The sequence below is a fragment of the Osmia lignaria genome, chromosome 14, assembly GCF_051020975.1.
Source record: "Osmia lignaria lignaria isolate PbOS001 chromosome 14, iyOsmLign1, whole genome shotgun sequence".
Classification (NCBI taxonomy): domain Eukaryota; kingdom Metazoa; phylum Arthropoda; class Insecta; order Hymenoptera; family Megachilidae; genus Osmia; species Osmia lignaria.
In genome coordinates this window covers 5,360,858-5,937,573 of record NC_135045.1, presented here as the reverse complement: position 1 = coordinate 5,937,573, position 576,716 = coordinate 5,360,858, and the positions used below count along the sequence as shown (strand labels likewise).

Here is a 576,716-nt window from a genome sequence, read left to right as displayed (position 1 = left end):
CAAGGTCTACGTTAGGACTTGAACGAGCAAAGACAAGAAACTCGTTCGTCTCTGGCGGTAAAACGCTAGGAGGAAAGGTAACACACAGGTTAACTTGTGAATCCTCCGGCTCTCGTAATGCTTTCGCGAAGACAAGCAGGAGTTGCGGAGGTGGCCGTGACGTTTTTACGACGAGAATTCGTCTCTATAAAACTGTCTTGGCCTTCCTACGCTGCGTTCTGTTTCTCTTTCTCTTGTCCTTTCTTGTCCAGGCCACGGTGTACATACAACGTTGATACAACGGGCTTGGCGGAAAACGAGAATAGGTAGTCAGCGTGGACATACGTGTACAAGTCGACGATGTTGGCGTTAAAATCTACATGAAGACCCCTGTAATGACACGGGATCCTGTGTCCGCAGCAGCAGTTGTAGTTTCCATTTCGTGGCTGATATGATGGGTAAATACAGTAGAACTTCCCTTATATGTACCTCGATTCTTTGAATGATGCGTACATAATTTAATGTAAATCCAGTACTCTAGTCGATCACGCAGGAAAAACTTGTACAAAAATATATTTCGTGTAAGAGAACAAATGTCTCGTAAGGTAGTTATCTGTTGAAAACTTGGAAACATCAGATTACTGACGTTACACTGATCAATTAACATCTTTTTATGGCAGTAACGACAACATCGTGGCTCGTGTAAAAAGCTTGTCGTCGTAATTTACACCGCTCCGATAAATCTTGCAAGATAATCATAGAGCGACGGGGTCGTTTCCTTTGTAAAGCAATCGCGGTTCCCCTATGCAGTAACTTGCTTTTCCTTACTGGAATCAATGAATCAAGAGAACGGTTAGGCGGTTCGCTAAGATTTACGGGGATTTCGATGGAAGGGACACCTATCCCTTAACGTCATTAGCAGTTGGAAACTTCTTCGAACGTCTCCGGCTCAACTATTTCCTTTCCACCTCGCGAGGTAGACGACATCCTTGCCGGCAACGAAAAATCCCATCAAGCGATTCGAGACACGCTTGTTCCGCACTTGGAATGCGAATTCCTGCCTCGTTCGAATATCAGAGATCGTTCAGAAAAACGTCAACTACCTTCTTCATGACGCAGAATACTTCCTCGAAGTGAGAACGACTGTTGTGTCTGGTTTGTCCACGTATACAGAATCGTTAGCGTTTCTCGTTTTAGATATCAGTGTTCTTTAGTTTCTTTACGGAAACCGGCAAATGTTGTTTTATTGAGAACATTTGCTACTTCTTGGACGTCGTTTAAACAATTATGTACTTTTTTAAGTACTTCCTTTTAGATACATTCTTGTAAACGTGAAACTAAACCGAGTTATTCCCTTACATTTTCTAAACTTTCTGTTGTGCAACAGCCATTTTTACGTCGAAACTCCTCATAACCTTTAATCATGCATTTTTCGTTGGATCTTATAAATTCTACAACTTGCAACAAACAGTTTCGAATGAAAGAAAAGAGTATTTAATAAAATCTCAAAATTCATGTATTCTTGTCATTAATAATTGCAATATTTGCTGAAAACTTGTATCTATTCAACTTGGACACCATTATTCCAAGTGTGATGAATGCGCTGATAGGTCCGTGTGTGTCACGTGTGACGGTGCTTTCCGCGCTCGCCACCAGAGGGATCGTTCAAAACTAGCTTCCTCGTATATGTTTCATCGTTCCTTCTCTTAAACCCTTCATCACGATTGAACAAAGAATTTGCAATTGTTTAATTAATTTAGAACCAGTAAAATCTCCAGTAGCGGTGGTAGGACAGTGAAGTAAAATACAATACAACTAGGGAGTAAAGTACACAATAATAAAGTAACCATATATATAGTTATATCGTTTCAACAATGTTACCAGGAAGTACTTTGAAATGACTATAAGGGAAGTACCTAGTAAAAATGCATTCCGGTATTTTTACCACCCCCGCTGAAAGTGTATTCAAAGCCTTTTCAATAAAAGTTCTTGCTTGATCCATCCATTATAAAATTTCTCCAGGAATGTTTATTAATCAATGCATTATGAATGTACCGAGGTGAGCAACCACCCCTATGTTTTAAGAGTACGAGGATCTGTTAGATCTCCGCGAAACTGGTTCGGTTAATGAACGTATCAGCAAATCTGACATAACATTGGCAAACGACAAGCCATTAACAGAACAGAGCGGTGTGTGAAGGCCATCGAGCGAAAAAAGCGTCGAGTTGAAGCGAAGTCGTCGGAGCGTATCGAAGCGCGTGACGCGCGCACAGAGCGAAGCGAAACAGAGAGAATAGATTGGCGGAGAGAGGGTGCTGAGCATGGCGGTGTGTGCATTCGCCGCGCAGGCCGTACACATTGCATGCTAAATATAAAAGCAGCCTCGCGGGCAGAGAACGTAACGGAGAGACGCGGCGTGGCGCGGCGTGGCGTGGCACGGCGTATGCCTACGCCATCTTGCATGGAAGAGTCATTTGCGTTAGTCCTGCCCACAGAGGGCAGCCTGGCTCCGCCTCCAGTTGCCGGTTGTACATAAGCAGAACCATCTTTATTACCCTCGGGCACTAACCGTAAAGGAAACGAGTGGAGAGAAGTGGTGAAGGCGAGGGAGAAAGAGACGATCGTACGGGACCAAGAGTCTGTGTGGTGTTGCCGGTGTCGTGTGTGTATACGTACGCTGAAAGAAAGCTCGTGTGTGCACCGGCAAAACGAAAGTCGAAGGGAGGGCAGAGGAGTAGGTCTCTCGTGGAGATCGAGTGGCCGTTTCAAGGATCGGCCTGAAGAATTATGGTATGAAGTGGTGGGGCATGACGGTGCCGTAGGCATAGTTTGTCTTTATAACGTCTGCGCGGCTGCGGCTGAACTTCAAACGAGCCGCTGATGGCTCAAAGTGGCTGACCGGGATATAAATCCACGGCCCACCTCGCTCGTCTGCTCCGATCCTCTCTCCGTCTCTCCGTTGCTCTCGTTTCTTCTTTCCGCGCTAGCTGCATCTCGTCCTTCCAAACCGCTCCACCTTTGCTTCTTTGCTTTTCAGCTTTCCTGCTCGTCCTGGCTACGCTTCTGCCCTCACTGTTCGTGCACGGAACATCGACGATCGGAGCCAACTCCTTCTGCCGCGATATATTTCCTCTCGAAATCGCCGATATATTTATTCGATCGCTGCTATTCTCTGATCGACGCTCGCCTCGCTTTCTATGATAATGTTCGTGGCGGTCGGATGTTGTGGTCCGGTATGCGGTCCGTTCGTGCTTTTTCCCTGGAATCGGTACTCAACCACTCGAGAAACTGGCCTGAATTACTTACTGCTGCTTCAATGGCGGATAAACAACCGGTGGCCTTGAACTTCCGTGTCAGTAACGTAATGAAAATCAAATTGCAAACGTTTTAAGTTTTAAGTTTAAAGTACTTAAATTGTCACACATTGATTGACGTAGTGAAAATGGACATGTGTGGTGTAGCACAAGTGAGGACGTACTCTGGTATTAATATTATTTACCGTATAAATTTTAAGTAAAATGTCACTATTTAATTGTGTATACCGTGATTCAATATTATAAGAATCTTATTCTTTTTGGAATTTTAAATTTCTGTTTAAAAATTGTTCAGATTAATATCTATGAAAGATTCCCATCTGTGATCAATCTAATTCTTCACTGATAATGTAAAAACGAATCTATACGTTTATGTCATTTTTTATCAAAACCATTAAAATCTCAAAAAAATTAACAAAGAAAATACTAATCTCTGATACCTGAGTATGTTAAATTCAAATAAACACTTGAAATTATATTAACATTCACAGATTTATCTTTTCAAGTCGATAATATTTGCTGTAAGATAGGAGTTTTCTTTGATAAACTGAATATTCTTGATGAGACTCAAATCTGATCAAATGACGTATCTAAAATATAAAGTACAAAACATAGGGACGATAAATAATTTTTTTTATTAAATTTCATTGAATTTAAAAGTAAATTATTCTAAAATCTATGCGAGGTATATTCAAATGAAACTAACAACTTTTCTCCGCTAGCAAGATGAATAAAAAGAGTTTAATCAGCATTTTCTTTGGTACATTCAACTTATCTGGCATTATCAACGAAGCGTTAGTTGACAAAGCGCGATCATTATTCAAAAGGACATGAGGCTGGAGGGCGGTGAGCAGTTTTGTAGCGGAAGACGTTGGACAAATGGGGTTGTTCCGTGGACAGGCAGGTTATCTCGGTCACTCGTCGAGTAGCCACCCCACTAAATCACTCAGTTCTCGCCCTCCAACCCGACGACCTCTGCCGTTGGCATCCTCAATCTCGATAATGTCTGAAAACCTCGGCGTGCCACGCTCGTTTGGACCTTCTTCTTTAGAACTGCTTTTTTTTATCTAACCATTTACTACTCCACATCAACAAAATTTAACAATCTCAAATCTTTACGTATTCATTTAAGTATAGATTCTTTGTGGCATTCAGAAAATAAAACCACAACCTTGCTACAGTATGAAAGTAGAACAATAATTGAATTTGTAAAATACATATCAATCTACTTTGTTGTATTTTAATTATGCCAACTGTTACTATAATTAAAAATTCATGACTAACTTTCTTTGCTATACACTCTACTTATTAAAATGATTAACACGATACTGTTGATTATTCCAAGTTAAACAAATATACACAACTTTCACCATTTTCATTATTTATAATGCATGAAAAAAATTCTGTTTTGCTTAAAAACCGTTTCGATTTTCTTACTTTCGTGTAATCGTTGGTTAACAATATTTATTTTAGCAGAATGTCTTTCTTATATCTCTTTTTACTCTATGTAACTGTTCATCAACACAATGCTGCTCTTTATCAAAGTGTCCATAATTTGATAGATAACGTCAACAATTTTGCTTAATATTTTACTTTCTATTTTCTACTTTCTAGTGCATATTACTGAATAAACAATGTAAATGACACTGTTTGGTTTAACTTTACGTTAATGTCCACCTCAACTTGCGATATTTCTCCGCGAAATATCCCTGATAATTACACATTAACGTAGCCTCGGTGCCGATAGCTAAAGCAGAGAATGCATTAACTGTTGAACGAAGTGTACGATGGACAGTGTAAAGATAGTGTGAAGCGCATTACCGCTTATTACGTGCTAATGAGTGTGCATAATTCTATAAAAGATGTATTCTGCCAGACTGCTCTTACATTGCTTTGAAGCGAACTTTACTTTGATTGATATTTAACAGCGCGTAAGATTCAAGAATGCTAACGGTTCTATTAACCGTTTTCTTTTTATTATACACGTACCAATTTCACGGTGTATTTACTCTAAAGCATAGTTCATTAATAAAGCCTCCCTTTATCGATCATTTCGGAATCAAAAATTTATTTTATCTAGAAAATAAAAAGTATCATTATTCGTTTAAATATTTATTTCCTAGGTAACTTAAGTTACATTGATTAACAAATTTAATATTTTTTTGGTTCCCATGTTGATAAATAAGAAAATTCAGATTGATAAAAAGCTCACATTAAGCTACAATTAGCAATACATTCGTAAATGAAAATGCATTTGCGTCAGTTATCATTCACCAGTGGTAATTTACGAGCTGTCTCGCGAATGATATGTTTCTTATTTAGTTACAATTGCAGTTCAATGATCCAACTGACACACTTATAACGTGAGAAATGTATATACGTGTACGGAGCGGAAAGAAGATCGAAATAAAATGGAGCACAATAACGAAAACGTACATCAAACACCAAGGAATTTATCGGTTTGCGATAATATCGAATAGAGGTTCCTGTGTTAATGAATATGAATTTGTCATGTTTTTCATTTATTAACTAACGATACCTGTATTAATTTCGTTATGAAGAAATAAACCGGTCGATAAATCACTTCCGATCAGATCTGAAAAAGAGGAGTGATATTAGGGCAAGAGAGAAGGAAACGTAAGAATGAAATGACAGTAAACGGAAGATCGATGAAGAGGGTGGAAAAGAAAAGAAGAAATGAAGGGATAAGAGGAAAGTCTGCGAAACAGACGATGTTTCCATGACAGAACCGGCGTGTTTACCGCAACCGCTATTAGTTTCCCATCCACCAGCGAGTACCGTGCAAGACTAAAGACAGGGATATTGCTTCCCTTTGTGCGCGAATGCCGTTTCCTTTATTTATTTATCTTTGTCCGCTAACTCAGACAGGCGATGCTTACCCAGTTGTCTTTTCTCTGGCTTTCCATTATTCCGTCGTTGGACAGTTTATGACTCGTCGCTTTGAAGTTTCAATGCTTGATGTCGATGCAATTCTCTTCACCCGTGGAACACGATTTCTTCATTGCGACATTTTCGTTTTTCTTATTTAGCAAAGTGTTGCTGGATCAGTTTAAATCCTTATTAAAGTAGTATCCTTATTTCTAATTTGCAACATGTACTGTGTTTCATAACATATAAGGTTCACTTTAACGGTGTACAAAGATCATTCAATGGTTTTCATAGATGTCCTGTCAGATGATGGTAAAAGCTAATCAAGAACACCTTCTTGTATTTTTTGCTGTGTTAGAATCATCATCGTATTAAAAAATCGTTTTTGATAATTTTGTTCCATATTAATGAGAATATAATTAGATAAGAACCGATTAGGAACATAATCATTTAAAGCAGGGAATGGAGGAGATGAAATTTATGGATGGACTTGTGGAATGTAATTTAATCAAAGCAAGGTGTTTAGCCGCGGTTCGTTTCCTTAATCGAGACGTCAGATGTCCGTTGGATAAGGAAATATTTCAAAGATTATAAGAAAATGTGGAAGATATACGTTCGCTTAAGAAACGAGGATTAATCAGTGATAAGTTAGGTATAAAAATATGAAAATAACTCTAGCTTGAAGATAACGTATAATTATAGGCCTATCTACTGTTGAAGTGATTCTCACGTATAATAAATCATCCTGGATTATTTTTATATCTCATTCTTTTTCTTAGCTATACTTTCAAGTATTTGGTAGAACGATCTATTATTAAGTATAAAAAATAGTTATTACTTGTAGATTTAACAGGAATAGGACAATTTATAATAGAAATTTCCTGTCAAGAAAAGGCTTTCCTTCCCCTTTAAATCAAACGTTGCCTTTATCTCGATCGTAAGGGCAACTTTCCACGTGGTCGTAACAGTATATGTACGTGGTGGTCCTTGGTCCACCGTGACGTTTTAAATAAATCAAATTTCTGAACATTTAATCAACAGATTCACAGGAGTTTTGCAACGCGTCACGTACACACGGGAAATGTTAGGTGGAATCTTGGCTGAACGTTGAACGGTACATCTTGCAAACAGGCGTCCGATCTCATAGCCGTATCCGCATTAACCTTTCATAGTGTTCACGTAGCGGGCGAGAAAGGATCGTAGTTTTAGGTTTCCTTGTCGGAAGACAAATAGCAGCAGTCGACAGGGAGCTCAGCCCACTTTGTCCCCGACAGCGTGGCGAATAAACGCCCGATCGCTTTACGAGCTAGATGGGATAAGAGCGGAGCAGATAGCGTAAACGCGAGCAACAGAAAGCCTAGATTGGACAGACAGAGAGGAAACCTACCCTTTCTCGATTCGTACGTATCCACCTACACCCTGGAGGCCGACGATCCATTCCAGTCCCACCAACACTATCCAACCCTCCGCTACGATCCGTAGCGGCAACGCGACACAGGACATCGGGGATCTGGGCCTGACGAAACCGCACCGTTTACGCGAAAGCTCATATAATCCCGTACATCGCCACTCTATCTGATTAATTTCTCTCTTTCGACAATAAGACGATTTACGAGCAACAAGGACTTTTCCTTTTTCCCTTCATAGAACTACTATAGAAATTACACGATAGACAGAAGAATCAATATTTTTGAAAACAAATTCTTACACAGAAGGATTATTTGACAGTCGTTGACGCCAGCTTAAAGATCATCAGATGTCTCCAAAAAAGGGTAGCATTTCTCATTAGTCAGAGTTGTAGATTTGTTATATAAGTAGACAGGCAGGTAGACAGGAAGTGGACAAACGTTCCACCGTTAATTGCCGCTGTCATTCAACAGCGATCATTCGAGAGCATTTATCACCGAAAGAAGTTGGAGAGTATGTATCCTGGGTGGAAAAGTTGAAAGGGGCGATCCAGAGAGACGAAGTTGGACGCCTCTTGGAAACTCTCTCCGGCTCGAGAGAGCCGGATCGGTATCGGGGCGATATATCTCAAGATTGGCTTCGCAGTGGCGGATAGTCTGTATCGAAGCAACGACGGGAGAAAGGGGTGCCACCTTGATAAACGAGCCCATAAATAACAGTAACGTCTCCACCGAAAACTCGGCCGGGTAAATGTATATCCAGAGGCAGCAGAGACAGAGGGAACAGCACCGGTAGCAGGCAACGGCAGCGGCAGCAAGCAGTTGAGGGAGTCGCAGACTTCGGTCGGAGAGGTAATTTAAGATCCTATTGAAATATTTATGGGATCATAAAGCGGAACTGGCTGCATCTATCGCCGGCAGCCATGCGTGAACCGCGATCCCGCGAGTCTTGGTAGTTTGTATCTTTGTTTATAACCAACTTAGCACCAAAGCGTTTTACTTTATTTTCCTTGAACGCGATCAAGTCGACGTTAAATTACCGAATCACTATCCACCCGAATTTATTGCCACGCGATCAATTTTGTTAATCCACATCCCGGACCTACCAATTACACTTCTATCATTTTCTTCATCTTTTACAAGACAGTGGTTCGATTACCTTGTGTCCAACAAGATCTTGATTTTCAGACGATACTATCTACTAATTCTGGAAGATGGATTCGTCCTTTTATTTCAAGCTTTTGAATTTATTTCGTTTATAAAAACGACATGTTTCTGTAATTTCCAACGAAAATCGCAGTAGAAAAATCGTTCAGCCGAGAGCGTAAGGTTCTTGTATGTCGGACGTGTCGTCTAGGAGCGAAAATATCGTACGTTTATTGAATGGAAATTGCGGCCGAGTTGGCACGATTCTAGGAATCCTTGATGGTGTAACTGCGAAATGTTGCAAAGCACTTAGTAAACGGTGTCCTAAATAAATCAACGAATTAAGCGAAGCGATTCGAGGAATACGGCATTGGAGCCGTACCATTAAGGGTGACCAAACAGTTTAACGCGTCGAGAAAAACGAATTTTCATTATTTTTCAATTTCAGAAATTGTACATACATGTAAAAACAGTCGTCGGTGATGTTAACAGAATTAAAATATAATATTAATCCTGGAACGACACTCGGGGGTTGTCGGCAACCCTATAAAATTTTAGAGGACGAGAAAATGAAGATGGTTTTTTTTTCGAAAATTTTACAGAATCAACCAACTCTGTGAAATTTAGAAGAGTTTACTCGCGAATGAAATCACCATTTGGTATAAAGACTGAAACTTTCTCTTTAAAACGATCATCTAAAAGTTAATGTTCAATTTTTTATTGCTGCTTCATAGCACTTTGAATCAAAAATGTCCTGTCTAAATTACAATCCGGTGTACACTTTAACAAATTTCATTAAAATCGGCGAGGATCACATCTAAAGGATCCCTTATTAATGATTTTCAGAACTTTTAATGAAAAATTACCTAAAAGGGTTCCAGAAAGATCGTACTTTCTAACGATATTATTTTCTAAAACTAGTTGTAGCTGTTGAAATTTTCGTTCAATCCGAGCCGTTGCCGCCCGAGGCGCCAAAGCTATCGCATCGAAACTGCAAGAGGAGCCGAACAGACAAGACGGTTTACGACGGCAAAGAGTGCTTGACCGTGTGCTTCGTGTTGGTAACGAGCGGATTATACTCTCTCGACACGGTATCAGATGGTCCCGTAGCTGGTTCCATGGTTGTTAATTAGGATGGATGCCCACGCCTTGGGCGACTTTTACGAGCGGATACGGCGCGAACCGAAATAGCGCATCCGATGTTAACGCGTTGACCTTCCTTCGAGGAACTGCGGCGAGCATCTCGATAAGAAGGAAATACTGAAAAGAACGAGGCGCTTGGCTATTTAGAATTATTTAGACGAGCTTCGACGATCAGATTAGTCGACCGGGGGTACATAATGCTGCAGCCCTTTTGGTGGCATTAGGTCAACCCCGGCACAAATTGCTTCAACTTTGTACTCGACACTCGTGTAGAACAAAACATTAACAAAAGACGATAATTAATCGATGTAAAATTTCAATGATAATACAAAGACCAATGTTGAATTACCAGTGTAATTTTAGTGGCATTTAGAATTCTGTTTCTTACTTCATTATTGCTATCACTCGAATAAATTCAATTTTTTATCTTACATTATTTTAAAATAATTCAGTATTTAATTAGTCCCACTGAGTTATGGACTGTATAGTTGAATTTCTTTTTAATTCTTCGACTTTGTGAAGTGGGTAGGCTGAACGTCTTCCTCTACTTATCTTACCATGTCTGTCATCGCTACCCCCCTGGCGTCCAGAAGCTTAAGAGGATCTCGTGGCTGTCTCCGGTTTACAAGCTCCATAAATAAATTAAAAAACGACCTCGTGAATCATTTGCCGCAAAGAAATTAACGACATTGCTAAAATGTTAATATCTATAAAAAAAAAGTCACGATTTACCCATGAAAGGCACGAACTAAATTTGAAACGTACTAGTAGTATGATTATAATTTACGGTCCAATAGTAGTTCCTATAAAAGAAAAGAAAAAAGAGTGAAGAAAGAAGTTGAGTCACTAAATCAACATCAATCGTAATTTTTAATGCTTCAGCGATCGAGCAGCCGATTTCGTTCGACCAGATGGAAAGAGTAACGAGCTGGCGATACCAGGCATATCCTCGAATGAAATCGTACAGCTTGCTCGTAGTAAATCAACTCTGTCCTATTCCGATCTTTGTAGATGGCGGCACGCTCGCAACAGCCGGCGGCTCTCTATCTATCGGCTAACAGGAAAAGAGGAGGCGGGACGGAGGGGGAGAGGAAATAATCTGGTGAGTCGTAAAACGTGTCAGAATGTCCAACAAACACCTACTCATTAGCCCAGGTAGGCTGGTCCGTGGCAGGCAAGATTGCACAAGCACGCATTAACTCCGTGTGGGTAAGTTACGATCCGGGGAGAGCATAATTCACCCAACAGCCAAGAAAGTGTTGGTTTACCTCTCTCGGACGCTTGTGTAAGGGCTTGGCTCCTCGTTATTTTATCGGCTGCCGGTCGCCTCCAAAGTCTTCGAGCTAATTGAAATCCACTTTCTTAAATTCGGAAGACCAGTGCTCGGTACCGCGGCTCCTAAGATTTATCGTCGATTCCTCCAGCTTCGACATTGCGGTATCTCGCAGCTGAAACATTAAACGGTACCCGCCGCACGGAAAGATCAATCTTTCACCGTTTTCGGAAATCTTTCACCGATTTCTCTCACGATTTTTTACACGAACGACGCTGAACCATCGAGGTATAATCAAATAACCTGAATTACGGACGATGTAGCACTGTACCTTGGCAAATAAACGAAAGGCTCTTAATTTTATTGCATCATTGAAGTTTTTTAGTTTTTGGAGTAAAAATCTATCATAATATTTATCTGATAAATTTCATAAAATCAGTCATTTGAATCGCCAGTTTGCCCCTACATCGTGATGAGAAGATTATAAAAATTAAAAATACGAGAAGCCTACAGCTTTATCGAAATGTTGTTCTTTTTTTGGGCTGGTGTAACGACCGGAAAGATTTGTGGTGCTTACCGCAATATACGTCGAATATATCTTTCAGATTGGTCTTAGTCAGAGGTGAACAGAAATCACCGTTGAATCGGTTTCCAGGAGGTACACGCTTGTCTTTCGCGGAGGCCTAGCGAGGGGCCTCCGCGAGCTGCTCTTTCTACTCGTGTTGCGCTTCTCCGCTTCTACAGGTATGTGTAAGCACGCCACATACTCGTGTAGGCGCAACGGTGCAGGAAGCTGCAACAGCTCGCCGGTGCAGCCGCCTGGTACGAAACCAGATAGACATCTTCGCCAACTCTCCCGCCGCCGTCTAACTAATTGGCTACTGAATTACTGGGCGACATGACCAGTTATTGCTTCGTACCTCACCTCCACTGGATATATCGGATCCTGGATCTTGCAGTTCGAGGAGTATACTCGCTTCTTGCCTGCCTCTCTCTTTCTCTCCTTCATTCCCTTTTCTCGCCCTATAGCCCTTCTACATCATCTTTTCTCTCCTTTCCACTTGAGACCTACCTCGAACGCACACCTTCCTTCGATTCATTATGAAACTTTCGAATATACCTTCTTCCATACTTCTCCATTTTCTGATGATCAATAATTTTTATCTATATTAATTTACAGTTAAAATTACAACAAATGTTGTTTCATAGCTTCGTTATTATAAGATCCAGATGTATGAAATTCCTCCTGGAAACATTAAAAGAAAAATATGTGCACCTCTGACCATTTGAACTCTTTTCCAAAACACCCTATATATACGTAAATGGTTGTCCGTTTTATATGTACACACCGTTAGTAGCGAAAGAGTTAACGACGGCTAGTAATAGCTTGCTGATCGCGAAATCTCTACCCGTAATGGACCCGCCAAACGATCAGCTTCAGCACGCCACGCATATTTATCTAGGCGGTGTCTTTTGCGCGGTTAAAACGCCTCCGATCTTCAGTTGCTCGGTTGCTCACTCGATCACTTTCGCGCGATACCCTCATGAATATTAGTTGCATTACGGGTTTTCTCTCGTTTCTTCTTTGGGTTACGTTGCGCTTTGCAACTGGCTTTATCCAATTTTATCTCTGTAATCGATTCAATGTACAAATAATTTTGATCACACCTTAGATATTCTGTAATGCGGCCTACGATTCAAAGTAACTAACCAAAGTATACCGTTTAGCAATAGTAACGCATGTATTTGTATCTTGAAATTTCTGTTACATTAAATTAGTAAAAAACCAGTACAATTCCCTGGAAGAGAAGACCATAGCGAAAGAGTTAAACGCGTAAACCCTAAATTAAAATCATTTTTTTATGGAATCGTCGATTAGACTCCACCATTCAAGGGTTAAACAATTTGCTACCCAGTTATTTCAATGAAAATGGAGGGATAAATAAATGGTAAAGTGGCTGTGGAAATGAGGCAGCGTTCGTCGCACGAGGGTTAATGTGGAATCGTTGTTTTCTTTGCGAGGGTTTCCGTGCGGCGAGTTAAGGTAGCAGTACAAACCGAGGTGTACCCCCGGGTGATATACGACTTTGTGGGTGCTCGCGCGATGCGCCGCCACTAAAAGGCTTAACGAGCATCTTCGTACGCCACAGCAGTCCAGAGTAAACAGGACGTGGCTTATCTTGTCACGAAAAATCTGCGAAGGGAAGCTCTCGCGCTCGCTCTTATTTTTCTTTTTCCTTCTACTCCTCTTGATTCTTTTTTCTTTCATAATGCCCCTGCAAACACGTAGCTTGGTTACACGATGCTTTGCTTTCGATTCAGCCTAGCTTTTCAGCTTTGCTTTTTTTTTTCCTTGTTGGGAACGATCGAACCTACCGGGCTGTGTATATCCCGCTTATGGTTATGAAACTTTATCACCGCACAGTCGACGTTTAAGATTTGTACGCGCGATGTACCTTCAATAGCGATGCTGGTAATGTTGCGATCGTTTTCTATTGTTATATTAGGAAAAATGTAGAAAAAGTAGAATTAAAATTTTTCTTGACCTGTCGACGGTGTCGGTTCATCTTAACTGGTTGGTTTCTGTATTATAGAAAGTTTAAACGGGAAGTGTGAAATTTTGCAACACTCGACGATCGTTAATTCGCGTGAAAAACAGGTGAATGAAATCGAGGATACGGGTCGGTTTTCAATGACGCAACGGTAACGATGCCAGCGTATTTATTATATTTATTATGGCTCCAATTAACATTCGAGTCATTACAGCCACCTATCTCCTCCCCTTCCTCGGGGTATCACGGAGGTAATTACGGATCTTTACAGGAAATTATTAACTCGAACGCTTCATTATCTCCTAATGAAGCAACGTGTATCGGCTCGAGTGCTGATGGAGACGTAGTTCGGCTAATTGCTGCTTTGCCGCCATGTGTCACACGCAACAAGCGAACGCTTCGATGATTCAGATTACGATTACGGTGTGCTTTTTTAAAATGTACGCTTCCACGACGTGTACGTACACTTCCTTCTTTCTTTTTTTCCCTTTTTAATTAAGCGACTGAAATTATAGATTAAGATCAACCGCTGATTACAGATTAGACGTATTGCGGCCTTTTTTATAAGGTATCGCGCATTTTCTAAGCGTAATTAATCTGTGTCTGCTTGACAGTAACTACACGGTGTCGTAAGTTATTGCTAATAGAAAAATTCAGATCATTAAAAGTAGAATAGAAGATATGAAGGTTTTTTTGAATGGTTAAACTCCACGTTGTGTCCACAAATAAATTGGAAGAAGAAAATCACCTCGTATTTTACAAAAATGCGACTAGATTCTTTGTTACATAGTTTATTTAAATTTTGTGGATTACGTATTTTATACAGTTTATGGTATTTTATCAGAATATTGCAAAACTTAAAAGGTATACAATTAACACTGCTATTTAAAAAATAAGCACCCTTTTAATATGTTCGTAGCTAATTTATCATCCAATCTCTTTAACTACTCTGTCAGTTATAAGATAAAATAAATCTACACGGTACGTTCGATGTTTCCGTTGCTTCCTCGTTGATGCTTATCAAAGTTCCAGCACTGCATTTTTGCAGATTAACTTCCCACGTCATTCAGTTTAATAAGGGTTTATGAAGTATCTTCTTTTTCGATGCAATCTTTCTTCTTTATTTGGCGTTTAAATTTTGTTCCAACAATAACCAAATCAAATACGAATCATAAATATTGTGAGAAGAATATTTATTATTTTTACCGTAAAATTCTTAAAACTGTCCATCTTGCTGAATATAATAAATATAATGAAATGAAATAGGTATTCAAATAGAATATCTATGAAATCTTCGTGAAATATTTGAAATTTTAACCAAGAACCGAATTCAACTACGTGGGCGTACACCAGACGTAGTAATCTTTTGATCAAACATTAAAATTGAAGTTCACTGGCAAACAAACAATCTTAGGTTTGTATATCCTTAATATAAATCCGGTAGATAATGAGGATATGTTTATACTCTTAATTTGTATGCTAGACGAGTTACCTGACTGCTTGGCTTTGCTGGCGGCAGTGGCGTAACAACGTTTCTGGCTCTATCATTCGACTAAAATTTATGTATCCTCAGCAGCATGGTGCACTACAGTTATTTTCACGTAGCCAGACAACCAGTGGCCGTGTTAGGAGTGGATACCGCTAAGATTCCTGAAATTCGGCCATTTGTATGGATGACATCTTAAGTTTTTCCGTGAGTGCAAACGTTACGACTGCGCGACTGACCCTTTCACAATGGCGGATATTCGAAATGGAGAAAGAGCGTAATACCACCGGCCCCGCATCTAAAGAGCTATTAAATTTTTGAAAATTTTTTTTTTCTAAAATTATATTTTCAACGTATTGTTTTCATGTAGGGCCTCCGAACGTAAAATCCTTCACTGGCATTTCGTGATAAAATATAATTAACGGATTCCCTACGGATCCGCGATGTTACATGTTCGCCGGTAGAAAACGTTGAAAAGATATCGTAATGACGGTAATAAAAGCGTTGGTTTACGAAACAACTCCAAGAAGGTGTATAGAAAGCGTGTCCTTTATATTCCTAACAAAGAAACTTGTAGCCGTTTTTGAGTCATGTATTCCGTTCGTGCAGCCAGCGACATGGCCGAAGCGGAAGAGCGAACGTTGCTCCGTCAGTAATTAGGATTTATAAATTCCGGAGACCCGCGATGAAAACGCGTTCGCGGTGTGTTCCCGATTTCGCGCGAACCCATTCTACGTATCTCCAGGGAATTTTTATACACGTATCATTTCTTTTTGCATCGTTTTACAACAGCGGCCATAAAGCACGAGATTCGTGCCTCGGCGTAAAATAGCTTTATTATACAAAATACATGCAAATTATCTTATTTATGGTTATGGCCGCTAATTATATTGCGTGCTTATACACAAAATGTCAACGTGGTCAGAGCCGCAGCGAGGACGTGTAATACGTTTAACTTTTTACGAGGCAGCACGATGCTTCGTGTGCACAGGGCAAATCAAAAAAAGTTACATCGTAAAAAAAGGTGAAAAAGAAACTGAAACATCTTGTAGCATTTTGCAACCATTTAAAAGATCGCAAAACCTTTACCTCTTTACCTATGTCCAATGTAATCAAAGGAACAATTTAATGTAAAACGCTTCAGAAAAAATTCTTTGTATTACTAAAAATCAAAAAATTTTGTTTACCAAGCTGCATTTTGGAAGATCGTTTTCGTGTTAATCTAATATGGCTTTCCAAATATAAAATAATGAATTTTTATGTATTTTTTCATTTTTCATTGTTTCAATAACAATGCTCTAAATTGTGAAATAGTATAGAACTATCGACGAATTTTCAGTTTTCGCTGCGAACATTTATTTTGAGACGCCTTGTATACACGCAGAAAACTGTGCACGTAACGCACACGTTACAGGCTGAATGATCAAGTGAAATACCGACAGATACATTTTATATGTGCATACTAATATGTAAAGACGAGCGTATATTGATGCATATTTAGAACAATTTACGCTGCAGATAATGAGCTAATCAGAATTCTGGCGTAATTAAATGAAAAGTCAGCGTTAATAATCAGTTCAGTAAATTGCGAACAAGGATTTATACCGTTTAATGGATTTCCAGTGATGCATGTTTAAAATTCTGCCTCCGAGAAACATTTCGTGTCAAACCGCAAGGCTTTTTTAATAATTTTATCAGATAATAAAATATAAAAAGTAAAAACAAAATTAGTATGAAATTTTTGTTACATTGCCATCGATCACAGCAGATAACTTCATGTTTAATTAGTCATGACACGAGGTAATACATATTTATGTGTTTTAAATATTAAAAATATGACATCTAATCAGCATATACACGGAAGTACTATTAGCGCAAGGATAAATAAAATCGCGGTAAACAAATATCGATCAAGGTGGATCTGTTTCAGAATCAAATAAATCTCGCTAATTAACATTTTCTCCGTATCAATTTGCATAATATTAATGACACCGTCGAGCAGCAATAACGCTATAATTATTTTAAATACGTCGCAATAAAACCTTTATTATTACTACCATTTGCATTCAGAAATGACACCTGGTACGTTTACAATTCACTGTTTAATTATCGTGTTGTCAGCTCGTCATGTATGAAAACGACATTTACCACTTAAACACGTTGGATGATTCAATGATTAGATGGAAATATCATCGTTGCATAATTCCATCTAAGACTCGCGTATTATCTTCGACACTTGAACGCATTTATCAAGCACGATACTGACAGCTGTTGCGATTAATTGCCGCGCATGATGAGAAAAATAAAAAGTTGTAACAAAGTGTGCGTTGTCGTTCTCTACGTTGATTCCGATACGCCTGTACGTCTCGATGAGGGTATTGCTGTCACGTTGCAATTACACCGTTACACACATGACGACGGTATTTAAGTTATAAAGATTTTCCAATTCACTAGACATTAAACGCGTTGATTTGAGTTAGCGTTAGAAAAGTGATTGATCGCTTGTAAATGCGTATAATCGAAGTATGCAACAACATTTTTTACGAGTTTTCATTTTTTTAGTTCAAAATAATTTATAAGCTTATTGCTTCATTTCTTCTGCTCATCATTGAGATAATATATGTAAGAATGAATTTTTATTTTGTATCCTATATTGGTTTTTAACATTAATTCGTATACTGAAATTAATCGTCATTTTACTATAATGTACGATTCAATAAAATCCGTTGAAACATTTCACTATTAGCTTTTGTAATTTTCTGTTTCCAAGTTTGACACAAAGTATCAGGATGTACAATCTACGGGTTGTATCGCGAGCCATTTAAAGCGGCTAAATAGGTGAATAAAGAGAGGAAGCAGATACGAAAATAAATATGACCGAAAGCCAAAGTGCATTCCAGTCCCGGACACAAAATGACGTCCGTATCTAAACGGTGCTGGCTATTATGGAACCAGTATTCCACGATCTTCAATGTGCCCGCACGAAATGTAGCGGTGCAATCGAAATCCACGACATAATACGTCTACCAGCATTCAACTCTTAAAATACACGAACCGCCGGTTTGTTGTTCACCGTTGGATTCAAGCCGAATAGGTTGGTCTGACAGGTCGCTTTGAAAATTTATAATATCATAATCTAGGCACATTTGTATTTGGTTACAGTAGAAATTGCCGAGTATATCGAACAATCTAAAAGACGATATGTCACGTCGTGGAACATAATCCACGAAATCGGTCTCTTGAAAAATTTATTGTGCTGCAAAAGAAGCCATAGAAATTTAATACCACACGACCTGTGTTTATAGGTACTTTATTTAAATTTAGCCCACTTAACCCGTTAACCAAAGAGGACGATTTAACCGAAGGAGCCCCAAGGTGCTGGAAAGTTTAAGGTCAGCCCGAGGGAGGACCACTTTGCAGCGGTCTAAAAGAAAATGTTAAAAATACTATTTTTTTTTCTGTTCAAATATTTTATACATATCATAAACAAGTATAAACTGCTTAAAAATTAATTTTTTGTCAAAGAAAATTATTGCTTTACTCTGACAAGAGTCTTCATTATTATAGCGGGACAAGCAATTAGTTTTGCCGATTCAATCACGAACAGACCGTTGTAAAAGTGACAGACTATCGTTAACCAATACTCGGTTGGAAAAAACCTACACTTAAGTAGTAAATCTAATTATCAAATTACTTTTCTGATTGAAGCGTATTGTGATGACGGTGTTGTTTGCCCGTGCCATAAATCCGTAGAAATATTTCTAAAGCCGCCATAAAGCGTTATTGGCACGTCCAGGTGACCGTGCACGGTCCACAAAATTTCAAACAAACTGGAATTTTCATTTACGTAATGTAATTAGTTTTTAGACTTTATTACTGGAGTGTTAGTTTCAAGATATTTATAATAATGCCAAAAATATTGCTATGATTTTTCGTTCGATCAGTTTATTTCTAGTCGCCAAAGGAAGGTGCAGTTTTATCGTGAGCGATGGTATTAGTGGAATAATAAACGCAATCGGAAGGGGGGACGATTCCGACGTTGGTGAGATCAAAGACACAAAGAGTCCGTGATTCCCGGTAGATAAGACGCCTCTGGCGTCGGTACGCCGTTGAAAATAATCGTCAGTACGGCTGGATTCGCGTTCCGAAAAAGGATCACAATAGAGTTAATTAAACATCTCAATAGCAGACGGCTGCCCAAGGGTGATTAGGCATGCTGCACGCTGACACAGGGACACAGGGACACTGCCGGTAGCTATTGTACCCCTGCAGAGCAACCAGTCGTTGAGTGAACAGGATAGAGTCACGGACAGAAGACGGAAATGAACTACGGAAGAGACCGAGAAAGAGAAATACGAATATGGTGGCGAAGAAAGACCAGACTTTGCTACTGGATCGTGAAAAGAATGAGCAAAGTTTCACGATAGAACGATAGAGGAATGAAGTATGGGAGAAAAGAGAGTAAAGCAGGTTTCAAATCGGCTATTTTCTCGTAAATCATTTGCCATTTTAAAACAAATTAGACAAATATGGAAGGAAAAACTGCTACAACAGCTGTCTTTGCTGTCGCACAGTCGGGTAAAAAAAAAAAAAAAAAAAAAAAACAGAAATCCCCCAAATTTCTGTATTCGATTTTTATATTCATGACTATTTTAAAACTCTGTACATCTAAAAATAAAATGATCATTCCATATTTGTATTCCATTCCATAATGGTGTACGTGAATTAGCTCATCCGATCTTTTTATTAGAGAGCTAATATTTACTTTAAGTACATATCTTTCACACTGTAATGCGTTCATCCTGTAATAGTAGCATTGGCGATTGTAAAATGTGACCAGTGTGAAACGAGCTTAAAGCGAGAGACTAAAGTTGGTACGAAGAAGAGGAAGAAGAAGAAAGAGGAAGCAGAGAGAAACGGAGAGCCAAGAACACGATGCAGGTGACAGCTTGCGCACCCCACAGACCCTGTCTCGTCTCTTTTGTTCCTGGCGTTTCGTCGGCTTTCTTCCCTCCGTTCCCCCGGATGGCAAGACAACCGTGGCCGTTGCAGCGTCTCGGCCTCGTGTCGCGCTGAAATTGCTCAAATGGAAACGAGTGTGTCATTCTCACTACGTCCGCTTGTCACTCCGCAACGCGGTTGTCCTTTCTCCTTCTCACTTCTCACCCTCTCTCTCCCTCCCTCTACCTCAATACCTGTTTTGCTCACCTCGGTTTCGCGAATCGCGGATAGCGCGGCTGTCTATCGGCATCGTTGACATCTATGATTTAGGAGTTTGACGAGCGTCCCTGCGTAGCCATATGCTTTGCGTTTTAATCCTATGGAACATCGGTTTTCAACGTAATTGCCTAGCTTTCTGTCTAGCTTTTACTCTTCTGTCAGCCGGACGTTCGATTGTCTAAAAGTTTCTTGTTAATTTATAATCATCATTTAACCCGTTACCGCTAGAGATGAATTAACTTATCGTTTGAAAATTTTCATCGAGCTAGACAAGTGGATTCGTCGTTATTAAAAATGACCATATTCATTAGACGCGTACGACAGCTGTTTTTCTAATTATTTTAACGAAGACCGTTCGAGAGTTAATCAGGTATTCAGTAGTTCCCTTGCATCTACACATCGGGTAGTAAATAGTAGAATCAACGACAAGAGGACATCAGAAGTTCGGTCAACGAGGGGTGAAAAGGATCGGTTTAAATTATTGTACGTTCGCGATGAAAGATAGGAAGGCGCGGAGCGGACAAGAGTCTCGGAGATAAGTATCGCGCGTCTCATTCAAGCTGGCAAACAGCGTTCATTGTCAGCGTGGTAGGTAGCGTGTTAGGCGACGATATACACGCGTTCCGTTCGTCAGCTGGTTAGAGACAAATGAACGCTCTGATTCGTGACTACCGTTCGTAACGTTCTCTGGTAATTGTATAACTTCTGATTTCGCGCGTGACAAAGGCAGACCTCGCCATTTTATGAATAATTTTATTCATAAAATGATGAATTAAATATTTTCAAAATCACGCGATTCATTTATTTAATTATCTTTTTCTATCTCCTAAATCTAGATGATTTCCCGATTCTTTTTATTTCGTCAAAACGCAACAACAATACCTCAGTTCCGTATAACGGCACGAAGCAGTAAAGAAAGGATGAAAAAGGCATACGATGTTTTTGTAGGAAAATATTTCAAATAGAACTCCTCTTCAATTTCAGCAGGCTTCGTCGAACTGTTCGGTAGCTGATAAATCACGGCTGTCATACGCCAGGTATCGTACATCAGGACGAAAACGCGTTCTACGTCGCCGACGATGTCATGTTGTCTATTACGCGAATCCGCTTTTATGCGTGCATCTCAACGACAAATACAAATTACACAGCATTCTCGGAAGCAGTTGTGTTTTACGCCTTGGCAGCCGCGATTCTTGTTACTAACGATGAAGAACAACTAACGGTGGATACTCGAAACTATTTCTTGCAACTTTTCAAGCAATTCAAGCATACACAAGCTTTGAGTCGCTCCGAATTTCATTCAAACGCCAAAAGTCCTGATAAGCTTGAATCATTATCAATAAATTGATCAGGGTATCTTTTTAATCTATCCTATGTGATATATTGTATCTTAAAATTTTTTTTCTTGTGAATTATTAATAATACACATTTTGTACTATAATTGTAGAAGGTAAACGAATAAATGTTTATAATCAAATTGTGCGTACAAGATAAACACAAATTGAATGAATACAAGCCGTGTGCAGTTCCCTTCATCTGCGCGTACGTTTGCACGAAGCTTACGACTCTTATACGGTTCGTCTCTCCTCATCAAAGGAGCACGTTGTGCCGACGCGGCGAACAACACCCGTACAACTTGGAATATAAACAAAATTTACCCATGGACAACACACGTGTGTTTGTCATATTTCAAAAGCCGACATTCCCTTGCCCTATGCCCGCGTCGCCGGTAATTTCAGCGTTGTACCGTGCTGACTTTGAAAGAGGGCTGTGTAAAAACGCGCGTAAAAAACCGTTAATGCTGGTACGTCGTGTTTATTTGCCAGGATATTTCGTTAGCCCGTGTTGCCCTATTTGACGTTTCCTCTGGCGAGAATCAAATAAATTCGAAAATCTGAAAGACGAAATTTGCCGAAAATTCAATTTTTCAAATTTTTCACAGTTTTATGTTTTATTTTATTTTACTTTATCCTTTTAAATTCCGTAAACGATTACTATCGTGAAGTATTTAATCACTCGTCAAAGCATGAAATAAATTGGAATAGAATGTGAAAGACGAAGATATAGTCAATTTAATTGGTGTAATAAAATCGTGGTATTTCGTGTCCGCGAGTAATATCCTAACAAAACAGTTAGGATCGGCTGTCACGACAGCTTTTCACGTTTCAATGGCTTCTCCTGCGCGGAGAGTCGGCATATCGGTCGGGAGTGCGGGAGGCGGCGTCTAGCGTCGAATAAGGGACAGGCATCGTGTTGAAAGCAGACGGCCGAGTGACGAGACGCCAAGACTTCTCCTACCGTCGGAGACAAGATGTCGTCTCTGATTACACACGACTCTTCCAAAATTCGGGACGAACTTGAGAAAGACATATTACCCTCGTGTTCGAGGCTACTACCCTCCGGTAGAACAATATTAATGCTCTATTAAGAAGCTGAAGACATATTTTCTGCTCCCCTATTTCTATGGAAACGTTCTTAACATTAATTATGCACAAAATATGAGGTATATTGAGAAAAGCAACGTCAAAGATTATAAAACAAATTCATGAGATAAATTTATTTGAAGGTAAAATTTGGAAGATTCGGTGGTCGCTAACGACATTCTCGCTAATAGTTATAAAAACGCGGTACCTTTAGTGATTCATCATCAATGCGAGAAGCAATTTAACGTCCACGTTAGCATCAGAAACGTATCATCATGCTTCCTATTTTAATAACACGATTCCTGTAGGGCGCCCGTTCTCCCAGCATTGTCATTACGCGGTGGCCGTGGGGTCATTTTGTCCGAAATAATTAGCGGTCCCAGGTTTTATCCCAGAGGATAGGGTTGGGATGTTACGATAATGGCAGGGTGCCCTCCCTGATAATACCAGCGAGGACGTTGAAGAGAAGGGACTCGGGTAAGAGTAAATTAGTCATAGATGAACGACATAACATCATCTAGTAGACCCTAAGGGCACGGGACATGTTAACCTTCGCGATGATCCCAGGCGCCAGATAAGTAGAGAGCACAAAATGCCGATTTTCGGGAAGTGAAATTATCAAGTTAACCAGACGTCTGTCTTTTTGTTTCGTCTAATCTGGATCAACGAAAATTTTTTCTTTAACAACGGTGATATCATTGTCGTATTTAAGGCTTCTATTGCTAAATATTTTATACGCGATTAATTAATTTTTCAATTCATAATTTTAGAAATTTCTGTCAAAGATAACAATACTATTAATACTGCAAAATCTCTTTTATTCCATCTCCCGTTATCAGAATATCGTTTATATTCGCACGTTTCAATTACAATTTTATTGAGGAAAAGGGATGGATGCATGTTTCATAACTGTAATCAAATAAAATTAAATCCGAAAATTCATTATGTCCTCCATTGATTTCGCATAATGGGTATTCAACCGTATCGTAAATCAAATTCATCCATTGTATCAATGCGCACACAATGCCTATGTTATTTCTATTGTTTGATACATAAACATGTTTGTAGTACTTAAAAGATTACAGGAGGCTTAGGACGTTCTAAGTAAGGAATTTTTACTACTACCTCTTCAGGGTTAAACTATAAGGCCATATTTTATTCTCTGTAACTTGCAAAAATGCTTTTTTAATGAAATGCTGGCAAATACTGACACAGCATATCCAGCGCCTGAGATATCCCGCTTCCTTGCGTAAAATGTAAATATATATAGGTATCTTTGATGAATTGTATAGATTTTGCCAGGACATTTAACAAATAATAATGTGATTTTTAACCATTAAACGTTGTAAAATGTAGTACATAACATCCACCGTACATTCTAGGCAGATATTTTCTGTTCTTAAAATTCTAAGTAGAATATGATTTAAAAACTTGATAGAATAATAGAAGATTAAATAAATTTTCAAGTGATTATATTAACAGCCATTAAAGCATGCTTAATTTATAGGAGGCAGCAGCTTTCATAATCTAAAGAGAAGTTCAGATAAACTCATTTTTTATTACTGGTGTGGGAAATTTTATCCGATTAAAAATCTGGGTCTACCAGTGTTTCTCTAAAGAAATTGGTATTTAATATCTTTTAGTCACGTTATAAGTTACAATAAATTGAATAAATGAGCAAATCTTGCTAGAAATATAGGAAAAGATTCAAATAGATAGGTGGACAAGCCATAGGTAACGAGTTTGCATGCAGCAGCTGGACACCATTGTGACGTTACGTTTCGCGTACATATTTTTTTTTTTCCTTTCTCTTCGTTCACGTTTTTATCCGGCGTTTTCGAGAAAATCTGTACGCGGATCTGGCCGTGGACATAAAAATGCAGGTCGTGCACGCCTGCGCGTTGGCTGGGTGACCTGACATGGGTGTTTTATGGCCGACAGCTTTGTGTGTTCCGAGTAGGCATTATTTTTCCTTCTAAACTCCGTTATACCTGGAACAATGGAGAGATTAAAACATAAAATATGATCCCTGGGGTATAGTTTCGAGCGGAGCTTCGAGGATACCGGTGTACGGTGCCTATAATAAATTTCGTATACCTGAGGCTTCCCTTCGAATGACCCTTTTTTTCGTCAGATGTGACACAGTGGCACTACAGGCTAATTCATTCATTCGACAGCTCGCAATATTATGTTTCTATCCGGCAAATCTATTTTATATTGAAACGAAATCTATGTATTTTTAAGGGTTTGCTGAATTTATACCGTTGGAGCTAAACTTGTTCAAGAATATTCATAAATTATTCTAAGCGACGAATCTATTTGAGTTACTTTAATACCTTTTCAAATGATACGTTTTAAAAATGTTCTAGTGTGTGAAATATAGGTTAAATTGATTGTACAGATGCATTAAGAAGAAAATATATTACTATGTAGGTCGATGAGGCATACCATCTGATCGTACACACCTGTTACAATTACGTATGGTGACCTAACTGTTATCATACAAATTAATACGATTTACATAAGTGTTCAGCCTTTGAGTATGCTAAACATGATTTATATCTCCACACTTCGTGTTTTACCTCAGTTCATTCATATTTATAAGCGTACAAACAGACGTTTGTGCTATGGGCAATTAGAATTTATAGAGATTTATTGTACGTTAACATTACGAATATCTATATAAATGCATAGGATTAATTAAAAAAAACTGAGTATTTGTTTATTACATCAAAATATTAATTTTATAATCAATCGATAGAATGTTTTTTGATAGTCTGATATGATTCATCTTGACGAGTACTTGTTATCAATTGGACATGTTATGTACACCTTCTGGCAAGTCGTTTAATTGATAAGCCACCTTTTATTGGTTGGCACTGATAAAACTGTTTGTTGACATACGTATGTACAGAGCAGTCAAAGTACGATTAATAAATTGTGACTATCTTTTTCCTCAATTAAGTCATTAATTGATCCAATGACTTTATAAATTTCCTCTGTATTAAAAAATTAATTTTTGTTAAGTATAAATAATTTGAAGATTCTTTCGTTTGTATACTATCATTATTTATCATGAACTATTATATAAGTCTCTAATTTTCTACCAGATTTCCCTATAAGCCCGTAACTCCTATTCACGAGCACGTCTTACCATATTTGCTCAATTTCCTGCATTTCATACTTCCAAAAAAGTTTACCTAATCTTTATCCGATAAAAGCGGAACAAAGACGTAAATTGAAACGGACACAATGGTAGCAGGCAATAAACGGTGACGAGGTAACAGGAAATGTCGTATACCGCGATTATCCAGCAACAAAATGGAAACGAGGAACGAAAGTAGTCGTTTGGATAGTAGGGAATCTTGCTATTACGTGAATTCGTTTTTCCATAAAAGCAAATGTGTTTTGGCCAGCGGCAGAGATACATACGTGTAGTTGGCAATGCTTGTTGGTCCGGGTCGTGGCCGAGTCGTCGTCGCGCCGCACCGGACCGGGGACGCTCTTGTATTTGTCGAATACGAAGTCACGTACCGAATACATTATCGGCTGGAGTACGGTCTATGCATGTGAAGGTTGAAAAGCAGGCAGGCAGGCAGGCAGGCAGGCAGGCAGGCAGGCAGGCTGAGAGCAAGCTAGCTGGCGGACAGACGGACAGACGGACGAACGCGAACGAACGAAAGAACGGACGGGTGGGTGACTATATTGATTGTGTAGCCGGCTGACAGCGACAGTGACATATGTCACCAAGGCTTCTCGTTATCGCTGATTTAAACATGAGGCAACGAGGCCCTTGCCGAGTTGTCTGTGCTGCACCAGCTTCGTATTTCTGTCTACGTCTCCATACCTCCCTCACTCCTGCCAACTATTATTATTATTACCGCGTACATTCTTTTTTTTCCCCTATCTTTCTCCTCACCTTTCTCCTGGTCAACCTATCAGCTGTCACATACCGGCGGAAGTACAATCGAACGACCCGTTTGATGATCACGCAACTGAAACATTATATCGCGAATAATTACAGGTTCGTTAGTTGCTTATTATTGCAACAAATGATAATTTTTTTATTATCTGCCTACGGAAGCCATTAGTCACGCACAATGGTAGTGCCACGACTCGTTACCGGCTACTCTTTTCCATTTGATAGAAAAATAAAAAATCTTTCAGCAAATTATCAAGAAATAACACAGTTGTGTTCTCCGTAAATGATAGAAAATTTATATAAATACAAGAAATGTAAAAAGTGCAGCAGCAAGTCTTGAAACAAGTTAGGTAGTCTAAAAAAGATTTCAGTTTTTATTACATTCTTGGTGCAAACGCGATGTTAAACATTGATAGCTAGCTGAAAATTTAAATATAAATGCACACGTCATTCGGGTCACATTTTATCAAAAGTTGATACAAGGATGGGTTACATTCGAGTGCAGCGATATGTAGATAATGATGGAACGTCTTCTAGCAATGGCACGCTTTGAAGAGGTCAGGGGGTAAGAGGTAAGGGAAGAAAGAAGACTTCTATGATTTATTATCGGCCGCATATTCTGTTTCTCCTTTGTGCACGCCAATTGCGTTTGCGTTCATCCATCTTTTTCCCTTTCACGGCTCACCGGGCAACTTTTCCTTAGCTTCCCTTAACCCCCTTCTTCGCTCGCCATCTTAATTCCAAACCATCTCTCAAAATGACTGACTGGCTCCTTTATTATTCGCTTGTCAGCATTTTTATACTTTTATCCAGCGTTCTAATATCTATTGTCTTCAAAGTGAATTCATATCGCCAATAGAAAGAACTACTCGAAGTTTCAGGAGTTTCTTCCTTAATAATTTTATAAACTTTGGATAACCTCTCATAATGTTAATTTGAAGTTTAATTTTCTTTTTTTCAAGAATAAAAAAGACATTGACCTGTTCTCGGAAATAAAAATCGAGGAAGCGTAAGGTTTATTAGGACATTTCGACATAATTCTTTGCTTAGCTATATTGCTCTGGCGATTATTATGGCTCCCCCTGGCTTTAAACACAGTTTTTACGACGTCCTTTATAAAAACTTTTAAAATAGACCCTTTCCGATCCTTTGATCCCAGTTACAAGGAGGTATCGGTGTGTAACCAGTGCCCTAATCCGGGTTGACAATGGCTTAGAGTATTATTAGCCTGTCACAACAAATAGTACGAAATGCGATGTACTGCTTTGTCTTGTAAAACTGGACTCTTACTGTTATTTATTGCACTACCTATTTCTCTTTGAATTCATTGATAATGTCAGTTATAAGTTTCATGCAGGAACACTTTTCTATCATTGCTGAACGTATTTTCAAACTACCATTCGGACGTAATAAAAGAAATGTAAAATATGACTTATAATTGCACCGTGTATCTTAAATTTACCTTGCTGTTGTATTTTGTTATATTTCGTAAGAAAATTGGGTCATTTATGTCTAAGCTTAATTTCTTTACTGTTTTAAGCTTTCAAAAAATCTGAAATATCACTGGGATATTTAACAAAGTTTTTACTGTATTATGCAATCGTTCGTTACGTCGTTCGTTAAAAATTAACATTTAGTTACGTGCATAATGTATTCATAACAATAGAAAGAGCAGCGTAATTACGATAATATTATCACAGATGTTTTACGTCAATTAATAAATAATGTTTGAGCTATAACACGGTACACCGATAAATATTGTTTATGTAGATGCACCCATCAATAAGACATCAAAGCTGAATTTTCATCCGGTTTGTAGCTGTCGTTTAGAAATCTTCGAAACGTGGACAGAAGGAGCGGCGAAGATGAAAGAGAACTATATTAGCCGTAAACTCATCCGTCAGCGTCAAAACGTCAAAGACTTGCCATTGGGGTATTAACGGCGCCATAACTTCACAGAAACGGAGCACGAGGAAGAGGGAGCGAGAAGGAGAAAGATACGAAGAGACAAAGACAAATATTCCATGAAAGTAGATCTCCAAGAAACCTTTATTTCTTCTGGGAAATATTACACGATTGATAGACTCAATATTATCTTGTCTTCAACTGTTTACTTGAAAATGAAAATTCAACGAAGGTGAACGCCGATACAATCGTTCTACCCCCTGTTCTCTCTATTCAAAGATTCTATTTCAATATTTTGTACCATCATAGTAATATCTTTTTATGATTTTCGTCTATAAAAAGTTTCATTGAAAAATTGAAGGTGGAAAAATTATTACATAATTAGGGGATAGGGGAAATTAAACGTACAACTCGAAGCTCGTTTTTCAGTTACATATCGTTACAACATACAAGCTAAAGATTTTCAACTATCGTTACACCAAGCTTCTCTTATCTTATTCCCGCTTGCAGTTTACATTATAATTCGTAATTATATTTCGCTCCAAGTTGTACTAAAAGCGAAACGGCTGCAATCTCTTAACCGCGCGGAACGTTCAAGTTTCAACGCAGCTGGTATTCAAATTTTTTTAACGAGCACATTTGGCGAGTGTACAGTAACCTTTAATACGCAATGAATATTTTAGAACACCAACATCAATGTTTTCCGTAATATTACGAAATTACTTTATAGTTGTTGCCTACGAAACCATTATGAACATCATTTGTGAAATTAAATCTTCGTACATATTCGTTTATTGTACATCAAATAATGTAGCAGAATAAAATTCGTGCATTGTATCTTTACAAATAAAGGCAACTAATACTTTATAATATTTGGAATATATTTTGATTAATTAATATTATTTTTAAGCTATCAAAAATTTTGCAAATAAAGTGGTCATTCATCTGTAAGAAAATAGTATCAACGATTTTGTTGTACGATCGAATCCGAGTAGAAAAGTGAAAGAAAAGATTGGTATTTAGCTTGGATCGCTTAGTATCCGGTGACTGGATGCGCGCGACAAAGTCAAGGTGCGGTCGGAACGATAATTAAAACGCTTTTACAAAACTGTAGGCAAACAGCGCTTAAGTGGCTGTCATTCGTTACCCCGTGGGCCGTGGCAAGTCGGTAAGTCGCTGAGCGAGCAATCAATCACTCGACATTCCCTTCCCCACCGACCCATTACATTTCTATTTTGAAAGCTGCTTATTAAGCGGGGTCGGTCGGAGAGACAGACAGGTTTCACGGTATAAAATATCGGGTTGCCGTGCTGGCAGGGACGATTCCGTGTCGAGGTAGCTATGCCCAGCTACCCAGGAAGGGAACAGGCGCGGAGAGTAAAGGACGGAAGCGTTGAAGAGAGAGAAGGAAGAGGAGAAAGGAGGGGGATGGCGGCTGTAAAAGCGGTGAAATATCAAAGCCGGGATGGGAGCTGTCATCGTCGGGCCAACATCATGGGTGGCGTGTTGAATTAGAATGCCTTCCCACACCCCACACAGGGCCAAACCCCACCGCAATTCTCCCACCATAATCCTACCGCTTCGAACGGTGGGGATGACAGTAGAGGACAGGTTATATACTCTACTGTTGACAGAGAAGGAGGGGAAAAGACGATGTCACGTCGCCAGGCGGCGCTGCGGTCGCATTCCACTTCGTGCATTGAACAGCTCCGTCGAGAGCTGCCACTATTTTCCTGGATTTCGTTGGGTGTATGTCGTTTGCGTTTAATCATTTTGCATTGTGGAAGGATCGATTAATTAACACGTACAGCCGTGATCGTGTTTCGACGTTCAAAACGTTCACCGGACTAATAGATTGTTTTTTAATCGTGCATTGTGGGAATACATCTGTGATTTTGTGCAGTGATTGGTTTAATAAGTGTTAAACCAAATGGTTGTCCTAGAGGAAGGCGGTATGCTGACTACTGGACATAATCAATATCTTCAACCGGATTATCTTTCTCCGCTTCCAACCACGGTTAGTACTCATTTTCGAAAACATTTTCTTTCGTTCGACGCATTCGAAGCAAAATTCGAATCGGAGCATTATTTCGGGAAAAGTAAATAATCTGAATTTTTATACCAATTTCATTAGACTTGGGTTTTTTTTACAAAAACGAATATATAAATTGAAGGTAGTAACGTAAAATTAAACTTGGCTCCAATTTCTGTGCACCGACGATGCGCGCTATCCGGCGGGTTGCTGTACTCCATTTCACATTTGAACATAACGCTCCTATATGTTTGGTTTTGAGTTTCTAAAACCAGTTGTTTTGAGTTTCTCAAATATTTTTCTCATATTTACATTTTACTTTACAGTTGGATGCGAAGAAGAGTCCATTAGCTTTGTTGGCACAGACATGCAGTCAAATTGGTGCCGATTCGCCATCAAAACCCTTGATCTCTCCTCTGGATAAAACCCCAAAAAGCATGAACGGCGGTGCGAACGCGAAATCTCCGCCAGCTGCAAAATTGGAGCGAAGTACCCGTAGCAGCCCGTCGGATGGGAAGTCGCTAGCGTTCAAGCCGTACGAGACCAACGTTGTCTCAAAGAAGTCTACCGACGAAAGTAGACCAGCATCGAAAGCGAGTGTTCACAGTGTTAGTGGTCAGGATAGTGTAAGTGCAAGTGATAATAATCACACGGAGAAAAAGTCTTCTGGAAATCGTACTCCCGTCGGACGGAAGTCGGCATCACCCGCCAGTCAGGCGACGGTGAGTACCACTCCGTTGGCGGATAGGAAGACACCAGTAGACCGAGAGAAAACTGACGGATCGCCACGTAACAGCAATAACGGCGCTAGTCCAATCATTAGATCTGGAATGGAAATTCTGTCCGGCGGTCACGCTAAAGATTCAAATCTGGGCGCTTACAAGCCTGGTCTTGCAGGATTCTCTGGCAACCCACTTTGTTGCCCGCCTGGCCTAGCTGAAAATCCAGCGTTCAGACCACCATTCACTGGTGCGTCACCCTTCTCCCATCATCATGCTGCAGCAGCAGCTCTTCTGGGTTACCCATCCACTACCCCGACCGGTGGGAACCCGTACTTAAGTTACGCCCGTGTCAAGACTCCGGCCGGCGGTGAAGCTTTAGTGCCAGTCTGCAAGGATCCTTACTGCACCGGATGTCAGTACAGCATGCATAGCGCTCAATTAATGATGGGTACTGGAACATGTCCGAGCGGATGCACGCAATGCGACCATCAGAAATATGGTTTAGCGATGGCGTTGTCGTCGCTCGGCCCTATGGCTCCTCCGTCGCTTTCTTACCCGTCCACCTTAACCGGCGGCAGACCGTACGTGTGTAATTGGATCGCCGGAGACTCGTACTGCGGTAAACGATTCACCACCTCGGAGGAACTTCTCCAGCACCTTCGCAGCCATACCAGTTTGACCGGAGGCGATCATGCATCCTCGTCGGCCGCTCTTCTTAGCAACCCGCATCCTCATCCGTTGCTCTCGCCGTCGGCCGCTCTTCATCGTGCAGGCGGTGGATCGTACCCGACACCGTCTCTCAGCCCTCTCAGCGCCAGATACCATCCGTATGGTAAACCACCGACGGGGCCTCTTCCAGCATCGCTCGCCGCATCACCGTACAGCGCTTTCAACGCGCTTGGACCTTATTATTCTCCGTACGCCATTTATGGCCAGCGAATTGGAGCCGCGGTACATCCTTAAATCAGTTTTCTTCTGTACTATGGGGTTATCAGTGTACAGCGAATTATAGTGTAACATGGAGAGAGTTTTCGTAAATGACATTTCGACAGACTGTTGTGTAAATAAGTAAAATGTGTATCATATGAATTTATTTAAAAAAAAAGGTATATATATACACACGTATGTGTGTATACGTATGTATGTATATATATAGACCTGTGTGTATAAATTCAAGATTACAATTAAAGTTTATAAAAATATCTTGACAAATTAACGTTTTATCGCGAGATCCTGCATTAATGTATCTTTTGATGTTTGATCATTATTTAGGAAGGAACGTGTACACCGTGAATGAATCATCGAACATCTATAAAAAGTATGTTTTTTCTGACAATGTAGTTGTGTGAATGATAGTTCTGTGAACAGTTGAAATTTACCTGTGCCTCTATTGTTTTTGACGTTGTTCGTTTACAGCGATTGATTCGCAATGTGAAAATTATCGAGTCGTGTGTATCACGACACTCGTGAATCATCCTCTGTTACAGAAACGCGGTCGTGCATGTTCTATGTCCACGATATAACTGTGATATTACGCTATTTTTCGAGGAAATAATAAAAAGATAATGTTAATGACAAATAGCTAAGCTGTATTAATGGTGAAAAATGTAATATCTAACTTAATCGTATCGTTTGTATCGGAGAATCTTGTAGAAATGGTTAAACTGAATGAAAAAAAAAACGCACGAAATTGTTTCATAAACTTTCAAGATGCAATTATTGTAAAGAGAATCTTTTCGACGGTCTTCTAAATTTGTTCGGAAACACATTAAATTTCCATTGTCCGTTATGTAAATTACTATGTAATGTACAATAGACATTATTTGCACTGTAAATATTTCTTGTAAATATCGTTGAGTTTCCATACCGCTTTAATAAAAACAATGTTTGTGGAATCACTAAATTTTATCTTTTTCATTAAACATTTCATTTCTTTCGAATAAAAATCTAAAAAATTTTAAGATACTATACGCAAAGAGCATACTTGGTGTGTTCTATGTCAAAAACACAAGGAATCTACTCGAGGGATCGATTGTTATCTATCCAATCTGTTCTAAGTATAAAAGATTAGTGATGGGAATGAGAAATAGTGAATTAGTGAGTTTTTATTACTCATTTAATTTGAAACTATCAAAGTACTTCTCGTTCTATTTTTCAAAGTGTACTTATAACTTTTATTACATTTATGTGATGAACTATTAATACGGGCACTTCCGGGTTAATAATCTAACTAAAATTTCATAAAATGTTCTATATTTTCTCCGTCGTGCGAGCAAATCCTTTTAACTTTAATAATTATTTAAACGTGCGTAAAAATTCATAATGCAATAAATCGTAATATCCCTTTCAGAAAAGTCAAAAAAACTATAACAATTTAATGATTTTATCAGTTAGAACACAGAATTCGAGTACACGCTAAATGCGTATTTAAAGTGTTCAGATTCTCAAAAACGGAAGATATCGAAGAAAAGTGATTTCCAAATTCGTATTCAGCACATTAGACTCTATAAGACGCGTGTACAGAGTGTCCAAATATGTTACATATGTAATAGCTAAAGTGTACTATCGGTAGAAAAAAGTCTCGATTCATGAAAGTTGACCTCAGTTTTAAATGCAGAACAGATTACAAATAGGAAACAGAAGGATTTGGACTTCGTGATTCTCATTCGCATCATTGGCGAGGATGGTGTTGCATTAGTTTGAAAAATTTTGTTTCGGCATATCGTGACCTAAAATAAACACATTTGGTAAAAACTAAGGTGTGTAGAAATAGAAGATCAGAATTTGAACGGGTAACAGAAGGGAATAAATTCCAGGCTTCTGATTCGCACCACCAGGGTGCTTGATGTTCGTGTGTGCGCACGAATGGTTGGTCTCAATCCCCGGACCAGCCAGCAGAGTAAATTTATTTCTTTCATTACGGACGGAGCAGGTCGCGAGTTCTCGGATATCAGCAGTGCAAGGCGGGGCGCATAAATCTGCAGCTTAGTGCCTGCGGGGAGGGGAATACCGACGAGAAAGGATGAGAGGGAGGACAGAGTGGGTGGTTGAAGGTTTTTAAAGCCATGCAGAGGGGAAGAAGTTGCCTCTACCCTCTGTGCGAACGTCGTTTCCATCGCTAGGGTGCCACGACAGGCGGTGGCAGGCTCAGCTGGCTCAGCAAAATGAAATATTCGGTGATTTTAACCGTCGGTATGAATAGTCTCCTTGTATTTTGTCTTCTTGCCTCGTTTCACGGATTGGAATTCATGTTATTCCGCTATCATTATGTGCAACGCTGAATCTCAATTAGCGATTCGCCCGTTCTAATTAGACTGTTTACGTAGACGTGAATCGAACCGCGTGATATTAAATCTTCGCGATTGGATCTACACTCGCTCCAAGCAGTGTTCTTGCACTTTGTACGTGGATGCAGGTTGAATTATTTTTCTTACAAATAAAGAGGGTACAATTTTTTTTTACTGAAGAGTATTCCATACAGAGATGATCTTAAAATACCTATTCTATGTAGATTTTTATTTATTAACATAAACATACATGTAATCGGGCCTCCGTATCTCCGGGTATTACATTTCAAAACTTGCCGCTGTTAGGTGAAACCGTGAATAATACTGAACTATTCATTAAGGTTTTAATTTTGTAAAAAATCCAGGATATTTTCGAATTTTTACTTAAAATAGTCTTCGATTAAGTCATGAAACCTTTCTGTTCAGTATGTACAGTAGATAATATAAGAGAAAATAGGAGAAAAAGTTCGTATAAATGTTTGCCCTATCTAACCTCGTTTCCAAGATACAACCGTTTTTGTACTATACCAGTTGTTCACCTGCTTTTACAGAAATTGCTCCAAATGACCACTTCCGGCTGGAGTAGACTTCCGGCTCTAGAGTTTAAACGTTTTATCATTGATTTCTAAACGGGTCTAGAGGTTTGTATTCGAGTCGAAAGTGCTCACTTGAAACAACTTCTGTAAAGCCGGATGAGCAGCTAGTACAATACAAAAATCTTATTATAGTCTGCTGAATCTACCAGTGAAGTTATCCCTACATGTTTCGGAGCACCTTTATAATATACTTTGAGAAACGCCGTACAAATTTCACCTAAAATTTCGTAGGTATTATACAAGGACTGTTAATTTTTAGAATGATTTCTATTAAAATCGTTTCTTAAAAGGATTATGGTATCCCAGGTCCTTCAAAATGCTAAATAAGAACCGTGTTATAAAAGGATTACCTTACATATCTTAGATTATATAGACACAACCCTTGGTCGACTGCATATTAACATAAAAATTGGTTAAAAACCATATACTTTTATGTAATCTCGTCATCAGTGGTAGGAGATATCGTGATAATCGAAAGAAAGAAGCTTACAATTTGAGGTAAGTATTTTTATTTTTATACATTTTATTTATTTCAGTATACTTTTGATACATTGCAAATAACTCTAATTTTGCATTAATGATCATCCGCGGGTCTTAGCAATCCTCTTCGTTAAGACTGATGAAACTATTTTAGTCTAATACCCATGTTAACTATTTCACTTCAAGAACAGCCAAGTAATTCGTTCCTGGTGCGTGACTTCGAACGAGTTTTGGCTGGTAATTTTGGTAATCCTCTAATTTATATTTCGAACAGCTGTTCTCCATATTACAATCGTTTCAGTGAGACGTTAATGTGGTACCCAAAAATGTTTATTGTACAAGAAGAGTGTGATTTTAAGACACCACACGTCTATAAATTACTCAACAAGGATAGAATAATGAAAGTATAATGAAACTAGTAATTAACCTTGGTAAATAGCTTAAATGCTATAAATATGCAATTAAAAACCAAATAGCGATTTGATTAATGTTTTACTATGGTGGAGTTCACTACAACTATGCTATTGCCAGGCGAAAGGCAATGTTACTTAAATATCAGTAATTGATATTTTCAACACTCGATGTACTAAATTCTCTTGTCGTCAAAATTATAAATACTATTTAATTTTCTAGTTGCGTCAAGCTTCAAGTGTGATTAATGCCTCTCTTCGTTTACTATTATGTATGTACGAAACCTTGCTGTGTACTACGTGTCACATTTACTTTAGCCTAACATATTGTTCCTTACGTCAATTAATTTTCTTTAATATTCGTTCAGTCGTTAAAGCATTTTTGTTGAACACGGTCATCAAAAGTAACGAATGAAATAATTTTTCAACATTCTTTTTTCACTTCACTGACGAGTCTTGTTGAAAGCTGTAATTAATTTCTGATTACCTTTTCAAAAATTATTTCTGAAGAATAATTTTTTTTTAAAATGATAATTACTATTAAGTTGTTGCAAATGAAACGACTGGTTCCATCACAAGACTTTAATACCTATAATTTCATTAAGGACCATAATCATTAATCAGAAGGAGTTTAAAAAATAATTCTGATCTTTAGCGCTACGAATTATCCAGAATTATTTTTAGTATTTATTTTCATGAAAATTCAAACACTTCGTTGACATGGCCCAAGCGCCATTTTGTGATACATATTTCAACGTTATCAAATAGTAGACTATTTTGTAAATATAATCGTTTATATCCAATCGCACAGAAGCTGCAATCAAATAAAAAGAAAGTACATAGTGGATCTTTTGCAATCTGGACAAGTTTGCTGAAGCAATTTCGATGAAAGGAAAGCCCCGGTGTCGTTGGACTAAATCTTTTTGTCGTCGGGAACACGTCCCCGAAAGACGTCTATCAGCCGATCCTGGCCAGTCTTACGAGTCAGAACAGACAATTTAGCACATCAATAACAAGCCGCAGATAAAAGCAGCCCATACATCGTGGCTGACGTATCGTTTGTAATAAAACACAAAGGGGGTCTAGCCGCCAGCGGCATCTGTGTACAGCGTTCTGCAGCCGTTCGTTCGTTCGTTCGTTCGTTCATTCTTGCTGTTATTAACAGGCCGTACATCGTGGATGTTTTCTACCTACCGTCTCCCGCCGAGTCATACATCACCGGTGAATGGCGCGACAGCAAAGAGCAACTATAATTCATCTATAAGCCGATCCCCCTCGGCGGAAATTGTGCAAGACGAAATCGATAGGTCAAACGTTGCCGCGAAGGTTTTACGATGGTTCGCGCTTCGCTCGCGGAAAATTGAATATTTTTCAAAGTTTAAACTTATTTGCTATACCGGTATTTCTTTTCTTTCTTCGTTACATTTCCATACACAACATGGTTTACATAAAGAAGAATACGCGAACAAATCATTATGCAAATGATAAATATTTATAGTCGAATTTTGTATCTGTGGCATCGTCTCCCGCAGTGTTCCTGTACCGGTGGTGTTGCGCGCAAGAATTAAGCCGAGGACGGTGATGCATTGTGCCTCCTTGTTACTTCCATTTACACCCAGCACGAGCGCAAGCCACTGTTCGCGTATGAACGGATTTAATTTTGACGATCCGACCTACCTGTGGCTGCTTCTATTCAAAGGATTTCTTCGTTCGCCGTGTAGAGAATCAATTCTTGCTTGTCGTTTCAATAGTTACTTATATTTCTTATTTCTCTCTCTCACTCTATCACTGTACAGTAAACCAAGCAGCGAGTTTGCACTTAACCACCTTAACGCTTTATCTTTTCTTTCGTATCGTATGAGAAATTTAATTGTTACCATCGTGGGATCTACATTCCATAGACGAAACGTGTATTATCCTCAGGTCCTTAAAGTTTCTCTACTCATTTTCCACCGTCTAACCGTGATAGCAGCAAGGTATTTGAAAATTAGCAAGATAGAGTATCAAACAGCCAGCGTTAACTACATATGCATCTCTCTGGTCGTTCATCTATCACGTCGCCGTCAAAGTAACGGCGTTAACGACGTCTCGAGCGATTACCAAAAGGAAAAAGAAGCTTTCCATCAGAGGTTGAGCAGGAGGAAACTAAGACTATTTCTCTCGGAAGCATGGAGAAATCGCGAAACTAGCAAAACTAAAACCACGAGAGAAGCTGGCAGGAAGAAGAAGCGAGAAAAGTGGGTGGAAAAGGGATGGGTACGAGCGTACACCACGTGGAAGAGAAGGGGTCTGGGGTGAAGAAGAAAGGGAGGGAGAAAGGGAGAGAGGAAACGCGACGGACCGGATGATGAATTAGCCGAGGTGACCTCTCGCGCGAAATCTCTCCTGCTAGCTCTCGCGGTAGGCAGCTCCCGTGATGTCGGCCCCGAGATGATGGATCGCCTCGCGTCACGGAGCCATTCATCACCTCCATCTATCAGCCACCCCTTCACCTTGCTTCAGAAAGCGAGCATTCGATGGCTATCTACTCGCTTCGGATAGTGATTAATGTTGATCGGAGCGCACCCTGTTATTCGACCTCACTTCCATCTACATCTCTCTTTCTACCTTATTCCTCCTTTTCTACCAAACTACTATCCCTCTATCCTCTTTCTCTGTCTGTCTTCTTCAACGACGTACACGTCCACACGTCCCTGGACGTTGACTTCGTATTGACTATGCGCGTTCATCTTCTCGATCGTCCGACAGCTCGTTGGAAACGACGTAAAGGATGACCCTACGCGTCGGTTCGGCTGAAACAGCGAAACCCCTCCGTGTTTCCCTTCGATTTTCCATACGGACTGAACAGTCTAACGTTCAGACGTTGATGTACAGGGGAACACGAAAGCATTCCAAGATTAATGTCAATTGCCTGAAGGATTCGATCGATGAAATATATGAATCTGATCGAAATTATATTACAAGTAGTAATAGTGTGTAATATATGCTAATTTTTGTGGTAAATATTTAAAAAAACCACCCTTCGATGTCGATGATTTTTTAACACGTTAAGGTTATCATACTGAATAACTTTCAAAAGGTTTTTAACCGGCAGTCATTATTTAATAAAAGGTTCTGGATCTTGCGCATAGTTAACCTAACCTAACTTTGCCTTTCACAACTCGTTAGGTTAGGTTAATACAGTTTGTGCACATGCGCCACAAAATTAGAAATCAACGGAAACACGTTAAAATTTTTTTGTTTAATCTAATCTAATTTGCTGATTGCTAATGATCTTAGTAGGTTCATAAAGCAACAACAAAGAAAAATAATAGAGAAATACGTTCAAATCGTGCGTTTGAAGTATACGCAGCAGTATCGATACGCGATCGTTAAGAATTCCAATGGGTAAGGTATCTGGAAATCTTCACGAAACTTAACATACGCGAATAACTAATTGTAGGGTCAGAGCTGATGTCAAGAATTTACATAATACGACAGCGTGGCATAGCGATCAGCCGAGTCGACTGGGGAAGAGGCAACCACCGTTTCGCTGGAATGGCTGATAATGTTGCACAAGTCGTATATCGTGGTCTTCTTAATGGGATAGCATTAACCTTTTTTAACGCGGCTTCCTCTACGATGAACCTCCAGTTCCGCATGTCCCCTTCCCGCTTGATGAATAGCCGTGAATATAATGAATAATGATAATTGATCGACGCTTTTGGTTTTTCACCTTATTTGACCGTTGCAAGCCGCAATACCATTTGTGTGCTGTACAGCGTTTCAATGACATACACTTTTTCTTTTTCCATTTCGAACTACGACACTTACGCGTTTTCCAAATACCTACATTCATGATATTAACGATCGGATGAAGGATGAACGAACACTGACTGTTATAATAAAATAATTATTTACAATTTTGAAGCGATCGAGTATATGTTGGAGCCAAAATAACACAAACGAACAGAAGACGATAGCCGCGAGTTGGTGAAGAACAACTAAGGCGTGCTCGTTAATTTCCAACTTTAATAGGCACTTCTCCGTTCCTGCTTGCTAATCACTTCATAAACACAGCGTGCCAGATACAACGCAGATACAATGTCCGCATTAATCGTAAGAATTGCTGGTTTACGAGTAGCGTACTGTGTCTTTCGTTTCGTTTCGTTTCGTTTCGTTTCGTTTCGTTTCTACCGCCTCTGCATTACATCACATGGCTAATTAAGTCCTCATTATTCTTCGTGAATTATGGTGGTAATTCACCGACTTTCTCTCACTACGACAGACCAGCACGCAAACAACGATACCTTCCGTGGATCCACCCGTTGAATTTCAAATGAACCTCCGTTTCAGGCGATTGTAAAGAACCACTTCTCTTTCCGTCTTGCTTTCTTTTCTCGATTTTTTCTTTTTTTGCACCAAGATATAAAATAACTGCCAATTTATTCGATTTCAGAATATGCCAGTTGGTGGAGAACGTAACAACCTGTTGACAAGCAGAAACGAATCATTCAGTTTACGTCATTCAAAAGTCTGAAAAATTTGGTTGAATTCTTGATGCATCGATTATGATAATTTTCGAGGCGCAATAATGCTCGTTAACGAAGCATAGACGGTTGTTAATTAATTCTTAAATTGAAAAGATTGAAGGTTTTTTTTTTTATTTTTTCGTTGATATAATTGACTCGACTGGTCTATAAACGAAAGAATTACGAGATATTTTGATTCGAATCAGGATCTTCATCGGATATTTGCTCGTTAATAGTATCGTAAATATCTACGATAGATTTTATCCGATGTAACATCGAATAAATTGCTACGTTTAGGGAACACAATCGTAAAATCGAAAATTTTACATTAGTGACGAACTGGAAATAAATGGTATTGCGAACGAGTATGGAAATGTAGGACATCGCGTTTCGAATATTAATGTCGAATTTAGTCTGTTCTTGTTGTGTTTTGTTAACCGTAACTTATCAAAATCCAAAACAATCGCTTTTTCAATGATAAAAAAATTGAATACACTAAACTAGTTTCTTTTGTTTAATCCTCGGACGACGCGACGGATCAAAATATACAATAAATCTAACAGATATGAATAAATATTCGTTACATGTTAAAAAATAATAAATTTTAATCAATCCATTTTAATTCTAAAAGACCATTCTTCTTCTTAATTGGTTTTAAAAGCGTGCAAGAGATCATTTCAATTAATTTGAATCAATCCTAAATGACTATCAGTAAAAGTGTTGTCCGTATTCGCAGTTCGATGGAACCGTTTCCTTCTTGCTTGGAATTCGTTGAAACCAGTCATTGAATCGCCGTACTCGGAATCACTTAAGCCACTTATACATCCGTACGGTTGACTTGCACCGACTGCGGCTTGTATAATTCTATTTGACGCTAATGAAATAAGTGTCACAGACGCTCGACGGCGATACGAACGCGATTATGAGGACAGGGATATGTCGGGACTGACAACGTAGGCAATCGCCGCTTCGATTAAAATGCAACTATCGTTTTACATTGAATATTAAAGACATGATTTCACAATTCCACTTAGTTAACATTCAAAGCCTTTCCCATCAAACTATCGTTTACAGCAGGAAATTTGTGCGGTTTTCTTTCTGACTTTCAATAATTCTGTTTTTTATCTTTTGTTGACTTTTTTAACCAATCAAACGTACGATTAATTAATAAATATCGATATAGTTTACAGAAGGGTAGAAAAATAATTTGATTATGATGGATACTTGAAAATATTGTCGTTTATATTTGACCAAACTGTTGTAGATTATAAAATGACGCGATAAGAAACAGAGAGCCACCTTCCATTTAAAGGTATATCTACCCTCGACTCGACCGGATATATACGGGTTCGCAGGATAACGCGAAGCAAGAGATAGCTCGGGGTTTAACCCCTCGGCGCGTATCGCTATACCTCCTCTTACTTAGCAACTCCTTGCCTCCTTATCACCAGCCAAGGCTATAACCAGCCGAAGTTTCCTCATCAATGTCCCATCCAACCTGGCGTCTGCGACTTCCTATGTATGTACCTCTCTTCTCAAGCGCCTCGTTACATTGCTTTTGTCGCAAACATTTTACTTGGAAATTATGATACGCGTATGACATGAAATTATAATACTTCCAAAGACACTTGTTTACTGATAATTTCAGCAGCCGAGGTGATATAATTAATTGGTATTGTCGCGGTACCGCTGCTTTCTGATAAATAAATTTCAGTGGAAAATATTTTGAGAATGTGAAAGGGCTCCCTCTCTTTTTTACATATAAAAAGAAATGTAAAATTTTATAGGATTTACACTTCACATGAACAGCTTTCGGAAGAGCTATATCAAGCTTTTCAAATTTGAATCTTGTTAGTTATATATTTTTTTATTATTCGGTGATGTAATTCAACACAGAATTGAACGCAGAATATATCGTATCATTTTGGTGTTTTGATGCAATCTCCCGGAACGTAATCATCAATTTATTCAAAGATATTCAACGATGCGTAATAAATGAATCTTTCCAACGATGGAATTCTACTAAAATGACCTCTTTTCCATGCAGGAACCAGTTTCATCGATGCAAACTGAAGCTTTTTAGCATTCAACATAATATTTCACTCCGTTCTTGTCAATAACAAAATATTTTAATTGATCAATGTCGAATTAAGCCGTATAGAACGAGCTATATAAAAGTATTCGAATAAAATATACGATGATAATAAAAGTTCCATTTATAGAAATATCCATGTAATGAAAATACACGTACATTTAATTCCCTCAAAAATTAAGTCCGGTATAAATGTACTTCGATCCTAAATTTTATTTTATTAATTATTCATTGATAAGATGCGACGTATAATAATGAAATGTGAGTAAAGTCTGTTACCCAGTCGGCTCCGTTACACCAATCACAATTACTCTGTCGGCCCCTTTGTGGTCGACTAGATTGAGAGATAACTTGTTGTTTCATGCTCGATCCAATAATTTAATGTAATTACAAGCGTAGCATGCTGGTAGATAGGCTGCAGACGCGGCTCGGCGAAACAAGCTTGAAACCGCGTTCCATTGCACGACATCGTAACGCGAAATACATAGCTAAACAGAATGAAATCACACTTTACGTATCCATATATTTTACAATCTTTACAGAAAAGTATCTACATTTTGTACATCCTGTACCTTTTACACTCCCTTCGGAGTAAATTAAAGATTCCGGATCTTTCCTATTAGCTTGTCACCATTTTGATATTACTAACCTAACTTATCCTAACTTATATAAATGCGAATCACAATTCAGCAAATAGGGTAATGGCGGACAGGTAATAGAAGAGGTTAGAGGTTCTTGAATAAATGAGAAACAGACAAGATTTTGCTTTTGCAATCGGAAAATTATACCGTTTCAGTAATTTGCGGAATTATTTGGAATTATGGAAATGATGTAGGAACATCACGTCTGCTGGATGAAATCGCAAATAACAAATTACGAAAGTGTGGAATTTCGACAAATAAAAAACATACACGTCGTGTTCTTTTAGCAATAATTAAACATAATTTAATATTAAAACTGGGAACGAACCATTCCTTTAGAAGTATATTGAATAAAAGAAAGAATTGGATGAATTCCATTTTGTTCAAATATCTCTTAACGGAGCATCGCTGATTCTCGTTGAAATTTATTTGATTTCAATGGGAGGATTCGTTGTAACATTAAAATATTTTTCCCCTCTATATACATTCCGACTAACCTACTGGCGAATTAATTTCACGACGCGTCCATTTAATTAAATCTCCAGCATGGACACGCTTCGCTGCGTGATCATTAGATCGTCACTTTGACCAAGGTGAAAGCGAACGTGAATTTCTTATCGTAACTGCATATTAAAGTGGCAATGCTCCTTGTAATTAACATGCTTGTATTAAGCATAAATATTTTTTTTATGCACTCGAATGAAACGTTTCACATGGATAATAATTATAATTTCGCCGAAGTCATTACATGCTGTTTTTACTTTGTTTAAATTGTACTTATAAGAGATATCAGAAATAAAATTGTACTACGTATCTTAGAGAATCGACAGTTGATTTGTAAGAGGGAGTAACATAATTCATTCCTAGATATTTATTATTTTTAAATGAAATAAGTGTGTAAAATCAGCAGGAAATAAATTTATTGAAAATTGTATGCAACGGATAAATTTACTTTGTTATAAATTTGGAACATTATTTTTCATATTGCATTCAAGAATAATTTTTGCTCCGTTTCAACAAAGTCGCGCAAAATGCGTGGATCAGCTGCAACAGTGTCGTGAGTTACGTCGACAGTCCGAGACTTGAGCATAAAAATAATAGGGTTTCCAGCGAAATAAATTGAGTTATTAACATGACAGTATCACAATAAATTATGATGAAACGATTCTAGGGGCAAAAAGGAACGGTCAGATGGCGGTTGGCGAAAGGTCGGACGGGGCTAACAGCAGTTGATTGCCGGTTGCTCGTTTGTCTCCATGTAGTCTGACAGGAACTATCCTGTCTGGAGTAATGTCAACTCAGACCTGGCTCTATAGCTAGGCTAAACGTGATTCCTTCAGCTCTGTTCTGCATCATGTTACGCTACCCGTGGAAACCGACCGGTGAAGAGACGAGCGTTATTCGACGTTACTCGTAATTATCTCTGTCCATAGATGATTGAAACAAATGGCAAGGGGACTCGTTTGTTACGGAACGTCGACCACGACTGGAGCGCCTTTCTCGTCGCTTTTACTTACTATTTAGCGCACAAAGTGGCAGAGGGAACTTCGCGGTTCGTCTCTTCTCACGCGTATGCTTCTTATGACGTCATTAGGATTCACTGGCCCTCTGATCTTTCCGCTTCATTCTTGCTACCGATCGAATACTTTCAGATGCAATGATTCGATCATGGTTATTGATTAAATATTCAGTTGTGGCATAAACATAGGCAACAGCTATCGCAGGAAATAATTGATTAATTATTTTTCCAGAAACTATAAAGAATATTAAAAAAAAAACAGTGCTCAAGGGTAGTAAGGTAGATTATATTGCAAAAATTATATAATAATTAGTACATGATTACAATTCTTCATTTTATTTACTAATTGAATATTAATATCGAATGATATTCCAAGAAATTACAGTGGAATCTCGCACCTGTTGCACGGGCAATTTTCCTCTGGCTTGTTAATGAGAACAGACTACACGATTATGATCCCTTAAGCATTTCCAATATTCGTACTTTCACACGATATCGATTAATTTACACTGTCAAACTTCATTAATGCCCAACGACTACCTCTATTATATAGGATGTTCCACTTTAGGAATTGATTCAGTACATAAAAAAAAATTCTTCTAGCTTCTTCTTTTTCTTTTCTTATTCTTTGCTTTGCTTAGAAATAATATTTGGTATTGTAGTGGATACGTAAAATACGTGCCGTGTTTAGATTACCATCGACTCCATGTTGAATTTACCTTCTTTTATGACGTCCCGCATACGCATTGTACATTACGTATTAATTTTGTTAAATATATCACCATTGTTCCTTTTATTCGATCCCTCGACTCCTATAGATGTCTTTTACATGATCATTTAAGTATTTTCTGAATACTGTCATAATACTCTATGAATCAGTATAATTCCTTTTGTGACTAACAGCATTACGTATCAGACTTTTGTATTACATTGTGTTCTGAGCAATAATGGAGAGTTATTCTAATTTAAAAATGATTGGTATATACTTGATATAACTTCAAGTAACATTAGAAAGTACCTAGAGAGTAATAAGATCAATGATAAGACGACTAGACGAATGCCTTAAAATGCAAGGTGGTCATTTTGAATTTTAACCATCTACCGTGAAGGTAATCAAATGCAATAATGCAACGCAAATGATTAAATACTTCGTGTCATTTATCTCGTTTTCACTAATTCAAATAACTCGTATAAAAAGAATGAAGTTTGCAAAGTAATAAACAAACGTAAACTTTGGTTAGGGTAAAGTGGCTGGTCGGTGTTTCCTTGCAAGTTAGGAATGATGATCTTCTCCCCTCGATCCGGTCGAACCATTAATTACCTTTATTGAGCTTCTGTGCCGGTCTTGGCTGTACTTGTCGATCGGCCCTATCACTGCCAATCAATCTCGGTCACAACAGCGGTGGAGCTTCGTCAAACGTCCCGACGAAATCAGCCAATCTACCGCGGGACAATGGGCCAGCATGATTCGATCGTGTCTCGTCGGCTTTGCATCAACTGGCTGCCTCTCCTTTTCTTTGCCCCAACATCTATACCTCGCCCCACACAACTTCTTCTTTACCTTTTTACTACAGCCAAAGACGGTGAAAGTATTACGATTGTCCGCGAGACTCGAGCATTAACCCTTACGCTACGAACACCGTGTATACAGGGCTACCCAAAAAGAACGTCCTGTCAAATCTGAAGTTTTTTTGTCGAAATATAAATTAACTCAGTATGTGTTATTCAACTTGCAAGAATAATATTTAGATTTTTACTTACATAACTAATTTTACTTCCTGTGATAACCGTAGGTACTCGTATTAATTAAGAATCTTTTTCGAGAAATCTGTTTTCAAAGGCGTTATTTTTATTATTTCTAGATATAAAATTTAACACTCGAGCTAACAGGTTCAACTCGACCGCGATAAAGCGAAATAGTAAGTTAAATCATTGAGAGAGGCACTCATTGATGTCGCAGAGTTTTGTTAGGACCGTATATTATACATTTGGAATATTTGGAAAATCTTTAATTTTTTGTGGACTGTTGTCAGAATAAAAGCATAGAAATACTTAGATGAATGGTAACTCGTACGTACTGATACGTACTGAATCTTGGCTTGATCTCATTATCAACACTTCTCATCGCTCGAATCATTCAAGCGTTAACGAAATACGTATTTTTTACCGATTGGCGAAATTTACGATTGTGCTATATCTTTGCAGTAACTATACTTCTACGCTTGAACGCTTTCACGACTTCTCTTAGGAGACTTTGTTTAGTTCATCTTTTTTGTCATAGTGAACATTATTTTTTAGATAACTTGTGTTTAAATATATGCAATGATTGATTCTAAAGTAACACTTGTACTATTATGGCTGTCTAGCGGATCATTTAAGTGCTATTACATTATTTAGGGAGATTTAGTTAATGGAGCTCGGAATGAGCGGATAGCGGGGTATAATATGAGATTAATTCAATGGGTAGATCAATTCATCTCGCAATAATTACGGATGAAATTGAAAATTCATCGAACTGCACTATTTATCACATTTGATATCGTAGAAAATATTTAAATAATTTTAACAAACTCTATTTTTTCTGTTATTCAGAAAAATGTATCAAAACCAAAAACACGTTAGCTACTTTTTAATTTCTCTGCAATTATTTAATTATAAAATTAAGTAATTAAAATAATTGGTAACTCGAAGGAGGAACGTCTGTTTTTACTTATTACTTCCTGACAGTTTGGACGATGTGGGTATGTGACATCTGAATAACTGGCGTCACGTTTTCAATTTTCTACTCACCGGTTCGGCAAGCTGTCCTTACTCGTTAAGTATACTGACAGCATCACTGGAGCATTCCCCTTAGATAAATTAAAATATCGATCGGGACACGCCAATTATAAGTTTGACGTTACACTAATATCAACCACGTCAACGTGTTCACATGAAAAGTTGTACAAGACGTGAATGAATATTGCGATAAATATATCGTATTGACATTTAAAAAACGCCGTTTTTATTTGTAAAATGTGCACTGAATATTTTATTAAAAAAAATTGGAAGAATATTTATTGCTAAAATAGAAAACTATCACTTTAATAAATTCTATAATGTGAAAATATAATTCTGGATTTTCTTGCTTTAAATTTTCATTTCAAATTTTATCAAATTTTAAAATATTTGCTGATAAAATAAATATTCCAAATTTTTTAACGTTAAAATATATATTTAAAAATTAACTTCGCTAAATAACAAATCAGTGCTTTCGAGGTGTTTTGCAACCGATGTCAGAAAATTTTCTTTTTTTGTGGTCTGACGATAAGCAGTTAAAATCGTTTCATTTTCGGCGAAGTTAATCAAGCGTTACTTTGCTATACGTCAATACCAGGCATTTGCAAAAATCCGTTTTTTGTTCATTTATTTATGTACACGCATAGTTTTGTAGTGTGGGTATTTTTTTACGTTTCAGTCAGAGAGAAAGGGGAATTTTGACGCCGTGGACAACAATATCGGGCTGTGTAGAGGCAGAGGCAGTGGCAGGTAGATGGTATGCAGACGTTGACTAGAGTCAGGCCGGGGTGGTTGTGCATTTAGCGAGCTGTCGCCCCCAACCAGTCCGCCGTGTCAGGCTACTGACAGTTTTCATTCCGCGCATACTTGACGTGCAACTGGCTCCTCTTCGCCCGTTTCGTTCCTACGGAAAGCGCCAACAACGTGCCGATCGTTTAGATTAATTATTTCGCCGAGCCACCGCTTTTCTTCTCGTTTTTCTAACAACCTTAGCCATTCCTTTCAGACTGGTTTCTGTCTACCTAATGATAGAATAGCGAACACTAAGAATATACAGGGTGTCCACGATAAGCCTGAACAGTTCTTTATTTCCCAATTAATTAGAGATACAAGAAATTGTTTCTTTATATAAGCATTGCATAATACCAAAGGGAAAAAGAATTTCAATAATTTTGAAAATCTTATACATCAGCTTGAAACTGATATATTCTTAATAAAGTTGGTTTTAATTTGATTTACAGTTAGGTAAGTCTTATAATTCAAAGAGAGTATATCCTCTCGTTAACTTGTTGAGTAAATACATACATATTAAAGAGAATTGCATGCTAGACATTGCAGTGGAAACCGATTATCGGTTTGACAGACACTTAATAATGGCTGTAACTGCTAATTCGTCTATACTTACATATGTGCGTTTATTAGGCGTCAATACTAATGGAATGTTCGTCGTTGAAGGGTAACTAGTAACATTAACCTCTCAACGACTGTTCATCGTTTCTGTGGAGACGAACCATTAGAACGAGTTATTTCATAGATAACTGTTTGTTAACTATATGCGCCATTTAAACGTTTTAATCAGGTAGTATTAACTTTTTAATTATTCCAGCAATTATCTGAGAAAATTATTCTTTGTGCATCGAGATTAAAAAGAGTTTCTCGACGGAGAAGTATTAGTATTTTGTGTAAGAATGCTTAAGCGTTGAAGCTTCGAAGTTCCGCAAGTCATGGGATATAATAGTCTTTACTCAATAATTTATTAATTTAGCATGATACAGCGTTTGATTAGATCTTTCAGTATTTTTTAATCTTATAGAAATGATAAGCTTATTATAGAGAAATAGAACGAATTTAAAAATATTTTTGGTAAAATATTGAAAGATTTTTTTGACTTTTAATTCCAGTAGTATTCTTAATTAAATAGCTAGTATTGAAATACGATAATTAGTGCATTATTGAAATTTTCCTTTTTTAAAAGTCCCTGAAATAACATCGAACCATTATCTTCCATTAAAAAATAAGAGGTAAGTTTCTGTTATTCGTGTCACGCTGTCACGATGAATAGATAAGCCCAATATAACGAGATGTTATTTTCGGTGACAATTTCAAGCGATAAAGGATGAAGAATGATAACATCGATGGTAATTCATTATTCTCGCGTTATCTGAACGTCAATAACGGCGATTAGATCGATCGTGATTGATCGATTGATCGTTGTAAAGACTCGATTTATTTTGACGATGAATCTTTTCAAATATCAAACCATTAAAATTAAAATACGTGAGAGCAATGTTTTCTTATGAAATAATAAGAATTTTGCGATATAAATTTACATAGGGACCCCCTAAGTCATGATCCCTCGAAAACAAAGGCATGTCCAGCCTTTTACATCTGTAGTCACTGCTAAACTGAAGCAAAGTATAAAGTAATTAAAATTTCTACAAATTAAAGCAATTGTCTTGCGATCTAACGTGGAAGTATTATTATAAATTACTGTTTGACTTTTAGCAAACTTAGCGTGGTTGAAAAACGCAGGTAACGCAGCTGGATAGAAAGAAACAAAAGCGGGCAAGATGGGAGAAGAGAAGAGAAAAGTAGAGAGTGAAAGAGGAGAAGACTATAGGATAGGTGGAAGTTCGATTCAGGGCGAAAGGGAAGGATTAATGGCGCAAGCGGGACACACCGCGGCCATAAATCGCCGCACGGCCAGGAATTACCGGCTCGCAACTTGCGAAATATGACGGTCTCATAAATCCGAGTCCACTAGCCCGCGCGCCTCCATCGACTATGTCAACTAGCCCCGCTTCCAATTCTCGCTGCTATGTCGCGATCTCGCTTCCGCCTCTAACTCTCTGCCTAACCTCATCTCCCTTTCCTTCTCTCCTTCACCCACCATCTCTCTTTCGTGTGCGGGAGAATCCACCGTGCACTATGTGTATACGTTTCAGCTTGGCGTGCAACGGCCATTTATAACTTGCGCGCCTGGAAAAGCGAGGTCCATAACCTAATACGTTCGTTCCGCTCGCCGACGAGAGGCGAGAAAGGAGTTAAACAAAGAACGGGACACGACGATTTAGAGGACGGGGATAGATGTATGGAGACACCGGTGTGTCGTAATGACGCGCCACCTCGAGCAATCAGTTCACTTACCCGCTTTGCCGTGCTTAGAGATTTATGTCTCTTGCCGCGATTTTCGTTTCGCGCCTCGCTATTTCATTCCTCTTGCGCTTCCTCGGAACGTTTAATCCCCTTTCAACTGTGTATACGACGTCGAAGATTGTTTATTGCAACAGGCGCGGGTACAAGCTATAGCTAGAACAAGACTGATATTTTAACTTAACACGTTCAGTACGGGTGATGTTCCAGGACACCATACGAACCCCCCACCAGCTGATGCCTTAGGACAGGGCTGATGAACTTCTCTGCCAGGAGCTACATGAGGCGCACGGACCCCTCTCTCTCTCAGTCGATTACCCCATCATCAGCAGGCTAGCCACGGTACGTACCCTTTGTTTTAGGTTTAGAAATAGTACTTTAAGCCTGACTTTCCATTGGGCAAATGTCCGAGGCTAGTGGATCTTGCTAGTACGTAGGGGCTAGAAGGTCTTCCTCACCCCTAGGTGTAGAGACATAGGACAGTGCTGTCCAATGGAGCTCTAGGATGCCCTACAGAGGAGAAACGATTCTATTTTATAGGGGTACCCGTGAGATACTCGAGTAAACGAAATTGCCCACCTCCCTAGGCAGCTGTGAGATACCTCAACGCACGAGACAGTCATTTTCTTCATTACCGACACTTATCGACAAGACAGCCGACTTGAGAATCGAGATTCTGCATTTTTTCATGTGTATCTCACAGCTACTCGGGTATCTCATACAGCCGGGTTCGAATCAATAGCTCTACATGGAAAAGCTCAAAGCTCCCTTGGACATCCCTGACATGGGGAAAGCTAAGGACATGAAATAGAGGACTATGGTTCCACAATGGAAGATTTTGTAGAATATCAATGTGCTTTATGCAATATATTGAAATGGAACCTTAAAACAGAACACAGTATGTGGTCCTGAACGTTGTGACACAAATGGGCACCGCTTCTTAGCGGTTTAATTTATGATGTGGTCTTATCGCGGCTGAGCTGCACCTGTTACTCTGAGATCGAACGTGTTAACAGAGAATGTGAACGAAAAAGAAAGAAAATGAGAAGTAAAAAGACTGCTTCCTCCACTCGCATTACAGTTTATGTCATCGCTGTCCGAGGCTTATCTTCAGAATAAGCCGTGCAAACTTGAACGTCAACAGTTGATGGCATCAGCAGGAATTCTAGTAAAATTTAATGCATATATTCTTAAATATCCTTGAAGAATAGATATACGTATTTTGTTTATATAAAGTTTTTTAATTGCTTACTATGAATAGGTAGAACACTGTATACGAGAATATCAGACAGAACATTTGCAAAATGGTTGTACAGAAAGGGAGTGTAACAGTGCTGGAATTAATTTCTTGATTACGCGATATACACCTACGTGAAACATGCTATGCATATGAAAGAGCAGCTTAAACGGAGTACAATAGCCGGGGTACTTTCTAACCATGCTAATGCTTTCGCTTGAATTATTCTACAATTTTCACGAAATTGTCTCTGAATATGGTTTATAGACTTATTAAGATTTAAGAGGATTACGAAACCACCTGCAATGGAAATACTGTTATTACAAGGAAATAAATAATTATTCAAACGTCATCCATACTTTGTCCCAAATGTAATAAGACTCTACTAAAACTTTTGACTGAAATCAATTTCCTAATTATGTTTGATGTTTGTCTAGTAATTTTCCTTCGAGTGGAACAAATAATATAACGGTGTACCACTTTTCATTTAGAGCCGCAGAACACAATGAATGTTTACAGTTATTAAAATAGCGGTAATTTCGATGCGTGTGATAACTGAGAGTTGTTCGAGTACCCGATATCAGGATACCAAAATAAAATATTCCTAGCGCAGATATCCAACTGCAGTTATCTGCAGAAATTGAATTTATGGCTGGTCCACCGGCTATTAAGCAATAATAATTTGCATTGGCGAACGTTCGCTTATTGATTTTATGTAGTCTTTCATTGAAATTGTAATTAACAGAAGTTTTAAATGTTGTACGTTTATTATTTGCACATTATGGATGCTGCAGCATCGAAAATGTTTCGATTCAACGTATCGTACATTATTTGCTTTTACAATTTTAGTTTAACGCTGATTTAAATCAGAATTTATGAACATGGTCACGCCCGATTGGGAATTATTAACAAACGACACGGAAAATTCTTTATAACGTGAAAGATTACTCCATTTGAAGTATTAATGTTGCAATAAAAAATGTTTGCATTCGTTTAAAAATTTTTATAATAGCTCCCTTTTCAATTATTTACCATTAACGATAAAATAAAATCTATTAAACGTCCATTCGTCCACTTAAGCTAAAATTTCTCATAAATCAAATAATCACACTTATTCTTCTTTCTTAAATGAAAATAAACGATTTCTTCAATCAGCTGGATCAGCTGTAAAACCTTGGTACGTCTGACGAGAAATCTTAATTTTTATATAATGGAGACGAATAAATTGGAAGGATGGCTCATAAAACAAAACGATTCCATCGTTGATCATAAATTTTCTTCCCGTTAATTAATTTCACGTTGAATATTTACGTAAGCGTGAGAATGTAGCAACTAGAAATAGGAACGACGTAACAAGATCGTATCAACGCGTACACCGTCATATATCGTGAAATTTATGCGTTCCATAAAATTTCCTGGCAACGTAAGGTCTATCGAAATTCATAAAATTATAATAATAAAATGTTAAGGCAGCTTCAATTTCGTAGCACATCGATCTCGATACGCGATTATCCCGATAAACGTACGATTTGTGGCGAAAATGAAAAACAAAAAAAGGAAAGGCAAGAGAGAAAGAATAATTTATGGCTGCATAACACTCGGCTTCATTAGTTTCCATTCGATTATGGCAATGGACGAGAGGAATGCACGAGCTGTCCCGCAGGTTGGCTACACCATATGTATCTACCATGAAAGGCGGGCAGAGCTCGTTACCATTCATAACGTTATCTGAAATTATAAAGTATCTCGCATTTCATATCTTTCGCTCTTTCTCGTATCTACTTAACGGCTGCCCGACAGGCTTAATCGACCGTTAATCGAACGAGCAACAGGCAAGTAACCTTAGTGGAAACGAGACTTACAACCTGACAGCTATACCTTACCTACTATGTTACGTGTGTTTCTCGGATATTAGAAAAGTCCACGCACACACTGAACCGTAAAATATGCTGGACAGCTCTTGATGGCTGTACGATGACGGTAAGATACGCGTATGTAGGTTTCGTGTACGTGTATTAAGGCGGCGTGTTATATAAATCACAGAAATAGAGACGCTTCGGGGATTTACGAGGAAGAAACATTGATAGAAGCAATTAAAATTGAGAGAAATGCAAATACTACATTTTCTCTAAGAAAGGTGTCAAGATGTGACTTGGTAATACATATTTCAATGGTAAATAACCGATCTGTTTATCGTCTTTACACTTTACAGAACTGCTCCAGCTTGCCTATAATGTTGATAGTAAAAGCAATAAATATAGTAGTTTAATTATTTTTTTAATTGGAAGGTACGTTAATAGAGTGGCTGCCAGAGTAAAAATAATTAAGAATAATTAATATTTTTTTTAATAACAATTTCCTTTGAATTTTATATAGACACACGTTGTATAGGAATGTTAAATTGGCAACGAGATCCGAAATTAGTCATTATTTATCGTAAAGGCTTTGATTATCTATCCCAGGGAAATTCATAAAATATATTTTGTAGGTCTTGTTATCAGAATCTCTTTGACGGCTGTCAGACATATCTAATTGATCGTTAATCGAGCGGCTAACAGGCAACTAGTTTTAACGGAAACGAGACTTACGAGCTGACAGCTGTACGCAAGTGTAATTCTTGGTGGTAACGGTGAAAAAACGAGGGGACCGAACGAACCTTAAAGGCGGTGCTAATTGACGGGTTGCCAGTTGCAGCCGCGAGAACATGTGAAACTTCTTGTTGTCACCTTTCGACTTTTCTGTCTTTCACCACGATACTATAATTAATCCCCGGCACGTTACAATAACCACAGGAATCATTGAATGATTGTGATTAATGTTGAAATGTAATATGTAATCGAATTCGCAATTGCCCACTACCTCTAGAATTATGGTTGCATACTCATGATTAACTCTCGGACGGCGGACCATGGAGAAAGTCCACAGTTTTAATTGAATCTTGTATTTCACATTATTTTTTTTTTGCTAAATTTTACACTGTTCCTTTAAAAATTATTCTCTTAGTATATGAAATCCTATATTTATATTCAAGTGCATATATTATGCGTGCATAGGAAATAAATGAAAACGGGATATGATTTGTATTATGAGAAATTTATGGGTATTAACAGTCACCTTTCACGTACTGTGTAATATTTCAGAAAAAATACGGCTGTTCTCGGAGAACGAAAGTACTTTCTAGATGTATGTTCGCACATTTTCATTTTTATTTTACTTTCATTCCCTTTCAAGAAGAATTATTTTAAACGATTGTTGATTCACAATACTGAACGCGTATTTATGCAGGACGTAAAAGCTGTCGAGAAAATGAACACAAAAATGTACAATTACTAAATTAAAACCTATGAAACATAAATAAATAAATAACTTAATTTCTGTTGAATGAATTCATTTTAAGCAATTAAATAAAAAGAAAATCATGAATTTTGCAGAGGTATTTGTTACGTGTTTAGCTTCAAAGTAAAACGAGTTATCGTTTGGCACGTACCTACGTAAACCCGTAGGTGATCCAATACAAATCACAAGAATTTCGTAGAGGTAGGCTCGATCGTAGATCGTGGACATGGAAAATCTTCTTACCTACTGCTCGCTATTTTCGTGCGTTACCGAGAATCGAAATGGCCGACGATTCACTTTGAGCGGGCTATCGCGATGCCGAGCGTATAAATCGACGGTAGATAGGCCAGTTGATTCTGGATACGTGTAGACACGAGCGAGTACAAACGGGATATAACCACATGATAGGATTTTAACCTGAGTCGATTGCTGGACAAGCAAGCACATGTATGTATTGAAAGTAATCTATTGTCGGATTACTTTGATGGCGTAGCCTGCCTAAGCGGATCAAAGAGAATCTCCTCGTCTCTTCTCTTTCCTTCTCTCTTTTCCTCTCTTATCCGTCGACATTGCTTGATCTCTTTCTGTCTTCACTTCGAAACCATTTTGTCTTACAATTAGATATTTCGCGAAGATCAGTTTAAGTTCTAACCACTATGTACATTAAAGTTAATGGATGCATTTTTATTAATAAAACTTTTAATTTTTGACTATACTATATTTTGCCAGCGATAATACCGCTTCTCTTTCTCGGTATCGTTAAATTTGGCAAAGTTAGCGAAGCCGCGCAGGAATAAGTTTCTCAGTGGCGTCCATTACACTGGGTGCCGCTTAGCGTGTACGGTGTGAATGCGACGTAATGTGCAGTCTGCGTGAATATCAAACGATCTTACACGCTCTGCTTTGCCTTTCATCTTACGCTGATTTAACAGCGTTGTAAAAAGAATTGGATCGTATGTAGCCAGTCGTAACATGGAGGGGAAAGGAGGGTAGAGATACATAGGAAGCCATCAGCGGAACTAACAAAAATAGACGCTGAAAGGTTTGTCACACTGGTCGTTCGTTCGTTCTTGTCCTCTTCGTTTTATCGTTCCCGTTTTCCTCCTCTTTCTTGCTTTCCCTCCACTTCCCTTGCTCTTTTCTTTTTTTTCTTTCTTTTTTCTTAACCACGAAGAACACGACCAGGACGTTCAGAGGGATGCATCGATAGTATGTCGAGTGAGTCACGCGTGTATGTATGTAGCTCAGGATGGAACGCAAGGCGCGTTCATCCGGGCTTCTTTAAGCCTTCGACTTACGAGTTGTGCCCCTCTTTTCGAGACATCTTTCATGCTTTATCCGCGCACCGTTTCCAGCAGCTTTATGCGTCACAGGTGCGACCGCTCGTTCGGAGATTGCTTTCGAAAATTATTTTATTCCGTTGCTCGAACCGTTTTAGAATCATAAACATTTTCACGCTCGTTCTGGCAGGCTTTACTTTCACGGAAACCAGATTGTTTCGTTCGTTTGTCATATTACAATTTGAAATATTGTTTTTCATACGAATCCGGAGACGATGCATGTTCCACGATCGTTGGATCCGATCGTAGCAATTTTTTGGAAATTTATGATAGATGAAAGGAATTTTAATCCTTTTTATGCATTTGAAGTTACAACTTTCCTCTGGTCGACTGCTTAATATTAAAGATTAAGACAAAATCTAGCAATTGTTTGACACTTCTTTACAGACTTAAACATTGCCGTCGTATATTATCTTTCGTATAAATTAGCGTTCACACAGATTTATACACGTTAGCGTTACGCTACGACAGTTCGTCGAGAAACGTGGGAGAACGTTTTAACGAGCGTTAATCCCGGAGTACAATGATGCTGCGAAGAAAAACGCAGCTCAGGTGACGAAGGAAAGATAATAATTGCCGTTCCCACAATGACTAACGCGATTACAAGATTGTGCAACGACTTTATTACTTTCGTCGTGTCGCAACATTCGCGTACCCTACTCGCCTCGGGTGTATCACATTCATTATCTCTGCGCGGGTAGACGTGTGAAGAAATTGATTTAACCTTCTCTCTAAATAATAGCGTCTTAAATCAACTCGATTTATTGTCGATCGGTATAAGATTCATTTACCTACTTGCAATTAGCTTTTAAGCGTATACATTGCAAAGAGCTGAAGAATTTAAAGAAATAAGACAAGGTAAATACAAAGTACAATTAAGACGTCTGAAATCTTGTAAAAACGCATGGTTATTAGAAGGTAATTAAACAGGTAAAGATGACGGGGATGGGGTGAAATGTAATGGAAGGTAAGCGGGAAGAAGGGAGCTGCGGTTACGGTGAGGTTAAAAGCGGTTGTAGCATAATTGTGCTCGTGCTATGAAGCGTAGTCCAGGGGTGAGATGCAACATATTGCCCCGTGGCCGACTCTTATCGACTGGGGGCAGACAGGCGGGCTGGTAGGAAGGTTGGCTGGTTGGCTAGCTGGCTGGCTGGCTGGCTGGCTGGATGTCGGGCAGATTTACGAGGACCGCTCGGATAGCAAATGATAAACGCGAGTCGAGATAGCTTTATTTATTCGCGCCGTGCCTACCAGTCCCTTCGCCACGCGTTCTAACGCGGCGATTGTCAGTAACGCGTATGTATGCACAACGGGATTCTGCCAGGCTGGCATGACTCTTTGATGCGACGACTTTGTTTTACACGTGCTGACAGTCGACCGCGCGGCATGGATGTAATTTACGCACCTCGAATTGCGACGGACATTCAATACCGTCTCTTGTACATTTTTCTTTCTGATTCCGAATTACTTTGATGATTATTTAAAATCAACAATGCACAAAGTTTTTGGAGAGTTTATTCGAAAGTTGTCGAATATAAAGGTTTTTAATTTAAATTATTTTTTGTGTAATTTAATCATATCGAACAAATTGTTTATTTTAGATACGTTCCATAAATTTCAGTTTAACATCTACCTCTTATCCGTTCAAACATTTGTATCATTAAAACCTAGATGACTTTCAAGTCAGCATTTGTAAGAGACAATTGGCCCATCGTCACTTTTAAAATGCAATTATCCCTCGCAAAGTTTATTTCACATAAAAGTCGTAATTTCTTTCCAAACCCTTTACGATCCTCGGTGCATCCATGGCTAAGGTATAATTAAAAGCGAATTAAATATATTTCTGATTTATTCAACTAGCGCGTAAGATTTACATTATTAACCAGGTACGTATGTTTAATTGTACGTATATAATGTATTTTTTAACATAAAAGTTATAAATCTTTTAATTAAACGAAAAGAATGTGGCATATAACGAATGTTTTCAAACTATTTTAACATGCCTTTCAGATTACCGTACATTATTGATTGTTGGCGGAAATTTATACGCTCTGCTCGGTTGAGTTACGAGTAGAAAGTCGATAAGGCACATCGTGTTTGCGGTTCAGGAATAACTCGGTATATTTATGATATTCGTTTCAATTTTATCTAATCGCTGTTAGGGCCATTAATTCTTAGTAGCTGCGAACAATTATGCTTTGCGCGCGTCTTCCTGAAACTTTCTATTATTATCTCGCATTTATATGCTTGTTACTCTGTTTTCTTCGAAATACCCCTTTGCGTAGGTATACTTCTGCGATTCGAATGTTATCCCACTTAGTAACTAGTTAAACTGTGATTTTACCATTCAATAGGTATGATTCATAAATTTCATTTTATCAAAAATAGGTAGATATACTCTCATAATTACGAATCGATAATAACGTGTACGTTATATCGCGTGAATGAACGTTCCTTAGCCGCGCCATTTTGACGAAAATTGACCATTTTCATAACCGTTGGTAGCGCGAGACCATAGTCTGGAGGAGAAAAGAGAGCTGACGATGAGGACGAACGTAACAGCTTGTATAAATTTGAAAGTGTGTACAGACGGTGACCATTTTGCTGCGGAAGCAGCCTTTCTTTGAAACGATCCTCGTAAGCTCGACATAAAATAACTCCATTTTCACGGTGCCATTGCGATGCTTAGCACCTGGAGTGGAAGTTACAGCGTAAGCGCGGCGGCAGCAAGCCACATATACGCCTTGAAAAATACACAGGCGACGGTACGTTTATGGAAATGCGTTTGGCTTATCTCATATACGCTAAACAAACTGAAACTTCGGTGTTTCACCTTTTTCGCTTGCCGAGGAGTTCCGGAAAACGAGCATTTATATGCGGCCGTCTTTTAGATCGGCCAATTTGCACAATAAAAGGGTTACCGTCCTCTTTTTCGTTCGCCGACTTTGTCACCTCAGAAATTTTCTAACTGAAAACAAAGCATTGTAAGTACGAGACACTTCTCATTGTTCCTTTAGAATTTCTTTTCTGTCGTTTCTCATATTTAATAATTAAAATTGACGAACAAATTAAAATTCATTTACTATATCTAGTAAAAATTTATTTTTCATTTATTTTTAATCGAGAAGAAATGATTTTTAACCGTCTATAAAGGACTTCAAAGAGATTTTACTCTAAAATGGAGAAAGGTAAAGAAGAAATGACGCGAAAAAGATGAGAGCCACTGATCTTTCATGGGTTCTTTCACAGCAAGCAAATGAAAAGTTAAGAAGAAGACGCACGCGGTGCCTTGTCGTATCCGCTTCGCTTGGCATAATGATTAGCAAGGGACCCGACATGGATACACACGTAGATCGACACAGACGCATGACGAGCAAAAGATTGACACAGACATATATCAACAATTATTTGAAATAAAAAATTATTTTTAAATAATTTACCTTGTTTCAACATAAAATAAGATTACTATTGCAGGAAGACGATTGATTAAAGATAATCTACAGCATTGAATCTAATACAGTAGGCTCTCGTTATATTGCCACGTGAGCGATTTGAGCATACCAGCACTACCCTTTCACTATCATAATCTACGAAAATGATACATACATTTCTATCTTCCCTATTCCCCTCTAAATGAGAATTTGAAAGCTCGACAAAGTTTCCGCTCCTACAGTGCTGTCCGCGGCAATATAACGAGAGTCTACCATAGTGGAAAACAATAGTATTTATATGCAGAAGAAAAGGATTTTGAAATGAAATTACAGTATCAGTCTACTTTGGTACTAGCCACACCTCATACCTTTTTCTTTTGAAATAATTTATTTGAAAAGTGTTGTTCACATTTGTGTATAGAGTTGTAGCATGCAGGAGAGTGAAGCAACTGAATAAGAATAGGAATAAGAAGAAGAAGAAGACGAAGAAGAAGAGGAGGAGGTGGATGATAAAAAGGGAAGAGACAGATTCGCCTATCCCGTGTGCCTGTCCCGTTTGTCCGTGCACTGTCGGCGGTATGCTTCATGTCGAGCTGACAGCTCGTATCTACATTCTGCCCGCGAGAATCTTTATAAGCGTTCGTGGGCGAGTGACGAGCTCGATGACTGGCGGGCGTGACGCCTGCTGCCTTGCCTGACTCTGCTTGACTGCCTTCCTTCGTACCTCGTTACGACGTGCCACAGGGGCTGACACGAAGGGCACGGGGAAAGGAGTTACGATGCTTAGCTATTGCACGGGACAAGCGTTCGATCTGACAGTCATGAATTTCCGTCGGCTTTCATCGTCCTTTCCGTCAGCTCTCTGTTAGAAACTGCTCCACTATGCCTTGATCGGCTTGTTCTACACGCTCATCTCTTTCGACCCACCCATGTCCCCTTGGTCTTACTCTCTTTCTCTCTCTTCTTCATCTCCTTATTCTTCTTCTTATACTTCTTACATCGTGAAGGTGGATCCAATTTGCATCCGTTCCTTCTAATTAATTGCTTATTTTTATTTAGTCGTTTCAAACGTCGATCGTTTCAATCATTTTCTCTGAATTGTTTATTGAAATATTATTCTTCGCCTTTCTATAATGCAAAACATTTTATTACCGAAGAATAAACATTGTTATCTTGAAAGTATGTTTAAAATCAAAGAAATATTTGTCTAAGGACAAGCTATCTTTTTTTATACTTCCTATTTATAGTTGCCATTTGCTTGCATCTGTTACTTCCTGTTTGCGAACGCAAACAACGCGAATTGTGTGGAATAAGAAATTACCCTGTTTAAGTAGCACAGTCATGATTTTCAAATGATTTTCATTATCCTTGCTGTTAATTCTTTAACAGGAACTGGCATAATGTCAGTTATCTTATTCCACGCAAATGTTCTTCAAACAGGTATTTGCTGCGAGCTGGAATACAAAGCACTTTATCCTTGCTAATCCGGATTGTTCTTCGCAAAGGCGTTCCCTGGAAAATTATAGTATAATGAAAAGATTAAAAAGGTTTAATGATATAACGCTATTTGATCTGTTTCAATACCTATAATCTCTAAGTAACGTTGTTGTAAATGAATGTATTATCAATATATGCCAACGGGTTTATTACATACTTAAGTATATTTACTACATTGATTATATTTATTGATTGCTATATTTTTTTCTGCAATTTCATTTTATTGTTCCGATTCTTTTATTCTTTTATTCCCTTTGAACCGAGATTTTTCATACCTGCTTTAACTGTTAACTGAACCGTTTATCTGACACCAACACATGACACGTTTGCATTGTACATTTCGGGTGAATGGGGGTTTTACTAGAATCCAGACATATTTACGAACCATTGTGACGTTACAGAACGTGACTTCACTTCCGCTGGAATAGACTTGCGTGAAATTCATGTTACCAGAACGTATTATGGTAATGGGTCTGCTTTTTGTTAGGAACGAATAGGATTTCAATACTTTATTTGTTCAATTGGCTTTTGGACTTTCGAAAGTTTTATTATTTACCAGTGTAAGCTGGAGAAGTCAATAATACTTATATTTCATTATATTATATAAATAAATTACGCTTTTTATTTAGGAACTAAGAACTTTTTGTTTCTTTAAAAGGAAAATTAAAATTAACTTAATTTATATTTAATTGAAGTTATTGAAAATTAATTTATAATTTTGCTAAGGGTACTTCACAATTTTAGGTAGCGTTGATGTATTAATTTGTCAAAATTTATTACACTTGTTCTGAATCAGCCTGTACCTAATGTGACGTTGAACAATTAAAGAAAAGAAATATCGACCTTAATTGTGGAAATGATAAATGACACACCTGTGTCCGGCGTGTTTCGTGTCTTTTCGAATGTCAGCGACATTGCAGACCGCTGCCAACGAACGTCCCACATTTGAGGACTAGGAAAGAGGCTTAATTAAGAAGACATAAGGGTGTCGGCAGCATGCTTTTGGTTATGAAACGTACCCATTAGTTCTTCCCGTGTTTTGTCATTTATCTCAGCGTTCTAATTCGAACATTTTTTAAACCTTTAAACGCAGACGATGAAACTATTTTTTTATACAAAATTTTTGAATTATAGAAGTCTTTTCTTTTTTTTTTATTGAATTAAAATTTAATATATCACAATAAATAGTTATTGGATCTTACAAGACAAAATAGATGCTGCAGAGTGTGTTATAAGGTAACGGTTTAAATAAAACTGAAAGAAACGCATAAAACAGTAGGTTCTGTTTTTTCAATTCAAAGATCCTGTTGACTGACATTTCCCTGCAACTACAACGATTTAGGTGCATCGAGTGAGTTGAAATTAAGTTGAGAAAACTCACTTAAGTAGAGGGTAGACACGCGGAAGATCAAAGGAACCGCATGAGTGACGGAAACCAGCTGCTAGACGATGTTCGCCCGACTGTCCAGATTTATGCACCCATTTTCTTCCTTTCTCATGCTTCTCAAAGCACTGTTTTTGTATTTTTGTCTCTGTTCCTATTACGGTTTATGTAAGCGGCATTAAGGGTTTATGCCTACCGGTCGTCTCCGGTGACTGCTAGATTTTTACAACACTGGTATTCTTATAAATGAAGAAGAACGAGATCAGACGATGTAGAAGCATCCGCTGAGAGCATTTCAAACAGAGACATCTGAGACATCTCTTTGATATTAACCCTTGTACAACGGAGCCTCGGTCAATCGTATACAAAGATATTAACTTAAAGTTAATTTATTTATAAGTTTCGAAAGAAAGAAATTCATGTATGAATGTACGATATTAAATTAATATTGGGGTTCTTTTCGTGGTCCGCCGTTCGATAGTTAAGAGTACTGTGTACCCCAAAATCAGAATATTTGACTAATAGTGAGATTAGTTCGTTTGTCATATCTCCCAATGTTCTGAATTTTGAATTTGACTATCATAATACCTACAACCACTCCAATAGCACATGAATAGAGGTCCTAAACAGCATACATAATCCAAATGCTGATAGTCAGATTTTGGTAAAATTGTAGGTAAACCCTGTTAGAATTGATCTAGGCCACCCATAAGTGACCCATGCTACGCCACTGGGACTATAGCCAGCACACAAAGCGCGTGTATAGACAGTTGTTTAGAATTACAACACACAGAGATAACTACCGGCATGAGATACATAATGCAGCAGGTATTGTGAACCATACCGCGCCCTCCTGCATACAATACGCTCTACCGATGCATTCTATTGTTGTCTTTCGGAATAAACTCAGTCAGCCACCACCTCCCTGAGGCTCTATATTATCTCCATGCATATAATACATGCAGCATTCACGAGTCTCGTTTAGCCTGCCACTTTACTTGCTATGTTTGACGGAAGAGTTTTCGAAATGACTGTGTTAACTTCGTTTACTTGCACCCTTTCAAACTTTCTACTACGAACACCGTGTCAAGAACACTTTTCGAAAATACGCGTGGGCGATCCATTCATTGCGATCTTCTTGCTACTAATATTTACCCTTTACATAATAAGAATTTCAAAATAATTTTGTTTACCGTTGACTTGAGAAGCTCGAGAAATACGTCGAGAAAGATATTTAGGAAATCACAGGTACAGCAAGTGTACCAAAAATTCATTCGAAGAAAGGGGATTCGTTCGGTTAATTATATTGCAAATTTTATGTTGCAACGTTCGGTATCTAATTACCTTCACAGGAGATGCTTGAAACGAATACCTTGCATTTGAAGGCTTGCCATTGATCTCGTTAATTATCTTTCAAGCTCCTCGCTTTAGCTCTGTGTCATTTCTAAATTAAGATAAATCCCCATTATCGCTCTAAACACAATGTAATACAAAAGTCTGACGGGTAATGCTCTTATTTGCGAGAGGATCTGAAGCGATTCACGTAGCATTATGATAGTATTTAGGAAATACTCAAATGATCACATGAAAGATATCAAACATTACTTGCAAACAGAGTGAAAAGGGTAATAACAACTTTGTTTATCAGGAAAATTATTACGTTAGAAAACTCACAAAACACGCATTATACGAACGATCTTCATTGTTTTCAAATGCTGAATGAATCAGTGCCTATGGGCTTTGCGATTTTACCAAAATCTGACTATCAGCACTATGGGCTTTATCAATTCAGATAATCAATTCAAGGTCTCCACTCTTAAAAGGTGCTGTTGGAGTTATTTTCCTCGTAGCACTCAAGCGTAGGTTCCTTAAGGACATTTGCCACTAGGAAGCCGCTGTTGCCTTTCTCACCTGACAGATTAGAGAAAAGGTAGGGTGACATAAGCCACGACAGAGAAATCACGTTCCAGGGTGTACGGGCAGGTTCGTGGTAGTTAGTAAGTACCCCTCGGGGAGATACGTTCCCGGATAATCCGCGATTTGTTTGCTTGTCATTGGCTACGACGGTATTTGCTAATCGTTAGACACGTTTGGTAATGGATCTTGAACGGACTTTGAACATTGATGGATGGGTCGATTCATTGGAGATTTTCCGCTATCCTGTCAACTTGCATTCCCAGTTCCCGATCCTAGATTATTGCTTTTGTTGCCATTTGGAAAATTATGTGCAAAGCATTGAAGTATTCAGTTTTATAAACTTAAAGAATTAATCTAAAATTGCTCTTGTTATGGATCATGTTAGTGAACGCTCGAAGACACGCGACGTTGGTGTGGTATTTGAAGAGGGGTACTAAATACCAATATTCATTAACGATGACAAATATCGATACTTTCGTGTTTGTGCAATACACAGTTGGAAGAGTGTACCTGGAAAAAAGAAAGAAATTCATCTCTTGGCGAAGTGGCAGAGTGTACGTTGTGTAGCATCATCGAATGCCTGAATCACGGTATCGCGTCCGATAAAGTCGACGAGGTGGAGTGTACGAGCGGGCTGTCACGCGATGTCGTATTCACGTCGCATATACGACGTTCCACGCTAACTGGAACGAACGTTTCAGACATCTCTGCTCCGAAAGCCGGCGCGGCGCGTCGTTTTCCAGTTCGTCGGCGCGTTTATACATCCGCGTCCCACCACGCATGTCAGTACCAGTATTTCAAGCCGAGCCGCGTCCCTAAGACTTATAATTTATGAACGAATCAAGCGAACCGCACAGAGAAGTGCAAGCCGCTCACAGCCCCTGGCGATAGTTCTGTCTTTGGCGTGATCGTTGCCAGGCCATGGAACGGAACGGGACGAAACAGGATGGACGAATCTTTGAAGATACAGATACGAGAGGCGTTAGGCCTGTTTCAGACTGGCTATTTTATGTGGCACCGCTAGCGGGGAAACGTTCGAGTATAATAGGTGCTTTCACACCGTGACATGTCAAAGTGTAATTGTCCGCTTTGAAAATGAAACGTTTCAAAGACAGTACTTGATATTTAATTCGCTGCACAGTTGGACGTGGAAAATATATAGAAGTTAAACTTCTATTAAACGCTTATGTACGTAAACGTTTACTGACCGTCGACTACAGGTCGCATCAAAAGGGTTAAAGGCGGTATCTGTCCAGAGCGCGAGTAGAGGACAGGGAATATCGTAAAATCCTGAAATGCGTATCTTCTTCTTGAAATGCCAAAGCAAAGACCCCCGCTTGTGCCATTTTGAGAGGTAATACATACTATACACGAGTTCCAAGTCCAAGCACGGTGTAGTAGGCAGCTTTGAAAAGGGTCCTGTATGGTCGTGGCATGGAGCAGCCATGATTCGAGATGGCGCGTCGTGCAGCGAAGACGGTGCGCATGGGGCCCGCCGCTTCTCGGCCAGCGTGGCGTTATTTATCACGGCCGCCGTAGGCGCGCAGACGGCAACTTTGTGCCGACTTTGCCGCTCGCAGCCAGAATCGCGATACAGCCGGCCAGATATAATTTTATTATACCTGCGAAGCGAGTGTGGAGGGTAGTTTATCAGCAGTCGAGTGTACCGCTTCTCTCTCTCTCTCTCTCTTATACTCTCTCCTTTCTCCCTTCTTACTCTACCATTTCGCTTTATTGCTCTCTTCTTTGAGTCCTCTAACCCCCCCGTTTCACCGCGCTTCTCTCTTTCTCTTTTGGCTCCTCTACTGCTCATACCGCGCGTCGCATCGTTCTACAGTATGCCACGCCACGCCACGCCATGTCAAGGAATAATATAGTGCCGGCGGGCTCTAACGGCAGTAATGTATGGCCGACACTTCGGGCAAAAGGGTACGCCAACTCGGAGGACGCCAAGGGTGAACAGGCCGAGCCACTCTGTCACGCAGTTTTTACTGAGCGCCTCTTCCTCTTCCTCCTTCCCTTCCACGTCGAGAGATTACCGCCTCCGATAATTACGACGTTTGCACCCACCGGGGACGATTTGTCTTCTACGGTTGCGGAGGGGCTGCGATTCGACGTCCACTGCCACGCTTATGCCAACCTTCTCTACTGCTTCTACCTCCTTTTCACCTTTCTACCATCGTGGCCAGCTTGTTTTTCATCTGAAATGTTTGCTGAATCACTTTATGCTCCACATTATACGTGTTTATTCTTGCCTCTATTTAACCAACGCGTGCTTTTGCTTTTGTGGATCTCTGTTGAACCGCGTCCAAAATGATAATTTTAATTCCAAAAAAGTTTCCTCTGTTTCGCGAATATAACAAAGCTTTTTGATTTAGAGTAAAATAACGTGAAAATGATAGATAAGTCACGAAGAAATAATATAGCCGATTGCTATAAAGTCTGCTGTTTCTGCTACAAGAAACATTCGTGAAATTTGAAGTAATTAACTCATTAATAGACATTATCGTGTGTGCACGTAAAAGCCGTTTGTGCAGGGCAATAAAATGCAAATTTATCGGAAACGTTTTACCTGTACAGGCTATACTACGTAATACCTCAGATGCGCGTCAATTTAAATGCTTATCTACACCTCGCACACCGACTCCGACTTCAATCTCACGATATAATTAATTTCATAATATTCCTCGTGACTTTGCCTCGCTTAATTGCTCACAATTAGCGCAGAAGCGGGGAAACTGGCGATACTTGGAGATTCAAGACGTTGGAAGAGGAAGGGAATGGGGATAGATTAACAGAGAGGGAGAGAAGTGGGTTTACACGTTGAAAGAAGGGATAGAGAAGGCAGATCTGCGTAGGTGGAAAGCAGTTAGCAACCTCTCAAGTTCCTTTAAGCATTTAGCGGTAAAACTAATTACTACTTGAGTTTCAAGGAATGTACCGAGTATAAAATAGATGCAATTGATATCAAACTTATAGCTCGTAGCTACGTAACATGCTTAGATATAAGAAAACATTTAACCGTTAGTATGTTCACAACCGAGGTAGATAAAAATTACATAGTACAGTAAATGTCTTTATAAAGGACCGTCCATGGTAATCTCACAAAGTGTTCTCTCGTTACTTCTCTATTTTTCATTCAACTTTTTGAACTCTACTAGGAAAACTTATATTTTTAATTGTAATAAAATTATTGAAATTCTTACGATGGCAATGATACATGAGACTGTATATAATCAAAAATGTCACGTTCAGTTCGACGGTTAACTAGCGGTTTCCATCCCCCTACCTTTCCACTCCACTGGCTCATAGGGAAACGATCCCCGCCATATTTACTTGGCTCTGTCTTGTGTTGCGACGAAGTGACAAATGCATTTTCGAGTTAACACAGGGTGTATACATGGGGTGGTGACTAGCCAACTAAATTGTAGGGTTATAGATTGACCGATAATGGGTGGACAGAATAGTTGATAGTGGGAACTGTGTAACTCTCGCCAGGGGAAAAGTTAGTCATTTCTCTTCTAGGAAGATGAAAAGAGCTTATTTGAAAACTTTCTTATACAAAATAAATAATATTTCTATTTTAGCTAAACACTTATACAATTTCCAAATAAAGTTTCTGAATCTCATAATCTGGTAGCAACATCTGTATGCTTTCACCAGAAGAAATGAGAGAAAGAGAAAAAGAGAAAAAGAGAGAGAGAGAGAGGAAGGTAAAGGAGAAAGAATCACGGCGGATCGTGTTCGTAATTAAACTGACGCGAATGGGGCTAATAAATTTGTGCGAGAGCATGAAACGAGTCTTGTAACTCTATCGAGGTAATTGCGGCGACCACGCCTCATTGCCGTGGGCTGCGGTTGCCTCTCTTACACCTTTTCGCATACCGCGGTTTGATACGCTCCTGCTACGAACCGCTGTAATATCTACAGTGTAGCTTGTCAAAGTGTCAAGCCGAGGCAGTATCGGCGTCAGCGACTGGACAAGGAACAGGAACAAACAATTAATAAGCAACCCGTTGGCTCATAACGTGTCTATTCAATGCAAATGACACTCTAATGAAAGATAAATCTTCTGTCCAGCCATCGAGACGTGCATTATAGCGTTATCTTTTGCGAGACAATGTATTAAATTATTGAAATTTATTAATATTTTCATTTTAAGATTTTACATATAGTTCTTTGGGTTTGCCGACTTTGTTAAATAAAAATTGGTTGGTATCTTGGTACGCACGTTACGGGCGATAGAGGAACTTTGAGTGCTATTTCTGCATTTGGAAATAGATAAATTTTCTTGACCTAGGCTTTCAAGGGATAAGAGTATGTGGCAATAATTACCATACCGAACACCGAAAAGACTCCAGGTGTTGCAGAAAGCAAAGAGTTTTCCAAGCCAGAAGCGAATAACATCAATAACCGAATACATTAATGTAAAGATATTTCAGAAGCCAAGGAAGCGGCAATGTCTTGAAACGATGGAATTTAAAAATCAATTTATCTAGACAGCCGTAATATAACGACGTTATTAAACGGTACAAAGGAACTCGCGCCACGGCGGGCCATTAACGTCGGTTAGACGCAAAAGGACTTCCGAGGGCGCTGCGATCAGTGATGTCCCCGAACACTACACGGTCGGGGTTCACACGTGTGTATCCGCGGTGTATGTGGAGTATGGTAAGCGAGTCGGAGAGGCAACCGGTTTCTGAAGTTAAGATGGCCGCTGTGAAAGTAGAAGGGTGAAGAAGAAGAGGGCAGTTAGGGAAGCGAGGAGGTAGGCAGCCGAGCAGTGAAGCAAGCAGGCAGGGTGGGCACAGAGCGATCATAACTCAGGTGGCCGCGGACAAGCAGCGCTTGTTCCGTGCATTTGGAACACGGAACACACACGAGTTCGCCGACGTTGTGCACTACGTGCCTTCCATGGGTGCCTGAAACATTCTCTTCCTCTCTCTTTCTCTCTTTTCTTCCGTCCTCTCTTTTTCCATTTACCTTTTCATCTTTATCTCTTTCTTGTCCGATCAGTTTCTCTTCTGCTTCTACCTTCCTACTCTTTTGCTGGAGCATTTCAACGTACGTGGCGTGGACGGTGGCAGCCGCAGCACGCCACACAATCCGACGATCTCTGTTGCGTATACTCGTAAGCAAAAGTTCATCGGTGTAACAACTTTATGAACTACCCTTACGACCTTTTTCGTACTTTATACTGTACGCTGCTTTTAAACTTTTAAAACGTAATATTGAACTGGTTACGATTTCTTAATTTGCTCATCAGTTACAAAGGTCAATGTATCACGATAGAGTACAAACTTTCCTAATCAAATACAAATTAGATATTTATGAAGCTTCAATTTTCAACTTGCGATTATAATGTGGAGTTAAACATGGTTTAATGTTATCCACTCTATAAGCATATAGTTTTGTTGAATTAATAATACTTACAATGGTTTTTTGTCAAAGGATGTCACAGTAATCAAGGTGCTAAAGATTTCACGCGACCTAATCTCAAAAAGAGACGCACTCTTTCATTGCATGAAAATTTAAGGCCTGATGTAATGATACTTTTGACCGCGGTTGTACCAGCAGCATACACGGTCGCCCGAAGAAGAACTGGTTACGTGGTCTCCAGCTCGTGTCCGTTCATCCATCGCGTTACAAATGAAGACTTTAAATAATTTAGTCGCCGGTTGTAAATCCCGTCGGGAAGCGAGGTTAATCGATACATGCCGCTGTATACCGCGCCGTTATACAGCTTGGAAACGTTTATGAATGCGCGCTATGAATCACGGGATAATAATATCGCGCCCGCGCGCGCATTCTTGCGCCTGCGCATGCGCATGTGCGTTTGCATGAACCTATAAAGGCATACATCTTCTCCAGATCGTAGTTAACCTTAACTCAAACTGCTTTCTACCGTTAATGCAATAATTTGTCTAAAATCTTTTTCATTTCAACATAAGAAGTTAATTTCGTAATCAAATTTGGTTATGGCATAGAATGCCTCCGCATGCGCGTGTACATTAACCCATACCTATGAAAGTACGCATCTTCCTCTGACTGTACAATAGTTTATTTTTACCCAAACTGTTTTATGTTATTCATGGCAAAGCATGTTGGATCGATTTAATCCTATGTAAGATACAACGAATTGTAATACGGAAGACGTACATCTCAATTATTATTATACACACGTATAGCCCACAAAGCTGTCATTCGCGGTTTCGGTTCAGTTTGCATTCCTTGTCCTTGCAAATATATTTAATAAATGACCCCTTTGATAGCTCGGAGTGCCAAAATGAATATTTTGTATGAAAACAGTGCTTCATAAATTTTCGGCTCGCTTTATTCAAGACTCTTCAGCATCAAACGTGCCAAATGTTACGCGGTTGAAATAGCTGAATTACAGAGAGGAACATTGAAAATACTAAAAATAGTACATACAAGCACGTTGAATGTTAATTGACCGAAATAATTTACTACTTCAAATGATTGCAAATTTATTACTCAGTATCGTTTTAAGTAATACGTGGTAAAGCTGTTTGCTTGATACAACCGGACAAATATACTTGTAGCTAGCAGGCAAATTGATGTTACTTATTTCTGAAATATATAAATAATAAATATTTCAAACTACTTTTATTTTTATAAGATACCGAACAATATTTCAGAAGACATTATAATTGTTTTCACAGTATCTACTCTCAACATAGTAACACTTGCAACTTCTTTAGTAATAAATATTTCGATCGGTTCAGAACTAAATAGGTACTTTCAGACGGTAAACAACGCCAAAAAAAAAATGTTACAAGTTAATAGACAAGTTTAGATCACCTGTGCAAAGTAATTAAACGGGTATAAAGCAGTTTTATCTGATATTGCGATTATTTAATAAGCTCATTGCAGTTGATCGCTTTAGATTATCCGTAATCCGTTTTCGAAGCGAATACGTCGTATCGATTCATTCTCCGTGAACGCCGCTAATAAATTACAATAATAGCATTAAGATAGATCGGCGGATAGACGCGTAGGCGCGGAGACGTGGCGGCGGACAATATTTTAGCGTGCAGTAGCTTTATGACCAGAGGTTACGAGCCAGGAAGAGCCATAACGCCTCGTATCTCGTTGCCTCGTACCCCTGCGTTCGTTGCATTTGCGGGAAAGCTCAGCACGGGTGCCAATTTCTACCAGCGTATCGGACTATAAACTGGGAACGTGATGTATTCTTCTCTTCTACTACGATTCTTCCTCCGTTGCTTTCGACCTAACCTCTCTTTTTGCGCGCCTTTGCTCATTCGTGTCGCCATGTCGTTACCCTCCATCACACTTGGAGGTTATTTCGATAAAATTGCTATGAAATTGTTATGACACACTTTTTTTGATTTTTTTTTTTTGATTAGTCATCTTTGAACTATTAGAATTTCTACGGGTAGGATAAATAACATTAAAAATCTGAAGCTGAAACGAAAGATAAGTTCAAAACGTATAAAACAGAAATGTTATGTTTCTTCCACCCTTAAGACAAAGAGAGATGCCTAGAGATCCTGGTTTCCTTATTCTCTGAAACATGCAATAGTAATATTCATTAAAGACAAATACGTGTATGAAAAATCAAAGAAGAATCGTATCATGAAATTTTCATAGCACTTGGAACATGCAGATTATTGTCACATCTGTGTATATGTTATTGGACAACATTTATTCAGTCGGTAAACTGGAACACGTCTCAGTGGAAAATCGTGCTCGCGCGCGCAATATGAATAAATTAAACTATCCAAGCGGTTATATATCGTAAGCACAAGTCGTAACACTCAAAGGCGCGGTAATGAGAGTAAATCACAAATTTATAGCCATCCATCGGAGATTATATGGTAAACACGTATGCAGTTTATCGTCGGTAACTGCATTCAGCCGTCGTAAAGCCGCGCGCGCGCACACGCGAGGCTGCCCATATTTTTCGTCACCTAAATGCCGAAGGGAGACGTTTCAACACTGATATAACATTACCGACCTATTCACTTTCAGCAACCTTCCCTGATGCAACCTCCTTTTACGTCTTCGTTCAGTGCCGTAACCGTGAATTTGAACTTGGACAGTTTTTAATACGGTACAATCAAACGGAATGATTTATGCGTAACTTTCGAATATTTAAGACACAATTGGTTGAAATTACAAAATAAATAACAAACTAGATACACACATTTTTGCTTTTCCATGGAATGATTTTCGCTCTTATACAGGGAGTTTCAGGAAAAATTCTCTATGACAATGAAGTTGAACAATTCTTAACCATTTTGCAATCTGCTTCTTCACTTTCAAAATACAAGTGGTTAAGAATTGGATAGTCGACTTCCTGGTTGTCCCTCTGTTATTCTTGACCGAACAGCTGACTCGTGTCTTTTCTTGTACCGCCACAACCGCAAATAAGAATTATCTCTTACTATTTAATAATGCTTAGTACTTGAGATTTCACGTGCACATTTATACATATTTTGTCTGTATTAGATCAGTTGTTCCACAATTTTCATAACGTACATATTTTTTGAGACGTCCTGTATGTTTACAGCGCATCAACATATAGGTAACACAAATAATTATCATCAATTTGTGAACACTCTGTGTATTGTTTTCTGCTTTACAACGAGATAAATATAAACTCTAAACAAGAAATTCCAACGGCGATGAAATCGTTTTTCAGGAGACAAGGGTTGAGATGCTCCTTCTTTGAAAATTACGGCACTGTCTCTGTCAGAACTCTTCCTATTCCCGATGGCTGTTCGTACACGCCTATAGACTTGGATGCGGCTATAAATTAGGTTTTATGAGGGAGATAAAATGCGCGTTATTATCTAAACGGCGACGCCTTTACAGAGATCGTGGCCCACGCTGTTTTTCGAGCACACACCCGTGCACACGTACATCTTGTATATGTATACGTCTGTTGTTCCTGTGTATAACGGGGGGAAAGCCATTCACCCTCAAATACATTCTCTACGACGAACCCCTACGTAATACGCATAGATTGACTGTCAAGTTCAGGGAATGAATAGGAAATTGGATAGGAAGGATGATAGTCCTGGATGTAGAGTGAACATTTATCACATAATTAGTGATGGGCTAGCAATCACTTCGAATCACTTTGAATACACAAGGTAGGGCGCTAACTCTGTCCGTTTGAAATATTTCTGTCACGCTACAGGGTGTTCTATAACACGTGGTCTCACTTTTATGAGAACGATAATGAGAAGAGTGTATTGGTTTCCATCCACTTATTAAATAAAAAGTTGAGCTAGTGTACTATTTATTTTTAATCCTCCTGCATCATTCAGTAAAGTATTATTTCACTCTGTTGTATATAATATACATGATCCAAATTACAGAAGTTTGAATAGTGCAAGGAGTTGAAAAGTTTTCGTAAGAATTACTTTTCCGAATAAAGTTATTAAAAATAATAAAAAATGTGATGTGTGCGTGTGTCTGTACGTGGTCAAAACGACGAAACTCGCGGCACCGACGTTCACTATAATTTATAACAGTGGGTTTCGCAACAAGAGCAGTCAGAAATGACCACCCAGTGGCAGGGTGAAAGATGTTCAGTCATAACATCTGATGAAGCGAAACATTAACGAGGCGATATATCAGCCGGCTTTTATAGATGTAGCGTGGGCGGTATCTTGGACATCACCCAGAAGAACGAGCACGAAATGAAATGTGAAAGAAGTAATTTCTCGGGACTGCCATGTCCGTTCATCGAAGTGGTAAGAGACTCTTTGGCTTATTCACGACTGCCATTAAATTACTGACACGATGAAGGATCGCTGAACGCGTGAAATCAATAGTTTCCTTGCGAAATGACGAATGTTGACAAACTGGTATCTCGGGTTACGTAATGTCTCTTAAGAGACACATGCTACGATGTATGTTATTAAGTTGCTTAGCATTATCTTTTTTTTATTTTCTTGGAGCACATTTCAAAAGACATATCGATTTTTTTATCGAAACATAAATCAACTACTGGGTATGTTTTGATGTAAAACTGTTTGGAAATTCTGGTTAAAAATTAAATTTATTTCTTTGTGATTTTAACTTTTCAGATTCGACACCGGTATATACAATACGTAAATGGTGCACCCTATTATATTTTACAGAAACTTTGTTTAAAGACACTTATAATTTTCTAACGATAATTAAAGAAAAAAATTCGAGTGTCTTTTGTCTGATCGTTGTTTAGTTTCCTGAAACGAAACATATTAGAGAAGTTTAAAGGTTCCCCCGTCTTTGATGTATACCACCTATCTTGCTGACAAAAAGCAAGAAAGCCGTTCTTGAACTGGCAGTATAAATAATCGTGACTTGGCGGGCCAGCGCAATAAGTCCGTGCAGAAAAATACGAGCATCCGCGGCGGCAGCAGCATTGGGACGAAGCCCATTATTCATTGGCTTAAGCCCGGTCCCGAACAGCTAATGAGGCCGGAATACCAGCGTGACCATGATCATCGTAACCGGTATACCTTTCTTGACAATTGCTGACATGCAACAGGATCGTAGCTGCTTCAGTAGTGCAATAAATAAATCGCGACTATGGTATACAACGTTAGGGTACCACAGGATGTCCGTAAACATTTGGACGAAATTAACGCAGTGTATTAAGAGACCTTCCTATTGTGACGATTTCAAAAAATTATGTTTCTTTTTATGTCTAAGAAAAGATCATTGAAAAGTAACATGAATGAATTTGAAACATTAGCAATGCTACAGGTAGACATCCAGGCGGTTGAATAAAGATGAAGATAAAAGTCAAGAATCTTTAGTAATAATATTCAAGAAGTTATAAAACCGACTTATGCATTGCTTGAACGATGTTTAAGCAACTGTGTAGAAAATAATAATAAACATTTTAACGTAAAAGCTGTAGTACTTCGCTTCAAAGCACTTACAGTGAGTTTAAAACAGGAACTATCATTTTAATACTACTGATTTAATAACCATAAAAATCACAAGAAATGTTTATTATAAATTAATTTACGACGCAATTCCATTCACACGAAGCCTAGTCGCTGTTATTTATAATCGTCTAACGTGTCCAAGACATACCTTCTACTAGACTGGCAGCATATTTTCGAGGCAAAGACCTCTATAACGACTTTATTTCTTAAATAAGCTATTTTATTTTATACATTTTATTTCATCAAGACTCAAACAATTACTACATTGACGTTTAACGATTATGATGACTAGCCTAGGACATTAATGCCATTTTTACATCCTCGCTTCTTCACCTGCTCCTGTAAAATCAACTTTTTCTCTGCAGATATATTTATACAATTTCACACGTTACGTTATCATTGATTTGCAATTAATTATTTTTATAATAATATTTCGTAACTCTAAATTCAAGTTACACGAGTATTTGCTCGTTCGCATAGGCATCAAGCGTCGTAAAACGTCACACGGTATAAAAATTCATCGTCTGACAGCAGGATTGTAAAGCGTACTTAGTGAACGGCCAATAAAGGTGAACGATAAATCGTTCAAGAAATATATGAGCGAGCATGACAGCGGCACTGTGTCGAGGCCCCATTATTCATTGGCTTAAGCCGGACTCGAAGCAGCTAATGAGGTCGGCATACCGGCGTGTTCGCGATGATCATAGCTGATGGACAGGCATAATAATCCAACAGAGATTGCTGATCGTCGAAACGTCGTTGGCGTAGTACGGTAGCCACCAATGAAACTTTGACATGCTCGTTCAGTCTGTGTTCTGAAATCATTTACAGAGTACGTGATAACGTCCCAAACTTTCTGACGTGACTGTTTTTAATCCTCTGAAGACGGAACACTTGAAATGCTTAGCATTCGTGTATGCATACTGTTATTGTGTGAATGTGTTTGTCATACAGACCAGATTTGACCAAATCATTAAAATTTCATTAGCTAGTATTTTTGTTTTGAAGAAATCCCTCAATTGTTTGCTACATCTATTTTCCATAATTTAAAATATCTAATGTAAGTCAAAGAATTCCTAATGTGTAACATGGACGATGGATCTTTATGGAGATTCAAGAATGACATGGCAGATAACATGTCAAAGATGTTATGGTAATTGGTACATAAAAAAAATTAGGGAAAAGAAATGGAGGAAATGAAGGTAGAATACATTAGTCCAGACTTGCTGGTGAATTCATCAGCATTATTACAAATTCAACATATTTACAAGATGTTCCATTATAAGGGTTGTTTGTAGTGGTAGAAAGATTATTTCTTTTATTTTTGTTAAGAAGTATCTAAGATTATAAAATTTAAGCCATTGGATGAAACTGTCAGCCACATATTTCGGTGTACATTTTAACTGTTGACGTTTATGGATTTTGTTGTTAGAAATACCAAATACCTGGTGGCATTCTCGATACCAAGGAGTCTTCAGTTTCATGCATAGACTCCGGTCATTATAGCTTTCTCGATCCCATATAGGAAACGGAGTGTAATGGAATATCGGGTTACTTTACCTTTATCGTATCGTAACCTTACTATTATTTGATGTCAGTCTTATGAAAATACGAAACTCTTGAATTTTTCGTATCTGTTTCTCTTATTAAAGTACCCTCGTCGTAAACTATAAAATTTTGTTAAAATAATAACAATTTTGCATTTTGGTATTTGAAAAAAAAAAAGAAATTAAAAATAAAAATTTGGAGCATATTATCAAGATACTTTATTTTGCATATTTTACAAAGTTAAGTTTTTCAATAATGCTCCAAATTTTAATTGTATAACTTTAAAATATGATTTGAAAAATTTCCAAGTTTATCTGCCATTTGTATAATTGAGAAAATTATCTCGACATTTATAAAATAGTTTCTTCAGCTTGATATAAACGCACTTGAATATAATTGCTTAATTTAATATACATATATCGAGTGAAAGAGGTATTTAGCGTAGACTTGATCGCTCGACACCTTACAGTTTACGATACGATCGCGTTACACATCGTTGTTTTGTATTCCACGTTGAGCTGCGTCAATTTATTTCACGTTCTCATGTAGGTTGAACAAGTTGAATGATATAAAACGACAGTGGTACATGTTTCTTCTACCTCTTACACGACGCACACATCGATCGTGTCACGAGATACGGTCAACTACTTTAGGAAAGCAGCTCGACTTTCTCATAACTTAATCCGGCAACCAGGAGTACGAACTTTACGAACGAATAAGTTGAGTGGGATAATCTTACGAAGTAAAAAAGAATACCTACAACATGTTAACAAACTTTGTCACTTTTATATCGATATCGATTTATTGGCAGTTAAAATAGAAAACGAAAGCAAACAGGATACATTATTGTAAACCTTTTCTGTTGTTATTTGAAAAACTTTGAAAACTGTATTGTAAAACTTTTAAAATTCTTGAAAGACTCTAAGCCTTAGGGCAACCGGACCTTAAGGAATTTACAAAATGAATTCATATCATTCACCTTTTATCAAATATCGACTATTGTAAATAAAAAGAAATAAAAGTAGCAGCTGAATCCGCAAAACCATTCTCACCTCCTTTTTGCCCCCTTTTTATTATTAATGCGCAATTCTTCAGCTATCATTTTACAAGACAGACGTCGGTTTTTAGCAAGAAGGTTGCGAATAAACTGCACATTTTGGTTGTTGTTGCTTGTGCAAGGACGTCCACTTCTTTGGTCATCTTTCGATAATTGTCGGCTGTCACGAAAACATCTATCACTTATACACGGTTGTCGTATTCAATTATTACACACATTTTGATTTAAAGGTTTTGATATGGATTTATTATACTCGACCTATTTTTCACGAGATTATCAGGTTAAGAATACAAACAGAAAATAAAACACAAGCAACAGAATTTGAAAAACTGAACACATTCGAGCCCACTTGGGTAGATTTATCCATACCAGAGAGACGGCGATCTTTAAGGAAAGAACTCAGGGGAAAAAAGGTTTTTCCGGAACAAATTGTGTAGCGGGAAGCCCCAAAGGGATACATAAGACATTAAAATGGCGTCAAAAGTTTTCTAACTTCGAAACTCAATGACAAGAAGAACCATAGAAGCAAGATTGATGCCTCTTTTCTTTTTAACCGGATTTTTATATAAATAATAAACAAGTTATTTATCAAGTTTTAGTAACAGATATGCAGCCATTTTAGAATAAGTTTCGCTTAGAAACGGAGGAAATAGCGATTGTTAAACAGTCGTTTGACCAGCGGTGCTTGTTCCGTTTCGGTTGAAAGCAAGAACGTGTCAACGTGTCTAGGAAAAAAGACGAATGTACCAGGAAGGTTCCCATTAGCAGACCGCAGCAGGGTGTCCCGGGAGCCTCCCCATTTTTCCACACTTTTCCGACTCTTACCCTTCTCACCGATTCCACGTAAATTCCGTGGAAGAGGATTCCTCCAGATGCTCGACTGTGTCGAGGGATTTCAGCAGCCCGCCTACACAAACGCCTACCAACTAATCTTTGTATTCATTCGTACAAAGGTCATAACTAATGATCCTAGTATGCCGCTACAATAAGATTTACTTCCCGCTTTGCAATCCCCTGCGCCTTGTCAGCTGAATAATATTACTAATTTCTTATGCGGCTTTGTCACCAGCCGAAAGGGCTGTCCAACCTTGAACGAATATTAACAGGAGCCGTCCTTCTGAACGTTGCACCTTTACATTTATTGTACGCTGCTCGTTTAAATTGTCTGATTGTTCATTAAGTGAAAAATAGTAAAAACAGTAAGTTAGTAAAAAATGTTTTGTAATAAAATAGTAATAAGAATGTATTTTATTACTTCAATTTTAACTTCAACCGCCTATCTAATTTCATCTCCTTTCAGTTCAACATACTGACAAAACAACCTGGTCCTTTACGTCGAATCGATAAGAATCTTTTATGTTAAACTCTGATTAACATCTCGGTTGCACAAGGATCGGTATTGACACACGACAAAATAAGATTTATTTCTGTTCGGCCCGAGCCCAGCGGCATCTTACAGAATAATAGCACTAATTTCTTCTCGGTCTTTGTAGTCGTTCGAAAGGAACCGAAGCGTGCTGGACAGACCGTACTTTTGTCGATGATTGCTAGGCGGGCTGGTTGGACAGGTCATAAATTTCTGTCCTGGAAATTGTAATGTATTCTACCGACTCTTGATGACTTTTATTGTACGCCCGGCGTTGTGGTTAATGTTTTTCAGGGAATGATCGAGACAGGTAGTATCTATAATGTAACACGTTTCCGTTTCTCTTTCTTCGAAACATTTCAGACATCTGTTTTTTGCACAGAAGTAATCTCAATTGAATTTATAATTTAATATTAACGTCCACAATATTTGTTCATATGTTATAAAATAGTTTTTGTTAACTAATCAAAGGAACAGAAATATCTTATTATTCGACACGAAACGATTCACTTTTAACTACACTTCACTCGATCAGTGTGTAAAACAATTATACATCAAACAGAGCTGAAGCTCTCGAAAGTAATTAAGCAGACCACGTAGAAGTAACAAATGACTCACGATTATGTTTTCCTTCGGTTGTTCAGCTTGAGGAGGGAGCAAAGAACGTAGGTCGAGGCAAAGCAAAGTAGTACAATCTGCGAGATTGCCACTTGGCCGTAACAGATGCGCCAGGAAATAAATGTCTGTATAAAGGAGTTGGCAAGTTTCTCTGGATGATATCAAGATGCCGCCGGCTAATACAGCTTACTCCGGTAGTTTGAGACACAAGGGTGAGAGGAAGCGTTTCGCGAACGACATACCCCTTTGTCCTGCACCTTTTCTCTCCTCCCCCCAATGTATTTCGATATCAAAAGAATTTTGGCTTTATCTCCTCTGCTCTTATCCGTGAGGGAGAAAAACGATATACCGTATCCAATAAAGAGAAATTATATTCTGCCTGAAGTGGGACTTCTGCCCGGATACCAAATAGCTTGAAACTCATTTTTCTTCGAATATGTTCGTCGTATACGCTCCTGAGAAATCGTATAATCTTTTACGACCTGCATAGAATGAATATAAGTAAGATGGTCTTCTTCTCTCATTAAGTAACAAATTGAATAGCATTGTATCCTACAAATTCAGAATTTTATATATATAAAAAAATAACATGCTTGTGTTTGTTGCTTCGAGGTTTTTCTCTTTACTGGCTTTCTAAGCGACTCGCGTACGTACTTTCTTCTTTCGTAATGTTTTCACGAAGACCTTTTATTCGCCTCGATGCGGTACTTTTATCGTAACGTATAAAATTTGTGTTTTCTTACGCAGCATATAGTTGGCTAGTTCACACTGACATATGTAAACGTGTGAAGATGCCAGTTTTCAAGTTTCCTTTTATTAGGTATACAAGATAAATTCTGTGCCTTTTTCTTTTTCTTTTGACAGATGATTTTTCATTGTTAAAAAATCATGGCAACTCCGATTATTAAAGTACTTTTTATTATTATTATATTCTAGCGCCACTTTTCAAATATTCAGAAACGTGGGAAAACATTCAAATTTAAAACACTAATTAGAAAGACATAATACTAGAGGCACCGAATTAATTTGTACGCCCAATATATGCAGCTCAACTGTTCGTTCCATTGAAAATCCCCCTTCGTTCCCCCTTAAAGAGTATCATAAAAAGATGAAAAAATTTACCCAGTACTGTCTTACCCATTAGTTTGGAAAACACCTTCGGTTTCGTTAATTAAGCACATCCTACCTCTATCGGATAGCCCTTCTTTTTTAAACACTTTGTACATAGCTATATCATTCTGAGAAAGATAATCGTTTGACAGAACATGCGAGAGAAGCGGTAGGCAAGGTGAAGCATGAATCGTGACCACCTGTCCTCGAATGAACTTCCCTTGGAAGACGCCCGTGTATTGGTGGAGTTTATGACCTGTAACCTGCGGGTAGTAAGCTATTTGTTAATGTTCGTATGATCATCGTGTGGCCTCTGTACAAACATGTCAAGTTGTCGCGGTGTAGTAACTCCATTCGTTGGCCAGAAACAGTTGGTCGCTCGGCCAGCGTTGCGTGTCATGGTGCCTGTCGCTGTTTAACCTTCTATCGGATGTGCCTTCCGGACCATTCACGTAACACGCGCATTAACAACACCTGCTGAAGCCAGTTTTAATCATGGTTTCGGTCGCATTTTGGTTATCTAACGAGTTAGGATGGGATCAAGTTGAATATAATATGTACTCATGAATCCAACTCAATTTAAAGTTTCATTTCATAGGATTCGAATAGCAGTGATGTCTGTGTATTACATTCGTGTATTAACGCCTTACTTAAATATCTACGAATGATACTTTTACTGAAATTCAGGTCATATTTAATTTTTGAAAGATTTAAAATTGAAATGCAAAATGGAATTTGTCATGATTCATGAGACGTAGGTTTTGTAAGAGCCAGAAGATTTCCGGAGACACTTATAGCATAAATAATCATATCCATCCTGGCCCCCATTCAGTTGCCGCTCCCTAACTAATGGCTGCCATCTCCTATCACCGAAAGTGACTGACAAGCAGTCCATCAGCATCATATTTCGTAAACATAACGAGATTAGGCCGCATTGTGACGGAACTTCGAACTAATTTACATTCTAATCCCTATACACTATTGCCGTATCTTCTCCATTCTATTAACGTCATTTTTGTGCTTCCTCAGCTACAGATCAAACAGAACAAAATCAATTTAAAGTGGTCACGTATAATTTTCCATCTTAGAATCTTTAAATTAAACACAGTTACAAGAGGAAGGCCCTGATATGTATATTATCACAGGCAAAAAGGCATATTTGTGGTTCACATTACAATAATATAATTTTGAAAAAAAAATTATTCTATAACTTTGACCGATAGAATAAGCAAGATGAATAATATTTCGCGATCAATCTGCTGGCTTTGTTAAAAAAGAAAAGAAAAAGAAAGCATTAGTTGGCGAGGATAAATTCGCGAGGCGAAAGAATCCAACAGAAGTTATGATGGATACACGTCTATACGAAACTATCAACGACGTCTTAGCGGAGGGTGCTGGCGTCGTTATGGGCACGACGTTGACGGACGGCTCGCTTACGCATGGTTGACGGGGAACACAAATTGTGGGCGCAGCTGCGCCGATAGTAATCAAGAAACACGGTAGGTAGCGGAGTAGAGTGGCTGGATAATAATTCTCTCTCTGTCCGTGTACACACACGCCCTGGGTTATAGACTAGGAAGAGACGTGTGGTGAACGGACAGGAAGGTGTGCTATAGAAAGTGCGGGAAACAGAGAAAGACACAGTTAGGTAGATAGATAGAGAGAGAGAGAGAGAGAGAGAGAGAGAGAGAGCGTGAGAGTGAGAGGGAGTGAGGGTGCGAGAGAATGAAAGACGAAGGGAGGATGAAACGGGACAGCAGTGGTGGCGCTTCACAGGAAAAGCATGTTGATCCAGGTCGATACCTATCATCCGTTGGTCGATGCAATGCCGAGATTGCTTCTAGTTCGGCTCTCGTCTCTCTATACATCGATATTCGTGTGTCCCCTGTCCTGTCCGTAAGCTGACATACAATGAAAGTCGGCCATAGTTCGGCAACGACGACAGCCAACCTGAAATATACAACTTCAAAAGGTACAAACCCTCTGGTTAAGGGAGAAAGTCGGGCTCAAAAGAACCTATTCAAAGTTTCTAGCACGAGTAAAATACACTTTTTAGAGCCACTGCCACATTTGATTAAGCGTACATGTTGCCGAGAAAGGTTAAAATACATCAGTTAAAATAACTGGGTTTAGTTTTTGTCAGAAGCGATTCCAATTCGTCGATAAAACTTATATTTTTTCGAAAAATAAAATCTTTCTTTCATATACCTAAACCTTTTAATCCTAGAGAGACCAAGGAAGGGGTATGTCGAGCCCACTGGTTAATTTCATTTAAAAAGTTTCCAAAAAATTATTTTCACTGACGCCTTCGAGATTAGTAGGTACTAAAGAAGTAATTTTGGTTTAGTACGGGTATCGTAAGAAAAGAAGTGCTGGAAATGGTTTTTCTAGATTTAACAAATTAACGCCTCTCCTCATAATCCACAAAGTTATGACTGGCTTCTTTCGAGCAATTCCATCGTGATAATTATGTTTTATTAATACTGTTCTAATGACCGAATCGTTCAGTTTTTTATTCAAACATTACTCAACGTCTGATGCTAATTTGAAAGCATTAATCTTCGGATCATCCGTAATTTTTCTGACAATCCATCGCTCACCCTTCGCATTCGGTTTCTTATCGAACCTCTTTCTTAGCTTATTTAATATACGATCTTCTTTATATTCTTTTATTATTTATATTAGACTTTGATTAATTACTTTTATTGAATTCATTATAAAATTTTCTATTTTTATAGCGATAAATAACTCATGTTCAGCTGTTGTAGGTTGTCGGATTTCAAGAAGTTCTTTGTTTTAATTGTCAGTGTCGACAATTTCGATCCTATTTAAGTTAGGTCTTTAAGTCTTAAGAAAATAGGGGTGAACCGCTAGGTATACAATTATTTTAAGACACAATCATTATATGAATAATATTAGAAACAGAAATATTCGTTTTGCAAGGGGAAGAAGAAAGTGATGAAGGGGCTGTTGGAAAATTTAGCGGCAACGGATAGAGAAGCGGTCCCATGGCGGACTGTCAGCTGTTTTTCGAATTCTGTCAATTCTTGTCAGTCGCACTGACCAGTTTAGCATAAAAATGCTATTCGGTAGATGGTCCGCTTTCGAAGGCTTTGGCCGACACGGTACAAACGTATCGTATATCAAAGCAGGCGGCCATGGCCAGGGAAAATAAGAAAGTTTTTGTTCTTTTTATGGTGCTACGGTCGCCGTGGGCGGTGTCTGATATACGATCGGAGTTCACCATTTTGTTGACGAAAAAGCTACTACCTCGGCTCGGATTTTTGCTCTGCGAATACGAATAAACGTTATTTCATTTTGCAAAATCGCTTTCGAAATATCTCAAACATGTAGCTATCAGCTACAACAGATTATTAACGCGTTTAGAAGTTACAAGAAATTAGAATTAGCGAAAATATAGTTTGTTCTTATTTGATTTGTCTAGCTAGTAAATTACCGCTCCCTTTTCATTATTTCATTTCGTTGTGCCCTGCTCTTTGCGTGTTGCGCATGTTTCTGTATGTACATTCGTTTTATATATTCATATTTCTTCGCTGTACCAGTAATTGGTAGCATTATGTAGCAGTTTCATGAATAATTTTCTAATAAAAACTGCACAGTGCAAAGGGAATATTAAGCGACACGAAAGTTGTCTTGGCTTTTCAGTAAAACTATTCATAGTAAAAAAAAAAGAGAAAGCTTAGAAGTGTCCAAAGCAATTTAATTTTCTAACCAGCAATTACGTGTAATTTGTTGCAGCATTAGAAGAGAAATATCTTTCGAATGAAAACTATACTGTGTAAAGAAAGATGTTGCACGATTGAAATTTCACGGTTAGTTATCGATTATAGAATAGCAATGAAACGACTGTATGCTTAGAATTCATTAAACTATCCTAAAGGGATAAGGCAAATTCCTTGGTACACCAGTTTGGGCCTATTCCCGGGGTGCCTATTTAACTACTGTAGTTAACGTAATATGACATCCGCCACGGCGAGTGGTTACGGAGAACACGCGATGCAAATTTATGGTATTATCGTAATAAACGGGTTATAAAGGCCGATAGTTTCTTCGTGTATTGAAGTTATACATACTGCAGCAATACTATTGCTACATTGTTACAAAGTATAAATAAAATAATAAATGACTATCCAGATAATGGTCAGGGTGTTCGATATTTTTTTATTTAGCAGAGTATAGTTTGATTTATGAATGTTACTTTTAATAAAATTATATATTATAGCTGTTGAAAATGTATATACATGTAAACCTGTTAAATGATTTAAGTATCATATCAAGTTTGACTACCTACTTCTGGAGCACCCAGTAGAGAGAAGAGAGCGTTATTAAGAATGTTAACGTATGTTCGTGACGGGTTGTCAGGAACCCCCTTATCCGACTGAACTCGCCTCGGCTGGTGGATATAAATATGCAATAGCGCTTGTCATGCGCAGCGCCTAATAATTGAATGTATAATAAAGAAGGCGTCGCTCGGTGTCATGCTGACAGACAGACTACAGAAGAGGCCACGAGCGAGAGGAACACGCAGACAGACGTCAACTGTCAATTTTATTTGCTTCTTTCACTGATCCGGATCTTCCGTTGCTCCATTTTATTATCTTTCGCGACTCTTCCTGATGATGACTGAATCGATGTTGTCATTCATGATTACCGATACTTACTCTGTACGTTTGATTACAGATTTGATTTATTTTTAGATCCATGCAGACGAAGTGACCGACTTATTTATTAAATTTTTAATAACTGTAGCTATATCTAAAGTATTATCCGTTAATTAAAACATTTACAAAAAATTGATTAGTATTATTAAAGTGGGGCAAGTCCATTTTCGTTTGGATGGTAAATTGATTGTAGAATAAAATTTTATGTTTATTAGAGCCAAAACGATAAGACATCCAATTTTTTCATAAAATAATAGTATTTTAATTTAGGTATTACTTAAGTGATTTATGCACTTAGGATTTTGAAAAAATCGATTTTTCGAAAATGATAATTTTTTTAAGTACGTCATCGCGTCGAGATATATGCCTTGCGTATAACTCATTAAGGAAAACAGTGTGTGTTTTAATCGACAATGTATGTCTGACTAAGGAATACGAATGACAGCGAGTTTAGCTCGCTGGAATTTTGATAAAAGACTTTCATGAATGATGATGGCCCGCTGATAAAAATATCACTGAAATACCTAGTGAACAGTGAGGTATGCGAGGCAGGAAGAGGGCTGTAAACGGCCGATTCGATATCCATTCGAGACTGAGAGCGCCCTCCAGTTCCCTGACAGCTAGGCAAACAGTGAGCTGACGTTCAGAATAGCTCTTATTTATTCTAACCTGTTTATTTAGGCTGCTGGGATCGCATTACCTGAGAGGTTTCAAGTAGCGGGGAAGGAAAGACTACCGTTGTCAGCACTAAACTCATTGTCACGTGTCAGCCTGACGGGCTACAATATCAACATATGGGTTTGTATATGAGTACGCGTCAGCCAACAGCTAATTGAAAGACAACTGTCTGTGCTGCTGGTCACTTCTTTTGTCACCCTTCTTTATTGTTTTATGCGGAACAGAGCCCTTATATTATTGAATTAAATTTTGTAAGTCACAAACTTTCAGTTATTATTGTGATACTAATTAATTTTCTTGCACAACAGTAGATAAATCATATTTTTATTAATAAATTTGCTCGAAATAGTGATTATTAAATGTTGTTCCCTCCAGTTTTCTAAGCATCGAAAATCAGCTTTTTAAACGTGATATGAATATTTACATTTGGTTATTTATTTATTTATCATTTATGTACCAAGGCAGTTGATATACGTAAACTAAATATATGTGAGATAGAAAATTTCTCAAACACCCGGTGTACTGAATGTACGAAGTGGAAGCGTAATGTATTATACCAGCTAGGCAGGTATATTACAGAGAGCCGCAGTTATGCACGACGGGCTATGATTGATGACAAGTCGTTGCCTGTTATGAATATAATATCGATCAATCACGCTATTTACCGGACGAACTCATAGGCCCATTCTATCGTCCTATGCTTGCCTACCAATCTATCTATATCTATTTCGACTTGACCCGCTTCTATCCATTCAAGTCCATTTTTCATTCCATGCACTAACCAATAACGCACGTAGCATTTTTTTCATCACTGATCAACCAGAATCAACATGGAATCATTTTCAAAGGCTTTCATAAGAGCTACAGGTGCAACTCTTTTAGTTCCTCTTTCACAAAAGTTATCATTGTTTAACGTTAATATTTTGAAAAGTGAACATTGTAGAGTTTCTGACTGTCAGTATGATAAAATATATCTTAGTAAAATGTAAAAAAGTTATTTTGGAATATCGTGACCAAGTTAGATAGAAATCTACCACGTTCGCGCCAACTCGGGTAGATTCACCCGCAGCAGGGTGGTAGATAAACGACACTCGATAATAACTAAAGTCTCATTAAACTCTTGATAATAGGGTGATTATTTCTTGCTTGTTGGATCTTTCAAGCACCGTCCGAGCTCTCGTCGTCTCGAGTATTCTCTGTTCTTTGTGGTGCATGACACGTTTGAACGGAAAAGGAGGCAACCTCGTCGAAGAAGGCGTGGCTCGGAACCGTGCTAACGACTCTCGCGAAATCGTCCCCCTGTGTTCAGAGCGCCATCTTGAGAACCCGACGCGACGTTAAACGATCAACTTCAAAACGAGGAGTTAACGACAAGCTTTGCCACCAAAAATCGTTCATCATTTCCGACGTTAAAAGTAGCAACTTCTCAACAATTATTGAACTTCCGAATTTTTTTTTTCTCTTAAGCTTTATTATTTTCTATTGGTTGCCGAACTTAGGGGAGCGAGGAAGTTATATCGACATCAATTTCTAGAAAGATCATTTAAATACATTAACTTGTTAGTTGAGCTGCAGCGATTTGACAGATAGCCTTCCTCGAGTATAGGATGCATAATTTCTATTTCCAGTATCCCCGTTCCCAAATCTACATTCACAAGGAAGACAAAGCGGGGCTGGTTTCTCCTGAAAGGGCAGCGATTTAAAGCGGGGTATTCAAAAAGGTAGGTTCGACCGGTGCGATATCTGATCATCGTTTCCGCGCGCTGTCTCCTTCACGGGACAGTATGTACTCGACTATCAGGAGCTTATATACATTTTTTGGCTAACAAAAGGTCGTTAAAAATCCGTTAGATACGGCTGTCAGATAAGCGTGGCTCTAGCGTGCGGTTACGGGAGAAGCTCTCAAGTTGAGCTCTTTGTGCGTGATTTGAATGCGATCGGAGGGATGCCGTATGGTCGCCAGAGCGAACCGTGAGGGCAAAAGTAGGGGATTGCTCGAAGTGGTGGGGAGGGGGTTAGCAGTGCTAATCTCCGATCAGTGTCGAGAGCGTAACGCGATCCGACACGACGTGACGTGATCCAGACTCGATAGCCAGCAAATACATCCCTGCAGCAGCCTTGTGCACGGTGTCGAGAAGGGCAAAGCTGGCGAGGCTTTACAAAGCATACTGCATTAAAACCGACACTGGGACAGGTCTACGTGACGTATCTTCCGAAATTGAACCACTTACCGCTCCGCGCCAATCAGCCTGAACGTTCTCTGCAAAGATTAACCCCTTTGAACACAGATACCCTTACACCTGAATTATCATATTTGAATTAGAATGAAATTTTATGAAAACTGAGCACAGAAAGCGTGCATTCCATACGAATTACATATTACCTTATCTCTGATTGAATGATTTTTCATTTTTATATTTATGGTTCTAACGACAACCCCTATAAGATGACATCTCCTTGAAAATAGTAATTCATGTTTCTACTTGTAGAAATGATCAAATTATTCCATTAAGAAGGATACATGTAGGAAAATGAACTATTTTGACTAAATAGCGAGTAGTTTGGAAATGCGCATGCGGTGCGCGTTGTGTTTCGAGCGTCAAGAGTCGCGCCACCCTTGCATGCAGCCAAACGCTTGTAATACAAACTCGAACCGTGGTACATACTGTAGTACCCACACGACGCTGTCACAAGTGCTCACACGTCATTGTGACATTGTGAGCGCCCATAGGAGTGTGAGGAACCAGTTGTCGAGAGCAACAGCTGCTCGACCCACATACATCACCGCACGTCATTGTTCGCTGCGTGCATTATTCGAAACAGGTATGGGGACGCACCTTGGTATTACGTCACTAGAAGACACTAGACCAGTTAATGGCTATACGTCATCCTACCTGAGGAATGGTCAATGATATTACTCAATCGCGCGTGAATACAACACTGTGAGAGACATCCAGAAAAAAATTTATGCTTACGTTTCTATGCTATAAATACACTTGATTTTATTTTTAATACGGTCTGGAAAAAATTCAATTTACTTTTTAATGCTTTTTTTTGATTTAATTTATGAAGCTTTTATTTATTTATAGAGACTAAATTTAGTTGTTTGGTAACCTTTATATTTATGAATCACTGATTATGTCATTTTCCATTAAAATTCTAAAATTTGTTTAATCAAAAATAACTTAATCTACTAATACTTGGCGAAAAACTTAAATTCTAAATGAACACTGTCATTTGAAGTCATTCTTTGATTCATTATTGATTTAGTATTTGATGATCGTATAATCACGTCAATGACTTCAAATGCAGGTTTTAATCAATCTTAATAGTCGCCGTCAAGGATGTAAATATATTTATAGAGGCTAAAGTAAGAACGTTCCGGTGTCTTGTGCAATTTCAATATGAAACCGTGAATAATGCATGTCGAGAAATCTTGAGCCGCCAACATCGTCACGCAGTTCACATCCTCCCTGCGATTTAAAACTGAGATAAATGGAACGCGGTAAGTTTGAATAATGAGCATTTGCAGCGATGATGTGTCGACTATTTTACTAAGTACCTTGAGTTGTTCAACGGAAAGTTGTTCAATAGAAAATCCGCGGGTTCGATCGTTTTGCAAATTTAACCGACTCATTAACCAATCCTCTAAAGTTCATTTATTATTCAGACCAATGGTTAACGATTAGTTATGTCTATCTATTAAGGTTCTCGTTTAATTCCTGAATATCTATCTTTGAATGGATACAAATAAATTATTCCTTTTGGTTAAAAGCAATTTAGATTTTTCTCGGATAACGTTAAATAATTAAGCAGTTGAAATAAAAAATGACATAAATTCTAGTTAAGGAGAGTTTGCGTTTGAAAGATTTCTCGGGGATAACTAAAATGACCCTACCGTGCATCGTTCGATAAAAGTACACGGTAGCTTATACTAAACATTAAGAAGATAGTCAATAGAAAGTGAGACGGAACAAGGACAATGGGTTCGCGCCTTCCTAATCCCACGGAATCTGGTCATATGTAAGGATTTCGTTGGTCCGATTCAAACATGGCCGCGTTGTCGCGGTAAAGCCGCGGATCAGCCATTAGCCAGTGGGCAGGTAGCTTCGCAAGCTTACAGACGCTATCAGCAATGGCTTAGTTGGCTTTCTTTCTATCTCATCTCGTGATCCAACTGGGTAGTACTTGCCCGTAGTTACAACACGCTCGCCGCGGTGCCCCGAAAGATGTAACGAGCTGATAGTTATCTTCATCGTACCGGCTTGAAAGTGATAGGACAGGTCCGAATGGGGATAGGTAGGTAGATTACTCTCGAACCAAGGTAAGATGGTACTAGGAGAAAGCTTCGGAGTAATAGCGAACCCCCTGCACGATCTCATCCTCGTACTCGTTATGAAGAACTTTTCGAAAATCTTCCTGGATTCCAACCACCTTAAACGCTTGAACCTTTCATATTTTGATAACGGTTTCATTTTCCGGGCAAACTTTTACATAAACGTGCACGCTTTGAAAAGAAAGAATCGAAATGAAAGCGTTGAAATGATGAAATATTTGGACGATTTTGAAAAAGGTAAACGGCAGGTTTGTTAATTTGATTTTCGGTACATTTCGAGGTAGCTGGTTTTGAGGTCGCGACTTGGAGCGTTACGTGTCGGCGAAAGACGAGATCGGGCAATTTATCAATCCACGAGCGAGAGAACGACTCCTGGCGGGGCGGGTAATTTAACAAGATTGATGCGAAGCCGACATGCCACAGTTTCGCAGCTGAGAAGAGAAGGGGTCGGTTGGTTGGTCGGTCGGTCGGTTGGTGTTGGCGATGTCGGCGGTGTGGGCTGACGTCGGAGGACTACGAGAGGAGGATGAGAAAGGTAAAACCAGACGTGTGAGCGACTGGTTATTAGGAAGCCTTATCACGCAGACTGGCACAGAATCACGCAGAGCATTAAAACAATGCCACGAGCGATGGAGCTTGCTAACATCAACGTGTCTACCAATTTCACCACCATGTATCACGCCGTTTGACAAATGTCAGCTGCAATTGATTGCAACGTCTTCCTCGATTGCTATATTGGCACAGTGATTTTCTTATCTTTCATAAATCTTATACTATACTTATCAATTTAACTATGGAATTTTAACATCAGCCTACGAGATTTTAGTTTCAAATATGATAATGCAGTAATATGAAAAATTACTAAATAGTAGGAAGAATATTCTATTACTCCGATCAAGTTAATAAATACTTTCATCTTATCGTTTTGCTTAATTGTTTAATTAAACAATTTCTGTTTCTAAAGTTGAATTATAATTGAGCAATATATTCATTCTCAAAGTTTTGGTCATTTGTCATCGATTGTTTGGGAGTTTTCCCAGCCGATAATGGCGGTTAACCGTCCAGGCTCCTTCGTTTAGGCGTTCCTCCAATTATTCACCCATGCGTGGGGATGATCTAGCAAGGCGTCAAGGGCAGTGGCAAGTACAAGAGGGAAGCAATATTAATTGGCTCGTTCATCGCAATGTGGGCGGCTGTAAGTGTCGGATTCTCCGTCAACTTTCCCTTAGGGTTAGGCATTGTAAGGGTTGCACGGGTAATCTGGCGTACGACGTCCCGCTAAATCACCGCTATTCTCCTAGATTGCACTATCTAACTTGCTTTCTCTTCCAGTGTTTGTTCCTTCTTCTAACTACAATATTGCCTTGTTAGCTGACCGTAACTTGGGACTGAAACTGGCTAACTAGACTGCTCGACAAATTATGACATCCCATTCAATTTCTGGTAAATTAATATATTTTACAAAGAAAAATGAATTCAAAACGATCGTTTTAGAACATGTCGAAATTATAATGACACAACCGTTTTAGTGCCACGCAGCGCGATCGCGCTTCGCTGGTTTCATGTCAAAAAATGCTACGGAATCGGTTCAGTGGACCCAACTGTCGGTACGTTTAACGCTAATGGCAATGCACTGTTAATGTTACACGATTGAACACCAGTATTTTTGCAAGCTGACTATCTTAAAATGCAAATAATCGAATCATTAACAAAACTGTAAAATTAAATGACATAGTTACCGCGTTGCATGATAGAAGAAGCGGATTTTTGCAAAAACCCTTGACATTAAAATGGTAAAGTTGAAAAATATTTTTTGCAAAATAATGAACAGAGCTCACTATAGAATATTTTTGTAATTTGTACGTCTTCACGCTTGATACAATAGGTGATCTTTTGTAAAGAGATATAGCGTAATTGAAATCCACTGTATCTGTAAAGGCAGAACGTAGTTCGAACAGTATACACGTTAGGTGTATTCAGGAAATTGGTCGCGATATCGGCGCCAATTTATTGCCATGGGATACTCGAAAATTGCGGCAATGCCATCGGTGGATGACTTCGCAAACGCGGCAGTTGTCGTCGCCACGGTAACGCAGAACCACTTGCAACCGCGAACATTTGAATAATTCGGTCGTTTGCAAGCGAACTTACAACGCTGTGCGCATACAGCCGGATCATGGCCGCTACTTACTCTACTATACACCGATCTCCGGGTAGTTTTCGAGCCCGTTTTCCTATCCCGTGAAAGTGGACATGTTTCTGAACACGCGTCCCTTCTCTCTGCGTCGCTTCCTCACGATTCCCTGAGCAGCAAATGGCTTAGAAACAGGATCAATTGTTTGGTGAACTTTCAAGATTGAAATATGACCGAACATTCTGCTTTTTTTCTTTTACCTTTATCTCGGATAAACTGGCGTACTATTTATCATCCTGGAAATTTGGTATCGGGCTATTTTAATCTTATTTGTATACAGCATGCTTTCTGTATTAAACAATTAGTTTAATTTAACTGCTGTTAAGGTAGTCGGATACCTGGCTATCCATTTCTATATTTCTTTTTATTTTCAACAACTTCTTCTGTGCCTATGAAAATTTTGCAAAACTAGTGAACTGATGTTGATATAAAATGATTATTTTCAACAAAGTTATTATTCAAAGTTTACGATTGAAGTCTGATATTTATTACGAGATAACTTAATGTGTGAAACTTTATAAAGAAGCATTCACGCATGTGCATGGAAAATTACGAAAGAATAATTTATCGTTCGTATGTCTTTGGTAAATGATTGTATGTTTAGCTGGAGCTGGTTAGCAAATAAATATTACATAAACCTGTTATGTGAGACTTTTTGTACAAACTGTGTGTTACATTTGACGGCGTACGTATCGATGTAAAAGTGTCAAAATGTCAGAAATACTTTAGCTTAAAATATATGAGCATATCTGACTCACAAATTTTGATGATAAAATGTCTTAACTGAATTTTTTATTGCAGGCAAATGTAGATTTCTCATTTAAGCCTTGTGAAGTAACCTTCATAAATTAACAATTTCCGTTAATTAACGTGAAAGTTACACACTTATTTATCGTCGAAATACTACTTTGTTTAGCGTGGAAATATTTATCAAATTTAATGAATGCGATATTTCTTTCAGAAAAAGTTGTACGTTTAATTAAAGGAATATTTAAAATATTTTCAGACCTACCAATTAATAACAGCAATCTATCTGTTCGGTTGCAGAAAATATCATAGCATGTGGCGTGACGAGTTTCGTGACTGCTTCATGAATTTTCTTTCGACAGCCGATAAATTATGTTTTCAAAGCTGACAGCACCGTTGCATTTATAAATTCGACGTTTACCAATCGAAAAAATAAAATGCATAGATCCTAAAGCAAACATTACAGATATTATAAATCTATATTATTTCGTTAGGAGCCTTCGCTGATATTGATTCGAAAAGGAGATAAGCTTTTATGCATAAGATCCGCATTTGAATTTGTTGCCCACTGTTAATAGTATCTGAGTACTTAATAAAATATATTTTTCAACACTTATTTTAAGGGCTGTTTTCATCCCTGAAGCATCGACGATTACTGATTTTGATCAACTATTGATTTTAGGAGCTCTAGTAACAATAGTAAAAGGGATCAATATGTATTGAAAAATTGATCATTAATAAAGCTAATAGTTTCTGGACAAATATATATAAAATCAATAGCAATTATAATAAAACAAGTACTTTTATTTTATACTGAAAGGACTGCAGCTCTGCAGCTCTTATGGACGAGCCGCCACTGCCTGGTTTACATTTTTAGAAAATTTGTCATGGACTGCGCAGGACTAAAAAGAAAGTTGTCAAAAAAATGTCACTGAGTTTTACAATCAAAAAAGAATCGTGTATTTTGAAATAAATGGATAGATTATAAAAAGGATATGAAATAGAGGATCTATTGTCCGCATAGATCAAACGTGTTATCCATGAGTGTTTACCTTATGTAAATGATATGTACTACCGTAAAATTCGAGGGCATAAATGGCTGACGCTACTCCATTATAAGGGGAAAATAAAGTTTCTGGCCGTAACTGTGGCTGGCACAGTTCTGTCCGGATGAATTTACATTCAAGCGGTGCTATCTAATCCGCGGTAAGTGAAAAAATTTACGACTTTCGGTAAATCACGGCTTGAGCCTGCTTACCTCTCCAACGAATAACGCCCGTGCGTCTGAATTGTTTATGGTTCCGTCATAAAACAATGATACGAGAGATTATAACTCAGCGCTAGTGGCGAAGTTCTTTTTGTATGCGAGGCATGATCACCTGCACGATTTCACATACGCGGAGTTATGACATTAAATGATTGATTGACCTACGGTTGGGTAAAGGTGAAGTTGTCATAGTGGCTCGGTCGAAAATCAATTCACAACTGAGTATTACTTGAACGATATTATTATAGAAAATATAATGATAAATATATTGGAGAGCTTTCGTGAAAAATTAATTATAAATTTCCTTTGTAGAATGTTTATAGAAAATGGAATTGGAAATTTCTTTGTACCACCAGTGCGTTATATCTAACTCAACTGTATACCATTTCCTATTTGACCTTTATTTCGTACATTATATCTTCCTTTCGTAATTATTTCTTCAGTTGGCGTTCAATAGAGAGCCAGTATGAATACTTCAAGCTAAATATGAAATCGATAACAGGTAATATTGCAAAGTTCATACACGCATAAATGATAGCTGTCTACGTGAAGGGTATTCAATTTCCGGTGTCATATCCAATATTATATCAGACGGCTGTACAGCAAATGATGCTCGTGCAACAATACGTATGTCTTTTCAAAGATTAAACTGTCTTTCTCATTTAACGTAATAATTGAGAAGGAATTATAATCTAACAATGTATTTACTATAACGATTTTTACTTTTTATTACGTCATATACCTTAAACATGAGAATTCAATGATTCGTATCACTGCTGCAATGTGGTAAGCTTTTGTACTGTAGGTTAGGTTATGTTAGGTTAGGTTCTTTAATTTTGAGGTTAGAAATTTATTTGAAACGAGACAACCGATAAGGACCATTTGTTTTATGCTTTTTAAATGTTTAAAATATAAATGTCTTAAAATATATTTTGTGAAATATTCTACATTTTCAACGACGTTACGCCACTGACTCGTAATTTAAACGGAGCGTTTATGGCATTGTTGTGAAGCAGTGCTTGGCGTCGTCTTATAAAACCAATTTCGCGGGTATTATGCAAGCTGTCAGTCCCATAGGTGAGTTATGGTGAACGTTGCCTGCAGCACAAACACCGTTGTACCGCTGTTCCTTATATTTATAACAACAATTCTCGTTACAACATGAAACTGGTAGCCTTTATTTTTGATAGTGTGAGGCATTAATTCAGTTTCTCCATGCGTTTTACCCGGTGTATTTGTTTCGGACAGATAATAATTATATTTCCATATGTTAACGTTAAGAATTTATACTTTTTACGTTATGAACAACGAAATAAGTATTATCAACGGCTCGTACATCTTTCAAATTATAGGTAATATATTACATACATTGAAATCATCTGCCGTGACTCGTGTCATGAAATATAAATTCGAATAAAGTCGTCCTATACTTTGTATGTTATGGGTTACATCTTTCCATAAACGGATCCATAGACGCGTATAAAACAGACAGATATTCTATCCGTCTGTAAAACGTTGCCATTCTTTCGATCTATCGGATAATAAAGCAGTCGTGTACAGTGTTCATGGGAACGAGTAGAAAACTAGTATCTGAACGTCGTGTTTAACTCCATTGGAATATACGACGCTATATCCGGAATTTCGTTCCAGACCGTTAAGACACTAGATTCCACTTTATCGGCACCGTAATGGTTATATAGCTGTTAAAGTTGCCCCTCATACAACTTTTCCAATCTTATCTTCACGTATGGCTTCTCTCCTTCCCTGTCCTGCAACTTTCCTTCCCGTACACTCCTTCTCTAGCGTTGGAAAAGCGGAAAGGATTTAGTTAAATTGGACTGCATGCGAGGAGCTGTCGCTGAGATTTGTTCGGGCATCAAAGACCGCTGACCGTTGTAAAAGCGTTCGTACGAGGCTCGATAGAAGTGAAGAAATCGAGAAACCCTGGATTGAAGATACGGACAAGGCAACCGTATTTCTCCCTTTTCTTTCTATTTGGGGTTGCCACTGAACGCGTCGGTGACCAGGTTGTCGATACGTGCTTGCCAACCCCATTTGACTCCATCATCCTATTCTACCGGTGAAACTTGAAATTGTATCATACTTTCAAGTGGATTGCTGAAATTTCCCTAACTCCGTTCCGTTCCATAGGCTGCTTTCTGCTTCCTAATGTTTATCGATACTTTTATATGTATTAACTTATTTTAATTTTTTTTTTTTTAGACACTGTATAATTTAGAATCGGATTAAAATGAAGCTTGTATTTCACAATCTAAATCAACAGTTATCAGTACTTAAATACACGTATTTAACATTAGAAATGTCAAACCAGTCAAAATGACCGGTTTCAAATTTCTTATTTTAAATTACAAATTTTATCGAGGTATTTTTGTTGAAATGTATGTTGGCTATTGTCGAGATAAAAAATGAATGTTATAATAATTTTTGGAAAAATGGTGAACTTTGAGACAAAAGATTTTAAAATTTCAATCAGAGACGGATGTATTTTAAGACGAGAAGAATATTGAATATATTTTTTAAATTTTTATAAGTTTAATTGAGAACAATTTTATGTAGAATACGTAGGTACCTGAAAGTAGAAGCTGTTACAATGCTGGCAATATATTTCTGTCATTTTCTGTGTCACTTTAAACACTTTCTAGTACTTGAAGATGTTAAATTACGAACACTTACAAACAGAATGAATTATCGTAATTTTTATTTTATATTGACGTTAAATAATGTACCTAACGTTGGATGATTACAAAATTCCACAATATAAAATCTTTTTCTTTGGATAACGAGCCAAGAACGAAACACGTAATATCAGTATAACGTTGGCACTGTGTTTCTGTCGTTATGCATGTTATTTCAAACGTGAAACGTTTAAGCAAATCAACGATACAAAAGAAAATTTCGTGTGATTTATGCGATAAGAGTACGAGTTATATATTTTGTAGAAGCTAGTAGTGGTGCCAAATGCTTGTAGTGGCGGTCTGTGCCAATACGGTCGGTAATAATTTTACTGAGTTTATTAAAACTGGTCGACGTATCTAATTGCCTGTCGTGCAATCACTCTGCAATTTATGTGCTACATGCTGAAAATTGCAATCACGATAGTCGGTGATTTTTCACGTGTCAGGAATTCAGTTCATTAATGCGAGGTAAAATTAGCATGAATAATACCGTGTGGCGTGAGACAATGAATACTGAATGAATTGAAACAAAAATATTGTTTTCGTTCAAGAAATGTCATAAGAAAATGTGTTTGACGAATTTATGCAAAAAACTTGTTCCTATCGAAGGTGTAAATAGAATTAAGAAATAAGAAATAAGGTTTTATTGACTTGGATTTTGTTATTAATATTTCATTAGTATCGCGTAAAATATTAATGACAGAAACCAATTAATTTCTTGGGAATGAAATATTGCATCTTATTACTTGTTATTATATGTATAATCAAGACATATTGTTTATATAGATTCAAATTGGCATACGTTATTAAAATTAAAATCGAACAAAAAAGTATTGGACATGGCGTGCAATTAATTCCCTAGCGAAGTGGAATAAGCAAAGCTTCTCTGTGTATGTACTAACGGACATGCTAGTGTTCCCTAGCATTTTTCCCTGAGCCCTCTAGCGGAGCGGTAGGGAACTATATTCTTTATGTTGCGCACGAGTTACACACATACTGTTTGACTAGTTTCTTCTTTTATTTTATTAATATTAATTTTCAAAATTGATTTTAAATAAATTTTACTCTATATTTTCAGTATTTGATTTACCTACTAGGTAGTCTAACCGATTGGTTTAATAAGGCCGTGGATGAAACATACGCTATTCTTCTTTTATCCTTTTCCTACCATCTTCTTTGCACAACATCCTCAATGTTATCTTTACTAGGATATCATATTTGTATAAATGTGAGCGATTAACGTGTTATACACACATGTGAAGAATGATGTGTCAAGGTAGAAGTACGTAATCGGTTCTCTGGTAAGGACAAACATCGTAGATCGGTCAATGGGTCAAAAATCACTTAACCACTGTTCGAAGGCGCGTTATTCAATTCACGCTTAAGCCAACGATAATAACATCAGCCGGTCGGTAGACGGCGTGCAAAGTCAAGGGCTGACGTAGCGGCGAAGATTTACGGGCACGGGTCGGAGCATGCATCCTGTATGAATGTCGGGGCAGTTTGTAATAATTCAACTCCGCGGCCACACCTCGGCCACTTCCCGTCTGCAGTCTGGCAGGGCACGACCACCGAGCGGACTGCTGCTCCGTTGCGGAGGGGTTTCCGGTAACTGCGCGGTCGACATCTCTTCTCTTCCCCATTCTATCCTCCCCTCTTTCTCCCTATCGTCGACTCTGCCGCTCTCTCTGTTCGTCACTTTTCTTCTTTCCTCCTCTCTCTCTCTCTGTCTCTCCTCCGCGTCCACGCCCCCGTCAGCCATCCTTATCCGAGAGAGCCTGACCCGAGAGAGCGAAGAGCCCTGATATATCGGCCGCACACATTGCACTGGATGGAACGCAATATGTCCGCCGAGAAAGGCAATAACCATTAGGTTCCGAGAAAACTGCCCCATTTCAAACGACACGAACGGTCGAATATCAGGAAATTTATATCTGCTAGCCTTTCCTCCCTCCCTGTCTTTCGCTCTTTACCCCTGCTGCATGGCTACCACCTTCTACGTCCCATTCGTCGAAGCCAAGCGCGAGTCCTGGAGATCGAGCTGGCTTACAGGCTCCGAGACATATCCTACAGAGTGGAGAAGGTTATAAACGTTCGGCTAACTCGCTGGGGAGGTTGGGCAAAGTTTTCGTGAGGGACCTTATACCCTCCAAACTGGAGGCCGCGTTCGCGTTCCCGTTCCCGTTTTATACGGCCGGATATGAAGTGGCGGTCACATGCCTGCGGCCAACCGCTACTGCTACTCACTGGGTTGCGCCGATTTGGGAGGCTGGCATGAAAAGTTGCCGCATTATTATATAAATTCCTCCCTTAGTCCTAATGCCTGTACAAATACACTAGGGACCCTGGTATTTCCATTAGTGTTTTTGTTCGCCATCTTTTCTTTTGAATCTTCTCTCTTCGAAATCATGTATTACATAGTTGAACACAAGTATTTACACAAAGCGATCAACATCTAACATGATAAACGTTAGATTCAGATTCTCCCAAATTTATATGTTTGTTTAATGTCTATGCGGATAAAAGGCTTCTATTACATTCAGAGGCGATAATGCAAGCTCTGTTCGTGAGATTTGAGTATTTATATTGTCGATAAAGGATAAACACATTATCTGCGCGATATAAACGGCGGATTTATGGGTGAAGCCGAAGCGTAGGCGTCGTACCGTCGACTGCAGGAGAAATATTACGCGTTGCTCTTTCCGTGCGTCGACGGCCGACAGCTGTCGCGTAACAAACGTTCGTAGCGATACTCATAAACTAGACTTACGCTAAAAGCCTTCATCGTCCTTTCTGCGCCCCGTCTTCTCTATTCAAGGATATCAGCCATGTCAACCCAGCTTTTTGATCGAATTACGAAACGCTGATCTAAATACCCCTCATAAATTAACCTCTTCTTTATGAGAAACGCATCCGCTATTTCAGAAACGCCCAGAGGGAACGTCCTTAAAAAATGCATTTTACACAGATTTTACAAATGACTCTTTTTCATCCATATTAGCGATTTTATGACGACTGGGATATACCGTTGAAGTCCACTCACCTGTTTCTGAAACACCCGCTAATAACAAAGTGTTACTGTGTTCCAATTGCGAACTCGTTTCCCCGAGTTAATAGATTATAATAGAATATTATTAATCGCTTGCCGACCATGTAGTTGGAAAAAGTACCAACTGGAAGTAATATTAGCCATTAAGAGGTGAGAAGGAACAAATCCAACGGTATGTCGTAACGTAGATCGAGCACGAGACTGGAGGCAACGGGGTATAGCAGGGATCTGCAGGCAGAAATTGCTTTTCCCCTATAAGGCACCATTATCACGTACCATCTTGTTCGAATGGCTTCGTAAAATGCCAAACTGGGAACTCAGTATTGCTGTGTCCAGAACTGCGGTCAGCTTTGACCGTTGCAAAAACTCTCCTTTCCTCTTCACTCTTTCAAGGAGGTTCCAGCCTCTTTCTTTTTCTCTCGTACAGACACGATTGCACGTCGAAATTGTGGTTGCTCTTTCTTCTGGTATCCTCTTTACATCGTCTATGGATCCACCAGCTTCACGCTTTCCTTCTCCAACGCGAAGCAGAAACGCTTTTCTTCAAGGGTGTTCCGAGAGTGTTTGGCGCGGACATCGTCTGGCGAATAAGGGACGCCAGTTGGTGATGGAACGAAGAAAGAGCGCGGGTAGCTCGATGTAATATCACCAGACTACCTTACACATGCTGGCCAAATATAACGGTACAACTTTTGCCAAATGATGCCATTCGTTTAATTTCTTGGAACGACCGAGCGGACGTTTTCCTGGCGAAATATTAATAACGCAACCATACCCTCTTACCATCTCTTAGCTAGAATGCTTGCTACTGTAGAAAACTTTGTTACACTTTTACGTGGCAAGATGTGGAGAGCAAAGGATTGTTAACGATTAATATTAGGATGGCAATCATGAGTGTCTAAGGCTTAGACCATTTAGGCCTGAAGTTAATTTTGTGAAAATTGTGTAACATTTGCGATATTAAATGAATTAAGAAGGTTCGAAAATTAACTGAAAAATGCGAAAAACAATTCATGAAAGAGTTGCTGAGGATTACCCGTCCCATATAGAAGGTGTTCGGTTAGGGGAAGGCACCCTTGGAGGGGATGATAGCTGAGATGGTAATGAACAACTTTTTCCTTTACTAAAAGGTTCGTTAAAGCTTAGTTTTTGAATTATTAATGAAAAACACTGGCCGATCAGAGTGCGCATAGCGCGCAGGCTCAGCCGCGTGAGTGTCGGTTACGAACCAACGCAGCGTCGAGTAGTTTGTTCGCGGCCACAGTCGAGCTCGGTTCTCGTAGCCAATACTCCCACAGCTGAACTCGTGCGCTATGCGCGCTCTCATTGGTCGGTATATTTCATTAATAATTCAAAAGCTAAGCTTTAACGAGTATTTTGAGAGAGGAAAAAGTTGTTCAAAATCACCTCAGCTACTACCCCTTCAAAGGATATTCACCCCTAGCCGAACACCCTCTATGGTACAGTCGACAACATGAAACTTGAATGGGTAATTGATTATTTCTTTTTTTTAATAAACTGTACCGAATAGGGAACGATAAGTCTAAATGAGTTAACATCACTAAAAGTAATATCATGCTTTAGTAAAAACATACAATCTTTTAATGTTTAATTCTTAGTAGGCTTCCAGATTTCATGGTATTTTGTGAAAATAATCATTTCTCTCGTACAAGAAGAATGCCTTATAGATATCAGCAATAAATATTTTGGAAACATTTCCGATAAAATAACAATTTTCCAACTGTAAACACAGGTTTTAAAACGTGGACTCTTTTAAAGTTGTTGAAACTTATCTTTTTCGAATAGCTTTTTCTAAACTCTGACCATTTTATCTCTCTTAAGGGGATCATCTTTGTCAGGAACACCCTGTATATTTTCCACCAAACCAAGCAATAATATCGTCTGTGATGGTACGTAGAAACGAAATCGAAAAACTTTCAATCCTCGAAGGAGCTATTGCAAGAAACGTAGCCAATGGACGCCACCTATACTTCTAGACGTGATATCGCAATAGAAACTCACCCTTGAGTGTAGCGCAGGGTTGAGAGCTATAGCAATGACGCTGCTTTTACTTTATTCCTGTATTAAACGATATTAAAAGTGAATATCTGGAAAGGATAATATTACTTCTCCTTCGTTACGATATCTCTTTAGTTATCATTTTGACGGCTATAATGAAAATGGCTATGTCTCTGCTTTCAACAAAATTTATTATAAATTTTATTTGACATTCTTGTATGTTTCTTATTCGACGATTCTACGTCGTTGGTAATCGTTAATATTGATCGCTGATGCAAGGGGGTAAGGGATCCGAAACGAGAGCGATGACAGGATCTGAAAATGATTAACCACAGCGCGTTATACGGCACTAAACTAGACTGATGCTCATCGGGCGCAGGGGTTCGAAAGATGAAGGTGCTCAGCGTGAGTATTGAGACGTTCATTAGCGGTTGGTACGCTCTCAGCGTGAGTTGATAGGCGCGATGGCGTTACATGTGGTTAAGGGGAGAAACAGGGAGGAGAACCACCACCATTGACGAGTGATGAAGGGTTGTCCCCTGTGGCGGTCTCTCCTGCTTCTATGACCTCTGCCACTACATTAAATAATGTACAGTGGCGGCCAACTGCATAGTGTTTAAGACCGCTTGGTAATTTAGAAAATAAACAAGATTGATATTTCTTCACATATTGCAGATATAAAATCGGATCTCTAATCTGGTTTTTAATGATTTATGCACTTACTAGCTGTCTGTCATATATTTCTCCTTTTTACCGTAGATGGCACTGAATATGCAATTAAAAAGAGAATAAATTTTGAAGTTAGGCATCATAGAATTTACTTGTGCTACCTAGTCACTCGACTGAGCCGTTACATAACGTTAAAATAGCAGTGTATAAAGATCACCGGACGTCTAAAAGACAGATTGTGCGTCAATAAATGGAGTTAAAAAAAAAAAGGAAGGAAAGAAAGTTGTTCAGGTCGGTCTGTTCGTCGCCTGGTTCGATGCATCATCCGTCTTCGTCCGCGGTAGCTGGATCCCTTTTTGCGGTTCCATCCAGTTCCTTCGGTACTCTCCTCGTTCCACATACCGGTGTGGAGGCATCATTAGCCGGCATTGTACTCGCAACGGGCATATACTCGGTCGAGGTAAGAGTTACCGCGACACCCGCTGCGCCACGGCGATCTGCGATAGAGTTAATGATGCTGGGACCGCGGCGATTTAACAATAAGCCGCATTATTTACAGTCGGCTCTCGGCTCCATTACCACTGGTTGTCCGCTTCATGTGGTCGCACTCCTTTCTTTTCTCCCTTCTATTCTGTTTCGCTTTTTCGCCTCAACTTCTACCCTCTCTGTCCTTCTCTCCGCTTCAACCTGGTACCTCTTGCGAGCCGGCTTGCATTACTTCACCGCGAATGCTCGGGGAGAAATATTAAACCTTTATAATCAGTCGACACCTATGTCGTGTAAATGTATTTATGTTCCAAAGCATACCGAGGATCGTACAATGAGTAGTGCAGTTGTGGATAAGATGATTATGAAGTAAATTTTGAGCGAACAAATGAGAAGCGCTACGCAAGTAACGTATGATGGTTTCAACATTGTTTTAATTTGATATAGTATTCAAAAATATATTTGACACGTATTATACACTCTAAATTTTATTTACCCATAATAATTGTTTTAATTTTCTATTTCTCCTTTTTAACATTTTCAAATGGAACAAAAATAATTAAGGGAAGTTGCTACTTCTTTCTGGAGGATTTATTATTATAATTGACGGTGATAATTATTGGGCGGAACACTCTTCAGAGTGAAAAGTTTAAGGGTTGCAAGACACTCAAACTGAAAGGAGAGTGTCTGAACGAGCATGAATTTAATTATCTTAGATTTTTCTTGATTTAAAAGTTATTAAATGCTATAAATTGTTTCTTAAATTTCCAACAATCCAGTTACACGATACAATAGAAAACAATACAATTAACAGCGAAAAGACAAAATTGATTGAACGTAACGTTTATTTAATCTCGTTTCACGAAACGATGAAAATAGTAAGCTTGTTGGGACAGCAGAAAACGAAATTGTGTAATCCTTAGGATTACAGCTTTGATTGAAACTCTGACACATATTTCCCAAGCGTGTTGTCGCGTGTTACCGTTTTAGCCGCCGGTTTGTTGAAGATGTAACAAGCAACCTCCCATAGCGACTATCAGCCTTTACCTAAAATTAAACCTTGCTGAACTTGAAACCCCAGATGTTATTATCGCCCTGTTGTTCTCCTAACTTTCCACCATATGTATGTCTACATATAGCGGGGATTCTATACGATTGAAACAATCATTCCCTTTAATCTTGATTACCTATTAAGTGTTTACTACATTTGCAAAATTCATTTTGCAGCAAGTGTTGAGAATTTAATTGATATTACAGATTACAATTCAGCAAGTTGAAGTATAGAAGACTACTTTTGAAAGGGGGTCGTCATTTTTATTTCTTGCATAGTTGCGACTGGAGGAAAATCTTTAGAACATTTACTTCAACTGAGCTGCAGAAGTACCTTGAAAAGATTATCCGTTATTCCAGGCAATTTACGTACTTCTACGTATTCAGAAAGCTAAGTTAAATGCTTTGAAAATCTTCTTACAACTACTCTGTACAACTTCACGTCATTGTTTTTTAAGTCATTTTACAGTTTCAAGCATGTTGCGTTCATGCTAAAGAAACCAGAGGATTTAAAATGACATAGTTGAACCGATAAGTTTTTTCCTGATGGTTAAAAAGACTATACGAAGTAATGAGTTGCAATTAACGAGCGAAACTGTAAAATTGCTTGCATTTCTTCATTTTTATTAAATATCGATCGAATAGCTGTCAAGCTTAATTGAAACGAAAGGATCGCGAAAGACTGAGCAGCCGGACACTGGTGACACCGGACAGATTAAAATATAGCTATTTGCTAGCGTCGAATTCGATTTAATAAATACATCGCATCCGCCCTCCTATCCCCCCCACCCTTAATGAATTCCTGATTTATCATCCATTAAGGTGTCAGGCAACGCTCGGGTTTCGTTGCTCGGCTCGGACTGGCGGAAATTTATGTGGATAGGTGTGATTAATGCGATGTTCGCGGAAACACACGGACATCTGTGTTAATGGTGACGGATGGCTGCGCTAATGGTGTCAGCCAGCGTCAGGCGTTCTCGTCGCGTTCTCCTCCGTTGACTATAGACCTCTACCAGACTGTTTTGCGGGATTGAAACTACGCTTACCTCTTTTCTATCTACTTTCGATGGTATTAGAAGATCTTTGGGATCAATTGCGTGTTTCCTTTGACGATTTTCCGGGGAATTATGAGATCAGAAGCAAAATTTATACGGTGATTTAAGATACACGTTGTTGGGAAGCGTAAGAAGCTTCACTTTAATCGAGTATCGTATAACTGATGCTAGAAGTAGATAGTGGATGATTTATTTTCAGGAAATAAACCTTTTTTTCGAAACCTGAAATTCCAAAAATGTTCAATAATTTATAATAAGATAAACATATTAATCAGAAAACGAAGCGTTGAATGACTAAAGACTGATTTCCTCGTGAAGGAATTTCAGCTTTCTCCTAATTCGGTATATATCATTTTCTCTCTTTTTAATTACGTAAAACACACGTATACATTTGTTCATACACGAAGGCATCAGAAGAAACACCTGATTTAACGCTTACCGATCATGTTACCGACACGCGGTGCTTCTAGTCATTGGTACAGACAGCGGTTAATGGTAATTAATGTTAATGAATGCTAGATTGGAGATTCCATTGATTAATTGCACGTGTTCCGCTGTACGGAGTGAATAATGTTACGCTTCGAAATAATAAGTTAATTTGTCCAGTGTTAAATGTAATCCCATCACGAACAAGCAGCAAAAGTAACATGCAGTTTTTTATTTTGTAGTAACATTCATCTTCGAAGTGCAATCTACAGGATGTATTTTATCTTTAATAGAGAAAAGTAAAATTAAAGGAATTAAAAGATGTAAATGTACAATTCCTGACACGCAAACTTAAAAGAATCATAGATTCGACAAAACGTACGGCTGTCAAAGGATTGTTACAAAAACACCTCACTATACCCTCTCAGATGAAAAGATAGAAACTGATGAAGAATGATAAGGTTCGAGACTGGAAACCTTTATGCAGTCTTTACTTAATGAAAATTTATTTTTCATACATTACTTGCTGGTTTCGTTTGAGATATCGATCATTATACAGTGGAGCCTCAAACGAGTATATAGATACAATAATCAGAAAACAAGAAATTGCATGCTTGAGAAAGATGATAAATTTGTTGAGGCGTCAAAGTACCTACGCGAGGAAGGGCGTTGAGAAAGCAAAAAAATAATTTTTCCCAAGCAAGATACGCGCGATTACCAACGAGCTGAACGAAAACTACCCCCCCGTAGGATGGTCCTTGAATGGAAAGGGAAGGAAAGCTGCGGAACGCGTTAGGTAGGCAGGTAGGCAGGCAGGCAGGCAGGCAGATATTGAGCTCTATATTTCCATAAGCTGATATTTACGCGGCAATATACGCGGCCGTGCCCGCTACTTTATGGGCCTCGTAAATATAGCGGGCCGCCGGGAATTGGCTGGCAAGGCGGCTGCGTTCTCTCTCTCTCTTTCTCTCTCTTCCTCTCCCTCATATCGTTTCTCTCTCTTCCTCTCTTTCTACATTCCCCATGTCTGCTTGCCTGCCCTCATCCGGTGCAAAGACATAAATCGCCGCCAATTGTAAATAATACGCGACGTATGCTGATCTTCGTGTTCTACGTACGCGGGTACGTTTCAACTGGTACGTGTAGACGCGTACAGTTAGCGTGGATAGCCGCGTAAGAATTCAGGCTTGCGGAAGATCGGTAAATTCAGTGGCTGTCAGCCGGGGAAACGAGTACTTAATCCGATCGTCCGGGTTGCAGTAGGGAATTTATGCTTCCTGGTGCGTCTACATTCCAAATGTTGTCCTTCATTTTTATCGTATTCTTATTGCCAGGCTATTTTTGGTACGAGGCTATTGTTGCGAAGCTATCCTTGTTAAAGTACTACTGAATTTAACCAGCCTGCTAGGCTGTCTCGAGTCTATGAAAAGATATCAATTCATTTTAATACCCGATGATAGCAAGATTGAAAAGGGGTTTATGCGAGTGTCATGAAATATCAAATAGCTGGATAAGCCAAGGTATCATAAATATACAATAAAAGAACGAAACGTGTATACGTAAAAATGGTTTTCATAACGTTTTATTAATGTAAATGCGAGGCGAGGAATGGGTTAGGAAATCAATAGGCTTTCCTGAGAAGAATGGCGTTAAAGGTGAAGCAGACATTCTCTAAATCTTCATTTTGACGATATCAATAATAAAAGGGATTTAGAAGAAGAAATAACATGATTTTTAATTTTTAAATATAAGAAATATCAATAATAGCATAGATATAAATTCAAATTCTCCCGCGTAAACGTTTATACGTAAGTGGTGGGGAGCCACAAAGCTATAAATATAGCGCCTTCACCCCTACATCGTCATTCTCCTTGGAACTACCTTGGAGAAGGGGCGGGAGCCCGGGGAAGGTTACTATGCTCGATGCTGTACATATTTAGATACTGCAGTAGAATAATTATATCTACTAAAAGTTCAACTATTAATGTTAAAACTACGTCGGGGATGATAATAGGATACAATTAATGGCTGATAATGTCATGAATCAAAGTTGAGAGTTATGAGCGAGCTTTATTGCGTACTCCCTGACAATGTTAAACATTTATCACATGTGTAAACACTACATATGCTTACACTACGTCATTCTACGTTAGTCTTGTGTTACTTTACTCTGTGAATGCATCTTAAAAAATAGTGTTATCCTCCAAACGAAAGAATTTAGGGTTCAACCTAAAATAATGTTTACGTTCAGATTTTCTTCGTACCTTCACGGACTCTCATTATGTATGGCAAGAAATAGCATCCTTCAAGCAGAAAGGATTCTTTATGAACAATCTCTCCTTGCCTGCTTTAACATTTGCATCAAGTTACAAATTATATTTTGTTTTCGCTCTAGAAACATAATAGCTTGGCAAAATTTATGATGTCGGCATTCATGGTATTCAATATCAAAAGTGACATAGTCGTACGCGTTTAGTGGTTGTACATATTATTCCACGTCCACAGTGGCGTTCGCGAGTAATTCATGAACAGATAGTGAATTATGTTTGTCGATTTTGAGAATTGTGAACAGCTTATCGTGCGGAGATGAGAAGCTGGTTAGTGGAACAAGAGGAGTACGTGGTGTGCTCACTTTTAAATGGCACACTTTTAAATAAATATTTAAATTCATTTTATTATGTCAGAATTGAAAGATTATTTGACGCGTCGCGTCATTGATTGAGAACTTCCACTTAAGGCGAAAAGATGGTCTGACCACAACGCATGATACTACTGGGCAAAGTCTAGCTACCAGACATGGGCACGAATTTACTCAAAGACTAATTTACTCTTGTCTATTTTATTGATCAGCTTTCGATAGGTAATGAATAATGAAGGAATTACAATATCCAGGAAATAGTTATTCCACAAGAATATAAGAACTAAGTGTACTGATTTCTCCAGAATTAAACACCTTTGAAACTTGATGTAGCAGTGACGTCAGGTGTGAAATTTTTCTAACGCGTACTTCCGACGACTGGCTGACTTATGACTGAAAGTTGGTGCGAAGCTGAAGGCACTTGGATTTCACGTGCTTTAACGGTATACATGTCCCACTCTTCGGATACGATCTTCTACTACAAGTATGGGTCGGTACACACCTTCAAGAGTGATGGATGACAGCGCATCTGCGTTCAACTTCAACTCGATCACTTTTACGTATTAATATGTTTTCAAGATACATTATACAGGGCGTTCCATAATACGTGGTATTTATTTCAATGAAGAATGAAGGACATAAAGGTAATTCTTATAAACATGTGTCCCGTTTGACTGCGCCTTTGAATTATAGTCATTCTACTGTTTCAGTAGATTGTTTTTTAGTTTCTAATGATTTTGAAGATATAGCTCGTCTCAATCACTCTGTACATGCATGTTCTTGATATATTTTTTAAACTTATTTACTTATTTTGCTATATAAGTATGTTCACTTTATCCTGTTGATAGAAGCACTCTACGAGGCATTACTTTGTAATGTGTTCAGAAATGATTACGAATAAATATCTGAATGAGGAAATGATAAAGATACGTTTAACTTATAGACTTATCGAAAGTAATTCACTCGAAGCGGAACGTTTATCTATGGATCGTTTCTCTAACAGACATCTGCTGGATACTAAAGCACTTCCATAAATGCTAATTTATGTTCCATGCTTTATCTACTTATTTTTTTGTTATATCTTCTATTTAAAATTTAATGTCTATCGAATGCCGATAGTTTTAGTGTTAAATATTTTCTTTATTTTTCTTATGAAATTCAGTATCTTCGTTACGGCTTGATGTAATTTGTTTGGATCGATCGAAATAGAGTGAGATCATCCTCTAACAAAAGATCTTACTTGTAGTCTGACTTTGGTTGGCAGCCGGTGATTACCGCGAAGTGGAAAGGGGCTGATAGATGGGGGTGTTTCCCGTCGATATGCTCCACCACACGCTACTACTTTATCATCCCTCGGCACCCGATCGTCCATCATTCGCAATCACTTCCTTGTGCATTTACTCTCAGCGAGAAGCTGCGTGATCAATCCAAATTTCGTTCTCGCACACGCCCTCCAACTTGCATCCATTTTCAATTTCACGGAACCTCTTTGATAACTGCTGTCATATTATATCATTTAAGTATTATTTTTGAAATACAATAATATTTTGAGAATTAAATAATGAGCCGTCAAACATTACATCATCTTATTAACTTTTGAGTCAATAAATTTGTTTTCATTTTATGTTTCTCATCTTAACATATATTTTGTATGAAAAGGAAAAATGAAAGTTTTGTACTGAACTATGGCGAACAGATTTCTTCAATGACCATGCTACTTATACACGAATATATGTTCCATAATTTCAAGTCTTTGAGATTATGTTATCCGTTTTGTAAAATTTTCCCTAAGAAATTTTCTTCCTAAAGGTAAAGCAAAATTTATCATTCTCGAGAAAATGGTTTAGCGGTAAGTTCAGATTTTCCAGCAAAACCTGGTTCGTTAGTCTTTCGTAAAAGGCACTATTCTTCGGTTCACGAGGACGAGCACCATTTATCTCCCAGTTTCTTGTCTTCTTTCTACTCCATTTACCGTTACGTCCGGAACATTAATTTCCCCTTATAGCCGTGAACAGTCGTGTTTATCATTAGTTCCTCGCCACTTAGCCCTGGAAAATATACATATATAAGGCTTCCCCTGACGGCAGGTTATGCCCACAACGTACGTATAAAGTCCGCACGGTACATAATAATTTTCAGGCTGAAAACCAAACGATCGAAAAAAGTGCGCAGCTGCTCGCCATAACTTCCTAGAATAAGTATCTTCAAACGTTGTAATAACTGTCAGAAGGGGAGACGGTTGGAAAGCCTGATATAGGAGGTACGGCTGTTTCGATTTGTTCAGAAAATCTCTTCTTCTTACAAAGAATTATATAAACATCTAACATTTATAAATATTCAAACAGCCCGATAATTAATTCACTTTCGAAAAACTTCAATATGGCTTACTTAAAATGAACAGATGTTGAAAGTTTGAAAATTTTAAAAAATCTGTGGTGAAAGCCAATTTAAATTTTTTGCCGTCCTGGCACTTTGGTGTGTTCGATAAAAATGGAAAGCTCTAGAAAACTTAATACTCTTGGAACTGTGGACAGTATGGAAATTGGAAGTATTGGAAATCTTGAAATTTTAAATATATATTATTTATGAATTTATTAACATGTTGAATGCTATAAGAGTCACCGATAACAGGCATCACAAATTTAATATATTTCAATAATTTATAATTTTGTAAGGTATCAGATGAAAAACTTAATCTAACTAATTACAATTGTAGCCTAACGTACTACACATGGTCATTAAGGTGTTAATTGGTTGTTATTTTTTATGTAACAATCACGATTTGCAAAGCGAAAAATTAACATATTAAATAACCCTGCATGCTTTAAACAATATTCTATCTATTTTATTATCCATTAATGTTACTCCTGACGATTTCTGAAAATGACAGTTTGTATATATTTTACGCTACATGCTTCTGTTGTTGAATGTAAGTACTTCCTGTCAGAGTTTCTTTCTGTTCTCGTCTTCGCCGATACGTAACCCTACGGTGTATTAACGGTACTAAATAAATTCCACGATATAATCTACAGCAAGTTAAAGTTAATAACCCAGAGAGTTTACGATGAAGTACATCGTTAGCTTAATTTTATTCGCTGTAAGTAACGATGCGTGACTTGTTGATGGTTAGAGTTAGAATCCAACAGTATTTAGTTGACACAGAAACATCCAGGTAGTAAAATTTACTCCCGTCCTTCGTTTCATCTCGCATCTACTCTAAATTACTATCAATTTAAAAATAGACACAGATGATGACATTTATATCTGTTCAAACTCTAATCGTAGATTTTTATTAGTCATTTCTTTATATGTCTCTAATATTCGATGTTATAGGAGCTCGATAAATTTAAACAGATGGAAAGATAAACAAAATTTACTAAAAAATTCTAAGCAGTGGAATTAAGTCAGCGTAACGAACGTTTGCATTTTATAAGTTCATACCAAATTTGCATTTGTTATTTCATTTTACAGTTAAGAAGATTATAGCGATTGCTAAGAGATTATCCCAATACTAAATGTGATTTATGCATGCTAAGAAAGACAGCTTCTTCCTTATTTCTGACATTTTAAATATCTGTTCACCTTTCTAATATTAGTACAAAAAATTAAAAATACAAAAGAAGCAATTACCAAATATCATGAACATCCGAGAAAATATTTTATTTTTTCCTAAATACTCTTTTTTTTTTAAGTATGTTCTATTGTGTATTACAAAACTTTGAAAGTTACGCGCATAAATATCCGGTACGCTACATTTTCCGTTTGTTATTTCATAATAAAATCAAGAAAATGGCGCGGCATATGTCCAATGTAATTATTGCCGCGTACGAAGTAGCAACATCTCGAAACAAAGGTAGTAACCAGCATCGCTCTCGGTGACGCGTGGAGGGTATTTTCGTGGTGCTCTAACGATGTGACACTAGATCTACGAGGTTGTTTGTCGGCGAGCACAAAAATAGGCTTCACTCTGCACTCACTTCATCACTCAAGTTGCCCGCGATCGCAGTAACGCGTCTCCCCTTCTTCTTGTCGTTAAGGCACGTTCAGATTAGGCAAGTAACTTGAAAGGGTTGATGGGACCAGTACCCGGGAGTAAGAAAGAGGGAAATAACCTTCTTGGCAGGCTAATGGTACCCTCTTTTAAGTTACTTCCCTAGTGTGAACGAACCTTTAGTCAGAATGGATGCCCGACGACTGGTTGGCTGCAAATATTGGCGTCGTGGTGCGTGCCATTAGGCACAGCGTCGCGACGCTACCAATGGATTAACCTTAACCAAGGGTTACACATGCTGAACGCTTGCTACATCATCGGGGCTATGCATTTTCAGAATGTTATGGTCCTGAATACCCGACTGCACTATTTGACGGCCATCTCGACTCGTCACATTCAACAGATATTTTATATAGACTTCTATAAATGTAATTATATTTGTTACACTTTTGATTCCTCTCGACACCTTTTAAGAGATTCGCAATGAGACCTCGTTGTATGTTCGCGAATGGGGTCGTCCGCGATCCTATTGATAGATCGGATCGAGAATCAGCGATAACGTAATCATTCGGAGATCATTCGTGTATTTATATCGAGAGAAAAACTATTTTTACATAGACTAGTACTGATTTTAATAAACTCATTTTTCATCCTTTATTTTAAGGCCCACTTTCATAGCTAAGATATGAATTTTTGCTATTACAAGAATACATCTAAAAAGTATCATCTTATCGCATTGCCCGTCACTGTAGATCGTTACATGTTATTCTAGCCGCATTATCGTCCAATGTAAACGTCATTTGTTAAATCGTACATATAAATGTCGCAATTATTCAATCTGTAGAATCGTCGCTTGGAATGATGATAAATACGGCTAGATGCCGAATAAGCAGCAGACGAAGATCTGGCGTTAACTATACTTGTCGTGTCAAGTCATCCTGAGTTAGTAAGCACGCCGACAAGCAACGTCGAAGATTTTACGATGACTTGACTTATGGCGGACGCGACTGTTTACCACGGTGCTAGAAGTAACGTTCGAAACGAACGAGCTACGCGACGAACACTTTGAGAAATAGCAGCCAGCTCTCCAGGATCTTTTGTTCCGACACTGATTTTAAATTAGAATTTATAGGCTGACTGAAAATGTTTCAACCCGACTACTCTATTCTCTCGAGAAATCCATTTATCGTAGTAATTTTTAGCTTCTCCTTCTTTCGTCGAGATTATTTTGTGAAAACTTACTTGCTTTTATCGACGACAAAATAACAACGATGAAATAACCTAATCTATACACTGTCATTCATTTTTATACGATTAATATTGTAATTATAATTTTTGAAATATTAGTAAAATGATGTACAGCAACGAAACATGAACAATTTCGATAAAAATTTTAAAAAGAACATGCTATGCAAAGTGCAAACACTTTTCTGCTATCGTACAGAGCTTTCACGTGTTGTATAAAGTTCGTCGAGCGATTCATAAAGTGGAATGGACTCCTCTCCGCGAAGGAAAACAATTTCCGGCAAAACAGGGAATTAAGTACTTATCTTTACGAGCGACCGTGCAATTTTCTGAAAGAAGATACACCCGCTACCCTTGACGCGGAAAAATTTATCACGGCCTCGATGCCACATTTCGAGTGCATAACGCGTTCGCAGTTTGTCAGGGCTGAAGTTATTCTGGATGTTGGGAATACAAGCGTTGCTGAGATAAGGCCCGCTTCGAACCGCTGTTTGTTGCACCACAGTGCATTAACTTATAAAAAAATTCTAGTAAACGGTTCTTTTATATCTGTTATATTTTTATTTAACAAAATCAAATTAAATTCATCCTTGGACTTTTGAACCGAAGGATAGAATGTAAAATAAACTCGGCGTAGAAGCAGATTTTCTACGAATACATAAACCTGAAACCGTTTGAGAGTAAAAGACGTGTGCTAGCCGCGACCAAAGCGGATCTCCGATACGCATTGCACAAACCAGTTGGCCGGAATAAACGTACTAACCATAGGTTGGCGTACGGCCAGAGCACCTATCCGCGTAAGCATTCGTCTTTTCATCGCGACGCGCCTCGACTGAACCGAACAGATTGATGCCCGGCTTAAAACACGCCGTCGAATCATCTGAATGATTTGAATGCCCCTAATGCGTGGCGTGATTGAAATTTTCACGACCTAAATCGCTGCCAAACGGCTGCCAGTTGTTTCGATCGTTCTCTGATCGTCGAGCGATACCCGCGCACGAAAATAATGTTCCAACAGCATCTATAAATCGTGTCAGCGATTCGCGGTAAATTAAATAGAATGTAATTTAGACAAAATGGGGATTCAACATTTGAAAATCGTGTCCTGTTTACTATTTAAACAAAATTTATTTAACCAGTTCCAGTCCACTATTTCCACTTACAGATACTTAATTTTTAATTTTCTTTCTGGAAATTGCAATGGCTTTATACTAGGATTGCAATAAACATTGCTTTATGCCATTAATGGATGTGCTGATAGGATTTATTGAAATTTTCTCCCCATTCGTTATAGCTTAAAATCAGTTCGTTATAATTAATTTAATTACAGGTAATTTGAATTATAAATTTAGCCATCAGAAACTGCTATGACGTAGCTTAATGTTAACAATTCTCATTTCATTTTATAATGTCAAGTAACCTGTCAATTGTAAAACATTCTGTAACCCTGTGACACTTTGCGGTTGTAGTTAAATTTAATACACAAAGTGTTCATATTATTACTAGCCACTATTTTTCCCATAAGTCCTTCAATAAGTATCCAGAAACAAAGATACAGGAAATGATTTTTGTCGATTTCCGTTTCCTTTGGTCTTTAAAGGATAATTATCAAACGGCTGTTGTTAAGAGTAAAGAATATTGTTTAATATTTTTTCGAAACGTTAGTATTGTAAGATGAAGGTGGAGTGCAGGGTCCGTGAGAATATTTCTACGGAGGTTATTTCCCGGCAAGGTTTTGAAACGTTTCCCCGTAAAACCGGCAATCAGTCAGTGACTAATGCCACAAGATCACGGTAGAAAGGCCTCAATCCTTTGACGCGAGTACGCATAGAAATAAAGTGTCGATGGAAACGATGCCTGGCGTTGCAGCGGGACATTAATAGCCTTTAGACACGGAGTATTTTATTGCCGGTAACCTTTCAGTACATGCAATCCAGCAGTTCTGCACCGTTGGCAACCGTTACTGTCCGAACGTCCACATTTCCTTAGAGGGAAACGTCCAACGATGCATACTTAACGAGCGGCCCGTGTTTTCTTAATGCCTTCGTCGATTGGAGCAATTAATTACCACGCTCGACGGGAACGAAACAAATGTTTGACGTTAGTATAAAATTCATTTGAATTACTAACAAATCGTTTCTATTTATCAAGACACTACAGTGTATACCGAACTTCAGACGTACCCTATTTTCTAATTAAAATGTAATACATTAAAAATGTTTGATTGAATTTCCTGTCACATGGTTCAAATATCTGGCGTTATACGAAAATATTTTTATTTAAAAAATTGGTTAACTTATACTGATTTAAAGAGGCACAGGACACCCGAATAGATCAGATATAATCTCATCTTCTGATGAGAAATTTCTGGTTTAAGTCCATACCATTTTGGTAATCCATATTGTAGTGTATTTTTTTGCACACAATTTCAATGACGGGGCAGATTAACAATTAATGCCCAGTATTTTTCATTCTATATATTATATTATATTTTATTAGATTGTCTATCTCAATGATGGTAATCATCCTGTTAATTTAATGAAATAATTAGAGAAGATGAAAATGGAAGGGAAGAAAATTCTGAAATCTAGCATTACGTTAAAAATGTAATTATAGCAGGAAGGTTAAATTTTATAGTTATTTACATAATAAAACCATAATGAATGCTTCAGAAAAAGATAGAATCTTTCGTTACAGGGTAGATCATCGTAACGTTTCACAATAATTACGATATCTACTCAATTAACTGTACATTCAGTCCATTAAAATAATAGTAATTTACGTTCGTATCTACGTAGATTGGAAACATCATGCCGATCGTTAGCGCGTGCATAGAACCTTTACGAAGCGATAATTGTGCACAAGGTAGATATTACTAAATCAACTAAACCACTGTCTGATGATGATAAATGAAACACGATGCAAATTAGGCTTACTGAACTTTATTTTTTTTTTTTGCAGTCATACAAAGTCGGTAAGAAATGGGTTTGTTATCCGCACATATTTCAAACTATTATAATAGTTACAGCGGCTGAACAAAATAAATGAAATATGTGTTACGTATACCCTAAGTGAAAATGGATACATTCGTTGCAAGATGTATTGAAATTATAATTATTCGAAACAAAAATAAATTAATTTCCAAATTTCAAATTTCAATTTATAATAATAATGGTATTCAAAATATGTAATATTTTTCTACCATTTTAACAACTTGTTCTATAATTGATCATTCAGAATCCTTACAAAGAAAATTCATATCTCAATAATTATGGCAATATTTCGCTTAAATGCATTTTCCAATGGCGGAATTAATATTTCGTGTAGCATTAAAACCGTTTAATCATTATTGATGACCGTATAAATCACAGGCCGATCATTAAGAATAATCGCATATCGCTTGTACATAGTGACATTTAATTAGAAGTGGTATTCCTGCATCTATTCATTTCCCAACTATCATTTTATATTGTTGCAATACAACCTCATGTATGATATATTTTATATTTTGCACTCTATTAATTCGTGAAAGGCAGTTTATCTTGTATTTACACGATTCGTAATGATGTACATATTCGATCGGTGATAAAAGCAGCAATTCATTTTCACCTTAGTATTTTTTTACTTTGAAAATCTTCATTAACTACTGCTGAGCCTTCGTACGCAGGAAATATAAATAAATAGATCATCGTGCGTTTACGTTGTCAGTTCTGACAGATATTATGAATAAATTTCGAAATAACCCGTTATTTACTGTTATTAATCACCGGCTTCCGCGACATGGATACGTCCGTTGCAACGTAATTACATAAGGAATACGTTTCAATCAAGATAAAGATTAAGAAACGTATCACGTCACGTTGATTCCTTTTCTTTGGGATTCCTTAACGTCAGAATCTTTCTTTTCCTTGTGGTTGCGTATTTGAAATATAAAAAAATTCCTCTGCCTTAGAACCAGGTAAAAAGGAAGAGGCTACATTAATTGCAGTGAAATTTCCATCTTCAAGCTGTAAATCACACTTGATTAAGTTTCCAGCACATTAATTGCTTTAGCAAAAACATAATTCAATTAAATTTCTTATTAATTGTAATAAACAGTGTTGAGCCTAAATATGAATGTTGCAATAATATGAAACAAAGGATTTTTCATAAAGAATACCCACTTCAAAATTTATTAAAAGTAATGAAATTAAAGAAGAGAGGAAAATATAAATTTATTAAAGGGTTAAAATGGGAATAGATTATATGTTGTAGTTTTTTAACAACATTAAATGATACGTTTTTGCAAAGATGATTTACGGATGATTAATATCTCTTTGCTAAATGCAGTATAATAAGCCATTGTACGTGGTTTTTGGTATAATCTGGAGATTATTAGGCACAAAGTTAGTACCAAACTCTGGGTAACAACTAATCTAGAGTCTGGAATAATGTGCGAGACCAGTGCTGCATACAAGTTGCTTCATGAAACGGATACACGTACGAGGTTTAATCGAGTTTAGGTGCACGATAAAAATCTTCGTTGAACATCAAATTTTCGAATATTTATGGAAACTGTTAATAATAATGGTGTTGTTATCTTCTCGAAAGATTTAGGTTTTCATTTATTTTACTCCTTTTCTCTCCTTCTTCGTCACGGTACATTTTGCATAATAATTTAATAAAAAAAAAAATCCTATTTAAAGCAAAGAAATAACTTTTATAAAGTCGTGGAAAAGATATAAAATTAAAAGTCACCCGAGAAACATAATAAAAATTTCGTAATTCTCGATTGTATCTACCTGTTAACTTTAATTAAATACTACCACAGAGAATTTGAAGCAAATTGATGACACAACGATTGCACACTCTCCTCGTGAAATATATAGTCATTTTAAAAAAAATACAATCTTCCAATAAATATTTTACTTTGCCCGACAGAATTTTATTTTTCATACAACAGTCCTTGCGGTGTAGCGTATTTATACTTGCCAACCTTGATGTATTACACGCGGCTGTTAATGGTGAAAATGTCACAGAGAGATTTATTGCATGTTATTTACCATCATTGTTTGATATAGTTGTCGTGTACAGATAGAGTCGATGGTATCGCGACGAAAAACCTGTGATTCCATCATTCGTCCCCAGCCATGTGTCATACTCGTTGCAAAATCCTTTGCAAACATTTATCTTCGTAACGGTACGGCTTTCGAGCATCGATTTCGTTAACTATTCATTGACGATTTAGAAATGAAACGCGCTAGAAAAAAAAGTCAAATGTCCAATAACTGTAAGATGACACGTATGATGATTACACGGAGCCTGACAATAATGATAATTTTTTCTAGCGTTTCGAAAGTGACTGTACAATTTGAAAGGACCAATTTGTCCCGCTGTAACCGTAGTGAAAAAAAAGTAATGTTAGCGGCGAACGAGAGTTCGATGCGACGTGGAAGAAGGATAAGGAGGCAGTCTCGGTGTCTCTATTTAGGCGAATGATAAAATACGTACAACGAGAGGGTACAACGAAAATGACATTAACATGAAAAACTCGTTGACGCGGAGCCCTAGTTTCGTGGTGTCGTGTCGCGCGATAAATTAATGGCCGACCATCATTGCGCTCATACACGGTTGTACAGTGACGCGGACACATCGTAACGCATCATTTGTTTTCTCATTATAAATGCGAGCCGCCGCTCTACCGCGGCGTGACACCCGGCCGAAATAAATTGCCACGCGTTACGTTTGTACTTTCAATTTATATTTAAAATGACTACAACAGAGGAGAAGAGGGCCCGTGCTGCCACACTGTATGCGGAGACAAATTGCCGATTTGCATAATGCCGTTATTTATTAATGACCGTGATACAGGTACTTCTGGATGGTACATAAATACCCACCTGCGGCGCCCACCGATCGACCAATCAACCTTCTAATTCGACGTACGATTGCCCTTCTCTGCTGGACAATTTGTATACGCTTCATTCGGGAGATTATTTTCTTTTTCTTTTTACTCGGGTCTTTAAACGGGCATTAACAATTTTTACGAAATTAAGATTTATGGTAAAATTTGGAGTTACGAATGTATTGAATGTATTGATTTCATACTCTTAGCTTATAATTTAAAAGCTGATTCAAGATATGAAGCTAATTTATAATAGAAAACTTTATAGATGGACAGAAAAGTTTATACTTGACTTGTTAGTCTGTTGCTTGCAAAATTTTATTTTTTATAGCTGTCATATTTCCTGCATGACAAGCATCATTTTAATCCTTTTACCACGAAATAAGGATACGTGTCAGTGAGATATACGCGTAAGTTTTCACACCAGCGTCGTATATCAGCTTTCTACTTACGCTAATTATATACCGATAACAGAACCACCTATCTATCTCAACGTCTAGAAAAAGAGAACCAGGGAACGAACACGAAAACCTGTTCATAATCGTAAGACTAACAGTTTGGTATGTTGAGTGGCATGAATTAATGAATTCAACAGGAAACATCCAATTCGAGAATGCTCGCTGGTTAAAAGCAACGAAGTAGACAGTAATCGTACTGTAACGATTCCAACTAATTGTAAGTTTGTGGAAGTTGATTATATAGGAACAGAAGACTGCCCTATTTGCGAACATAGTAATGATCGATCGAGTCCAAAGTTCCATTCGAGATTAATACTATAATATTTGTCCTGGTTGCTCAAGTTTATGCTAGTAACACGAATCTGTAATTGCGCCCGTGGGCAATTCGGGCGCCCATGCCCGTGTCACTGCCCAATTTGTTATTTGCTATGCATGTCATGTTCGAAGAAAAAAAAATATTTTTCAACAACTTTAAATATATTGTAATATAAGTTTAATAATTATTCCACGAAGGATAATCATCGAGGCAAGTATCAAAGCAAAGTTACCAGCCAGCAGAGTCACGTTGAATATAAAATATCGAGGAAAGATACAGTGCGAGTACAAGCGTGCCAGGCGTGTTGGAGTTTGCGCGACTTCTCGGCGTAACCAAGATATACGAGCACTTTTCCCCAAAAAAGTGTTAAGGAATTATGCTTCGCAGAGTAAATGAGATGTGTCTGCACCAGGACATAGATCACCGGCACGCTATCCATTCTCACCACCGTGGAAATAAATACGATCTTCCTCGTGAAAGAGACTGCCGTTGGAAGGCCGTTGGAAAAAAGAAGAGGAAAAGGAAGGGTGCCGTTGGTTGGAAGGGAAGAGACGGTTAGAAAAGATGGTTAGTCGAAGAAGGATAGTGAAATCGTCTCCTAGAGGCCCCGCATCCAGCAGCCACATCTTTCTACCCGACACTCGGGGGATCCAACGTAGCCATTTCTCTGGCCTGTTATACGCCACCTATATACGTATCTACTACCCTCGGTACGTAGCTACAGCCAGCAAATAAATTGATCCATTACTCAAGCGAGCAGTCATCTTCCTTCCTTTCGCTTCTGTTCGCTGCTTTCGCTTGCCGCCTTTTTCCTGCAGACTTTACCGGGAATGCTGCCAGAGATTCGGCAAAGCCCTTTTCACGGCCTGTTGCGGAGACAATGATACGCCGCGATTTACTCGCGCGCCTACGGTCTAGCCGGCAACCAAGAAACCGGGAAATCGATGCCACTTCCAACGGAGTTTTCGTGTCGAACTACCACGTCTACATGCGGGATTGATTATTGCAAAGAAAAATACAATGACGGAAAACATGGTATATGATGGTCACTTGACTCGACACACGCTTTCTTTTAAATGATATATAGGTACTTCTGTTTTTACGAACAGAATGTTCGTTGTATAGCATCACATCTTCTTTTTCGTATCAACATTCAAACGTTTAAGTTCAAGTATCGCTGTTTTATATAAGAGTAATTAATATTCTTTAATTCATTGCTTCATTTTCGTGATGTGAACAACTGTTTAAGAATTGGTCATTCAACTTCCTGGGTGTACTGCTTAATTCTTTAGACGACTAAGCGAACAGCTGATCGCGTGATCGAATTTTTATCTGTATTTTAGTTTCCAGTTCTTTGCAGCCGACATCCGGATTGTGTCTTAATGACTGTTTCGCGTGTATAATTTAGTATAACTCAGTCTCGCTGGATGATTCTGTTCGTGTTAAAATGTCTTATTGCCTCATTGTTTCATATATTCATTTACGTTGCTTAATTAAACAAGAGTTTAATTAACGTGCCGGGCATTCTCGGTTTTATACAATTGATCATTTCTCAGATAGCAAAGTAAAACCCTTGTATACAATACGTCTTTATCCTGCCTGTCTTGGTAAAACAACGATTCATAGGTTTTTTATTTTAATTCTAAAGAGTTCATGAAATTTGTAGTAAACTTTATCTTTGATAAATTATACCGATGTTTTGTACTGTCCTCGTTTCATAAAATAAAATCTACGGTTTTTCAAGGAAAATTTTTTCATGGTTTCTAAGCTAAATTGCTATCATGGTTGCCTCAATTAAAAATAGGATGTAGCATTTGTATTTTCTATTTTTTAAATTATTATATCCAAGCCATAGGACTGTCACACATGGAATGGTGGATTCATTCATAAAACTTTGGTAAAAATAATATTCAGTAAAAAGCATACAGCTTTTAAAGCTATAAGTTATTCAAAACTGTATACCTATAAATAATGTCATTCTTAAAAAAAAAAAATTATAAATAGTCTCCAACATCGAGAAAGAATTTAAGAAGAACGAAACAATATATTTATTTACATTTCAGTATTTCCCAGAAACAGTGTAAAGCGTTTGCAAAAATAAATGATCGTACCAAACGACCCTCCTAAAATTCTGCAGTTCGTAAACTTTTCTACACACGTGCTTTCGAGAAGCAATAAATTACGTTTGTAAAAGTGAAAGCACCGTTTTATTTACAGATTCAACATCTGCCAATTCGAAAAACAGAACGTGTTAATCCCGTTTGGACGAAATTTACGAACTGCAAAACGGTATGCGATAAAACGTAACGTGTGGAACAAAAATAATCATCAGAGATATATGAATCTATATAAATGTACGGAAAGTAAAATATTCTATTGATGAATAGAGAACATATAGTACATTATGTATAGCAACTTTATGGCGTCTTGTTTTGAATTATTCAACTACAAAGATTAATCTTTTAAGTCTGTGGATGCAGTTATCTTGCTGCAGGTCTTAGAATATTAAATAAATCTCACTTAAATGCGAGAAAAATTGTGAAATTATTAAGGAATGTAAGGTAAGATATTTTAGAATAATGGAGAACGAGCAGGCAGTAATACGCTAAATAAAGTGTTTAAATTATTGTCTCGTTGGCATACCATTCACGATTACTACCTATAGTAGTTCTGACATCTTAGAAATTTGTGTTTATCTTGTGTATGTAGTAGTAGTACTACTTTATGCCTTAAGCAAAAATATCCAGAAATATTTTCTTTTCATATTTACATACTTTTGAAATTTATGATGAAAATGTATGGGATTATTGTTCTCGTTCACATATCTTTAATATATATTATTTAATAAACATTTGATTTGCAAAAACATTTTTATTTCCATAAGAATAAGAATAAGTGTTCGGTATGTCCTACTTTCGTTTGAATACAATATTTATGTCTGTCTTGTCTTACATTATCTGTCTATATTATTTATTACCGATGTGTACACTAAATTCCTTCAAGCATTCAAACAAAATGAAATAGGTTTACATTGATAACAAAGCGATAATAACATTCCAAGAGTTACGAATGTACTACATTTAGGTGTATCAAATAATCTCTGTTGACATCAATAAAAATCTTCTGTTGTGATACAATTTTAATCAGAGTTACTCAAAAGTTGTCACTTTTGTTGTATTTTAAACGAATCCATCCTATATCTTCTTGCGATGCACGCAAGACAGATATCGTGACCTAGTAATTCTTCCAGCAGAAAAATGTCAGTGAAGGAAATATGGTTGACATCGAATCCTCGATGATACTTGCATCGCGAAATTCGAGCGAGATCGTATAGCGATTCTGGTCCTCTTAAAAATGATCATCGATCCTGTCAGCCGAGGTGGTACGAAATCGGAGGTTCGCTCGCTTTTTGTCGATGAATGGGACAAGGATCAACACGTACGGTAGCCGGTAATACTCGATGTTACGAACGCTCGGTAGAGTGGCAAGCTGTCAGCCCGCCGCCGTGCTGTCACTCTTCTGTCTGGTTGCTGTCTATCTGTCATTCACTCGCTCAACCCACTCATTCGGGCAACCCATCTACTCGGACGTTTTTTCGCCTTCTCTCCCCTCTCTGTCTCTCTCTCTCTCTTTTTAATCTCTCTTTTTCGTGACTGATGTTCAAACCCGTTGGCCCCGTTACAACGACGTCAGCACGCATCTGCCAGTAAAAATATTTTTTTTTTTTTTTATCAATGTCCTGCGAAACATTCGTTCCAGATGCTCGACACGTCGACGGTGGTCCAGGAATTGTTTTCGCCACTTTAATGACCGTGTCGTATTAATCTATGCGCGAATCAGATCCAAGTCAACATTATTTTGCAATGGTTGAGAAGTAGTTGGAATACTTCCTAAAAGAATATTTTCGTTTCGTATCCGTTATCTAAATATAGTAAGATAAGTAAGTTTACTTATTTCAAGTAGTTATTTATAATAAGATATCAAGTAATTGAAAAATTGAAAAATTAACTTTTACTTTTGAAAAGTATAAGTACAAGAAAAGTTTCATTATTTATGTAATTTGATTTTTACATACCCTATCCATAGATTATGCTAATTAAACGTAAAAGGAAGGAAACATTTGTCCAGTGGAAGGAAATATGAAAAGCCTGGGACGTAGTACGGTGATACATAGAATTCTCGACCCCTTACAGACGATCTGAGCATAAATCACCTGGATTTACGGTCCCCAGTTAAAAAGGGTAACGCAATATTTATAGTCATCTCGTGCAGTTACATGTAACAAATTGAACTTTTATATAAACGTGTACGCGAGGCCCCTACTGGCCAGCACAGATTTTAATTATCGATATCGATTTATTGGCAATACATATTAATGCAGCAGCGAGCTACCTCACGTACCGGTGTTTATTCATATTGATGAAACCAGATTGAAACATAAACCGGATATGCAAACTACAGGTTCAATCGTTCAATGCTTTACGATAAAAAAAGGGACAATTGTATAATTGGCGCAAAAATTGTTATTCTGCCCCTTTCGCTTTCCATTCGATGTTCAATTATATTGAGATAAACGAACGAATGGAAAGGTTGTTGATTGATGTATTCACCGGCTTACAAATTAAATCACAGAAACATTTATTAATATTTTCAATTGTCACTTCAATTTTCTGTATCTGCAAAAACAAATGGTAAAAAAATACTTTTAGAGGTACTCGCTGTTCTAAACTTGTTTTGTTATTCTATCATGTGTTTATTAACGCAATCCTCTCATAAGAATTCTTTTATTTTAGTTCATCTAACGTATTCATTTGAATGTTAATTAATCAAAAAACACTTTCATTGCAAAAGTAGCGTCACAAGTGCGTGCATACTTATTCTATTGCTTAGTACAGCGACGGGCAACTGCGTCACAAAGGCACGGTGTACACCCAGTGGCATTGATGAATAGTAGCTCGGAGGCGCTGTATGGTTATTGGCTTTGTTATTTTTTTTTTTTAATTGTGATATACGCTTTTTATGGCATTTTGGATTAGTTTTTAGGATAATTATTAAATATTAGAATCTGTTGGATTAACATTATACTTTGGTTGTGGAATCTTTCATGTGATCTTAAATAATTTTTTTTGTCATATAACATATTTAAATAATATGATATATTTTATGAATTTTTCAGAACTGAAGTGTTAAATTGTATCTTCGTTGAGAGATTCCCATCAAGTGTTAAAATATTGGAAGAAAATAGTAATTAGTTAACATTTGTCGCGACTGAATGAATTTCTGTTTGAACCGTTCTTTTCTCAAATCATTAAAAATAATTTTTTTTTAATCCAGAACTGGAATTTCATTGTATAATTGTTTCTGAAAGAAGAAAAAGCGTAATGTACGAAATAGTAGCAACGTTTCCGAGAAACTATGGATTCCTGTCAAATGTAAACTAAAGTAACGTGTATTTATAGCTACAAATTAAGTATAATTCCGAGGGTCGTAACAAGGTAACAACAGGCCGATACACAATTATTCAACATAATCATTAGGACTCTCGAGCACTGTACTGCCTTTTTAAAATTGCGCTTAAATTACAGTCGTGCAACATTTAACGGATATCATTTGGTTGTATAGAGTCGAACACGTTCTCAGATATGAGTAAACGTTCAAGATATCGGTGAAAACTTAATACGTTCTTCCTGATTACCAGTCAACAGCAAAGTTATTTAGCAAGTTTTATAAATGAACGTTTAATTATTATCGTTACGAATGATAATGACCGTCGTTATCAACTTCTTTTCTTTTTGTAATTTTGTTGTAAAACGGTTCATATGTGTCTATGAAACATTTATGTAATTATATTCCGATGAAACGTCATTCGATCTAATCAGTTCGTGATTATGGTCATTAGGATTATAAAGAAGCGGAAGTATAAGAAAATTGCCAAGATTTCTATCTATTATTTTGATTTAATTGAATTTTGTTTCAAGTGCAAAAAGTATCATTAATATATTGGCTATTGCAGTGGGAAATGACATCCGACTGTAATAAGAATTTTTGATTTTTCAATTTGATTCATATAAATTATCATTAGTTTACTATTAACAGTATTATTTAAATATTACAAGTAAAATTTCTTTTTTGTAATCATCGTCTTCTATCGTCTTAAAGTATGCTCTTATCAGATTAAATTATCAGGTGTTGGTAACTTTATTTTAGTTTAGATTGCTTGATTCATAAATATACGTAGAGATTTTGAAATTTGCATTTAAATACTGTTGTTTTAACTTTCAGATTCCTTCAACGCTTCTGAGCATATTAACATAAAATGTTCTATCATAAAATGATTAACGCTCTGACAGTCAGAATGAAAATGAAATTACAATTTAACTTCAAAGATTAACAAATGCAAATAATGTAATACAAGATACTGAATGTTGATGTTGATAATCGTTACAGCACAGTCATCAAGTTTTAATAACATTCACAAATTACCTTCTGTTTTTGCAAAAATTGTAGACTATAAATTTGTCGACTTCTGTACTGTAATCAAATTAAATTGTAAATAAAAGCGTAATTTCAATAATTGAAAATACGAGCGATAATTCAATTTGCTGAAGGTTTTAAAAAAGGAATCTATATAAAGTTTTTTCTACCCGTTATAGTTTTTGAAATAATTCAAGTGGTAACAGTTATCAACCCTTAATAACGTGTATAAAAGATTAGGATTAATAAATTTGTGTAAAAATTTAAAAACATAGAAGAAAATACTCTGGAAATGTTTGCAGATTACTTCTTCGATCAAACACAAATGCAAAATATTGTTAGCAATAAAGCCTTTGATCTGTGCATTGTAATTCTATTCATCGTAAACGGACGGGTTGACGTGTTTCCAATTCGTAGAATGTACAGCAGAGTAATAATTCAAATTGAAAAAAGGCCGAGCGTTATGCAGATTGATCGTCAGCTCGGAAAGCAAGGAAATGAAAGTGCAGAGGAAGCAGCAAAATAAACGTAGCAGCGCACGAGTAACGAGAGAGGCAAAGTGACTGTTTCCCCGCCATAATGCCCCTCCCTCGAACCCCTTCCTTTGCTCTCTCCTTCTTCTCCTCACCTGGCAGGTGAGCAACGAGTCCGTGGCGCGGGTTACCATTATGTCTACAGCCTTGAATTAAAATGCCATATAATGACACAGCTAGGCAGACTGTATAATTTATGTCCATAAAAATAAAATTATAATTACAGAGGTGCGGACTGCGAAAAGACGGTAATAATATGGCTGCCCGCTGTGCTCGTTGCGTGTTCCGCGCCTGTATATCGAGTTGGTCGTTGATGTTCCGTCGTTGTTGTTGTTATTATTGTTATCTTGTTGGTATTACATACTAACAATGACGCGTACCACCACGGGTGATGGCGTTTTATTTGTTGGCGAAATGTTCATCGTGTAGTTTTATTGATTTACCGTGAATGTCTGGAAATATAGGGCTGTTCAAAACAAAAACATCAGTACAAAATACACCCATAACAATATCAATAAATTTCTTCTATTTGAAATCACTTTTTTTTTAAACTGCTCATTATTATACGATAGATCAATTAATATTGATTAATTTCATTTAGATAAAGGATGGCAAGTGATTCCTGGCCAGACGCTGTCATTTTCAATTCTTGTAAACATTTTGTTTATTCGGGCAACAGAAACTATTTGGATAGATTATTTCTTATGTTCAGTGTAATTCTTATATTTTCAATTACTTAAGATCTATACCGCAGTTCACCAGAGTTCATAACTGCGACGCGCAGGTTGGAAGATGGTGGGGGAACGCAGCGAGCTCTCTGCTAATCGCTTTCCACTTCGTTTGGGAGTATCGCCAATCAGGGCGAAGATGCGCACTAGAGATGCGCGAAGAACGAAAACTGGTCTTTTCGCAGTTATGGACTTTGGTGAACTGCGGTATAGATTCATGTACATTCTTTTTGAATAACCCTGTATTAGGCAAAGCACAAATTGACTGATAGTACTCTGAACATGATAAAGTTTGAAATATTTCTTCTTTATTTTATTATTTATAACCATATTAAATTTCAAATTGGATCATTAGTGAGTCAGCACGAGACAAAATATAATTTGTGGAAAAGTTGACACTCTGAACTGAATTTAAATAATATTATAAGCGGTATTATATTATTCATGACAAGATTGGACATATTTCTCCAAAATTGTTTTAATATTACATTAATCTTCAAGGTGAGAAATTCTGGAGTGATTCACACCAGAATAAGTTTTAATTTATAAGCCAGCTAGTACCAAAAACAACGATGGGAATAAAATTGTAAATTGTGTTTTATTGTTTGCAGCAAAAGTGAAAATATTTTCATTTAGTTATTTATTCAAAACCTAAGAGTTGGTCATTAATAATTTACCATAGAGCAGACGATCAAAATCTTAAACGCTTTTATTTATCAACGTTTCGTATACCGAATAATAATTGAACGGTGTGTAATTGAATTTCATAATATCGCTTCTATCAGAATGAAAAATAGGTACCCTATATGAAAAATGCAGAGGAAGGTTATAAGAAGAAGTACGATCGCGCGTCAGCTTAACGTCGAGATCTTAAACTGCGTTGAACGATTGCAAGGGCAAGGAAAATTAATAAATTTGCCAGAAAAATTAATGGCGCCGAAAACTCCGCTTCGACGACATTAATCTTACCTGGCAAAGTGGCAACGGGTTTTCCAAGACGCGCACAGAAAGAAATCGTTTCAGCTCCGTTTCTCACCGTCCGCTCGTAGTGCAAATCGTCATGAGACTCTGAAACGCGAACGGAAAGGCGATGTGAGATCGCGTTGATGAATGCCCCCATTACACGAACACCGCTAGTTACTCCTCGGAGATAAACCGCCTTCATTACTCACTTTCTGGCGTGACCTTATTCCCCTCTATAGTTTCTCTCTCTTTCTCTCTCGCGCACACACACACACACACACACATGTACACAATGTTTCTCCCTCTCCTTCCCGTTTTACCTTTCTCTTTCTTTCTTTCTTCCCCTCTTCTCACCTGCACCTATTAAGTTAATGCGAATTAATAACAGCGGCTTTTTCTAGTCAACGGTCGCTTTCTTGCAACAATACGGGTATTTTAGTAGATAATAAATTTGGACCTGGAAGAATATACTGGGTGTCTCTAGAAAAGATGGTCTTCTAGAGCGCGATTCAAATGAAAATGCGGCAGTTGTTTGTACTTTGTGCACGTACAGGATAGTAGGTACTTAGAATAATTAAACGGTAATTAAACTGAAAGCCGTAATGGTTACGGTAATTGCAATTTTATAGAATGTAACCTTTAAAATGATTATAAATTCTGAAACATCTTTGTTGAAATGGGACTTCATTTCATTATGCAAACGAAATATAGTGTTTATCATATTTGTGTAATATATAACGAACGTATTAAGGAAGACAGCATAAATGTTATAACAAGTTTTCAATGCGCAAAGTTTAATCCGTTGTGAAAGTTATAGTGTATCTAACGCTCGTCACCAGATGGCGCATGGGAGATTAGAATTCTCACAAGTACTCGCCTAACAATTATCCACACATACAGAACTTCTGATCTCACTCTAGGTGTTCTCAAGCCTAGAGTAAGAGTTTTCTAGGTAATATTACAGATGGTGTTTATTGAGAAACCTTGGAAATCGCAGAATAGGCTCTTCTATAGGTTACAAAAGTTACAAGGTGATTCACACATTCCTAGTGTACTCATAGTAGCAACGATACTTTACAATTTTTCTTTAATTTTCGAACATAGTTCTTTCAATAACATTGACAAATGAATCGTGTCAAAAATTTGCATTATCTGCCTTACTTTCCCTCCTTGAAGAGGGAAAGTATTTGTGGGACACTCTGTATAACCATGATACGAAAGCGCACACGTCAAGGGGTGGTAAACTCTTAACAGATTGGATCGTTTGTCTTCAAGCTGGAAACTGCGTTACGTTAGATACGTATTAATGCGATCCTGCAATTATCAATGGCAGATAGACGAGTTTTGCTTTTTGCTTTCATGTCATGGATGCTCGAACATTTTTCATGGGTGATTTATGAGTCGAGTATTAAAAAGTGGGACGTTCTTTAGGATTCGTTGTACAGAGATGTAAATACGTCGATAAATGTTTTAATGAAAGTAGAAAGGTTTTCCTTTCTTTGAAATATGGATACTTCATAATAATTATATAGAATGTTATAAATAGTTATTGTTCTTTGTAAAACTTCTAATATTATTTATGTACTACGTATAGTATTTATCGTAATTCTCACATTTTTATATATTATTTGTAATTAACGATACAGTCAATGTGAAAAACCATTGGAATTTTAATTGAGAAATTACTAAAATTAAAAGATTTAAGGTTTTTTCTTCGTATACCTCATGGATGCATAAATATTTGTCAATATCCTTGAAATAAATATCAGACGGTTGCGTTTAATGGGTAATGTTGCGGGTTTAATGAAATCAGTACACCCTTAATTGGATATGGAATTAATAACTGTTACGTGCGAATCAAGCAAAATACCGTGAATTCGGTTAAGAGGGAAATGGTAATTTATGTTTTACCAGATAACTGTGTGTTTCATGATAAATTACAGGATATGTTTAATCCTGCATCGAAACCCGCATAATTAAGCATTTGGTATTTGTATATCCTCTCAGTTAATATATTGAAAAACCTGTTGTCATTTATCAATAATGTATAATATATTTTAAACATCTTAATTTCACACTTATTAATACTTTTAACATTTAGGGAGTGCAATGCAGCTATTTATAAAGTTAATTGCATTTGGAAGTAAATGTGATAATAAAAATTCAAGGTGATAATAAAAACGAACGAAAACACAATAAGTAAACCAAAACGTAGGTTTCAACCCTCGTCTAGCGGATGGCGCTATTGTCTCATGCGCGAGAAATAGAAAATTGAACATAACGTAATGATTAAAAGTATATCGTACATATCCTTAAATAGGATTTTATATTAGATTTTTTTAATAAGATATTTAGCTTGTACAATTATTTACTGTACAATTGCAGTACTATTTAAGTATTTCAGTCTCAGCTCGAAATAAGACAAATTTAAACCTGGATACTGAATGACCCACCATTTACCATTCGGAGGTTTTGGGCTCCGAAGACAAACAATCTTTGTCTTCCAATTTATATTCTAATTGATTTTACGGCAATAAATCAGTTCAAATCTTTCTTCGCAGTAATAGCTGTAGTAGAACAGCGTAAGATGAACTTACCTTATGGTTACTGAAGAAACGACGCTGGTTCCCGGCCTTCTTCCGTCCTACGCCACTGGCTACATCCAATATTCTAGGCACGCTCGCGAAAAACAAAACACAGGGGAATACGTTTCCCGCATATGCGGCTCGCGTGTACTCGCTGGATTCATTTTGACCGGAACATTCCGCTGTCAGCGCGGCGTTATCGCGCATCACCGAGCAGTAAAACGTTTCGGCCGTGCGCCGATAAACCATGAATCCGCAATTTACGGGAAACGTGAATGATTCGTTTGTGCGCCCGCACGTATTGCCAGATCGTACGTAACACATATGACCGTGGCAGGGTTGCACACTTTTTTCCTCGTGGTTCGAACATTTATCGTATCACTATGTAACAATTAAGTTTTTGAAGTATAGTGACGTACATAGTGGTTCACATGTTCTCAAATTTAAACAATGATTATGATATCGTATTTTGTGTCTAGTACAAACGTTCTATTTTCTGCGTTTATTATCGAATCAATAAACTTTACCGATGGTGTAACGAATAAATGTCAGCTCTGTGTAAACCAATATATGGACCACTGTATACGTACAGGATAGTTGGCAATGAATCTTTTAACTTGCTGTTTGCATCCAAGCTTGTAACATTTTATATGTTCTTTTAAAGATGATCAATTGAAATGGGGCGTAGGGCTTTTCAAAAAAGATGTGCGCTGTAAAACGCTTCGTATAATTGATGGCGAATCCCTCTGGTGACGTTAGTTCAAACTAAAATCGTCCTTGTTCAATGAAGGTTATATAATATATTTATTACTTATTTCCGTTTAAAATTCAACTTTAACTATGAATAACTTTGTACAGTTTTTACAAATATATTCTGTCATAAACGGCGACGTGCAATCAATCATATACATAATTCAGTCAATTTTTACTTTTCCGTAATTATCTTTTCCGTGAAACGTTCTAAAAGTTATCGCGAAAACGAGGGTTCATTTATTAATTACCGTATGTGTATAAGTGCTGGATAATTGAGTAAAGCGCCGTGCGTCGCGACGCGACGTTTCCGTAACGGCTACTCGAGAACCGCGTTTTAGGGCAGCACCAATGGTGCTACTTGTCGCCGTCGGCGGTGACACATGTGCGCGTGCGAATAATAACCGCGTACACGTTTCTACAGACCGGAGATAACTATTGTCCCGATCTCGGGGTGTAATGCTCTATTGTGAATTGGTCACAGTGACGTATCGCTTGTCATCGGGAAAGCGATGGTTAGTTTATTTCAATTCGGGTGCTTATATACCTTATACAGGGTGTCTCAAAGTTGATGCACAGTAGCAGTCTCAATAGACCTGTACCGTTTTGAAGGTCGGAGAATATCTTTCGTTATGATTGCTTAAATTATCAGAAAACAAACATATTACAACACGGTGCTCTGTCTAAACATATGTTAGACAATTTACACAAAAATTCAATGAAACAGAAATAATTTATAAAACGAAAGATTTATGTCCGTTTTGAAATAAATCGATCGAATCACGATCAAAATTTCACTTCGACTTCTAAGATGAAAATAAGCTAATCCTTCTGTATGTATCTTAAGGAGTATAAATTATAGCTACCGTATGACTCGTAAAGAACAAAGACCATAAAAGACTTATCGCCCAATCCAGCGTAATCACTTTCCCGGCAGGGTTTAAAGCGAGGCTGCGGCAAAGTTTCGGGGTGGACGGGCAAGTAAATCAAACTAGAATTACCGGCTGCTTAGCATACGGACCAAAGTCTCGTACGGGTAAGACGAAGAGAGAGGCACGCTCGACGACGACGACCGTGGAAGGCAACCAGAAATAATATCGCCATGAATACAAGAGTGAGCGCCATTACACGTAATTGTGATCTATAGGTGTCATATATTACGGCGTCGACGACGTATAAAGGGCGTTCAGGCTTGCACGCGTAAATCCCCGTCCTCTACCTACCGTCATTTTCCCCTCCACTCTCGCACCCCTCTAGCGTATCCCCTCTTTTCCTTTACCACTCTTCGAGAATCATCCCTAGTGAAATATTTACATGCATAATCAGCCCATATACAATAAAACAACCCCAACTGCTTTCGATATGGACGCTTTAAGCTTATCGCGTGACAGCAAGCATTTACTGTCTTCACGCTTCGAACTTAGAAAATCTATGCTTCGTAGTTGAACAACTTGACGGTACCTTCTTCAAACTGATGATAATTAACAACGAACCGATACCTTCGGATCTAGCTAAACTTAACTTAGATTTTTATGCTGACGATTGTTAGTAAAAAGATGTTAGAGTTCAGATCGGTAAATTATAAAAGCGGTGAAAGAAAAATTTTCAGTTATCATTTTTTTGAGAATCACGTTTACTTCTCTTAGGCGATGGAAATTCGTTTTTCATTTGCTAAAGAATTTCTGTCACGATTGAATATGCATGGCAACATTGAAACGGATAGAAAAGGTATAAATCACAGCAATACAATGCGCAGGAGAAATCAATCTTCGTTCACGCTTCGTGGTTTCTTGTTAGCATTCCGTGGCGAGAGCGTTTTCACGGTTTGAAAGTGGCGCGCGCGGCAAGATCGATCGACGACCGGTCGATGGCGATACGTCGGAACAGGACAGCCCTCTTCTGTTCCCTTTCTTTGTGAAGCCGAGAGCGATATTACATATCGCGGTGATGTATCGTCTCCAGCGTTCGGGGTGCGTTACGGTACGTTACACCCAGACCGCTCGCCGCGAATAAAATCATTGTTGGTAGGTGATTAATGATCGTGTTATAAGGGGCACAACTGAACATAGTTCCCTGTCTCGACGATATTGTAAACCTCGTGACACTTTCATGCTGTTCACGAGATCGATACACGGCCATCCAAGGCATGCAGTGGCCTATGAGTTTGTCAGTATCTCCCTTTTGCTAAGTGACACGTCGTCCAATTACAAAGCGAGAATTTCATCGATCATTTCTGTTATCGATACTTATAGTTTTTCTCTTATATATCTAATCTTGAACGTATAGAAGGTATAGAAACCTTCTACTCCTTCATCTTATTCTTTCTGGATAAGAAAAAGTAAAGTTAGATTCAATTCGTATCAAGTCCTACTATTAACACATTTTTGAATTATCGACGCTTGCAACTATTTTCTAATTTTCTTTATTTCTCTAAAATAATGATATATCAGTTACCGCACCGAATGTTACATTAACAGGCGAAGGTTAAAGGCTGGTACAGTTTGAGTAATTCCGATAATTCCTCGTAACTCAATAACAGACCGCTGTTTGCAGGAATAATTTAGTAATGCACGAAGAAGCATTAACGATTGAATCGTAGAAGGCTCGTTGATCGTATCTCGGCAACAGCAACTCCAATCTACACAATTTATCAACAGGGTACCGGCTTACCCCGCGCTTCTTTCAGATTGATGTTACTATAACAACACGTCAGTTATTCATTGTGCGCCCGGCAGTGCATTAATCAAGCCCTCGCTCTGACATCAAATACAAATGATATTTTATAGCATCATAAATCTTCGCTGGCTGTCACCGTTCGTGGGCGTTTGCTACGAACACGTCTCTTGGGGTGTCTCCTACTCTCCTTCTCCTGTATCCTGCTTTGTCCTGTCGAGTCGTAGCAGCCCCAGTTAGCCGTATGACTTCTACCTTGCCGTGGCAGCTTCGATTTACTCTAATAATTTCTCTTCCCAACTTCCTGCGATCATCAACAGCTGTGCACTCTTGCATCAGTGAAGAGTTTTCATTATTACACTTCGTTTGTTTGCTCCGTTCATATTTTCAGAAGTTCTAACGATGTTGATATTCTTCACTAATGACCATATTTTTATTTAAATAGCTGCAATAAACGCATGCTGAATTAATTACTTAAGTTGAAAGACTCGATGCAAAGACCGATTAAATCCACTTTTTAACGATAATGGACTTTTCATGTAGATTAGTATGGATCATATTTTTATCATATTCAGATCATCTTCTGTGTCTTCAGGCTACTGGCGATGAGTATAGAGTAAAACAATATTAACATTCCTTATATCGCCATCTAGTGATCATCGAGTGAAATTTCTCTGACGATGTCGATAAGGTCGGAAGTATGTTACAGTCCCCTGCAAAATTATAGGTCCACTTCTACTGTCCACTGATGACAAGTCTCGTGGGACGGCACAAGGGCAAGAGGGGAGCCTAATTAGTAGATGTGATCACTTTGACCAATCATACGTCACGACTGAAAGTGCTTGCGGACTGAGGTGGGGCGCGACCAATCAGATTGTATTATTCTTATGGGACTTCTTGTGATTGGTGGACAGCATATTTTCAGGTGGAGCTATACCCGAACAAACAGTTCCACTAGAAAGAATCGAATTTCCTAGAACTAGAAAATTAATTCTTCTATGTGATTTGAAGAAGCAGTCTAAATCAATTCAAAATCACTAAAAACGTTGTTACAAAAATTCCATTATACCAATACATTCCAAAAGATCTTTTTTTTTCGTTTAACTGTACTGTACGCGTCTGCTAAGTTGAGACTCCTAAGGAATTGGGTCTGATTGGTCGGAGCTAGATGGGCCAGACTTAGACACGCACACTTATACAGTTGACCCACACGCATTCTCGCTATTCGCTCTCTAGGTTACAACTACTAGTAGAAACTACTACTACTACTACTAGACGAGGGTTCGTGGTGAGGATTAGGCGGAGCGTTTCACACCTCGAGTCTCAACTTAGTAGACGCGTACAATACCTGCATTTTGATAAATACCGTAAGTTACTGGTGGCCCAGGTAGTATAAAATATGTTGAACAGTTGATGTTTGCCCAAGAGTTTTATCAAGGTATTTTAAGAACTCTAACGTCAGCTTATAACTGCATGTACCATCTTCAGACAATTAAGACGCGAGAATAATGAATGGACACTAGTCACGAGATCGGTATCAGGAAAGAACGACCTACATGTTCAGCTAACGCTGTCGCGTTGATTCCGCAAAAGGAAGCTCACAATGTGCGAACATTAATTTCACGTTACACCATGTAATCAGCACTCGTACGCGCGTATCAATTACGATTAATTACCCCGATAGCATCCAACGTATGGAAACGCGTTTCACCAGCACCTCGCAGGTGTTCCCGTACACCTTTACTTGGCCTTCTGGAGTCAACCGACGTTATTTCCCTCGACTAAAGCGATAATTTTCATAAGGAAAAAGAAAAAGAAAAAGAAAAAGAAAAAAAAAAGAAAAAAATAGAAGCAGTGAACGTAATAACCACCACGAGTTTGAGGCCGTATAAGCAAACGAACGGGGATACAATTGGACAAGCACCTGGTTCGAACATCAGATGAAACACTAGAAGCAAGGGAAGACTGGCTGGTGATGTGCTTGTGGGTGAGGAACAGAGAGATAAGGTGGCCCCAGGCGATGCCTGTCATGTCAGCCGGCGTAATAAGTTTGAAATCCACATCAAGCGATTAATAATACTCGAGCGATTCACAAAAAGGTGCTGCATCGCCCGGTAAGAGAGAAGTTGTTAAGCTAACCCCAGGCACCCACGGTGGCGGCCATATTTGCTGTCAGTAACAACTCTCCCGCATTGCTGCTTTATATACGGTGTTCCGTAATCCCTGATGCAAACTTACGACCATTTTGGCTGCAAAAATCGGTACAAAATATAAAATAGAGATTATTTATATAAAAGAACATGTTAGATTCCTCTGAAAAATAATTGGATTATGTTTTAAGTTAATGTACAGTCAAGTTATAACAACGTACATTTTTCAATAGACAAAATTTTTTAATAGAATGCGTCGCTTTGAATTTAAGTACAGAAAGAATTTATACTCGGTTGCTTTGGCATCCTCTGATTTCAGCCTTTTTCCAAGTCTCCAGAGGAGCCTCAAGGGCCAACAGGAGTAACGGCCCAAATTGGAATTGATCTTGGGGGACTCACGCGACGAAACAGAGAAACTCGGACAATCCTTGTCTCTTCTGCATCGAAAGACAAGAATAGCGCGATAGTAAGACATGTTGATATAAAAAGAGAAATAATGAGATAATAGTTACATCAATTTTCGAGGAACCTTTCGCCTTATCCTCGTATACATTTCTAGTTAGTATCGAGCTGACAATACGATTAGAAAGTAAAATATTTCGTGTTACGTAAGACAGAGATAAAAGGTAATGCCACTCAGGGAACGTAATAACTGTTGCGATTAGTACATTGGAAGCATTACGTAAATGCGAAAGTGCCAATAATATGCTACAATTTATTACAGGCTAAACGAAATAATAATGTGCACGTGCTTCTTCTGAAAAAAGTTGTTTTCCATTTCGTAATGCTCGCATTAACACCGGTGTAATTATACCTACTAATTAGCAGGAGATTTATCTGAAATTTTTTAAGTAAAATGTTTAACTAGCTAATGTAAACTGGAAATAAAACCTTTCGTTTTTAAGTCAGAAAGTTAACTCAAACTGTGTATAACTTAAATTATGTATGTATAATTCAATCTCAAACGCATGAATAACTTTTTTGGATGAAAAGGTCAAAGAAATAAAATATGTGTTTAAAGAAACATTCTGTAAGATTGAAGATCATTCTGCAGAACGAAGAGCTCGAGCATAAATTAATTAGAAGAATTTTAATTCCACCATTAAGCATAAATTTTCATTATCACTTTGTTGGCTAATATCACATATCTCTGAATTCTACATTCCAGTATTCAAATGTAGTGATGTATGCATTAGTTATAATTAAAAACTGTTCACTTTATAGCCGATATTACCGAGTATGGGGGATACAGGTTGTTCATCGCCCAAGAGAGGCTAATTAAAGAAGCGGCGTTTCAATTGGTTATATCTGTGCACGGATAATAAAATTTAATTTTATGGCATCATTTAAGAAATCCTCGAATTATGTATGTCACAGTAAAAGCGTTAATTCATTTAATGTATACATTTATTAATTTGAAAAGTAAATGTATTTACAAGGAATAACATTCCAACTTTTATTAATAGAAGCATACATTTTCACATTTCATTCAGCAATAGTATGCGCAAACAAAATTGCATCTATTTACAAATGTATGCAGAACTTTTGGTAGTAAATTTGCTTGAATTTAATTTTGAATCTCAATATACAAATCATATTGCGAAAGTTGTTTATCTAAAAGATGAACCTATTTCTAAACAAAAGTTTCTATTTATTCTTTTGTCTGTGTTAAAATGTGCCGTATTGTCTTTAAAATCCATGACGGCACGTCAAAGGATTGTAAATTTCTTCAGTAATAAATATTCATTTCTCAACAACGCTATCTTTTATCGACAGTAACGTTTTGTTTCCTTACAATACGGCTGTCACCGAGTTCCAGCGGGTTCTAACATAATATAAATCATCGGTGGATGACTCGATTGAATGTATACGAAACCTGCGGCCAAGTTAAACGTTTGCCGATAATGACGAAGATACGGATAGACGATTTATTAACAGCCAAGTGTGTATGGGTGTTTGTGCCGGTGTGGAGGAAGAACAGAAAAGCTCGTTAGTCAGGTTCAAGTTAGGTAGTCGATATGGACGTCAAGCACAATTCGTTTCATTGCCTAATTATAAAGGCCAAAGCCCTCGGGGCTTGAAACGGTGCCGCTTCAAATGATTATTGGATCTTCACCGCCGATGTTTTATAAATTATTCAGGTCGAGATGATGGCGTTGTACGAGCGGGGAAACAATTAAATTTACTCGATAGTTTCTATCGTTAACGGACATTATCGTTATTGACGCTTGGCGTTAATTACGCAAGTAAGAAATGACGCTAATAGATGCGATGTTGATCGGCCGATCTAATGGGCTAATCAAAGATATTAATCTTTTCATAGCTTTTTCATGAATCTTTAATTTGCATATTGATGTTGCTTTTTCAACATCGGTTTTCATGACACCCTTAAGGGACATCTAATGATAATGTTAAGATTAGAAACGTTTTGTCAATAAAGAGATGAACAGGAAGAAAGAATCAAAGGTGAAATTTAATAAGAGGGAAATCGGTATTAAGACAGAGAATTTGAAATTAGAAGGATGAAGGAATTGGCGTAATGAACGTACAACAAATTCTCAGGTGATAAAGTTTGCTGCCGGGGTTAACGCAACTCCGAGTGGGTTTCTGAGTGGTACATGTAGCGACAAGGTAGCTGATAGCGATCGTAATTTATATTCGGTCCGTGTGTTCAGCATTCCCGATCTAAATGAATGAACAGTAATAAATAAGGAGGAGCTAATAAACGGTGCTGCATTAAATCCTTTCGGAATGGATTGCATCCTACGGAATCGATACTCTAGATTGAGAATGTATCGTTCCTTCTTTCATTTTATATCCTCATTTGTTGCCACGTTTTCTATCAGTTCAGGTAGAAATTATTTGCTGATAAAATATCTTCGTAGACAAATTTTGGTTAATAACTTTTCATTTCATTTCAGTCGATGATATTTCCTCGAAAAATTCGGTTTGAATTTCACGATGACTAATACCCGAGTATTGTTTCGCAATGACAGATAAATGAGATTCGAAAGGAAAGTGGGAGTCGACGGGCAAAATATAACCAGGTTATCGATAGTCGCTCCCGGGATTAGCAGGATTTCGAACGGGCATCTGAGTAGTATGGATAGTGACTAGGCGAGAGATAGCGATCGTAATTTATATCGAGCCACGTTCGACGTTTCCAATCGCAACGAACCAGCCGACCAATCGTAGATAAGTTCGCGCTAATAAATGACGGAAACTGCCGCCTAGGTACTTCCTCATAAATATCGCAGACAACTACGTTTAAATTTATAAGTTGTACCACTTCTTTGCAGTAGTATCTACACGATACATGAATATCATGTGCCATAATGTGCTATGCTCTTGTCAGACATCGATAAAGATTATTTTAAATGCAAAATAAGAAATACATTCCAAAGTAATCTTATCGAGTAAATTATTTCGAAATAATTCTTTCTATCCTGAATAACTATTTGAAATGAGATACTAGGTAATTTAATTTGAATGGTATCCTATTTAACCGAGATGGCTGATAAAATTTGCATCTATCATTATACACCGAATACAAAATTACGATAGTATTAGTGTTTTGTTTTCTAAGAGAGCTTTTAGATTCAATTTTCTGAAACAGAAGTAATTATTTGCAACTTTATTTCATAAAGTATTTATTTAATTTATCAATTTGAAAATATTCTCCAGTTAAATAATTTAATCACCTACTTAACGAGTTGGTATCTAAAAACAATTTTATTCGTTTATCAGCCTCTTAGAGGAGCAATGTTCTGTCATGCGCTATTTAATCTTGTAATTCATGAAGATCATTATACGGCAATCATAACAGAGCTGTAATAAGATGTAACACTTTACGATATTGCTTTCTATCCGGTGCATAAGTTTTATCTTTCAAGCGTATCGTTAGAATTTAGATCGTTATGGAGGGTGCAGTTTAATCGTCGTACGAGTATAGCAATGAACACATCGGCGTATTAATATAAGTGAAAAGTCGTACGATTAACCGACGACTGACTGAGTGAAAACTTCACGAGCGTTTCCTTTTCCTACGAGAGTCAGAATGAATTACGGGTCTATAATTTATCCAACGTTATTGCAGTCAGCTGCTATAGAAGTTGGCGCACGGTAAACATATGGTAATCAGGCGATTTGACTCATCAAGGCTCAGCTTTGTAAATGGCACGGATGTCCTTGGTAATTTATGTGATGCAGAAGCGTGTAAGTGCGACCGGTTAACAGGCGAGAGCTCACCTAAACGTGCTATTAAATTCATCGTGAATGGGTTACGTATCTATACTCGTACAGGATATTTCTCAAATAGATGATGAAAATAGCATACTTTAGTCATCGCAAAGATGAAGAAAAATGATATAAATACGAATATAGATACGTTTTCTTAGCGGATTAGAAACATTTTGAAAAATATCAGTTTCGTACATTTTACTGTCAGGTGTTATTGGAGAGTTCCTTTTGGAATCAGCTTCAATTTTTTTCCTTGTATTATTATTAGAAGACGTTTCATAAAAAATTGAATATACTTGACAAATTCCAATGTATTTAAAAAAAAAAAATAACGTAGGAAATCTGTTGAAAGACTAAGAAGCAGCCTAGAAAAAAAAGTGAATATGGAAGAAAAGGGTCAGAGATAAAATGTAACTTTCACGTGTTAGACAATCAGTTTACTTAACGCGAAAGAAAAAAAATTAAGAAACAATAATATGTTCAACACGGTTTGATCGATCGCTAGCTGTCACATGGTTACTCGGAGGTGGAGAGCAGAGAACTTTCTCCAATAAATTTCCTTCTTCAGTTCTATACAATTAAAGTTAACGTAAGTTGAATTGATGGGTGGTAATTCTTCACTTTAGTATATTTAATATTACCGAAGTATTTTGACACGTGAAATTTCGATTCAATATCAGAATACTTTCACATGTAAGTTAATGAACGACCCTACAGCTCTGTCTACGGTAATATAACGAGAGCCTACTATATCATCATCCACAGCAAGGATTTGCTAGAAAAGCCTTATTAACGAAATCAGCAGATTCCAGGATGCAAAAAGGACCGCTGAAATTTCATTCTAGAAGGGGCATCTTTAGCAAACTTTAAAAAGCTCTAAACAAGAGTTTATCAGTTATGGATAGCTTAGTAATTCTTTTATCATCGGTAGATAATCTGAAATACCGACCTCAAAAACTCATTCTTACCAGCCGTTTTGTTGCACACTTTACAATTCACTCAAATTCCTGCTGTAATTTCCTACTGTATCATCTATCGTTTTAGTTATTACAGAATCCTATAATATCATCTATAGATATAACAACCTTTATTGAAAATCTTTTTTTAATAAAAGTAACACGTAATTATTTCATGAACTTGATTTTTATAATTTATTTGACTTGTATAAATGAATGAAACAATAATTTCATACCAATTATTTAATATCCTGTATTGTAGGGTAATATCCAAAAACATTGTTAATCTAAAATATACATTAACAGCATTTTTTTAACAATTAAAAAATATACACAAAAACAGTTTATCTAAAATTCATGATAAAATTGTTGTGTGCGATTCGAAACTGCATTAAAAATACTCCTTTTTCGTTCAGTTGCCATCAAGCTATCTGGCATGATTCCAAATAGTTCTACAAAGAATTATTTGTTCACTGGATACAGTATCATCGTGTTTCGCCAGTTCAAAGTTGTTATTACGGATACGAATCAATTTCACATCAAAAACAATCTTCTTAACGCTTCCATCGTTGTCCCAGTTCAACAAAAGCATAATTTGCAACATTCACATGCACGTAGGTAGAGCACGATCGAATCGCTCGCAAATTGTAATCCGTCTACAAACGAGTTACATTTACTCTTCTTATCCCCCTATCAAATATCGTCCAAATGAAATTGTGTTGTAAAAAGTTGTTCAACAATTGTCCAATTTTTATGTTGTCATTTTCCATAGAAAAACATGGATTATCATCCATTAACTCTTCTTCAAGCGATTTTTAATTTCAATAATCCAGATGACTTGCTTGCATCTGTTCAAATAAACGATTACCTGACAATATTCTTCCTTTGATATTTATAGAACGTATTGTATTATATGTATGGTCTCTTATTTTCCGCTTTTATAAAAATCATTCAATAGGAATTTTATAAGAATATAAATCAATAACAGTAGTTCATGATACATGTTTTCAAATAAACGCAGAAATAGTGTGTTATATGATATCGTGCACGTGACATAAGTTTCCTCCATGTTGCAATTGCAGTTGTTCTTTCAGAGTAAAAACTGAATTTTACTGTCTGATTATCGACACCTAAAGTGTACCGATAAGGCATTATACGACCGAAACGTAGGTAAGATCCAGCTGTGAGAACGTTCAGCGATTTATAACAGGACAGATGGAAAACTTCTCGAAGAGTAAGACGTCGGAAAAATTCTTCCAGCTTTCGACGGGCTTTCTGCTCGAGTTCCATCGCATATAAAGTAATATAATGGGAAATCGAGCGAAAAAATGTCCGTTCAGTTTCTCATGCGTATCTTTGATACCGTGAAACATCAATAACATCGAAGTTTTAGAGAAATTCGGTAGTATCGTTAAAACTTTGCTGCACCACAACCTTTTTTTAATAATTTATGTTTATTTCAGTCAGGTAGTTGAATCTATGTAAATTTTTATTGGAAGAATATTGCAAGAAAATCGCTAACCACAAATAAATAAATATTACAAAACAGCTAAAGTAGTATGTTTTGTTCTATCGCAATGTCTTCGTTACTTCCGCAAATATAAAAAAATGTAGCAGGGCAAAATTGTCATAAAGAAAACTGTTTAAAACGGAAAGCGTATTTTGTAAAAATGGGAACTATTTATTACAGTTCTAACTTTTGTTTTATGAATGGAGAGGTCACGTCAAGATTAGGATCAGTTTTTTAAATGGAGCACCATATTTTTACATTGCAGCAGACGGTGCTGAAGCAAGTACAAATAATTGTGTAAAATTATTTACAATCATAACCAATTGTATAGTTAGTAAGACATCATCATTGCTTAATATTTTATTGTAGTTATTTAATTAAATATCTTAAAAAGCGTCGTATAATAAAATGCTATTATTATATTCGATCAGTTTTATGAATTCCATATTTTTGTAAGAGAATTAAAAAGAATGAAGTTGCATATGACCACAGGATGAGAAGTATTCATAGATGAAAATCTGAATAGGTACCATTTATTCCTCATGCAATTCGTCCTAAAACTCGCTGCAAACGGTTCCTCCTCCGCGTGATAGAGTTGAACTGTTGAGAAAATAAGAAAAAAGTTTATACATTCCTGTACGTAGAATTCAGCATTGCGAACCCATAGCCCGAGTTCACTTCTATCAGTTGAGATTTCCTTGACTACGTGATTGGCTTGCTAACTGCAATTCGTGTACGAAACATCTGTATACGCGTTTTCACACGTGCACCTGTTTAAGATCATATGCACCTCGCAACGCTTTGCATTGTTTGCTCTCTAGATTACCCATGTTCATGCAAATTGCGTATTTAAGCTATAACAACTAATTGCTGAATTACTTTAACCGTGTTACAGTCTTTTATTCGAAAAAGGGAATGAATATAATTAGGGATACATAAAAGTTTACATAGATTCTAACAAAGATTTTAAATTAATATTTTACACAGCACAGAATATTTTTAATTCAACTGTTTTATTATTTTACAGTCAAAGCATGAATATTACGATAAAAAGTATCTTTCTGTATAAAAATACTAAAGTTTTGTTAAATATGGCAAATGTTCTAAAACTTTTAAGTAGCATTGTATGCGAATAACTTGCGGCAGTCGTATTGAAGAAGATATTTAAGAGAGCAATGCAGTTTCAATTTACATTGTTTATGATATTTCCTTCATTTATAAGGATGCTAATGAAACCAGATATTTATTGTACGATCCATTAGTTTCTGATAACCGATCTATTGTTAAAAATGTTTTCGCTTCTTTTTTTTCAGAGTTGCAACGAGGCTAATGATTTTCCTATATTAAGTAACGATTAACTACACGGTGGCTATAAATACCAATACAATACAAGCGCAAAGTTTGTAAGTTTTTGCAACAAACTGTAAAGTTTTTAATAATTTGCAAATTAAATTCGTTTTTTTGAAGTTTTATACGCTTATAAGATGATATTGTTGAACATGTTCAAAAATATAGAATTCTATTTTTGATAATATTATCCTGATAAGTACACAGGTGCAAAAAAATGCATTTTATGTAATTTCAGAATATGCATCTCTCAACATCATTTAATTTTCTCCTATAACGTCTTTTAAGCTCTGACTATTTTAAACGTATAGCTTGCCCTGAATCAGCGAGACACCTTGTATATGACGCAGAAATCGGTAATCAATTAATATCCGAACAACGCTAAAGCACAATGATTTTGCGTGTTACTTCCTCTCAATAATAAAGGACTTCTTTTTCGTACAAATCCCATAAAGGGTGTAGTAACCATATATAATTTAATTACACCTCCTTCAGTATCTACATTGCAGCAGAATCAGAATCGAGTACGTAATTAATTTGAGCATCCTTGTGGCTGCAAGCTCACAGAATGCTCTGTGAACAATTCAGTTATAACATCCGGTAACTTTCACGAACTTTTGCACACGTATTACCTGGTGTCCTTATAATATTCACTGCGCATACTGTTTATGTTCGATTCCATCTGAATGGTGATGCCCCAACTTTATTCACACGTATTTTCTGCTGTAATACATTATTGGCTGAAGCGGTTACATCTACTAATTAGGCTGTGCCATCACGTGTCTCAACTTAGCAGACGCAGACGGTACTAACGACTAACCCTTTTCTCTTCTATTTTGAAATACGAATGCAACCTCGATGGTATTTAAAAATCCTTTTTCTTTTTCATTTCTTCAATCATTTGACTACAGACGAGAATATTTATAAATGATAAAATAATCCAAGATGAGTTAATTGATATAATTGTTATTTTGTACGTTTAATAGATACTGTTTGCTATTATTATTTATTTCTCGAGAAAAGTATTCACACAAAGTGTGAAAATTATTTACAAAAATTTTTGAAAGAATTTGTTTAATTTTCAAATGATCGTCGCTGTACTTACTTTTTCATTTCGAAATACAGAAATGTTCATATTTATTATTTCATAGTTCACGAGCTGGAAATGAAAGAAAATAAGGAATTCGTTTACATTTCTGTATCCTGTAACTTGTCATCGACGTGCGAATCAGAATTTGTAATACGATTTCATGCAAATGCATCGTTTTGTTTTGTGAAAATAAACTGGCGCATATGTCAGCAATGTTCATTATTGGACATCTCGTTTAACTTATTCGCGACAGTTTTAGTTATTTTTGCGCTATGGAATACGATCGAACTGCCGTTAATAAAAATAAAACCAATAACTCGTTACTGCTCGTAAATTCGTTAAATATTTATCAGCTTTTCAATATGTTCCTCGTGCTAGTGCATTCGATCAAAAATATCATGAAATATCGCCAGCTGTTCATTGATGTTCATGATGGATGTGTAGAATATTTCTAACGTTTCCTACGTTTTTCAACCGCGATAACGCATTTTCCTTGCGTCGTTTAGAGTACAAGAATACGTCTCATGACGCTCCTTTTTCGTTTAGAAAATAAAATTAATGTTTACTTTAATTCAATTAGTACCTGTAGCACAATACCGGAACATTTGAAACAAACTAAACAAATAAAAGCAATCGATAACATAGAAAACAGCAAAATAAATTTAGAAGTAAAACAACAGTATCAGTTGTCCTGACTACTAGGATTTCGATCGTGTTTACTCTTCCAGAGGTAGCCGGAAATTGATAGTTTCAACCCCAGTTGCCACTTCATATGCTTCATAGCGATGCTCGTGATTGATTAATTCATTAACCACTTCAATTCAAAGAATTAAGTGTATACAGGATGCTGTGTGAAAATTGTTGAAAGAGATATTTCTATCTACAACATATGTGCAACATGTTTCTCGTTCAATTCAACACACGTTTTGAAATGTTTCCTCATAAAAGTAAATATTTTGAAAAATATTTTTTGGGATGGTATATATTTTTGTTTACTGCTATCGAATGATGGAACATGTTCTACAATCGCACAATGAAGTCTGTTATATATTTTTGCACAAATTGTAAAGAAAGTTAAAAAATTAATTAATGCAAAATATTTGTCAAAGTATTATCACGTTAAAATTAGAACAAGTGTTTTATTAAAAATACAAAATAAAGCACATGAAAGTGACGAGAGAGAACTTTCTTTAATATTATGACAAAGAGAAAAGAATAGAGCAAAACGAACCGAGTTGCAGGGAAGCTGAAAGTGGCAAGTAGAAAAAGACAGTAAAGAAGCAAAGGGATTGAGCAACTCCCTCGAGAGCTTGCTCGGTTCTCCATGGCGCGATCTATCGTCCCATTGACCGCTGCTCCATTATCAGAATAGTAATGTTGTAACCTCGTGCCACCCGTGTCGCATCCTCTTTTTATTTCTCCCCCTCTCACGATCAACTACCCGCCTTTCTTCATTTATCCGAAGGACTCTTTGTTACAAGTGGTTGACAACGTTGACAAATATTTTCTGATAGAAACTGCTTTATTTTGTTTAACCACGTTTCACTTTGCTATGTTTGTATTTTCACTTTCGTTTGTTTTTCTTGATAATACGATCGTTTATTTAAGTCGTTTCTTTCTGCTGCTACAAAAAGAAATTTATTCTTTCATCGTTATTATTACAACAGATAGAACAACAATATGAAAGAACTTGTTAATAAACTTCGTTTGATTCCTCTAATTATAACTTATTAACATTTTAATCAAGTTAATTTATATCGGGTAATAAACGTCTACATAGCTGACCTAAGTTTTGCTTGTAATGGCGCGTTGAAAGACAGCAAATGTCGAAGAGAAAACTTCCTCTGCGTATTTAAAAGTTTGAAAAAGCACATCTGTCTTTCTTGAGTCATTCGAAAAACAGGCAAATTTTAACCAACTTTCGAACTCTACGCTTCGCTTCTTCATGCTTAGCAATACATCATTCAATTTCTGTTATTTAATACTTGTTTAAATTTTATTATTGTTCCCTATAAAATCTATCCAGGATCATTATAAATATCCAGTTTCCCATCAACCCTTATAAGTAAATATAGAGTATCTATATGTCGATTAGAGTGTTTGTCTATCATTAAAATCGTTCATTAGTATTATATTTTCTTTAATCTCCTCCTTCCTCAATAAAAACAGATAACTTGTCTAGTCAAAAACAGAAAACAGATAAAATTATCTTATTTTGAAAACCTTTCGACAAGGAGTAATTTCAAGTCGTAATTTGAAAAGTAAAACAAAAATTTTAAAATAAGTATTGTATTATAATAATAGAGTTACGAGTAAACTTAACAATTGAGTTTAGGAGAAATTTCTGCACAGCAGTTGTGGAAGTGGAATTTTTACCGCCCATATTACCATTATCCTGCGCGTGGTGTCCTACCTTTGGCACAGTTCTTTATCGATTTATCGAACGATCGTAAAGTCAGCATATGGTTTCGTAAAATTCAACGCGAAAGTGAACGATTTTTTGGTATTTCTGGAATTATTTGGCCGGGCGTATTGCTAATTCGTTCCACCCCTGTTTTTCAGTGCTCATAAATATCAGGAGCAATAAATAATGGAGATTCCGCGTGTCTGAAAGCATAAATCGTATAGAAGATTCATTCTTGGCCAATTACCAAGAAAGGTATATTTTCGCGAAGGAACAGCTTACCAGCAATGTTCGCGTTATTTGTTTGCAATCATACAGCAAAAGGGTGAAATTTGTTAAATAACTTAACAGAATCAATCTAACGAATTGATTAATTTCATGTATTAAATTGAAATTTTTTATTAAACCTAATGAATCTATGAAACTGAAAGAGCTTAAAAGAAAGTTCAAAAATTTAAGAAATTTCAAAGACTTAAGAACCTTAAAAACTTCAATCAATTTTACGGACTTAATAGAAATTATACAGCACAGACATTTTTTAATACACTTAATAAACTTAATACGCTTAACTTACAAGTGGTAGAAATTAATTGCAATAATAAATTTGTTTTCATTCATAGTTATTTCGCTCTGAGTTATATATTATTGATACATCCTCTATATTTTTCTATATGTTTCATATGTAATCTCGTATATTTTGTAATTGAGCGATGAGTAATATTTGTACTAGTGGTAAATTTTTATAAAATTCCCAAATCATTTCATTGTAATTCGAAAGGTACCTAGAAAAGGCATTGGTTAAGATCGAAATGAATGGCCTCCACGATGGGAGATGGAAGAGAGACATTAACGTGATGGAGGTAGTAGTATTCGTCGTAGTTTTATTCTGATGTTGGGTTCACGTTCAATCGTGAAGGTGGAAGGACAAGAAGGGATGCAGGGGGAGAGACTGCTTTCAGTCTGTCGATTGCCAAAAAGAGAAAAATAAAGATGCGGTATTTCTTTCCTACTTCAAACATGTATGTAGGTACATACTCTTGTATATGTTCCTTGAACGTGTTTGATCAAGCATACGTAATAATTTCAATTGGACGGATACACTTTATGTACATGCAGTATTTCTAATTCACTGAAAATTTATAGAATTTAATTTATTCATTTTATAGACATTTCAAGATCGTACAGTCTTGAATCCAGAATTAGTATTTTGTTAATAAAAAAATTTCGATGTTGAAAATTAGCTAGTTTAATTTTTTGTTTCGATTAGTTTCACAACCATCAATCGCTGGCTTAAAGAATATTTATTATTTAGTCTCTGCAATTTTATAATATTCATTTTTCTTTTTGGATTTTAAATGGAGCATACGATGCTCATAATGTTTTCATTAAAAATTTCATACGTGTGTTGGCAATTAACGTTTTACCAACTATACATTCTCATCATTACTGCAACCATTTTCGATGTTAATTATTCTTTTACCTTTCCGTGCTTCACTTCGTTGCATTCATTTACGTTGTCTGTTCTTCTTTATCCACTAGGAGTAATTGCCTTGTTGGCATTAAAACGATTAATAAAAATGCACGACTTTGCAGCCTTAGAAATGTTTCTTGGAAATTTTTTGGAGAGTTTACAGAGAACGTTCATTAAATAACATGCTTCAAACTCCGAAGCTATTTACAAGTCGTCGGCATTCTACCTCGTTTTGAAGTCACTAAATACGTTGGTGATTAGTTCTTGGAACAGGTTTTGGTTTAAAAAGTACATTTCTAACTCTTAATTGTCACTTTTATCAAGTATTTAATTACTTATGTTAATTAATCATATAAAATAAATGTAAAATGAATAATAACTCTGTGAATGCTCTTTATGAAGGAACCGTAGTAAAGAATATTAAACAAAAGGTTTCCTTAGCACATTTTTCAAAAGTGCATCGGTGCAAATGCACGTCTTCCTTTTAATGGCTTTACCTCATTTCAAGCAGTTACTTTGAAGTAACTCTTCTAGTACTTTTCATTTGAAATGCTATGTCAAATTGTTATTACGCGATTCATCATAAATTAAAGTTATAGAAACTTGAAGAACTGATTACCTCAGTTATGTAAGAAAGCATCGGTCATTGATAAAAAGAAAAGTCATGGTGATACAATTTCGAGGATTCAGTTGGTGTCCATACCGAACAGCTATCGGAGGGGTGTCGGGGATAAATGCAACGGAGTAGAGGGGGATATTTTATGGAGCAGTTCAGTGGTAATGAAGGTGTTTACATGCAAGCAAGAAGGCGTCTCGCCGGGCCGTAGGTAATTAGGACAGCCGCGTCTACCTACGCGATAGGCATTGCCAGAGGTGAATGTGGACGGTCGCTCACGGAATAACGGCGTGCACTCGTTATTTCAGAGCCTTCAGTCGTGTTACGTACCGACGTAATTAGCGTTAGCCGATCTGCAGACAAAGGCTGACGATCCGTTTATGCGACATTCAAAACGACTACTCGATTATGAGAAAAACCGGAATGCTTTACGCGAGATGCACAACTGATCCCTCAAAAGCGATTCTTCGACAATTGATGTGAATCGCTAGAATAATTCGAAATTTTATTAAATCAGTCTCTTATAATTTTTTTGTTTATTATAATAGAATTTCATTTACCCAAATATGTTCAAAATGAACTGTTATACATTATTCAGATATTTGATCCCCACTGATTCTCTCTTCAACTAGTTACTTCTGGTTACAGTAATAATAATTATGGTTAAAATCAGTGGATTCCAGGGTGAAATTTGGGTATTCTGTTCTACTGTTTTCAATTTTATAGAATAATGTTTGGGAATAATTTTGTTATTAAAAGCTTAGTGGTAAGTCCAAATAATATAATATCCATTAAAATTTTGTTTGAATAAAGGTTTAATCGTAAATATATAAATAAATAAAGAGTGAAAAATACAAAAATATGAGGCTTAAAATGTTACACATTATTGCTAGGAATTTATTTTTATCTCAAAAAAATTTTTAAATGAAACAAAATTAAATTAACATAGTCTAGAAAGAATAAAGTTTCGTGTTAAAATTGTTTTTGTCAAATGAAAATTTTTCGAATCTTACATGTTCTAGTATTTGAAACAGTTTTCTGCAAGCAAAGGTATCGACAGCAACAACTAAACAGAAGCATTTTCTAGGGGCATGAAATAGAGAACGGCTGGTTCGAGGTCATTTACTTTCTGATACGGAAAAGCTGGATGGTATCTGACTAGGGAGCCAACATATTTCCCTGATCCCGAATTCTTCGTTCCGTTGGCTCGTTAAAGTCATTCCAAAGTCTCACTTTTCCTGCTGGAAATAGGGATTTCTTAGAAGTGGCCGGTTATAAACGACCGACTAGAGTATTCAAAGGTTTCTACGATTGTACGCGTTCCGATAATGCACTTCGCGCCCTCCGATCGCTAAGGAAGTGATGCAATTTAACTCGATTGCACCTAAATCTATTGAAAATTCATCCAAGTAGCATAAGCAAAATCGTTAAATAAGATGTTTTCGTTATCACTCTCCAGCATATTTCTTATAATTAATATACGTTTATTTTTGCAAAGGAACCGAAAAATTTCATTAGAGTTTCAGCTCTACTGAATATATTTATATTTTAACTAACTAACGAAAATTTTTTATTTACTTTCCGTAATTATAATTATATTTTAGTGTATAATGAACGTGTACGGTTGGAAACATAATGGAATTCGAATATTTAAAAGAATATGCTAGACTAAAAAGTTTTACAGAAACGATGGATTTTTGAGATTTTATTCATCTTATTATTACAATAGCATACAGCTTCTTTTACCGCTATGGAATTAACACCCATTTTCAATATTTATTTTATAGTTGCTACTTTTTACCAAAACGATAGTGTAAAATTTTCTAACAATTTACGACGTCAAAAAGATATGCCGTCTTAAGATCACCGCATTTTATTCTTATGCCACGGTAGAAAATCCTCTTAACCGAACCTAAATTCAAATTCATAGCAAACCTTTCGCGCCAACCTGTTACAATAAGTATTTGTAAAAACGTTATCAGACCTAAATGCTAGTAGTTACGCAGTTTTCTTATACCAGCAGGGACTGCAATATCAATAAAGTTTCCACCACACGAACATCCGGGATACATTTCGAAAATGAGCCTCTGGAGAAGCAGTAAAACGGTTCAGTATTGAAAATTGAAGCTTTCATTACATGTATCGTACCCGTTGGACAAAAGGCCAGACTTTTTCTAAGCAAGTAATGTATAGGAGATCCGTTGTTATCCTTATTCCTCGAATCTTGAATAAAGGACAGGATGTTGTTGCTTACATGATTACCTATACCGTGCAGCTATCTTATCAGCAGCGAAACACCTCTGAGACGAGGATCGTAGAAATCTATTTCACCCCGAGGGATAAGGATAAGCGTTATTTACGTTAATATTTGTTCCTGCACTTGATAACTTTCTTTCAAAGTTATTGTTACCTTGGAATCCATGTTTTTGATTCAATTAGATTATAATACGTGTCCATTAAATTAAATTATCTCGGTTATTTTTATAAATTGCGTGGTATACTTTATAGCCCTACCAGGACTGCTGACATTTAAATGACGAAATTTGAATTACTACAATGGTAGGAATAAATACCGAGTATAATTAATAACGATAAGGTGAAACACAATGGACTTGTATAAAAAAAAAAGTTGAGAATCTTCAATAATAATGGAAGAAAAATTTTTATTTTCGCTTCACTGATAGCACTAATTGTATAACAGAAGAGAAATCTTTTTTGCAATTATTCTATTTAATTATTGCCGATTAAAGTGACTTTTTATGCACCCGTTTGTTTTCCTTAAATGACTAATAAATTGGAATCTTGAAAGTTATTCGTGCAGTGTAATTCTTCTTCCTTTCAAGTAACATTTCGCGTTAGTAAGCGACGAAAAGGCGAACAATTTAAATTATAAACGTGTTCGACCTAGACTACTGCTCCCTCTTATCGCATTAACGCTAGAATACCGTAAAATGCGCAAGGCGAAGTACAATGCCACTCAACAACTTCCCCGGTAACCCTGTTCATTACGAAGAAAGATCTCACTGAATTTCCCATTTACATTCCGCCATCGTGTGCGATTCTTGGCACAGACGGTTATGTGCTCTTATTCGATCCCCCCCTGCGAATTAACTTGTTTTCTTGCCACCGTGCATTGTCTTTCCACACACAGGGTGGCTTAAAGTACCGAAAGCGAAGATAGGGTGATTTTATATTGAGAAATTGCTGTGAAATTAATTATACAAGCTATAAACTTTTTTCTGTGTACTTAAGTTTCGATTAAGTAGAGATTTCCATGAACGAAGCTCTCGAAATTCTCAGAAAAGTATTGTACAGAATCGAACACAGTTGGCTTCCCCGGGAAAATGGATTTACAGGGAAAGCAGAAATTCTTGAAATTTTAATTTTGATGACATTAATAATAAAAGAGATTTAGGAAGATGATAAATTTTAATTATCAAATATTATGAGATTTTATATATAATTAAGAAGTAATAATAATAATAATAATAATAATAATAATAATAAATCATCAATTTAAATTGTATGTAACCATCTCTCCTGTACCGTCATTCTTCTCAGGACTGCCTCCGGGGAAAAACGGAAGCTCGGGAATGAGAAAGCCGATCCGTGCTCGGTATTGTACACTTAATGATTTTTTAATAATATGTTATTCCTTTATTTTCTAACACAATAATAATTGATTGAAGATCCAAAGTTCTAGTGGTGATTTATAAGATTGATTCCTTTAGTTGATTATAACTGAAAAATGAAAAATTTGATCTGAAAAAATCGACAAATCCCAATCTCACCAGACCCTGAAGGAAAAATATACAAACTAAAGCAGAACAAACGAAGACCCGGGAAACAATATCCTATTTCGTTCGTATCGTAATCCTGGTTACGTATTCTAGAACGTTTCTAGCTTCGAGTATCTGAAATGTGAAAACACGATGGAATATAAACAAACTAAATAAATAAACACCGTTAGCAAACACCAGATTATCTTTTCAATGCTGTCAAATACAAATGTTTATAGAAACTTTGGTTTACTAAAAGCTGAACAAATTATGTTTAGAAATAGACAAATTTCTAAATAGGGAATTAGTCTAAATGAGAAATGAAACAAGATTAATAGAATCAATTTCGAACGAAAATTATGGAATTATACACTGTGAATTTGTACACTCTTCGTTAGCAGGTTTCGTACGCAAATTGTGCGGTTCTGGTTGACATTATTTTATACAGACTGCACCAAATGCTGCCTATGGTCTCGTTGGATTTGATATGTCAACGTTGTTACCTTCCAAATATTGCAACTGTTACATGGAAACGAGCTGCCTGTTTGCTTAAATTGTTAATCGGTATGTAACATTTGTGGAAAAAATATAGATAACTGTTAATTGAAAGCAACATTAATATGTATCTCCTCAAATACAGAATTACTAAAAGTATGCTTCTGTACAAAGTTGTTCTGTTTAATAAGAAAAATGTGCTGATAAAAAATTAATTTTATTCATGGACATTATTTATACATTGGTACAATCTTTAAAATTACAAAGAGAATTCGTTAAGAAGTAAAGTCGTTCTCCATTAACTGAGATTACTCTTCCTTTCAAATACCAATAGCCAACTTTCTATTTGATTGAATACTTAATTGAAACATCATCTCTCAGGGTATAAATTCTCTTCGTTGTATTTTCAGTTTTGATTACTTTACGTGACCTTCTATCAAATAACGAATTTTCTAAAAATTAAGTAATATGTTTCTCAAGGTTTCTTTGTGGAGATTCACAGGAAATTAAATACATACATAGAAACGTTTTTTTTTTCAGTTATCGAAAGGAAACCTTGTTTTTCTTAATTAGCTCAAATAATACACGTACCTACTGCATTTATCCATAATCTTGTTTATAAATTAAAATTCTTAAAATAATTTAGTGAGAAAAATCATTTGTTATTTACTGTAAGTTAGTAACAATTTCATTACAGTCACCAATAATTAACAAAATATGCCTAATAATATCTGTAGTGACATAATAGCAACTGTGGTGGCTTCTAAATTTACGTTATAAACTTATGTATACGTGTACACGCGAGAAGGTTTAGAAATGATAAGACATCACGAAACAAATGGTGCTATCCATTCCATTGTCCTAAGCAGAACAGAACATTTTTCTACGATTTCACTGGAAGAAGATTTATATTCTTTTTTCTAATGAAATAAATTCGTTCAATTCTTCCTTCTGGTTAACGTGTAAAGTTAAAGGAAGTTGGATGCAATAAATTTTGTTGTAAATAATTTCTACATTACAAATTGCACGAGCTATTAATTAAGATGTTTTTGTTAATACTTAAATACATGATGTTTGCATAATCAAAATTCTTATTCAATCGCTAGTCTCTTCCACTTCAATATTTAGATTAGCCGAACTATTCCTAATTTTATTATCAGACAATAATAGAATATTTTTATTAAACAGTTTTCTGAAGAGTTGAAATCTTCACTATAAAATCTTCATTTTATTAAGAAAAAAAAAAACAGATAGAAGAGACAGAAATTCACACAAGTTTGAGTGAGTGAAAGAGAATCGAGGGAGGCTCGATGTACTCGAAACGAGGAGCAACGTCGAGTATCATTACACTTTTTGCTCCCTTGAATTCTGGAGATGCAATTAGGAGCAGCAATGGTGAACATTGTGGAAGGTGAATGAAAAAAACAGAAAGTGGACGGTCGTCTCGGTGCCCTTTTTGATTTTCTGAGCAGATGAGCTTTCTCTGACATTATTTCTAACAACTCACCGGTATAGGGTGTTAAGAAAGTAATGGTCTTGGCTCGCAAAGATAATTTAGACATTTGCGAGAAAAAAAAAAAATAACCGAACATTAAACCCTGTGATAAAGGTAGCTGCAATGCTGGCGAAACGCTAGAAGCATCTGCCTGTCCTATTCGATACGACTTACACCTGAAAGCCTTAAACAGTATTAACATTTAAGACTAGAGAGGGTAGTCCCCATTTTCTGTTGAATTGTTAGAGTCGAGCAGCTAGCACATGGCTGTATTTGCAGCATCCCATCTCCGTTATCTGGTTGCTGTCCGTAGTAGAGTAGACAGTAGCCTTCGGACTCGGCTAGCAAAATAACTGCTCCTTGGAACAACTTGGCATGTAAGTCTGTTCTATAGGGTGAGGCATTTAAGACAGGCTATCTGAATAAATCATCTATTTTCTATTTTTAAAAGTATTCCAGTACCTTTTTATATGATTACAAATAACTAAATGATTAGGGATAACAGAATTAAGTGGTATCCTTTTTATGTTATACCCTGTATATTGAATTCATAGTACATAAATGAATTCAAACTGCATTAACTAATAATCATAATTATCAACAAGTCATCACTAGAAAATTCCATATGAGTGCTTGTAATTTATTAAGTTAATACTATACATTAAGTTATTCCAAATCCGATTTTATAACAGTGAAAACTAAAACTTTAATCTGTCCCTATCTTTTTAAAACTAAACTACAAAGTGTTTACTGCAGTCTGTTTAATATGCCGTTGGAAGTTCATTACGCTTTAAATTGGCAGACCAGGCGAAAAGATGAACGAGCTGGGTCAAAAGACAAAGCTCAGTACGAATGGATCTACGGTCCTTATTGTTAGAGAAGCTCTGTGTAAACTGTACGGCTTGCTTTCGCGAGCTTTTTTCTGCTAGATAGAAGGCTGAAATTGAAAATATTCTGAGTTCTACCGAATAATAAACGGTCTAAAAATTATGATTCTTTTGAACTACTGATATACAATTAATTTTTACAAATGTTTTTTAAAATTTAAGTACTTATATCCCGAAGATTGTTTAAATACTTTCAAAAATATATATTCATGGTTCAGATATCTTTAAAAGTTGATTAAATAATTATAAAAATTTATCATACTACTGAAACATTTTTTTCGTAATTTTCGAATCGGTCTTTCGAAAAAATGCAAAAATTATTACAGTAAAGAAGTTTTGATATTCTCGTGCATTCGATAATAATTAATCAAAGAGGACAGAAGAAACGTTTACTGGACTGTAGCATCTCTTGCCACCCTCCATAATAAAAGGCTGTTGGGAACAATACACAGGGTGTCTCTGAAATGGATGATCTCCTCAAGGAACTGGAAAATGTTCAATCAACTCCATGAAAATGTTAACGAATTGCCTATCAATGCCGTTAGAAAATGTTCCATTGGAAACGAGAAAAATTTCTTAGTGAAATAGTACCTCAAATCGTTAAAATTAATTGTTCCCCTCACACCCTCTCTCTATCTTTTCTGCGTATATCATTTAATTTGTGTTATGGGATCAAAGTAAAGTGCGATATTTGCAAAAATACTGTAGACACACTGTATATACCCGCATTATTTTCACAGATAAAAAAAAATGAACGCCTATAACGTATCAGAGGTGAAGCTTGAAAACTACAGGAACGAAATTCTTTCAGGTACCTCCAAGCTTTTGATAGCGGCTTTTGTTTATCGTTCGTTGAATGGCAGTTTGAACAGATGGATTATAAAGTTGCCGGCAAATCCATATCCGGCTATACGGTTCCCTTCATTCAATTATAATCTACGTAGCCGTAAATTTTGCTCTCCATTGTTCTCTGAACTGAATGCATCAAAAGTAAATAATTTAGAAATATTCAGCAGAAAATATTGCACGATAATTATCTAAAGTCAGCTTCGTACATTTTCCAGATCGTCAGATTAAAACTGCAAGAGAATATCTAAATGTCTTTAAAATTGTAAAAATTCATGTTATCATTTAAAAGTTGCCAATATCGTTTACAGCAAAATATCTGATGCTCAATTTCCCGAACCGTATCCTAATTAACGTTTATGGCATTCTGAAATAAACATACCAATACGTTTTGCACCGAACAAGTTATGTATCTTTACTTAACTCTCCAATAAAGATAAGTGTTTTCAATTCCAAACTCGTAACGGGTTCAGTTGCAGACCACGATACAATACTGCAATGGAACTACAATTTTATAAATTCCAACTGGATTTGTTTCTCCCAGTAACCTTCTTTCCTTTCCTTCTCTCTTGCTCTCTGCGAAGAGAAACAAACGGGGTTCACCATTCGAAAATATTTACGCCCGCAGCTGATCGCAAACACATAAAATAATATGACACATCCGAGAACGCCGCAAATGCTGCGCATGGTTGCGTAGCTGCTACCGTTTTGTTTATTACATTTTGTTTGCCCAATAACATGGTATGTTCAATTTCCGAATCCAATATCGTCGTTAATATTGATCTCCAACACAAAGTAAAATGGGACGATGTTACCGAACCACCATGCTACAATTATATACGGGTTGAATCTTTGTGCACACGCTTGATACATGTATACGAACAAACGGGCATTAATCCTTGGAAGTAAACCTATGAATGATTGACGGTGAGCCTAGAAATAGAATTATCGTTGACTGTTGATGTTAGAGATACAAATGAACGGATTTAGGCGTGCTAATTGTGACAGGTGTTTAATATCGATAACCAAATTTGATTCTGTAGATATTGATACTACATTGCACTTTTTGATACTCTGAAAAGAATTTTTCTGGTACGAACTATTGTTTATAACAGCCATAAAAATTCCCCTGCAAAGTTTAAACGTAGAAACTAGGACCTCGTAGAAATTGGCACCAGCAGGTCTATTTTTCAGGTACAGCAGAGCTCTAAATATGAATTTGGCAATTGCGACCAGCAGGGTCGAAAGGGTTAAAAGTCTGAGAGAAATGACCATTTTGCTACTACAGTAGACTCGTTATATTGTTATGTGAGCGATGTGACCTTCATATGGATCTTCAATCATACAAGTGCTGTTTTTCCACCATCATAACCTACGAAATTACACTGCCCCCTCCCACCAAATGAGACTGGAAGTTTGAAAAATGTTCCTCTCCTAGTACTCCATTTGCGGCAATATATGTAACGAGAATCTGCTATATATAACTATGGAGATTCGGATTAACACACATCAGAGATTCTAGAAGATGTTAAGGAATTATTAGTGTTTTCAAATTTAACAAAAGAAGATACACAGATAAAAGTTCAAGAGAATGATTATTTTTATAGATATGAAAGTTACTAATGAATAAAGCGAGAAAAATGTAAACATGTGAAATGAATGAAAATGAATGAAAATAGTGAAAGGCTTTCAGTAAAGGAAAGAGAAAGTTTGACATCATCGAAATCGTATACGGCGACTTGTTGAAGCGTTTTGTGCAGAGAAAAGAGCGGCAGCGAACCAAGCAAAATGAGGATGGGGTGTGAAGCTGATAAGGGTTGAAGGGGGAAACAGTGCATATGACTTCTCTATCAGCGGCAAGTGCTCATAAGCGTTTAAATGACTCTTCGTTTGTGAAATATCATTGACAGCTATTCAGGCATATTTCTAAAACGAGCTTCCTATGTACAAAAGCCTGTCATCTTCTTCTACCCCTTCCTTTTAAAGCTTCGCAATATGCTTTAAGCGGATGTCATATTGCTGAATCGAAGTTTCGTTGTACATTCATTTGTTTTTGCTTGCTGAATTTTCACGTATTACACACCCAACATCATTTTGTTTAATTTATTTATTTAATGAATAATTAATTGCCTCGCATTGCTATTGTAATAATAATGTCTTTTAAAATTTTGTGTTAATTTTTTCCTTTCGAGTATTCAGTCGCATTAAAATATATGATGTCAACCACCGATGCCCACATCGTAATTGATTGTTAATTAATGGTAATGAATATTTAATTTGCAAAGTTGAAATGCAATTTATTACGACATACATGTTTGTCTCGTTTCGGAATAATTATCTGTTCTTGAAGATTGAACACATCTTTCAGAAGATTAATGTACCGAAGTGTACATACACTTGAACATACACTTGCATTACACATGCAAACACACATGAATGTCGAGAATGCCGCGAAGTTGCATTCGCATTAAATTAGACGCTTCTTCATTACTGCAGACATGCGTGAACACTCAACCGTACGATGCTGTTTCAACAGGGATGTGATTGTACTGTAATTGATTATACTCAACCGCGCATATGTGTACAGCAGGTATGCGGCATTGCAAGAGCTCCCATGTACAAACAACGTGTTGAGAAAATTTACTATCGCAAAAACAAAACAACTATAGATGCATTACAAAAGCTCCAGCTATAGTGCGCATAACAGGTAAACTGAATAGTGAGGAAACATAGATTCCTGGGTGAAACCTTTCTACATATTGTGTTGGGATATTCAGCAGACTACGGGATATGGATTTTACAATCCGATAACATTCTATGAAATTTTTCACTCCAAACTAGCTAGGGAAAATTCTTTTCACAAAACCAATCTTCATGGAATTCATTCAGCTGAAAAGATTGTATAAAAATACATATTTACATGCTTTTGAACTTATAAAGGGTTTCGTGAGGATAATAGCACGACGTACCGTGTACATACGTGCCTGTTAAGCTGCTTCTGTACTGTATAACAGTGTTATGAAATAAATTGTTTTATAACTTTGTAATACAATATGTTTCTATAACCTGTTACAAGATTATACTCGTTGGATGCATTATTAATAACAATGTTCAACGTGAAGGATATAATTCTAACAGCATCAGCAGCTTATGTAATTTTCTGAAAATATTAAAATAAGCTTAAACAAAGATTCTGCAAATTCGAAAACATTATAGTGGTAGCTCTGCTAAAATTGGATAGAAAAATGGTGGAACAATATCAAAGAGTTGTTTTGTAGGTAAGAAAGTTGAAAATTTAATAAAAATCTTGAAAATTCTTCAAGAGAATATCGTTCCATCTAGACAAGACATTTGTAGCTGTAATTATACATATTTCAATATGACAACGGCACCAAATACTAATCTCAATTATGTTGGGGACACCCGGAGGAACTAGAACAACAGATAGTTTTGAAGAGAATTATATGGCCGCCTAAATCGTCCAATTTCACTAATCGAGCTTCTGTGGGATGAATTAGACAGGAGGGTGAGAAAACTGGGTCCAACTAGCTCCTCAGACCTGTGGATTAAATTATTAAGTGCGTGGAACGTCGTCTCGTGAAGTTAATTGCATTCGTAGATTAAGAAAGTGTCAAGGATTTGCCCTGTGATGATAAGGCTCGAGGTGGTTAGATAAACGAAAATATAATCTGATATGGTTTACACGTGAACGTATAATTTTTAAATGAAAGGGTTTCATTCATTAAAAGAATAATTTTCAAAGGAATACTAAAATTTAGAAAATGAAAATTGTGACTCTCTCCATGGGTCGCCAAGTCCTCCAAGGGCTATTAAATATAATATTTTTGTATATTAAACCAAATTAGTCTTCTACACGAAATTCTCTTCAAAAATTAACGTTTCAAATTCTGTAGAAATATTTTTACGTCCTGCTTTAAACGTCCTAGGGTTAAGGAATCCGATACTATTTTAGCCAGAGAAGAGAAAAAAGTAGTTGTAGCATGTTTATCTTCAGGACTTTTTAGGAAAAGGACAGTCCTTGACTATGTGCTATCCAGTAGGAACTTTTAACTCAGAAAACACTACTATCAGTGAATTATATCGGTGAATACCTGGAGAGTAGAGGGTTGTCGGGCTACCAAGTGGTACTTTACGAACGCTTAAAGGGGTGCCAAAAAAAACCTTGGATAAGAAAAGAACTTTCTATCTTCTTTTTAAGCAACAAGGAACAAGTGCCATGACAGAATAACTATTATTTTCTATACTTAAAATATTATTGCATTAAATGCTCTGAATGTAATGCATCAATGTCATTGATATTATTAATTAATATTATCTATTCATCTCTACTTAGTATTAAGCATTACTAACTTATATAAAAAAATTGTTATATATTATAATCCTGATACAACTATTTTATTTTAGAACAATGATTTAAGCTAGTCAAAACGTGAAAAGCAACTGTGTAATGGAGTAAGAAAGTTCTAGAAATTCGAAGACGTAGAATCATCTGTTTGAATTATGACTTCTCTTACGCCCTGTATATCTGTTGCTCCTTTGAGGTAATACGTTGGCGTTGTAATTCGGCCAGATAGTGGTGTAGGTCGGGTCATCGCTCCACAAAGGCAGGTTCGTACGAAGCTAGAGGGAGTGGTGAAGCCAAAACGAGAGAAGTGCGAGTGGTAACAGAGGGTTAGAAAGGGCTCGAGTCAAGTGGGGTGGATACAGTGATGCGTAGAAGGAGGAGCAGTAGGATGAGGTTGGTAGAACTAGTATAGGCGGTATTCCGTTGAAAGCCTGTCCTTGCATTCCTTCGTAACCTTGTTATGTCACCCACTCAACTTAACCGCTAAATCACGTGTACACTATGCTGCGTTTCCAAAATCAGAATCACCGCTTTCATGCTTAAAGACAATTACAGATACACCTACCGTCGACGATAGAACTTCTCTCTAAGATCACCAGCTCATTTTTACCTATAGCCTGATTGCATATCTTACCTGTAGTAATACTATGTAAACATACCTTACTGAAAAATTACTTTCTGAATTATTAAAAAGAAAATTGAGAGAACCTCAGTATTAAGCGTTCCTAAGTTAACAGTTGAGTTATCGCAAGGATCTGCAAAGAAAATACGTCTTCATACTGAAGGAAAATGGATACCAAGAAAATCATATATCAAGATAGAAAAGATTAATTTTTGCTGAGGAATTTATTTCTAACAAAAATATGTGATATAAAATGACATATGTTTCTCTAATTGAATAATGCCTAACTCTGGTATGAATGTGGATTTTGAAAGAAGAAATCATATATGAATATTTCCTTATTTTTTGCGCTTTTATTTTGGAATAGTAGGTATAGGATGTTCCATTTCAATAGGATTTGCAAGAATATATTGCAAATATGTCAAAGCTTACTCGGGGATATATTAAAATACGTAGAATAGAAAAATAATACCTTCTAACGTTTTAATAAAATCTTGATTCTATAAAAAAATAGCATTTCGAAATGCTCAAATACCCTAAAAATTAAATACAACGCGATAATAGCGTGGCTCACGGAACTGTACAAAGTAAATAAAATGTGATTTCTACATTGCCCTCGGTAGCAGAGTTAAAATGAAACGGGCCGTGGAAAGTCTTTATTACCAGAAGAATGAGGAAAGTACCGCTCAAGTAGTTGAACAGTAGTTCAAAGCGAAATGGTTCCCTGCAATATTCGGTGCCAACAGTAGTTACGTTACACGTAGTGCAATGTCAGGCGGTTGCTAGTATTGAATATCACCAGCAACGTTGTAGATTCTTGAAACATTGTAAAATTGGCCATGTTAAAGACTTAAGTCGTTACAAATTTTCGCTTTCGCTAAATCATTTATAATAAATAAATCGGTATTGATAGCATTAAAAGTTTTAAGGTTAACATTCATGGTGAGTATTTCAATAAATAAATATAAAAAAGTGTACGGATAAAAAATTATTCCTGTCATATTATTTAAATCAAAAGTTGATACGAATATCGTAACAAGTATTTGTCGAAGAATCCCCGGTTGTTGGGGATCAATGATAATTTCAATTTCTTGATGTTTATGCACAGCAAATAATTGAATTCTCCGAGGTACCATCGTCCCAATTATGAGCCCCTTCATAGTTGAGTAACATTTCCGGAGGCAATTAGCTGTTGTTGACAAACGCAATTTGCGAGATGTAACTTTGTGACCATGCAAGCAGACAGAACGGAGCTTGCCTTGTGTCGCGTTGCTAAACACATTGGCACTATATCTGACGGTGCATCCTCGCTGGAGAGCATCGGTTGTTACTTTCGAAGTAACCAAGCATCGTGTCCTCTCTATCCTTATTTACCAACACCAAAATATCTAATCACAGTGTTTCTCAAAGTGCCTTCACCGAAACTGAAATGACGTTACACACCTTTGTCAAACTAGAATGTTTGAAGATTAAGTGACTACATTTGCTCCTAAGCACCTGCTGCCTTGCTAATTTTTACGTTTAAGCGTTTACATTCATTTCAGTTGCATGTACACGCTGCGTTATTCTATACATTTTTGGAAGAATTTAAAAATGACTATATTGCGAACGAAGGTCAACATTTAAAAATTTTGTAATGAAACTAGGTTCATACATCATAAATCGAAGTACTAGAGGCATCAAAATATTCTGCTTAGCTTTTATTATGTATCTACTTAAAATGCATCGAATTGCATTGTTTGATTATACATCTGATACACCCGATGAACGTAGAGAGTCAATGTATACATATGCCGGAGATGATATTCATGCTTGTTTTCCAGAGATGAGTTCTACTCTCTTGTAATGCTTCAGGTTCTATTTTATCCTAACAATCCCTTCATTGACTACTAGAACCGGAAGAATCCCTTTGTACGTGGTACTGAAGTACCTACTGTAGTATATTAACTTGAACTTACACGTTTTGTAGTCTCACGAATATTTCCAATTCGTGTATCACGTAATTCTTTTCATGTAAGATTATTTATATAAAATTTAAAAAAAACATAAAAAACAGTTTTTCCGTATGATTCAAACCTAATAAACCTAATTTGATTTTAGACAAGGATTTGTAATGCAGTTTGTAGAACACTTGTTCTACTTGCAGTTAGATTGTCAAGCTTCGTAGATGGAGAAAAGGAGCGAGGGCAATCGAAAGGTTCATGAGGGAATGCAAAGTATTTCGGTGCAAGTCGTAGCACGGTCGATTGGCTTTGGAATCGAGAAGAGGAGAAAGGGTGGAGAATCTTCAAGGGCTAACGTGATGCTGGCAGGCGATGCTTTGGTAGAAAGGGGTTTAGGATTGTTAGAGCAAAGGAGAGCAATAGGTTGGGAAAAGAAGAAGGGAAGAAGAAGAAAGAAGGACCAGCATCGTCAGAAGTTGGAAGGTACAATGGCAGTGTATCTTCTGGCGCCTTCGAGTCTCTCAGACACGCCTTCTGCCACGATCTGCAGGAATATGCTACGTCTCTTTCTTTCCTTTCTATATGTTATCATTTTGTAATTCACACCTTGAAAAAGATTCGTTACCTGTGGAAATATGGACAACAATGCATTATATTACTTTTAAATGTCACAAATAATTAACAGATTGATTAAAGTCATTAATAATCCTAGCTACGAATTTTATTTATATAAAACATTCTAAAAGAATAAATAAATGGTATTTTAGGTGTAATAACGAAGCGTAACAGAATAAACAATTATAGATGAGATCCTAGAGAAAAATAAATACTTAATTATCCTCAGAAATAATTTAGCAAAGAAGAGCTGCTACCATGGGAATTGGTGAAGGATTTAAATTTTGGGAAGACAGCAATCCAAAGTACAAAGCATGTATCATGCAAGAATTTGCATTATACCGTTGCACAAACGTTCTGCAACAACCTTTGTAATCCTCTTACTTGAATCCCATTAGAAACTTATGGGGTCAATTGAATTAAAACATTTATAAAGTTTCATGTCAGTAATAATTATCATAAAAAACAATTAATTGCTTATTTTGAAATGTGATTCTTGTGTGCGGATACAATCTGAGCAACGATATGCAGTAGAATTCAATAATTCGATATCCAGTAGTTTGGTATGCCGGATAGTCCGCCATACAGTAGTTCGGCATGCCCGATAGTCTGGCACGGATAGCTCCACATTTTCACATAGCCCAGTAACTTTTTTGAGTTTTTTTAAATGTTTTTTAAACAAAAAAACAAGGTTTACGAAAAAAATAGGCATCTCAACATTATTTAAAGGGGCTTTGTACCATCATTAATTGAAATATTAATTTATTTTATTTTAGTTAATAAATTGTATTGCTCTGTAATGGTTGTTTTTAAAACCATTTTTCTGACTTTTATCATATTACAAATATAGTCGAATAATTTGGCTAATTCTAAAATTGCATATTTACATGAAGCTACGTCACATTTTCATGACAAGTAATTTTTAACAGTAGTGTATATATTATTTTATTGTAACAGACAATCAAATTAAGTTATACTGCGTGAAGATAATCTCCGTTAAATCGATTACTATTGCTATTTACAGACTCACAATCAGTTAATTAAAGAACAAATATCATTTAATTACACATTGTGCAGAAGATTAACGATTATTGAACAGAAACGTTGAACGCATAATCCGATTGTTTCACGGTTAAAGGTCCATCCAGTCTAGCTAGTAGATGATTGATATCGCTTAACGGTCCACCGTAATCACAATAGGCGCGGCTTCGGTGATCCCTAATCTTAGTGATTAAGTGTACTGCAGTCTACGTTAATTGAATAATTGACATTCCTCGTCAATCAATGAATATTCCAAATATTACACGAAATACTTCAAATGTAGGTTAGTAAATATTCTTCCTGTTTGTTGGGATTAGTTAATAAACAAACTTGTGTTTGTGGTTGATGATTGATCATTAGTAGTGTATAAAAGACTCGACATGGATGAAGCAATATTGGAATGGTGAACGCAGGTCAATTTAAACTAGAGTACTAAATTTAAATTACAATCTTGAAATGCTCCTTCAAGCTGCTTACTTACTGCTTCAAATTCAAAGACAGGAGACACTCTGAATAAACAGAGAGTGACAAAGGGAGAGGATAATGGCAACAATAAATATGTAGATTTGTATTTATAACGCGACGGAGGTTAATTAATTAAAATTTTAAAAAAGTTATTATCGATTGTACTTTTGCATTTTATTTTAACTATTTGCATTTAATATCAATTCTATGCATTATATTTCCATTTTTAACAAAACAGTACATTGTGTAAACGAGGGAACATTAAAAAGTAAAATTACAGTTACAGATACAATACACATTAAAAACAAAGTTACGTGTTTCATATCATTCAAAAAGTGAATTTTATTGCGTTCAGGCTGGCACAAATTTCAATGCAGGAAACTGCATTGATTACAATATTACCTTTAATTACAGAATACAAATGAACGTCATTGTACGAGCGATATTTCCGTTTCGAATATTGATTTTAGCAAAAATATTTCTAGTATTAACTTAGGACTGATTCTGGCCAAATATCAAGAGAGAAGGGTCTCAGAATATCTTGGATATGTTTTTCTTGTTGCTGGCCAGAGAAAAATACTATATTTGTTATGAAGTAAATTTTATTTTACTGTGAGTTATCAAGAAATTATTCCAGCTCTAGCAGTATCATTCCGATACATTTGGCAAAATTGTGATACATCAAAAGCAGAGCAAAGAACATTCTACAGGTGCTATTATCGGTTAGCAAGGAAGCACAGCGTTGCCTTCGACTCAGCTAGATATACCGATAATTAATCATCACCTATTGATAAGAGATAAGTGAGCGGGATTAAAAGGGATAGTGGTGTGAGAGATAGGGTGAAGCTCAAAGTTAGAAACCCTACAACGCAAGTGCGCATGCGCGTGGCGGGAAAAGCGCAGGAGTGGGGAGAGCCGGGTAGTAAGAAAGCTGCGGCAAGGCGGCGAAGAGTCGTGGTGGGGGAAGGGAGTGCGACACGCTGTAGGGATACGCGAAGCGCGATCCCTCAGTCGGAATGCCGCTCGCGTACTATCTACTTGTCTGTTCGGTAGTGTGATGATCAGTGAACGTGTGATGCGTGTTTTGGAGAGCATCGAGAGCCGTTCCCGGTTCTTAATGATGGTTCTGCTGCTCTCGACGTATACTGCAACTGTTTGGACGGATAATTCCACCGGTTCCGGTGAGTGAGTACCTGTTAGCTATTAGTATCGTGATGCGCGCCAATTCGACTTATCCTAACCTTAACCTATTGAACAGTTCAACGCGGTTTCTTTTTCCTTTTTATTTTAAACTTGTTGTTTGGGGGAACAAATGCAGACACAGACAAGTGTGATTTTAATAATGGTCTTTGAAAATGTGATTTCAAAATTATGGATTACAATTATAATATTTGTAATTCTTTCGAAACGGGTGTTGTGTGCTATATACAAATTCAAATTTTTACCATGAGATGAGATTACTATTAAACAGTGTTAAAAAAAGGATTTAAAAAATAATATTAAGAATAATAACAAAGAATTTTTAATAAATGTGAATGCTAATATCATTAGTTTTGGAGTTATAAGACATATTCAAGTGTGTGTAAGTTGGTTTGAATGGGGGACATATTGAAGATAGATAAAGGCAGGGTTTATGTTTGTTTACTTTTTCCTTTTAAGTCTTCTGTTTCAAATTGTACGTAGTTCTGTTTACGTTATCAGTATGTTTATGTATTCTGTTATCATTTAATACAGTTCATTATTTTATTATAAGCTCATAATTGTAAACATCTCGTAATTCTACAAGCAATGATATTTGAATCCACGTTTGTTAAAACCTTTCTTTGTTCCAAATTGAGTACTATATGCTATTGAAGTGTGGTGTCAATTTATCTCAGCATACCCCATAATGTTCCGATAATGCCGTACTTCATTTTTAAATCTGAAAATATCAGAGCGGACGAAATTGCGCGCGTGAACAAATTTTAACGATTTCGGAGTTAACGAAGATACAAATATCACATTTGATTTAATCTCCATTATTGTTCGATAAATCATCGTACTTACCGAAGGAATTATAAAGTGGTAATAATATATTTCTAAATAAATGACTATACGTGCGTATAAAATACATCTTAAACATTCTACGATTTTATTAATAAATGTAAACAATAATGTCGGAACTATTAAAATTTCCAGTGTAAATTCATGCATCAAATTTTTTCGTTCTGTAGTTTGTTTTAGGAAAAATTGCACACAGTGATTTCAATGCTTATTAATTCTACTTTTCGGTTTACTTACTCGGTAACTGTTTCAGTAAATATTAATTTATTTATTAAAGCACTACTATTTTTGCAATGCTCTTTTTATTAAATTTCTACGGATGCTGTCTAGTAAATTTAATAAATAATAATTTCAATTTAATTCTACATATACATATGTTACGAGTTACATATGATAACTTCTTAAGTTAAAAATGATGGAAAACTGAATTTATTATTTATTGTGTGGTATAAGAAAAATAAACTAAAAGTCAATGAATCTAGTCTACAAGAGTAAAAATTTTGCATTCTTTTCTAATAGCATCAGATTAGAGAAAACGCTATGTGCAAATTGAACGATTTATTTGAATTATATTTACCAGTAAGTAGCATTACATTTCCGTTAATGATACTTACAGGACATTTATGTTCAATTTTAATTGTGTGGTTATTATTATAACTGTTGGAAGTTATTTTGTGTACCTAGCTTGGCGTGCGTTGCACGAATTGCTTTAGGTAGAAACAGAGTTTCACGCTGTTATCGGCAAATACAATCAGGCGCGTTTTCGAAATTTTTGCCAGTGTTGCCTATATTGTTCACAGAAATTTCAATATACAATAAATCGAATCCTACAAGAAAATTTAACTAACTATCATAACTTGATCATTTTTTCTTCTGCTCCAATATTTATTTCTGTGTTTGTAAATTTAGATATTTTTAACAATTTGTATTAAATTAAATTCCTAATTACACGCATGGTAACAATATTAAAGTCTTCAGACATACATAACAGATGATTGTCATTCAAGCCCTACGAAATGATTATCCAAGGTTACTGTACAACACAATGGTCCGTCTTTTTATTCGTTAAAACTGAATTGTTTTAACCACCGAATGAGTTTAAAAGCAATTCCAGTTGCGCGAAATTGCTCACTAGTTTTCTGGTAACAATCAGTTTCGCACAATTTTATGCACTTAGAGTGTTTCACTTGATTATTTGAAATCCGAGTTTGATGCGAAATAATTACTAAAACAGTTTAACTGAACATGTACATAGGAGTTTATTAAACGATCTCTCGTGTTTTTTATACCTATAATGAATCAACTGAATGATATATAAATTAAATGAGTACATTCTTGCTCGAAAGTTGAAAACTGACCAATGTGATTACTGGAAATATTTGAATAAATATTTCGTTATCAATTTTATGGTTTCCATGGAAATACAGTAAACTCTCGTTATATTGCCACGTGAGTGATTCGATCTTCACACTACTAGCGCCGGATTTTCAATCGTATGCTTCTGTCTCCCCTTCTCCTCTAAATGAGAGGTTGTTTGAAAAATTGTCCACTTTTATAACCCTGTCCGCGACAACCCTATCATAGGAGTATTGTAATATAAAATTTAATCACAATATTATAAAAATGTAATATGGAATTATGTGAGGATGTAATTGAAAAGTTTTGCATACTAAATACACTGATAAAGAGACGTTGATGCTCGTCCAATTCCGAGAACGAACCACGAATCTCTGGACCTAAAGTACTAGAAGAAAATGGAAATAAGCTTAAGGAGATCCGTGAATCTGTCAGCCCGACAATAATATTGTCAAGTGGAGATGCAAAGGATTTCCATCCACATCTTCTCTAACAATAAACTACGGCCAATTCGTAGACTTTAAATCAAGAATTGTGCTTTCATAAAGAAAGAATGATACCCGGTAAAATTCTGCGAATGTAGTTCTGAAGCTATCTCAAGATAAGAATTTCTTAAATTTTATGGATCTCTGTTTCTCGTTAACAAGTTGCATGCACTTTCGTTGAAAAATATTCGGTTTACCATCGAATCGTTACTTACAAACCTCTTTCAGATAAAATTCTTTGTGGGTATATATTCGCGTTTTAACAATAGTGAATGTAACATATCATCACGTTACTTTCTGCCATAAGACGAAATGGATACTTCCTCTAGTTCACTACCAATTTCCATGGTTTTTAAAAAATTTAGGATTTTCTTTCTTGAGAATACAATGAATAAAAATGTCAAACTTTCTGGAGTACAACATTGTGGTACTTTTATATTATCAATTTAAGTCAAAATTTGAAGTCTGACATTTGGTATGCAACAAACTGACAGTATTGAATTTTTCAAAAGCTAAATATAGTAAAGGGAAATGGTTTTCGAATTCATATTCTACAAGCAGAAGAGATATTGCTTAGGTGTTGCATACTGAACAAACAAAATCGAACATGCAAACAAGTTACAATATAAATATTTGAAGAAAATTTATTTAATGTGAATCTATTAATTAGTAATGGACACTTTCTACGAGTGCATGGCTTCCTAAGCGATTTCTTGCGAGGAAAAACTCGACTAGACTATGGGGATTCATAAATAGATTATTCTGTTATAAAAGTTAAATAAGTAAAAGTTAAATTAACTCTAAATCCACCACGTTTCCCGTGGATTTAACTCGGAATCACACTTTGGGGTTGAAGTTGCTTCTCTTTCACAAAGTGTAAATAACATGAAGCAAGTTTAGTAGCTTCAGAAAAATTTCGGTCCAAACTGTACACGACTTACGACTCATGAAATATTTTGCTGTTTTTTAACTTAAAAATTTATTTTTGAATTACCAGTATCAGATTGTTTATGCAAACGATTATTTCTTAATTTGCATAAAGAATTAATTTAGTTCCTTGTACCTTGACTTTTTCAAGTTAAAATTTCCTCCGTCTTTTGGTAGCAGGCTGCTACTCAAAATTAAGAGAGGGATTTATTGAACCATTAACAGATAACTGGTCATAGTATTCGCCAGTAATTTACAGCAACATTTAATTTAATTAAATTAAATAAAATTAAAATTAACACTCCAGATTCGCTGTTCATTCGAGACAGTCCAGTTAATAACACAAAAGCTACGGGCCAATACAAATTTAATTTAACTTAGTAATCACCGGATTAAAACGCTGGTTTAAAAAATGAAAAAATAAAAGAAATTAGATTAATAATTCAATAGAGTATTTATATTGGAAGATTCGATTGAAGAATTAATTTTGAATATTGTTAAGAATTAATATCGTTTTGCTCCAAATTAAACATGCATTTATTACTCCAGTGATCAAAGTGTCAAAGATATATGCAATACATGCATGCAGATTCAACATGCAGTTTACTGTCGCTTCGTATAATTTACTTCTCTTTAGGTAATACAGAAAGAATCGAATGATATGTAACTTGTGCATACAATACATGCTTTCTTTGTGTCTGACCGAAGAAAATACGTGTTGATTTACAGCCAGCGTTTACCTTAAAATCGTTCTTTTCTTACCAAAGATAAATCGACACGATTTGTAATATACTGGATGTCCTATAGTAGCTAGTAAACAGAAGTATAGGGACAACTTGTAAATTTGGAAGAAAGTTTATTAATATAAAGTTTAATACAAAACGACATGAAATTAAGTAATTAATGTTTAGCAGGTCATAAATTACAATATTGAGATTTCTAAAATATTCTTAGATGATTTTCATTTCTTTAAATGAAATTCAATAGATATTTCTTGTAGATTTTTATCTATTGAAGTCGAATTCGCAAAGTAGTTTTCCTTAATATCCCTAGCTTTTGAGAAATTTAATTTTGAAAAAAATAAGGAATAAGAATTTTTAATTTTTAAAACTGTTACCTAATTCATCAAGAAAATTTTAGAGTACTCTCCGTATTCACAATAAATTTTGCTTGGTACAACACATTTACTGTTTTACCAAAGAGATAGTGTTGGACACTCTTGCTGCATGTTTCGTAGCAATCGATCGAATAGTTAAATACCGGAAACCGTTTCGATGTTTATATTTAGCTAAAAGAATACAGAATTAGTATTCATAGTACACAGGAACGAAGATTCGAATAGAATTCTTTATTTGAAGGGAACATCATTAGACAAAGTAAAAAGTATATTTTCTGTTCACCAAGTTCTGATTTTGATTCTGATTAATTATCCGTCCGTTGGTGGAAGGTTCGACCATTAGGCGCATAGTGGGCCTGGATCAATTCTGACCCCCTCCCCCATAAGGAAGAGTATCCAGGATAGGGGCTGTTCATGTTATCGTTCAAAGTTTCAACTAACTTTATAACAAATATTTCCATTTTTTTTTTAATACTATTATTTAAAAATAGTATATCTTCCGAGAAACTTGCCATGTGCAAGAGAAGAATAAATATGAGTGATAATAACGCAATCATTAGTAAACTTCAAAATTCGGCTAAATCATGGAACAGAAAAGAAAATCGAGGTTAAATCGGTACCCTAAACACTGCGCCCCGCTACTTTATAATAGCTGTATAAGCCGCGCGATATGGTATTAAACGGATGACAACGAAATTATTTGGCTGGTAGTTATTCATCGCGTGGTACAAACCCATTTGCGGTGAAACGACGCACGATATACATACTAGAAACCTGTATACGAAATGAGAGGGGTAGTCAGTCTGATTCAGCTATCACCTATTTCACAAATTTCAGTTGTTATGGAGTATTATCAATCGAAATCTATGACGAATAAATTCGGATTGCTCATATTGATCATCGAATTTTCACTGTTCTCGAAATTAACTCAAATGATCCGTACGGTTCAATTTTTCACCAAAGGATTAAGAATTATTAAGGCATCTATTAACGAGTCTATAAATAAAATGTGATGAATAAATTATTCTTAATTAAATTGAAATTTCCTTACTTTTCTGTGATTTCTGTTTACGTCTAATATTGATATTTATAAAATAATCTTCTTTCATGTAAAAATATAATTATTTAATATTCGAGCCATATATATCGTGATTTGAGCAAGTTATCAGGGACCTTAATGTAAGTTACGAAATCTTGTTACGTTGTAGATGAAAATATCAGAGGGTAATTGCAAACTTTCGGTTGGCAGTGTGCACAAAGTTGATTTTAGCAAATGTCGTAACGTTAGCCAAAGCTGCAATTGAAACATTTTCATGATAATCCTCTTAGTCGGTTCTAGATTAAGCTCGAACACACCTCACAGCGGTACTTCAGCCTGCTGTCAAATGCAAATACCACGTGTTCTCTCGCGCTAACGTAGCATTGCTCTGTAGCTAGACAGGAATACAATTACACTTGTGACATAGCAATCTTTCATAACATCATTAAATTTATCGTCTTTCTTTATCGACTTCAATTTATAAATCTCTATTCAATCTAGCAATGAAAACAGAAGTCACGACATAATATTAATTCATTGTATAAATATACATATATATTCAAGCCACTGGTAATATTTAGTTTTGAAGTTCTCAAGTTGAAGTAAGTTAGACTACTTTTTGTTCAGAAATATTTGACACGCGAGAATTTTCGACCGACTTAAATCCTAATAACTTAATTGCAGCATAGTTATTGTCTGAGTACATTTATTATTAAAATAAAAATGAATATCTTTATATCAGTATCATAATTAATAGAAGTTTCTCAATTAATTTGTCTCACATTCAGCTGATTTTTTTTTACAAGCGTATAAATAATAATACATTGTAAATCCCAAAAGAACAGCAGAATTAAAGCTAATTTCATTAAGAATGCTGCCTCACATTCGAAATGACTTAATACCATTTTTCATACTATTCTACCTAAAAAACAGTAAGAACAGTTTAGGCAAATTTTCTGTCGCAGTTTTAAAAATTAAGCTTCGAGACTACCGCTTTAAAACGAAGTGAGATTTTAACACCTTGAGCGAATTTTTATTTTCCTCGTCAGGGCACTCTATGAACGAGATTCGACATTTTTCTTTTTCAACATCGTCACGAATCTTTTTCTACTGAAAGTACAAAAATTTTCGAGTGCGCGGCGTACAGTTTGCTGCTGTTGCGTTGATAAAGCCCCTCCGGTAAAATTGTGCAGGTGGACCGAGCGGAAAAGACTTGAAAAACGGTTTCGGAGTAAAAAACAGGAGTGACACCGAGCGTACTTAATAACTTCAATTGTGAATCTCTTTTTCGTTAGTCACTATTAAGTTTTATAATTTGTATTCGATTTTTTCTGCTGCATCTATTTTATTCCTATTTACCACATACGTTTTCTGATTGAAAAAAATGAAACATTTTTGGAAATATTCAAATCACATTAAATTATTTATTGTAATTTAATATAAGTTAATCTGAAAAACTGGAAATATTAGGTGTACAAATTGATTCTGTGGCTCTCCTTTTGTTTTAGCTAAAGATTTATTTTCAAAAAGTCGTGGTAACTTCAATTATTGGAGTAATTTTCACTGTTACCATATTCTTGTACCACTTTTCAAATACATAGAAGCGCGGGAAGATATTCAAATACAAAATGATAATTAAGAAAGTGTAGTACTGGAGGCACCGAATTAATTTGTACAAATAAATAAGAACAACTGTTAACTACACTAAAGGGAACTGGATATTTATTTCAAATTCATTTAATTAATTTCGAAGAACACCATCAAAATCACTAAATTATAAAGTTTCTTCGATAAATTAGTGTGCTACGCGACCTATCTACATATCCCGGAATACAATAATTAGAGAAAGGCTGTCGCGATGATGTTTCTGTTACGAAAATTGTTCACAGATATCGGCATCCTGCTTGTTATATAACGATAAACCGTGAGCTACGAAACCGTCAATTAGAAATTAATTCCAAAACATCCATTAAACAAGCCTGTTCAACTAAAGCAACGCTCGTTCCATACGTTGCTCCATATCGGTTACAAACTTTGCAACAGGTATAACGAGACGTGATCAATGTATCCAGGGTATGTGGCAGGTCAGCTTTACTTCGCTTCACTGGAATTGTGAACTCCGTCACCACACCGACTATAACATGCAATTCATTAGTAATGAAGCCTGTCCGATAAAAGCAACTTAATTAATAGTCGACGATGAAATCAATGAAAAGCGAAATGATACGATGAACTTAACAAATCAATAATTACCGAGATTTAAAGATATAAGATTACAGGAGGTCATAATCGGCCTGGTAGTGTAGAAATTTTCATGGCTTCTACCCTCATCTTCTCTAGAAACCATCTTTCTGACATTATTTCAAAGAGAGCGTTTGCCATCTCCACCATCTTAAGTTGTGGATCTCACAACTTTACCCTCTGATTAGACACGGGCCCTGACCCACCAGGAATACTACAATTGAAACTTCCTGATGGGACGGTCCTCTGTCAGTCTTCGTCATTTTGTAACATAACATCCCCCTGTGCCTTTCGCTTCCAAAGTCTCTTTATAAACCTGTCGCATGTAGGTCTTGACTATGTCCGTCTATTCTTCTAGAATGGCACAATATGTTGCTCAATTGAAATTCCACTCTGCAGTGTTTGCAATTAAAAGTCTGCCAGACATAGTCCTTTTACTCCTTAATCCTGCTTATCTTACTGTCCTTTAAAAGAAGGCAAAAGAGTAGTGATTCAAGTGATAGTTTAAAATCCTTAGGCAATAGTTGCGTTATTTGAGGATAAACTATATAGATTTGTTAGTTCAGTATAGTTTTTCTACCCAATCAGCTCGTACCCCTGCAAATCAACTAGCAAGTTGCTATTGCATGCATACCGCGTGTTAACTCTGAAATGAGTTCGATGCGAGAGAGCAAAGTCAAATAGGTATGGTTGCGGCTACCCCTACGGTTCAGTTGAGTGAGAAAGAAGGGACGGTAGTCGAATGTGGCTCTCGAGCCCCCACTTGGTCACACCTGATTTACAGAATTATTAACACGTTCATAGTTCCGTGATTCATATATGGGTTAGTGTACTCCTTACTCATGCGTCTCCTAATTAAGGGTGGTATTGATTACCAACAAGTTATCAGTAACTTATTGACGCTTAATGATACGTCGATAATAACGACTCATTGAAGGTACCAAAACATGTAAGCAAACTTTAATCCATACTATATCCTTTACAAAATGGTTTGTAATACTAAGAGGCATTTAAAATGTTTTATTTTATGTATATATTTATTTTGTATTATTTTAATTTGAACAAGCATTTGTATATAATGTCAGCAAGCATTGAAGTAATTAGAAACATTAAAGTAATTATAGAGGCATAAATTTCGAGTACACTTCTAGCATCTTTAATTAGCATTCATAATTTTAATCAGGCTGTTTGCGAATTCTGGCTGCAATCTATCACGAAAGTTGTAAATTACTTTAAACGCGGAAAATTTAATTTGAACGGTATAGAAATAAAAAAGAGCAACACGGGTGTTGAATTCGATTCCAGGAAAAAATTCCTTTAGTGAACTAAAATGTGTGTTTGCTCATAGTTGTATGTAAACTTAAGTTTCTTTCAGACAGGATTATTTGGTGTAAACGTGAGGAGCGGGTATTAAACTCAGGGAATTTCATTTCTTCTCTAATAAACTTCATGGAAGTTCATGTTCCTTTTTTTTTTTATTCGGTCTACTTTCTTTTCCTTCTCAGAATACGTAACATGCAATCAATCACGTTTTCATTTATATTTTAATTAAATTTCTCAGAATTATCCAATATTATATGGAAAACAAAAACGTTTTGATCCTTTATAAAACACTATATTTTAATTAGCGTTTCGCAACGTTTAATTTTTCAAACAATAGGTTTTACATAACGTGAGGTCTTTTACAATCCTACAAAGCTTCATTAAAATCAGATTTTTCGAGTTGGAAGACTTTCCCTCTGACAATAATTTCAATGCCAATGAAAATAAAAGTTTACGCTTACCAGAATCAAAAATAACGAATCAGATTATAATTATAGAATCTTAAGAAGTTTAATGATTTTATTAAAGAATTATTTATTCGTCGTGTGTTTTTTCACATACGAAACATCCATACATTCCAGTGGTCTTATGACATATTTCCAGATTTCTTTTCTTCTAAAGTCTATAATCTAGACAGATTATCCGTAAAACCGCTTATAGAAACGAGTTTGTCTTCCTATTAGTTTGGATTATCGACGTTTTACTGTAATTCCTGTAAGGTGATAGTCTACTTGGTCTTAAAATATGATTTATCGCACGGTAGATTATGTTCTCGTATATCATACTCACAGTCAGAATTGTATCAGCTATTATGTTTAAGTGGATGCTATTATTTTTGGCTGTAAATGTTTCTTACCCACTCTTCTTTACTTATCAATAAATGATTATTGCGATCATCATATAAATAATTTAAATTGAAAAATTAAATTATCTTCTAACAATCACAGTATGATTTACCCAGGAGATTAAAATTATTTTCCACATTTCGCAGTTATGGCGATTCAAATACACGCACTTACTTTGAACTTTCGAACAATTTTGGGGTTATAAAGCAGAAGGTTAGTTTCTAGTTGGATTGTCACTTGTCAAATTAATATCGGGTTGTAGAGATATTCCCCGCGTTCACCGGCAGAGGAACATCTGCAATAACTTTCTCACAAGTTCTCCCTCAACCATCCATCCGTATATACATCTACGAAGCGAAGCAATTATTTTGTCTATCTGGAATATTTCCGTTAATTATAATGATATGGAAAGATGTACCGTGCAGAAATGAGAAGATTGTTAGCGAACAGGTACACAGAGGTAAAACGAGTACTGTGCTCGCCATCGCCTCATTCCACCTTTGATGTTACCAAAATTGTACAACATGTTGATATATTAATAGGATCACTATATTCGTGGGTGATAAATTTCAAATATTGAGGTACTAACAATAAGATACCTACTCCATTGATTAATAATTCTCGAATGGCGGATCGTGAAGAGAGACTTTTCTTAAACTTTACACTAGTCAAAATTTGTTATACTAATAAATTATTATAGAAATATTTAGAAACTCGAAGATATGAAAAAAAAAAATGGATAGTAGTGTATACTAATAAATTATTATAGAAATTTTTAGGACCCCGCGATTCTGCTTTCCATGAGTTTGGCATTCTAAGTATTAGAGTAAATTGGTGAAAAAGTAAATAACGAGATTTTCAGCACAAGAATAACATCAGTTTCGCGTGAAAGATTAAGGAAACGCTCGAGTCGTTGTCAAAATACTAGAGCAGCCAAGTGACAGAGAACGACACCGGAAGTAGGAACGACGGTGAATCGTCGTAACGTTTCAAGTTACAGCACAGCAGAAAGAATCGAGATCGACACAGTGAAGAACTTTCGGCCAAGAAAACGTATAAAGAAGTTTCGAAGAGGGAAACTCGAACGTATCGTATCGAGGGTTCATGGTACGTTTTAATAGAAGTAGGCGAAAACGCGCGCGAGAAACTCTTGGAAAAATCAAGTAAAAAGTAACAACACCAGAGAGAGTAACAGGAAAACACTGTAGCTAACTCATAAATGATATCTTTGAAGACTCGCACTGGCGACGTCGTTAAAATGATATAACAATATACAATTATTATTAAATCTTTTTTCTCCAAATTTTATACTTATATTGTTATGAATGTTGCAAACAATTATTTCTTTTCACACGGTAGTATTTTATTTCATATATTATATGTGGCATAATACGAAATGTATCGTGACATAAATTATTCCTATGGAAATCGAATAATAATTCATGAGAATTAAACTTTTTAACAATATGAAATAATTGTTAATATGAAATGTTGGTCATATACTGAAATTGACGGAAACGAGATTTAATATGGTACGGATCGCTTCTTATATACCTAATAAAAAGCAGAGTGAAATGTCTTTGTTCGAGATAGTACAGGATGACGTTAAATCGACAGATTCACTTTTTCTATTACGTTTCTCGATTACTTTAGCGTGGGGGAACATGTCACACGGAATTTCTATTAGCACGCTTCATCGAGCTTAAATATGAAGGATTTTCTTCAGATGAACTATCCTGGAAAAGGAATAAAAGGAAAAAGTACTGGCATTGGCTCATGTCAGTTCTTTTATTGTATTTCTTCATGTGGAATACTGTCCAATGGCAGTTCAAAAACATCAGTTTATTATTAGTCTGGATATTACGATGGACGAAATGGTAATAAAGCTAAATAATTATATTGCTTTTTCAAATTCCAGATATTATTTTAGTAAAACATATTGAATCTCTAATTATTAATATAATTACCTCAATTTATTACCTTAATTATAATTTGCTTATTACGTTATTGAAATCATTACCTTATCACGTTATTACATTATTACCCTGTATTATTAATATTAGAGCTCTTGCTTTAACCCCTTCGCGTATGATTTTTTCGATAGTTGCGTCAGTCAGAGCTAATTATTTATTGCTTCAATTTTAAGATAAATAAGGAAAAATGAAATATCACGTATATATAGCATTCGACGATTCTTGACTAAACAAATTATAATTAGAATTAAACTCAAAATTCAACCATATTAAAAGTGCCAACCAAATTTAATACATTTGAACCTGGTATCTCAAAGTAATTGCTTGAATTAATTTAACAATAATGCTATTCAAAATAATATTTTTCTAGTATCTTTTTTTACTTATTGACAAATATCTAATTTGCGGTGGCAGTCACAGATGACCCTCGTGGCATTCAACGTGTTAGCCATACAGGGCTTCGCGTTCCTCCTCTTCTTGGCTGACCACCTACGGCTCCGGTGTCTTAATGCTACTTATCTGGCTGCAAACGATCCCTAACGCTACCCAGTTATGCGCCTGACCGTCTGCATTTCCACGTTCCGAATTTTTTCATTTGTACCATTCTTCTTATTCTCTCCTACTCATTTTAGAACATACTGTTGATGTATTGTTTGTCTGGTCACCTATTGATCCCACTGTACCTGTCTGACTACACAAGCCCTACTGTACTTGTCTGATTACATACAGACCACATGATATTATGCCTCTCCGGCTTCATACATAATAACTACGGTGACAGTTCCATTATACAGAAAACACTTCGATGCAATTAATCTAGAAATTTGTACCCAGTTATGTTACAAACCTTAAAGGCACACGACTACTTACAAGGAAAATTTAGTAACTAAAAATTCAAAAGGTGGAGGGGTAAAGAATTTCGGGAAAAGTAGATATAATTTTAAAAGAAAATTACAATTATTCGAAAGGAAAATCGGATAAATATCATATATATCTACATATATTTCAAATGTGCTTATACACCCACGGTTAGCTTCCACGAAAGTGGAAATACAGCTAGAACGTGGATAATTGTTATACCCAATATTACGCTGCGCATAATTACTGTTTCCATATCTGCTATCACGAGCAAAGCCATTATTGTCATTGTTACCGCGCGCGTTATAAAGGTCACTGTTAACGCTATTATATTAAGGTCTTCTAAACCTATTCACGGACGATGTCGCATAGATTTATGTATACACATGTCCCCACGCTTTGCTTGCAATTCCTGCTTGAACATCTGTCTCTGTCATCGGCTACCATAAAATTTGTCTTGCTGAAATACGATTGTTTAAGGTACTAATATATTTTTGATATAATATCAAACGGAATTTATAGTCCCTTCTGTATTTCGCTGTTATCGCTGTAATTCATTGTTGTCTGCTATAATAGTAGTAATAATTCACAGAACAGTTATCGATTTAATCTAGTTCTAATTATAAAACCTATAGTACGGATTATTAAAAAATGCTAGCTGCTAAAATGCCAAAATTTTGTGCAAGCCAGAGTCAGAAATTGCAGAAGACACGAAAACGAAAAGAAGCTTTAATTATTGTTAATGATTTTGAAAGTGTTTTTCCAATTATTTTTCTTTAAACCACTATGAAATTTTTGTAGGTATTTTATGACTTCTACGTGTGAGTGTAGCCATCCTTTTTTATAGTGTCAGTTAAATCAGAAAAATACCTTGAAGAATTCATTCGTTCTCTTAAGTAGAACAATCGTGTAGAACGTTAACTGTGAATGGGTTGAGATTGAGAAAATGGATCAGGATCGAAACGAAGCGACTTTGTCCAAGCAAAAGTTCGAGATAGATAAGTGAAGATCAGAGAAATGGATCGAGATAGAGGAGGAATACATATAGGGAAAGAAGGGATCAGATCTAGAGCTCTACGCTTTTGGAGATCTCGCCAACGATAATCCCCGGCTTTACGAGAAACCATGGCTGTGTTCTTCGCGAGTTCTGCGAAATATAGTTTGCATAAAAGTAAAGGAGACTAAATTAATAGTAAATGAGATTGGAATAATTTTTTTTATTACATAGTATATCAAAATCTGATGATATTAAGCCATATGTTAGTCATGCTCCAAAAATTTTACAATTACCAATTCCAATTTTTATTCTTATTTTTTAACAATTAATGCAGAATTAGTATATTATTATTAAACGTAGCTTTCATTTGTCAATAAAAATGAAATGGAAGAGTGGTTAGGAATATGACATAGCCATTGTGTTTTTGGAACTAGAAATTTCAGAATAGCTGTAATACAGAGAAATAAGACTCGAAAATAAGTTTTCGAGTATGAACATAATTTTTAACAAAGTTACAGCTGTCGGAAGTGTCGTGAATTAATCGGCCATATCATTTGCAACAAACTAATGAAAAAAATAGCTTTTTCCACCAGGCTGAATAAAAGTTTCAAGTATTTTTCTGTATTTCCCTAGCGAACTGCACATTTTTCGTTCCTTTATACTTGGTAATGTTCAAATAATCCTGTTAGAACTGTTTGAAAAAATTAATACCGCAGGGTATAACTCGGAGGTACGGTTAAAAAAATACTCTGTGGGTTCGTTCAAAGAAGCGTCAGAAAAAGAATCCACGTACAGCAGGCTTGACTGCTCGTTTCCACGGAAGACATTTTTGTTTCCTGTACCCAGCGTATGTAACAGCTATGTTTCCCTCGCTAAGTAAATTTTTGTGTACTGCGGTTTGCCTTTGTTGCGAGGCACCTTTCAAAGAATTCTGATTGTTAAAATGCAGGAAGTAGATTTATCATAGAACGAAATTTCCCTTTTGTTGAATGATTTTTTTTTTTAAATGTCTTGCATTCGATGGAAATTAAAAAATCGTTTCCCGAAACATACAAATACATTTGTTACTCGTCAAACAAAATAAATCAGTTCAAATCGAACAAGTTCGTAAATGTTACAAAGTGAAATAACAAAAAATGATGATTAAATGAAATAAGTGTAGGATTTGACTAGCAAATTGTGCGAACAGGAGTAAAATGAACGAACATTATGCAAATTTGTTTTAAATTGCTTTTTAAGCGAATGCAAGTCGAATATCGCGGTACATTAATCCATGACAGTTTAATGGACTTACAGTTTACTACTTTTGCGAAATATTTGAATAAAAATAATATTATTCAAATTAATTTTTCTAAAAATCCAGCAACAAGTGAACGAATGCTCTATTGTTTTCAAACTGTACTAATCAGAACGTGAGTGATGTACAGAATCTATAAGCCGATATGCAATATTTAAGCGAACGGAAATGCGACTACAAGATCGACAGTCATTTTAATGGAAGAATTAAAGCTTCCATTCTTCGTTATTTGGAAACATTTCATCCAATAGCCTGAATTCGTTTGATTTATGTATTTTTCCCTCCCGCCGGTTTGTCATTGGTTACGAAGGGAATATTTCGGCAATAGTTGGAGCGTAATAAAAATAAAAGTAAAATTGAGAGGGTCGGATATGCGGGCATCTGCTATCGGCTGGAATTCGACGGTGTACATACACGAGGCAAGTTTCGATGCTCGTGAAAGTGGTAATTAGATCGAACATGCAATGCATACAGTGTACTACGTATAATTCGTCGGATCGTGAGACATCGATTAATCATAGTTAGCCTTCTCTTCCGTTCCATATAGCTGATACAATAAGCGATGCGTTCAAAAACTATGCCGGTATAGAGCATACTAGGAGATTTATTGCGTGTAGGGAACAGATCTAGAATATAGAACATAAGATAACTACACTTCACTAGCACACTAGTAATGTGAATTATAATAATTGTTACATAAGGATTTTAGACTACGTTGTTCAAGTATTAGATATTTTTAATAATTTACATTTTTAGTCAAATAATAGACATCTTTTAATAAAGATTTAAAGTTATGTCAGGGACGAATTAAGATTTCTGGGGACCGGGGCTATCAAACCTTTGAAACCCCCTTTGGTTGATAAACTTAATTAAAAAGTTGAAATTTTAGTCTACATAAAATTAAATAACATTTAATCGTAAAGACAAAAAGTAATAAGAAACAGATTTCATTCGATATTATTTGACAAAATGAAATAGTAAATGGAAGATTCCGAAGGAAGTCCAAGACTATAGCCTCCCTTAATTAGACTTCTCTTTGATCTGACATTGAGTTATGTAATAAAACAATAAGTTAATCCTAATTGAAATTCAGAGATAAAATTATCTCACAAAATAGTAACGTTAATCACCCTTAAGATTTAACGTCATTAATTAATTTACGTTAGGGTTGTTTTATATTTCATACTTGTGCGTACTTACAATCCAGGTTAATGGACAACACTCTGCTGAAGTGGAACTCTGAATCTTTTCTTTATATTCTTTTCTTGAACCCTGAATTTTTCCATTGTATTCTCTTTCTGAGCTCTAAATTACTTTTTCTTTCCACTCGTCTTCACATTGTGCTCCTGTATGTCCACACTCGCTCTTTCTTCCTTTGATCCTTCTCTCCTCTGACTTTACTTGTAAAATGTAACTTCATTGCAAAAGTTTCTCGAATCGCAGCGATTTACTTCGAATTTAACGGAGCTTCATTACTGACACGCCTAAAACTTGGAAAGTTGTTGATATTACGTTGAAAGAACTTTCAACTGTGAACATTTTCTAAAAACGCAAGTTATTTATTTTTTTCACGTTTTAAAGTTTAAAACCCTGTATATAAATACACATTCGCCGATTATTGTAACAGAAAATATTATAAGGTAAAATCATATTGATACCATGAAGATTTTAGAGACAATCACAATCAGCGCAATATTTACTTTTCGAAGTTAATATAAACTCGTCTTTGGTTCTATATAATAGAAGGTAATAAACTTGCAGGTACGCGTAATATAACAGTGGTTACGTCGTTATTCGAAAGCAATTAGTTTGATATTATGGTCCACCACAGTTTCGCCATTGGCAAATCGAATTTCTCAAAGAGTTAATGCCGTAGATAACATTACTGCGCTACGTGCATGCTACTTGAGTGGAGTAATCACTGGAGAAGTGCTTCGGGCTTCCGTTTCACGAATCGAATGGGATTATTTATTTTTACCTAATCGTAGGATAATGTTGATTATATTTAATTGACAGAAATAATTTTTCATAAGTTAATTGACAGGGTGTTCAAAGTATATCAATTATCACGGTATTATCATTATTTTATTCCTGTTTTTTGTCTGATTCAATTAAGATGTATCTTCTTAATAATTTTAATAAGATACAATAATTTTTCTTAATTCTTAATAATTTTATAGAAGTTTGTAATGTCTGAGACGATGCAATATTTTTTCAAATATTTTTATTTATTTCATGCTTGGAATAATTCTTATCTTAATCTAAAATGGAGTTATCTATTGATCTAACACAGTCTACGGATAATACATGAATGATTCACGATTATGGCAACGCTTGCATCCCTCTTAAATCCACTTTTCACGTGTGCCACAGTAAATTTGGTCTTGCAATGGGCGAATCCTCGCATGGTTCATCGCACTCTTGGCAGCACTCGTATTTTATTTCCTCCTTGCCTTGTACCTTGTGTTTCACAAGGTGCTCCTTGATATTTATTCCTTCGTAGGCATATGATCGCTGCTCGACTTTCCAAAAAAATTCAGAGGAAATTAAAATAAATGACTAGTGTTTTCCATCGTTATTTTCCATTGTTCCATATTGGTAAAACCAAACATTTTATTTTTTTTTTATATTCGATCAGTATTGAGAAGGTATCCATGAATATAAAATAAATGATCATTAAAACTGCTAAATGTTGTTCGCTTTTGAACGACGTAGTACATATGTTTCTTTACGTTCATTACGACTTGAAGAAGACACTACGAGCGTAAAATGTAGGTCAACTCATCAGGACAATGACTGCAGTGCTCCTTGTGAACGGGGTTCCTTTATCGTTAAGCTCCTTATGGCTCTATAACACTGCAAGTATAAAATAAGGCCACTACAGAACTGAGAATCGTCAAAATTGTACAAAAATTTTGGCGGCACGTTTCAAGCATATGACTCCTTTACAACTTTTTATCCTCTTAATTAAGTAAATTATATAGAGTTAAAAAGAAATTTTTAATTTTTTCAGGATATTTTTTTTTTTTAAAGGTTTTTAGAGGTTATTTTCTATACCACAGTAACATTTATAGAATTATTCTTTTTTTTGTTTTAGCTGTATACACTTACTTACACTTTTACTACTTAATTACATTAATTACTGTTTCTGAAACATTAATTTCGTAGTTAATTTCAAATAATGAGGAGAATAAAATTAGATGAAATGCAGCGGAAATACTGCAGTTACTTCAGGTTTTATAACGAAGAATTTTTTTTTATTCACTCATAAAAATATTTCATTTAACTTCCGAATAATATTCGCTGCTCGGGGTTAAGAGAACTTTTCGAATGAGTTTCGGAACTTTTTCCATCTTCTTCTCTTTCAATGTAAGTCTAACTGAAACTAAGGAATTATTTTTACCGAACATTAGGAAAAGTGATATTTAAACTTCGCCGTATCTTCAATCTTAAATTTTAACAAAATTGATAAGATATATCTTTATTGAATTTTTTTTGCTAATTCAGTGCTCTTGTATTTTATGGACGAGTTTCATATTTTACGAAATAATAAAATCTGACAAAACTTATAAATAAACACGTGACTATAATATCGAGTTTTATCAATATTATAGTGGCGTTGTATTTGCATCGTGTTCGACAAAGTTGCAAAAATGTAAAATTATAAACGCGAACGGAGAGTTTTGCCAATGAAAATATTCTCCTATAATCTGTGTATGTATTTATTAACGAATATAACAGTGTCAGAAATGGACGTGAAAGGGTAAAATGTGTTTTGCTCCAGATATTTCATGCGTGAAATAACATTCGTGACAGAATCAATTTGTGCACGAATATGTGAAAAGACAAATAGATTCGGAACACTAGTTTGTATCTTTCCAATCTATTTTTAATTTTCAAAAGCTTTTACCAATTATTCATAATTTTTTTCCTGGAAATATTCATTTTATTCTCGTCTCTATTGAAGCTGATAAAATAATTTAGCGATCATTTATTTCAAGCTCTGTATATCCTTTTCTCAATTCACCAAGTAATTATCTCAAGTAATTGGAGGTAATTAGCTCCGCAATTATGTTGTAAATTCTTGACTCCACCGTTAGCAGTTAAGAAATCCTCCAATTTTATTCCAACGAGAATTTTCATAAATTTTTACACTCTTGTAGATTCACATTGAAAAAATCATTAATACAAACCTTTTTATTAATAAATTATCATTGAAAAGTACTTTCTTTATGCCAACATAAAATTGGCTTAATGTTGCAACTAATTCACTTCTTCTTCTGCCACAAAATCCCTTCTTAAATCTCTGTGCTTACTTCAGACGAAGCTTACCAGGTTTCATCTCCTGCTTCAAGGTATTCGTTGCAGACTTACGGTTGGAAAATCTACCTTAACATTTATGGGGGTTGATATTTTCAAATACCTTGCTATTAGGCTAAGCTGCTATTCACTATAAAAAAAATTACAAATTCATAGTATAAATTCAGTTACTTCAAAATTTTCAAATTTGAAAAAAAAAATTTTAATTATATCACGCATGAAGCAAAATCTGAAAAATGAATATAAAGTGAAATACAAAATTAAAATTGGGGTTTTCTCCATGGTCCGCCGTTCAAAAGGTTAATGGAACTTTAAATAATAATCAAAAATAGATGCGGCATTAATTCAAACATATCCAAATAATTTTTCTTAAAATAAGTTTCATCTCCAAAATGCACACTTTTGAAATATGTGCAAGTCTGGATACCGAGAATTAATGTGTACATATATTCAATATTGAAATAGTTAACGAAATTCCTTTCACGAGAATCAAAAATGAACAGTCCATAATGAAAAAATCCTATAGGTTCTGGATAAACAAAAGTTCAACTTCAGAATTTCACAAACCTTTCATATAAATTGACTTCAGTTGCTTTATTAAAATACGTAAAATACAGATAGTTGGAAACGAAAGGCGGATATCAGTTAATTTTGTTTCTGGACGTGAAAATAATACTGCTGAAGTAACTTCAAAATTTTTGTCACTGAAATATTTGCAAAATTTCTATTTTGTAAAACATTCATTTATTTAGATCTATTATCAATAAGTTTAATGTTTTGTTTGAAAAAAATGAAATTAAAATTCTGTATTTATTTTTGAACGTAAAAAACTGACTAACAAGCATAGTATATTAAATTGAAAGAGTATTCATGGTTATACACATATAAAAAATATCGACTCCGTTATTTCAACTGTGACTGTTAAAACTGTATATCTGTACGGACGATCAGTTGTCTCAAAGTCATGAATGCTAGTTCAAAGCGAACTAGCTCTCTCTGTTATATTTTGGCAGAGGTCATGTTACAATGTTCCCATTGCTATTGGAGCTTTTTGCGCCCCAAAACTTTTTACAACCGAACGAGTCAATGGAGGGAAACTTTGAAATGGTTTATTTGTACAACCTTGTCAACTATGAAAGCATTAGTATATCTGACCCTTGACGTTAAATTAATCGAAAAACGTGAAAAATACAAAATTATTTCAAAAACATAAAATAAGTAGTTAATGTTATATCAAATAACGTATTGTATGTAAAAACCGAAATTGCTCATATGTCATATAGGTAATTGTTACTAAGAGTCTTTTTTTTTTCGAGAACAATTTCAACCCCTGTTTCAGAATAAGATCAGATATACCTAGGGTAGGTGCTTGAAAAGAAGTGCCGCCATTCGTGGAGGCTCATTTCGCAAGGAAAAAAGTCGATTCAGGATTTGTAGTCACGGAGGAAGTGATCGTTGAAAGAGGAAGGACCTTCCTGGTCGTTAAGATCGGTTCGAATCTTTTTCCCTTGTAGGTAACAGGATCGTACGAGGACAACAGGGATTACATAGGATATAGAAACGGTAAAACAACGTCGCGTGAAAATGGCTCGTAAACGTGAAACACAATTTGAATCGGTAATGTTCCCTGCTATTGAAAGGTTGCTATAAAACACAAAGTCCGTGGGGTCATAAAGCTTCGAAAATGTCCACGAGCTCTTTCACGAAAGTCGATACACGCGGAATGAAACGGTCAACCTTGTCAAAGATTATGTTACGTGTCGGTTACTTTTCTATTTGATTCACAATAACGTGTAAATTAAACAATAGCGAAAAAAAAATGTTCGCCTCAGCGATGAAATAATTCTAATACAGTTTGGAAAAATAAATGAAAATGGGCACTCATGGGCGCTTAGGTTCTGGAAAACATCCTGTAATAGCTTCATCAGGAGTCTGGAAACGTGTAAGGGAAACATTGGTAACTAACCGCTGCGCCGCGTTGCCTGGAGACGACGGGAGCACCCATTGGTGAACGGAGCCACCGCGTTCGGCTACCAGAGAGAACCGCGATGGTCTTAATATAAAGCGGCGAGGGGTGCGATGTAAACAACGAACGCGTCAGCTTGTTTTAATGAACAAACTATTAGTCGTCCCAATCAGTGGCAACCACGATTTTTGTGAATTCTTTCTTTTTTCATAGCTCCCGGGGATCAGAATATCGACACTTGGTCCCCTTCGTGATAGTACTAGTCGATAACCGCAGGGCGGGAGACGGTTTTTTTTTTGTCCTGTGGGACCATTTGACGGTCGCCGCTCGTCTATGGAAATATTCTATGGGGCGAAAGGTGCCGCAGGTCTTGTGGTCGGACGCGGGAAGTATGTAAAAGGGACTTTTGCCCTCGGACAATCCCGTCTATTCCACGTCCTCCCTACGTCCTCCCTGTGTTTTCACGGCTTTGAGATCCGAAATAAGTGGCATCAATGTAGGGTAAATAAAAGCAAATATTTGCAAGGAAACGCTGGCTACTAGTGTTCTCGAGTGCTTCTCGCGCAAGCAACTCGAACGAGTTACTTGCGCGAAAAACTCTCGAAAGCACTAGTGGCCAGCACTTTTTCGAATATATCACGCTTCTTTTTAGAAAATATATATCTTTGATAAATTGTACAGAGCTTGCCATAACGCTAAATTAAGAAATATCAATGTAATTTTTAACCATTAAATGTTATAAAATTTAACTGAATTAACTGAATTACTGAAAAAATTATAAGGAATTTGAAAGGTATTTTTCCTTTTTATTCAGTCCCAAAAATGACCGTTTTGGACCATTGTCTTCTGGCAATGCAGCAGAATTTTCCCCAGGCGTGAACCACATAGCGTGATCGGTCATAAACTGCCAACTTCCCTTGGTGGGTACTTTGAAAACGGAGGATTTATGACATCCGCAAACGTTATTGAGACCGTAGACAAAAAGCTCGAAGAAAAAAAAAGTGCATTGTTCAAGTGTTAATCAGAAAACGAACAGTAAATGACTTTCTAAAAATATAGCTTCGCTGAAGCATGCATTATAAATCGTGTTAACTATACGCACGCCAATTGTTTCCATTTATTCGCGGCTGCTACAAGCAATTTCCATATTTCACCTTCATTATTTTGAAATCCACGCATCTGTTTTCGAAATACAATCAACTGAAAATTAAATATTCATGGCATTCTGCATCAAAGAGAATAAAACTATTAAGCACCATTTTTTCCATATTTTCCAGGAAATTTCTAACGAAAATGCAAAGAAATATTTCTATCCTTAAAATTGTAAATGTGACATCTTTTTTCGAATACTTAATCTGCTTTGTAAAAGAAAAAAATCTTAACTTTTGTGCAAAATCAAACGAATAAGAGGTATTAAAATTTTTATGAATCCGTTTTTATTCCTCGTGTTAAAACAAATATTTTTACGTTACATAAACACAGTTCGCGACGAATAAAGTTAAAATATTCTGTCATTCAATCCCGCAGCACGCGAGTAGGTAAAATTTTACGAGGGTCGCGGAATATTCAAATAATTCAATAGTTACACAACGTGGCTGCAGTATGCTCGTTTAATTACTACCCTGTTGAAACTAGGAACAAAGTAACGTAATATTATTACGTTCCACGACAATATCCAGGTTTCGTTAGGCTTTGACTAAATTCACTCGACGATTCGGTGGGATCAGAAACAAATATGAACGACATTCATCACGAAGATGTCGTCTGCAAAACGGTTTAAACTCTCACGTGCATTCACGCGTAAATCTTGAAGCCATTAATTAGACATCTATGCTGCATCAACCCTTGTAATTAGATTCAGTTAATAGTTGGCTGGCGAGCTCTTGGAGCATCTTAGCGGTTGTAAATGAAACCGGAGTAATTTCCTGATTACTCAGTCTACACAATACTAGTACCAGCTGAAATTGCTATCAAATTACTAATGAAAGAGAAAAGTTCTTTGACAATTTTACAAAACACACAATCGACTGTTAAAAAAACTAATTTGTAATTATTAGAATTAAATTGTTGCATATCAATTTTCATATAGTGTATTTCATAAGTATCCAAACACTCTCAGTTATCAATATAATCAATATACCAATAATAATATAATAGTAATTATTATACTAATATTATATATTATATAATACTAATTATTAGTTGAAAACAATCTATCACTTTAATGCATGAACTTGTTTATAATTTATTACATAAATCATTTTAATCCCTTCGTTAATATTGAACTAAATCGTTATAGAATATGGTTGATAAATAATCATCAATACAAAGTTCTATAAATTCAGGTTAAATTCAAACACGAACGGAATATTATGTTTCAATAAATGTTAAATAATCGTTTATAAAATGAAAGTTGCTAAAATAATATAAAGTATTCGCAATATTAAAAAATTATAATTAAAAATTTTGTGATATTAAAATTTTTATTATTTTTTATGATGTCTGACTACCACATTACATTTGGAGTAATTTGGCTGGACGATAATGATAGTGTGTAAAATGAAACGTTTCAAAAATATTGAAATTCCTGTAACATTTTAATAAGACACTATTTGCGTGTTATTTAGACACGTATTATTCCTTTTTAGCTCGGTATAAAGCTAAAAGTGACCATTATCTTTAGAACACTCAGTTCTTCTGTCGTTAATGCCACCATAAAAAGGAGTGAAGTAACGTTTTTCTGCATCTTTGAGATAAAACTACGAACAGCTCGACGCCTTTGTACAATGGTGCTATCACTTACCTTCTGAAATAACTGTTACACTCTTGAGAAAGAGCTTTTTATTACCAGCATGACATTACGAGCTTTCAAGGTGAGCTTACGATTATTACGTGGTATCTAGATCTTCCAATGTAACTATATCGCTAAAATATGATGCTATTTTAGGTTCGGGGTCCTTATTCTTTCCATGAATTTTAATCTTGTAACATCCCTCGGGTAGATCGTTGTTACATTGCGTGTAATGTATTTTATGTTTATAAGATTACATTAATCAGCAACTTCATTTTCAACATTATTTGCAAGTTTCATATTATCAAGTATTACATTACACCACGGTAAATTGATATTTATGAATAATTACATATTCTGTTGTAGTACAGTATGCTAATTAACCAGTATTAAAATATTAAAATATTTGTGGGAGCAGAGATGCTCCAGTACAATACAATTAAATATCGCACCATAGGAAACTGTTACATTAATTAACATTAATTAACATAATGATTAACATACTAATTAACTGATAACCGATTTCAGCCTAAGAAAAATTATACATAAATATTATCTTCTTTTTATTTTGATTTCATAATATTATTCTGGTTTGAAATCACTTTAAGCTTATAACTTAGATATGACGATCCATAAAGTCGCAAGTTTCAGAACAGTATAACATTTTTCGTTCTTACGTAGTATAAAAGAAGAACGACTTCCCGGATGCTTGATTTCTTACGATCTATAACAAAGCGTAAAGTCAGTAGCCATAAATTTACTTGCAATTTACCGGAAATAGCTAATTACATTGCGTCATTAATTTTAGTCTTTTCTTTCCTTATTCGAACGTGGACAAATTGCGATCCTACACGAGAACTATTTCAACATAAACGAGAGAATTTGTCTGCTGTGTTAAATTCAACATTTGACCATTCCTCAAAGTATCAAACAGTGTATTTTTCTATTTTTTTCTTTCATTGGTACAATGTAAAAAGAAAGCCATCCGAAGAATGATAATTCATAAAGAGACAAAAAATGTAGATGAAACCCAGAACATTGTATACCCACATAGATACATACTTCCCTTCCTTGCTTGTTCAACAACACTGTTCAGGTAATGGGATATTCCGTTAATGAATGTTCCAATAATCGATCGTTCTGTTAATTAGTGTTCTGATAATCGTGTCTCTACTCTGTGACCTGAGAGCTACAGATTCTCTATGGCATAACGAATCGAAAAGTTCATTACCATTTTGAGATAGATGTAAGTGATTGGAAATTGGATATTCTTTAATGGACCATACTAAACTGTGAATTGGTTAACTCGATATTTCTTCTAACAAAAAATCAGCTATTCATTATTGAGAATCTTCATGCACCAATTTTCATTAAACTCTAAAACTCTTAAGCTCTAGATTGATATATTATAAGTACCATTTTGTACATTAACTCTTTTTATTCAGTAATTCACAAGTATATAAAAATTATATTCATTTGAATATTCTTCTGTTTTTAATTCTATTATTTTATCAAAATTTGTCATTTGTCTTATAAGATCCATAAGACTGCTGTTTAATTCTCTTCATCTTTATTTAACAATAGATTGTCAGGATAGAAAGCATTTATTACTTCTCATCGTTTAATAAATGAGCAAAATCGCGGGGGTTCTTATACGAATGTAATAAATACTTGAAGATAGATAGGATCAGAATGGATTTTCATGGGATGAAATAAGGATGAAGGAAGGGAGGGGAATCGTTGCACACCATTCCGAGTGGTTCTCACAATGGAGGATGCATTTATTTGGTGGACCCATTTTTATTGTCTCGCGAAAGGGGTTGGGTAACTAAAGTTTGATTATATCCGGGAGTAAGTTCGGCGGTTTGGCCGTTGAAACGTATAAATTCTCTCAAAGTTTCTACGTTTTGATTGAATGTATGAATATAAAATATGTGATTCTTTGTGATCTGAGAATATTTCCACCTTGATTTATAGGATTTTAATATTAAACGTGATACAGTAATGTTTGGCGTATGTGAAATATATAGGCTGTTTCATACAACTGGGTCAAATTATAACTCTAAAATGATAGAAGATTAAAGTCAATTTCATTTCTTTTTTTATAAGGAATTGCATATTTTTTTAAATGCCAATCGATGGATCTGGTTACTCTCTATAAAAAAGTATTAAGGCTCTTGAGTTGAAAATTGATCGATTCAAAAAGTATTTTAGGAAGGGCTTAAAAAGTGCTTGAATCATGCATTTTGAAGGAATATCCATTTAAAATATTGTAACATTTTTGTAATATTTTGTCACCTAACTTTTCCTGTATATAAATCATTATTTTTAAAATTAAAGTACTTATCAAAAATGTCTTTTATACTTAACTACAAATATTGCTAATAAACTGCATTTATTGAAATGATTGAAACCAGATTTGATTACCATGCATAACTATTATTACCATAAATTAGTATCTGCGTTAAAATGTAGGGAACAGCGCATCCGCTAGGTAGATCGTGGCTATCAGCAGTCCATTACGTAATCCGTGTATGTACTTTACCAAAGTGTTTGTCAGAGCAGGGAATGTAATTAAATGCATTAAACCAAGCGAGCATTATAGGGACTTGTCGCTTAATCAAGCGCACCAAAATTCATTGAAAATTTAACGATCCTATGTATCCGATACGAATGAAAGGCAACGTGTAAAAAAGATATTCAACCGTTGAATAAATACTAATTAATTTGATCTGTTTTGGTAAATCAAATGTAAATTAATTTTTTCATTTGAAAATACATTCACTTCATCACGTGAAAGCTTTATACAGCTTGTAACTTTACTCTGAGGACTATTTTCATTCTATCAGTATGAATGATTACCGATAATTAACCTTTTCTCACTTGACAGTCAACTGCACTATGTTAGTCAAAATGTAAATTTTCCCTTTTGCATCAGCTTGCTTGTACTGCGTGGTGTTTATCGCGATTATGAAAATTCTGTTTATATTAAACGTAGATATTTTACTTTGATAGGATCAAAAATCGCAGACGGGGCATGTCGAAGTTAATTAATCCATTAACGTTTGAAAACAAGTTAACTCCTCGTTTAAGCGTTGAACGTTTAAAGTGTAACAGCATTAATTTATTGAAAATTTTCAGATTTTCATTTAATCGTTACACCCGTGTCAAAAATTAATTTCGGTGTGTTCCAAAAATCTGGAGAATTTTTTCATGCAAACGAAAATTGAATGCCTCTTTTAGTTACGTTACAAAATTTGTATAAATGCAAAAAATATAGACGTCTTAAAAAGTGAGACTGATGGAGGAAAACGATTTTCAGCGTATAAAACTCTATAAGAAACACATAGCGGGCATCAGTAAACAAATTGACTGTTGGGTCGTGAATTATTCGATCAATATATATCTAATAATAGCGCTAATAACGCCGTACAAAAATGAAACAGTACTTACGTAAACATTCGAATATCGTTGCTAGAATAAGAAGAGTATGTAACCTACATCGAGCACTTCATAAATTACAGATGTGTGAAAAGACTTTTTTAAACTCACAGTATAAAAAGCTTCCATTATAACTGACCAAAAAATATAAAATTGAGCCATGAATAATATAGTTTAATGAGACTGATTTAAGGGTTATTTGATCAGCGAAGGGATTTTTATTGAAAAAAAAAAAAAAAAAAGGAAGAGGTTGACGATAGAATCTTATACAGATGACTGATATGACATAACAACTTTTGTTGTACAACACGCCAGCTACTAATGTATCTTCAGTAGCACAAAGTGTCCATCAGTTTTATGTTCCATTACAAAAACCCATGGTACAGGTGGGCATAGAATAAAGAGAAACTTTAGGGCCCTCGACTGGTAACAGAATGAAGCCGCGCACAAAGGAACCGCGTGAGCGTTGAGGATCCACTTGTCCGACTGTTAGCGACGCACCTACACAGACAGAGGAGAAACTACCATCTAAACTAACAAGCACCTTGTAAGCCACAGAGATACTTGTATCACCCAACGACCTTTCAGTCTCTCATTTTCATCTGACTCGCGTCGTTACTTATAGAGCAAACCTTTCAAACTCAGACCCCTGCGTTCACCTCTTTTCCCATCTGCCACTTTCACCCCGTAAACGAGACACATATTGCATATTCTACAAAACGTCAAGAAAGTAGTGGTCGTGACTTACAGAGATGGCTTTTTGCAAAAAGCTCAGCTACACTATTGATTAAGATTCTGGCATTGAGAATCAAAGCTTTACATCTAACTCCATACAAGACGAAACGTTCAAATTGGAAGATCTGAATAACATTTAAATAATTGTATTATTTAATTGGTATCATTGTATTGGCAACTGTAGCCAATGCGAGTCGTTTACATTTTAAAATAACAAGTTAGACAATTTCGTATGAAAACGTAAGCGTACAGTTCTCAGCAAAGGCGATTATAGCAAAAGTGTAGGAACGGAATTGTCTGCCGGATTCGGGGGGCCACTAGCGAGAACAGATTCAATCCCGCTGCCACCTGGCGGTCGCCGACCCGAGCTAAGGCCGTCCGGGGAGACTCACCGCCTTCCCCTTCCACTAAACGCCTACAAAAGGGTTGAAATAACGTCCATTACTCGGTGCTGTACACTGGTTAATTACAATACAGTCGTGTGCACGAACCTAATAAAGTTATCTAACAGTAGAAAGGCTTTTTAAAGCAGCTCTTTAAGGCGCGCCGATTAAATAAATTTAATTAAATAAATTTTTAAAAATTAAAAAAATTTTTAACACCCTGTATTTGCATACTGTAGTGTTAGATGCGTGCAAGCGCGTTACACACGTATCGTGCTTTGTCAAGGCAGGCCGCATTGTATGGCAAAACCACGATTCCGCGATAGAACCGAACCAGCTCGACCAAACCAATATAATGGGAATACTTCTCCCGAGTGCATTCAACCTTTTGCACATTAAACAAGTGCACTGACCGCGGTTGTGTTCGCGATCGGTGAACTGGTCGGTTGACGGTGTACGAAACGTTCTGCGAATATGTACAACCATCGAGTTAGAAGTTTGATTTACACGCAACAGTGGACCGTGTCCCTTCCTCTTTCTCTATCTCTGCGTCCTCTACGTAAACTGTGCAGTTGAATGGAGAAGAGGGGTTGGCTGATACTTTTCAATGGTGCGCCGGTAGGAGGGGTAACATATGTAAGGGAAGTATTAATTAAACTCGAAACATAAGAGTACTCGTGTACAGGGTTTTTCAAAAACGGTGTACGCGATTAATTTTGAAAATTTTAATTACAAGGTTAATTAGGGTTTGGTAATTGATAATTTTTTATTTAAGTTCTGTCCAATGATTCTGTTCATCTTCAACCATAAACATAATTTATTATAATAGAAAAATTGCTCTCACTATCAGTATACATGATATTTTATCTTTTTTAAATAGATTTTCTATTCAATTGCTTTTGCTTTGAATAACCTTAAGAGGATGACTTGGTCATTGTTCCTGAAACTTTTTCCATTTAAAAAGTTTTCAAGCAGCTTAAACAAATGATATTCTAAAGGCGCAAGGTTACGGTGTAGTAAGTGACTAAGCAATTACCAACGAAATCAAATAAAAATATCAGAGATTATATTCAAAGGGCTATTTTCTCCTTTCCTAATTATTAATTGAATTTAATTTTCTATTAACGGGGTGTCAAAACAAGAAGAGAAAGGAAAATGACATAGCTTCTGTGGAAGGGTTGCGTTAGTTGCTGATAAAGGTTAGGAAAAGCAGGGTCGTTAGCTTCGCTACACGTCGAAACATTTTGCAAGGGAAACGTTCCTCAATGTTTGTAGTCTTTTAGCTTGTTGGTTAGAGTACATAACGTCAGAAGGTACACCCTACTAAATGTGTCGTTTAGGATGCTCTAATACTGCTGTACAAAGTTCTGTGAACCTACAAGGATGTTACCTTAGATGAAGTAAAGCAAAACACACGCTTACTCACCAGTTATTATAAACAAACACACACAAACATTGTTCATCTCTTTTTGAAACATTGACATGTTTAGCATAATAGGAACAATCGTGTTTATTATCTTGAACAACATCGTGGATGATTAAGAATATTAAGAATTAATTTCATAATTTGGATAGAAAAAATATTTGAGAACAAAATTTTCATACAGTCTCAGAATTTTTTATCTAAGGCGGAAATGAGAAATATTATTGAATAAATGATTCTTATTCTTAGCATCGTTTATAATTCTCTGTCAGTCGGTGAATTTCTAACTGGATCAAATTGGAGTTTTCTGGGTATCCGGAAATTACATGTCATTGGCAGACGGTAGGAATTTATAAAAGTAGGGGCAAACTCGCGTTCACACGCTGTATCGTGTCGCGGTGTTACTTGAATTTAATTTCGACGTTTATCAAGAAGTTGAGGTGAAGGGATGGAGATTGAAGTTTTCGAATAGAATACTTGGAACTTTCATTTCCACCCTAAAATCATGTAAACTTTTCAAGTAATAAAATTCGATTACATACCTTGTATAATATATTAGAATATGATCAGATTGAAACATTATTTTTTATTCAATTCATATTGTTTTTAATTATGTTATTATTATATATTGACATCTAAAAATAAATTAGTGCTGGGCCCTTTAAGATAAGATTATGTTCAAACTAATAATGGCGTAATGGATAAAGTAGAAAGGTTTAGTTTTGAATATATCGGTCTCTATATTTCACAAATTTCTGCAACAGTGAAGAAAACTGCATCTTTGATTCTACAATGCAGGGTAAAAGTATATATCAAAGGAAAATTATTGATGTTATTGCAAAATACTCAGGAACTTCGCTAGTAAATATATAGAAATCTGTGAGAAATGGGGACTGCCGGCACCTGGCATCGAACCCAAGAGAGCTTCACATTTGTAGCTGGCCACCTTATCCATTACACCATGCCACCGTCAGTTTGCCAACATCTCTACTTTCACGATTGCTCTTATCACTAGATCTGCAGCTTCCAATATGAAACAAATTGAATGTATAGTGGAAGTTATGATCTTCATCGCTTTTGAAAATATTGTTTTGAGGGGAACGCTTTTAAGTCATCATTTTTGTAATAATGCTGAAATATTCAGATGCCGAAATTTGTTCCGACGAATTCAGTGAAAATGTTATGAATAAGTTGAATATTTACACTGCAAGAATTCGATTAAAGAAAGCAGCTGGTTACACGAGAATGACGTAAAAGCAGATATGTAAAACTATGTTAAAAAATCAGATAACTATATCATTTTAGAAAAAGGAGATTAATGCATAAATAAGGAAAAATATGAGCTCGTATTTTGGAAAAAAGTGTGTCAGGAGGAATTTTTATGGTTCATAGCCTTGAACATGGCGATAAGTGAGCCATCTGGAAAGTCTTGAAAAAGTGCATAGTGGAAGAATGGAACGCCATGGAAGTTACAAGCCTGCTATTTCGCGTTCAATAAATTTGCCCATAAAAAAGGAAGCATGTTCGAGCTGCACAAGCGATAAAGTAAGCTTCTTTTTTGTGCGCGTTTGACGAATTTCAATATTTTTTATGGACCCTTTTCAAAGACACTTTTCGATCAATTCGTTGAAACGCAATATTGAATGTCGTGCTTTTGAACTGTCCACGATGAAATCGATATAACGTGATCTGTATCGTATCGACAAGTTCTGAAAATAAATCTGAAGATTCCTGACATATCAGAAATGTTTATTTTCCATGCTACAAATGATGTACACTACGTGTCATTGAGAGAAAATAGGTACAGGGTCGTCAGTGTAAAATAGATAACGAAAGCAAAGGAGTTCAAAATATTTAATTAATAAATATATTACGATACATCAAAATGAATATATGCCATTTAAATCCGTGGATCTTCTTCCTTCAACATTCGAAACGAAAGGCGTGAGTTTCTGCATGTATCTGCAAAATTTCCTGACTTTTCCCTCCAACTCTTGGCTGTCGAGTAGCAAAAGCTCGAAGTCAACCGGCTGGAAGTAACGAATTCATGAGTGGATAGGATTTATCGTTCGTATTTACATAAACAGGAAACATGGCACAAATGCATTGAGCCGCCTGACTCCCGAAAAATTGTAGATTTATGAGGAGCGAATGATATTCACGCGTGGTAAATGAAATTCTATCGAAAATCAACGTATGAGGAGAAGAGAAACAAAATATGCCAGAAAGATGGTAGAAATTAGTACCTATTTGTTCCTCTTAAAGAGATCTTCTGGTCAAAATTAAAAAAAAATAGTTTTGTATGATACAAAAATAGCCGATTAAAAATCACAATAACATTTTTGGGAGGAAAATTTGAAAAGACATAGATTAGGATATAGCCATTTAAATGTAAAAAAGAAAAGTCAATTTTTCCAGCAGTCTAGACCAAGATATCCTTTTATGCAGACGTTATCCTTGTTTGGTATGTATTTGTTGATGCATGTTTGCTTCTTATCGTCGCGTTCTGCATCGACAATGAACGATCCAACGATGTACGTTGCAATATGCAACAGTACTACCTATCGTGAATCTCTTATGCATTGCTTTCTTTAAGTATCGGAAAATACTTTATGGTTAAACACTATCGAACATTACTTTATACATCCTTTCTGCACACGTGTTGCACGATACTAAACTTCTAGATTAATATCTACATTACCATTTGATGACAATCAGGTGAATTTTATTCCAAAACAAATAAAATATTCAAAATACATCTCTTCTATATAAAGAACATTCTGTTAATTTTATAACTTAATTTTGTAGCATTTAAAAAAATAATGGTGATTTTGAAATTTATAAAGATTGTAAATTATTATAATTCTCTTTATACTGAACAAATTTATAAATAATACTTTTATGATTTCCTGAAAGTAGAGAAAATATTTGATTCAGTTTTCAGTTTATTTAAGAGAGCTTGATAAAAATTCGTACTAGTGTGCTAATGTAATAATAAGTACCGTGTATTGCATTACATAAATAAAATTTTCAGTATTTCCAGACGTATTAGATCGAGATTTTTTTCATAATAATTAATATGCAATATTATTTTGGTAATGACAAGGAATCCTAAAAGCTAGAAATCATTATAATCATAACAAAGAATCAGGCCGCGTGTTTCAGGCACAACGTTAATTAGATATTAAAGAAAAGTGGAGCAAGAACAGAAAGTACCGAGGACGTGTTTAAAAATCACGCTGCTGAACCAACGCGGTGGGCCATTAATTTTAATGCTGGACTCTCGGCGAAGAACGCGTTATACGTAAACGTACAAAGCACCCTCTGCATTTTCCGCGCCAGGGTTTCCGTAAACAGACCTACCCAGACTGAACTTATGGGGCAGAATTTTGAGTTTTTATTTAGCGAGAAAGTTTCACGCCAGACCGCGCCTTCCGACCCGAGCCAGAGAAATATTCGTTTGTCTGTAACCAGCCCAGACTGTACGAGGTGTGGCTACTAAATAACATGACTAATACAGTAACTTAATTTTAATAAAGAAACCAACATTTCAACTTCGTTCTTCTTCACTCTACTCCACTGTTTGGAAACACAAATTGAATTTTAAATTTTTCAGATATATTTATTTATTATTATAAAATTAATCTTTATTTAAAATAAATTAAATCGTTCCAATAACTTGCTTATGAAATTTGTCTGGGGGTCTATGATAAACAGTAAATTTTATTGAAACAATCTTTTTACCATTTATGATAGAAAGTCTAATTTTATTCCAGAGTATAATTTGAAACAAGTTTTCTTGTGGGTAAATGCAACTTCAGAGAACAAAAAGCAGTTTTATTTTATTTCACATAACATTTCAAATTGATACGTCACTTTACACTTTACAAGCTTACGCTTGATCTGACCATTTTTCCGACACACAAAAGAAACAAGACAGCCTCGACCAATGTGTAACAGCGAACTAAATAACGCGGCGTCTCTGAAACTTGTAAGGATTATTTCGGTTTGTCTATTGTAAGGACAATGTCTCTCCAGCAAATTCAGAGCCGCCCGACGTTATTTGATCCCCAGAAGCTTACTTGCTTTTGGTATCTACAAGCTACACCTCGTATGACCTATTAATTTCTCTAATCAGAAGATATAATAAAACGTTGAAAAATAGGAAACTTGTATTAATTAATGGCTCTAATGGATTTCTTGTAAAAGAAAACTAATAAATTCCAAATATTTTCTATCACTTATGACCATTTCGACTCTACTATGGTTTCTTTTCAACGCGACATACTTTTATTTTATAATTCTGATGATACAATTATGTAGAAACAGAAAAATAATATTGTAATATTGTAACTTTCGAAACATAACTGAGAGAGATAACGGCAGTTGACTAACAATGCAGGATTCCGGTCAGCTAACAAGACAATACTGTAACTGTAATTACATCCTGCCGCTGTAAGTACACACGACTGTTTTCACTAGGGCAGTCAACCTTACATTGTGAGTTTTGCTATCGATGCAGGAAATTAAATTTTAACGTGAAAGTGTTTTTATAAAATAGAAAGTTTTTAAATTACGAAAACACGGTGGTACGTTTATTCAACGAGTTAGTTTCTTTTTATTTGTGGTTTCAATTAATATGGATAAAAAACCGCGTCAACGCATCGTATAAAGCGTAATGAAAGCAACGTGCTGTATCATGTTATCTTTTCAAACCAATATGAAAATTCAATATGTATGAAATTTATTAAATTTAGTTTTGACAAAATTCACTTAAATTTATTATTTATAATTGTATTTAAAATTCGTAAAAGTTCCTCCGAATTAGTAATCATTTTATATAAATTTCTATTCAAACTAGCATTAAAAAAAATTTAGCATTTAGAAAATTACAAATAAAGCTTAATAGATTTTCGCATAAATTGTTAAAAAAATTATCAAATAAGCATTATGTCATGAGTGGCGGAAAGTATGTCTGACAGAGGATGTTGAAAGTTGAAGCTTGGTAGGAAAACGAGAATGCTTCCTCTTCAGAAACTTTGCTCACTGTCACTGGAATGTTTCAGTTTGTTCCATCTTTCCTTAAAGAAATGCATTTTCGTATAATACTTTCAAAAACGAAAACTTACAAAACTGTTACTATTCTTAAGATTTATACAATTTTTGTTTCCTTGCACAACGTAAACAGCTTAAAGTAAGTGACGTTAATCGAATAAACTTATAATAGAACATTTATCAAGCTATGTAAATATACGGAAATGCATGATGTTGATTTGCTAATATGTACGTAACAGGATGTTCCAATTCTGATTTATTGAATATAATTTGTTAACTTCTACATGAATTTCTCAATTTTCAATAGATAACTCGCAGTATTCCAAAAATCTCTGAAAGGCCTTGGGGAAATTTGTTTGAAAGATCGGATTTAGACAGCTAGTGTGGTTTTTGAATTTTCAAAGTGAATTCATCGCGTTTATCCTCTATCGGAACTTTGACTTTCAGAAATAAAGTAGCCAGTAGTCATACTCTGCAAAAGACTAAATCCGACGAATAGGGTGAGTGCAAGGTTGTTATTGTATGCTTTTTCGGGTCGAAATCGGCTTAATATTGACAAAGTGTGTGCTGTGCAGAAAATATTCCTCTTCGCTTTGGTACAGATCCGTTGGTAAGCGTCGCGTTATTTTAAGCGAACATCTCCTTGTTAATTTTTAATATTTTAATTGATGACGCTCTCTTTCATCTCTCTCTCCATCCCCAACCCCAGAATATCGACTCCAGTTATTGTTTTTAGAAAATCATCTGTACCACTGTATTATACATAAAAAATCATATAATTTTGCAATTTGAGGTATATTTTCAATTTTTTATAATATATGAATCAGCCTTAAACCCTTAAGTATCCGCTAATACAAAATCTCCTATTTTGGGCTATTATACATACCTACCAAATTTCATCAAAATTGAGAGAAGAGGGTTCAATAATCCTTCGTGGGATTGCATATAACCAGAAGGAGCTGGTCCATTGTACCGTGACCAACATCATCTGGATGAAGCTATCGGTGTAGGATTCTTGGTCCATATCTACATCGAGATGGAAATGGACTGCATTAAAGGCCCATTCTCAGCATACTTATTGGTGGATTCGGTAACGTAGGTACGTTACATCTGTGTTCGCACCCATCAATTACTTACGCCAGATCAAAAGGAAGAAAAAAAAATTAGCATTTCAAATACGTCTCAAGAATATTTACTCATTCATATAATCGTAAATTTAAAAAATTGCTTCAATATTAGCAATAGTCCTTTTTTATTTGTTAAATATTTAGAAATATTTCAAAATTGCTTAGAGAAGGCGAAAACGACACCTCTCGAATCTATTTTCGGATTTTGATCAGACAGAGGTCATTCAAGAGGGAAAGGAACTCGCCACTTTGCTGGCAGTTAAAATGCTGTCCGACTTGCCCCACCAGAAACTCTTGAACTACTCAAAACTTGGCAACCGTCGTCGAGCGTACTCCAATCTGGCTACACATTGTGCCCTGTTATTAGAATTTGCTTTTTTAACGAGTACATTATTGTTCTGAGAAAAGTATGACTTTTGAAAGTACTTTGAAACTCTTTCTTCTCCTCAAAAGTTTCTCGATATCCGGAAGCAACTAACAACAATCTGTAGCGAAGTAACAATCAATAAAAAGAATGAAAGATTTAGTGACATTAATTAAGTGACAGTTTGAAAACAGGAGAATCTTTTTTTATAGATAATTATTAAACAAAAAGTTGAAATATAAAACAACTTTTGTAAAATTAACGTAAAAATGTTCTTTGATAAGATAATTTTTTACTATATTTTTATGATTTTTTCTCACTGTATATCACGTTGCTGGTTTGTCTGGATTAAAATTTACCACGTTACCCCGAGAGATTACCTTGATACCATCCCTAGTTTATTAGGTTTCATTCGTTGTTCTCATCCAGTTCAGCTGACTTAAATTCTTATTCCACTTCCTGTCGTGATAATCGGCTATTAGTTTGATAAATTAAGTACGCATGCACCGTTATCGAGGATGAAAGAAATCGTGGTAATCGATATTTTGCGGTTCAGTTATATAAGGAGTTAAGGAGAATTCTCTCGTCTGATTGCGAAGAAAGCTAGAGACACCGAAGGAAAAAAGAAGAAGTTGGAGAGATGGTGAAATTGAGATGCCTTATCTTGAGGATGAGAAAGGAGTCTTCCGGATGGAGTGCAGTTGGCGAAGCGAGGTCTCGCAAAAATCTCTCGGGGAATAAAAGAGGATACTGCTTGCGGGAACCAAGCAGTTTCACTAGGTCGAACTACCAGGTTTGTTCGTATTGCGTACCCGAGATTCCATGTGCTCCCCAGAATTCGTCCTCGTGGAAAGTAAAAATCGAAGGTGGTTGGGTACGTTCGATGTTCGATGCGGAATTGCTTTCGCGCTCCCTTCGGATCGTAAGAAAGCCTCTGACTTTTTTCAACTTCTCTACTCTTCCTTTATCTTTTTTTTCTGGTAACCCAACTTGACCCTTCTCCTATTCATATAGAAGTGATGTACGATTCAAAAAGTGGACCATGTTTTCTTAGCATTACGCTTCCTTGAGAAGCTTCTCATAAGCAACGAGCCTTCCCTTACTTGTCTCATTCATGAGTGTAAACTCGTGATGAAGTATTCTTCATATTACATACCCTAACAACAGTAAATACTTCTCATTTTCTTTTAAACTTTTCGAGTTTGACATAATGTACTATTCAGAAGCGTAAAGAGGATAATTAAAGAACATTTGTGAAGAAGTGTCCTCAACGAAAGGAAATATGCATTTTTTTATGGATGGCAAATTTGGAAACATTGACAGTTCTTTTATTCTGTATAATATGAAAGTCACCTTATTTTGACCCTTATGAATATGTCATCTCAAACTGTTATCAATTCGTTACTACTTGTCAGATTCACTATTTGCCTCACAGATACTAGTTGTCTAATTACAAACATACCCTGTGCCATCTGCCTGACCACCTACGAATTTATCAATACAATCTGAACTGGCTGGTCAGCACAGTTATCCCTGACCTTATTTTACCTTTCTGGACATTTATAGTAGCCAGGATCCCATTCTACTTGTTTGACCACCTGCGACACTCTCGGCCTTATTCTACTTGTCTGATCACTTACAAACCCAATTCCTATTCCGTTGCTATGTATTCTATTCTTCCCAAATAAAGTTTACACAGCTTGTTTTTGCTGTTGACTTTGCGTGGTGTAGATTCACAATCTAACAAATTAATTTGATTTTTTCTAAATTTTACTGTTAGTAAAATTCTTTTGCTAACTCTTTTGTTTGAAAATTATACATGTGAAAATTTTCTTTCTGTCATTTTTGAATTAACCTATTAATTATGCATATTCTAAACAATTTCAATAGGAAATAGGATAAAAAATTATATCATTGAATTTATTTATTTAAAGGAATCGTTTGAAAAATGTTTGCCAGGGAAACTGAATACCCTATTACTTGAATAACTGTTTTAAAATAATTGAAGTCAAAGAACGTCGAGGTTTGAGTGGCACATACACGGTTTATCTACCTAAACGAAGTACCTAAATATAAAACCTGTTTATTAAACAGGCAGTCTAGTAAGGTAGCACACGAAGTGCGCCGCGTAAAATTGTTTCAGGCGAAATGCTCGGCGGGTTGGAGGCCGCAATGTTGGCGTTTCAAGCCAGCTTTCTTCCTTTTTACTCCACTTCTCTTTCAACGATCACCAGGCTCGTTAGCCATCACGCGAGACTGACCTCTACCCCCTGGCAGCCTGGCTACCTATCCTCTACTACTGAAATTTCAGCATTTCCGCATAGATATCCCAAGGTAATTCCTGGCTCACCTTCTGCCATTCCGGCGGCTTCAGATTCTCTATAAAAACAAACTGCGTACGGTTCGTTCTACACACGTTTCTCCAAGCTCGCATAGATTTACCAAGGTAGAACTGCTCTGCTAGCAGATCAAATATAAGCGAGACTTTTTGTACGGAATGTGCAAATACATGTTAACGCAAGCGTGCGGTATTGTCATAAGACTCAATTAAACTCGTTAGAGGTTGATGTTCTATTGGGTGTTATAATGCAAAATTTAAATAATCTGAACCGTCTTGAAACATAATCTTATTTAACAAAGTAATCACCAGTTATTCCTTAACGTTCTCATTAGTAAAAGAGAAAAATTAATTCCTAATTTTAAATTAATAACAAATAAATTAAATTTGAAATTGAAATTTTTTTTTCTCTGTCATAAACAAATTTTCTTACAAATATTGAGTAATTTTCAAATTTAATTTTCTTGGAAACGAAACCATACGTGGCAAAATTTTATTTCATATTTTTATGTTACCTTTCGTACGTAAAATTATTCTCTTCCCAGTTGTACCATCAATACAGGGACAGTCGCTATATCCACTTTGGCACCACAGATCGTTAGTTTTCTATGGTCAATCATTTACTGCTTTTCCATGGAACTATTCGAATTATCCGGTTGAAATAGGCAAAGGGTGAACCAGAACGAGATTCAGGACTCCCTTTGGGATTCGGACTTAACAGCCTTTGGTGAAACGTGTCGTTCTGGTGGACGAGTTCAGCAGTCCCTCGTTCTTCTTGATCGATTCGTATTTCGTTCCTGATGCAACTTCCTTCAGCTTTTGCTCGGATGCTTCCCGTGAATTCACTTGCAGCTCTGATGCGAATTGCATCGAGTTTCCTTGGAAATAGATCGATTGACTTTCACGTTTGCTCTACAGAATGTGAATTTTATTTAACTTACTTATTTTATTTCTTTTTAGAGCCAGGTGAAACCAGTTTCTTCACTATTTTCTGCTCAATCGTTAAAAGAGGTGAAACTTACCGATTTATCCTATTTGTTGCCACACCAATTTAATTACACTCGTATTTTATTTAAACCATTCATGCTGTAAGCAATTATTCTACATTGCATTCCAATCAAGATCTAAATAGCAATGAAATTACTTAGAAATTACTGTTCCTGACAAATAAATAATAATTTTCAAGTTCAATAAATAAGAATTTTCTATCAATGCAAACACTATTCAAATCAATAATTTCTCATATTTATAATAATTTTTCTTTTTCTCTATAATAATGTAATAGCTTTTATCGTAGAAGACCAAATATGTGAATATTCACATCATACAGTATTTTTCTTCAGGTGACAAAATGATATGTGATGTTCTTCATAAAACAAACGAAACGTGATACTTTTCGTAACGCACGTTGCAGTAGTATTGAACTACATAAAGGTAGTTTCCAATTCCTTGTAGAATAAACTCGTACAAGTTTCGAATAGTTTTTGGCTAGGAACGAGTGTTAAAACAATCGTACAGGGCAATTTCTTACATTTGTATTTGAGTAAGAGTTTAATGTCTAAACCTAACCGGACTAATTCAATTACATTGAAATTCAGTAATTGTACAAATTAAAGAAAAAAATTAATTTTCTTAAAATTGTTTAGTATTTATAGATGTTATTTGACTACTTCGTGTATATTACAAATTGTGCGGTGCTTTGTTCATCTACGAAAGCAGATTGGTATTTCCTGTGTTAAATTTCAGCAGAAAATTAACTCGAACACGGGATAATTTAACACGAGAACGAGATACGTAGGGCATGCAGGAGTTAGAGGAAGAGAAATTAGGAAGAGATATGTCCTGGCGTGACTTTAGTTTGACCAGAAATGATTCATAACCGCAGAACCACCGAATCTGCGCCTTCATCGGATTCTGCAGATTCCCTGGACATAGGTACATTTGTTTCCCTTAATAAGGCAACCGGAAAGGAATTCTATCTATCTCGTCCTTAATGCTTTTAGTATAATGCTTTACTATATTGGATTTGATAATTGTTATAAATGGCATAAATTGCAATTTATATTACTCTTCTACACATATCCTGAATAATGTTCTGTTTTATAGATTATTGTTTCATTTTTCTTCATCACTCTTAGTTTCTAAGAAATTTATTTAACAGGTGTTATGAAGCAGATTATACCGTCTAATTTTCACTTTCATAGTGTAATCAATCATTAAGCAGTATAATTAATCACTAAACTGTGAGAACGTTATTTCTTGTTATTCGATCTTTCTTTAATCCTCGAACGATGGACCATGGGGGGAGTCACATTTCTTTTCTAAATTTTACACTACTTCTTTAATTAATATCTTTACATATTTTGTAGATTTGGGTCACGATTGACCCAAACTCCGCTGTTAAAATCTCAACTTTTAAAACGTTTATTTTTAATCGTTTACCGTTTGATTTAAAAATTCGGCTGTCTATGTCCTATAGAATCTCTGAAAGCGTAAAAGTCAATATTTCGCGCTTTCGCGGATCCTTCTGGCAAATAGCGATGGATTGGTTCCGTATGATAGCAAGCAACGAAAGCCTGGATACTCGTGCGTATAGTACGTCTCATTCCTTCCGGTCTCGATTCGCGTTCACCGCGCATCTTTCTACGAGTGTAATATCGAAAGCGTAAAGTACATAGGATGTCATCTGATCCGGCTTCTCAAGAGTCGAGCTATTCGAGCATACAGAAATCGTCCCGTCGGTTCCGACGTCAGAAAAGACGTGCTCTACTGTGTAGAATGTCTGGAACGTTTCCGTAACACTATCGACGAATCGTGCCGGGATTACGGCCGCGTTTATCCGTTCGTATTCCACTCCTGCCAGTAATATGTTTCTCCTCCTTTCTTCGTAATATACCCTACAGATGATCGCAATCTTGAATTTTGAACATGTTTGAAGAAACTTCTTTATTATCTGTACACATTTTGCCCAAGTTTCAAAGCAGCTACCTTTTTAAAAAATTTTTTTTTTTGAAGATGTATTAAACGTATTAAACTAGCAAATAGCATGTACGCATACATATTTCTTCGGATCTATCTGAAATTTTCCTCAATTCTTCATTCCCTTTCCTCGTTTCATTTCATTTTCCGTTTTCAATATTACTGTACGTCACTTTCGTTGTTACCTGTGTAATAATACATCGTGCATTGTCACTTGTAATACCGTTCTAACAAGTTAGTACCATTACTAGAGTCGGAGAGGTGGAAAATCATTGAGAAGCATTCTAGCGGAATCTTGCAGCGTCCCTTTCCTTTGCTACCTTTGCGCCTGCCGAATGAGTTTCATGCATTCAGATCAGTTGGATAACGAAACAATTACAGTTGTTAGCAAGAAGAAACTACAATTTAATTGGACAGTAGTTGAGTTTAACTCGTTATCATTCTTGGCAGACGGTCGATATTTTGGTTGAAACATAGATCTTGTTTGACTTATAGTTGATTCAGGGATGGTATTAGAAGTGATGGATATTCAGTGGTAACATTAGGAATCAGAGGCTGCGAATTCTGGAGATCCCTATTGACGTTTATCCCTATGAATTACATAGCACCGTAACGTTCGTAATTCACGAGCTTATACATTTGTCATATCATGCGATAAACGTGTGAAACATGAATTTATATGTTTGAAAAGCATTGCGTAGTTTAATTCGTTTTATCTTGATGACTTTGTTTAATAAATTTGCATTTTTACAAGCAACGTTCTGAAGCCTTGAATTAAAGACAGATATGAAATTTATCAAATATTTGGGGTATTATAAACAAGTAATAGAAGGAAGTAAATGAAGGAAAGGATTTTAATTTGCTTAGGAATTATTTGCTTTATAGGTAGAATAAATATTATTTAATACCGTATCAATTTTCTGCTTTCAAAATGTTATTTTTCTCGTTATCAGAAAAATAAGTTCTTATACCAGTTTGGTATCTGATGAAGAATATAATTTTAATTATTGCATAATTGTGATTGTTCATTCTAAATGAAAAGCGATATAATTCATCGCTCTTCATAGAAAAGAATTGGTTGGCGTGACCGAAACGGCCACAAATGCGGTGCAAACATTCCAATTAAACGTTCACAAATCAGTATACCGAAGTAGTGGTATACCGCCATACATGAAATAAATTTTATGGCGTTAATGATGCGGTATAATCTGTCGCAATTGATTCATGGAATGCAAACGCATAATATGATAATAATCTGCGCTTGTTGTCGAGTTACAAAAATAAAAAGGACCAATAATATTGCCGCTAATGATGTAACTAAGAAATTATAAAAAATATGTTGTTTAAAAGTAAAATATTATATTGTTACATAACTGATATTTCTTAAAATTTTTTAATTAATCAATATTTATTGAAATGGAAAAAATGTAAAATGATTTGTTATAAAATAATTATACACCTTCTTATTGTTTCGATTCAATTAACAAAATTTTTGCAAAAATATCAACTTGAAAAGTATTATATTTTATCAGATTTTTGGGATTTTATTTGCCTGTAACACGTCGCGTCGCCGCAACTCCTATACAGATCCTTTGTTCCGATTTCAGTATTTGAGCCGTAACTTCCCTCGATATTTCACCACCACCAGCGATGCAATTTTTTAACATCACGCACAGAAATGTTTTTTTCAATACTTTTAGTATTTTCAAAATATTTCTAGTCATTTATTTCAACAATACTGACCGTACTCTATTTAAACACTCATAATTCTTGTTAGAGATTGTAAAAGTGATATCGTATATATAATTGTAGTTAAAACAGATGATTAATTTTAAAACAAATGCTATTAGAATAACAAGCAGTTTAAAAAACATTCGAAATCTGATATTTTAATGGCACAGTTGTTTCTAGGATCTAAGCTCACTTTTTAATTACGGAGATTAGGATTTGGGGGACAGTAGCTATTTTGGGTCTCATGGGCTCTATGTCAATTATTCACAATGAAATTTATTTCACCTACGAGTTCTGTTTTATATCGTTTGATATCTGATAATATTTACAGGAAGTGTTCAAAATGGCTGCTGAAACTCACGCCGCATGCCTATCGACAGTTTGCCATTGATCACGTTACTCTCTCACTACTATCCAATGTTACTCGAAGTTGTTGAAAAACTTCAATTCTGTGATGCAGCACTTCAACGTTTCCAATAGAAGTTGTGTACATACACAATGGATATCAAGTATCCCCACGAGTAAAGATTCGATAGATTAAAATCCGGGAAACAAGAAAACCACGTGCAACCAATTTGTTTGAAGATTTTTCGTTTAAAAATGATTTACCTGTCCAGTTGTAGTTATCTTCTTTAAATTGATATAACTGTAAGTTGATAAATCTATGATTATAGTCGTACTATCTTTAAGGAATATTCTTGTGACTTAAATGAGAAAATTTGATTCTTCCAATTCATTAAATTGCTCATAAAGTATAATCAGCTAAAGTAGAGGATCGTTCGCACGTCATACGCCTTTGACCTGAACTACTTGCCTTCACCCGAACACACGTTCTCACTTTATGACACCTGTTTGCTGGCGTTGTTTCCCTCATTCTCTTCCTGCCATCGTCTGACCATACAACCCTTTCCACTCTCTTCTTCTGGCTCCACTATACGTACAATATGCTGTTGCAGTTGATACGACGCCTCGTCTGCCTTATCCTTTTAATTGAGTCATTAATCAATCATAAAAGAACCACCTTTTTTCTATGGATCCACAATAAAACATTAATAAAGAAGAATTTATTATTTCCATGACATGATGTAAGTTCTTCGTTTAGAAATTTGAAAAAAGGAATAGTTATTTATTTCGGTATATTTCGTACTATTCACTAGAAATGTCCCACATGTTCCATTTGGTGTAAGATATGCAGTTTGAAACAGCTAGGTGCGAAATAGGCGTCCAAAAGGAAAGTGGTTTGGTTCTGTGAAGCAATGACACACGACAAATCGTCTACCGTTTCGACAGGAATCTGAAGGTAGATTTATCGTTCGCTGGTGTAAAGGCACTCGCGGAAAGCATTTGTACTCGCGACACTATTTCAAAATGTTCGATATCGCGTTGCCTCTATTCGTCTTGCATTAGTATTCCAAAGTAGACCTTTGGGTTGCCAGCGTTTAGTAAAACTGAAGAGAGATTTCAACGATTTCAATTTTACTCTTTTGTATACTATAAATGTACTTTATTTAAGTGCATCATTTACACTTGAAAAACAAGAACTACTGATTTTTTATTTTCACCCAAAAGTTCAATAATGAACATAAGATAGATTGCATTTCTCCTAAATTTATACAAAATTTAAAATTTTTATTTATATTTATAAAAACAAAAATCCTCAATTTTGCTTAACTTTGCAGTTCTATCTGTGTGCACTCGAACTTTACTTTTATTGTTATTATTTTTCATACTGTAGCCTAGATGAAATAGAGTTCAGATCTCTTGGAAAGAAACCTGCTCACATTTCGAGGAACTTGGCTGACCATCGAGAAGGATCAATATGCTTCTCACCGACAGCCATTTCCAGTATTCTTCGTCGGCTGATCTTGCCGTAGATCGAGTCCTATATCTACGAAATCGTTCTAGGAATGTTATTACCGCTCGTAATCCGCAACGCGTGGAATATCAAGTTGAGCCAACCGTCCAGTAAAGCTTCCCTTTAACCGTCGTTCCCTTGGGACCTATGTTGCTACTTTTCTATTTTTATATGGCATTCAGAGAAAGCATAGTTTTCCCCTGCATATTCCTTCTCCTTTCCTTTCACTTATACACCTTTCTGTTTTTTAACTAACGCAAGTACAATAAAAGTATTTACGTTTTTTGCGAGAATTGTGGAATAATTATTTAATGAATTTTCAGTGACGATTGAGAGGCTATAATTGTGCGACGCATTTTAAAATTAATCATTAATCCTGATTTCCGTTTCTAAATAATTATTAATTCTATTATGGTATGTTCTGTCCACGCTTCTCTCCGACTGTAAATTCTAAACTCCTGTTCTAAATTCTGACTTTGATCTACTCTTTCTCTCCCATCGTCTTCAAGTTATACCCTTAACTCCGTATTCCTTTCTTCTTTTTCCCGCCCCGAGCCATACATTCTTTTGGAAAAGTCGCTAGGTCACGTTCGCTCCTCGATCATCATCTTCAGTCATACGATCATTGTCGTTCCTTCTCAAACACTATTCATTTTCACCCTTAGGTTCTTGAATTTCGTTGCGTTTCTCAGCACGCTACTTACGTGGATCTAAATCTAATTGACTATTATTTAAAAATTGCTTTATATTGTTTCTGAATCAGTTCAATAGCAGCGTAGAAAGTTTCCGATACAGTTTTTTGAGAGTTTGCGTTTGAATTGATAATAGCAGATTATACGAGTGCAGAAATGGTAGACATGAATTTAATGTATGGTCTCGCTGAATACAACGCCATTTTGGCAGGATGTTTGTATGCAGACTGTGTTTCTAATAAACGTTTGCCAAATAGGAAAGCATTCGAAAGAGTACACGAACGCCTTCGGGATATTGGTTCATTTCGAAAATGCTCGCCTAACGTTGATAGACCCAGAACCATCGGATCAATGCTTTTATAAAAGCAGACTCTCGATGATAGTGACAGTATTCGAAAGATTGCATGAGGAGAAAACATGGGACACGTGATCGCGTAGAAAATTTTAAAATATCCACATTTTTCATACTAATCTTTCATTAGTAATCCTCTCTACTTGAATCATACAAAGCTGGGTTGTTAATTAGTGGTTTTTACGACCTGCGTTATTTATTAACCCACCGACCACATGGCATACCCCATTACTTAGCAAAAATAATATTTCTTTTTTATTAAGCATATTTACTGTTGTATAATTAAGGACACAAAATTAAAATTGCTTTTATTTAAATTTATGTCTTTATTCTTGTTCGAAATTCTTAGGAATGTTATATGAGGTGAAATTAAAATTACTCGTTATTATTTTTAATGTCTCGTATAGGTCTTAATTAATCTGTAAACCCTGGAAATTATTTATCGGTATTTTTAATATCTCGTATGGATTCTTAATAAATTTGGGAAAGTCTAAAAATTAATAAGTAATAGCAACATACAGGCTTTTCATTCATTTGAATCTTCAAATGTGGTAGACAAGTATGGTTTAATATTTCAAAGAACGATTATCTATATGTACGTATTTAACCGTACTTTTTCTTAAAGCTGAAGCGAGAAAAGAGACACATCGACAAGACAAACCAAGCATTGAAAGACACATTGCTCGAACAGTACACGCTCAATGAATACCACTTTCCTGCTGGATACGAAAGAAAACTGTGCTTTCAATCCCAGCATCATGGTTTTAATGTATCTCGCAACTTGAAGTCTCTCAAAGCCTCCTCTTTCCCGCTTTTAATGTTACACTGGCATCAAACGTTTCCGCACAACTTATTCTCCTTACAATAATGTTTGCTTTGCGATGAAATGTGTTTTCATAATTTACGTGATCTTTTCATATACATTGGTGGGAAAGGAATTTCATAATATTTCGTTCTTTTTTTATATTGTACTATTTTTTTCATAGTTTCGTGAGTTATTTTTTAATAATTTTTTCTAATTAATAATTTGTCACCCGACAAATTGGAAGCACATAAGCACTGAAAAGCACAAGATGGAGGAAAAGATTGTGATGAATCAAAATTTGACAGACTTCACCGCTAGAATTCTATACACCAGAATACTATATCAAAAATGAATAATAGGGACATGCAAATATAAAAATGTGAAATCTAGTGTCCGCTACTCTGCATACGTATCTATTATACTTAAGGACATACAGTTATTTGCATTAATATCCGGACGTCGCACCATTTCTAAATTAGCTACTTCACTTTACCACACTTTAAGAGGAGAATAATTTCAGCACTTGAAAGTCTAGATTGTGAAAGTACGATGGAAAGAATTCTAGACAGTGGTCCTAGACCACTTTTAATCAGGACCAGATTAAGATTTCTGGGACACCGGGGCTATCGAAAATTAAATTTAAAAAAAAGGGCAGCAATACAACGAAATTTCGTTCAATATTGTTTGACATAATAAATTGGAAGACTTATAACGGGGTTTTTCTGTAAAGTGGAGCCCGAGGCTGTAGCCTCGCTTAAAAATGTTCCATCTGTTACATACAAATTAATAAAAGTCTTTATTTATTGGTAAATATAAACGAAATCAAACTCAATTTTATTGTAAACGTTTTTGGATTCACAATAATATTATTTTCGGTTATACCCGTCATTGCAGGGTGCAGATTTGTTTTCGTACATCTTTTATTTAATTATAGAAGTTGACACTGTTTTCGATGTACTGTTTACCCAGCGATTTGGCAACGATCGTGTCAGACGCTTCTAATTCACGAGGCGAGACTTATGAATGTTTCCGCCTTTGATGTATATTTGCTCTTATCTTTAGCGCGTATTGCTGCCCCTAAGTCTTTAATCAACAACTCAAAGCTGCTAATAGGATCTACGGACAGAGTAACTTTACGCCGGGATTAAATTCTCATATTTACACTATTGACGTCTTTGCGCTGGTTTCCTCGCAGATCTTATAAATAGAAGCTAATTACTGCGGTAATTGCAAGTATGAACTAAGAGGGGTTTAAAAAGAATATTGGATTTTTATGAGTCAATACTTCATATACCTCAGATTTTTCATTTAAATATACTTCTTAGATTTTAATGTTTTAAAATCGAATAAACGATTTATAAAATTCAATAAAAAATTTAGTAAATAAAAAAGAAACAATATTCACTTAAAATTGTAGGGAACTAACATCTTGTGCCAAAGAGTTGAATCGTCGAAATGTGTCTACACTGGGTTTGAACATTTGTTTACACGTCCAATTATTTGCGGCAACTTTATGCAAATTATTATCTGACAGGACGGATTTTATTCAAGCCAAACTTTCTCACTTTCCCAAACTTCAAGTTTGTATTCACACGGAACGATCTACAGGGTGATTTTCTGGCTAGTTGACTCAAAGGTGTTACCGATCACGTCACATTCGTTTTCTTTTCACGTATTCACACATATGTACACAGCCGTCTTTGCGGCAGCCACCGATGACATTAGGGTAACATCAGCTCGGTCGACAGATCACACATGCGGACGCGGCGTTATCGCTGTGGTGTGATTGGTGACACTGCCTTTGAGTCAACTGACCAGTGAATCACTCTGTATTTGTATCTACGAATTTGATTGCACAGTTCGTGTAATTTGCACAACCTTATAAATTCGGTTTAATATTCTTTTCGAAAAAGTACACTAATTTTGAGAATATTGGGGATTAAAAAGTAGAAGCAAAGAGAAAGGCACGAATTCTAGTCGCAAGTTTATTATGTGCTGAAAATATTCAACTAAAAAAATATAAAATATAAAAAGCGTAATATTCATAAAATATTTTTCCACACGAGTTACGTTGCTAATTATTAATACCATATTTAGAGTTCCAACTTCAAAATGGATAAAATAGTAAGGGTCGGTTACTCCAACTGGTAAGTTTCTTCAGTTTTTATCTTACTATACGGGGGAAAACAAGCGGAACGCATTACGAGAGATCGTGTTCGTCCATCTGGTGCATCTTTCGAATCTTCTGAAAACTCTCAAGGGGTTCCGTGCGAATTTCTTGCCGGCAGTTGAAGAATCATTAAGAATTACACAAAACTAATCGATAACCTACGGTTTTCTTCCGTGAAACGCTCCATCATATCATTTTCCAATTTCTGTTTTTCCATTACACATCATAAACAGTAATTTCGCCCACTAGAAATATTTTTATTATTTGCAATAATATGTATCTGTACTTTTTAAGTGATTAGAGTCGTGAAAAAGATTTAAAAATTAACTTCGATTTTTTAAAATAGAATCTCATCAGCCCATTTCCACAAACTATTGTTAACACTTTTGGTGCTAAAAGTATTTAGCAAGGATAGGGTCAAAGGTCACTAAAGTTCAAATTCCCTATAAAATTGATATTTTAGTATTCTAATTTTATAGAACATATTCGTGGCCAATTAGAAATGGTTTTAGGTGAGAATGCAGACCAGTAGTAAGAACGGTCTTTGTAGCTATGGCCACTCAAGCACGGCCAAGACCTGTGCCATGGATTCTATCTTATTGTTAGATTAAACCTCATTTCAGTGGAGACTAGAGCATTAATGAATCATTGCAGGGGTCTTGCAGATGTGTTGCTTGTATATACCTATCTGTCGGTATTCCTGATTCAACTGCGTTTTGTGTTCATTGTGTGATATGATTCGACTATCCTTTGATCTGCAAAGCTGAAAGCCATTTAGCTGATCATCGTGCTGTTGAGTTGGATATTTGTGAAAGCGTCGCGTACGTTCGATGGTACTTTCGAATGCAAGCAAATTGCGTTAATTATTATGCGAAATTTCAAATTCATTATTTTAACAATCGTCATAAATGGATAGAGGGTAGTTTTATTATATGGTACCTTCCCTATCGGCTTTCTCGGGTTTCGGGCTTTCGACATAGGCCTCCCCTTCCCTAGAATTTCACTTTTCTCGTAGTCTTCCTCGGGTTCCGGGGTTTCAAGGTTCCGAGATTTCAGAGTTGCGATTCCCACTTCTCCGGTTAGGTTTTCTCAAGGAAAATGACGATATTGGGAACCACTCGCTTATAAAATTTTTAATTGATATTGATATTTTTTAATTATGTACTTAATTATGTATTTGAAATGTGTTAATTTAATTGCGCATTCGTATTGATTATCATATTTACATATAATAAACTTATCATTCAGGATCATTATCAGAATCATTATGAAGCATCAATATCAGTTTTATTATAAAAATAAAATTATTACTCCAATGGGAATTTCAGCTAATGAGGCATGGTAGGTATTGTTAAATGGGAAGAAACATTTCCTGTACAACGATCATACATAATCGGATGTGATCATTTGGAATAATTAATATTGATAAAACTACCTGTCTCTTCATTTATCAGAGAATTTCAGGCATGCGACCAATATTACATTTTCTGCGTTCCTATGAAATACACCATTATACAGGGTGTTTTGAAAAGGACTACGTTATATTAATAATTAAATCAGGTCGCTTACGCGAAAAATTATATTTTAAAAAGACATAAAAATGCTTTCTGTAAATATCAAAGAAAAATTATGGTAAGATAATTATTTGTATTGTTGGAACTAAAAACAATTTATAGCTTTGACAATATTATATTTTTTATTAATATTTGATGAAAATTATATATTTAGCCCCTTTTCTGTAAACACCTTGTATATATACGTCTAGTTTCAGCTGCAGAACACAGACAAAATTCTCGGTCAGTACGTCAATTTTATGATCTATGGAACTTAATATCAAGAATTCTGGGAGCATTATGCCATAGATACGACCCTTAAAGGAGCTTACAACGTTATTCCTTAAATCAAAGAATAGAGGGTTCAAAGTGCTATACCAAGGCCATTTGTGTCTACATGCTGAAATGTTGAGACGCTTATTGGGAATTTCGAGTGCATTAAAATTTTTTAAAGCAAAATAAAATAATTTTGTCTAGTCTAACGTTTAATAAATAAATGAATTATGTATATGATTTTACTATTTTACGTTAATTTCAATTTATTCGTTTATGTGATATTTCCCTAAACAAATATGAAAATAATGCAAAAGAGCAGTTTCTGATTGATATACATATACAATAGCGGGCATCGAATATTTTTAATTGAATATCTCGCAATTTAATTTTCGGTTTTGTTTCATTTGATCGTTAGTTTAATTTTCGTTTGTTAACACAAATGCATATATTTGAACAAGTGAAAAAGGCCAATATAAAAAGATACAAGAATTTTTATTCATTTTTATTTCTATTTACTTTCAACGTTGATCTCATTAGTTTTTATTCCCAAAAATATACAAGAAAATTGTCTAATTTCAGTTGAATAAATATTTTTTAATTTAGTTGAAAACGAAGCACTTTTAAAATATAAAAAATACATCAAAAAATTATCAGTATTTACGTCTTTGTTCCAAATATACAAGCAAGAAAGATAAGAAATCAATATTTGTTTATTTTCCCTAGATGAGTACGTAATTTGTAAAATTATAAATTTTTCTGATAATAAATAGAGTTCTCAGGAGTCACAAAAGGCAATTTTAATTCAACATTTTTTAAATCTAATTTTCAATTGAATAAAAGTATATTTATTTCGAATGGTAGGGAAATGTTCATCGAATATTAGCCATCAATGCCTAAATCATTCAAAATTATTAGCGAACGAAACAGGAGCACGTACCAAGAAAACATTAGCGACAAATATTTCACAGTCGCCATTTAACGATTTATGTGTCCGCAAACATTGGCGATATTAACACTCGTGTAAACGAGCAAAGCGTCGATACTCGACGCCGGGCAATAATCCGATAATTCGGTAATTGATTTATCATGTATTATCGGGTTTATAAAACTAATCCAACTGGGGATTGCCGACGTTAATTAAAACAAACACGCCTATAGATTTACCGGCAACATTTTTCTTGCGCAAATATTTAACTGGTCGATGAAATTCGTGGACTGTTATTCATTCATTTCATTTTTATTTTGGATGTTTTTAATTTTCAACGTTTTATAAATTCGACACAATTTTTATAGGGGAGTTATTAATAATCGTTTATATTTTTCTATATTTTATATTTAATAACAATGGCAAAATATCTTTATTTTCTGTTTCCAAAATTGAAGTTCGTCATGAAAGGAATTCGTTTTGAGGATATGGAAGCAATCAAAAGTAAAGTAACAGTTAAAGTGACTTTGAAGAGTAGACTACTTCTGGCGACGAATTTTTCAGATATTTCCAGCGACTGTATGAACGTGATTAAAAGTGTATCAATAGAGACTACATAAAAGATCAAAAAATAAAATTATGTCCATCTAAAAAACATTCCATGTGCATATCTCAAAACAGTATGTATAAAAACGAATGCAAGAATTCAAAGACCATTGGTAATCTGCTTGATTTTAAAAGAGATACTGTGTTGAAAGAGATTAAATTAATCGTTCAACTTTACAACAAATACCAGATTTTACCTTTGTGAAAGATCCACGGTCATTTATTGAAAAAGAAAGAAAATGTGGACGTTATTTGCGAAATTAGAGTATTGCATGAGATAATACAAAGGATAAATCTTTACTTCCGCGAAAACACGCTAAAAGCTGCTTTGCGTTGATTCCTGGTACTGATAACTCTCATTGAAATTAAGTTGTTTTTAATGACGAATGCTCCTTTTGCAGGATCGGATTAAGATTTCTGGAGCCCCTGGGCTATTAAACCTTTGAGTGCTTCTTTGGTTGAAAAACTTGGTTCAGAAATTGAAATTTATTCTAGATAAAATTAAAGTATTTAATCGTATAGAAAAAGGGCAAGAGAAAAAGATCTCATTTAAAAACAAGATTTGACCCGAGGCCGTAGATTTCCCTTTTATCCGTAGCTCAAGTTTGTAAATAACTGAATAATTTGTTTAATATTCATTTCAATTGAAATCGTTTCCTTCGGTTCAAAAAGAAAAATTTCAATGTAATTAAAGATAATTTGATAAATATTAATAATCTCCCGCAAATTATGTATTGTTCGAATTTTATCAAAATTGAAATCTGATTGTTCAGTTTACGATCGAATTGGCCAGTGTTTTCACGAAAATTTAATCAGACTGTCTTTAATACTTACAATTAGTTTGAAAGTTCGGAGGGTGAAAGCTGCGTTATCGTTCGAAATTCCCTTTTCTGTCTCTACAATCTGTCGAATAATTAGTAGACTCACAAGTTTTAATCAGTCCCTCTCTTCGATTCGACAACTTCTAGGTTCTCTTGAATAATCGCTTTGTAATACGCGCTCCCTGTGACCCTCCGGGGAAACGCAAAACCAGCTGGTTGAAACGTTGACACTAAACTAATTAAAGTATCATCAAGCATACATGCGAATATGGGACATTACTGAAATTAGTATACTTTCCATTTATTCCTCAAACAAGTAAATTAATTACTCTGATATGGGCTAAATTAAACAACAAAAAACCGAATGGAATTGCAGTATTATAAAATAAGAGTAAATGGTTTTGTTGATTTATTATATTATGTAAAACGGACCACAGATTTTATCAGATGAATCTCAAACTTCAAACTTTGAATAATGATAATTTTGTTTAGAATAAACAATTTTAATCGATATTAAAATCATCTGTATTTATCGATATATTATATGTAAAATTTCTGAATCATTCTTATCTAACAAATAGATACAGTTTCAATCTTTCTAAGTTATTCTATTCAATCATCATAAGTTATTCTATAAATTCCTATTGCTACCTATTTCTCTAACTGTTTTCAGATAGCATGTAGTCTTAAGTTTGAAATAGAAAAATGATTTGTAAATAACGAACCTGCGTTCTCCATCTTCAAGCTAGTAGAAACGATATCTTTCTATGTACACGTGAAATAAGGTTTGGTACTCTGTAAATAGAGTAAGGTCTACCGATAAGCAATCAATCGATTCAGATTTCAATGAACTTTTGTATATTGATAGATTATGTTATTATAAATTTTCCTAAACACTTCTCACATAAGTGATATCACAAAGTATTAAAACGTTCCACGAATTTAAAAAAGAGTGGCCGCAGATAGAAGTTGAGTTATATATATTTAAATCAATATTGTCATTGGTTTTAATAGAATTTTTAATGTTTTAAACAGTTTCATGAAATTTATAGATAATCTTCCGTTGAGATCTGGTGTTTCATTAGTGGTTGCATTCATTACTCACAAAGAAGTAACTTTAGGTGGAAATTGAAAGGACATTAGGAATAAATTACAGTAGAAAGTCAAATGAAGTTCTTCTTACTCATTTGCAAAAGCTTTTTATGTTACTGAGAAGCTTTTCATTTTTCAAATGATTAACTCTTATTTGTAGATACGCCACTGCCTTATTTATTCCAAAGATTAACCCTTTAAGAGATGATATAAATACAATAGCTAAGATTTTCATAAAATATTAACTCATTTATATAAACTTATTTCTCTCTGTTCAGTGGTGAATTATTAAAAGAAGAATATTTTTTGCACTTGTCACAATTTTTCGCTAATTTTGTACAGCTTTTTTATATAAATACATCGTATGTATAAATTTTCTACAGAAGTTTACGCAGGAATGTTTAAACGAGATTTATACAGGTTGAAATTTAAATAGTTCTTTCACGAAGATTTCAGGTTACTTTTGATTGCTGAAACATTATATACTAGGTATCACTTTCAGACTCGAGAGCTGAATTCATCGTCACTCTTGCGAAGTGTAGCGTTTTCCATTTGTAATTGAAATAAAATCTCTGGTTTCCACTAGAAACATTTATTTTTGGTGATTTAAGAGAAGAGTTCCAATATTTTATGTATCCTCCATCTACCATCTAATGGTATCAAAATAAGAAATTAATAGCAGGTACTATTTAACAATATAAAAGTTTCAAAATATAGTAAGTAATATAAAAGAAAATTCTTACATAATTATTTATTCCAATTGATGACATATTTTTCATTAATTTTCACTCAATTTTTATTTAATGTCGTGGAATAATCTAACTTTAGTCGGAACAATTCCTTTAATTAACTGACCAATGAAAGGTATTCATAAGTACCTTCATATTCCATGCATTTCGTTTTGAAAGTTTTTCACTCACAGTTCCAGCTCTTTTTCTTTCCTTTGAAAATCATTTGAAATGAGTCAGCTAATGGAGAAGGATTGGTCAGAATTGAAAATCTGTTTGCAGCTACCTCCGTTGAACCCAAACATCGTTTCCTCCTGACCGAGTTTTTACCTGCAATCTCGATTAGCATACTCAAAATGGCTAGTTATAAATCTATTTTTTTCTCATACAACGATTAAATTTTTTCTTTGTTTTATACTTTATTCGCATTGTGATCAGTAACACCTACATAGAGGGATGTCAAATAACAATTAGTTTTCTTAATCTATAAAGCTAATAATCAAATGTTCCGATCTAATTTGAAATAATTAAACAATTTTGAGAAAAAACTTTCTCATATTAGGTCTTCATTTTAAATTCTGTATTATGTTACACATTACTATCACTTCCTTCTCAAACTTATTCATAAATGTAGAAGGCCTTAATCTTTAAATAGCGTACCAAGAATTATCCTTAGAATTATCCTTCTGTATATCTACGAGACTTTAATTAGTAATTCAGTCGCTAAGCTTTGCATTACTTTAAGGTTAGTCTAATTTAATTCAAACCCATTAACTCGCTAAATGATCGTTTAAATAAAAATAAAAATTTTTAATCCAAGTCATTGTTTAATAAAAATTTTCGAACTGAATTTTGAAGACACAGCTTAAAAGCGGACACAGAGCAGTTATTTAAAGGGAAAAGAAGTAAATTAAGTTGAAACCATTCGAAAGAACTCGCTATCGGCTTTTTTACGCTTTTAACGAACGCTCGCATTGTTTCTTTTAATCGGCTGGGAAATCGTTCAACACTAGAAAGAAAACTATGCTGTTCGACTTTTGTTCGAAGGCGAAACAATGAGTTCTGATAACGATGGTCGTGGAGAATTGAGCAATAGAAGGCTGAAACTTAATGTCAGTTGATAATCACTATTATTTTTAATAATACCATTAACTATAAAAAAAAATAATGTGGTGCATAGTAAAATTCAATTATAGAATTAAAATAACAAATTTTAAATCCATCATCTTGACTAGTTTGGTTGTTTCATTATCAAAAATTGCCGATTTAACTATATAATATATTATTTGAATGAAAATAATTTTGATCCTAGTTCATCTGTACTTAAAGGATTTTGACTTGAAATTCATCTGTACTAAACAATCTAAATCTTATTAAATTGTAATCCGGAATTTAGTTAAGCTTTCTAATTGGATTTCGCCAATCATGGGAGCTATTAATTAATCAGAGAGAATTCTAGCTGAATGTGAAGTTTAAAATTTAGCTTATGTATTCATGTTCTTATCCACTGGATTCTGATCTGCTATTTAACATCTCTAAGCGTTCAATCTGTTTATATAAATTTGAAAGTTATAAAATATCAATCTTGCAATTTTATATCTATACTAAAATTAACTCTGTGTGGCAATGCAGACGTAATAAATGGTCGTAAGTAAGTGTTAAAAGTTAAATATTTGTATTTCATTTGGTAAATTACTTTTTACAAACGAAACTTTGTATATGTAAATTCACTATATCTGCTTTTACCAGAAACGTGTCTTTTAATGTAAATAACTAAACAGAAATGAAATTTAGTTCTGAATACATGTAAATTAAAGTTTGCAAATAAAATTTCATGTATTTAAATTCATGAAATGGTTTTTTTTCAGCAATGTAAGGAAATGAGTTTTTACGTAGGGGACAGAGCAAAAGTAAAAATGTACTTGTGAAAGTGTGAAAAACGTCGATTAAACTTAACAAGTGAGATTTCATATGTGTAAATTTATCAAGACATATTTATGTTAAAAGAAAAAAAAAGAAATTCTACATTTTCTATGTTTATTTACTTTTACGTGATATTCTTTAATAAGTAAAATAATTATTATACACATCCATTATTCTATTATTCTACACATACAAAATAGTAAAGACTTGCACAATATTGTGATAATGAATAAAATTATCATAATCTGTTAACGCCAAATATACCATTATTGTTCAACGTTGTAAATAATCGAATTACTAAATTGGATAACGATGTCCTAATTATTCATACCATAATCAGAATTACATTATTTAACAGTACCGTAATTGTATCACTATGTATATCAACAGCATATAATTGTTTATATCACAAGCTATACATAAACATTTATCAAATGTTTAATACAAAATTTTAGTAAAAATCAAACAATTTTTGTATAAATTTAAAAAATATTTTAATTACCTTGGAATGAAAATTTCTTGCAAATATAAAAAAAAATTTTTTTTGATGTCTTTTTTAATAGAACAGTAAATATACTTTGGTTTCAATTTTGTCAAATATTAACTAGTATTGAAATGGAAAAAAGGTGCAATCTACCGTGCACGTAGCTATGTTATAAACGTAAAAGGTATTGTCATGTCTTTTTTAATAGAATAGCAAATACAATACATTCAATTTCGAAATATTTGAAATATCAATCGAATGTGTAATAAAAAAAAGAAGCAATCTTCCGTGTGCACGAGCATAACACGATACGTGTACAAGTCAAGTAGTGGAAATTCAAGGTATATCGATCACTCAATTGTATTGATGGGAGCCAAGTAATCAAGATGGAGTCAATATTCCATGATCCGTTCTGCCTGGAAACCGGTCTACCCAACGTGTAATTGGGATCAGTGCTTATCTGTTGGCTCACACCGAGTTTCAGACCCCTTGCCAACATTCCGCCCTCTTTACCTCTCTATCGCCTTCCTGCAATTCGTATATACCTACTTAAACCCTTCTACAGAGTGCTTCAAACGTGCAGGAAAGGAATTAAAAGTATCTGAAAATAACTTTTCACTTTCTGAAGGAGCTTTAGGAAATTAGATCACCTTGACCAGTTAACAAAATTTTACATATTATAATTTTACATATCTGCATATTAGGGGTGCGCGGGTACCCGAAATTACTATCTTGGGTGGGATCGGGCGGGTTCGGAAAAATTCGGCCTAGCCGAACATTCATGTAGTTCGGAAACCCGCCTGAGTCCGCTCGCCCTTTTCCGAGCCGTCCAGACTTCTCGGGTACCCACACATCAGAGAATCATTTGCAATTTATAATTAATTTAAATCTTGCTTTGATATCCTAAGTTATCAACGATATTTGATATATTTTTGACCTTTAATTCAATTTCAGCCACTACGGTCGAATGTTTTACCATTTTACACCCGGGGAATGGAATGCAATTTGCTAACAGTGAAACTGTGTTTAGTTTGATATACATTTCAGAGTGCAGGTGCTTGTATTGCACGCGTCTGCAGTCTGTCGCGAGCGATATGTCGAGCAAAAGCAAACTGTTTCATGTCGGTAAATTCTCCGCTGTATGTCGATGCAGCAGAACGAAGAGAATGAGTTACTTAGGGTACGTGAAATCAGACGAGTTTGTTGTATGGTAGAAACAAAATGTCCCCTTGAAACTTTCCCGCTGCTTTTATTGAATTTCCTCGAATCGATACAACTGTACCAATAAGGAATTCGGATCCGAAACTTCTTATTTATTATTTAACCCGTTAAACTTGAGTTACTTTTCCCTCGCAGTTGTAATAGAAAACGAATAGAAGCGAGTTCATTTATTTTTTTGCAAATTTATCTTTAAAAAGAATTTTCAATTACTTCATTCCACTCCTATGTGTACATATAATTATATAACTTCGAATAAATACCGGTATTGACATTTTTCAAACAAAGTGTAAATATTTAGAAAACGACGACTTTGTGTTACAGAAGGACCGAGTTTTACTGTGCCAATAACAAACGTGACAGTCCCAATGGGCAGGGAAGCAGTACTCGCTTGTGTGGTTGCAAATCTTTCTACTTACAAGGTAAATCCTCCACTAACGATGTTGTATACGTGCATTTACCATCTATCTTTTAAAAAAAAAAAAATCATTCTAAATCGCTATGATTAACGAATTTACCTCTATATAAGGGATGTCTGGTCTATTGTAACAAATCCGGCCTCTTTCGAGAAATCGAGAATTTGAAAAATAGTGTTAAGAGGATTAAGGCGGATAGATCAAAGAGGACTGTAGTTTCAGAATCATACTTTTTTGTCTTTGCGAATGTAACGATGCATGGATGTTTTAAAGCTGCACCGGTTCTTTTAATGGAAATGCATGTATATTCTTTTTACGTAAATCAAATCCTCTCGTTATTTTTCGTAAAAGGTACTAGGATACTCTGGTCGCAAAATGATTAATTTGTGAGATAGGCGAAACAAAAAGCTAAAGCTCTTATCGCTGAAACTTTTTAACGACGTTTCTCTACAATTATTTCAATTCAATTCAGAATTTAATTAACAAAATGGTGTTTTAGCACACTATACGCGTACCCCCGCACCATTCTCAGGCTTATGCTTGGATTTATTTTCTTGCTAATTCATTAAAAACTTTTTCGCTGAGATAAAATAAATACTACAAGTATTCCATTTTTCATGCATTGAAGTGATGAGTGATAATTTATCATACGGTGACTCTAAACGTCAAGTGCAGGTGGCTTGGGGATCCGGCTTCGACAATTAACGTAAAAGGGGTAATTCTTCATGCAAAGATAATTCGAAAATGTGGTATAAAATTTCACGACATTGTTTTCAAGAAAATTAATTATCAATATTCAATTGATTATTTTATCTCTTTTATTTTCTGTTTTATATCGTGTTTGAGTTATAACTAAATCCAGTTGCAGGGCTTAGGTTTTAACATTGTAATTTTTTGCTGATTCATTTTTCGTTTATAATAGTTTTTCTATTAGATTGTTAAATATATTTAAAATATGGTGACTAGCTATTCATAGCTGGCATACCCGAATATTCAACTGAACGGTAAATTAAACCTAATTTAATTGAAAGAAAATTAAATTTAAAATCGTGCTGCATTCAGATCGTCGAGTCGTTCCAAATTATAATCATTTTCATGCCTCAATTAGTACTATTCTTATTAGTTATTGCTTGAGGCATCCGATAGGTGCACGCGAACGTATATGTCCGTATAGAATTGCAGGGGAATCGGTGACCCGAATTTTGAGCGGTGCTCCCGTAAGAATCGATTCTATTTAATAACTTTTAGCTGGTACAGCGGCATCTGTAGAACAAAAAGCTACAGTTCTCGCATGAGCAATCAACGAACGTTGTGGCCGAAAAACTGGAGCGTAAGCAAATTTCGTTAATTCGCGATTGAGTAATCGTGAATTGCTGCCGTGGAAAGCCGTTTGTGCGAAAGAAATTGGCGGTATCGTGAAATTTTTACTCGGGAGATTTACTTGCAATTTTGCATCGACATTCGTCAGAAATTGAAAACCGTAACACGCTTAGTAATGTTTAATTACTTTCTACTTTATTGTAGTAAATTCGTCCGAAGGTTTATGCAGAGATCCTTACAATTGGGTATAAAAAACGATAAATTCAAGAGTGGAATGAAAAATGTATTCAACAATATATCTCGAAAACGTGCAATGTGCAACAAAATTTGAAATTGCTGAATTTAAATTCTATTATGCAAGCTATCAAATTGACATAAATTGTTGAATTGTATTTAAATTGCATATCAGAAATTGACACGATTTTTGCAAATTTGCCTTGCATAACATTTTATCTACGCAAACTGAAAGCCAGTGACAAAATTATTAAAAAAATATTATTTTCAATATTGCCCTCTACATTGTTACTGCAGAAAATTAGTATTGCATCTGTAATTCACAGTACCTATTTTCTTTTATTGAGACTAAAGAATTTAATAAGTAATTCTTATTACTCTTTGGCATTACGCTTACGAAGAAACCTTGTTTATGAAAAGCAATTATTGTATTGTGTTTCTGTGGGAATTACATGCTATGCCATTCAAGTATCGGTCACCAAGTTGCGAAATCGAAATAAACGGTGTTGGTAAAATCATAAAAGTTTCATTTACACACCTGTAGATCATAAAATCATTGGTAACAACGGGGGTTTAATTTAAAAAGTTTCTACTATGCCTCGCTTGAAAGCGGTTCGAACAATCCACAACTTTGGTCTGGAAACAATTTGCGCGACTGCATTGAACAGATTTTTTACCTGAACGGTATTTACACATTCGCTTGGAACACGCGTGGCTGGCATGAAATTTAAATGGAACCGGAATGAAAGAGGAAAAGAAATGAAGGTAAATAGAGGAAGCGAACGGTGGTATAGTGTAATTTTTATTTAAATAAATTCAAATCTACTTAAACGCAGCATGGTACGCGTTACAAGATACGAGACCAAGAACCTACAAATACGAAGTTGCATAATTAATGTCCGTCCGTGAATAAGTACATACATCGGTGGAGAAAATGACGAGACATTTTATTTCGAGTTCTAACAAATTATAATACGATTTCGAACCGTTTCAACCTTTAGATTAATTATCAACACTATAAACAGTATTGTTTATTTTATTTATTTTTGGTATAATTTTTATTATTTTTCAGTACAACTGCCTTAAAGCTTTTTTTTATTTAATATTTAACACCTGCAGTCATTATCAACGTGGTACAATTTTATTTTACTCGCTTTTATTTTAAACATTTACAAAAGCTATGAATATGTTCGGTTGATGCAAAAATAATTGCGGTTTTTGTTATTTTGGAACAAACATACATTTAACTATATTTATTTATGCTGTTTATTCTCTTTTATTTTTATCCTGCTTTAATTAAAGATAGGGAAAAAAGAAATTTGAATTATTTAATTGTGTGAATTTAAAATTGGGCATAAAGGAACAGATTATTTATTTATTTGATTCGAAGACAGTAAAAAGTATTAAAATTTTCGTAATGGAGCAATTTCTTTTTGCTTGATTTTACATTATTTACATCTAAATAGAATTCTGAGAATAATTTATAATCGCGTGACAGTGAAACAGTGTTAGGGAGAATTTAAGCCTTTCAATGGACCTCAAGCGTCATGTATGAAGTTCAAATATTTGGATAGCTGTTTGTTTGACAGACTTAGAGCCGACTTAGCTTAAGTATGCCAGGTTAAGCGAGGATATTGCACGATTAGGTTTCACGGCGGACGATAGCTGTCCCTATCACGTTTCCACTTTCCCAATCCCGCGGATGTTAAAATACCAAGGATACCTCTTTAATCAGACCAACAACGTATTATTATCGCCGCGAATATATACTGCTCTTAAAAACTTTTAAAATATGTTGATAATTTCATTAGATAGCTTTTTTTATCTTTAATTATGGGTAATAATATTTAACGCGATGTACACTATGGTGGAGTAAAAAACCACCATTTTTTGTTTTATTGGATCGTATTAGGTGGTGGAAAGAACTTATCCATTTATAACACCAGTAATACGTGTGCAAAATTTCAGCTTGATTGGACAATATCTTCTGTTCTGAAGCTGAGCGTATATCTCCGATATTGAAATTGAAAACGCCAGAACGTTGGTTATTTTTTATCCATCGCATTCGGAGGCGCATAAAAGGGTTTTAACCTTAAATAGATAGGAAAATTGTAAAATATTAAGAACGTTGATATGGTTTATTCAATTAATTTAAGAATTTTTTTGTCGACACAACCTCCTTCTACAACTCATACACGTGTCCCATTATTGCACTACTCGTTTATATCAGCAGCAAAAAATTCTTCGATTTGAAGTCCAAGCCACTTTTGGACATTTGTTTCGACTTCCTCCTTACTGTTAAGCTTGACTGCACCGTAATGATTCTTTAAGAGATCCAAACAAAAAGAAATCTGGAGGAGAGATGTAAGTTTACAACGCGAATACCACAAAACCTCTCAGTCTAATTTTTCAGTGGTTTCAAGTGTTGATTGTGCAATATGTGGACCAGCGTGTTGTCCCACAGAAAAAGTACTCCTTTTCTCTGTAAACCAGTCGTTTCTTCAATCCCGTAAACCTCACTCCATTTTAAAGCAGATTTCTGTAGTAAGCGAAAATGGGGTAACGACGGTCGCTGTTATTATTACAAAACGAAATGTCTAATACGTAACTAATAATCGGTGATTTTTCAACAAAGAAGATATCTTTAGTAAAAATTGAATAAACAGAAATTAATTTGTCTTATACATATTTAATATGAAAATAAATGTTTGCATAATAAGTTTAATACTGAAGGGTAAATGCAGGCTGTTAACGCTTTGCGTGGGTCTGTTTTAAAGGCGTTGTTCCATGATTTATCATGGTTCGTAGAAAAAGAGTATAGTTTTAACACGTACAAACAGTTAAGGCTTCGCTTGAAATGCATTTATATGCATGATAAGGAGTGCTGTCCAACAATGATTTATGAACAAGCATAGAGTTGAAGCGTGCAGTTAAATATTAACAACAGTCTTATCATTGACAAATATTAAATCATTTGCTTGATTCGCGTGTTGTTTGACGTTAATTAATTATAACTTTCAAGATAATCTTGAAAACTATAGGTAGGCAGTATAACGCCTTGTCGTAGTGAAATTTTGAATAATGTTCATAAGAATGGAAAGGGGAATAGGGAACTTCATTAATTGTTTTTTAAACGTAACACTTCTTTATTCATAGCAGTACAATTTATACCGCACATACCTCAACTAACTAAAAAAGGATCAAATCTTCTTAGAATTTGAATTGCAACAAAAATACTGTGTATAAATGTAAATAAAGCAATTAAGTTGCAATGTTTAGAAATTGAAAAATTTTAATATATTAATTCTTTATTAACCCTTGAACAGAGTAGCCTGCGTCAATCGAAAACCAAACCAACAAAACAATATAAGGATATTAACTTATAGTTATATGTGTAATTTTTGAAGGAAGGAGTTTCTTATATTGTAAAAATAATTTTGAGAAGAACAGTGTAAAATTTAGGAAATGAAAATAATATAAAATACAAAATTAAATTAAAATAGGGTCTCTTGACTTTTTTTCAATTTCAAAAGAGATATATTATTTAATACAGCACAAAAGGATAAGAGTCCAAGAATATTCGAAATTTATTGAGTAATATCTCTATAAATCTTCATTATTGCGAGAACACCCTGTGCATAATTTTCATTGGAATACTCAAAAGAATCTGTCGGAGATTTGCTACGCTTTAAAGAACAGCACACGCGGAAACTTTACTGGTCGCGGTGAACGCATTTCCTTTTCGGTCCTCTCTCTATTCGTTCACACATTTTCTAGACTGTTCCTCTACGAGGATGGACTAAGGTAATCTCGTTCATGGACCGCTTGAAATAGGAAACGTATTTCTTCGCGTGACAAGCGAAATTCATTTGGAAAAATATGAGCTACGCTTCCGCAAGGATTCTTGGATGTCGTAAAATACAACGTTTAGGCTTTCCTTGGTTCTTATGTTTCAACACTTTCCACGCTGCAGTCGTTGTCTGAATGTTCCTTGCTATTCTTCTCTGAAAATTTGCACTTAACACCTTGAGTAGCAAAATTCAAAAAACGAAATGTTCCTTTTATATGATATTTAGCTTTCCCTACGAAATAACATTTTAAATAGATACCAAAACTTCGATGTCAACTTAAATATCAATTCGAATGCAAGTATCAAGGAAGATGGAGAGGGCATGGAAACGTTGCTACATGTAAAATAGCACGTGCTATCAACTTCTTTTTTACATTTAGTTTGTTGTAAACAAAGCATTTACAGAAATACGTTTAAAAATCAAGAGAAATCCCCGAATATCGTCGCAGTTGCGAGAAACATTGCCACCGCAGATATATGACGAGAAACGAGCCAATTACTTTTACAGCGAATCGAACATTCAACGTTGGAAACTCGTTGTAACGTTTATTTGTTAAATATGTGTTTTCAACGCTTCGTTTATTTCATTTCATACGTATATGCCCTACATTTAAAGCTGTTGCATGAAATGTTCGAAGAATTTAAACACATCCGACGATAATACTTTTGAAGGAGGAAATTGAAATACGAAACAAGATGACGTGTGAAACTTTTCGAAAAGCTGTTTATTTTCGAGTGTGATTATTTATATATCTGTAAAATATTGATGAATTCTTGTATTAATTAACAGAATGGAGGAGAAATTGTGCTGCTATTAATTGTTTGCATATTAAAAACTTGTTATAACTTTTGATCAAATTCAACTTTATGTGGATAAAATATTTTTTAAACTTTTTCCTCATTAGAAAGCTACTTTCTAATGTAACATCTTGTGCATTAAATTTCGAAACTATTTTATGAGTCCAGCTTTGTGCTCTAATGCAATGCGCCAATGACAGGAAGGGTTAATGATAATGTACCTTCCTCATGAAGCGTTTAATAACGGAAGCACAAGTCCCGCATGGCAGTATCAGGAAATAATATTGTATATTGGATGCTCTATTCATGTCAGAAAGTAAATATCCGTCACATGCATGCTCGAAATTGAATTAAGACAAGCTTCCTAATGCAAAGGATTCTCCTGTTTCTACTTTGACGTACGCATAATCACAAAGGCATTGTGCGCGGTAATGAGTAGCATGAAATATTGCCTTTCAAACAATCAATTGTGGCAAATGTATGCTATGTATTGAAAGGGGCTTTAAAGAGCCCATCTTCTATTGACAGGGAAAATTTAGCAACTTGGAAACTTAAAGGAACTTGAAACTATGGGAAAATGTAATTTAAACTTAGAAATTAAAATACCTGTTTAAAATAATTTAGAAAAAACAAAATGAAATCAGTTGCAGTAAAATCGAAGCAGATGCGAACACAAACTTTAGCTCCGTAACAAGACAAGAACAAATGAATGAGAGGATGCATATAAAATCGGTTGATTAATATTTCAGTAAGTCAATATTTTGTATGGGTATGCGAAACATGTGAAATGGGTGTTAGAATCGAAGGTGACAATGCGTGTAATGGGCAAAGTGCAGCACGAATCTGTTCTGCAAGCATGGCCCTCGGCGCATTGCCAACATCCTAATTATTCTTGCTCCGTTAAGCTCGTTTAATACACCGATTTGGCAATTCCTCTTATTTTTCGATTCGTATGCGTACGTCGGAATGAAATGGACGTGCATTTATAAATACAAACATATGCAATGTTTATGGAATGTTCATTTATTAAACACGCTCCTAGCAATTTGTAAATCATTTTTAACATAAACAGAATAATTTTTAGTCAAAATGTTAAATGTTGCCATTTTTTTTACTAATATATTTTTAACTGATTAAAATTGTTTAAAAATGGGATTACAATTTACAATATGAGCAGTTAAGTGTATTTTGCTCGTTATACATTTTTATTTATTCATTTAACCCTCCAACGGCGGACCCTGGAGAGAGCCACAATTTTAATATAATTTTGTATTTCACATTAGTTCATTTTCTATATTTCATACTGTTCCTTTAAAAATTATTGTTTTAATATATCAAACTCTTTCGTTTAAAAATGATGCATTTAACTTTAGATTAATATCCTTGTACATAATTCGTAAGTTTGGATCGCGATTGACTCAGGCTCCGCTGTTTAAGAATTAAATCAGTATTAACTCTTCTGGGGGTAATAACTTAAGCCCTATTTGACCTTATTTATACATAACCAGGCAAATATCGTCTATATTTAAGTCAACTTAAAATTAATTTTAATAAATCGGAATTTTCTGTCTATATCCTCTTCAGACCCTTGTCAAGATTTATCATTGATTACCAGATTTTATTCAGTTAATTGGACGTCTGATGGCATTTTCTTGTCACAGGGCTATGCAAATATTAATTCTTTCATTTTGTTCTTCTATATATATCACAGTGCAGGTCCAGAAGATAAACGAAATTTCTCTTAGAATATTATTCAAACGATTGAAACTCTGATTTTATAAGCTTAATTAAATGTAAAGATATCTCGACTAATGGTAATGTTATAATGGACAATAATTTCTACGTAACTGTAGAATCGACGACACTTTTGCTCTCCGAGATTGCTATCCGAGATTCGAACTACGAAACTAATCCTCTCACGATCTGAAGTAATCTCCTACACTTAATGAAGTAATTAGTGGGATTTAAAAAGATGTAAATCAGATCCAGGGCAATGAACTATTTTAGGTGAGCCAAAAAATATTAGAAGTTTAAAATCTAATTAATTAATAAAGTCTCCAATTCTGTTACTTTCTGAGAAGATTTCTAGATGGAACAGTTTTGTCTAAATTAGAACAATTTCGTTTAGGTTTTTTTTTATTTTTTTTATTCAATTGACCATAAAGATTGAAACAGTAGCAGTAAGAAGAAAACACATTCTAAACAGAAGCCACCAAATACTTTACATTTAAATTCTATATTAGAATTTAAAATAAAATTGCACCCTCAAAAATGTTTACGAATACCTGGCAGTATCCAGTGTTCGATATAATAACTTACACTCTATTTTCTTGCAGTTCCTTGTTTGGCTAGCGTATAATAGATAAGAATGATAAGTCACCGAACGAATCGCTGAGTATACTATAAAAACTGTTCCTATTTCCATAGCAGAGGGTAGCAGGGATAACTTCTGGTCTGACTTCTAACCACGGCGGGAAGAGGTCATATATTTCTTTGCGGGTTGGACGGATAGATCAAGCGACTATCAGATAATTAAATTCCTTCTGCACCGGCACATTTTGAATATTTAATTCATCTGTGTCTGATTCCTTTTTTATAGGACCCCCCGAGAAAAATGCATCGCTTGATTAAAATACCATAGAAATTGATTAATATCTTCAGCAATTCAAATTCACAATATCTGCCCGTGTCTTTTTACCTTTTATATCTGAAAATATATGTTCCATTGAATTCGAAGGTAAAAAACGAAGATATTACGAAACGAATTTTAATCTGATCCAGTGTTTGCTGCAACTGACAATCGGTCATTTTGTATTAATGGTATTAATGAAATATTGTGACATTTTAATCAATATGGATAAATTAGTGGGGACGTTCTGTAGTGGAATCGTTTATAATAATTTGTTAAATAAAAAATTGAAAATTGTATTGAATAAATATTTCTAAACATTGACATGGTAGAATTATGTTCAATTCGTTTATTAACGATTTGTTATCAACATAAGCTTCAACTTTCACAAGTCGGTCATTAACATTTGCGTAAGCGTCTGATCCGTTTGCGAATCTACCGATACCATTTCGTCCTTAATTTCCTCATTAATATGCAGTACCCCACTAAGATCCTTTAATAGAGGAACGGTACGATCTTCGTTGCGAACTACTTCATTATACGGTCAAGTGTGGGATGAATTCAAGAGATACATAGATACAACTACAACACTGCAGACGAATTAAAAGTGTCTGATTACAAATCTTGCACACGTACGAAAGTTTCGCGGAAGTTCTGCAGGAGACGCAGAGAAGTAAAGAAACGACAGTGATTATATAATACCAAAAGAACGAGCGTAATTATTCGAGTCACCAGAACTTTCGTTTTAATTATTGGTTTTAACAAAAGAAAGTGTTTCCCTCCATTATTTTCTCCAACTGCATTAAATGTGTTATATCAGGTTTACTTAATTATGTTCGAAGTATTTACATCTTACTTTTAATGCAATCTATAGTAACTTCTTTGAAATTGAATAACATAATAATACACAAGTTATTTTTAACAGTTTTTAATATTTCCAATTATTCTGTTTTTTGAATGGTATTGAAAAAGTGGAATGAAAAAAACCCATTTCAATTCCAATTAGGAATACATGGAATGTCCCAGAGGTTTCCATAGAAACTTTGCTAATGTGTTCTGTAGGGAAAAATAACAAAATGTCCATAAACGTTTCAATTAAAAGTTATAACAAATATATGGAACGTAAAGCTGTACCTATGTTCACATTTCAAATTTTCGGTTCTTTTTATGCATTAAAATTTGATATCGATGTACATTGAATTTTTTATTGGAGAAGATTGTTTCTGTTTGTTACATTTATCCATTATTTGGAAAACTCAACTCTTTCGAGGAAGTCATTCAGTAATGGGTTTTGTACAGTGTCGAACATAGTAGGCTTTCATAAGTAACACATTAATGGAAACAAATTTCATTTTCAATGACAGATTAAATGATATTATTACTCCTAATAATACAGATTTTATCCTCTATGTAAATTTCTACTTAATCGGTCAATTTGAAACGAGGTAGTAATGTTTGATCGGATTCAAAGTATTTCTATCGAGATATTGAGATATAGGGATTAATTCCTTCTCAGCGGTGGTATCTTGGAATATCTAAATCCGTGCACGCAGTCACTAAGGAAATCTCATTAATTATTCACGAGCAAATATCCGTGACATGAAAGCGATCGCGAATTGTTCCTGTCGTTTAGCGTGCAGCCAGCAATCCGTAGAGGAAATCGATAGTAAATATTGGACACCATTGATCACCTTTGTCATCGTTATAATTATTTGAACAGTATTTTGTAATGAGTCATGAACAGCCGTAACACTTGTAACTTAAAGCTCTAAAGAGATAGATTTTGGAAATTAATTAATTAGAATCATAGAATTAATTATAATAAATTTAATTACAGTTTATTCAGTATTATTTCTTTTCTTATTAGACAAAATATGGCAACTCAAATATTCAAATGATATTTAATATGAATGCAGTAGTGGAAGTTAACGTGTTAATATTTAGCCAAAAGCAAATATTGATTATGAACGCAATATTCCTCGTCATTACCTGTAGTCATTTAATGTATTTTTGGCACAGTTAAATTCGGTTAAAGTAGCGGATACCATAAGCGAAATTGGTTCAATTGGCTAAAGTTGGTCTATGATAGAACAGATACCAAATAGAATGTTGGCCAACGTTGGCTAACAGTCTCATGATTTCTATCCTTGGATTTCGTGCCAGAAACGATTACTTTTAACGATTAAAATCCGGTAAAGGAAGGAGACATATTCCTTATTCCATATTAAGGTGCATATACTGGGTGTTCAGTATAGCAATTACTACAGTTTCTGAGACACTTCCGGTAGTTTAACAAAAAAATATTGTAGATGAAAATTAATCGATGCCTGATCGTAAAAAAATTACAAAAATATTATTTTCAATACAAAATCGAGGTTACCTTTACTTTTCGATAATTAAATTCGATAATGAAAGACAAAGGTACTTCTGTCGAATAACTCGTAATTAGTCGATAAAAGATTTTTAGTGTAGCGAATCGGGCAGTGATTAATGTTCAATTTTTGTAGGAGACGCCTAAAATATTGTAGCGATCTTGCTGAACACCCAGTACATCATATGCATATTTCGTTAATTTCCTACGGTTTCGGGACAATGCCTTAAAAATTTCATATCTTTGGCGCTCTAGCCAAGTTAAGAGAGAAGGAAACCTTTTTATAATGTGATTATATAAAGTATACTTCTGTAATACTAACTTCAGTTTCTCTCATTCTATTCTAATATTACAAAATTTTTTTTTCTGGTATATTCAAAAATTATCAAAAATCATCAGAATTTCAATTCTTTATAATCTTCTCAAAATTAATATCTAAAATTTTTAATTTATTTTAAATTTTAAAAAGATTATCGATACGTATAGTTTATTGTTAAACAGTAGCAATGATTATTAAAGTTGCACAATATTTTCAATATATTTATGTGTTAACACCAAATAATAGAATCAATTATTGAACTTCCAGTACCTTTTGATGAATGTTGCTTTTTACATTTTAACTTATTAAGGTTAAAAACGTCAGCGAATAAGAAAGGATAGCTCGTAAAAAGGTGGAAAGGCAAACGTAAAAGATTTCCATTCTCTGCGAAATGTCATTGTCTTATTATTCGTTTCTCGGAACATTAACCGTGAACGTGGTTGGTACGAACGTTACTTCCGTGAAAGAATCGTACGATCTGGGAACATTGAATCCCGATCTCGTTTCGCCGCCTTTTCAATTCCTATTATCTTGTCAACCGAAGAACAATAGGAAGACAAAAAACTGCTCTCCGCTAGCGATAGCAATGAATTTCGATACAGCTTAAAGCCTTTCTGAATCTGAGACGTAGTCTCGTCAATTTAAAGGAAGAAAGGAATCAAAGAGAAGAAAAAGAATTTCTTAGACTTTGTCGATGTTCTCACTAGACCTTGACGTTATTTCAATAAAATTACTTCAAAATGGATGTTCAAATGGCATATTATTTTACCTGAGTGGAAAAATGTTCTTCGATCTTTAACCCTTGAACAGCGGAGCCAGGATAAATCGTGACTCAAACATATAAGGACATTAACTTAAAGTTCAATATATAATTTTTAAAGGAACAGTGTGAAATTTAGAAAATGAAAAAAATGTCTTATAAGATAATATTGTCCATAATGTTTGACACTTTTAAATATTTACACTACGTTTCCTTTCTAATTATTTTTAATAAAACTAAGAAAAAAAGAATTTTTTTTTGAAATGATAGCAATAACGTATATAAATTTTGGGTCATTAAAACTTCATATAATTAATATTCATTATTTTCATTCCGAACTAAAATTAAATTAACAAAATAATAATTACGATATATAGTTATTAAAATAGAACCTCGTCAAATTAAAATAAAACGAAGTCGGTTAATAAAGTAAAGGAATGTGGCAATTATAATTTAATTATTGAAAATATTCAGGTAATTAAACGTTGAAGCAAATTTAGATTTGTATTCGTTGAAGTAATCTCGCAGCCAATTAATTATCATTAGATTCGGACAAAGGAAGAAAGAATGAAGATGAATGTTTCTATTGCATAAAACAGAGGTGTGAATGAAGTATAGATATACACAGAAATGTTTATACGTACATTAGGAAAGAGGCGCAGTGATAGATTAAGAATAATGTTTGCGTCGATCCTACCGAATACGATTTAACGGATGTGAAAATGCACTTTTCCCACGGAAAAGTTATTACACTTGTCCGTCACGGTAACAATTATCATATTATCAAGCAACACGTTTCTAAGGTTTCACCAGTAAGCAATTAATCAAAATTATTGCATGCATTTTTCATCATTTAAAACTTTGCCTTCGTAAAAATTCAACAATGAATTTCGTGATTCAAACTTAATTTCTCATACATTTTGCAAAAATGCATATGGTTTGCGTTATGCAATTAGCAGGTATCTCAAAGAGTTCGTTGAATGTTTTATTCCCGCCATAATTTCACCATTTCTATGCAGCTATTCTTATTGTTCTATCTCCTTTTATCACTGCAGTAAAAAACAAATGAGTAAGTTTATAAGAGAAATTCGTTATTTGCATAACAATGAGCCAATATGAGATCGTTTGGTAGCTGAAGATGAGAAATGGGTCACTTACGTGCATAAAAAGCGATCATACTATTGATTATCACCTGCATAAAAAGCTCGTTTGATGACCAAACCTAAGTTTCATTAGAGAAAGGTTTTACTCGGTACATAGGGGAGAGGCGTTACAGTCGGACTCCTAATTTGAATTTTCTATACTGCTTCCTTAATATTAAAGTGAAAATTAACACCTCGGTGTGAAAATTTTCTTTTATTCATTATCTACAAATTAGGTTTATCAGAATTTGTGTTAAAAATTACCTTGAAGGACAATTTAGAATTTAGTAAGAAGTTTCAGTAATGATTGTTATGAAAAAAATACTCTAAATTAGGATTTAAAATATCAAAAGAATCTTTTGAGGCCCAAATATAAATAACAAAAGGAATTGGTGACAATTGCCCCATATTGATAATATTATTTTTTATAAATATAACCACGATAGTACTGATATCATTTAATAGGGAAGGCTAATAAAATAAAGTTTCCTTTGTTCTTATAAAATTAAATGAAAGATTGAAGGATCGATGCCAGAACGAAAATTCGCGCTGCACAAAGGAGAAGTTAATGTTTCAAGCAGTAAGGAACTGAGCGTGTCTGTGAAATCGTTCCCTGTCTAGTTAAATTAGTGCGGCCATTCCATTACGCGCGATGAATATTTTAATAGCCTGGTTCTTCTTCACGTAATTTTCTAGGCTACCGGTCTCCGCATCGTTGTTCGTCGTAAGATTCCAGTAACAAGCTGTACGATTCGTTTCCGGGATATAAACTGAGCGGGCGGAAGGTTGGCTGGAAACCCGGAAGCCAGCTCGTTCGATTTTAACAGGGTCATGAAAATGTTTTCAGTTTCGCGATGCTTTTCTATGGTGACGGGAATTACGGTCTTTCCGCTCTGAAGTGGAAGAATTTTATTTTTATGAATATTATGTGCTCCCGTACATAGGATATAAAGATAAGAATTTTATATCTACCAATATTATCATTCATATATAAATAAATATTGATTGAACGCAATGTAGTAGTGTTTCTATATCGCAAAAAATTCATTTCACTAAACAGAAGGAAACAATCTTTCGGTGACAGGTGTCAAGGAAGGTCGGCGAAAACGAAATTCCATAAACTCTCTAAGGGAAAGGTAGATACGCTGTTTTAAAGAAACATGAATAAAAGAAATATTTTTCAATAACTTTTCTTTTTTTTTTCAAATTATGGTAAGTTGTTATTCTTCTTAAGTAGGTATGTCTGAATATGAGAAAAATATCTGTTAAAGTATTTAAAACCTGACGTGTATCGTAATGGAATGTTTAACAATGCGTTGAACGAATGAATTTTTACTCACAGGCTTGAGCTTTTCGTATAGAAAGGGGTACCCAAAAAAGAGCACTCGCCACTAAAAGCAACTTTGTCGTAATCGTGGTTAACATTTTCGCGGGTCTATGAAAAGCAGCGTTTAATGTGCTTTTACGAAAGTAAAGGTATTTCCTTTACGCTACACATACGATGCTCTCATCTTGCAAACGATGCTTTATTGCCATAAAATAGAACCCACATTTTTTTCAATAAACAAAATTCAGTTTTTCGTAGAGGTAAAGTAGAATATTTATTAGAAAACTGAATGAAGTTTTTAAAACTGCTAGATCCAAGCATCTTCTCGATGTTCAGAGAAATAAAAAGATACTTATGCATACTATTTGTTTGGCAACGTTATTTGCCTGATGACCTAGTAACCCTATTCCGCTTTTATGACTACACACATACTATGTATATATAATATGTACGGTACCACCTTCCTATCCTGCTCTATATTACTTGCCTGGCCGCCTACGAATCACGTGCCTTTATACTCCTTGTCTGACCTATCAAATATCTTCTACTTATACTACTTATACGTGTAACACCTTTTCCGACTCTTTCCAGTATGCCACGTAGTAGACATCTTTACTCGCCCATAGAACTGAAAGGGCTAGTATTATTATTCTACTTGTACGACTAATTATAATACTCATCTCCAACTTTCCAAATAATAAGGCCATTCGAGGACTTGATTTCCGGCAAAACAAGATTAAGACGCTACCAAGCGCTATCCCTTTTGTACTGTTCTTCGTTTCAACGTGTAGTTCTATGCATTTTAAATTTAATTGTAAGATTGAAAATGGCTAATTTTGAATTTGTATGTTTTAGTATGAAAACCGGTGCTCGTTTCGATGTTTAAGCAAGAAAAATATTATTAAAAATCTTGCCTTGCGTTAAAAGTCTACTATTTTAAGTTAGGTTTACATTCAATTTCAAAGTACTAATATTAAAAGTACTTACATTTGTTGGCAACACTTTTTAAAATGATATTCTACCTTTTCAAATAACCCTTTTGAATATACTGAAATTTGTCAAAATTCGAAGATGTCAACCAAATGGTAGACAATTATTTCACTCGTCTGATCACATTCTACGTATCCGACCAAACTGTAATTCTAATAAACGCTATGCTCCATTCCCTCTTAACTTATTTGCTGCGCACTCTGTTGATGATAGTAATTAGTGATTTATGTAGTGTTGGGTGGTTAATGAGGCGTTGGTACAATGTCGCGGTTGTAAAATCGATATTTGCTGTAGGCTGAAGTGCAAATGCAGCAATAATCCTAGACGCAATATATAATTATGCCTTAGGTGGGACGTTATTACAGATATAGGCTTGGGCGCGACTCTTGGTGGCTCACGTTAGCACAGCCAGCCCATTCTCCACGGAGGCCGTTATCTTCTCCTCTCGGTGCATGTGCTCGGCTACCGAGTAATGCGAGCCTCATATGTAAATCCTATTCTGATTAACATCCACGTGTACCAACACAGAGCACCTTTACATCACCCTTGCTATCCTTCTCCGATCCTGGTTGCCCCCTAAACCCTCTTAACTGCCGCGTCACGTGAATGGCCCCTCCATGTATAACTTCGTTCCTGTCACACCTAACAAAATTAACTTTCTCATCATTATGATACTCCGGTCCGCCTCCTGAACGTTTCAAAATTTTACCACTCTATATTTGGCCAAAAATCAGTCGTACCTTGCAAGATTTCATAATGGGAATAACAATTACGAAGATTGAAAAGACCTTTCTGAATAACGATCCTCGTATAATGATACGTAAACTTGCATTGCATCGAAATGAAGAACTGTATTGGCAGCTCCTTTTTTTAAATTTAATTGGAAAAATAAGCAAGCGAACAGATATATTATGTAAAATCTAACCGCTGCTTTTGTAGTCTTTCCGAATTGAATTAATACCTCAAATGAAAAGTGGGTTAAATTTTTCTTAAATAATATTATCTTTATTTTCATTGACGATTTATGAAATGCTTGAAAGATTTACAGAAGTAATTTATGACGAGATTTTGGTTCGCCCACGTATGCTTTTCATCCTCAGCTCGTGAATGCCTCGTTACAAGGATTTAACTGGTGAATTCGCAGTCACTAACTGGAACGCATTCTTTCTTTCTCGCTTTTCTCCGAGAAGACACAAGTATACGTATCATTGCGCCATTAGTAGATTGGTAACGGTGCTAGTTGTCCACGATACCAGCCTGGCCAATGTCATAGAACACACACGAGCGCACCTGAAACGGATTTAGGTCCATTTCGGATATTAAAGAATTGTGTTGCTAAAACAACTAGAGCAATCTCACAAAAATAGAGTGAATAGCGTTAATTCCGAGTAATAACGATTATCAGATTAAAAGATTTTTTTGGATAAATTCGAAAACTGCACTGCTGTATTTAATCTTGAAAATCGAATGGACAGGATCGCGTCATCCGTGAAAACGAAAGTGTAAGAGAATCATTTTTATACGATTCTTGGATATTAACTTACGATCGACGTCTACGATTAAATAATAAAACAGCAATTTTCAACATAATGAAACGCAATTGCTTTTCAATATTAAACGCAGTGCTCGTTCTCTTTCGAATGAAATTATTGAAATGAACGAAATTTTAATCAAATTAACGTGAACTTATTAAGGGGTTATTCAGATTGCCTTTAAATTGGACAAGCTTCAATTTGTTTCGTTTCGCAGTGATTTAAATGAAGGAAGCGAGGACAGTTTTGGGAGCGTTAAACATGGTTTCAAACAAATTTCAATCACTTTGTGTTAAACTGGCTCGGCACGTGTATTTATTAAACCGACGGTAGAAAGAGAACAGCAGAAAGTAGTTGGACGCATACCTAGCGTGTTACGATGGGACACAATATGAGGAAATCGATTTTTCAAAAAGTCGATGGTGAATAACGTTTCTCGTAGATTAAACAGCGTCGTTGCGAAAATGAAATGCAATGTTGTGTACGAAATGTGACAACTAATACGGATGTATGTATATTCGTGATAATGGATAAAACTGCTTCGGAGTTGACCATTTTACTGATTGTTTTTTGCCTCCAGGAAACACGTGCATTCAGTTTGCATGTAGTTTAAATAAATTCACTGTCAGTCATGATTTCTTGTGCTAGCTTTTAATTAATCTGATTATTCCTCGATTCGCAGTAAATAATTGATGCAAACGTCGAAACTGGTAGTTGGCTGCAGGGAGAACCAAGTTAAGATTTTTCGGGCTATCAAACCTTCGAGGGTTGATAGATAAATTTTGTTCAAAAATTGAAATTGTAAAGAAAAAGGGCAACACTAAAAAAATTTCACCAATATTTTTTGACATACTAAATCAAATGCTTGGAGCCCCTTGCAAAGTGAGACCTGGGACTGTAGCCCCCCTTAGGACTCCCCTTAATCTGCTAGCTACAGGAACCAGTACCGTCTTAAGACAAGGGGATATTGGGCAATCGACAAGTATTTCATGTTTATAAGGACCTCCAAATAAAAAAAATTTGTTTCTCAAGGCTTATATTACATTCATGAAAAGTTTGTGTTAATTATGTTAATTTTATTGATCATTTCCATTTGTTATTTCATGGATAGGCAGGGTCCTATATATTGCTTCGACCTGTTAAGTCGGTTTTGGGAGGGACATCGTTTTTTAGACAAAGACAGTTTTGGCAAGTTTCAAAGACAAATTCGGTGTCACATTCGGTATTACACATTAATCGAAGCTACCTTGTATCTATAGGAAAAATGGTTATCTCGAAGACACAGCTACGTATCGGTTTAAAGTTTCCTCTGAAATTGAACAAAACAGCTGCTGAACACCCAGCTCACCGGATGTAACTCTGTACAACTTATTTTTCCCGAATGTCAAGTCGACACTTAAGAAAACCCTAACTCTGCGAGTTAGCAGAGCGAAGGAAGTAACGTTGTTTTTGACAAAGAGACGTTTTCACAACTGAAAAATACCAAATTTTCCTTTTCAATTTCAAGGAGACGATTCACTCCTTAAAAATAAATTTCTAGAACATTTCTAGAAGCTTAAAATTATAAGGAATCGTTAAAATTTAATTACTGTATGACTCTTGTTACTTAGTACTTCGTATGAAATCAATATTATTTCTTTAGGTTCCTAAATTTTCAATTGGGAACTTCTATTCTATCGTTATTTTACAATGAAGGTGTGTAATTCAAGTTCAAAGCTTGTACAAGAAAGTTCAATCTTTATCGTAATATCAGTTGCGATAACTTTCAAAGAATCTCGGCACAAATCAAAAAATTGATCGTTTTCGAGTGAAATGTTACGTTATTATTTTGCTGAAACTGCGCCAGCTGAACGCGAAGCTTGCGGAAGCAATGAAAATTTGTTCTTGAAAGTTTCATTTTGAGGTCAACATCTTTTCTCGATTTCTTTATACTAATACTGTTTACGGAAAGCGCTTCATATTTCATTGAATTCAATTTATTTGAGGGGAAGCATGTTTTCACAATTAATACTCAATGCTGCTGGATATTATGGGTAGACAAATAAATAAAATTAGAAATAAATATTTTAATCAACAGATTTGTTATTACTTATTCCAATTTTGTACCACTCATTATAAGTCGCATTAGCTACTTTTCGTTTACTGTAAAACTTTTTTATCATTTCTTTATAAAATAATAGTAAAAGGTAATAAGAAGTTACTTTTGCTCGTACCTTTGGTATAAAATATAACAGCTATTTTCGTGAAACGTGATTCTTAAAGGTATCTAGACGATACTCATCGTTCAGCAAAATGCTTCTGCTAAATTGAACTGAAAATATTTCTGTGATAAATTTTAAGTGAAACACTTTTTAAGTATCAAATGGAAAAAATATCCGCAGGAATCGAATTTGTCAAATTTTTCAAACAATTTTCATCAGAAATCTCAATGGCACTTTTAATCACTAATCAAGCATATTAGCAGAATTACAAAAATGACCCGAACTTTCTTTTTAAAATGTAAGTAAATCAAGATATATCAAGGAACAAAAAGTAATCAGAAATGGAATATTTCTTATATTTATTAATACATTATTAAGAATTATATTTATCCCTAGAAAAAAAAATGATTTTAAGTAATCAAAAATGAACAAGAACGCAAGGAAATAATACCTCGCAACAGATAATAATAAATAATACCTAGCGACACATTTTCATTATTACTAACGACACCGAGTCACTTTGAAGAATTCTATGAAAAGTTGGATGTAGTCACTCACGAGCATGAAAGTGGGAAACGAAGCTTAAGGTATTAAAACCCTTTGTCTTTAGCTACAAAAGAGAACAAGCAGACGACGCGGTAATCGTATAATCTGTAGAAAATCTTTTAGTATGAAGTACATTGAATGAATGAACATGTAATTGGAAGTGAACTAGATTACAATACAGCTTCTATTGAATAATTGAATTCTCCGAGCAGAAAAGAATTAAACATGCTACCAATTAGTAAATTGTTTTAATAGGGGATTAGAGAATACAATAGTTCAGCTGAAGTCATCTGAATGTGCATAGTACAACACAATAGAGTTGAATAGAGTGATTGTGCATGAAAGAATAGATAAAAAATTTAGAATAAAATAGAAGTTTCAGTCTGGAAAATATTGGATTTGAAAATTCATTGGATACACGTTGGATTGATTACATTTTGACTATTTGAAAAAACAATTAGAACTCTACAAAGGAGATAATTGCCGATAAAAAAAATATAATGCTGTTTAGTTTTCATATTTTGTATTCTTGTTGAAGAATTCAGAATAAATAAATGGATATGAAAGAGGAGTAGTTCAATGTTGAAATAATCGCAGTTCGGCAACATTCTGAATGCATTTCTACAAGTTGCCAATGTCAGCTACATTCCACGTCGCTATCATAATCCTGGTAAAATACGAGCGTACGATAATAAAAGTCTGCAGACCATCAGACGAAACGTATCCCGTTATCCACCTTGTATTATAACCGATGTGACCTACTTTAGAATCACTAGAATCAAACCTTATTTCATTTTCTGATCTCACTTCTCCAATATACTTTTCTTAATTCTCTATAAGATTTCGTAAAAATTTCGCAGTTCAGAAATACGAATTCCACAAGAAGATAAAACCCATCAAACCAGACAAAACATTTCCCCGCCATTTATTCTTTGAAAAGTGCTGTAGTTTCTCCCCTTTCCAAGAATTGCCCTTATAAAATTTATACAATCTTCAAAATTCAGTTTCCTCTCGGTAGATTGCAGCCTAAGAAAAGAGAAGAATTCCATGGTGTCGTAAGATCTCGTATCACAATGCTCGTAAGCGATACAGCTGTTATAGAGGGGTGGAAAAGTATTCTGATGGAATCGGGGGACCAGTTGCTAGGGAAAAATGACGCCTCTGAAATAGCGAGCGTTTTATTCGCACTTGTGGTCACATAGAACGTGGATAATTCAGTGAATCTGTCGCTCAGTTAACTCAGTGTGCACGATTGTTTGACGCTTGATTAAATACGACGGACGCGCCGCTATTGTTACTATTCGAACATCATTTTTCAATACATTGAGAGATACTAAATTGAAATGGATTTTTATCCCGTACCTTTCACACGTCGAATACGATGAATCTACACATGCAAATGTATCTACACATATTCTCATCAACACGTTTAATTCTGTTGAAAATTTTACAGTTTACAACATTTTATTTCAAGAAGAAAGGAAAATTTTCAACTAAAATGTTGAAACATTTAAAAATTGTGAATAGAATATCTTAAGTGCATGTTTTAGAATTATATATTTTTACTAACAGATTAATAATAATCTTTAATAATATGGCAGACAACGTGTCAATTTTTTAAATTTTAAGTACGCCTTCCAGACACAAGTAATATGTGGTAGCCTGATTTAAATACGTTCTGTAAGCACTTGAGAGCTTTTACCTACTCTAGGTACTAATTTTCTCGCCCTTTGTGGAAAAGCGGTTATTCCTTTAGTGTCTAATTACTAATTTATATAATGTTCCCCACATGGAACAAACGTGCTACTTAGAAAGGTTGAGGGTAAAGGGTTGTTGTACTTTGAAATTAAAATTAATAATTAATAATTACACGTAAACAGTACGAACGTCTTATGATTGTTAATTTTAACAATGAAAGCAGTATGATTTTGCATGGATTAATGTCGGTTGAAATTAAACTAAATTTCTAAAATAATGACAATGCCACTAAATAACTAGGAATTCATTAAATGTATTATTTTATTGTTCTTTTGCAGGTAGCGTGGCTCAGAGTAGACACACAAACAATCTTGACGATAGCTAATCATGTAATCACGAAGAATCACAGGATCGGAGTGACGCACACCGAACGCAAAACCTGGCACTTACACATACGTGAAGTACGCGAATCTGATCGAGGTGCTTACATGTGCCAGATAAATACCGATCCGATGAAGAGTCAAACTGGATATCTGGAAGTTGTAGGTTGGTTCATTGCGTTCTATACATTTACATAGTATTTGATAATTCCTATATTCATGACGATTAATTATGTTTTCCTGTGATTCATTTTGCCTTCTTACTTTAAGAATATTAATAGGTTGATGCCCATGAGGCTCACCGGTGACTGGTTCTACAAATTTAATCCTGAAACAGTAAAAGAAAAAAGGGGATTTGCATTTATAACTGGAAGCAACAGAAGTATTATTTAGCAGGGAATTAACGAACGGCTACTGCAATAAGAAGAGTCGGAAAAATAGGGATTACAACGAACTGTGGCGGTAGCATAGTGGAAAGGTTGCTGGCTATCTCCGATGCCAACAATTCTTATTTTTCATCAGTGTCCTGCATACATACTAGGTGTCTCATTCTAATCTATCCAAGCAATTATCTCTTAAATTATACATTATTCAAAGAGTATATTTCAAATAAAATTAGTTATATTTCAAGAGAGACGTCTTATGTTGACCACTAAATTTTTTCAAGATTTCAAGATGACCTTTTGTTTTAAATAAACTATATATATTTTTATTTGAAACATTCTTTTGAATAATATATAATTCAGGAGATAATTGCGTGGCTAGGATAAAATGAGACACACTGTATGTGCTAGAAATAAGGGGAAGAGATCAGTGAAAGTTATGACGCTCATTTTAAAATAGGGATAGACATCAGAACAATCCTTCGAAATAACATGACAGATTATAATCCAAACAACCTAGGATGGTGATCTGACATGCAGCTTTAAGCCGCCGTCACGCTGCATTGTCTCATCATCTTAATTATTGAAGTACCTGTTGTATTGATGAAACTTTTAATTCAACAGTATATAACGATTCTTTATTAGAAACTGTTAATATTAATATGAGCTTGTATAATAATGCCAAATAATTAATAATAAGGTTGAACTTGAATGCTTAAGTGTAATGTGTATATAGATTCATCCCCTGTAATGTGGACACATATGATTCACCCAGTAAATACATATCGCTGTATACCTCAGTGGAGACATGGTGCATGCGTTTAAACAGTGATAGACGGCTGCGTCTATGTGTATACGTGTAAGAAAATGGGCCCAGTGTGCTTGACGATGCTTCCCTTATACAGCATCGAGAGCGAATCATCCTGTATCACGTTGTGTCATTGCCCTCCTTCGTTCGGGTTACAATGTATCTCATTACTCCAAGAGATTACTCTGATGTTCATCCCTGCTTTACAGGTTCTGCGATGCGTGATGTTGTTGCTGATGGTTCTCTTATCAAAGATATTATCGCTTCCCTACATCGCGGCCGCATCCTTCAAAACTGTACTGTACTTCTCAAAGACAACGAGACACAGGGTTGCTAGCCATCTGTAAACTCGCGTCTGTTTAAATTGTCCATCGCCATTCGATAGCTCTACGAATTCGAGTTGCTAACCACCACCTTTTCGTTCGAACCATTCATTCTGGTAGCCTGTGTCCAGGTGCCATCCCGATAGAACTCTCAGTCCAGTTATAAATTACAGGAAAGCTAAATAGCGGCGGGTTATCTATCTTTGTACCGTCAGGAAAATACGTCACCGCTAACGTATAATTAACCTCTCGCGGTCCATTTGAACTATACGCAACACGTGTAACCTTCGTTCAGTCGGTGAACACTTACATGAATGGAATACAAGATACGTTCACCTGTAACGTTACAAACTGTAATAGCAATTTTATTTTTCACTATCATGAACAGACGGTCAAATTATTTATCCCAGACCGTAACAGATTGAAATACCCCCTTAATGAACTATTGTTTTAATCAGTCTGAATTTATTGTTTTATTTCTACATATTGGTCCTCGAAATTGGTCCACAGATTTTGATTCTACGTCTTTGTTAGAGACATTGTCTAAAAATCTTGTGAATTTTTTGATTTCAGTACCGCCTGATATTTTAGATTATTCGACGAGTACGGATATGGTGGTGCGAGAGGGTAGTAACGTTACGTTACGTTGCGCCGCGACGGGTTCACCCAAACCAAATATTACTTGGAGACGGGAAGATGGAGAAGCTATACTTCTTGAAAATGGTCAGGAAGGTAAGAAACAGCTAATTGAACTTCGTATTTGATTAAGATAAAAGGTGTAACGTACAATACTTGTACAATAATATAGACTATAATTACATTTATATAGTTTAGAATAAGTATGAAATACAAGTAACAAATTTTCAATCAAAATTAGAATTCCGTCGACGAATGAAAATGCAAAATGAAAAAAAATGTTCCTGAACCACACTCGCGTGAATACGGTACGAAGGCAGAGAAAAAAAATATACGACGAACAGCCGAGGGTACAATGAAAATTTATCACCGATGGCTTTCAAACTTATTTAACGAGCACGATGCGTGATGCAGAAGCTGTATACAAAGCTGTCGTTGCACCTGTATCGTTGGCACACCAACGATGTCAGAATGAAATACGCGTTCTGCGTTTCACACAATAACGTCGAGTAATATTCGACAAACGAAGACTATCTGCGAGTCACGATAACGATTTATCGTTCTTTTGTCTCCTACCCGTATCTATTCCTATGTCGAAAGTTCGATCTAGCGTAAGGCGAGAAAAATGTATGCCGCGGTTTAACGACTTTCTATTTTATCGTGACATCACGATTCAGAAAATAATCGGTTTATAAATAATTGCGACAGGGTTGAACGATATACCGTGCTTTAAATTAATGAGTTAACTCTCTATGAATGAACTTTTGAAAACTGCTTATATATAGATACATCTCTGGGCACTATGGAAGACAAAGAACTATTCAAGGTTAACAAGAGTAAAGACCCAAGCAGGGTTGCTAGAAGTAAGGAAAACTTTAAACGCGAGGACAGGGTGGGCGTGCGAAGTGCTCCCTTTGTCTCTCTGCCGTCCCGTTAGTCATCTTTCTGTCTTTGCAGAGTAGAAGTCTCGCGGGGCAACACAGGGGCACATATCGACTGATCCCGTAATTTTACGCGAGCCTAATTAGTAGATGCGACCGCTTCGACCAATCATACGTCACGAGCGAAAGTAGGTGTGAACTTATCGTTAGGTGGGGCGCGACCAATCAGATTGTGTTATTCTCACGGGACTTCTTATGATCGATGGATGGTAGAGGGAGAAGAAACGTGACATCGTAAGTGGTATAGTCACACGGTCCCTGTTTGTGCCCCTACCGCTAGCAACCCTGGGCCCAAGTTTGAATCGATCTTGGTGGCTTCATGCAGAGAAACTAAGAAACGTAGCACCGTCCTTGTCTTTCCTACGTGAAAACAAGGAATAGTCAAGTAACCATCTTGACATAATACATTTTAGGTCTAACCAGGATTTTTTAAATAATTTATTATACCAAAAGGTATTTGTGCATTCTTTCAAATTTTCACGTTTATTAGGAAGACGTTCTGCATACAAATGCCTCACGAGAACGACGTTACATTAAATGCATGCCTGCCATTTCTGCATTTGTATAATCTACCATTATCAATTCAAATGTGGACTATCGTAGAACTGTATCAGACACTTTCTGCTCTTATCAAAGGAACGTGCAAAAACAGTACAAGACAGGGTTTACATAAGATCGTACGTGAGATATTAAGTGTTGCTTATAAATAGTTAATGAAGAGCTCAATTTGTCAAAAGAATTACTGGAAGAGAGAAACGGTTGTAGTTCGGAAAAGGGGTCAGATAGGACAAATGCTTTAACCCCTTCATTATTTACATTCCCTTTTGAAAGTCCTGGGAAATGTACTAGAATTGTACAAAGGCAAGAAAGTGAATTTTTGAAAAGTAGCCTTTTTTTATTTTACATAATTGATTATGTATAACATAAAAAATTTATTCAGAAGTTTAACTTCTATTCGGTTTATCCCGTATTCGCATCACGAAAATGTTAACAAGAGTCTCTATAACATAAATTGTCGTGCGTAAAAATTGAACGTTTTGGTAGACAAAATCACAGCTCAACGAATCGAAAATTTAACTGGAAACAACCACTGTGACCGCCTTTTAGTTTGTCAGTGTGAGATTTACGTTTACCGACTGACTGTGCTCTATGTGCGGTTATTACTGCAACCACTATTGACCCTACTGTTCTAGAAATAGAAGGTGAAATCCCCCAGCGAGTCGTACAATTTTATCTGTTTTATATTGGCAATACAAATTTTTATACTTTCCTTTGCACTAATAAAGAAGGTAACAGTTATTTTTAACGATGGGCACTTTGTAATAAACTTGTTCGAAAATAATAATGTATACAAATAAATTTCAAAATCTTATTTGGTAAACAAAATATTTGGTTATCTCCCCAGAAAATTTGATTCGGATAGAAATTTAGCAAACAATTTCAAACTTTTGGTCGGTAGTGTACATTTTAAAGGAATTTAGTATAGGTAATAAAAGACAAGAATGATTTAATACATTTATTTCTTACATTGTTTTTCAATCTGAATCTTATTTGTTGGTATAACTAAGTTTGGAGATCGAATCAGACCTGAAACACCATAACGAAATATAATCAAGGCTTCTCCGGGTAAACCGCAGTTAGCAAGAAATTCTCTACAAGCATTACGTCCACGATGCAATCCACCAGGAATGCGTTCATAACATTGAATGTTATTCAGATTAAGCGAACTAACAAAAAGCGAGGAGTGTTCGCGGTATCGGAAGTGCTATAGCAAAAACCGACTCGGTTAGTTAACATTAATTTCGAACCCGCTATTATTACGAACTTTTTGTGGCGGGAAATCAACGCTGCTGTTTCGCAAATGATTTTCGATCTGATGAAATTGAGCATTTGTGATTCTGATAAAACAAATTAAATGAAAGCACATATTTATAAATTATTTATGTTAATAATTAAAATATTAAATCAGCAGAAAATTGAGTTTAGTTTAATATGTAATAGCACCTACATATATGTTATAGTATTAGTATTAAAAATCAAATTAACATTATTAATACTTATTAATGTTTTCTACTATTTTATTGGCTAAATTACCTAATAAGTAACATAAAAGCTTGTAATAAATTTATTGAAATTCATGTTCGGAAATGTTGCTCCCTACAAATAATTTCGCAGAGATCAAAGTGCATCAAGTAGTTGAACTCATAAAGTTTTGCGGTTAAATTTGAAAACTTTGCTTGTTACTTTGTTATTGAAGTTTCTACTAAACTTTCTTAGTAAGCCATAAACGAAAATTCTGTTCTTAGTTTTGTTGATGCATTATATTATAGCGGTACGAAGTGACAATTAATAAGAGAAATTAAATGTGAAATGTGAACAGTGAAATTAATTTAGATACATTGAAGTAATAATTAATTAAATTGGACATATTTATTTTATTAATCAAAGCAGTTATTTCCTGTCTCGACCTTGCGTTAAATATTTTTGTAATTCATTTTTTTCTATACATTAATTTTATAAATTGTTTATTTTGTTGTAGTAAGAAGTGTAGAAGGGTCAATCTTCACTATCACAAAGGTAAATAGATTACAGATGGGTGCATACCTGTGTATCGCTTCCAATGGGGTGCCTCCTACAGTCAGTAAAAGAATAATGCTGATAGTGCACTGTAAGTATTTTTTTTCTTTTAAAATTGTATCTATATATGTACGTCTGTTTTTTCAACAAAAATATCATAACCTTCCTTACTATGAATTCACAGTCACTCCAATGATTTCGATCCAAAATCAATTGGTAGGTGCACAAGAGGGACAGAAGATGACTCTTGAGTGTCATTCAGAAGCCTTTCCAAAATCAATCAATTATTGGACCAAAGAGAATAATGAAATTATAAAAACTGGTATTTCTAATTGATTATTAGGCAAGTGTAGCTGCACAAATTTATTTTTGTTTTTTCAAATTAGAGATTTGTTTAAACGAATAATGGAAATTAATTCATTAATTTTCTTGCTGTAGTCTGCATGTTATGTTGCTTCCAATATTTATCTGAAATGAAATTCATCACTAATTAGGCAAGCCAATTACAATATATCATGAGTTCAATATAGCAATTTTTCTTTTAGATTTGTTGTGCAAAAATACCTTGTAAATTGAGGCTCATATTTGTACATAAAGCTTTACAAATTTCTGATAAAATAACACGAATTTTTGTTATAAAAATTGCAAAATATCAATCTATAAAACTAATTTTCAAGAACTAATATTCGGTATAATATCGTAGCTTTTCGCTCTATGCTACAAAGTTCCAAAAATTTTCCTCCGATAGTGGCGAAATAGTTAGCTCTCAAAGTGAAATTTGATAACGCACCTTTCTGCAAAGTGAATAACATGGTTACACCCCTTCTAGCAAATGGAAGAGAAAAAATTCTTCTGACCAATCTTATTATATAGACTAAAAATAATTAAAAATGGATACATAAATGTAATAATCAATATATTAGTTATAAAGTTTCACTTTTATTCGCCCCATTTTATGGAACATCGCAAATTAACAAAAACATATACTGCCAAAACATTTTGTAAATAATTATATTACGTGAAAAGTTCAATACCAAGGCTCATTCGACGCAATTATGGCTCTATACGTTTCTACCTATCCGTTTGAGACGATGTTAGATCGTTTTGGTAATGTACACTAATGTTCAAAAGTATTAAGTCGTTTGACATTTTCAACAAAACTCTTGGATTTTATATACTGAAATTAAATTATACCTTAAATTCTATTTATTACTTAGTAATCACAAAGGTATAGATATTTGTTGGTAACTTAATAAAAATGATCGATTTAATTGTTTAAAAATTTTAATTGGTTACAAATATTCATCAACTTCTCATGATACGTTTTCTACGATTGAATATAAGTATGAAACTGTTTAATACTGTATAACTTTAATTTATTTTCAAATTCATCCGAAATTTGATAAATTTGATACTTTTGAGCGGTAATGTACGGTATATACGGTGCACACATGAACGCTAGTGTATCGTGCGTGTACACTCGTTAATAAAACAGCGTTAACTATGTTGGCCAGTACGGTTCAATCGCTCTTCAGTGAATTAGCAGCCCAGGAACACGTCCATTACGGACAGGCAAACGCGAAGGTAGCATGTTGTATTTATTTACGTGTGAATCTCGTAAAACACGAATGTAAACTTTTATTTCGCTTTTTTATGGTTGCACTTTCTTTGTAAGTTTCGTTGCGCCACATTAAGAATGGTCATTGGAACAGTGATAAGATATGCAGTGTGTTTCACCGAATTTGTTGGTAAACAATATTTCTTGGTATTGATTTTTTTTCGTTATGAAAGGAAAAAAGTAAACTTTCGATATTTTTAATTGATAGTATTGATTCTGGCAGGAAATAGCAAATAATTAATTACGTACTGCTTTTTCCGTACAAAGTCCGCTGAAAAAGAATCACACACTATTGGCTTCTTAATTAACTTTCATAAGCTATCAAGAAAACTGTTGTTTTCATTAATAATGAATATGTATTTGTCTTTGCAATTATTAGAAAATGTTTGCCAATGTTTGTTTCTTGTGAAACTAATTAATTTTTTTTTTAATGTTCGCAAAGTCAAAGGATATTTACCATATTTACTTTGGAACTTATTACAATTTTTCTTGTTAAAAATATCAATCTATTTAACTTTAATTTTCTGATTAACCCTTTGAAGCATAGATCATAAATTCAATTTTCTCCCTATTTTTAGGGATTCTGCTTCAATGTGTACTAGGTTCAATTCAATCCTATCGAAACATGTGCACCAGACTTAAGGTGTCGTCTCACATCTCAGACTCGTTTGTTTGGGTTTCCAAGTGTCTCGTTTTTATCCTGATGCCGAACCCCGTTTTTGATCAGAGACGAACCCAAGGCAATCTTTCAGAGTAATTTGATAAGATGTAACCCAATTAAGGACAGTGAAACCACACGTTGCTTGTAGTGATCTACAGAATGCAATGTATTATTTCTATTTTATAAATATTTCATTTAAAAATTGATAAGACTAATTTTAGTGAAAATACCATTGGATACGCTTCATAGGTCTCGGTCACAATTGACCCAATTCCATCGTTCGAGGGATAAAGATTATAGTTTAGATCTTAGTTTTGTTAGATTACTATCGAACATCGCGCGAACAAAAGTAACGAAGAACAATATGCTATAAAAAGCTCTGTATATGAAGAGTGTCGTGCCTCCGGCTACTTACCAATGCCATTACTGTCCTTTCTACATCGCGACGACTCGCACCCTTCTCAAGCATCGCAAACCAGACGTTTTCCGGCTTTGCTGGACGGGGTATACAAGTTTAATGGCAGGTGATTGTCATGACTTCTGCTCTTTGCGCCGCTCTTTTCGCTCGTAGCCTGCGGTTTACCAAGGGAAAACGATGTTTGCTGTGTTATTAATTCCTGAGCGAAAGTTTGACTTAACGAATCTCCCCTGGATAAAACGCGAAACGTATGTACGTTCGCAGCTGAAATGCAGGAGTCGATCAAAAAATAGGATACGATTAAAAAAATATATGTGTACTGTTTTGTATTTTTTAAAATAGCTTTTTGCACTATAATTATTTTCCTCAGTTTGTTCTCAGTTAGCTCGAATTTAATTTGTTCTCCTTTTAATATTTCAGTTATGAAAAATTGTATGGAGTTGTTATGAATGCATGTTTTTATTAAAAAGATTGTTTATGCTTATTCAATTATTTATATTCTTTTTAACAGGTATTCATTCAGAATAGTTTAGTTGTTTTTATTCTGTAAGAATGTTATTTGTAAAAATATTATATATGCTCGTTTTATTAATTAATTGTAAATATAAATTTCTAAATATGCTTACTGCTCATTATAATTACAAATTGTGCATTTTATATGATTAACGTAGATTTATTGAAATTAAGCTGAATTATTATAATTCCAGGAGAAAAATATCAGCAATCAGTTACAGACAATGCATACAAAATACAAATGAAACTTACAATATTGTCGGTGGAAAAGTCCGATTACGGAACGTACAAATGCATATCGAAGAATTCTCTAGGAGAAACAGATGGCAGTATTAAACTCTACCGTAAGTATTGTATTTTGTACCTTTTTAAAAAATTCTGCACCATTTTGCACTTTTCTTTAATTTAAATTTTATAGAACGATTTGACCTAGATACGAATTTTTAAGCATAGTAGTGCTACTCTCCTGCTACCATAGTCTATAGAAATTATAAATTTCTATCTCCCTTGACCTCTTCAAATGACAAATTTTCCTCCTACAGTCCTATCGACGGCAATATAACGAGAGCCCTACTGTACTATTAAAAGTATCGTAGCACCCAAAATGATTAGTGATTTAACAATGAATTAAAATTACAATATATACTTTATAGATATACCAACACCAACAACACAATTGAAAACGACGACCACCCCCAGTTCCACTGTCGAAGAAGGTAAATTTATTAACAAAGACAAATTTTCAGAATTACAATGATTTACTCCGTTATACAATATATTCAGAAATGCAAATAAAGATGCTAATGAATGCCGTGAAAATTAATGGATGTATTATGTTACCTCGTAATATCTTGTAAATCTAGAATTTATATTGGAAAGATATTCTAATTGTTACGACCTTGCAGCCACAGCAAAATAAAATGAGAAAAGCCACTCACAATTAACTCCACGAATTGATTTGTTGTCACATTTCAATTTATTTCAAAAAATTGTCGAAGTTATATTTAAACAAATATCGAGTGCAATATGAATATGTGTACAGCTTCTCCCAGTGACCTGACTTAAAAATGGATGAAATTTTATTCAATTTTGATGTATCGTCTATGGTCTATCGATTCCTATATTTTATACAGCTGTCAAAGATATCGCATTTAAAAAAAAAATTGTTGCTTTATTAACGAACACGTTCCAGAATAAATGATTTTACCAACAACATGTACCAAGGTTTCATGAATAAATAATAAAAATAAACTGTTATTCAAAAATGTTAGTGATCAAAGTATAACGACTTTTTTTTTATTAAATCTTAAATTATGATTTTCAAAATTTTGTTAATTCGATACAAAAATAATAGATTATGTAGTAAACGTCCATTACATAGAACAGAATTGAAAATAGTACTAATAGAGAAATAAATCATTTATTTTTCAGTTGAAAATATTCAAAACTCACGACAAGGACCACTGCCTAGTATGGAGCCTATCCAGAATGAAGGAACGGATACTTCATTGCCTAATATCCTTAGGAACGATGGTGAGTAACTTTAATCACTAGTAAATTTCTTTTTCAAGGCAGAAAAACCAAAACGCATATTAACAAATTTAACCCTTGAATGGCCGACCACGGGAGTGACAATTTTGTATTATTTTGATTTTTTAAATTTTATACTGTTCCTTTTAAAATTATACATTTAACTTTAACTTAATTTCCTTGTATATGGTTTATAAATTTGGGTTTCGATTGACCCAGACTTCGCTGTTCAAGAATTAAAAAGAAGATAAGGTTGTAATATTAATATTCAAAAGCAATGATCTTCCATTATTGAAATTTTTTCTTTACACTCTACTGTTTGATCCTCAGAAATCTTTCGTTCACAGACGCACATACATCAATACAAAACTGTAGTTTAACTTCAGCATTGTATTGCTAAGTCAGGAATGAGCATCAGAGCAATCTCTTTAAGTAACGAGATGTATTGTACCCCAAATAAACCAGGACGATGATACAGTATACTGCCTTAAGTATCCGACATATCACGCTATTCGATCAATCCAGTACTTCGTGAATTACCTAATCGCATTCAAACCCACCTGCAACAATATGTAACCACTTCCTTCCAATTTTTCTTATCTTTAAACGTCCACTCTTCTCGATTTTCTTCATCTGCTTCTTCTATCAGTTTTACCTGGTGCATCCATTTTTCACATTCATGAAATAATCAAAAACTTGGAAAGCTCGGAGGAGTTGGAATACTCCGAAGACGCGCGTGTACCAGGAGATTGTATGAAGACTGAAGGAAAAGGACCATTGCTTTAGCTTTTTAAGGTTCTCTATGTCAAATAGAGCTAGAAAGAAAAAGAGTAGAAGAAGGTGAAAAGGTTGAGGTCGAAGGGTAAAAGGAAAACGGTTAAGACTATTTTATGGAATATAGTGAAAGGGAACCCTAAAGCAGAACGCAGTATGCGGTCCTGAATGCCGCGACATCAATCAGTGCCGCTTCTTAATGCTTTAATTTATGACCTTCCTATGTCGTGGTCGCAATCCATTTGTCATTCGAACTTCTTAAATGCAACTTCGGTAAATGCTGAATGTGTTAATCGCCTTTAACGAATAAATTTATATCCTTCATTGTTCGGAAGTATATATGCCCTAAATAGAACGTGGAACGTTCCGCGGCTAAAAATGAAATGGAAATAGTGCAACTTTTTGTCGTACGAAACTTCATTTTCTAGAAAAATGAGTTTGAAAATCGCGTGCACTTGATTGATGCCCGGGGTTACTAGTTTCACTACAGACTGCTATTCTGACTGTTTTTGTACACAATGCAATTTCGGAGTTCTCTTGCTATCTTGATTGTCGCATGCGCTACCGGTATTAATGCAATACGTTGAATAGCGTAGGAATCACCGGCGACCGGCACCGCAAAGTAGATACAATTAAACCACAAATAAAAAGATAGTATTTTAATTTCGGCGGTAAATTGAAAGTTTCAAATTTGAAAATTAATTGTTCCTGTTATCCATAATTGGAATTTCAATATTTAGTAATAAACGTCCGTTTTCACTGTAGCAGTTAAATTACTTTTTCCCAAATTATTTTTTCTTTTCAGTTTATTTGTAGAACATAATTCAAATATTATAGCTATTGTTATGAAAAGAACGTTTATTACAATTATTAATTAATTACAAAGTTAGCTTTCGGGTATCATTTCCAACAATTTTGCATTTGCTTCGTTGACATTGTACATTCAAGCAACAGTTGCAGCTTTGTCGGAGCAAGTTTGAATATTCAAGCGCGTACAGTCGCGTTTGCATGTTTACATTTCGAAGTTTCCAAGTAAAAATTGAATTCAATTCACCACGTAGTTGTAACAATGTGCAATCAAGTTCTCATATTTTTTCCTTTGTTGCGTTTTGTAACGATCATTATATTTTCATTAATCTTGTACGGAGAATTCGTTATAAACCTAAAACTGATGAGACTATATTTCATAGTAGCGCAAGGGTTAAAATAGAGGAGTTTAAAAATTTCATCAGTGACATAACAGATTATACTTATTTCAATTTTGACGTAAAAGAATTTGGATCAATATTGCTTTATTCGACAAGTTATTGAAACCATAAGGGAAATAGGGAAATTTCTTAAAAAAGCACGCGAAGTAAGATGTAAGACTGCCTTCAACGTTGTACATGGCAGCGGTGGAGCTTAACAGTAGGATATTCGATTAAGAACTTTGGTATAAATGAAAAGTAGATACGGCGGGCGTATTTTAACGTAAATACGTTATCCCGCTTAGAAATTCCCTGAGAACTTCCTTTTAAATCATCGGCCTCGGCGTAATGCGAGAACTTACGCACAGTGGTGTGAGAAACTTTTTGAAGGGAAAGTTCGAAGGAAGACGTGAAATTTACCCGCGAACTTTCAGCAACGTGGCACGATGCCGTAGATCTTCTCCAAGGCGACAAACACTTCGTTCTCAACGGGATTTTGATGAAATCCCACGGCGGTTTATGAACTACCGCGTCGCCTTCACTATGAAAAGTAATCTGATCTTTCGTTTCACGAAAACTTTCCTAGGGTTTTCCTGGGCATTTCGCGTTTTATTCAATTGTAATCTGTCGTTTCAAGGGAATACGGAAAATCGAAATTGAAAAGTCCGAGGGAGAAACGACGGTAATTACAAAAGGTAAAATTTCAAGAACTCTCCTCCATTACACACATTCCAAAATTTAATTGATGTCTTCCTTTTTACATTGGATCTCTGGGATTGTTCATAAATTTTCTGAAATTAACAATTGTTATTTTAATAAAAAGGAGTATGGATTTTGATCGATTTTCCCTGAGTAAAAAAATTTTTTCTAATGGAAGCAAAGATCATATTATAGGCAAAATGTTAACCACGTTTAATTATAAATAATTAAAGTGAATAAAAAAACACCATAACAGTATCACTTTTTATATAAATTAATTAACATTAACCTTCGAACGACGGACCATGGAGAGAGCCCCAATTTTAATTTAATTTTGTATTTTATATTGTTCTCATTTTCTAAATTTTATATTATTCTTGCAATATGAAACCACTTCGCTTAAAAATTACACGTTTAATTTTTGTAAGTTTGGATTTTGTTCGACCCAGACATCGTCGTTTGTAATATAATAAAAAATATTTAAGCTTAATATTACTTTCGGGGTAACATTAAAGAATTTTCGTATTCATGCTCGCTGCTAATAAATCAATCACTTTTTCTCAGATATACGGCTTCACGGGAGAGCAAGCAGCAGCGACTATAACGATGCTGAAAACACCGTGACAAAAGGACGAAAAAATATTGGTGGCGAGGTACGGCCACGAAGAATCGACAACACGGCGCAATCGATGTCATCCAGGGGTACAAGCACGAATTTTCTAGTGCAATCTAGAACGGCCATCTGCATAATCCTACTATCTGCCCTGTCGTAGTCACGTCAGTGTCCAATAGCGGAAAAAAAGAAGAAAATAAAAAATTAAAAAAGAACGGTTGTTCGAGGGAAATCCTTCGGATGGGATCAAGATTCGTCCTGTTCATCGTCATTTATCTCAACCGTGAAAGGGATCAATTAACGAATGTGCTTGTGAAACTGAAACTGAAGTCAACGAAACAATCTTATCGTTAGTTAGTGTTATTCGAACGAGAAAGTTTAGTCAATGAGATCCTTTCAAGTCTGCCACTTCTGTTATTACTAATTATCACAGTTTATTTGAGCTCGTTAAAATCGTAACTTTAATTTTCTAAAGGATGCGCTTCGAATAGATAAGCATTTTAACTCCTATGTACATACGATATTTTTTGTATGCTTTATAAACTTATGAATTACTCGAAGAAATTTCATTCATTGAAACATGTTCGGCCTAATTACTGTACACTGTATCGTATTATTGTATCTATTATCGTTGCATCTGTTGTACTAGTTAATGTACAATACATATGTACAGGGTGTCTTTGAAGAAATGAGATTGTTCTATTAATTTCAGTTCTTGAAAAATGCCGTGAGAAGACACTCTCCATTAGAAACTAAACGAAAGTATGTTAGAAGTATCTGAAATCGAGATTACTTCAGCCTCAGTTCAAGTCGGGAAGTGATTGGATAGGGTCGGATCGGGTCAGGTTGGGATCTTGAAAGTTGTAAAACTAGGGCTGTGCGGGTACCCAAAATTACGATATTTTTCTATTTTGTAGTCTGGTCTTGAATTTGAATTTCTACATTTAGAAGCGTTTTTATATTTTATACATCGTTTCGCAACGTTAACTGCATCATACTGTATTCTTTACTTACTACACAGTTTCGATTTACCTAATTGAAAGTACAATTTTCCAAACATTAAACAATCTAAGGGTTGAAGGTTTAAAAGCAAGGAAAATGTATGAAACAATATTATTATGTTTTAAATTGATCTGTAAGATTTTTTGTACAATACTGTTGTATTAAAACAATGCGTTTACAAAGATACGGCCATAAATAAAGAGGAATCCTTGTATTACTTTAGCAGCAAATTGAATTTTCAATGTTGGCAACTTAGTACTTCTAAGACACTCTGTATTTACTATGCAATATAAGATTACTCGACACAGCACAGACAATGACATATTATTTCTGTGCTAATGTGCAACATGTTGTTTGAAATAACTTTGTATAATTGATGTGCACGTGTATACATTGGAACCTGTTGCATAAACGTTCGAATGATTTGAACGAATTGTACAATGATGTTTGCAATTGAGAACATTCCAGTTGAGACGAGAGTGACTTGTAAAACCTTAGGAGGAGCCGTATGTGTAAATTTCCTCTAGAAAGTAATCATTTGCATATATTTGTAAATAAAATAAGAATACGATAATTCGAATAATGTGAATTTGTTAGCGAATCTGTACATATGCGTAGAATTGAAAACTGTTCCATTTGTCTCCTGGTTAATTTTAAATCATTCACTTTCATTCGTTTTTTAATAAAATTGTACTTAACGAATTTATTTTCAGCAATTGAATTGTATATATTAATTATAGATATATAATTTACATCTGCCCGATGATTTTTACAATCGAGCATTTTAAAGTGTACTAATACGTTGATTGCGCCAGTCAAAATGATTCAATTTTTATGAATTTTCACACGATGTTGCTCACAAATAATTACTGTTGCAATCAACATGTTAATTATCTTTATCGGTAATAAGCAAAAGTAATTGTTTATTATAGCACAGTGCATTTGTATAGTGATCATTGTTCAAATATTATTAATTTATTGATTTAGTTCATTTGTTGAGCTAGGTGAGAATGGTATGGAAGGTGATAGTAACATGGAATATCTATTTTATTTTTCGATTTACAAAATTTCAAAGTAGCTAAAAATAAATTATTTTTAAACTAATAACAGACATTAAATATTATAAACATTGCAATACATATTTACGAAAATTGAGCTGGAGATCGTAGTGGTACATATTACTATCACCTCATTTAGTACTTACATTGTACCATAATCTGGTTGTTGATGAAATTCATTGTACAATCTGTATATACATGTAGCAAATAATTGAAAAATTACAGTAAACATAGTTTATGATTTGTAATCTGTAATTAGTTGTAACGGTTATAGTAATTATCAACATAATAATAAAAGTACCTCAGTGAGCTTGCTATTTTTTTCTAAATATGCAGTATTTGAAATTAACTTCTTCTCATAAGCACCTCTGAGTACTTGTATATTGATGAATAAATTGTTTATTGTTTATTTTGATGATTCCAACACAGAAGTGTAAGAATAAATTAATCTTATATGCTGCATATTTAAAGGATTTTAGTAAAGTTCTTAGATAAAAATCAATGTAAAAGCTATATTTCCGTCGTTGTAGATTTAGTTTAATTGGAACGTTATCTGAGAACAAACGAATGCTTATCGTTGAGTAGATATCATAACGAAAAGTGTGAATGTTTAACTCTTAGAGACCGGAACCGAACGCAGCTGAACACTTCATACATTCCAAAATTTTTTTTATTATTTCTAATTTTTTCATTATACGAAAACATAAATGGTGTGAAATTTAGAACTGATAAAAATTACTTTTCACTCGAAAGCAAAGGAAAATTTATGTTGGTAAATCGAGATAATAATTACTAATTGTGAGCGCATCCACGTCTTTAGGCCACAGCAGCAACTTATACATATGTATATTTGCTCGCAGTACTTTAAGAGTTAATTTGTTACGTGCAAATGAAGCAGTACCTCTCTTATAAATATTTGCATGGGATGTCCCAGTAAGACTGCTCAATTTGGAAACCACAAAAGTGCATGTATAGCAAAAATTATGCATGTACACCTAGGTGCAATGCAGGCTTCTTTTGTAGAAAGAGCCATTTGCTTTTTATGGAGAGCCTAAGGAAAACCTAAGAAGGGCCTAACATAGATATCTCTTGCATTTCTTTTTAATTATGAAAAGTATGTGTTGAGCTAAAGTGTACATACACTGAATATCGGATTTTTACAAATTTTAAAATCATAATTTTGATTTCTTTGTAATAAAGAATTTACAATTTTCATGTTTTTATAGTAATAAAGGATTTTCAAAAATCCTCTATTATTGTTAGTGACTTTTGTTATTTATTGATTATTTGTCAGTGACTTTATTGATAGACAAATGCTTTTCTCATTCGGTTAAATGAACGATGTACTGCTCCATTGTGCTATGAGTCATAGCATAAGAAAAGTTTATTGTAGAATCATAACATAAATTAGTCCAAATGTATGGTAAGTAATTAAAGAAAGTACTTTGTATTCAAAATAAGTTATTGATTTGCATCCTTGCATCCTTTACACCTCTGCATTCTTTACATCTCAGAATCCGTTAAATCCCTGCTTTCTTCATATCATAGCATCCCTAACTTTCCTCAATCATCTCTGCATTCCTCGGATCCTTTTTTTTTTTTTTTTTTTTTTTACGTGGTGGAAATCTTCAGAAAGACATCTCCAGTCCCCTGAGGAGGGGCTGGAGGTAGTGTGGGATTTTTACCCACTAAAACCACCACGGTGGCCTGCATTGGGGTTATAGGGAGGGCCCCGGGATCTCTGACGGACGTACCGGGGCCTCCCACCCCGCTCTGACGCCCCTGCCTCGGGGGAGGGTCTGGTTTTTGACCCACCCGCATGTGCCAAACTCCGCCGACATCGGGGGCCACACCCGATGCCGGCACTCCACGGGGGCCGCGTGCAGTGGAGACCGGGGTCCCATCCCCGGGCCCCCTGCGGCCACACTTCATATCCCTGAACTAAAATTTCACCGAAAATAGCGCCCCCTAGCGGCAAAAATTTGAACTAAAATTTCGACCTCGGATCAGCGCCCTCTGGCGGCGAAAAAAGGAACTAAAGCTTGCAGAAATTTTGGCCCTCTAGCGGCAAAAATTTGAACTAAAATTTCGACCTCGGATCAGCGCCCTCTGGCGGCGAAAAAAGGAACTAAAGCTTGCGGAAATTTTGGCCCTCTAGCGGCAAAAATTTGAAATAAAATTTCAACGTCGAATCAGCGCCCTCTGGTGGCAAAAAAAGGAAGTAAAGCTTGCCGAAATTTTGGTCGTCTAGCGGCAAAAATTTGAACTAAAATTCTGACCTCGAATCAGCGCCCTTTGTAATGACTTCTTACTCAATAAGAGCTTACAGCGGTACAAGGGGTAAAAGGATATTAGAGGGATATAATGAATACAGGGATATAAAAGATGTGATTTGGGAATAGTCCCCGCGAGGCCCATAAAGAGAAATAAAATAAATAATTAGGAAGCGTGGATTTGTCCCATAAAGGAGAATAAAGTAATTAATAACTGAAAAGGGTGGACTTTAGTCCGTAAAGTAGGATAAAATAATACATAACTGGAAAAAGTGAGACGGAGGTCATAAGGAAGAATAAAATAATAAATAAAAGGATGATCCGCCGTGACTTAGAAGAGACATAAAATCATAAATTTTATTCCTCTTTGACGAGCTTGTTAACAAGTGGAAAAAATGAATAAAGTAAATTAAATGAACTCCGGAAAGAAATTAGAAGACGATTATTATACTGGTTATGCCCTCTTCGTACGGACCTGATTTGATCATGGGGTGTCAGGGACCCCGCTGCGTCATTTTCAATGATTTATATTTCAAACCTGAAACTATAAATTGCAAAACGCTAAATTATCTTACCGTGGAAAATTGTCATTCATCAAATTCCACGGTGTTAAAATCTTTTCCTTTTTTAAAAATATATTGTATTGCAAAACAAATAACTAACAGTCTATGAATAGTTCAGTGTTACATTTATTTTTATACCAGTATATTTATGAATTATATTACGTTATAGAGGCATATACATATAGTCACGCCACTACTTAGCAGGGAAAATACGGTTTTATATATATGTACATTTTAGTATAATTATATTTTGTTTATATATACTTGTTAATTCTTTGTGTATTCTACTTACAAGCATTCGTTAGAAACGTTGCATTTTCGCAATTAATTACATTAATCATTCTTCAACATTGATTACGATGATATCTACAATGCTGATGATAGAAAATATTCGCATGTACATGTTGTTACAGTCATTACATTCTACTTACATAAGCTCGAATTTTTAGAAAATTCAAGCTTATAAAGTTATTAGTACTAGCACTATTAGTATTAATTATAAAACAATTTTTCTTCCCAAAAATTTCGATAACATTACTCATATTATAAACAAGTATAATTCAATTGTTTTTGAATATTTTTAATCAAAACGTAAATCATTATAGCTCTGTTATATTTCATCTTACAGTTTTCTTTATTTAATAAATCTAAATAATAAATTTCCTATTAATAATGTTTATACGCTGACACGAGAAATAAATTACATTTTTTACGTAATGTTATCAACAATTCCTTCATTCTAATTATCATCTAACAATATTATTTATATTATACGTATTACGACCACATATTTATTTTTATTTGTCTTTAAATATTCTAATTGAATCTATCTACGAAAAGTCTCGTCGAACAAAAGATAATAATCTAACTCGTAAACTCTTTTCGAGCAAGCTGTAAAAATCTTATACGAAATGTAGAAATCGTTGGATCGAGATTTGTACTAGAAACTTAAGTCTTTATTTTAATCGTCTAAAAATATTTAGTTTGCGAAGAAACGACGGCAGCTTATTTTTAGCTTTAAGAGTTCTAATACAAAAGCTGTATTTTTAATTATGCTATATAAAATACTTGTTATTCAATATTATAAAAAAAATACACTGAGAAACATTTCCTGCAATTTATTTATTTAAACGTATAGTGCAAATGTACTTGTGATAAAAATTATTTTTCGTCCTGCCAACAAATCATTTCGTTGCACTCAATTTATAGATACAAAATCTAATTGACTAGTATTAGCTTCGTGTTTTAATTATGAATTTATAATTGCGAATACAAAACTTTGTTATGCAAGGTGTTACGGTTAATGTAAAGATAAAGAGAATAAAAGAGTTACTTTCTTTCACATTTTTATACCGTACATTGTACTAATTGTAAATATTATCGATATGTATTCATTTCACGTTTATTTTTATAAATTCTTGTTTGTCGGTCATCGACGTAGAATAAATGAGAACTTCATTGTAATACATTGTGAATGAAATAATTGAAACCAGCGGTCTTGCTGTATATACAGGGTGTTCGATAACAGGTGGGCAAAATTTTAAGGGATGATTCTAGGGATCAAAATAAGACGAAAATCAAGAATAACGAAATAGCGTTTATGGCTTTGTTTTCCAATAATTAACGTTTAAAAATTCGAGTAAAAAGCGCCTGAAACCTGCAACCCGCCCAGCACTGACGACTGAATGTCAGGTCAGCAGGGGTTGGTACAGTCATAATCAAGAATCGAAGCCGAATGCTGCAGTACCGAGAAACAGAATAGCACGAGGTAAGTTTCTACTATTCAACGATTCTTGATTGTAACTGTACCTTCCTCTGTATATTACATTATGCTTCAAATTATTTCCATAACTTATTGTTTAACCCTCGAGCGGCGAACCATGAAGAAAGCTCCAATTTGAATGTACCAATTGACTCAAACTCTGCTGTTCAAGGGTTAATAATTAAGTATTTTTTCCTTTTGTTCCGTGAACACCTTACACACTTTCGTGACAGCGAATAAACAAGAATGTTGTAATACTGTTTACATGGATATGTACAATATTAGGATGCATAGCGGACGAAAATTTATAGAGTATCAAGAAAAATGTGGACTAATTTGTTATTACACGATATTTCATTATGATTATGTTATATATTAGCCAATATATTGAATTTTTAAACTAAAAGTACTAAATCAATCATATCAATGCAATACTTATCACATACACTGTCAATAGATTTGTAGATACTGAAATTTATTTCTGTCTATTCGATGTATTTTTAATAACCGCAAAATATTTGGTACTATGTTTATCCTAAAATCTATGGGGAACAATTAACCCAATTGTGCATATAAATATATCAAAGAGCGACAGAAGAATATAAAAGTTGAAAATAAAATAAATTATTATCAATGGAAATAATTTTCTACTTCAAACAGAACCATTTCATTTAGCAAAAAAATGTACCTTTACTCATTACTTTTGTAACAGACCATGTAAGTACACATGCTTATTGAACACTATGGTTTTCATATAAAAATCTTTTCTGACGCTAAACCCAACATTTCCACTCTTTTCTCCGCATTTTCAAAACAATTCTCCAATCGTTAAGTTTTAGGCTTCAGTTTACAACCTTCGTTCGATTTGCATTTGTCTTTCTTATTACGATTCGTACAAAAAATTAAAAACTTCTTGAAATGCACCTAATTTGCACGATATCAAAATTGGGCATTATTCAAATCATTTTCAAATACAAATTTTTAATGAAACGAAGATACTTAGGTACTTAATTATACTTAATGATAAAAATGTAAAAGGTTTAATTTGTTTATTTTTTCTGATTCGTTAAATAAAATAATTAACCCCTTAAACAATTATGTTCTGTATTTCCCTGTAAGAAATGACCAAAATTTTTACGTATTTAAATGTCCCATTAGAATAAATTGTTTTTCTTTTTCAATGGTAAGATTAGTTTTTAAAGTACTTCCCTAATGCTTTATCCAACGCGATGTACAAAAGAATAAATTTTTGTACGTTTTATCATTTTTCTTATATACAATACTTTTAAATATGTATAATAATATACACGGCTTTTGTTTAAATAAAGATCATGACAAGTCGTGACAATCATAATGTTTAAGGGGTTCAATTAAAATATAATTTTATTCCATTATTGTAACAAAATGTATTTGTTTTTCATTTCTTTAACACATTGACTCCGGGAAGAAATTATAAAATTCTGACGTCTAAAGGGGTATCTATGTCGTCTCATAGAACGTAGATCTGCGGATTTTGGTTGTAACGTGTTAATAAAAATGTACTAAAATCAGGTCAGTTTCATAGATATTCAGTTTCAATCATAAATTGTTACTTAATGCAGTTTAAGACCGTCGAAAGGATACTCTCAGTCTTTGGACAACGCTATTCTAACACACTATATATAGTTATATACACATATACCATACGCTATACAGATGCACAAGCTACAATATGCATATATCGAGTGTATATGTACATGTACATTAATGTGTACATTCATAGTTATTTCGTTCATTGCTATTTAGTTACATTGTTCTTGGTAAAAACATTGGACGCTTCCACCGAGGCGGCTGGTGTTAATTATATTAAAGCGTTCCCTATTGAGTGCTTACAATTACGGGCTCTATATACAGGCTAATTCAAAAAGAACATCATTATCATTTCAATATTTGAAACTGTGAATTACATTAAATACTAAATAACCGATCTCAGTTATTTTTATTACATATAAAAAAAGTGTTTTTTTTTTAATTTCTAAAAACTTCAAAAAGAATGTGAAAGAAATTGGTATCTTAGCATTTTGATAACATCAGAAGAGAATTTAAATGCGAGTCAATAGACGGCATATTTAAAAATAATATAAAGTGAGAAATTAAATTTGGATAATTATTTATCATTTGAAGTAATTTACACATTTTCAAATATTCAAAAATTCCAATATCCATTTTGAGTAACCATGTAGTAATGATTCTGTTAAAGTCAAATCTACTACAATTCAGCTCTGGTTTACCAGAAAGAGAACATTTTAATTATTATTAAGGACACAATTTACACAAGATCATTTATGTGTGATAATTGCAAATCAATCACTGTTACAATACATATCAGTGAGAATATAAAAGTGGTGTAAAATTTATTTATAAAACTCCAGTTTAAGATTATTGAATGAAAATTCGTTGAATCTATATCATCATGAAAATAATTTTTTCAATATTTTTTATAATTAAGTTTCTAAAAAACGATATAGCTATTGGGATGTTCTGTTTCTGCTAGACCATTTCATAACAAAATATATATATATATATTATAGGAATTCGTGAAAAACAGGGTTATCTATATGACAACTCTATTTTCACGATTCCTTTCACTACTGGATTTGGAAATCCCAATTTCACAATATTTGAATATTCAAATACCTAGTTACATGAATCTAAAATAGAAAGAATTGAACTGTTTGCTTAGAGAAAGAATTGTTGACTATGTGAAATGTGATATGTCTTGATTTCATAGGAACCAATTTGAAGGTAATCAAATGAGTTGACAATGAATTCTGATGCAAATCAAAACCTTGAGTGCACATTCGAACACATTTCATATGAGAAAGCCTACTGAATATGAAAGGTTAACGAAACTCTATTTATATTCTGTTTGTTTTATTCTTATTATGGTGCTCCTTTTTGTAGAATTTGTTGTACAGTGAGAAACAATTAGTAGTTAATTTTTAACCGGATCTATCCTTCTAAAGTATCCTTATCAATAAATAAATTATCTTAAATGAAAACCTAAATATCCTAGATACATTCTAGATATATAGATTATTCTAATTAAAACCCTAAATAAATATCCTGGAAATTCTAATAAAATTAATTATTCTAAGTTCTGAAAATTCTCAATGAATTGTTTGAAATTCAATGATTTGAAAATCCAACACTGAATATGGCAAGAAACGAGCGCAAAATTCGCAGCAAAATGGCACTTAACTTTAAAATATATGACTATATGAACACTAGCAGAGTTAGGTCTGATATTGACTAGGTTTGAGTACCATCATGAAATACAATTGAGTATGATCGAGGCTCATCATACACTATCCAGATGTAATCACAGTACAACTGTTAAATTGTAAAATTTGTTCTTACAAGATTTTAATTTTCAAGAAAATCAATGTTGAATATTCGTTGAATACTATTAGAAAAAAGTTGAAACTTTTGCATAGCCTTAATTCAATAAGTATACAATTTTATATTTTTTAAAACGAAGAATATTTGAAAAATAATTAATTTATTTAATTGAAATATTCCATTGCAGTTTCTAATCTTTGAAACACTTCGCAGATATTTTTTCACGTTTGTAACTAACTAACAATTCAAATAGATAATTAAAATATCAAAGGAAACCAGACCAACCACGCTGTGAATTCTACAAATACCTAAAAATCGATTTTCTTGGAAACGAATTCGCTTTAAAGCAGAAATTTTCTGTTATCTTTTCCACATATTCTTGTACCAGAGAACCACTCATTTTACAGTTGTACCCTGTACTAATCTATGTTTAATTCAATTCCAGCAAAAGTTTCTTCTCGAGACTGTTACTTATTGCTTGCTGCGTTTTTTTTTCCATGACGAAGAATGTGTTATACTTAATTCACTAAATTAATAGCTAATATCGTTACATATGATGATGCTTTATAATACAGTGTAAGTGGTCAGCACGATTCTTGATAATTTATCCTCGAGCGAAGTCCCTGAGCGATGGATTTCCAAATGAATTTACAGATTTTCCACGTGTCGCGTTCGAAAGAGAAATTCGACGATAAGATGGCGTGCAAATGGTGAAATTTTCAAGCTGGATGGAGCGTTCTTAACTGAGGATGATGATGGTAATAAATGATAAGTGTAACCAAAGCGAAAATCAGGCTAAAAGAGTTCTCTTCCGTCGCCACTCCAGAATCATCGTAATCGTCCCCTTCATTTCCGCTGGTTTCTTTACGACCTCGCAGCTTCAAATCTACGAAAGGAAATTGAAGCAATACTTATTTTTTAGTAGCTGGTAGAATAAAAGTGAAAATTACTCGAATTAATGTGCATTTCCTTCAACATTTAATGCAACTTCTTTTTTTCTTAATTTTACCATTTCAATTTATTTGCAAATTGTACAGGTATAAACTCAATAATAAACATAAATAAGAATTAAAATAAGATAAAATAAATAGAAACAGTCACAGAACTATAATGCACAATATAAAATTAAACATAAATTCAATTATAAATTATATTAGTTTAACTTGAATACTTGAAACTAATTTTTGAATGTTATTAAAAATAATTAAAACTATTTAAACTATTTAAACTTCTGGGAAACTTATCAAGTCTTCATGATTATAACGTAATTTAATATTTTGAAGAAAATTTGTTCTTGATAAAAATATTTAATATTATTTTACACAGAGTGCACACTAAATACTGTAATGAATTTACTATTAATGCAGTATTTACCTCGCTCTTTTAGCATGTCCTGATTTCCCTCGAAAATGTCGTTTCCCGAGTTGTGTCGAAACTTTCCTGTAACACAAGTAACATTAATAGTAAGCTCATGCATAATCGATGAAAAACAACGTTGCTTTTACCACCATTTTCCCTGTTTAACCACGATTTCTTATTCCATTTGGATCTATTCTATTTTCAATGTATTTCATTCCACACGTCAATATGCATTAATACATAATGAGTTCTAATTGTACCAAGTCAATTTCAATTATAGATTACTTTCTGTACAATAAAATTAATTCTACACAAAAAATTTTCCGTCAAAATACGTTTATGCATGAATCATCATAACTTGAATTCTTTCATGATTTCATGATTTTATTTGTATAATATTGAGACATCTGCTCTGAATTTAAATGTAAAGTATTTCTGCACAGAGAGGAGCAAGCAACTCAGTATCTTGACCTATGGCTTGAACGGTTCTATAAATCTTCCGTCGAATACAACACCACCTTTCAATTTCATATCTACGCAAATGCAGATGCATGGTCAGACAATAACAAATCTTTAGAGTAAAGAGGAGTGCATTCGTGGAAATATCAAGTTTCTTCATTGTTTTATTATATAAATTTATTCTTTCTGGTGTATTCTTCTATGAATACATTGATTGCCTCAAATATAGATAATATAGGATAATCCAAATTGGGTGTCAGATCTTCAAATTGAAATAAGACAAAAGATATTTAAGATTTGTCAAGTTTCCTTATTTTAATAAAAAGTCTATTACATGACGTTAATTATAGAACACAATGACATTCAAATGACCACCTTTTTTTTCACGAATACGACTCGCGAATAGAAAAACTCGAAATAGCATTTCATTTTATCCTACATTCTCCCAATGTGTTTCACTCTGATTCCTGACGCACCCAGAGGCGAGCCAGCTGACGAGAGATAAGATCCAGCAATTCCTGGAACACCTACCTGCTCGGATAACAGTCGTGATAAGGTCCCAAATCTGCGACCATTAACCGAGCATTACTGTATTCGGGTCATACAGCGATTAATCAACAATCTGTTCCCCATTCGTAATTTGTAACACTATATTTGATAAAAATTGCAAATGGGTTTAGTTACTGATTAATCAAGTTTCTTATTTTGTTGAAATGCATCCATAGTCATAACACTAAATTAATTTTAATATCATGTACTATTGGATTATGTGAATGCTTAAGTATACTCGAATTACAAATAAGTATAAAAATGGAAAATTATAAAAATATGAAGAAATCTTTCTTTTTTCATTTTTCGAAGAAAATTCCATGGAAAATGTAATTGAAAATGCTTTGCACAGAAGCGCTTCAAAGGAAAAGGAGTAGATAATAGGCATGAAGGTATATCAGATGGTATAGACGAAGAAGATAGCATATTAAGAACAGATAAAAAAATGTACTTTAAGAAGCGAAACTTGATGGAAGTAGATAAACCATCAACCATAAGTTAGATCAACCATCCAACAAAAGAACCATTTATACAAAATACTTACACAATTTATGTATTTAGGATAGGGTGAGACTTGTCCACTCCGAATAACTTTTAAAATGTGTTTTATAAAAAAATATTTTGCATAGAAATTGTGTGGTGTCGAAGGGAACATATGATGCTAAAATGGCTTTTTGAAAATAAGCTATTTTTTACGAAATATCAAAGTATTCTTTGAATGGAATCTCAGTCTTTTTACATAAAAATTTAAAAAAGCGATGAATTTTCAATGAGAAAGTGATAAGTTTTATTTCTTATGGGCAGAAATGGAAATATTCCAAGTAGTACAGACGCGTTGATATAATTTGTTTTATAGGACACGTATTTTAATAATTATTCAGGGTGGACAAATTATATAAGTGGCCTCGTTAATTTTAAAATATTAAATTTTTCCTTTTCAAGATAGAAATTCTGATGCCTCTAATTGCAATAAAATTGGAATTTCAAAAATACTTTTATATGTTCACACAGTGACCAGTCATTATTTAAACTTAAATACGATTTATAGATAATTAAAATCGTTGGTTGTTTCTAATGCATTTACAAAGAGCTTGTTTGTTTGGTTAAAACTTTTCATAATAGAATTTTCTCGAATCGAACACTGCAGTTCGCTCACTACAGAGAATATTTTAACTGCTAAAAGTAGTAGTGCAAAAAGTAGATTGGAATTCAGTTAGTCTGGATGGAAATCGAGCGGCTAACTTTCTACAAAGTTGTGTTGAAACTAAGCTGGGGAGGAAACAATTTATTGAGAAAGTAGTAAAGCATTCGTTTAAGCAAAATAAGAACAATGTTTAAATAGCTAATTATGTTCAGAATCAATTAATTATTATATTTGCATTAACATGATCACCTTCAATATTATCAAAGATAAATTCCCAACAAATTATTTGACAGTTATGAAACTGTAATATATTTTTATTGTATTAAATGTGTTTTCAAATGTATTTCATCCCTGAAACTGTAAAATTTTTATATTCAACGTTTTTTCAAACAGTACATTGTTTTCGAGATATTTAGGTTTGAAGTTATCAAATGAATATCTTGTATAGCCGCCTGACCACTAGCAGCCAGTATTCCAGCAGTCTGACCATGCGCCGACCTATACCACTTGTTTGGCTCGGCGAACTGACCCTATTCCTCTTATCTGGCACAACGTACCAACGCTATCCCCATGTCTGCCCCCTGCAACCCCACAACCCCATTTAACCTACCTGACCGTATATGAATCCTGCTTCCCTATTCTACTCTTATCTAATTATTTACTGATTGAATACCACTTGTCTGCTACCTACACTTTCTCCAAATAATTATTGGACTTGTTTACACCAGGTTTTTTTAGTATCTATTTTATTTATCCGTCAATCCATAGGTAAAATTCTTATTCTACCTCTCTGGATCTAATCATCTGTGCTTTTCAATTTTAATTCGATGCTATTGAAGTGCCTTCATTTTCTTAATTGAAATACTATCATGTTTTCTATCAGCAAATTTTACAAAAATAAGGGTATTTATATTAAATTGCCACCAATCAAAACATTTTCCAAGAAAATAATCCTCTTGGATCCTCTTCCAATAAATCCTCTTGGAATAATTTCAAGAAAATCCGGTATATTTTAATTAACGAGAATGCCACGTTGCAACGATTCGTGATTTCGTTCGTTATTCTGACAGCAGTGTTCTACGTTTATTATCCGATGTGGTACTTTATTTTTCACGCTCGAAGCGCGAGCTAGAAATCAGGAACACATTCGGCCTATGTTACCGCTTGCTTTGTGTCGAGTGGTACTTAGCGAATGATGCAGCGTAACGTACTTGCGATGAAATAACGGGTCGCTGATTAATTAGATCGAGTGTCTAGTTTGAGCATGCCAATCCACTATACACTCTTGAATGTACTCTTGAATGTACTTTTGACTGAGCCTCAACAAAAGATGGACACAAAATTCTACCTTTCCCGACGCATCCTATCAAATATTCGTCGAATGTCTAATAATCGTGTGTTAACTTCCAGAATAAGGGTGAAAAGGCACGTATTTAAATCAAAATTTAAAATTAATTTGTAACGTTATAGTAAAGAAATTATAAAATATCATTTTATTGCATTATTAAAAATATGTAATTATGCTGGAAAATGTTGGTTGGTGTTAGAATATAGGTAAAATATGTAAAATAAAACTTACCTTTGTATTGTATGTTACCATTACTAGAATTTGATATTCTTGCTGCAAAACAAAGAAACAAGAAATTAAAATTAAGTTAAATATGAGTTCTACATCTTTAAGTAAAATATCAAGAGCAATTTTAAGTCAGTCAGCCAAGTATTTAGTAAATAATTTAAGATTTATTCTCAAAAAATTAAATAGACTATAATATTTTTAATATTTATTAATTAATAAATCATTGAATACGACTTACGATAAACTTTAATGGTGCCATCGGTATCGCCTAATGAATTTCTGGACACACACTTGTACGTTCCGAAATCAGATGGACTGACAGAACTTATTGTAAGTTTCATCTGAACTTTATAGGCGTTATCCAGCAGAATAGGTTCGTATTTTCCTCCTGGAACAGATTGTATTTCTTTTCAAATTAATCCAATTTTTTCTCTAATAATTAATCAGTAAACAAGAAATATTCTCTGATTATCGAAAGATAAACAATTCATCGCTGATTTTAAAAAAGAAAATTTATAATTGAATGCCTAAGATCGACCATGTATCACCCGCAACAACCTCACAGACAGAAGATGATTAACTAGTGTCTACTCGATCAGACGGCTCGTAAATTGTCGTTTTACCGATCGTTCCAAAGGTGGCTGTATCACGTGTACAAGATAGATCTAGGAATTTCACAGGTTTTTGAAAAAAGATGTCACAATAGTTCAATCAGTTTGGAAGATGGACCAGCTTGTTCCCATGTCTGGGTTATTTTAGTATTCGTCGTGCAGCAGTCTAAGTTAACGTGATTTCTGTTTAGATCGACACCATTCAGAGACGTTTCCGTTCTCCTGCTCGTAAGATTCCAGATTCTATCGAGCAATGGGCGCTATCTTCGACGAATGGAAAGGCTACGTGGATGCAAAGCAAAATAATGAAAGGAGAAGTGTGATTGGGGCTGAATAGCGCTGAAAATGTCATTGAATCGATTTTAAATCTATGAACACTTTTTGCTGTTCAAACGTCACTTGAAAAATATATTTTATAGCCATTGATTCGGATCGTGCATTCTGCCACTTCACCTAGCATACCTTTCTTTAAACAGCAGGTAAACTGCAGGGGTAGAAACTGGATTATAAATATGACTTTTAAACAGGAAGCATATGAAAAGAATTTAGAGGGTACAATAAACAATTAATAAAAAGTAAATTCATTTTTTATATAAGAGGAATACAGAATACTAATATACATAAATTATCTTTTTAATTTAATTTCTTTAATTTTCCTAATTTTTTGTTACAAAAAAGATTCATATGCGGGAGATGAAAATAGCTGCTAAAATTAAGGGTGAAAAATTCGTATATTTAGAAAATTATTTCCATAAAATCCTCAAAACTATTTCTCTCAGAATAAAAATTATAAATTTATCCCTGTAAACAATTGCAGTTGCTTTAATTTCAATTTTTGTAATGAGGTATTCAAAAATCTCAACAATATTCAAAAAATTATGCACTTTTATATTATGGTAAAAGGATAAGTAAAAATTTAAAACATAATAATTGTTTAAACAATTTAAGTTCAAAATGAACTACTAACAACTGCACAACTTTGTCTTTGTATGGGAGATGAGATTTTTTGAGCGACGAATCAAAGTTTCATTTTTCATTTAGAATTATTGGCAGAATAGTAAATATATCATATTGAACTTTCTGACTGAAAATTGTATAGTATGTAACCCGATTGTAGGATCGAATTCATATTGTACGTACTATTATTGCTTTCGATACAGATGCAAATACCGTGCGGACTGGCGACGTAATAACGGCAGGAGAAAAGGCCGGAACCTGTCGTTTCAGTCTTCATATACATACACGCATCCTCGGCCTTCCTCGTAAATGCCAGATAAAATCATGTTATACCTTTAACGTCCTGCTTGGATTCGCATGCATTATTCAAAAGCTAATTTCATTCGAACAACCGATTGAAAGGTAAATCTGACGAAACATTTGGCCGCGCGTATGATGTATCATTCAGATAAACGTATTAGACAGTCAATTCATTCTTTTCATCGACGCATAGCAGCCCAGAATTGGAAAATCCTGGCCAAAATCTTCAAATACGAAATTTCTTTTCAACAATTTTTACTGGTTTTATATTGAACTTCAATAGTTGAAAGGTAGAACATTTGTGGAAATATCGTTGTCTCGCCCCTTGCCTATTTCATATATTACATTTTTTTCTTCTTTTTTTATTAGAGACCATTCACTAGAAATATTTTGAAATTAAATTTTATTTTTATTTCTGTTTTGAAAAAAGATTAGTGCCAGGATTTGGTTTCACCAGGTTAAAATTATTTGTGCAAATAATATTAATGTGATTGTTATAGAAAATAGTAATTAAACAAAGTTATAATTGATAACAGCTTTAAACATTTAAACAAGTATGGTAGCTTAAAACGGTATGCTCTGCCACCATCATGGTTTGTTTAGGTTACAAGGTATCACGTTACTGGGGGAGATTGACCCAATGCCCATCTCTGGTCTAAGGGTTTGTGGGATTAGTTTGTAAACTCAAGAACTGTAACCATACCCGGTGCAACTCTCTGATTGAAGTGTAACTAATCCTAAACTGTGCCTCAGTCTTTCGGATGACTGAAACTAGTTAATGTCTCTTCCTGATTAGGGCATCGATGGCCGCTAAACTGTGGCCTTTTTGAAGAATCAAAACCAACTTGACTGTCGGATTGGAGTGTTAAACTGTATTTAAAGAATTAATACTGATAACTTGATTTCGCAATTGTAACAACATATTTTATGAAACAAATACTTTTTATTATTGCTTAAGAGACAACTTATGAAATTTGATCAAATATACTATAGTTATTAAAATACAATATCACATATGAAATGTTTGGAATAATCGTTGGTATCCGTTGATTTGATATCAGAACATGATGGATTAGTTTTATATTTTGATTGTGAAATTTTTTATATGACAGTAATATTTCTCTGTGGGTCAACACTTTTATTATCCTGCTTTTTAATGGAACGAGTGGTGTAAACTGAAGTTAGTGTATCTACCATTCCAAGTAGGTTTTTTCATACCACCGTTCTTATTTTATTGTTTTCAGGCATGATAGTAAATTTTGAAAATGATAAGCTATTTTTTTCCTCGGTTTTATGTCAGAATTTCACTTATATCATCTGTATACATTAATGATTAACTCCAATAAAAAAAAATATATGTTAAATTTTTATTGAGAATTGTAAGAACCCAAATAATTAATAAACCGAAGAAGAATTAAATCAAGGAACAGGAGAGTAATATAGAAATAACAAGTGGGAAACAAAATTCGGCTAATATAAAAGGGGTGACGAGTCATAATCTTACATGGACGGAAAAGAACATTATCTGGCAATGTTGCAACCAATGTGTATACATGTGTGCATGTAACGGGAACCACGAGCAAACACATCATGATACCTGGAAAATACAAAGATCTGAAAGGAACGGTGGATCGATGGAAAGTACTAAAGCTGCCTTTTATAGACGGAGCATAAAGCAGAACGGAACGTTTATACTCGCGCTTCGCAGGTACGTGTGTTTATGCGTTCACCATGGAGCTTTCATTATTCAAACGACTCGTTACACCTGGTTACTTTTCTTCACCGTGAATATACAAGGAGTATAAGTACAATAGTTGCATGATTATAGCCTGCGATTGGCAATGGGCTAGTAATTACTTGGGAAATTATTTCCAAACAGCACGGAAATTTGTCTTCCTTTAGAATAACGCGACACTTCATTCATAAAGCATAAAGTAACTTTCGTTTTTACAAAAATACTTTGAGTATATTTTTGGAAATATTGTCTATGATGAGTATTTCAAAATTGCTGATGATTTGGTAAAATTGTTTTTTTTTTTTGTATTTTACATTATTTAAAATGTAGTGACCTTTATGTGATTTTCATAAAATAGAAAAAAATATTTTTCTTTTACTGTTTTTTTGTATTTAAAGTGGTACATTTCTGAATATATTTTATATATCGGATGTATTGAAACTTTAGGGCAACCGAAGAAAATATGTTAGAATTCCAAAAATATATTCAATTTTTTTGTTGTATTTTGAAATGGCTTGAAAAAAATATTTTTTTTCACGACATCAAATTATTAAGCTAGTTGAACTTTTTAAAGGTTTTAGTTTAGAAATTCTACGATGATTCATTAAAAAATTTGCAAGAAAGTACCATTACCATTTGTATTATACAAATCTGTGGTAAATGTAAATGTGAACTATCAACGACCAAGGCTTTGCATGCGTAATCAACACACGGAGTTAGAAAAAACAGTGAAATGTTGTTCGAACTTACCTTGTGGAACTATTTCGTCCTTATCCCTTGTCCAATAATTGATGGATTTGGGATAAGCTTCCGAGTCGCACTCCAAAGTCAATTGCTCTCCCTCCCTGGCACCAACCAATTGATTTTGCACCCAAATCATTGGAGGAACTAGAAGAGAAAAGATAAATTTTCCTGTAAAGATTTACTTCCTTCCAATTTAGAAAATAAAAAATTTCACTTGTAAAATTAATTCATTAATGGAAGATTCAGGATACAAATCCTGCCTTACAAATAAAATGTTCAAAAATCTTTCTTTCTAAATTATTACATACAATTTTGGATAACTCGAGATACTAACAACTTTAGTGTAAGCGCGTTACGAAACGCAAGAAAATTTATGGAAGTTTATGAAATTCAATGAGTTTATTTTAGCAACATTCATCCTGGTATATTTACGAGAAATTATGCAGTATGTTACTAAATTACGGTTTCAAAATATATTACCACTAATGACTTGTGCCAACACCAAAATGAATATGAACTTAAATCTCTATTGTATTTCGAAATCATTATAAAATTATTCTGTATAATGTGAAAGGATTATTCAACGAATAAGCTATTAACATGAGTACTGTCTTAAATTATGCAATTTTCTACTTGTTGCTGTGAATCCACTAAATTTATTATACGATACACGAAACTATTCAAGTACCTATTTTCATGCGAAAAAACATACTGGCATTGATAGTAATACGATAATCATATTAAATACTTAGATAAATAAAATTCACCATTGTTGAATATTTTTCTTAAAAACTTGTTAAATTATATTGCAAAAAATTATAATACTTGACTCAAATTAAAATTACTACATTTTAGACTGAAAGCAGTTATTTTCGACCTACATTAATTAAGCATCTTTTAATCTTTTTCGATGATTTCTAAAGTCTTAATCATTTTTATTTCATTAATAAGTACAGTATCTAATATAAATATTTACTTACTATTAAATTTTATATTGTTATTTTAGAATAGAATTGAAATACTCACAATGAACGATAAGCATAATCCTTTTGCTAACCGTGGGTGGCACTCCATTGGACGCGATACAAAGATACGATCCCATGTGTAATCGAGTTACTTTGCTAATGTTAAAGTTTGTTCCTCCGATGCTCGACACTGTAACATAAATGTTGATATTAAATTTTTAGTAGCTTCTGAAAGAGCCCTAAAATATCTCACATGAGTTACATTTATTAATACAATAACAATTTCTAATGAACTATTTATTTTTACCCAAAATCTTATTTTTATTCATACCATTCTACGATGCCTGCATATAACATCAAAATAAGTTTTTTTATTCACATCTAAAATAATTATAAATATTGTACCATAAACAGAATTGCTGGAATAATTGATGCTATTATTAATGCAGAGAAAGCATGTTTCAACTGAAGAATTTCTATACATAAACGGATTCACCTGTAGAACGATGCTGCGCGCTGAAGCATCCCAAATACCTTTTTTTCCCGGAAAAATTCAGTAGTTATAGTTTCAGATAGTTTGGTGTACGAGCGTGAAATTTTTGAAATGGGCTCAAGCAACTTTTTCCGCGTTGGTATATTTCCGGACGCTGTTACCCGGAACGCTATGAAAACTGTATCGAAATTCCCTCCTTTAATTTGTTTAGTAAAATAATCAAACGCGTAGCTGAATTCTTGACTTTCCAACCTTATTTTAACTACGATTATCAAAGTGTATGCTTTAGTCTATGATTTTTAATTTATGACGAAAATTAACATTTGAGAGGAAATGTAAAAGAGCATCAAACGTTTGACCGAATGTAGCTTACCAGAATTACAGCCTGTATGTAAAAACATTTCTCATGAAATACAAGATACGTTGCTATTTATTTTACAAAATATAAAAAATATGAACCCGTGTGTTTATTCAACGATAATATAAAGTGTATCTGTGTTCGTTATCCTCTTGGCCATTCATAATAGCATAAATTGGTTAAATTTTAATGGTACATTTGTCATAATGCAATTTCAGAATACTAACTTCAATTTTTCAGTGGAACAGTAAGATATAAGGTAAATTATACACTGATTGACACTTTGAATTAAAACTGCATTTTAAATATTTAGATGCATTTAACGAGTTTGTATTTTCTGTTAAAAAAATGAAAAATTGATTTATAGAGAAAGAGGAATAAATTTTAATTTCAAATTTTTAATACATGTAATTTGAAATAATATTTTCCTATTACTTTCTATTAAATAATTCTGCGATGCCGATCATCAACTTGACGTGTTAATATTTCTATACTTGAAAACATTTTTTCTTTCCAAGATTAATGTCTGAAAACAGAAATTTACAGAAACAGACAGCTAGAATAACGAAGTTTCGGTGTTGTCTTCTGTGCACGGACGCAAATTTAGTTTGCTTATCCGGAAGTCGGGGCAGTCGACGTCCGTCCATTTACCACAATTAAATCTGCTGGAATATTTGCGTCCGGCTAACAAACTGAATGAACCCGAATGCGGAAGGAAGCTGTAAGAAATGAACGCGTTACTTTCCTTGCAAAGCACTGGCCACTTAATTAAAGTGGTTGCTTAACACACCAGTTATCACTTTAAATTAATATACACTGAGTTTGCAAATAAAGAAACATTAAATCGTAGACGTTGTGTAATGATATCAGTGAACAAATAAATAATAAAAAGATTCCAAAATTGTAAACAAATTTTCGAGAAAAATTGCACTTTCCATGTTGTACATGATTTTTTAGACATTCTGTACATACTCCTTTAAAGGTACTGATTTTACAGCACGATCATTCCTATTCCAAAAATTGTTTATAAAGCAACAAAAAGAATTTATTACAAAATTAACGTTTGCATAATTTAATACAATATTTAAAATTCTAGGATATACCTACTATCTACTAAATCTACTACCATGCCTAAATTTCATTATTCCGATTAACTGATTTTCAGTCAATAATTGCCAGCACTGAAAAGTCTATTAAGCGTTAGAAATGTAAATTCATTTTTCTCACGGATCAGTCGAGTTCGTTTGATGCAGAAAATTCATAACACATCAGATGTTTCATTGTAGCCGTACGCAAAAGGCAGCCACGCGAATCTGGGTACGCATAGCACCCTCTCGGTGTTTGCCAATTTCAATGCAAATATAGGAGATCTTCTCCACCTATGCAAACGTATCACCACCCTCTAACCTATTGGCCTTGCTCGAACGCGGTGCGTTTGCCCTCCCCAGAGAGTACAAGACTCGGTTAGTGCACCACGAATCTGGCGAATATATTTTCGCAGTTTAACGTGGATATTTGAAAGCCCTGGATTTAAGTTTATAAATCTTACAGATTGGGAGGCGACGGGATACGTTAAGAAAATTTCATTATTCGGATCTATACCGAATCTACATAGTTTCCCTTACGATAGAATCAATCAAGTCGTGAATAGAACCAGAACAGATAGCATTAATCTCGAATTGGATTTTGAATCATCAATAAATTATTGCTATATAGGCTGTTTCAGGTTATTCTAAATAAAAGTGATGCGACGGTATGGTGATCGTTTAAAACAGCATGTCGCAATATTGCGTCTTTCTGGTTTGTTTGGATTATAATACATCACACTACTCTGAAAGACTACCCTGACGCCCAACGCTAACTTATTACTATTAATACATACTACACTGCTTATCTATAACGACATCACTAAATAAACACAGCCTGAATAAACAGATTATAAATTTTAGCAAAGGAAAATAATGGGATGTCTGCAAAGTTTTTAGTTATAAATTATTAGAATAAACTGTATGTAAAATTTGATAAATAGCACTGACCTTTCGTTCCGTTCTCCAGAATTATTTTTTGACCATCCTCGCGTTTCCAGACGATGTTAGGTTCCGGTGATCCTGTTGCAGTGCAACGTAAGGTCACGTTGCTACCCTCGCGCACCACCATGTCTGTGCTTGTCTGGTAATCCAAAATGTCTGGCGGAACTGTTGAAAACAGAGAGAGAAAAAAAATATATATACAGTGCCGAGCAAAATAAGCTTCTCTAGAAAAAATGGCAACAAGTAAAGTAGCAGTTCTCAAACTCCTAATTTTAACGATATTAATATTAAAAGTGACATAGAAACGAAATGAATATAATTTTTGATTATTAAGTATTTTTAAATTTAGTATATAATTGAAAAGTACGAAAAGAAAAATAAATATTAATTTAAATTCTCCCACGTAAATGTTTATACGCAAGTGATAAGCAGCTATAGGCCTATATAATACATGTATGAGGTCCTTTTGGCTGCATTATCATCCTCCTTGGTAATGCTTAAGGGAAAAAGCTGGTGTCCGAGGAAGGGGAGGCCCACAGCGAGGGTCAGCTATCCCGAAACCCCAAAACCCGGAAACTCGCGGTATTCGACGGAGGAATATCGGGAACCCAGAAATCCATGGTAGCCTATGGAGAACGGGAAACCGGAAATCTGGGGAAGCCTCCAGGGGGTGGGACATCACCATTTTCCTTAGGGAAGCCTAGTTTATCCGATTCTATATAAATTGAGAACTATAAACCATTAAAGTTTACGAAGAAATTTTCTAAATTCAAGTCAGGAAATTTTAAGAAAACCAAAAGAATGCTGACCAACTTCTTTAAAATAAACCTCCCTAATCTGCGATTCTTAAAACGGGATTTGAGAAACTGATGAACAAGTAGAAAAATATCACAGAAATGATAGGAGACTGTATAAGGAATTAACAGCTGCAAATTAACCATTTTGCTTTAACTTGTCCAGAAAGGGAAGAGTACTTGCTTTACCTGTGATACGATCTGACTGACACAAAGGTCTTTTTGAATCCTTCTGTTGTTTGAACTAATATGCGTTTTTAAAACTGAATATGAAACAGGGAAGAGAGCTTTCGATTGTATTCTTTCTTTCAGCTTTCATAAAATGAAGTACACCAAACATCATAACGAATTTCATTGAGTTGATACATGTTTATACAAGTTCCGGTGAAATTTTAAAACAACTCCAAGCTTGTCGTTTGAACAAATAAATTCTGTTATTCTGTTCTTGATTAAAATTTTATCTATGGAGAATTTTCCTGCGTTATTTTAATATATTAATTTTCAAAAATTGTGAACAAACTCATACTGAATAAAATTATCGTATTGAAATCTGTTAAAATGGCTGTTACATTTGTACTAAAAGTGTTTGATGTTTTCAATTGCGCAATTTATTGTTGCTATAAATTTTTATTTGACAATAAAATTAACAAAAATTCAATTTATGAAATATGAACGCAAATTCTGATTTACCTATGGTTATCCAATAAATTGAAACATCTGTGCCTGGATAATTTGTTACCTGATACTCTGTAATGATATTCTACACCATATTTAATGCCAGCATCATTAAAGTACTTGTATTAATTACATCATTTAGCTTGTCATTTTGTTTCATTGAATAAGGACAGCTTTAATTAGTATATCTCGTTCTATTGGCATTAACTATTGATAATTATTGTTACTGAAATTTTGGACTAAATTCGTTACTATAGATAGAATAAAAAAATAATGATTTATGTAATTTTTATTTAAATTTAAACAAAGTATTATTGTTTCCTTAATTGTATTACAAGTTTTGTTGCATCCAGTTAACGATAAAATAACTATGCGTTAATATTTTTAGTGAATTCAGTATAGCAGTGAACATTTATATTTATTCCATTAAAAATTGATATGGCAATATGGCGGAATTCAGAAGAGTAGACGTCACATGGGTACAAGAGAAATGGGTTTCTCTTTCGTATTTATTTCTTCGAGTCAACATCACGTTGACCTCGTACCGTTCAACGTCACTTTAGGTCATGTGTGCCGGATCGCGAGATCCGTATTTCCACACTTCGTTTCTTACGTATAGAATTTTACCATTATTTCAATAAAAATAGGGAAACAAGAAAATTAACGAACGAAAAAATGATTTAAAAAAAAGTTTTACTTTGTTTTAACTAAATAAAACCATCATGTTGTATTTGAAAGTTGAGAAGGAAATAAACCAAAATAAATGGCACTTTTTATCAATTAAATGGTTTATTAAAAACTAAAACTTCTAGATATTTTAGTCCATTATGAAAGTTTGATTACAATGTAAAGTATAATTTATAGGACAAGTCAGTCAATTTTATTATCATTAAACATCACAGATTATTTTCAGAACTCCTAGGTAATTATTAATCTCCATATAAGACTTGATACATGTCGAATTCCAGAATGATGTATTGAGAAATTTATTTAAAACACTTTGAGTGACTGACGAAGCAAATTCAATAAAAAAAGAAAAAATAATCTGAGAAAACCATCTATCCGAATAAGGATTAAAATAATTAAAATAAGTTATAAAAAGAGATTAATTATTTGACTGTGTTATTCTGCGTTGAAGATCTTTTTTACCGAAGCCTAAATGAAACTAATGATAAACGAGACAATCAATCTCCATCATTCTCTAGTCGGAAATTCGTGTTCACGTGTATATACGAGCGCGTTCCCGCATTTCTAAGCAATAAATCCATCTCGCTCTCATTCGCGTTCCGTTTACTAAGCAAGTTTCGCCGGTTGTCGTAACACTTAACGCAACAATAACGTCCCCAAGTTACACTCAACACCGTCGAGGATGTGTAAATGTATCTGTTCACCCATAAATTGTCCTATATCGTACACAACGCTATACACGCTTACTCTTGTTGTACAGGTAATAGCAAAAGCGAAATCTATGATATACAGATAGTTTGTACAAAGAAATCTACATCGCGATAAAGAGAATGTTAGAAATTAGTCATATCTAAAAATTTCTCTCAAAAATTCCGACACAGCATATTTTTACAGACTCTATTTCACGTATATGTAAACATATAAGGGTTGAACGAAATAATGGGAATACTTCAAACGCTCCAGTCTAGTTCAATCGGTTCAATACAAAAGTCACGAATGTGTGAAAACATCATTTTGAGATATTGAGGTTTGAAGTTAAGAAGTGGTATCATAGATCCACTTATATTGCTATTAAACTAACTTCATATAGCAAAATATAGAAAATATATAAAAATTTGTTTGAAATATGAATATTTTTTGAAATACTTTTTTGGAAAATGTATTAAATGTGTCTATAAGCAGTTTACTTAGTGTATTTATTACTCGTTATTCATAAATATTCTCGACTTGCAGAAATCTTTAAATGAATCTCAATAAATCCATTGAACTGCACAGTTAGCCTGATATTATATGAACGTAACAAATGTAGCGTTATGTAGGCCACTGAATCATGTCAGAGAAATATTCTTTCGCGTTGAATCCGGTCGAAGTGAAACCACAGGTATATAATCTGGCAACTGGATATATTCCACGGATCAGACCTTTCCATTCGACCATGTCCATTAAAGCCAACCTGACTTTCTCCCCTGTTCACCTCCCTACTTTCCTTTCGCTCCCCGAGCGTCGAATAAACGTGTCCCTCGCGAGTAATGTCTTACTGGATTCGCCTACATGCGAATCGGCCCGAAGGTAGCGCGGTTACCAGTAGTACAGCCAGAGAGAAGTTGGAGAAGGGTTACATCAGGGGTCTGGGGTCGATTTTATTCCGCCCTATGGCCGGAACTCGATTTGCGGTTGAGTGGCCGTATGGGTGATGCTGAATTGGCGGGTCAAAGCCACCCGGTCAGTCTTCGATGCTCTCACACTTATACGGGGTGTTAAGAAAGTAACATTTGTACCTTGTGAAAGATATTTTCCAAAATTAAAATTTGTCTTTCAAATTTATCAAATTTCATAAAATTATTAGAGCTTTCAGTTAGAAGCTTTTGATTTGTTCATAGGCATTATTCCTTCTACTAAACTTTGATAATAGCCAGGATTAATCTTTTTCTCATTCTCCTTGTATTCTGCTTCACAAATCGTCGATGAATGTTGGTGGCATGATAATGCAAGCGTTTTGTTCAAGTGGACCCGCAAATGCTCTATTCAATTTAGATCCGGATTCTCTGCAGGCCAATCTAACATCTTAAACGGTTGTAAACGCAACCACTTCTGAACTGATTTCGCCGTGTGCTTCGAATTTCAATTCTGTTAAAACGTTGCTTCATCCGTAGCATACGGTATTTCCACTGCTATTTCGGGTATAAGAGATTGAAAGATTGGTTTCAAAATATGTTGGTTCAAGTTTCATATGATGCTATGTGTCGTCATATTATAGTACATCATATTATTATATTTGTTCGTATGAAAGATGGATTAAAATCGCACAAAGTAGTGCAAATAATAGCTGTATCATTATTAATATTAATACTTGTTTGATAATTAAATTTGATATTACTTGATTATAATTAATTAACTGTAACTAATAAGTACATCACGAAGCTTTCAAGTGCAAACTAAACACCTATGCATCGGAAGGTTTGATAATCTCCGTAATTAATAATAATGCTTTCAATTAAGTTAAAGAGCAAACAATTTCTATGTGTATTAAAATAGAAATAACATTATTTCCAATGAAGTAAGACAGTTTATTATTTAAGGACGTTTAGGCAAGTGCACATTTTTATAGAAAAAATATAGAGATATTTGAGTTGAATAGAAGTTTATTACATCATTCATGTACACTGATGATGCATTTTTTATTTTGCACATTTTGCATAATGCATACGTTAAACGTATTTCATTTAAACGACATACAGCGAGTCCATAAAGTATTTGCACACCATTAAAACAAAATAACTTTCTTAAAATTGGATCAAACTGTTCCAGATTGTTTGTGAAGCTTGAAAAATTAGTTTACTAGAACACTAGAATAAATAAAATTTGTTCAAAATAAAACTATTTCCTAACGAAATTTTCAACAGTTTCAGTTTGGCAATCAACTTGTTAAAAAAAGGTACAAAGTTAAATTGCATTGGTATCAGAAATTTGTCCTGGTTCTATTCATCCAATTTCAGGATATGTTCAAAAAACTCATGTGAGAAATAGTAAAGTTCAGATGCAAAGGATATTTTGATTCGTGTAAACGATACTACTGAGGAATGCGGGGAAACTTGAGAGGGTAGGGTACGAATGTACACTGTTTGGAATCGAATAACAAGAATCGTGTGACCCGGAACGATGATCGAAAGAAAAAACATGGTCCCTTGACTTTAAAAAAGAAAAATGTACGTTTCAGGTTGGGTGAAAGAAAGAGCAAGTGAATGTAACAGTATAACGGGAGGGCGAATGGAAAGAAAGAATAGGTGAGAGTTGAAAATAAAAACTGAAGGTACAAAGTAAGTGTTTCGTTTCACTAACCACATTGTATCGAAGCAGTAAATTCATTGTAAGTCTCGTTTTCAAAATTACTTCAGAAAAAATAATTGTATTATGTATTATCCAATTTTACTAGATAAAAAATTGAGAGCTTAAATTAGAATATTAACTAATTAATATTCCTGCTAATTTTCACGTGTATCACTGCATCTGTCTATATTTTCACTGTAATGGTCAACGTTAATAATTCAGTTTCAGTAAAAATGAATGACTTTTGTGTCGTTAGATTTCGCATTCCGGATCAATTTATAATCGTTAAACGAGTGACTTTTTCTCTGGCCATTATCTTATTTTCTAGCTGCAGTAGCAGTTCATTGGAAAGTAACTTCTTGCATCCTGCATCAATCTGAATCTGCCTCGTTTATCCTGTCCCGGTGCTTCCACCCTTCCACGCTCACCGGAATTCGCCCCTTTCCAACGTTATCTAGCACCCGTGCCTCGTGATACGTTCTTCCTACCGATCACACTGACGTCTCATGCTGATTGTGAATCGGTCAGGAGTTAAAAATCAGAGTTAAAAAAAATACCGGACGAACGGTGCAAGCGAAGCGTGGCTTAATTTTGATGCGTAAATCGAATGTCCGTTCGAAACTCTCTCGCTGATCGTGACTTGGACACGGAACGTACGAAAATAAAAGATTCGTTATCCCGTACAAACGATATTGCAGACTGTGCGCCAGTAAAGAGTTAAATTTCTTTCAAACGCGACATTGAAATCTTAACATTGCAACGTTTATATATTTTTAATAGGATTTAAACTTGTCATTAATTTGAAATTCATTTTTCATTTTCATTTTCATTTTCATTTTCACGTCCCAAAGTGTTCGCTAGTAAAATTGTTAAAAATGGGAAACATCGGTTTAACTCAAAATCCAGAAATGTATTCTTTTAATACCAGGATGTGTTCCAGGGCGGAAATCGCCTGCAATCGTGGGAAAAAGAGAAACACGTTCTCGGCAGAGCTAAACTTTATTGGAGTGGAATATAAGAACAGAGCACTTTATCACAGATAAAATATGTAGCTTACAAGTTTGATGCTTCCCGAGCAACTGCGTATTCCCCGCAAGAAGATTGCAGAAGTGACAGAAGAAGTTCGGTCGTATATTTTGTGGACAATTTTGCTAGTAAGAAAAATCTGAAGCATTCAATATCCGTTTGGGATGATGCAAATAACAGTTACACGAAATGTACTACATTAACCCTCGGATGGCGGATCATGAAGAAAGCCACAATTTTGTATTATTTTCATTTTCTAAATTTTACGCTGTTACTTTAAAAATTATTTTTTCAATATATGAAACTATTTCCTTAAAAAATCATACATTTAACTTTAGGTTAATTTCCTTGTATTGAAAGTTTCGGTCACGATTGACCCAGACTCCGTTGTTCAAGGGTTAAAGAAAGAAATTCTTTGTACAAAAGTAATATTGGAATTATTTTTTATATAAAAAAAAAAAAGTATATATACTGATCGAATTGAGTAACCTCCTTCTTTTTCGAAGTTGGTTAAAAAATATATAGTCATCGTAAATAATTGTTTACAATTATGTACCAATAAATTTATTGAAATTCCTGTTTATAATTGAACACTTTTCATTCAATTGTGAAAATAGTTGGCGGCACTCGTTAACTTTTCTATAAAATAGCCAGCGAACAATGTGTTAATACGGTGTTGAAGTCATTTCATTTGTTTCCGTTTAAACTTTCCTTTTATAAAGCAATCCAAAACTACGGAATAATTACTCGAAAACTGAACGAAAATTTTTACTCGAACGATGCGCCTCAAACGGAAATGTTGCAGGTTTTAATCAGAACTTTGTTGCTATGGCACTTGTAATTCTATATCCAACCTGAATATTCATAAGCTTAAATTCGTTCCGCGGAGCAAAGAGCGTTTCAGCTGCTTTTGGTTTCTCGGGACGTTTAAACGAACATTTATTTATTTATTCGTTTATATTAACGGATCGTCTGTTAGAATATGGAATGGAACATATTCGAAATGAAAAAACCCAAATTGTTTTGCCATGGTTTGTAATTTATAGATACTGTGCAAATCATATTCTTAATCTAAATTAAGATTTATGAATAACGAAATGTCTCCTCGAATGCAAAGTTATGAAAATATGTTTAAGAGCAAATTGCATCGTTTGATGACCAAAAAGTAATTTTCTGTTCAGCACATTTTTTTAATTGATGGAAAATTTTTCTTTTTCTAATAAGTTAAAATGTTTCTATCGCTAGAGTGTTATAATTTAAAAAAAAAGATTCAATGATGTAAAATCAAAAGAAATCGCGTTTTTTAAATAAAAATAATGTATTTTTAAAACGTTTATCAAATATGAACACTATTATTTTTCCTCTACATTAGAATAAATGAAAAATTTACTACTATATCTGAGCTCCGAGAGTAAAGAATGCTCTTTAAAAGAAAGATAATAAAGACATTAAACCGGAAATAATACAATAATGTTCTTTGGCTCAACAGATTTGCATCATTTACGAGAAAAGTGCTTTTCCAGAGCACCAAACCTTTTAAAACATTTTAATTGAAATACCTACATCTGAATTTTCACCATTAACATGACGCCCCTGATATGAAGCATAATATTCGCTTTTTATCTCAAAAGATGTACAATCTAAAAAGTAATGAAAATACCAATTAATTATGGTTAATCAAATTTGACATAAACACGATTTATCGTGATTTCAAATTTTTTTATTGACGCTGTAAATTCTATATTGGTAAAAGACACGAAAAGCGATACCGGTAAATAAAATCGCGTTAATCGACGAAGAGAAGTGTGTAGGTCATTAGGCGTTCGCGTGCCGGCATGATACGTGTTAATCGCGATAAACTGCCGCATCTGCTTTCCCGAATACCGTGTGTTCACACCGAGACACATGAGTAATTCGAAAATATTACATTTGCACAGTAATGGATACATTTTAATCATTTATTTGCCGTGTCGATGTGCAAGCATCGAGGCTTTTGCTCGCGGAAATAAATAGGGAGGCTTTATTTATAAATCCAATTTGCTTTGCGACACACGATAAAAGAGCTTCCCATGTGAACTTCCCGGGTTTCAATACTTTTCAACGACTGAACGAAACCTGATTGGATACTCATCTGATTGGTATTTATCGGATGTAACGTTTAACGTCCGTTTGTTGTACAACATCGATCAAAAGTTTTAGAACACCAGTTACATTTAAGGGGATACTTTGGTTTTCGATCGACAACAAATTGCTCGCTGTTGAAAAAAAAAAAAACAGGTCATCCCATAAATTCTTGCCGTTTTTCATGCTGATATTCGGAATACAATCAAATATATTTTTTTATTTTATTTGACTATGCAACAAGAAAAAAATGTTATACAACCATCAAACAAGCAATTGTCATAAATTGTCGTTGAATGTATGAATAGAACTGATGGTAGGTTTATAATGGAATATGTTTGTGATATATCAAAGAATGGCATCTGCAAATTCTGCAATGATACAGAACTAATCTGATTCGTTGAACAATCATGCAGGCGCACGCCATGCACAAATGAATCATATTTTCAGGATATTATAATTGAGAGGTGCATCAGTAAATGAAGCATTGTTTGTAATCTTGCAAGATTGCAATCATCGATACGGGTATAACACACAATGATACTACCTAATTTTCAATAGATTTTGGGTAACGATAATAAGAATAGTTAACGTCATTTATAGTTATTTTCATGAAACCTTAAGCTTTTAATACAACATTTTTATTTAAAAATAGATTTACTTAGAATACCGATGAAATGGTAACCATAAGTTTGATATATTCCAATAACGTCATTTGTTCGTATTGATTTGTATTAATCGAGCGAAACCAATTCCAATTAAACATTCATTACAGGTGTCGCCAAGTTAATTAAGGAAAACCAGTCGTTACTGTTTAATTAAAGATTTTATTAACGTAAGTCAAAGGGTTTGCATCATCAATTGATCGTTTGACTGTGCAAGTATACACATGATGTTTGTTTTGACGTTTAATTTCCCGCTTAAGGAGAAACCTTACGTGACAACAGGCTGTCGGTTAATTAGCACGCTCGAAGTTGCTTCGAATTCGTGAATAATTCAAGATGTTTAGCATTTCCTTCTCGGCCTATCGAGTCTGCTTTCTCTTATGAAGCTGAACAAACTTGTTTAAACAGCTATTAAACTTAACAGTGCTTGGAATAATTAAAAATTTTTGCAATTTCATCATACAATCTCAATTAATATATTTGTCGAATTAATAATAAAGACTGTACTGATAGGTTCAAAATTAATACAAATAAAAAAAAGTATTATGATATTGGTCTACCCACATGTTTTACCAAAGAAGCTCAGTAGGTTGATAGGTTTATGACTATTTGAAGCTGTACTAGGTTTATTCGATTTTATGATGGGAATCAGTTTGGCTACCTTCCAGAAGGAGGAAATGTAGGCTGCTTTATTAGCTCGTCGGAATATGCAGTATGTTTACAGTATTAATTTAATAGAAAGAAGCTTTAGATACTTCTTAATATAGATGCGTGATTTTTATAGTGTTTATATGATGGATGCATAATTCTTTTTTAAACTACTCTACAATATTGACAAAACAATTAATTTATATTTTTTACATCATAAAACATATTTATTTTTGCCGTATCTAATAACCTAAAAACAGAAACACCCAAACTTGCCGTAACCTAATTTCATAATGAAGTAGCAGCACTGTACTATTCGTCCGCTAGACGACGTATGGCTAAAACTTGGCGGGATCTATGCCCCACTACCCGATATCCCTACTTCGCATCACAAGTATTTCTGTAATTGGTCGAATCGCCTGACGAAGAAAACAAATGAATCGGTCAAGCGTGACTGGAACAGAGCGATGCAGTGACGATGACTTCAAAGCAGTCGCATAGACTCCGGAACCTATGGGTGGGAATTAAGCTAGACATTAGGAGTGGGGTTAGGCGGAGCAAACGAAGATCCCCGTTGCCTCTTTCCTATATCGCATGCCATCTTTTCGCGGACGAACAGTATTGTCCAGAGATAGAAAGAATAATAGCGAAAGGAATTGATCGACATACGATTGGTCGTAGTCGGTACGTCACGCCTCACGCACACGCATTCCAGATTATCGCGCGCTATTGGCCAATGCGATCACACACTAATCGTGTCGCCTGGCAAAGATGAAAAATGAGACTTCGCGACAAAGGGAAGTGGTACGAAGTCAGCGTTGCGGCGAACTTTAAACGCGAGGATTAAACATAGGGACAGGGCGGAGCGTGCGAAGTGCTCCCTTTCCCCCTGTGCCGTCCCGCTAATATTCTTTCCATCTCTGCACTGTATATTAATTTTGAAATTTCCTGTATTATTAACAAATCAATTACGCCACTGCTACTTTATATTTTTCTACATTATGGCACGTATTTCACCTGTGATTGTACAATCAGCGGTTACCCGGTCACCCTGCTAACCAGACATACAGAACGAGAAATCTGACACTTGTTACGGGGGGAAAGGAGGGAAAGAAACAAGGACGTAGATCGCTTTGTTATGTATTTGGTGATACGTACATTTCGACGCTGTCGGAGGATAACAAGAGCTGTTTTCTCTCTCTTTTCTTTCCTTCCTTTCGACCCTTCTCTATGTTTCAGGGTTTTTCTTTCGCTCTTTGCTCTCAAGCATCGCCTCCTGTGTTTTCCGTGACGAGTTCTGGACAATTTTCTCCGGTGGAAGATATTTTTCGTTACGGTCCGTTGCTATCTTGTTATCTGCTAAGGAACCCTCGCGAAGGCTTGGAGGAAAAACGAAAATAAGGATAAATGAAAAAGAAGAAACGACAAGAGAAACTGAAAATGCCTTTGTAACGTGACGTGGACGGAACAGCGGGGAGTTCAATACCGGAAACCAGTATCGAATTCGGGGAAAATAATACGTCGATACACGGGTCATTTCGTTAAGTTTGTAACTTAAAATTGACGCAATACATGTCTCGTGTATTAGCAACAAATTTTATTGATTATTATTGAACTTGAAAGGCTTCAGGCAATTTTTTCGAAAAATTAAGCGAACACTAAAATAGTAGCTTTTTGCACCACAGTGCAGTATCAACGACGAAACACAGACATTGGAAAAGATAAAAAGAAAAATATAGATCGCTTTTGTGAGCTACACTCAATCCGTAGGACAATGCAGTAGGTCAATCGAAATTACTCGATTCGCAGCAATACGTTGAACAGGACGCATGGTTTCCACTATATTTACCTGTTTGGTACATAAAGCACGGGTTTCAATGTCTCTTGTATAGAACACTAAATACGTTATACCGCTGCAGGCTGAACCGGAAATTTTGAGATAAACAGCAGGGCCTCGATAACTACGTCGCAGAAATATATTCTTGCAAAATAGGTCCTATGCAAAATTATATATATACAGCGTTGAATTTTTTTACAATCACTGTTACAGATTTTTTAATTGCCACAGAAATATTTTGAGTCATCACACATTAGGCACATCTAAAAAGGTCATCAACCTAGTTCAGTATGATCATTCGTACTATTTTGTTTGTACGGCTTCCAACGTTTAATTCTCCCTTCTTTGAACTTCACTTACAATTAGTCTAATCCCCATTTCTAACGTTTCTATTGTTATTCTTTCTTACTCTATCTTTTTTGAAAAAAAATTCTTTTTATCAAATTCTTATCGGTCTCCGTTAACTATCACTACTTTAATATAATCGAATAACTGAGAGGAAGAAATTTTTTAAAAATATTAAGTAACATTTCGCAAAGTATCAAATGAACACCGTCAACTGAGAAATGAAGCAATCGTACTTTGAATAATTGCAATTATAACGTACTACACATATTCATTTTCACTGCGGTATTCCATTTGTACTTACACTCTATTCAGTTTCAATAATTATAAAGCAGTATTTGTTACATCTTACTGAGTGAAATCAAGTTTCTAAACTCATATTGTTTATAAGAATTAATTAATCATATGACAATGATAATTATTTTATAAGTAAAAAGAAATTTCCATTAGAAAATTAAATATTTGCTGATGGAAAATATAGAGCTGTAATTGTGTAGAAATTTTTAATAAAATTTTAAACTTTAAATTGATATCCCATGAATATCATTGTACAATATTCTTAGGTATACAGATCATAAACCTTTTCGCATTCAAAGTCCTTTATTTGATGTATAATACATCAAACTAATATAACATGATCTCCTTTGGATTCAACTACTGCTTTTCAGTGCATTTCCAATATTTATCCATTGGCTGTTGGGCGAATCACAACAGTGCAATATGCACTTCTCATCTCCCGTAACAATTCTGTCGAGAGAAGTCTGAAATTTCTGCCTGGGTAACAAGGAAGTGGCGATGGTTGTTCGGTCGATGCAATTCTTTTCACTCGAACTGTGCACTACCAGCTTTTCCAATATTCCTTCAATACTAAAACATGGTATCAGCTGATGAACTGAATTTATCGGCAAGTCGTTCGCATTTTTTGTACGGATTCGATTTAACCATAACTTTTAACCATTGGTACACTTCTATGTCATGGAAGCTGTGAAAATTCTTCATTTTCGAGAATAAAATTCTTAATATGAAATTTAAAACAAAACAAAAATAATCGTGTCGCCCTGAAAAATCATTCAGCAGAAAATGATCAAAAAGGGTTAACTCTTTACAGCATGGTGGATTTAAAACTGTCCTACTTTTTTAATCATCACCTCGAAAAATTAAAATTACCCGCAGCTCAGAGGTTCACATCGTATCCCACTAATTTAGGTGTATGTGCAACGCATACCTTTTTTTTATTTTAAAATTCTCTGCCTTAAAGAGTTAATCGCAATCGCCAAAGAAATGCGATATAATGAAATTTATATTTTATTTAGAGGTATTGAAGAAGAGCAGAGGATATAGATCCTTGTCTAAGGAACGGCGATTCTGGCACTTTTCAACGTGCAAAGAAGTCTCGAAGATAGAGTTTACGGTGGATTTACGACGTGACGATCGTCGACGAAGCGTGATATTTGCACGTTTAAAGCGGTAATCCGAGGGCCCTTCTCGGTTCTGATTACTTGAACCAAAGTGCAGAGAGAATCGGAGGGTTTTCTCGGTTGCTCGAGTAGTGTTCCAGATTGCACGCATTTCGAGATATTAGAGGAAAAGTAATGGCGCTGAGTGGCAATGTGGAAGAGATGGCCCCGGGTGAAAGTAGCGTTAGAAGAGGCCGGGCTTTAACAACTCGAAGGATGAGAAGAAGTGGTTAACGCGGAGGCTTAACTTTCCTCGAGCCACGTAATGAATAACAACGGCATCAAGTGTTTGCCACCTGGTAAGAGAAGAATTTTCCTGCAACCCCGTTTGTTTACAACCGTTAATTGGAGCGTTCCGATCATAAGCTGGTGTAATGAGATCTGCAGCTGGTTTGAAACATATCCTAATAATTTAAATTTGTACAAAACAATATTTTCGTCTGAGCTTTCAACGTAGCTTGAAGCCCTCTGCTTGGATTCCTTTCAATATTTATTAAATTTAATAACATCCCTACAGATACAACACCACATTGATAAAAATGAAATATTAATTAAAGAAAATGTAGAAAAAAGAAATTATAGTTTAATTTAATAATAATGTGAATGTCGTATCATAAAGGTGTAGCGAATAATTGTTTTTAATTCTCCTCTTTTAAATGTTTAATTATATGTTTATTAATAAAATTAATTACAAAAGAAATGATTTAATTAGATTTTTTATAACGATCCCCTATTATTTAAAAGAATGAATATTTCATCCTACCATAACGCTTTACTAAATGATATTCTGCATGAAGAGAAAAGTAGAATGCATAAACGGTATAGTATAACGTATCTTACAATAAAATCATACCAGCCACGCTGCTTTTGCAGATTTTTTAACGCGGAGATAAAGATACTGACGAAACGAGAATGGACTTGCAAAGCATGCAGCGAAAAGTTGCGAACTTCCTCGCCAAGTGGGTTACAAGAGCGAGGAATTCAAGTAACTTCGGATCATTTTAACTCTCATGTGTAAAATTTCAGCGAAGAGTTACGCGAAGGAAATTTTAACGAGCTGTTTAGTCACAAAGAAGCGGTTAAGTGTCTGAAAGAAGTTTTTTTTTGAAGAGTGGAAATGTTAAGTTTAATTGCTGGAAAAATTACACCTTGATTGTTTGAATAATTTTCTTTTTAAATGTATCAACTTCAACGTTAGAAGTACAATTCTTGAGAAATTTTATTCTAATTCATTATGATTTCAAGGGGAAAATGAAGTTCTAAAAGCGGTTAATTGACAAAGTGCAAAAGCTTTTAATCTAATCCCAATATATGCACCGTACTGAGCATGATAGGCTTCTCTGGGAAAAATGGTGATATCCAGGTTCCTCAGTTCTCAAGTTTCCAGTTTCACGGATTCCCGCCCTTTTTATAGACTCTTCCTGCTACGGACTCCCACCCCGCGACTTCCACCCTACTCAGCGCATAGTCCGGGGAGAAGTGACGATGTAAGGAAGGGGACTTCATACATATATACTCTGCACCACTTGTGTATAAAAATTTACGCGGGGAAAATTTGAATTACTATTTACTTTATTCTTCGTACTTTCCAGTTTAATATTAATATCGTTAAAATTAAGATTTTGAGAACTTCTGCTTTCCTCATATCATCGGTTTTGCTAGAGGAACCCTCTTTAATCGATTCTGTAAGGTGAAACGGAGCAAGTGCAGACTGGTTTTTGTAAAGTTGGAATTTAAACCTGTGTATTTTCAATCTGCTAGGACTCTAATTTTCTTTGTAAATTTTCATTTTGATAGGAAATTGTACAAAATGTCAAATACCCTGCACTTTCCCCGAAAATGAGGCAAGAGCGTACCTTTGAGTTAAAAATGCTTTGAATCCTTGTTTCATATTCAATAGGGTAACAGCAGAATTATTAACAAGCCTGCTATAAAATGCTTTTGTTTAGTTTTATAGTTATCAATTTTTAAACAAAGCACTTTTTGCTGAAATATAAAAGGGGGTATAGCGAAAACACGTCCACTCTTGCGCGACATCTATGTATATCGGAATGGCTTATATTAATTTTGAATAAATTACTACACATTAGCTAGGAAAATTTCGCTCATATTATCATAAAAATAACCGTCATATGCACTTGGCCCGTTTGTGAATTTACCCCGTTCCACCTTATGTCTTCTTGTATCTTCAAATATTTATTATATTACAAGTGTTTCGTTAATATTTAAATTTTTGCATGATATGCCAATAATAAAACAGTGGAACAAGAATTTTTGGAGCTTACTACGTGCCCGAAAGAAAGTAACATCCAGACGGAAAGAGAAAAAGACGATGACCACCGTTACACGGACGGAACTCAGAAGATTATATTGCTGCAGATAGAATGCACGGAACTCCTGCATCTCGAGAATACCAATTTGATTTTCGTACGAATACCGGAAACCGAGTCGGAAGCTCGTAAAGTATACAACAAACGTGGCCAACGAACCTTATATCGAGTCAGTGCACAGGCTAAAAGTACCATTCTGTAATAAAACAAGAAATGAGAAGGTACTTGAGAAAAATATTATGAAAGCTATCATCCTCTTTGCTATGAAGCAGATTTGAGGGATACTTCAATATAATTATTTATTATATTCCTAGACAACGGGAGTATCAAGTTGCTGCATAAATAATGGCCAATTTTGAAATACAGGCAGTCTGATATGATTTTATGACATAAAAGTACTGCAGAATAGTACTCGGGCTACATTAATTTGAAACTGAAATTTTCATGAAAATAATTGAACATTTTAAAAATATTTTTAATGCAAAATGAAGAGAGTAAAATTCGTATATTACGCCTCAATAACAAATTAAAAGAGTTAATAGATAAACAAATTTCTATGAGAAGAAATTAACTTTCAAATAAGACACCACGACCAACTAATATTAATATCATAGGACCAGGAACCAAAATGTAAGAACAAACTCTAATATTATGTAATGTACTATAAATATAAGAAATTATTGAAGTACAGGGATGCGGATGAATTAAACAAACTTCATTCAGAATATTTGGATGGCAAACATTTCGAAAGCCAGTAACACCATCAATGTTCTACCAAAGTGGAGAAATCCGAGTGATTTTCCCTCCAACGAATACGATGAATCAATGTTTGTTAATGAAACGAAAAGCAGTTTGTTCAGAACATCCTATGCAAATTGACTCTAGTGAATTGCACTTGAATGTTTTTCGCGAAATCGAGCATGATCATGATAACCTTTAAAGTTCAAGTGTATGTACATACAGGGTGTTCCGTCAACCTTACATACTATAGACGGAAATGTTTCTTCTAAAAATTATTATTCTTATAAATGAAATATTATATTTTATTTGCTATATCACAGGATATTTAGTTCCTCTTAAGAATACCAAATACATTTTTTTATTTTTTAAATAAACCTTCAGGTTGAAAACATTTTAACATATCATCTCATTTATAAATATATTTTATATAGCTCCTTTACGATAATTATCGCATCCCTTGCATTATGGATTGCTGTAAAACATGCCCATAGAATGAACAACAAATGTGTAATCAACACAGGGCAGAACACTTTTATGACTTCGCCTATAAAACAAGCGTTTCACTCATAAAACATTCTTCGTGCAATTTTCCATAGCCAATACATCATACACAGAGGGTGGACAGAGTAATGGAAACATAGGAATTTTTAAATACTTTTTTCCCCTTTCAATAACTCTTCTGATCAACACAATTGATTGATTTTAATGCCACTAAATCGATTTGATTATTTATCTTATATTTATTAATAAAAAAAAATATTTGCGAAATACATGATTAAGTTAGAGTGAAAGGATTAACATTCGGCTCTAATATTTCATCTTTATACATTTAGGGTTGTTTTTCTCAAGATCAATACCGCATGCAGCAAAACATTTAAAATGATACAAAATATTTAAAATCAGTATTTCCGGTTGCTTTAGTTATAACAGATACGGTTGTTTTTATTAGCATTCAACGTGTTTATAACAGAAGCGTGTATTTGCAACAAGTGTTTGCATTTTTTACTCAACTTCTGTGTTTTCCACAGCCAGCTTTCCTGCAGCTGTCGAAATACCTGAAGCTATGAATTCCAAAATAGTACAAATCCAATCAACATTTTCAAAAACAACAAAGTTTGCTTTGAAAAGAAAAAAGTCATGAAAAAGTCTGCACATTCTTTGAAGCTGCTCTTTTAAATGTTATATGAATAATCCACATGGTGTCAGAAAATAGAATCGTGTTGTTTTGAATGGTTTGAATTGAATCGATCGCAAAATGGAAGTCAATTTAAAGTATTCGTCCACCGAAAATAAAGTAGACGAGAAAGAATATCAGCGCGAGGACTAAAAGAATTGAAAGAACGAAAGAGAAGAAGGGTGCATTCGTTGAAAAGGCACACACGAGGTTTCATTTCCGAGAAGGGCTGTAAAGATTGCTCGCGTGCAACCCTCTATATGGCGTTCTCGCAAACCCGACCATATTGCTCCATAATAATAAGGTTAATGCTTTGCAAATTAAGTAGACGCGAAAAGCCTTTCGCGTGGCTTTACGTTCGTTTAAACTGTTCAAGCTTGATCTTTGCGACTATGCTCGGTTAACTTAACTGGATTCGAGGCTACGATATTTCCTATACGAAAACATTAGTTTTAACTTGTAAATAGTGAGTAAACATTAGTTTTAACTTGAGATAAAACTCATTCATCTGGAAATTTCGTCAAAACTAATAAAATTCAAAAATTTCATGAAATAAATGAAAAAAATCCACCTCTAAATTTCGCCGAATTACGCTTGAAAATACATTTTCTGGAGAGCATTCGGTAAAAATTTATAAAATTCTATCAGATTACTTGGAAAAGCAACGAAACCAAAATGATGTTAAGCTTACTTACCGACAACTTCCAGATAACCGATTTGACTTTTCATTGGATCCGTATTAATCTGACACATGTACCATCCCCTGTCAGATTCTCTTACTTCTCGTATGTGGAGAAACCATGTACGATGATCGCTATGAGAAACAGCTATCCGATGGTTCTTCGTGATTACGTGAGTGGCTATCGTCAGTATGGTTTGAGTATCCACCCGTAGCCAAGCAACCTGTAAAGAATTCAAAGTTATTGTTATGATACACCAGATCATCTCGGCACGAACATCAGGTGCATTCTTTCCAATATTAAATTTTTAAAAAAATGTACTTATAAAAATTTATGAAAAGCAGTTACTAACAATAAATGATTCAAATATCTGTTGAACTGAGATTTTTAAAACTTAATAATTTATATAATTGTAATTATTTTAGAAAAAATGAAATTTGTCCCGTGTAGCATCAACTTCATCACAATATCATGGATGATCGAGAAAATAACTGTATGGATGAAGCTGTGCAAATAAAAGCATCGTTGTATTAGTGCATCTCCTGTAATTGAATTACAATTTCATTTACTGAAGAACTGAAGAAAATGGCAAATATTTGATGCATTTGAACAAGTCACGATGACGAAAAAGGTACACCGTAAAGCGCTCATACTTTCATCTAAAATTAAAGCTATCGTAGATAGGACGAAGTTCTTACGTAACATTTGCTGTCAATAATTCGAAATCTATAACAGTTTAAACAATAATAAAATAACGTAAGATGGTGAACAAATCACCGTTATTTAAAATACACGTTAAATAAAAAAAAATTTTTAAAAACACGAAAAAAGTATTCATTTTTAAGTCAATAATTGCTTTTATCATTGTAAGTAGTACCTTTTTAGAAAAGTAAAATAAACTTTATTCAACATTACGAAATTCTATTTCACTTCAATATTTCCACGGTTAAAAATTTTTTTCTTTAGTCACCCAAGATTCAACCCGAATACCCCAAAAATTAAATTTTAAAACAAAGTCCGACTAAAAATTTACTTCGTTCTTTTTATTATAAACAATACTCAATTCTCCCGGTACCGATCTATTTCAAAACCCCCTGCATACGGTATAAAGAATTTTTCCCAGCAACCGAGCCAACGGTGCTCCTGTCGAAAGAACTTTCGTTACACCGGTAACTTGCTTTAACTGTTTCACCCCTGGAAAAGAGAACGGGAACGAAGAACAAGCAGCGTAAACATTCACCCAACTGGCAGTAGTTTGGTGCCAGTCGGCGGGAGAAAAAAGATAAAAAATTTGTGGAGGATGTTTAAGGGCGATGGAAACACGAAAAGCCGACGTTCCTTGGCACAAAAGCGTGGCCTGCGTTCGTTTGCTGTAGATCAGGCCGTTAAGAAAATGTGATCCGTTTTTGTGAAATAGTCTGAAAGTACCGAAAACTATTCACCCAGGGGACCGCATTGAGGTTGTACCGTCTGCCAACGTTGAATCATTCGCACGCATCTGCATTCTCCGTTCTGCTTTGTGCCGCGGTTACCAGCATGTGATCACGTATTTTCCACGCTTATATGCACACGCGCTTTGCTACTGCTACCGGTCCCGGCAATATTTTCATTCGTACCGCGTGCATCTACTCTCAAAGGCTAAGGATAATGGAATTGCCATTTCACTGGGTAAACATTTATCAATGGATATGTTATGGATTGTAATTTATGGAACCACGAATTCTGACTTTCGTATCGAAATGTTGATTTTCCTTTCACAGATTTGAATGCAACGAGGGCCAACTACTTGCAAACACTTTGCTCTATAGAAAATGATTGATGATTCATAAAAATTATTTCTCACGTAGTAATATACAGTAATTTTCATATAATAATTCATAAATCAAGGAATCAAAAAATGGCCATTTTGGGAAAAATAACTCAAATTGATTTCAATTCATTTGTTTAGGCAATTAGAAAATACTTGTTCCTCTTCTAAAGGGCCTATGAAATTTCCAAAATTCATCATCGTATGTTTCAGCGACAAGACGAAGTTTCCATGTTCGACTCCTATGCAATGAAAAGTTAGTTTTACAACAATCTCGAACTTGGTACAACCTCCCACAAACATTAACTACTTGTCCAACAATCTATAACTTGTTAATTAGTTATATTAAGTACTGAAGCATAAAACCGCATACTCGAAATTCTCGATCTTTCATCTATATCTACCTTTTGAACCAGTTGTAGTGCATTAATTTGATTATAAAGTATCGTCCAAATATTGATTGCTTCGTGATATTGGGTCAAAACGTAAGGAACAGTGAAAGGTTATAACTAAATCAAATCCGTATCGAATGTACGGACAATTTTCTGGCAAATTTCACTTCGGAGTTGAACAGAATATTAGAAAAATGGATGTGACATGATTTGAGTAGAAAAAAAAGAATCACATACAAAGGAACCATCGCCGCATTCATGTTGTCTCGGTAGAAATTTCAGCCGTTTCTTGGCAGAATTATTACAGGGGGTGAAAAATGGATATTGCACTGTAATGTTTGTCGCAACAAGCAGTGGATAAATATGGAAGGTGATACGTCCTGACCTACTGCAAGACAAGAGTTGAACCTGAAGAGGATAATATGTAAGGTAGGTGTGCACAACTTTTCCTTGTTAATGTTTAGAGCAGTATATAATTTTTTAAAATACTCATTTAGTGAAATTTTCAAATAACATATACAGTTTAGATTCTTATCTAGCATCTGAAGTAATTAATACGGCGGACCATGAAGAGAACCACAATTTTAATTCAATTTCGTATTTCATATTATTATCATTTTTTAAATTTCACACTCTACAAATATATGAAACCCTTTCATTAAAAAAATTATACATTTAATTTTAGTTCAAGGATTAAAGAAGTGATTTTTAACTTACAAAAATCGATGAAATTGCTGTAAGATTCACTGCAAAGGTGGGATCAAATTATATCCTTCAAAAAGAGTATATAAGTAATAAAATATGAATAAAAATTGCAAAGTTAAATAATCCCCAGTTCACTTATAATAGTTCTTTTAATTTCCAGAATCGACCATTTTCTCTGACACAGTTTCGTGTTTCTTTTAGTAATAAATTCCACGCTTATCTCAAGGCATAGGTACACCTACTCTAAAATACTAGAAAGAAGTGATTCAGATAAATGGTATGCGCTAATAATTAAATAAATTCAATAGAAGAAAGACTAGCCGGTACTGTGTCGTTTACCGATGACCATCAAGATATTTAACGTATTAAGGGACGAAGGGTCTAGCGTTAAAAACAACGTCGACGCAAGGGAGCACACGGTTTGCGTAGAGGTATCTCCGTAAATTACAGGAATTCACAGGAGAAGCCGTAAATACTTGGTTATCATACTTGGCGGAAGCACGGACGGGGCATTATACGTACATTCGCGTACATCGTGGCCAGGGATGGCGCTAACCGTGGATATGGCTTCACCGTTTCCATTCATCGGTGTGGATATCAAATGCAATAGTTCATGCCGCGTTTCCGACTAGGTGGTCGACCAGTCCTCGACCAGTCTGCCTCCTAATCCAACCGCCCACCGTTTCACACCGGTACCTGGCAGATTTACAGACACCGGCCTTGATATCTGCATCCGAGAGTCCACCGCTAGTTCCACTTGTCCCGGATCTGTATACTTTCCGTCAACTCGCGTTCTCGCGACGTCACCTTTCAGATAAATCAGACCGAACATAAGCTCCAACCGGTTAATCAGAGATCTTTCGCACCGAGTTCTCGCCGACGTATTTGAATCGACGCGCCTATCTGCTAATTAATGCAGCGTAATTTTCTCTGATGCGCTAACCGTGCCAGAAAGTTTTGTCTGCAATATTCTTAACGGCTTATCGATGCAGAAGTTTCGCTTATCGCTTGCATTAAACACTCAGTTTAAGTAGAATCTGATCGTTTACTTATTTACAAAAATCAGAAACGTATAAAATTGACGGAGTTATAAGTAATCATATTGATTATATTTATCTTTATCCTACTCACTTTGAATTATAAAACATAATATGTATTCCATATAAATCGAGGAAAAATATAGAAAAAGCACTTCATCCGGCACATCCGATGAACAAACATATTTTACGAATATGTATATTTATTTACGTTACGTCGAACAAAGTTAAATAATGTTGCGTACAAAGCTCTTCACCGTCATTACGTTATGTCAATATATCAGCTATTCACTGAGATAGTACTGGAATAAAACTCTTAATAACTCTGATGAAAATAAACCGTAATTTACGTATTCTGTGCGAAGTGCTGGAAAAATAAAGCATGTATTTTGTAATACAATTACTTCTTTAAATATCTTTCTTGGGAAGATTTGGGTCAATTGATACTGCGAATAATATTCTAATTCAGAAGAATTTAAAATATAATTGCAATGTAAATATTTAAAGTTTCTGAATTTGGAGAGTAATATTGAAATATAATGAACTTGAACAGAAAATTTAATATTGCTTAATAAGAGATTCATATCATTCGATAATTCCATACGTACGAGGGGGAAATTGATATCATTCAATAATTTACGGTAATTTAGTGACGTTTATGCATCGAGCTTCGATACTTATGAACATATTTGTATTCGTGTTTGCTCCATAGACGAGCGCCAAGTTTCGAAACTTTTGTGACGCACGTAACAGCTTTAAGAGAAATTTGAAACTTCGGTATACTAGTTCATAACTTAGATATTATCTAAAATGTGATTTGACGTACCAGATACGCGTGAATTTAAACCGATGAGCATGCGTGAAATTGTTCAATCTCTGCTAAAACCACTGGAAAAACTTTGTAAATATTTCCTTATTCAAAACTATTAAATTGAAATAAATTTTTATTTAACTCTAAGTACAAAATCAAGTAACTTTATCAGTAATATTATGAAATTAATTTTTTTAATATATATTGAAAAATTTATATTCCTTGATTAAAAATTCAATGTTTCATATATTACAACTATTTTGCAAAAATACCTGTAGATTTAATCTTCTAAAGAAGGTAAAGCTATAACTTTTGTCCATTTATTTCTTTGTTTCAAAGACCATCTTTATCATCAACTGAATTTCTTGACAGGTCACTTGGATGCTGAGTCAACCAATATTAACAGAAAATGAAAGCGAGTTCTATTTACAAAAGAAGCAGGGCTTTAAATTCCGCAACTTTCGTGATTAGATTGCTTCTTGGCTGAAATTGGACTAGGATCGTAAGATTAATATTTTCGCGACTGTATATGCACGCAGCTGTCAACAACCACAGTTCTGAAAGGTAAATACGAGTTTTATAGCTCTGCGGTGTCGTACGTTTCGAATAGCCCTCTGTAGTTTGTGTATACAGTGGATGCTATTAGTAAGTTGTATAACTCTCAAACGAAACTCAGAGTTTACATATAAGAAAATAAAATACATCAAGTATATATTAAGACCAGCCTTACATTGGTAATACTGTGAGCTGGAAAAGTGTCCATACACTCTTTTGTATGTTGGATCAAACAATTTGAATTTTTTGAGAAGCTATTATAAAATAAGTTTTTGTCTTTTTGAAAAATTACAATTGGACGAAATCGAAAAAATTGGATATTTCTTGAAATTCGACATTTAATATGCAACAACATAATACTTAACCCTTGAACAGTGGAGCCAGGGTCAATCGTGATCAAAATTTGCAAAATATATACAAAAACATTAATTTAAAGTTAAATGTATAATATTTAAAAGAACAGTATAAAATTTAAAAAATAAAGGTAATATGGAATACAAACTTACATTAAAATTGTGGCTCTCTCTATGGTCCGCTGTCCGAGGATTACATTAAAGTACTTGAATAAACAAATTTATGTAATTTGCTTATAATGTTTGTTTTGTAAATCCATTGTATGAAACCTTCCACCAACATTAAACAACTACAGTAATATCATTAAATTAAATATGTATATTTTTCGTTTAGTACCAACAAATTAATCTAAATTCATTTAGTATTAAATTTTAATTTGATTGCTTCCCTTAATCATAATTATAATCTACAAAAAGAAATATATATTTCTTTTGAAAGGCCAATTATAGAGTTTATAAGTACATTTGTTTTTCTTTTCAAAGTCTGTTAATTGGAACGGGATTCATGGTATAAAATGAGTTAAGGCACGCAAGAAAATTGGTTCGACGGTTAACGGTTGAAATGTCTTAAACATTGAAACAGCAGTTTGAGTGGCAGAAACGAATTGTGAATCGAAGCTTTCATCAAACTGGTAGACGTTTCACTTCATTCCGTCTGCATTGGAATAAAGTTCACAAAACCCTAACCACCGTCACGTCACCCCCAAACCATTTTGCTCGCAAGTTTTCAGGGTCGATACACGTTTACTGGAACCGCTCTTAAGTTGTTCGATAACTGTATCAAGCCACTTTGAAACTTTCCTGTAACTTCATTAACAACAGGTAAATGCCTTGAATTGCTGTGTTATATTTTCAAACGCGAGGCGAGCAAAATAAAAAAAAAAAGAATGATTGAATTTTTTCTCATGGACCCTGGAAACTGAAATTTTCTGCTTTTAATTCATCTAGTTGCGAATTCATTTACGCGGATATAAAGTTACCTTAGAATTCTCTTTAATCGAATTAACTTGAATGTAGTAATTCCATTAGGGCGAGACTAAGGATAGAATGAAGAAGTCGAAGAAGTATGATAACACTGAGAAGAAAAAAAAGATGATTTTGTTAAAGTCGGGACATATTATTTTCAGTATCTAAATTAATTAAAGTTAGTTACTATTCATTTTTATGAAAGAATTAATTTAGCAACTAAGAATTACATTTGAAAATATTTAGAATATGAAATAAATTTTATGAAACAATTTTTTGGGAGTTAAAAGACTGAATTTTCTTTAACATATGAGCAACGATGTAATATATTTTTGGGTTTTGTTTTTTCTTTTTAAGTATATCTTTCATATGATATCGGAAGCTGTTACAGTTTTATACATATAATGTGTACTTACTTCGTCCCTGTGTACCTAAAATATTGCAGAATAAAAGCACCAGTAAAACACGAAGTGAACCACTTTCCTGGCTCTTTATCAGAAATGTCGATGTCATGTTTCAGAAAATGTACTATTATCCATTTCGTTATTTATGAATTGATATTTCCTCGACTTCGAAACTGCCTTGAAACTTTGAAACCATTTTACTAAAATGTATGTTACTTTAATGCACGTATAATTCAAACTGCTACGAATTTCTTGTCTCCAAGCTGTTTGATTTTTTTGAAATAAATTCAATCTTGTTACGTAAAACTATAACATAAAAGTCGTTAAAGAAGAATGTAATTAAAAACCTATACTCGTTGTGGAAAAGTATTCACAGAGTGTTAAGTGTTGAATATGGTTTGAAAAAAAAACAAAAAAAAAATGAACGGAATTTAACGCTGGGATCGGCGTAGCTTGCCTAGTTGGTAATGAGTTAAGTAAAGTTAACACAAAACTAACTGTTCACTCGCATAAACACATTCCGAGACCTCGAACCTAATCCTGAGTAGAACTAACTTCTCAGGTCGGTATCGTTTCAGTTGACTAGCTTAACATGTTAAACATGGGTCATAGGTTAACTTCAGAATCAAAATATCCACTTCCCTTTTAAGAAAACGTTCTACAAATTTGTATCATTTTTCCTTCAAGGCCTTTAGCAATCCTGTATCATTTTTCATAGCTCTTCCTTGTAACTTGAATAGTATGTTTTATAGTCTTTTAAATAATATAATTTATTTTTAATAATTCTTTGGTTTTTTGAAAGATCGACGAAATTGTCTTAGAATAAATAAAATGAAATAGATTAGAAATAAATATTCTAAGTCAATTACTACTTGTTAAATGGTTCTAAGTGCAAATATTGAAATAAAATGTACGATATACGAAAAGTTCACCGAATCATAATTCCTCGAAACAATTCGACGAAAAACAATCCATCGAAATTAAATTTCACTAAAAAAAAATTCACTGAAAGTATTCTCCGAACAGCTAAGTTCTCGATACTCTCTATCATTCAATAGTTAATGGTGAGTCTGAAAATTGTTAACTGTAATTGTTTAAATAGAACGATCAAAGAAATTCAGATTTAGAGATATATTAAATGAATATATTAAATTAACTGTTTACTGGGCAATTAGCAGAATCGAATAATATGCAAGGTACAGTAACCTGTCATAATGACGAGGATGTTAAGTTAATTATGGTCTTCAAAGTAATCTACGGATGGGAGAGCATTAGGTACAATCTCAGGGGAATCTCCCGAAATGTCAGTACGAAATGTCATACAAGTGTGGCGCTGGTAATCCTCTTCACCACTCATCCTTTACCTCTTCAACAAGCACTGAGTCAAAGGTTCCTTTACCTCTTCTCGTTCCAGTTATGCACAAAAGGATGAAGATCAAACAGAGTTGATGTACTGATCCGTGATCTGAATGCATGCTTGCATTATACGAATCGATAACGAAATCATAAAGAAACTGAGAATGTAGCAGAACTAATTACATATCGAACGTGGATTCGTTTGTCGATTAATAAGACCAAGGATGAAAATGAAAACAATTTTACTCGCTATTTCATCTAATTTAAAATTCATTTTTAGTTTAATTTTAAATATATTTATCTCGGATTACCGTTTGAGGAATAATTAAAAAATTAACTAATTCCGAGTGCTTTTAACACTTTAATTTCTACGTAAAAATTTTTTGAAATTTAGTATCTTATATTTCTAAATATTTAAAATATTATTTATCAAATTATCCCCCATAAAAATAAATGTAATTTTACCATTCTATTTAATGTACATAATTTATAGAGAAGTGTAGAAATATTGTTTAGAATTTTTCTATTTAAGTAACTTCGCTTGAAAATTTTCCTCACATTTTCTTAAGGAACGTACACACAATACATTATTAGCCCTGCACGTGGAGTTTAAAAGCAAATATAAAGTAGAAGAAAATTAAACTCATTTATGTAATCATTTTTTTATGAGTTTCAATTTAGATGCAGTACGTATAATGAGAAACATTTGTGAAACACTTGGTACATCTGTTTCATCGATATGTAGGTAAGGTAGGCTTCTAAGAATTATGGATAATAATATAAATATGAATTCAAATTTGAAAACGTGTGATATATACCTATGCTAAATATTAACAAATAGAAATAATTTTGTCAGTATTGAAAAATGTTAACACTTCACTAAAAATAAAGTAAATTTTTGTAATATTAAAGATATAAAACTATAGGTATTTTAGAAATATTTACATCCTAAATTATTTAATTTTATAAGAATAATATTATTTAATACCATAGCAAATGTAAATGATTTTATTGTTATTAGAAAATATTAGAACGTAATTGATTGAAACATAATTTCTTGATTATAAGACATATGGATTCATTAACCGCGTAAATAACGGATATAATTAAGATTTGATAAGAACGCGCATACTATATCCCTGACAGGTAAGTAAGACGGTAATTCTGGTACAGCTTACGAACCAATATTCCACGCAGTTTGTACCGCCTTGTGTGCACATCCTGGATCCGAGCTTAACTCGTCCAAGGAAAGTCGTAAAAAATGTTATTTCAGTAAACGAGACAGTAAAGCGCTACCTTTATGCATTTAATGTTTTCGCAGTCTTACATCATCTTTATAACTCTTTACTTGGAACGTTACGTTACATTAATTTTCCACCTTGCTTCCCACTTTGTTTCGGTGTAAAACAACTGGTACATTTATGTTCCTTCGTATACGTATCTGTGCTTACCAAAATAAATTAATTGCATGAAAGAAGTTACAGATGCTTTATTTTAAAATATTCAATGATAATGTTGTTTAATAAGATATTTCTGAAAAAGATAATATGTAAATTATTCTAATTAATATCATCGTGATTTTATGGCCGAAGATGGTTTCAAAATTAAATAAGGGATGTTGTTTAAAAAATACCGGAAATGTCCAGAAAGTGCAGGTATTATTAAAATATTATAAAATGAATTAGAACAATAATATATCAAAAGAGGATTAAAAAGTGGAATTACAGTAGTTTGATTTTTTTCTTATTTGCTTTATCTCTTCAATGAACATTGCACCGTTCCAGGAAAGATAAAGATCAGCTAATTTGTCCGCTAATGTTCGATCTAAATATGTACCTATCCCCTGAGTACTGGAAACAAAATTCTATTGCAATCGCAATTAGGAGCAGTAGAGAAGTAACCTTCTCTTGCGTTTCTACGATAATTACATGTTGTTTGCTATTTGTACTATACAGCCACTGAAAATAACGGAACTGTTCTTCTGTTGCTATCTTTCTGAACTGGACAATTCGTATCGTAACAGCCTACAATTTGCTCAAGAATATTGAACTCGGTTATTACTAATATTTCATTCCTAAACAAGTACCGTATTCTAAATACAAAATGGTTACTAAAAACGTAACATTAAACAAAATTCTTCAATTTTAAAATGAAAATTGAATTGCAATTAAAATTTTAATAACGGTATACCTATTCTGTTAACATTTCTAAACAATGATTACTCAAACAGTCAACATGGTTTCAATTTCCTTAAGCTTCGTAGCTCTCATCTCCATTACGAAACCTTTCAAAGCAACGTTGAATTATGCGTTTTGTAACTGATACTTGGCCAAATGCGATATTGATTTCCCAACAGTTTCGGATAGGATCTAAGGCCGCTTGAAACTCGTATAGTAAAATGGTTCGTAAATCACGTGCCTGCATCCTGCACTTTTAGACTCGTAAAAACGGTGCACTGCTATGAAAACGCGAAACAAACGCGATATAAATACAGTGAAGATGGCTGAGCAAGTCAACGGTCGTCAAATGTATAACCTGTTAACTGGATGATTTTTTAACCGAGGAAAAGTCATTTTCTTTTTGTATACGTAATAGCATAATAAATAAACATGTCCTACAATTTTTACAATAGAAATTTTTAAGGCAAAGTACTCTCGGTAAATATACATTTACTGAATTTTGATGGTACCAAAACTGTTCAAGAAATTATTTTAACCCTATCGCTACGGTCATCTCTGCCAGGAGCTGTACTCGTATATTTCTATACCTGAAGGTGAATAACATAATTTTGGTCACAACATTTGATTTGCAATGGAAAATGTTTATTTCTAATTATCATATCAAAATTTCAATTGCATATTTGCTATTCTGAAATGTAAACACAACTATAATGACTCGCAATATGCAATAATCGTTCCAAAGCAAACGACTATATGTGGATAATCATAGTGGTGAAAAGGTTAATCATAGAGAAAAAAAGCAGGCAATTTATCCTGAAAATAATCGCGGCTATACAAACAGAAAATAAACTTCAATTTATTTCGATATACAGTGATAATGATAACCTAGTAATTACTGCATAAAAGCAGTAGATGATATACGAAATAGAAAAGCTTCAATTCGAATTAACGTTGAATTTATGCGTTTAAGAGTGTAATGTAGTGTTGGTTACCTGGTAACTAATGATCTCAAAACTTGTGAAATGAACTTTCCGCGGGACGAGTAAACTGAACCAAACGAAGGCGAGTTTTACGTAACGTCAAGGAGGTTCGTAATTTAACTCACTAATTTCCAAGCGATTGAGGCGCAACGAGGTGAAACAAAAAAGAAAAAGGAAAAAGAAATGACCAATTTGTTGAACGCTTTGATGCTTCATGCAATAAATTTGAAAGTACCATTGACGAAAGATGAAAAATAAAGATTTTAACATTCTTCAATAGTATTTAGGAAATTATGTTTTTTTGACAACAATTAAAGGTGTTTAACCCTCGGTTGTTATTAGAGGTATACGTGACCCACAGTTTCACTGTTCTACAATTTTACCCACATTTTTTGTTAAACCTCTTAACATACACTGCACCCATTTTTTCCATGATTTTCAGTTTCTATAAAAATCTGCGATAGCACTTTTGACCAACCAAGTTTTTTTGCTGTGTACCCTTAGCCCCTACATGCAATGTGAAAGGCTTTAATCGTGCCTTTCTTTGTTTTAGATAATTGCTTTTTAAGAAACATTACTCTTTTTTTTATTGTATTATATAAAATTTGAAACATTGGCCAGCGGTGACCATTATGATGGTCAACGTGTTAGCTGGATAAGAGAAGAGGGCAGGATTTTAAACAAAAGCAGTAAACAAAATGGAGAACCATTCAGTTTACAATACTCATAAAAGTTTCGAACGTACTTGGCCATGGTTCGATTACTGTAAAGTACTTCTTACAATTCTCAAAGAACTTTTAAAGAGTTTAAACCTACGTGTAGGTTCGAGTCTATTTACAAGTATCGCTTCTCTTTTACAAAGTGCTCATGAACTGTTAAAAGACGGCCAGTCAAATTTAAACTTGCTTGTAATATACTATTAGGCAATATTAACTATTCTCATCGTGGGTTTTAACCAATTTAACACTGAGTTAAATTAATTGGACGTTGTTAACCCTTCACTGATAATGTGGGGTCTGACATACTACAATTATTTTATTTATTAAAACGATTGATTGTCATTTGTTTAAAAATTTCATTGTTCCTCTAAAATTATCTCACCAGTTAATGGTTAGCGCGTTAATTTGCATGTCACGCATATGTGAGTGAATTTCCATAGGAATTTCCACTTGGATTTCCATAGAAATCCATCGACCGTATTATTAGAAATTCTTTGACTTACCTAGTAATATTAGAAGTTTAAATTTACGGGTAATAAATACAATGAAATATTGCGAAAATAATAGATCAGATTTGTTCAAAATAGAAATGCTACTTAATAAAATTTTCAACAGCACCAGTATCGCAGTTATCGTGTAATTTAAGATCAGGAAGGAGGTAGAGTAATGAATATTTTTCGAGGACCAGCTAGAGTTACAGCAATAAGCGAAATAATTAATTGAGACTCCTCAATTTTAGTAACTTTTAAACGGATGTTTTTCAAAATCCCTCCACTTACACATTTATTTATTTACTATGAATCGCATGGATGTTGCTACACAATGAAGAGTGATATAATGTACATATGAAAGAATGATGTACGCATAAGAATAATTAATGTGCATGCAGAACTTAAATGTTACTGAGGGTGTTACAAACGCATTATTGCTGCACTTTTTTTAGTTAATTACTTTCCAAAATGTTCTGAATGGAATTGCAATAGTGTTCCCTGGATTCGCTTTCAAAGGTAGCGGTGGTGATAACTTTCTCACAAGTCCACAAATTGTTCGTTCAAATATGCAGGATATTCAGGAAATGTGGTAAACTTTAGTTACGGGCAGTACTCATCGAAACAAATAACGAATGTTTCATAAACATGGGTTCAAGAGTCCTTTATTTTAGAATAATAAGCTATTTTCGTGTGTCTCCAAGTAATCGAATGACCGCATATCTATTTGAAAGTTATCAACGATCCTAGATAAACGTACGGTATCAAACACGATAGTCTTCTGTAGACTATATGTATTGATGAAATGTTTATGCAATTATTTTTATCAGGTCTCAAGTATCTATCATACTAATATGCCATTAACATAAATATTAACATAAGCTTCTTTTTGTTATTTGCATATATCCAATTTATCATGCAATTATAACACAATCAACCCTGATTGTGATGTCTTATATTGATCTAAGGATAAGTCAATGATGTATCACAACTTTGTACCACTAAATCTGAATGACAGGTGCAGAATATATCATAACGTAAGTTAACTGTAAACAATTGTTCCGAACAGTTATCGATTTAGGTGTAATCAACGGTCTGTCATTATATAATACGATAAATTGAACTGGAGAAATGGTTGAACCGAAGGACAGGCTAGGATTAACAGATGCATCAGCGCTTAAAGAGAATCATGATTAATACGTGGCCCGAAAACCGATGAATCGAATGTTCTTCGACGATCAGGGAAAACGAAAACGATGTTTGCAAATAGAGATTGATTTGGAGTAATCTAATGCATTGTGAACGGACAATAGAGTCGGTGGTTCAAATGTAGCTCTGAATCTATTGAAAATGAATTAACTAGGAAAATGCATGAAATTTTTTAAACAAACCGTTGGTTAAAACTGAGAATAATATCGTCGGTCTGGAAGAACAATGATGCAAGTGCAAAATAGTTATTTTACAAAAAAGAATGATTAAAATAATATAAATATTTAAATGCTAAGTAAAATTTAACAAAATATAGGAGAATCATTTTGACGGACCATTGAATGGTAAAAAATTTCATGTTAATGTTTCACAACAATTGTCAATGAAACGTATTTATATTTGTTCTACAATGAGTTCGATAGAACTAACAAAACTACGTTGAAACTTTCGAATTGGAGTAACTGTAACCGCTGATTAGCAAACGATAACCAAGGAACAAAGTTCCATGGAATTCCCTCTACATTCCTGAATTAAGCAAGATCGTAGTTAACGCTCTCTATTCACTGAATACTTAGACCCAAAGGCACCCTTAAACTTCGCAATTAAAATTCAAAGCACGATGATACCCGAGCAACGGAACCGTAAACCTCGAGAAAAGCTATGACTAGCCAGCTGGCCAATATTATAGCTTGGAGTAATAACAAAGTCTCCCTTGTTCTCAAATACTAACATCTACTCTAGTTATAATAACCGACTATATACAGTACCTTAAAGAAATATTGTTAAACTTCAAGCCGCTAAGTCGGAAAACACAGATTTCTTTGCGACACGGTTTCCAGGAGCAAATTAACTACCAGCCATTTTTTAAGTAAAATTTTGTAAATACAGTTATCTAGATTATTATTTATCGAGAATAATAACCCTTGAACAGCCTAGGTCAATTATGACCCAAATTTATAAAATATATATCTACAAAAATATTAATCTAAAGTTAAATGTATAATGTTTAAATTACAGTCTTACTGGAAGAATGATTTTTAAAGAAACAGTGTAAAATTTAAAAAATGAGAATTCTAATATAAAATTCAAAAGTACATTAAAATTGCGGCTCTCTTCATGGTCCGCCATCCAAGGGTTAATACTCTATTAATATATGTACATTTGTAAACCACAATTAATGACTTAATTTTTACCCCCAATTGTTAAATTGATTTAATATAGTATTCTCTTAGCATAGGAAGTGAAGAATACTTTCGCGAGACACTGTAACCGTAATTGTTATTTGTCATCATAATGGATAATCGGAAGCGTCAAATGACGCACTCGTGGCTTATAAACGGCGCGATTATTCTAACCTAGCCGATCCACCCTTTTCCAATGTCTCATCTTTCAGTTAAGGTAGCCGATCCCTTCAGTCTGGAAGAGTGTAATGTCGGTCGCAGGTTAGCCTGCTAGCTTTTGTAAATACATTCATTTGAATTTCATGCCATGCAACCCAACCAGATGAAAGTACTTTTCAATATCACCCCTTCGGTTGATCTCCCAGCTCAGTGAAGTGTCATCTCTTTTTTACAAATGATACTTTCAATGAAATTTGACAATAGGGACGTAAACATTTTTCTTTGTCAAAATGAAATTTCGTTAACTATTGTAGATATTTATGTACCGACCATTTTTTAAATATTTCCCCTCCTCCCCCAAAAATTTTATATTAAACTGCCCAGTCTATGATTTTCAACATAAAAAAGATCTAATCTTCGTCGACATAAAAAACTTTTGGCATCGCAAATGAAAAATCCCTCGTTCAAAGACCAGTTTTTCAGCCCTGAAATAAGTCCACACATTTTAAAGTAAATCGATTCTGTAGCTTTTGAGATATTTCGGTCAGCGAGTTTGAAAATGTAGTTTCGAGAAAAATGCGCTTGAAATACGTTGTGCTTTTTAGGAACGTTTGAAGAAACGATATCTGAACTCGCATGATCCCGTAGATTATGATGAGAATGATTTGCAATATTTAGGAAGTATTTTTAGAATACTGGCGCTGTTCACAATTTGCATTCTTCTTTGTTTTATTAATTGCCCGATTAATCAAAATTTGAGGTGGCGACCAGCATATCAGTCAACTTCCATAAAACCCACAGTTAGGTACTTGACGGTGGGCTTTGACATGGTAACACATAATTTTCCTATTCGCAGGTGATACGCGTCAAATATTGATAGTTAATATTTAGAAATGTCTACGCTATGTCCTATCGCCCTATTCTACTCCCAAGTCAGTCTAAATATGTTCCGTTTACCTCCTTCGTCACGCGATGGTATATGATCTGATTAGTAAATGTGACCATTTCGGCCAATAACGAAAATGTGTCCTGTCTTTATTATTGTGTTTCAATGGACGAGCCAATTACGTTATAATCAATCGGATCTGCATTCTTTCTGCACGCCAACTTCACCATATATCAGTTCCAGTCGTCCGATCATAAAACCCACCAGCCATTCTGCTTGTCTGGTTATTTACGAATTTCGCATCGCAATTCTACTTGCCTGACCACCTACGATTCCGCGTTCGAGTTCTAGTTGTCTGACTATCTACGTACTCTTTTCCATTTGCCCGACAGCACATCGTTTGTACGATCGCGTGCAACCCGGGCTTCCCTCGATTAAGGAGAAGGTGTAAAAGAAGGACACAACCAGCAGTGCTTATTCATCTTTGTTCTTTACGTACGAAGACAGGTTAGGTTTTACTAAATTCGAAAGTAAATGGATGCTTCTCACTTTACTCGTAATTTTAACGAAAAGAAATCTACGTGGTACCCGAATGTACAGCTTCGAGCATTGTGGGCTTCTTCAAGAACCGGAAGAGGAGGCCCGGGGAGGGGAATCGGCCCCTCCCCCAATGCACGTCCGAAGCGGGGCCGTAGGTGGCCAGGGTTGAAGCCCCAGTCATCACTGCACGCGGCCCGAGGAGTCCCGGCAAGGGGTGTGGTCCTCGATGTTGGCGGTGATAGCAAGGGTCTTGCACGTGACCCTCCCCCGAGATGCGGCGCCTATGCGCCAGGAGTGGAGGGTCCCGACGTGTTCGTTAGAGGTCCCGGGGCCCTCCTCTAGCTCCAGTGCAGGTAAGAATCCCACACTACCTCCGACCCCTCCCCAGGGGGATTGGAGGTGTCTTGTTGAACATTTCTTCCACGTAAGAAAAAGTTTCTTTAAGAAAAACGGCGATGTAGGGAAAGAAAGTTCCACCAGTCGTTATAATACTTGGAAAATCCAGAGTAATATTGGACGCGCATTTGAAAAATACAAGAATTTCAATAGTATTTAAACGCGAGTGATGGAGACTTTAACATTCACAGCGTCAGTTTCTATACAGAAATCTACCGTGCTCGATACTGTACCCTCTCTTTGCCTGATCGCGCGTTGACCCTTTTCCCTACACTGTTTATTTGCCCGTGTGAAACACTTTATAAAATATTTTCCAGTACTTCTGCGCTATTCAGACTCCACATCTGCTATTACACACGATTACGTTTTCTCAGCATTTAATCCATATAAGTGTATATGCTTATACTTTTTAAGCACTTTATAGTACTGTGAGGTTAACGTGACCCTTTTAAACGTGAAAGCAGGATGATGGCGCTTTTATTGCAATACACGACGCTAATTAAAACAGCTGGAAGTCGTAGCGGAAACAGTTTCAAAGCAGCCGGTGTAAGAAGTAAATCAATTAATTATGTCGAAGAAATTTGTGTAAATATTTTATGCAATTTTCCTAATCCGTTACACGGTACAGTGAAACTGTAGTAGAGTACAGAAAATAGACATGTACACTGCACCTACTTAAATTGCAGTTACTTTTTAAATAAATACTCTCTTCTATACTTGCTGGAAGTTTGAAACAGGTACTAATAATAAATTGTAAATTAGAATGTCATAATGGCGACAGAAACGTTCATTTTAATTACGAGTTCAAAATTACATACAACTATGCTAATCAAATTTTTCCTAAATTCTTAGCTTCTTTTATAAAATGAAAGTACATTGAATTTCTTTTGCAAGATGTTCACCGTACCTTTACCCATTTTTCAAAGGACTTTTAACTTCTTCGTAATATTTCCCCCGTTTCCTTTTACTACGCAATTCGTTCAAAGAATTTTCTTTCAGCTAAAATAAAGGCAATTAACGTTTCACACTGTGAAAGGTAGTGTCATTTTTAAAGTGGCGCGGTTCGTTCTTTCAAGGAACGTAATTGTTTCTGACGAACCGATGTCTGTAGAAAGCCACCATCAGAGGGTAACGAATCTCCACGATTTCCATGATATTCCATCTCGTTATAATTGAAACCGGTCGCTGATATTTTCAAACGTGGCCGACCCTCTCCCTCTCTCTCTCAGAATAGGTAGGTATTACTGGAAGTACCCGGCAAGCAAAAAGGAATCTAGAGCATAGACATCCAGGAAGGTTGTTTAACCCATTGACCTCGTTAAACGTTCACGAAAAAGTTAAGTGAATTTCTCTCTGTTCCTCCTCCTCTTTCTCTTCAACGTCCCAACTCTGACTATCCCTCAGTCTCAAGGATCTCCTTCGTACAGCAGCGAAACAGTTAATTAATTAATTAGCAACATTACAGGGAGGAATAAAAACGGGTCCTTGTCTGAAGAATACGGTCAATTTTCTTCCCAACCTATACAATGTAATTTCATTCGAACGAATTAACCGAAGAGCTGCCAATGGAGATGTATCCAGGTAATAACTTCGTAGCCACCAATTAGGGGATGAGAGAAGAAGGGTAAGAATGACGTCAGGATGGAATCCGATAAGATTTGAGTGCTTACCGTCTCGAGAACATAGCTTGTCGATCTTCCTAATTCTAGTCTACTGATCTCTCAAATCCCGGGTTTACAGAGATCTATAAATTGCGGATCTTGTAATATTGTCGATGATGCCTCAAATTCCCCATTACCGTTGAGTACTTCCATCTAACCTATGCTCTATTTGAATAGAATTATTTCAAGATGTTTATTCATGTAATGAGTTATATTTGTTCACTGCGGAATAGGTTCAAATCAATAGTTATCCATCTGATATGTATGTAAAAGTCTTCGACACTTTTAAAACATTCTTCTGATTAGTGGTTAGATTAGTTTTTATTAAAAGTATTCTCCATGTCTTTTATTAGGAAACAGTTTCTAATATGATCTCTCCAACACTTCTTAATATCTTCGTTGTTGGATTCTTTTTCCTTCTTTTCCCAACTGTCCAATTGGTAGAATTGCGTAGGATATTATTTCTGCACCATGAAATAATATTTTATACACTGTAGTTGGCATATTATACCATGGATGCAGTTGGAAAAAGACCTCTTTGCAGTTTGAAAATAATAATTCCTGAAAGGTTTCATCTTTATTGGATACATACCGGAGATAGAATCCTTTGAGAATGAAGCACTTCTAAGCTTGACATTATGTATGCATCGAATATTTTTTATTTAAGCTAAATTAAATAATGTTTCTTTACTTCGAAGCATACATTGTAAATTTATAATCAATTTCATAAAAAAATTTGTCAGTTTATATGTGATATATAATAATTCACATTAATGACAAGGTAAAAAGGAAGCATCAGCTTGCATTTATATAATATATATAATATCAAACTAAATGTAATTTTTAATAATAATTTTTTCTTACGTATTCACATTACATTTGAAAAATGATGTTATTTAATAAAAATGCACCAATGGCTGGGAGTGACAATAACCACTTTGATAATCAACATCTCAATTAGCAGACAATTTGTTAATGAAAGCTCTTTATCCGTTGTTCTGCATTATTAGCATTGTATTACCATTTAAGGTGACTTATTGCAATTGAGATACCTGCTATCGTGAAGTACATACGCAGCAAAAGTACTGCCGATAAATTTCATCGCGTCTTCTTCATTACTTGTTTATGAATTATTCATTTTATCACGCTGTAAAGTACATACCATGATAGCGATAACAAAAACATTTTTTTGAACACTAATTACCACGATACAATTTGTACTAGATTATTGCAATTGTAATTCTTGATTGATATAATGATTTTTTGAACATTAATTGGAAATAATTAATTGAAATAACATTTCATGCCTTAAATTTGATCATTTCAAATACTACTTTTCACGATTATTATTTAAAAAAGAAAAGATAACTAGATATAAAATTACACAGAAATTTGTAAACGGAAAAATATGCACAGTTATATGCTAGAGAGAATTTCATTTATATACGAATATAAATAACACACTAGATACACTTTCATGAAAACAAGACTCAAATATTTCATTGTACGTATAATGAGAGAAATATTCATTTCAAAATATATGTATTGCATTTACTTGTAAAATCAAAAATATATTTCAATAATTAGAAAAACAAATTATTTCGAATTAATTAATGTGGCACAGATTGGGAAATAATTTCTTTTATTTGAAATACTGTTTTACCAAGCATTAAATCTATGAGTTTTACTTCCTCGATGCGAACCCTTCTCTAAATTTTGTATTAAATTACCAGCAGGCTTTGCAGAACAATGTTCTGATTGATACCCCTAATGGAACAATGCACGAATCTGATTCTAGTCCATTGTTTGCTGGAACTGATAACCAGCCAGTTCGTATTAAGAACATTAACGAGGTATTTGTATAATCATTTTAAGCTTCGAAGCGATGTAACGTAAGTGCCATATTGCGATAATTTTGTTATCAAATTGTCCCATACCTTCTGTTTCTTAAAATCGGCCATTCAATATCTAACAACGTAAATAAAATTTGTTCATCATAAAAATATTACCTAGTCAAACTTTCTATAGCTCCAGTCTGGCATGTTAAATTTGCAGAAAAGTTTTTTTGGAAAAGTGGTTTTCCTTGAATAGCTTCGATAATAATGTAACGATTAATTTTGGTGTATTAAAAGCAAACATTTGCTTATGATAGAATCAGGATTCAAACGAACGGCATGGAAAAAGTAGTTTGAGATAAAAAATTGTTTGATTTCAAATGCATGAATCGCATTCAACTACTACGTGAATATGATTCCACAAGATCAGAGAGAAAAATGTACCTACACGAAATCCAATTTGAAATGGATTTTGTTCTATTCAAGGTTCTAATTTTATAGATGAAGTTTCAAATTTTGCTTTCAACCAACTAATTAATTTTTCTGCTTAGAACAACGTACACGGAGCGTTAATTTTTAAATCAGGTAAATTATTTCTGCTATTATTAAAGTTAAAAAGAATTACTATAAATAGGATTTAAATGGTTTTGGAGTTCACAAGAAAAATCTTGTGAAAATCTTTTTTTTCTTAATTTTAATAGTAGAGAAAATAATATATAGTTATTAGGATGGTACTTATTTAATAAAAAAATATATATTTTTGCTATTTTCCAAGGGGCATCATCCATGCTAATATTCGATAATTAGAATCTCCTATTCCAATAAATACGTTAAAGCTTGAGGTTTCATGGAAATAACTGTATAAACATTTCATTAGTCCTATCAATGCAAAATAACTGATCTTTCATTGAAACAAGTGAATCAACCAATTTGCAGCTTAGTATTATCCATTAGTGTACATTTAATTTTCAATCGATCTCATATCACAATGGTAATGGAATTTTGAATTTACTATGCTCTCAGTGGATTAATAAAACACAGTGAATCAGGTACGATCTTAAACAATTCAAAAATCACCAAAGAATTCCAGTGCAATTATATGGAAAAGACATCTTGAAAATTATATGTAGAAAAGAAATAAAAGAATAACTGATAAAAAATTGATTGCATTCAATGACTCACTTTATACCCAGCTAAATCTTGAACCAGGCAGGACAGAATTGCTTCTCGTCCAACTGATGCGGTTACATTGGCAATCGGTTCCTTGAAATTCGGATCTAAAAACAAGCAAAATTGTATAATTAATATGTGATCGCCCTATTCTGGTTTTGGTCTCACAACAGGTACAATTTTTATAATTTAATATTTATAGAATATTAAACACTATAAATATTAGGTAAGTTATATTAGCTGTATTAAGTAACTTATATTAATAAGAAGTAAAAAAATTTACTTATTAGCAATAGTAAAGAAATTTAAGAAAAGTCATTTTATGACATTTATAAATTCATAAATATTAATTTGTAACAGATTTGATGAAACATCTTATATATTGAAATTGTTACATGATAAAGACATTTATTGGAGTTTCTAGAATTTCTATATTCACCACAGAAATTCTATTCAATTTGTATATTACTAACCAAGTAAAACTTTCCGCTGAGGAAACTGTTTGAATCAATTTAGATAGATAAGAGACATATAAAGCGTAAAATATAGAGAGCTCAGTCTTCAACTGAAATAGAAAAGTCAAAGATGCAATAGATTCGTGTAAGAGGTATGTGAACATCTATTCTAGATTTACGGCTGGATTGCTAGCAGAGAATATGAAATAGGACAGTCCGTCATGTTCTTCTGTCAATTAATCGTAAAGCCTCTATTAGAGTTTCACGAAAACACAAATATCAGCTCATGTATCTACAATTCAGTTACAGAGTTTCAAAATTATATTGAAACGGTGGCTTCTGATGTATTATTTGAGCATCTAGGACCTCGACGTCATTCTTCCGAAATGAACGTTTTATTATAGTAATTACAATCAATTATTTACGTTTAATCATTTATATACATAATACTAATTTAATTTATGGATCAGGCAGCTGATAATTAACTAAATTGAAGATTATAAGATTAATTTATGTACTTACATGAATGAAGAAAATTTTGAGAAAACGGATCTTTCAATTACTTATTCTAATTGGCAAATAGAAATTTGGTATTTTCATAACTCTCAAAATTTTTTCTACTATTAATATTCTCTTTCGCTTAGTCAATCATTTGTAGTTTTGGCACGATGGGGAATATCAGAGCTGGAATTTTAAACGCAGCTAGGTGAATATATTAAAATTAAATCTGAAAGCTTGTTTGTTGGTATGAGAAACTTGGTATAATTTATGGACAGATCGGTGCTCTCTGTATACACAGAATCAAAGCACCCTTTAGGGGAACAGATTCAGAAAGTATACTCTGTACAATTACAGCTTGCGAAACTAAAAATACATCAGGTTTCAAGGAAACACGTAGTCAGTGCTATTAACCCTTTACCCTCTTTCAAAAGTTTCACAAACCGTTCACGTAACGTTAATTACGTAAGAAACATTTCCATTGCTGGCCATGTTCCGTCGATAGCTTTCTACGTAATTGGAAAGCGTGCTTTAGAATGAAAAACTTAATGCAAGTAAATTCGAGAAATAACCGGCGCCGAGTCGAATATTTAAATAAGATTTTCAGAATGAAATTTAAAGTTTGGAATCGTTTGGTACCATTCGTGATTTACTGTAACCAACAGTCGACCATTTTGTATTAAGAAGATCAGTAAAAGGTTTGTGTAGTTATTTTTATTAAAATTGAAACGTTTAATTGCTATTTTATTATTTTGTATATCATCAAACCCTGTCAAACTTTGCACAACACCGAGCATGGTGGGCTTCCTCAGGGTAGTGTTCCCCTTCCCCGAGCTCTCGCCCCTCCCCATAGGTGGTCCCGAAGAGAATGACGGGAAGCGATTTAGAGGAGAGGATCCCACCACTTGTGCATAAACATTTATGTGGGAGGATTTGAATTGATATTTAACTCATTATTCATATTTCTTAATTATACATGTATTCAATTTTATAATATTGAATAATTAAATATATTATTTAATTTCTGTATCAGTGTCAACATTGATATCGTTAAATATAAAATTTTAAGAATTCCTGTTTCCCTTATAATGCAACTATCCCTGGGGAAGCCTACTGTGATCGATACTGTACATTTCGAACTCAGCCATTTGATTCGCAACAATTTAATAGCTTATTGCTTTCATTATTTTATCCATCCCGTGTGTATAAAATGAGCCGTTTCGAATCGCAACTAATCAGGTCAAACCCTGAAAATAATACGATGTTTCATGTTAACGAGCAGAACGAACTAAGGAAAGATGATGAGAAAGTCGAGAATTTTAGGGCACGAAATACAGGGGAATCAGATTCGCGTGCTTCCGTGAGATTATTTTCGTAAGAATGGCTAGAAATCGCCAGAGTGCCGACGTCGACGTCGGCGTCGTCGACGTTCTAACCCCCCTCTTCCGCCTGCCTCTTTATAATGCCACGAAATAATAAGAATTTCGTCTGCTTAGTCCCGTGGGTGCTTACATCCCTATTTATGACGACAGTATCTCGGTTTCTTTATGCCATCTGCTGGCAAATGTGTGGGACTCGATTCCCCGGTCGCGAAATATTTTCTTCTTCAATTCTTCTTGCCCAATTTCGCGGCACAGAAGACCATAATACAGACAAACTTATGCATCTTTCCTTTGCTCGTTTCATTTCTTCTTCTCCCACTTAATTAAGACGAAAACGCGAGCTATGCTATTTTTAAATTTCATTTTTATACCTGTCAATTTACAATATAATTTATGATATCGTTTTATTTATGATTTTTATCAAAATAATAACTTTGCTGTTGCAAGTCTAATAAAATTTTAAAAAAGAACATTGTTTCTACTTCTTTGTTCTTTTAACATTTTAAAAATGTTATTTCTTATCATTAGAGTCTTCGTTCAATTCTATGTATCACAGCAACAGTACACACTGTGTCTTTTACAAGGTTGCATTTATCTTCCTTCCCCATAACTTCAGCACACCACATCATACCGCATCGTCCCTCTTCACATTTCCATTACGGCAAGGATCTTAGTACCAGCGAGGACACGGCATATAGCATAATAACGAGCCATGAACAGCACAACGCGCGGCCGCTTTATTTCACCATTTCTGGAGCCTGAAATATCTCGACCCTCTGAAATCACTTCACGCTCGTTCCCGGTTCAACCCCCCTCTTCACCCTCTTCTCCTGTTTTCCAACCGTTCTTCCTTCACCCTCTCGCATTTGCAGCCAGCTTAATGCGAGCAACGGTAACTCATTCGAAACTCGTTCCGTCCGTAGGATAGTTTGCCGAATCATACGGGAAACATGAAAATAGGATCTCCGTTCAATTTGTTGCTACGATGCCCGCTAAATCGGTAAAACCGAAACAATAATTGTAACGTCGCGTTTTTTTATTAGCTATTGTCTGATACTCCAGGCGCTGAGAAAATGGCGGGAAAGCTCGTGAACTTAGAACAAGAAAAATAAAAATGGATAGCACGTTCGGGAGAAAAAGAATCTTATCGATCGAGTAAGCATCATCAGTTTCTTTGTTGTTCAAGTGAGAAATATCAGACGTTCCTCGACAGAGCTGTTACGAGAGATGAAAAGTGGATATTGTACTATAATGTCTCTCGCAACAGGCAGTGGATAAACTTTGAGGATACGGAGTCGCTCGCTGTGAAACGAGACTTACATCCGTCATAAAGGAAATCAACCTGTCAACGAGCGGCTTTTCGTTAGAATCGTCAACATCAAACTTTACTCATCTCTATAAAATTGCGATAAGTCCGCCAGTTCTTTGATCCTTATTTAATAAAAATATTTTTCTCAACCATGCAACGCTTCAATTAGGACGTTTAATTTCAAAAGTTCGAACCTTCGGCAATAGTCTCAACAATCAGGAAAATATTCCTTCCGTCCTTTTTTAAACATTTATGTAAAAATTAATTTTTTAATTTCTGTTACGTATTGCTGTTAGTTCACATTCTAATGACTATATAAAATTATTGTAAAATCAAGTTATTTAACAGCAGAATAATTTCTATTTTGACGATTCAACAAATTATCAAGTATTCACTTGTTCTGAAGAATAATTGTGTCGCACGTGCAGCGAAGGAGTATAACTCTTTGTTTTCACGTTTCCCTCGCCAGATGCAACGAATCCTCAACGAGTCACAGTCGCGCACACGAAACTCATGCAATTAGTTTTTTGCTTATCTTCTGTGATGTTTCTTTGTGCAGAACGAAATATTTTTTCGTTCACCTATTAGACTGGTATGTTTTCACGTATCGTTATTTCTCCAGCTAATTATGAATCCTATACACTTTGTGCATAAACGTGTGGTGCATATTTAATTTTTCATTAAATTAATAGAATCACCCTATGGTATATAATTCCAGAACTTCAGTTCGTAGCTTTGTAGATTCATACTCACTGTCAATATTGTTTTTCAATTTCAAACATTTCTTCGTGAAAACATTCATAGCGAAGCATAGGTATCTGTCATTGTAGAAGATTAATTGCTTTTTCACTCGCGATTGTTAATATTTTATTATATGTATATTGATTTTGCACAATCTGTATTATGGTTTGACATGTTCGCTGCCGTTGTGGAAACAACCGTATACAGAACGGAATATTTTATTAGAATAATTATTATTTTTTAGAATTTCATTAGATTTGTGGTAATGGCCACCCTTGTAGTAATTAACACGTTATTTTCAAGGAAATTAATACTATTACTGATTTACTATTGACAGCGGTTCGAAACGACTTGGAAACTTTAATAATAATAAAAAGGCTACAAACTTTGAAGTGTTATTTTATGGTACTTTTCTATTATCAAATTTCGCGAACATTTTACTTTGCGCAATTGGCTATTTGATATGCAACAACCTAATAATTTATTGAGAAGGCGCTTCCTTAACTTCGCTCGTGCAAGGAAATAATTTAAGATACAAAACTGGCAATATTAACTACCCTTCCTATGCACCAAGTTCGTTAAATGAAAATCTTTCGAAATATAGATAATCCTTTCTGCATTATTAATTCCTTTCTTCGTCTAATATAAAATTTAAAGAACTTCTGTATTTATATTTGCATCATTTGCTTCAAAATACTTACAACTGGTGATAAGACTTTTAACGTACGATTACTAATTAGAATTATTCCTGGTGGAAAAATCTTAATTTTGGAATTTCGTTCCTATACAAATATAAAGAACATATCACCTGGTTGCTCTAATAATTTGATCACTCATTGTATGCAAAGCAAACGTTGAATGTTAAGTCGATTAATTATCCGTGGTATCACGTCGCATAGAGAAGAACACGCGTACAAACGATATCACTTGTCGCCACGTTCCTTGTTTATTGCTATAGTAGGATGTTTTGGCAAAGAAGCAGCATGTGATGCTTGTAACAGATTGCATTTCGTGCCGGGACACACTTTGTTACCCGAGTTTACACTTTCATGCACCAGAAACGACCTCACGTTCCACGGCCAGTGTCGGTCTATTTATTTTGGCCACTTGGGTTTTCAAGGCGCTGTCACCGGCTTCGTGACAGAAGGTCCTTTTCAAGTTCACTGATCCGGCTCCAAAAACGTTAGAAAATAGGCGTTTGATGCATATCTTATGACCTCTCAACTCAAGGGATTACATACAGTGTATCGAAAGATTATTCGCTCTCGAATGTAGGGCAATTTCAGTAATATCGATTTTTAAATATATCATCTTGAAATAGTATTACGTTATTGCCTATATAAATGTCCAATTTTGAAATATCTAAAGTATGACATTATTATAATTAAAAGAATTATAAATTAAATTGATTTCAATTAATTTATGAAATTAAGAAGTTATTATAATTATTTTTCTCATCTGACTATATACCTGCCATTGTTTATTAATTTATAATTTTATATTGTAAGAATTTTTCAAGATCATTCGATATCTACAAATATTATCGTATATCATATATAAACTTTTCCTTTCGAAAATTTCGTTATATCGTACATATGTGTAGACGATATTCTTGCGGTAAATGGTTCTTGCGATATAGTAAGAATATTTTAGAATACACGTGACCCAAAAACCCAGAAAATATTGGATAAAGGTACATATGAGCCCCGTGTCACTGTAGAACAAGTTTCACGTGAAACACGCAGATCTATATTGGAAGACGATGTAGTACTGTTTCTCAGCAGAATGAGGGGCAAAAGATTATCGCAGAAAAATCTGAAAGATAGGAACCTTACTTGTGATGATTTAAAATTATCAGGAGTAATTAGGAGAAGCAGTACGTTCCAAAAAAGAAATTCATCAACCTTCCATTTTCTCCAGTACATTTCATTTCACCGATAAAATATCAACGCAATACGTTTTAAAAGAGGATCGTCTAAGTTTTTAAAAATTTACTTAGATAGACTTTAGTCATGTCGTGATTGCTCAAGCTGCAGAATGTGCATCAATCGGAACAGAGTTCGTGGAAAGTGTGATATGAAAATCGCTTGACAAAGGATGAATCGCTACAAGGAAAATAAAATGTATTGTATGAGCATATTCAGGAAGTATATTATATTCTACGTATAATATTCGATGCGCTTATATACATACGTACAACACACATACACCATCGGCCAAAAGTAAAGGGAATATCTCTCAACAAAGACGTGAAACGGTAAAAGATCTCTGGAAATAGTTTCATTTCCTAACTTCCTGGCATGCTTTCATGGAATAATTCTTTTCATCACCGATCCATTTTGGTAAATAAAAACAGTAAATCAGAATATTTTCACGCTTCAAACTTAAAAAAAGCTATATTAAAGCAAGAAAAATTATTCAAGAAATTTCTTCCATAGAAATAATACATTCCTGTAAAAAATCCTTTTTAATTTTTAAGGAAATATTATGTAGAAGCAACTGCAGGATAATTGTTATCCGGCTTTGGTTAATTATCCTGTGAATTTAATCTTTTTTCGGCTACCTTTTGAATCTTCGTGCAAAATATTGAAACAGTGTAGCTACAAACGAGCGACTGAAAGGCACTGGGAACATCGAGATAAAACGCAAGAATTCATTTTATTTCGTTCCGCGTGATTTCACAAGGATTTTCCGTTTTAATTAACGGATAAAATTCGAAACGCTCCTGCCACATTGCAAGTTTCGAATATTAAAAATTAATTCTATGGGATCAAATTTGTTGCAAATTATACTTAAACTGAAAAATAATAGGATTATAATAATGACAATTATTAATGACTCTCAAAATAATTCAGGATATCGAAAAATTAATTGAAAATTAGTTTAAGGAATTTATAATATTTTGATAGAAATTAATCAAATGATATTAGATTTCCTGTATTCCGAAATTCACTGTTTGATGTATAATAGCATAATACAAATACGTGCTAATTAACAAAACTGCCAATAAGCAGATACTAAATAAATTAAAATTTTTATTTTTATCGAAGCGTCACTGTACACGTTTCACAGGTATGGGTCACGATAGATCCGGCGACTACCGTTCGAAGATCAATATAATACATTAAATTCGTGAAGTACAAATTGAACAGTTAAAATTTGGTAATGAAACGATCGTAATCAAAATAATTATAATTACAGCAGGACATACATATGCATTACATTTGCCTCTTTTCACTGCGATATTTAACGCAATAATTAATAATAATATCAAGAAGCAAATTGGAAAGCGATAAAGAATACGAAGTTGAATTTCGTACGACAATAACTTTGCTCTCAGTTTTGAATTTGCATTTTCGGATAAAACAGACTCGTAGCACTTCTTTTTCCTCTTTTTCCGTGTACATACGCCATTAACATAGCGTTAGTACGACCAAGTTTCTTATACATTTCGCAAAATAAACGAAGTGGTCGCATCTTTAATGACTGTTTGCACTAGCAAGAAATAATCCGTACTATTTCCTTTTCAAAAAACTTGTTTAAATTTGACTAATCGAAAGATAAACGGATGATAATATATAATCAATTTTCATTTCATTCAGTGCACACGTATTTTATTACTTGTTCATGGAGTTGGTAACACAAATTAAGTTTGTTAATGCAGTTGGTAATATACGAGAGCTCTGGCAATGTATGAATTAAACATGCGAAATCATGGAATATTTTGCATTAATATAAATTTTAGACGAACTGTTTTAAGTATTTTATTTCTTACTGCATCTCAACAAATATTTTTTATTGTAAAATATAGATATTAAATGTATTTGTTGATAGACTTATTGTGTACTGAAGAAGATTATTATTTTTAATTACCTTCTGGCAATTGTAGTAAAGGAACAGATGATGAAGTATTAATTAATGAACGAGTTGTTTGACAATGGGAAGTAATTAGTGCAACTTAATTACTTTGTAATGGATGATTGGTTATAACAATCGATATCTGACAATGGGTTTGAAAATCTGAATAATGTGCATTCAATATTTTCTCTTAAAAATATCGTCACTTTAACATTCATTTGAAATAAAAAATCCTTTAAACTTTAGACTTTTATATTTTTAAAAACAGAATAAATATATTTTTTCTTATTACGTACGAAGCAATAAAATAATATCGTTAAATAAGGATCAGGATAATAACATCGTTTCTTAATTACTTCATACTTATTTGAACACTGATATAATCAATCTATCGTGAAGGATTAGTGCCCTTCAAAACTCTCAAGACTTTTAAGACTTCCGAAATTGAAAGTTTGGAAAGTCTTAAAAGCCTTGGAAGCTTTAAAGAGCTCTAATTTCAAATGATATTTAAAGTATCCTTAAGTGATTATTAACTCATCATTACCTGCAGATACTACTTTACACAAAAGTAGTGTTGAAAATTCAGTGAAGTAATTTATGTTTTGCTGCAAAATGCTTTATAGTTATCAGAAGAATTTCTAGATTAAATGAAATTCAATTACTGAATTAAAAGTACACATAGCAATTCTTTAAATTTGGAAAGCCTCTAGTAAGTTGTACAAGATATTATATATCGTTAATTTTACCATTTTTCAAATTAAGAAATATACTATTCTCTTGGTAAAATACTGTTTTATAGTACTATCTTGTATTAATAGTACTGCAAATTCAATTCATACTTTACCAGCATGTTTGTTTAATTTTCACACCACTGAAAATATTTATCCTGTTTCTTTTATACCATCGTAATTAGAAGTTTCATCGCAAAACTTTCTCGGCCTCTTATTATTTCGTCTGTCAGTGTACATGAATTCTGAATAGTACTTTGAGAAAGTTTATGGTATCCGTTAATTTTTCACCTCGGCACCACAGAGAACATCTCTACAGACTGAGACTCGTTCACTAAATAACCGGGTTAACTCAAATTTTACAGAAGACTCATAACTCTAGGCGTAACAAGATCGAGTGTAACCAAGTCGAAATCTCTTCATCCGTCGAGTTGACTAGTATGTGGAAGGAGAAGTTCGTAGACTATCATCAACCCCACCACCGACACCTTCCTGCAGTAAGGACCTTCTTAATTGCATGCGGTAATTATTGTTTACGCTGCAAATACATCAACAAGCGTGTATAGCTATATTCTACTTGCAACCTTACTAACTAGTTTTCCCTTTTAATTTCGTAATGAACCGCCTTTCCAGTTAATACGCATCTACTCGTCGCGTGAATTGAAGAAAAAATAAAATATTATTGCACGGATTTCAAATCTTTTCAACTTGGACTGACTAAAAGAAAAAAGAATCGATAACAATATGAATAATGAATTCCTATGGAAATTTAAATATCGACTAAATTTTAATTATTAATTGCGATTAACAATGAAAAATTTCAATGACGATAATTAGTCATTAATTACAATTAGCGTTGCTTGACAGTGACCACAGATTAACGAGCAAAGGTCAAGGTATGTAGAATACTGCTACATGCACAGGAACAGCCTGCTGTACTTCCGGCTGCACGTCGTTATTGGCGTGTACAGGTCATTCGGGTTCCTTGTTTCGTTACTGTTAGTACGGTTAGTGTGATTAGTGACATTAGTGCTCGTTCTGTTGACGCACAGGCGGTGTTGACTTTACTGTCCGTCTATTCCTTACGGCTGTGTTCGAAACACAACGAATGACATACGGTGCTTCATAAAATACAGGGTGTCTTATGCAACTGGGCCAAGTCATAGCTCTAAAATGATCAAAGATATTTTTTTTTAATAGAATTATATATTTCTTTAAACGTCATTTGGTGCAGCTTATTATTTTATATCGCAAGTTTTAAAGGACTTTGATCGAAAAATGAGTAATTCAAAAGAAATATTAGGGAAAGACAGATTTTCCCAGTTTGAAAAAAATTTTTTCGAATTTCATACTTCCCTTAATATCAATCGCTGCATATTGTTATTTTCTACGATAACTTATAAAGGTACTTATTGTTAGTTCGAAAATTTAATAATTCAAAAAATACCTTAGGGAGAGACAAGGCTGTCTCTCCCTAAGGTATTTTTTGAATTATTAATAAACTTTCGATCAAAGCATTTGAATTTTTTTGTAAAGAATGAAAATACGCGCTGATTAACGTATAGTAAGGTTTTAAAAAGTAAAGGTAACTTCAAAATTTTTGGAACGTCTCCACTTCCGAAGCTGATATTATATACATATATCGCGAGATGTTCCATTAAATATCATTTAATTTTGCCTAACAAATCTTGTGTCTATCTATCTTCTACCGTTTTTAAGTTATACCTTGACCCACCTGCATGGGACACCCTATATGCGTACTGGAATAAGAGGAAGATGTAACAGGAACAGACAACAAAAAGGGAGGTAGTGAGGTTCCAGTAAAAAGTGAGCAAAGCAAGTTCTTTCAAACGATCAGCTAACAGGAAAAATATGCATGCTTTCTTCTCTATGGTATTTATTGAAGCGTTAATGTTTTTATCAATTTTTTTGTAACTTCGGAACTAAAGGGTTTCCAGTATAGTAAATGTACGTAACGCTTGGTTGGTAACTTTCACAAAAAAATGCTATGCATGTACATATGTACAGTTACGAAATGCAATTATTTTTACATTGTCAACTGGATTTGCTACCTTTGCATTGCTTTTTCCTTTCAAATTATTTATAAAAATTCAATAAAGAACAATTTTCATGCATTTTCAGTCATTGTCATAGAAAGATAAAGGAATAATTAAACCGAATTGAATATTTTAATGGTGGCAGATCTCTTAGAAATAGAATTTGAACAATTTTAAAATAAGATCTACAGAAAAGTACGAAAATATTGTAGAATGAGACAGTTTAATTAGTACCTGTGAACTATTTAAAATGGAATATTTTTTTTTGAATTTCGCTCGCTCAAAACCAACATTTATAGAATACAGGTTCCGAATGCTTTTTATATTAAAAGAGATAGAAGTGTTTAAAAAGGAATGTAAAGGCTGTTTTTTTCTTCCCATAAACTATAAATAGGTAATAGAATGTTTTTATAGTTTTTAATACTTTGACACAGTGAAAAATACCATTAAATTTCTATTGAAGCAATTTTCTTTGAAATCTGCTTGGTTCCTTAGATAGTAATGGAAAAAGGAAGAAAGTCTACAATTCTCGAGCGTGGCGGATGTACCAGAAATCTGTATATTCAGAAACGTAGAAGGTTTTTGCTGTGGTGTATTTTCAACATCGGTGAAATCAGCTTTATGTAAAACTGATTTCCCAGAAAAATAAACAGAAATTATGTTTTTCAAACTTGGCCGAAAGCAAAAGAATTTTCACTCACTTACTTTCATTTCGTTGCACGATTGAATATTTAAAATACTTTTCTGTGTTGTTTTCATATAACACGATGCACTTTTTCAAAAGTATAAATTACAGACTTTGAAATATTCAAAACGTTCATTTTACATCGTTTAATTTTCGATTAAATCTTGTACGCGTAATAAAGCTATTATAACAAATTTGACAAGTTTAAAAACTAACATTAATTAAAATATTTCTAATTTTAAGCTGTATTATCAGCATAGATAATTGAGAAGGTAAAACTATATGTTATCAAATCGTATTGGAATGTCTATATTTCGAAATTGGTTATTTGATATGCAACAACCTAGTAGAAAATTCAAGCATAAAACTCAAAGACAAAGTACCATTTCAAGCTCAGTTTTGAAAGCTGACTGAATTGTAGTTAGATAAACACCATTTCATCTGAACTACAATAAAACCTATAAACCAATTTTAAAGTCAATCCTCCCTCCAAGAAACCGTGACTGGGTAGGTGGGGGAACATTAAAAAATCAATAGAAAATATGGGGCGGTTTCCTGATTGCGAAACACCTACGTCATATTCAAAGACGTTCTACAGGTAGTTCCACAAATAAATTCATACGAATAACTAATTTTCATGTATACATTACAGCTCAAAAATGTTCAATGTGTAATAACATCCCTCCATGGGCAAATATACATTTTTTTCACTTCATAAACAAACTTATAACACACTCATGAATAAACAATTTTGTATTTTATATTATTTTCATTTTCTAAATTTTACATTGTTCCTTTATAAATTATTTCATACTATATATTTAATAAAAATTATATATTTAATTTTAGGTTGATACCCTTGTATATATTTCGTAAATTTGGGTTACGATTGACCCAGATTCTACTGTTCGAGGGTTAACAGTTTAATAGAAAACAAGACTTTTGGTGTGCGATGTATCATATGCTCTAGTGGACAGCTAATTTCACAGTAGAGCACGCTAACCGCGACCAGCTAAACCACACCAGACACCAGAACCACGTGTTACTTACAGCAGACGATAAGATGGGACAAACGTCAAATACATAGAAATCTGTATACTGATATGAAAAATATGAAATAAATTGCAAATTCTCTATTTGGGCTGCACGTATAGTTCTCTTGCACAACTGAATTAATATTGTAAATGAAATTCTTTCCTCTAAAGAAATATATTTCAATGTTTATAAGGGTAGTATGTGACAAATAGTACACAAAATAAATGAAGAAGAATACAATAGAAGAAAAATAATAATAGGAACATTCTCTTAGAGTATCGAAGAGTAAACGTAAAATAAATGTACAATAAACCTCACACCATAACAGTTTTTGTACATATCATATAAAAGAAGTTATTACCTTGTTATAGACACTTTTAGACCTTGAAGTTGTTCCAAGCAAAAAGAGGTCGAAAGAACGACCTGGAAGTGCTCGAAGCGGGAACGCTTTCAAAATCAATAACCGTAAATTGATAAATTTCACATCAACAATCGCGTCTTCGGTTACAGGATGACAGCAATATGATACAAGTAGATTGATATTTCTCCTTTTACGTATTTATGTATACTACTCCGCTGTCCAAAGTGCTTGCAAATATATTTTTAAAACTATTTCTTCTTTCTCTTCATTTCAATTGTTTAATATTGCATTAATTACAATAAAATTTCTATAAATATACGAGAGAACTTGAAAGTTTGATCTCTCAAAGTAACCAGAAAAATATGATAACTTTAATTACAGATTCTATTTCACGATAATAAAATATTGATTTATTTTAGTTATTTGCTTTCAATAATGTGTACTTTGCAAACAAAAGGTTAGTTACAGAGCTCCGACGATGCGTTAAAAGCAGTCCTGAAAAATTAAGTATAACAATTTTTCTACTCATATTGGTGAATAAATTGGTGTATTAAAAATAATCTTCGTACATTTTCGTTTTTGTTAAAGATTATTAGAAATGTATTCTTATTTCCAGGCCAAAAATTCGATTTCAATTTTAATCACTTATATACTCATTTTATGATATATGAATAAATTTAAATATGAAAACGTAGTAACTGGCTTGTACAGAATTTTATTCATATACGAAAATGAGTAACACATTCGATACGATTCCATGAAAATAATGTTCAAATATTTCATTGCGCGTATAATAACAGAAATGTTTATATCAATTAACCATTTCAGGTACTAAAAAATATACAGGGCATTCCAAAATTAAATGATTAACATTCGACAGTGAGTAATACATACACATTTTAGATATTTTACACGTTCTACATAATTTATTGTTTCTATGTAGATTATATATTTTTTATACCCTCTTCCAAAATTACTCGAATAATGCCCAACCTTGCCATAAATGATTTTCGATTAACAATGTATGTTCTTTCTTTTAATTTTATTTCTATCCTTTCTAATTTATATGATTCAGAAAGATATTCACATTATAAATATTATATAAGCACTTCAACAGCACCCAATTATATATAAAAGGTACTTTTAAAAGCTGCTTCATAATTGGGCTACAATCCAATTCAATTACATTAAACGATATCCTACACTTGCTGACAGATATTTCAAGAAAGATTTCATTCCAATTAAGAATTTAACCTCATTTCAGACCCGCCAGCTTCTTATTTCAATTTCCTACAAAATTTATTCTTTTTCTTTATTCCTTTCAATCATCGCTTCTTATCATTATTATTATACCCCTGCAATTTTAACTTTTATCGCGAGAAAATGGCCAACAGATATATAATTCATGATTTACCGCAATATTTCATTCCGTTAAGCTGTTACGCATAAAATGGTTGATTTATTAGCGATTATATTCTACTGTGTAAGCAGCTTACATTTGCAGAACAATTATATTGACTGCTATAATGAACAGTTGTATTTAATACTAATTAATAAAGTTGATTTGGAGACTAAGAATACCTTTGAGAACAGTATTTTTAAAACGAACTTCTGTGTTACAAGTATAAAATTTGTTAATAATACACAATGAGTCGCATAAGTGTTCGTGCCTTTTTCATTAACAGGATATATATGACAGTCTTTTAGAAGAAATTTTATGAAGTGCTAATTAACAAGAATATGTACACTCGCGATCAAATCAGACTTCCTAGGAAAAAGTGCTGATGTCCCGGATTCTCACCCTTCCCCATAGGTGTCCCTGGGGAAAATGACAATACAGTGGAAAAGGTCCTATCTGTGGTTCCCCTACCACTTGCGTATAAAAGTTTATGCGAGAAAATTTGAATTGATTATTCATATTTCTCAGTTATATACTAAATTTTATAATATTTAATAATGAGAAACTGTATAATCCTTTTTTAAATTATTTTTAATATTAATATCGTCAAAATTAAGACTTTGAGAATTCCTGCTTCCCCTATATCTCCATGCTCTCTGGAGAAGCCTGATTTGGTTGCGAGTGAACATACAGTGTCATAACTATTCATCCATCCTTTAAAAAGGTAATTCCGAATGCTCGATATTTCCTTTTTTTAAATACAAATGCAACTTACTGTTTGACTGTACCCTGTATACAACGACCTAAAATTGAAAAGAATCTAAAAAGGTCTTATGTTTCAGATTTCACAGCAAAAAAGAATGCAGAATAAAATTTGAAACGCGAAGCTATAAACTTTTAAGAAGTTGTAATACGTGCGTAGGCATTTACTGTTAAAGAGCTATAAGGAAGCTGGTGTTGCACCTGCTATACTGACATTATACTTTGTACTATCCTCCTAGTAGTTGACAGGTTATTACACCTACGTTGTATACAAAATATTATCTCGTATCGTATTTGTAAAATATAGCCTTCCATTATATTAAGAATTTTCCACGAGTCACCGCCACATATCTGCTTTCAGGTTAACTTGAATAAAATAATTGAAGTCGGCGTCGAGCTACTGTAAACTTGATGAAGATTTACCGCACAACTTTTGATGAAATTTCGCGACACTTTAATGCTGATGAAAACTATTAACAATGTTAGGAGGTTCTCTTAGATGGACTTAGTAATTTAAATAAAAGTTTAATTGTTAATTGGAATTATTAGTTAATAATCTAATTAAGAAGCAGGAATGATAAAAAATAATTTTTACTATACTAATTCTTTGATAAAAACTAATAGATACGTTTAATATAATTTAAATAAATAATAATAATTTGTAAAATTATTGTAAAATTATTATGTGCCAATTATTTGACAATATTTTGTTGATCCCTTAAAATAGAACTTTATCTTAAAATGCCAATCGTTATATAACTTGCCCTTTTACTTGCTGTTATCTATCCCTTTACTAGCTATCTTCATTCAGAAAGTATAGTTCTCTGCCGAAACTACCATTTATCTTTCCAAGATGAAGTTTAATTTAAGATAAGGAACATAGGACACGTACATTAACAGTTTTATTCTATTAACTGACAATCAGTAAAGCTTGCAATTTTTTTGCAATTGTCATTTAAGAATTTACATATTACATGAAAAAGAACTGATTTTATAAGAATGTACTTTTGGGACATCCTGTATTATCAATTTACGTGTGGACATTTTCATACACGTACTATAAACCTACTGTATTTTTTTTTTTGTTAATAGTTTTTTACACACATCGATCCTTTTTCCTTTTTCAGTGCATTCGTCGGAAAAGAGTGAGTCAATAGAAACATGGACCGCATCCATATTGATCACCGGCTATTTTACCATTAGTATTTACTTTCAACCAGACGGGAGTTACAATGCAAACCGTAAAAGTCATATGACTGTGAGAGTTTCAAAAAATGTCATCTATTCATCGCTAATAAATGTATAAATTACACTTTGTACAAGATGAAAGCTTAATACTTATCTTCGTTACCATTTCATTTTTCCATCTTTACATTGCACTAGATTAATCTTACTCATCAAGTCACTGAGAAGTAAACTTATTTGAAACTTGTACTCTGCTATGAGATCAAGAAATTTTAAAATCGAAATATTAATTATGATAATTAATACTTTAAATTAATATTTTTAATTTTAATTGATCTTATTAAATGGATAGTGGATAATGTAAATAAATTAACTCATTATTCGAGTCCTTTTAAGCTCTGATGCATTTTTCACCACTCATTTAATCAGATTTATTAAATACCAAATTTAAAATTTTACATGCCTGATTAATCAGATCAATTAAAATTGAATACCTATTACAAGAAGAATGAAGAATGTAATCGGGTGTAATGTGTTGGTATCGACTAACCTGCTTAGATCTATTTTATTAGAATAGATTGCAGCTTATTAAAAATAAGGTACACGTGTAAACTTATTATTAGATACTATGATGGTATTCGATCGGAAGAATTAGTTTTTTGATTGATCACCACTTCACTTTCAAAAGTTTATGTAGAGAAAAAAGAGGGAAAAGGAGGTAGTCGGTGCTTCGTGAAAGTGCTTGAAACAACATTATACTAAAATAATTTCTATAAAATTGTGGTTGGTGTCGGTATTGAATTCAACATAAATAATATTATTAAGAAAAACACATTTTTTTAAATAATTTCGATTCATTCAATATTCCACCTATAGTTAAACAACAAGAAATTAAAAATTACCGTGATATTTCAAATTTTTATATGAAATTTTTACTACCTCACGAACAGTTGATTTTATTGACTATATTCATAAAATATGATTAGGGATGACTGAATCAGGTGGGACACCCTGTATTTGAAGCTTTACGAGCTAGTTGAACCACCGCATGCTAGTTTGAGTTTACTGTATGAATGGTTAAGAAATACAATATGCTCGTGCAAATGCAACAGAACGAAGAACGCAGTTTCTACCTCGATGCTCGAAGGGAATGCGAAGCTAAGAAATGGAGAAGATTATCTTGCGGTTGCGATTACTTTGGCTTCCTTCCGACGTATCGTGTTCTACGAGGTACGTAGGAAACCGTGACTGTTCATCGATCAATGCAAAACGGCCGTCGTCCTTCAAAAAATTAATGCCACCCACGGGAGAATAACGAAATAAACCGTGTAGCTGGAAAATTAATATTCCTCGCCGACTGATTAGTTGTTATGAATTTCAGTTTTGTTACTCGCGTTTAGAATCAATTAAGCTTTTCAAAGAACCTCTGACGGATAATGTTTAAATTTATTTTCACCTACATATATCCCAACGTAAATACTGTTTCGTAACTTAAATAACGCTACGTTCCGATAATAGATCCCTCGGATAACTGACATTCGAATAATTGACGTTTCCGTTAAATGACGTCCGGATAATTGACGTTCTACTAAAGATATATGGCGGGTAAAGTGGTAAAAGGATTTCTGATTTCTTTTGACATAGAAAATTCTCAGTTTTTGAAGGTGTCAACACTTTATGAAACACATTGTATAATTGGTGCTATTAGCTCGTTTCATATTAACTCTTGAAGAGCGGACCCTGATATCAAACCAAAGTTACATGTGTAATTTTTAAACAAAAGAATTTCGTATATTAGAAAAATAATTTTTAAAGGAGCAATGTAAACTTCGGAAAATAAAAATGGTCTGCCATATGACGGTTAAATGTCTAATACGATTAATCGTGATTAATCTTACAATTAGATCAGTGTATATAAATAAAAGAAAAAACAAAATGTTTTGCTACCCTCAGGACAGATATCTGTGTCTTTAAAATGAACATTTATCGAAAAACTGAAATGCACTTTTCCAAAAAGTAAATTATGAATATCTGTTAATTGAGCATAGCGCATCATTGAAGAATCCCTAAAACGACAGATAACTATGATCCAGCGATACGATTGATGATTAGCTGAAAATTTAATTAGCTGTCGATCGAAAACCACCACGCCAGTTATTCGAAGTGAAGCACGACTGAAGTGCTCGCAGACTTACGTTCGATGGTGGCCTCTTCCCGACATCGAAGCGGCAAGCACAAAGCAGCTGCAGCTGCAGAAAATGTGGAAGCGACGCTCGGTAATACCAGAGCCGCACTTATTTGCCGGTTTAATTAAACGCACTTCTTTCACGTTCGACGAGTATTTTCGTCCGACGCTCGTTCCCTCTTCTTCTTTTTCCTCCCTTTCGCTGCCTCGTTATCCTTCCTATCCTATTTCTCCTTCACCTTCTTACCGTTCAACCCTCTCAAATTCTCCGCCCATAGTGGATTTATATCCCCCTCAGTCGTGGTATTCGTTAGAAGCATTAAGCTTTAATTTCGCTGAGAACTCATACCTTCTTTACTTCCTCGTCCCATACTCGTCCAAGGAATAGTATTTTACGTACTCGTTATTCTCAGAATCAACTTGCTACTTTTCTTTGTCCGAACGTAATCGTTTGAGTTTCTTTTCGCGTTTGAGACAAGATTAAGCTTAACTATTTTCTTTGCCGACTTACAAATTGACCTTACTACGGAAATTGTACCAGTGTTGCTTTTCAAAAGATGCTTTGAATGGAAAAATAAACAATAATGTGACGTCAATAAGTACATTTATATTCCTTTCCCTTTGAAATGTATTCAAAGACTGCTCCCTTTTCTAAAGGATCTTCGGAATATTTTAATAAAACAAAAATTTTCTTTCTATTTAGTTTTTATCGTATGGTTTCTGATCATTTTTATTGTTTAGAAGATAATTGCTATATTTTAGTTTAACACTTATTAGTTTACGAATATAAAAAAATTTTTAATGATATTTAAAAAAAATCCACTTAACTTGTTTTTCAAACATTTCTCAGGTGTTCGGTTTTATATGCGACACACTGTATACCGGGTCTCTACGAATAATGTCACATTTTGAATTTTGCGGCGAAAACTAACGTGTTATATTATCTCGCCATGAAAAATGGCACATTTTGGATCATGTGGCAATAACTGTCACGCTGCAGTATGTGATCAATTTAAAGTTTAAATTGTTGAAATGCATTTTTCATCGGAAACTTAAACTTTTGAAAATACTATTCTATAAGTAATAACTCCATCTAATCTCTAAATACCAAAACTTTTATTTATTATACATAATTCAAGTATAGTATTTATTGCTTAATAAAATACTTAATACACGTGTTTGTATATTAATGTGACTAAAAGCCGTTGTTTCCTAGGGTCCATAAACTATGAAATATAATAAAAAAAAGGGGATGAAATAACACATTCATCAAATGTACCGTAAGTGTGTCAAAGTGTTAAATCGGAATTTGTAGTAGATTTATGACGTTGCCGCAGGAAATGCTATTTTTGAGAGGCTGCTATAATTCATATTTTCTAAAAGCAAACACTGAAAATACGAGACGATGTAACTGTGTAAAAGACGAGATTTAATTAAGTGTAATATGTAAAGATTCTAACAAAAGTTAAAATATATCTTATACTATTTATACTAGGCCGCCATCCGCTATTTCTAAGTACTTATATCAGTGCTTTTAAACTTCGCGACGTTAAATAGATTCGACGTCCATCGGTTTTACAATCTTAGTTGTCTGTCCGTGCTACCACTTTTTATCGAACTGGAACGAAACATTCGTAAAGTGTTTCAAGAAATAAAAGTTCCAGAGATATTATCGGGAGTCCATACATCGATGATACGACAAGCACAGCTGTGTATTTGGTACAGAAAAGACCATTTTCAGTAAGCTCTCAATTAATGGATTAATTAATTTTGAAATATATCTCGTATTCCATTGAACTGTACAAATTATAAACTCGTGTCACCGTGTAAATATATGTATATGATAACTATGCAAGGAGTCATTCTACAAACGGTGTTTCTGTGAACAAGGGCATATGTAGATATTAAATAAATATTCAAAATTAATTTTCTCAAAACCAAAGCTTTGTAAAATCAAATTTTATCCTATCAAGCGTACAAATTAACTTGGAGGCCTTAGAAAAAATACTTTTAAAAATTCAAATATTTTTTCATACTCCTTTGACTGGTAATTTAACTGGTATTATGATTTTTTAAAAATAAATATGATATCAAAGAAGAGAAGATATTGAATTAATTACAAATTATTGCTTTATTTTTTTACACGACTACAAAGCCAATAATAATAAAAGAAATATAGAATTACGTTTCACATTTTGCACATGTGAAGTGAGAGTTTGACAAACATCAAAAAGAGGGAACCTGCGAATTAAGGAACCAGGTCAAATCCGGTAGCGAATGCGTCGTTAACGAGGAGCCAATCGATAACAAGGAAACGTCAGAAAGGTAAAAATGTCTGTCACTTTTGCACGACCTGCGATTACTTTTCAAGTGGATAATCCTATGTAATTACTAAAAACTGCTGCTACCTAAGAAACTCTTCTCTGCTGTAGTATTGACAGCTTATTATTGCATTTAAGTTTTTATATTCCATTAACTATATCAATTGAAAATGAAAAAGAGGAAAATTTTATCCGCGCCTTTATAAATGTATAAAATCGAATAGATATGACTTATATTATTTTATACACTTATTTATTTATTTAGATAACATGCATATTTACTGTTATTAATAGTGGTAGCTCGTCCACAAGGGCTGCAGGATTGCAACCCTTTCAGTATAACATGGAACTCCCTGTTTTATTATCGTTGCTATTAAATTTATTCATATTTATCTGAAAACCCCTTTAAATAATTGCCTTAAGTATTATTGACGATATCATTATTTAAATCTATATTGATCTTTTATTGCTACAATCCCACCCCTATATATTTTTACAAGGTAAAAGTGCTTTACAATAATTTTAAATTTTAAATTTAATACATTATTATGATTTCTTTTTTTTTCTACTTAACATAACTATTGTTGCAATGACTTTCTTTTATTTCACCCTGTTCACTTTGGGTGTTGCGCGCACGAATTGTAACATCGGTGATATATGTATAGAAATAAACAACAGTTGTTATATTGGAATATGTAGAAATAATTTAGGTAACCTGTTCAAGGGTGGATGGCGTTGCGGGACGTAACAATAATAATTCGGTTCTGTAATAATACTGATGATTCTTTCATGTTTGTGTTCCACAAAAAGATAGTAAAATTTTAAATGGATATAGCATTACTATCTACCATTTTATGGTTCATATTTTTATGTCACTAAATCGTGTTGCATGTAATTATAATAATATCAAGTAAAACAAGAAGTCATAATAAGCTATTAGATCTAAAATTTGTAATTATTATGGCTTTTACTCGTTGGTTTCGACCATATTAAAATTTAAAAAAAAATCTTTTATTCATTTTGTATAATTTTACATTCCTAATGATTAAAATAAACTTATTTCAGCATATTCTAAAAGTAAAATTTCTGTGTAACATGGATCCCTTTTTACATTACATTCTGTGCGTCAAAGAAATAATTGAGGTAATAACATTTCAATATTACTATCTATTTCAATTTTCCTCAATATCATAACCAAAAACAAACCCACTGTTGAAACTATTCATATCTATACACCCGGATAAGTTGATTGTACCGTGATCCTATTTGCTGTTGTACCGTTTTTAATGTAATTACCAGATTTGTCAACTGTTTGACGTATTATATAATTGTATCGACTGCCGGTTCTTGCACAGACTAACCACAATTTGCAACTATTGACGGTGAAGCCGATAAAGCGTGAAATTGAAATTTCAATTTGACCAAATGTTGAATCCGGTGGCTGTAATCGGTGTAGCGAAAGAACGTCAATGAATTACAGATAAAATGCAACAAAAAGAATATCCGTTTGAAATACCGTTCTTCGGTCGAGATAATTATTTTAAAAATACAATATTAATTTCAATTCTCACGCGTGAATTTTTAATTGTAATATTAATTATCGAATAGTTTGTAATATAATTAAACTAGAAATAAATTAAACTGAAAATTTCATTTCAATTTGATTGAATGATGTCCAGTTATTACAACATACTGTGTCCGAAACACGCTTGAATAAAATTGATGATGTCAAAGAGCTCCAACTCGACGTTCATTAGTGCCTTTTCCCGTAGTTTTAAAGCGTGAAATACATCTGTAAAGTGGTTGATCCCTGTAACGTCAACTATTCACGCACGCTTCTTTTTAATCTCAAGCTTCAAAGGATGTTGAAGTTAAAAAAGAAAAATTTCGAACACAATACATCAATCGAATCGGATCCATCAGTCGCAGTGATAGATAAATATCTGTACCTGTTAGATACCAATATTCTCTATGAAATTTTCAAAGAATTCAATTAGCGTGAAATGTCAAATCAATTCGATTTTCACTTCAAAACAAAAATTGTTGGAAATAATAAAAGTTTTAATTTGATTATCTTAAAAGTCTTGGAACGTTATTGACTCTTTATTCTATATTATTTTCTCAATAACCTTGTTATTTACGTTATAATTATAGAAGTGACAATTACAATAACTTCTGTGTACTTGATTAGTGTAAATATTTAATAATTACCATCATTAGTAACGGTGGTAGTTACAATCACCTACATTTGATCGATACATTTACAAACTAATCGACAGTTATTCAGTTACATTTACATCACAACTACTAATTTTTTCTTTATTCCAGTTCAAAACCCGAAAAACTTATATTCATTAGATAATTTCGTTAAATTGTGCAAATGTAAAATTTTCAGGAATAAGTAATATTTAAACCTAAATACGTGGTTGAATTTGCATAGGAGATAATTAGGGTAATAGTCATTTGTTATCCAGAGCACCTGAAGAAAATGAAAGTAGTCTGGAGAAGTGGAGAAAGAAAAGACAATTAAACGTCAATTAACATATTACATCCGAGTTTCAGGAGCCTACACTGGTAATATGATAATACATATTTAAATAAGGCTTTCAAATTCACGAAGGAGAATGGAAGAAAAAAGGTTCAAAGTATAAGATAAAGGATCGATGTAATAAAAAAAGACTGGTGTCTCTTTTACGGAAACAATTACATTAAACTAAGTTAGACACCGTTAGTTTAATCAAGTTGAATTGTACTGAAATTAATTGAACTATTTCGCTTTTTTCTTTGACAAGAATTTTATGGCTCATTTTAGTACGAATTATTGTCATTTCACAAGTTCCTTTCGCATTATTACTGTTTCTTATAACACATTCGCAGTTATAAAACGAGGCAATAACTTTGCATACAAAATTTTCATTATTTTTGGAATCCATCACTTTATCAACCCTCTATGCATCCATGAAATTTTAACATAAGAAGAATTTAAAAATTTTAAAGTTATTCGAATATTGTTTCCATAGTTTCTGTATTTTGAAAATAATTTATTGCTTAAAAATCGTCTAGAAAGGATAAGGAAGGTACAGTAAAATTTCAAATTAAAATTCGATAACCTTTTGTATTATCATTTCTTGGTGTTGCGTTGTCATGCAATAAGATTGAATTTCATTTATTCCACAGTGCAGATTATTTTACCATTAATTTTAAATGTATTTACTCTATTCTCCTACAATACATTTTTCCTGTAATTCTTATTCCGGACCATAATAATTTATGCTTCGTTAAAAAACGTATTGTTGATTAGTTTCAATAATTACATAGACTTAGTTTTGTTAATGTTTTCTAATCTTCTTTATTTAAGCTAGTTACAACTTTCAAGCTTATTATCAATGTACTATATTTTTCCAATTGTTTTTCCTTCAAGTTTTTATATCTTTTATTATTCACTCGATTGGATACGAAGTTTATATCCGTTTTACGATTGTACCCAATTCCTCTCTATGTCAGTAAACCATCCTGCTATTTGACATTTTAAAAATAATTCTTTCTCTCTTAAAGCTTCAAAACAGATAAATCCGAGATCTTTTCCTGCCAAAGTTTCACAAAAACTGTAATTGTAACTGAATATTCCTTGTTCCTAATTATGATAATATATTTAACGCTCTGAAGCTGTTCGTTTACACGGAATTATTTTTTAACCGCAATTAAAATCGTTTGCATCGCTGAAATTCAACGGGACTAATTCTGAAAATAATTATTTCCAGAGAACAACGTCGGTAACTCACTTGAATCCGCAGAGCGCGAAAGAGAAACCTATTGTTCAAATTTAATTAAAACCAATTTCGAGTGCCACTCAAAGATGAGTGGTCTTACATCGACCTTAACCGTCTTTGGTCGACGATCTCCGTTGCTCGACGACAACGAAAAACGGGATCTAGTGGTTAATTAGCAGTTGAATGCCTTCGGTCGTTTGAGAGAAAAAAGCAATGTATACAGCTTTGTGTGTTATAGACCTTAATATTTCTGTTTTCTCGTAAATATTTTTAAAAGTTCATATGATACACTAAAGTTTACATCTAACGCAGATTAATTATTCGCATCGACCTAATGCAAAGAATTTTTCAACAAAATAAAATAATTATATTTTATTTTATCGTTTTTAGGAAGGATTTCGATAGAACATAAGCAGTGACCCAAATTATTTTAGAAAATTTAAAAATTTGACGCGAAAGCTCAATTCTGCGGCTAGATTCGAATTTAGGGGAGGTTAAAGGGGGGCTACAACCCCGTGTCCCACTTCGCAGAGGGGTCCCTTCTAAGTTTTCCACTTATTATATCAAAAACTACTTTTTTACGATTAAATATTACTTAATCTTATTTAGAATACATTTCTATTTTTAAACCAAGTTAATCAACCAATGAGTCTCTCGAGCCCAGAAATTTTAATTCGGTCCTATTCAGACTGCAAAATTAAATAGGAAACAGCTCCTCTTTCTCAGGCTACAGATGAACAGGTATTAATAATTTCCATTTCCGATCTTGAGTTTCTCCTAGTTTCTTCTATCCATATTCTTCCCTCCCACCTTCCCTTTTACCTAGCCGATGAAATTCTATTCGCGTGAAACATGCATTGTTAACACGTAACTGTTTACGATCAGATGAAACGAATGCACGTAATTCCGCTTGATTCGAAGTGGACAATCCCCTCACCCTCATCTCCCAACCCACTGTTTTCGTGGCCGTAGCCGAGCGTTGTTCGGTCGCCGGATTGCTGGAAAAAGAAGATAAACGAATTACCCCGTTCGCCAAACAAAACCCCCATTATTTGTGTCGGCGTGGCTCAGTTCGTTACGCAAGACTGTGCCAGCCTCGTTCCACTCCACACGCCGAACGTAACGTCGATGCTCGAATGGACAGCCGTTCGAAAAATAGGCTGTCGCAAACAGCGTAGGAAACGCCAGCGATCAGAAGTTGTTTTACGCGCAAAACAGATACATAAAACGCTACCCGCCCAAAATTGCTCGTCCATTCATACTAGTTTGGACGCGTGAAATACAAAGTTTCATCAGAATGTTTGCGGACTAATTAAAAAAAAAAAAAAAAGAAAGAATAAACAAATTTTATTAGTTTATTTTTCACAAAAAAAACCCCTTCATTCCCAAAATTCTTGAAAATCCATCAAGTAGATATTATTAAGATGATAACACCATTAATTAGTAATTAAAAGTAAAATCATTGTAATTATGTATTCAATTCTTACCCAGCTAACAGCGGGTTAATTTTGACCCCAGATCACGTATAAATACCCTTACTTTATCATTTTTATCTTCGTGTATTTGTTAAAATGTTTATTGCATTAAAAACTAAAGAAAGTCTTTAAATAGAGAAACTATAGGTTTAACTTTGACGAGGCGTTTGACCCCATCGCGATGCTTAAAATTATATTACACGATTTGATAACGCATTTTAAGCCACCAAATGCTGCATCATCAAATTATTTATTGAATGATCAACGGAAAAATCAGCAGAAAATTGCATATCAATACATATTGACAACTGTACATGGACGAGTCGTTGTTGTTGCACGTGTATGGGTATGTCGCATCGTTTCGAGCATTTGCTGACTGGCGTTTGGTCGAGATTAACCGGTCCGAACCCTCGGTTTTCCTCTCTAAATTACAGCAAGTTCAATTTACAGGCATCGGTACGAAACGGATGGCAAAAATGAATTGAACGTCATGAACGACTGACCAACTGACCACGGATGCAAAAAAAGCCTCTATAGCACATGCTATTCCCGAGTATTCTTTCATATTACACTATCATCCAGAAGTACGGAACCACCTTGCTTAAAATCAAATTTCATCGCTTTCATTCCAAAGTGGATAGTTTGTCTTTACTAATTTTGCTATCACGAATTTATATTTTTTATTTCAGTTCAAATATTATAACTAGAATAAAAAAGATACTGCTAATTATTGCTTCTATTTAGGAATATGGTTTATGTAAATTAATTATTTTTAAAAGAATATTAAATAAAACACATTAGGAGGTGAGAAGATGAAATTATTTTCAAACACCTTCCATTGAATATTGAATAAATCCTATTTTACATTCTTATCAAAAGACTGCACAGAAGTTATAAGAATTAGGATGTACTCTATTTTAGATATTAAAGTTTATTTGTATATTCATTTTTATTTCAAAATTAAGTGTTACAACTAAAGAGTTGAAATTTAAAATACTGAAAAGAAACAGATGAGATTAAAAAAGCCAGTGACATTCAGTATTAAAGTTTGTTCAGGAATCTTCCAATAGCTATTAAAATTTTATCAGTGTGTTCAGGATAAAGTAAATGCATTACGAGAAAATAGGTATTTAATGGATCCAAATAGGAATTTAGTTTCTCAGATAAGAGTGATTTATTATGGAAACTTATATTCACTGATCTTAACTTTGTGTTCCAAGGAAAACTTATTTCCATCGTCAAGTAGCATCATCCCAAATTGCAAACAAAAACGTACGAATTATAAAAGCGTATTCATGGTGTAAAAGTCTTATTGTTAGAAGTCTTTGTCGCTGAAATCAAATAAACCCCTTTGAAGAATGTACCATCTAGATTCTAATAGCACCAGACGAAAAAGCACCAAACATACATATGAAAGTAACGTTGAGTGGTAAAAATTTCCAAGTTTATTTAGGCGCGCAGTCTAAGCTTTAATTAGCAGAATTAGGATGTGTTACACTGTCCTGACGTAAAAAAATTGTGATTTTTATATTACGATCAACTGGTGTGTGTGACCGTCAGGCTCAGCATTACCTGAACAATAGAAAGCAAATGAGAGTTGTACATTGCGGAAACTCTGTCGCTTTAACTCACCCCTTAGCCATCTCTTCGTACTCACTTTTCTCTCAATATCCTTTTTTTCCGGCCCTTTAGTTATACGTTATAACGTAAATAATATACTCAATTCTACTAAGGTAATTAGACCACAGATTATGCTAATTTTCACATTCATGTAAATTGCCAACTAATTACTCGATTACAATGAAACAAACGTAATTTATTGGGGAGAGTTGTGCAATGCTAGCTAATCTAAATTTTCTTTTTTATTGAAACTGTAATCACTAAGAATTATGATAGTTAATGCTCAAATTGCAAGCTTTCAAACATTGATTGTCAGGTGATTTTTTGCTCACCAAACCTCACTGTACATACATATTAACTCTGTTACACATTTCCATAGCCATATATCTTTTTTATGAGTGTTAAAATGCAGGATGCAGAAACGTGATTTACAAACCATTTTCATATATGAGTTTCAAATAAGATTACATGCTAACCGAAACAATTAAGAAAATTAATATGTATTCCATTTGGCTAAGAATAAATTACGAAATGCATTTTATGCTTCTTTGAAAGATTGGAATTTACATATCAACATCACTTTATGTTGTATACTCTGAATATTTTACATATTATAAAAATATTTTATTGGTTCTTTTTTGAATGTCTAGATTACAGTTTGCATATATTCTGCATAATTCGATACATTATAAATGCATAGAAATTTGCATTGTAATTATTTTCCAATAACTTTTTGAAAGACGTACAGTGGATGATCAAATTATTAGAGTCGTAATACTAAAAATATATTTTGTAATAAAAATCACAATGTAAGTATTTCTACACTTGATAATATCTAATTAACAATTTTCCCTTGCGAATTAAATTTAAAAAATTGCAATAAAATCAATTATGCAAATGGTTATGAATTTAATTGTCTATTAGATATTTCGAATGAAATGAAATTACACGAAACAATTTTCAATTTACTTTTTCCTCGTTAATGTATTTTAAGAGAGGTACACACACACACATATTTACGTGTTAAAATAAGAATTTGTGTAGGTACAAAGTCCCACATGCTTACATCGTGAGACTAATATACAATGAAGCGCATCTCGTGGCTCGTAAATCAATTAATCACTGTACTGGAGAACTATTTTTCTTTCTACTGAAATTTCCTTACGAGATTTATGAGCACTGCCACCCATACTAGTACTATCTACATATAAGGTCAGCCAGAGCTAGCGGGGGTTAGTTGATTTAAATCACTCTATTCGAACGTCCACCCTGCTTCATCTGCATTTAAACAGTTATGCAGAAGTTTGCACGCTCATATTCACCTACGCCACCACAATTTTCATTCTATTTTCCAATATGTATGTTATTTCCGCTTTGGAAACGCTTATAAAAATATTTGCCATCAATTTTGAATCGAAACTTGAATTTTAAAAAAGAGTAATTTACACGCCGGAGTACGGTAGAGTTTAAATATTGGTATTCGATATTTTATAGCATCCTTTAATTTAGCTGTCAAATTTTACTTCACTATTCTTTTTCTTTTCTTTTTCCTTTTTGTAATTAAAGAAAGCTTTAATGAAAAATTTCAGGTTTATGAACAGTCAATTCAAAGACAATTCTTTCTAATTTAACAAATTTAACAAATTTTATGTTTCCGAACATTGTAGAAAGTCTGTAACGATGTTACGTGTTTTACGGAGGTAGCAGACGAAACAAAGCTAGTTAATGGCTGCTAGTTACTATACGATTGATTCACATTTACTGACCCACTGGCCTGGTAAGCACGAAGGATGCACGCAACCAATAAGGTACAAAATGCAAGTAAGAATGACTGTCAATGACATACCAGCAGACTATATTTCATGTTGATAATGGACTTAATGGATGTTGAAAGAGTTCTATTGAATTGAATTTAACTCTTTAGCGATAAGCTTGATTAATGGATACAAAGATTCGTACACTGAAAATTATATTTGTAATAATATAAAAAATTTGGATAATCAAAATGAACCCGAAACTGGTTCTTATACCATGGTGGAAGAAAATAGTTCAGTAAAAATAGTTCAATAAAGTTTGGAAGAAGTGAAAACACTACTAGACCACAAGTATCAAATAACGAGCTTCAAGATACTAGTTAACCGTAGTAAAGAAACCTTTGAGTGCAGAGATTAAACTTACGTGCTTATATCTTGAAGATGAAGCCACAAACTTCAAAATGGTAAAAGACTTTTCCTGAACTCTTTTGAAAATATATACCAAAGTTTTCAAACTTATTTGGTCTACTGCCCTCTATGCTTGACTCACGTCAGAGCCCCCTTGAAAATCTACCTGCTTTAAGTGAACTAACAAAAAAATGCAGTGACAAATTCACGCCTCCAAATTGCATCTGAAGCTATTAATGACTCTCATAAATCGTTCCAGTGCCCAGAAGGAGGCGGTTATCGTCTACTTTGGGAAGCACTGCTATGCAGCATTGGAAGATTTAATCAATTAGGTTTGGAACAGCCTGTATATCGACTATAATTACAGTAATAGGAGCCTGATGATGAATCAACAATACTAATTTAATTTGGTTAATTATGGAAAATACGATATAGATGGATATCCGTATTGTTTGTTATAGTAGCAAATAAGAAAAAGCTTCGAAAATTGAAAACTTTTTGAAAAAATACTGAAAGCTCAGTTGTCAAATAGTTGATTTGATTTCCTACACGTACAACAATACTGTATAAACCGTAATTTTACACAATTCGTACGAAACGTACTCCGTTTTCAGTTGAACCAAAGAATAATTGGTCTTTATTCTCAGCAACACTACTGCTAATTGTACTCTTTGATTTCAAATTGTGTTGCAGTGTCATTTATCCAGCATTGTTGTTTAATATTGTGTCAAACAGGGAAACGTGACGCCTGGCTTCGATTGCGTTTTCAAATGGCAATTTCTAATTTTTCGTGGAACTGGAAAATATACTGAATATTGATGTTAACTGATTTTAAAATAATCATTGAAAATTTTTGTACCATTATAACGGACCATTTATAACAATCTATTATTTTAAGGTTATTGGAATATTAATGAAAAATTAGAAATTAATTTCATTCAGGTGCAGCAGCTAATTAGTGTTCTAATATTCACCATGTGTTTTTTATAAAATTTTTTCATTTATTAATAATGAATCTACAAACTTATGATAAGTTTTCTCTATCGTTCACAACTTTTGAGAAATTTAATTTTTCGCGTTTAAACACGTTTTGTGCAGTAATTATAAAATATAAGTAAATCATAAAAAAGATAATGGTAATTTTTCACCAATTTTGATACTGATGGGGAAAGAAAAATTTCTTAACAATGTTTTGAAAATTTCTATTTTCCCTGTAACGTCATTTTCCCAAAGAAAGTCTACTTTGCTCGGTACTGTACGTTTAATATGGAATCGTCTGTTTGTTCACTTATGTGTATTACATGTCACATTCAATTAACAATACCGTAATTAATTATGAATTCTTTGATTTAGTGGTATTATGTAGACAAAGCGTTCCACGCACTCCATAAATTAATTAAATGAAGCCTTAATATGTTATATACCTATACTCTAGCTCGTGCAAAGGTTATAGGACAGCTATTGAAATTTTATAAAGGTTTCCTTTTTTGAATCGAAAAATTCCAAAATAATTTAGTTCTCGTATATGCATACATATGTATAAGAAAACATACGTATGCACATATCTACATTGTCCACACGATTTACGTTTCCACAGTGGTCTGTTTTGAACATGAATGGAATTTTATCAAATTTTATTATATTGGTTATGCTGCGTCGAGGTCAACTTTTAAATTTTGAAACACTGACGAAGTTATGTCCTTTAAAAAAAAAGTTAATATTTTACGTAAAAACTTGTTTTTTTATTCGAAAAATAAAACCCCGGAAAGGTAAAAAATAAAAAAAATAAAAATAGTTTGATACGCACTAGATTATCTTATCAGCTACATGCACACTAAATTTCGTAAAAAATATTAAAAATTTACAGAGTTATTGTGCAAACAATCTATAACAAAAATATTTCGCAAAGATCTATTTAAAATTTTACAGTCTTAAATGTAAGACAGCAAATTTAAAGCTTGAAACTTGAAATTAAAAAATGACCTATTTTTATTTTTTGACAATTAAAGTTATAACATTGACAAATATTGACAACGTGTTAATATTTAATGCAAATTTTTCTGTTATTTGAATCAATTCAATATCAATTCATCGATTTATCTTTTCTTTTTCCTGTAAATAAAGTTTCGTGCGTCGTTAAAACCTAAGGTGGAATATAACTTCATAAGGAACGCTAACTCCCCAGAATAATTACCAGCCTTCGTTTATATTTTATACAAAGTGTCTCAAAGTTTCATGCAACACTAAGCTATCTTGTTACCAATTATACTGGGCCATCATAGTTACTAATGATATCATTATCCTCGAGGCATAAAAACGCAAAGGAACGATCGTTATGTTACACAAACACCTTTTATATTGCCCCAATGTATAACTATCCCATGGAAATTTACGAACCACGTGTTTTTAAACAGAATAATAATCCAGTATGTATTTCGTATTCTTTTACATCGACCGGTTTTAGAAAATTAAAAGGTCTGATTAAAAGGAACTTTTTACAATAAGAGGAATCATTTTTAGATCCAGAATTTTTATACATTTTATATATTTCCTTTCGTTGGAAAAAAACATTGTGACGCAATCACTCTAAATTTAATTAATTTTGAAAAAAAAGTCAAATTTTTAGGGTGTAAAATTGAATAACTCTTCCAATATTTTTTGGGGATAGTGTACGTAAAAGGATACAGACAGTTTGAATTGCCACTTCTCAAGAACTTAACGCTGAAACTTTAATTTAATTTAATAGATAGGGTTTTACCCGATGAAGAAAAAAAAACCGATGAAGAACGTGAAAATCTTTGACTTTCGAATAGCCACTCAATCGCGATTGATAAAATCGAAATATTGGTGATTGAAGTTATCGATTAAACGAAAAGTATACTTTGCCACTGAAACAAATTTTAGTCAGTCACTGCAGCAAATAGTGTCTTTGATGAAAAAAAAACATGGATCAAGAGTAGAAAAGAGTAGATTAACATGCATTGAAAATTGAACAGTGTAAGCACTTTTCAATTTTGATAACGCAGCTAACTTATTTGCTTCTGAATATCTTAGCATATTCTTCCTTTGATATTTATAGGAGGTATTCTACGTGCGTGAATTTTTCTCGTGAACATACATTCCGAATTTGGTGAACTTTTCACCAATAAATGACGTAGACGAATTACATCAGCGAATCTAGGATACTCGTCGACTGATTCGAACAAAGCGAAAAATTTGAAAAAAAGTTCACAATTCAGTGTTACAAAGATGTAAACCAAAATAGAATGAAGATATTAAATTGTTGGATATCAAAGGAGGACTTCGAAACATAGAAAGTCTGATTAGATTTGATGATACAAAAATACTGCAAAATAGCACTTATGGCACATCAGTTTGAAACTTAAGGTTTGATAAAAATGACAATATGAATATTTCATCAATATTTCTACTTCTTTATCAAGTCTATTGTTCAACAAGAATTATTTTATTTAACAAATACCATCAACCCCCTTTATTGAACCCCTATGTTTACGTCGTCCGTAGCGAAAGGGTTAAGCGTAGGTACATCTTTATGCAGTGTGACGATTATGAAGCGTGTTTGGAAGATTAACGATTAATCTTCCAACGGAAAGATTCGATAAATCACTAAACAGCAGTGTCATTGTTCGAAGCTTGGTTTAATTATAAGTTACAAATTGCCAATTCTAAGGCAAGAAACTATTTAGAATTTTATCGCGAATTTTTGGTTTAAAAAACGTGTAGATTAAATGTTGCCTTTCGTATACAGATTGATAATATAAATTGATAATTTTATTTTTAAAAATTGTTGAAATTTACGATCAACATTTACCATTTTTCAGAAAACTACTATTTTAATTTGTTTTTCATAAAAAATAAAAATTAAATAAAAGTTTTATAAAAATGTAAAAGAAAATAAAGTAATAGGAATTTATATCTATTATAATTTTCAGAAATCTGTGTATTCGCTGAATATGAATATCATCGTTCAAATCTTAATAATCAATTTAAAAAAAATTTATTTTTTAAAAACGATCGTCGCGCGATTCAATCAATAATTTAACCTATATTCCAAAAATACAAATAACTGCTACCTGAATTTATATTTCATTATAGAAGCTCCAAAATAGACGGACAAAATTTAAAAAGGGGACAAAAAGTGGAACAAAAGGATAAAATGTAAAAAGGGGACAAAGTTGTAACAATTATGATTTCCAGAGAATTATGTATTCAACAACGGGTAAGATCATCACGAAATATATATTCCGCGGTGAAGATTTTTTATTCGTACGCTTTAACGTTCTTTTGATGCCAACGGAGGCGGACCTTCCCCAAAGGAGGAAAAAAAGGAATTCGTAATTCATGTCGGCTGCTCCGTACTATGGCACCGACTTCCGGACACTCCCACCTATCATTCAACCAGAACTTTTACGCGAAACACGGGAACCAGTTCTAAAACCAACTATACTTCCGTATTTCAATACAAAGTATCCATTTTAATAACTTACCTATGAAAAAAAAAATCTATTTAAAAATCAATATTGCTCATATATTTGTACAACAAAACAGCACAAATCACGTTTTCACTTCGCTTTACCTGTTACTTTCACTAGACCCCATTGATCAGTTAACCGTTGAACAGCGGAGTCCGGGTCAATATGGACCAAAATTTACAAAACATATGTAAGTAAACAGTGTAGTGAACAGAAAATGAAAATAATATGAAATACAAAATCAAGTTAAAATTGTGGCTCTCTCCATGGTCCGCCGTCCGAGGGTTAATAAGGAAGCATTCTTAATATAGACTGAAATTAATTTCTCACTGCCTATCTAATTATCCTGAATACTGAATCTAAGCTATTTTCAAATCGATACATCAAGTGCCACATTGAACTCGTTAAAATGCAAAACATTAGGTTGTTGCATATCAAATGACAGGCTTCGAAACGTAAAAAGTGTGACATTGTTTGATAATATAGAAGTACTACAAAATGGTACTTATGGCACATCACTTATTCATGTTCTATACGAAGCTGTTAATTTTTTTTAATTTGCTTAACATACGAAATGTTCAAAGTGTTGCAGTGCTGTATTGGACGGTACTCTGATTTTTCGATTGTTTGGAATCTTTATTATGTTGAAATACGTGGCTGATATTGCGTTCAGTTTCAGCGGTTCTTTTTTGCATATACTGATGGCACGATTAACTAATGAAGTGATGAATGAATCTTTCTGTATCGGATGGTAATGGGAACTTGACTAAAACAACACCGGTTAGTTGTCCAATGACCCAGAATATGAACATCGTTATACACAAAGAGTGTACAGTAAACTCTCATTATATTGCCGCCGAGGGGACTGGCGGAACGGAAAACGTGTCAAACTTCCAAGCTCTCATTTGAAAGAGGAAGGAAGATAGAAGTATACCTGTTATCGTACATGGATTAAATCGCGCACGTGGCAATATAATGACGTTCTACTGTACATTCTTAATTCCTGATAAAGTTAGCTGCAATGCTGGTGAAAAATTAGAAATATTTTTTCACCGGATATGATTTACACTTGCAACCTTTAACTAAAATGTTTACTTTAACGTATTAAAATACAATCAACCTATTGATACTATTATAAACAAACATTTACCGCAATAACAATTCACATGTCCTGGTGTTCAAATTTTAATGCATTTTACTGTCCGTTAGTTGCACCGAACCAGAGGCAATATTGTAACACAAAATATTTGTGTTTAACATGCTGAATCTCGTGGGGTTATATACGACCGACACTACGAATTTAATTTAATCAAATAGTCATAAAATAAAAAAAAAAAAAACATAAAAAATTATAAAGTAAGATAGAGCTATTAAAACAGTGCTAATTAACGCGTTGATTAGAAAAAAAGAAATATTTTTATTATTAAAACAATAATGAATATGTTAGAATATATTATATTCAACTTGTTTAAGTAACTGAATTAACAGGTCAGTAATCGTGAAAAGCCTTGATATTGAGACACAACGTACATTTAAACTCATAGTGCGGCGGGTTAACGATGTTTAATGGTAAACCCATACTTATGCAGTTGATTTCATGTAATGCCACGTTAGCTGCAATATGGAAATTCGTGCTGCGTGAGGATAATACCCTGTCATACTGTGAGTGCCGCATAATATCATATTGCAATATATTATAACCGAGGGGGGCACATTGCTGGGTCATTTTGATTGACCTCTTCTCTTAGTGTTGATGTTTTCTCCCCTTTCTGTTCCCTTAATTATCGTTGTAAGACCTTGGTTATTTTATTAACGATTCTGAGAATTTCGTTTCGAAAAATTCATATTGCTACAAGAGAATCTTCGGGATACATATTTTCAAATAAAGAATAAGACTTAAGAACGACATAAGTTGACATATTACAAGCAGTCCAAATACGATGCACAAGATTCATGAAAAATGAATTTCAAGAAGCGACTAAGGGGAAATCATAAACCAAGTGGAAAATCGGTTCTGACATTTCATGCTATACAAATTTCTAAAAGAAAATAATCCAACAATCATTGCAAATAATACACAGGATAATTTAAAAAAGATGTATAATAGCTCCTGTATTGATTTTTTAATAAAGAAAAAAGTTATAAAATAAATAAATAAATTAATGCAATTTTTTCATTGCTATTTGGTAACATAATAATCCACCCTGTATATTAAAGAAATTAATGTTTGGTAAACGAAAAAGACCGTAGTCAGCCCGAAGTTCACGAAGTTTATTCGCGATAACGTCTTTTATCTTTTTTCTCAACCGAAAATGATCGGAAACTTGAAATTACATTTCGTGCGTGGAAGCAAGAGTACTAAGTATTTCTTCGAAGCGAACACAACCTTGCGGAGACTTAATATCGGTGTTCCAACGATAATTTCACCCCTTCTAAGCATTTCCAAGTACACCTCAAAATTCGACGTCTCGATAAGAGAAATTCCATGTGGGGATCGTTAACCTATCGTGACAAACCGTGATCTGCACGAAATGTGTACCGGGATGGTGAAAATCACGACTCTGCTCGACAACAATGAAGTGTCAACCTTTGAAAATAATAATACTTGGCTGACAAATTGAAGAAACAACTTTATGAGACTTTTCCAAGTACATTTCTCATATTAGATATTATTAGATGTACTAATGAATATTCCACTATTATTAACACATTTAAATTAAATTTGATAAAGTGTTGTTTTACTATTGTTAGATCTTAAACTACATTTTTAACTTATTAAATAAATATTATGAATTATTCATTGGTACACTTAATATTATACGAATGAAAAACTTTTGTAAACTTTCAAACTTCTCCCATATGCCGTTAAAGGTAATGGCTCATCCTCGTGCAAAAAGGGACTTTATGGTAATACCATAAAAATAGTAATATGCGGTAGCCACCAAACAGAAGAAAGAAACCGGCCATACACTCCTTCCTATCAGCACTTGTGAAGCCACGAGCATGGAACACACATTCCCATGGGTGCGATACTCATATGAATGACCACGCAGGCAGTCAAAGTGATAAGATATAAGTCGATGGTTGCTGGCCATCCACAGCTATTTGCATAATGTAGACCCTCGTTATATACGCCCATTAACCTCCGCACCCCTTATGTCTCCCGTCTTCAACGGTATCCACTCTGCTAGTCATTTTCCCTCTTCAATGACGAATTTACACCTACCCTTTAGAGCTATCTACAGTAATAATGTTTCATCGCCCATTATGAATGAGAATCTTGTATCGTATGATGACTTTGTTAATAAAATGGGGTTGTAAAGTACAACCCTTAAATTACATTTTACATCATAAAGCGAAATGGAAATTTTAAATTGTATCATTTCAAAGTCGTTTTATTATCGTTTATTCTAGAAACCCATTTCTTTATACAAAATTATCTGCTTTCTATGAAAACGGGTATAAACGGTTTATTACAAAATTATAAACAAAACATTGTATCAACGGATTAATACATGTGGTGTTTATTATCCGATCGTGACCTCGTATTAATAACATTTAACGTAATTAAACTGATTATCTCGTATTGTCAATTTCTCGTTTCAAAATGTCCTCGTACGCGGATGCAAGCTTCCATTACATTACGAAAATTACTTTTCTGAGAACTTTATCTAGTTTCAGTAGTTGCGTTAATCATTCTTTGCACTGGTTCTTCGTAGAAACCCAATTTATATTAAAAAACACAATTTTGATTGTGAAAGATATTCCTGTTACAGAAGATATTACAGTAAAATACCCACTTCCTATTACTGGTAACAATTCAGTCAGGTAACGGTTGAAATTCCTGTCTGGACAACAAGGAAGTGGTGATGGTTACTCGGTCGATGGGATTCTTTTCACTCAAATCGTGGGCTATCCATTTTCCCAGTTTAGAAGCTTTTCCGATATTTTTTCAATCTGGAAATATGGTAGCAGCGAAATTGAATTTATCGGCAAGTTATTTGCATGTTTCGTACGGATTCAATTCAAACACTGCTTTTAAATGTTTCTTATCAGTACACGATGGATGTCCTGAACGTATCTCATTTTCGAAAATCTATTTTCCATTTAGAAATTTCTGGATTTCTACTAGCAACTTCGTAACGATACTACATCGAAATGAGTGTGAATCGAGTGAATCGACAAAGAAAAGAGTGAATCGTAAAGCAACTCAGCAACATACAAAAACTTTTCGAATAATACAGAGAAATAAAAATGATTGAAGATACAATTTTATTTCAAAATGTTCGTCCCTTAAAGAGATTGATTTTGTTCTGAAAATGGAACACTCGAATTTTCTACGAGCTTGTTGAATACCAAATGATGGATTTCGAAACACAGAAAGTCAGACGTGATTTAACCTTTTGACCCAACGCGACGCGACATTTCATATAGCCAACAGAAATTTCATAATCTATAAATTGGCATAACTTTCGAAAAACTGATAACATTGTTTGTGGTTCTCTAGATTGCTGCTAAAATAGTTGTTTATTTCAATTCAATTCTTAAATTTCGAAAAACGCGCATTGAAATAAATAATATCAACTCACCCTCTGCTCTGGACCGCTGTGGAAGCTTGTGGATTCTTCCTTCTCCTTAAAACACTTCACGCACATAATCGCAAACAAACTTAAACACGAACTGCGCACGACCGTCATTCGAAATAGAATAAATTCACAAAAACAAGTAAGGCTATACACCACAGTATAAAAGAAATAGAAAGAGAAAAGCAGAAAATTTAAATTCCACCGAAACGAAGAACAATATAAACCAACATCTTGGCGATGTTCGCGATGCGAAGACACGACTACAACTAATCAGCTACGTATCTCCGACGCCGAGCATGTAAACAGACCTGAACTTAATATCAGACGTCAACAAAGAATCTGTTTCCGATAACATTCCTGTCTAGATAAATGTAAACAAACTGTCACAGTGCTGAAGAACCATTGTGCCATTAAAATAGTTTTGTGTTCCATGTATTTATGTTTGGACAAGTAACACGTGGACTCTGACTTTTTTATGTTCTGTATTCTATATGTAAAATTTTTTATATTTCTATAGGTTTTACTAACTTATCAAGGTATTTAAACTAATTACGAACTACACTAAAATTATTAACCAAAACTATTTATCGCGAATTCGTCGCAAATTCGTCGCTGATTCGTCGCGAGTCGCAAAGGCACGTCTACAGTAGTGACGGGCGATACAGTATCGATATTTTTAACATGACGATATATCGCAGTATCGATACTTAATATATGAATATCGAAATTTTGATAGAATGTATATACAATAAGGAAAAAATTAGATAGAAAACTATTTTGTAGCAATAAGTTTCACTTATGTGTTTATGTATTTATATTTATATACATATAAAACACTATAGCCTTGAACTTGATATATTTTTATACATTACTACTAAGTGGAGGACCGCAATGAAAGAACGTCGCAAGAAGTGGAGGGGCTTCAAACTCGTAAGGCGTATAATTCGTCACAGTCCAGTCTCACAATTGGCGTCATTCTCTCTAAATTAGTAGGCTCACTCTCGACTCGAGCATTGTTTCTTCTAACCGCTTTTCCAGAAGGGTAAAGCGGAAGGAAGCGAGAGAAAAAGAGATCCAGGAAAGGAGAATACAGAAGAACGATTCAGCAAAGTCCAAAGGGGTGCGTAGAAAAGAAAGCTCAGAAAAACAGATAAATAATAAAGCCGTTGACTTCATAACGTTACTCATTTTCGACTCCCACATCCCTCTTTTCGCGATTCCTCCTGTTATGTTGAACAATACTGAAAGATGTCTGAGTGGTGGGCTGCCTAAGGGGTTGGAGTTTTAACGACGGGACAACCATGTCCGATTAATTGTGCCCAGAGGACTTGCCAGCTCAAAGAGGATAATTCACCCATGCTATTTTATTCCTATTAACGCAACCTTTGCGGCCACGTTATACAAGGGATGGAGGACTTTCTCAGACTTTTTCACGATTGCATGTCGGACAGATTTAGCAGATCGCTAGCGCGTGAAAGGTCACAGGATAATCATTCAGCGCGGCATTAAATTCACTCGTAATTTTACCAATTGCATTTGTACGTGTGAAACAAGGCTAATTCTGGTATCGATAGTATCAAAATAGTACCCAATAATAAACAAGATACATAAATATCTTTAGTGACTAAAAATATTTCATTTTTAGACATTAATTACTAAATATCTTTAGTAATTATTATATATTTTTTATCAGCTTTTTCCACATTTAAAGAAAATAAATTGAATAAATTTTTTTTTAGGGAAGTCTTACTGGAATAGTATTAAAAATTGACGAAATTGTGCACATCTATTTTTTTATACATACTTCTATTCCTTCTTATCTGTTATTGATTCTTCATTTGTAGTGTCAAACCAAGTTGTATCACTTACCTGAAAAAAAAGAGAAATCAATATTAGTACTTGTTTTATATTTTAAAAACTGTTTTACTAAATGAAAAAAAAATATATTTTTGACAAATATTCTTGAAAATAGAAGAAAAAGTATGTATTAAGGATGTTTTATTTAGTAAAGGAATTAACTATTGTAGTGGGTATTTAATTTTGATTGATCTAATTAGATACTACATAATTACCTGAAGTTCTTAATTCATTATTCGAACCATTATTCATTCAAATCTTAGTACTAGAAGATGTATATCGATTAATCTATTTGAAATATCAACTGATACTTAATAAGATTGATTAAATAAGAAATGACAAAATTTGAAAGATACTAAAAATTCTCATACATTATTATTCACTACCATAAATACCAAGTAATAATTAATAGCTTGTTTAATTACCTAGGACAATTTTTATATTAATTTAAATTGGAGCAAACGATTCGTAAAGCTGTCGTCAATATTATTTAAAGCAATTGACGACACGGGAAAGCGACACTATCAAACCAGACAATCAAAGAGTTGAACGATACGCAAGATTTCGTCGATAGGAACGCAAGCACGACACTCGATAATGATGCCCATGAGAACGAGTCAACTGTTAAGGGGGTGGGTGTCGACATAAAGAGTTAAAGAGGAAGTGTTCGTAGGTCCTTTATTCACTTTAACTAACGAAGTACTGTTATAAAAAATAACAATATAAAAATAATACCACACATTGCGTAATGCATTTATTTAACACGGTATAAGTGCAGAGATTGAATCAAATAATAGTAACATTTGATACGTATTTTTAAAAAAACCCTAAATTGAAAAATTTTAATTTATGTATCACTTATGAATTTTATGAATATTATTGATAATGAAGAAACAATTGAATTAATTTATCAAACATCACTTCAGTAAAACGCATCGACACGATTTACAGTTTTTATAAATTATAAATTTTTCAATTGGCGAGTTATTAGGTAATCTATGTGTTAAAAATATAAATAACCAAAGTGAAATTTCTGCATAGTAAGTATAAATATTTTTATCCATACTAAAATGCAAGACATTTCGTGATTCATAATAACGTAAATGTGATTGAAGCCATTCTTAAGATAAACAGATTATATTAGTGTAAAATTGTTACCTTTATTTTTGATCGCTTAATTTTGATCGCTTACAAGGACCTTATAAAGACTATTATTGTATAAAATAGCTGTCAATTGTGAGTCTAGGTCAGGTTTAGAGAGCACAACTATAGACACGCAACATATATCGATAAATACCGAGCGTAGAGATAGACCGAAGTAAATAATTCAACATCGTTTGCCGCCCGCCAGTCTGACACTCTGTCAGTAAATCCACAGTCGCGTCTCTTCCACCTGCTACTGACCGTTTTACCCTTTCTCGAAACAACTTGAATCAATCAGTTGACCTCCACATCTTGTCATTGATCTGACGGTTGAAAGGCGTATGACAGAGAATGGTCAAATTGTGGCAAGTTAAATCTGAACAGATGGTTCTATAAATTCTTAGGCATCATAAGTGTACAATTATTAATTACAATTAGAGTTGGACAGTAATTCAATGTAAACGTATAAATAAAATAATTTGATTCATAAAATTTTATTTCCAATAGGAAATTTTGTAGCGTAGCTACTTTTGCTTTTAATTGCGATACTATGTATTTTGGGATATAAACGCTTCATATTAGGGGAGTGTAGTTACCCCTCGTAGCAAAAGGGTTAACTCGTTCCAGAGAAGGTTAATCTATGTACTCTTTGTATCAAGAGGATGGGTTACCGGTTACTTCGGATTCCTGTACCGTAACCAGTGTGTTAACCGGATTCTTAATCAGGTTAGGTGATGGTTAGAATTCCTGACGGGATGTGCCAGGGTCCGCTACACGTCCATTTCATTTTGACAAAGGGAATACGGTAGAAAGTAATGCAAATACTGTCTCGAAAATTAAAAAGAAATAACAACACCTCAATGAACAGTGGTAAAATCTATACTTATTGTTTTAAATTTATTAGAATAAATTACACTAATTTCAGTACTCAACCAATCATTAGTTAATCATATTTGAACGTTATCTGTTATTCACATTTTACTAGACCTTCTCCAAACTATATAACAATTTGGTTACTATATTTTCATTGGCTAAAGTGCTAGAATGATTGTTTTATAAAGTGCAATTTGTGTTAAAAAGATAGAAAGGATCATTATCTCTTCAATCACAAAGTTGAAGGCAAACATCTTTCATAATTTACCGTATGAAACAGCAAGTTTCGTGCAATCATATCAAGAAGTATTTCAAAGACATCGATTGATATCGATCAGTCTTATAAACAGTATTGGATTCTTCTACATCTAAACATAGAAGAAAATCTATCACTGAAAAGTGATTTAAGTTTTATTGAAATAATATACGGTAGATAAACAACTGATTGAAAGTAATTTCCTTTTTAATAATTATTTAATACCTTCATCTGCCATGGAAGACAGATAATAATTCATATAAAATAAGATACCTTGTATATTTTATTATTAATTTCAATAAAATACACATTGATAACAGCCTGAATATTAAGCCTAATAATTTTGACTCTACATTTTTGAATATTCCTTTAAATCAGTGGTTTTCAAACTGGGTGCCGCAAGTACTCCTTAATACCAAAAATCCTTTTTTTTAAGCAGCACATTAAGATACATTAATAAAAGAAGCTTAGAGTATAATCGTCGTTATTATAAACGTACACGTTCAGCACTTTGACATAATGTTAGGATTACAAAAAAGACAATGGAAATTTGCATATTCATGGGTCTGGCATTAAGACGACAATATTTAATATAACATCTGCAAATCACAAAATTAGAATTGGACAGAAATTAAATAATTTAAAATACCAAGTAATCCAAATCTTTCTATTCCCTCTATTTCAAATTCTTCTATTCGAAAAAATTTTCATAGGCGAAACAGAATGGACAATCAACCAATGATTGAAAGAATATAAAAGTAAAGTCAGATTAAAATACACTCTTACTTTATCCTGCAGTTCAATATGCTAGAGGATTTCATTTGTAACATAGTTTCCGCAACAAAGTGAATTACAAGTAGAATATTAATCTCAAGAAGGACTTCGGACTTTCAATTATTATTGTGCTTGCAAATAAGACAATCTTCTCTTGCTGCACGGAAAATCGAGTTTCAAAACTTACGATCAGCAGGAATTGTCACACTAACTAACAAGAGAAGTTATACATAAATGATCAGCGCTAGTTTCGATGAAACTTTGATGTACAAAACTGGAAAAAATATTTTACATGCATTTTTATTGTATCAACAAACATTCATATTCACAGAATGAAAACAATACCCAAATTGGAGATTGTGAAACTAATTGGACGAATATTTTGAAAACAATTAATTATAAAAAAAAATATTGGAATATTCGATAGTATCTTTTTTAACATTGAAGTCAATTATAGAAACGTATTTCAAAAATGTTATTTGATTATAAATCGTTTAAGTTAAATGCAATTTTAACGTTTTGTAAATTTTAAGCTATTTTTAATATATATAGAACTTTCTCTTGCAAATTTGATTCTCTAACATTTGTAACATATTTCATAGATCAGAGTCACTGTTAACCCAGCCACCGTTAAATTACATACGACAATTTAAAATGTTCAGTTTCATTATAATAATAAAATAGATGATGTCATCTTTAATAGTCGGCAACTGTAATTATGTTTGTATAATTGAAGAGGTTGTAAAATTATCTGACGGATTAATATTTGATTTAGAAATGTAGAAATCATCAGGATTACAGGATTACATGAATAAAATATAAAGCAGAGTGAAGTGTAATAAATCTATACAGTTTGTTAAACCATTGGTAGAACAAGTTGATCTATTTTGCGATTTAACGTAACACCGTGAACCGCCGGTCGACCGCGCTTTACCAAAGTTAAAGCCCTGGGACGCAGTTTAAGAACTAATCTAATTCAACTTGATTTCCGATAAACCGGAATAAAGTACTTCGCGGCAATCGGGCATCAACGCACGACGTGTGAACAACGCAGATGCATTAGCAGGAACTCTCGTTGAAAAGTTAACGGTGAGATCAAGAAGTTTCTCGCATTTGGATACAACTTTCAGAGAAGCTTAATCTATTCCCGTCCGAACGCTCTGCGAACGCTTTGGATTTACACAGCTGTAATTTATGGCACCTTCTTTTCTCTCCCGAGAATGCTACACATTCTTCTGTTGCCAGCCTTTTTAACTTCTTATATCGGAAGCTAACCGCTGCTTCGCAAAAGTATACGAACGCTCCGAATAATTATAAAACAAATGCTGTAAATTTCGAAAAAATTAAATTCAACAAATTCGAACTCTTCCCACGACACAAAGGTCACTAGAATTATACCATCGCAATTGTGCTCTATTTGTATTTGAAATACGTATTCATCGAACCCCTACAACTTCTATCGCCTCCCGTTCCCTCGATTCACACCCTCCCATCAATTAAAGAGAGAAAAATAAATCCTCACCGATCAGACCTACAGTAACAAAGGTAACAATGGGCACGTGTTCGTTCTAAAATGAATGGTGGCTGCTTTCAGCCAGCCTATTGGCAGAAATGTTTGAAAGGGCACGGGTAAGATCATCTTTGCCCCGGAACACTAACACCGGCAAATCCGTAGAGAAGGGGTGTAGGAGGAGCATTAAAAAAATTTCTAGGAAACGATCAGGGGATTTCGTTCTAATCTGTTCGGCAGATAACGATCGGTCTGCCGAGGGATATGGTAAAAGGGCAAAAGCTTGAGGGGCAGTCGAAGGGGTAAAGAGAGGTAGGCTAGCACGAGACGACGGGGTGGGTTTAAAGCAGATTGGCTTGCATGGCAGAAACTCCCGAAGTCGGAAGCTCGTTATGTGCAGCACGCAAACACACGACTCGAAATTATCTTCGTAATTAACTGCACTTCTTAACATAACGCATGACGTGCCAACAGGACCAGACGTAGGGAATACATATTTCGCGAAATCTACCAAGACGATATGTAACCCGAAACTGGCACCAGCTGTTAGCCGCCTTTCTGGACATTCGTCTGTTACAGTATTACACTTATACGGGGTATCCGAAGCAAAGCTGTCCATTTTTCAAATTACGTTATTCGAAACTTCAAGTATTTTCTTTTTGTTTTTTAAATTAAAGTTGTAATATCATTTTTATAATTCCTAATTTTTAAATAATATTATTTTTAACCATTTGAATGCTGACGCGCTCATCGAATCGGCGGGACGCGCGATGGCATTGCATAAAAACGGTGAATGAAATGTATGTTATTATTGTTTGGAAAAATAGTAAAAGGAGTAAAAACACTATTTATTTTTCATTTTTCAAGAATGGTTTATCACGCAAAGTTCGTGAAGACCAAAAATTGTTACCCGTATTTTTGGTGTAGCAATAAAGGATCACGTTTGCCAGTATTCAAACGAATAAAAAAGAAAGTCAAAAATATAACATTTTTCTTTATGGACACCGTTGAAAGAGATCCAAACAAACGTCAAAGTGTACAAGATCGGTTAAAAGTTGAACTTTTGATCTTTTTTTTGGTAACAATCGGACTCGTTTTTTAAATGAATGGAATCAGGAAAGAAATAAACTGTATTTCGACTAACACATTTGCTGTGGTATGGAACATATAAGTCTGGTATATTCTCATTCTGAAATTTTTCATTGAATATATTGTTAAGAAGACAAAAAATTCATATCGAATTTTAATTACCTCGAAATATCTTAAAAATTGAATAAATGGCAGATAAGACATTTTAACTAAGAGAGGTAGTATATAATAGAGTTATCTAATTACGGAAAGAGCTCTAAGAGGGACTAATTAATATTGATGAAGATTGTTCCGATACCAATTCAAATGAGAATGAATTCGATCTATTTAATTTTTGAAATGACACTAACATGTTAGATTGAAATAAGCGAGTATGAAATATAACAATCAAAATTTAAAGAAAATAATGGGCAAAACTATTCACAAATGCATAAAACAAATGCGTATTTATCCAAGCCCTGAAATCGAAAGTGAAACCGAATTCGCTAATATATCGCATAATAAAGACCATCAGGTCCACATTGCAGCTGACGAAATTAATTATGAATTATTAATTGTTTTATTTTGACTGAAATTAATTAGCAATTAATTAAATTTGAAGTTATTTTTGTGTATTTATTGGATTAACATTAAATTAAATTTAGAGAAAAGTTAATTGTACTTTTCATATATCCGTCATGTTGATGGATGGGATGAAAGTATGCGAAGAGTAAACTCTGCTTTTAAGGAAAGTTTCGTAATTTAAAAATTCAAAGAAAAACTTGAAACTTTGCAAAAATGTAGTTTAAGTAACGCTAATAAGGATATAAGGGTGTAAGCACCCTCTTAAAAATATTGTAAGCTTTCGTATTATTAAGCATATTTACGAAATTGTAAAAAAAGATATGGAAAAAGAAGATTTAAAATACTATCTGGAAATAACCACAGTTATCATAGTGTATCTCGAAAATTTTAAATGAAATATTTTTCATAAAATTCTGTTAATCTTTTATATATATATTTGTATGGTGTCGGACTTATCATTACATCCTTCATCTACTTTCAAAACTTGCAAATATTGATAATTAATAGAAAAATTCTAAAATTATCATAGACTTATAAGATATTCAACACTCATAATTCTAATATTAATGAAGCTGATATTTTAAAATAAATTTTTAACACAGGCATATCACATTAAAACTATATTAATAATTTTACATTTCACTGTCATAAATTAGACAGTGTTAAAAGTTATAATTGCTTGAAAGGATTATGATGTTCTATGTCAATCTCAGTTTTCTTCAACAGCTTTCACGTTTTGGATATTTTTATAAAAGTACTATTTTTATTATTCCTCATTATAATTTGTTTTATATTCTTCTTTCATATTCAGTCTACTGCATATCATGAGATAGATACTACGGGTCAGAATAGACCCCAACACCGTTTTCTATCTATTCGGCCGAAACGTTCATGTTCTAGGAGTTGCAAGAAGTGCAACAAAATAAATACAGCAACAGAAATGCATTCTTAATCAGATAAATGGTACAAGTTTCCTACTTACAAAATTCGATTCACCTTAAAAGAGACTGACACTAACTGCAGCTACATTGCAATTACATTGATGCTCTTAATTTTTAAACGTGTTTCCGCAAATACGTAGCCTTATTGCAGACCAAAAATAAAATTCCAATCGTGGAAGATCAAGTGATGAGGTGAACCATTAAACTAGAACATCGTTTTACGATAGTCACTGAAATAGTTGAATGTGCGAAAGTTCATTTTATTTCTAGCAGAATTTCTTCTAACCTGACAAGTGATTTGTTAAGAATTGAAGAATCTTAGCAAAACTATGGGGTTTCAGTTATTTTAGCTCCCTTAACATAATGAAAAGTTTATTATGTTTTCACATAATATCCATGATTTCAGTTATCTAATATATCCTTTCACATAAAAATATGCCATATTTGTATTATTGGTTATCATAATAATAGAAAATCTCATGTTTTTGAATTGAGGTGGTTTTCTTCTAAAACAGGGATCTATCTCGAAGAATTGTTACTTTTAAATAAAATTCAGAAAAGTATGTCGTTATATCAATAAATATATCCTAGCAAAACCAATTTATACATTATTTCCTTCTGCTCAAGAGAGAGATCATAAAGTCCACGTATTATTCATGTTTCCAAATGGGAATACTTCCTAAGAAGATTAGCTTCTGCGAAGACACCTTGTATATCCAACCTATACCACGTACGCTCAGGATGTCTCATAATTCGAGATACCGTGGGTCGTATCCAGGAGAAGTATTCTTCACATTTGCGCACGTGAGTGTACTGCAGGTGCTCGATATCCTCTTACTGAAAATCGAACGCACGAAACTCGATTTTCTCGGTCAAAGTCGACCTAATTTTCAACAACTTAACACATACTTAATTATTGTAAATAAAAAAATTTTAATTAATTGTACCTTTTTAATTGTACTATTTTTAACTTTCGAACGGAAAAAATAACAATTTAAATTCTTTATCATTTAGAATTTTTTAATTTTAAACTATTTCTTTAAATATTTCTAATTGTCGAAAAAGTGGAAAATAAATTAAGACTTAATTTTGACTATAATATTATTTTTCCATTGACACGCGTATCGTATTTGCGCTCTTCCACTCTAAAAATATTACGAATACGTGTACATACGTAGTTCCATAACTCTGTTTAGCGTAGTTTGAAATCATTCGTTTCATACATTAAATACCTTTACAATTGATATAATTGATATCTGCTTTATTTATTCGACAAATCTACAAACCCGGATATGTATTCAATAGGAATCCTGCGGTTTATAACACTTTTAAAAATCCGATAATTCTATCAAATTGGATTATTGAGACATAATTGATACGAATAAAATAGTTTGCAATTAAACGTTTCATTTAAAACGAGTCTCTAATAATAATCACATTTCTCTATTCTTTGATAAACCTATTGTGCCAGATTTATTTTGTTAAATAATAGTGTTAAAACAATATATTTTCAAACTGCTTTTGGCATCAGTGATTATTCTATTTTAAAATTCCCTCAAAAGATAGAAAAAATGAACAAAATCAACTGTGAAAACAGCTTTATAAAATCTATTTTAAACATATTTTTATTAAATTAATAAACACTGTTATACCTGAGATATAGAATCTATTTTAAAATATCACACTCTTTTATTCAATATGCTCAGCTTTCATAAAAGATTTCCAAATTTTATATTTTCGTTTTATTTTTTCATGTGGAACTTATTGTTAGCCTGACCTGTATATGCCTGTATACCTAACTTCTATACGAGACCACTGATATATGCTAGTTTATTTTTCACCTGTATTTGCTTTTTACTATTCCAATTTATTTTTAATTCAGATATATTATATACATGTATCAGTTAGTCTGGTATTAATGAACAGATAACAGAGGAACTAGAGTTATTTCAAGTATAGGAACGATTTTAATGATTCAGCTTTCCGTATACGAACTAAATAAACTAACGGGGCACTGGGACAGCGAAACAACTACACTACAAGAGGTTAGTTGGTCGTACGAAAGTTTGTCCTACTACTCATTGTGTTTTGGTTGTTTGTTTTTGTTTGTTCTGTACCAGCGAACAAGTTTCCATAACGTGTTACATTTATTTAATATGCAGTTCCGCATCGACTAAATGACCAGTGTTCCGTAATTGTTGACGATAGTAGCTTCACTTTCCTTGCAATTTGCAAGTAATAAGTACACACAGGATGAAACAATAGAAACAATAAGAACTGAAAAAGAACGTTATTTTCTCTGCAACATCTTTCGTATTTAAACTTTTTTTGAACCTAAATTTGTTGAACTTGAAATTTAGAAAATGAAAACGAGAAATAATTTCAAATTAAATTTAAACCCTGCGAGTGAACAAAGATCCACCTCTACCATTCAAAAGATTAATTACTATATCGATGCACAATATTTATTAAAAGGCAGAAAGTACAATAATTTTAAAGTTTAATTAATTTGCATAAAGAAAATCTTTCAAAATTTCTTAAAAGAAACAATATATTTCATTATATATCCGCAAATTTGTCGTTTACATGACTAGTTAAGAACTTTTATCAAGTTTTTAACGTCGAGTGTAACTTCTTCCTCGCAGTTGAGCATATTTCATGCTTTTCGCGTTTTATCCATTGTTCATCGCTGCAGGCTAGCCGAGCTGGTTAGATAAATTAGTCGTTTAATTTGCGTTTAATTAAAGTACGACCCCGTTGCTCTTCTCTAACAGTTTTCCTAACTAATTCTGTAATACCTCTTAATTGTTAATGTAGGTAATTCATTTTTAATTTTTTGTGTACTATTTTTATAAATACATTATAGTATAAATTTCTCGTTAAAAATGGTTTTTTCAAATCCAATCAAACACTAAATACATTAAATTTATAAACCTTTGCAGCACATTTGTAAATTGGATGTTAAAATATTCGTTAACAAAATCAATTAAAATTTCCTGAGAAACAATTTTAATATTTAAATTGTAGTTCAACGTTGATTTATCTGATTGCGATAATTATGATTGATCGTGCATGGTATATTATATTCATTAGCCATTTAAGTTACTACTAATTAACGCACGTTACCGCAGAAGAGATTTGATAGTTGTACTGAGAGACTGAATCCGTCAACCCTTTGGTCTTGCCCTGATATTGATTACAAATTCAGATAACATAATGAGCTAACGAGCGATAATTATTACGCTCTGCCGACCAAATATCGACAAGTGATTTAATCAACTTCGTACACCCACATAACGCGTATGCACATGAACTAGGCAAACTGTAACACGTTTAACTGTGTGCCCTTTGATCGTTGTAGCAGACCATTAAGATTTAAAACACACATGTATTTTGAATTAAATTCTTTTTTCCTTGTTAAATGACAGTTACACTCCATCAAATAATTTATATTTTCCATTGATATTTACTTCCTCTATATCAGATAAATATCGTTATTAAATAGAACAGAACATAAAATAAGAGATTTCATGTTACATACAATAGTATCATTTAATTATCAATAAAATATTAATGATTTATATTACCGTATATATGAAGTTTGAAATAAATAATATAATTAGATATAGAAAAGAATACCAAATTTAATTCAAATAATAATTGTTTAAATAATACTGATCATGTCAGATTAATAATAATATATACAAGTTACTATATTTTTTTATATGACAATGATTACTCGAGTGAAATGCTGAGCTCGACGGTAGGGAGTAGGGAGCAGTACAGCAGGTTTAGTTCAGATGCTCGCCGCTACAGTGCGCTTTGAATGCAGCGTTCTCTCGCAAGTAAGAGCGCCACTCTGGTTTACAAATACGCTCGAGGAGGGTAGCTAAGCATACTTACCTGGCGCAGAGGTTACCGTGATCATGAAGGCGGTTCCTCCAGGGCGAGGCTCTTCCATTGCACTACGGTTGAGCTGACCCTTGCGAATATCCCTAATGTGGATATCTCGGGCGTACAATTTTTGGTAGTCGGGACTGCGTTCGCGCTATCCCGGCATAATCTTATACGAAAAATAATTTTACAGCTTTCTACTTCAAGCAAGTAAGTACAATAGAAAGGAATATACGACCACCATACTCATGGAATGGTGATCAAGTATGAAAAATCATTTTCTAAAGAAAATGAGATTTTAGTACTAAAAGAAGAAAAGAATTGATAAAATTTACAACACTGAAGAAATATCTTATAAAAACTTTTCTTCAGTAAAATCAGAAAGATGTTGTTAACATAATATTTGCTATTGTACAAATAATGTAAGGTAGCAAATAGAAAGCTTGAAATTTGAAAAATAACTATTCCTATTTCTTAATAACTAGAGCTTCAATACGTTCTACAACAAATGTTCATTTTTACCCTGGCAGTTAACGTGTTAACGATGAAAGTTGAGCAGTATTATTTGATTTTTAAGCCCAATTTTCTTACATAGTAAAAGAGTATACAATACATATTGGGTCTAAACGATCCTACATTCGGCCTGGTTAAAAGATCCATAAGGAGAAACCAGTAAGGGACCCGGTGGACAGCAATCTTATACCGTTGAGAGAACAGCTGTTCGTGTGACTTGCAGATGCTCCCACTTACACATAATACATACTCAGGCATATACACAAATACATGTATAAGATTATTAAACTGTAAGATGTAGTAAATGGCTATAAGATGGAGCTACTGTGAACAGCTTCTCATTGTTTGGTAGTAAGAATTTGCCAGTAGGGAACCTACTGTTGTGCGATCAGCAGTATACTCATACGTTCAATTGTTTAATCCTCAGAGGCAAATGCAAGGTCGTTTAAATTGTGATACTTGAGTGATACTACATGTAATAATTTGATAAAGAAAAATTATATATATTTCCCTTGCGATTACTATACATATGTATATTAGTATAATTTAACACTTTGAATGCCACGAACAAATTGCTGTAAGTACCACTTTTTTTATTTTGAATAAATCTAGAATATATCGATTTTATGATGCATCGCTCTTCTATTAGCTATACATTCAAGTATTTAATAAAATCATGTACAGTTGGATAAGTAATATCATCCCATATAAAATAAATGACAGATTTCTATTAAAATTCACGAATCATCGACGCATGTAAAATTTACTTGGATATTATTTCACTTATTTCATAAGCTTCATTAACTGCAAATTATTCGATTATTGGTATTGGTATTTGCGTAATATTGATCTCAATGAAATTGTCACTTAATATGCAACAAGAACGGAAATTGTTCATATTATTCGTGGCAGACGGACGTGTTTGCACAGTGCTGTGACAGTGAGATAAGCGATGGTGATCTACTGGCGACCGAACAGAACCGCATAACAATCTCAGCGGGAAACCGCTTAGCAACAGACTTGGCGGGAAACTGTCATGAAAACCATTATGGAAATCTCTGAATATCCACAAGTATAGCTGATTCTAAGAAATAATATTAAAGAACGGATACAACCAGAATAACGTGAAACTGGAAACAACAATAACAAGGGATGAAAAATTTTTGCCTTTTTAGAAGAAAAAGGGCGATAACGAGGGTGTAGGACTTTGTCGAATCATATACTCGCTTCTATTTAACTCTAATAATTCTCGCTTCTATTTAACTCTAATAATCTATAACGTCTTAAAGAAAAGAAAAAGAAAAGGGGTTGTGTTTGATTTTTACAATTTTGTCAACTAAGAAAAATTAAACAAAAAATAAAGCTTTCTATGGTAAGAAAATTATTAACAAATAAAGGCAACTGAAATAAAAGATAACGTTGTATACATTGGCAAGAGAATCATTTTTAGTGAAAATGATGCAAATATCAGGTTAGTTCGCACGTGACCTACCATTCCTGGTTACACCATGAAAATAACCGAGCAAACCACTAATTCCAACATATTGATAAATACGTGTGTGCAAATAAATGTTAGCCAGTGTATTGGATTTCGATTGTGCTGGACATTTAATTGAACATTGTTTCATGTTTCGAGGCAACAGGGGTAGTAGTTGCGAAAGTGCGATACGTCGATAAAATAAATTAATGTTTTCACGTGATGTTTAACGAGAAGGCAAGATAAAAAATAATTAATAAAAATAGTGATGATGATATAGCTTGTATTAACCTTAATGAAATTTAGTAATCAGGTATTTAGTAATCAGAAATTTAGTATTAGGTATATTGATAGCCTGATTATTTGTACAGGATAATTAGCAAAGAATATTGGTACTTTAATTTTTGATTACTTAAAAATGTGTAAATGTGATGAATGTAGATGGTCTCAAGATTTTTTTCCAATTAACAATTACAATCACTCACGAATGTTTTTGTACATTCGATAAAGAGATACGTAGGTTGGTTAAAATAAACAATATATTACCATATTTACATATTATTGGAAAAGATGTATGGTATTCCCAAATAGCTTCTGTATTTAAAGCAAAAAAATGTAGAACGAGGAAACGATTTTTAAGTGGAAACGCGATAATATGATCAATTATTTATTATTCTATAATATTCATTTCTTTATATAATATCAATCGATCGTAATCTGTTGAATAACATATGAGAGCAATTGAAGCACATAATACATTCAATTTTTTTTGTTTGACGTTGATTAGCACTATTGATTTTCACTGTGAAAACGTTCATCCGTTCATTTAATTATGCAAAATGTACAAAAAATATTGCTTTTGAAGAAGCCTGTTAAAGATCTTCAGAGACCATTGCCAAATGCCTGAGGTAATATCGTATAGATATTTAACATAGCAAATTGATGATAAACAATTGTTGTGAAAATAAATTCTTTGGTTTATCTAATTAGAGAAATAAATGTAACGAAATAACACAAGCTTTATCCAAAATAAAAATACTTTTCAATAAAACTTTCAACAGCTTCGGCGCGACAATCAAGGTGTTAATATAAAATATCAGAATTTCAAGGCACGCTAAGTTACGGTCACGTCGTTAACCGGTCCTTCCATGAATCCTCGAGCCTTCTTCATAGCGGCAGGGGTTGAAAGGAGGGTTCGGAATTCTAAATATAACATGCATATTGTATTGCCGTGGTCGAACATAATGAGTCTTCGTGGCGACAACGGTAGTTTACAAAGAAATCGTCGGTCAGATCGTGCGCCCGCTCGTCGCAACACCTATGATTTGCGACGAAACAACCGCCCTGCTTCGCCCCGCTAGTTCACCCCCCTTTCTACAACGATGAAAGTTCATGCGAATTGGTTGTTGAAGAGTGTGTGGTTAACTACACGTTCGCCTACCGTGTACCGGGTCAAGTTGAGTACAGTGCGGATCAAAATTAAGATCATCGAGCAAAGACTCAAGGACTCTTCGATTTCTTTTATCATAGATATTTGACATTTTCACGAGGTACGTCCCTTGTTTCCTTTTTCTTTCAGACATCTTACGTTCGAAGTAATCATTTTTATCGAGCGGTTCGCTTGCACGTACACGAAGAGCCGAGGTTTTTTAAACAACACCTTCGACAGGCGAACGTAAAGAAACGTGGTTGTTGGCGCGTAGAGGAGCGTAAAGTGGCTGGTATGTTGTTGCACGAGAGTTTTCTGCTCGCGTGTGCACCGTTGCATGACGTCCGTATTGCATACAACACGACGCCGTCCCTTTCTTACCTGCCGAACACACCGATGCCAATATTAACTCAACGATTTCTGCCCGCTTCTTAGAATCGAGCTCTTTTCGGGCTAATGACGCCGACCTAAGATGGATTTAATAACACACGCGTTACACGCTTCGATAGTACTGATACGCTTTAATTCTTTCGTTACGAACGCCGTGTACACAGCCAGTCACGAAACTCTTCGTATCCTCTCAATTAATGACTGACCATGTGTGATATACAGAAAGGTATTTCAGGCTTAGTTTTTATTAAAGGTTACGGTTCTGAACGTGCATTAACCCTTTCTCTACCTGAGGACGATTAACGCAGCGTTTACATTTTAAAATAGCGAACATGCAATTGAAATTTTCGTATGGCTAAAAATTTCGCATTGCAAATAAAATCTCGGAAATTGAGTTAGATGATTTAATATAAAAATGTGCGGGTACAGTTTCCGGCAGAGGGAACCGTAGCGAAGTGATTAAGAATAATGTAATTTTTACGTAAAGTTTTCTATTTTGAAATTTGAAAATAAATTTAAATATCAAAAGTGATGGATTTTTAAAAAACTGAGCTGCTAAGATTTAATAAATTTTGATATAAATATTTAACAACTTTCTGTGGACACGACTTCCAGATAGTTTAATCACTTCCAAAATATGCTTTTATTAATTAATCGATAGAATTGATACGTATGGATAAAATTAAAGGCATCAGAACCGGAATCCTTTTAGATAATTTGCCACTCGACTGGCTCTCGAATACAATATTCCGCGTTCGCTGATATGTATAAACGTGTTTAAATTTTCTCATGTTTTAGCTGTGCGAAGTTTTACGTACTAGGAATTACGAGGAAAGTTTTAATTACATACTTGCATTAGTCATGCACTGCATTCAACGCGTACTCGTGCACAGAAGTGTCTGTAAACTAGACTAGTTTATGAGTCTTCCATAGAAAGCAGGTGCATACGTATTACCTGACATATGATAGCTACTCCCGTCGAATCATCCTAGATTACCTTAATTCTCTGTACTTCAACGAGAGGAACGCGCTTCGTAGGTATGAGTGCTATGTTTGAGTACTTTGCCTAACTAACTACAACTGATAGTAAATAAACGGTAAATAATATGACAAAGATGATAACACGCTTACTGTCATAGTGAAAAAAGTCATCTTGAAACTCTAAGCATTAAAAAAAAAAATTAATTTAATAAATTTCAGATTTCAAGCTTTCCATTTGTTACCCTACATTACTAACATAATAGATCAAAATTTTCCAATAAACACAGAGATATGTTTGACGTAAATAGTTTTTACAATTTTTTCTTTTTTGAAACAGCACTAATAGTTAAAAAGGATGTATGTGATCTTTGGTGAGAAAGTTTCTGGGACAAAGTTTGAACAATGGAATATTAAATAAATCTAGACTGTCTATCGTCCCGCGTAGAATTTTTCCAATTGATTGAGAAATAACAAACTGGTGACACTTCGAAGCAAAAATTTAAAACCGAAAAAATAAAAAAATTATATTCTCTATTCTTTCTTGTACAAAACAATCGCGTATACTTCAAGTAAATTATTACATTTCAAAATTTGTTCTTCTGTCCATAGATGTTACGGTAACAAAGTGCTGGAAAGTGTAGCTGTTCGCGTTAATAGGAAGAAATTCACTGGTCAATGAAATCGATTCGACAAATCGTTTTAAACGATGACACACAGAGCGAAAGCGGAAGTAGGAGGAATCGTACGATGAACACGCGTATTGCTTCGTTAGGCGTTTTCCGGTCCGAGTCAAAGTAATCTCGTCCGAGCAAATAGGATATAAACGAATTAACAATGCCAGTTACAGAAGGCCATTTGCATCAATGCATGCACGAACAGAGAATAAAAAGCGGCGAGCCTCTGCAATCCCGAGGCGCGTATTCAAACAAAACATATTTTCTCTGTATAGTTCGAATTACTGGTAAAAAAGAAGTTTTTTGGCGTTAACCTGGCACAATCTCTGCATTGATCGCTCGTGCTCAGCGTTAAATGAAATCTTTAATTGCAACGTGAAATATACAAAGCGGATGGACAAAAATAAAGAAACGCTAAGGGATTTTAAGAATTCTTTTTTCTGTTTTTTTTTTTACTGACTCAGTTCGAATCGTTTTAAAATGCGAGAATAATTTAAATTAATCCTAAAAAGCGTAGTGAAGTTAAATCTATCATTTTTAAACAAAAGAGTTTCATATGTTGGAAAAAATAATTTTTTAAATTTAGAGAATGGAAAATTATATGAAATACGGAATTAAATTAAAATTGGAGCTCTCTCCACGGTCCGCCGTCCGAGGTTTAATGAATCTACTTTATTATCAAGTATGATCAGTACACGCTGGCGATAAAATCAGATTTTCCCAGGAATAAAATTGTAATGTCCCAGGTTCTCGCCCTTCTTTGTAGGCGATCCCAAAGATGGTGATGTATGGGTAGAGGTCCTATACCATTATCAATGGGCCCAAGCCCTTTTCTGTCATCGATATCTCGACGGGGGTGCATACTGTAGCTGTGTACGTGAAAATGTGTGTAACGAGATGGAAACGTTTAAATGGGACTTTCCTCCTTGTTACAAACATTTTCTCGCACACAACTGCAGTATGCACCCCCGTCGAGATACCGATGACAGAAAAGGGCTTGGATCCATTCATTCTGGTGTGGCGGCATTTCCTTTGAGTACACCAGCGAGAGAATCTCCCTGTATATAGGTAAATCTGTGACCCCCCACCACTTGCGTATAAACGTTTACGTGGGAAAATTTGAATTAATATTTACTTTGTAATTCTTAACTAAATTTTGTAATATTTATTCATTAAAATATACATTACTGTTTTTAAATCACTTTTAATATTAATATCGTTAAAATTACGACTTTGAAAATTCCTACTTGCCCACTATTACCACTTTCATTCTGGAAGCCTGATTTGATCGTGAGTGTATACAATCATACGATACTAGAATACAATAATTTTTAATGAATTAATCATGTATTTATAAGATGTTAACAGATGTTTTCTTTGCAAAATATATGTAAATATGTTTTAAGGTATTGATCATCCACGCCCAAAACTATATGTATGAAGACCTGTTGTAATATGATCTATTAATATGCAAAAGCTCATTAAAATCTGAGTCAGCTAGTTGGGAAGCCGTCACTCACATGACACCATATCTTCAATGTTTATCAACCGCCTGTTGCAAGAGACACTGGAGTAGAACATTTACTTGCTATCTCCCGTAACAATTCTGTCAAGGAACGGTTAAAATTTCTGTCTGGAAAATCATGTAACGATGATGTTGTTCGGTTAATGCAATTCTCTATTGCAGGAATTCAAATAGATTTTACTAAATTTGCATTAGATCGTTTAGGGGTTGTATAACTGAAGATACGTTTTCAAATTAACCCTTTCCTCTATAATATCGAGTCACACTCGTGACGTAACTTGCAATTTAAATGTTTCAAAGGCTGGCACTTTTAGTATGGTTAAATTTTAAGTTAAATTCTAATTCTAATTTGCTCAACCAAGGATCGTTGCATGATATTTCAATTTTCTTTATTTGCGTTAAAATTCAAGCAATGAATAGTTAGCTCTGACTGATGCAACTATCGAAAAAATCATAGCAGAAGGGGTGAATTATTGTTCGTCGAATTATTATTAAATGATTGTCTTTTGTAATGCTTGAAAAAAGATAGAAGTAGAGCTAACGAAAATATTTTGTTTCCCTCGATTCAATTGAAGATGAGTTTGATCGTTGATCACGAATAGTAGATAACACGAACAATCCTGAGGATTCTACATCGTTTAAACAAGCATTACTGTTGCGGGGAACGAGTTTCCTCTAAATATAGTGATTTTGGCTTAATTATCACAGTTTCTACCCGCTTAATTGTCGTGGAGTCACCTCCCGCTGGTTTCTATAATAGAATTACTCGGTTGGAGTTTGTCCAAAGTTCGTTTCGAAGTAATTTATTTCCAGTAATCGATGACGAATGAACTAAAGGATAGGTCATTAAAAGAGGAAATATTTTAACATTCAGATCATGTTACATGTCTGATTAGCGAACTTTTACCAGAAAATTGCTGAATCATCGATCAGGCAATAGTGTATGTAACCGGGATACCACGATTTCTTAGTAAAACCTACAGAAAGTAGTTAACTATAGCAGCGACGATCTAGATTATCTTCCTGGAATGTAACCTACTGATTTAACGTGAATAGTTCGAAGCTCTCTATAAACCTTGTAAATGTTCATTTGGAACACTGCAGCTCGTCAATACATTAAAAATGGCAGTAGCGCAGCACGTACACTGCCATTCAAAAGTCTTAGAATCCTGACGTGTTTTGATCATTTTTAATTATTTAAATTATGTAGCTTTAATAAGGTTAATTAAAGTTTAAGGTTTATATTTAAAAAATAGGAGCCTTATAAAAACTAATGAATTAAATCGGTTTAAAATTGTGTGGTGTTGTTAAGCTAACTAAGAAGGTAGCATTAGAAAAACCACAAATGAAGTAGGGACCTTATAGCAAAATACGATCGCAATCGAAACGATAAACCGCGTCATGATTTTAAGTAATTGTACGGTCCTTACGGTAAACCTGTATTTTATTTATTTACTTATAAATAAGTGTAACAGAAAAAGAAAACTTTAGAAGCCACAAAGTATTTGCTACTTTCCAAATTGAAAAACAAAACCTGATGTATCTTGCGATAACGAAGACAAACGTGCTGTTTTTTTGTAAGGCAAATGAAACGTGCTACTTTCCGTAACGCAGTAACAGTAGGACGCATAGTGCGATAGAAGAATGTATCCTGAAGAGAACAGCCAATGGCACATATCATGTGTCGTCGCCATTGAAGGTGTTAACAACGGAGGACACGGTGAAGAAATATCAAGAAGAAGCCAAGTTAAATACACTGGCAAGTGTAAACGAGAATTTTCCTAACGAACAGTCTCGCTTGCATTACTGGCACAGTTACGTAGAGCTTACACAGCCGAAAGTGTGTAACGTGTAATAACCTAATTTCGTAAATTTACAAGATTTTACAGTATTACATAAAAATAAATGACTTATTTCTTCCATCTTTTCAAACAAATTTTTTTATAACTCCAGTTTCTTTTCGAGAAATTCTACTATGTTCAGTCAGAAAAAAATCCCCTAAATACAGTATGTATAGTGATATTTGCTAGTTACGTGACCGAGATTCGGGACCATGTCTGCCATTTATCTAAGCGGGTGGAGTTCCAAAAATCCGAATTAGCAAACATTGTGTACGAGTATGACCTACAGGAGGAACATTTTAATTATGGTTGTCTTTCAAAAATTGCTTTACCTATGAAAGTACATTGTGACTGTATAGGCCAGAGTTGTCTTCGTAACAGTGGTCTTATTCGTGGTAATGTCATACGAGAGAATATTGAAGGAAGACAAAAAAATGTCAAATGGATAGATTAGGTATCTGTTTCCATTTGCATTACCATTTCTGTCATAACAATTCCGAGACAATTCTGTAGCATGCTATGTTCTGAAAAATTTCAATTTCCAATATATCAAATATTGTATCTTAGAAGTACAAAATTGTATAAACGTATTTTGTTACAAATAAATCGTCGCTGAAAAATGTTATACGATCAGGTCCGATGCTCGTTTACTCTGCTTTAATTCATTGTACGCTTCGATTTTTCCTCGTCAAGTTCATATCGTTAACATGAACGTGTAATCACGATAACTGGAGGAATCCATCCATTAGAAGAGAACAAAATACAGCGATAATCAGGACAAGCGTTGAAGCGTGACACTCGCACGTGTACACGCGGCCCTTTTACCCTCCTCGGTAGCCGATAAAAATCCCTGTGAGCCCTGGCTCGTTGAAAAGTTTGAAATCAAAAGGCACGCGCTGGCAATCGGAGTACATAGCATGCCATTGAGATTTGTAACGCCTGACGGTGCAGCCAGACACATTGAGGGCGGTGCTGCCATAATCTCTTTCCTTCCCTCTTTTTTTTTTTTTTCACCCTTTTCGACTCTCCACGAGTCACCGGCCGTATCCCTCGAATTTACCAACCTCCACTCGCCGACCAGTGACTCCATAAATATGCATTCCATTTAATGAAACTACCGTAGCAGGTGGAAACACGGCTTTCGTAGACGGCTGTGTGTAGTTTGCCGGCTGTAGCACGTGAGAATGCAACGCGCAGTCATTGAATTCGTGCAACGCGGCATGGTGGCCATTGTCGTACCGGCAGCAAGTGTAACTCAAGTGTCTCCGAGTGTCATCGGAATTCTTCTGCTTCTACGTCGACTGCGAACGATAACCATTCGCTTCTAACGCCACATTGTAACAAACGTGCATATGTAAGTACTATTCGCGTGCAATGTAGGCTTCCTTCGGTTGAGGGGAATCGTAGAGGAAGCAGCCTCCCCACCGTTTCGTCTTCGGTCTCGGAAGAATGATACCCTCCTGTCCTTCCGCGTAATGCCGGCTTTACATTGGCGTACTAAAGGGGTTAGTTACTTCTGCAAGACAGCTACTAACCCAGTGTAAACCGAGCGGGAAAGAACTTGGACAAGTATTACATACTTACTTGCGCCAGCAGCGAGGACAGGAAGGTGAATAGCTTACCAGGGCTATTTACTTACTTACCTACTAACCGTCTCCTACTAGCCGAATTTCTCACCTCCCGGACACCTAATTTTTCAGTTAGTCTCAATATAAATGTTTGCGTATAGAACAGAATCATGTACACGGTATGTCACAGCGGAGATGTTCTTTTCTTTTGTATTTTTATTTTTTAATTGTTGTTTCATTATACATGAAACTAATTTATATTGCTTTCACTAAAATTCAACATGTTAATAGTGGAATCGTGTATACATAACAAGTGTTTCTATTGTTTGGCCTAACTTCTCTATTTGCCAATATTAAACTGTGTAGATTGTCTCGAGCGTGAATCGATTTCAAGTTAGTTCAGAATGTAATCAAAGTTATCTATTCTACTATTCTGTTTGCTTCATTGGAAAATAACAAACTGATAAAATTTTGTAAGAAGCAAAAATGGTGAAATAAATTACTAAAAATTGTATTTAGTTGCAGTGGTCAAACTCCGTAAAAACGAACTATTTCTTATCGATTTTTTGTCTCCGCTAGATTATTATATCTATGGTAGTTTGAATTCGTACGTTAAAATAAATGTCTCCTCCAATTCGTATGGGCAATTACTTTTGTAACCAACTGTACATACGGTAGTGGTCGCTTTTAATTGCCGTAGTTTTTCCCCGTTTAATTGTCACGGAGTAATCTCCACTAGTTTCTAGGATTGCTCACTCGGAGCTGGCTTTCACGTTATCCATTCGCAATCAGAAACGAGTGCGCCAGAAACAAATAACAACGAGCTGGAACGTCTACTTCGTTTATTGCCATCGCGATTCGATTCCAAACCATATACGTTCCTTATATAAGTAACTTTCAAATTTGCTAAGCTTATATAGTGTACAGAAACTGGCTACCCCTTTAAACAGTTTTGGACTAATATTTGGCTAACTATTCAGAAAAACAAGCTTTTAATTGAACATAATTTTGTAAGAATGGATCATACTCAGGTATTAAATTAATTAAAAGAAATACAGAATGACTAGCAATTAGAGCGTTTTATAGCAATTTGAAAGAAAAAAATGGCATCAAAACTCACCTTGAGAGATTTGGAATCATTATCGTATTGTAAAAAGTAACTTTGTTCTAAATTTAATTTCCCTGCACCTTTTTAAAATAATCAAGTAACCGTATTTGCTCATGGTATTTTCAATGAAAATAAAATCTGCACCAGACGAACTCGTAGACCTCCATATCATTATCCTACTACCCCCTGGTTTTACAATAGAAACGCAGTTTTCATACATAAAATTAACTATTAACTTTTCGTCATACGAGAACTCTACGAAAGATACTTTCTTTAATATTCATTGCAGACTTAGATAAAAAAGTAAAAAGAAAACCTTCAGTATTTTATTTGTAATTTGGAAGAAATCACGTCATTTAACGAACTAATTCTTTAAACTTAAAAAGAAAAAACTGAAGTTGTTTGGACCAATTTCGAAAAATCATTCTGTTCTAAAGTACCTTTCATAAACTTTGCAAACTCTGCTATCAAAGGTAAAGATTAATGAATAAGAAAAAAATCGATGCCTAGAACATTCGAAATCGTCTAATTTGCAAGCTGCGATTTCTTAAATAAAATCATCTTAATTTCAGAAGAAAAGTCGTCCCAATTGCAATAAATCATCTAATCTAATAACACTGGCCAAGATCATGATTTAAAGTTTGTCTTCTAATTGATACGAAAAAACTTCTTACATGAAAGCTCGTTTCACGGTGGGAGAAAATGAAAAAATCGCATTATGCAAAAGTAGGCTGAATGAGCCGAGGTTATAAGCGATAGCCAAATTTGCTTGCGATGATATAGATCAAAACGAGGTTCCCTGGCGTGCACCTTGAAACCTGATAAAACGCGTAATCGGTTTTCCTTCGTGCCAGCTACGTCGACACGTTAAGGAACGTCCCCGTATCTACCGCGACTAACTTTCTTGAAAACTTCCGCTATTTTTCTCGAGCAACCCCCCCTGCTTCTTTTTTCGTTCTCTGTTGTCGACGCTCAGTGTCGATATTATTGGCATCGGGAACAATAATTGCAGGATGAGTTGTGGGTTTACCTGGTCGCCCGGTGATCGATCGGTTGGCGGTTCGTGCGGTGTAGGAATTATTTCGAAGGAAAATCGAGCGAGGCGAACATCAACCAATTTCAACTTTTAATAAACTATTGCATCAACTGCTGCATCATGTTCGGGCAGTTTCGCCGGAGAATTTCTCCGATACGAATTACCTGGAAACGAAGACCAGAGGACGGACGAACTATCTATCCCATTAAATGAAATTTTGGTCATTTTTCAATCTTTTTGTCAGCGACAAGTTTAACTGCATTGTACGATTACAATTGTCTCATTCGTTATGCGATCGCGTGTAATTTATGGTCGACATTTTTATTATATATGTTTTGTACGTTTTTGTTTATAAAACTTATGGCTAGCATTTATTACATATGAAAGTATGCAAAACACATGTAAATCCTCTGTCACATATAAAGGATCAGTATAATAAATGTGTAAAAACTGGAAATAAAAATGAGTATCTTAAAAAATGTATATATAAATTTGGATAAATTCTTGCAATCTACTTATAGCTTAGATATTGATAGAATTTATTTTCTCTCCATCAAATTCAAGGTTTCTGCAAGTGTTCTATTTCTTGATGTAATCAGTTAGTCACGAGAGTACATATAGTATATAGCTAAGTATACTCATTAATCGTATAGCTAACCTACCATACAATTACATGATAATATTGCAGTAATATAGCAACCTCAAAGTATAGTAATGTGGCTAGGTCAGAATTTAAGAATATCACAATATGAGCCTTTATAAATTAAGCAATATAGAAATATAAAATTATAGTCATTTAACGATATATCACTGTGGTAATATGCAAAATAAAAATATATGCAGTAATACTAAAATATCATAACAATGCTGTAATACAAAAGAATAGAAACCAAAATATATATATAAGTAGCTCTGTGTATGGTGAGATGTAAACAATGGTAATCAAAATGGAACGTCGAGTGCTAGTGTTGAATACCATCATTGATGCTTCACCACAGGTAAGGGGATTGATACGATACATACTGATGATACTCAAACAATACGTAACCTAAGTACAGAAAGGTATCGAAATCTCGGATAGTCAATATCAATTTTCAATACCAATGACCCTTGAAAAGCTACCAATCAATACCAATCGGACAGGAACCAAATAGATATTGGCACGATGTGCCATTCCAATCTTCGTTAAATTATAAAAAATATTTGCTACCATCATATTTGGCTTAAAAAATATTTTTGCATTATCTACGTAAAAACTATTAGGATGTAATATTTAAAAAGTCAATAATTCGTGAAATGTGTCAATAATGGGATAATATATCGTTTGTACCTTTTTAAACAAAATACAAATTAAAACCTAGTATAACTTAAAACAATACAATTCATTTGTACAATATCCTACTTTATTAAAAATTTTATACTAGTTGAAAAGATCTTCACCTATTTTGAAGAAAATGTGTTAATGATATTCATTGCTTAACTAGAAATCTGTGTTTCCATGAAAATGTTATCTAAATTATTTTACGAGTGAACAAAAAGATTTCCAGTTTCAAAGTTCTTAATTGGAGACCCCGATATCTCTAACAGATGTTAATTAATATATATTATTGTATTCTATACAATTATTTCAAGAAGTTAGTCTATCGTTGCTGAATGGAACAACTTCCTTCTTACTTCTGAGTTTATAATAAGAGCTTCAAACAAAACTGCGACCTGCATTTGACGACGATCCTGTTGTGTGAATGCCTTAGTGAAGCCAGTCAAGGATTGTGGATAAATTATATAATAACTTGACAAAACAACAATGCATAATAATGAAGAATGTAGCAATATGATATAAAACAAACTAAAAACATAATCAAAAAATTGTTGCATATTGAATGACCGATTTCGACACGTGTGAAGTTATTACACATAATATTATTTCATTATAATTTTATTATAATAAATATTATAATATTAATAACATTATTTGCAGTTACAAAAATAGTTATTAAATTACGTTCAGGTCTTTAAATTTTACTAAAAACAGAAATACGTTAAAAATAATGAATGGTCCTAATTTTTTAGTCAGAGACTATAAACACATTTACTATTTCATGAAACTTATATAGGATTGGACATATTGTTACTAAAATCGGAGCGGATAGTTTACTAAACTGTAGTCTTGGACATATTATTGCAAGCGACCGATCAAACTGTTTCAATATTCTCTTGTTATTCACAATGCAATTCAGTATCAGTTTCACTGCTGCTGTAATCAGATCATGAGTTATCTCGTGCAAATTTATTATCTTGCATATACAGGGTGTCCTGTAATATATGCGACCCACTTTAGGAATTGAATCACCACTGAATCGCCATATATGTATTGAAAGCAACGAAAAAATATTTCATATAAATTCATATTCTATTTAACCTCATTTATGAAATATAGTTTATAACTATAAGATTATTCAATTTTTTTTCCTTCAATAATTCGTAAAATATGAATTTTTTTCATATAATCATTTAAATAATTTTTACACTATCATAACGCTCCTTCTGTGAACAAGAGCATTATGTGCCAGACTTCTGTATTACACTGTGTTTAGAGCGATAATGGATAGTTATTCTAATTTGGAAATGACTGATATGCATTTGATGTATGGGCTTGCAGAATGCAATGCAAATAAATGGATTGGACGTGGAGGTCCCAGTGTGTGGCTTGTTCCTCGAGGTTAAATTTACTGGATTTTTACTTGTGAGTATTTGAAATCCATCGTGTATACAACGCCAGTTGAAAACGTTAAAGTGCTGCATCATAGAATTAAATAAGGTTTTCAACAGCTTTGAGTAACAGCAAAAAGTATGGAGAGAGTAATTAAATCAATGATAAGATGGATACGGGATGCCTTGAAATGCAAGGTAGTCATTAGCGTTGTTTATGAAGGTAATCAGATATAAAACGATACAACACAAAATTCACTATATTTTATAATTAAGATCAAATAGGATATGTTCATTATATGAAATTTCAAATTCGTTATTTGATTAATTTTGTTTGGAATTATTTATTTTCCTGTAGTACGTTCTAACCCAGAAAATTTACCCATTATCTATTTATGATGATTGGTTAAATAACGAATTTCGTATAATCAATATTTAATTGAACCGATCAAAATCGAATACATATTATAATAATTATGAATATCAAATAGAGCATATGTTTATATGAATCTTGTATAAATATGTATTTTTATTTGTAATGATTTTAAATAGTTCAGTAACTATTAACATTGTCAAATCTTATAAAATGCAAATGATTCACGTGATTTGATAGACATAAGTCAATATTATTAACTCTTCATTTTATAACTCTTTTTTAATTTTGAAAAGAAATGTCATTTTAAGCAATAAAAAATTACTATAATTACAAATATTTAAAAACTAGAAAAGTTTCATAGAATATTATTTGTAACAAAGGGTTAAATACTTTAAAAAGGATTAGGTAACTTTCTTTTAATTTTATAACAAACGATTAATGGATTTTTTGTAATATGACATTTTAGTCTTATTCTTACTTGCAAAACATATTGTCAAAATTTATCCAAAAAATGTATGACACCTAGTATAACAGTAATCTAATACGGTCTATGACATTAGTAGAATCACATTAGCAATAGATTATTGAAGTGCAAATACGAAATGGCAAAGCATTGCGGCGCACATGCGTCTGCAACGAGTAACTTTCGTAAACAAATCCATCGTGATTCATGAGATTGACCAACGCTTGCAAAGATTCGACAGCACCACTAACTAAGCCCATAAATCTCAATGCATTATCGATCGATCTTCGGAATGCGCTTTCGTACACATGTAACAAAAAAAAAAGATAAAACTCGAACTGACAGCAGCTGCTGTCGGTATTGTTCTTCAACACAAAAAATAAGATTTCCCAATAATCTATTTTCTAAGGGTTACCACGTCAACCGCAGGGATTCACAAAAGCAGTACATACTGGAAAATACTGGAAAGCTGCATTGAACGGAAACTAAAAAGAAATTGGGTCAAAAGTATAAAAACTAGCGGAGAAGAAGTTTAAAATGACTTGAGAAATACTTTTGAATATTGTCCTATTACTATTGAAATTGAAAAATTGAAGAGTATTGAAGCATACATATTGCAGTTAATTGTTTTTTATTTTAATTCCTGTTATAGATATAATTATTCGTTAATATTATTCATTAATTTCACAACTTCTTTTAAGAAAATCAACATTCGTTTATATTAATCATGAGAAAATTGCTTTAATTCTTGGTAGAATCAATACACCTTCCCAACGCACAATTTATCGCTTACTGTCCGAAAATCCACAATTAATTCGTCAGCGACCATTACATTCTCGCAGAGTGACAGTGTGGTGTGGAATTTGGGCAGGGACTGTGATTGAACCTTATTTTTCCAAATGTACCTCGGGTAATAGTGTCATTGTAGGTAATTGGTAACCACCAGCATACCATGATTGAGAACTTTCCGCCACCTCAATTGGATGAATTGCATTCGAAAAACATGTATTAGGTTGTTGCATATTAAGTGGCTGATTTGGAACATGGAAACTCTGACATCATTTAGTGACATAAAACTACATCAAAACCATAGTTAATTGGTTAAAATATTGAAGCTTAAAATATATTTAAAATGATTACATCAATTTTTCATAAAAGTTTTTGCAATCAACTACCTAATTGTTAAAGAGTTATCGTGTATAATACACAATGAGATTATCTAATAATTAACAGTTTTATATTGAGAACAGTAATGACAAGTTTATATGGGTCATTTGTAACAAACTTTAGCTTCTTTATACATTGTAAATGCTGCTTTATGATAGTTTTATATCAGTAAATAGTGAAAGACTGTATAGGGTTTGGAATTGACCATTGTTTACTACAATTGATAATCTACTATTCTATATTCAAAACATTAATGAATCCTTTGTACAGTCATTTTCAACACACTTTAAGCTTCAAATTGATGTATCATAAGTGACATTTTACAACACTTTTCTGTCATCAAATTGTGTCAGGCTTCTGATGACTTAGCCATCAGAGGCTCGGTAACCATCAGATTACTTGCACCTTTAAATTAATCAAGTACTTATCTTAAGATTCAAAACGATTTCGTTCGAATTGAATACTTCGTAAGGCAATAACAATTTTCCCAAGTAGCATTCGGATCTTCTAAATTGAGACTTGGGTGTTTGAATCGACTTAGATTCGTGCTCGATCCCACCCCTGCTGGGAAGATCGTCGATGGTTCCATGTGGTCTAAACACGTTTCTTCTTTCGAACCGGGGGGGGCAGTGGGAAAGAGGAAGTCCCGGTTCGAGGGTGTAGCGAGTTAAGGGGTAGAGAGAATAAGGGCGGGTGGCAGCCGTGGCGCAGTATGCGAATAGGAAGAGTCATTTGTACCACCAAGTGCGAGGTCGCCTCGTGACGGTTGCGTGCGCCGACAGTTTCGACCGAGTCGTTCACACGCTCACCGCCACCCTTTTCTCTGCTTGCATAGATAACTTTTATCCCCCTGCTTCTCGACTTCTGATTGAAACCTCGTTGTTCCGAACGACTAATTGTTTCATTCCATTATTTCGCCGCTCGACTCGTGATCTTGCCTTATTTACGGCTACCCTCGTGCCGCGCCGGTCCATTTTGTTCACGGCGTACTCTTTGATTGCCGGTATTAACTTGTTCGAACGGTTCGTGCCGTTTCTTGGGTATCAAACATAAACACATTTTCATTCCCTTCGATATCACAATTCAAGAATACAGTGTATTCATTTCTTGGAATCACCACCGGGATCTTTGTAAATATTTTCTGCGTCAACAATAAATTGGATGAAGCAACATCTTACAGATGCGACGAATAGGGGAAAAATTTCGGTTTATTTGTTCAGAAGATAAATATAGTAATTGTATTCTGCTGATAAAAGTTTATTCGTATCGCGAATTCTTTTATTCCAAAGGTGTTTTTATGTTTGTTAATTAAAATTTCTATTGCATGGCTCTCATTTCAAACTATAAACGCTTTGCACAAGAATGCTATAGTAGTTTCGTGACAAGCGACTATAGTCGCATTTAATGACGAAAGGATTAAATGTCCATCAACTTATCTTTTCTTTTTAATGGTATGATAGTTTAACATAATTTAATGACCCATATTATGTTATCCTGCGGTATATGACGGTGAAACAGTTTAATTTTTAAATTAGTAATACAAAAGTAATGTTGTAAGGAATTTCTATCAAAAATTATAGAACAGGAGAAATAAAGGTTTCATTACTCTTTTGACAAAAAAAGAAAAAAAAGTAATAACTTAGACAATATTTCAGTATCATGGAACATGTTTTATATAGAATGGACCAAATAAAATACTACAGCTAACTTTTTTTCAAAATCATAGCAAATATAAATTCTTTACTCTTTTTTTTAATTAAAGGTAAAAGAGGACACAGTGAACCTCTATATTTTTAGCTATGCAGAACAAAAAAATGTTTCAAATAAATGTTACTTATTTCGAAACGTACGTTAATCATTTAAATGATTAAAATAAATGATAATGTTAAATTAAAAAAAATGTTTAAAAATGGAGTAACCTCCTTTTTCGAAGTCGGTTAAAAAGGAAATTAATATATTTGCATAGATTATGAATATTTGGAATATTTGAATAAAATCAGATTAATGTATTTATTAAAATACTGTTTTCTACCAATTGAATATCATTCGTCCTTTCAACTACATAAGATAGATGTCTTTTACGCTCGGTTACCAACCCTTCGTTAAATTCTCGTCTTCCAAACCCTCGTTATTCAGCGCGATGAACCGTTTAGGGTCTCCTCATTCACCCTGGCCACCCCTCTTCTACGTTTATGACTTCTCAATGTCCCTATAAAGCAGTAATCGCTAACAATTGTAACACGAGCTCGATGATACTTTGAATTCAAAGATTTACTTACATTCGTAAATGCTTTTGATTCTACAAACCTCGATATTAATACCTTTTAGTTATTTCAAACGTAAGTTATTCCTATTCCCTTTTATAAAGGTATCCAGGGTTTCTTTGATCGGTAGCAGAAGGTGATAGATAGTAACAGGAATTATTTTGATTAGAAAATATTGTAAGACTTGCAAAATGTTAATCGAAAAATTTGGCAAAAAAACGATGGAAACTTTTGCACAACCGACTTAAATTATTCTGTTCCTCAGGTACAGAATTCAAGATAGAAGACTGAGAGCTTAAATTTGAAAATTAACTATTCGTGTGCTTAAGAATTAGAGCTCCAACGTTTCTAATTACACATGTCCATTTTTAGCGAGGCAGTGAACGTGTTAATGACCATGTGCTGTAAAATGTTACTTGAAAGCCTTTGAGCTTGCTAAAAGATTAGTTGTCCACAGGGAAAAAATTTTGAGTAATAGAGGACGGTTAATAGGTTAGCAAATGGCCTGATGAGATATGTATTCATTTTCCTAACCTGATGTCAGTACTCGTACAAGTATGTACTTTCCCATTCAGTTTACACTGGGTTAGTAGCTGCCTTGCAAGTTAGTGGTACAAGTACCTAACCCATTTATTATACCAGTATGTACCTGGCTTAAGACACCTGCTAAATAGCCTTAGGCCTAGTTTACATTAGTAGAATAAGTAATAGAGTATACTAACTCCTCTACTACATTGGAATTATTACATAAGATTGAGTCTTCTATTAAGGCACAATCCCACTCTACCAACAATTCATTTTAATACTACACCAATCACTTACACAATGGTTTATATGATTATAGTAAACGAGTATTCTCTGCTAATGCTAATAAAAGGGGTAGTGATAATTTTCGGCCATAAAAGTTTCTGAGCTATACACGGTAATAACGTCTATGAAAACTTTTGTGAAGTACTTGTTGTAATGTTTATAATATTTCAAAACAAGTGTTGCCCATTTTCGTCAGAGTTCAACTACGTAATTAATGCTACAGTGAAAAGTTTCAGTACGCTTCTATTTAACAGCGATTTAGAAAACCTTAAGTTATTTTATAATAATTATAGTTTTAAAATAGTCTTCAGTCTTATTTTGTTAATTAGGGGGATGAAAATACCGACTTCTTGGTTATTATCCATAATCTTACAAATTCAACTTGTGGTTAGAGAAATTATTTATAAATTTTAAAAATCATCTTTTTTCCCCTCGAGGCCAACATTTTGAATAATAAATATTTCATGCACATATCTTTGTATATCAGTGAAAAATCATTTTGAAGAGATGGCATTTAAAATACTTCAACTATTAATAATAAAGTTCGAGAACGGAATGTGAAAAGATTTTCAAAGAAAGTTATATTTTATCAAGTTAATAGGCAACCCTATACAATCGATAACAAGGTACGGATTATAATAATTTCATTACGTAAGTATAGTTGTGTGACAGGAAGTAAGGCCATTAAGTTATACGTAATAATACTACTGTCAAACCGTAGTGCATAAATAAATTATACAGTAGCGTCATTGACGCCTTGCAAAGCTGAAGGTGCAGAAGCAGCGTTGGCGAGTAACGTGTATAGCCGTGGGGCTTGTAAATGAGGGAATAACAATCGTGGATGGGGAGATAAAAGGGGTGAGAAGGGGGGTAGTACCGCGGCGTTCTACACGGTTCAGGGCAAATTCTCCCCAATTACGGTATTCTCCGCGAACTGAACAACCTGGTTCCTTGTATAATAATTTAACCGTTGCCCCAAGGGTCTAAGAAAGTCTCTCGTTGATAGCAACGTTTTATCTCTTCTTCATCAAAATTATTTGAATCTCAACTGTGCTCGTTTGCGAAATTAGACGTGCGATTAAGTAACGTGTGTTGCGTAACATTTTCTCTGTGTTTCAAGTATAAACTTATTATAGTATACAGTAATATCATAATCACGTTCTATTACTTTAACGCTAAACTGCGGATTTTAGATTTTTCCATTTTATAATATAAAAATTATTATGGTGCTTTTGTTGAAATGTATGTTGATTTTTGTTTCGTCCTTCGTTTATTTATTTATCTGCTATTTTCAATTTGAAAGTAAATCGAAATATCTTGAAAATTTTTGTTAATATTGAGAAATGTACTATTAAAAGTCAAATAAGACCAAATCTACAAAATGGGAGCTATCTTACAAAATCTCATCTTACAAAACGTATCCAATGGTATTAATGTATAATTAAATCTATAATTTTTTAATGGAAGGGTTTCATATATTGCAAGAAACTGATAATAATATGAAATACAAAACTAAATACAAATTCTGGTTCTCTCCATGGTCCGTCATTTAAGGATTAATCGAGGAAGTTAAGCAAAAACTCTTTAATATCTAAAATTTTCGTTTCATAAAGGAAGAGAAATATCAAAGATATTAAATAGATTTTTGAGAGATAATCAATAACTAGGTTAGTTTTAATTAAACTTGAACACTGCAGTCAAAATGGCACACCCTAGGATTAATTTTTCACTTCAACTTCAAATCGCGATCAGAGAAATCAATCAGGCGTCAATGAAATCGTTTATAGTCTAATTTCGTATCGCATAACGAACGAGCACGACAGTAACGAGTCTTTCCTTTCCGGAACGTTTGGTTATCGGTTTCTTGTTTGTGGGACCTCGAACGTAAAATCGTCCAGCAAAGATACACTCGATGGTGCCAGGCCGTGATATATTCTCGCGCCGTTCTGTGACAATGCGATGTTATCTGTAGTAGTGTGGCACACCGCGGCTCCCTTTAGGCGACGAAACCACCTCTTCCTATCCACCTATCCTCCCCTGTCCTTCCAACCCTTGCCTCAACGATGCCGGTGGGGCGCGTAATATATTATAACGCAGACGCCTTAGCAGCCTCGCCGACTATAGGCTCGCTTGACTAGTTTATAGCTACCACCTTAAGTTGCATGCTATCCTGCCTAGCCGAGATTGTGCGAGCGAAATGCATTACAGACGAATATCAGCCAACTAGCAAAAGTCAACCAATAGTATCGCGAGCCTCGATCGAATATCGAACGGCACTGTTTGCAGGAAGCCTTCGTTCCATTGATATATTTCAGCTTGTAAGGCAAAACAGCATAACTCTTCGTAAACTTCGCCATTTAACCCTAGCAACACCAAGGAGGGGGGTTGGTTGAGAAACATTGAAAATACATTCCTTTTCTCGTTTAACGAATGTTTTCACTTATGCCTTCAAGATTAATACCGAAGAAGTGATTTTCATTTGTATCTGGATTTTCACAATTTTTCCTGTTTTTCCTAGTTTCAATTGGCATAAATAAATATGAATATTTAACAGTATAATGGAAATGTTGAATTACATCAAGCAAAAGAGAACAAGCCCACTGGGATGCTGAATTTGCAATGTTTTTCCTGATCGAAATGTAAACATTTATTATTTATACGCGAATATATTCAAATAAGTATGTTTCAGAACAGATCCATTATTTTTGTTATTATTTCTCATTTTCTGATTTGAAAACTGAATTTATTGAACATAAGTAGAACTGAATATAATTACATACAGTTTTATAATATTTAACATAACCATCGAGATTTGTTACATATTTCAAGGATTAAATTTCTCTGCTGAAATGTTGAATAATTTCCATAAAAATTTATACACGTACAGTATTTCATTCGTAATGCGTAGTATTGCGTGTACAGAATATTTGAAAAAAGGGCAAGAAAGAACGTAACAGATTTTCATTGTTTCAGGCACAACTGTTGGATAATGTAATTACCTAAAGCGTTACAAAAACTTACAATTGCTTCTATTATACGTACTTAAAGACAGTAATGTCATTTAATAAAATAACACGAATGAAATTAAAAATTCCAATTTCCCTATATTTTTAATACTAGCAAAATTTATTTTATGAAAATTTTTCAACATTTTAGCAGAGAAATTTTTAAAAATATGCTTAACTCTTTTTCTGAAACTGTGAAATGAAATTTTGTTTTCTCGAGCGAAATTAATTTTTCTTGAAAATTAATTCCACTTACTTTTAATCGATCGTGGTTGGCTACACAAATTACTCGTTCATGAACTGTTAAATGACCGAAATATATAGTACCCGAGAAGACTACTACCGAAGTTTCTACAACATTAGAGTTTAGAGAAACACGCGAGCTATTTCTTGTTCAATTATTGCAGCTGACATTAAACAGACAATTAAACAGATAGAACATCAGTGTTTACTGAGTTTGAGAAGGTCCTCTGATCACTCTATATAATTGTATCGACAGTAATAAAATGAAAATGATGGACGACAAAAACAATTCTTTTTCAATAGAGCATTTTAGTAGAGCTTAACAATTCCATGTAAAAATTACATGAATGACTATATCCTGACTAATTGTGCGTATATTAAGTGTTTCAAAGTATGCGAAATTATACCAAAGAAAAAAGAAGAAAAAAAGGAAAATCATTGTCACGCGACAAAAGAACAAAGAGGTAACAAATGCCCGTCTAAATGAAAGGAACACGTGTGACGTATGCAATTAACCCGGAAAATAATTCTTCTCTAACTTTCTTCCCGCACCCTTCCTAACTTAATGAAGTTTCCGTGTTTAATTAACTTTAAGAACCATTTTTAATTACAAGACTATTTCGTACAATCCATTATGTTGCGTATCTATTCCTCATATAAATTTGAATTGACTAAAAAAGAACACCTTAAAGATTCTTTTTATTGTAAAACTTATTAAATCGTTTCATAAATAGTATCGCCATTTCAATTCCAACAGTGATAATTTTTGATATATCAATTATATAACATTTTGATTATTTTTCTTTCCTTATTTAAAAGAAATATTATTCTTTATCACAGTATGAGCCATTAGAAATTATATGACTTCGAAAATATCCACAATCATATAGAAAGTTACAATTTTTATAAATCGTACTTTTTATTACCTTTAAAAAATTTCAAATTTTTTCAAATTTTTCAGTTGCCAAATTTTCTTTGTGGGTTAACGACTAGCTCAGGATCAAGGGGAAGTCTAAAGGAGGCTACAACCCCGGGCCTCACTTTCCAAGAGCCCCCTTTCTAAACCTCCCCTTCTAAGGAATGAAATTTCTTTTTTACTGTTCCTCTTTTTCTTTGTGATTAAATCACATTTTATTTCAAATAAATTGCAATTTTTTAACCAAGTTTATCAATTAAAAGGTGTCTCAAAAGTTTGGTGCCCCCGTCACAGAAATTTTAACCCGGTCCTTATAACGACATTATCTATAGGATGAATAATTCATTATTCTGAAACGGTACATTTGTTAAGAAATTGTAGAACTAAAATTACTTATCGAAAAAGGGTATAATTTAACAGTGTTCGTTAGACAAAAAGAATCTATTGTAATCAGACTGGTCTCACCGTCGTTGCTGTACCTTTCTCTGGCTTTCATTTTCTTTCTTACAATTCCTGGCTATGGTATTGCTTATTCTATTGTTCCTTTTCCAGCGTCGAGCAACGTACACGTAAAAGGACAATCAGCTTATGCATTTTTCCTTTATGGAAAATTAAAAAATGCAAACAACCTTCGGTTTGCCTATCAATTATTACGAATTTCACACGTATATTCAAATTAAACGCAAAACCTTTCTGTTTCGCCCGTTCAAAAATTCATTTCGGCAAGTGAGACTTTATAGGGGATGAAAAAGAAGGATTGAAATTACAGAGAAAACGCAATATTCGTGATGAAGAAAAATATGAATGGAACCATGGATTATAACTACAAAAATGGAAAAAGACAATAAATTTTTATTTTTCAAGATAATACCAATCGGAAAGGCTACAATGCTTTTTTTTAGAAACTTGTTTGCGTTTAAGAGAATTAATGTACTAATTAACTAATAATAATAGACACAATATATAACATGACGACAGATGCCTCAAACAATTGTTATAGAAGACACGCTCGCTACTTATTAAACCTGGAGGGTCTTTTATACCCGCTTAAACTGTGGCTACACGTGCGTGCAGCAATTAGTGCAAAATACGTTCTTGCCACGTGGAACATTCTGCCCTGAGGATCCAAAGACGTATTCGCATGTGTAATTAACTGGTTATACTATGTTTATGTATATACGGGGTGTCTTTGAAAAATACATTAGGGAATGGAGCGTAAAATCGAATTTATATGCTTATACAATTTGCATAAACTGAAACAATTAAACATAAATTTGGTCAAATAATAATTAGAACTAACAATCCCGTTTACTAATATTATAACAATTTATTATAAACTACTATTTACAGCCACATAATGGAAAAAGAAGAATTAATAAGACATTTTTTTTAATAATCCTACTTTAAGCTATTCAAGAGATATTAAAATATTGAATAATCCTACTTTAAGCTATTCAAGAGATATTAAAATATTGAATAAACTATCAGACAGTCGAAAAATTGAATTTTATAGAGTAACCTTTATAATTACAAGAGCAAGTAAATGGTAGTATAAGTCATCGTATAAGAAAAATTCATCTTAACTTGTATTTCACTTTTCGCGTCCGAAGTCATTTTGAACTGTCCCTGTTAAAAATTGTAATTTGTTCGTGTTTACTCTACGAGAATAAACTAGGTAGTAAAGTTTCAGAAAGTGGCAGGAAAATTTGCATAGCTTTCGAGTGTGATACTCTAAATAAATGAACGGTACAAAAGTAGTTTAAACAATTTGAAAGTAGAGATGAACTTCTTAATAAACCTCTGGTTAATCTTTAAGAAAGATCGACCAGGCGCACTGGATAATGATAAATTAAAGAATACTGTTGAAGCGGATTGAGAAGAATAATGTAAAATCCTTAGTGAAAGATTCAATGTACCTGAAGAAATTGTACTTTATATTTTCTAGTTGAAATTCAGGTTGAAATATGAATGTATAAATGACAATGTCAAATTTTCAATTTTAATATCAACAAAAATCTCACATTTTATATTGGTAATAAAACTTAAATTACATTTATTATGTATCAATTATAAAAGCATTGATACTTATTTTTACTGTTTGAGATAAAGGTGATGAATCTAATTACTTATTTGTGAAACTGGAAATAAGGGTCAATCGTGACCAAACTTTCTACAATTCTAAAATTTAATATTTTAATATTCTAAAATTCTATGTACCTAGCTAATCCTAGAAAAAATTCTAATTAAAATTTACAAAATGCATCCAAAGGCGCTCTCACTAAAGTTGGGCATTCGAATTTGTAAACGAACAAAAAGAATATAAAAATATAACTAAAAATTTACAAAATAAAATGAAAACGAGTCTAAAATTAAATTTAAACAATCTCTGCCTCAGCAATCCGTCATCCAAGGATTAAAAAAGTACATCTATGTACATAAGCTCTTTATCCTTAACTTCTTTAACTTACGTCGATTGTGTAAACGTTTACATTTAATACAGATACTTTTAAATAAAAATTGCAAGCTCTTCTGTTCCTGGTACAGAATCAATTCTGTTCAGATATTCACGCGATCGCGGGGAGAACAAAAAAGAAATAGCTGAGCGTAGGAAAACAGTACTCAAACATTTAAGCACTCGGCTGCCACGTTCTCAAACAGCATAGGAAATTTTGAGCATTCATTAAAATATATAGCATGATGAAGATGTTTATTTTGTTACTACTATTCGTTCTTCTTGAGCCTCCACTTTAATCATTTACTCGTGAAATATTCACTCCGAAACCCATCTTTGGTTGAATGTATATTGATGTTACTTTTTTCGCAGTGAACAAAAAATAAATTATGTTTTAAAAAAAAATACTTTCAATACTCTTCATTAACAGAATTTCATAAAAAAAAGATGAAGTTAACATTCAAATCTCATTGACAAAAAACAAATATTTTTTCCATATCATTACGGAAAAAGAAATTTATATTATTCCAGGTGGTCTCGCGTTTTATACTTTCAATTTTCATTTTTATTCGTGAAACAATTAAAAAGCGAATATTTTCATTCATTCCGAGACTATCAGGTAAAAAGTAATTATTTAATCAAGTCGATCGTTATCGACATTCCACGTTCTATTTCACAGAATATACTTTTGAATCGCCATAACGCGTTGATTGCAAACGATAATTTCATGCCGGTTCCCTGCACCGCGCATGTTTAAATATTACATAGGGAAACGCATTGAAGAGAAGTATAGAAACGAACGTTTATTTTCATTTAATCTTTCAGTAATATATTCTTGTCAGATAACCGACGGTTCAATTGTCAATTATCATATTGCTGCGGCACGTGAAATATTTCCCAAAATTATCGTTCGTGTAACTGACGCAATCGAATAACGGGTGTACAATAAAGTGGTTGCAGAATTGGATAGTGATTTATCCGATTCATCTTCGTTGGCTCGGTCAAATCAAATAACACGTTGGATAACAATTATACCGGTAATTGTGTAAATAGCCGATCCAATTGAAAGCCTACGCTCATGGTTTGTTACAAGTAGCGAGTATCAATCGATTAAAATTTTTAATTTGATTAATTGATTAATACTTACGATTAAAAAGAAAATTCATCGTAACGAATCACGGTTGATTTAATTGATTGATGAAATTAGTCGATAATTATAAACATTAATCGTTCAATTTAAAATATTAATTATCAATCAGTACTTTTTAGTGGAAATGTAATTAAAATTTTATTTGTAATTAAATTAAATTTTACACACTTTTAAATAAGTATACTCTTTTAGGGAATAAGAAGAAATCAGGTTTCAGAATTATAATAATGAATTTTAAGTAAATTAATTAAAAGAGATAAAGCTATTGTCAATAAGCAAGGAAAAGTGAAACGACATATCTGTGCAGTGGCAGTCTTCAGAAATTTCTTGATCAACCAAATTGAATTTGACGTAGCCAGAGAAGCTAGCCAGAAGGAAATCCATTGGCTATCCCTAGGGGCTATTTCAAATCTAAAATATCGGATTGAATCATCCGTGATCGTCAGAAAAGGAAAAAGAAAAAAATAAGAGACAAGAAAGCTGTTGGACAAAAAGCCACGTACGTATAGAACGATTGAATTCTTCCAATGTTGCGGATAACTCAAAAATCTCAGGATATTTATTGAACATATCATAAATCCAGGAAAGATTTTGAAATATCTAGCACGTTGACTGTGACGCCACACATACATACATACTATGTAGGCGATACTTGAATTTCTATAAAAATCCACCAACTTTATTTTCAGGAATTCTTATACTTATCTAAATGAAATATTCATATTGGGCATTTCGAATTATGAACAATATAAATAATTAAATAATTAAATAATAAACAATAAACAAAGCTATCCATATTTTTACACGAATATTCAATCATAGTATATAGATGGACAAATATGATAGTATGACCCTAAAACAACCTTGGACTTTAAAGTTTCTAATCAAATGTGAAACTTTCTCTAATAGGGTGTCCCTGATTTTCCAAATCGTTGGATTGGACATAACGAGTCTGCATTATGGGTCACTCTGTTCACCGCATCTCACCCCCTGCATTTTTTTCTATGGGGGACATTGAAACAAAAGGTTTATGAAGAATAAGTGAGAAAAAAAAAATATGAAAAAGTATGACAAGACAAAATCAAATGATGTCATATGCTCTATGTTTCTGCATTACGTTCTTATTAATTGATATTTTTAGATGACATCTCGTCTATGATACATCATAAAGAATGTTAGAAATGCGATAAAGTATTCAAGAAATTTAAAGAAAAATATCAATGTGATTTCGAAGTACGGTTAACTCGAATATCGATTAACAATCTAAAGGAATAATCCTGGCCACAAATTAATAACACAGCAGGCTTGTTTTGACAACGAATTGTGTTAGAGAATTCGATCGCGTGCAAAGGTCTCTTAACCTGGGATCAATATCACTGCTGGGTGCTACGAACTTGCAGATATTCAAATCTTACTGGGCCTTACTTCGCATTATCCTTGCGAAATTACAATCAGCACATTGCAAACTTGTATATAACTACCCTTCAGAGGAAAATTTGTGTCTCTTTGACAACGAAACGTACATACAAGCGAATGAATTGATTTATAAAATACCTAAAGTCTAAATTAGGTAATTCATATGAAAATCCGCAAATCTTAAGATCACAAGTTCGTGATTATAATAACCCACTTTCCTTGTTATTTGAAATAACACAAATTCACGAACCATATTTTTGTTTCTCTTAGTTACATGCTAACTTCAGCCAAAATCGCAGGTAAATAATTAAGGTGTTTGTTTACTAAATTTTACCATTGAATCCTAACACATCTTGTTCCTGATTTAATTTTAAATTTTATTCCTAAAATTATTTTCTACCTTTTATTTTTTCATTATTTTAAGACTTTGTAGGCTGGAAAACAAATGAATCTTTCATGTTGCCAGCATCTCCTTTGATACCTTCAACCACGGTATTCGGATGAAATTTCACCCAAAGGACATTCACGCTACTTTTTAATTTATTACATTCACATTATATTCAGATTAACACTTTACGCGGTCGCGGTTACATATTCGTCATTTTGACTTTTCACACCATTATTTTTTTCTCTACCTGTGTCTACTCTATCAGATGCAAATTACTTTTCAAAAATTAGTAATTTATCAGCATAGTTCTTCATAATTTTTGTTTAATAATATTCTATTAGATATAACAAGAATCATAAAATTACAAAAACCAATGTACCAATATCGTTAATTTAAAAATTAAAAATTTTCAATTATTAATTTTCAAAATAATAATTTTCTAATGTATTCTTTCAATTATACTTAATTTGTGGTATCGGCCACAATGATCTATTGAAGCAAATGAGGTTGATAAATTAAAAATTATATAATTCAGTTAATTTTCAGCTGAAGATCATTTGTGGGTTGAAAGGAAACGACTAAATAAATAGTTACAGTTGAAAACATCTTGTTGAAAAGAGCATAATTTCAGTGAACACCAATAGACAGATGTTCGGTTTGCGAGTATCATCCACATCCCCTTTGCTCATAAAATTGATCAAATTCTGAGATACAGTGTACCAGCAAAACGCTTTGAATCCAATAAAGAGGATTAAGTGTACTGAGCTGTAAACACGGTGTGATTGAATTCTAAGAGTGACGAGGGAACGTTCTCTATCTCTTTTCTTTGTCTCGTTTCTTTCAGCTTGTTTCCGACCAATGTTCCTTGTGATTTTGTTTCACGGTTCCAGTGTGTCCGTATCTTTTAATTTCACGGTGTAAAACAACGTATGACGTCGTAAAAACGCGGGATCGTTTCCTTTTTATTACCCAAGAGAGATATCATTCTTATAAGTTAATTAGATTCCATAATGATTAGAGACCATTACCGATAATAATTACGTTAACAATTGGCACAAAGGAAACTGAATATGTTTCACAATTTAACCAACTTTTCGCTATATAATGGAATCTCAAAATCATATTCCAATTTTCAATGGAATCCGTTCCTGTTCGTGTCATAAATTTACAATTCCATACTTTTTTTACTAATTGTAATTGTGCATACCTATGAAAATTTTTGTTATATTTTTTTCTCTACCAGCAAAGATATTTAGAAAACGTTAATTTATTTATTAATTAAATGTATTCAGTGATTCCGAATAATTGACCTCATCAGTTAATTTCGCACTGAATTAATCGAACTTTATAAATGATTTACTAAACCCTTGATGATATTAAATTTCAATGGCATTCCTGTGATTTCGAAGCAAAACATTTTATTCCACATTTTAATTAAAATATTATAGGAATATTTTCTTTCTAATCTGCCCACGAGCTTTGGATGAAAATTCATCCATTGTCTATTTTTAAGCGCTGTACAGCTTTTCATTTTTTCTTATGTACGGGCACGTAATGTATTCCATAATTTTATGTATTCTTTTAAAGTGGAAAATTATGGTGAAAATCATAAACATTCTACTGGAAACAAAATTAGCAAAAAAGTAACGTGATCATCCTTCGGGTGAAATTTCAACCAAGTACCGCACGCTCTAATAAAAATATCTATATTGTACACTCTTGTTGGAAAAACAAAACATGCTAATTTACTTTTATTTACACACCTGTTAAACTAACTTATTTAAAATTTCAGATTATACAAATTTTTTATAGGGAAGGTATAATAAAAATGCCTACACTTTATTAGGATACATGTATGTATTATGTACGCATACCCCTTGAGGAACCTTAAAATCTTTAGGGGTCCTACCGTGAAAACTCAACAATTTTTAAGTTAGATATATGTAAAATTTATAATTGCAAAATATTCTTTCATTTTATTTTCATTATAATATTATAACTATAGGTTTAGCAATCTATACAAGGAGTACACCAGTTTATATGTTACGTTTCCAGGAGGTAAGCGAAGCACGAAAGATTGAGCAACGCTTCTTTAAAGTATACAAAATAATTTGATAAAAGAATTTTTCATTTCAGCCCGGATTAAAAATGAAACAAGGAACGGCTGCATTCTTATATATTTGCAAATTTTCGTAACTTCCCCGCCATTTCTATGGTACGCAATCATCAGGCTCAGATTTGTTGTAATACACGAGACTATACTGCGTAAGATCTTTTCTGTTTTGTTTAGCATCAAAAAGGAAACAAGGGATAAACGAGGAAACTTGTGAGTTACAATCACGAGGAGACGCTTGCATATACGCATACTTTCCCCAACTTTCCCCTCACTTTCGAGACATGTCGCTACTTTGAAAGAAAACTGGTACAAATTAAAAAATATCACTTTAGAAAATCTGTCTTTTAAAAATTTGATTACTCTATGCGTTTTCTCAAAAAATGTTAAAATTTTTAGCAACATTTAATTGCTTAAAATCACCCTTGTAATATTTAGAATTATTCTACTATTTTTATTTCTTAATTATTTGATCGAATTAAATTGTTGTGTCAGTCACCGGTGACCGTCCTGCTGGTTAACGAGTTAAGATCCCTTTGTTGCGTTTAATACGCTGACTGGCGCAGTAGAAATGGACACGTGTGGTCAGACATACTGAAACTGATTACAGTAGGTGCGAAGAGTTAATTTGCTAAACTAAATCTTCCAATTTGCTACCTTATATTGTTAGTATAATAGTGATTTTATTGAAGATTTGTTTTCCAATTTTGTAATATAATTAGTCGATTATATTATTGTACATTTGAATCGATCATTAACTCATCGTTAGCGCTAATCAACGTGTTAATGTTAGCTAATTGCTAAGTAATTTCTATTCTGTGTTTAAATTTTAATTCATAAACGAATGAAGATGAATCTGTCGTAATAAAAATTGACGTGTGCAGCAAACCATGTGGCAATATTATTTATTAAAACGTTAATTTAAAAAATTGGAAAGACTGTATCTACACTATAATAGAGGTTATTAAGAATATTAAGATTTGTTTGATTCAATGCTTTCATTTATTATCTTGAATTACTAGTGCAATTTTAATAATACTCAGAATTCTCTGGCACATTGGTCATCGATAGGTACTACGAATTTAATTTGCTTAACCCTTGAACGGCGGACCATTGAGACAGCCCCAATTTTAATTTAATTTTGCATTTCATATTATTTTCATTCTCTAAATTTTACACTGTTCCTTTAAAATTTATTCTTTTAGCATATGAAGCTCTTCCATCTAAAAATTATCCATGTAACATTATGTTAGGTTAGGTTAATATTCTTGTACATGTTTTATAAATTGAGTCGCGATTGATCCAGGCTCTGCTGTTCGAGAGTTAAATAATTGAGATATTTAAACAATTCATTAAAATTACCGTAACAGTGTAAAGTAGCAAACTGAATTATTGCATTAAAAAATTAAGTTTTAATATCTTCCATAATCCATTAATCATAAGTCTAACTATATTAAATATGGCTATTTTTATTGTGGCGAATAATGTATTGGATTTAAGTAACATTATTCAAAGTTTGTGTATCTTTTATTTTTCTAAATAACTAAATTACCATTATGTCCCTAATATAGTGTTCGATTACAAATGTTCGTTTTCGTTATTGCAATCAACGTGTTAGGAATAAAATTGTTGATAATTGTTGATAATTGTTGATAATTGTAATGCTCTTTAAAATGACTTACTTCTTTTTCATTTCAATCAATTATGCCTTCATTTAAAACTATCTCTCAATAAAATTATGAATAAACGAATGAAAAGAAAGAATAAACATGTTTGGTTTTCATTTCCACTACGTAATGAAACATTTTTCAACTTTTTTTGTTTGGATTCACGAACTCATCGCAACAGCCGTGTTTACCTTTTCGAGAAATGTGCCGGTCTATGAGTTAAGACGCTGTTTGGTTTGCTTCGAGGAATGTGTTTCAGTAACTACGACGTCAAATACTAAATAAGCATTAATAAATGAACTGTTTAATGATGCCCGTCAAAAATTACTTGATATCCAAGTTAATTAATTTTCATTTATAAATATTGCAGAATTATTCTATCCATTTATACCACGACAGTTAAATAGGTTATATACGTATATTAGGTAAAACAATATTAGCAATTCATTATAAAAATTACTGCACTTTATAGATAAAGTGATTTTGCTATAATGTATTAGATACTAGTTCATTTTGTAATTTCAAAAATTTTGTAACTTTGTCAGCTATGAAATTTTGATTCGTAGTAGTTACTGTCACAAAACTGTCAAAAGTATGAAGCATGAATAGTATCCGACAGCAAACCCGATGGTTGATGAATTAAAAAAAGGGAAAAGAAAACTCGTATAAATGTTTGTGTACTCACCGACTAATTCTGGACGTACGCCAACTAACAAAGTAGTCACTACCAGAAGAGGCACTTGTCGTTTACGCGTGCACATACCACGTTTCTCGCACATGACTCACCATCGACGCAGACAACGCTTGCCGCGTCCAGACTGAAGTTCCGAGTTCGCGAGGTATCCTGTATATCCTACGCGCACGAGGATCCCCCCTCTTTCCACCCTCTTGCCGGTTCGTTCTGACTCAACGCAGAGTGCTCGCGACACGGAGCGCCTGTCCACCCCCTCCCCACTCCACCGCCTCATCCCCACCCGAAAGCATACTCGAAGAGACTGCTGTCAATCAGCTCCCGTCCTACGCAATACCGCACGCGTCACTTTTGCAAATCACGTATATCTAATTTTCTTTACTTTCCATACCGAGGAAACGTGCAGGATGTTTGGGACAAAATAGTTCAAGACTTTGTACGGCAAACACTAACCCGAACAAAGGGTAAACAAGGTACTCGATGAACGTACAAGCGTAGACTTATACTACTTGTTGGACACATAATCGATATCTGCCGAAATATTAAAGAAAGTCCCGTTCTAACATTCCTCGAAGCAACTTCTAATGGTTGTCGAGTTATAACCTCCTTGAGTTATGGCGCGTGTGAACCCATGTAGCAAGTGTGAACTTCTGCTTCTAGTTGCACGGTCCTTCTATTGGAGACACGAAAGTTACTTGCTACCCAATTAGAATTAAGGAACGCCTTCCATTAGGAAAAGCCACTACGTTGGTGGTCGGTATGACCTACAGCACTGTTAACCGGCACTTCGCTCATGATACGTCAATCACAATTGAGTCTGGCAAACTAAATTCAAGAAAATTTCATTACAATTTATGTACCTAGCTGACTCTGTTCAGAAAACAAGCTGTTAAGCACGATCGTCCTTCTCGAAGGTCCTTAAAGAAAATGAAGAATCTTACGAGTGTACCAATTTCCAGTTTTCAAAAACTGCGGACTTAATAACTCGAGACGACTATTACAGCAGCATAAAAGGTGTTCTGGTGTAGCTGATCATCAAGGTTGTTCTACACGCGGTAGACAACTATTTGAAGATGGGCAAGAACATGTCCTGAACGACCTCCTTCCACATACGGTTGCAGTATCTCCAGCAAAATGGGAGCCTTGCCAGCTGTTGAACGTCCAGTTGGAGATTGCCATCAGCAGTAAAGATAAGTCACAAATTTCGTACCTCAAAAATTATAAGTACAATGCTTTTGAGCTTGCACGTAGCTTCGTTACTACCATCATAGAAGATGCGCTAAAACAAAGCTCTGTGACCACTCATAATACATCGTCCCTAAGATAATCCACTCGAAGTGGGTTGAACTTTACCAAAGTATATTTTGAATGATCATTACCTAAGAATGTATGCGAAAGTTTACCCTAAACAACGCAACAATGATAGAAGTGCAGCATTAGCTAAGACTAGCACTATAATACATGAACTAATCACAGAGACAGACACTGCATACCTGCGAGTAAGCACACTCTAGCCTCGATGTCATTCAAGTGACACTTACGAACCTAGGTAATCTCATTCGTGTATCCTCCATTCGAATCCACAAGCTTGAATCACAAATACAATGTCTACTCTAGATTCATCTATAGAGACCGTGGCTCGTGCACTGTTGCCTGCTGTACGAGAAGGTATTCAAATGTTCTTCACTTACGAGCAAACCCGCCCCTGACTATAGCACCTAATTCTCGTGATCACGATTGCAGACATAGACTTTGATAATCCTTCCGATGACGGTAATAAGTAGCATCTTGCCTTATCTGAGACATTTGCGAATGGAGCGAATGCAGGTGTAAATATGATACTGCCTTGTTAGCTGACAACAAGTGAACCTACAATGGGTAAGGAATTGAAGATAAAGGAGCATCAGGATTTAGCCTCCGGTGTCGAACTCTTCGCTATGCTAGTTGCGTTCATCCTGTATGATTCCTTTTTATCAGACTTGATGTTTTATCAGTTGAAGTCTTTGTCACTGAAGGTGACACTGTGACCTTCTTCGAATCAGACCTATCTGGGGATCCGAATAAAGTACTACTTTACTCATAAAGGGAGGCGTGATGAAAAGAAAACAACTCAATGAATAGAATGATGAAGAGGAAAGAGATAATTACTATTCCGTCGTAACACGTATACTCAAGTATCAAAGATGCGGAACCAATCGTTATGCAACAATTCTTAACTCCTTAACGTAGCTGTTGAACGAAAAAGGCAACAACTAGGAGAAGATCGCACGGTGTCAATGAATAATAGACACTGAAAATAAATTTAGAAGAGAGCAATTCCAATTACAGTGCATTGTTACCTTTCACATTGTGGTAAATTGGATCCGTACAACCTCCATTACTAAACACCTGATACTACCTTATCATTCGACTACCAGGACACCGCTGTCCGGCAGTAAGCTATACTCGCGCCAAAATTTTCATTCCCGGAGGGCAGCAGAAATCATTGTTATGGCGGGTGTGATACAAAAATAATGGGAAAAGTACTACTAGAACAGTCGAGCCTAGTGATTAAGCTATGTCAGTAAGGAAATGATCCGGTATTACACCTTATGGTCTCCGCAGGCGCCAAGACAGCGAGGCGGCTAATAAGCAAGGTGGGATGCGGTAACCAGCTGTGCAGGAGGGTCTGACCACATGTCTTCGCATACCACTTGTTATACACAGCCGGACGCTCCTCATCTCACAATCAGCTCTAAGCCTGACATTTGAAAAAACTCACTTTTCACTCCCTTTGATTCTATTTTTTTTTAAATCAGTCAAAAACAGCACAAAACTGAACAATTATTATTGTAATTGTTTGACAAATTTCTATTCACTTTATGCACTTTGGTAAATAAATCATTTGAAAAAAGCAACCGAGTTATTATTTAACAAGATCGAAAAATTATTAGAATAATTATTTGACAAACTTATATTTTGAAAAAACCACCTAGAATTAAGTATTTTTTAAGTTCGACCACTGCGCCATCTATATAAAAGCAGCGGAAACTATTCAATAAATTACCAACTTATCGACTGAACTTCTAACAGTCGGTAAGTTAACGAATAGTTTGCGCCGCTTTTGTATAGATGGCGAAATGGCCGATGGCTTGGGGTATTAGAGACCCCGAAGCACCGGTGATGCTCTTTGTATAGCGACATTGTGGCACCCGGGGTGTCAAGGACCCCCAAGCCAAAATATGCGACGTTGCAATTACCACGTTGCGACTGCAAGTCATAGATCTACGATCATTGTCAGTCAAGCGAACCGTAGATCCTGACGACGTTCTGGCCTCAATGTATTAAAATCCTCACGAATGCAAAAGATGAACCTAAAACTCTTTAATATTTGTAATATGTGTATTTTCTGTATACAGTTATCATTTATACAATTTAATTCTTATATTATACAAATTCGTGTATAGGTATATGTATGTATATCTTCATTTAGAAATCATCGATGTTTAAACATGATATTTTCGATCATTATCTTTAGCCTTTCCTTTTTTTAACAAACATACGTTACACGATATTATATGTCGAATATTACAACAAATACTAAATTTAATTATCCAGGAAGGAAGAAGATAATGTTGTTGAATATGTATTTCAACATTAAGTTTGTCGGTTCAAATTATACAGATTGTATTATAATATCGAAAAATTATGTTCTGAAAAGTACTACTGATAACTAGGACTATATTGACATCTAAATAAAATTTTTCTAGCTGTTTTTTTAGTTAGAATGAAGAAAAAATCTTTTACATTGAACTGTAAACATCGGTTAACACGTTGACTGACGCTATGAATTAAAATAAAATTGTAACTAATACTATTAAAATCACATTAGTAATTCGACATAACAGATTTGGATTTTTAACCCTTTCAACCTTACATACTAATCACTTTTCTGATATGTACATCATTTATTGTATATTAAACTAGTTCAAATCGAGATTTAGAAACTTTGTAAATAATTTTATAAGTGAAAATTTATGTAGACTGTACGAAAATTTGTATATTCGTATAGTGCACTAAAGTTAAGTGAAAAGGATTTGAAAAACGGAAGAAATTACCAGAGGGCTTGATACATGATACCCTTATTTCTTCAAAGAAAATGTTTCATTCCTTTCCACAAATATTGTATTAAAAGTCACTATATTAAATGTATACTATACTCACCATTGTATTATTGTCAACGCCTAATTTACGTAAATGGTGCATCCCATCTGAATAAATATGTAAATATTTATAGTGAATATTAATTATAGTAGGAGTATATACAACAGTTGAACAAAATGAAAAAAAATTCTTTTAACACGTTGAATCTGAATAAAAACTTGCAATTTTTCGTTTTAGTTTGTTAATTTACAATATAAATCACTTTTCTGTAATTTTGACTTTGACGGTATTTGATATGGCACGCGCCTAAGGTACGATTGCGGAGCCAAGGACGCGCGGCCGGAGAAAGAGGGTGCAATTTCTGAAAATCGGCCGAAAAGAGCACTTAATTCCTAAGCCTGATCTATGTTATCATGTCTATATCTACTGTGTCAGTCAACGTGTTAACAAGAGTTAAAAGAATCATGAACTAAAGTAGCAATAGTTTCTTCTTTTAATACCCCTCTCCTACATACAGGATTATCTCTTGCTGCTGACCTACTACAATAATGATACGTATTGTCTGTTTTGCAACTGGATCCAAGTTATCTTTTCTTTACTGTCTAGGATTAAACATTAGACTGTCGTGTAACGTCATGGCGAAACGTTCTCGAAAATCATGGCTTCGAGCAGACTTCATTTTATTAGTAATCATTAAATACGGATTAACACGGCTCAATGTCGAGCATTTGGTGTGCATCTTAACACGTGCATTAATTATGCCGTTAATTATATACTTGGAGAATTACAGCTTCGTATAATATCGTAACTATATGTGTACATGTATATAGATATATCTTCTATACATTATATAATTCATTTTCATATGTATATATGTATATATATATATATAACTCTGGGTACAAATAATGTTTACAAAAATATTAATTTGGGAAGGCAAACGTTCAATTATAAATCACTTACTCTTGGATACTCACGAATGCAACAATAACGACTGATTTATCTACAATACCAAACGCAGAAGGAAATTCGTCTTCCTTAAATTCAAAACAATTTACGATTCGAAGCACTTTTTTTTGGAAAAATCTCGAAAAATTCTTGGCGAAATGTTTCTCTTCATACATTGAAACAAGGAAAAACTTCCGAGACTTTCTTATCTTTGGCTCGTTTACAGATCTCTATTTATCTAACGTCGATGAAACTTATTTATTGAAGTTCGCTTGATTCGTCCATTCCTGATTCAAGTTTGTGCACATTTCGTAAAGGATCAAGGTTCAAAGGAATCTCTCGTGTACTATAAACCCAGTAATTTCCATCGATAAATATGTAATTTCAGTTGCTCGAGCGATAATCCAATCACTGTCCGCAGTTATCTGAAAAATATTCTAAAAATATTCGAATCTGATTTTCTCGAAAATAATGCCGCATAAAATAATTTTTTATTCTACAATCTTGCATTTATTTTGTAAATGGATTGATACGCTAAAAAGTTCAATCAGTATTTTAACCTCCGGGCAACGGACCAGGGAGGGAGCCCCAATTTTAATTTTATTTTCATTATATAAATTTTACACTGTTCCTCTAAAAATTATTCTTAAATTATTCATAAATTTTCGCTAAGAAAAATCATAAAATTTTGAATTCGGAAATACAGATATGATTATTGCTCGATCAATGGGATAATTATAAACGAATATCTTCGTTCGTTGCCGGTGAAACCAGATAGACTTTTCGAAATGTATACTCGCTTTCTTTTTACAAATTACACAGAAATATTATTAAAACACTCCCAGAATCTTCTCGTTCCGACGAGTGATTCCTTAACAGCTGCCTGCAGAACATACAGACGAGATTGAACGTTAATCTCGATAAGAAACACGGTTGAATCGTAGTTTCTTTATTTTCGCAACGTCCGCCTGACGCACTCGTTCCCTTGAACTTCGTACAATAAATTACTAATTGTTATCGTACACTACTTACACGTTAATCTTACAGGTTAAACTTTTTGGTGAATTCCGACGGTAGAAGGTCTCGCGTTAAATGGTTCACCACAGCGTGGAAAACTGACGAAGAGGAAGACTTTAATGGCGCTTGTTATTAACGCCTCTTATCGTCGATGTGTGAACGTTAAATCGCATTTATATTAACATTTTAATGGCCACGTCACTTATTTCGTGAGTTTATAAAGAATCAATCGTTGAAGTTCAAATTATTTCTTTCAGCCATCTACGTTGCTACTTAACTACATACCTGATAGTTTTAATCCCTTTGATTGGGACTAGAGTACAGTATGTCACTATAGTTAAGTAAGTTCAATGTAAAAGATTTAGTTCAATAAAATAAAGAGATAAATAAATTGAAAATGCAGAAAATCTGCATCCATAGATTATATTTGGAAACATTTTCTGTTTTCATTTACTCGACTCCATTTTAACACACTATTTTTGTAAAGGAAGGCTTAAGCTGTAGATTGGTCTTTTTGAACACGACTAAAAGTAAAACATGAGGCCGTTAAATTGTTAAAAGTTCGATTCAGTGCTTTGGTAAAATGTGATCTGTGGTTCGATACGCGTTGTAACAAAGTTACCGCTTATTGTGTTTCACACTCTTTCCACATAATTTCCGGGGAAGGTGCCGAAGTATCCGGTCCTCTGACTAGAACCGACATACCAACCGTCATCGCATTTCTCCATCACGTATACAGTGTCGCCTTCTTTTAGCTCGAGCTCGTCCTCGTTTTGGGGTCTATAATTGTATAGAGCCCGGTATCTGAAGTAAATTCGAAAACGTTAATTAACAAATAAATACGTTTAATCGATATTTCCTTTTTGCCATTCTGCAGTCCTTAGGAAAATCTTGCGAGGTTGAGGATTCCATGTTATTAAAAATTGAATCTCCTTCAGCTGAATTATTATTATAGAGAGACAAATATTCGAATACCGGAATTCTTAAATAAGCAAAAAATCACTAACTTAATACTAAACTTCGTCTATGCAAATTATTCTTTTAAAAACAGTAAAAGTGAAAAAAAAGTAATCAGGAAAAATTAAATAGCGTCGGATTAAAAAATGTCATTAAAATGTTAATTAATATGAAAATCAAACTAAACTTACGGTATTGGGTCGGATTGGGTATCGATATGCAACGCTTCGTTGAGTTGAGATACATGCAACTTGCTTCCTCCCATTCGTGGCTACAAATTATACAAATTAGGTAATTTTTTGGAATAAAGAAGAAAAAAGTGGTTGTGAATAAAACCAACCAGTGAATTGTAGTGTGGCTGAGTTGTGTTCATATTAACTGGTATTGATGGCATGTAATGATGGGGTCCCATACTCAATTTCCCTCCAGCCGATCCATTTACCAAGAGACTGTGTGCTGCTGGAGCGGCAACTGGTTTGCTTTGCGTTGGCGTTTCTGGAGTTAATATAAACTTGCATTATTTATCAAAAATCAAAAATATAAAGTACATAGTTGATAAAGTATAGCATAATTTTAAAAAACTAATACAAAATTTTGTAAAGTATCAACAATTAATTTTGCAAATTTACTATATAACAATCATCGGGAATAAGCAAATATTTGTTTTCATAATTTATTAGAAAAATTGGATTGAATTTCAGAGTACAGATAGGATACCTGATCTATGTCCAGGTTCTGTAATAACTTCGACATATGAGATGGGAAATATCCCCTTTCTGTTTCCAATGCGTCCCTCGTACCAATTTTCATCGACCCTTCTCGTCAAAACAACAAGTTCTCCTGAAATAACAAAAGAAATAACATTTCGGTTATTTGCATAGAAAACTTCGTATTCTATGAATATCTTTGCGCATTTACCTTTGGCTAAAGGTAACTCAAGGTTTGTTTGAGCAATGAAATTGAATTTGGCTCGTGCCTGACCTTCGTAGGGTTTCTTTGGTGTCGTTCGCACGCCATCGAATGGTAAAATCTATGGTAAAAAGGAATTGCATTTTATTTTTTAATATAAGATTCACTAAAAATTTCGATTTTGATAGAAATCAGGAAGTGATCTGAAAATTTTGATGGATAATGTATAACAAGAAATCGCTAATAATGTTAACAATTTCAGAATAAAATTACCTCGACGTAGTTCGATGGAAACAAGCCGATCATCGCGTTATGTTCACCCTCGTACCAGTTCTTGTCTACCTGGCGACGCACGAATATTATGTCCCCACGACGGAAATTCAATTCCCGTGAAGATTGCCCGATAAAGTTGTAAAGTGCTCTTGCCACGAGTCTCGGTTCCGGTGTTTGCTCTTGAGATCTGCTTCTGTGGCTCAAGTCGTCGACGAAATCATCGTACCGATTTAGAGGGATCGGTGATTTTTGAGATGGTCTGAAACCAACAATCGTACGATATAAGAATACAAATATGCCATAAGCCATAGTTTATAAAATAAATTTTCATCTAAATTAATGTAAAGCATTAACCCCTCGATGGCAGAACACTGAGATAGTGGAATTTAATGATTAGTATAATTATTTAATTATTAATATAATTAGTAATAGAATTTCAAAAAAAAAAAGAGAAGTAATCATTTTGCTCGTATCGCATTTCCATTGAAACATTCATTTCAAATTCCAAACGTAAAGAATTACCTGAGAAGTAAGATAATCTTACTCCTTCTAAGGGGCGTTCCAGTGGTTAATTAAAAACAGTTTAATGATCTCCCTTCTACAATTGAAGGGAAATTAAAACATTTTATTTTCTTGCGTTAACAAGGCTGTATATTCTCTGTTATAAATTATAGATGAATTTGAAGAATTTATTTCGGTTATTAATACTGCAAAGTCGTGCGAAATTCTAGCAATTCTAGTTTCTTTTAAGGTAAATTAAGCTATATTTTAAGGTAAAAAAATTTGTGTTGATAAAGTTTGACGTTTATAAGTACTCGTAGACGGCATGTCTGCAATAGGAAGAGTCAATGGCATGTTACTTGAGCAAGATGACACAAGGTGTATAAGTATCATTCTTCCCGTTACTTAAGTCATTACGCAATGCATCACGTACTCTAAGTTATTTTACGCAGGCGTTGTAATAAAAGCGTAGGTGAGTCACTTGTGAAAAGAAGCATACTTAATGCAAAAACAAAAAAATAAACAAATGTTACTTAATACTTGAATGAATATATAATAAATACTGTATAGACATATGGATTATTTCATTTATTCAAGTTGTGTTAGTTAAAAACTGCTAGTCTATATTAAATAATTATATTAAATAATAATTAATAGCCTATATTAATAATTATTAACAAAGAAGCGTTTAGAAAACATACATTTTTGTATGTTTCAGGGAATGAAACTTACATAAAGTTATCGGTGTGTCTTCGAGAATCGATGTCGTGCAGTTCTTGGAGATATTTGCGACGTCGTTCCTCTTGATAAACGCGTCGCATATTCTCAGCACTTCGACGAGCGAGCTCTTCTTCGCTCAATGGTTCTTTCGCCTCTGTACGCACTGGTGAACGATAGTGAATCGTCACCTCACCCTCCACATAACGTCTCGGTGATTCTACAACAAAGAATCGTCATTATTATTCTTACTCTCGTTGATTTGTTTGCTCAATTCTTTCGATCATAGGAAAAGATTCAACGAAGACGAGAGGTTCTTGGAATATCTTACGAAAGAAGCACTTCTTCACTGAATATCCATTATTATTCAGTTATTTACTGGATTCTATCCATTACGAAACTACGGATCTTTTGTTATTATATAATATTGTCCTTTTTTAGCTGCTTAAAAATATTATTTTATTTCTTATATTTTAAAATATTTTGTTGAATACTTTGCATACTTGAAGGCTAATCTAAGCAAACACTGTAGATAGGCACATAATTATTTTATGTTCATTTTGTTTTTATCTAAATCCCATTAATAGATTTTTATATAGGTGCAATAGTAACTACCTATTTATTTAATTTTCAGATTAGCTTCTATCAAAATATTGATATAGCATTTATTTATTCACAACTAGGGACTAAAATTAACATTGAGCAGTTATTATGAAATTATTTTTTATTTAAATATATATATCTTGTCATTTTTAATTATTTACCATTTTCATTTGAATTTATTAAAAATTCCTACCTGTTCATAATACATTGCTCTTATAATATTCAATATTGATGAAATGAAGTTTTGAACTACTGGTATTGTTAGCTCTCGATTAATATCAGTCCAAAACGTACGTCATCGCTAATGAAATACCCTTTCCCACGTATCAGTATGCATGTATCACGATGACAAATGGAATTAACGTATAAATTATGACTATCGTTGCATTGTACGTGGTGGAGTTCGATAATCAATACCCTTTACGCGTCTTATATACCGGTAATTAATTTTCCTGTCTGCCACGATGCAAATCATTTCAAAATATCACATGTTGTAATACTAATTATCATTTTGTTATTTCAATATAATCTTCTATATTTAAAATGTCTGCTCGTTATGAATAAAAGTCAAGCTAGTATAATAATGAACTATAACACAAGTCATTGTGTTTTTAACGTTAAAATTTGATATACTCGTAACAAAATAATAATAACGTTAAAAATAACGAAATGAAACTTGAAAATACTGAAAAGAATAAACGCAGTCACTCTAAATCATTGACAAATTGGACACCTCGGCATAACCCTTTGAGCACTAAAGAGTTAAAAATATTAAGGCAAAATTTACATATTCATTTTCATTGAACATTAAGCTTCAAAATGATATGGCATAAGTGCTATTTTACAATAATTTTCTGTCATGAAATCGTATTAGACTTCGTACCTTTCGCAATCGCCTATCTGACCTGCAACAACCTGATATTAAAAAGAACCTGAATGAGAAAGGAAACATTTTTAATTGATGTTCAATGTAAATTATATAATGATAATGCACACTCATTTAATCTGTGTTATGTTGAGTAATTAGTGCAAATGAAGCACGCGTAAGTAGATCAACATTCTAGATAACCTCGAACAACGATACGCGATACCGTGTGAGATACACGTCTCTTCTTTCGTAAGTGTTGTCTTACGAAACGTGAGATTTGACGGTCTCGAGCGGTAAATAATCATACGTTTAACTTATACAGTTAAGTGACACGTCATCCTGAATCTAAAGTAGAAAATTCTATAATTGTAAAGTTTATGCAACTTGCATTAACTGAAACAATGCATCGTAAATTTGTTCAATTAAATTGAAGTGATAATGATTTTTAAATGCTCACATTAATTTGCATAATTTTTTAATTTTAATTTTTGCCAAGTTCAAAAACTACTAATATATTTCAAGAATTTCTAGACTATAAAATTTTATTATTGAAATAAAATAAAGATTCCACTTTAAAATAAGAACTTGGCGCACATTATAAAATTTTGTATTTCGTAGCGTTGAATTGCAAAACAAGTATATTAAGTTTCTTGTACCTTTCAAATTTTCCTAGAATTTTTAAATTCAAATAAGCGTCGAAATGATTTGAAATTTCTCAATCATTGAATTGATTGACAATTTACAAGAGAAAGTCTCAAGTGTCCGTCAATAATTACAACCTTCCTTCGCCGGAACAACCTATATATTGACTTAGCTAGTGCAGCTATCGTATTCAAAGAGATCCATACGAGAACACCTCTACATTTCCGATTCGAATTGTTAAAATTATCAGGGCATGCAGAAATTCTACGCCGGAAGAACGGTTTTTTTTATGCGAAAAATCGGATCGCAGATAAGGAACACTGGCTTTACCCATATCGAGGTCGTCGCTTATTTAACTCGCTCAACAGGAAATGTACGGCTTCTTTGCATGTGCAAAAGATCGCAACTGTCTAGGATATAAACTACGTCATTCATTAGTACTGAACATTACTATAGACTGAGATTTGTCAAAGAATTATTTCTACTAATCATAAGCTTCTTACGAATAATATCGTTATATCGTTGCATACTAAATGGCAGATTTCGAAGTCTGACACGAATTGATGAAGCAAAAGTACAGCAAAATAAACTTATGATATGTCAATTTGAAGTTTAGAGTTTGAAGAAAATTACCACGTAATCCTTTCATCAATATTTTTAACCCTTTCATTGCTATAGGTGAATATACGTAAGTATATAAATTTTCTGAATTTGAGTATACGGAGAATTTGTTTAAAATAAAAATACCATCTAATAAAATTTCATCGACTTCAACATAGTAATCAATATATTAATGACAATAAAAATAGGTGAAACACACGGGTGTCACTGCTTTTGCATATACCTCTATAATGTTATCAATTGAAATAGTGAAAGCTACAATCTGCCTCTCTGATAACTATTGTAAACACTTAGTTGTCACGAACATTTTCACACGTTTGTTTGCGAACTTTACGGCACGAATGCACCGTCAGGGTGCACCGAGATCGCGCGACTGATAAACCGAATGCAACTACTGTCCAGCCTCGACGAACACGAGAGGGAATCGCAGGTTGCGCTTGCGTTCCAGCTGTACTGGCGCGAGCTGGCATTTAGGGCACATCCGGATCTATGCACGTGCTGCGCCAATGGCATTCACGCGTTCCTTCTTCCGGAAATGAAAATAAAATTAACGATGTAGATTCTTAACAGCTAAACGAATCGCTACGTTGTTTATCGCGAATGGTTGTTGTAAGCATTTTACACGATTGGACCAAAAAACAGAAGTTGTAACAATCTGGATTATTGCGGATTTTAACATTTTTCAATTAAATTTAAAATATGTAAATTTCGTTTTAATCCGGCGATTACTGTTTCTTTTTAATTTGTAAATTTTGTAAATTATTTTGATCGACTGTTGATTATTTTAACACTATGCCCTAATAGCTTTTTGCACAGACTATTCTGAAAAATCAATACACTGGACTCTTGAATCCTTGCTAAAAATTACTGATATCACAGAAATTCAGATTTAGAGAGATATTAAATTAAAATTAGCAGAATTCTTCATTGTTTGCTATGCAGTTTACAGAATCGAATAATATACAAGGTACATAATGACGATAATACTATGTATAACTTGGTGAAAAATAATCGTATAACAATCCTCTCGGGATCATAAATAAACACCGTGAAGCCTCTACTTTCAGAACCTGTGTTTGTCCTATAATATCTGTGCATTAAGTAGTAGAGGGGAGAACGAGCATAGGTTTTTTTGTCGGAAATTTTGTAAATTCAAATTTCTCTGGAAGAATAAGAAAAATTTTTTCATGCCCGAATCCAATTAATAGGTTTTAAAATTAAAGCTTCTCCTTTAAAATGACGCCTCAGAAAGCGCTGATTACGACTAATTGCACCTTTAATTAAAAAATCATTTCTATCAATTGTCATAAAGTTCTAAATTTTGCATTAATTATTTTCGCGTGGTATACAGTCAGAAATTATCCTCGATTATATGAAGGATATATTTGATTCCAAAAAATATAGCTAGGTATAGAATATGATTGACAATATTAAAGTGTCAGAAACCTCCTATTTCTTCTCTCCTAACAGCGTAACGATTTTGCGAGTGAACGCGTTCCGGAAGAACGCGGACCTGAAAGAGGCGCGTGCAAGAAGAAGAAAAGTAACCGCGATTCTAACGGCACCGTGGGTATTTATAGCAGGAAGGGAATTATTTCAGGAAAATTATGCGCATGTTTACTGACTGTACGGAATCGGCCCGTAAACCAAAGGAAGTGTAGTTCCGGTTCCAGCTTGGAGTCCATTGATCGAATTCACCCAATGATTGGATAGTGGCACCCTCCTCTCAGACTCAGCCACCTGTGAACTCTGCTGAAGATTCATCATAGAACCACTTTTCGTGCTTTTATAATTATTCACTAATTGTGGCGCCTGCAATTCTTCCACCGTTGGTAATTCTGGAACGTCATCTTTTTGCACACGTTTTACATCCGCCGCATCTAAGGAGGAAGCTTCTCCGTTGTCATCGGAAGACTCGTCTTGGACAATCGTTGGCAGCCCTTGAAGAGGACAATCGTAATTTCGAAGCAGAGACACGTCGACCGTGTAATTACTCAGTATCTTTCTCTCCAACGCTTCGACCTCTTCGTATCTTTCATTCACCCGCGACAGATCTAAAGGCGCAGGAACCTTCATCACCTTCACCCTCCGCAGGGTTAAACTCGTCGAATTTTCCTGAGGAGCATGAATTTCATCCGACTGCTCCACGAATTCGATCCTTGGTTCAGAAACACTTAAATTTGGTAAAGATTTGCAGAAATCCCAATTGTTTCGTGCAGTCCATGTGTTTCTATTCTTCACCAAATTCTCATCCTCGTTGACCAACGTCGCGTACGATTTATTCGCTCGGCTGATTGGTTTAAATTCGAGAAAATTTCCCGTCGATCCATAAGCACGTTTCGACAATAATTTGTCATCATTATGTCCACTTTTGTGCCACACGTTTCTCGGCAACTCGTTCAAACGAAGCTGATGATTAATTTCCCTATTATCTACTTGTCTTTTCGAATTCCATCTGTTCGACGAGAATTCTTCAGCATTCGCGCCAGTTTTCACATCTTTTCGAAAATTATAGCCTCGTGCAGGAATCGCACAGCTACTCGACCCAGAATTCTCCTTAGAATTGTAAAAGTTGTTTGATTCTTTTAGAAGGTACACCTCGTTTCCTGAAGAAGGATTCAGCTCGCCTCTATCGTTTGTCGATGGACGACTTTCGTTCGAAATTAAACTTTCAGATTCTTCTTCCACTAATTCAGGCGTCATATTCAGCTGACACCTGGATTTTCTGTCGTTCGAGCTACTGATCGACGACTGATTGCTTTGACTGGTCAACGTCTCGGTACTTCCGAATCCGCTACTGTTGTATTTCGATGCGGTACACGAATTTTTTTGCTCGAAACTTTTCGGAAAATCACTAACGTAGCTAGTGGAGTCATTATCCGGCATGCTGGCGAAGAACTTTCTTCTAAGGTACCTGTTGCGCTCGAAAATTTCGTGAAGTCTCTCTCTGGTCCCACTGTAAGCCGTTTCCCTATTTCTGTCAAAATTCTGATCGATCTTGAAGGATACTCGTGACTGATTCTCGTAAGGCACAGAATCCTCCTGTTTCTGATATTCGTTCGATTCCATGTGCTGATTGTAATCGTCGAAAAAATACGATCTTTCGAACTCTGTCTTCGGTCGCCAACTCCAACGACACGTTTCATCGTGATCGTTGTTAGGCTCGATCCAGACAGACGTTGCTTTCTGCATCTGAGGCATCGAGTGTCTATGGTAGTTGTATCTAAGCCTTCTGGAAGGACGATGGTTATTCAGGTGACACATTTTTTCTAGGTCGTTGATCTCGTTTGTGAGACTGGTCCACTCGGGACTCTTCTCTAAGTCCTCGACGCGTTGTAAATTTGAGTTGAACATTTTAAGTTTCGAAGAATCGTTCATTCTTTATACGTTGGCTAGGTTTTATGAATGAAAATTCTAAAATAGTGTAAATAATTTGTATCAGGTCTGGAAGTTCTGTCGAATTTTGCAGGGTTGAGGGAAAGGTGCAACAGGTTAATTGCAAAATTCTCTGTACTAATTAATCCTTGTGCATTATTCAAATTTTCATTATTCTATTATACAAAGTAAGAGCTAATAATACATTCTTCGAGCATCTTTAATAAATTACATTTTAATTAAATTATTAAATATGGGATTACAATTTTGGGCTAATTTTACCCAAATAGTTAAGGCAGGTTTAATTAAATTCGACAACTCCCCTATCACTGTAATTAAAAAGTGTTGTCAAGTGCAATGGACCCTATTTTGATAAGCAAAAATTGTTGCAAAATTAAACTGTTGCATTTTCCTTCATCACCTGATAACAGTGATAAGTATGACAAGTTTATATGAGCAAAGAACTCACTGTGACTGTGGATATGCCTATAAATCTGAACAGAATTTGATATTCAGTCTTCGAAAATAATTATTTAAATTTTACTTTGAGGTTTTTCTATAGTTTAAAAACTAAATTCATCGTACATTATAATTCAAGTGGCAATAATTTAGGTAATCGATTATTTTTGAACAACTCTGTATCTACTGTGAACTTTCTACATACAACTTTGAAAGGAAACGTTTCTGGACAAATGTTTGCACTATCTCTTTACATTATTAAGATAAGTGAAACATGTTTCTAGAGTTTAGCAACCAACTTCAGAGCTACTGTACATAATAATTATCACATTCATAAGAAATGTTGGTGGCAACTTAGTTGGATACATAGAATTTTCATGATTTAATGATTACGCAATATTAGATTTATCAGTGATTTATCGGCACTGCTCGAAACAATTCAATTAATTTTAATTGGAAAGTGATTAAAGTTTCACTGTTAGTTATCGATTACAACGGTTATTTAGAACTCACATGAAATGTAACGCAGCAGAAATTGTAATTAAATCATTAAAATTAATATTGCTGTATGTATACTTTGTAAATAATAATTAATTTACATACTATTAATTATTTCCAGATGAACCACGATGGCTAGAATCATAAAAGTCATAAAAGCCAATTTTGAAATCATAAAAACTGCCAATTTTGACTGTTTTTCTTTAAAAAAGTGCCTGAATGTTGTTAAAAAAAGAAATTCTTTTTTCTTTTTTCAATTCATCGAAAAAAGAAATTCCGATGGAAGAATGAGACCTTTGCAAAAGATACACAATGCAGACTTAAAACCACGCGATTCGCAGTAGAATAAATTTCAAAAAATGACGCAAGAAGTTTGTTTAGAGAAACTTAGTACCCGATTCCTTTCGATCAAACGCGAAATTAATTACGTGATAATCAACGACGAGGAATGGAAAGTGTGTTTCGGTCGAGCAACCCCGAGCGTTCTTTCTGAAAAAAGTTCGTAGCGTGTTCAGCTTGTCGATCGGTAAAACTTTTAATTAGTATCCTCAATTACACAACGAAAAAGCGCCGATGCTGCTAATAAATACAATTGATCGCACCTCTGTCTCTTTAATTGGCCGGCTGCGATTAAGAAACTGATGATTTTACAAGGAAAGCTAATCTCTGAAACAAGCTGCGTAGAAACTAGCCACTAGAAACTCTTGCAATCAACGACTATGCAACCCCTGAATCTATGTCATCTAGCTATACAAATTTTCGTTTCGATTGAAAATTATCTATAAGATCGTAATTTGAAAATGATAATTATATCGAATACATCACACGATACGGGTTATTAAGTATATGATTATTTAATTTTTCTGCTTCATGACTTAACCCGTTACGTGGAATTATAAAATCAACTTTTAACGGTATTCCAAACTTTCATTCCCTTTTTTCTTTAATCTTTAACATAATTACGGATGCGTTAATATTCCACGTAGAAAATGGATTAATTAGAAATAAAGGATTTCTTTCAGGTGCGCCAGGTAAAAGTTTCTAAATTCAAAGGATAAAAATCATTCCATTCGAAAAAACATTAATTACTAGCAGTGAAGTTTTCACATATTCAAGCTGAATCACAAAGGAGAGGCCAATAATTTACCGCGAAAAATCATGCCGCGAGCAATTATTCGGCAGAAAAGTAGGCAGCGCCGATTGGCAAGAAACACGCGAACAGAAAAACAGGGCAAAACATAACAAGGTGTCCCGTAACACTTTCTCCACCTCGCAACAATCGTTCGGCAGGGAAGAAGGAAACGATTGATGTAGCTTCACCCTTGTTCAAACGAGAAATGTTCACAGGAATCGCGCCTATTAAGATCAAATTGTCGGCTCAATGAGACACGGTTACTTCGTTACACCGTTGACGGGATCTTCCCTTGAGAAAGGTGTTACCTGCACACTCGGAACTAGTATTCTATTCAAATGAGAAACGCCATCCCTGTTATAGAAAAAGGAATAGTTTGTTAACGAGTTGGAGAGTTACTTTTTATCGAGATACGGTTTCACCGCGAGTTATATTGTATCTAATGATCCACTTCTTTAACAGAATTATTTTCTGCCGGGATAGTTTACAATTACAGTCTGTCTCGGAAGACTGCGTCCGTGGTATTCATGAAATACAATTGTTAGAATGAAGACAGTCGGGATTATCTGAACGTACAGTGTCATTATCAAATATTTCTTTCTTTCTAGATTGCTGATAAGATGAGCGCACGATTTTCAAAACACTGGTTTCTTGGAAATTTTATGCAATTATATGGAACACTAGGGGATGGAAAACTCTTTACGTATTTCAGATTCTGTAGATGGTGTTTTCAGAATAGACATTCAGTTTTTTAAATTATCTCAGGAAAAACAATTATAATTGACACATTCTCATCTGATAATTAAGTCAAGTGCCATTATTGCAATACATTTGCATGTATAAAATATATTACAACGTCATAAATTCACAAGTTACCGAATTAAAAAATTTTATCACTCCTTGAACAATAGATTTACTGTAATTGATCGTTCTATAATTTAGTTATTAATACTCACTCTATCCTAATATCGGAGCCAGCAAATTGAAATACTGATTTCGAAAATTATAAGTAGAACGAAACTTATCTTTACACCGCAACGGATAATTAAAACATTCTTGTCATCGTGATTTTCATCCTTACAATGGATTGAAATTGTGGTGAAACAGATTACTTGCCACTGTTATCTCAAATATTTGGAGTTCTTCAGATTATAATGTCAGATAAAAGATTCGAAAAAGAATTACACTTGTATATACCTCTGATTTCTAAAAACACCAAAACATTCTCAATACCTTTTATATTTTCATGAAAAATAAGTATGATCAGTCAAAAAGGTATTCAAAATACTGAATCAACTGAATCTCCAAGCAATTATCATTATTATTGAAGTTTGTTTTGAGTTGTTATTAGCGACTACTTAATCAAATAGTATTGAAAAACCATCAGACTACACCAAGTTTACTTGCCGACTGAAAATTTGGTATATTTTAGAAATATATATTTCCATGCAGTTACTAGCATTATGATTTGATCATGTGTTCTCCATATAAACTTGTCATAGTAAATCTAATTAAAATTCAAGACAGACTGATTAGCCTCTTACGGTGCTGACCTTGCCCACGTTCGAAAATCTTCATTCAGTTCATACTTATTTATATCCTGTCAGCACTTCCGATTTCTTTCACTGTAACACCATTCATTCATACCTTTTCCTGTTATTGTACGATCAACCGCGTCATCGCACCGCTACCTATAAATTTCAAAATTAATCACACTTGACACTGCTCACGTACCACCGCTCAACACTTTACAATGTTATTCCCCTGACATACGGTCAAATGCAACGATTTCCACGTTGCGTCGTTAGAACCTAACATTGTGACAAATAGCGTATGTTAATGAAGCAATTAGACTGATAATTTAAATATCACTCAACAACCTCTTCGCAAACACTTTTCTTCCCTTACGTTTATTACGCATATGAATACTGTTAGCGTCGACGTGTCTGGGAAGAAGATAATTATCTAGCGGCCAATCACGTTTCCACGCTGAAGAGGGCACGCACTATGCGTATATACACTTCTTCGGCTTCTGCTTATCCGGATTCAAGAATAACGCGAGTACTGTTCTCCAGAATGTTAATCACTAGCGCGTGTCAACGTACGACTATGTAATTGTTCCGATCTTCGGTCACGCTGAAGAAGACACTCGCGGGCTAGTAGTACTCCTCTTCGACTACTCTGAAGCATCTGCCGTGAAAGAAGCGTGCCGATCGTCTACTCCTCGCGCGAATTCACCGCCACTTTTTGCACTCCCTCCACTTTTGCCTCGTCTGCCGTCGCGTATTTCTCACCGAAACCGCATCAACTTCTGCAAAAGGCCCGCCTAACGTGACTATCAGAACGTTACCTTCCTCCTTACGTTCAGCCGTCGATTTAACTCACTGTTGTACACTCGCTTCGCAAACCCATTTCCTCTTTATTAGGGAGTTGCATATTTATTAGGGAGTTGCATAACGTATCACACGTCTAAAGTCAACAATTTATTTCTAATGCTTTTTTTGTATAAATATGTTTATTGAACCAAAATTACTTCTTCAGTACTGAACTCAAAGTAAATAGAAATCAATAATATTTTGGAAATCTTTTAGATCCTTCTTGATTTTTCTAAGATTAATATTCGGACACTGTTTGAAAAGGAATAATTTTGTTACCAAATTAAATCAATATTTTTATCGAATTTACAAGCAGAGCTCTATCAGCTAAAGAAGGATTTTAATTTTCATTAAAATATTGATATTGGTAAGTTACCATGAATTAAATAAATTGAGATTTTATCAAAAATAAAATAAATACGTTTTAAATTTAGAAATGATGTACGCGATTCACGATACTTTGCATTAAAGTTGCAATTAGCGTGTCTGACATTTTGCGACTAATTACTCGTTTAATTCGAGGCTAGCACGAGAACACTCTTTCGATGTTTACGTTCTTCCGACAGCTGTTTGCAATGTTAATAGAGCAACGTTATTTTCAGCATCGTGCACACACGCATAGCTTAATCTCCTTGGTGTATGGATTTCGCGGCAAAGGCCACGCTGCAATAATCCACAATCATTGAAATTTCAAGTTTGTAAACAAATTTCTTATACAGCCAGCCTATCACTTTTTATCAAAACCACGTAAGCTCTTTTTCCGTTCACTGATAAGAAAAGTCTGTCACAACACTGTTCACTGAATGTTGATTCTCTAAAATGACAAATTTGTTATTCTTGGACATCATAAAGATGTCTCCCTTTTTAGAATTTATTTTCGAAATTTACTGGGATACTGCCAGTATAGAAACAACTTCTTAGTTCCACCGACCAGATTATCCATAAAAATGTCGTTCAGACGAGCACTTTGCTGGCAACAGTCAACGCCAAAGATTAGATAAACTCTGATATACAATCGATATAGACTTCATATACTTCGCTATATTTTTACCAGTATGTAAAGAACAGAAATCGATGATTTTGTATGCCCTTTAGAGAGTAGGACTTTTCACTTACGATTAAATAGCCAATTTCCTGGCATATAAAGCCTGGTACAATTCAATGACATAAAAGCATTGCAAAATAGCACTTATAATTGGAATATTTCAATTTTAAGCTCAAAGTTTCATAAAAATGACCACATAAAACTTCCACTGATGTTCTAAATATAAAATGATCACCATTTGCAGCTTATTATGATTTAAAGTTGTCATTGTTCAACATGCCTCGAGTTCAAAGTAACAATTGTTCATCTCTATCACTGTGTATACAATTCTATCACTTCTCCCGCTCGAAGAAAGTATTGTGGAGTAACATTTTAGATAGGAGAGCATTTTAAGTGATCAACAGTTCACTGATAACACGATAAGCTTATTAATTCTATCAGGAATAATTCAGCCTATGAAACTACGTTTTATGTACAAAAATATCTATAAAAAAATATTTGAAAATTAAATAACTCCAAATCTTTTGATTTTCTATTGTACAAAATTTCAAATAATATTGCAATTAATATACCTTCATGTTATTTAGTATAAAATCTGTCATAACTCATTGAATTTCATACGACGTACACCGACATTTATTAATATGAATGATTCATGAGAAGCAATATTGATAAGAGTATTATGATTAATTGCAGCCTTGAACTTTGATACCTGTCGAACAAGATTTCAGTTATCAAAATCAATAAATCTGTTATTAAAATATTGTCTCGAGCATATTAAACCAATTTTATATCGCTCGAATAATATTTTCATTTTAGTATATTCATTTTCTTATCACTTTTCATTTACACTGTTTCCTTTATTTGAAAAGTTTAATTTTATTTTAGGATTTTAATTATTGTACCAAAACTTTCTGAATATAAAAAGTTTGCTGTCTTTAGTGTACCACTTGAAAAATCAGTAATAACTTGAAACTGTTCGAAACTTTTTATCGATTAGCCGAGTTCAATTATATATTTATCAGAGGTTTTCTATCACCACTTTATTTCTTATAAACTTAGCGGTTCATTGATTGGTACTGAACAGCGAAAGTTAGTTCGACTCAGGTGAATAGAATCCTTCCCACCCCCAACATCCTCCTCAATCCTCCATACTCGGTACTGTACAATTTCGCTATTTACAAGCAACACCTTATGTAATTATTTTTGATTATGTAATTAATCAATCAAACACCTATAATTTGTCATTTAATAATCCGCCTGTGCAAACTTTAACGTACCCTCTTTCGTAGCTTTTCGTAATCAAGGTGCATGCTCAATTCACTGCAAAACAATAGCTACGCTTCCCTCAACGCAAACGAGTTGGGTTCATGTCATGCACAACGAGCAAATTTCATGCTCTGTTTCTTTCGAACGCGCCGTGAAAATAATTCGAGCAGAGTCAAACGAACATAAAGCGATCGATCATTCATTCAACATAAGATTGCTCCCTTAAATCTGTTAACTGGGAGAAATTAATTAACCCTCTACGAAAGACGCATGATAATTAATTAACACATTTATTGGACATACTTTTGTCTTACTAAAATAATATTAGAAAATGTTTCTTAGTTACATTCACTACGTGCAAAACAAATATTAAATTTTCTTTGGCTCACTGTTCATTATAATACATTATTTCACCCAGTTAACAGGTGACAATGATTTTTAATCGTTTAAGTAGCTGTGTGAAAGTATATACATGAATTATGTTATTTTCCTAATTAGTAAATTACAGAAACTTTATAATGCTAGATAACAGTTACGTAGTAATGTTAAATTTTAGATAAAATTATGAAAGTTATGGATTTAGTGTAGAAAAACATAAAATTTTTATACTATTACTATTACTCAAATTACAAAATAAGTGAAAACAGTAGAATAGTTGCTATTGGTGATGTTTTGATATAAGAAGAACCAAATCGTTCGTGTTTCCTGCATTGCGAAATAAAGGAAATTTAGTAGCTTTGGTATTATAAGACCCTTCAGATCTAAAAATAGCTTTTTACTCAATATCAAATAGTTTTCTATTTAATTATTGAATTTAAAACCATTTTTTTTACCAAATTTCAATCTGTATAATTTATTTATTTCATTTCATCATATGAGATTTTTGCTACTCAAACAATTAAAAAATGACATCTCACTTAGCAATAAATGAAAACGAATTATAATTAAAGAAAAATAAAGAAAAATGATCAGCTTTCAGCGTTACCTTGACAGTCGTCTCTGTAGTGTTGAGATTTTGGTGGTGGCGGGGGTGCGTTCGAGTATTCTATTGGCAGAGCCGAAAAAAAAAAAAAAATGAAAATAATAATTAGCCGTGCTATAATTAGCGAATAATGAGAATCACTCAGCACGAGGAATCGCTGTAAATTCTAAAATTCATTTGAACGCACTGTTGCTCAGCATCAATCGATATTGGTATTGCTTCATGATTTAAAAAAAAAAAAGAAAACAAATTAATCGATAGCGAGATCTGTATTTTGGAAAATGTTCTAATAATTCATATGTAAACCCAGAAAGATAGAAAATCTGTGCAACTAAAAATATAACTATTGTTCTATTTCTATCAGGAATACACGAATAATATTTCACAAGAAATCGCCATCTTTTTTAGTAATTATTTTCTAAAATATTTCACATTAATTTGTATTTTACCATTAAAAAAATTTTCTATTTTTCACTCAATTTTACCAGAAACCAATATTCAATACCTAAAAAATGACACTCAAGATGACAACTTCCCATCTTAACCACAAACCTTTTTCCAACCGAATATGCAAAAATGATAAAAAGTCTCTTCTAACATTTATGAAAATTCAGACCTTCGAAAGTGACGGTAGGTCGAGCAGTGTAAATGGGAATCGGTGACCACCAACTGTTGTTTTTTCGTCGAACAGTGGTCGAGGACAGCGATGGAGGAGGTGGAGGAGGTTGATACCTGAACCTCGGTCTGTGTTTATCAGGATCAAACTGTTGATTCGTGAAAACGTCCGACTGCTTCAAAATAGACGATGAATTTCTCGAAGAAGCACACACTTTTCCCGTCACTTTACTTCCATCTCTGATCTGCACATTTTTGGAACTGGAAACTGAGTCAGTTTTTGAGGAAACCCGATGCCCGGCTAGGTCCGGGGGGGAAGAGAGAGACCGCATGTTGTCCCTTCGACTGGGGTACCTATGAGCCACCCAGCGACCCGCCAGATACGGGGCTATGTCACGGAGTTCACGCACATCCGGAGAGGAGGTGAACATTTCACCCAGGATCGAGGTCTTCCGCATGCCGAATGTTTCGAACTTCTTCCTCAAACGACATACAGGCTTCTTTGCCTCTAGCTCCTTGGTCTCTGCCTTCCTGGCTACAGCACTGGTCACAGTATGAGCCGTCGAGTCCTTCAGTTCAGCTGTTTTGCTGATGACGTCGATGTGAGGCATGGCCAGGTCTTCTCGTCGAAGAGGAACACGTGGAATAGGCGGTGACTCGCCTCTCCGACGAGCCCTTCCTCTCCTGGGCTCGTACTTCCGCCTCAGCCAGGCTACATCCGCGAACTCGTGAGCCTTCACCTTACCCTGCTCCACCTTTTTCAGGAGACTTCGCGCAAGCTCTGGGTCGCTTTGGAACCTCTTTGGTCTTGGGACCAACTTGGATCTACCACCGCTACGCAAGTCCTCCGCACTTTCGAACCGAGCCCTCAGTCGTTTGACAGTACCGTTTCTGACCAGTTTCAAATAGGCGCGCCAGTACTTGTCAGGGTCTGGCGAGGAACCCCGCAAATAAATGCTTTCGAGGCTGCAGGACGAATCGGATCGAGTGGTAGCGCGACACGGACTGACGCTGTGAGGTCTGTCGTGTTCACGGTCCCGTGAGCACGAGCGGAGGGACGCTCCTCTGGGTGAGATCGAGCGTGTCCTGCACCCTGACAGGGGCAGGGTCGCGTACCTAGCCGTCTCTGTTTCGCCGAATAACTCTCTCAGGTCGGCAAAACTCTGCGAAGAAGACAATCGTCCTTTCTTCCTGCAAGGCGAAGTACCTTCCGGCTTGTCGGTGTTCTTCTTTGGCGCATCCTTGACATCTCGCTGGATGACCGTTTTCACGGACGTTTCTGAGCTACCCGTGGTGCTATCTCGTTCACTTCCTGAATTAGCAGCCACTATTTTAGCTCGCGTGTCATCTTCGGGAAGCGTCATCGCTAAGAGTGGCGATTTCTCTGACCAATCTGACAAAACGTTCTCCACTCGTTGCCGATCGGCTGGAGTCTTGTTATTGGGTGTCAAGATTAGCAAATAGTTGCTTTTGTCTTTGGTCTTTGATGGCTCTGCTACAGCTGATGAATCAAAGGTGATCGGTTTTGGAATCTTCTTGGCTGCCAGTGCTGCAGCTATGCTACCTCGAGTTTCCCTCGGCACTGACAGTCTTCTTTGGGAGATTTTGTCGAGAACTTCCTTACCTAGGGTCACGGAGAGCCTTTTCTTTTCCAGCTCGCTCATTGAGGAAGAAATCGGGGCAGACTCGGATCTCTCCAGACTCTTCCCTCGACTAATGGAACCACTCCTCTTCCTCGTCGATTCTGAACGATTAGAAGGTGGTTTTTGATAAACTGAACTTGTATCCGGGGTGATCATTGAATGACATCGCACGTGGAGACCTTTTCCATCGTCTAGGAGTCCACTGGTTGATTCCGTTTGAGGGGGAACCACAATTTCGTATTTTGATAGGGAATCACTCTTATGGGAAGCTGAGGTCTTTTCCTGTCGTGGATCCACTTCAGACTTCTGTGAATTCTCGCTACCATAGATTTCGTTCAGTTGCTTCTTCAAGGTAGCCACCTGTTCTATCGACAGACTGCTCCAGAATTTTTTACTACCACCAAGACTCCGCTGCAGTAACGGCTGATCCAAATTATCCAAAGACTTCTCGTTCTGATCGCTCTCTGCCTTTTTCTGAATTGTGTTTGCCATGTTGATCACTGATGTACCCCGCCATAGCGGTTTGTAAGTGTCCTTTCTTGACGAAATCTCTATCTTCTTAGAAGACTCAGTCTGCAGCTTCCTAAACTGCTGTATGATGTTCTCTACTGAACGTTCCTTGCATCTCAAACCACAATCACCGTTCCACTTGAACTTGCTCGTATCCTTTGTACTGAACAAAAGGTCCTTATCCTTCTGTACTGCCTTTAGTTTCCCATAAAGCGTATTAAACTCGGTCTGAATCCTCTCCTGAGACCTCACCTGTTTCCAACGATCGTAATCCACGATTTCTTCGTTCCTGAGCCTGGGTCTCAAATCGTTAGAAGAAAACGTCCTCTCCAGTTGGCCTAATCTTTCCAGGCTGGAATAGAAATCGTGCAGTTCTTTGTACCTCGTTGACTTCCCTCTATCGTGTAACATTTCTAACACGTATCGACGATACTCTTCGCGTTCAACCGGTGACATGCAAACAGAACTCGTGCTTCTGGTCAAGGATAAACTGGACCCGAATTTTGATCCTTGCAGTCCGTCCACCTCGCTCGCGCTTCTGGCTCTAACTTTCTTTGCCTGATGAACATCTGTTCTGTCCTGTCTCAAACTTCGTATCAGTCTACTGGCTGGGGATTTGACCGGGGATGGTGACGACGTTCGGGAAGAACGCTTCGAGTCCGAGTATTCCGACAGAGTCTTCAAAGGTGGCTCGCTCAAGCTTCTTTCCTTCAGACGCTCCTTCGTCAATTCTGGTTCCAGGTCTTCTATGCCTAAAAGACTATCGAATTTTCGGACTTTCTGAAAGACAGACCTACCGGGCCAACTAACACCGTAAGGACTCGAGCTCCTGCTGGAAGCTACGCTCTCTCGTTCCCAGCTTTTGAACTTTGAATTCGAAACTGGACGTTTATGAGCTAAGTAGATGCTAAGGGATTTCAAAGATGGCTCGGATTTACTACTCTCTTTGATGTTTTCTTGATATATCCTAGCTCGTTCGCAGACGATAGACCTTCTCGAAGGAACGTTCTCGCTGGAGACAGCAGACGAGATGGATCTCAAGAAAAGATTCTGGAAGAAAGTGTCTGAACGAGTAGCTTCTTGGTGTTTTTTAATTTCTTCTTCATTTTCAATATTACTCTTATCAGAAGCTTCGATTCCTAAATTTTTCTTTGGCCCTCTTTTAACTTCCACTTTCTTCTTCTTCGAAGCAGGATTCACGTGTATCGTTTGAGGTTTCTGTATAGGCGATTTGACGATAGTTAAAGGCTTCCCTCTAGGTCGGTCAGGGACAACTGCTTTGCAGGAAGATATTGGCGAACGTATACGCTCTTTGGCTACTTTATCCGGTTGCTTGACTATCGTTTTTGGTTTCTTAATATCTGTGAATACGATCTTGGAAGTAGAAGAGCTTATAGGAGATTTCTGAGAAGGAGACTTAATCGTCTTCAGAGACTTATCCAAATTCTTCTGTCTTCCATTAATCAAATTCGAAGAACAAACGCTAGCTGAATGTTTAACAACACTTTGAGAAGGAAAAGTTCCCATTTCCACGTTTCTTTCACTTTTATCCCTGCACTTCTCTAAACGTAACTCAGCTGATGATTTGACGAGTCTCCTCGTCGACTGCTCTTGTTCTCTTCTTGTCAGCCGCGTTTTCACGCTATCCTTTTTTACACTGGACATTGATGAACAAACTCCGTTACAATTTTGCGATTTTGAAAGCTGTTTCGGGATCATCCTCGCGGAATGAAGCGATTTATCGTCTAGGAGACGTTCTTTACTGACCACTGTCCGAGTTCTCTTCTCTGCACCTGCCTCCAGTGAACTTTGGGAAGGATAAGACTCGAACTTCTTCCTGCTCAACCTACAGGACACTGTGGTATCTAAATTCTGAAAGTTTTCCCGACTTCGTTTGTATCTATCCAGGTTACTACACAGTCGTTCTCTGTGTGAACCAAAATTGGACGCATCAGCACTGAAGCATTGTTTGTGCCTCGACTTCAGAGACTGCGTGACGTCTGTAATTTGTCTTCTGGTATACAATTTCAGAGTCTTGCTGTTTCGAGAAGATTGTCTTCGAGGTGGCGAGGGTGGCCTTGAAAATGTTCTGCTACGAGCATTTGTCGTGTCTCTGGAAGAATTCGAATTTGTGACTGTGGACTGTGCGTTCATTTTCTTGATCTTTGAACTCTGGTTGCTCGATGTTTGCTTGTATCGCGAGGACACAGGCGTCGCTGAAGAAGTGGTTTTCCGATGCACACGGATCCGCGTCAAAGTGGGCGAGATAGGAAAGTACTCGACGCCCGAGTCGTCTGTGGACAAAGTTTTTCGCATCGTTTGTTGGTCGCGTGTTCGTGAAGAATTGCGTGCCGTGGAACCCTGTCACCAAAAGTATCGAGGAAAGTCTCTTTTCAAAAGCTGGTGATTCTGCCTTGGTTTTCTAATCCGGTACAGCGTGAAGATCGGAAAGTCTTCTCGGCAGTGATACCGCTGGTGCATCGTATTACGAGATTCGAGTAAAATTAAATCGCATACCAATATCGACAGATGCCGAGGAGCGGTGCGTTGTGTAATTTAAAAGGTAAATAGACGAGAAAAAGAAAATACAGTATTATCTCTCTAAGTGGCGTAATTTATAACTGACAATAACCATGTTAAGCAATTAAACTAGTAATTAACCTATTAAAGAATAAGGCTTGTATTTCAATGTGGACAAGTAAGGTAAGTAGATACAGCAAAATTAATTAAATTCGAATTAAGAAATTAAAAAAAAAATAATAATGTAAATTAATTATATATATTTTCTATTAAATTAAAATTACGTTAAATTTGAAACTATATGATTTTCAATACCATTCGCTGTAATAATAATAAATTTGGAAAAAAGTAATACTTCATTAAATTTTAATAAGTCGTTATTAATTGCAATATTAGTAGTCAATTATTCACTTGAAAACCTTACAGTAATAATAATTCTAATTTATCTGACATACTAATTAGAAGATTCTAATTAGACAGATAAAAATGTTGCCATTTAGGAAGGCAATACTGTATTCGTATAAAATATTGCGTTCAAGCTGGACATCGGCTACAGAAACATGGCTATGATTCATGCTTTATGCTTTTCACTCGATGCGCATTATTCAAAAGCCGTGAAATTCAAACAATCCTAGTCTTTCATGAAATCAATTATACCGTTTGGTAATGTCTGAATCATGTAACACTTACATCAAAGTGATTTTTCAAACGAGGTCAGAAAAATATCAAAATTCGAAGCGGTAATAAGCTGTTACAAGCGATTGTTAAATAAATTACAAATGGAGAAAAATGTTACTTATCGTCTTACCAATATACTGTTATTAAACTCACGGTGACAATTCGTTATCGATATAAATTTTAGAACACAATAGAACTCTATTTATCCGAATGAAATTTAACAAATAATTAATTATCAAATTTAGATTTATGAGTTCACTGGACATGCTATTTCTGATATAAAGGACTTCCTGGATATTACATATCCTCCAAAAGCAGAATATCGAAGATTTAAGTTATTCGTGTGGGAAATGCTTCAGAATATATTTTGGCAGGTGGTCTCGGTAGATATTTAATAAATATTCTAATAAATCAATTTGACATATTATCTCAAATAATTCGGATAAATAGAGTTCCATTGCAACAATAAAGATCTGAAACTATCAAATATAATTTTTAAAAAAAAGGAAAAAAAAATGATTTCAAAACTATTCACGAATTATTCAGACGAAAAGGAACGCAAGGTATTTAAATTATAAAAATTAAGAACTTGATGCTTGTAGATGTAAAGTGTTTCTTTCAATCAAAGCTAAAATAGGTCACACGATCATGCTAAGGACTTATGATTAGTAAGACACAGGTATCATTAATAATTAGACAAATAGTAAAATCAACATGCCTTTGTTTAGATAAAATCAAACAATAGTAGAAATGCAACGGTACATTAAAATTCAGAGAAATAAAAAGGTAGCTTTTAAGATTGAAAATCAGAATCATGGATTTCGAGACTCACCCTTTGGTCGTTCAGGGGCTGGCTTACGAAGTCCATGAAGAGGTACGTCACCACCACTTTGAACAGTTTTATAAGCTAATCGTTGCTCTAATTGACTCAATGGACTGATGTCTTCTTTGCGACGAAATACTAGTGTGGAATCACTTTCATAGCCAGATTCTTTGAGAGCACTGTAAACAATGATAGATATTCGAACAATTACTTCATTATGGAATATTAAATTACTTTCAAATTAAAGATTTTTGAAACTCTTGCAAACTTTGAATAATTTAATTTGATTTTTAAATTTAATTCTTCGTAAGCGAAGTCATTAGAAATATAAAATTACTTCGAATAAACTTCAGATCCACTTACTGGGACATATAAGGTTTCGCTGGACGACTGTTGCGTTGATCGAAAGGCTGAAAACGTGAAAAATTAATTACTGATATATGAAAAATCATTTTATTTAATTAATAAAATTATGTATAAATTTCAAGGTATATTTCATGCTTCTCGCGATTTTATCATACAAAAAGTTTCAATCGAATTCATACATAATAGATTCATAGTTTCAAACGATATTATTCTGACGTTTATGCAAGTGTGTTCATAAAATATCAAACAGGAGTCACGTCACATGCGACACTTGGCCAATGCTAAGCGCAAATGAACAACAATGAAGGACAATCAATTAGCAAATGAGCAAATCAGCTGACATAGAGAAGAGATAGAGAAGAGAGAAAGAATGTACAAGAACATTGACACAAGTGACAGTGTAACAATAATAGAAAAGAAAAGAGAAGAAACTATTTATTTTAATCCCTTGTCTTATGATATGTTACTTTATAAACACTTGGTTGTCTAAATTATAAATAAAATAGCAGTTAAGTTTTATTATTTGAAACAAACTTTTATTATTTGAACTTTCAAGTATCAAATTAAATCATTTAGGAGTGAGATTACTATGGAAAATAGAATACTGATCTTGGTCAAGTCTAATTTTAATATTAATTTATATATTCTGAAATAAGTAACATTAATTTTCATTATTGTGTTGCAAAAAAGACAATATTTAATGAATTGATTAAAGAAGATTATTATAATCAATGAAAATATTTAAACGTAAGTAATATAACGATTAATATGTAATATGATTCCATTTCATAAAACAAGAAATTAACTTGAAAAGGAATTCAAGAGGTCAACAGAGAAGAAGTAATGAAGAAAAGATACAATGTTATTTCTAACATAATATGCTTATTCCAAACAGAATAAGACCTGAAGTGGCAATTCAGAACTGTCTACAGTTCGTGTTTAATACGTCAATCGTGTAGTACTTTGTGTTTATGTGTTTTGTTTATTACGTCAAGGATTAACCCTTTCACTGCATATGACGCATCGCGACGTGTACATCCGCACGTAATTCGGAAGAGAAAATTAATGACAAGAAAAACAATTAAAACATCTTATTAGGATAGCCAACATCTATTGATAAAGAATTTTCTTAGACTATTTGAAAATAGACCACTTGGCATTAATCCCAAAAAACTAAATTAATTATTATCATCCAATATCTATTTTATCGAACTGAGCCAAAATTCGAAAAGTAGAACTAGCACGTAATCAATTTAGTTTCTGCAATAATTCCTTAAAAGCAATGTCCGCGTTATTGCGTTCTTGATGAAGTGTTGGAAAAATCGATGAAGAAGAATAAACACTATTTCCTGATTACAGTTGACATGCGAAATGAATTTAATACCTTTCTTATGGGATAGTGTTAATGTGGCCACTTATTGCGATTCTGCAGAGATACGGTAGCAGAGAAAGGATTTGTTACAGATCCTCTGGTATCTAGCATGATAGGTTACTTTACGTGTATGTGCCATAAGGTTCAATGGTGGGCTCTCTTTTATGAAACATTATTTGTTCCGTACCGACCATTCATTGAAAGTAATGTCAAGTAGTGAGATGAAAAGAAAGGTAGACTCTTGGAGTCAAAGAGCATCAGCCACTTTACTTTTATTAATCGATATCGCAAAGATGCCTAACAAATATTTGTTATAAAAATGAAGCTATCACATCTTCTGCTTTTAAAGCAGGAACTCGTTCACATTTTTTATACTTAAACTAAACTGCTTTCTAGGAAGATACTGGAGGATTTTCCTCTGAAGTAATATAGAACCTGGTGATTCAGGGAAAATTCGTGAAAAACAAACTAATAAAAATTTATATAGAAGAGAAAAGATATTTTAGTAGATGGAGTTCGTAGAGTTTAATATATAAAATCATGAAATAAGGAGAACAGTCTAGCTTGCTATAAATGCAAGATCGTAGATGGTCGAAGTTGCAGCGAAAGGGATAATACCTTAATTTGTCAAAATTGTTACTATCACAGACTGTCAAATGAAAGTCATGTCCGGGAGAATAAATATTCCAGTGTTTCGCCATTAATGTAGTCAGCTTCATCAAAATACGACTATCTTTTTAATAGTCTAACATTTTAAGACATTGTTAACGAAACCTGAGAATACTCAACTATGAGGACATGATTTACACTCAAAAGCCCCTGACAGTAATTCTGATTAATAGAACCCAAACTTCTGGCCACTGACTTCAATAATACTTTCAAAAAATATAATAGGCTTCTTCTTCACAAATTACCCTCCATGCAGAGGCAATTATAAAAAAGTTATTTTATGTTTCAAAATTGATCTCCCTATGTATTTAGATAGTCGTATCGATAAACGAAGAAACTTGGAAAAAGAATTTTCGAAAAACAAATGATTAAAAAACTTTAGAACAACTGTCTGTATACATAATACATAATTTGTAAAGAAGAAAAAGCCAACTATATGTTCGAAAAAAACTTTGATTGAAATCAGCGAATCGAAGTTGGCGAGTTATCAGACTGTCTCAAGAATCTTAAACTTAATACGTCAATCGTGCATTCTACTTGTCCACGATGAATCAGCCTCTAACCCGTGAAGGTGTCGTCGACGACGGTGACGCTAGGATAATGTGATTGCTGCTGGAAATAGAAGAAGACGTGGAAGAAGAAGAAGTAGGCGAGACGCGTTGATGATGATGATGATAATGATGGTGATGATGGTGTCGATGACGATGATCGTCGCTGGTAGCCTGTAGGAGGGTCGATCTGATAGCTGTCGATCTGTCGCCACTCGGCGAATTAGATCGACGAAAGCAACGATCCGGCAGCACAAAGCTCTTGGATCTTCCTTCCAGCATGCCAGTGTGCCAACCGCAGTCGGCAGCCCGATCGAGAGGTCTCACTAGGCCGTCTTTCGAGTAGTCGAGCAGATTCGTGCCCGACCACTGCATCGCAGACGTCCTCTGGGTTTTATTAGTATCGCGGATACAGAGGCTACGGGAGCTATCATCCGCGTTCGTACGTGACTTTCCAATGTTCTCGAGGGCTTTCGAGCTGCTGACCGCTGGTACCCTTACGTTGTGACTGCTCTCCGGTCGGTAGGAGAGGCTCAGAGCCCGATGGCTCAGCCGAGCGTCCAGAAGCTCCTCCATCTCCGTACCCTGAGGATGTCCATTCTCGTTCAACCACTGTCCGCGTTGCGTTGTCAGGCGTAGTTAGCGTCGTCGTAGTTGTCAGGACCAGGACCATCGGGGGTGTAACGGACACGATACGCAAACAGCAGAGATACACACACACACACGCGCGCGCACACAGAGAGGCATCGATCACGGTACGTGTACGTTGCTCGAGTATTTCGATAGGGGACCATATGGTGCGATCTTTTCCAAGAATCGGGATAGACATGCATGGTTAACCAGGTGCGTACGATGGATCAGAGGTATTCGGAAACTATTAGGATTATCATGGCAAATGGACGATTTTGAATTACGCTTCGACGTGATTTGAAATCCAATAGTATTGTATAGTAGAATTTATGTACGTCAATTTGAAGCTTAGGGTGTGAGGAAAATTATTCCATAAACGTTTTATCAATATTCTTAATACAAAGTGGCTGGTTTTTTGATAAGGTGAACAATGGAGAGCAGACTTTATATGCTTCGAAATGTTGTAACTAACTACCAGTCATTTTATATTAAAAATGTTGATGAAGGATTTGTGTACTTTCATCAAATTTTTAGCTTAAAATTAACATGACATAAGTGCTATTTTACAGTATTTTTATCAAATCCTGTTAGATTTCTTATGTTTACTAATCGACCATTTGACATAATATAATCCAATGTTTGAAACCATCGGTTACCATTTGTCAAGGTTAAAGAATATGCTGTGATGAGGAAGAAGAAATGTAGAGAAAATAGGTTTAGATACACTGGAAAACATTCAACGATTCTTAGTATACCACTAACAAACACGAAAGTTATTTATATTTATCGTATTCCTTGATAGCAAGCATACAATAAGAAAATGCAATTTCTAACAGTTCAATTTGATTACCTCATAAATTGTTTAAAATTCATTGAATGAAAAGTTTTTTTTTTTTTTTTTGAAAAATAGATAAGTTCATACTAAACCTGCATTTCAAATTAAAATAAGAATTATTTATGATACGTCCTGTATATTAGAACACGAAATATTTAATGATTTGAGAGCAAGAAATAAATACAGTAAATTGGTAAAATTTAGTATGGTAATGAAAAGAATAATCTTGATTTTTGTTACGGATTTCTATAACATTTTTAGCTAATAAATGATGAAAATCTTGATGGACCAAACTGATGATAGAAATGTACGAAAGGAGTAAAATGAGAGCGATCTGGGAATAGATAGAAAAGAAGTATAGCGAAGGAAAAGTGGAACTGGTACTTATTTAACTATGATTAAGTATAAAAATGGCGTACCCCATCGAATATGTCCATGACCTCGTCCCACCACTAGAAACACAGAATTAAATATAGCGTTAGTCTATGCACTAATCATATGAAATTAAAATGGTATAAAAATTAAACAAAATAAAATAACTGAATGACGTGTTTCACGACCGCTTTTCATCTAAAATTACATTTTCAAATACTATTTTTAATAATATTAATAATCAGATATATTCATTAAAATTATTTATCTTTATTTATAATAATCACTTCAGAAATTATTAATTATTTTACAAATATTTTTTAATACAGGATGTTACTCTATATTAAGAAATTTAATTATTCCCGAAAATCTTTTATTCTATGTTTTAAAAAAAGTTCACCTTGAATCTCATATTTTTGAATGGTCCTGTACTGTTATCCAGTAGTCAATTTTAAATTACATGAAATCGTCGTTTTGCATTTTGAACGAAGAATTTTACTTTCAGATGAAAAGCAAGTCACCGTTCGATCACTGAAAGCAGCACTACTGAAAGCTAACTGAAAAACAAGGAGCACGATGGAATACTGAAAGCAAGAACGTAATTTCGTGTGCTCGACATATCCGAACATCGAAATACATATAGGTACCATCGAAAGAAACGCAAAGAAAGACATGTTTCACACGATGACGCGATTATAAAACAAGCTTTGAACAAATGAAAAAATCAAATGTTGCTTCGTTAATTAATTGAGATTTCAGCCGTTCGATTAAATTGTTACCTTCCTTCTCGTCCGTGTGACAGAAGTTGGCTAGAAAGCAAAGCCATTTCAAACGATCATGTTCGAGACACACCATTCGGGAAGCTCCTACGTATAGTACGTACTGTACTGTGACTCGATACACAGGATGTCTCAAAAGAGATGTACATCGAAAAACTTGCAAAGGATTTTTTGATTCCTTAATTACAGAGAACTTTTTTACTGATTTTCACAGTGTAAATCCTTTTTGAGATTCTACATGTATGGCGACAAGTATTAATTTGCATATATCAAACATCACTTCGATTAAAATTCGCGATCCAGCACAAAACAAGTGTTTGTATTTTTAATCAGACCAGTTTAAAAATCTCGTCTTTATTAATGAGGAAGGGACACAGTATTTTAAAATATCATACACAGAAATTAGCAACCTTGTTCGGTGATCCTTCCTGGTTAAATACTCAAGTAAACCATTATTATAATAAATACTATAAAATTTTCGCAAGGTATAATCTCAAAGAAAATTTATGTCCAAGAATGAAGGTTTATCAGATCGTGGATGAATTTTTTCTGAAAATATGAATTTCCTTACCTCCTTAGCTTCCTTTTCAGAAATGGATGATCGTCCAGGTTCGTAGTCCTCGATGCGTCCAGGTTGATTCTTGTAAATATCTGGAGTGTACTTCAGTGGTCCATTTCTATAATGAGAGAAATGTTTCACAAATTTTTTAAAGGTCTAGTAACACTATACAATTAACACTTTTCATTAAACGTAGAATACTCGACCCCGAGAAAAATCACCTCCTTGTACAACTATACTATAATTAGGGCCATGATTAATAGCAATAAATATAATCAAAAATATTTCTTACTTTCTAGGCATAGTTGACGTAGAGAAATCATTTTCTTTGTTTCGTAGACGTCGTCGATTGTCAAAGGTGGCAGAACGTTCTGTGTACAAACGATGTTCCGGTTCACTCAGATATCCACTGCTACTTCCGTAACCGTATCTCGTCCCTGAACAAAAAGATGCTTCCATTTGTTGCAAGAAATACCAGTGAAATTTACTTACAAGTGTGTTACGAATATTGTTATAAACAGAAGTTTGTATAATACATAAATTTACAATGAATTTTGTGGTAAAAAATCTTGAAAGCTGTTATCTCGGCTGATTGTAAATGGATCATAATCAGATTATTTATCAAATTATTCTACAATAAATGTCGGTTTTCGGAAATGTTATATTTCAATTAATTGTTTATAAGTACATACATAAATATACCTTTTCCTTTTTAATTTCTTTTATTGCTCTCACCAAACACTAAACAAATTAGGAATATTAACCCTTTCGTGCCAAACTTTCTTTTTCTTCACTGTGTCTAAGTGAATGCCAAATACAGATTAATTATTGTTTCAATATTAAGTGAGATTTATGCATCCTACCTAACGTAATACAGTAGAACCTCCCTTATCCGACCTCATATTGTCCCAATACTGTCACGAAAGGGTTAATTTCGCATTTGACAAAGGCTCAAACAGAGAATACGACTATTTAATCTCGCTTTGACAGACCTGTGATGGGAATGAAACAGTAGGGACAGCTGAGGGTGCACTGACACCCTGAATAACGATTATTAGATTAACTGGAATAACAAATTTATGTACCAACGATAAAATATATTAATTTTCATTTTGATTAAATATCTTTATTCTAAACGAAGCAGTCGTTATTCAAAATTAACGATCAAAATCCGACATTTATTATAGGATAACGTAATACAGTAGAACCTCCCTTATCCGACCTCCCATTATCCCAATACTGTACTATTCAATTATTCTGTTATTCGATCGTTCCATTATCTGAACGTGGTGTGTACACATGCACAAAATCGTACGTTCTATCGGCTTACAGAACAAAAAGTTTCCCTAATTAATTTGAATAGTGGAGGTTGTACTGTGCTTGTGTTTAGAGGCAAGGGGTTAAATAAAGGCAAAACACTCCACACGATCCCTGCCGTGTGTATTAAATCATTTATTGTTACTTTCACGCAAAAGATAAATTAATAATTATTATTAGCTCGGTTAACATCAAACACTATAATTAACAAATTACTAAAAAAAACCAATAAAAAGAAAAACAGTGAAATCAACCGAAGAAGAAGGCCTTTAACGCGACGTGTTATTACGGCTAAGCTGTTATTATTAGTTTTTATTGTTGTAATTTGTTCGACTGTAGATGCATGTATTCACCTCTTCTTTGTTTGTAACGAATGGTTACGTAGTCATCTGAAAATGAGATTAAACAGAGTTAATCTCGCAATTGTTCTGATGCATTGTTAATATATTTTTATTCTCGTCAGATAAATATATTTTTATTTATATTTTCAATCATTTAAATTCCAGATTAAAATCCTGTATTCATTTAATTACAACAGATTTTATATCATGTTCTGTTATACAATATTCTACCAGAGCTTGTTAGTTTTAAGAATAGAATAAATTTTAACGGTATTTTAAACAAAATAAAAAATATTTCTGGCTGATAGTATTGTACATAACGAGAAAAGACTAATTTGGCAGACTACAATTTCATAACACTGTTATATATTTTATTATTCAATTAAAAATTAAGAAAAAAAGGTATACATATATCGATAAGCGTTTTGGTTATATTAATTGCAGTTACAATATCCAAGTATCTCATATAAGCATTGAAGCTATTTAATATTTGCTACACAAACTCACCGGGTCTGTCTGCACGATGCAACGAGTCGTACATTCTCTTATACCATTTCGTTTGATTATTCTCCTTGACTTCCTAGAATATTTTTCTCCAGTCAAACAATAAATAATGGAAACTAATCTTTGTTGACTAATTCTTAATATCTTTATTTTGAACGGTAAACAAGAAAAATCTGTGCGTTTTGTATTAAGCGAAATTAAGTTACTTTGATTTTAGAGTTTTAATAGAAATCTCGTACATACATACTTACCAATTTTTTTTCTACTTTTTACACAATCAATATAAGTGAACAATTAATTTTTGAGTTAGAATTTTCTACATTAATTTTATAAATAAAATTGATCAACTATCAATCAAAATTTGCATTGTAAATTATTCGAAAGCTTTCAATAGTGTTTCACAGACCTACCGATCTCAATACAAGAGGTATACCCTCTTTAGTTGTTGGGCCAATACCCTCGAATTTTCGAGGACCTAAATCGGCCATCTTCTTCGGCGGTTCTTTATCCGTTTCCGGCTCGCTCTCGTATTCTTTCTTCACCGTGTAGACTGAGCGAATATCAGTTTAATTTCACATAAAGTAAAATACTGCAATACTCGCGACAGATTTTAGAACACAAATTTTTCAGGAAAGATTCTGATAATATTACACTCACAAAGGTATCTTTTAATTATTATTTTTAAATGGACGATTAACCACGTGGATTCATATACTTACAATTAAGGATAAAATTCAACTCTTGGCTTAATAATTTTATTTAAATTAAATTTTTCTATTTACTGTTTGAAGTAGAATTTCACCAGTTATAATTATAACATCGTTCCATAATAATATCGGTTTTCAAAAATGTTAACTTTAATGTGCAATATTATTATAAAAAATTAATAATAATAAAATAACTTTTATTAAATATTTAAAGTAACAACATTTATGTGTCTATTATAAAAATACATAGATTTTGACGATGTTTATTTTGATTAAAATTGTTTACAGCCAATGAAGTTTTGATTAAAATCCGACATTTTGTTATGAAACAATTTAGGAACGAAATGAAAAAATTGCACTATACTGAAAAGATTGATGTAGATTGTAATGAAAGAACCCACGAGTTTCCTTGACATTACAAGGTAAGGGGTTAAAAGTTGAAAATGCTTGGTGAATGTTACGTAATACTGTAATAAGGTAAATGAAAAATGTACTCACTTATTTCACCTGGACTAACGAGTGGCTTTTCTTCGTTCGTTGAACGTTTCACTGTTTCATTTTCTTCCAGATAAGCAGCTCCTTTGGGGATTTGCCCTTCTGGAATCATAAAAAATATTTCCCTTAAATGATACTACTACGTTTTTTTAAATTCCTGTTAATATTAAAAATAGAATTTTTATGATATAATATTCTATAAATAATTCTGAATGGCTACCATTAGTAATACATTTTTAAAATCATTTTATCTTATTCTTTTGCTTCTAATTGCAAGATCTAATATATTATATCATACCTCTTGCTTTCTGCAGTAGCGTTATAGTTGGATTCTGAGCACGTGGCAGACGAGGCGTCGAAGCTAATGAATTTAGTCCTTGCGATGGAGCCGAGTGCGAATTAACAATTCGCGAACTCTCGTAAACTGCACTTCGAATCGTTTCCTTTTCTTCTTTTTCCGCTTGCCAAGGCGGTGGAGCCTTCTGGGCGGTCTGAGAAAACTAAGTTTCGAAAGAAATATAAATTTGATTGCCAAGAAGTTTTCTTTTTCTGAGGTTTAACGAGAGTGCATCTACCCAGAATATCTGTTAAATTTTAAAACTACTAAACTGAAAGCTTCTAATATGGAATTCCTTTTCTTCATTTTTGAATTGTTAGAAATACTTTGTTTCAGACTTTATTTCTTTACCTTAGAAGAGAGAATAACTACCTAAACATTCCGGTATACAAATATTAATGTGAACCATTGTACACAAAGTTTCATTCACTTGGTACAGTTTAAAGGAAACAGAAAGCCTAATAGCAGTCAATAAATTTCCCAGGGGGATGGTAACGTAAATCGTGATAACTCACTTCCTGCTGTGCTGGCTTTTTTCGGCTTAGAATCGGGCTTTCGAATTGCACTGGCCGAAATTCCTTCTTTTCAGGCACGGGACTGGCACCAGCGCTGGAAGGTGTCCAGACAGGAGGTATTCCACCATCCTTCTGAGATTCTTTTCGTTCGGGACTTGGTTCCTTCGGGGGTGGAGGTGGCTCGCTTCCAGGTGACCAAACGCCTGACAATCAAAGTATGTCGTTAGACCATCGCAATCATTATTCGGCAAATCCCTTTAAAATATTAAAATGCACGCATTAGTATACAAAAACACAAATACAGTCCGAATGTTAATGAATTATTGCATTTCAACGATAATAACAGTCTTGAATTGGTGTTTGAAATTAAAATCACAATTATTTCAAATCGACAAATTACAGAAATCGGTACTTTTATTATTGTTATGATTATCACAACATTAAATCAAACTGCAAAATAAAAATGCATTCTTCTATGCGAAACTATGTCTTATTTATAAAACCTGGTATCATCTATTACCATATCTCAAAAAATTAATCAAAATAAAAAATAATTCTCAAACAATCTATTTAGCTTCGACGTGAAATAGGGTGACTTTCGCTAAATAACGAAAGAATGATTCAATTGTATTAAAAATAATCTTTGTTCTATTTCTAATTCCTATTTTTCAACCAAAGCATTTCATCAAAGTCTACAATCTTACTATATAACTTCCAAGAAAAACAAAGTAGTAAAACAATCAAATTAAATCGAACATTTCGTGGATAGAACAAATATACAAAATCATTTTCACCCTTTCCATTTTCATTGCATCTTATTATTCCACGTAAGTAACAATCGATACGAACAGTAGATTTAGATTCAAAGTAAACAAGTTAGGGTCTTTGCACTGTAGCAGATGACTGTGCCACGTGAATTTAGCAGAAATCAGCCAAAATCAACATTCTGTTGAGACTCGCTAATCTTGGATTGTGGAGGCGTACTATACAGGGCGCCCCATAACTGATAGTGTGATAAAGAAGGCGGATATGACAAAATCTTTTTCTCTGTAAGAAATTCTTTTGCAAAAATTGATTTTAAATATTTTAAATCAAGAGAATAACAGTAACTAAATGTTTATTTTTAAAATTTATCTGAATTAATAAAAACTTTGGATTTATAAGTATTATACAGATTTAAATACAAATGAATTTTTATGTGACAAAATTTTTGTGACTTCATGGAAAATATTTAAGTTTTATAATGTTTCTTTCCTTTTCATTTGTACCAGCCTGTATAAAGCATCGTTCTTTCCGTGCTGATTTCTCAGTCCATTACGTCAACCGATCCCAGAAAAGCGCGAAAGCAATTTTTGGCCGACAGTGTGGCGGCGATAATTATCAAGGTATTAGTTCCCCTTCATACAATTTCGAAATGGTTATTAATTTCTTCGAGGCTATTTGGTATAATCCGGATATCTCGTTAACACTATTATCTTGTTGACTGACAGAGTATCATGGGCACTATCAATTAACTTTTTAACAAGACTTGGATTTATTTAGATTTGTTAAGTTTTCGTAGCTACAGAACTCTTTAGAAAGAAAATTAATTCAGACCCATGTGGGAAATTTCTTCAAATTAAATCTGTATCGAAAGAATTAAAGAAGAATGTAGACATAATCAAACATTTCCATATTATTAATAAGCAGTAATTTTGTTGCAACTCGTGTCTGTTACAATAGCACTGAAACGAACGACGGTAGTTCATTTCATGTAAGATTCGTAAAATTAGAATTCCGTGGGCGTCGATATTAAGGCAGGTTTAATTGGCTGAGGAGCGCTCGAGTACAATACTGAACCGGTTACCTGGAACAGAGGTGTTGCGAGCGACGCCAATTCTCGTTCCAATTAATTTAAACATGGTTGAGGAATTGGATAACTTTAATGATGGCACAACTTCGAACTGACTAGCTTATTTATAGACAAATAACTTTCTTACAAGAATTCCGGAAATAGAAACGAACTTGGTAAAACAATAAAAAGAAAAAGGACTCTAGGATTCTATTTTTACAACAGGTTTAAAAGAGTAGAATTTAATCACAAACATGCATATTTGAAGAATAATCGACACGTATCTTAATAATTAAAGCTATGTTTACTATGTTTATCAAACTTAATCGATTTATGAATATTTAACAAAAATTTATTAAATATGGTAATTATTTCCTCCTTTTTTTAACACACAAGATTTAAAGCATTCTGTTAGTTGCACCCCTTCTTCTACAATTTTTACCTGGTGTCGCAGACGAAGCTTTAAACGTGGGAGCGAACATAACGTTCTCTGAAAAGATCAACAAATCATTTAAAGATTCGATCATGTCTATTTCTGTTTGTTGAAGCACACAGCAGTGATATCAATTCAGAGAAAGATTAACAAACCGCCCAAAATTAAAATTTACTTTTACAATGCATATGATATTCACTTCAACAAAGGTTGTCCTGCTTTCATACTATTGTAAAATTGTTACAAAATTTGGAGAATGTGTATGCTGCAGTATTTTTGCAAGATTTGCAATATTGTAATGATTGTACAAAATAATATATTATTTTAATTTTTTATATTAAGATAAGTTAAGACGTACATTGCTTAACATTTAGTGTGACCAAAAAAAAAATTAATCTTCTATCTATTGTGCCTATTAATTACTTTGTTGATTTCGAATGTTCTATTTAAAGGTGATATCCGCATTGACAAGCGACGTGACCTTTGGAAGCATGCCATAATTACTACTATTCGAGACACAGTATTTGCAAAGAAAAAAAACAGAAGTCTCCTTTTAAACAAGTTCCAAAAATAATACCTACTGTTTTTTTCGTTTAATCGACAGCTTCAACTTCGATTACAGTTTTTTAATGGCTGATCAAGAAATAGACTTTGGCTTTGGAATTCAAATCTGCCTGAGAATAGTGCCTATGAATAAATAATTTGAAATCAGAGTTTGAACTAAAAAAAAAGACGTTTAAAATATTTAAAATTTATTTAAATATCCACAATCTGGTCACTGACATAATATAATTTTATTATTTATTAGAAGATTAGATGAATGATTGTCCTTTCACTGTGATAATAACCGACTTCTGATAATGTCAGAAACTAAGATTCATCGAGACAGTATTCTCTGACCTTTAATCACGATGAAGAAGCTACTAAAGGCCCCTTAAATTGCTTCTTTACGAGAACGATGCAAGTCATTAATAATAGAAGCGAGCTTGATGAGCTTCGAATGAAACAGCAAAAGAGAATTCAAGAACTCAAGGAATCAAAAAGGTAAAATAGCCTATGTCCTGAAGCTACGTATTCCTTAACCTACAGAAAATGGAACAAAAGAAGCTTAAACAAAGTTAGACAATCCATTTGTGTATAAAAACAAACAAAAGAAGAAACTGATAAAAAGTTGGACAATTCTTATTGTCGAATACGAGCTTTTCAATTTCTCGTAACTAAAGAACTGAGGCATTTGTAACAGAAGAAAAGTTTCAATGCTGTTTATATCAGTAAAATAAACGTCTGATAAAATATGTATATTGTTTCAGAAAATAACTGTTTTAAAGAGAGAGCTTACTTTGCAAAAAAGTTAGCAAAGCTATCTTTCAGCTTATTTCATTTCAGAAGTTATTAATTAAATGAAAGTTTGCTGAAATACAAAAGAATATTTTAAATTTTGTCCATGAATCACAAGTAAGAGATACGTTACGTCACTGGAAAAAAAAAATGTTGTATTATCGTGCAGATTTGTTGAATGAGTAATACTACCCTATTATCTTCTGATCGTAGGGTTCTCAAAATAGATTGTCTTGTCAACAGAACCTACTATTGCTTTTATTTAGCACAGATCTCAAGTATACGTATAGTGGAATTAAGGATATCATACTTTAATAATTCCATATTATAAATAATTTCAAACATGATACAATAACGATTCTTTCATTAAAAATCTACACAATATTTTAATAGCCACGAAAACAATTTAATTAAATTTCTACTAACACAATATCATTTATTATCTTAATTAATTAATTGATTAGAGGCTTCTATTATATCTTTAAGGGATTCAATAAACAAAATTATTTATTTATCACATATATAAAAAAATTTAAGAAAATTTTCATTAACTTTTAACTTAATGTATTTATCAAAGTCAAATTTATTGGCATTTTATCAGAAATCAATTTATATTTTCAGAAACTGAAAGAAGATAAAATGCTCGGTGAAATAATAATTTATCATGTTAGAAATAAGAGGAAGAAAAGAATTCCAATACGAATCGATGGATTGATAAAACGTAGCCGCGCAAATTGAAAATTCCATGACCGGAAAGAAGCGAGAAGAAACGGAAGAAAGATGAAGCTAACAAACGAAAATAGCGCGTAACTTCAGCCACGAACACACGTATATTGCAATTTCGTGCAATCTGCTGAGCAGTAACGCGACACCCTTATATAATCAACATACTGCTCCACCTTTCCTTCGATATTAGCAAACCACTCTGGGGTTTACTGATGTTCCAAACTATCATAATCTAACTTTGTTAACAAACTGACTGTCATAGAGATCATCAATGACCAACGACACGAATCTAACACGTTCACTGTATTCATATCTGGGGGATGCTTCAATTTCTATAGGAATTGATCACACATTAGATCACACTTATCTAATTAAAAATACTCGCATTAAATACTTGAAGTTATGGATAACAAATGTAACAAAATGTTATGAAAAGAATAGATAAAAAATACCTATTATGTATTGTTAATGTCAATTGATTTTTATTTTTGATTCTGTATAAGAAATGAAAATGAATATAGGGTTAATTAAATTACATTTACGGAAAATTTATATGTAACATCCAATCGATAAAAGAAAATACTAGGTCATCTGAAAAGTTTGTGCCAGTTTCGATACCGCAATTTTATTACTCTTTCATTAGATAATAAAGATAGTAACTTCGAGAAGTAAGTTTGTTACGACTGTTTGGAAGAATGGTGGAAATTGTAAAAAAGTTCCAACCCCCTTTTTAAAAATTACAATTTGTGACACAAATCACATATAGTTATTGCACATGTACTTGTTACATTTACCTAATTATCATGGATACTGCTTGTATTTTAAATAATTGGATGATTATTTTTTTGTATCATTTACATACAGATAACTAAACTATTATAAAAAGAGTGCAGTAGAATTTTTATTTATATTAGTTTATTTTCAATATCACAAATTTCTAAAGATATTAAAAATCATTCAACCACAAGTCTTTCTTTTGTTTTCATTTTTTGAAACGGAATGTCAAATTTTGTATATATTTATTGCTTTCTGGTATTTATCAAATAATATATTGTTCTCATGTAACACAAACTCGATACGAATTATCGTGTTATAAGAGGGTTACATGTAAAACACATTAGAATGTCCTCATCGAATGGTGAGCTCATGCTTTCAGCAGGTACCTCGTATATTATTTCATGAAACGTAAATATTGTTTCACAAATGATCTTGCAACATCTTTTTAGCAAATGTGATTACACGTGGCCGATTTTGTGATTTAACTGATGCTTTTAGTGACGTCTAATAATTAATCATCATTTAATAAAAATCAAGATTAACTCTGTTAAAGAGCAAAATAGATAAGATTAAACAGAGTTTTTTCGAGCATTGAGTAATTTACAAAAAATTAATTTGGACAATTTAACTCCAAATTGAATTTAGAAATAAAAAAGATTATTTAATTTGATGAGTATGTACTTTTTTTCTTTCCTTTTATCATTTTAAATTTATACGCATATGAATAATTTGTAGTATGATTATTTTCTAATAATCTTCTAAAACAGTATTATTGGTTTTTATCTTCACTTTTTTTTCAACACTCTGTATGAAATAAACTCCGCAGGTTCGAAACACCAAAGCGCTACTCGAAGCGCGTTCCATTTTAAAACAGATCGCAGGACAACCTGTTGAACGAATCCTTTATGCAATGTCGCCTGGAATCGTGGCGTCGCGACGCATCACACTCTGACACTCACTTTTCTCCAACATTATTGCTTCGTCGATCGTCGATCGATTCGGTAGAAATATCAACGCACGATCGTAACTCGCGAGAACGTAAGAAGCTCGAGGGATGACCGAGGACTGAGAAGCGTCGCGACGCCTGAAAACGCGACTACGACGACGCCATCGCCACGATCGGCGACGTTTAACTACGCAGAAGCCGGTGTTTTAGAATAGTCTTGGGACGCGTCGGGACGCTTGTAACGCAGGAAATTCGCGTGGATCTGCTTCACAAGTGTTATTCTTTTCTCTAGTTAGAAGTCTTTTTTTGATACAGATCAATGAACCTGTTAGAGATATTTATCTATAATGTATCGATTAATTAATGTTGATTCATTTATTTAAAATAAAACAGCTATTAATAAATAGTGACTGAGTAGCACGCCTATCATAATCTATTGGACGAATAAAAAGAGAAGGGAAAATAATATTATTTTTTAAATAAACTTCAATCGACAAAGGATACACCTTTGATTAAATAATTAAAAATGAAAATCCGAGGATATTCACAAAAAATGTAAAATAACAAACTGAAGCACTGTATTAAAAAGTTAAGTTTTAATTATCTTCAATAATACACTGCATCATGTGGCTGACTAAATATAGTTATTTCTACTGTGGCGATCAATGTGATGAAGACACAAATAATTAATTTTAATTAATATTTTTAACTACATACAATTTTATGAAAAATATTAATGAGAATAGGAACCTCCCTTTTTAATTTATGAATAATTTATATATTTTTATTAGGTTTTATATCGAGGAAAAATTTCTTCTATTTTTTATTTTAATACACGTAAATGATTCTAATAAATGTTCGTGAATATTTAATCTAACAATAAAAATGAAGCAAGATAAAAATTGATTTCACTGGGAATTAATCACATTGTTCAAATTAAAATTCTTGTCTGTACTTCGCATTTGTAATTTAAAAATACTCGGTTACCTATTTTTCCATGAAAAAAGAAAAAATGGAACCTGTTTCTGACACAGACAGGCTTTAGACATTTAAAGAAATGAAGATAGAATTCTATTACAAGAAATCAGAGATAGAATTCTTTTTACTCTGAATATAATGCATCAGCAGGATCTAAAATAGAATGCTAAAAATAATTACACAGTGTAATTAAAGAAAAACAGAATGCTAAATGAAATGTAAAAATAGGTAGTGAAAGAAAATTTACAAAAAAATCAATGTTTACTGCAAAATATTCAGATTATTAAATTACAGTATCTTTTTTTCATAATTATTATTCATGCAAATTAACAGCATGCCTTAATTAATCGAGCAAAATGAAACGCACCTTTCCCAAACAGAAATCCTTTGCCAAATTTCAAAGCACTGTCAATCTCGTGCAGCAGATCGTACCCATTGTCATTTTCCTTTGCGACTAAGCCATAACTTATCCCTTTAATAAAAGCGTGTCGAAACATCCAAAAAAAAAAGGAAAACAAAATAAATTAGTGCAAAATTTTGTAATGTCAAAAATTGCTATTTAACGATGTTTAAAAGGTTAGAAAAGCCCGTTAGTGGAATATTTACTACGCTTCCTGTTTGCGGATGTATTTAGGAACTTTGAGAACTCCCTGGTGGTTATCTTTATGTAAACTGTGAATAATTCTCTATTTTTAACGATCCAGAAACTAGAGGAAAAACCGTAAGTCGCAGTTCTCTGCTGAATGAGAGGTATCAATTAAAATCTTACTTTTTAAATTTTGCAACGAAGAAAATATTCCACTGATGTTAATTATGGTATTACGAAATTAGCAGATGTTAGAAACTGTGTTAAAAAAAGAGACTAAAGAAATAATGATCTCGAATGGTCTGAATGAAACGTTCCTCTGATTATTTAAAAAAATGTTAAAATGTTACATTTGTGAAAATTTCTTGCAATATATGTAAGTACTCGTTCATCTTTATATTTTTCATAAAATTGTTGTACATGTTACATCATACATACATTTTCTTGAGAATGAGTAATAATAGCAACATGAGATTGCTTTGATAAGAAACTGAAAATAATCCAACCACTATAAGCTGTTTTCAAAATGGAAATAAAAAATAAACAATCTCAAGGATTGTTAGCAATTAGAATTTTGATATAACAAAAAATTAGTTAAAATGATATAACGATCATTACTTCTGCATAAATTAATATTTTAAAGTAGATTCATAACACTACGAATTTATTATGATTAGCTAATTCAGAAATTAAGACACCATGGCACGATACCATTGAAATTATACCATTAATGTAATATATCAATCTGCAACAGTGCATTAACATTTAAAGGGCGGTGCAGGTTTTTTCTTAAATTTTTATATTTTCGAATTAGAATTTTTATACATGTACTTAGGTATTATACTATGAACAATAAAACACCCTCTGAGGTCTAGAAATAGGTTTTTTGTCCTCTAAAGGTTAAATCATTAATAATAATCAGTTTTGTTACTTCGAAAGGATGAAGGTCTGAGGGAGAACCAGTTAAAGCAACGGATGTAGGTGGCAGATCGTGTCGCAATTCGTTGGAAATAGCCAAAATCGAGACAGTGGTTCCGGCGTAAAGCTGGACTCGCAACGAAACGTTTCTACGAGCGGTGGCCTATTTCTCGATGACGCCTATATTTAGGTTCTTATTCTCGAATGAATCATGAACATTGCAACCGACCAACCTCGAGGCTCATCCGCGGTAATTTGACATCGAGGAAAAATAAATCGTCCATGGTGGATATTTACCCTAAACGTCCCTCAATTACACGAAACACGTTTCTTTCTCACACACGGGTAACTTCCTCAGAAATTAATAGTTCCTTGGTTTATACGATCATACGAATTTTCTTTGCGCTATTTATTCTAACATCGTCTATATAGCTTATTTTTAAACTGTTTATGTTGTCTTTAAAGAAATACAAAGCTTGAGTAGTGGCGCCAGAAAAATTAAGTGAAATTAGACTTTATGATGATAGATGATAGTTTTTGTGTACTAGTTCCGATACGATAACCTATGACCAGCGCAAAAGCCAACAAACTTATCTCCTGGCATTCTTACTTTATTGGCAAGAAACCAATCGCAGTCCCTCTTATCAGTATATACAACTGTTTCTTTTTTCTGACCACTGTTCAGTGTCCAAGAAACTTAAGAAAGTTTCCGAATGTTGTCCAAATAATTTCTTTTATTGGAACTTCTTATAGTAGGAATTACTTTATGGATCAAATGAATTAAACTCACAAATATTTTTGGTAAAATATTAAACCATGATTTATAAATTAAAGATTCGAAGTTTATATAAAAAATATTGGAGTTTTAAATATTTACCAATTCTTTAAATTAAAATAATGAAAACTGTTTTAAACTAATCTTAATATATTCAGCTTTCAATTCTTAGAAATATTTTTATAGACTCCCTGGTTTACCGGAAAAATTCTTATCAACTTAATTTGAGATAAAAGTTAAGCAATACAACACCTTAAAAAATAGCAAAACACAAAAATAAAAAATACGGTACTCATACAAAATTCAAATCAAAATACAAAACCATTCTTTCAATACCGTTAGTGAAGGCAGATGGAACACCTAAGTAGTACAACTCAACGATACGAACGTGCATTAGTGACTGTTATTTATCTAAATTGTATCTCATACCCAAAATGAGTAACTGAACACCTTAAACAACTGTTTCAGTTTCAAAATTAAAACAAAAGATTCTATCATAAAAAGTATTTTCTGTTCTATGAGAATTTAGTAATTGAAATTAATTTTAGTAGCAGTCATTCAAAGTGCTAAGTTATAATGACTTACTCTGTACAAAGGTGTTTCAAAAACAGGTGGACAAACTTTAAGAATAGGAATATGTGTTTTAACAGGACACCTGTAAATATTCTCTTAACTATCAAATTTAGAGTTATATTCTGCTATCAACGATGAAAAAATGGAAAAAAGGTTCAATTACAAAGTTCATGATTTTCAATTTTAAATCTACATATAACAAATTCTTTTCAAATTACAAATTTCAATTTTCAAGTTAGAGTAAAATACAATTTTTAATGGATTAAGGTGTTTAATTTTAAGAGGGATATCCTATACTTTAGAATAATTTAATTAAACCCTTGCCTTAATGAAGACTGATATTTTTCACGTTTATTATTCTACTGTAATTGATTTTAATTTTAAGACAACCCAACTCTTTTTAACTTCAAAGACATAATTTCCAAAATCTGTTATAAACGAAAAAATAATTATATCCTAGAAAAGAAAATTTTCTTTTATTTAATGATAAACAAAATGATAATGAAGTCTGATCACCTGTTTCTGGAACCCCTCTGCACAGGATGCAGCAAAATTTATAATACAAACATAAAAATAATAATACCTTACAGAAAAATAAACAGAAATCATAAAGCAGTCTTTTTTATTTAAATCAATTTTAAAATTTCATCGAGTAATCCTTGTATTGGTAACCGATATCCGGATATCCGGATACCCATTTCTATATTTCATTTTAACAATTTTTTATGTTCTTGTGAAAATATTGCCAAACCACTCCGGAGGTCCATTCATTAATCATTTCCACGCCGATTTACATTTTCAAAATTAAAATTTATAGAGACAATTTTAAATGTTGTATTTTCAATATCCAATCGAAATCTACCTATACAACTGAAATCAGCTTTTAATTGAACAATTTTTATTTCCTCTTTTTTTTAAATCTAATAATTTGCCTCGTTACCTGTGATGCAAATTTAATTTTAATTATTTTATGGAATAACAAAAAATGTCATACTTAGTTCTCAAATGAGGACAGTGAGCTGAAATGCGTTAAGCTACGGATTAGATAATCCATTTATCCTAATAAACAACCACCCATTTGTTTAAAAATATTTAACCTTTTTTAAAAATATTTAAAGAAAAAACACACAGATTGATGTCTAATTATTTAATTAAAGAACAAAGCACTCAATGAAATTTCAAAATTGCTTTCCTCCAAAACAAAGTTCCAAACAAAAGAAAAATATATTCTCGCAACAGGTATCACGATTTTCTCGTTTGCGCTATGAATTCTGCAAAAAAATGGAAAATTCAAGCGGAAAACACTCGGACGAAAAATCGGAAAACCGACGTGTAACAAAAATCCTCGATTCGACGGAACTCACCGTCCTTGTCGGACATTTTGAGGAACTCTTGCAAATGCTTGGGCAATTTTCTCGCGTCCTCGAGCTCTTTCCCGTCAATCAAACACTTTGCCTCGACAATATTCTCCTGGTCACGCTTCCCATCGCTCTCCGACTCACTCTCGTCCAGCTTAATACCGAACTTATTCAATCTGTTTCTCGCCTTCTCGATGAATTCCTTTTCAACGGAGCACATGCCGCTTTTTCCCAATTTATTATTCGATTTCTGGATATCTTGACGCGAGCTGATCTTCACTACTTTGTGCTGTTTCCTCTCTTCCCGTTCCAAAACCTTGTGCACGTACTCGTCGTACATTCGCTGACGAAACGCCTCGCCGTTAACCACCACCGCTGATGCTTTCGGTATATCCGTCTTCGTCTTCCCCGTACGATCATCTTTGTTCTCTTTCTTAGTGATTACAGAATGCTCGACGCGTTCGATTTTCTCGCAAGACTCCTCTTCGTGAACGCCATTTTTGATCTGCACCTTCTTCACAAAGTCCCTGTGTCCCTGTTTGTTAATCTTCTCCGAGTGATCATTCTCCACTTGCTCGGACTTCTCCTGCCAGCTCTGGCTCTCCACTCGAGAATCATCCTTCGAATCCTTTGAAACGTCCTCTTTATCACTGGTTCCCATCAAAGATTTCTCTTTCCCCTGTGACTTTTGCTTCACGTGCGTTTGAAATTTCTCAAACGCCTCCTTCTCCTCCTCTTCAGCCAGGATCACATTCTTCAGCTGGTTCTCCAACAATTCTATGTACCTTAATTGCTGTGCAAGGTACTCTTCGGGCACGGGACACTTCGAATGACCCTCCGTTTGATCGTCTCTTTCGGTCTGGAACTTCTTCAGATTCTGCACGATCTCCGTGGCCGTCGTGTGCTTGAGGCCCTCAGCGTTTCCGTATTTCCGGGGCTCCAGGCTGCTCCTAGCCGGGCTCTGATCGAAGATGCTCGTGGTATCGATGCACGACCTATCCACGTTCACCACGCGTTTAATTCGTGGCGGAACCTCGACCCTATCGTCTATGAGGGCAGGATTAACGTTATAGCGCGGGTCGATGGTTCTCTTAGGAGGTGTTCGCTTCCCGGCAATTTCGGGCGCACCTGACTTGTCGATAAGAGCGCTGTTCAGGGTAATTGGACTTCTGTTGAAAGGCGTCGAGCTTCTGGCAGGAGGGTCAGGCCTTTCCACCGGGTTCACCATTAGAGCGGCGTTGGCGCGATGTCCATGCTCCCCGACGCTGTCAACTACTGGCTCTTCGACAACAATTTCGATTCTTCTCTTATCGGCTCGTTTCCCGTCGGCCGACGGTTCCGCGAGTAAATCGTCGGCGAGAGATGGCGCTCGGATGTCAATCGGTTCTTGTCTGGCCAAGTTCAGCCAGTCGCAAAGGCGAGTGACCTTAAAGCGCTCGTGACCTTTCTCCGGACTCGACCATTCGGAAGACAACTTCGAATGTCCCGAATTCACCTGACTGTGAATAGGACAGCTATCAGAGTTCTCTTTGATGATCTCCAGGAGTCTCTTGGTCGACTTGCTCTGAGCATCTTCGGATTTCGAGGGATTCGAATCAGGTTTACGTAGATCAATCTTGTACCTTGGAACTGGGACGCAAGATGGTGGTTCTTCTTCGTAGTAAGTGTGTCTGTTGAGGAACTTTTTATGGAGGTCCAGTAAATTGTCCGCGCTCGTTTTTATCGTGGTCTTCTGTTGAGAAGGAGAGAGACAGAGGAGCAGTCTAGGATCCCTCGTTGTCGACAAGCCTACCCACGTTTCCGGTCTCTCCATCGCGCGTTCCTTTTGTTCTAATTGCAGATACTTATTCCGGTCTGAAACAGGGGTTTTACAGGGATCAGGGGGCATCAGCCCTGGCGAAGCTGTTAGTCTAGCTGTTTCGAGCTGCTGCTCACTCACTCCATGCATGCCTAAAAGGCCTCTAGCATCGTCGTTAGCAAACCTTGAAATCGGCCGAAGAGTTTTGAAGATGTTAAACTTGGGCAGCATTAACTCGTTGATTATTTGCGGCCCGTATGGCATCGACAGAATTCTCTTAACGCAAAGGTCTTTCAAAAGCTCTGGCTCAACTGTTCCGTTCAGTAACTGATTTTTACTACTATCGCTACTTCCTACGAGTTTATAAGGTAAATTCTCGACTGGAGAATACGGTATAGGTTCCGGAGTGACTGGACCTTCGCGTCCATTCGTAGCCTCGTACAATTCCTCTCCCTTCAGCAAAGGTAGTTTACTTTTCAGGCTACACGACTCCACTTCAGTTTCGCGTTTCAATTTACTTTTCCTCGCTTCTTCCGTTATTATGGAGCAAATATCAGTCTGCCATGTTTCCATGGGATTGTACTTTACTGTGCTCAAAGTGGTAGCGCTGCTGGACGAGTCCTGACCCTGCAGGTCATTCGTCTGCTCGAGTGGTACTCGTTTATCATTCAGAATAGACTCCAGTATGTCTGAACGACTCTTATCGTTTTCATCTTCGCGAACGATTGCTTTTGTCTCAGTGTTCTCCATCGAGTAATTCTCATATATCTCCTCGAACTCCTCCTCGCAGCTTTTCGATGCCGGCGACTTCTTCGACGATTTTTCAATCTTTGTTTCGTTTTTCACGATCCTCTGTCGGGTGTGTTCCAGCTTCGAGTGAGAAGCTTTCGATTTACCAGGCACAAGCGGTTCGTTCTCGGGCACTGAACATTTTTCCCAGTCACGCGTTATTTCAGGACTTGTTGCACTGCCAAGCTTGGCGCCGTTCTCGATTGAATTTCGTAATTCGGTAGCGCTGTCGCTCGAGCAGGCCCTTAGATCATCGATGATCTCATGGATTTTCTCTGCTGCATTCGAAATGTCGCAAGTGTTTCGCATAACTGCGTCGTTGCGTGAAACAGCCGTCGGTGAAGGATCATTTATATTCGGCGATGTTTCTGATGAACCTGATTCGAGTGGATGGAGATTCTCTTTTGGAAGAGGCGGACGAATAGGTGGACTTGTTTCCTTTACGTGAAGTTGAGGGTTTGCTTTTTCTTGAAAATCGACCTCCACGAGACTGGAGGATCGTTTTGGAGGAGTTGGAGGACGTCGTTGTTCCTTTATCACAGTAACTGTTTGGCTTCTTGAGTGTGTGCTCTCTTCTGAAGATTTTATCGTCAACGAAGTCTCCTTTATTACTGATTCCGAAGTATTATTCACGGTACGTGTATCTTGCTTCTCTGGATCGTTAAATTTCGTATTCGTTCCGTTTTCTGGTGGTTTATTTATTTCATCTTTTGTGGATTTTTCAGTTGATGTCTCATCTTTAGAATTACTTTGAAGAATTTCTTGACTTTCGTCCACTTTCGATTCTTCTGTCGCATTTTGTAAGCCCTCAACTGTTGAATTATTGTCTAAAGTATTATTCGAGTGCTCAATTGAATCTACATCTTCTGATTCTTTGTTAGAATCTTCTACATTCTTAATTAAGGTCTCGTTGTCGTTATCTAATTTTTCGTTCGAAGCAGTAATTTCTGAACATTCCACTATTTCAGATTTTCTGACGTTTAAAGGATCATCTTCATTATTCTTAGAAAAATGTGAGTCTGTGTGCTCATTTGAATCTACATCTTTTGATTCTTTGTTAGAATCTTCTACATTCTTAATTAAGGTTTCGTCGTTTTTATCTAATTTTTCGTTCGAAACAGTAATTTCTGAACATTCCACTATTTCAGATTTTCTTACGTTTAAAGCATCATCTTCATTATTCTTAGAAAAGTGTGAGTCTGCATCTTCTGATTCTTTGTTCGAATTTTCTGTATTCCTCATTGGGGTTCCATCGTTATTATCTAATTCTGAACACTCAGCTGCTTCAGATTTATCATCTAAACTGTCGTTAGAAAACTGTGACTGTTCTTCTTCAGAGCGTTTAAGTGAATCTATCTCATCTGACTCTTCCTTTGATACTTCTATATTAACATCTACCTCGTTGTCGACAACCTTATTTTCTTCTTTGCTATAACTGTACAATGTTTCATCGTTCCTTTTCTCTTCAGCATCTACTGCATCATCGCTGTGCAATTTGGATGGTTCATTTTTCTCCTCTTCAGATGGATCTCCATTACTGAAGTCTTCTTTTATGACGTCTCTTTCTACATTCCCCTGACTCAAAGTACCATTTTCTGTACAGACACCAACTTTTATATTTTTCTTCTCCAATTCATCTTTTAAAACATTCTTCTTCAATTTCTCTTCATTTGAGGAACTTTCGTTCGTTTCTACATTTTCACCTCCATCGTTTTTCAAACATACCTCTTCGTCATCCGAATCTACATTAATCACATTTATCTTCACATTGTGTTCTCTCGCCATCTTTCCCTCAATCTCTTTGCTCCACTTCCTTCGATCGAAATTTCGTTCGTCCCTCCGATACTTCCCAATTTCTTCGTTAATAAAATCCCTGATATGTTGCTCTTCGTCCTCCGACAATTTCTCTCCCTCCTCTTGAATGATATCCAAAAATCTGCTTGCAGCCTGAGAGCGTACATGATGGGACTCCGAAGTGACGTTTCTTTTCCTAATCTTCTTGGAAGAATAATTGGCAACCTTTTCCGCCGGTTTACGCGTCTCCTCGACGTCTTCGGGATACGTCGGCAATTTCAGTCCCTCGATAAATGTCCTTAATTTTCTCTCCACATCTCGCGGCATCACGGTGTCCCAACCGTGTTTGCCTTCAGTTTCCTTCTCCGTGTCTGATTCCATCTCGACGATCACTGGTTTCGCGGAATCAGTTTCGACGTCGCAGTCACTGACATCGTGAATCTGCAGTCGTTCACTGTTCCCAGATGATCCCTGAAGCTTCTGACCGTTCGATGAACAAGGAAATGATTCTATAGGCTCAGAAACAGTGACGTTCGACTGGTCTTCCGGGTTTCTGTCTCTGCGACCCGTTTCTAGGATACCAACTCCAGGAATGTGGTCAATTTTAGCCTCCAAAGGCAGACTGCTGATCGTTGTTATCTCCACCACCTTGATGCTTGGCTCCACGGTACCCTTTTCGATCTTGTATCTCTCTTCCCTCGTATATCTACTGGTCTTGGAGATTTCTTCTTGCAGAATCGTTTCAGTGTCTTTTGTTGCAGGTTCAGCTGCTCGTTGCGGTTCGTTGTAATGTATATTCTCCACGTAGGAGTCGTTCGTGCTTATACTCGCGGGATCATCAAGAGTTCTGGCGTCATCTGGATTCTCTACGGTGTTTTCGTCGTCTTTGGAAGTTTTCTCTGGGCTCGGATGCGGCTGAAAACGCCTTCTGTTGCGACCCCTGCGATTTCTGCGATTCCGCGCACCGTGTGGCATGGTAATTTCTTCGCTATCTGTCGCGTAGTCCAACGATTCGCGAAATCCTATACAGTCGCAGAATCGGACGGGAATGTTTAATCGCGACCGGGAAACTCGTCGTCAACTCGGAGAAAACTTTAACTCTGAAGGGCTTAATAGCATATTCTATTTACGGTAATAACAATGAAAATTTATGCGAAGTTGAGTCTACGAAATGCTTTCTTAATGAATTGAAAAGCTATTTGAAAGAATATTGGAGATTTCTGTATTGAATTAGTTCCATTTATATCTATACAGTAGCAGGTATTGTAGGCTTTCCTAAAAAAAATCACGATGCGAGGGAAGGAATCCTCCCATTATTGGAAAATTTTTCACGAAATAATGTGATTTATGCACGTGTAACTTAAAGCTCTATCGATTAAGGGAAAATTTAAAAGTAGAACCTTACTATCCATCTTACTTCTTTTTTTAAAACAGTAATTCATTATTAGACTTTTTCTAGAGCCCACTTTAGATTTGCTGTAGATTACTTCAAAATAAAAAGCAGGTGATTTAACGTTCGAAAAGTACTTATAATTCAGAAAGAAAGCATCTTTTTCATGCTCATATTATGTAATAAATAGAATATGCTTTTGAAGTTTGACCACCTATTTTAGAAATACTCTCATTGAAATATCTAGGCAAAATTATTTATGCACTATAAACTGTGTACCTATGCAAGATCAGTCATGCAATTAAGATGGACCACAACTCTGGTTTCGTTGAAAGTAAAACAAAATAAAGAAAAAAAAAGATATTACATTTTTTCTGAAGTTCTTGAGTACAGTATCAGACAAATTTTATGTATGATTAATATTGTACGAATTGGAAATTAAAAAAATGTTTAGTTCACAGCATCTATCAAGTATTCAGAGCTGAAAGGGTTAAAATTTTTGCGATTAAGGCGGTTAAAAAACATTGACGTTTTGATAATGCTTTCTCGCGAAATTAAATAATAATTTTTAGCAACAATCCTGAGCTCATCGTCCACTTCAATCAAAATGGCACGATAAATAAATTATTTTATACTTTAGCTTTTGTAAATTTAATGGATAAATTAATGCGGGATATAAGCGGGAAAAAAATCATACCTGATCTGATTAATTTCAAGAAAATTATTACTAACAAGAACAATATTCTTGCAAATTTTACTGCTAAAATGTTGAATATTTTTCATAAAAATTCGTACATGGTATTTGTACATGTCAATATAAAAGAAAAACAAATCACTATTGCATGAATTACACGTATATTCATATTTTGCACCCCTATGATCTAATAATCTGTATCAACCTTAAGAGCTACTTTCATCCCTTTAAAGTTGATAATTTACAATACAAAAACAAAAAATATTATACTAAAAGATAATGCACTTTATAAGAAAAAATTCTATCATATTAACCCTTTGTACCTTGTTGAACAATTTATGTACTTTTATTTTATAATCCATAATTATAAAATTATTTTAACACTAAAATTATAATTATTTCCTCACAAAACCTAAGAAAAATTTTGAAACAAATTACAACAAATAATGTACAAAGAGTCAATATTTTAGTCCTCTGGAGTACTACAATTTGCATGTTTGAATGTTCAAAAATAATGCAATGGCGATAAGTTAGTCTTTGAAATGATATGAAGTCGTGATTCTGATGCTTCGTTCGAATGAAACTAGCAAATGCGAATAATGCGAAGGAGAAAAGAAATTGATATTCCTTGCGATCGTGCAACAAGCATGACTCAGGCTAGCATTCCTAGAATATTGCCTGTTAATTGAGTGACAGACATAAAAATTGCTATTCTTACTTGTTTTAGCTTCGTCTCGTTTGTCAATCAAGGAGCTCTTCGGACCACCGTTTTGATTAGCGTAGCTTCGATCAGGTTTTGTGTCATCTGAAAAGAGAATGCACTACATGTAAAACACTTTTCGTAACTCGTCAAGATGGTAAATATTTTTGCACAACAATTACACTCTTCAACACGTATTTAAACCACTAATTTTAATTTCTCTATTATCTATTAAAAATATATGGATATAAGACTTTAAAAGAGAATCTAATTACACCATGTAATAGAATAGACAATGGATGATCTTGGACTGGCTGTTACAACTGTCAAATAGCAATGTAATTAAAAATATTCGAGTAAATATGCAGACAATATTTCTAAAAAATAAAATATGAAATGAAGCAGCTTCGAGAAGTAAATTAGTTGCGGAGGTTTCTATCTCGAGAATATACTGTCAGTCTAATAGAAAGCATACTTTGGAAATGACAGGTAATTATAAACAACTGTGACTAGACTTCATTTCAGTACTTGCTGATTTTCTAAACTATTTCTCAAATAAGAAGACAAAATATGTATATCTCAATTTTCTAGAGAGTTTACCATCACTGAGAATGCACATAATCAAAAAATACTTAATCAAAAAATTACTTTAATCTTCTAATCACTCTTGTAATTCCAATCACAGAATTAAAATTATGCGGATGCCAAAGGTAAGTTACATATAACACGTCAATTTTCTTCTCCTTCAGCACTCAAAGAATAAATTCAAAACTTCAACACACGTAATTACAAAATGCAGGAATTTCAAGGTAAGGAATTAAAGACCGAAGACAATATCCAACGGACCTAGTGCGTAAGAAATCCATGAAGAGTGGCGATAGAGCCGATTACAGAGGCCGAATGAAACGTTAACGGATCACAAATCAGCGACATGGCCTGTAAGGTCCATGAATCGCGGGAATGGACTGAGCGTGAACAGATCTACCAGCCGTTGAACATGCTCCTGTCCCCACCCACGCGTGTATACCGTCAACCTGTGTTGTTTGTACACATGCTTACGAATCAGAGTTTCTCAAACTGTTCCCGGGTTAACCTCATAGAACCGTGCTTTTACCCTTTCACAACTAAAAGTGGCGATAGTCGTACAACGTCAAACGTTCACTGCAGGGGCTGGAATTTAAATTTTCACCGAGGGATTAATGATACGACGGGCCCTAATTTTAATTAATTAGGCCTCAAATCCCTAACTGCCCATCAGGAATTTCCCTGAATTTCCAATGGTTAGTACACCCCCCAGTAAACCCTGGTTCACTGTATAACGGAGGTGTCTGTACTCAGCCACCGCTGATCCCTTATTGAATATTAAGGGTGATTACAGTCAATAGCAAGCTTCTGAACTGAATTATTTGACAATATAATACTAGGTTGCATATTGCTAAACTGCACATTATCACTGAAACCATATTAAAATTGAATTGAAAAGTTCTCCCTTACTCTGTCTACCTTTCAGACACCATGCCTTTGATTATCCTCTGTTTCTTTCAATATTAAATTAATTAGCAAATTAAGCAAATTAAATTAATAATTATGTACCTCGTTTCCAAGCTTTTAAATTTCACTTTTTTAGAAGTCGCATAGGGTTGAAAAAAAGATGCTTTTGCATACTTAATAATTATAATAATTAGGGTATTTTATCTCCAAGGATGATTATTTAAATCGCGTCGACGTTTTGCATTTTGCTTCACGCTAATTTTGCGATCGAATTAACTGTGTTTCCTCTGAGCTCAACAGAAGCTGCTCCCACTTTTATAATTGCCACTGTTGTCCTTCACTCTTCAATAATTTCGTCTGATTATAGGATCAATTACGTAATTAAGAAGCGTAATGTATATCACTGTTTCAGAATGATCCTTTGTGCAAAATTAGACGAAAAGAATAATTGATTGCCACGCAAAAGCTAAAGAAAAGTTTTATTTCGATAAATAATTTCGTTATTCCTATTTCAAGTACTCACTACAAGTATTTCCAATTCGGTGAATCAAAGAATTTTTAATGACACTAGGGATGGATTTCTATGGAAATTCAAACGTCAACCAAATATAGGTCAGTGACCATATTAAACCACATTATCAGTATGTATATCTATCCTTTTCTTCTCTACATTCTTTTCTACAGATTTTCGACCTATTCGAATTGAAAACTGTAAATCGCAAAAAAAGAATGCTTTCTTTCTCCTTCACAATAGTCAGTTCGAATTGAAAGTTCAAAGAACTGAAAATCGAACGGTAATTTCTGTAACGAATTTAGGTGACACGTGATGTAACGAAAAGTGTGGAAAAATGGATGGGTGTGCTCAGCACTGTAGTCGTTCCGTATTGTTTACTCGGAAGGAAGTTCAACTCGGAAGTGGCACTATTCATGAACCTCGTACGAGGGGTGGAGAGACACACAGACCTCATCCATCGTAGTGCGTCACCGTGTACTTATGTTTACCTCGAATCTTTGTGTGGGTACACCCCACAAACGAGCTGAGGTGTGTTTAATGCAACACGTACGTGGATGTGTCTGTATGCGCACAAGTTTGATGTAAAAACGTCATTTAGGGGACTGGCTGTGCAAGCGTGACTCGAAATTGTGTACCTAGACGGTTGTTGCTGGATTCTCGACAGAGTTTCTCAAATTTTGTTCACCTTCACCTTTTATTTTTATTTCAAATCTGCTATTGCATTGGCCCAATATCAAAAAGTACGAAAAGTACAATGCAACTTTAAAGTATAGTAACAACTTTCGTTTGCAAACATCTCGAAAACTAAGGTCGAGTGGCGATTATATGTGTAGAAAAAAATTGATTAGAATCATTATCCCAACAACACGAAAAATGAACAAAATCGGTGGGGTTGATGAAATATCGATAATTACCCTAACTTTGCTTGGAAATAGCTAATACACAAGTAGAGTACGATTCGGTGTGATTCGCTATATAAAATTAATTAAAAATAACCCGGCTATTATAATCGAATTTCGGCTACTGTTATCAATTGTAATAACTACACTTGGGAAGAACGATAAGAATTCTTAATATTATTAGTCCCAAAGTGATCATAATAAGCGAATTCCATTATAGCTCGCTATAATGTTCCGGGGTTAAATCTGTGTAGAGTTTGAAAATAATAAATAATGACTTATAATTAGAACGAAGCTTAAGGATCCCTAACAAGGGTTCGGCTTCTGAGCCGTGGAGGACGCATAGGCAAAGGACGAAAGATGGAAGATGAGGCTGCGGAAATGCGGGCTTGGCCCCTTCGGGGCATGACGCCCAACGGCGCACCCATCGAAGGCGCGTTAACGCGTCGGCGTCGGGTTCGTTCGACGCTGATGGTCATACGTCGATTACCAGTGTCCGAGTGTGTTCGTAAAAAAGTAATATCGCTGTTTAAAATACCGTGAAGCGATAAATACTCGACACTGATCGGCATTGCACAACGTACCGTTGCGATTTATAAAATTAATAATTTTATTCATTCGACAGTAAAATTCAGAATAAAACTTGATTCATGTAACATTTGTAGTAAAAAATGTATACTCAAAATTTATACTGAATTAACAGTAACTTATATAAAATTTAACAATAGCTTTGGATATCATTGGTCATCGTATAAATAATTTAAAGCAGCAGATGATAGCATTGAAAATTAAAAATTAATTTTTAATATCTTTAATAATTCAAACTAGATAAATTTGCTATTTGCTAAAAAAGTCTTTATAAAATTTATTAGGCTATGAATTTTAGAGAAAGGAAAAGAATGCACTGGTTTGGGAGCATTACGTAGAGATATCGATAAAAGCAATTTCACTTTATCGATTTCTTCTTGGAAATACCAAAGTATCTTTGCTAGTGCTATTAACTAATACATGCCTTCTATCACGAAAGCTATTGCTGAAATTAGAACACACACAGTGACCCATATTTACTTCCTTCTAGGTTTCTCATTACGCTAAGTGTTCAAACTTCAAGTATTTATTCGTTATCAATATGTGACTTTTTAAAGTATCATGACTTGCCAAATAAATTGCAATTATACTTTCCTATCGAAAATATGAACAAAGAACTAAACTGAAAACTGTATTTCATATAAAGTATTTAATATCAATAGATTGGAAATTGATTTTGTATTATAAATTTTATATAATTACAAAACCTTATTTTTATACGTAAAATTCATAAAGTATGACGCAAAAAATTCATTACTATAGATGTAAAGAATGAAAGAGAGAAGTTGAATGAATCGATTAAAATCTTTACCGAGTTCCACTATCAGCAATCTGTAGTTTAATGGTTCTTGACCGGAGGGTAAGCAACCCTAAAGAAGTAATTTGGCACGTTTTAATGGTTATTAGGGTATTGAACTGTGACATAATTAACATTCAGGAGTTTAGCTAACAAAGAACTACGATAAAATCTTGGGAACAATGTGAATTCTTTAAAAAAGGGAACATCAAATTTATTATTGAAAGAACGAAGGGGTGTTCAACACTTTAATTATATGAAATATTGTAACTAATGTATCCGAATAATCTGAACAATTTCAGTACGGCTAAATAATTGGAAAATCATATTAAAATTTATGTGAAAATATTTAAACTATTTTACTGAATTTGCAGAATTTCGCACCAACGAGATGCATTTAAGCTTTATTAAAATCGCTATAATTAAATGGAGATAAAAAAAGAAATAAAATATTGCACGAATTTAATACGACATTTAATGTTGATTTTTATTATAGAACGTTCACAATATGAACATTTATTACTTCTGAAATAATTATGATATTTCCACACAGAAAAAGTAAAACTGAAATCGATTAGTATTCAGATATTAATAACTGCAATAATAAGTCCAATGAAAAGCTCCAAACATTTCGTTAAAAAGAAGATCACTGGATATGTAACAACCTAATATCACCTCTATTTATGTACAATTTTTCTCTATTAAATTATCTATATTAAATTAAAATTGTTATTATAATAAATGTAACAAAAATAACTGAAAATCGTTCCCAAATATTCGTAAATAAACGATCTAAATAATCTTCAAATAAAAAAACCACCCATCAAAATTTATTTCTCCTTTTATACATATTTAATCAAGTTGCAAAAATTGTAATCAATTTCTGAAAAAGATATTCCTCCACATTTGCATATTTCAAATATTCCATTTGTTCCATAGTTTACCATTTTTTGCGGTGACAACGGGCAGCTTATCGAAGCTTCCATCAGAGCAGACACCTTCCTTCATCCATGCACAATCCGATAAAATATCTTCCTCGTGAACTACATCCGGTGCATCAATTTTTTTCCGCATTATACAACTTCTCGTCCTTTCTTCATCCATCGTTTCCTTCCCTTCCTCGTCCAATACATCCTTGTCTTCATTCTCATCCTCGAAACGTACACTTTTGCATTCTTTAACATCGTCGAACAAAATACCGCGAACAGCTTTCATTTTCTTGCTTTTCAAAATCGGTGCTCGAACAAATAGATCAATCACGGTTCTTTCAATATCCAAACTCTCGTCGTTACAAAATCTGAATCCAGATTTCCTCTTTCCGCTTACTTTTAGAATACCCGAATCAGGATTTTTCATTTTTCCATAAATTTTAGAATGATAAAATTCATCAGTGGTTTCCGGTATGGCTACGGTGTTCATTCTTCTGAAATCCAACGTGTTTAGCTTGTTTTCAAAGTTTTGCCTAGTTTCGTCGCTTCTGAAACTGGCCGGAGGTTCGATGAGAAACTTCAGCGCTTCCAGGTGTTCGTAATATTCACGCTCGAGTTCTTTGCTTCCGTTTCCGTCTTCCTTACAACCGTTAACCAGAGTCCTTGAATTATTTTTTCTGGACCCTACGAAAACCGCCTCACGATTCTTATATCTTGATCTTTTTACTCTGGTTCTAGCCAGCTCTCGTTTTTTCGACCATTTATGAATCTCCAACCTATTTCTAGCTTCGATTGTTCTATTTCGCTTCCAGGATGAGCGAAAAGAACGTAGCATAGATAAGAATCTGGAGCCTGGATTCCCGAACGTCAACTTCCGTTTAGATTTCGGGTGATATGAACGTCTGTCGGGTCGTTTCGTGGTGACCAAAGGGTCTGGTGTTTGGAATGAGATTTTTGAAGTTCCTGTGTCTTCCGTGTTGGTAAAACATTTTGAACAATTGAAAAATTTCATTTTGAAATATGATGGAAATTTGCTTTCTGAAAAATGCGATCGTTGGATGGTTTGGTGTTTAGAATATCTCATCTGATGTCTTTGTGATTAAAATGAAACGTTTAATGCACGTTTTATTGACTGTTTGAAGGTACAGTTAGTAGCTAGTGACGAACTGTTAATTGCTTCGAATCATTTTAACCTTTGAACAGCAGAGCCTGGGTCCCTCTCCATGATCCGCCGTCCGGGCGTTAAACGCTCATTATTTGAGAGCCTCGAATAATTTCTTTATTAGGCATTTTATGAGGTGATCATAATGATTGGAACCAACTTAACACAATGCATCCTTTGTAATACTCACCATCACCATATAAAAAGAAGTTCTATTTATAATTTACGATTATTTTAGAAATTGATTGTCCGACTTCTATGAGTTATAAAAATTATAAAATATCTATAAAACATTATGTTATACTTATCGGAGACTGACAATGAGTAGAAGTCAAAAATGTGGACAACGAACTTCCAAGAATATTTTATTTTCAACAAGCTTCAAATCGATTTAAGAGCATGAAAATTTTGCAAAAGAGAGTCCTGAATGCGCATCACTAGCTACAATCGCAAGGCATTGTGATCGATGAATGTATCCGTTTTCAATCACCAATGAATCTAATAGTTCCGGCCTGAATTACGTAATTCGACTACATAACACGATACACAAAGCGAAATGAACAGGAAAGTTACAGCAGCGTTATATGAAACCCGTTTGTTCATTGCACTTTCGACGTTAATTTAACGAAACTGTTCGTTGCAAATCGTGCAATAGATTTACCTCCGAGTTTACCAAGTAATTTAAGTCAATTACGCACCCACAATACTAACACATCAATTGGGTCTTTCGAGTTCGCAAAATTGAAAGGGTTAAGATATCAATTATATTATCCACTAGATCTGCTATAATCTATTAGAAATTAAAAGGTAGTCTTACTATAATAATTAATCTTTACAGAATTATTATAAACAATTCAATAATAAATCTTATGCAATGAATACTCTGTAGACACTTAAAATCCCCGTTCATCTTATCTTCAAATAGATCATCAACCAGATAACGTAATCACTGAACCTCTATCAACACGTGTTCACACATTAGATTTAACCGAGGCAACATTTCCACAAGTAAACAAGAACCCTCCGACTTTTGACTTTCCCTCTATAAATCGAGGAATTTTCACGCGACTAATCAAAGAATCGACCCTTCGGATCGAGAAAGTAAAAAGGAAGAATCAAACACACCGGACAAAGCGTCTTCGAGTACTGACAGAAAGGTGGGTCAGACGGAGGTTCGAAAAGGAGGAAGAGGGTCACAGCCAGGGCGTCTTCTAAACGAAGTAGGGTGCGGCGTCGTCGAAGGGTACACAACGAGACCTATCCCCGTGGAGACAGGTGCATCGTGTGTGTGTGTGTGTGTGTGTCATTAAAGAACAGGTGTGTCAGTGTTTGTGAGCGTGCACAAACGCCAGGGCATAAGTGAACCGTGGGTACACGTTGATCGTCTGCTCGTCGTCGCGTGACGACGCGGCCAATTTGCAGGAAGGGGACGATTTCGTGAATAAAAAAAGAGACATGGATACGATTATAGCTGCATTTCCAAGGTACTTTGTCAACGCATTAATCTAACACAATGATCCAGAAAGACATAAAGGCGAAACAATGAAACAATGACTATAGCTCGTTGGACAAGGTGAGTGCGCTAATCCTCCTAAACGTCGTTCGTCGGGTGAACAAAATACAAAATACAATGTAAATTAACTCGACACGTTCTTTATCATTCTCATATCACTGTTCTAGTATCATAAACATACAAGTTCGAAAAAAGTAATTTTTGAGGAGACAAAGAAAACCAATTTCCATAGTGGGCTAAGAAATCGATAAAGTAGCTAAAATTCAATACATTGACAGAATTTTATGTGACTACTTATTCGGAAGCTCTAACATATATTCATAAAAATATATGAATGAAGGTCTTTGTGTAAAACTTTATTATCGAAATTGGATCGATTGGATCGATATTAGGAAAAAAGATCGTATAGTAAAATGGAAAATATCTACTCACTTAATTCGTTTTTCTTCGTTTCTGTCGTTATAACCCGTGTATTCGATGTGCTTGTGGTTTTCGTTGTCGTCTCTGTAAAAATAAACATCAAATTTGTAAGAAATCGCGTCGGACATATATAACCCAGTATGCCTGCGGGGGATTAAAATATACTACAGCTACAAGAGTTATAATAACCGAGGAACTTACTATTGAGAATCTCGGTGGTAGTATTTTCTTGCAAACTACTTTTGTAAATTCGTCTTTTGGGCGAGCCAATGTTTTCCCTGTAAACAAAAACAAGCAAGCTTTTATATATAAATCTGAAATTGTTACTATGCTTTGCATTTTGGAATTTACATTATTCGTTAGGAAACGTTCCATTTACTATCATAATAGAATTTTCAATTTGTTTTACTATGAAGTGTACAATCTTTTCTTTGGAAAATAAAAAGATTAAAAAATCTATCATTTAATATAACACAATTTAAAAAATTCATTATAAATATCTTCATATAATAAAAGTTATTTTAAATAACATACTCTTATGAACCCATTAAAATACACAATAGGTAAAAGAAGATTATTTAAAAGAACTTACTGATTCAAACCAAGCTTCAAATGCTCCCCAGCGTTTCGTAAGAGTGCATGTGCCTCGCTGTTCGTTAAATCTCGGGTACTTCTTCCATTTATGCTGCTAATTAAATCACCCTCTCTCACCCCCTGTTGGGCCGCTTTGCTGCCTGGATTAACCTGCAACGTCCATTCAAATATGTTCTTCAACTAGGAGAAAATTTGAAAGGTATTCATATTCAGCTTTTAATTTAAAAATACATCATACGATATGACTTTTCAATTACTCTTTGTATTTAATATGAATTGTGTTAATTATCTTTACATGGTCCCTCTTTGTTTGCAAAACCTGGTTTTAAAACGACGGCTGTAATTTCAATTTTTAATAAAAAGTGGAGGAAAAGCAAATACAGTTTTTAAAAAATTGTGAAAAGGGACCAGTACTTTATGTAACTGAGTTATAATTCCCTTTACAGTTGTCTAGTACAAAATTATTTTTCTAAATGTAGATCTCATAATAATATTTATTATTTTTTTCATCCTAAAATAAATCTGTTTCTAGCAAAATTTTACAGTTTCCTTTTAACCTGTCATTCCCCCAAAATAATTTTAATTCAATTTCCCTGTGCTTAACCGAAGCTACACTAATATGGATTCAAGAAATAGTCCAACTTTGGTTTTTACAATTAGGTTAATGGCACTTAAGGAAATGGTGCAGGTATTAAGCTTCGCTCAGGGTGCAACGCCCGGTGGAGACTATTATATCTTCATTAAATATGTATATTTTTTAATCAAACAATTCTTAAATACTGTCCAAAATAAGTGTAATCGAACACCTTATCAACAACAATTCAACGAGGTTTGTAGATAATGCAAAAATTCATCAGTAAGTACTTAATTGTTTGAACTTCGATCCTGTTCGAACGACTACGTTTCCGAAAATTCATCTATAAAAATGGTCCTATTACCTCGAAATTAACTTATTGAACTCTACATTGGTGCTCTAAGGTTCTCACCGTGTAACTGCACTTTCGTTGCCCTGACACTCGGAACTTCAGCATCTTGGAAACTTCCTGGATGTCCCCGAGCTTGTCGATACGTCAATGAGAACAACGGCAAAGGACCGAGCAATTCGTAACTTCGTTTTCTACTTTCTTTTTCAACTTTTCTAAGGCTAACAAAGTTTCGCTGCCGTAATTGAACAGGAAGCTGTTTTCTGCAAAAAGATACCCTTCGTCTGGATGTCACCGCAGTTGGAAAATATTGATCCAGGAAGTTGCAAGGTAACTACTTTGACCCTCTTTATTTTGTGAAATGTATAAAATGGTTTCAGCAACTGAATATAATCCTACTATAACAGTATCCCAATTACGTTTTCAATTCCAAAGCTACGAAAAAAATTGTTCAAAGATTATTCTACCCTCTGCATACCAATTATTCTAATTAATATTTCATAATATCCAAGAAGATCGAAAACTGAATTTTCTGGAAAATAAATTTACATACAAAAAAATGTAACTCCATCATTTTTATTAATTTTCTTATATTCATCAGCTTCCCACTTGAAGCATCCAATGTAAGACTTTCATTCTTATTTCCACTCATAGAAAATGTTGAGGAAATTAATAAAGCAAGAAACGCGAGAAGTATCATTATCTATCATTATCTAACAGCAAAATTTTTCATCTTTCTTAATAAGTTTATGGCTCATCCAATAAGTTGAAGTAATAAAAGTCGGCGTGACAGCTAAGAAATAAACGATCGTGCAGCAGCACGCGAAACATGATCGTTAATTAGAGAAATATCAAGTTCCTTGAAGTTACAAGAAGTTTCTCAATCAAAAGTCACCTACAACGCCTTTCACAAGTTTTCAGACGCTCTGCCCAGGAAACTAATTACCAAACACAATTAATATAGCGAGCTCGTGTGAAAAATATTAACGATGATAATGGAGATCTCTAATCAAAAGTTATAGTCGTGTGTCATCAGAGACTGAGAAAATTCTTGAAAAAGAGAACGAATGTATCGATGTTTACGCTTTTTTAATTCGAAAAAATATACGATAAGTACCTCGTATTACTTATGGACAGAATAAAAAAATACTTCAACTGATGTATAACAAAGTACACGATTCCATTTTAAAAAATGAAGATGATTTTTTCAAATTGAAAAAAAAAGAGAAACTATTTTTTATAATAGGGAAAGAGCTAACTTACCGACTTAAATAAATCTGTAACTCTAGCTATGTGCGCTGTACTCGAAAAGCGGAGAATTCCTAAACTACAAAGGAAAATCTCTAGCATTTACCGATTCAGTACTATTGTTTTTTTATAATAAATTTGCATTGTTTATTTAATATTTCTACAATTAATTACAGGAAACTTTTTATCATTCAGTTTAATTTAATTAAATGCCAAGAAAAATTCCTGGAACATTCGCCGGAAGTACAACATATCAAATGAATTCCTGCATGCTAAATTTAATTTAAATTCATTTAACGAAGGTATAATGATGACTTTTGTTATGAAACAAGTTCTACGAATAAACGTGTACGATGAAATACGCTGATAAGTAAATGTAATTAAGGAATTCGTTAATTTTGAGAATAGAACTTTCTCCCTGATCCTCCTGGGTCACACAAATTGTTGGCAAACCAACTTTGGTCCGCATACATTATGTATCTGTGTTTCGTGCATTCGAACAAATTAATTTGTTGGCGCTGGGAGACGTCGTTATCATTAATTAAAATTATTACGTAAGTTGCAGGCGACGAAAATTCATATTGCCCTTTATTGTAATTTACTTTCAGCACAGGAAATGCAAACTAAACGTATCGATAACTAAATTTATACATATTGTAAATATTAATTTCAATTATTGCGCCACAAGGATACATATTAAATCAAATTTAGACACGTAACCAATAGTACTGCTTTAATTAAATTTTATTGATAACCATTTCCAATAACTGTTCAATTACTTTCGCCCCCAACTGTACGTAGCTCATACAAGAAGGTAAAAATGGTACCACTAAAATTTCATGAATTGTAAAAATTTCGTGTAATATAACCACTGACTCATGATTAAAATGCAAATAAGCAAAAGATGAAAAATAAAAAACTGAACATCACGCAAAGTTTCAGTGAAAATAATTTTGCAGAATGTGCGAATTCGCTGGCGGCGATGTAACAACCTATTCCCATGTTCACTTATTTCATTCCTGTTTCACAGTTTGTAACATCACGATATTGACGCCTCCCATATCATCATCGCGAATTTTTCATCGTTTCTCTCACGATTCTACTACCCAAGGTTTCGCACTACATCCTTCAAGCATTTTCTTCGAACACCGTGTTCCACTTTCTTCGTGAAAACCTTTTCCAAAGCTTAGACGTGACTTTTCTACAGACAGATAGATGTTAACAAACCAACACTATAAGAGACTAAAAAAAAAGAAAAAAGAAAGAAAAATTCACCCAAAGCTATTATGATAATTAACGTGTCAATTACTTTTCGCGCAATGAATTCTTGCACCTAACTAAATTTTCACTGTATGCAATTCTCTAAAATATTTTTTAATAATTTATTCATTTTAGCCAATTTCTGTCATTCGTCTTCGTTAACCCTTTTTGTTAAAATTTCAATTAGTTCCAAAAGATTAGCAACGTGGCTCGAATCGTCTAACGATTAAATACTTCCTTTAATTAAATATCCTGCAATCACAGAAGTGTCTGGGAACGTTTAATTGCTCGATGAATATTTATAATATCATTCGACAGACTGCTGAAGAGTCAAAGGAATCGAGTGGTCTGCTATCGAACGATATTCCTTCACAAACTTCCTATCGATCGGAATATTCCATGAGGCTGACTAGACGAGATTTTACCTGAGAGATTAATATTTAAGCCGTGAAACGAGAAGGATTACAAGCATGAAGAATCACACAGAAATTGATTTAAAACAGATGGTCTATCATAAACATAATCGGATTGAGTTTAATCTGTACAGAAGCGAACTTGATGAGCATCGAATGAAACAGCAGAAACGAAGAGCGCTCGATGAGGTAGAAAAGTCTAGGATAGAAAGGTAAGTATCTTTTAATCCTCGGATGGCGTACCATACAGAGTCACAATTTTAATTTAATTTTGTATTTCATATTATTTGTTGCTTTCATCTCATTAGTTGTTCAAAGGTTAAAATGTGATATGAATTTACGTCGTCTGTTAAAAAAAAATAATATTGAATTTTTTAAATATACAATAATGGTGTGTATTGGAATACAAAAAATTTCTAGGATCTAAAACTCAAATTGTTGGCCAATGTAATCATTTATTTATTCAAGTGCTGCTAATAATGAAACCATTTTTTGTTTCGACAATTAAACGATCCTATTAGAAAATTTTGTAAATATTTGATACAACTCAGTACTTAAAATCCCATTTCTTATTTTATACTTAAAATAAATGTTATCATTGAAATTCTATGTAAGTGTATTGAAAAATCCTCGTTTTTTTCCGCTCGAAACGTTCTCAGAGTATCGATTTTGATTGGAAAGCTGGTCATCAGGATTCCACAAGCGTGACAGAGTTATGGGTCAAAGTTCTCGGAAAATAAAGTTGCTTCCTGTAAAATGATAGGAAGGAAAAAATGGAAATGAGCGTTAGAAATCGTTGAACCGTGAATGAACTGAATTGTTACAGAGAATTTTCAACCCTTTGCATACTAATTTCGTTTCCTAGACACGAATAACGTTTCCAGTGTTACATCGAATGAATGTAAAGTAGCATTAAATAAAAATTATTACCTACAAATTATGAATACAGAGGCGACAGTATCGATAAGAAAGAAAAATAAAAAAGTACAAAAGAATTGTAACGTTATTAAAGCCTAGACTTTTATTGTGACTTAAAATTCCTAGTATTTTGTTCAAAAAATTCTGACGTGTTAATTTTATCCAAGTTAAAGAAAAAGAGGGTGTAAAAATGAAGAGACTGCCACAATTATTCTAGTTTGTGGCAATTAACTATGATATAACTGAAATTTAAATTTAAATTTAGAAAGAGAAAAAGGGACGTGCATCTGGCGAGTAACAAGAAAAGGAAGGGATGCAACTTTCGTGAAATGCATTATGCATTCAGACAGTTCCTTCCAGCTGGGTCGAGTCAGCGCTTGAAAGGCGGAGGCATTAATTAAAAGGTAGAATGGAGGAAAGCAATTAAACGTATTACACGGAAAAACGGGAAACAGATCTGAATAGCTGGTGTTAAACATCGCTGATACTCTCCTCGAAACAACACGTAAACGAATATTTTCGGATGAAATCTTTTAAAAACGTGACGACTACTCGTTTCCAGGAAAACTGTGTCGTTTGAATGGAGAATCATTCTACCTAACGATCATGGTAGCGAAAAAGGAACAAAGCACTTGGAAAATGTCATAATTAATTATTCACTTTGAAATTTGTCAGCAAGGAAGTATTAAGAGGAATTTAAATGAAGATGAAAGAAAATACTTTGGGTAAAGGTAATGAGAAATTATATCATCATAGAAATAGTAGTAACAAAGGAAGAAATGGTAGTGATTGTTTAACATTAGATGAAATTCAATTATCTTCTGATTTTAATAAACCAATGAAACGATTGCATTGAATTTTTCTATTAAATTTGAATAAAGGTGACTAATTGTAAGTACATAAATCTTTCATTAATGATCTGCATTAGGGATGTGCGAGTACCCGATATTACGGGCTCAGACGGGCTCGGAAAAAATCGGGCGGCAATATAACGAGAGCGTACGACTTCCAGTGTAATGATAAATGTAAAAATTGTAAATGATTAGTTAATTAGAATTTGGAAGCTTGAAAAATTTTTACCCTCACCGCGGCAATATAACAAGAGTCTACAAAAACAAAGAAAAAAATATTCGAAACACAACAGAATGCTCTTACGATTTCCATGGCAGTATGATTAAATCCTGAACTCGGACGATCGAAAGTTAGTTAAGCCGTAACAACCGAGGTCCAGCCTCTGCAGCAACTAATAGAGCAAGCTTCTCGGAGTTAAATGGGATCAGTGACGCGGTGCTCCTACTTGCCGTTAATTACAGAGGCCCTCGTGTCCTATCAATTGTACAAATCATCGATGTCACCGTAAATTAATTCAATTTGGATGCGACGAGAACGTGGTATGTCGACACTAACCTCGCGGTTCACCGTTCAACAGGCAACTTATGCCTTCGTTAGTAGAATATGCCCATCGGAGAGAGACGCCCCTCTGTACGTTATCGGTGAAAAAAACAGGATTTGACAAGAAACAGATGTTACTTTCCACCGATAATCAGCATTCACGCCTAAAAGCTTACACCGTTACGCTTTCACTTCTTCTTTTAATGCGCCATGGGTGCATACTGCACCAAAACGAAAGAGTGATAGTACAGGGTGTTTATGAAAATTCCACTCTGACGCCTGATCTACGAGACTCCTAAGAATATACACTAGTAGACAAAATTATAAGACACCCCGAAAATTACCATAACTAAGAGTTAATATTAAATATTTCATTTACGAAGATCATTTATTTTTAACTAATATAAGTTAACTTTAATTTTCAACAAATTAAGTTCATCCCTTAATTAAGATCTCAAAGAACGAAAAATTGTTTAATTTTAAAAAATTCTAGTAAATTCTGAAAAATATTATATTCAGTTTCCTAAAAATCAATGATCGCACATGCATAGATCTTGTACAGAACTCATATTCAGGGGCGGGAGATAGAAAATGAAAGAGTCGATGAGGTAATTCGTTTAAAAATATATCGTCTGCGACTGTGGCCAACAAATTTACATGACGCTTCTCGAAACTGATTTCCGTCTTTCCGAAAGCGCAGTAAAGTTCAGCTATCGTAACTTCATCTGACGTTATTTCATTAAGCTTTTATTCGTATCATACTATCTCTTATTTTTACTAACAGAATCTTAAAACATTCTCTCATGTACGATTTCCTATTTTTTTCTTAAACGTTGCAAAAACATTTTTATTTCTAATCGATATTTAATTGACTTATAAATAATATTTCTTTTTTACGTTAAAAATAAAAGTTTCCAAATAATTAAGTAATGATTACACGCCTTATCTGCGCTAAACTTTGTATTTATATTCTTTAAAATAAAAAGGGTGATTATTTTTTATTATTATACACTTTGACCTAATTGTTTTCGTTCTTTTTTCTCTTTTAACGTTATAGTGACCTTCGACTGATGAGCGCGCGGGAATCTCTGCCCGCTTTAAAATAGCCGGTTACTCGCAGCGTCTCAAGTTTCGCGCGGATTCTGGCGGAAGCTGATACGCGTGGCATACCTTTAAAATCGTTCCTTCTTGCTCCGTCTACCATTCAGTCGGTTACGAATTTAGATCGACATTTAGTACGAAATCTATTGATATGCAGATCGAGTATATTCCACGATCACATTGATGATCAATAATTATAAACCATGATCATACTCCATCCTAATACACTCCCTATCAACGTCATATACAGGGTGTCTGGGATAAGGTGATACAGTCTCGTTATTTCATAATTAACAATTAACACGTTGACTGTGATAATGAAAAGTGTGGACTGTGTTAAACATGTAAAATTGTAATAAAGGTGGGGAACAATTTATTTTCAAATTTAAGCTTTCAATTTGTTATCTTTTGTTATTAGTGAAGAAAATCAAGATATAGAAACATAATTCACAAATTTTCGATAAATATTGACGTACACATAGTAATGTCAACTACAAACAGTAAGAGGTTATTTCCTTTCGACCCTTCCTTAGCTCAACAGATGCTAATGTGAATGATACACTATTCAATACTACTTGTTACATATGCTCTAGCGTATCTACACGTGTTGTTTTACGTAAGAGCAGCCACCTACGGTCACGCGACCAGCTGTTCGCTCCGAAAAGGTTTAACGAGTTATCCATGGGTGGCCCATGGTGTTCAGTAAGGACATATCTTTAATTAACCCTTAGCCTTGCAATTTAATTCGGAGGCCTCAGACCAAGAAACTGTATTATTTTTCATTCAACGTTCTGTATATGCAATAATTATAAAATGAAGGGAAAACAATTTTTATTGCTTCAAAATGAATATATGACAAGGGATTTTCGAAATTGTTCAGTTGATTAACAAAAAGTGTGGTATATGCTTAGCTAATTGTTCATTGTTTATTCTTCAAAATCATCAATATGTATCAAGTGCGCATCTATTTTAAGACACCCTCTATGTCGTGTTGCTGTACGAAAAGTCTCGTTTATATTTGATCAAGTCTTGAACGATGAGAGCAATCGTTTAAACGTCAAACACATGCTCGAAGCCGCAGCAATGATTGCCAGATAAACATGAAACGTGCTTAAACAGTTCGCGTATAGCTGCATATTCAGTGGCTGGATATTCGGTGATCGATAACGATAGTAATCACGTAGAATATACGAAATATGTAATCTCAAATAAAATTCTGCAAATTTTTCCTCTCTAATAACAATTCTCCCTGTACTTTTAACGTAAATATTACCTAACGCTGTTTTCACTTGAAGAGCAGAAAATGTTTCGTTACTGAATGAACTGTGCCCAGGAGACGGAAAGTTGGCAAACTTTTTAATAACAAACGTTTTTGGCTTAATTCTAATTTATAGTGTAACAACTGTTTGTTTAAAATTTAATTTATTGTAGAACTGTACTGACAATGTTAATATCAAAGTCATTCATATTATAGAATAATTTTTTTTTCTTACAAATATTTTATATAATAAATAGCACTGTTCAATTAACTAGGAAATGATTCACAAAGCTGTCGTCTTTTTATTTAATACAATTGACAATATAGAAAACTAGGGGAAAAAAGCAGAATTAAAAGATCGACATTTTTTGAACGACCCTGTACAACCCTGCACATCAATTTAACCGTCGTTGAACTTTGATCGCAATTGCTTGACTCTTCATTCACGTTTCCCGTACGCACACGTTCAACCTACGTTACTCTCGCCACCATTACGAAATCAAATACACCATTCACGAATCCTTCCTATTTCTATCCATCAAGCTTACCAATTTTTCTTCTCCGAGTACTTTAAAAGGAAACCTTTAAAGCTCGTATCTTCCAGTCACCGTATAGAACACCATCAGAGAACACTTTTATCCGTTCGTTCACTGAGGCACAATTTTTCAAATTCCTTTCCACGAGACACAGGACACTGATTTTTTCGATGTCGATGGTGTCGAGACGGTTGGTTCACTGTTGGACCGGCTTGTCGCGAGCCACTGGCCAGTGCCTAGGACAATATTAGAATCGTCGATCTGTATGCGTCTATCCCTTCCTTCTTCACCAACGTTCTGACGTATTTCGTCTGTTTGTCTACCTTCTTGGAGATATACGCGTTTTATTCGAGTGTCTTCTCTTCGTTGGCATTCTGCTCTTAAGGTGTCCAATAAAACAAAGTTCAAAACTATGTAGGCTTCTCTTGATTGAGAGTAAGTGTATAAGAAGGAACCACTATTTCATTTAGTCTTAAGAGAATCTAGGGATCCCTAGGTTCTCCAATGCACGAATACACTCGCGAGAATTGATGGGTAGCAGCTTGGAAGTATTGTATTCGATTGGCAATACTGGAGATCCATAGATTATCATCAACTACTGTGCTCGTGAACTCTTAAGGGGGACAGCATTTACCTATTGCCTTGGAATAATCTAGGGAAGGTCGTAGGGAACGTCCTAGGGAAGATTTTAGAAAACGTCCTAGGGGAACCTAGGGAACGTCCTAAGAAAGGTCCCAGGAAACGTCCTACGGAAACCTAGGGAACGTCCTAGGGAAGGTCTAGGAAACGTCATGGGGAACCTAGGGAGAGTCTAAGAAATACCTAACATAGAATCTCTTACCCATACAGATGAAAAACTAGGATAAATAAGGAAAATGAGACACCCCTGGTTTTAACTAAGGGAAGTCCAAATTCTATAAAACTTAAATAAATAATATTTACTTTAAAGATAAACCGATGCTTTAAATCGTTCATTTCTGTAAACATAGGTCGAATATTTCATTTCTACACCATATGTGCATTGTGTTAAGATGAATGATAAGAAATTAGTATTCGGGGTAAACAATGTCTTGTTATTGATAGAATGCGAATGTCAGGAGTGATTCACTGACCAGAATTATGAATGAAGGACACGTTGTAGTATCTATGTCGTACACGTTACGTGTAACACCTGCGAAGAACATACATTTCGTGCAACTATAACCAAACCCTAGCCAGACACCGTAATAGTTTACTCCAATTTTGGCACCGGCTACAACGTCCATGCAGTTGTGCCAAATTCGGGAGAAACAGAAGCTAAATACGAGGGTCATTCGATCAGAACAGGCAAATAACTGAAAAGTAGAAACTATCTAAATAAGAAGTACGACGCTTTCGAAACCATAAATTAATCTCGATTAAAACCAGCTGCTTGATTAACAAATTTATTAATGTGATGGTAAATTCTTTTAAAAGGTACATTTTAAGGAAAAACATTCAATGATAAGCTTTTGAATTGTTAGCAAAAATTTATTATTGGATGTTTAAAAAAGAAAATCTTTATTTTCTCCCCAAAGAAGGTATTTAATGTTCTCAGCGTCAATGATCTTGTTCTTTCCAAAAATGGTATTGAAAAAAAGTTAAGACGAAAACGATGCAACTTTGTACCGAAGTAAAACCTTCGGAACTTCGTGAAAAGGTACTAAAAACTGGATCCTCTCTAAAATGGAAAAATATTACGATACAAAAACGTTTTCGTTCGTTTGGAAACGGGTTTCCTTTTCGATAGGTAGACAGCTTAAATTCCGAAGTTACTTTAAGCATCCACTTACAAACATCGTCTTTTGGCATTTTGCCACTAATTCTAGGCTCCGACGAGGATTACGTCTGCTCGAAAAGAAATAAAAATTCGAAAGTAAGGAAAAGAATTTACTTCCCTCTGACAAGAGGAAAAAAGCCGAGCGTAAGCTCTGCTTTTATCCGAGACGAAAAGCTTGCCTGAAAGTCGTATGTACTTGAAAATCTTGCAAAGGATAAGGTATGAATGGAAACGTTTAAAAATTTCATGAAATTATTTGTGAAATATGTGAAAGAAATTCGTGTAGAAATCGCAAGAATTATTAAACTGAAGGGTCGACTAATATCTTTTACATTTTCTTTTATTGTTTATATACTAAAAAGTTTCTAAAGGTGACTTTTTTAAAATGAAACTCCATTCACTAAAAATAATTCATAAGTATTTTTCAAAAGAATTTTTAAAAATGCACTTTCCTTTGGCTCTTCTAAGCAGACATACTCTTTTAACCCTTGGACAATGGACCATGGAGCGAGCTCCAATTTTAACTTAATTTATATTTCATATTATTTTATAAATTTCTAAATTTTACACCATTCCTTAAAAAAATATTCATTCATTTATGAAACCCTTTCATTTTTGAATACGTTTTATAAGTTTGGATCACAATTAACCTAGGCTCCTCTAGTCAAAGTTCAAAGAAATCATGACAATTTTAATTAACGAATGTCCTTGAGAAGAAATGAGGTCATTGATGACCCAAAATCGTGAAAATTTCCAACCACTTCGTGATGTACATACATGATTAGGGAATAACAGTAACTAGATGGTATATTCGACGTAGGTGTGGCGAAAGATAGATGGGTGCGGTTTGCGTGAGTTAGATCAGTGTTAACGGATATGGATAAGCCAAGTCCAACTTTTCTTTAGGTTATTCTTAAACTGTAAGTAGCGATGTACTTACATTCAATACTCTCTCTTACGTGATATGTTTACGCATTACGAAAATTAAACACAAGGATGCGCGAGACATTTTGTTGAATAGCTAACGATTCAACTGTAAAATTGAATTGAGCGTCAGTAAGAAAGCTCTTACGTAAAGCCTTTCTCAAAATGAAGCGTTTCGAGCTTGAAGCCTGTCATAAGCTTCCCTCATTTTCTATTCTGCCGTTGACAACGCGTTCATATTTCGAGCATATTCATGGACACGTTTGACATTCACTGGTCGAAGAAAGACGTTGCTAAGGTATATTCCATAAACTAAGAAAACATTGCCAGGTTTTTGTAACCTTTTGTTATATAATACAAAAAATTAAACTTTATATTTGCTTTAAATATTCTATTATTACACTGCATTTTTAAATTTTACTGAAGGTATGAAAATGCAAAAAGTTGATACCCTTTTCTTTTTTTTAACATATTTACATTAATTTAAAGCTTACGCTTTGCTAAAAATGACTATACAAATATTTAATAATTCTTGGCTAAATAAACAATGAATCGAGTAATTACGACACCGCTTTAATCAGAATATAGGTTCCAGTGTGTGGAATGGAATTAAATCGAATTAAAATGTAATTAAATGAAATTAATTAAAATACCAATACCAGAAAGTGATAATACATTCCAATACCTGCTTGGTACCACAATATGAATACTGTGAACTAATACATATTAAAAAGTATGCAATTCAATAATTCCTCTTAACTGCGAAAACAAAATGAGAAAAAATTGATATTAAAAGCGTTCGATAAAATTCGTATCTACTCTAAATGAATTCTAGTCTATCCATTAGGCTTGATCCTAAACGTAATTCAACAGAACTGAATTGGAATTATTTGTTACGTCACTGTTTGTCTGAAGGCTCAACACCTTGCAAGATATATTGACATCTGTGTTCGGCAAACAATGCATGCATTCAGCAGATGCAGTGAAATAGCATGTATCTACAATTAACGGGAAATCCTATCACTAACTCCGAACTTGCTTCTTGGGGCATTCTGCAATTCCATCACATGTGTATGCAGGGATTCAAAAACACACCTATATTTATCTATTTAAATATGATAGTTCTTGTACTACCCAGAATCACTATTTCAAATTGATAAATTGTAGAGTATGCATACAGTAAGGAGCATAAGTAAAGTAATTTTCAATATTTTTTAAGGGGTAGACTTAACAAACCTCCCCTTCCTCTCCTAGTTTATCTAGGATTAATACAAAAATATATAGCTAACATATAAATAACGATTGTATATATTTATTAAAAAAAATGATCGTGTTATTTAAAATTTTTTAAAATAAATCTACCCCTTGATCTAGAAAATTTAGATTTTTAAATCTACCCGTTGATATGCAAGAACCTAATAATAATTAATCACAAAGGTAGTTATAACTAGCAGTACCTAGTTGTAACTTCAGGATTCTCTTCTGAAAATTTCTAATTAATCGATCGCAGCAGAATTTCAAATCACTTTATGCTTGTCCGAAGTAGCAAAATTCTTGGAACTGTTGAAAACTTTGAGAAACTTGGCTTGATAGTCTCGAGAATCTCTGAAGTTTTGAAACAGTATTAGTTCGTGAAAGTAAAGATTTGAATTTAAATTTACACCATTTTCGGTGTAATTTAGTTACATTGGACACTACAAAGGACTTTTCTAAGTACATATTAATTCTTTATACAAAAGCAATGAGTGCACAAATTATATCTTTGTAAATGTTCGAAACCTTCAAAAAGTTAAAAAATTTCTTATTTCAAACAATATCTGAAATTGAGATTTTTGTAGAAATCATACCTTGAAGACAGTTTTAAATCAGCTGGAATGACAGTCTCCTCATTAAACATGAATATGTAACATTACTCACCTGAAACAAACAAATACAATTACATTAATAATCATATTAGAATTATAATAAATATGACTTAATGAAAATGTTATTCTAATTACTCGAGATAAAAATTGGAGATTAATTTATCCTGTACACAATTATTACAATTTTTCAGTGAATGAAATGATTATTTTTGGCCACAAAGCTTTTAAACGTTTTAACGGAAATAATTTCAATGGAATAATTCACTGCGTTTGTGTTAAACCTGCAACACGAATGTACGTAAATTGTATGCGTCTATCAGGAAAGTCATTAGTTAATTCAAAGAAATGATGCCTTAAAAGCTTGCTATTCGCGATATTGTCCGTACATTACTGTCGTCCTTCTATTGTTTTAAACTTCACACAAGAACGATCTGTGTTTTGGATGATAGCTGGGAAAGCTCTGTTGTTGAATTTACAGAGGATAATGTGTTCTCTTTGTTCCTGCCGGACATGTATCACTGGACCGTTTCCAGAATTATACGAATTCAACGTAGTAATAACGTGAATTAGCAGATCAACATAAATCGTCTTTTCGGTTTTCATTGTGGTTTTCCATTCGTTGGGAACTGTCAATTTATTATGCAAGCTTATTACTATTCACAAATTCAGAATAACGTGTATTAAAAACCATGTTGTTACTAACGATGTTAAACGATCGACGTACCGTTCGTTCAACTCACTAAATAAGGGTGCTCTGTTAAATGTATCAGTCACAAGTAAGTACTTGTCGCTCTATTCACAATTGTGTGACCAAAGATTATATACATTGCACCACTGTGCCTTCGTTCATCTTCTATAAAGCCAGCTGAATGAATAGTCTAATGATTAATCACGGTTAAGTTTATTAGGGAGCCAAGAATAGTCTTGGTTCTCTTTCTCGACGATGAAGCGAATGCGATTAACCGGTGACCACTTACAAGAATGCATTTTACTTTTCATTGTTTCCTGCGACTCTTAACGCCTTCACTCGTTAGCCTTCGCATAAAGGCAACATCGAAATCGATTCAATCCATTTCCGCTTACGAGCTTTAGAATTTCCAAGAGCAATTCAGTCAGAATTCACAAGTAGTCGTTCAACCCTGTTCGAGACTGCAAAATACTGTTAACGAGGACAAATTCACTTATAGGATATCGAGCACTTAGAATATATAGAAAAACAGCTTTTTTAAAATTATATTTTATGATATAATGTTGATCAATGTAATAAGAAAATTATTGAATTTTTTATATTTAATTGCATTTTTGGCCCTAATCTGGTACCACTTCATACCTTAGGAAATTAATGTAATATTAATGTTCTTTACAATTTTCTTCAGTTCTTGGATTTTTCAATTGAAACTTTCTATTTGGTATCTCATGAACTTATGCTAATTAGAAATTTCTTTAGCTCCTTTGCAATTTAAAATTTCCATAAAGCTTTTTTATAAGTTAAGCTTGTAATAACGCGAATAATATTTTTTACCTACTTTTCATATAGTTAATTAATAAATTAGTTTTTCTTTTCATTAAAGAAGCTAACTCGACTAACAAGAAAGATAATTAAAAGTGATTTACTGTTTCGATACACCGTAACGATTACGTTTAATCGTTATCAAGATAACACTAAGTATGTACTGCAATTAATTGTTTATTTTACAAATCATAATTACCTTGAATACGATCATTTTTTTGATAACGACTGCAGTTACTCTTTTATGACCAAAGCTAACTTCAAACGCATAAAACGTCATTTACGACGCTCCTACAACGTGTATTTTTCATAAAAAATTATAGTTTGTGATTTTACATTTTATTTTTAAAGAGGAATGCAATCAACAACGTAATAAATTGACATTTACGGAAATAAATAGCAGTTGAATCTTGATATCGAGTGTCTGACATGCGGAAATCATATCGTGAAAAGTAGTATGCGTTTACAATTCCGATAAAAGTAATCTATCCGACGATATACAAGGAGTATATCATAAAATATGGATTCAACATACATACAAAAATTTTTAAAAAGTTCATATAAACGTGATTTAACCTTATTTCCAATAAAGTTCCCTCTGTTATCAACTGTATTTATAGAAAGAAGGGACCACCTTCGACTCAAATATTTATAAATTTTTAGATGAATCAAGATCAGATAGGTCAAATGTTTATATAAACATTTTAGTATTTCATTATTTTCGTACACCTTGTACATCCACGGAACAGGTTGCGATTTCCCCATAATATTCACACATCGTTCCCGCGACACCAGACGCGAGCTCGCAACAATGACATAATGAATGACGATATAAATTATGCACATATGCATGGAACGCGAAGTCCTGGTGAAAATAATCCGCTGTTGACCCATTGAAACGAACAATCGCGTCGAATCGATATTTTCACCTCAACATTCGAATCGCGAATTCAATCAGAAACAAATTCAATCGAGTGTCCATGTAAAACGAGCAAACAATTAACACCAGCGCAAACTAGTAATGGAGATTCGAGACTCTCCATCGCGAATTGTCGATTGTTATAGAGTTTCAAATCGCTGTGATATTTATTGAAAGTCGAAAGCTTTTAAAAACTGAAATTTAATAATCGAAATAAATATCATAATTAATGCACAACCTATTTGTTAGCTCAGTTAGATTCACGTATCGCTTGTATAAAATTCCATGGAATGTATATTATAATGTAAATTACAGTAACCATAATAATACTTGATGTGCCAATATTATTTTGATCCACTGGTAGAGGAATGCATCCTCTTCCATGGGTTAATTAGCCTTTGAACGATCTATATTTAGTACATACTTATGTAAAACATTTTCTTCTTATTTCTACTCATGAAAGATAGTCATCGACGTTTAGTCATAAAAGACCACATACGCAGACAGACACGCACATAGGGTGTTTATGCTTATTAGTTCTTAACGTTCATCTCGTAAATAGAGAGTTTATGAGGAAAATAGAAGAAGACGTGATTATACTATTTTTAGATTTTGCTACTTTATTTGCACATTTATGGCTTTATGAACCACGAAAATGTGTGAAATATACATATGCTATATATGATAAAGTAAAATAAAGCGTCGAGAAGGTACAAAATGTGTGAAGTTTGCATAACAAAAGAATACCTTTAGGCACTTTCTTAGAAGAAGATACACTGTGAAAATGTATATTTGCATAAACATCAGCAGTCAATAATGACGTAATTTTTTTTTTCAAAATCGACAGGTATGATTTTTTTACACCGCAAAAGTAGCGAGTTCAATGACCTACAGTATGATGGACTTAATGTCTTAACCCTCGGACAACGAACCATGGAGAGAGCTACAATTTTAATTTTATTTTGTGTTTCATATTATCATCATTTTCTAAATTGTACACTGTTCCTTTAAAATTTATTCTTTTAATAACTGAAACTCTTTTGTTAAAAAATCATACATTTAACGTTAGGTTAATATTGCAAGTCTGGTAAGTCTAATATTCAAGGGTTAAAAAAACGAAAATGAAAATAAATTTTAAAAACATTGCAATACTATATTTAATATTATTGCAAAAATGAGAGAAAATACATAGACGGCAGAAATAAGTGGAACACCTTGTATAAAATATTCGAAAGCGATCAACTAGTCCATTAACCTTCACCAACGATAACGACAAAGTATCCTAGAAAAACAGTCTTTTTAACAAATGTACGAACCTTGTTCCGATAAGTGCTAGGCAGACAAGCCCACTGCGCGTAGCTCATGTGAACCATCGCGAAAGAATTTCCGTTTATCTCTAGAAAGCTGTCCATAAATCCTGTAATTCAACTTTTGAACTGATGCACTCAACACTGCATCTTGCACTTAACGATCAATGAAAGTATACGATTCTGTCTGAACGACATCTGTCACTTTTCACTGTTGCTGTCAGAAAGCATCTCTTTGTCTATTGTCCTCCATGACCTTCGCAATGATATCGATGCCCGCGATAACAAATCATACTCGATAAATTCTTTTTTCGAAAAGGAGAAAGAAAACGAGCTTGATAACGAAGTTCAATATATTATCGTTGATACCACTGCACTGAACGCAAAAATTTGTTACAGATTCACTTTTAATGTGTTTATTATTTTCAAAAAATTCTTTTGCAAAAATGGAATACTTTCAAAAATTTATTTATAAGATACATAATGGAAAATTTCACTATCAGTAAATATATTGTTTACTTCTCTGTTTACAATTTAACACTTTGAAATGCAACTTAGGAAATCATGCTTGGAAGTTCGCTTTATAGAATATTATTATCTATATCACAGCACGTAGGTAGTTTCACTATCTACTCATATTTCCTATTTTCCGGGAAAAAGATTCACTCCGTGATCGACGCGATTGCGCAATCAGTGAAATTTTATTATGTGACAAAATTATGTTTATTATTTTCGAGTGGTCGTGAGTTTCAAGCGCGGAAACACGTGCGCGTTCCAAGGCGTAACTATCGCTACTCGCGGCGCGAAGGATACTCCTCGGTTTGTACTCTGGAGAGAAGGCAGCGATCGCTGGCCCAACTCGGGGAACCTCGACAACCGCTCGTTTCGCGCAGTCGAGGCATACGGGACCCTCAGGCCCGTACACTAACTCTCACAAACACGTATACTTGACCCTTCAACAACGCAGGTTCCAAGTTATACTCAGAATATTTTCTGAAAAAGTTTGGAAACCGTTAAGGTACTTATTTTTTAAAAATGTGTTCAATTTGCCTTATTCTGATGATCCACTTCCACGAAATGAATAAATAGAATGAATAATGCGAGGTATGCAGCTGTGCATAATTATACTAATATTTTCAAATTCAATAAAAACAGAAACCGCATGAGCCAGTCATTAGTATACACAAAGTTTTATTATTCTAGTTTCCAAAAAAATCCTGATTTCTAGAGCTGATGAGTTATATAAAAATACTCTCAACAGCTGTTCGACGGTTTTCTCTTTAACCCCTTGCCTTATAGGGGAGGATTGCCTTAACAAGACTATCGTCTGTGTTGGATCACTCCTGTTACTTGATATGTATATGCAATTAAATAACAACTTTTTTCTATTCCTTAGAAATATTTTAAAAAAACATTTCATTATCAGTCTAGATTATAAAATTGTTTAAATTATGCAAATTGGAGGATCTTCCCTTAGGATGCAACTTGAAATTCAAATACCACAAATTCTATTGTAATACCGTTGAATTGTGGAATACTCGCAGAAATTCTAATTATATCTTTATAATTTTACAGTTAATGATTATTAAAAAGAGCTGCAGCATGAAAAATGAGAAACACCTGCCAACTAAAAGGGTTTAACGCAGGGTCTGAGGAATATCTGCTACGTTCCTGATCAAAGAGGTCCGCTCTAAGCATCGAGAGGATAAGGCATAATCGTGTGTTTCCTATGGTTCGCGTTATGCGGGCGTAAGCGAGCGTTTCGTTTCGAAAGGGTCGAACCGAACCGAGGGGAAGCCGCATGCCGACTCGCACATGACTCACCGACTTACCGAATGACCAATGAACTAAACAGGCCCCTCCTTGCACTCGGAATGCACGCAACGCGCGCCAACAGGCAACACCAGAGTGCCACTACCGAGACCGGGTCATCAAAATGCTATTAACGAGCGTTTGCCCTCCGCTCGTTGAAATTGAAAGCATACGGCGCCCTACCGGCCGCGCTGGCCGATTGTTCTTGGAAACGCGTGCACGCGCGACGCTGCTCTTGTTCATTGACAATAAAGAGGCAAGACTGCACTCCATCTCTTGTCTCCTCGAGGTCATGGTACTCTAGCAGCTTTTCAAGCATCTCTCCAATCAGATTCAATACCTTTTTTCCATAGTAATACCCTATATACATGTAGCTAGCTGAACGTCTGCGAACTAAGGCCTTTTTTAACCCGAGGTGTCATCTGTATAACTTTCATCCTCAATACAGTAGCTCACGAATGGTACATCCTTGAAAGCTATGATCTATGTTATGAAACTCTAATTCCAATGAAATAGATTTATGTAATTTTAGTGGAATAATTTTGAGAAAAATATATAGAAAATTTGAAAAATGTATAATTAGGTATATTTGGATAGTGGAGCATTCTAATGAATAGTGATTAAAGATTAAACACTTTTTATCTGACAATGAGTTTTACATTCCATTGGGGAAACTTTTTCACGGAAAAAGATTCACAAAAATATGGATCAGATGAAATAATTGTAAGAAACATTCCTTGTAAGAGAATTTACATCGTTAATTGGTGTTTACTAATGGTATATATCACAGCAGACAGTGAGAAGGTAAAAATTTTTTAAAAATCGCACTTTCTATCTTCAAACCGGCGCTGTTTGATTTAAAAACACGTCGTACAACATCGAAAAAGGCAGACACGCTTAAAGAAAGTTAATTGCTCGACTCTGCGCGCGTCACATCTAATCTATTTTGTAGGAGGCTTAATCGTGCTAAATATCAAGCCACATCTACGGCTGTTAAACCACACGCTGTAATAATGCTGCATGTAGTTTGTACTCTCACCAATGGTAGGAGGAAATGTACCTTCACTTGCAAATACATTAGGCCATTCCTTCAATCTGTGGGTATTTTTAACTTAAAAAGGAAAATATGAGAAAAAAGTTACGTTAAAATCCAATAATCATATATTCAACTAATTATCTGAATCATACCTACGTTTTACAATTTTTATCGATATAAAAATTAAATATATTTTGCAAGTACTTCAAATGCATTGAATGCGTCGAATCAACTGTTCCTTGTAAACGTTTACGCTGGAAATTATGCACGGTAGCTCTAACAGTTTGCATCGCTCGATGTGCTTGTTTTTACCGGAAGTGAAGTTACGGAATTCGTTCGAGTGAAGAAGAGAAAATCCATGGTTACGGTCAAAGAAGGCCGCGATATTAAAAGGTACATGTGTTTTGTATGCGCGGACTACCTTAACTGTACGATCCTTGAAAAGTTTTCGCGGAAGGGAAACTTTCCTCGTGAACAGTTCTAGTTTGAAAACTTCGTATTAAAACAGACCACGTAAATGCGATTTTACAAAAAATATTCGCTCTTCTTAAAGTTTTTGTATTGCCAAATTTGAAAAAATTTTTATTTTATTCAATGGTTCTGACGATTATTTTAAGTAGTTATTTATTACTACCTTTTTAGTAAAAAAAGTTTGCATTTAAATTAGTTAAATACCATTTTATTAAGTACACTCAGGATCAAATCAAGCTTCCTTAGGAAAAATGGTGATATCCCTATTTCCCACCCTTCCCCTTCGGCGTTCCCGAGAAGAATGACGATGTAGGAGAAAAATCCCCATAAGTTTGTGACGGACCATCACTTACGTCTAAACGTTTACCCGGAAAAATTTGAATTAATATTACTTTTTCAGTTACATAGTAAATTTTATAATTCCTGCTTACCTGCTTTTAATTTTATAATAAAGCAATCAAAAAAATTTAACCTATTTCAAGATGAAATTACGAATAAAAAAATGAAAGAAAATTTTCATAAAAATTTCTTTGATATGTTTCTACGTGTGCTTGAGCATAATAAAAAATGTTATTAAATGCATTCAACAGAGATCATACATTTAAACATGTATGTGTGTAAAAAGACACAAGGACTCGTCAACTTATCATTTTACACTACTTATACGAATTATTTGCACAAAGAATCGTATGAAACATACATACATTTCTTGCGTTACACGTAACAAGCAATATAATGCGACTCTTGTTTAATACTTCTCTCGCGACTACCATAATGGTTGAGATACAAGAGTATATCTCTTTAAGGAGACCACCCTCTGTACCACGTAAATCATTCTGCTTCATAATGCTAACCACAATCGTGGTCGTGACGGAATTCATAATTCCTACATATTTTACATATTTTTCTGTACGATAAAAGAAAATGGAGAAGAAAATCTGAAAAGAATGAGAAAATATCAGTACTTTACACTCTGTTTCAGACAGTCTGTAGGAGTGTTAGTGATTTTATTAAAAAACGTAGGAATTCAAAAAATTCTATTCATTTTAATACTTCGTCAAAATTTTGCACATTTTTATATTTTTCTCGAATTTTTTGTGAATATAACGAAGCGAAGGTAATAATATTTTCGTACATTTTTCCGATTTTACCATTAGACAATGCTTCAAGTGGTGTTTCTCGTCAGAATTTATATTTTACCATGAGATCGTTTGAAATGCCATTTTTGAAGGGCTCGTTCATTTTATACCTCTAAAAGGTAAAGCCAGTGAAAGCATATGTATATAAGTCAAATACGTGGGAAATGCCCTAGAGGCGAAGAACGAAAAAAAAAAAGAAGAGACGCAGACTTGAATAATGGCCAGTTATTTCAAAGGATCTTTGTATGCTCATCATTGCTTCAGAAATATTATTATAAATAATTTTATACGTTTGGTCATTTATAATTGATAAAAATAAATAATGAATTTTTTATGCAATAATTTGTTACAATTTTGTTCTGCAGTATAGTAACATCATAGTTTATAAAAGGCTCATCAAATAGATCGGATAGAAATCTGTTTCATGTAGGCGTTATAGAGTTCAATATATCTTTGATGGCTGGAAGTTTAGAGGAGACAAAAGGCAGACAGAGAGGAGTTTCCCTATCAATATTCTCTGGGAGACCTTGGGAAACACTGTGGAACGTTCTTTAGTCGTGTCCAGAGGTAAAAGTAATCGATCGCGGCGCCTGCAGACTCGCGCAGCACAACTGCAGGCCTGCATGCCGGGCTGCATAAGGGTAGGCGTGACTGAAGCAGCTCTAAATCCGGACTACGCCAATGCATGCGGCAATCGCGGGGAAAAGTGTCTGAACGTTTGCGAAATTGAGCGTATTTTATCGAAACTAAAGGAGAAATTCGGAATCAAAATTAAATAGTCCAAAGAAGGGATTTGTAAACATTTTGTAAAGGGCCAGACATTAGATATTTCTGAGCTTAGGGGGGCGAAAGGTAAAATTGAAATTACATATGTAATTATTTGTAAGATAAATGTTTCTAAAAAAATCCTTAATTATGATTAATATTTAATCGAACCAATCAAAATTGAATACGTACTACAAACTGATAAAAATGTATAAAACGGATCATCAGAAGGAAACTACGAGAATTAAATTTTAAAGTCCCGATATCGTTTCTTCGATTTTGACGAGATGTTCATTTGAAACACCTAAAATCTGAAACAATTTAAAACAATTCTGAATCTCTTCTTCCACGGCATGATCGGATTTATAACGACCCCGCTTTAACTAGTTAACTGAATTTAGCTGACACCGCAGCAACTTCCATTGCAAAGGTTTCCTAACTTGAATCACTGCAAAAAGATTAATTCCGCGCAACAAGGGAACAAGTATTACCTTAAAGACAATAATCTGAATTTAGAATTACACGTATATAATTAATGAAACGCATTCTATCATAAAAAATTAGTGAGCAAATTATTTCTAATCTATACTAACATAATGTTTAACAAATACGTTTTTTGAAAGTTTCATTGGTATGACTGATAAATCAGTAAAAAAAATATATATATATATAAAAATTTAAAAAAAAATAAAAATCCCTATGATTTAGTGTTCACAAAAAAAAATAAGAAACATACTTCTATATTTAAAGTGCTCCTTTTTTCTTTCAAAGTATTACAAGATACTACATACATTCTTTGCCTTAGATCTATTTTTTACTGCTCTAAACTGAATTTCAAATGATCTAGCCACCGTCTAGGGATTAAGCTACATAAATTTTGCATAAGGCATCAACGAAATTTCTATTCTATTTCAGATTCGTTGCTAGACATAGTCTGATAAATTCGACATGGGCATACTCGATCCCCCTTACGAGTTTGAAATTCCTTTGAAATGTTCGTATAGATGTACAGGAAAATTATAAAATGCCTAGATAATGTATACATTACCGAAATTAACCCGACAAATCTGTGGAATAAAGTTTACTTTATGCTTTTTATTGTTCAGACGATGTATACAATGCTTGGATTTTACACTTTCCCAGTAACACATCGGTATATGCAAATACTCGACCCATAAAGCGTTAGTACCTTACAGACGTCTATTTTTAACAATCGCGGAATTCGAAGCAGCTCTTCTGGGTTCACTCCATGCATGTGAAAACGTGCTGGAATTGCTTTCGTTACTTCCTGTCGAACTAACTCTTTCGTTGTTATATAACAATCGCAAATTAATTGATAATATAATTTGATGAGTTACTTGAACACTTTCAAAAATAATCTCTGTTCTATTGTAGTTGGATATTAACCCATGGACGGCACCGAATCTCTACTGTCGCAACGTTTAATTAACACTTTACCTACCGAAAGTCTATTAACACGTTGACTGCCATGCGAGTTTTGTATGTATTGCCCTGGGGGCCAGTATAGAATTTTCGATCACTGATGACCACCATCATCAACGTGTTAATAGGCTTTTCGACCCTATCAGTTGTTAACCTTTATCATTTCATTGATTAAGTAACAAATTAATATTTAATTAGACTATTTAAAATTGAATACCTCCATTCTATGCTAATTATAAAGAAATGTTAAACGAGTGATTTTGATTCCCCTTAGTAGATATAGTGTTAAAAAGCACTCATGAAAATCGGTGCCTACTTCCTTAGGGTCAACAAACTGATTATAGTCATGTAGACTATGGTTCATAACTGTAACAGTGTCAACCAACGCGGGCTGCATAATAAGGACGACAATCTATGTTTCTGATTGGGGTCATGCGAGCTGTCGTTGAATAAGCAATGCGAGTCAACGATGACTAGCTCAACATAACCAGTACTCGTTATCTATACAGGGTGTTTCGAAATGAGTAAAACCGGGAACAGGGTGAATTTATAATGGCACAGCGCTGGAGTAAGAGGAAATCTACGAGGGGCTACAGCCTCGGGCCCCTTCGAAGTTTTCAATTTACAGTATGAAAAAATATTGAATGAAATTTTTATGTTAAAAGTGGGTTAACGTGTGTACGATTAACATTTTTTCTACAGATAAATAAATTTCATTTGCACGATGCAGAAAAAATCCAATTGAGTGAATATATTCTGATAGCATTCCTCGCAAGTAGAACATACTTTGCCACCATATAAATAATGTGCGTGCGTATAATAATAAATAGGTATTCCTAGAAAACTCTAACGATCTAAAGGTAGTCTGGCCGAGTTAAATTCCTGTATCTATTTCAGTTGAATTACTGTGCGATCATCGCCGAACGTAACAGTAACCCGTACACACTTATATTTTTCAAAATAATTAACTACTACTTTCATTGATATCTATTTTAACTATCTTGATAGTTTGGAAAATTTTTAAGAGTAATAAAAGTCATGTAAGATATCGTGCTTTAACAGGTAGTTTAACATGATACGTGTTACGTGTTGTATATACCAGTTACTGCTCGACTAGTTTATTAGGGAGAGACCTCGGTCCTTCTTATTCGAGGAAACGGTCAGTTCATCTGCTAATGGAACAGACGTGTCAAACACAGGAATGTCGCTCAATAGAGGAACAGGACGTGATCTTTAATCCATTTGCGCCTATAAACCTAAAGTAGCATTTATCATCGTAACTACGCTAGTGAACACATTGATGTGACAGCATTTTTTCAATCATCCCAATCAATACTGTGTATTTACACTATACACAATAATTATGTACTGCTATTGCATCCAAACGTTATTATTTAATAGTAACTAAATATTATAAAAAATAGCCCTTACTTCAAATTTTTTTAAAATTATTAGTTATAGATAAAACAATAATCATCGAAAGTTTATTAATTAGTTTTTAAAGAATATAAAACATTTAAGTTTAAAAGTAATATTATGAAAATTAAAACAGAATTTCAAGATGTTATTAACTTAATCAATAGCAATAATGGTAGAAGAAATTTAATGATTACGTGTTGAAGGTTCACAAATAAAGTAGAGCATAGTTTAATCATACTAGTTACGTGTATTCGATCACCCACGTTTCATGAGTGCTAGAGAACTCTAAAAAAGTATCAATTGAACTCACGATTTAACAAGCACAACACACTATTCAACAACACAGATATAATAGCCTCATAAATAACAATGGTCACATTGTTGGTCTTCTAATACACGAGGCAATTGATCAATTCTATAGAAGAACGGTTTGCTTGGAACAATTAAGGCACTCATTAACGCTATTAATGTGGCCCTTCTTAATTAAACCAGTATTTCATGAAATAATTTAATAGCTTTATTTTTGCTCATTTATAAATAAAATGTATGCTCGATAAGAAAAACAACGTTTGCATATTTTATAGAACACGTCATGTCTGTAAGAACATGATGGAGACAAAAATAGAAATTAATACCTGCATTCCTATTTTATTACATTAGGATTTAAATATAGTTACACTATACATTTTAATTTTTCAATTTTCTGCTGTCGAAGAAATTCAATTTTCTAAATTACTACGTTTAGTCCCAATCCCTAAACCTCCCTAAACCTTTTCCCATTGTGTTGTAGTTAAATTGAAGCCGGAATATTTTGTACTCGAGAATTTACAATATCTCCAGCTACACTCGGAGACCTTTTTTCTTTTTCTGTTCTTTATTTTTGTGCCTTATTTCCTTTTATCCGTCATTCTTATTTTCCCTCCCCAATTTCTTCCATTTTTCTTCTCTCATTTATTTTTTCTTGTTCCTATTACTTTCTATCCCTATTTTCTAGCAATTTTCCTTGAAAGGGTGCGCACAACTCGTGCCTAACCACAAAACATCTCGGAAGGTCGTAATATTCCAACGTGGCAGAGTAAATTTCATACGTGCTCCCTTGACATTGCCGGCAGCGGGAACCGTGACACGTTAAATACGACTCGCTGTCAGGCTACAGCGCGATTCACCTTTCGCAGTCGTTGCATAACCCGGTACATCGCGCTAATTACTTACACGCGGACCTCGATCCGATCTTACGTCGCAAGCATTTATGCACACCACATTACGTCATTAAGTGCACGCGTCTGTTCCACAAGTCACACGTAACCTTGAAATCCGACACCAGTGTTGATCGTTTTCAGTTAACGGCTTGGACTGTTGTTTAACTTCCGGTGAGAAGTGTTAATGAATATACTGGAATCACCGTCAGCATCGTCGAAACTTGAAACGATTTTTCAATACCGAAACAGAGCAAAAGTATTGGATAGTCGAATTTTATCGGGGAATTTGCTAGTTGCAACAAAGAAATTCAAGTTTTCGAATAATTTCTGTGAGATACATATTAGGATATTAGCATCAGAATTACCAGCCTCCTCAAAATAATTATTTCTATGATAACACTTAAGTATTTTTGTTGAATAATAATAATTGCTATTGTTGTATAATCATTTATCAAATTTAACTGCTGTTATTATAGTGATAATTATTGTTATATAACTTTCACGAATATTTCTTGTTATTTTAGTAATTATTTTGGACTGATTAAGCATAAAAATAAAGAAACTAAAAAAGTGTGAAATTAAATCATAATTATCGCATATATCAACAATTCTCCATCCAAGAATTAAAGATACAGATTCATAATATAATAAATTTTTTCTTTTATTATTAGTATTCGTTTAATGTTTTTCCATATAAAATAATTTCATAAAAAGTAATATTTCTATGAAGAAACTGTACACCTATACGTATATATACATATACAGATATATTGTTACAATACGCGCGCGCAGTAGGCACAAGATGAATCAATAATATCAGGATAACAGACAGTTATAAAAGTCTGTTGTTACGACAACGTGTTTTTTGTTTTTTTTTGCTAATTAGTCTAGATTCTGATGAAACTAATATCTGATCGCACAAAACCACGTATAAATTTTCTAAGAAAGCGATCATTAACGTGTTCTTACCTTCATCACCTTTTTCAAGACCAATGTTCTATTATTAAAATAAAAATGAAAATTACAAATATTGTTTTAAGATATCACATTTGTAGCTATCCATTATTTTGAAGTTGAATGAAGCTTTTAAGATAATATCGAGTTTATAAAGGTGAAGAATGTTAAACTTAAAAAAAGAGAACATTATACAGTATCGAGCAAAGAAGGCTTTTGTAGAGAAATGGCGAGTTAGGGGAGGCGAAAATTCTTAAAATCTTAATTCTGACGACATTAACATTAAAAAAATTTAGAAAAGGAAATGATATAATTTTTAATTATTAAATATTACAAAATATAGTACAATTGAAAGGTACGAATAACAAAGTAAATATTAATTTAAATTTTCCCGCGTAAATGTTTATATGCAAAAATAATGGGAGACTTATATATGTATATGGAACCCTCTCCCCTACATTGTCATTCTTTCCGGGGTCGCCAATGGAGAGAGGCGGGAGCCTGGGGAAGGAAAAACTTATAAGGTGGGATCGCCATTTTTCTTGGGAAAGCCTACCATGCACAGTGCTATACTATCCAAAAATTGTTGATAAAATAAATGAAAAGTTTAGAAGTTTAATTATTCTCATCTGAAATTAGTTTGTTCCTCATTAACGATATTAACTGATTTATTAAAATTAACTCTAATTACATACTAAAAGTGTATTAAGCAACTTAAAATTCAAAATTTTACAGAAAAAGAAATTTAAATTTCTTTTTATTAATATCTATATATCAGCAATAACTATGCATATGTGAAATATTTACACGAGATAAATATTTATCAGTTTCTTCGTGCACGTCTCGTATATCTACAGTTTCTACATCCAGATAAATAACTCAATGTAATTCCATAATATTTCTAACCGCGTGAAAACAATAAAAATTGTATATCGATTACTCTCACGTGTATTACAAAGAACATTATCGATTAAACATTCTCTTTTACATAACGCGTTATAAAAGTCAACGAAACTTTACACCGACCATCGAAAGAATATTCAACTTTGTGATAAATCGCGCGAATGAAAGGCGTTCATTGTTTCCTTTGCCGTTCGTTTCTCTAAAGTCTAAAGTGAGCGACATTGAAACAAAGAACGAATAGAGAAACGACGAAAAACAAAACGTACATTGTCAAAAAAAACTGTGAGCAATTTTCACGATAATTAGCAACGTTCCTTGAAAAAAACAAATGTTGAAGCTCATTTTAACCATCGCTCAGCTGATACCGAATCACTTTTGACCCATGTCAATTACGACAAATGAAGTACAAGAGATATAAAATATATAAATTACGTGTGGCAATAACATGGAATGAAATAAAATAGAATAATATATTACATAGGAAGTATGAGTATTTAAAATATATTTTCTCTAAATTTTGCCCAGTTCTGATCAAATGTAAAAGGTTACGAAATATTTAATTATTTATGTACAGGAGAATACCTCTGAAATGACGAACAGAAATCGTTAAAAATGAAACGAGTTTCACAAGGTCGAAGGAAATCGAGAGTCATGGTTCGAAACAGACGATTACGGAATTGTTAAAAATTTAAAAATGCGAACAATTTCTACGATAACTCGTAATCACAACAATAACAAAAACGGATCAATTTGTTTAAAATACATTCAACTAAACTGAATTAACATTGCATTGAAAGTAATCAATTATAAATTCCTACTAAAGGAATCAATTAATCATTTTCTCTTTTGCCCTGCCAATTCACATCACTATGAAAGTTTCAATCCATAATTAGACAAGAATCTTATTCGTAAAACAGCAAACTATTATCATTAGTAAATGTACATTTCCTTCGCCTGTTTATTTCCCATTCGTAAACACGATGTAAATGTAAATAAGTAAGAGAACGGTGCGTCCGAGAAATTTGCATACATTGCGTATTAATATAAACACAACATTACGAGCACGTGTATGCTTAAAGCGATATAACAAAGTTATGCAATGATTTTACCACGACCTTTATAGCTACTGACATTCAAATAGCTACCTGAAACTAGCATTCATTACAGTCACAATTGCGGCTTGAGTGTGTAGAATGCGCGATGATCGAGTGATGTACGTAAACACGTGAACAAAGAACTGAAGGAGCTTGAATAGAGAAACATTAAAACATTTAAACGATATTACTCTTCATGAATAATTACCAAGCAAGTATAAATTTAAAAAATTGTGAGCAGTTGATTAAAGTCAAATTAAATATAACGGTTCTTCACTTTTGTGGTGAACAGAATACATTACCGGCCATACAGGGTGGATAAATTTATTGGCTACTAATGTACACAACCGATTTCAATTAATTTTCATATTACGCTCACTACTGATTTTTGCGAAAGAAATTGTTCGAATAAGAAATATTTGTTCACAGTCACTCTTGACTTTAACCGTGTTTCTAGAACACTGTAATTAGCAATAAAATAAAGATTTGCTCATAGCTAGAAAAATAGCATGCAAATTCACCGTGACAATAAATATACGCGTGTGAAAACTACTGCACGTAGCAGTTTCGTTTTAATACGAAACACCGGTTAATCCAATTACGAGTGACCTATGAAACGTGATGGTTTTGCAGAAAAATGTATAAAATGCAGCGTTTACGAAAGAATTGAATCAAACAAAACTATTAAAAATCTATATGGAAAAACGAATTCGTTCCTTAATTGCTTTCAGTTCTTTCAGTGAATCGTTATACTTTAACTAATTTCAAAATTGCAAATAAATTTTTAACTGAAATCTAACAAATATATTATACAGTTTTGTTAAATGATTTTGGTAAAATATTTGAAAAATTTTAAATGTTATATACATATGTATATAATTTGGCTATTAAGATACTTATTGTCATCTGTTGATATTATTGGTTGGTACCCCAAGACCCCACTGTAGCAGTTAAAAATTAATGATTTACAGTTTGTAAAATTTTGTTGACTTAATATCTAATAAGGAAACGAAAAGAACTTTTGAGACAACTTAATATCTACTTGTGTAATATAACTGGAGATAGGACTATTGAATAATAATTATTCAAATATCGTGATGGCAGAATATTAACGCGGTTTAATGTGGCACATTATCGAAAGAATATCTGAAAAATTAATATTATAGATTAGGTAAGCGATGTGAATTAGGTTTGTGAAACGAAGGTATTGGGTGGCATTAAATTTAACCAAGCGCCAAACCGCTTTCGATAATTCTCGCTATAGAACATTCTATAAAATTATTTGGCCTTAAACTCGGTGTTCCCCGTTCATTCGTGCCAAGTTCAAAATCTATTGGCAACGGTGATAACATCGACACTTCAGTATTTATAACTGAATGCATTCGACCGATGCTGCCAATATTTTTCGAGTCAACAAAGATTTCGAAATTAATATCAAACTTATTGCCGACCGTGATAGGGTAATCTAAGGAATGATGCGACTCTAACCTGTCTAATTTTTATGTCTGACTATTTACGGCCGTTTTCACTGCGGCGTGGCGCGGCATTCGCCGTATTAACTTATGCATTAAACTTTGAATCATTTTTTTGTATTACCCACAATTAACAGCTTACTAACGATTTTATTGTGCTTATTACTTATATTTAACACATTATCCACCGGCCATAAATAAAGTGGATACGCACTACCACCTTATAATTAACAATAATCAGAGATTAAAAGGTTTAATCTTTCTTTCTATTTTCCTCCTAATTGAAGAACATCTAACTTTCAATATTTCAACAGAATTATATGTGTACTGTCAAAAATTAATAGGCTTTCAGTAGATAAATTGTTAATATAAGCATGTAAAAACATATGACAGAGTTGTAGTTTCAATAAAATAGCAGAACATAAATTTTCTAATTAAAAAATGCTCAATTAAACACTTTGACGGTCACAGTGAAAATAGCCATATGTAGTCCGACAATATACCGAGAATACGATCCTTCATTTCAAATATCATTTTAATGTCGTATAAAAATTTAAAAATAAGTTGACAGTCAACGTGTTAAGGATTTACAAAGCCGTTGCAACCCCTATAATCCGAGAAGGGTTATCCAAAGCTATTAACCTGTATTATTTTAGAGTTTGTACGATCGAAACTCGTAAGTTTATTAGTGCTGAAGAGATTATTGGTTAGAGACTTACCCTAGAGATGCGTAGCGGTTGATGCAGGTCGTGTCCACCGTGCATACGGAATCCCCAAGGGGAGCCGCCAAGTAGGGTGACTTCTCTCGCGCTCATGCCGCCTCCCTCGCCACTTTTCCGCTACCACCCACTCGCGTTTCAACGGTATACGCGAGACGAGTATATAACGCTGCTACAATCGTCGTCACGCCGTTTCAACGAGATTGTAGTTGCCGCTTCGCGGCGTAAATTCCCTGCTCCTGCGTAATCTCGATACACCTACGTACGAACGATCGCATCTCTCTCGAAAAATAATAACACTTTACCGGCGTACGCGACGGACGCTGGCTGCGCAATAACCAACACGACGGTTGTGTTAACCGGTGATCGTTCGGAACTTCGTCGAAACGTTTTGACGAAGTTCAATCGGTCAAACGGCGATGAATCATGACCGTGGATCGATGATCGGTAATGTTTACGATCATCGAACAACGTTAGCGTTCATCGAGAACGAGGAAAATCAACACAAGCAAGAGCAATGAGGGACAAACACAAACACGACGCGCACTCGTCGATGGTTCGCGGAGCACTGACAGAACATTCCCCCTCCCCATAATCCCCTGCGCGCCACCCTCGGTTGCCCTGTCTTGTCAAACTCACGCTACCCGGCGAACACGCGCGCTCTCCCCACTTTGCCAAGACCACAACCAACGTTTCCTAACTCACGAGTCTGCTCGTGAGTTCGTTTCCAACGAACCACTTGTGGCTGATGTTCGAATCACACTATCTAACGACTTTCCTTTTCTCTTTCTTTTACCATATTCAACAAATGTTAGATACTTATGCATAGAAAGACTCCATTTTCAAAATTACAGGATGTCACTCGCAACTGGACTAAGATATATGTACTTTTAAAATGGTAGAAGATAGAACAAATTTTAATTAGGCTATGAACTGTTGTTTTGATATTTCAACTAAATACTTTTTTACGCGGAATGTTCCAAACAATCAATTTACCGAAAAAAATATGCATTTCCATTAAAATAATGAAAACGACTTTGAAATATCTAATACATAATTACCTTATAAATAATAAAAATACAAATAACATCATAAATAATGGATATTCTTTTTTAATTATTTAAATTAATAAGCAAATCTAAATTGCTAAAGATTCTTACTTGAATATAGTCCGAAGTCATTTGTATCGCTGTTTCCAATCAATTGTATTTTCATTTTTTTTCTTTTTCAAAAAATGCGTCATTTTCCAAAAAATCACTTGTTTAGATGACCCTTTCGGAATCTTTCGACACTGAACGTTCTGTGTAGCTGGACTCTGCCAAGTAGACTTCTGTGTTGTGATCAGACCGTCTCCACTTGCTAAGGGGTTTTCTACTGCTGCGAACGGAAAAACTTAGCGATACCTCAGGCGCTGTATCTTTTGGAAATAAAGACCAATCTTCACAGAATTTAATACGTATTATTAGCTAAAGCTTTAATAATAATACGCGTTAAATCCTGTAAAAATTGTTTTTTATTTCCAAAAGATACAACGTACCAAAGATTACAAATAAAAATTATTCACTCTATATTTTCTACTTGCTCTCTCACGCAGAATTACCACCTTCGACACAAGGATGTTTGATAATGGAATAAAATAAAGAAATAAAGACAAAAAATACTTCAAATAATACTTGTATTTTTAGCAAAGTATAAAACAAAAATGATCTACGACACGTTAAGATATTGTGAATACATAATAATTTTTGTATGTAATATAAAATCAATATAATTAAACAAATAAAAAAAGAAATAAACTAAAATTCTTCGTTAAACATGTGCCAACGCAAATGTACTAAACTTCTTTTATAGCTTAACAGTATTATATTATTAATAATTCATGCTTTTCACGTACAAAAGTTATTTTAAACAAATTAACCACCATAATCACATGTTTCTACATATGTGAATATTTACGTCATCTAATAATTTTTTTACTTTCAAAAGTAAATAAAAATATCTAAAGCAAAAATTATTTGACAATCAGGAATGCATCATTTGTTATTATTTAAAAAAATATTTGCATTCCTAAATCAAGTCAACATAAATTTTTGTAAAAAGACTATGCTAACGAGTAAACAAATAAATTCAACAGTATTATAATAATGTAATCTTGATACAACCTCGATACTTCTTTTCTAACGTTATCAGTCGTTAGATAGTCAAACTTCCAAAGTCATTAGTTGAAGTCAAACTTTACCAGTATGTTCTGTAGTTATAAACTAAAGAAAAAATGATTACGTTTAAATTTAAAGTTCAATATATTGTCAAAAGGTTGTATTGAAATTAAACTAATTATTAATATAACATTAATATAATCTAAATATAATCGAAAATAAATTGAGTTAACATTGCAACTTCTCACTCCACAGAATTTCATGCAATGTTGAATGCTCTACTTTATAAAGCTTAATTCCAGCAACTTCGGCGATATACGTAATGTCTTATTTACTATTTCAAAAATAAACCAGTATGTTGAGGAAACAATTATAAAGGACAACAAGTAAAATAATTAAACTAACATAAATCACAAGTGAATCGGAACTTTCCGATAAATTTCCTAAATTGCCTCCAAATGATCATTGCAATAAGAATATTCTCTGATATGTAAAACTATTTTTAAACATTGAAACAATAACTAACTAAGCAATACTTCAAATATACTATACAATGCCACTACACATAATATTCATCAGAATTCAGAAGTCTCTGATGTAAGTTCAGAAACAAAATAGACTATCCTAACTCAGATTCAAATTAATCAAAATTGAAAGAAATCTCTGCTGTATCAGTTTACTGCAATAAAAAACAACCTTTTGAACTTTAGCTTAAGTGGTTACTGAGGTAAAATTAATTATAATGACAAAGTTTGATCTTTTAACTTTGGAACATTCTATACAATAAATATAATTCAAAAAACTCTTTGGAACATAGTTATAAATTGATATTATTTACTCTTCTCTTGCACTCCAATTTGTATACTTCTCTTTCAAAGAAACATACACACCCGACTTTTTTAATTCCATACTCTGAGTCTTTTTATTATTATACTTAGTGAGATCTCCAACAGGTGCATTTGCTATAGTATCCAGTATCACGTTTGGATTATTTTTAACAAAATCTACGATCTTCATTAAACGCGTATCACCTTTCTGTTCCAATTTTTTTTTTGGTTTTTCATACAAAGAACATGGAATACGAGCGTAATACTTCAAACTTTTCTTTTCAAATTCTTGTATGTTCTCCACAGTTCTCCAATTGATACTTTCAATAAAAGCATTGGTTCTTCTCTCACAGACATATTGCATAATCTGTTTTAATTCCTCCTCAAAATTATTAATCTGTGATGGGCAACGATAATAGTACTTTTCCTCGCCTTTTTCTTTCCTCATGTAATCGGTAAGCACAAAACTCGGCAAATCATTAATAGCGTGAATCTTACTGATATCGTCGTAATTACGTACACAACAAAGACCAACGTAAATGGCGTTTGCGAAAGAACAATCGGCACTAAGTTCTACCTTATCGTTATCGATTGTTTTTCCCAGTGCCGCGTGGTAAGTCAACGTATACGGACGCAGAGGGAATTGATACAGTTTCACTTCCTGTTTCCTCTCATCAACCAACCAGCTACGTAAAGCAGGTAAAATTTGATAGTAATTTAACTCGATACGAAGCAATCTAACCCTTTGATTAGTTTCCAAGAAACAAACATCCAAACCGAAGACATTAACGTTATCCGCTGATAGAATTTTTTCTAACAGAACAACGCTGTGAACTCCATACTGGTTGATATGTATATACTTGTATCCCTCTACGAGTACCAGTCCAGGATAGAATTTACCTTTTTGTTTAGTACTTATTGGTTCAAAAAAAGCTTCTCGTTTCGTACAGTACGGCGCAATAAAGTACCTTACTCTCGATACCTCCAAGTGTTGAATGAAACGATTCACTCTGTCTGTGATGTTCTGATGAAATTGTGCCATGTAGATGACGTCGAAGCGTTCTTCAGTGAAATACTTGACTCGAAAAGAACAATATAGATAGTAACGAAGATTGAACAGAAATGGAACCTCATTTTTCTGTCTGCCATGTTGAATCATCCTTCGAAATTCGGATATTTTATTTGTCAGCACTTTGTCGAACAATCGTTTGTCGGATAATTTTCTGATCGTCATGTTGGTAAGCTGTCTGATGATCTCAAAGTTACATCTGCTATGGACCGACGATTTGTGTATTGCGCTCAGTTGAAGTTTGTTCCCGGCAAAGATTAAGTGCATCTGATGCTTCAGCGATATTATGTACAACATCAGGAGCATAGTCGCCGACGGCAAAGTGCATGAATCTACGATGATGACTTTTGTACCGGTGTGCAGGTACTTTTTCGAATTTAGTATTAATTTATAAAGCAAATCGGTATCGTCCACTTCAGCCACGTTAAATAGCTGAACAGCACGATAATAATGCAAATGTAAACAGTTTACGTAAAATGATATGTAAGTGTACGTTGTAGCGTAATTATTCAATTTGAACTTCATTTCGCTCGCTTGATCTCGTCTGAAGGTGAGAAACTGTACAGTGTTCGCGTAATGCTTAGCCAAAGAAGTTAAAAGAAACGTTTTCCCGGTTCCACTTCGGGCATTGATCGTAACGACTTGATTATTTTTCTTTGCGAACAGATTACATATTTGTCGAAACGCTTTTTTTTGCGGCGGTGTTAAGCACTTGTAATACTTCGGGCTATTCTTATTTTGAAATTTATCCAAGCTGGTATCAGGGATATCGGTGTCATCCACATCGGTGTCGCTAGTGTCTGTGTCACTGTCACTTTCAGTTTGATATTCGGTGTCAGAGTCCCTTATTGAATTAACGATATATTTGTTTAATTTTAGATGTTCGATACTAACAACTTCGTACGCCATCTGTAAACAATTAAAGCAACAAAAATGATTAATAAAGCTTCAATTTGTATATCAGGAACTATGGATGAGGAAAATGTTCTTACCTCCGAAAATACTGCTTCTAGTTACTTTATTCGTGTGTTTCGTTGACCGTATCTTCGTACAAAATTCGAGTGCTTGGAATGTACACCTCATGCGTTCTATGTAATCAGCACACCCCTGAAATTATAATAAAATTATTAGAACATAAACATTTATATCAGACCTAGACGATACTCTGTTTCATCGAACAGTTTTTATTATGAGCTAATGAACGATTTTAATCTTGTTAACACTAGATTGCCGGACAAATAGATCCGTCAAAATAGGTATAGTACATATGGATTTTTGCAACTAAGGAGTGGGAGGGGAAGGAATTAGTATTTGTATACATTTCATAATTCTATTAAAAACCAACATATGTTTTAAAAAAAATTATTTAAGTTTTTCTATATACCTACATATATAGCAATAAAATCGTAAATGAGTCAAATTGACTCGCTCCGGTAATCTAATGTTAATTATATTCGCAACAAAAAATCCTACATAATCCGTGTTTGAAATGACCCCTCAAAAGCTTTTAATGATTCTCACCAATACTGTTCGTTATATATACAGGTCTGTTATATCGACAATAAAAAGATAAATACTTATAAAAAATTATTTATAATAGAAGGGAAGTACTACGCGTGTTATCTATGCCATTTGTCATCGATTATTATTTTTATCATATACATGCTTTATCATACTTTTATCACGGATTCTGATGAATATAAAACATCCTTTATTCTATACTATACATGGTATCTTTAATTATGTCCATTTGAAGGTCGATTCATATCATAAATCACGTTGTTCAGGTATACAGGGTCGGTTACGTTCCCTAATATTCATTTATTTAATACTATAAGATTTTAGCCTTATTACTCATAACGGACCATCACTCAATTAACAAAAGTTAATTTTGATGGAACTCTAGTACCTAATGTCTTCTTTTGCAATCATCCTTTATCTTAGTTATAACTTCGATCCATTTATCTTACTTATTTTTATTTAAAATTGATTGTTAACTTTCTTTTTACAATGCCGAAGAAAAAATTTAGAAAGGTTATTATATAAAGGGAGACAAAATAAAAAGAAAGTAAAATTTCAAGAATAGTTATTTAATTAATAATTATTAGAAAATGTATACCCTTGGACATATTTGTTCTTGTCCAATTGCCCCTGCAATTCTTTATTATTAATATATGAAGCAAGAAGAGATGCAGTTGACCTTTATCCGGCCCTTGTATGTATGTAATGATTCAATGAATATTACCAGTCCGTTAGACCTTTCATAGTAGTTGTACAAGTTTCAATGTCCACAATAATTAAGGGTTAAAGAGGAACCTTATGTCAGGTGGCGTGAAGAGTTGGATGAAATTTTGCCATCGGGCAAGGAGTGATTAGGCAAAAGTAATCGAAAAAAAAAAGAATAAAATTTTTTGTCCGAAACCCTGGTTTCGAGCAAATCTGTGCAGTTGCGACTGAAGGGACGCTCTCTTTGAGATCGTTCTACCCCCTTAGACATACAAATTTTATACTGTCAAGGATTCAGGGTAGATTTCGAAAACTCATCCCGGACTCAACATGTTAATGATTCTGTTACAAAAAATTTCATTCGTATACATTTTCACGTGTATTGTAATTTACAAATTACATATATGTATACGCAAGCAACGGCAATTTGAAAATAGTAATAGAGAGATTTCCACGAGAATTCGCCCTTGTGAAACTATTCGATATCGCTACTAACCCAAACAAAAACGCAATCGATTTAACAAATATCCAAAGAAAGAGAAAGGGAATCAAAAGTGGTAAGGCGGCTTCCTGTACTCATATTACCGCTCTCCTCAATCACCGCTACGGCGCTTATCTTCAAAAGACGTTGAACAGGGCTGTTTTAAATACATACATTGTTGTACGCCAATGGTGAAGGTTTCAATCGAAATAACCAACAAAGAATGGATTTAATATATTCTGTAATTTTAAATAAGAAATTCTAATATTAAAAAAACATTGAAATTGAATAAGAATAATTATTCCTACAGGAATAAATTCTTAATTACAATCTCACAGCGATTGCGACTCGTGTAAACATAGCCGGCGTCTTTTACGCGTGCTGATACCCTTCTCACAACGGAAATTATTTTATTGGATATTACCTGCTATGCTAATTTTCATCATCCAAATCATTAATAAGATATAATACAATCAGTTTCTAAAGTATCATACATATTTACATCCAACTTTATCATATATGCAAAGAATACAAAGTATAAATATAATTTGTAACGTACAATATGTACAATGTCAGTTATGACAGAAACTAAAAATTGGAATTTATCCATTCGTTTTTTTGTCTTTATATTAGTTGTTTATATATACAAATTTTAACCTTGACCGGCTGCGTTTACTTCTCGAAACACTTACCAATATAGAAAACAAAACACCTGTAGAGTATCTTTCTGAGTTGTATATCATATAAAAATTAATTGTTAATTCTGTAATATCTCCGGTTAATATGAATCAGGTTTTAATCTATCTGCGTTGTATTACATACATACACTGGCAAAGATATGTGCATTTGTAGTGCTTATTGAAGCATTCGTACGTAGAAGCAATACCACGGGACTTCCCTGTACTTTATACGTATCATAATTGGTTAACGAATACCGTAACTCAGAATATTTTTGATTGTTGTATCAAAATTTCAAAATGCAGCAAAATGAAAACGATGCATGTAACAATACATACACTGCTATCATGGGTAAGGATAAATGAAGAAGAATAAAGATATTTAAAAAATTGAATTATACAAATTTAATATGGTGTAACTGTTACACTATGATTTCAAAAACTCACCTTTATTTTCTGTAAAATCCGAATGCAAGTTGATTTGTAGGTACTATCCCGGCACACAGTCCACTATAGTCACTCCGGATACGCGCTCTGCGAAATTATGCGAGTGAATGCATCGTAACTCTTAACTGCGTTTCGTTAACAAGAGGGCGCTGAATCATTTCAAAGCTGGATACGTGGCACCATTGCTTTGACATTTCTAGCCAATCAGGTAGTCCATTTATTCGTATATATCAAGTCATTGGTCATTTCCACTAGTTACAAAGGCAGCTTTATTTTTTCTTCAATATGATTCTGGATAATCTTTAGTTTAGGATAACAGTTCTGAAAATTTTTAATCGAGTTAGATCATCCATTTTATTAAATTTACTTCAAATGAATAATGCATTAATAATATAAAAGCAACATTAATGAATTGATTAGATTTTTTGTCGATAGCTGTTTTTATTTGAATGCAACGTGTTTTCCTAGGAAAGATTAAGTTCTAAGTTTCTGAATAGAACTTATACACAAAGAACGGACGGAAGTATGGTGACTCATTCAAAACATAAAATCCTTCGATTAAGTTAATTAAAAATAATATTCCAAAAATGTAAAATTTATTACGCTTTTCAGATCACATAACATAATTATATATATATTTGGATATACCAAGCCCCTTTTGTTTCTTATAATTTAAATTTTTTAAATGGTATACTGATATTTTTCAATGACATTAAAAAAAATAACTGGAGACACATAACTGGATGCAATAAATGATAGAATCATTATTAGCGCTGTAATTAAACCTTGGAGACTCATATCGGGCTCATTTTCACCCCCGTCTTCAGGAGCATTATCGAACGCTTCGAGTCACAACGGCTGATTTAAATCAACAATTGTTTACATTAGAGGCGATAAAACGACTCAGTTCTCGAAACACTAACCAGTGTTCAGTCCTGCATGCTAAAAAAAGACGTATGTATCTATTTGTTCGGATACATTGTACATACATATGTCAATTTTATTTGCTTTTTACTAATGAGATTTATTGAATATTATACAATAAATTTTAGTTTGTATTTTTTTGATTTTGCATTTAAATAAATATTTTACTTTTATTTCACTCATATGTTGTTTATTTATATTCTTTTGACAAGTAATCAACAAAAAAGACTTTACAGTTAAAAGTATAATTTGTTATGAACATAACGTCACAGACCTAGGTTACAAAAAAGAAAAAAAAAGTATCTGTTGTATTATACATCTGACTCAATATGATAATTGAAGAGTGCCATGATGTAATTATGCAGATAATGAAAACATTGAATATATAATGAACATTTTTGAATATCATTATAATTACTCTTGCAATTTGAAATAGGAAATCAATTTTTAATACTTTTCGTAGTCCATATTATCTGTATGAGTACTAGGTAAATACAGGCATTTCTATTGAGTCAGCTCACGTGTCGAACCTATTCAGTCAGCGTTATACGTAGCGATAAGCGATATGAGCAGATTGGTTTACAAAGATGTAATAGCAATGAAAAGTAGATTTAACTCTCATTCTCATGTATAAAGAAGTAGTAACATAAGTGTTCAATTCAAAACGATCAAGAAGATGATTGTAAATTGTTAATAAATTACATATTAACTAGAGATATTACCCTACGTTAACCGAATGAAATTTTAGAAAAATCTCAATTTGGTTTATTAAAAACTGTGTAACTTTATATTACGTCAGACGTTCCTGTTTCGTAACTCGTTTTTCCCTGCACAAGCAACAGGTGTATAGTTAGGTTTTTCCCCCGCCTTCTATGAAATGACTTTATCGATGAAGTTAATTTTATCGGGATTTCCAAAGCAAATTACTTTTTAAGGTGATGCGAGCGTCGAGGCTGAACTTGGCTGAACTCCGAATTCTGCGTCGATAAAACAGTCAACGTTTCGTCGAAAATTAGGCCGAACAGAAACTGATTTAAGCGCCACCTCAGTTATTGCATCCAACTAACGGCATGCTACGTCACTTTTCGCATACACCTATGTATATACTTTGGGCTTTGGGTGACTTTTCCGATCTATTTTTAATTTATATCAGGTTACCGTAATCATGTTTATGGTTTATTGGAGTATGATAACAGTAGAAAGTTACCGTTACATGATCACGTTACACTTGCATTCATGAATGATATCTATTAATAAATTACTTCCAAGTTTTATTCAACTCCATTATTTATTAATCAGCAATAATAGTATTAATTATTTCATACAAATCATAAAATATAAACATATATGTATGTATAATGATGAATGTTGACGTCACAATTTAACAGATATGATGCATCTTTTCGTTTACAAAAAACCATAGATGACGTAATTTAAATATACACGTCATGGTTAAATATAAGCAGTGATTATAGTCACTGTATATATACCGCAGTTCACCATAAATGCGACGCGCAGGTTGGAAGATGGTGGGGGAACGCAGCGAGCTCTCTGCTAATCGCTTTCCACTTCATTTGGGAGTATCGCCAATCAGGGCAAAGATGCGCACTGGAGATGCGTGAAGAACGAAAACTGATCTTTTCGCAGTTATGGACTCTGGTGAACTACGGTATATATTCGTTGATATAAGTATGGCGTAGGGCGGTGTCATGTGTCACTATTTCGATCGATAATTGTTTTAACGATAGTGTTCAAGCCGATCGTTGAGCGTCGCCCATTTTATGTATCAATAGACACTGTGCATTTTTCTATTATGCATTACCCATTAGAAATTATTCTCGCCCTATTTACGTGAGGAAATGCTAATCAAACAGAACAAAGAGGTTATATAGAGTTCTCATTTTGACAGGCGCGAACACCGAGCTCTGTGGTGGGACTATAAGGAAAGGCGGTTAAAAAGTCGCACAGTAGAAGACTGACCGTCGTTAGTTGAACAGAGTTTGAACTCGTAGTATATTGAGCTTCAGTGACACTTATTAACTATTTTTTATTTTCTGAAATCGTAAATAAATACTTATCAGAATAAAGATAACAGATAAGAAAAACAATGACCGAGATGGATAATAAAGAGACAGGTTTGTGTATAAAAATTTATTTAAAAATTTTAATTTATTCTAAACTAAATTATTTAAAGGTAAAATTTAACAACATGAAGTGTTCTTTTTTTTCTTGTTACGACCATATGTTACAATATCTTATTAAAATAGATGAAAGGAATTTACATGTCATGCTTAAATCTTTATGTGAAGTTATAATACATTAAATAGTTTAAGTAATATTTTTCTTTTGTCAGAACACATTGTCATGACACCAAAATGTAAAACTGCAAATTCTACAACACTTATAATAGAAAGGCAATTTCTAGAACCACCAGCAAAAAATGAAAATGAAAATAATGTTCACATTGCTGGAGGGGATCATAAAGGAATAGTTATTAATAAGCAAGCAGCTTCTGGTATATAAATGTTTTATAGTTTTTCAATGTGCTAAAATATTTTCAATGTACAAAAAATTAATTTTATATATTTTTTCTTAGTTACAAATGGTGAAATTCATCCAGCACATCTTTGTTTACAATTCAGAGTATTTTTGGTAAGTGCTCAAACTGGAAAACACACGCAGGAATCAAGAACTCTTCAATTTTGGTTTTCTGGTACATTGTTAGAGAGTGAACATCCTAGTGTAGCACAAGAATTTTTCAGGGAATTAGTGAGTCCACAAGAATTTCCAAGAGGTAAAAATTATTTTAAATATTTATAATGATTTGGAGGTATAATTATATATAGTTAATCCTACTGTTTATTAACATATCTACCAGGATATAATTTCTGTTCAATTCTTTAGTATTGAAACCATTTAAAACTGTACTACTATTTCCATATAATGGTTTTAGTAAAGTCTATGTTTTCTTTTTTACAGATTATGTTGGTTTTATAAAAAAAATAATGAAATTAATGTTACACAAGTACTCCACTATTAAAAAGATAGAAGTAGAATTGAGACAGCTTGAAGAACCAATAACTCTTCCAGCTAGACCATGTAAGTAATACATTCTGTTACAATAAATTAATTTGTCTTTTTGAAGTAATAATATACTGGATAGATAATTGAAAATTAATTCCATATCAAAATCTAGTTTCACTGGTTTTATTATTCAATAACATATACTTCTTCTCATTTTAATGAAATAATCCTCAAGTAGGGAGTAGCATCAAGATTTATTTGATTAGACTCATTGAACTAAATGGTACTTGATTGAAAGATATTGGAGGAGTGTCTCAAGTGTACATTACAACTGAAGGAAATGCACACTTAAAATTTGTATTAATCATGTTACTTGTGCAGATTTTCTTATACATGTTGTATAATTTTTCTGATATGAAATAAAAATGTTATTTTTAATCTTTGTTATTCACAGCTGATACTGGTCACATACAATTGACACTTCCATATAAGAAAATTATTTGGAAATCAGGTTGGAGTTGTTGAAAAAAATTGCATACTTTATCACAATTTGTTTATGTTTATATAATTTTTTTACATGCAGGCTATTGTACGAAAACAATAACAATTTAATATTTGCCGGTCAGGAATTATACAAAGATGTTTCTTTCGTTGCAAAATTTTTGTTTAAAATGCAAAGTAATAAAATAGATGAACACTGTGTAGGATATAGCAAAGAAAAAAAATGTGATCAGTTACAAAAATAGTAGCTCTGTCTTATGTTGACCGGTAGATATATATTTTACTGCTTCACACAACAAAGTAGTAACCATAACAATATTGGCTTAACACTTCATGCTCCTTAGCTTTGGCTTTACATAATAACACAGATTTTAAATGTTTATTATTTGATTCACATTCAGTCAACAATTAAAATTGAAATTTGTAGTGATTCAATCGTAAATTGGGAAAATGGAATTTATAATAAAAATTTTTATTTTTGGTCATTGAGTAGAAAGAGATATTCTATTTTTAACCATTTTATTTAAATTATTTATGAAGTATATGATGCTTGTTATTTAAGTGCATGGTTATAAATACAATATTGTTATTCTTTGTCTAATGAGATACAAAATTTTAACCCATACAACTAATTGTATGAATAATATAGTATCATTTGATGTGTTTAATATTAATTAAAAAAATTTAATATTTCACATTGTCTCTTCCAGAATTTATTTTTAATAGATTTAGTGTAAACTTGGCAATAATTTCATTACTATCTTACAATTTAGCACAGTGCTATATAGCGTCTATTTAAAGATTTTACCTTGTTCTCATGGTTACTGCCATATGAGATAAGTAGATTTAATTTCTGTGTCAGTAATACTACAAAAGGCATTAGTATTACAAGTTACCTTCTTATTTTAAATTGAAAGTAGTTCTTCACCATATATAATATGGCAAACGCAGACAATGTACCATATGCAGTTACAAAAATTGTAGTTACTTATTCATAAAAATTTTATTAAAAAATTATTTGCATATAACTGATACAACACAAAGTGATGTATTTAATATTTTTTTATATTTATTTAATAGTGTCAACAGATGAAACAGTTATGGGACAAGTAATTGAACTGACATTAGAAAAAGTATTAGAACTTATTGAGTCAGCTTATCCAAATCCAGTAACAGTTACTGATATGGCAAAGTAAGATTTTTAAAAACTATGTTTCAATCAATATTCTAGATACATAAAAATTAAAATGCTAATATTATGATTATACTTATTATAGAGAACATGGGTGGGATCCTTCTGCTGTTGAAATAAAGTTAAAAGAATTACAAGAAAAGGGTGTTGTTAAAGCAATGGAACATGGAGCTTTCACTAGAGTTGTGCACCAAGATACTCAAGTTCAAGTAAATTTTATTTGGATATTTTAACTGGTTTTATAATCACAAATTTTCATAACAAAGTATTTTATTATTTGGTTCTAGGTCGTAAAACAAATGCCAACTATGGCAAGTGCAAAACAACCAACTATAGCAATTATTACTGCACAATATTGTGAGAAACTGGCAGTTGATTCAATGATTGAAAACAAAGAGACGTTTGTTCGTTATACAACTGTTGGTAAGATATATTCTTATTATCATCTAATAATTACTCTTTTCTTTTACACCCAGTTTATAAATCAATGTTAATAATATACAGTTACATAGAAGGAACACAAAATAATAATTTGTCTTCAAGACATTAATTACTATTTTTATTTTCCAATGCAAACAAACAGAACATGCTGTTATTATATTTTCAAAGATAAAGCAATATTTTATTATTGATACTCTGATTGCATTTTTTTTTATTAGTCTGATTTAGTTTTTATTATATTGTATATAATAAATTTAAAGTTTAAATTGAAATATTTAACAAATATTGTGTTTTGAGAAATATTGACTGTATTTTACATTGTATAGAATACTAGTTTTTGAAATAATTATGTTAATTGTAACACTTTATTGGCGGACTTTGGAGCAACAATCATTTCTTGTCAATTCTTGATAGAAAGAACTAGCCTTTGGTAAAAGTTACTCGTGCAACTCCCCGGCCAGTAAAGTGTTAATATCGCGTGGTAATCGATGGTAAAAGCGTTAAAAGTATTGGGAACATTAGTTCATTACGCATGAAACTTTAGGTACGGCAAGTTCACCTGATGCGACAGACGGAGTACCGCGAGTGATATGCCGTTTCGGTAAAGTAGTCTGTAATATAGTTTCTTTTTGTTTCGTTTCAATGTCGTTTAACGTTACAGCTTGCCAATTGCTTGTTTCTAAGAATCGTTGCAGAGCCATTGTGCCGTAAAAAATTTACCTTAATGGATATTTTAAAAATATTTGTTACATGACAAATACAACATTTTGTTATGTTACAATAGAATCGCTCAAACATCATCTCATGTATCATGTTCCCATATTTAAAACATTTATTCTTTCAGCAATGTTAGTGAACTACATTATGTCTTTCGCACATACATATTAAACGGGCATGGTTATCACAAATTACGTCTGCTATTTTTATGTCCTTCATTTATGTGTTATTTTATTTGTTTTTATCCTTATTTGTGACTGGTACTAACTTTTTATAATTATTGTTTTTATTCTTATAAAAAAAAAAACCGGTTAATAACACAAATATCAATTTTTTTATTTTTTACGTATACACTTCATTTTATTATGTTATTAATATTTTATTTTGTAAACTTTTTCTTCAAGATATAGCAACAATTTTACATTATACATCTTTGAATATGCAAAAATAGATATTTTATATCTTAAATAACCATGTATTTATGAATAAATACAACCATAAAGAAAATGAAATTATTTGATGTACTAATAAATTTTTTATTGATAAATTTAATTGCATACCTGATAATGGTTACTGAACACAATTGCATCTATTTGGAATGATTCGTTTTTAATCAATTTAATCACAATATAACACAGATTTGATACCAGTCTATTGATAGCAGCACAATGCACTTGTACTATACACAGATTTCAGAATTTTCAGTTGTATAAAATTTGAGTCATGTAACATGAGACAATTTTTGTTATAGGTGAATCAAATGTTTATACATTAGGTAATATTGGTGCACACAGAATTGTATGTACAAAGCTACCAACTGTAGGTCATACAAGAGAAGCAATGACTGCAGCAGGAAATACAACTACTAGATTATTAGGTAACATTTAAGCAGTTTGTTCTTTTTATGATTAACATTGTTTATAATAAATTTCAAGTATAAATAATCAAATTTAAATAATTTCTAGGTACATTTCAAAAAGTGGATTTCGTTTTTCTAATCGGAATTGGAGGAGGTGTGCCACATTATACAGATTATAATAAACATGTACGACTTGGTGATGTGGTTGTTTCATATCCTGCTCCTGTTAACAAAAAGTACATCTATGCTTATTGTGAAAGTGCAAAGATGAACGAAAGTGGTGATTATCATTTTGAAACCAAAGAATACTGCCCACCAAATTTATATCTTCAAGAAATTGCTGCCAATCTTAGAGACCAAGTAAGTGTCTTTTACTATTAAAAATTTAATGGTATTGATTATGTTATTTACAAATTGTAATTCTTTCAGTCGGAGAATGAACCAAATCCTCCATGGCAAAAGTACCTGAAAGAAGGTTTAGATGCATTAAGTAATCAAACGGAACATGATTTTAAAGCACCACCGCCGGAATCTGATAAATTATATATGGCTATTGGTGAAAGAGATGTTATTGAAGTTGCACATCCTACTGCGCCCTCCGATGCTGTAAATAAAAGGTTATTATCATACATATTTTAAAATAAATTTATTATTTTCAAGTATTGTGATGATTTATAGTTATGTGTTTCGAAAACCTTACGCAGTATTGATCTTCAAAATTTTTAATAAAATAATAGAAATAAGTGTTCTTATGTTACAGGGTGGATGGTTGTTCACGCATTCATTTAGCTCCAGTGGCATCCGGTAGACATATCGCTCGCGACGATCAACTTAGGCAGAAATTTGCGGCTCGTTTTCGAGCCCTCGCATTCGATGCAGAAATGGACGCCGTAGTTGAAAGTATTTTGGGTAATTGCCGTGAAAGTTTCGCCGTTATTCGAGGTATTTCTGATTACAAAGATGGCTCCCGTATAAAAGAATGGCAGCCCTTTGCGTCCTTAGCTGCTGCTAGCGTGATGAAATCTATCATTTGCGCTATGGATCCACCCACTAACGTGTAATATCCTTATTGAACGTTGCTTTTCCTTTCATTCCGCATAGTATGTTATGCGTAAGAGTAGTGTAATTTTTTTGCAATTTCTATTTTATGCAGCCCTTCTATACAAGGTGGACCAACTATTTTTATTCATTTAAAATAATTAATGCGCTTGAGGTAAATCAAGCGCGAAAATTGCATAATAATTATTCAGTGAACAATTTAGTTTTATTTTCTTGGGTCACTTAATAGATGTCGCATTGAAAATGCGACATAAATCAATCATTTGTCTTACGATCATCAGAAAGTATGATTGTGATTGAAACTTATGATAGTAAGATGCACCAAGTGCATTTTAATTAAGGAAATTATAGTTAGTACGAATGACTCTTTAAATGGTAGGAATCAATAATATAGTACGCTCACGCTTTCTAAATCATTTCTATATCGCTCAAAAATTATACACCTAATGAATGAAAATTCATTTTGAGACAGCTGTTTGGAGAACATTTTTTACAATCTTTGCATTTATAAGGAACGTATACCTTTTCAAAACTATTAATCTAATATTTATATCCATTTGTACTGTTATTAGTTTTATGTAATTTTGAAAATTTTATAGGATTTATATGCAAATATTATTCTTTTATATTGCTTAAGTACGAGGTTGAGAAATTAATGTACAGTATCGAGTACAATAGGCTCCCCTAAGGAAAATGGCGTTACAGGGACCGCTTGTGAAAAGCGATGGAAACTTGAGGAAGGGAAAGTCTCCGAGGAGGATCGGGAATCCAAAAATCCGGCCAGGCCCGAGGGGGCAATTGTCATTTTCCCCAGGGAAGCCTACCATTCTCAATACTATACAAGACTAATCAGTTCAGTGATCTTAAGACTGGTGCCATTTTCATTTGCACACGCGTAGATTCTTTAAAAGTCTATTACATAGCAAAACAATACATTTCACAATATGAGAGATCATAATTTTTACAATAGTTATATAGTTTAATTATTGTAATAATAAGGTCCTCGAATATCAAATCTTATCGGACAGGATCCGAATTAAAATAGATAGAACCATGAAAAGCTTTAAATGAAGCCTTGGGTGTAGTCAGCAAAACAATTTAATCGTAGAATGTGATATCTAACATTGAAAGCAGAAAGTAATTTGGCAGTATTTATTGAAACGCAATCAATGTGTCGTTAAAACATTGTCATAGGAAATATTACATGTTTATCAGAGTATATTGCCGTTTCAAACAGAGTTGCCGACTTTATTCGTGGGTCATAAATGTGTATATCCACAGAATTGGGAGAGCTAAAAAAGTATAAATATATGATACCGTCCGAAGGTTTGATTGTACTTTCAGAAATAACAGAAGCATAGCGAATATTTCTAAGTATGGTATCCCTTTTCATAAACCTATTAAATACAACAAGTGAAAGATATGCTTTCACTAAAATCAGTACATAAATACAATTTATTTGTATATAAAATTAAAGGATCATAGCAGATTTTTTTTTACCTATTAATTATGATTTTTTTCTTGTATAGTCATTGGATATATTATTATTCCAATGCATTTAAATTGATTAAAGTTTCACATTTTATTTTTGTATGTATTCTACAAATCACCTACCAAAATTTGAAAAAATGCAGAAATTCCATTTTATTGTACATAATTTTATCTAAATTAATAAGTGCAATTAAAACTTTGGATGGTAGTATACATACCAAATACATTATAAATTGTACAATTAATTAAAATTAATTAATCCAAGTGCCAATGTGTTCAATATATTTGGTTGATGGGGAAGTAAGGGAAATATCTCTGAAAGATAAAGAAATTAGAGGTATTCCAGAAATCAAATTATCAACTTTCAATCATTATTACATAATCAGATTAATAGTTAAACCTGAAATTGAACCGAATTTTGTTTACAAGCAATATTGTACTTTATCTTTTAGAGTGGTATCCTCGTTGCCAGCAAAACAGACCAAAATATTACTGAATTGTATTGTCTCTTTAAAAAGTCGACGCGAATATTCAAGGGTTTGAAAAACCTTAATAGAAAAAAGAAAGGAAATTCAATACCTTTAAGGTTTGTTAAAGAACCTTTCAAAATGTAACTTCCTCGCATTTCAACGTCTTGATAGATTCTAAAGCACAGGGTAGCATATGAGAACTCTATATAGTATAATATTTAAGTGACATGCAACTATCGGATTCGAGCATAAATCTAAACGATTAGAAAAGTAGTACGTACATGTAGACATAAGTAAGTACACATGCATTGTTAGCAGTATCAAAATCTTAGAATTCAACCTGGATCGTGATGATATAAATTCGGTATATGTCATTGATTGTCACTGAGAAGCTCTTTATTTATTTATTTATTTGTTTGTTATTTAAAGACATTTATATTTTATAATTTACAAAATATGTAAACAATTTTCATTTCACGAATGTTATTTAGTTTTTATTGTTTTGAATGAACGGGATGTTCAGCCTGTAAAAAATATTTTATACAAAAATGTTTCTATTTCAAACAAAAAACAACAAGTAGCAGAAAATTCAATAGAAAAAGAAGACTGTTTTAACTTTCATTAATAACACCATATCACTGTTACATTTTAACTAATACCATCATTGCTGTTTTGGATGTCATTGACTTTATTTAAAAGTAAATATAATTCCTGGATATTGCATGTTTGGAATAGATCAGTTTTTGTATTCAATATTTTTTGTCAGAACACTGGTGAGCACTCTGTATATATGATATTGATATATTAGGTGAAAGATAAGAGTAGAAAGAAAAGGGAGTGGCAGGACCTCAGATTAATCAATGAAGAAAAAAAGAAAAAAATACACAAATCACTTGTTGCGTAGAAGCACATTTTTCAAATTCTATATAGAGAATGATTATCATAATATATATGTATTATTAAATACAGACACACGAATACGTAAATACAGATATACAGTTATTTAAAATATTTAATATATATAAAAATATTATATAAGTTTTATTATGTGGTAAAACTCTTAAGTTCAATTTACCTGATAACAGATTCCTACTTATAAGGCCTAGACATTATTTTGTATGGCACGAATGAACTTTGTTGTTACGTTTAAACGGGGCTTTCGGGCTTCAAGCTTCCATAATTATGCATTTACAAGATTTGTGTTAATATCGGGCGCTTTAAACGCTAGTCGCACTATTGTGTTTTCTGTCTATTTTACATGTAGCCTGTACCGTTAAGTGATCGATGCCTGCCAAAAGTTTGGAACCGCTGTACAAACCATAGATCACAGAGATCAACAAAAAATAAACAATTTTTATTAAATTGTGCAGCTTTACTTACTAAAACCATTTTTCTTTCGTTCTTCAATGTTGCAAAAAATAATAAAATAAAATAATCAGATTTCCTATGGTTTCTTATTGCACATGTATATTATTTTAAAATTATTAGAACGATTACCAAAGTATTTGGATGTGTATGAGTAATGTAAATCAAGTTTTTGTATATTACGTAAAATTTGACTTGCAAATGTTACTACGTAGCTGATTGTAAAAGACTCAGTTATTAATAAGCCAAGGTCCAGAAGTGGAATCCTCAGACTTCAATGTTTTAAAAATAGCAAAACTTGCTATAATGTTTTACTTAAAAGTAGTTGTGGAATTACAACTCATTCGTTATATCGTCCATAAAATATTTGATAAATAGGTGATTCCAAACTTTTAGTTGGCAGTGTATAAGACGTCTCATGCAGCTGGGACAAGCTATGCCCATGCCAATGCATTTTGTTATTCTGTATGAAAAGGTATTAGAGACCTGGGTCGAAAATTAATTAGTTCAAAAGATATTTTAGGAAGAAACAGAGAGAGCTTAGGGTCTAACAAATTTTTATAGAATTATATACTTTGTTACATATCAATCGAAGCGTATTTTTATTCTGTATAAAAAAGTATTAAGGTATCTGGGTCGAAAATTGAATGGTTTAAAAGATATCTGTGGGAGAAACCACTAGACTCTACCTGTCTCTCCCCAAGATATCTTTTTAATTAATCAATTTTCGACCCAGGTGCTTTAATACTTTTTTGTAGATAATAAAAAGACGCTTCGATTGACGTATAGAAAGCTATGTATCTAATTCTGTTTTAAAAAGCGAAGACAACCTTGAAATCTTTGGAACCGCTTCATTTCCGGTACCGACACATGCATCACATTGATATTCCATTCGACACCATTTAATTTTTTCCAAGACTTTTTTTCTATCTTATACAATTTTAGAGCTGTAGTTTGGCCCAGTTGCATGGGACACCCTTATGTACGTCCAGCTGGTTTGTATTTAACACTTTCGTTAATAACACTCATTTGAACAGTCACTTGCAATAAATCACACAATTATTAATTTGCTGTAATATATTTTCTAAATATGAAATACAAAATGAAATCATTCATTTCAAATCATTGAACTTTTTTTACACATTGTACTATTCTTTATATTTAATTGTAAATTAAAACCGAATTTCTTATTAGACATGCAAAATGAGAATTCTAACGAACGTGTAAAGTGAAACTTATTTAGCTTCCGTAATGTACATACAATCACAATGGATTTCAATTTTGTCCAGTAGAAGCTAATGTCTTAAATATTTATTGTAACTATTACATGCCATTTTGATTCGGAAAAATAATCTATCGTTCTAATTTAGTAACTAATGACTGTAATGTGTGTTGAAAGAAGTTTTAAAGGTTCAGAAATGAAAATTTATACTTCTTTTTATGCTTATATTCGAGTAGTCTTCCGGCCATCAGAACGATTCGTATTGACATGAGACCTTTAAGCTTAGATATTGCCCGGTTAACAAAATGGGTGCCACCGAAACGTTTTCCATGAAATTATATATACTAATTTTCACACGAATTAGACATCACATTGGCGCATTTTCTCAAAATCGTGGAAAAAGGTTTATTTCTATTAATTTATGGATTAATTGTGTATAATTTTCTGGTAGATAGTTCCAATATTTAATTTGCAACATTTTTGAAAATATGTCAGTCCAGAATTAACGAGGCTGGTGTTGTAAGCGGAAAATAAATATTTCATGACGAAATCAAATTTTGGAAAAGAGATAACAAGATTGAATTTAATGGTAATTAGAAGAATGATAGTAATTTCGGTGAATGTTTTGGTAGCTTCCATGATTAGTAGCATTTTATTAGAATTACAATATTTACAGGGGAAGAGGAAACAAAGTGTTTTATCTAATTGTAAGTTACTTCAACGCGGAAGAGAAACTGTGATAATATCTGGGCTTTTCTGCGTGAAGTAAGGAAAAGTACACAGAGAGAGCTATGATGGAAATACAGTGACTCAAACATTTTTTTACGTAAAAGTTTTATTTGTTGCGCAAAATAACTGTATGTTATTGATTTAATGATATGAACGTGCGCAATAATTAAGATAAATGAAACATAATGCAATAACTTTGGCATTCATTTTTTGTCAATTATTTTATTCAAAATCTCACAGTAAAATATGGTTTTCTGTATTTTTCTTAAAGTTTGTAAATGTGTAAACAAATATGAGTCATTGTAAATTGGATCCCGAATGTTCGGTTCTGTTATAAAATAGGTAATATGGTATGCGAAAAGAAAAAGTAAAAAAGAAATTTTTGTTAAAATTTAGTATAAAAACAAATAACGGTATATAATTTTGTTTAAAGAGAAAAATTTTTGTTCAAAAATAATTTTGTTCCAGGGATGAGAATTTGTAAAAATCAAGATAGACAAATTTATATGAAAGTACTATTTTTAATTTCGACAGGTGAAGAAATCTTTTCGTATCAACTTCACGTAGATCTTTATGAAATTTCATCTCCATAATGTGGTTTCAATAAATAAAGGTCCATTGTTCCTACGTTTATTGCTATATATTTTGTGTATAACATAGTGTTGTAATTCTTTTGTATATTAAATTTGTGTACAATTTTATGTGATTAAATTAGTAAGATAGAATATTTGTTGAGCACATGAAATGTGAAAATGTAATTCTAATTTTTTTTTTCTTCATATTTTTGATCAATTGTTTGGCATATTAAGTCTATTTTCCTCGTGCCTTCAAATTTTGCTAAAATTGGATTTAAATATGAAATTCATCTTGTTCTTGTATAAAGTGTCGAAATTGCAATTAAGGAAATTTTAGTAAAGTTTTATTGTTTAATGTGTTAGTATGCAAAACGAAGCGTGTCTATATTAAAATCTTTATTACTAATATAAATCTTACAATATCTTTTATTTAACGAAATATTAATTAATCAATTGATAATTTTTTATCATTTCTTCACACTTTTTTTCTACTTTGCTTACCTGTATTAGTGATCTCAACGTACACTGGTATTGTAACAATATAAATACTTCTTTGTTTCAAATATTGTTAAAATAAAATATTTCTACCATTTTTATATCTGATATTATTAAAAATATTTAAGGTATTCCACACTGGATCAAGTATTTCGTTAAACATTTTTTAATTGATATATAATTCAGTCTTTAAAAAATTCATTAAAATGCTGATAAATATGGAATTTTAATGAACACATTTTCCTTAATTTTCTTGCTAATGACTTTCATTTTTGTGTTCTTGGAGCTGTGAACAGCGAAAATACCACTTTGAAACAAATATACTTGATTAAATAAACGTGCAGTACCGCTGTAAATTTGTAAAATACTTGGAATGTTACATAAATTATGAATTTTGGACAATTTTTATCAGTATAATATTGTGACAGCAATCATAATTCAATGGTTGAAATTTTATAAATTTCATTGATTACTTATTTTTATATTCTTAGATGATATTTTATTATTCTTCGGTGGTTTAACGTTAATACAACATGTTCTATCACTTTTAATCAGTATGTACTGTATTTCTGCTTTCACTTTCCTCATTTCTGTTCAATCATTTTATCTTTTTCGTTTACGTCCATTTTTTCATTTCCTTCCTCGCATTTTATAGCAGTTGCTTTCGTCAATTTCTGCATTTCTTGTTCCATTTTTTCGTCGACTTTCCCGTATTTGTTCCACCGTTGTTCCTTTGATGTTCCGAATAACAAGAATATAATAGTTCCAGCAAACGAATTTATCGCTGCTATGATAAAAACTGAACGCCACTGGGATATAGTTTGCTGAAAAACAGTACAAAGTAATTAATTTGTATACACGCGTAACTATAAGGTAAATTAGCTTCAAATTGATGTGTCTCATATGTGCCATTTTATAATACCTTTATGTCAGCAAACTTAATGTACACTAAGTTTGATAAGAGATAATGCGGTAATGTTTGAACAACCATACGGAAGTTTATAAATTTGTCAAGATTATAGATAGATAATGATTAATCACGGAAGTCGTAATTTCGCTTTTATCTGTCTTATTGCAAATTAAATAAGGAAGATCGTAAAGAAAAAGAATGGTTCGTTATTAAATACTCGTTGAATACCATGAGATTTATCGATGATTGACTTAATAAACTTGAATAATTAAAAAAAAAAGGATCGCGAGTAGCATCACAATAGATAATAATGTCGATCATTTTTTAGTGTCAAATAGTACCTATCCATAAAATTAATAAGATAGTGTCAAACCGGCGCGGCGGTGTTAAAGGGTGCAACAGCGTAAAAAAAATATCCACTCTCCAGCAGCCACCACCCTCCAAGTGGAGCCGGACATGGATGAATTGTATATTCATGGGTTTGACCAATCATTGTATCGGGTACGGAAGACTCAACGCCTGACTCTACGTCAGCGTAAGGAATTTTATTCTTGGGTCGAAAAACTTAACCTGAATGGGTTAGCAATTACACCCATAAAATGAATAGTCTAAACCCTAAACCATCAGTTGGAGTATGCGCTTGTTTGAATAAAGTATCGTATTTGTTACTCACGTTATTGTTTGTCAAAACGCCAACGACTGCAGGTGAAATGAAACCACTCCAAATCACCACCAATCCGCATAAACCAAGCAGAACACTAGCATAATTCGGGCTCAGATCAACGAAGTTTGCGAAACTGGAAGCGGAAACTGCACCGTTTATAGTAATCCCTGCCATCATAAAGATTATAGCGAGAGTTGGTTGGCATCCACTGAAACCCAATATCAAGATGAGGACGCCTAGAAGACCCGTGGACACAAAAGTGGCCAGTTTCCTAACGTTCGTCAAGCTCATCCTCTTCGTACGTATCAGCCAATCGCTCATAATTGAAAAATAATAGGAGAAGATCATTCTCATTAAATGTGGAGCTCCAGAGATCATACCAACCTGCAAATATAAAAAATCAAATAAAATTGAAAATAAACATTGAAAATTATCTAAACAGAGGATCAATTGCCATGTATTTTTCATTTTGTGTTTAGAGCGATTATTTTCTAAGTTTCCTAAAAAAATATGTTTCATTTACCGCATTGATGTTCCATCCATGAATAAAATTAAAGTAGGACGGTGCTTGGGTCATCAAAGTAAGAAAACCCCATCCACTGCTCCAGTTAGCAGCGATGGTAACCCAAACTGGACGCGACGTCAGTATGGATTTCCATGGTATTCTGGTCTCCTGTTCGTCGACTGAATCCCCAAGATTATCCAAAATGTATTTCTTTTCTTTGTCACTTATTCGGGGATGTTGCTGGGGCGAATCGTACACCAGGAACAGCCAGAAAACGTACCTTTAAAATCAGTTTAGTTTTATCGGTGCCATTTTTATCCCTTAACCACTTTCGCTATTTAATGTTACATGACAACTTGTAGATTCAAATTAGGAATTAGTAGATTTTGTACGAAATCTAATTTCTAAATATAATATATTTTATAAATTAGGATGCACGTATGCAAAGGGTCCATTCTATTAAAATTTCTGTGTAAAAGGCATTACCAAACCACACCAACTAATGATGTTACATAAAAAGCTGCAGCCCAACCGAACGTGTTACTAACAGCGGCGCAAAGTGGATAAGTTACAGCAGCACCAACAGAGCTACCTGAAAAGTTACAAATCTTAAGAAACAAACGTGTAAATACATGTAAGTATAATTGTATTATTTATTTAATATATTTTCCCCGAAGATGTGATCAACTCTTACCCAAATAGGCACTGACGAATCGGCTTCTCTCATTTGGGGGTATCCATTTCGCTGTCATATTATGCATCGAAGGCCAAATTACACCCTATGGGAGATAACAATTGCAATGCAATAAATATAAAAATTGCTTTCCTGTTTGAATAATTTTAGTACAATCGTTATGAATGTACAGTAGACTCTCGTTATATCGCCGCGAACGGGATGGTAGGGACGGAAAATTTTGCAAGTTTCCCAACTTTCAGTTGGAGGCAAACAAGGAGATAAGATTGTATCATTTTCGTAAGCTATACTGATGGAAGAGTAGCACTAGCATGCTTGAAAATCTGTGCGAAAGTCAAATCGCTTACGAGCAATATAACGAGAGTCCACTGTATTAATAATCGAAACGAAAGCTCGCAACTTTGTTGACTTACCGCAGCCAGACCCTGAAGAACTCGTAGGAAGACAAGAGCATAGAGATGATAATGCGTTATGAATGGAATGAAAAATCCGATTAAAGCTGTGAAAAAATTTCCTAAGCCATAAACAAGTTTGGTCCCATAACGTCTGGCCAATAGTCCGCCAGGAAGTTGTGATAACCAGTGCAACCAGTAGTAAGCTCCTAAAGCTAAACCTTGCTGATATTCGTTCCATTCAAATCGATCTTCGTACTGTGAACAATATTTAATAATTATTGGTGGACACATTTGAAATTTGAATTAAAGCCAAAGTTCAGTCCCGAGCGTTTCGCTTTAATCGAATCTTTAAAAATGTACATACCGTAACATTATATGGGATTGGTATAGTTGAAGGTGTTGTAAAAGTGCTGTTAATGTCGTGCGTTTTATTATGTAATAGCTGGATGGATTCTGAATTGCATTGTGCAATTATAGTTGTCTTTGGACGAGGCAGTACCATCGCCACTATCGTCAAATTCAAGTTGATCCTCATCATATAATTAGCGGCAAAACCGAAGAAAACCAGATACCAGAGTACATCTCGGCATGTTATCAATTCTCTTCCTGAAACACAGTTATTTCTTATATAGTATTAAAAAGGATTTAACCTTCTGTTCTGGCAACGCTACACTGCACTATTTTTTTCAAAATAATTCACAAAACATTGATCACGTTACTGCTATTTACATAAATAATACTATCTAAAAAACAAATTTTTTTTGACAAGTCTGTATTTTTACATTTTTCAAATAATGTATCACCTCCGAGAAATGTCTCGGAAAGGCTAATATTAATTCAGGTTTTAAATCTAAATGTTCTTATGTATCTTTTGTTTTCGATAATCGATGATATTTCAAGACTTCCAAAATTGTTGTTTAAAGTGTACTGTATCGTATCATTGTTTTTTATATTATAAAATAATATTGTTACGTTAATTATTTCTTATGTATACAAATATGAATGCAGCCTTTGTGAAAGTTCAAAGTATCCAACACCTTTAAAAATTTCACAAATTTTTAATTTTTCCAATTGATTCGCTTTCGAATGTGTTAATGTACTTGATGAATGTACATCAAATAAATTGTCGTGTATGCCTGACATTAAATGTTTAAACTTGCAAATCCAGACTGCACTTGTATATACAACTAATTGTTTGGACACTTGAAACTACATACAACGTAATAGAATCAAAACAACATTCGCAAACAACGCTTAATATTATCGTCAGATAATATCTGCCCATTGATACAAGTGATATATTGCAATAATGTTCATGTTATAAACATTAACATAAAACATGTATGAGCTTAACGTCAAAATGTTTAATAGTAATTGTGTAATTTAGAAACACGATTTGATTTATTATACTAACTTTCTATTCTCGTGTTACAACTAGGGATAGCAAGGATATATCGATGTTTTCTGTCAATTAAAATTAATGTTTTTACCATGAATATTTAAAAATTGATACACAGAAATCATCGATGATTTACGATCGTCTTCTTTTCGTGCGTAGCACAGTATCGTGCGACGAACAATAAATATGGTATCCAATACATATGTCAAAATGTTTAGAAAGAAAAGTAGACTTTAATTTCGTCTTTATTTTTAATTTTGTTAATTCCTGATCAAAATTGAAAATAGAAGTCTATTGTAAATTTCAGTGAATTATCTTTAAAAGCTGAGGTCTCAATGAGATCTTTTTTGACTTCGTATGCTTTAAAATAAATAAAAATTGAATCTGTATCTATCATATAATCTAAAAAATAATGATCTTAATCATTAAAAAAGAATGGTCTTAAACTATGTTATTTTATGAAAAGTGGAAATCCATAGTGGGCGAATTTTTAATTCAGCGCTAATAAAAAAAGTGTTAGTTTTTCCAATTGCACCACCAGTTAGATGATTCTTGAAAAAAATGAACGAAATTCAAGTTGTTTAATCTTGCATTTAAATTTTTCGAGCATTAAAATTCAACTCACTATTCTTCATTTTCTCGTTCTTCAACTGCTCCATTATTTATCAAATAAATTGGAAAATTGTCAAGGAAAATCACTTCGACGATTATGCGCGTTTCAATTTTAGTATTTTAAGGTACACTATTCATGATATTTCAAAACACTTTTGTATTTGATTAATTTTAGCGTAAGTTTCATGAAACTATTTCACATCACATTTTCCTTTGATCAATTTCGATTACTGTCGAGTATATTCACAAGTGTGTGAATGGGTTAATGCCGCCAAGAACACTGTGTGTCTCTTCTTCGATTACAATCACGCGAGCACTGAGAAATCTGCCCGCGAATCTGCAGCAGCACGGAAATAGTCGTGATAAAGAGAATTCACGTTTTGTATGTTGACTTAGCTTTGATAATTCCACTCTCGTTCAGTGATGTTTATTATCAAGAAATATGCATTCGGTTCATCGAATGCGAATGATGTACAGGCAGTCACAAGAAGTCTACATGTCCCTTATAAATTTCATTTGTCTAACTTTGGTACTTTCCGGTAGAGCAGAAAACCAAGAGCGGTCATGTTTCTTATATGTAAGTGGGTGTAATCTGTATTATAAAATCATGTTAGATTTCTATTAAAGAAAATAAAAAAGGAATTTAGTTCAGCCAGTTCAACTATTTGTTTTTTTCATGTTGCCAAAAGTGTGCGGTAACCCATCTTTCAGTAAACCGCTCTCAACTTGGCTTTACTTTGTAGACCCCATCGACAGCCGTGAGATCTGCTTGGCAAAAATAAGTGTGCCCTTTTTCTGATCCCAGAAAAAAAAAATTGATTATTAATTATTAATAATTAGATATTAAAAAAACATAATTCTTACATATTACTTTATTAGATTACATATATAGTATAAGCTATAATTAATAATTACAGTATAAATAATAAATTAAAAAAATAACAATTTTCATTTTTTGCTACATAGTTTTGCTACAACAGTGAGTGTATTTTTCTTTTTTTACATTGAATTATAACTTTCATACGTAAGTTTTTTGCTAACCATTTCTATAACTTTCACGATAGTAATTTTATAATAACGTAAATTACGTTATTTTCTTTGACTGAATATAGCAACTAAAAACCAAAGGATAGAAAAGGTTTTGGAAACAACTTTTTATGTTAAAAATTGAAATTCCTAAACAAGCAAGATAGTTGCATATGTTAAGTAACATCAATGATCACTTTTACTCGGTTATGCAATTATCGTAATTGGTCGCCGAACTGTGTAGCGATAGTTGCACAGTATAAAAAAGAAATTCAACACAAGATGTAATTTTGTTCTGTCGCAACGTACAATTTTCTTTCAGCTTTAGTTACTTGTAATAATCAACCCTTAGACGGCGGACCATGAAGAGAGCCACTTAATTCTTAAATTATTCTTCTATAATAAATTAAATTATTCTTTTAATGAAACGTATTTCTTTCATTTAAAAATCATACATTTAACTTTAGATTAATATCCTTGAATATGTTTATTAAGTTTAGGTCACGACTGACCCGGACTCCGCTGTTCAATAATTAACTAATGAATAAAGAGGAATTAATTAATTCAATGTGTACTTCGAAAGCATATGAATGCTCAAACAAATGACATGCGTGAAAAATGTTCTCTGGGGGTTCGCGAATGGTATTATGTAGTGGAAGTAGGTGTGGAGGGCAATAGGCTTTTGCGGAAAGTTAGCGAGAGGAAAGTTATCAAGAGTCTTCTATAACATGTAAATACCTGTTGGCTCAAAGTTTCACGAATGCACGGAGTATAAATTGTTAATGACTATTATGCCCGTTTACTTTCACGATAAAGACCTTTGAGGATCGATAGGTTTATAGGTAATTAATGATGGCAATTTAGCAGGCATGTTTCTAGAAAGAAATGTTTCCCGCGTTTACGTAAGACGTGTGAGTGATCTTCGGAGGGGAAGTTGACTGTTGCAACAAACGGCTTTGCTTTCGGATGGACAGTCTTCATTCAGCTTCTGACCGAGCCAGCGGTACGGGATTAGTTTTCTTCTTGGTGCATCGTGCTCACTGACGTCTCTCCTTGTATATTTATCTACGCCACGCTTGACTTGTGCTCTATCGTTACTCGCTAACACCTTATCGACGAGCAATTTTAATTATTCAACGAAACGAGAATTTTCTCTGTGAAGAGTATCAAGATCCGTTTGTTGTTCGTTTGCTGCTTATCAACAGCCATTTAAATTATTCAACGGAGGAAGAATACTTAATTAGACAATCATCAACGAGTTTCCAGTGTTTTGATTTATATTTTCTCTTCTGAACGTTACACGAAATGTAAGTATTTCATTCGTGGACGAAATTTCGAGGGAGTTCGTGTCAAGGGGTGGTAGCTTAACGTGTCATTATTATTTTTCCAACTCCTTGAAAGGAGTCCACGTCAAACTCTAATGATTATTTAGAGAAACTTTTAATTAATTTTTGATGATCCTAGTTATTTCTTATATGCAATATTGTTTTACTGTATGTTTCATTTAGAGTTTGTAACATAGCTTTAATCATTTTTGCTATCAAATAAATGTTTCCTTCTTGATCAATGATTTAAATTCATTTCAAAGTAATCGTATACAAAACGACATTATTGTAACCTGTCTTTTATTCTTTGAGTAGTATGGACGTACACTTCCGGTCAAAAGTGTGGAACTATACTTATATCAATAAATGTTCAAATAAAAATTTGTTGGAAATATGATTGCTTCTTTTTTCTAATTGATAATATTTAGTTCTTAGAAAAAATAAAAAATGTTGCTTTTTAATTTTAAGCACAACTCAAATTGATCGTTGAAAAGATTTTAAACGATTTCCAAATTTTAACCATCATTTTAAAAATTTTAGAACTTTTCAATGTATTAATTAGTAAATTAAGGAGATTAGCTTTTTACATTTGATTATATTAATAAAATAGGGAATATATGCAATAGCAATATCCGTCGTATTTTTAAAAATGTTGGTGGAAAATTATCTTTATACACTGAAATTATTTTGAGAGTCTTAAGTAAGATGATCCCATATTTTGGTCAGCAATTTATATATACCACGATTCAAAGGTTGGATTAAAATAAAAATATGTAATAATGCCCTAACGATTATGTTATAAAATGTTTAAATCATTTTCTCGTTAATGTACCTACATAGTTTTATCGTTTTGTACTTTGATCTTAAAAATCTTCGAACGTAAACGTGATATTTTACGAATTCCTTTAACTTCTAATCTCAAAAAAAGTGATTATTGATTGTGATGCACATGTGCTCAGTGATCAAGAAAAAATAGATATTAATTACTAATCAATGTACAGTCACAATTTATTATTTTTGTGCGTTATCTGGAAGAAATGAAATGTCTTTAACCTCTCGTTGCACAGTGTTGTAAATACGCTATATAAAATAATATGTTATTAAATTTTTATATTTTATCAAACGTAAATGAATCACACATTACATTATTAACGGATTTATCTAAACATTTGGCTTATCCTTTACAATGATCAGTTTTTGTTTTACTTTCATGTAATATTACAAATTTGTGGTATTACATAATTTTTTAAAAATAAATTTCTAAAATTGAAAAATTTGTTTATTGTTATTTTCTTAAAATTATAAAATCATGCAACAAAGGATTAATGTTTTCAATAGTTAATTTTTCACGGAAGATGATTATATGAACAAATTTATTGAACGTTTAAAACGTATAAATTTATAAGGTTCAAAGGTTTTATGTTTAGTTTAATTTAATTTTGGTTTCTCAATAAAATAATGTAAATATCATTCATTTTTCACCTTTCAAATAGAAGTTACATAATTTTTATAACTGCGTAAATCTAAAAAATATAATATTTTTTAGTCAAAATGATATTTCTAATAACACGTTTAGAATCAAGAATTTCAGTAACTCGACTTTACCTGGTTCACCTGGAACACTTACGCAAACCAGTAATTTAAACATTCGTTTACATGGTTATAGCAAGTTACATGGTTCTGCTATGGCATCGAAAAAATGTTCAACTACTTCATTAACTTCAATTTCCATAGATTTGAAGGAGTTGCCTGTCGACAATATGCCAAGCAGTAAAACCAGAATTGCCATAATCGGTGGTGGTGTGGCTGGATTAGTGGTAGCTCGCCATACAGCAGCCAAGCTGGACACGTACAGTCTTACATTATTCGAGCAAACCGATCAAATTGGTGGAACATGGGTCTACACGGACGAAACCGATGTCGACAAACATGGATTGCCAGTTCATAGTAGCATGTATAAGAACTTGAGGTTAGAGTGAAATTATTTCTCCTTCTTCGTTTGCTTTTTTCTTTACATTTCGTTAAAATTAATTTCACATTTATTACTTGGATTTATTCATCATCGCGCACATTGAAAAGACGCGTTTACATGACAAGTACTTCAACCCTCCGACGGCGGACCATGGAGAAAGCCACGATTCTAATTTAATTTTGTATTTTATACTATTTTCATTTTCTAAATTTTACACTGTTTCTTGAAAAATTATTTTTCCAATATATTATGGAACCCTTTCGTTTAAAAATTATACATTTAATTTTCGGTTAATACCCTTGTGTATATCTCGTGAGTTTAGATCACGATTGACCCAGGCTCCGCTGTTCAAGGGTTAAACATCGCGAATTTTATTATCTAATTGCCATGCTTATTCAATTGCATAGTGATTCAGATGTCTTTCTACGTAGACACTGACATCCTTGATATTACTGCAACGAACAGACATACTGCCGCCGTTGATGAATAGCACGCTCCATATCATCCGATAATTATTCAAGGAACAAATTTTCGCTGTACCAACTAAAGAAAAAAAGAATACACGTATCTTAACTAAAGCATAATAATATTCGTGATAATACTTTTACTTTGTAAACACCGTCCAGTGAATGAAAGCATTTTTGTACGATAATTAGACATAATAACATTAAATCTACGAAGACATTAAATGTCTTAAAATTAAAATTATAAATTAAATGTTATTCAAAACTTCCTTGTACACTGCAGTCTTGTAGAATCTTTATTATTTTTTTCCAAAGTGCGATTTAGTTTTAATGATTTAAATCTTCCTCAATTTTAGAAGCCTAAAATTCCTTTCATTTTAAAGCAAGACATTTCGTTTGAAAATTCCACACATTTTTTCATATTTGTCAAATTGAACTTCATTAGTAAAGATTTTTGAATTTTATCGCTAACTTTATTCGAGTATTTAAATTTCTACCTGCGTGCTGCTTCAAAACAGATTGTACTATAAACATAGCGTGAAAAATGCACATTTCTTCAGCTAAACGTAGCCACAAGTGTCTAAAGCACGTCAGCAAAACACGCGTTTATACTTTGTTTTTAAGACGACTGCAAAATAATTTCCTAGTTCAGTAAACACCTTTCACAATTGGAATTATTATTTGGGCCCGATGAAATATAGAACGTTCGATGATCGTTTTGTTTTCGTGTCATTTATATAGTGATGACGATAGTTCAGTTCTAGTCGGTCTAGTCGGTTGCGATAAACTCTACTGACACGATGATACACTCCTTGACATAGTAACGAAACGAATCGGTTTGTTAAGAGTCTCCGGAAACCGAACGAGTTCGACGCTTGGCCAATAAATCGTTCAATCGTGTGACAAATAGGAAGTCGATTATTTTGCGCAAGGATATAGTCTGATTTTCATTGCCGAATATTTCATAAGATGTACGCGCAATAATATCTGTATGATAGTAAGAATTATGAAATGTAGAAAAGCTACTGGAATTGCACTTTTACGATGATCCATGTGCTCCGTGACACGATGAATTGACATTTTTCAATGCTTTTTTGCAAATGTTTATTAATGCATTGATTGAAAAAGGCAATTCATTGTTGAGATTGACCTTAATGTAATACTATAAAAAGAAATCATAGTGATTCAGAAATAGAAGGCCATCTTAAGGTGAACTAATGAACGTAGGAAATCTCAAGGCAATTAATGATTTTGCTTGCTGTGTAATCAGTTTTTAAAGCTATCGTGTTCGATAAAGAATTATGTGATACAACTATCGGTACCGAAAGTAAAGGGGTTTCATGTAATATCACTGTAAGTTCTCAAAATAAAAAAGGAATTTACGAGATACAATTTTTTGGTTCAAAAAGTAAGAAGTTTTCAGTTTAATAAGATAATATTTTTCTATTTATATGACGTACATGATCGTAGTTATTCCTGATAAGATAGGAATTACGGAACCAGAAATTGCTAAAGATTAAGGAAAGCTAAATTTTTAATTTTATCCATATACCATTTATTACTTGTTAAGTTCAAGTTCGATAACGTAAATTATAAATGAATTAATGTCACTAATACTATCTGCGATACTCTTATTGCATTTCGTAATCACTGCATCATCAAATAAGCTTGAATAATTAAATATTAATTAATTCTAACTCTAGGTGTATATATTATACGTATACCTTTTTATTGAAAAAAAAAAAATTGACAAATGTTAGAACTGTAATTAACGAGCTTAAGACTTAGGCTGTACTAAGAAGTATGTAATACAACTTTCGCAGGTTTTGATGTTTAGCATTTAATTAGTTATTTAATCACATTGCAGAACAAATCTCCCTCGAGAAATAATGCAAATACCTGATTTTCCACTGAAATACGACGAAGGATCGTCGTTTGTTCACCACAGTGTGATTCGGGAGTACCTAGGGGATTATGCCAAACATTTTAACTTGTATCCACATATAAAGGTAAAAGTGAATCGCATAATCAGAAAAGTTTGGCTAATTTCCCTAAGAAATAATAGAAATGTACCAATTATAAACAAAAACTTAAATACCATTACAAAATTCCGTATGAACATATTGTTATTTTAAATTGATATCAATTTCCAGTTAAACACATTGGTGAAACACGTGGAGCCAGAAACCTTGCCGAACGACCAGGTAATCTGGATGGTCACGTACCAGGATCTGGAAAGCAAAGTAGAAACGACTAAAACGTTCGACGCTGTGGTCTTGTGTAATGGTCATTACACTGTAGGCCATATTCCACTCATTCCAGGTATTGAAAGTTTCCCTGGAGATTCTATACATAGTCATCAGTATAGGGTACCGGATGTATATGCTAAAAAGAATGTATGCATCCTCGGTGCATCTTGGTCCGGTATTGACATCGCCCTCGAGGTCTCGCAATATGCAGACAAGGTACACAAAACCTCCACGAAATGGCGAAACAACAGAAATTTAATTTTTAACGATCTTTTGAAAATGGTAATTGTTTGACGACGCAGGTATATTTAAGCCACAATTTACCAGATCCTGTGGACTCGCGAATGTCGAGAAACGTGGAACAAAGGGTAGGAATCCAATCGATCCAAGGAAACATATTCGTCTTCCGTGATGGTTCCACGGCCGAAGTAGACAGCTTCATATATTGCACCGGTAAAAAGACTTGATCTCCTTCGTACATATAAGTGATTGAGGTATCCCAAAATTAATCATACATAAGTAAACGAACTTTGTCAGGGCCCTGTCGAATTCTCTTCAGGCCTGAAATAAATAATAATGCATGTTAAATCTTTGATAAAATTTCCTATCTAATATTATTATACACATCTTCGTTGTGTACTTTTAGATCATTATTAATATTTATGACATTTCGATTTTTTTTTTTCTTTTATAATAAGTTAAGGTACTATAGCGAGGTCCAAAAATCTCTAGCTTAATCGTAATTTGCAAAGAGAGAAATATTAATTTCTAAAGACTATCCATGGGTAAAATTTCATTTTATTTTATTAAAACATCTAACAACTACTGACACTAATTGTTTGATACTTAAAATAATGTACATATAATCTGTCTTTCATTAAAAGGTGAATGGAAATTTTTGGATCTTCCTACTGACAATTAAAAAATAGAGTTTGTCCCTCGGTAGGACCCTGACCATCGAAACCAATTGTACAGTGATACTAAAACTGCTATGAAATCTATTTTCAGGCTACGAATTCACGTATCCCTTTATGTCATCTAAAGTGGAGATACGTACGGATAACAATCACGTCGAGCCGGTTTACAAGCATCTGATACACACCGATTACCCGAATTTATTTGTAATGGGCCTGCCAGGAATTGTTATTCCCTTCCCTATGTTTCATCTGCAGGCTCAATATATTTTGGGTATTCTAGAGGGTCGCGTTCAGTTACCTTCTTCCGAGCAGATGCGCCAGGAATACGAAGCGGAAAAGAAGGCTCTCCTCGACCAGGGTATTCCGGTATGCATTACAACCGACCTGATAGCAACACTTTTATTTTTATATATAAATAAATATCTTTATTTCCACAGCTTAGACATATCAACAAACTAATGGAGAGGCAGTGGGCATATTACGATGAAATAGCCACCGCGGCGAATATCCCGGGTTTTCCACCAGTGATCAAGAAAATCTACGACCACGTTAGCCAAATGCGTGAATTGGACATCACCATTTATAAGAACTACCAGTATCGCATAATTGACGATGAAAATTTCGTAGTGTGTTGTTGTAAACCTTGTTAGGGCTTAAAAGCGAAGGTTAAATAGGAATACTTTGTACTTCAAACGGTTTGAAACGAGACTGTTCAAAGCTCGCAATTGTTTTGCGTTCAGTGATATCGATAACGTTTGTATTTTTCGTTTTCTTAAACGTAAGAACGCTAATACAGTTCATGCGAGAATTACGATGATAGTAATAACGTATATATATATACATATCGTGTCAAGATTCAAATGTTAAATACGTATGATTATTATTGTTCACGAATTACAATATCGTCGCGAACGGTTGTGCGTTTTATAACGCATTAGGTGGATTTTTATGTCATAAACAATTATAACATATTACAATACAGTTTGAATGGAAGATTATGTCGCGAACAAATATAAGGAATGCATCAATTGCGTTAAAATTTTGTTGATATAAGATCTGGTGAGAATTATTCAAAGAAAAAAAACGAATGATTTATAAATAAAAGATTTACATACATATGTAGATCTATCTAACAAACTGAGTTGTAATTATAAATGAAATATACTTATTCTTAGAGAAATCATTTCTGTGTTTTAATACTTCCACGGTACTCTTCTACTTCTTCTTTTGGGTTCTTTACATCGCGTCAACTGCAAGGATATTGGCGACGAATGTGTGCTTACTCGTTATAAAAACTGAAAAATTATTAGAATAATTATTTGACAAACTTATATTTTGAGAAGACCGCCTAGAATTAAGTATTTTTTAAGTTCGACCACTGCGCTATCTATACAAAAGCAGCGGAAACTACTCAATAAATTACCGATTTATCGGCTGAACTTCGGTAAGTTAACGAATAGTTTGCGCCGCTTTTATATAGATGGTGTAATAGCCGATGGCTTGGGGTGTTAGGGACCCCGAAACACCAGTGACGCTTTGCATGCCAACATTATGACATCCGGGGTGTCAGGGACCCCGAAGCTGTAATGTGCGGCCCATAGACTTTCTGTAGAAAAATTGAAACCTCTGTAACTTTTGACTCCGACTACTTACGTTAGCCGCACAAATGTAACGGTTTTGAGCTAGTCTTTAGAGCGAGTAATTTCTTTTCTTAGCTATTTATTTAATTGACTTAAATTTTTCTATCATTTTAAGCTCATCAAAGAAGATATGAGCCGCGTGCAAAGGCGTCTGGAGCCCCCACTCCCGACGCCAGGGGCCCGCTTTTGGTGGTGAAGCCGTCATATTTAGAGTTGAGAGAAGGGCTGTTGTATCAACCTGTAATATGGCAAGGCTGATAATGAGCTCGAGACACTGACTGACAATGAGTAATGGGGTATAATTTTTTATATCGAAGCAATCTGTTATTACCATCAAAGTACGTTAGACTGTTGCAGTACGAAGTATTGCTGATTTTTATTATCCGGGGTATTTCTCCCCAGAATGGCGCTTTGTAAGGGGTTTTTAGCTCCTCTTTGGCCCAACGAACTTTTTGTCAATTATTTGCATTACTTTTTTTACATTGCATTGCCTAGGTTAAAGCGGATGACGTTCGTTCTCAAGGCATAAAGTTTAAGTTTAAATTTCTTTATTTACTCCAGTACAAAATTCACGACCCCTTGAGAACAAAGGCATATCCAGTCTTCTACTACCTGTAGTCACTGTTCGCGCCATATCGTCGCCTAGAAACCGACAGCACGTTTATTGTTTGGAATTGATTTTGATGTAAAGCTGGTATAACCTGACCAAAATTAAGTTCAATGGAGGAAGAAAATATTCCAAGCAAAGATTCTACTCCTCCAGAAAGTGAAACGGCAGCAGAGAAAGAAGAAGAGAGAGAAGAAGAGAAAGAAGAAGAGAAAACACAGGTGAATGTGGAGGTTCTCGAAGACGGAAATGATGTGACTTCTCAGATTTATCAAATACGTCCACAACTACACGAGAAGTATTTTGATTTAGTTTTATTTTCTTAAATTATCATTTTTTAAGTGTGTCAACAAAATGGTCTGGATACATACAAACTTGATTAGTGACTATACTTGTCTTTCATTCTTCTATCATTTTTTATATGCTAATTAAATCCATCATTTTAAGACTGATGTACTAAATATTTTATTAGTTTAGTTTAATGATGATTCTCTATCATTATGAGCAAAGTATGAAGATTTTTTTTATTATTGTGATATAAAAGTAGCAAATTCTTTCAATGCAGGTTTAAACCTTTAAGCGCTAAAGAAGTTATACATAATGTATTATTTGATCAGCTTTCTGCTAAGATTTATGATGCTGAAGATGCTGTGCAATGGACTAAGGACATAGCAGATATAATTAGAGAAAAAATTAAAGGTGAAGTTTCTTGTAACTGGTTTTTCTCTTGAAACTAGTCAGAGTAAAAAACAATAATGATTTGTGTCCTTTTAGAATTAAGTTTCAAGCGTTACAAATATATTGTAAATGTGGTTTTGGGTGAGCAACATGGTGCTGGGGTAAAAATGGGTACCAGATGTATTTGGGATGCAGAAGCTGATACATATGCGTATGATAGCTTTGCAAATGTAAGAATAATACAATTAATTTTAATTTCTGATTTATTGCATTAACATGAAGCACTTTTGAAATTAATTTATATATTGGTCAGTGTAATTAGATTGTATTTTTGGATTCAGTTAATTGACCATTCTTGTGTATAACAAAAAATTTGAGATAAATTTTGATTTTGGTTGTAAATGTATTCTATTAGATACATATAGAAAAATAACATTTTTGCAGGACACTATATTCTGTGTGGCTACTGTGTATGCTGTATATTTTTATTAGAAATGACAAAGTACAGGGAAATTAAACATGTTCTCATAGAAGGAGCAGGCACTTTATTAACATAAAAGTTATTATTACTCATCAGCACACATTTTATATATTGAGATGGCACAATTTTTACACATATTTAAACATAATATTTTTATCTATGTATTTTATAATACACAAGCTCATTTTTGTAATGAGAGTGTATTATATTTACATAGTTCTTGTATAACATTAACATTATTATAGCACCATAATTCACGGTATCATTTTATAGTTACAAAAATTTTGTTATCATGAGTAAAGGCACCTACTATCATGGCTATGACTTTTACTTACATTTCTTTATGTTAGGATTGACTTAAATTATTAAGAATGTGTTTATAAAATAATTATATTAATAATTGTATACGTGTGTAAATAGATATGTTGTAACAATTGATAATTAAGATGTGTCAATTTTATATGCTTTGTAATGTACTGTAAATATTATATCATTTTAATAAAGTTCTATGAAAATATATGTCATTTTACCATTGATAATTATTCCAAGCCTTATAAAATTGTAATGTAAATTGAAATAGAGTATGATACAGTGTATGAGAAAATGTAAAGATTGTAATAAATATTAAGGGGTTTTTATAATAAAATGAAAGGAAAAATAAATAAGTGTTATAGCTTATACTGCTGTAGTATGATATGATATTAACAAAATCCAGTTGTATGATATATGCAACAGGAGAGATTTAATATTAAATATAAAAGCAAAATAATAAAGAGAAAAACTTAAATAATTTTGTATTACTTTAAAAATTATATAAAACGAAAATAGCAATAATTTAAAACAATATTGAAACATGTTATAAAATAAAATCTACAATATCAGTAATTGTATAATAACATTACATAAGTAAGAGAGCTTATTTATTAAGCTATTTTTGATTATCAAATTGTCAAATTAAAATTATATCAGATCTTAATTGCACGTTTATTCAATGTTATGTACACACAATATTTGACAAACAAAGGACTGAAAATTCTTTGCTCCTGAACTAAAATCATTTACCGAGTCTTATGCCAAAGTTCTATCATTGACTTTTGTTTTACTATGTCTGCTCAGCATTATGGAAGATATACAATGAATTTAGATAGAGATTCATGTAGAGTATAACTAGTCTGTTACCTAATCGATTAACAAGTTAACATTGATTAAAATAAGTTACATAATTACACATGGCAAGGCACAACAAAGGGGTAGGCAAACGGGAACAACAGCGCCACCGCTGCTGGACTTTGATTTGCTTTTACTAGATGCTTCGTATTCATATTTTCCACTAGCCTTTTGCCATGCTCCCTAAAAAGTCAAAAAGAAGAATTATCAATTGCATATAACGTTATTTGTCGACAGTTTCTTGTCCTGTAACGTTATTCGATTCAACGCTTGTCAGTTGCAAAGGATTTGAAGCATTAAAAGTTTATCATTTACTTACGCCTGATTGAGACATGGCTGCGCTAGCTTCTTCTTTCTTGGTGAATTCCGCCGAACCAGGTGGATAATAAACCGGAGGACCAGCGACATTTTTACTTTTTACCTTGGGTGGAGTGTGAGGTATAAAGTCAACTTCTTTTTTAACGGCTGGCGATTCCTTTCGTTGTCCTTTTTCCCTTTTCTCGATGTCGTCTAACACTTCACGCTGAAAAAAGAAGCAATTTTTTATAAAATAATTTTGAATTTATATTTCATTATCATCGGACAATTTATAGTTGTCAGGATAGGAATGTACCTCGGTATCAGAAAACGATGCCATAAGTTCTTCCAGCTTCTTAGGTGGATTTTGTTCCTTGTTGACAGGTTTCGGAGGACATACCTGAACGCCACCGGTTGGGAACGGTTTCGGTAACAAAACTTCGTGGTCCTCGGCATTCTTGTTCGGCGGTATCGTCGTGGTCGTGTTCGAAAATTTATATACGGTGGTGGAGGATTGTGGCGGAGTGGTCTGCGGTGATGTAGTGTAATAATTAACCGGTGTTCCCGGTTTATCGGGTGTCGGGTATCGTCCACTGGACGGCGATCGACTGGGATAATGTTCCTCGATCCGATTTATACTGGTGTGAGTCTCGTTTATGATAGGTGGTTGATTCTGATAAATCACTGGACCGCTTGGATGATCTGGTCGATCACCAGGTGGATGTCCGTTGGGATAAGTGCCGTCTATTTGGTAGTATTTTTCGTTTCGTGTCACTCTTGTTTTAGTCTCCAGAGGTGGTGAGGTAGGACGATAACCAGTTATTATTGGCTGGCCTGGTGGACTTCCGTGGTGTTCCTCGCGGAAGAATTTAGCTTCCTGGTGTATGGTGGTAGACTTTTTAGTAATGTCCGTTACTGGCGATGGACTGCTGTACCTAGTTGGTGTTCTAGGTGGTACATTTTCGGTAACGGTCTGATAGGAGACCATTTTATCGGAGGTGGAGGTCGAGCCTTTCGGTATTGTGTACGTGATGGTCTGATCACCTGGCAGCACGACAGTTCCTGGCACATTGCTGCCTGGCAAATACGTCTCTGGCGCCCCTGGTAGCTCGTACGTGTAGGTTTTGATGGTGGTCGTTACCTTCGTGTTCGGACCAGGTGCCAAGTTGATCGGTATCGCTGGTGTTGGCGATGGAACTGGCACATACTCCACATTTCCGTATTCTTGAGCGCTCGCGTGCACTGTGGTCAGTGTATTCTGTACTGGCTCTGTTTGGTAACCTATGACATTTATAAAGCTCATATATTTGACTGTAAAAAATAAGTTTCATTAAAACAATCTGTCTTTATTAATCCCTCAGGTCCCATATTCATACACTTCATCCTTGTGTTTGTGTTTCTGTGCTCCAAATGTGTATCACTTGGGCTTAATACTTGGATAAATAAATTTTCAGAATAATTCTATTATTCTTACCCGAAGATTCGTGAATATACTTCACATCCTTGTGTTGAGTACCTGGTAAGGGTGAAGTTTGTTTCGAGCGAGATGTAGAACCATCGCTATATACCTGAAGTATGAATACATTTATACATATAGTTTTCTGTTCTGATTTAGTTATCTGAAAACAATAAACATACCAATTCTCTATTGACTGTTCTCGTAACCGGCTCTAAACCACTGTGGAGGGTACTCTCTTCGTAGGTCCTTTCTCGAATATCATCGCTGTAAAAATTCATTCAACATTCTTTGCCGTATTATTTAAGATCAAGTGTGTAATTTCCATGATGAATAAAATAATTAAAATGTTAAGAATATAAGGCTGATTTTAGGAGACTGAAGTAAAAAAAAAGAATAACTATCTTTAATGTCATTATGTAAGAAACATATATTTATAACAGGTGCTTCCATTGTTTTCTTCAACCCCTGTAAAACTATTTGAGATTTACAACCCAACTTTCTATTTTGGTAGATGTATATAGATTTCTTGGCGATCATTCAAACGGTTATGATGCTAGACAGGAAACATTTTGTTAAATGAATTATACTCACATCAATGCTGAACTAACATTGGTCAATGCATTGTCTGGGGTTGTCCAGGAATCTGTAATATAAAAGAGTTATACTTTTTTAACGTTGTGTTAATGATTATAGAGATGTTTTTTAAATCAATGCACATTTTCTGAATTTTCACAATTTTGTGAAAATATTGTAAGTTCATATCAGTTCAAAAATTTATATGTTCAGGGAAGATTTAAATTAAAGATTATAAATTGTTTCATATTTTGCAAAAATTTAATCATTTCATTGGAACAACGACCGTCACCCGTTGATCTAACGACAATCATCATCCTTGGCTCTCAATGTTGCTGATATTTTGTTTTCCTCTCCTTTCCATTTTTGGATCCTTTATTTTTCTCTTTCTCAAGTGCAACCAGAGGGACAGAGAAATCGGGTCAACCTTCTGTTACACGCAGCCCTAATATGGATACGCTTGTGTATCGTGTGTTACCACAAAGAACACACACTCTGGTCGCTACGTCACTTCCATATAGAGAGACATCCAGCGCGGAAATCTTCTACGTGTAATGGCGTTGCCGCGTTACCTGCCTTCGTGGTTCAATAGAATCTCATGTCAGAGAATTTCAGAAATCGCGACGTTCACGACATTGCTGTACACTTTGCGTACAGTGAAGAGCAAAATTGAACTAATTATATTGTTTTTTTCGAAAAATTCATATACATATAACAGAAGATAAGAAATTGAATCTGTATATACTTTTGCAACTATTTTAGCTTAAGAGACAGTTGAATTCCCATCTATTATAATAAGGAACCGTGTGACATTGACATAGTTTTGAGTCTATTAATTAAAAAATTTCAAAATCATTTTAATATATCTATTTAAGTTTTAGAAAACAGAAGAGATGAGATATATTAAAATTTAAATTTAGTGATGTGTATAAGTGGATTTCAATAAATATGTCAGTTGGTTCCCTATTGCAGAACGAGGTCTAATTGATGTTATAATTTAGGTCCATTGATGGATTTATTAAAATGCTTTGTTTAGTGGCCTGTAGTTAAAAATATTAATAATACTCTTCTGTGAAAGTTAAAATTATTTCGTTCTGCTTGCGTTGATTTCGATCGATCGAACGTTCGAATCGAATTTCCCAAAGATCTCCCAACAGACAACGAACCTCCCTCGTTTTGTCGTTCTCATTGTTAATTAACCGTATACCTGCAAGGCCGTTCCGCGCCTTAAAAGGAGCGACACGAGTGACCAGCTCCCCTTCCTTCCACGATCGTTTAAAACGCGCCAGCGCTTGCGCGCGATTCCTCGCGAACACGCCTGAGGGTTTATAGCGGCGTATCGGATATGTACTTTTTACCAAAAACTGACTTCCCGTTGGAATTCATTCTCCTCCATCAAGTCCGTTCCGCCGTTCACCTCTTTTTCGTTGCTCCTCTTTTTAAATAGCAACACCTCCCTAACCGGAAGCTTATCAACGTCCACCGTGAACTTGAATTTAATGGTTCTTATATTTATAATATTATAGGTGAAACTTTTTGGTGTTGGAAATGATTAAGTGAATGATAGTCAATCAGCTTTTAATTGATAAGGAACTGTATGTAATTAATCCTGAAAAGATCAAGGAGGGAGAGCTTTTCCTGCAGTGAGAGACCAGTTAGGAAATATTAAAAATCTATTATTTTTCTTATTTAAAAAATTTCTAAACAATTATTTATTTTCCCCTATGTCTTCAAGATTACTGAAGGACTAATTTTGGTTCAGTAAAGATAAGTATTATAAAAAAGAAGAATTTTTATATAGTTAATTATCAGAACAATTATTATTGCAATTCTTTTTTTTTAGATAGCGCAAACAAAATATAAATTTTCTCGTAGGAATGTTAAGAGCACTTACCAATTGGTTTCCCATCGAGATTCTTGTTGTATTGATACGACACTTGTTTATAAGCAATCGTTTTACTTTGACCAGGTTGCACCTGGAACAGAGAAATGTTTCATAAACACGACTGAACATCTATTTATAAAAATTCTTATTTATTACAAGCGCTTCCAAACAATTCGTCTGTATCATTCATAAATTCATCGTGCAAGATTATGTTGCAAGAACAAGATTATAAATAATCAATGAATCTTTTTTCATGAATGAACAACATCGAATGATTCATGAATTATGTTCAGTGAGACTTGTATGTGCATTGAATGCATAATGATGTTACCTATGAAATACACATGTGAATTATTTCTTTTATATTCAATAATAATGCTTTGGTTACATTTCCACAAAAATTACTTATTGTTCACGATAAATTATAAATTCCTTTGCAACTGGACCAAGCTATAGCTTTATAATGGTAAAAAATGTTTTTAAAATCTGTGAAATGCCTCCACTTTCATACGACTAATGAAATTTTCGTCTGTTTTCTATCGTTTTAAAGCTGTAGTTTGACCTAGTTATAAAAAAAAACCCTGTAATACATAACGGAGCTAAATATTCCTCTAAGACTTCAATGATTCACATTCGTACTTACATACATAGGTTCGTGAAACGTACGATCACGATACGTTTAACGCAAAAGACGTGGGTCGTGGCCAGACGACTCTCCTTATAAGATCGTAATTATAACGAACGTGCTACGCAAGACGCGTTGGCGGATCGGTAACAGTGTTTGAATCACGTGGAATTTCAGTATACTCAGGGCCAATGAATATTTCATCGAGACGATGTTACAGGCAATCGTGTGCCACCTTTCAAATCTTTGAAGCTTATTAGTACAACAATCGAGTTTCAAAATATTTTGTCATTAGTCTCGTCATCTTAATTCGTCTAACTAATTGTGAGCCTTTCAATGATGATGACGTGAAACGGTAATTTTCTAGTTGTAACTTTTTGGTAAAACATATGTATCAATCAATCAAAATTATTTTTTATTAAATAAATATAGTTGATCGTCACATAATTATACGTTTCACATTGTCTCTATTTTGCCTTGATCTTACAATAGAATAAAACCGAGATGAGTATTCTATCGGTCGTTAAATTCTCATAAGTGAAAACGAGTTCCATAAATGACCGTCTGGAACTGTCAGACAATTATTCAGAATTGCATCTTAATTGCAGCATCATTAGGGCGAACACAAAACGTTGCTCGCGTAACAACACCCATGTACCGTGCAGACTTTTATAAAATACAATTCTATAGAATGTAAACGCTTATAAATTTTCAATTTCAAAAAATAATCTATCATAATTGTTTAAAAGAAAAAACGATACACGAGTATAATACCAAAGTTAATTTTAGTCTTTCGTAACTCAGCTTCTCGGACTGTTGGTGAAACCGGAATTCTAGGCGAATAACTTCTCATAGATTTTGCTTTTCATACTCGAAGCTGTTATTTCGTATGCAAATCAGAACGGACGGTGTCCTATCGTACCTGAAGGGCTGAAAGTTTATCTGGCTAACGTTAGACGCACACGGCAAATTGCGCGTGTAACCAATCTACATTTTCATTAAACGTTAGATTATAGTCTGCACGGCTGAAGAAACGCTGCAATTACGCGTAACAGCCATTCTGCGTCTTTGCATGATCTTCTAATGCCTGATATATATGCTACGATGTCAGATTTATGATAGTGTATTCCTGTTACTGGCCTGCTGTGAATGGAATTTCGATGCTCGCTTAGAGATTATAATTCTTGATGTTATCATTTTTGTTGTTTATAAATATGTGGAATATATTGTAGGTTTTTATTTTATGCAAATTACTTTGAACGATGTGATACAGGTTTAACCCTTGCACGGTGGGTCATTAAGATAAGGACAATTTAAATTTAATTTTTGGTTTTTATATTTTAAACTATTTCTTTAGACATTAATTTTCTAATATTTAAGAGTCTGTAAATTAGTATTTGATAGAATAGATTAATCATTTTCAAATTGTAATTAGACGAAGATTAATGGCGTAAGAAATTAAGTATCAAAATCACAAATACGTGACAGCAGACGTCAAAGTGTTAATAATCTGATCATTTCCTTTCTCAATTTGATTGCCTGATTTTCAGTTAGCTGCCACAGCGCAAATCAACGCTTATAATAAAGCAGATTAAAATACCAGTAATTACCAATGATTAATAGGAGCTCATATTTTCATAGCTCTCAATTAAAAGAATGATGTCATTGTTTGCTATGATCTTTTTAATGTACCAACAGCCCACAATAAGGACGTATGTAAATGTAGGTACACGCAGAAGATGTTGCTTTACCTCAAGGCAAATATCAAGCGATGTAATCTTCCTGATATACGTACACATAATTGGAAGTGTCATGTCTGAATAAAAGAACACGAAAAAGGACGATCGGAAATTATAGTAGCTAGACGTTCTTTGATATAATTTGTCCATAATAAATAATACAAATAATTTAAATAACGCAAATTGCTGTATCTTAATTTATAAATAGATAATGGAGATAAAGGTTGATGAACCACTTATCGCGGATCGTCTTGAAGTTCTAATTATTAAAAATAGGAATAGTTCATTTTCAAATTTCGAATTCCAAGCTTTCTATTTGCTATTTTCCATTATTTGTACGATGGCAATATTATTTAAAATAATTTGCGGTACCAGTCACCGGTGACCCCCGTGGTATATAACGTGTTAAATATAAAATAGATGATCATATTTTTCGAAAAATAAATAATTAATTCCAAAGAAAGAAGAGATTTATAATATATGCCTTAAAGACTGGAATTATTACTTATTTCAATTCAAATTAATATTCCATGCATACATTGTGTCAAGCTTAGGAGTGCTTTGTCTTCAAAGGGTTAAAAATTTATGCATGCAATTAATAAGATGAAAAGAGAACTCACGTTTTGCAATTCTGAATCGATGAATTCCAAACCAGGTATACCACTCGATGCACCACTTGGTCCAGTGCTTACATATTTCTCTGTGGCGGTTGTCATCGTTCGATTTGGCGAGATCGGTCTAAAGTTATAATTTTATATTTTTATTATTTATCTGTTAAAATGTTTGGGGCGGTCATCCGTGTTCACAGAGTTTACCCACCTGCCTTCAGAAACCACTTTGGTAGGGTTCGCAGCCACGCGATATTCAACTTGGGGCGAAAGTGTTCTGACACCTCGACTTGGGGTGGTACTTCTTGAGACACTCGTTTGCAAGTCCTCGAGAAGAGCATCTGAAATCATTCAAAACGTATCCTTGGGTACCTGAAACCATTTTCAACCCTTTCGAGACCGAGAACTCTTGGTACGACTGGATTCTATTGATCGTGAGTAGATTGGGCATTATGATCAGACAGTCTAGTCTTTTCGGTTCAAGTGTAAGCTAGCAATTTTAATCTTAACGTAATAGAATCAATCAAGAACTATTCGCTTCTCTTGTCTCAATCAATCACAATCAAACGGAATATATCCTCAGACAAATACATATGCATGAAAGTATATCGATAATGCAAAATAATATTGAGTTTTCAAATGCGAATTTGTGAATGATACAGCTTGTCATCAATGGGAGATTGCCATATTAAGAACTGACAAATTATATCATGATTATATTATAAATTGACAAATTGCTCCTGATAAATGGTGATCGAATATATTTTTGCATTCAAATATAAATTGGATAAAATGATGCAAGTAATGAGATAACATTTTGGAATTTTTGATAAAAAAAAAAAGAAGATATAATTATTTTTCCTTTTTAATTACTAATTTTAATAAGATTTAAAAAAGAGCAAGAGTAAAATTCAAGCAATACTTAATATAATAAATTCTACAAAAATCAATTTAACAAAAAAATATTCTAAGAAATTGATTATAATACGACTGAAAAAATATAGCAGACAAGTTTAATATAGTTTAGAGGAATTTTCTATTTAGAGCATGGACTTATTTATCTGTCTCATTCAATTCTGTATAAACATTTAATTAGTGCCAATCGTTGTTTAGTATTTCATTTAGAGTGAACTTTGTAATATTTTTAATTATTTCTAAGAAAATATATGGTAGATTTTTAAGAACTCTGACATCACTTGATAATTAATATCTTAATAAGTCGATAACTATGTTATCTAGAATATTTTTTATGCCATGAATTAATCTTCTTACTCTTACGAAAGGTCATAGTATAATAGGATTTTAATATAATACACAGAGATGATGTCATTTGTTGTCCTACATTAAATATAATTCATTCGTCATTCATATTGACGGGGATGCTTATGCAATGCTCTACCTCAATATCAGCCATTTAATGACTGCTGATCATATTTTTTTTACAGTAATTATAATGAATAGAACTTGAAACGGTAAACATTTTATTTTACCATTTTACTGCCTGTTACAATTTTGATTGCCATATCAAGAGTTAAATAATTTATATTGAAAGCTGTTATTTTAGATATTTAAAATATTACAGAACGTTACTATGTATTTTCTTTTAATCATTTTGGAATATTCCAAGATATAGAACTCCAAACGATTAAGCAATCTTGGTCCATTTACGCGTTCGGTGTTTTATAATCCAATTTTACCAAAAGTATCATAAGAAGTAGCAAACTGGTACAATGTTCTCAACGTTTCCATGAAGAAGTTGTGCACATCTTTATTATTTGCAACTTGGAAAGGAAGCGTTTATCGAATATGTACATTCTGAAATTTTGGTCACTTATTAATTTTGAAACACCTTGTACGTAGAAGATCTGTCGAGAAAGAATGATCCAAGGATAGGGTTACACCGCTGGTGGCACATTTAAAGGTTTACCTAAGTTGTTTTCGAGGCTGTTGGCCGTGGTCGCTGGCTGGGTCTGGCCAGATATAGGACCGCCATGACTCACGATCTTTCTGCTGGTGTGCGTCGTCGTTCTCTCCCTCACCGCAGCTGACATTGCGCTCTTTTTGAAGTTCCCTGCCTCACGAGACCTAATGGACAATTGAAAAATGATTTAATTAAATTGTTAACTCGATCTTCAGTACATTAAATACTGTTGTGAAAACGGCTGTACAATAGCTAGAATTGTAACTATTCAAATTAAGATAAGTTCATTCTGTAATTTAACCCTTTGCATCCTGAATTATGTTACCATTATTGTTTTCATTACATTTTCTATTTTAGATACTTGGAAATTATTAAAATAAAATATATTTACAATTTTTCGGATACAAATGCACATACAGAGTAGCAATAGTTTAAAAAAATATGAAAGTCAAATAATTCATTTGTTATCTATATTCTGGAAGATAGTTTTTATTTTGATTTCTACAAAATTAGATTTCCTTTGCTTTAATATATTAATTGCTATAAAAATAATAAATAATGTTGCGAAATATTTAAAAGGATATACATCAGAAGGAGCTAAACTAATAACTGAGGGAATTCTCCGCAAATTTGGGTGATAATCAAATCAGTACTACACTTTGTGTTAATACTAAAAATATACTGTGAATGAATGCTAAATATTTACAGAAGTATCGTTACGAATGTACTATTTCTGAGTGCGATTACGCGAGAGTACGATCACTGGTAAGATTAGGATTTCCAAAGTAAAATCGTTGCGTCAATTAAATACTACGTGACGCGACACGAAAATAAGTACAGCCTCGATAAATCTTATTTAGGAACAAAGCCACTTCTTATGTAAGTTTTATCTGTCGCATTAGTAATCAATTACTTAATCTCTGTAAATTAAACCATTTCTTTTTAAATCCTCAACTACCCTTTAAATTTTACTTTATGGTAAACAATTGGATCATCTCTAAATGCTTATGAATTTATAATACAAAATATAATAATTTTGATATTTTTTGCCAAAAATTTTTAATGAAATTGCATTTCTACTATAACTACAAATACAGGATCATTTGGGGTCAAAGTAATTTTCAACACTTCTATCGCGTTAATCACAAAGCATGCATCTTTCAAGGGTTGAATTATACTTCAATATATAATTTTTAATTTACTTTACAGTCTTGTACCTTGGCAATTGAATTACAGTTAATAAATATGTTTGAAAAGGACTTAAATCAGGTCTGAAACGTTAACTATACATAATTGAAGCTAACGAGTGATACGCCTGTACCAACCCCGTTCCTTATTTTGAATTTTATATTTTCCCGTTAACATTCATAAATTGTATACTAAGATGAATTCTGAATATTGAATGTAATATAGTGGATTTCTATTTATAGAAGTGTAACGTTTATAAATATGACAGATTCGAAGAGATCGAGAACTGGATCTAAAGGTGTGGTGCAGAAACTTTCGCGGTGAACACCTGAAGCCGGTTTACAGGCGACACTGAAGCATAAGTTGTGGGCTAGAACGGTGGCATTTTGAACTAACTGGCTGTATGTAACGTTTGACGTTAGAAACTTACAAACGAGGATTTATTTCTCCTTTAACCAGTCCAGGAACGAATTTATTAAGTCCAAGAAATAAAATTATGTATATTATGTTTCTTTATATTCAACCCTTTTGATCTGTCGCTTCTAACAATCAACAGAAATGTTGTTCATGGGAATAAAAGTCAATAGTTTGAATAATTCATAGAATAATCGTATGCTTATTCGGCTGGATAAATCTGTAATAATGCGAAACTACTTTCTACTGAAATAAGATAATTTTATTGTTTGAACAACCGGCTTAATAACGCGCAAGGATATTTCGAGCGAGGTTAGAGAATCTGGAGAGCATTTCCTTGGTAAATGCCAAACGATCGGTTGTTTTATTCCGGCGGAGACATCAATGCGAATGGGGCAAAGGGGCCAAGGAGGCCTTCCGAGAATCGTTTGTGGAAGAGACACACATATGATCGCCACTGAAACCTTGAAACGTATACCCGGATGGTTTCTAGAATTTGTATTCCCCTAACAAGTCTGTCACATAAAGATTTTCCTCTTTTTATTTAGTTCGTGACTGAATTTTCAGATTTTTCAATTCTTCGGTTATTCGAGATTTTTGTTATTTTTCTTTAACGATTGATTAACATTGAGTGATATGGGGGCCATTGGTGAACGGGACCATAAATTTGATACAAATAATTCAATAACTCGAAGAAATTAAAGGAAACAAAATTATAATTTTGTAAGGTAGTGAGTTGAACATTTAAATTAGAAAATAAAATTACCATTATTGCTTAGACGTGCCAATAATTTTGATTATTTTACTGAAAAATTATATTTTCCCAATTTACATATTTTCAATTTACAAATACATATTTACAAATTATACATATATGTTTCAACGTTTAAATGGTTTAAGGCACTCGGGTATGCTAATTTAAAACACATGCAATTATACGATGGAGGATGCGAATCGTTTTATACTCAAACGATTTCGTCAGCAGTGATTACTGTTCCTTTTAAGAAGCTTAAGTATGAATAACGATAAAATCAAATTTAAATAATATTAATGCAAATGTTGGTTTCTTATTAAGTATCAGTTTATTAAAATTTAATTATTTCATGAACATGACTCATATTATTGTATTTAGTCATTGTATGATACGAGTGTGATTCGGCATTATAAGGCATGTTAAAGCAATAGACCTTTCGTGTCAGATCGTTAATGAAGTGTCACGGTGGTAGTGACATTGTGCATCGTTGTTCAAGGCCTTTGTACCAATCAAAACGATGATGACTGCGGTTGATTTGATTTTAAGATCAGCAATAACCGTCCAAGTGCGTAGTCTGCTCTATTGTTGGTGCCATTTTATTTTTATATTCGAATAAAAATGATTGAAATTTTTGCGAGATAAATAATCCAAAATGATCATAAATGTTACTTTTTATGTTTTCTCTATTTTCACTTTTGACAGCTTAAGTTATTTTTGCAGAAAATTGCACTGTTGATATGCAACAAGGTAATGTAACATAAACAAATTAGTACTAATATGTTTTAAACGAAGCAGAAAATTTCCAATGGTAATTGTTTTAACCTGCGAGAATCAGGATTCAAGGGAATCGGAAAGGAAACAGACCAACTGGTGTAAATTTAAAGCGACATTTGACATCGCGTGGGTGGCAATAGTCACCAGCCAACTGGCGCCCACAGTTTCATTCCATTTTTCTCTTTTCTCTTTTCTCTCTGATCTACCGTTCTTTGTTTAACTCGTACAAATATAACCCAGATCAACTTTTACGAAAGCGAACCGTGAAAACAGTCGAACTGACAAATCACGTGAATCTTTTATGCGTTTGCTGCTAACAATAGAAAGTCATCCTTTTATACCAATTTCATTAAAAAAGTTTATTTTATTTTATTATAGAAGGAATTACGAAATCAAAGCATTTGTTGTTTTGGTTTATGTTTTCACCGTTGCAACGGTAAGCTGTTTTGTAACGGAGATATTTTTTAATTGCAGTCATATCTTCGCTTGTATCGTTAACACATGAATATTGTATTGTATTTTCAATGCAACACGCGGGAATACAAATCGAGTCGAACCAAACCTTTCAACATACATCAGCGTTCAAAAGTATAAAATTAAAGTACTGTAGTTGTATATTTAACAAGTACGATTTTACCAAAAGATGTCATTTCTATAACATAATTGAATGTATATTTAAAGAATTTATTTCTTTCCTTTAATATTCGAAGGGGGCAATTTTCAATTTAACCCTTTCAGTCCTTAGAAGAAAAATTCTTCTGGCACAAAATATTGTTTATAACTACCATAAGAATTCTACTGCAAAATTTAAACGAGTTTCCATCATAGATATAGAAACCAGAGCGTCACGGCAATTGCCACAACCAGGACTATTACAGGTACATCAGATCTTTAAAGAAGGTGGCAATTGTCACCAACAGGGCCTAAAGGATTAAGGCAATAGGCCTGAGAGAGACAGGAACTTATTCTAAAAAAATTGTACTTTCATTCTTACATCTACAATAAACGATAAGTGTTCTTAACATTTTTAAATAAGAACCACAGTGAAATTTATAAATTTCACAAGAAACCATACAGTATTCATTTTCGAATCGCAGCCTGATAGTGGGAGATTAAATAAACTATAGAGCGGTATGTTTTTGGCGTAACGCCTATTTTTGGGGCCTACTTTCGTTACTTGCCGTCCTCTTTTCCGCGATCACTAAAAGATTACGCATTATTTCTACACCATTCTCTGTATTTTACACTCAATGTATATAGTGACGTAATTCTTATATTGTCATTCATACTGAATGATATAAGCATCGACGATATATCGTGGCAATTTGTTGATTATAAACAGAAATTTTGCCGAAGGTCGTTCGGCAAAGAGAAAATTACAGCATTTTCAATGACAATGATCAACGAAGCATAAAGAACATCTGATGAAACGACAGGATTTTAGAATTACACTTTTTCCTGGATGCAATAGTCACTGAAGCTGTACTGCTTCATTCTGACAGTGAATGGTCTCTGGAACACACCTAACAAGGATGAAACATCCACGAAGACGTAAAGTGGGATTTGACCTTCCGCCCATCCACCAACCATCATCATCTGCTTACCGGATTACGCGTAGCGATCGGCATTCCATTTTCTTTCTTGTAACATTTCAAGTATTTTAATCGCTTCAATAACCATTCGAAATTAACAATTTTTTAAATTCTTTACAACATTGAGATATTTAGTTTGGTAACTCTAGGTGTTGAAATTCTTGCTAATTACAACATATAGTTAATGACCAATATAAAAATAGCAGTTATGGCATATTAATTTGAAGCTTAAAGTTTCTTGGAAATGACTGTACAAATATTTCATCAATATTCATGACCTAATTTTTAATTATTTACATCCCAAGACAGAAATAAATTCTTCAATTTGTTATATTATGGAAAATCAATGGTTTCGAGTTATACGACTTGTTAAATTCGGAATACCCTTGATACACTGACAGGTCGGATGAAATGATATTGCTAAATAACTAAAATCATTAAATGATATGACTCTTAGCACTTTTATCTGTAAACCTTGTTACTCAACCAACAACCAATATGATGAAAGTGCAAACACTCTTGAAATTTCGATTTTTGGCGTTATTATATCCAGTAATAGTAATAGTACCAAATACTATATTACTACAATTATATCACTTTTTTACTATAACTTTTTGACTTCAACTATTACTGCCTCGGCGGTTTAAAACCGGAACAAAAAACTATCTGAAAGGTGGGATGGTTTCACGATGTGTTTTAAAGGTGGAAAAAGGAAAGATTCGAATGAAAACACGCAGGGTGAGTCACAGTTGCAAAATAAGCGCGACTCGTCTTTCACGGTGTTCAAAATCTGTCGCGTTCGCTTTTGTACCCTCAGCCATTTTTAAATAATGAATATTGAATTCTTGTCAATGTTTTTCTATAGTTCGACGTTTCCGTAAAGGTAATACGAAACGAATTATTAATCCGTGATGTTTCTCTGAAGTCAAACTAACCAATTTCACTTTCTATGTATTTTTCAATTTATATTATATAATAATAAAATAATTTATCTCCAAATTTTTTTAATTTCATTTTTTTAATTTGATACTCTGGCACTACTAGAACCAACACATGCATCAGGTGATGCTTCATTCAACACCATCTACTTTTGTCTAATGAAATTTTTTTTTATCTTCTATCATTTTAGGAATATAATATATGTTTCTAGCATTTATTACAAATATTATGAAAATTTATGACTCGCATGTTTTTGTTAACTCTTTTTTTTATGTATGACTTACGGAGTAAGGATCGAAAGGGTTAAACTAAATTTCTAGAAACAATTTTGATGCATTTTATTTTGTGGAGTTGATTGGTTTAGCTTCTGAGAGACTATATAACGAAGACCACTGTTCAAGCAACCTCTTAGACGCGACGAGAGTTTTTCAATGCAACAAGATTAATTGCTGCATGGTGCCGCTACAGCGTATATAGTAATTCTTCGAAAATGTGGACTTAACTAGCTGAAATCATACCGTATATCCGCTAAAGAAGATAATTTTAATTTATGAGAATGAAAAAGTTTAATAAGATTATTAATCAAGTAATCTTTCTTTCACTGTAATAATTTATTTGAGATGTGCTGATGATCGATTCAATATTGCCTCACTAATAATACAATAGCACTTTAGACTATACATTTTTTTTTATTTTAAATTAATGTAGGATGCATTTAATTATCTCACCAAGAGAAATTATACATTTAAGCAAACTAATGTAAATGTTACTTTGCATTTAACACTAAATCTACAAATGTCCGATGAACACTTACTTTTAAATGAAAAATAACTAGACTAAAGCAGATCTTTTTGACAAATTGTATTTATGCAATGCTCCCTGTTTAATTCCTTCAGCTTTGTGTTATTTATACACATTTGTACATACGGCTTTTGTTTATGTTAAGAACATACGAAAATATTTATCGAATGCATGTACGAATGTAGGTTACTATTATGGTATTTTTTGAATGCTTACGAAACTGGAATGTGGAATTTATTACTTAATGCCGGGGTAGGACGTGGAAACGATGCTCTAGTACAACTTTTTAAAAGTTGTTTATCATCCCCCATAATTAAAATATAAATATAGTTCTAGCCAAGAAGTGCAAATCTAGAAGATGCAGTATGTAAAAATACCTATACTTATAAAGAAAACATAGCGTTGTTTAGTTTCTTGAACTATTAGTGAAGCAAGTCACAAAATACCATTCACAATCCATTAGCAGTGGTTTATAATAGCCTGGTTGTTTTATTCCAAGGATTTCAATTTATAGTCACGATTTATTACCTCTTAAAGAATTTTTTACGATATTAATTATGCGGCGTTACCTCGAGTTTTAATGGCTGTTGCTAGCGCCAGCGGCAAAGTATAAAATATTCTAGTGCGGAACGTGTTGAATGCACTTTTGATTGTATGCAAACGATTTGGCCATAAGACTATACTCATTTTGCACGTAACAAAAGTACAAATGTCTTCGTTTACCTTTAATTAATGCATATAGATACATACATCCCAATTGGAGATCAGTTTATATTTTGTATTAATTATACTCCTATATGCGATTGAACGGTCACTTTTAAAAATACGTAACCTTGAGTTATAGTATCAAATGAATTTTGACTTCATCTCAAACTGTATGTGTATTCTGATCTAATCCTAAACACGAAATAGTTTTAAAACTTACCTCGCGAGAAAGGGTAATCCAATATTGGTGATGACGCACCGCTAGATCACCGTGTTTATTCTTTTTTCGTTTTTCGTTTCGTCGACAATTTTTCGCGCGTCGAACGGATGAACCGTTGAACGAGCAAATCGAAAAGACGGCGCACGCGATACCGCAGAGTGCCCGTCCAATACTGGCTCGATCCACTGAGCGTTTCGCTCGCGAGTGCGCATCATCACGCAGGACCAGTTAGAGCGCATGCGCAGGACTAGCGAGGACGCATGCGCAGGACTACCCCAAGTGCATTCTTGAAATCAGGTGCTTGATCCGTTGCTCATGTCAGTTCGACGCAACGTAACTGTCAAAGATTCATCTCCTTGGTCACTTTTATTGCATAAATAGAGAGTAAATTTTTGCAAAAAGGAATTGAAATGTTCTTTTTTAATCTCGGGATCTGTGAAAACACGTTGATGTAATGGAAAAAATGATATCTAATGAAATATTCTATTAGCGTGACTGTTGGATTATCCAAAGTTTGCCAAATTTATATTTCCTTTTTCGTATTATTCTACAGATTTATTTACAAAAATGTTTAGATGGAATCAAGAACCACCCAGTATAAGAGTAACTCCATTTGAATATGATTCTGGAGTTCTTTATCGGATGTTTTTCACCCAGGAAATAGTCCGTAACATTTATTGGAAATGACGTAGAGTACATTAGAGGTGCCAGCATCCAGCAGGTTTGCGAGTGTACGTTTGAAGAACGAGCAAGAAAAGCGCGCGAGCGCAGTTTATCCGGTCAGTGCGTTCGCAGAAGTCGCTTTACTCCTACGTATATACAGGGACGGATAAATTCTAATGCTTCTGTGAAATATTTTCTCCACGTTGTTATTAAACAAAACAAATTTTATTGATTATAAATATAGGAGATCGGACAAAAATAAAATGCATATAAATATTTACGAATGTCTAAACTAGATTTGAGTTAGGTTTTAGCGCAACTTTTATTCATCACAACACGGAGATATTAATACAATTATTTTCTATTATTTCAAAAGATTTTTATAATCCTTGCTCATCTTTTCTTAGTATAATGCCGTTCTGGACGGAGTATGTTCAGGCCTGTGCCATATTTCTTTTTTCTCGCCCACGTTACGGCAGTCCTACCTCTAGAATCGTTATTTATGGTAATAATGAAACTGGAATAATCGAATTCTCAGTGGGTAGTGTAATATAATGGACGAGATTTAATAAAACCTTCTACGAGTTAAATTAGAATAGCGCTTTGCTGAAGAGATGTGGTAGCAAAAAATATTGAAACTTTTTAACATACTGTGAAATATATAAATAAGAGTGTTTTGATATCCTTTACGAGGTATTCGATTGAATATGAAAATAAAATTACATGCATATAAGCATTCACTGATGAAACAAAACTAACCTGCCGATGATGTCATCCTTACAATTCTTGCTAACGTGTTAAAACAGAATCTACATGATTCCTAATAAATACATGATCATTCTTTAATGCATATATTAACATTTAGTCAATGCTACCGTTAATCGGAAATTTATTTTGCATTACTGAATATTCTGAAGTGTAGTAATTACCCTATTATAGGGGAAAAAAAGAAATGGGTACGTCAATGATAAAAAAGATCCAGAAGAAATTATTTTTTACGTTCGCAATTTAAAAAAAAAAATATATTCTTGTTGTACTCTGTTAATGTTTTTCTTTCATATTTTTTAATTTCCTCAACTAAATAAAAAGAAAAATAGTGCAATCAAAATTCATTGTTCCCATATACATTACAATAATGTGTACCAAGATGTTGTTAAAAAAGATTTCTACATGTACTTCAAACAGTAAGAGCTTATTTTATCGACAGGTTCAATTGTAAATTAATTATGCCACAGACAAGGTATCTGGGTCTCTAGAGTCCCTTTACTATTTTCACTTTTTTTTTTTTTTATTAACCAGAGTGATCCATGGATCATTTAGACCGATGTAGTTCTTAAAATCGTCGTTCTAAATCATAGAGTGCGCAACAGAACATCTGACAAGAATCACTTTTTCAGGTATTTTGGTATTCCAGATCATGCTACACTTTCTATCAAACATTATTCTTTGTATTTGAATGGAAACATGATATACAGATATTTTCTAATAAATTATAATTAATTTAGACTAACAGCTTTTGATTTCCTTCTGATGAAACATGTCTTTTAAGTTTCATTCCTGAGCATAAGCTCTATGTATTCCCGGAAGAACCAGGAACAGAGAACATGCATAGATTTCAAAAGTAATAGCCTTTCGTTTCAAGATTAGCAATAAGTAGTAAAGAGAAAACACCCGCAGAAGGTTGTACCCACTAGGGACCACGATACCATGGATGTGGATTCTGTTGATACAAGTGCAAAACATGTTTCGAGTACTCGTATGCGTACGGTATTAATCAGCAGCTCTCACTTAGTAAGAGGAACTGGATGGCAAAAGTACGTAGTAATGTGCGAAGGAAAAGAACAAAAAGGTGTGGTTGTCACTACGCTTTATAAACACGCGCACTGTTTCCGTTTTGCGTGTTGTGCGCCTGCGCTGAAGTCACGTCAGAACATGGCCGACGAAGTTAAGAACATTGAGCTCTAGTCCATCTAAAGTGTAAATTACGGTAGGTAGAAGTATTTAGAGGTAATGTATGGCCAACAGAGAGAGATGTTAAGTAGTGTATCTCTCCTTTTTTAGATGCATTACTGAATATACTGCAGTAAATGTGTATGTGTATATACTACAAAATGAAAGTTATGATGAATAATTCACATCGGTTATTAATTAAATGAATATTTATATCAAATTATAAAGCATAAATAGAGAAGGTACAATCAAGTACAATAAATCAAATTTAAAACACAATAAATCTTCGTCAGTTGTTATATACAGTAGTTACTCGATAATTTCTCCTTTCTTAGAAAGGCCTACCTCTAGAGCACGAAAAGTGCGGAATTATCGAGTGACTACTATATCACAATTAAGCCTCTAACGATCATTCCATGACATACAGGCATGCTGAAAGTCTTGATAATCATGGTTTAGTGGGTTTACTATATAAATCCAGCGTTAGGCATTGGGGCAGGGACATAATCTTTAAGAATTTAGATAAACGTATTCGGGACGCGGTACTATTGTCGTAAGCCAATCACCAATCGCAACTTTTTGCAGCGGGCTAAAAATTAAAATTCAATGATTTGTATGAACATCAAGCGCAAAAATAGTTATTTAAGACTTTCAAAATTGTTAATATTCTACTTCCTAAAGTTTAATACATGTAATTATGATGTTTTAACACGCTTTTATATTATGTGTGTCATATATTTTAGATGTTCAGATATTTCTCAGGAATTTTCTACCGTAAAGTAAGTAGAATATCTATGTGACATAAATGAGGGGCATTGTTTTCTGGGTATCGCCGTATTAATAGAGATTCCGTAATGGTAATTCAGCAAGAGTTTATTATTAGATTTTGGTGAACAGTTTACAGCATAATCATTAATATTAGAATTTAATCGTATGCGATTCCACTGTCTGTGCTCCAATTAATTTATAAATGTAATTTATTTTTAATTTTTAATAAGATCTACTAGTGCTAATGTGATAATTACATTAAACAATTTCATACTTTCTTTTAATTAATTAATAAAACTGTAAAAATTTCTCTTTCCAATTGTACAGCATTGTTCTAAATTCAAGTACAGTTAATTACGATATAGCGTAACGAGGATAATAATGTTAATGAGGTTTCGACGAAACAGGTCTGGTTTATTAAACCCGTGTACTTTTATTCCTATTTTTCACTACTAAAATTATGTGTTACTAGTTGTTTACTTCGTTTACTAAATTAAAAGAAAAGAAGTTACTCGATTTATTTTACGAACAAATACTACCATACCGCCCTCTTTAGGTGTGCTCTTTCACTTCTTACGTTCTCTGCATTTTCATCGAATTTATCGATCCATCTTGTCGCTTTCAAGAGAAAAACATAATTAAAAATAGAGATTTGATCCTTTCGTATTATTTTATGATTTTATAAGTGTCAGATAGACTTGATCTCTGATTGGAATTATAAGAAATCATAGGAACATTGCTTATTCAAGTAAGTTAATTAATCTAACTCCTTTGCGCTATTCATTCTTAAATGCTCCAAAATTCTACATAATTTCTATACTAACAGATCGAATTAGCTCTTCCAACAATTGTAACTGATCTATGATCCCCAATATAAACATGTACTACATTGTCGATTCGCAATCTCCGTGAGAGAAATTTTGCTTGACCATCAAACGAGTCAACAAATTCAGACATCGTCGAGAATTTTTCAGCAAGCTACGTTACTGGCTACTGGTCTATACACGCGCAACTCGAATGGGTCTATCGGTGCGGTTTGGTTAGAGCTCTAACCAGTACTGTTCACAGTAGGGGCCCCTTATTTAATCTCCCACCATTTCCTTTGGCTTTATAACACAGACGAATCAACGCGCGCACAATTTCGACTTGCAGCCTATCTGTGAGAAAGCACACGTGAAGGGGCTCTTCGACTGCGCTAGACAGCACTGCGACCAGAGTCTAGCAT

The 576,716-nt window shown here is 34.3% G+C and overlaps 10 protein-coding genes, 3 long non-coding RNA genes and 1 other non-coding gene across 36 annotated transcripts; 8 read left to right on the top strand and 6 right to left on the bottom strand.

Annotated features, from left to right (window-relative positions):
* Nucleotides 1–30,014: 30,014 nt before the first annotated feature.
* noc (zinc finger protein no ocelli) lies at nt 30,015–33,156 on the top strand. The gene is made up of 2 exons (XM_034327104.2): nt 30,015–30,675; nt 31,017–33,156. Exons 1-2 carry the CDS (start codon nt 30,589–30,591, stop codon nt 32,373–32,375), a joined length of 1,446 nt encoding a protein of 481 aa, XP_034182995.1. The 5' UTR covers nt 30,015–30,588; the 3' UTR covers nt 32,376–33,156.
* Nucleotides 33,157–50,089: 16,933 nt separating this feature from the next.
* On the top strand, nt 50,090–139,762 carry LOC117605589 (uncharacterized). The gene is made up of 3 exons (XR_004581744.2): nt 50,090–51,022; nt 51,090–51,221; nt 138,716–139,762. It is a non-coding gene; the product is annotated as an uncharacterized LOC117605589 (long non-coding RNA).
* On the bottom strand, nt 128,610–130,336 carry LOC117605588 (uncharacterized). 2 transcript variants are annotated; one of them, XR_004581742.2, is made up of 3 exons: nt 130,245–130,336; nt 128,772–129,013; nt 128,610–128,693 (listed from the first exon to the last, which is right to left on the bottom strand). It is a non-coding gene; the product is annotated as an uncharacterized LOC117605588 (long non-coding RNA). The 2 variants fall into 2 exon arrangements; XR_004581743.2 differs by having other exon boundaries at nt 128,772–128,999.
* Nucleotides 139,763–169,559: 29,797 nt separating the features above from the next.
* Nucleotides 169,560–268,926, top strand: LOC117607272 (neurotrimin). The gene is made up of 10 exons (XM_076691984.1): nt 169,560–169,764; nt 229,562–229,659; nt 251,709–251,916; nt 253,838–253,996; nt 257,381–257,509; nt 257,603–257,740; nt 260,823–260,972; nt 261,282–261,344; nt 262,060–262,161; nt 265,383–268,926. The coding sequence occupies exons 1-10, from the start codon at nt 169,641–169,643 to the stop codon at nt 265,589–265,591; spliced, it is 1,380 nt and encodes a 459-aa protein (XP_076548099.1). The 5' UTR covers nt 169,560–169,640; the 3' UTR covers nt 265,592–268,926.
* A 1,519-nt stretch (nt 268,927–270,445) lies between these two features.
* On the bottom strand, nt 270,446–415,564 carry LOC117607271 (limbic system-associated membrane protein). Of its 2 annotated transcripts, XM_034330802.2 has the most exons (11): nt 368,118–368,365; nt 329,060–329,154; nt 310,684–310,968; nt 307,273–307,480; nt 288,757–288,915; nt 285,931–286,059; nt 284,911–285,048; nt 280,796–280,945; nt 280,561–280,602; nt 276,845–276,910; nt 270,446–276,356 (listed from the first exon to the last, which is right to left on the bottom strand). In XM_034330802.2, the coding sequence occupies exons 3-11, from the start codon at nt 310,741–310,743 to the stop codon at nt 276,190–276,192; spliced, it is 1,119 nt and encodes a 372-aa protein (XP_034186693.2). In that variant the 5' UTR covers nt 310,744–310,968; nt 329,060–329,154; nt 368,118–368,365; the 3' UTR covers nt 270,446–276,189. The 2 variants fall into 2 exon arrangements, with proteins under 2 accessions (XP_034186693.2, XP_034186692.2); XM_034330801.2 differs by lacking the exons at nt 310,684–310,968; nt 368,118–368,365 and adding an exon at nt 415,382–415,564.
* LOC117607540 (U1 spliceosomal RNA) lies at nt 381,017–381,179 on the top strand. Its single transcript, XR_004582189.2, has one exon. It is a non-coding gene; the product is annotated as a U1 spliceosomal RNA (small nuclear RNA).
* LOC117607273 (uncharacterized) lies at nt 381,904–414,081 on the top strand. 5 transcript variants are annotated; one of them, XR_004582157.2, is made up of 8 exons: nt 381,904–382,105; nt 396,217–396,300; nt 396,387–396,489; nt 409,305–409,611; nt 409,802–410,177; nt 410,254–412,974; nt 413,053–413,131; nt 413,207–414,081. It is a non-coding gene; the product is annotated as an uncharacterized LOC117607273 (long non-coding RNA). The 5 variants fall into 5 exon arrangements; XR_004582158.2 differs by having other exon boundaries at nt 396,376–396,489; XR_013063377.1 differs by having other exon boundaries at nt 396,217–396,489; nt 410,254–410,682; nt 410,799–412,974.
* Nucleotides 415,565–420,158: 4,594 nt separating the features above from the next.
* On the bottom strand, nt 420,159–515,542 carry CAP (Cbl-associated protein). Of its 11 annotated transcripts, XM_034331171.2 has the most exons (29): nt 514,965–515,542; nt 483,165–483,316; nt 482,774–482,850; nt 482,585–482,656; nt 474,279–474,365; nt 467,102–472,498; nt 463,253–463,357; nt 458,130–458,177; nt 455,857–456,059; nt 455,303–455,504; nt 455,008–455,106; nt 454,213–454,352; nt 453,806–453,878; nt 453,311–453,346; nt 451,933–452,077; nt 451,653–451,758; nt 450,350–450,382; nt 448,967–449,077; nt 445,874–445,920; nt 445,520–445,689; nt 439,338–443,783; nt 438,725–438,784; nt 424,868–425,072; nt 423,635–423,893; nt 423,371–423,482; nt 423,170–423,292; nt 422,793–422,947; nt 422,644–422,723; nt 420,159–422,299 (listed from the first exon to the last, which is right to left on the bottom strand). In XM_034331171.2, exons 1-29 carry the CDS (start codon nt 515,058–515,060, stop codon nt 422,131–422,133), a joined length of 13,008 nt encoding a protein of 4,335 aa, XP_034187062.2. In that variant the 5' UTR covers nt 515,061–515,542; the 3' UTR covers nt 420,159–422,130. The 11 variants fall into 11 exon arrangements, with proteins under 11 accessions (XP_034187062.2, XP_034187051.2, XP_034187053.2 ...); XM_034331160.2 differs by lacking the exon at nt 439,338–443,783 and having other exon boundaries at nt 514,965–515,540; XM_034331162.2 differs by lacking the exons at nt 439,338–443,783; nt 514,965–515,542 and adding an exon at nt 500,548–500,939.
* A 1,080-nt stretch (nt 515,543–516,622) lies between these two features.
* On the bottom strand, nt 516,623–523,001 carry LOC117607298 (uncharacterized). Its single transcript, XM_034330842.2, has 3 exons — nt 522,848–523,001; nt 520,009–520,123; nt 516,623–519,925 (listed from the first exon to the last, which is right to left on the bottom strand). The coding sequence occupies exon 3, from the start codon at nt 519,923–519,925 to the stop codon at nt 517,955–517,957; it is 1,971 nt and encodes a 656-aa protein (XP_034186733.2). The 5' UTR covers nt 520,009–520,123; nt 522,848–523,001; the 3' UTR covers nt 516,623–517,954.
* Nucleotides 523,002–525,351: 2,350 nt separating this feature from the next.
* LOC117607164 (uncharacterized) lies at nt 525,352–537,703 on the top strand. 4 transcript variants are annotated; one of them, XM_034330496.2, is made up of 13 exons: nt 525,352–525,906; nt 526,125–526,286; nt 526,368–526,565; nt 526,751–526,870; nt 527,250–527,306; nt 528,377–528,488; nt 528,574–528,697; nt 528,776–528,911; nt 529,474–529,530; nt 530,398–530,523; nt 530,612–530,865; nt 530,935–531,122; nt 531,266–537,703. In XM_034330496.2, exons 1-13 carry the CDS (start codon nt 525,879–525,881, stop codon nt 531,564–531,566), a joined length of 1,863 nt encoding a protein of 620 aa, XP_034186387.1. In that variant the 5' UTR covers nt 525,352–525,878; the 3' UTR covers nt 531,567–537,703. The 4 variants fall into 4 exon arrangements, with proteins under 4 accessions (XP_034186387.1, XP_076548060.1, XP_076548059.1 ...); XM_076691945.1 differs by lacking the exon at nt 529,474–529,530 and having other exon boundaries at nt 525,404–525,906; XM_076691944.1 differs by lacking the exon at nt 527,250–527,306 and having other exon boundaries at nt 525,408–525,906.
* Nucleotides 537,704–537,854: 151 nt separating this feature from the next.
* On the bottom strand, nt 537,855–543,430 carry LOC117607165 (sialin-like). The gene is made up of 8 exons (XM_034330498.2): nt 543,104–543,430; nt 541,444–541,685; nt 541,098–541,334; nt 540,685–540,769; nt 540,477–540,582; nt 540,009–540,270; nt 539,495–539,869; nt 537,855–538,735 (listed from the first exon to the last, which is right to left on the bottom strand). The coding sequence occupies exons 1-8, from the start codon at nt 543,135–543,137 to the stop codon at nt 538,496–538,498; spliced, it is 1,581 nt and encodes a 526-aa protein (XP_034186389.2). The 5' UTR covers nt 543,138–543,430; the 3' UTR covers nt 537,855–538,495.
* A 1,643-nt stretch (nt 543,431–545,073) lies between these two features.
* On the top strand, nt 545,074–552,226 carry LOC117607166 (uncharacterized). Its single transcript, XM_034330499.2, has 7 exons — nt 545,074–545,423; nt 547,176–547,410; nt 549,745–549,886; nt 550,031–550,342; nt 550,429–550,579; nt 551,135–551,409; nt 551,481–552,226. The coding sequence occupies exons 2-7, from the start codon at nt 547,202–547,204 to the stop codon at nt 551,691–551,693; spliced, it is 1,302 nt and encodes a 433-aa protein (XP_034186390.1). The 5' UTR covers nt 545,074–545,423; nt 547,176–547,201; the 3' UTR covers nt 551,694–552,226.
* Nucleotides 552,227–552,608: 382 nt separating this feature from the next.
* On the top strand, nt 552,609–555,114 carry LOC117607198 (dynein light chain Tctex-type protein 2B). 4 transcript variants are annotated; one of them, XM_034330584.2, is made up of 6 exons: nt 552,609–552,711; nt 552,799–552,979; nt 553,245–553,588; nt 553,856–553,989; nt 554,065–554,198; nt 554,413–555,114. In XM_034330584.2, exons 3-6 carry the CDS (start codon nt 553,404–553,406, stop codon nt 554,458–554,460), a joined length of 501 nt encoding a protein of 166 aa, XP_034186475.1. In that variant the 5' UTR covers nt 552,609–552,711; nt 552,799–552,979; nt 553,245–553,403; the 3' UTR covers nt 554,461–555,114. The 4 variants fall into 4 exon arrangements, with proteins under 4 accessions (XP_034186475.1, XP_034186474.1, XP_034186473.1 ...); XM_034330583.2 differs by having other exon boundaries at nt 552,799–553,021; XM_034330582.2 differs by having other exon boundaries at nt 552,799–553,021; nt 553,179–553,588.
* LOC117607197 (uncharacterized) lies at nt 554,497–572,304 on the bottom strand. Its single transcript, XM_034330580.2, has 11 exons — nt 572,111–572,304; nt 564,730–564,887; nt 563,014–563,143; nt 562,815–562,932; nt 559,840–559,921; nt 557,964–558,015; nt 557,552–557,636; nt 557,388–557,481; nt 556,230–557,194; nt 555,936–556,139; nt 554,497–555,799 (listed from the first exon to the last, which is right to left on the bottom strand). Exons 2-11 carry the CDS (start codon nt 564,851–564,853, stop codon nt 555,665–555,667), a joined length of 1,989 nt encoding a protein of 662 aa, XP_034186471.2. The 5' UTR covers nt 564,854–564,887; nt 572,111–572,304; the 3' UTR covers nt 554,497–555,664.
* Between the last annotated feature and the right edge of the window lie 4,412 nt (nt 572,305–576,716).

Excerpts from the sequence above, each read along its gene's own strand:
- noc (XM_034327104.2), top strand. The coding sequence starts at position 30,589 with ATGGTTGTCCTAGAGGAAGGCGGTATGCTGACTACTGGACATAATCAA. Across the intron at positions 30,676-31,016 it reads TTTCTCCGCTTCCAACCACG|TTGGATGCGAAGAAGAGTCC; the intron begins GTTAGTACTCAT and ends TTTACTTTACAG.
- LOC117607272 (XM_076691984.1), top strand. The coding sequence starts at position 169,641 with ATGATCAGTGAACGTGTGATGCGTGTTTTGGAGAGCATCGAGAGCCGT. Across the intron at positions 253,997-257,380 it reads TCTTGAAAATGGTCAGGAAG|TAAGAAGTGTAGAAGGGTCA; the intron begins GTAAGAAACAGC and ends ATTTTGTTGTAG. Across the intron at positions 257,510-257,602 it reads AATAATGCTGATAGTGCACT|TCACTCCAATGATTTCGATC; the intron begins GTAAGTATTTTT and ends ATGAATTCACAG.
- LOC117607271 (XM_034330801.2), bottom strand. The coding sequence starts at position 415,475 with ATGTGCGAGAAACGTGGTATGTGCACGCGTAAACGACAAGTGCCTCTT. Across the intron at positions 288,916-307,272 it reads CGGTTATCTGGAAGTTGTCG|TTCCGCCAGACATTTTGGAT; the intron begins GTAAGTAAGCTT and ends TGTTTTCAACAG. Across the intron at positions 276,357-276,844 it reads GGACATGCTAAAAGAGCGAG|ATTTGAAGCTGCGAGGTCGT; the intron begins GTAAATACTGCA and ends TTCCTTTCGTAG.
- CAP (XM_034331171.2), bottom strand. The coding sequence starts at position 515,060 with ATGAGCGCGAGAGAAGTCACCCTACTTGGCGGCTCCCCTTGGGGATTC. Across the intron at positions 423,483-423,634 it reads TTCCATCGAACTACGTCGAG|ATTTTACCATTCGATGGCGT; the intron begins GTAATTTTATTC and ends TTTTTACCATAG. Across the intron at positions 423,293-423,370 it reads TGAGTTACCTTTAGCCAAAG|GAGAACTTGTTGTTTTGACG; the intron begins GTAAATGCGCAA and ends TTGTTATTTCAG.
- LOC117607298 (XM_034330842.2), bottom strand. The coding sequence starts at position 519,925 with ATGGCGTACGAAGTTGTTAGTATCGAACATCTAAAATTAAACAAATAT.
- LOC117607164 (XM_034330496.2), top strand. The coding sequence starts at position 525,879 with ATGACCGAGATGGATAATAAAGAGACAG. Across the intron at positions 526,287-526,367 it reads TAATAAGCAAGCAGCTTCTG|TTACAAATGGTGAAATTCAT; the intron begins GTATATAAATGT and ends ATTTTTTCTTAG. Across the intron at positions 528,912-529,473 it reads TGTTCGTTATACAACTGTTG|GTACGGCAAGTTCACCTGAT; the intron begins GTAAGATATATT and ends ATGAAACTTTAG.
- LOC117607165 (XM_034330498.2), bottom strand. The coding sequence starts at position 543,137 with ATGGAGCAGTTGAAGAACGAGAAAATGAAGAATA. Across the intron at positions 540,770-541,097 it reads TTCTTCAGGGTCTGGCTGCG|GGTGTAATTTGGCCTTCGAT; the intron begins GTAAGTCAACAA and ends TATCTCCCATAG. Across the intron at positions 538,736-539,494 it reads GCGTTTTGACAAACAATAAC|CAAACTATATCCCAGTGGCG; the intron begins GTGAGTAACAAA and ends ACTGTTTTTCAG.
- LOC117607166 (XM_034330499.2), top strand. The coding sequence starts at position 547,202 with ATGCCAAGCAGTAAAACCAGAATTGCCATAATCGGTGGTGGTGTGGCT. Across the intron at positions 547,411-549,744 it reads AGCATGTATAAGAACTTGAG|AACAAATCTCCCTCGAGAAA; the intron begins GTTAGAGTGAAA and ends ATCACATTGCAG. Across the intron at positions 551,410-551,480 it reads TCCTCGACCAGGGTATTCCG|CTTAGACATATCAACAAACT; the intron begins GTATGCATTACA and ends TTATTTCCACAG.
- LOC117607198 (XM_034330584.2), top strand. The coding sequence starts at position 553,404 with ATGGAGGAAGAAAATATTCCAAGCAAAGATTCTACTCCTCCAGAAAGT. Across the intron at positions 553,990-554,064 it reads AATTAGAGAAAAAATTAAAG|AATTAAGTTTCAAGCGTTAC; the intron begins GTGAAGTTTCTT and ends GTGTCCTTTTAG. Across the intron at positions 554,199-554,412 it reads CGTATGATAGCTTTGCAAAT|GACACTATATTCTGTGTGGC; the intron begins GTAAGAATAATA and ends ACATTTTTGCAG.
- LOC117607197 (XM_034330580.2), bottom strand. The coding sequence starts at position 564,853 with ATGTCAGCTGCGGTGAGGGAGAGAACGACGACGCACACCAGCAGAAAG. Across the intron at positions 563,144-564,729 it reads CAGCCTCGAAAACAACTTAG|ATGCTCTTCTCGAGGACTTG; the intron begins GTAAACCTTTAA and ends GAATGATTTCAG. Across the intron at positions 555,800-555,935 it reads CAGCCATGTCTCAATCAGGC|GGAGCATGGCAAAAGGCTAG; the intron begins GTAAGTAAATGA and ends TTGACTTTTTAG.